Here is a 576716-nt window from a genome sequence, read left to right as displayed (position 1 = left end):
AAACTGGGATTTTCTACATCAGCGTTAAAAGGAAGTTGAATGTCATCTCATACTGAAATCCCCAATAGCCAATCAAAATCAACCAGTACATTCTTTAATTACTGTCTATAGGGATGTTCTGTATCACAAGAATTACAAAGTTCTGGTTTTAAATAGTGGGAAGGGATTGAAGCAATGGGACACAGAATATTAGGCAGAAGAGAGAAGACAAGAGAGAATTGTAGAGTTTCAAACTTTATTACCCAAATAAAGCTACCATGATCAAATGAGAAAATCTTATTCTGGCCACAAAAGTCTATTAATTTTTCATGACACAATTTTATCTATAGCCTGAGAAACCAAGCAGTATAATTATCTCCCTTTTAAGGGACACACTAATTTCTTCCACCCAAAAAACTTTAAAAGTAATCTTTAGAAATACAGCTTGTCAATTGAGAATCCAGGAATAAGTCTACATTTGTATAAGGATAAGCTGTATTTATTTATTTCAAATTGGGAATTGTGTATATTTTCCTTAAACTTTTTGCATTTGGAACTAAAGCTGTGCAATTTGTTCACATTAATTCCTGATTATACACTCCTCATCGAAGTTTATTAAATACACAGAATGCTCTATGTTCATTGCAAGACTGCACTAACAAGAACAAAAGAAAAAAAACATATAAATCACTAACTCAAAGTTTAGCAGTAGATGAACTCGCTAAAGGCAAACATACATGGAAACATTTTTAGAAAATAGAGCTTAGCCCTATATTGTAACTTACTGAGCCTAATATTTGTAGCCATCAGTCAATTCTATTGACAAAAAGTGTTTAGGAATTAGAAATTTTAGAAACTATTTATTTTTTAAATCAACTTCTTAAATTCAGAGAGTATATGAGCAAAAGATTTATAAGTGCCCATAGGCTTAATTACGGACACTGTCAGAATTTCTATAATGACTTCATGGTAATCTTATTCATGGTCGACTGGAAATTATTTTAATTGTGACCTGGCATGGTACTACCTAGTTGTTGTTTTTTTTCTTCAAATTTATTATCTTGGAAAAAGCACATTTGAATTAATGTGAAATATTGGAAAATACATCAGGGTGCAACTGGAGGCAGAGAAATAAATTAGAATGAAATTGCCTATTGACTGTCTTTTTCTGGGAGATAGTAGAGACTAAAAAGGGCTCAGAGGACTTATGTCTAGGTCAACCCCTAACTCATTTTACTCCCAGAATTATAATTTTTAAATAAATAAATAAGTTAGAGGATTAGCTAGATTTACACAGTATCGTGTTTCTCTGCATAACTCCTTTCAGTAAACTCTAGGGTATTCTAGGAAAGTTATCTGGGGAGGAAATATACTGGAAAGCTGTAAAATGTATATATTACATATATAAAATGGGATTACTTTATTTTTGCTACATTTATCGTAAGGATATTTATTCAAGTGGAATACAGAAGTCTTTCCAAATAGTTCGTTAGGCTGTTAGTTGATTCCCACTAGAGGGGAAAATGAGTGGCAAAACTCTAAAGAAATAAGATTTGAGTGTCTACAGTATAACTTGATCACTAGTGGTATTTGTAACTTCCAAACTCTGATAATCTTCTATCCCTCAACAAAATCTAGTTAAAATTAATGAAGTACCAAAGAAATGCATGTTCAGCAGCTTAACTAACTTAAAGCAGAAGAATAAAACCCCAAGTAATAAGCAGATGCTCCACTGTACCTAGGGATGAATATATTATAGATGCTAAAAACTCATCACACCTTCCGTAGGTGCCTGAGGATGTGTTGATGAAGGTAGCTAAAGTATGACAATAGTTTTTATATTAGGTTAACCTTTAAGATTTTTCTCAGATACATATTTTCCAAAATATAATTTTCTTCTAGTTTAGATATCATTATATTTTTCAGGATATACTGTAGATTTCATAAGGCCAATTGCAAATTTATATGTATTTTATCATAGATATTCTGTTATCTGTATGGTGATTACTGAAACATCTATTATAAAATCCAATAATGACAGTCATATTTTTTAAGGTATGATTTCTAGGTTTAATGGAATTTGGACTATGTTAATTGAAGTGTCACCTTCACTTTCTTGTAAATGCCAGTAATCTGAATTTTTAGTTCTTTATGAGTTTAACTTGGATTCTATATTCAAACAAGCAGGAAAATACAAATGTGAAGTTGAACTCAAAGGAAGATTAATATTTTAAAGCAGTTCCATGTTGTGTCAACATTTTCTGTTACCCCACTTTTTTATAAAACTTGTGGAATTTGGGCAACCCGGGTGGCTCAGAGGTTTAGCACCGCCTTCGGGCCAAGGCATGATCCTGGAGTTCCGGGATCAAGTCCCATGTCGGGCTCCCTGCATGGAGCCTGCTTCTCCCCCTGCCTGTGTCTCTGACTCTCTCTCTCTCTCTCTCTCTCTCTCTCTCTCTCTCTCTCTGTGTCTCTCATGAATAAATAAATAAAATCTTAAAAAAAAAAAACCTTGTGGAAAGTACATAAATGAAAGGTAATAAACTGCAGCAATACCCATATCAAAATTAATGCTATGCTTTTCTATCTTTTCATTTTTTTTCAAGGCTGGTATCAAGTTGTGAACATCACAAGTAATTGTGTCTTAGAAAAGCAACAATATTTAAAAAGATAACTTAAAATTTTGTCCTCGTCTTAACTGGAATATGTTATTTTTTTGAAATATGAGATGAGAGAGAAAATATTTTGAAAGCTATACTTAGCAATAATAATTTAAAAAAAATCTTTCTTAGGGATCCCTGGGTGGCGCAGCGGTTTAGCGCCTGCCTTTGGCCCAGGGCGCGATCCTGGAGACCCGGGATCGAATCCCACGTCGGGCTCCCGGTGCATGGAGCCTGCTTCTCCCTCTGCCTGTGTCTCTGCCTCTCTCTCTCTCTCTCTCTCTCTGTGACTTTCATAAAAAAAAATTAAAAAAATCTTTCTTAAAAAATAATTTATTCATTCATGAGAGACAGAGAGAAAGAGGCACTGAGCCACACAGGCATCCCTAAAAAAAATTTCTATCAGTATATTATCTATACTTTCCTCTATGATATCAAATACAATGAACAAATCCTAATATTAGAGGTGAAATTTACTGTGTGCTACCAAGTTTGAGGTATTGTTCCATACCCCTCATGAAGTAATAATTAGTTCTGTTTTCTAGTGGAGGAAATGGAGGTAGAGGCATTGTATCATTTATGTCAGTTTGCAAAGCTCCTAAATCTAGAGCCAGAAAAGACACTTTGGCAGATTTCTCTTTTTTTAGCCACTATTTTAACTTGCTTGACTACTAACCTTTCTTGTTGTTCTAAGTTCTGTGGACTTCAGACTCCACTAATAGTTTGTGGAGATATTATGGGTAATGGATATATTGGTGATAATTTTTTTTTATTGGTGATAATTTTAAAATAATATTTGAGCTAAGCTGATAACATCAGATGAAGATTTAATTGAATCTTGACTCCACCACTTAAGAGTTTTGTGATGGTGAAGAGGTTGCTTAAGAGATCTTTGCTTCTGGAGGTGGATGCTTGATGGAATGAGCACTGAGTGTCATATGCAACTGATGAGTCACTAAACTCTACCTCTGAAACTAACAATACACTATATGTTAACTAACTTGAATTTAAATTGAACAAGAGGTCTGTGCTTCATATGCTTTTTCTGTAATATAAACATAATAATAAAAATCATAATGTTAATACCCACTTACAGAGTTGTTTTGAGGTTACATTCTACAACTGCTGTGAAGATGTAAAGTTATTTGCACGATTATTTTTTAAATTTGTGTGTTCACAGTAATGAATGTGAGTTATTACATAGTAACTAGTTAAATTATCACTGCAATTAGCAATATTCTAAGCATTATTAGCAAATGATTTACACTATGCTGAGTTCTTGAATTAGAGATGAATATGGCAGGATCTTAGTGTTGAAATAATTTTTAAATAACAACAAATAAATGCAAAGCAAAAAGAACTCTCAAACACTGCTGGTGGAAATACCAAATGGAATAGCCATTTTGACATTTTGGAAAATTTTGGAATATTACAGTTAATAATAGACTCATCAATAGACCCATCAATCTCTGCCTAGATGTTTATCCAAATAAATTTAAAACTCATGTTCACATGAACAGGTGTTTGTGAATGCTTGTAGCGGTTTTATTCAGAATCACCAAAGATTGGAAGGAACCAAAATATCTGTTAACAGAAGAATGGATAAACAAACCAGTACCTCTCTACAATGGAATATCTATTCAACAATAAAAAGAAAAATATATTAGGAAACAAAGGCAAAAATAAACAACTGAGGCTCCATCAAATGAAAAAGCTTTTGCACAGTGAAAGAAACCATCAACAAAACAAAAAAGCAAACTATGAAATAAGAGAAGATACTTGCAAATAATATATCCAATAAGGGGTTGATACCCATTATATATAAAAAGTGTATACAACTCAAAAGCAAAATGAAATTCAATTAAAAATGGGCAGAGAACATGAATAGACATTTTCCCAAGGATTACAGATGGCAAACAAATACATAAAAAGATATTCAAGATCACTAACCACCTGGGAAATGCACATCAAAACCATAGTGAGTTATCACTTCACACCAGTCAAAATGGCTAGTATCAAAAAGACAAGAAATAACAAGTGCTGGTGAGGGTATGTAGAAAAGGGAACCCAAAGTGGACTGTTGGTGGAAATGTAAATTGGTAAAGCCACTATGGAAAATAGTATGAAGCTTCCTCAGAAAAACTAGAAATAGAAATACCATATGATCCAGTAGTTCCACTTCTGTGTTATTTATGCAAGTGAAATGAAAACATCAATGTGAAAAGATATATGCACCCCTATGTTTGTTGCAGCATTATTTATAATATTTAAGATTTGGAAGTCATCCAAGTGTCCAACAATAGATGAATGGATAAAGAAGATGTGGCATATGTACACAGTGTGGTGTATATACACAATATTATTCAGCCATATAAAATAACAAAATCCTTCCATTTCTGACAACATGCATGGACCTGGAGGATATTATGTTAAGTGAAATAAGTCAAATGGAGAAAGACAAATACCATATGATTTCACAAATATGTGGAATCTACAAAGCACAAAATTAATTAGCAAACAAACAAATAAGAAAAACTAGAAACAAACTCCTAAAAGGAAAATACACTAGTGGTTGCCAGAAGGTAGAGGAATGGAGAGATGGACACAATAGGTGAAGGCGATTAAGGAGTACAAACTTCCAGTTATAAAATAAATAAATCAAGGAGATGAAAAGTATAGCATAAGGAATATAATCAATAATATTGTAATAACATTGTATGGTGACCTATGGTGGCTACACTTAATTTGATAAGCATTGAGTAATGTATAGAATTGTCAAATTGCTAAGTTGTACACCAGAAACTAATAAACCATTGTATGTCAGTTATACTTTAATAATAAAAAATATTAACACAAAACCATGTTTGAATCTAAATGCATTTTGCCCAGTTCAAGAAACCAAAAACTAAAAGGCTGTTGGTTGTAGTATTCCATCCATATAACATTCTATAAAGGCAAATCTAAGAAGTTCAGTGGAAGGGTTTGGAGGCATGGAGTGTGCTTTGAGGGCAAAAGGGAATTACAGAGGATGTTTTAGGGTAGTAGAAATGTTCCATATGATACTGGGGTGCTTGATACATCATTCTATGTAGCAGCTCAAATTCAGGAAATGTACAAAGCATGAACTTTAATGTATGAAAATTTAAAAAGAAAGGAAAAGAAAAGAATCAAGCAGAATGTCAAAAGTCTACTGATGGAATATAACGTGTGAAAAGTGAATCTAACTGTATTTCAATATTTAACATAGCCTTACTGCAGAGCATGGAGTGCAAATGTTGCTGACCCAAGGACTTTTGGAAAACAGTATTTTGACTGGGTAACATTAAGGTTAACAACAAAAAAGAACTGTGGAAAACATGGTAGCCTAATGAATATATTTCTCACAGATTATATAGCTTAGAAGTTTTGAAACTGCTTTACATGTTTCTGAGTTTTTAAAAATAAGTATTGAATAGTAGTGAGAGCCTGCCTTCCTACCGTCAGAAGATTTTCAAATAGTAACTGTAGATACTCCACCCTCTGGAAGTAGGGCTTAATCTTCTCTCCCCCTTAAATGTGGACTGGACTTAGCGACTCACCCTAAAAATAAAATATGAAAAGGGAAAAAATAGTAACTTTACAATGGGGTAACCTGGAACAACTACTTTAACTAAACGATCGAAGTTAACAACATCAGTCACATTGGGCGGATATTACGCACTTCTGACATGATGTGATGACATGGATATTTTGACTTCTGTGGCATTCTTCCCCAAAAGCTATAATCTCAGTCCAATCATGAGACAAGCACCATATAACCCCAAATATAGAAAGTTTTACAGGATATTTTTTCCTGTACTCTTCGAAACTGCCAAAGTCATGTAAATCAAATACTGAGAAACTCACAGAAGAGGAGACTAAGGAGACAAATACATCAAGGCGCCACGTGGTATCCAGGATGGGATTCAGAAACAGAAAAAAGATACTGATAGAAAAGTTGATGAAATCCAAATAAACTATACTTTGCTTAAAAGCAAACTTAATAGTAATGTGCCAGTGATAATTTCTTAGTTTGACAAATGTACCATGGTTATGTTAAGATTAATGGAAACTGGATAAAGTATATATGGAAACTCTCTGTACTATCTTTGCAACTTTCCTATACAACTAAGTTTATTCCAAATTAAATGTGTATGTATATACACACACATAAACAGTGATTTTGAAAATTATATATAAGTTTTTGGATACATTATAGATGCATTGAATAATGTTTAAACATGTAATATTAAATGTCCATTTGACAAATTTATTTATTGTCTTTTATTGTAGGGCTGTGTTGAGACTAGGTCTGCACTATAACATTTTTTTTGCACTATAACATTTTGATCAATATACAACAAACTATGACATTGAATTTATGACTACTAACTTGTTAAATTGACAGCAGGTTATTTTTATTTAACGAAGCTATAATATCTATATTAATTTCATATATTTAATTGAAGTATAATTAAGAGCCGTAATACATTAGTTTCAGGTGTACAACATAATTATTCATCAGGTCTATACATTGCTCAGTGCTCATCACAATAAGTATACTCTTAATCCCCTTTTATCTATTTTTTTAAAGATTTTATTCATTTATTCATGAGAGACATAGAGAGAGAGGCAGAGACACAGGCAGAGGGAGAAGCAGGCTCCCCGCAGGGAGACCGATGCGGGACTCCATCAGGGGTCTCCAGGGTCATGCCCTGGGCTGAGGGCAGCGCCAAACCGCTGAGCCACCAGGCTACCCTCCTTTTATCTATTTCACCCATCCTCCCACCCACATCTGTTCTGGCAACCACCAATTCATTTTCTATTTAAGATTCTGTTTTATAAGCATACCTGGGTAGCTTAGTGGGTTAAGCGTCTGCCTTCACCTTAGGTCATGATCCTTGGATTGAACCCCACATCCAAGGCTCCCTGCTCAGCGGGGAGCCTGCTTCTCTCTCTCTCTCTCCTCCCTTCTGCTCTTGTTCTCTCTCACTGTCTCTCTCTCTCTCTCAAATAAATAAATACAATCTGGTTTTTAAAAAAGAAAGGGGTTTTTGTCTCTTTTTCTTTGCATAAAATGTGTAATAATACATTGAAGATGCAAAATGTTTCCAAACAAAAATGCACAATAATTTGATGATTACTTCTGAAATTTTAAAGATATCCTAGTAAATTTCTTGTTTCTAACTATTGAAATATTTTTCATTTTTGTTTAGGAACATATTTTGCTTCTTCAATGTATTACACACTTCTCGCATTATCATAGGCAGCTTTTGGAATATGTAGCAACATAGACATAGTGAGTGCTTAATAAATGCTGGCTGAATCAATTAACAAAAGTTCAGTCTTTGTCTCTCTTTAATGACAAGAAGAAAGAATTTCAAAGTATATGTAATTCCACATAGAAGTCAAGCATCTTAGAATTTCTTGAGTCTCATTTTTAAAAATTCGGTATCATTTTAAAATTCCATTTTGTAATACATTTTTAAATGCAGTACGTGTGAAGAAATATATAATTTACATTCAATGAAAGAAAGGTGCCATAATAGCTTCCCAATTCACTTTAATCTCCAGAAGCCTAGGGGTTTTTCTTTTGCTGACTCTCCAAATAATTTTCTTCTTCTTTTATTTTTTTCCCATTCTATTAATTCTGGTGGATTTAAAATATTGTTAGCCTATTTAGTTTCATTTATTTTTACATGACATTATTTAGATGAAGAAGTTAGAGTAGCTATATTTCAGACTGAAATATATGTTTTAATTCTTAAACCATTCATTAACTACTAAAATATTTATTGCTAGCATTTAGACATCACACCCTAAAATAAAAAACCCTGCCAAGTGTTTGCATTCTTTGTATAACTAATGTTCAAATAGATACCCTAGAAAGATTAGTTGCTATGAAAATCTATTAACTCATAAATGTGGATAATTTAAAACCCTACCTCCAACCTACCTTATCTAGCTTTAAAAAAAATCTCTGACTTCCTAGGGAAGAATTAAGAGGAGCCTTCAAAAATCAGTACTTATGTATAATATTTGTCCCCAATATCAAATTGTATGTAAAATTAAGAGGTCATCGCCTAAAAATGATTCTTTGAGAGAAAGTTAGCTTGGTTATAAAAGTAAACATCTCAATTGATGGTTTGACTTATCTCTTCTGTAAATTTGGAAAGACGCTGTGTGCCATAGATCATTAAGTTAAGATACTTGATAAAAGGGAAACATTTTACATATAGTGAGTCTAATATCCCTTGGAAAGAAATGCATGACTTAGTAGGGCAATCCCTACTATGGGATTCTTTGCTGGGTTAGGATTGCTGTATAGATAGGTCAGCAAAAGGTGTTTATCCTCCAGTAAAACTAAAACAACAACAACAACTACAAAAGGAAACACAGCAATAAACAAACAAACAAAAAAAGCCCTCCTTGAACTGAGAAAACCTCCAGTTCTGAAGAGGGGAATATTTTACATAGAATCTGAGGAAACATAATAACATCTTTCTAAGAAAACAAATCACAAGCTGAGTAGACCCAAAATACCTTAGGAAGGATCTAGAGAGTTAAAACTTGAAACACCTAAAATGTAAAGAGAAAATTAAAATAATCAAGAACCCCACAACAGACAGAAAACCACTTTGAATACTTTGTATTTTCAAATATCATTTCCTATGCAATACTCCTATATAACTTTTTACAAAATATATTCCTACCATTCATTTCTTCATTCTGCTTTTAGTATTAAATATTCCGATTTCTCATCATATATTCTGAAATCCATATGTTTATGGAAACCTAACATTATTAATCATTTATCTATTACTGATCATCAAAGGAAGGATGCAGTTTCACATAAATTCAGGTAGGCTTATATGTTTGTAGATTTTTATATCAAGAAGTAGAGAAAATTTGTATCTTATTGTTTCTATTTTCTTTTTTTTTTTCTTTAAAGATTTTATTTATTTATTCATGAGAGACACAGAGGGAGAGAGAGGGAGAGACACAGGCAGAGGGAGAAGCAGGCTCCATACAGGGAGCCTGACGTGGGACTCAATCCTGAAACTCCAGGACTCCAGGACTCATGCCCTGGGCCAAAAGCAGGCGCCAAATCGCTGAGCCACCCAGGGATCCCCCTTGTTTCTATTTTCTTTGATTAGGAGGCAAGGGTACCTGCTGAGAATGTCTAAGGATACAGAGAGCAGAGCGATAGAAGGAGCACAGTAATATTTCTTTATATACTTTTTAATAAATTTATTTTTTATTGGGGTTCAATTTGTCAACATACAGAATAACACCCAGTGCTCATCCCATCAAGTGCCCCCCTCAGTGCCCGCCTATTCTACTTGTCTAGGTAACCATGTGGGTATACTGGTGTTAGCCTACCCATTTCTGTACATGGCAGCATATAGCTACATCTGGACAGACATGAAAAGACAGAAGTTTGGGTTTGCATAGAATTCTAGATTTTCTAGAATGGATATTAAAAGAACAAGAAATTTTGAGGGATTTTTTAGCTAGTTTTTTACAGAAAAAAAGCATTGGAAACCAGACTGTAAAGACAGGTAGGGATATCCAGATGAGAGCATATCTCCAAACAAAGAAAATTAAGCATGCAGCTCTCTGCCCAGATATTCACTTACAGCAGAAACCTAAAGAATTTCCATCCTACTGAAATAGCATCTTCCTTTCATCACCATGGTAGTGTCAAAATATAATTTACAAATATAGACTGCATATAGAGTAAAGATTTATCTAGTGAGGACATCAGCAGGATAGAGAAGCTGGTTGAAAGGGGATTTGAGGGAGATTTACACAGTCAGAGAATGCATGCAACGATAAGTTTGCTAAGTTAGAGACAACAGTTCACTCTCCTACTGAGTGAAAAACTGAACTTTTGGAGTTATATTTTCTAACAAACAGGATTAATTTTCACTTTTACTGGGAAAAATATACAAGGAAACATGTAACACCATAGCTTCTTATCAATGATAAATAGTCAGAAAACAAAAGAATGCTTTCCTTAGATAATTATATAGTCCCTGGATAGTCCTGTAACAGTGCTCCAGTATGATATTGAAAAGTGTAAAGGGATGTGATTAATTTTGATCACAATTCTCAGTAAAAATATGAAACTTTATAAGGTATTTATAATTGTAAACTCATATTGAAGAAATGTTACTGTAGATTTAGCATTATGTATTTTGCCTTATATCCAAGTTTGGATATTATTCTTCACACAAGAAATACATGTCATCTCTCAAAAACTATAGTGCCCTTCCAGGCTAAATTCCTACTAGACTTTTTTTTTTAATTTTTATTTATTTATGGTAGTCACACACACAGAGAGAGAGAGAGAGAGAGAGAGGCAGAGACACAGGCAGAGGGAGAAGCAGGCTCCATGCACCAGGAGCCCAACATGGGACTCGATCCCGGGTCTCCAGGATCATGCCCTGGGCCAAAGGCAGGCACTAAACTGCTGCACCACCCAGGGATGCTGACTTTTTCTTTTTCTTAACCCGACTTAGAGACTATAACAAGTATGCTCTTTCCTATTTTCTAACCATTTTTTAACCCATATGTTTTTGTTTTTAAAGAATTTTCATTGTCTTCCTGGATGTGGAAATTATAACAGCAAGGAATGAGTTTGTTTCTTTTTTCAGGCTGTCATGAGGTAAAGGCTCTATAGATCAAGCACTGAACCCTCACCCCCATCCAGTTCCATCGTCTTTCTACTTACAATCCAATCAAATTTCAGCATTGGTTGTCTATCAGTTTAATTATTCAGTAAGAATCCTACTTTGTCTATGTCTTCATAGGGATGTATCTGTATTATCTCAACATTGAGAGGGTGGAAACCTAACTTGATTCTTTTATAGAGTGTGTGAGTATCCCTATTCATTCACAAACAAAGGAAAAGCAAAAACAAACCAGTTCAGGGCTTATTTTGAGTCTGCCCATATCTGAACAAGTTCTACACAGGTTTCAGATAAATGTTAACAGATATTCCTGTCACAGGAAATGATTAAGAAAAAGTATTTATATTTTCCTGTCCTACTCAAAATGTTTACTTATGAAGTAGATTTTGTGTATGTTAATATTTTGTCACATAAAAGAGACTTTGAATTTAATGATATGATGTTTAAATTTATGTGTAAGCACTTGACCATAACCTTAAAAAATTATTCTGTTATTCTAATAAAATATCTTTAGAAAAGTTCAATGAACTAAAATCTGAGAAAAAAAATTGCTGTTAAGCCCGGACAGTTGCTGCTTTTCATAACACTCCAACATAGTCACGCATTTTTAATGAATATTTGTGAATCCATATTTCTAATTATTCATTAAAATTCACTGTTAGATGCTACGAATATGCTATAGCATGAATTTCCATGAATATAAAATGAAAATTAAAACACATAATGCTCAATCTGCAGCAACACTTCTCCAATATATGAGTTCACAATCATAAATACCTTATAAAGTTTCATATTTTTACTGAGAGTTGTGATTCAAAATTAATTGCATCCCTTTACACATGAATTGTCCAGCCAAAATGCCAAAATTAATTATTAAATTAAAAAAATCAAACGTGTTCTTTTATGTAAAAAATATTATTTGATAAATAGTTTCTGAAGTGAATCACCAGTATTTCAAGTATGAAACTTAAAAAAAATACCCACAAAATAATAATTTAAAAACCCTCTTACCCAACTTAGATTTCATGAATCAAAGTCTTCAGTGATAATGCAGATGGATGCATGAGTGAATTTTTTAAGCTGTACAGGCAAATTTCTTGTAGATAAATATTGTTTTTTCTTTTGGCACTTACAGCAATTTCTATTGTGAATTTCTGAGCATTTTTTTTTAGCAAGTACTTATACAATCAAGGACTAGCTCTTATTCAGGCACTTCTAAAAAAACACATTCGCTTGTTTAGCAAATACTTACTGGAAAGCCTGCTTTTTAAAGATTGATAATTCACCAGTAAACAAGACAAATAAGGTCCTTCTCTCATACAGTTCCCATTCTGATGGGGAAGAAACAACATATGCAAACACACATAAATTTCTTCATATGTAATACCTTAGTGGCTAAAGTTTATATAGGCAAAAGAAGCATGTTAAGGAGGCACAGAGCACATTCAAGACAAAATGCTCAGGTAGGTCATCTGTGAGGGACTAATGTTTTTCTGAGATTAAAGCAAATTTGAGGAAGGACTATCAAGAACAAAGGGACATACATAGGAGTAGGTTTGGACCTGCAAAGTGACTAATATTCCTGGAAAAGGCTCATATGGGCCAAGTTCAGAGATGAGGTTGAAGGCCAAGTTATGAAAGGAATAAGATTGCAAAACAAGGCCTTTGATTTTTGTGCTAAGGAGTAACATAATCCGAATTATCATTTTAAAGTAACACTCTGGCTTTTGTGTGGAGAATAGGTCCTGGCCATGGACAGTAATGGAAGGAAGGAGACTAGTTAGTCAGAGAGGGCAATCAATTAGGTAGGTTGGTAGTTTAGACTATGGTGATCAAAGTGGAGATCACAAAGATTGTTACATTGCATATATATTCTTAGAGAAGCCCTTTTCTTACATCATCTACTCTCTGTAGACATCAAGACCTTGCCTGATAATGCTATTTGAGGTCTCAGTTTTTATTAAATCTCATCAACTATTTGAGGTAAAGTTTTAAACATACTTACACTTATTTAAATTTAAAATTTAAATATATTAAAATTAAATTTTTAATTATAAATTATATGAAATTTAAAATTAAATATATATATGTATATCAAATATTTTGATAAATAGCTATGTACACAAAGAATAAAAGACTCCAGAATCCTATCAGGTAGATATCACATTATTATGTTATATCTTAGTGTCATTTTTTTCTATAGACATTTACATATTTTAATTGAAATGACACCATATACATGGCATGGGAATCTGTTTTGACCAACTTAATTTTTCACTCTTTTAGTGTACGTATAACATTAAGGCATTTTAAAAAAGAATTCTAGTCTCTATTCTATATAGAGAAGCGTAACATAGATATGCCACAATTTACTCAAGGTACTCTTTTAACTCCAAGTCTTACAAAGATAGTTAATTAAGTGTATAGTATAGAGTTGGTGCACTGGGAAGTTTGTCAAATTTTGAGATTCCCTAGATTTCTATCCTTGATTCTCCTCTTTCTTGATTCTGCATGTGCTCCTAGAAATCCTCATTTAGTTGTTTAGTTTAACATGCAATTGAATATACATTTAACTCCCCAGTCTATCTTCAAGCTGTAAGTCTTCATATTCAGGTATAAATAACAGCTCATGATTGCTTAGAGTGGATCTGCATATGAGATGCAGGACCTGCAACACAATACACTTCATATTAAAATTATCTTTCTATCATTCCTCCAAAATAGAATTCCTCATTAAATTTCCTACTTCGGTTGATGATACCATTTATCCAAATTTGTTATGTCTCCCAATCACTTCTCTTTCACTTCATTTTTACAGTCATTTCCATAGGTGACTAGTAAGTACCTCTCTAAGCTGCCCTCACCTCCCCATCTATGCTGACACCTCCTTAAATTCAATTTCATCTTTCACCTGGACTCTTGATATAATTTTATAACTTCTTTTTCTGCCTCTATATTTTTCTATAAAGTCAATTTGTGGCTGTTTTACTCGTACATTTTTTTTCTTCAGTGATTCCTCATCATATTTAAAATAATTTTAAACTTCTTAGATTATCTACTTCCAAACTAGACCCAACTCTTCTCTTCCTGGGGCACTATATCCTACAATAATTTGTAAACTACAAACAAATTTGCAGTTTACATGCATGGCACATTGTTTAAAACTTTCTCTTCCAAGAATACTTTTTTTCCTTTTATCTACTTGACAAACTTCTTCAATTCATTGAAGCTTCTAGGTCACAGTAAAGAAATTAAATTTAACTGAACCATTTACTTTGTCTGGGTCTTTACCTCTTCTGTGGTCAATCCCTTTTCTTCAACCAGGCAGTTAATTACCAACTTCTCTGTAATATTTCTGAATATTATATGTTGTTTATACATGATATCAGTGTATAAATGTGTACATACTGCTAGAATATAACTGTATCTGTCTTCAGAGTAGCTTTTTGAGGTAAAGAATCATGCATTGTTTGAATTTGCAAATGTAAACCCTTGCACAGTGACTCCCATAAGCAGAATTCAATATTCTTCGTAATTCAATTGCAACAAAGGATGAATGATAACCAGCATATAAGATAGACATCTATTTAAAGATTTGTTCTTAATGTTTTGAATATTCTTTCACCTCAAGCTCTTGTTTGATCCTGATCTGGAACGTCTACTTTCGTCATCATGTTTTGTGTCAACAGTTGATTTCAAAACCTAAGGTCAATTTTTAAACTAATTTTAGTTAATCCATATCAGTTGGGATCCAGACAGGAAAACAGAATCATACTAATTATTTTAACTGGAAAATTAATATAAGAAATTAAACCATAATTGAAGGACAGAAAGGCAGAGAGGGAAAACAGGCATAACAGAAATTTTATTTGCAGGAAGTAGCTGTTGTCTCTAGGATTTTGTGAAGAAAGGGCAGAGGTTGGGGTTTATCAGAGCTTAGAACCTTACAGGAAAGCATTCAGAAAGGAACTCAGATCTCTGGAGGTGAGGCATAACCTAGCTGTGGCTGGTGTGTCAGAGACTCAGAGCAGGACCTGTCAGAAACTGGGACTCCAACACTTGAGTAGGGCCACTGCCCAGATGGTCTCTGAAGGTAACCATGAGCCTGGTTTGGGTATAGTTGAAAAAATATTGAAAACTAGATAAATTGCTTGGGGTAGAGAGAAGAATCACTGTTGTTTTTTTGTTTTAAGTTTTTATTTATTTATTCATCAGAGAGAGAGAGAGAGAGAGAGAGAGAGGCAGAGACACAAGCAGAGGGAGAAGCAGGCTCCATGCAGGAAGCCTGATGTGGGACTTGATCCCGGTTCTCCAGGATCACACCCTGAGCTGAAGGCAGACACTAAACCGCTGAGCCACCCAGGGATCCCCGAGAAGAATCACTGTTAAGAGGACATTGATAGGAACAGTTCAACAGGAGTAAGACCTTTTGCTTGCCTCTTCCTCTAGTTTTCCTCTGGTGACCTGTATTAGCAAAATCCAGTAGGGAATGATCTGCCAAAGGAGAAATGTCTTTTGCAAAATCCCAGCCCCCATACCTCAAGAGGAAGATGGAAGTGGGGATATGGAGGCAAAACATCTGAATAACCAAAACACAGATCATATAGGAATACTGTCATTAATTTGATGGCTTGATGTACATATCAAGTTGTGACTTGAATAAAGAGACCCATTAATCAGGTCCCCTAAACATACGCTTCATGCTACGATATGAGAAATATCTGGAATGCTGTCAACCTACAGGTAGCAAGCAAGACTGAGTCATACTCCTGGTCAATTATTTATCATTTATAGATGCAAAGCCAAATTCTTTGGAATGTTTTCAATAATATTACCTGATTTTTTTTTCCTGTGGCCAAAGACATAAAATCAACCTAAATGTTTCATAGGATGCTTTAATAGGTTAAACCAATTATGAATCAAATTATATATACCCTTGCTAATATTCATCAGCATATTCCTCTATATGTAGACAAATATCTAATCAATTTGAATTGCATTATTTCAATGAGTACATTTTTGTGCTAGAATAAAGCTTTGTGAATGCTTATGGTATACCTGCACTTTGCACAATTGGTATGTTCCCAGAGTCTAGAGCAGTGCCAGACATGATGTGGGCCCTCAATGTATTTCTGTTAAAAAAAAAAAAAAATGACGTCACTTAGTTTTTCAAATCTTACCCTGAGACACATTTAAAATGTTCATTAACTGGAACACTAGGATACTATACAAGGAGTCAGTGACTTGAAAGTATTAAACTTATTTCCAAAGTTTCTAGCTCTATCTGGGAATGCATTGGTTGTGAGAATTTGCCTTCACAAGACAGAAGCAAAATTTATTTAATGCCTAATATACAATGTAAATTCAATGTGAATGATTTATTTTCTTAAGATTTTATTTATATATTAATGAGAGATAGAGAGAGAGAGAGAGAGAGAGGCAGAGACAGAGGCAGAGAGAGAAGCAGGCTCCATGCAGGGAGCCCGATGTGGGACTCGATCCTGGGACTCCAGGATCACTCACTGGGCCGAAGGCAAATGCTTAACCGCTGAGCCACCCAGGCATCTCCAATATGAATGATTTAACGTTGATTAAAAAGGCTTAGTATTTTTAGGTTTCTATATTTTCATTAAGAGAAATGAAAGAATATATTACAGGCTGATCTGGTTCTTTCAATCATTCACTGTTTATCTAATTAAAACACATTTTTAAAAACTGTGTTATAAATCATAATGCTCACTGTGGTGAGAGTACAATGTATTAATGATCTAAAATACTCTCAAGAGCAACTACATTAAATGTAGCAGTGCAAACAGAAGCATATCTAGATGTTACGTATTTTCACATTAGCTTTAAAAACAATGTATTCAAAAAAGAAAATCAATATTCAAATGAAATATTTAATAATTGCTAATATATTAAAATTTTCAAAATTCAATTATATAACTTCTTTATCATTATACACAGATATAGTATATCTAAAATATATATATAAAATTTTAATAATTTTATTTTTTATAATTATATCATGTCATTTATAAAATATATCTCTACATAAATATCCATCCATCTATCCCTATCTATCTGATTTGTTAATATTATAACAGCAATGGTTAATTTTATATGTCAACTTGATTGAGCCATGGGGATGCCTACATTAAACACTGTTTCTGAATGGTCTATGAGAGTGTTTCCGGATAAAATTAGCATTTCAGTTGGCGGACTCAGTAAAGTAGATTTTTCTCCCCAAAGTGATTAGACATCCTCCAATCCATTGAGGACCTGAATAGAAAAAAAGGCAGAGGAAAGAGAGGTTCATACCTATTTTTCTGTCTCACTGATTGAGCTGGGACATCTCATTTAATCTTCCATTGCTCTCCATCAGCTCCTATGGTTCACAGGCCTTTTGACTCAGACTAAATTTCCTAGGACTCCATTTTGCAGAGAGAAGATTGTGGGAATTCTCAACCATAAAAATCACATAAATCAATTCCTCATAATGATGCTTCATCTGTATATACCCTATTGGTTCTATTTCTTTGAAGAACCCTGACTAATTCCATAACCAGTCGAGAACTAATGTATTCTACCATGGTGTAATAAGAGAAATAAGACCATCTTTATCCTCAAGGTATTTGCAGTCTTTTAATGTTTTTCTCTTCTTCTTAAGTTATTGACATCCCTATTTTTGAGAAGGTTACAAATATTTTGGAATTGTGATAGTGTCAATAAAAATAACAATTATTTGAAGCAATAACAATACTTTGAATTTTCATAAAACTGTACATTATTAATGCTTTTGTATACATTTCCCAATTTCTTATTTTGATCTATCACCTAATGTAAGATGTAGAAACTGTGCATATTATCTCCTTGTACATATAACAAAAATGAAGTCACTGATAGTTCATAAATAATATTATTCATATTTTTAATCTTTTTATATATAATTCAACCTAAAAGTTAGGTTTAAACGTTTTCTACAATGAAATCGCGATACCCCATACTATGAAAAATTGTAGTTTTCTGGAATTTGAAATAAAAGTGTGGTTTTTCATTTGCTTGTGAGATGTAAATTGAGGTTTCTAAGCATAAAAGCCAATGTGAAACCTTGTTTATTCTTCTACATTCCTTCAAGGATCTAATTTATGTGTTTCTTTTTGCGATTCACTAGTCCCAAAGCAGAATGTATTGCTTTCTCATCTCTGCAACAGCAGCAAAATTCTTCATTCTGCCATAGAAAATGTATCCCACGTAAACATTTCCCAGATCTTCTCAGACATATGTGGAACTTATTTTATTCGGACATTAAAAGAACAGAGATTCTGAAATGTTTATTAATGTGAAGACACTAAGGTTATACTTGTCCATGACTATATAAACTCATTCATGTATGTTCAGAATTCAGGGTGGCATTTGGGATCCCGGATCCCCTTATGTAGTTTTCTCTATTGAAGGGGAAATGGCAAAGGAGGAAAAAGAAATGCCTTTGTTAATCTAGACAAGCACATGACAAGCTCTGAATGTAAGTATCTTCTCGTAAACTCAGATGATGCTAAGACGGAACCTGTAAAGAACACCTGGAATTATTAGCCACTGCTTCCTCTATTCACACCCACAGCTTCAATCTAAGAGAACAAGGAAATGCCAATCCCAAGTATGCCTGAGAGAGTGACAGAGAAAGCATGAAAGAAAGGCAGAGTTAGGCCAAAGGAAATCAGACTCACAGTGTATTTGTAGCTAATTCTGCGAGATGCCATGAAGCTGGGATGGCCCTTAATAATTATCCCAAATTGAGGCAAGGACACAAGGCCTTCACATTTTTGTATCAGCCAATTGATGGAGTTCAGGACATGCAACTCCGATATATGGCATGTTGGTATATAGAATATTTTAAGCTGAAGTGAGTCTGAGAAAACAGCAGAAGCAGGAAGGCCACTCTGATGTCCCTCCACACTTGCCCTTCTTCCCTGAGAGCAGGGGAGAAATCGCCAAAGTGAAAAGTACCCTTGCTGTACCAAGAGGAAAGAAGGTATTCTTATCTCTAGAGACAAAGAATTTGGAGCAGAGAACTCTGTATAAACAAACCTTGTTAAACTAACTATACTTCCTTAGTTATTTCTTCACCATTTACTATCCCTAGCTCCAACTCCTGTGTCTTGTCAATTCTTCATGAATTGATTATCTCTTTGTCTAAAAGGTATAAAACCTTCCTGCTCTGATCACTTCTTCAGGTTTTCATTCTCTTGTGAGGATGTACATATAAAAATTCCATGAAATCTGTGTGCTTTTCTCTTATAAATCTCTGCGTTCATGTGAAATCTAGACCCAGCCAGGGACCCTCAGAGGGTTGAGGAAAACTTTTTTCTCTCCTGCACAGTCAATGACTATGGGCAGAGCCCTGGAAGGAGGTGTAACCTTGGGGAGACATTTCCCTGTGACTGGGGACAAATCCCAGTGAGAGGCACAGGTGTGAATATTCAGCTGCTGATATTTTTAGCAGCAAGTAAAATTGATGTGTTGGCCCTGAAAGGGGCATCCAGACAGGTCATCACATTATTCATGACAATCATCTCTCAAAGGTTAAATGTTTCCCATTAATATTAAGTTTATTTATAGACACGTTATTCTCCTGTCACTATTATTAATACAAATATTTCTTCCATTATACAATACAAAGAAATACAAATATTTCTTTCCATTATATTTCCTAAAAGATGTTTTAATGGAGGAAAACTATTGATTTTTGCCTAATAATTATGTAACTTACCACTTTACTGAATAACTTTTTAAATTTTATCATCTTAGGTTCCACAAATATATGATTATCTGTATGTGCATCTAATCTACCCTTTACTTAAAATAGCAGTTTGTTCCTGGAAAAACTAATCTGAATCAATTATCATCATTAGAACATTAACTATAAGTGACATTATGGGTTTGCAATTTCTCCAGTAGTTTACAAACAAGCAAACAAAAATCATCTGATAGTCTATGTAATTGAAACATTTATGCAAAAAAAATCCAAAAGAAGAGACAAAATAAATCAATCTTAGCAAAGCAAATGATGCATGAAATTGCAATACTCTTCACTGCAAAACTAGAGTAGTCTGAAAGAAGACCTTAATGCCATGGTGTCAACTACTCACCTGAGATGATAACTGCCTGAGTGCTCTCCTTTCTTTGCTCAGCTGCTCCCATATCATGGGAAACCCAAATGAGCTCAAGCTGTAAAAGAAAATACGGAAAGTAACCCTCATGATGTCAAATTCTTATAAGTCAAATGGCATATTTCATATTATATCCGTTATGATCATTTTTTTATCCTTCCCAATTTTTATAACATTATAAATTGAGTCAGAGAATTGGGTGGCACTTCTATAATGTTAAATAATAATAACAGTCATCACCTTGTCTTGTTCTTTATGTTACTGAGAGGCTTATGTGGTTTACCATTAATTATGATAACAGATTTTTCCCTCTCACACTTTTATTAAATTTCTCTATGCATGAATATACAGATGAAATAGAAAATAAGATATATACATATATATACAATTATAGAAAAATTATATTAGAATATCCAATTTCTCGTTGTGTTCCAGACTAACTAGTTGGTATGCTTAGAGTTCTGTTTTGTTTTCTTTCTGTACAGGTTGCTACAGGCACCATATTTATTGCATTATTTCTTTTTGTTGTTTCTGTAATTTTTCTCAAGAACTTATGGAGTACAACTAATTCATTCAGTTTTACATATTTGAACATATTTTCTGTCACTTTTCATCTTGGATGAATAAAATCTATGTGATATTTCTTTTCCCGAGATTTAAAAAATTTGCTCTACTATATTCTATGACTGACTGCTGCCCTGAAGAAATCTAAATCTAGCCTGATATTCCCTTTTCAGTGTGCTCCCACGTGTGTGTATTTTCTGGTCTGGTTGCTCAGAGAATTCTTTATTGAGGATTTCCAGCAAATTTTTTAAAGATCTGTTCAGGGATCCCTGGGTAGCTCAGCGGTTTGGCGCCTGCCTTTGCCAGGGCACGATCCTAGAGACCCGGGATCGAATCCCACGTCGGGCTCCCGGTGCATGGAGCCTGCTTCTCCCTCTACCTATGTCTGCCTCTCTGTGTGTGACTATCATAATAAAATAAAAATTAAAAAAAAAGATCTATGTTCATATTAATCTGTGGAATCATGTTTCCTGGGAGTGAGATTCTCTTCATTCAGTCTCTATATTCAGATCTTCCTTCATTAAAATCACATTTCCTTTAATGATAATTTTTCTTCTTCTGTGTATGTTTAAGTTTTATTGGTTCTGTTCTCTTCTTCAAAGTAGCAATTATGCCAATGCAGAATCAATTTCTCCTTGAACATTTATTGCTCACTTTCTAATTTTCACTTCTCTGTCTTTTTATGTCACTTCTTTCCCCCACTTTTCTCTGCCATGGGAACATATTTCTGATTGGATTGTCAGTGGAGTTCTTTCCTTTTCTTTTTTATTTATTTTTCTATCACAATAAATTTCCAGGTAATTTTCTTTTCTTTTTTTCTAACTTTCCTTCTTTCTTTCTTTTTCTTTTATTTTTGGAGGGGGACATTCATTTCTTAAGCTCTGTAAACTCAAATTAGATCTCTTACTAGTTTTCCATCATCTCTTCCTGGAGTAGATCTGCTCTGAGGCCTTCAAGTATTGAGGCCATATTCCATTTAGGTTCTCAAATTTCACAAGCGATGGTTTTCCTTCAAAGTTTTTACATTTTTAACAGTGTCATCTCACTGGATTGGAGATATTCCTGTGAAAATCATTATCACTCTCCTTTTTTTTCCCTTTAGCTGTACTATGCTTTTATATAGTCTCCAAAATAGTTCTTCTTTTATTACAACACATAATTTAATGGGGAGAGCTCATCCCAGCCAATAATTTTCCAGAAATATAGTGAGGGGGTAAAGTCAGAACATAGATAAAGGGCTCCAGGCATCGAAAGCAGAGGAAGAAGGTGTTTTATTCTACTGTCTATTATAAATTTCTCTTCGACAATTTTACTTTTAGGCATTACTTTGTGCAGGCTAACAGGTATCAACTCTGAATCACTAGAAACAGTCCATGGCAAATCATGAAAAAATTTGAGTATTTGTAGCATTTTATTTTTTGTACATCCTTAGGTGACAAAGCCACCTGCAGATTTCTTTCCAGTTACATTTTTCCTCTGTCTTGGGTTGCATTTAGACTATTTTGTGCAGAGATGGCATATCTGAGATATTTTTATTTTTTTATCCTCAATTCCCTCCTTCTTTCCTCTCTGGGATATCAAACCAAGAAGGCAGATTTAATTTCACATTCAGACCACACATACCAATATGATTGTTCCAAACACAGCATTATTTCTTTTTCCCCTCATGAAGTCCCATCTGGTTGGTGGAACTCTGTGCTTTGCCTGCCAAAGCAAAAAGAGAAGGAGAAAAAGAGAGAGAGACTTATTTGAAATTAAATATAGAATATCATTATCAGACTGCATATCTTCCAGAGGAGAAGTTAATCTTGAGAAAACTAAAATTTCAACTGTTAGAAGGGGAAAAAGGATAATAGACATTGAGAAAGAGGTAATGGAAATATGTTCTGCTTTGTTTTTAATTTATTATCATGTTTTCAGATTTGGGACCAAAAATCTTCCAGCATACTATTTTAGTAAATAAACTGAAGTAAGTGCTATAAGCATCCATATTGTGCACATTCTTACTGGATACATTCAAAATAAGATGACACAGTGGAGAAATCTTCCATACATTCATTCTAACAGACAAAGCATATGAAAAAAAGATTGTGATTTCTCATGATTGCTGAAATGTTTAGTAAGAATGGTGATGGACACCTAAGTGGCTCAGTTGGTTAAGCATACAACTCCTGATTTCGGCTCAGGTTGTGATCTCAGGATCATGAGATTGAGCCCCACATCAGGCTCCACACTGAACGTTTAGCCTCCTTAGGATTCTCTCTCTCCGTTTGCCCTTCACTTCCGCTCCCCCCATAATTGTGTGTGTGCTCTCTCTCTCACATTAAACAAAAAAAGTGGTGGACAAGAAGTAAAAAAGATAGGTGTTAAAAGAAAATTTTCAAAGAAACTTTATTTACAAAAGCAAACTTTTTAAAAAATTTAATTGTATTTTAACTTAAGAGTTTTACATTATATACTATTTCTATTCTAGAAAATATTATATATACATTATATACTATTTCCATTCTAGAAAATATCTGCAATTGAATCTCTTTAAGTTGAGAAAATCTGTGGAACAGTTCTAGGTTTTAATTACTTTTGATCATCTCCCTTCGTTTTGATTTAGATATTAAAGAATTATAAAAACCAAGCACTGCACATCTGTATTTTCCAAGGTCAATTGAAATTACTGCTAGTGAATTCTAAGATTTTGTAATTTACCAGAAATTGGTTTAAGTCTATCAGTAGTGGGCGAAGGAGGGCAATGGCAGATCAAAATGGAAACTTTGTGATCAAATTTTATAGTACCTACAACATAAACATGATAGGGATGAGGGCTTCTTGGTGTAAACCCATGAAAAGTGGAAGAAAATTCCATCCAAGATGCTAGAACATTTTACTAAGAATGATGATTGAGTGCAATGATTAAGTCCTGGATTTAAATGACAGATTATGAGGTTGATATCCATTCTCACTTTCTAGCCATGAGTTCAGCACAGTACTTACATGCTCTTTGCCTTGATTTTCCTATCTGTAAATAGTTGATAATAGCAGTAACTTCTGCAAAGGGTAATTAGGACTCCTAAAAGAGGTATTTCTTGAAATTATTTACAGTAATGACTGGTACATTATTACTATTTACATATGTTTGTCATTCTTGATATTATTATTATTATTATTATTATTGCAATCATTAACCATAGTACAACTGTAATTTAATAAAGGAAGGAGAAACAAGGAGAAGAAAAACAGGAAATTTGGAAGAATGTGGTAGCACAGAGTCATGAAGAAATGAAGTCATGAAGAAAATGGCATACATTTTCCTGAGAAAATGAGCCATTTCCTGAGAAAATGGCTCAGGATTACAGGGCAGGGATTTAGGAGAAAATTTGGCAATAGTTACTGGAAGACTCATCAGAGAAAAACCTAAAGTCCCAGATCTGGAAAAAAAAAAAAAAAAACGGAGTGGTTTTTGAGTGACTAATTCAGAGAATCATGCATAGGAAACATTATTTGAAACTAAGTTAATCAAAAAGGGGCTTAAGTCGCAGGACACACACACAAAAAAAAACACAAATTCCTGAGGTAAAGCCTTAGTAGGGAGAAAAAGAAAGTCTTATTTGAGATTGTGAGACCTAATATTTTGCCTCACTCTTCCAAAATATCTGACATGAACTTGGATATAAGGCAAAAGATTTGCAAAGCAAATTCCAGAAGTGTGAATTAATCTGTCTAACCCAGCAGATCTGTCATTCTCCTATATTCACTAGGAACTTAACCAGTGACAGCACCTGCCTGGCCCTCTGGCTTCCGGTTGGGGACCAAAAAAGGAGAACATCAGAACATTGGAAGCAAAGATCCAATGGGTCAGATTGCTTATTCCTTTACATTTCTCCATCTTTCCTTATGGCAGTGGCCTGGGATGCCTACTCCCCTTTGGATGGTTTAGTCAAATCCTTCAGTCCTAGGCATCATTGCAGAACTCCACTGTCACTGGCTTGGGGTGTTGCACTGTGCCTCCCAGACTTCCTACACACGTCTTATCCTGTTGTAATTAGACTCTTGTAACTTTCCCCAGCTTCAGACTCCATGTTCTACCTGACTCCTAATTAAGACCTTGAGAGATTCAAAGCCTTCCTTATATGTCAGCCTAGTCTGTGCATTTATCAGAGGTTATTAATGAATAACAAAAGTTAAGCTCATTATTTTTCCTTTCTTCTTTTTCTCTTCCTCCCTTCCTCTCCTTTCCTTTTATTCCTGTTCTCCTTCCTCCTTTTCTTCCCCATTTTCACATTCTCTCTCCCTCCTCCTTTCCTTCCTTCCGTCCTCCCTCCTCTTCTTTCTTTTCATTTTCACTGAAAAGCATTTATGCAGCAGTGACTGGATGCTAGATATTATTATAAGTGATGGCAAGAGGGTAGTAACTAAAAGAAAGACCATCTCTGCTGCATGGATTTTACATTTTGGGGGAGAAAAACAGAAAATAACCACGTAATTGTTGGGCACATTAGGTAATGGTATCTAACTTGGAGAAAAATAAAGTAGGATAATAGGCTACATTGGAAATTCCTGGTGGGTTATGCTATTTCATGAAATAGTCAGAAAAAGCTACCCTGAAAAAGTCACATGTAGGTATAGAATGAATGGTGTGGAGCTAAGTGAGGAGTGTAGAAGTCATGCAGATTCTCTCAAGAAGAGCAGGCCAGGCAAAGGGAAAAGCAAGAAAGAGATTCCTGACTCAGTCCAAAGAATAGGGGATTTGCTTTGCTGTCTCTATTTATAGCCAAGGTAGATGAACTTTATACTAATCTGATGAAATGCAGACATCTGAACTTTTCCAGAAACAAACGAATAAGGCAGAAATATTCAGCAAGTTGTTTCCTGTTTGTTTTTTTTTCTCTAGAATATTTATTTTCTAACTGTATCAATCCACATAAAACTACATGGAAATACCTTATATGGCAGTGGGGATTTATTTTGTGGTTTAAATGTATTAGGACTTTTTTCTACTTAACCTTATTTAACATTTTCAAATTGAAATATTTAGATTCTCCTCGGCTCGGAATCCCTGGGTGGCGCAGCGGTTTAGCGCCTGCCTTTGGCCCAGGGCGCGATCCTGGAGACCCGGGATCGAATCCCACATCAGGCTCCCGGTGCATGGAGTCTGCTTCTCCCTCTGCCTGTGTCTCTGCCTCTCTCTCTCTCTCTCTCTCTGTGTGACTATCATAAATAAATAAAAATTAAAAAAAAATAGATTCTCCTCGGCTAACTGTAAAAAAATATCAATCTTAACATCATTAAATGTCAAGATAAGTAGGCATAAGAACATTTTCTAATTTAATGACATATTTAGAAATTTCAATGGCATAGGTATCTTTACATGGTATAATATTTTAAATCTTCTCTAAATTATGCCAGTCAACTAGAAATTTGAGAGTATTCAAATAGTGTAGTAATATATTTTGTTTAATTTATTTATATTGATATATTTTATACAAATATATATAAGATTATATAAGTCTAAATCAGCTATAAACAGTTTGGTTAGATCAGTGGCCTCAGTCACTTCTACCAAAGTGTTACCTATTCACTCTTTGATAAAATTTCCTGACTTTAGCCTTATTATATGATACCTGTCAAATGAGAATATAGACATGTAAAATTATATTTCCATATTGGAAATATAATTATAACAATTTATTAGCATTAGAATTGCAATTTTTAACATGAAGAACTTACATCCAAATTAATTTCCATCACAAGAGATGTGCTAAATTAAGGCCAAATTAACTTTGGATCCAGATGAAGTCAAATTGATACACAAAATCACACTGTGAATTCCTCTGGGAGCATCTTTAATAGTGTAGGCTAACTTCCATATAGTTTAAACATGCTCTATCCAGAGGATAATTCCCTTTAAAGTAGTCTATTATATTCTACAACTTCAAGGACATTTGCAGAAAAAAATTCATTTTTAAATCTTAAAGTTTCTCAGTTGACACTTCAATATTTTTAATAAGAGACAATTGCTATTGAGAATAATTACTACTAATTGTATCACTTAAGTTGGGTTGTAATTCTTTTATTAAAATACATTATGTTGTTATTTTAAGGGAAATTAATTATTCACAAAGTTAAGAAAAAATTGAATGCAAAAGGGATTCTTGATCATACTACTTGTAATTGTGTTTTTGAAGTGCTAGTTATTAAAGGTAAGAAATTACCATTTTTATATTATAAAAATGTTGCAAAATAACTAATAAAGAAATGCTACATGGGGTATGCTTTTTAAGGTAGTTTTGGTAAGATACATACTATAGCACTTTTCGATTCGAATAAAGAATAAATTTAAATAATAGAATCTTAATTAATAAAATCATAAGGAAATAGTGTTGGTTATTTTTTGCATCCTTTTTTTCCCTGAGACCTAATTTTATATAAGTGACTATGGAGCCATGTATCCCCCAAAGAGAACTGTTCACTGTATCTGCCAATCTCTGATTGCACACTCCACAAACCACAGCCCTTCCATGTTTACCTTGCACTATATCATAATTTAAAGTAATGCTCACTATGGAGAGGCAGAAATCCACAATTTTTAAGAACAGATTTCTAAAGGGGTGCTTGCTTAGCTCACTTGCTTCAGCTTTCACTTTTGACCTCTGCTCAGGTCATGATCTCAGGGTCCTGGGATGGAGTCAGGCTCCTTGCTCAGTCAGGAGTCTGCTTGAGGATTCTCTCTTTCTCTCTGCCACTCCCCCCATTCGGGCTCACTCTCTCTCTTTAAAATAAATAAATATTTTTAAAAGAATAGATTTGTAAGTTAATAATAGATAAATTAATAAAAAGTTAAAAATAAGTCTATGCTCTCTCAGCTCGTTGTGAACATATTCGACTTTGATTTTAAACATTTTATTTTCCAATGTTTTCTATGTGAACTTACATTAAAGGTATAAATTACTCAGGTATTAGGATCCTGCCAGTCTAAATGACGTTTGTTAGCATTGACCTTGGTGTCCTAATGTCTTTCACTAGAGAAATGTCCATTAATTTGGCATTGTGAGAGTAATCTTTTTATTGTTGTTGCTTTGGTGGCAGTTGTCATTGTTTTATGTGTATGCTTTTATTTTGTTTTTATCACATAAGATTTCATGCATTTAACAAGGTAATAGAAAATAGTTTGATTTAAAAAAAACTTTTATTACTAGCTTTAAGATATATTTATTTTTCTTTTTTCTTTTTGTCTTTTATTACTGCTCCTTAGAGACAACTGCTTTTAGTTTTGTCTTTTTTAATATTTTCTGGAAGAAATCTTCATATATTTCTAAATATTTGCCTGAGATTATTTCTTTTTTTTATCCTGAAGATTTTATTTATTTATTTGGAAGAGAAGGAGAGAGCAAGAGAGCATAAATGGGGTGAGAGAGGGCTCCTCACTGAGCAGGGAGCCCAACTTGGGACTCTATCACAAGGACCACAGGACCATGACCCGAGTTGAAGGCAGATGCTTAACTGACTGAGCCACCCAGGTGCCCCTGAGATTATTTCTTTTTTAAGCTTTTTATTTTGATGCCAGTTAGTTAGTATACAGTGTTATATTAATCTGAGGTGCACAATATAGACAATCAACATTTCCATACGTCACTTGGTACTCATCATAACAAGTGTATCCCGTAATCCCCATCACCTATTTAACCCATCCCCCTTCTGGTAACCATCATTTTATTCTCTATAGTTAAAAGAGTGTTTCTTGGGGCATCTAGGTGGCTTAGTTGGGCTTCCTGCTCAACGAGGGGAGCCTGCTTCTCCCTCTTCCTGCTGCTCCCCTTCTTGTGCACACACACGCACTCTCTCTCAAATAAATAAAATCTTAAAAAAAAAATAAAAGAATGTGTTTCTTGGTTGTCCCTCTGTATCTCTCTCTTTTTTCCTCTTTGCTTATTTGTTTTATTTCTTAAATTCCACACGAATGAACTCATACAGTATTTGTCTTTCTCTGACTTAAATTGCTTAGCATTATACTGTTTAGTCCCCCCATGTCATGGCAAATATTAGGATTTCATCCTTCTTTATGCTTGTATTCCATTGTATATTGATACGATATTTGCTTTAGCCATTCATCAATTGATAGACACTGGGCTTCTTCCGTATCTTGACTATTGTAAATAATACTGCCATAAACATTGGGGGCCCATGTATCCCCATGGATTTAATGGGGATACACTAAGTGAATTAGTGTTTTTGCATTCTTTGGGTAAATAGTAGTACAATTGCTAGATCTTAGAATAGTTCTATTTTTAACTTTCTGAGGAAATTCCACGGTGTTTTTCACAGTGACTATACCAGTGTAGTTTCTACAACAGTACACAAGTGTTCCTCTTCCCCCACATCCTCACCAACACCTATTGTTTCTTGTGTTGTTGATTTTAGCCATTCTGATGAGTATGAGGTGATACCTTGTTTGCCTTTCATTTCCTGATGATAAGTGATGTTGAACATCTTTCTATATGTCTGTTGGCTATCTGGATGTCTTCTTTGGAGAAATGTCTGTTCATGTCTTAGACCATTTGGTTTTGGGGTGTTGAATTTTCAAGTTCTTTTCTATATTTTGGATACTAACCCTTTATCAGATACGTCATTTGCAAATATCTTCTCACATTCCATAGGTTGCCTTTTAGTTTGTTGATTATTTCCTTTGCTGTGCAGAAGCTTCTTATTTTGTGGAAGTCTCAACCGTTTATTTTTGCTTTTGTTTCCCTTGCCTTAGGAGACATATCTTAAAAAATGTTGCTATAGCCCACATCAGAGAAGTTACTCCCTGTGTTCTCCTCTAAGATGTTTATGTTTTAAGGTCTCACATTTAGGTCTTAATCCCTTTTGAATTTATTTTTGTGTAGGGTGTAAGATAGTGATCCAGTTTCATTCTTTGCATGTTGTTGTCCAGTTTTCCCAACACCATTTGTTGAAGAGACTTTTTCCCATTGGATATTCTTTCTTGCTTTGCTGAATATTAATTGACCATATAATTGTGGGTTTATTTCTGGGTTTTCTATTTTGCTCTATTGATCCTTGTGTCTGTTTTTGTACCAGTATCATACTATTTTGATTACTACAGCCTTATCATATAACTTGAGATCGCAGACTGTGACATCTCTAGCTTTGCTTTTCTTTTTAAGATTACTTTGGCTATTTGGGTCTTTTGTGGGTCCATCCAAATTTTAGGATTGTTTGTTCTAGTTCTGTGGAAAGTGTTGTCAGTATTTTGGTGGGGATTGCATTAAATGTGTAGATTGCTTTGTATAGTATAGACATTTTAATAATATTTGTTCTTCTAGTCCATGAGCGTGGAATGTCTTTCCACTTCTTTGTATCACCTTTATTTCTTTCATCAGTGTTTTATATTTTTCAGAGTTCAGGTCTTTCATCTCTTTGGTTAGGTTTATTCCTAGTTATCTTATTCTTTTTGATGCAATTGTAAAGAGGACTAATTCCTTAATTTCTCTTTCTGCTGCTTCATTATTGGTATAGAAATGCAACAGATTGCTGTACACTAATTTTGTATCCTGCAACTCTACGAAATTTGTTTATCAGTTCTAGCAGTTTTTTGATGACGCCTTTTGGGTTTTCTATATATAGTATGCCATATGGAAATAGTGAAAGTTTTATTGCTTCCTTTACTGGTTTGGGTGCCTTTCATTTCTTTTTGTTGTTTGATTGCTATGGCCAGTATCTTACTACTATGTTGTATAAAAGTGTGAGAGTGGTTATCCCTGTCTTGTTCCTGGGCTTAGGGAAAAGGTTCTCCATTTTTCATCCATTAAGGATGATGTTATCTGTGGGTTCTTCATAGATGGCCTTTATTATGTTGAGGTATGCTCCCTCTAATTCTTTGTTGAGATTTTTTTATCATGAATGGATGTTGTATGCTGCCAAATGTTTTTTTCTCTATTGAAATTATCACATAGTTCCGTTTTTTTATCACATAGTTCATATCCTTCTCTTATTAATGTAGTGTATTATGTTAATCAATTTCCAAATGTTGAACCTCTTTGGCAACCCAGGAATAAATCTCACTTTATTTTGGTGATTTTTAAAAATGTATTATTGGATTTGTTTGCTACTATTTTGTTAAGTTTTTCTGCATCTATGTTCATCAGATGTATTGTCCTATAGTTTGTGTGTGTGTGTGTGTGTGTGTGTGTGTGTGTGTGTGTGTGTGTTGTCTTTATCTGGTTTTGGTATCAAAGTAAGGCTGGCCTCACAGAATGAATTTGGAAGTTTTCCTTCCTTTTCTATTTTTTGGAATAGTTTGAGAAGAATAAGTATCATCTCTTTTTTTAAGATTTATTTATTTATTTATTTATTTATTTATTTATTTATGAGAGAGAGAGAGAGAGAGAGGGAGAAGCAGGCTTCATGCCGGGAGCCCACGTGGGGCTCGATTCCGGGACTCCAGGATCGCCCTGGGCCAAAGGCAGGAGCCGAACCAATGAGCCACCCAGGGATCCCCAGTATTATCTCTTCTTTAAATGATTGGTAGAAATCACCTGTGAAGCCATCAGGTATTGGACTTTGTTTGCTAGGAGTTTTCTGGTTACTGATTCAATTTCTTTTTTTTTTAAATTTTTTTATTTATTTATCTATTTTTTTTTATTTATGATAGTCACACAGAGAGAGAGAGAGAGAGAGAGGCAGAGACACAGGCAGAGGGAGAAGCAGGCTCCATGCACCGGGAGCCCGACGTGGGACTCAATCCCGGGTCTCCAGGATCGCGCCCTGGGCCAAAGACAGGCGCCGAACTGCTGCGCCACCCAGGGATCCCTGATTCAATTTCTTCGCTGGTAATTAGTCTGGTCAAATTTTTTATTTGTTTCTGTTTCAGTTTTGGTAGTTTATATGTTTCTAGGAATTTTTCTCTACGTTATACTATTTGTTGGCATATAGTTTTTCATAATATTCTCTCATAACCCTATTTCTGTGGTGTTGGTTGTTATATCTCCTCTGTCATTTGTGATTTCATTTTTTTGAATTCTTCATCTCTCTCTTTTTTTTTTTTTTTTTTTTTTTTTTGGTAAGTCTGGCTAGAGGTTTATTGATTTTATTGATTTTTTTCAAAGAGCCAGCTCTTGCTTTCATTAATCTATTCTATTGCTTTTTTAGTTTTATGTATTTTTATTTTTTTAGTTTTATTTTTTATAAAGATTTTATTTATTTATTCATGAGAGACACAGAAAGAGAGGCAAAGACTTAGGCAGAGGGAGCAGAAGCAGGCTCCATGCAGGGAGCCCAATGTGAGACTCAATCCTGGGACTCTAGGATCAGGCCCTGAGCCAAAGGCAGAAGCTCAACTGATGAGACACCCAGGCGTCCCTTCTATTGCTTTTTTAGTTTCTATATCATTTATTTCTTCTCTAATTTTTATTATTTCCTTTATAATAATTCCTGCTGGTTTAGGGTTTTGTTTATTGTTCTTTTTCTGGATCCTTTAGGTGTAAGGTTAAATTATTTATTTGACCTTTTTATTACTTCTTGAGGTAGGCCTGTATTGCTATAAACTTTTTTCTTATAACCACTTTTGCTTCATCCCAAAGACTTTGGACCATTGTGCTTTCATTTTCATTCGTTTCCATGTACTTTTTTTATTCATACTTTTATTCCTAGTTGACCCATTCATTGTTTAAGCATGTTCTTTAACTTCCAGGTGTTCATGGTCTATCTAGATTTTTTTATTGTGGCTGACTACTAGTTCATAACTTTGTGATCAGAAAAGATGCATGAAATGACTTCAATTTTTGGAATCTGTTGAGGCTTGTTTTATGGCCTAATGTATGATCTATTTCTATTCTGGAGAATGTTCCATTCTGCTGCTTTAGGATGGAATGTTCTGAAAATATCTGTTAAATACATGTGGTCCAATATCTCATTCAAAGCCATTGTTTCCTTGATTTTCTATTAAAATGATCTGTTGATGTAATTGGGTGTTAAAGCCTTTGGATTATTGTATTATTACTGGTTAGTTCCTTTATGTTTATTATTAACTGTTTTGTGTGTTTGATGCTCCTATGTTGGGTGCATAAATATTTACAATTTTTATGTCTTCTTGTTGTATTATCCCCTTTATTATTATTTAGTGTCCTTCTTTGTCTTTTATTACAGACTTTGTTTTAAAGTCCATTTTATCTGATATAAGTATTGCTACTCCAGCTTTCTTTTGACATCCATTTGCATGATGGATGTTTCTCCAGCTGCTCGCTTTCAATCTGTTGGTGTCTTTAGCTTTAAAATGAATCTCTTGTAAGCAGCATATAAATGGCTTTTTTAATTCTTTCTATAATTCTATAACCCTCTGTCTTTTGATTGGAGTGTTTAGTACATTTACATTCAAAGTAATTATTGATAGATATGTATTTATTTCCATTTTATACTGTTTTGCTTCTGAAGATTTTCTCTGACCCTCCTTGTCTTCCTCTTTTTCATGGTTTTCTGACCTTATTTATATTTTGATATATTTTGATTTATTTCTCTTTATTCTTTGCATATTTTTAGTGTCTTTTGACTTGTGGTTACCTTTTAGATTGTATATAACATCTTCTGCATATATAGTAGTCGATATTAAGTTGATGGTCATTTAAGTTTGAACCCATTCTTTACTCCTCTCTTCCCCATATTTTCGGTATATAGTGTCATATTTTACATCCTTTTGCTTTGTGAATTTCTTGACTGGTATTTCTACTCAAAGAGTCCCCTTCACAGGTCTCTGGGTGGCACACTCAGTTGAGCCACCCAGGAGCTCTTGTTTTCAGCTCAGATCATGATCTCAAGGTTGTGAGATCCGGCTCCACAACCAGCTCTTCACTCAGTGCAGAGTCTGCTTGGGATTCGCTTTCCCTCTCCTTCTGCCCCTCAAATAAATAAATAAATAAATAAATAAATAAATAAATAAATAAATAAATAAATTTTTAAAAGAGTCTCTTTTAATATTTATATAGGACTAGGTTAATGGTCATGAACTCATTGAGTTTTTGTCTGGGAAATTCTTATATATTATGCCACTCCTTTCTGCCTTGGAAAATGTCTGCTAAAAATCCCCTGATAGCCTTATTAGTTTCCCTTATAGGTAACTGTCTTCTTTTGTCTTGCTGCTTTTCTTTTCTTCTTTTTTTTAACCTATATTTTGCCATTTTATTTATTTTTATTTTTTTATTTTTTATTTTGCCATTTTAATTATAATATGTCTTAGTGTGGATTTGCATTTGTTGATTTTGTTGGGGGTTCTCTGAGCCTCCTGGAACTAAGTATCTGTTTCCTTACCCATATTAGGGAAGTTTTCACTATTATCTCTTCAAATAAATTTCTGCCTCCTTTTCTCTTTCTCCTTGTGGGACTCCTGGAGTGCTATGGGGATTAGTTTTCACTGTGTGCTCCCCTGTCTCTCACTCTTCTCTGTTACCATGGCTCCCTCCTCGGTGGGCAAGATCTGTTTCTCTACCAAACCATATCACTTCACTTCTTACTTTCTTTTATGTAGCTTCTTCTCTACCTTTAGTTGTGGAGTTTGTTCTGCCAGTCTTGAGGTTGATTTCTGGGGTATGTAGGATGAGTTGATAGTCATCTAGTTGTATTTGTAGGACAAAGCAAGCCCATGGTCCTCCTACTCTCTCACCATCTTTGAGCTCTGAGATTATTATTTCTTGATCAATCAAGTCCATTTATTAACCATTGACCTAATATTAATAATATTGATGGAGACCTAATTCATTTGCATCTCCCATGCTTGTAAGCCCCTCTTTCCTAATAATTGTATTATTTTTATTACCTTAACTGGTAATTTTTAAGCTTCAGATTGTTAGAGCTGAATATCTTGATTTGTCAATTTAACAAAACATTGCCTATTGATTCTCTTCTTCCTAGTAAAAAGAGATTATCAAATTTTCAGTCATCCCTCTGCCTCTCCTCCTCCATATATCCCCTCCTACATTACTTCAAATGTATATTTGTTTGCACTTGGTTACTAAAATTTATTTTTATTTCTTTAAAGATAATGAAATTTTCTATGCTTAGTACTTTGTATCTAAAAATTGAGAATGGATCAATAACATTTAATATGATCTGGTTATATAAATATTATTTACTGCAGGTCTAATTAATGAAGTCTGATAGATTGCTTCTTCTTCTCTACCAGTGCTCATGCCCTGTGCCATTTAAAAGAGAAAGTTCCTCAGAGCAAGGTCAAGTAGATTTTCTTTTTAAACTCCACTAATGGCTCAAGTTATGTTACACGTTAGTTCCATTCATATTTAAATAATGACATTGTTATACAGGATTTTGGTTTCATTTTGTTTTCAATCCAAGGACTTCTGGTTGCCTTTCCAATTTCTCTTTATAATTGGAAAATATTTCTCCTTTGTCATTTCCAAAACTTCATCTGTTTTTTAGAATGCATTCTAATCTTTAAAATCAACTACTCTTGGGACACCTGGGTGGCTCAGTGGTTGAGTGCCTGCCTTCAGCCCAGGGCTTGATCCTGGAGTCCTGGGACTGAGTCCCACATCAGGCTCCCTGCATGGAGCCTGCTTCTCCCTCTGCCTGTGTCTCTTCCTCTCTCTGTGTCTCTCATGTGAGTGTGTATGTGTGTGTGTGTGTGTGTATATATATATATATATATATATATATATATATATATATATAAAATCAACTACCCTTGCTCATGAATTTTTCTCTAATTTTGCCCAATTATCTTTCAGGCCTGCTGTTTTCCTTAGTTTTTTTCACTGAACTAATACCATACACTCTTCATTTTTGGTTTCTACCCTCTAGTAGAGGGTTTCTTTGAACAGGTTTGTGGGATATAAAATTTCTTCAACTCAGCAGTTCTGTGAATGACTTTTTTAGACTATCATATTTGATGGATATTATTTTCCTGAGATATGGGATTCAAGATAAAAATCAGGTTTCCTTTAAAATTTTAAAAGTGTTGGGACACCTGGATGGCTCAGTTGGTTAAGTAGCAACTCTTGATTTGGGCTCAAGTCATGATTTGGGATCCGGGGATTGAGCACCACCTCAGGCTCCATACTCAACAAGGAGGCTACTTGAGGATTCTCTTTTTTGCATTTAAATCATAGCACTATGAAAGATGACATGTGTTAATAGCTGGAATACCAAGTTATTTTTGCTATTCTTATTGGCAGATCTTACTTTTATCCACAGTAGTTTTATCGGATCACAACAATGTTCACTTGTTTCTTATCTGCCTATGGCTTCTTTCAGGCTACACAACAGAGTTGAGTAGTTGAGACAGAGACTGTAGGCCTGCAATGCTGAAAGCATTTTTTGTCTGGTCCTATCACGAAGAAGTTTGCCAACGTCAGTCTTACAATGAGTGCACCGGAGAAAAGATACCATTGCTGTCCAGGCACCAGGCATATTGTTTTGAAAGAGATTGAAGCAGCATAAAGACTCAAATATTTTGAGTGTCCTATTACAAATTTACGCTCTTCTACCTTAAATGAAAGTGTAATAAGACAACACTGAGTTTCTTCCTAGTGGCTTACACACAATTTCCCATTTAGAAAAGCCAGAAGTATCATACAGGATAAATGTTTTACTGAATAAATGCATCAGGGGCTAATGAACATTTCGCATGCTGAATGGGATTCCCATGGCTCTAATGATTTCTTCAAGCTTATTTCAGGGCTGTGCTAATTGACAAATTTAAATCATAGATAGTTTGCAGCTGTAGCCCATTTTGTTTAATGGGAACATTTCTCCTGTCTTTCAAGTAGCCTTTATTTAGGGATCCATGATTCTGTTACTCAATCCAAACGGTCAATGATTAAGTTAGGTCAGTTGGAGTCAGTATGTTCGAGCCATACACCTGCAAAGAGTTTTATCTTTTCTTCCTAGGACTTTGAATTTAGAAAACAATGTAAGGTGGTCCCTGTGCCAGTATTTCCCATATACATGTTCAGTTATGTCCAGTAGGGGACAATGAGCCCCACATTCAGAGAGAAGTGCTCAGGGTAGGAAAAGAAATAGAGAACTAATAGCATTGTTAAATGCCTGATATAAGAAATATCCCAAACAGGCAACTCTCTGGATGTCTAAGTTATGTGAGCCCAATTAATTGGGCTCTCATAACTTTTCTTCTTAATATAATCTTGCAATTTGGGTTTGTGATTTTTTAAAAAATTTTATTCACTTATTTGAGAGAGAAAGAGAGAGCTCAAGTAGGGTGGGAGGAGAAGCAGACCCCCAGTTGAGTAGGAAGTCTAATGCAGAGCTTAATACCAGGACCCTCAAATAATGACCTGAGCCGAAGGCAGATGCTTAGCTGATGAGCACCCCTGGGTTTGTGATTCTTATTAAAAATATATCATTGCTAAGAAAGTTAAATTCTAAATCTAAATTTATTCCTTCAGGATTTTTCCCCTTTCATAATTTTCTGGAATAAAAATATACCCTTTAATGTTTTTTCTTTTTAATCTTTAAAGTATTTTTAAGTAGAGAGAATTCCTTCTATCTGTTCCTCAAAACTGTTTCCTGAAACACAGCATTCTAATAATGGATAGAAATCACATTAAATTTTTAATTTCTGTCATACCCATTTGTAATATAGTAAAAATATATTAGAACTTGTTTCTAAAATTTTTAAAATATTGTTGTGAGCCTCTAATCAGAAAATCAATGTGAATGCATTTAGAAAATAGACTAATCCAAGGGTTGCATTGGTTTATGGGAGTGGCAATTCTTTTGTCTCTACTTTGTTATTTATTCTATTATGTATTTTTTTTCTAATTTGAAAAGATTTTTTTGAAAAGATATTTAAAAACTATGTTGCACTGATTAACAATTAGAGAAGATGTAACATACAAAGGACATCATAATAACCTGTCAGAAACCTGATTTCATAATTTCTATGACTTCTGATGAAATGGAATTTAAGTATATTGTCTGAAAGTTAAACATTGGTAGCTTATTGGTGATCAAATCAAAGAAGGTTGAAGACCATGGGGAAAAAATTGAAGTTAATTTGACAGTCTAATGTATCCTTTTTCAGTAATGATCTACTTATCATAAGTTTATGAGAACTCATATTTCTCATAGAAAATATAGTAAGAAAGATTGAATGTGTCACTTTTTCAGAATACTAAACATCTTTATTTCCCTAACTCTAGTTTTATTTTTTTAAAGATTTTATTTATTTATTCATGAGAAACACAGAGAGAGAGAGAGGCAGAGACAGAGGCAGAGGGAGAAGCAGGCTCCATGCAGGGAGCCTGATGTGGGACTTGATTCCGGGACCTTGGGATCACGCCTTGAGCTGAAGGCAGATGCTCAACCACTGAGCCACCCAGGTGTCCCCCTAACTTGAGTTTTAAAATAAGAAATAACATGCCATGAATGATCAAAGTCAATTTTGCCATGTAGATTTGCAAATTTATCTTCTAGGAAAATTTATAAAGAAAATTGAGAACTGGGATCCCTGGGTGGCGCAGCGGTTTGGCGCCTGCCTTTGGCCCAGGGCGCGATCCTGGAGACCCGGGATCGAATCCCACGTCAGGCTCCCGGTGCATGGAGCCTGCTTCTCCCTCTGCCTGTGTCTCTGCCTCTCTCTCTCTCTCTCCGTGTGACTATCATGAATAAATAAATTTAAAAAAAAAAAAAAATTGAGAACTCACTTCCCTTACATACATTTTCACAAAAATTCACAATACATTATTTCTTGTAGATGAAATCTTCAGGAAACTTCAATCGTATACAATGTGAAATCAAAGTAAAATAATTTGAATGTATGAAATAACTTGGTGGCTAAATCCCCATAAAATTCTGTGATCAGTTTTCAAATCACCTCTCAGACCAACTGGAATTGGAAATATAGAACATAGAGAAAATTATTTGAAAAGTTCACTTAACTAACACACAGAAACACACACACACACAGGCTAAAAATGATTAAAGACAATTTAGGTGATACAAATGAGTGCTTATTTAATGCCTCATGAAACAGACAGTCTCTCCCCAGAGCTCAGAGAACCACAAAATGGGGTGTGAGACAGGAAATTTGTACAGGATAAAGAATAAAGAGCAAGGATGAGAAAAATAGAAAATACATGATTGGCTGGGGCCACCTTGGTGGGAGTGAGAAGAAATAAGTATAGATCCCAGAGCTGGGTTAGCATTTGGAGATTGGGTGCTTAAATATACTGCATTTCTGGTCAAGTGGAACATTTATAGGGACATGAAAATTGCCTAAGTTTCAGCTTGTTTAGATGGTGCCAGGCAGAAGTAGCTCCATCTTGGGAAAGTAATTTAAACAGATATGCACACATATACATGTATTCATTCACATAAACCTGCTCTTGAAGAAGTCAAAGAAAAAAAAAGTCAAAGAGCAAGTACTGGTTAAGTACTGCTGTTAAGTACCAGTTAAATATTAGTGTTAAGCACGTATTCCTTAAGTACTATTGTTAAATATTAGTTACAGACACTTAGAAAGAGGTTTTTTTTTTTTTTTTTTTTTTTTTTAATATGAGCCAAGCTAAATATTGGGAAAATATAAAAATCTACCATTCACTTTATATATTTAAATTTAGAAAAATCATTTCAATATTAGTTAAAATGTGGTAATCTGATCTGATAACATGCGACCTATATGTTGCATTGGCAGGGATATTCTAAAGCAAATGACAAGCAGGTATAGAGCAAGACTCAAATGGAATTTGAAATAGCACATGTAAATACTTATCTATGGGAAAAAAACAGGAAAATAGGGGACGGCAAGAATTAACACCTGACTTTTTTTTTCTTGGTGGCATAAGTCACAAAGTTGGAATAGGATTTGTTTTTTGTTTTTTTTTTGTTTTTTTTTTTTAGTTCTAATTTTGGCTGATACCTCAAAAATCAAGAACAATTTATTTAATACATGTGAAGTACCCTCAGATCCTAAATTAAAGAAGGGATCCACCTATTTAAGGCATATTTAAATGTGAAATGGGTTCTGCTACCTCTGGTATGTAAAGGAGTTAGACATTAAAAAATCCACTTGGGAGAGAGGGTTTCAGATTCCTGGCTTTAGCATTCTTTTTAGAGATGGAGAAGGGTGCTTCCCACCTTTAAAACAAATGCAGGAAGTAATAATACAACCACCTGACAGCTTGCTACATGTTTCCTAAAGTTCAAGGGACATAGATACTATTTGATTCCTAAAGGGAGAAGTCTTTTTTTTTCTTTTATTTTCCTTTCCTTTCTTTCCTTTTTTTTTATTTTTATTTTTTTCCTTTTTTATTTAATCAAAGACTGGTGGAAAAACATAAATATAGCACAATTACTTCAGACCATTCTTCATATTGTATACACACAGACCAATGAACGTAATCTGAAAGAAACCTGCAGTCGGCAATGAAATGCATACAGCCTTTTCTTCCCTCACTCAAAAAAATTTAAAAATACACAAACTTAGAATCTCATCAGCACACACTCTCCTGTGACAAATGATTCAGACACAAATAGTGGGTGCAAAGAAACTATATGCTAACATATGTAGAACCTTTGTTAATGAAAACCCCAAAGCAGCTGTAAGGATGAATGTCTGTACATTCAGTGACTGGTAGGTTGCTGTGCCCCAAAGGGGTGCCATAAACAGAGCTAGTGCTGCAGAGAAAAGCTATGTACACACAAAATGAGAAAATAAACTGCAAGATCAACACATGCATGTTTAATTCTGGAAAAATCACGGCCCTCCAAAATTTTTTCACGTTTGTTATAAAAGCCCTTTGCACTCAATTAAAACTAAAATGTTCTTAAAAGTATAATACTTGTAAAGTTTACTTAAGTCTTTTTAGCCACAGAAACTGCAATGGAAATAAATGTTCAGAGTCATTTTCAAAATAAAAACAAAAATCTATTCTTCTGATGATATGCATGATTAAAAGGTCTTTGCAAGATCCAGTGCTCTACATTCCCAATGACTAGGAAAAACAAACAAACAAACCCTAAAGTCAATTTTTAGTTTGCAGATGGTCAAAGGATTTTGTATTCCAGCAGGAATTCAAATCTTCTGGATCTTTTCATCAACAACTACTGGATTTTCTTTTTTGATTTTCTCAGCAGCATCAGCTTTGTAATTGTAAAAGGAATTTTGTACATCGGAGTAATGGTGTACACCACAGTAAGCATTTCCACACTGGCATTCAAACCCAGTAAGTCCCACTTTCTTCCTGCACATGAAACAGTGATTCTTTTTTTGTTTTGGTTTTTCAAGAGACTTGCTTTGCTCTTCAGATGGCTGCTGTGACGTATCTGATACTGAAGCTTGCAGGTCTTCTGTCTCAGGCACTGCTTTGTCCACAGATGTACTGTCCATTTGGGGAGACGCAACGGATTCTGATACAAGTGACTGATCCGATACAGGGCCTGGCTGCACAGATGCAGACGTGGAGTCTAGTGGTAACTGAGCCTCCCGGGCCCTGCTGTCTGTGCCCTGGACGGGCGAAGATTCAGACCGAGGCTGACAGAGGCTGCAGGTAGGCTTATTCTACTACCATTACTACTATTCTCTTTTTGAAGATGTTCTTTATAGCATACTGAACGCATGCCATTTGTACGAGGGTTTCCATAAAACCTGCAGCCAATGGAACAAAGCATAGGCACTTGGCTGTGATTAGTTTCTTTCTTTTTTTTTTTTTGGTATATATTTTTATTGGAGTTCAATTTGCCAACATATAGCATAACACCCAGTGCTCATCCCAAGTCAAGTGCCCCCCTCAGTGCCCATCACCCCAGTCACCTTATCCCCCCTGCCCCCACCCACCTCCCCTTCCTCTACCTCTAGTTCGTTTCCCAGAGTTAGGAATCTCTCATGTTCTGTCGCCCTCTCTGATATTTCCCACTCATTTTCTCTCCTTTCCCCTTTATTCCCTTTCACTATTCCCCAAATGAATGAGACCATATAATGTTTGTCCTTCTCCGATTGACTTACTTCACTCAGCATAATACCCTCCAGTTCCATCCATGTTGAAGCAAATGGTGGGTATTTGTCGTTTCTAATAGCTGAGTAATATTCCATTGTCTACATAGACCACATCTTCTTTATCCATTCATCTTTCGATGGACACCGAGGCTCCTTCCACAGTTTGGCTATTGTGGACATTGCTGCTATAAACATCGGGGTGCAGGTGTCCAGCATTTCATTTCATCTGCATCTTTGGGGTAAATCCCCAGCAGTGCAGTTTCTTGAGCCATGTTCCTCTGTTGCACACCTGGCGGCGGCCCGCCCTGCCCACTGCGCTACTATAAAGTTGTGGATGAGGCTGTCATTTTCTGGCAATGGAGTAAAGAACGGCAGTATAGGGGGGTTATGTCTGCATAATACAATACCATAATAGAATTAAGTATATTTCTTATAGACTAAACAGAGTGAACAAAGGAATCTACCTAAGATCAGCCTAAGGGAGATCTCACCTTAAAAGTACTGCCTAAAGGTTTAAGAGAGACAGACTTCTGCAAGTCTGAAGAGATAGCAAAAAATTGCCAGCGACAGGTAACCTTATAAATATCAAGAGACTGTAAGTTGATCAGCATTTGAAAAGCAGCATCTACCAAATACACCTGTGCCCTTAAGGCCATGCCAACGCTAAAAAAAAATCTAACATTCAGTGAGAACATTCAGCATAGCCTTGTCCCCTCCTCCCACCAACTTCCCATTTGTTTCAACCCAAAGGATCCCAAGGTAGCAGGTGTAGTTGGGAGAGGAAAAGGAGGAAAGAAGGAAAAAGAAACCACCTTTCCCAAATGCAAGCTTTATGGCCTAAGGCAGAACTGAGTTGACACTGGGCAGAAACTTTAAGCTGAATTTATAAATAAAGTTTTAATATTATATTAAAAGGGTTATTTAGGGACACCTGGGTGGCTCAGTGGTTGAGCATCTGCCTTTGGCTCAGGGCGTGATCCCTGGAATCCAGGGATCAAGTTCCGCATCGGGCTCCCTGCATGAAGCCTGCTCCTCCCTCTGCCTATGTCTCTGCCTCTCTCTGTGTGTCTCTCATGAATAAATAAATAAAATCTTTTTTTTAAGGGTGTTATTTAATCACTGAAATGAAATCCCACTTGTGATTGACATGGACTACAAAAGCAATGCGACCCGCACAAAATTTCACTCACCCCTATTCTCTCCAAAAAACATCTAGAGTATGGCTTTAAAGGTCCTTGAAAAAATAAAATTAATGCCTATTCACCCTTAACTAAGTCCCACTTATTCAATATGGTTACAAATGTAATGCCTGGGGTGTCACATGAAACAGCTAAGTGAGATTCTAAGGACCTTCTAGGCATGACACTGAAGGGTGATAGGCAATTCGAAGAACAATACATGTATATTCACAACACATTATGCTAATTCTCAAATTTTCAATAGGGATAGTCTTTAATATGAATTCAAGTAATATCTCTCCATTACAAGAAGTAAGCTAAAAACTCTTGACTATTTAGCTATTCATTTCCTGTAATGTCTTCTGCTGTGAGATAAGTAACAAAGGTCCTTAAATATCACCATAGAATGTTCTACTGTTGTTCTCCGCTACCAGCCACCACACGCCTTATGCAATTCTCCATACTATGTATATATTTTTTTTCTGATTCATTCACTAACTCTCTTTATTTCTCCTTCTTATTACTCTGCTTAGCCTATCTCATTTTGCTTTAGAAACATGGGTATGATTTCCTCCTTTTCCCTCTTTAAATGCTCTTAATAATCCTTTTATTGAATCCTTAATAATCCTTTTGGCTTCAACTCCATACACAATGGACTATCATACTAGGAAAAATTAGATGATAGATAGATGATAGATAGATAGACAGATGGATAGGACAACTTCTGAATATTTTTTACAACTTCATTATATTTACTTTCTGAAGAACAACCTGAGCATGGTTGAAACAGAGAGATAATTTCTATTGCTAAATTAAAAGATGTTAGAGTGTGCATTGTTCCCATTTGTTTATTTAAAAAGGTATTAATTGATCACCTTCTCTGTGCCAAATGTACTAGGCATAGGGGCTACATGTATAACAAATTAAATAAATAAAGACCCTTCATTAATGGTGATATAGAAGGGAAGGATAACTCAAATAACTCTCATAAAACAATTAACCACACACACACTCACACACTCACACACACATAGTACATGATTATGGCTATAAACGAACATAACGGTGCTAAAAGACAGGATACCCAGGAGATCTGGAGGGAGTCTCTCTGAGAACTGTTTCAGTTTAAACTTGAAGTACGTGTAGGAGTTAGAAAGGTGAAAAGAAATAGCATTCCAAGAGAATTGATTGTCTGTGTGAAAGCACTTCAGGAAAAGAATTAAGAGCTTTAGAAAAATTGTGAGCAAATTGTGGATGAAGCAAGCACAGAAGGGGTGGAGTTAAGCGACATCAGATGATAGCAGATAAAAAGATAAGAGAGGGCCTAATCATTAAAGGTTTTGTGGGTCAGGATAAAGACTCTAAAATTTATGCTAAGTGCAGTAGATGACAAGCATTGAAGGGTTTTAAACTAGTGAGTAAAATGATCAATCAGTATTACATTTACTGATTTTACCTTAATATCTCTCAAAAAGATTCTCTATTCTCTATTCTTATGGCCATTACTCCCAGAGTTCTAATAAATCCACAAATCCAGGTCCTTATTACTACACACCTGAATTATTATAGGAGACTTTTAAAAGACCTCTCAAATTTAGGTTCCTGTTGAAATACAACTTTGGTCTTCTCTCTCTTTCTTATTCAGTGACTCCTCATTAGCTAACAGATATTACCCTGTTTCTTAGCTGACATTCAAAACTCCCTATTCTTTGTCTCCTGTCTTATCTTATATTGAAACTTAGCAATGAACTCGAACTCCTCCACATTTCCTACACATACTTGCCACTAATCCTTCCCATCATTTTCCCCAACCTGCTTTCTATGCCTTTATTCTCTTTATGTTCAAATTATCTCAATGCTTAAAAATGTAACCCTAATGCCCCTTCAAATGCCTACAAATCTTCTTTGACCAACTCAAGCTAGATATTATGTCCCTCCTTCTCCCTTGTTTTATAACTTGATTAATTAGGCAAAAATAGGGGATCCCTGGGTGGCTCAGCAGTTTGGCGCCTGCCTTTGACCCAGGGTGTGATTCTGGAGTCCCGGGATCGAGTCCCACGTTGGGCTCCTGGCATGGAGCCTGCTTCTCCCTCCTCCTGTGTCTCTGCCTCTCAATCCCTCTCTCTATGTCTATAATAAATAAATAAATAAATAAATAAATAAATAAATAAATAAATCTTTTTTTTTTAATTAGGCAAAAATAGAGACAGAGTTGTAATACAGAAGGCAATCTAAGGCATTTTTTAAAAAAGAGAAATACAACAAATTTTCTATTAGAGAAAAACATGCTTCTCACCCAAATAAAAAGGTGTATCATGCAATATTGTAATTTGATAACTACTGTTTTAGCGGTATACAATATTAATGTGAGTTCAAAGGTCAAGCACTAAATAACTAGGCTTTGAAGAAGACAAGAGTTTTTAGACCAAGTGAGGTCAAGGGCATTCCAACAAAGAGGAATGTCTGTTCAAGTCTTACAACTTTTGGTGTATCCACACCCCGACTTTGGAACCTGGATCTACTTCTTCATATATTCAGCAGCCAGCAGTGTTCTGGTTTGCACAGAGCAAACAATTATCTCTTTGGTGTCCAACTTCTTCAACTGCAAGTACTGAAGATTAGAAAGCTCATGGAGTTTTCCCTCCAAGGTCCTATCATATAACCTTAGCAATTTTTACCATCATGGTTCAAAACCAAGTTCATCATTGTCCTCATACAATGGCCCATCACCCACTCTTCCCAAACAGACATATTATTGGAGGAAACTCTTAATCTCTATCCTGATATTTTCTTCCATGAGCAGGGCCACTCGTTAGCATTGCAGCCCTGACTCCTGTTTGTTACTTATTTTACTCATGAGATAGGAAGATTGAATTATTAAAGTTGAGTTTAGGAAAAGAAGCCAGAGAAGGATGACTCTGCCCTTCCATCTTTCCTTTTTCTGGAGAATTTAGCTAACTGTAGGAAACACTCATTCTCCTCTATTCCTGTATAGCAAGGGAAACTGTGATGATCATACAGCAGCCCCAGATACCTGCCTCTGAGTAGATGAGAAACTGTTCGATTCTGGGATTCTATATTAAGGATCCTACTTTTTAATTTTTTGTTCAATTAATTACTTCCTTCCTTCCATCCATCCTTCCTTCTTCCTTCCTTCCTTCTTCCTCCCTTCCTCTCTCCCTCCCTCCCTTCTTTCTTTCTTCCCTTCTTTTTTTCACTAATGTAATATACTCCAAAATCCTCCTTCCTTCCCTTCTTTTTTCCACTAATGTAATATACTCCAAAGTCAAAAAAGCATTTCATTAATGTCTTTCAACTCTCACTAACATACACAGTGGCTGTTTTAACTGAAATGAGTAACCACTCCCTGTGCAACAAATTATTAGTAAGATAATGTCCCCTAGCACCAACTATAGCAAGTTCCAGCTTTTCCCCAGTGGCATGCTGTCATGATTCCAGAATGCCTATGGCTAATCCATCATGGGAAGTGTCAAAGGTGGTATTCAGTAAATATTTATTTCAAGTGAATGTCTTATGGCTGTTAGTCTAAATTGATGACAACTTCGTAAAATCGATATACTTTAACTATTGTCTTATCGGGCATGTAAACCAAAAATGCCTGGAAGCAATTTCTTTTGTGATCTTGCTCCATTAATTTTAGTGTTTATGTTTAAGATGATTTAGTATCCATGTCTAACTAAACAAAATTTAATGATTAACAATTTCACTAAATTGCACTTAATGCAAAGATTCAAAATATGCACATAGTTTAATGTTAATACCTATATTTTCACATACAATGTATTTTTTAATTTTAAGATTATTATAAGACAATTAAGTTCCACTGAAATATTCACACTGTGGCATACAAATTAAGTGAACTGTCCCTACTTTGGACTCAGAAATAGTATGAGGATTTTTCACGTTTTTGAAGGACAGTATCTGATGAAAAACATATTCCTTTTTATTCTTTTATTAGTTGAGATGAACATTTATATTTTACATAAGTATTCATGTTAAAAACAAGACTCCAACTTCTATAATTCTGAGACAGAAATTTTAGAACTGTACCATGTCTTGAACAAAATCAGTTCTGCTTAAGCCTGGAGCCATTTTTTTATAAGTTAAATTTAAAACAAAAATAAATTTTTAAACATTCAATTTAAAAATAAATTCTTAAAAACTCAAACCATGCAAAATTAAAACATGATAAATTCATCCTGAAGCCTTATAAATAATCCCACTTCTTTGGCATAATAAAAATTAACCATTTCATCTTTATCTTCTCTCTTATCTTTTTTTTTTTGAAATATTTTATTTACTTATTTACTTATTTTAAAGAGAGAGAGAATGTGAATGGAGAGGCAAAAAGAGGGAATGTCAAGCAGACTCTCCAGTTGGGCTAAATCTCCAGACCCATGAGATCATGACCTGAGCAAAAATCATGAGTCGGATGCTTAAACAACTGAGCCACCCAGGGACCTTTCTCTTTTATCTTTCTATAAATGTCCCACATATGTATAATTACATGTGCAAAACACATATGTATCATTATTTACTTGAAGATATTTCCATGTTAACAGTGAATATATAATTTTACTAGGTTCTATTTTTTGTGGATCTCATTGAAACCATTTTCTCTACTAGTAGAATGAAATGTTATATAGACACTGTAGAAAATCACATTTTAATTTGCATGTTTTCTTAAATAATAAAAGTAGCAATAAATTATTGCTGGAGATTGAAAGTTTCGTAGAAAATTCTTGTAAAATGTTAAATTTAGCTTATAAAAATCTTAATTATAGAATTTAAAATTATAAAACAAAAGAAAAATATTAAAGCAAGAAAGAAAGAGTGAAAATAATCTAGTGATTAATGTCACTGTGATATAATGTAATACATTCCTATTTTTTAAAATCAGGACCAGTGGCATCTCTGAAACATAAGGAAGAATAAATAAGTAAATGATTTTATTTAGTTACATAGACACTGTATATACACAGCAACTTCTTTTTTCCTGATTAGAAAGTCATTAAACTCAATTTTGATCCCTCAAGAGATGTGAGGACTGGCAAGAAAAAAACACCTGAGAAAGTAACTTATGTTCTGTCTGTATCATGAACACCAGCTAAGCCAGCAAATGGAGGCAGGTTATATTTTCCAGCAGATTCAAGATCCTTTGCACTTTATCCAGATTTAGAACTAGAAAAAAATTGAAAATTCCAATTAGACCTAGTCATTCCAAATAATACTTCTTTTCTCTAAGATTTTGGCATTTCATCTTAATTTCTTGTCGCTTGCAATTTAATTAGTGTGCTCTTATTAGTTTTTTAAACATTGAACAAAACTTTTTTTTTTTTTTTTCCCTAGAACTGAAATCCTTTTGGAAATCAGGTGTCAGTATTCACCTCTCCATTATTTTGACATGCTGATTTTCATTCTTTTGGAATCCTTTTATACCTTATTAGAAACACATCAAAATGAGACAATGAACACATTCAATTTGGCAAGTCACTGTAAAGACTGTTTCAGATTTAATGAACATATCTTACAGTAAGATAAATTGCATCTATTGCTTTTTTTTTTCACAAGCCACGACACTTTGACATAGAATTTTCTTAACAAATTTATGAAGTAAAAAAAAAAAAAAAAAAGGAAAAAGAGAAAAAAAGATGGCAATAAAGCAATGCTATATGCTCTTTATGAGACTTGTAAATTGATTGTATAATTTTGTATCCTCCATGGTTCTTCTGAAATACAAAAGGAATTCTGCAGGTCATTTCAAAATTTGCAAGATTCTCTTTTCTTATTATAGTTATTCTAAGACTACATGATATAATAGTTCTTAGTATATGATAAAAACTATGTATATTTACTTCAAGGGAAGATTAATTTATCTTGAACTAAAACTAACTTTAGTTCAAGATAAATGGAAATGTATTTGAGATCACTTTGCAAAGACTGTCAAACTAACAACTTTCAAATGATTATGTTAACTTGGGTTACTTGTCATAATGCATTATATTTTTGAGGCCAGAGAATAATATCCATGTTCCCACTAGTAGACATATTTCTTCCAAAAAATTTTTAGAAAGATTATCAAGATTTTATTTATTCATGAAAGACACACAGAGAGAGGCAGAGACATAGGTAGAGGGAGAAGCAGGCTCCCTTCAGGGAGCCCAATGTGAGACTTGATCCCAGAACCCCAGGATCACGACCTGAGCCAAAGGCAGGCACTCAAACACTGAGCCACCCAGGCATCCCATCCCTCAAAATTTTTTGTATTAACAAAAGGAATTTCAGTGAATATTAAATATATAATTTTATATACATAACATATACTGAGCTACCCAGGGACCAGTATAAAACTCATAGTTTTATTTGGACCTTTTAAAAATAAACCTATAAAGTAAAGAAGTAACATTAAATGTCCAGAAGCGAATAAGAAAGTTAATGAATGTTGGTTCCAAGGACATAATGTTAAAGGGTTTCAGAGACTATATCATTCAGAAAGGTTATCCTTGATAAGATGAAAAAAGGATGAAAAATGTTTCCTTTCAGCCACCAATTTTCTCAGGGCCATGCATTCTTGGGCACCAACATATGTTTTGCAATTCACTATTTATATTTAAAAACATGAAATGGAAAAGAATAACTTATCTGTTCTATAATTAGAATGGATTGGGAAAGAAAACTTATCTCTTTGTACATAATTATAAAACACTAAACAGAGTACTTTCTCTCAGCTGGGCAACCAATTCATTTCTTCCTCCCATCAGTCTTATAAATGAAGATATTACTAGTATCAGTATTATTACTATTATCTGTACTTTATGGTTAAAAAACAGATTGACAGTTGGCTAGATAATTTGTAGAGGGTCACCTAGTAGTTTCCAGGACTGAAATGTGGATCCACATTGTCTGAGTCTATCGTCCTTGCCCTTGAAGTTTCACTAAAAGCTTCGCCAAAAATGGTCAAGCAGTTTAACAACAATTAAAGTTTAATTGAAATATTTTTAGAAGAAAATATTTACTTGTAATCAAATAATGAAAATAAGACTATTTACTTTTTAATGTAAGAATATATTATAAATCACATAACAGTCACAAACCATAGGATATTTTAAGGTCATTTAGCATTTCTGAGCACAGTTTCTTTTTAATTTCTTTAACCTAGTAATACTTCCATATGGGTATAAAATATTTCATGTGTTATTTATACAATGTACTGTATTTTTAAGTGAGAGATACAGACATGTGAATTTAATTGCAAAAGAAAGTTAAAAAAATATCACGTGGTATAAACAAGCATCTTGAATATTTCCATAATTCTAATGTTTTAAACATTATTAAATTATATTATCTAACTTTTGCTAAAGGTATCCGAAATCATATAAATCATACTCTGATTCTCTGTAAATGTGTCAAACATCTATGAATTTATGTAGAGTGTCTATCTTGGGCCATCAGCCATCCAGCTTGCCCAGCACTTCCCTGGTTTAGTACCAGAAGTCCTATGACTTTGGAATCCTCTTACTTAGGCAATCAGAATAGTCGGTTACCCTTTTCACTTGATAAAAGTAGAAAATAGAATTGAGGAAAAATAGCCCACAACTCAAGTGTAGTGTTCACATAGAAATCAAATGAGGTACCTCCATGTCAATACTTACTTTGATCAATATGTGGAAAAATCCTATATATATATATATATATATATATATATATATATATATATATATATTAGCCATTGGTTTACTTCAATAATTGCTCATTATGAGAACATTACATCTCAGACTGTATGTCAGATTGTGGGGTATAAAAATAGATATATTGCATCTTCCACTCAGAAAAGAAAACTAAGAAAAATCATTACTCAACTGGGTTGTTATGACAAAATACCACCCTTTGTGTGCATGTTACAGTTCATAAAAAGGAGAAATGATATTCAGTCATGTTGAGTACACAGAGATTGAATTCCCAGGTGACCAATACACATAAAATAGAATACAGTCGTTGGAAATGAACCAGATGGAGAAAATCGTATTTATTAAAAGACAGTACAATATGATAAGCCACTTTGAAAATGGGATGGCTAAAAGTGAAAAGGATAATAAGCAACAAAGGGAAATAATTCTGGACAATAAGAAAAATATGAATACTAAAACTGAACACCTACCAAGTTCTTATGTTTTCTAGAGACTGTACTCTGCTTTACGTGAATAGTCCCAGTTTCTGTTCACAACACCATTATGGGCCAAGTTTATTTTCTTATAAGAGCTGTGGAGGCATAGAATCAAATGATCTAATCTTTTAGATTATATCCCAACTGGTTATACATAAAAAACACAGAATTTGGAAACAAGAATTATTTTAAATCTTTCAGTGTATCATTAAATAATTTTAAAATGTAAGTTAAGAATTCAGGTCAATACACTCTATGTAAAGCAGCTAATTTCAGTAACTCCAAATTTAATTAGAAGTCTTCCTATATATAAAGATTATTTTGATGGAATCTTGTCTCACATTTAGATCTTTCATCCATTTTGAGTTTATCTTTGTGTATGGTGCAAGAGAGTGGTCTAGTTTCATTCTTCTGCATGTGGATGTCCAATTTTCCCAGCACCACTGTCTTTCTTCCAATGGATAGTCTTTCCTCCTTTCTCGAATATTAGTTGACCATAAAGTTCAGGGTCCACTTCTGGGTGGACCATTGATCTATGTGTCTGTTTTTGTGCCAGTACCACACTGTCTTGGTGACCACAGCTTTGTAGTACAACCTGAAATCTGACATTGTGATGCCCCCAGCTATGGTTTTCTTTTTTAAAATTCCCCTGGCTATTCGGGGTCTTTTCTGATTCCACACAAATCTTAAAATAATTTGTTCTAACTCTCTGAAGAAAGTCCATGGTATTTTGATAGGGATTGCATTAAACGTGTAAATTGCCCTGAGTAACATTGACATTTTCACAATATTAATTCTGCCAATCCATGAGCAGGGAATATTTTTCCATCTCTTTGTGTCTTCCTCAATTTCTTTCAGAAGTGTTCTGTAGTTTTTAGGGTATAGATCCTTTACCTCTTTGGTTAGGTTTATTCCTAGGTATCTTATGCTTTTGGGTGCAATTGTAAATGGGATTGACTCCTTAATTTCTCTTTCTTCAGTCTCATTGTTAGTGTATAGAAATGCCACTGATTTCTGGGCATTGATTTTGTATCCTGCCACGCTACCAAATTGCTGTATGAGTTCTAGCAATCTTGGGGTGGAGGCTTTTGGGCTTTCTATGTAGAGTATCATGTCATCGGCGAAGAGGGAGAGTTTGACTTCTTCTTTGCCAATTTGAATGCCTTTAATGTCCTTTTGTTGTCTGATTGCTGAAGCTAGGACTTCCAGTACTATGTTGAATAGCAGTGGGGAGAGTGGACATCCCTGTCTTGTTCCTAGGGGAAAGGCTCCCAGTGCTTCCCCATTGAGAATGATATTTACTGTAGGCTTTTCGTAGATGGCTTTTAAGATGTCGGGGAAAGTTCCCTCTATCCCTACACTCTGAAGAGTTTTGATCAGGAATGGATACTGTATTTTGTCAAATGCTTTCTCTGCATCTAATGAGAGGATCATATGGTTCTTGGTTTTTCTCTTGCTGATATGATGAATCACATTGATTGTTTTACGAGTGTTGAACCAGCCTTGTGTCCCGGGGATAAATCCTACTTGGTCATGGTGAATAATTTTCTTAATGTACTATTGTATCCCATTGGCTAGTATCTTGTTGAGAATTTTTGCATCCATGCTCATCAGGGATATTGGTCTGTAATTCTCCTTTTGGTGGGGTCTTTGGTTTTGGAATTAAGGTGATGCTGGCCTCATAGAACGAATTTGGAAGTACTCCATCTCTTTCTATCTTTCCAAACAGCTTTAGGAGAATAGGTATGGTTTCTTCTTTAAACGTTTGATAGGATTCCCTGGGAAGCCATCTGGCCCTGGACTTTTGTGTCTTGGGAGGTTTTTGATGACTGCTTCAATTTCCTCCCTGGTTATTGGCTTGTTAAGGTTTTCTATTTCTTCCTGTTCCAGTTTTGGTAGTTTGTGGCTTTCCAGGAATGCGTCCATTTCTTCTAGACTGCCTAATTTATTGGCATAGAGCTGTTCATAATATGTTTTTAAACATATTGGTAGGGCTAGTTTCCAAGATCTATAAAAAACTTATTAAACTCAACACCAAAGAAACAAACAATCCAATCATGAAATGGGCAAAAGACATGAACACAAATCTCACAGAGGAAGACATAGACATGGCCAACATGCATATGAGAAAATGCTCTGCATCACTTGCCATCAGGGAAATACAAATCAAAACCACAATGAGATACCACCTCACACCAGTGAGAATGGGGCAAATTAACAAGGCAGGAAACAACAAATGTTGGAGGGGATGCGGAGAAAAGGGAACCCTCTTACACTGTTGGTGGGAATGTGAACTGGTGCAGCCACTCTGGAAAACTGTGTGGAGGTTCCTCAAAGAGTTATAAATAGACCTGCCCTACGACCCAGCAATTGCACTGTTGGGGATTTACCCCAAAGATACATATGCAATGAAATGCCGGGACACCTGCACCCCAATGTTTCTAGCAGCAATGTCCACAATAGCCAAACTGTGGAAGGAGCCTCGGTGTCCATCGAAAGATGAATGGATAAAGAAGATGTGGTTTATGTATACAATGGAATATTACTCAGCCATTAAAAACGACAAATACCCACCATTTGCTTCGAGCTGGATAGACCTGGAGGGTATTATGCTGAGTGAAGTAAGTCAATCGGAGAAGGACAAACGTCATATGTTCTCATTCACTTGGGGAATATAAATAATAGTGAAAGGGAATATAAGGGAAGGGAGAAGAAATGTGTGGGAAATATCAGAAAGGGAGACAGAACATGAGAGATTCCTAACTCTGGGAAACGAACTAGGGGTGGTGGAAAGGGAGGAGGGCGGGGGGTGGGGGTGAATGGGTGACGGGCACTGAGGGGGGCACTTGATGGGATGAGCATTGGGTGTTATTCTGTATGTTGGTAGATTGAACACCAACAAGAAATAAATTTATTAAAAAATTTAAAAAAGATTATTTTGATTTTTTTTAATTTGAATATAGTTGATACAATGTTACATTAGTTTCAGGTGTACACATAGTGATTCAACTACTCAGTATGTTATGCTATGTATATCACAAGTGTAGTTACCATTTGTCGTCATACAACACTATCACAGTATCATTGATTACATTTCATACATTGTACCGTTTATTCTAGTGATTTATTCATTCCAAAACTAGTAGCCTTTATCTTCCACTCCCCTTCACCCATTTGTGTTCATCTTCCCACACCCTTCCCTCCGCCAGCCACTCATTTGTTCCCTACATTTACTGGTTTGATTCTGCTTTTGGTTTGCTTATTCATTTGTTTTGTTTTTTTTTTTAGTTTCCATATATGAGTGAAATCATATGGTATTTGTCTTTCTCTGTCTGACTTATTTCACTTAGCATAATATCTTCTAGGTTCATCCATACTGTCACAAATAGCAAGATCTCATCCTTTTATATTCCATATATATGACATCCTTATTAATTTATGTATTGATGGACAGATTACTTGAGTATCTTGGCTATTGTAAATAATGCTGCAATAAACATAGGGGTGCACATATCTTTTCAAATTAGTGTTTTTGTCTTCTTTGTGTTAATGCTCAGTAGTGGAATTATTGGTTCATATGATATTTCTATTTTTAATTTTTTGAGGAACCTCCATACTGTTTTCTACTTTCTCTACAAATTTACATTCTCACCAACAGTGCACAAGGATTCCTTTTTCTCTACACCCTTCCCCAAAATTGTTATTTTATTTGTCTTTAGATTTCAGCCATTCTGACAGGTGTGTGATGATAGCTTATGGTTTGATTCACATTTCCCTGATGATTAGTGATGTTGAGCATATTTTTATATATTTGTTGGTCATCTGTATATAAACTTATTTTTTAAAGATTTTATTTATTTATTCATGAGACACACACAGAATGAGGCAGAGACATAGACAGAGGGAGAGGTGGGCTCCCCATTGGGAACCTGATGTGGGACTCGATTCCAAGATCCTGGAGTCAAAGGCAGGTGCTCAACCACTGAGCCACCCAGGTGCCCCTAAACTAATTTTTAAAGTATCAAGGACCTAAAAATAATTTCTGCCATAAAAAACTTCATAGAGTCCCAGGCATGTACATATTATGTAGATTTGCTGCGATGTGCAGCCAAAAACATGTGTTCCTATCAATTGCAAGATAGATACAAAGTATCTCAAAGCTCAGCCCAAATTCTCTGAATAAGCAAATGTACACATTGAACCCTGAGAGGAAACAATTTGCCTCATCTTATCTATGAACTCAGTTTAAGTTTGCAGAAAGCATTCAGCAAGCACATTTAAAATAAATCCTAATTCTCATCTGGTTTAGCCACAGAATACCAACAGAGATAAGAGAAGTAAATTTGCAATCATTAATTAATTGAACCACATTCACTGCTTATGTTGCTCCATATTTATTGCCGATGCTTTAGAAAGTACATTAAGAACAAAAGTAAAATTCACTGGGTGATACCTGAGAGCAGCAAATATTCTGGAGAGGGAAAAGGCAGGGAGCGGGGAGATTTGGGAGGGAGGAATAACAAGGACAGAGATCATATTGGAAACTTTACATAAATTAAAGATCATTAAAACGAAGGCTATAAATAGGAAAATAAGTCTAATTTTTCAAATGTGACTTAATACTTCTTACCAAATTGGTAAATTATCTTTTAAGAGTGAATTAGATATATTAAAATGAAAACACTCAACATACTTTAAAACACCATATGTATTTCATAATTTATATTACAATCTAGTGTCTATTCATATTTGTTCCCTTGAAAAACAGTATCACTGTCTTAATGAAAAGCATAAATTGGCCAGATAATCTTGTCCAGAGTGTGAGAGGACTTTTTCTCCTAAGATTTATGCTATCTAATTAATCAAGAGCATTATCTAATGGTGATTACCACAAAATGCAGTTATAAAGTCATGAAATTACAAACAGGGTTTGAGGTCCACGTTGTAGGTAAACAAAGTAATAAAAACACCTTACTATGCAATGGCTAGAGCACAACTGTAATGAGGACGTCACAAAGAAAACCTTCCAAATCCTTCCTCCTGAGGAACAGGTTTTGAATTGACTATATTCAACAACATAGAAAATTATGTCCCTCTCTACCCCCTTGAAGGAAAATTATTGACATTACTAAGTGCAAATTAAGTCTTAATAACTGCGGAAGGCAAGGTTTCAGGCCAAAGCCCAGTAGATACACAATCCCAAGTTCTAAACAAGACTTTTTTCGGATTTCTCTCTCACACACACATACATACCATACAGACACAAACAAATACTCATACTCTTTAGATGCTAAAGTGCATTCAGAGGACTCAATCATGCTAGTAGTTTCATGGTGCTGACCCTCTGATATATCCTACTTGTCTATAGTATAAGTGACATTTAGCAACTGGCATTTCCCATAAAAAAAATATATTCTTTCCACAAGAGTTTTTAACTGCAACGTCTCTCAGTCTGAGCCTAAAGATTATCTTCTGAGTGTAAACTCCTGGAACTGCCCAATAATGCCTTATGGAATTTGTCTTTACACTTAGTACTCCATAAAATTATTTAAATTTTTAAAAATTCATGTGTTGTCTTTATCTTTTCCTTTACTTTGTAACCTGCATGAGAGAACAAGGTTTGCTTAAAATTTTTATTACTCTATTTCTCGCATCTACAGTAATCCTTGGAACATAATAAGAGCAATTTTGGTGAATGAATGAAAGTACTATAACCACTTTTCTGTTTGGGGCAGGGAAGGGTCAGGGAGTGATAATGCTATAAAGTTGAGACACTTGAAATTATCCGTATTACATATATTTTTTTCCAGAATTGGTTAAGGCATTACAAGATTTCTTCATGTTAAGGAGCACTACATTCATGTTGTATTCTGCAAAGAACAATTTCCAGACCGTTAAAAAATAATGTTTCAAAAATATTTTTGAAATATTAAAACATTTTGCAGTTATAAATACTTTAATTATACCACATACCATTCAAGTGCAAAATAGATGGTAAGAATCTATAAGTGGCCACATATCATTGGGCAAATTGCACATCATAGACATTGTAGATTTAATACTTATTACAATATATATCCAGGAGATCATTCATGTCTTAGTTAACAAAATCTGTTACAGTAGTCTATCAGCAGATGAGAGAAAAGAACATTGAGGAAAGATCAGCTTTTCTTATTCACACAAGGTGCCATAAAACCCAGGGCAGCCTTGAGGATCAAGAGGAAGAAAATGTCATGTATAGGGAAACTTACTAAGTCTCTGAACTCATCACAAAATATGTTAATTAAAACTAATCTTTTATTACCTGGTATAATATATTTATTTAATTATATATCCTCCTACCACCATTAAATGGCTCATCTATGATAAGACTGAGAATTTCACAAGATATGTTTTTGGTTCTGAGTCTCTATATGCTTTAATAACTCATCTCCACAAAAAAAGGCAGTGAATCCCTACATCTTGTTCATAGTCAATAGCCTTGTCTCTACTGATAGTAAATTTGATCCAAAACAGAAATCCAGTCCCGGGGGATCAGTTCATAAAGGGAAGAGAGACACTTGAGCTCTTTTTTTGTTTCTTACTTCCAATTATGTAAAATTGGAATTATTAAAACAAGACTGGATATTAGATGGTATTAGGAAAATGGTATGGAGACAATTTCCGAGAAAAAAAAACAAAACAAAAAACAAAGAAAGCGAACCTGCTGAAAGAAAGATGAATGAAGCAGTACTGAAAGAGGAATACGTGGTGAAAAAGAGAGAGATGAAAACTTACTGTGGAAACTACTAGATTTCCAGTTCTAATCTGTCAAGCCTGGAAGATCTCCTTGTCATTCAGTTCATGCATTCATGTAATAAATTATTGTTTTTTTTCCCTTACACAAATGAACATCTATTCCTGTTGATTATAAACCAAAGATAGACTTGACTTCATTTCTTTGTATTCCACTTATTTCAAGTAGCTCAAATTTTTCTCTAAAATTTCATGCATATGGATATTAAAATATGCATCAAGAGGATTTCTCAGTTATATATAATTAAGTGAAGATGTTCTATATGTAGCATTATAGCTATAAATGATTGTATTGTATTTATTTATGACTTTAAAATTTCTTCCCAGTTTTTAATCTTGTATTATGGTAACCAAATTCTGAAGGAAAATGTAGGAGAATGGATTAATAAATCTACACATTGTTCAAAGCATGCACCCTAAATCATGGTACTTTTTGTCACAAAGGGTCAATGTACATTTCAGGATAAAAGTATTTTAAGATGGAAGCAGGCTTACTGACTGAAGAAGGTGGGTGGACATTGTGAATAAATAATAAAAATAAAATTTCAAAGTCATTGGACATTTATCCCTGAAACTATATAAGATAATCTGTAAGTATAAAAACACAGAGCTTATGACTTAATAGAGGGACACTTTAGTTATGTAGTTTCATTATCAGTATAATTTATAGTTGGAAATAATAAGTTCAAAGCCCATAGTACATTAGAAATGACAAATACCCACCATTTGCTTCGACGTGGATGGAACTGGAGGGTATTATGCTGAGTGAAATAAGTCAATCGGAGAAGGACAAACATCATATGGTCTCATTTATTTGGGGAATATAAATAATAATGAAAGGGAATAAAGGGGAAAGGAGGAAAAATAAGTGGGAAATATCAGAAAGGGAGACAGAACTCCTATGTCTGGGAAACGAACTAGGGGTGGTGGAAGGGAAGGAGGGAGGGGGCTGGGGGTGACTGGGTGGTGGGCACTGAGGTGGACACTTGACGGGATGAACACTGGGTGTTATTCTGTATGTTGGCAAATTGAACACCAATAAAAAATAAGTTATTATTTAAAAAAAAGCCCATAGTACAAAGTTTGCATGTCAACTCAATGTAAATTGTACATAGTATAGAGTCAGTATGTAGTAGGCATATATCACTTTCATCAGTTTTTACCACTACTCTCGTTTTCAGGGCAGTTATAATTAGGTTCTGTGATGTTTCCTTTCTTTCAATCAGAGTGTTTGTCATCAAGTGCTTTAGTTCTAATTATTAAGTGCCAAGTTTAAAATGTGAGTATGGTTTTCCTTCTATGGGATATAATAATCTACATAATATGTCTACATAAAAATACCCCAAATTTTGAAAATAGAATAAGGAATTCATTGACTATCAATAATTGTACACATTTTTTTAAGAGAGTGTGAGCAGGGAGAGGGGTAGAGGGAGAGAAAGAATCTTAAGCAGGCTCCACGCCTAGTGTGGAGCTCAATGCAGGTATCTATCTCACAACCCTGGGATTGTGACCTGAGCTAAAATCAAGAGTTGGATGCTTAACTGACTATTCCACCCAGGCACCCCAGTTGTATACTATTTTCATAGAAGCAAAAAGAAGCTACCTTCAAAAAGGAAGAAAAAAGCATCCAATCATTTAAATAAGTTCTATTAAGCTCCTTCCATTGAGGATAAAAATGAGAATGTATAATTCATACATTATCAACATTTATCAACATATTATTATCAACATTTTTTGTTGATACACTAAAAAATTGTGAGTGCGTTGGTGGATGCAATTTTGTTTCATAGGTGTTCTGTTTGAAGAAGGCTAATGAGGCTTGAGAATGCATAGGAGAGAACAAGAAACCCAACCTGAGATGTTTTTGTAGAATTTATTGAAAACTCCATGCTTAAACTGATCCCTAACTTAGAAAATGGAGGCAAGTGGGGTAAGGAAGTATATAAAATGAATAATAATAGCAGTAATATCAATAATAGTTAGTAGTAGTGAAGCACGATTGTTTGAAATGAAGTTTCCAGGGTTGAGCTAAGGTAGTGGGAGTAGGGAGGCAGCCAATATGGTGGATCTCTCAGTGGAGGCTGGTGGTCAGAGAAAGCAATATAAATATGGGGACAAATGAGAGACTAGAAAGGAATATGATAAAAAGACACTGGAGTGTCTCAGAAATCAGAAGACAAGGCATCAGATCACAATGTAAGTTTGGGGCCAAGAACTAGTAACAGAATTAAAGAATTGTTTACTGAGCAGCCCGGTTGGTTCAGTGGTTTAGCACCGCCTTCAGCCCAGAGCCTGATTCTGGAGACCCGGGATTGAGTCCCATGTCAGCCTTCCTGCATGGAGCCTGCTTCTCCCTCTGACTGTGTCTCTGCCTCTCTGTGCGTATCTCATGAATCAATAAATAAAATCTTAAAAGAAAATTAAGGTATTGCTTACCAAACATAATAGGTGCTTCCCACAGGTCAAGATACAATTTAATCCTTTTTTTTTTGTTTTTACTTTAAAGATTTTATTTATTTATCTTTTATTTATTTATTTATTTATTTATTTATTTATTTATTTATTTATTTATTTTAAAGAGACAGAGAACACAAGTGAGGTGGAGGGGCAGAGGGAGAGGGAGAAGTGGAGCTCGATTCCATTATGACCTGGGCTGAAGGCAGACTAAGCCACCCAGGTGTCCCTAGGATAGACACTTGAGAAATACCAGGTATGCAACTCATACTGTATTTTTAAAAGTGTAGCTGGCAAAATTGATTAGTGATCTCATGAATACCATTGCTTGGGGAGAGAGTAAGGTAGGTGATGTAGCAGATCCTGAAACAGGTGTGTATCCCCCTGTTAGTTTTTGGTAACCAAATCTTCCACTATAAATGTTTGGTACCAATTATTTTTTTTTTAAGATTTAATTATTTATTCATGAGAGACAGAGAGAGAGAGAGGCAGAGACCCAGGCAGAGAGAGAATCAGGCTCCATGCAGGGACCCCAATGTGGAACTCGATCCCAGGACCCCAGGATTACACCCTGAGCCAAAAACAGATGTTCAACCACTGAGCCATGCAGGTGCCCCAAAGAAAATCTTCTAAAAAGAGAAATTAGGGGTGCCTGGGTGGCTCAGTGGTTGAGCATTTGCCTTTGGCTCAGGTCATGATCTCAGGGTCCTGGGATTGAGCCCCAAGTTGGGCTCTCTGCTCAGCAAGGAGTCAGCTTCTTCCTCTCCCTCTGCTGCTCCCCCTGCTTGTACCCTCTCACTTGCTAGCTCTCTCTCTTTCAAATAAATAAATAAAATATTTTTTAAAAAATTTAAAAATGTATACAAATTATACATTGATACTACAATAAAATGTGATATATGCTTCTCTTCTTTCCTCCTATTCTTTTTTAAAAAATATTTTATTTATTTATTCATGAAAGACACAGAGAGAAAGGCAGAAACAAAGGCAGAGGGAGAGGCAGGCTCCCCAAGGAAAGCCTGATGTGGGACTCAGTCACCACCTAAGCTAAAGGCAGATGCTAAGTCACTGAGCCATCTAGGTGCCCCCTCCTTATTCTTGAAATCATAATATATTAGTAATTACTTTTAAATGGGTAAATATTAAATAGTATTATCATTGTGAAAAAAATGCCAAGTATTTGTGTCTGTTGTGTTTCTTGATAAATTGCTATCACCTAAAACTATGCCTGGGCACTCAGTAGATATTTTCTGAATGAATGAGTATCATTAGCTAGGTTTATAGGACTTAGATTTAAAAACAAAACAAAACAAAAAAATTCTCCAACTACGATTATCTTTTAGAGTTGTAAAATTTTCAAGCTTCAAATAAAAAGGATCACATCAATATAATGAAAACAATTTAAAAAATTTAAATTTAGATTTAATGGCTTAGTGAGAAAGTGAACTTGGATCTGATTACATATTCTAAATCAGAACCACTCAATCTGAAACATCAATTTAAAGCACAACAAATAACCTAGTTAAATTAATTGAATTGTTAGAGCGAAGTGGAAGGTTTCAGTAGTCTTGAAAAATGATGTGTAGTTTCACAGGGAAAGACATTGTAAAAGTTAAGATAGTTATTTTGTAATATTTAATTGCAAGTGTCACAGCTATTGAGCTAATGCTCAGGATCTTCATTATAAAACTACTTCAAAACAAATAGTGAATATTAACAATCTTGGGACCAAAAAAGCAATATCATTGACGTCATTTTAGAATAGAGATATGTTCAGGAAATGTATATTATCCAAAATAACACAAATTCAAAACAATTTACCTCAAACAGACAAATTTCTATTATGTCCATTCTGCTAATCTTTCTAGTTCATCAAATATAGGATAAATTTTAAAAGCCCATTTAGTTCTGTCAAACTAGAAGGACTCATATAAGTGAAGAAAATCTTTTAAAATTTGTCAGTGTTTTCATAACAAATAATATCATGGAGTAGAAATAATGAATTGGAATAAACTGAACCAATTAGAGCTGTTTATATAGACACACTGTTGATTTTCATGGAAAATATAGTGTTGATTGTGGTGCTTAACCCAGGAGATACTTAGGAAGTGTCAAGTACTTAAAATGAAGCTGCTAAACATCTTAAATGCATTAGGAGATATTTCTAATTTTTATCAGATTTTTTTAATCAGCTAGTGACTCTAAATATTACTGTTTTATACTAACATTTATTAGTAATGTGGGAGGTATTCTGGGTATTTTTTAAGACTGTATTTATTTATCTTCAGAGAGAGAGGACGCATGAGAGAGCATGATTGCGGAGGGGCAAAGAAGGTGAATTTCAAGTCCACTCCATGCCAAGTACAGAGTCCAACACAGGGCTCCAGCTCACAACCCTGAGATCATGACCTGAACCAAAATCAAGAGTCGGATGCTTAACCAACTGAGTCACCCAGGCGCCCCTGTTCTGAGTATTTTAAATTTGTAAGAACTCCAAGTCTTTTTCTTTCTTTCTTTCTTTCTTTGTTTTTTTTTGTCTTTTTCTTTTTTAAGAACTCCAAGTCTTGATGACATCTTCAAGCTATAAGGAACTTTTCATGATTGATTATACATTTGCAGATTAGTAGTTCTCACCTTTTTTTGTCAATGATCACATCTTACATAGGATTTTGCTTCTAGCTAACATCTCAATGGAACACTGGAGTTCTCATAGTGATATATAACAACATCCTTGTCTTAAACAGAACAAAATCTATTCAGAGTCGTGTGGTTCTGATTTTTTAAGTAGTTCCATTGTTCTCACAAGAAACTTCTATTTTTATATTGTTGTAAATTTAAAGAATTCTATTTAGTTATCTTTAATTAAATAACATGAAATATTTTAAGTATATTTTGAAACTTTGACTAGGATTGAACTCTTTTTTTAGGTAAAAGAAATACCCCTAAAATTCTCTCTCTGCTAATAGGAGTCTACAGGTAGGAGGTCTAGGTCTGTAAGGGAACTCTCCTACCAGTGGTCCTGACAACTCCCTGCATATGAAGGGATTAGAGAGAAGAAAGAACTGGAATGATTCTAAAGTTTATCTTAGGCAAATGGGTGAAAAGACTATTATTAAGTAAAAGAGTAATGAAATAATGGATTAATTCTTGGACATGATGTGGTGATGTAAAGAATTTAAATTTTTTTAAAGATTTTATTTATTTGTTTATTTGAGAGAATGAGAAACAATGTGAAACAGTGAAAGAAAGCATGAGGGTGGAGGGTAGATGGAAAGTAATATGCAGACTCCCTACAGAGCATGGAAACCAACTCAAAGTTGATCCCAGGACTCTGGGATCATGACCTGAGCCGAAGGCAGATGTTTAACCAATTGAGCCACCTAGGCACCTCAAGAATTTAAAATCTTTACCTAGTTCTCAGAAGACTGTTTTTGACTGAAATGCCATATTTGAGAGTCGTCATTTGAGAGTCGTCATTTGAGAGTCACACGTCAAAAATTGTTTCATTTGTTTTGTTTTGCTTTTCAGATAATTGATCCAATTTTGTCTTGCATTATATATCTAAGTAGAAAAATAAGTAGCAGAAAAGTCTTAATAGTAGGACACCCAAGAGAGTGACCGAGATGATTCTGTCCTGAATCATCATGTAATTTGTACATAGTAGTGCATAGAAAAATTGTGTTTGTACATAGTAATTTGTACATAGTAATTTGTACATAGTAGTACATGTAATTTGTACATAGTAGTGCATAGAAAAATTGTGTTTTTAAGGATTGAGCCTATAAAAGGGAAGTATTCAGTATAGGTCCAGTAAATAAGAGATGTCCCCAGAACTTCTCAGTATGAAAAGAAAGAATGGGTCATAGTCAGGGAAGAAAGTGATGTTGGGAATAGAGATCTGGACACAATCAAAATTCATATGGCAGACTAAATAATAAGAATTGACCATTTGATGTAAAAAGGAAGTGAGGAGCAAGTGGCTAAAACCACAAGAGAGTCATTTAAGTAAAAGACAATAATTAATTAAAGCAGTACCATGTGACCAATGAGATAGGAAAAGGAGTCTGGTGTCATAGAAACCAAATTAGGAGTTTATAAAAGTAGAGAAATAGTATTGGCTAAAACCTAATGTGTGGCATAGGGGCAAAGAAAAGTCAGGCAACAGAAAGGCAAATGAAGAAGAGTGGGTTGTGTTGATCTGCATCCTCTGTTCAGTTTTCTGGTTTATGTTTCTTTCCATTATGGCCAATTGCTGGCTCCCAGGAGACACGTGCCCAATTCTGAACCTACCCAAGCAGGATTCAGACCTAGAAACATTATATTTCCCATGGTTCTGAGACATCAATACTCCATTCTTTGATCAGATTGCTACCACCACTGAACCTAAATTTTAAAAACATAAAGTAAATACCAGGCTTCACTCAGTTTCCTTTCTCATAGAAGAAAGATGGGGATGGCTTTTCCCTTATGAGAAGTGAGAAAAAATGACATTTTATTAGCTATACAATTGTTCAACAGTTACCAGTGGGACAATGATTTGAGAAGTAGCAATGGGATAACTGGTTTCCTAAACAAAAGAATATTTGGCACGTGGTTTGGAAAGAAACCAGCTTAACTGTAAGAATAAACCTTGGGGAATAAAACTTTGGTACTGAAAATTATTCAGCAAATATAGAGTTTGAGAAAAAGTACCAAAGGAAGGGAAAATTAGTTCATTCACTTAAACAGGTGAAATTGAGCAACATTGCTTAATGTTGAGGATAATGAATTTAGATGGTAAGTAGAAAGAAAGGTAAGATTAGACTGGAGAGAGATGGAACATTTAGTCAAGAGAAGTTAAACATTACTAGAGACAAATCTATGTTTTCCGTCATGTAACCCATAAAGTTGTTCCAATATAACAAAAAGGATAGACTAGATGACTGTAGAGGAATTCCTACCCTGCAAAGCTCTCTGAATCCTTAATTTTTTTTCTTTGACCCTTAACCATGTCTCTCATACTTTTCAGAATACACAGGTAATATGAATGACCAACAGCCACAAGTTACTCGTCTCTTGCTTCATTCTAATCTATATGGCTTTTTTTTTTTTTTTTTTTTTACTAAACTCATGTCCCCAAATGGCAATAATTCTGGCATTAGTTCATTCTTTCTCATTATTAATGTCAGATAAAATAAAAATGTTGTGGCTGTTCTGCCAATATCTAGAACAGTGAAGAAATACACTAGATTTAGTCTGAGTCCAATGGGTAGAATATTATTTTACCCTATATCCCAACTTGTTTTATGTTTTAAAGGGCATGATTAACCTTCTACTTTGTTCCATACTTCTATTTAACAAAAATCGTTTTTAGTTTCCCAGGGCTGACATAACAAAGTAGCACAAACTGATGGACATAGTAAAGATAAATGTATTATCTCATGGTTGTGGAGGCTAGAAGTCTAGAATGAAGGTGTTAGCAAAGCCATGGTTTTTCCTAAGCCTCCAGGTGAAGATTTTTACTTGCCTTGGCCAGTTTCTGTCTGACAGCCCTAGGCATTCCTTGGTCTGTAGCAGGTTCACTTCTCTCTGCCTCCATCTTCAAAAGACCATCTTTTTTTCCCTTTATGTGTGTCTCTAAATCTTTACTGGGCTTCTCCTCTCCATGTGTGTGTATGTGCGTGTGTGTTTTCTTTCCTTATAGGGACACCAGTTAATTGGATTAGAGCTAACTTAACTTGATTTTATCTATTATCTATCAAAGACACTATTTCCAAAAATGTCACATTCATGGATCCTGGGGTTAGGACTTCAATACTTATTTGATGATGATGATGATGATGATGATGATTGAAGTATATTCCTATACAATATTAGTTTCAGGAGTGCAACTTAGTGCTTTGACAATTCTATATGTTACTCAATGCCCACCATCTACACATAATAAAAAATTGAAATATGTTTAGTACTGTACATTATTACAATATTCTTGATTATATTCTCTATGCTATACTTTTCATCTTTGTCACTTATTTATTTTACAACTGAAAGTTTATACCTCTTAATCCCCTTTACCTATTTTGCCCATTCACCTACCCATCTCTGTTCTAGCAACCACTAGCTCATTCTCTGTATTTAGGTGTCTGTTTCTTTGTGTTTTTGTTTGTTTGTCTTGATTTTTAGATTCCACATATAAATGATATTATATACTCAAAAATACATTAAAAAGATCATTCACCAAGATCAAGTGGGATTTGTTCCAGGGATGTAAAGGTAGTTCAATATTAGCAAATCAATCTATGTGATACATCACATTAACAAAATAAAGGAAAAAAAACATATGATCAACATATCTTTTTGAGAGACTCAATTTAACCCATAACAATTTCCCATTACCTAGGATTTTGCAATATATATTCTTCCCTCCACAACCCAAGGCTTACGATTTTGTAATATATATTCTTCCCTTCTATTTCTGAAACATCCCTAAACTGTCTTTTCCCACTCTTTTGAAGTGAGGTCCAGCTAGTTGACTGAGCACTGGTTTATGAAATGATAGTCAAAGGACGGAGTACCAATTACAATGCTGGCTGTGGAAATTTAATTTATTTTATGTTATTTATTTTATTTTATTTTATTTATTTATTTTCTTATTTTAGAAAGAGAGAGAGCAAGGGGAAGAGCAAAGGGAGAGGGAGAGAGGGAAACTCAAGCCGACTCCATGCTGAGGTCAGAGCCTGACGCAGGGCTCAGTCTCAGGATTCTGAAATCATGATGTGAGCCAGAATCAAAGCAGGCACTTAACTCATTGAGCCACACAATGACTGGAGATTTTAGAGGCCACACTTTAAATATGTGGTCTCCAAACAATGGAATTCACTTGGATCACTGACTCACATTTAGAGATAGTCTCCATGAATCTCAACATTGGAATTTGCACACATAAAAAATCAACTTTTATTTGTTAAGCCAGTGAGATGCAAATATTACGTTGACTAACATGCTCATATATATTAAGGGAAGATTTTACTTTCAAATGTTCATTATTAAATTGTTTAACACAGTATCTAAAATAAAGTACATTAAAAATACTCAATTTCATAATTCAGGGTTTTTGATATATTCACATAGCTAAACTTTTCTCAGGATTTAGCCCCTCCCCTCCCCTCTGTGCCACTCCCCCTCCCCTCTTCCCCCTCTCCCTTTGCCCCTCCACCCCGCCCCTCCCCTAAAAAAAAAAAAGATTTAGTGTACACTTTTTATCCCAGTGAACAATAATTTTTAAAATGAAAAGAAGAGCACCTGGATGGTTCAGCTGGTTAGGTGTCTGCCTTCAGCTCAGATCAGAACCCCAGAGTTCTGGATTCGAACCCAAGAACCACTAGTTGGTTCCATGCTCAATGGGGAGCTTGTTTCTCCCTCTCCTGCCTCTCCCCCTGCTCGTTCGCACACTCTCTCTCTAATACATAAATATCTTTTTTTAAGAAAATGAAAAGAAACTTCTGATGAAAAATTATGTCGCAAAGTAGTTTTAATGCATTGTGAAAGCAACCTAATTTGCATATTTATTAACATAAATGATATTTAAATATCTAAAAAGTAAAAATATTACCAGACCATTTCTGACAATGGTCAATTATCAGTCTCCATCTTATTTGTTAGAAACTCTTACTTATGTATGTGTTATAGAAACATGTTTAGACTAGTATATCTGTATTCACATGTTCTTTTATACATCCATACAATGATTTGATAGATATTTTGGTGCCTGTTATGTTTAATACTCTCTGCTTGGAGTTAGGTATAGCATAATGAAATAAGAAGGCAAGTTCTAGCTTGCATTAAGTTTACAGATAATAGGAGAGATGGGAAATAAAAAAAAGGATGTTACAGGTGTATAATTACACATTGCAAAAGTGTTATGAATGAAACACAGAGAGAGATATGAAACCATAGAGAAGAGGATGTGAGCTAGTCTGGGTTGATCAAAGAATGTTTTCATGAGAAAATGATGTCTTTCACTGAGCTTCTAATGCTGAGTAAGAATTAAATGAATCAAGAGTGAGTGGTGGAAAGTGTTTTATGCAGAGTAAAAAGGCATCCAAAGGCCCTAGGTAAAACAAAAACCAAAACCAAGATTAATTCCAGGACTGTAGAGAACTTGTGAGATAATGTGTGAAATGAGACTGAAAAAAAGTAGGGGCCAAAACTTCCAGGAAGCTTCAGGCCATGTCAGGGATTCTGTTCTATTTAGTAATAGAGATAAATAATATAGTCATATTTGCAGTTTAAGAATAGAGTCCTAACTACAACTTGGTAAAGAAAGAAGTGGTTCAGAGAAATAATATTATTTCAGGTAAGAGATATTTGTAGCTTGGACTAAAGATTCGGATATGGGGAGAAATAAATGAACAAACATCTAGGAATTATAGCATGCATACACTGTGATATAGAAGTAAAAAAAAATTAACTATTCCTATAAAGTACATTGCTTTTCCTTTGAACACCATTCCTGCTTAATGGCATATTGGGGCTTATGCATATTTCTATACATACATTCGGGGGTTAATAGGGGGTACAAGAAATTATGTAGATGAGGGATAAGATATAAATTGCCAGTGAATATGTGTTCAGTGTACCTTGGTGTCACCTCTAAATTCTCTTTGGGATATCAGTCAATTCAATGTTCAAATCCCAATAAGCACTATTCTCCCTCCGTCAGTGTGTTTCTTTCTTCCCTCCACATTTGAAATGAGAGGTCTAGATACGCACTCCCTGGTGAGGGGAGGATCATTTGTGTGCGTTGCTGTCTTTACTATGCCTTCAACAAGTTGTCCTTTCACTTTGCCTGGTCACTGAGGTCCCAAGATCAAAATGAAGTTCATTCTATGGGGAAATGGAACACTTGTCAGTAGTCTTGGATTATTTCAGATCTATCTAGGTGATTTTCCTTCTGATCCTATTGGATATTGGATTGTAAATAGGAAGCCAGAATAATCTTAATATTCCTAAGCACTTTTGTTTCTACAGATCACTTGCCCATCTCTCCTCCTATTCATACCCACCCTCAGTATCTAAATAGTCTATCCCATTTCTTCTAAGGGATTTTGCCTACATCATATCATACATCCTCCCTGCAAAAGACCTTACCAGAATAGAGTTTGTATTTTGTTCCTCCAAGTATACTTTGTACTCCCCAAAACTTATTCATATGTAAATATAATATTTTCATATTAGAAAGGCTTTCCTGATCATCTATAATGCCTGGATTTTAAGATTAACATTTTACCACATGCACAAAATAAAATTCTAACATGAAAGGCAAAATTAAGCAAAGAACTATTTATTCTTGACTATATCTGCCCTACACAGTATGCAAAGATTCAAAGCTGGAAAATGTGGGAGTCCATAATGGAATTATATCTACACATAATAAAAAAAATTGAAATATGTTTAGTATCTTGGCATCTGTGTCTAGTTATATCTTTCCTCTCTAAGAATATCACTCTCTTCACAAGATGGCATCTGGGTACTTAGTAAAGTTTAGACATTTTCAAGTAGATGGGAGAGAAAATTCATGGTTCATATGTTGAACTTAAGTGCTGGCTAATTTAATGTCCTTTGCTCCAACACCATTATGATCACTGAATATAAGTCAACTACTATGTGGCTGATCCATTGTTGTCGTCTTCTTCTTCTTCTTCTTCTTCTTCTTCTTCTTCTTCTTCTTCTTTTCTTTTCTTTTCTTCTCTCTCTCTCTCTCTCTCTCTCTCTCTCTATGTATTCAGTAGGCACTACTGATCATGTACCTTGCTGTGAGCACATCCTGACGTCCTTACCTTATTCCCTTCTCTATTCAGGGAAGATCCACTCTCCTCTCAGCATTTCAATTTTTAGACCCACACTCTTCTAAGGAATTTTGTCATCACAGGGTGGTTGCAAAACTACCATGACTAAAAGAGAGAGAAAGTTCAGGGAAAGACATAAGGAGACACATAGAAAATATTTTGTCAATCTGAATATATTTCTAAAGTAATTCTGATGATAAGAACATTCTAGATCCTCTCAATAAATGCAGAAAAAACATTTGACAAAATACAGCATCTTTTCCTGATTAAAAACTCTCAAGAAAGTAGGGATAGAAAGAACATACTTCAACATCATATAGGACATATATGAAAGATCACAGCTAATATCATTCTCAACAGAGAAATTCTAAGAGCTTTCCGCTAAGTTCAAGGAACATGACAATGTCCACTCTCATCACTGTTGCTCAACATAGTACTGGAAGTCCTAGCCCCAGCAATCAGAAAACAAAAAGAAATAAAGACATCCTAATCATTAAGGAAGAAGTCAAATTTTCACAGGATGACAAGATACTATAATGCAGAAATCCTGAAAGACTCCACCAAAAACTTGTTACAACTGATAGATGAATTTAGCAAAATCACAAGTTATAAAATCAATGTACAGGTATCTGTTGTATTTCTATACACCCATAATGAAGCACTAGAAAGAGAAATCAAAGAATTGATCTCATTATAATTGCACTAAAAACCATAAGATATCTATGAATAAACCTAGCCAAAGAGATAAAATCTGTACAATGAAAATTATAGAAAACTTATGAAATACAAAGAAATGGAAAAAATGTTCCATGATTGGAAGAACAAATATTGTTAAAATCTGTATACTACCCAAAACACTCTACATATTCAGTGCATTCCTGATCAAAATAACACCAGCTTTTTTCATAGAATTAGAACAAACAATCCCAAAATTTGTATGGAACCAGAAAAGGCCCTGAATAGCCAGCTAGTGTTAATGAAGAAAAACAGGAAGCATCACAATTCCAGACTTCAAGCTGTATTACAAAGCTGTAATCATCAAAATAGCATAGTACTGGCACAAAAACAGACACATAAATCAATGGAACAGAATAAAGAACCCCAAATGGACCCACAACTACATAGTCAACTAATCTTGAATAGAGCAGGAAAGAATATCCAATGGGAAAAAGATTATCTTCAACTAATGGTGTTGAGAAAACTGGACAGCCACGTGCAAAAGAATGAAACTGGATTACTTACTTACACCATACAAAAAATAAATTCAAAATGGATGAAAGACCCAAATGTGAGATAGGAAACCATCAAAATCCTAGAGGAAAAAACAGGCAACAGCCTCTTCAATCTTGGCCACAGCAACTTCTTACTTGATATGTCATTAGGGGTAAGGGAAACAAAAGCAAAAAGGAACTACTGGGACCTCATCAAGATAAAAAGCATCTAAAAAAAAAAAAAGATAAAAAGCATCTGCACAGCAAAGGAAACAATGGAAAAACTAAAAAGTAACCTTCAGAATAGGAGAAGATATTTGCAAATAACATATCAGATAAAGGGCTAATATCCAGAATCTGTAAAGAACTCATCAAAATCAACACCCGACAAATAAATGATCCATTTAGGAAATGGATAGAAGACATGAATAGACATTTCTCCAAAGAGGACATACAATGGCTAACAGAAACATGAAAAATGCTCAACATCACTCATCATCAGGGAAATACAAATCAAAACCACAATGAGTTACCATTCACACCTGTCAAAATAGCTAAAATTAACAATTCAGGAAATAATAGATGCTGGTAAGGATGCAGAGAAAGGGGAACAATTGCAATGTTAGTGGGAATGCAAATTACTGTAGCTACTCTGAAGCACAGTATGGAGATTCCTCAAAAAGTCAAAAATAGAGCTACCCTACACCCCAGTAAATTCATTACTAGGTGTTTATCCAAAGGATTAAAAAATGCTGATTTGAAGGAGCACATGCACCCCAATATATATAGCAGCACTACAAAAATACCCAAATATGGAAAGAGCCCAAGTGCCCATTCACTAATGATTGGATAAAGAAGATACAGATATAGATATAGATAATGGAATATTACTCAGCCATCAAAAAGAATGAAATCTTGCCATTTGCAACAATGTGGATGGAACTAGAGAGTATTATGCTAAGCGAAATAAGTCAGTTGAAGAAAGACAAATACCATGTGATTCACTCATATATGTAATTTAAAAAACAAAACAGATGAACATATGGGAAGGGAAAGAAAAATAAGACAAAAACAGAGAGGGAGGCAAACCATAAGAGACTCTTAACTATTGAGAACAAACCAAGGGTTGCTAGAGGAGAGGAATGTGGGTGGATGCACTTAATGGGTGATGGACATTAAAGAGGGCGTTTCTTGGGATGAGCACTGGGTGTTATATGTAAGTGATGAATCACTAAATTTCCTTCTAAAATCAATACACACTATATGTTAAATAAATTAAAAATTCTAAATATATTTTATTATTTTTTAAGTATTTTACTTATTTATTCATGAGAGACACACACACAGAGAGAGAGAGAGAGAGAGAGAGAGAAGAGAGAGTCATAGACAGAGGGAGAAGCAGGCTCTATGCAGGAAGCCCAATGTGGGACTCCATCCTGGGTTTCCAGGATCATGCTCTGGGCCGAAGGCAGGCGCTAAACCACTGAGCCACCCAGGTATCCCTCTAAATGTATTTTATTTTATTTTATTTTTTTTTTAAATGTATTTTAAACATCAAACACACTTAGAGATATTTAACATATTCACTTATAGTATTAAAAAAACTACATATAATTATAGATTTTCTCAGGTGAAGGAATTTGGAAACTTTAAGTTTATCAGTTAAAATTATTCCACCAAAAGGGGTACTTGGGAGACTCAGTTAAGTGTCTGCCTTTGGCTCAGGTCCTGGGATTGAGCCACACTGGGCTCGCTCTTTGGAGGGGCCTGCCTCTCCCTCTCCCTCCTCTCCCTCTCCCTCTCCCTCTCCCTCTCCCTCTCCCTCTCCCTATCTATCACTCCCCAGGCTTGTGCTCTCTTTTTCTCTGTCAAACAAAATTTTAAAAATCTTTAAAATTATTCCATTATTTTATATTAGATACATTGAATAAAGGAGATATGATATTTACCTTGGGTATAAAACAACAGAGGAAATAGCATTAGAAAGAAAAACTTGAGTGTATCCAAAGGAGAAACATTTGCACATTTCATATATTAGTGAAAGTGTACTGCATACACAGTCAGAGCTACCAGCACTGATTATATTTTTAATCTAACAATTTATAATCCAATTATAACATTTTTAACTCTATCAACATATTACCAATCATTTCAGTAAAACTATGTTGAAAATCACTATACATTTTAAATTAAAAACTGTGATAAATGACCATTAGACTGGTATATTCAATACATTTGACTTTCTGAAACATAATGCACTAATTGGGAAAAAAAAGGATAGACAAGCCTAATACCTGTTTCTTGGGGTCATATCTATCATTTTAAGGCAGTATTTCATACACAAATACCTTGATTATCTGAAAGAATTATACAGACAAAAGATTTTTAGGGTATTAGGGAAGAGAATTTCAATATCAGAATGAAGAGACAATATTCACAAGAGTTAATTTTTTGTAGGAATTTTTTTTATATTTTATTTTATTGCATTTATTATTTTTTTACTTTTTTATAATTAAATTCAATTTGCCAACATATAGTATAACACCCAGTGTTCATCCCAACAAGAATGAATTTTTGCAACAAGGAAAACCATGCCAATTGGTAACACGTGTTATTATATATAAATGTTAGTCTTTTCAGTTATGAATTTCTATCCCAATCAATAGGTCTGTATCTTTGAAATTTACAACTGTGAGTCCTGCTTTTTTTATATTTATATTCAAGTCAATACAGATTAAATGGGCCCATAAATCTTAATGTTACTTCTAAAGTAAGGTGTTTATTCTCCCCACTACCTACCCTCTCCTCCTTACTATAAACACAGCTTATAAGGTTTTCTTTTAATTCCTTCACTAGAATCAAGTGAGGGAAGAAAATGAATTAAATTGTGAAAGACAGTTATGGAGCGCTAATGTTCAGAGAGAACAGTGGGTATGAACATTATATAGCTATCCAACGGCTAAAAAGAATCTCGGTAAAGTGGACCCCAGCTGTGTTATTCCCGATGCCCATTTTTAGTTAATAACCATTAGAACAGGCAACAAAGCAATTAGTGTATCTATGAAATGAAAGAAAAAGCTGTCAGGTAGATCAACTTTTCGATATATAAATTTGTAAAATGATTTAAGCAAAAATATGATACAAGGCAATTTCTCAATTAATGTCAACCTTTTACAAACACTTTTCAATACTAACTTGCCCTAGCATAATTTATATGTGATTTCATAAAATATGATCACATGAAATCAAAGTATCTTAATGTATCTACTAGTGAAAACTAGCTCACCCACCTACCACACATCTTCCTAAATCAAGAATTCTATCTACAATGGTATAAACATATAACAATTTAGCCTTTGTATAACTAAAAACCCAAACTCACTGCTTCATAAAAAAATGTTTCATTATTTGGCAGTAGTGTTTTTTTTTTAAGATTTTATTTATTTATTCATGAGAGATACAGAGAGAGAAGGAGGTAGAGACAGGCAGAGGGAGAAGCAGGCTCCATACAGGGAGCCTGACATGAGACTTGATCCTGGGACTCCAGGATCATGCCCTGGGCCAAAGGCAGGTGCTAAACCACTGAGCCACCCAGGGATCCCCGGAAGTATTGCTTTTTAATAAGTTATTATTATTAATTACTTGAAATGTGCACTTTTTAAACTCCTCTATAAAATTTTTTAATTATTCTGGGAGGCAAAGCAAAATCATATTTACTTTCATATGATAGACCTTCAGATATTTAGTGCAAGTGTTGTATTTGGGGGAGGTGACATAAGGGATTTCTCTTTTTCATGTTTTTCTAAAATCAATATTCCCAATACCTTTAAAAATTCCTTGAATGAAATGAATATCATAGAAACCAGGCTCATAAACTTTATTATTCACATACTTCTATTATTTTATTTCTATAATACAAAGCTAATTATTATGAGTATTTACATGGGTATTTTTTTGTACTCTAACCCATGGTATTTAATAATTAAGACTGAATTAAAGGACATTATCAACATCCTGCTAACCTGGAAATATTCATAGTAAGAGTTTACTTTTGACCTCATTTATTAAAGAATAGCTAGTAATACTCTTACTTAAATGACATAGCTAATAGGATATAGATCTCCTACCCTGAACAATTTTTGTCTCCATAGGTCATAACTATTTTAAGAGTGGATACATATGTAATTGATAGAACTAGATGACATAAGAAGATAAATTATTAAATTATACAAGTTGGAATTTTTTTCGAATTTCAGTTTTGCATCTTTTTTTTTTTTCAGTTTTGCATCTTAAACTTGCTAAATAGGTAGGTAGATAGATGATAGATCGATAAATCGGTAAATAATAAATATGGACAGAAAGTGAGATTGTATATATTAATTAGCATGATTTAATGTAAGGTTAGAAATAAATGAGCATTGTATTAAACCAATAGATCAGATTGAGTGCTCTGTCTACATTTTGTACATCATGAATTAGAGGGAATATATGTATGCAGCATTTATTTTATGCCATTAAGAGAGTGATAGGAAATTATCTATGTAGATATAGACATAGCTGTATAGACAGATACATTTGTATACCATGTGTCTTTGTGTTTATATATGCATATCAATTACTGTACTTATTAAGTATTGTGAACAGGAAATAAACTTTGAGAAATACTCAACAAGCAGAAAGAGGATGAGCTTGCAATGACCAGAGACAACCAGATGTTAAGACTTGGTAGGGATGTTTAATTGTGGCAATGGAGATGGTGGGGGGGTGGGAATTCTAGGTATGCTTCAAGCATATATGCAAAGGAGGAAATAAAGCCAGAGATGTCCTGCACCTAATTATCAAGATGACTAATTGTGAGCCTACACTAATAGAACTAGAAGATTTGGCCTCTTTTCTCTTTATACCACTGTCCTCAGCTAAAGTAGCCATATTTGCACCTTCTCTCCATTCACCCTACACTGGGGTTTGGGAATAAATGAGATAGAGCAAGTATTCCAATGATGAGTGACATCCAGGAAGAATCCAGGAAGAATGTGGATCCCTGAAACTCAGAAGTCACCTGCATACCATAAAAAACAGCACACCCCACCGCACCCCACATCAATGGATCTATTTCTTTCCCCCCCCAATGGATCTATTTCTGATATCAGTATCTGCAACTAATTTACAGAGAGACAAACAGGGATTTTCACACCAATGAAACATCATTTGACATCTGTGCATACAACCAGAATCACCAAACATTTCAGAAAAATCAACATCACCTAAAAGACAAAATTTCTACCAACTTTTAAAGAAAGAAGATGACCAAAAAAGATAGTAAATAAGGTAATTAATATACAAATCTTTTGTAAAATATGGATTTTAGGAATTTAAAAAATGAGCATCAATATTTAAAACTTAAAATAGTATGAATCTTCTTGAGTCCCAATTCAAACCCAAAACCTCTAGAAACTGTAGTTGATTTGAATACTAATTGAATATGTGATATTACAGAACTATTGTTTATTTTTTTGCTTGATCATGGTATTCAATTTATTCTTTTTTACTGAGTATAACTGACAGGTAGTATTATGCTAGTGTACAACATAATGATTAGATATTTATATATATTGAGACGTGATCACCATAATAACTTTAATTTACACCCATCACCACACATAGTTATAATTTTTTTCTTGTAATGAGAAAGTTTAGGATTTATTCTCTCAGTCACTTTCAAATATGCAATACAATATTATTAATATAGTTGCCATGCTATACATTACATCTCCAGGACTTATTATATTACAACTGGAATTTTGTACATTCTGACCCTCTACACTCATTTTGCCCATCCCCCAACACTCTATCTCTGGCAACTACCACTATATTCTGTTTATCTACGAGCTTTTTTTTTTTTCATTTATATTCCACATATGAATGAAATCTTATGGTATTTGTCTTTGTCCAACTTATTAGCTAATATCCTCAAGTTCCATCCATGTTGTCATAAATGGCAAGATTTCATTCTTCTTTGTAGATGTATAATATTTTGTTGTAAATATATGCCACAATTTCTTTATCCATTCATCCATCAGTGGACATAGGTTGTTTCCATATCTTGGTTATTGTAAATAAAGCTGCAGTGAATATAAGGATGCATGTATCTTTTTGAGTTAGTGTTTTTTTTTTCCATTGGACAAATATCAAGAAGTGCTGGATCATATGATAGTTCTATTTTTAATTTTTGAGGAAATTCCATATTGTTTTCCATAGTGGCTGCAGTAATTTACATTCTATGAGGGTTCCCTTTTTTTCACATCCTCACCAACACTGTTATTCCTTGTCTTTTTCATAATAACTATTCTAACAGATGTGAGGTGATAGCTCATTATGGTTTTGATTTGCATTTTTCTGATGATTAGTGATGTTGAGCGTCTTTTCATGTACCTGCTGGCTATATGTATGTCTTCTTTAAGATAATGTCTATTCAGATCTTCTGTCCACTTTAAAATTGGATTTTTGGGTTTTTTACTCTTAAGTTGTATGAATTCTTTAAATATTTTAGATATTAATTCTTTACCAGACATATGATTTGCAAACATTTTCTCCCATTCAGTGTGTTGCCTTTAATTTTGTTGACAGTCTCCTTTGCTGAGCATAAGCATTTTAGCTTATTAGTCCACTTGTTTATTTTTATATTTGGTGTCAGTTCCAAAAAAATCATTGCCAAGACTGGGGAGCCTGGTTGGCACAGTCAATTAAGCCTCCAACTCTTGGTTTTGGCTCATGTTGTGATCTCAGGGTCATGATCTCAGGGTCGTAATTTCAGATTTGTGAGATTGATCCCCATGTCTGGCTCTGCATTCAGTGTAGACTCTGCTTGGATTCTCTCTCCCTCTACCTTCCCTGCCTTCAAATAAGTAAATCTTTAAATAAAAAGTTATGGCCAAGACCAATGTCAAGGAGTTTACTGACTATGCTTTCTTTTAAGAGTCCTATAGTTTCAGGTGTATTCACTTCTTATATTAAAAAAATCTTATTCTTTACATGTACATTAATAGATATTTGTACACGAGAAAATATAATGTCCTTCAAATATTTCCTTCAAATAATCCACGGGAGAGTAGGCAAATAATGTAAATGGAAGTAGATGTGAAAAAAGATCCATGAATGGATGATGAAATTCAGGTAATGGGTACATGAGACCTTATTACGCCGCTCTATTTTTGCATATGCTTTCAATTTGCAAAAAGGTGGAGGGTACAAAGATAATGAACAATTTAGTGATTTAAAAAGATAATCTGAAAAAATTAGGGTAATTTGACAGTATATGATCTAAAAGTTTAGCTGTGAATGAAACACCCATAATTTACAACTTTGATATTCTAAGAGGAAGGAATAAAATATATGTGAAAAAAATACAACACTGAGCTGAAGAAAAACTCCTATCTTCTGAACATACCACCGAATTAATGTGAAATGAATGCAAAAAGAACCAAACCAAACCAAACCAAACAAATAAACACCAAAAAGTGCAGTTAGGTACATTGTTCAAGAATTTAACATCACAGAGAAATTCAAAAATATTTTAAATGAAATGAAATAGATTATCAGCTTTGCAAGCACAAAATACATATGTGGCTATAAACATATAAACTTATTTTATTAACAACCACAGAGCATACTGAAGGCAGAGAAACAAGAACCTAAATGAACTTTGTGTAACAGCTAGACCACCATTAGTATAGGAAGGTAGATGACAGTGATATAATTTCAGCCCAATAACGGTAGAAGAAAAAAAAAAAAGACAGAAGGAGATGGTGAGGTTTGGGGAAAGGCAGATTCTAGGGCAGGGGAGAATAATGATAAACAAACAAAAGCCAAAAAACCCAAAACAAAACAAAACAAGAAGAGTGTTGTTGAGATTTTTTTATCACTAGGAATAACAGTTAATTGAGTCATCCATTTAATTATTTTTCTACCCCATTTATTGTTGCTCTAACATGCCAAACACATGCCTTGGAGGCTTTTCACTTGCCTTCCTTCTGCCCTGATGACTATTGCCCTGGTAACTGTGAGCCTCTCTCCCACCCTCCCATCTCTTTATTCAGGCCTCTTCTCAAATGTTATTTGATCAGAGAGACTTTGTGTAACCATATTATCTAAAATAATTGTTGCAGCTCCCCCCATATTCTCTAGTTCTCCATTTGCTTCATTTTTCTACATCATAATTAAATCCCCATGACATTGTTTACTTATTTATTTGCTTGTTTGTCTTTTCCCACTAGGATGTAAGCTCCACTAAACATCTAGAATGAGGTTTGACACTAGTATGAAACAGAAAACATTATAAATTATTTAATGTTTTGGAAAGGAAAGAGCTGAGACCCCCCACTAATGCTTTTTTGGGAAATGATGGTTACTTGCTAATGTACAAACGTAAAAAGTCATACAGGAAAAATATGTTTTTTATCTTCTTTAAGTGCTAAGGAAAGAATAAGAACAAAAATGACATATGAAATTCAACAACAAATGTTTTTCACTGGATTTAACATTGTATCTCTAAATATATTTCTTACAGACTAAATTAATGAAATAAATTCAATTCTGTTTGTATTTTATCAAAGAAAATCTTATTTTCAAAATGCCTACCTCTTGTCTTTAACATACTCAGATGACATTTCAGCAATTTGACTGCAAATTGCAAATAACCAAAAGTATATATTCTTTAAATATTGTGATCTTAAATAAACATAAGAATTCAACAAAGTGGGATCCTTGGTGACAACCTCAGGCACTGAATTAAATATTTATTATGAGAAGGATTTTCTATGTGCTAATAACTTCTTTCTCCCTAAGCTCCTCTTTTGATATGTATTCCCCATTATTTAGTGATGAATTCTTATTGTTTTAACATAATATATTTGGAATCTCTTCTGTTACCCAAATGATTTCCATTTGGATCTCACAGACAAACTACAGGGCTATTACCTGTCAATGGCATCTTCAGACATCCCCTAGTCTGGGAGATTGACTTGCCATCTGGCCATTGACTTCCTGGAGTGATTGTTGTTGCAGGTCATATAAAGCAAATATGAGTATTTTAAAATATGGTAATATTTTCAATAGTAAATAAAACTTTGAACATTCTTTACAGTCACTCTCAGGATTCACTCAGATAACTATGATCAATGAACAAAACTTTTGATAACAAATCTTACCACACTTCACCATTAATTAATGTAATGACCTGATATTAAAAACTCTATTGAGTGCATGATTATTCTTTAAGTCAACTTCAAAATATCTGGTTTTTCCTTGCAACTTCTAGACATCAATATGTTATCTTAATATTTAAACAGCAGTAATATTTTCCATCTATACTGATTTTTATAATTTATTTATTAACTAAGTTTCATATTTACATATTAAATATTAGTGTATTTAGAGTGAACCATCTCAACTGAGATAAGGATGTGTAAAGAGATTAATATTTGTTGAGTGTCTTCTATATGATGGGACCTATGGTAGAACACACAATTTAATTTATTTTCCCCAAAATCATTTTATGGATTAGGAAGCAGAGTCTCTGAGAGATTTTGAAACTATGTCAAGTCGACACAGTTAATAAGTGCCAGCTTTGGAATTCAAATCCAGGTCTGGTTGCTCCAAGAGTAAGCTCCTCCTGTCATTTTACTATGGAGAGATGTTGATCATGCTCCTCTATATAGTCAAGATTGAATGTCCATCAGGATATCTCTCTGATATCCTTTTCTTGTTGCCTTTGTTATCTAAGTTTCTACTTGCTGGATTTTCTCCAATTTGATACTTTTCAATACAATACTGTTTTTAAAGAATGTCAAATCATAGATATCACAGTTTTGTAAAGATGTGCTGATATTTTGTTTTTCATTGTACACAGTTTTGAAAATGCCGTTTTTGACTTATGGAGACTTTGTTTCTTTACGAATCTTTTTTTTTCTCTGAGCTAATATTTATGTAGATCATAAAAAAGAAAATAGATGATAGACAACATTTAGTGTTTTATTAAGTTAATTTTCAGGAATTCTTGTGTATTTACAATCATGTTTTATTCAGAACCGTGTAACTTTCTGAAGTTAAATCATAGAATAAAATGGATTAATTATACTTAATGTTAGAAAAATCGCAAGCTTTGCATTCAGGAAATGCAAATTGCAGGGGAAATGAAGGATACTCAGTAAACAGAAGACAATCAAATTGAGTTAATCTTCAAGGTAATTGGCATTATACTGCTGAAAGAGTCAAATCGTAGACATTACCCAGATACAGTTTCTTGGGTAAATGACAATGACATTCTACATTGATAACAAAAGTTTAAAATCTATAGTTTTACTTGGGATACAGTGTCATTGGTTATGAATATTTTATCTCAGTATTTTCAGGAAGGGATCAGTGTGATAGGGAATTTTCAAAAGATCTCTATCTGAATTCTGAAAATACTTGGGACTAATAAAATATTTATACGGGTTACATCATTGTTTTAACCTTTAGGTTAATAATCTAAAAAAGAGAACTAACTACCTCTCTTGCTTTCAAAATTACTTCTTCCCACAATATCCTGTCAATTCATTCAATATAGTTTCCTCACCCAAATACCCAGGATGTTTGCATCTACATTTCTTTTTCTTTTCTTCCCCATGGTTTACTTTCCTTTGTCCATCAGATCTGAGCTTTACTATCAGAGTGTAGAGCCCTGTTTTCTTGAGAACCAGCACAATTTATAAACGGAGATAACATGTGAAAGTGTTTTAAAATTACAAAACACAGCAGTGGGATTTACATGATTTAGTAAATACCAATTCTGCTTAAAAGTCCTAAGTTAGATTAAAATGCCACTGTTGTGTAAAACAAATTTAATACTGCCTAGTTTTTTATTTCCAAGATTTATTCCTGAATGATCCCTGTCTGCTTTATTGAGTCTTCCTATTGGGAAAGAAAATATTCCTCAATGATCTATCTTGTTCTTTTGACTTTTGCATTTTTCCAATCTAATCAAGGTAACTTTTAAAAAAATCTTAAATTATAATTACCTCCCTGCTTAAAAGCTTCACTAACTTTCCACTGTAGGTACAATTAAAGTTGAAACTCCATACTGTGAATTACAGCATCTCTTGCCTTCTCTTCCTCACCCATACTCAGTAATGGTGGCCTTTATGTTCCTCCAATAATCCCTGCATTTTGCAGCTTAAGTGACTTCCAGCAGCCATTCTTTATCTGATTTGCTCTTTCCCCTGCTCTTATGTTGATTGTTTTCTTTTATTTTTGTATGAATCTCTTCTCTATCTCTTCATCCATATGTTATGTATATATCTTCTATTCTTTGGGTGGGTTCTAATGTTAAATTTGTGGGGAACACTTCTTTAAGAATTCTATATAAAGAACTGTCTGCACAATGCCATTTGCTATGTCACCATATTGATTGCTTTACGACTCTTAAAATGTTTAGCTTAGGTTTTAGTTCATTTAGTTGTTTATACTTTTTCTCCACAAATGCAGTATAAGCTCTGTGTGGGCAATGAGAACCCTCTTTACAGGCACATTACAGGACATTACAGGCACATAACAAGTGCTCAATAGATATTTGTTAGATGATTTTTTTTAAGATTTTATTTATTTATTCATGAGTGAGAGAGAGAGAGAGAAAGAGAGAAGGCACAGACACAAGCAGAGGGAGAAGCAGGCTCCGTGCAGGGAGCCTGATGTGGGACTCGATCCCGGGTCTCCAGGATCAGGCCCTGGACCCAAGGCAGCGCTAAACTGCTGAGCCACCCGGGCTGCCCAGATGATTGACTAGATTCCAATAATTAAATAACACTAAGTCAAATATTCAATCATTTCTACCTATCAGTCTAAATTACTAGTTATTTCAATATTGGACAGTCTTGGTCCAACAAAATGGCACATTACTTAAATTGCTTGTTTTATTGAACATCATGAGTAAATCTTTTCTTATTGATAAGTTCATTTTTATTGTAATTCTGACATCATTGAAATTACTACCTACATCTTGAAATTTCTTTCTCCTTTGTCTTCTGTTCAAATACTCTATTGAAAGATTAGAAGTTGTATGTGTCAATGACACTCCCTGAAATGTCATACTGTCAGTGCTAATAAAATAACAACAATGTAAAAATTGCAATTGTGTGAAATTCAATGACTTCTGTAAATTGACTCCACTTAAAATTTTGAAACTATGTTATAATGTCTAATAAATGTTATTTACCACATAAGCAGATCCACTCTCTGTCAGAAATAAATAAATGTCAAACTATTCATTTTCACTTTAATGGCATTGACTATTGTTCTCTATGACTTGAATCTCTCTCATACCTCATGTGTGTTCATGTGAGTATGTAAGTATATATACGCACATATGTATCCACATGTTATGTGTTTGAATAGGAAATGATTAATTTGCATTAACTGCTTTCTTCTTTGGCTCTATTAGAAAACACTACCCACAGTAAGGAAAAGAAGCTTTAAAAGGAGTTAGTAAACATACTCTAATGCGAAGGAAGTAGGCAACTTTAGGAGTTATGTTGCATATGAAAATTAAAATTTTACAACTCTCTATAACCTATAAAATTCTCTCTTGTTAACCAAAGAAATAGACTCAGGCATGGCTTACTAAGAGTCTGGGTAATTGTGTGATTGCTAACACGGCCTCTCTATGCTTGCTTTTTTGCACATGCAGAAAACAGGACCATGAAATAATTATGGAAAAGTAGCTGCAAAAGTTGTATGTACATATAGGAATTTGAAAAATGCTTAAACATCTTATGTTGTGGGATAGTCATAATTTAAAATCTTTCTTCCTGTGTGTGTTTTCTACTAGATAAGTCCCATACCCTTCACTGCACAGGGCTAAGTACACAGCCAATTCTCAATACTAATTGATTGATTGATTGATTGAAATATCCTGTGGTTTCTATTAGTCTGCATGGCTAGACATTTTTGTGAGTGTCAGAAATCCATAGTCTGGATTTTCAGTACTTATATAGAAGTATAGATTTGTAGCAGTAGATCAGAAATAATGAATGAGTCTCCTCGTAAGCTTGTTCTGTTGGAGATAAGTGTCAATCTTAGACTCCTCAGGCGAGAATCTGGAAAAGGAAATGTGAAGTTTATCCTGCAATGTAAATTGTTCTAGTAGTCTATTCTATTCATTCAAACAATTTTAGTAAGTGAAGGAATGTTCGTTCATTGAAAATTAGTTTCTTCAAAGCAAACTGTTTAAAATTTTTTTTTGATGAAATGGAATTAACATTGCTATGCAAAACCAGCAGTTTGACTAGCACACACTTTCTTCATTTGACTAGAATTTTACTACCAATAAAAACACAATGATGTCTCATCATGCATCATATCTGGTGGTTAATATATGTAAATTTCATGCACATGGTTCAATAAATATTAAAGGCCAAGTTTCATAACTAGCAAAATAGCTTCTAATTTCTTAGTTAAAAATTATTTTCAAAAAAAAAAATTATTTTCACTCACATTGTCAGGAATTTACTTAGTGCTCCAGGATTTCTCTTAATTTCTCACAGTTCAATGCCAATAATAGTTTTTGTAATCTCTAAATTACTATTTATTCATTAACTTCTCATTATCCTTCCCACTCATATGAGAAGGTAAAGTTAAGTGATTTGTCAACTGAAGCAAGCATTTTAATATATTTCTCCTACTTGAAATGATTTTAGAATGTATTTTATATAGACACTTATGAATACTGACCATTTCTGCAATAAAATTATATAAAATATCAATTGTTAATTTTTGTCATTTACTTACAAAGCCACTAGGTCACCAGAAGAGCAGTGCTGTGATTAATCAAGAATTATTTATTTTGAATACTCAAAGGAACAGAAAGCTGTATTTTTTATAAAATATTTGGGAACGCTCCAAGACCAGCTTTATTTCCAAAAATCTGTCTACATCAAAATGAAGATTAATTAAATATAGAAATAATCTTAAAATAAACATAAGTATGTACAGTTATTAAGCACCAGTAAAGTGCTAGTAGGTTAACAGATTTCATTTGATCCACACAAAACTCTAATGGAGTAGGCCTCCCTCATTAATGTCCATTATGCATAAGAGGAAGCTGAGACTCAAAAAATTAAGAGCATTCCCCAAACCAGCTAGTAAGTAGTGGTAAAAGATTTAGACCATAGTTTGATTTCAAAGCCTCTAAAGTTTCCAATTTGTTGTATTGCCTTTAGATCAAAATACAAATAGGAATACTGTACATAATCCTCTGCAAGCATTATAATTTAAATATTCTTATGCAGATCATACTTGCAAATATTTTACAAAACTATAGTAAATTTCTACCTAGATATCCTATTTTCTCAATCAATAAGATGCTTTGTGCTCCCAGGACATATTGCACATGGCTGTATTTCAGTATTAATACTATTATTTATTATATTATTTGTATTAGTATTTTGTTGTTATTACAGTACTTAATGATTCAGAATTGTTTGCTACAATTCCATCCATTTACTGGGCTATCTGCATTCATATTTGTATCTGCATTACCTGCCATTGTGCTTGACAATCTGATAGTGCTCAATAAGCATTTGTTATACAAATGAAATAAATGATGACAACGCTGACTTTTAAATTTTAATTAATTTTCTTTCTTTCAGAATCCAGATGATAAACTCTTCAGAAACCATCTCTCAAAAGGTACCAAATTTGGCATGTACTATTCCTTTAGGATCAAACTTCATCATATATATATAATAATAAATGCATAGTAACATCAGGTAGCACATGAGAGGGATTCAAAAAATAAAAAAAATAAGTGTCCCTTCACTAAGAAATAAACCATAGTTTACACTGCCAACATGCCTGAAATTTTTTAAATTAAATTTACCCTCAGACTACAATAGTTGATTTAAAAAATAATTTTTTAACTTTGAATGCTCTTCAGATATATAGACTTAGACAGAAGCCCAATTTTTAAAACAAATAAAAGCAAGATTGTTTTTATTTGAACTGTGGCAAAGCCCCAGTGACTGTTTACACTGCCCCTAACATTTTTGGCAATCTCTGAAGAGTAATAAAGGACTTTGTATTCTCTCTGACCAAATTTTCAAAAATACTGAAGGAAAACATGGTTCTTTACTAAATCTTGATGAAATATCAGTTATTACACCTGGGAGAAATATCCCATTAACACCTGAGCATGACTTAAATTGTATGAGTATTCTATATCAGTGAACAAGCTCAGGGGGAAAAAAAAGAGGAACAGATAATCTTTGGGGAGCAAAAAAAGGACAATCCTTCATAAAACATAGATACTCTAGGAAAGGCAAAAAAGAGACTCAGAAAAATCTGTTCCCTAGGAATGCTTCACCTCGCCACAACTCCTGGTGTGAGCTTATATCATCTCTTAGCTGCTTTACTGCCATGCCACAGCCTCCTAGTGTTTGTTTTTTTTCTACCTTGCTTTCTCCGGTTTGTTTATTCTTAACAGGGTTGCCCAAGTGTCCTTGGAATATATGTCAGATGCCATCACACCAATGTTTCATATCTTCCAATGACTTTCCATCTCATTCGGGTAAGAGCTAACCCTTCCTACACTGAACTGCAAGACATAGTGAGCAACCTGGTGCTGCTGCCTCCTTGAGCTCACCAGCTCTGGCCCCCTTTACTGACTCAGCTCCAGTTTTCTAGCAACCTTAAATATTCCAAAATTGATCATACTTCTGGACCTTTGCTTCTCTATTTTCCCTACCTGGGGCACTATCCCATATACCAGAATAGCATATGCTTTCACTTACTTCTGGACACCGTATCAGTGGAGTTTGGTCATTCAGATTACTTAAATATCAACTCCCTTCCCTTCGAAATTCCCTGCCTTCCTGCTCTGATATTTATCTCTGTAGATGTCTTTATCTGATACACTTGTTTACTTGTTAAAGTTTAATTTCTATCTTTCACTTCAAAATGGAAGCTCAATGAGGACGTGGATTTTGGTTTACTTTTTTTTTCTTGACACATCATTATTACTTTGAACAAGGTTTGACACATAATAGTAAAAATAACAAAAACAAGAACAACTAATACAGGTGTATATATAATATGTATATATGTTTAAATAAATAAAGGGATAGATGAATGATGGATGGATGGAATTTTTATTTATTTCTTGGAACTTTTATTTTTAATGTAACTAAAGTTTATGAATTTAAATGTGAAGGCTTTTAAAATAAAATTTAACATACACAATGAAAAATATTTCTAAATATGTTGCACATTTCATTGCCTTTTTATTCAAATGTATATGCAAAATGTATACTATTTTTTCAGTGTTCCAGATCCTTTAGTAATAAAAATGAAAGTACTGAAATATTCTAGAAACCATATTTTAATTCTATTCACTTTTACAGTAAATCACAACACAGTTTTATAGTACTTTTGTTTAAATATATATTTTTTGCTATCTCCTTCATTTTAGAGTGTCATCCCTTTCACCAAACTAGTCATTATTTTAATTCAAAAAGTGTTTTTTTTTTTCAATTCCCATGCCATGATAGCCACTGTGTTAGGCACTATTAATTCAATATTAAATAATACATGCTCTGCCCTCTAGAACCATCCTAGCCTAGTAATATGATCTCCATTTTTCCAAAAATTACTGTTGTAAAGGAGAAATAATTAATTTGTGTTTAAGTCTAGATACACAAACATACACATAAATACACATTACCATAATATTAGCTCACTTTTGAGAATGCTAAAAGTTTCTCTTCTATCAGAGCAGAGCAAATTTATAGATAGTTACCAGCCTCTGAACTTTGATTCACACAATTCATGAAAGGATATTGAAAACACCAACCCAGAAGAGTGTATTTTTAAAAAATTATTCTCGTAAATGATAGAAGGAAAAATATAGCTATGCAAGAGTGTCTAAGATAGATAACAAAAAGGAAATATCAGTAGCAAGTGGTTTTAAATTTATTTTTCTTATATTAATTGTCTTCTATAATATGTAACTAATAAGATTTTTATAAGGATTAAATGAAATAGCCAGCTGGCATTTAGTGGGATGTCATAAAATTATAGCCCTCATCTTAGTTTCCAAGATCATTATTTAAGAAGAGAATAATAACTTTTAAAGAAGAATAAAATAATGGTAACAGTAAAAATTCTATATCTAACTATTGGAGAAAATATTCCACATTTAATCTGAGAATCTATCTAGTATGAATATATTTACAGAATCTAATATGATCCGCAAATTTGTCTTTTATTTTCCCACTTTCTATGTAGAATTTTGTCCTAGGGGATCCCTGGGTGGCGCTGCGGTTTAGCGCCTGCCTTTGGCCCAGGGCGCGACCCTGGAGACCCGGGATCGAATCCCACATCGGGCTCCCGGTGCCTGGAGCCTGCTTCTCCCTCTGCCTATGTCTCTGCCTCTCTCTCTCTCTCTGTGTGACTATCATAAATAAATAAAAATTTAAAAAAATGGGACTCAGCCCTCTTGGCTCTCCCACAGCCAAATCTAATATAAAAATAAATAAATAAATAAATAAATAAATAAATAAATAAATAAATAAATAAATAAATATTTTTTTTTCCTAGAATTACACACTAAATTTTAGGTAGACTACACTCTTAGGAACTCTAGTAATATGATCTTCAGATTTATCTATCCTAATATTTTTCAGACTTTCCAGTATGCCTATATTCAGTACATGTCATATTTCCTCTGCTCTCCAAAAAAAAAGTGACATTTCCATCTTTCATGATGGCTAACAAGTAGAGAAGTGTAGCAAAAAGAGAGTTCACTGTGGTTGCAGAAGACAGTCTAGGGCAAGAGGTCCTTTGGTTAGCTTTTCTCAAGACTGAGAAGTAATATTCTTTTGGACTGGTAACTGAAAGGCAATTTGATTGATAGTAAAAGTCATGAAAATATATTAAATACCTTCTGTTTTGATATGCAAATTAGAAATTAGATTCCTATTTACTTATAGTAACAATGTACAGAAGGAACTTGATTTCTCAGAATAAACTCCTTGAAGGTCTGTGAATATACAATTTACTTGAAATAAAAATCACAATACTTTTTCTAAAACTATGTGTAAAATGTTCTCAGCTGTTATAAGTTCACATTACTCACACATGAACATCTGGAAAAAAGAACATTGGTAAACTATCTGTAATTTATGTTATATCTCTAATCAGAATTACATCAGGGCAAATGGGGGTCCTAGCTTCCAGAGCCATTTTTTTTTTTTACTGTAGGTTTTAAAAAGATCTGGTAACAATGCGGATGAAAGCAGTATAAAAGTTTGGCAGATGCATCTTAAGATGGAAAGAAATATGGAAGTGTAAAAATGTGACATGTGTCCAAATGAGACATGAAACAATAAAATATCATTCACAAAGTTCAATTTAGGTAGGTTTAAAAGAAGAGGGTATTTTCAGGTCTCTAAGAAAAAAAAATGGAACCATATAGAAACTAATATTTTTAATTTCTATTATTTTTATCCACATTTCTATAGACATTATAAGCATTTTCCTAAAACTTCCAAATCTGCATTTTATACATTTACTACTTACTATTTTATCTCAATGTTAATGGTCAAAATTTCATGGGGCACACATTATCTCAAAATGATCCTGGAAAACTTAAATATAACATATAAGATACTGAAATTACTTTATACTATGGAAATCATAACACTCTGGAAAACACAAAGTATTAGTTAAGCAATTTTCTCTTTAAAAGATTGCTGTATTGTACAAAATAAGTAATACGATTCCTCCAAATGTTTTCTACAGCAGAAAGCATTCTTGAAAAATAATTATATATATTAAATATATCTATATCTACATTAAATATGCCCACATATATAAATCTATATTTACATAGTTGTGGAAATATTTTCATAAAAGAGGTAAGAGTTCCTTTGATCATATCGTATTGCCCTGACCAGAGTGATTAACCAAACAGGACCTAGACAAAATTCAAAATAATGGACATTCTGCACATTATTTTGGGAAATAAAAAGGTATTTAAATAAAACCTGAGTCATCATAAATATGACTGCATTATTTTAGTGCCGTTGTGCATTCCTAATTCATGCAATTAACTCAGCAATTTGCATATGAGAATTTCTCAAGTATATACACTTATTGCCTGATTCAAATCAAAAGGTCAAATAAACCAAAGAGGTAGAGTGGATTAAAATGGCCCCTGAGGATCAATTAACGCCTACAAATGATGTTTCTTAAGCAGTCATTCAATTGCTACTCAACTAAACTATACCTATACTGTAGTGAAGATTAATAGACTTTGAACAGGTTATATTTGCTTTAAGAGTAGTAGTTCTTGATATTATACATAAGATCATACATACATACATAAGATTAACATTAGTGCTATATGTTATTGTGTTTCATTCATCTTTGGAAAGAAAATGTCATTACAAAATGGTCTTCATTTAATTTCCACATCCACAATGCTGTACATTCATTTTAAATGGTATCCACTTGTTTTAAAGGATATTTTCTAGTAATGTATATAGAAATACATCATTAAAATAAAACAAAGATCAACAAAAAACAAAATACAGCCACCATAATAGCACATGATTATTCCAGTTGGAGCATAATTAGTCGTTTAAATGCTTTTGTTGAGTGTTACTATATAGAGGCGACTTATTTGACATCCTAGAAGGGCTGTCAAAGGAAGAGAGTCAGAATTCACTTTTCCTGGATAAGCACACATCTAACTCTGTTTAGAAAACAATTACTAAAAGGGAAGAGTCCTCAACCAAGAAAATGCTTGGGTCTAAATGCAACTTTGTTTATTGCTTAAATGTTTGAGTTATAGGAACTTTCAGTGTGGCATATTTAACATCGATGATGGATTTAATAATTATGAAGAGTTTTGTACACGTTTATAGTTATAAACACTTGAGCATCCTCCAGATTTTTAGTATCCCGATTAATCTTTTTTGCTCAGGTTGTGTCAGGGAATTATGCAGTACTATGAACACTCATTTGAAAGATCTTGATTGGCTAAAATGACAGTTCAATTTAATTAAATAGGATTAGAATAATTGATTTTGCCTTTAAAACAAAATGTAACAAAGTGATTATTAAGATTCTTTTAAAAATGATCTTTATTATGTCAATGTCCTCTTCTTATAAACTTGGTTACCTTAAATCTTAATTTAATTGACTTGCAAGTCAATTATTAATTATGACTGGCTGACCAATCTTTTTGGTTGGCTCTTCCAGCCAGGTCCCAGCAAAGAACCTGCTTGTTCCATATGTGCTACTACTTGGCATTGGACCCAGAAGGCAGTAAGTGCTCAGTTATTTTTTTTTTTTAATTTTGAATAGTGGGTAAATAAATTAATGAGCACAGTATTTGAAAAGGCATAACTTTTTCAAGCATTTTTTCTAATATGTAAAGCTAAGTCATGATATCTTAGTAAATTCTTTTATTTCCTTTTCTTCTTTCTTTTCTTCCTTCCATCATTCTTTTTTCTTTCTCCTTCTTCTTTCTTCCTTTCTTCTTCTGTCTTTTCCTTTCCTTCCCGCCTTCCTTTATTCATTTTCTCCTTCCCCTCCTTCTCTCCTTCTTTTCCAATAATAGTATAGTAATAATAAACAATAAATAATAAATAAATATTAAAGTTTAAGAATATAATCAATCATCTTCTTCAGTCATTTCACTTTAACATAATTTCAGGCATACTCTATATTCTAAATCCTAAATCTTTTACTTGATAATTTAAATGAATTATGTTTAAATATGTTCCTCAGCAAGAGTGACAATTGTATACAGATTGATATATATGGAAAAATAGCTATTTTAAACAATTCATTTGCAACAGTGTTTTCCACATACAAAATACTACTTTAAGACTACCAAAGACTAAGAAAATGTACTAAATATCATACCAGACTAACTACCATAGTCATCATTTGTTAAATATGAATTAATGTTTTAATTCATGTTCCCTCAGAGTGAAACTCAATATTACACATCTTTTGGATCATATATATTATTGACCTTTAAATAGACAACTTTTAAGGTGTATAACAGTAAAATCAGTATTGCAGATTAAAAGGGCTATACAAAATTTGAATTTCAGAATACCAACAAAAATGAATTTTACATTACAGTTTTTGATGATTAGATATTGATTAATGAAGAATATATACATATAACAGACTTATATTACTTTTGTTATTTTAATTAAATTAAAAATTATGTCAAGTTAGAAAAATCTGAAGCACCAATTTCTTTAGAAATCATTTAATTATATGTGCCTGAATTTCTGCATTACCTCTGATGGAAAGTTTTCTCTGTCCTGTTTGTGATGTGTAATTTCATACACTGTTTTCTTCCCTAAGGGAAATACTTACTTGATTCAGTTCTTGGATAAAAATGATCTGTCACCATTGTTTGCTTTAAAGGGCTTTCTTTCCTTCTTTCTTTCTTTCTTTCTTTCTTTCTTTCTTTCTTTCTTTCTTTCTTCTTTCTTTCTTTCTTTCTTTTCTCTTTCTCTTTTCTTAACACTGAATACTGAAAGAAAAGTCAAGGCAGTCCAGCTGTAGTGGCATAAATCAATATTTAAAACGCACAACAGTGATTTTTCTTTCCGTCAAAGTGGGGGAAAATGTGTGCTTAATTTCTTGTTTTATTAAAATGTCCAACTTTGTCTAGGAAGGACTTCATATGTAGCTTTGGTTTTTATTTCCGTTTACTGCTCCACAACAGGGTAACTAACAGAACAGTAATATAACTGCACTTGAATATTTGATTCCTGAGCCCTGTTGGAGGTTGCTGAAACTGTGAAGTCCATGAATGGAAAACAACCACCTTTCCGGTGCTCTTGGGGGACCTTCCTGACTCTTTGACCCCCTTCTGCCTTCAGCAAAGGTGACTGGGCTCTATTTTAATGGCTCATTAAAGGAAAAGATGAAAAATGTCCAAGTTGTCATAGCTGGAAAGGCATCATAATCCTCATCATTCTATACCTCGGTATAAGGGAAAATACATCTTTCCTTCTTCAAGCAGGAGATTTTTGCAGGATAGTAGTCTTTGGAGATAGATATTGCCTAAACTCTTCCATGCATTTCATATCACGATTTATGCACCAGAAGGTTATGCCTTGAAATGCTCCTGTATCATTTTATTCCACTTCTTTGTTTACATTGGGAACAGCTTTCATTCTAAGGCTACACACCAAATGCACTGATTTTGCAAAAGTCCTCCCCTGCGCTCAGATGCCCATCTTCATATTTCTACCGGGTGCCTCTGGCCCCCAGGGTGAAGCACTGCCTGAGTGTATTAATGGCAGACTCACCATGTAAGTGTCAGAACGGTGGCATTATCACACTTTGACGCCAGCATCACTGTTTCTTCTGTGTCTCACCGCAGAGAAACTAAGGCTAAAGGTTAAAGGATGCGGTTTATTAAATAATTCAAGCCATTAACCTGCAACCTGCAAACCGATGGCAGCCTATTAAGTTTCCGCTGCCATGATTCGTGTTTGGTGTTTACTGATGCTAAAGCATAATGCCTGTTTGCTTTACTTTTATTGCTACCCAGTAATGTAGTGAGGAAGGGGGATGAAAAAAAGGTGACAGGACCCAGCAAGGGGACAATAAGAGCGGCAGGCTCACTTGCATAAAGAAGATTGAAGCCTTCCCTCCCTCCCTCCATCTCTCCGTATAGGCCCCAGTGCACATCTGCGTCACTTGCAGGGGAGGAGGAGGCGCTGAGGCAGAGAGAAAATTGTACTGTGAGGACCTTGACAGCTTCACGGGCGGGTTTTTCCTTTTGCCTCCCTATATTTTCTGGAATATTTGTTTTTCTCTTTTACACACTGACTATATATATATATATATATAAAGCCACCCCTTCTCGCCTTGCAGAAGGCATCTGACTTTCTCATAGATACCCGGGCAAGCTCCCAGAGCATCCTTGGAGAGGCCAGGGACAGGGGCGCAGGTGCACCGAGAAGACTAGGGGGTGCGCTTCTTGGCGACTTGGGGCTCTCTCTGTCTCTCTGCGCTCCCCAGGCGCTGAACTCTGAGCTGCAAGGACAGGAGAGCCGACACCTTCCCGACGGAGGCTCTGCCGCGGGTGCATCCCAGGGAGGGGTCCCCAGCCGCCGCCGCCTCCCGAGCTTCGGAGCGCGCAGACCTGCCTTCTCCGCGCACCTCCATCAGCAGGGTCGCCCCTCCCGGCCGTAACCACGGGGCCCCCGAGCGCGGAGCGCGGATCCTCTGCCCTCGGCGCCCGGCTCCTGCCTCTGCTCACGGCCGGCGGGCCCCCCGCGCGCGGGTGCCCCGGACCTGACCGCCGCTGAGCCGCGCGGCTGTGCCGTCCGCGCTCGGGCGGTTGCCGGGCAGGGCTCGCAGGGCGCGCAGGGCTCGCAGGGCTCGCAGCCCGCCCGCCCGGCCGCGCCGGCTCCCGGGGCGCAGAGGGCGCAGCCCGCCGCCTCCTCCGCCTCCTCCGCCTCCTCCGCGTCCTCCGCCTCCTCCGGCCGCGCGCTCCGCGGGCTCCGCGGGCCTCCCCCACCAGCCCGCGCGTCTCCTCCCGCGCCAGCTGAGCTCTCCTGGCCGTCTTGCGTCAAGCATGTCTGGCTCCGGGCGAAAGGACTTCGATGTGAAGCACATCCTGCGCCTCCGCTGGAAACTCTTCAGCCACCCGTCGCCGGCCCCCGGCGGCCCTGCGGGGGGCGGCTGCCTGCAACAGGACGGCAGCGGCAGCTTCGAGCACTGGGGGCCCAGCCAGAGCCGCCTGCTCAAGAGCCAGGAGAAGGGCAGCGTGAGCACTTTCTGGAAGAAGCCTTCCTCTTCCTCCTCTTCTTCGTCTTCCTCCCCGTCCTCTGCCTCCTCCCCCTTTAACCCGCTGAATGGCACCCTCCTGCCTGTGGCCACCAGGCTGCAGCAAGGGGCGCCCGGGCAGGGCACCCAACAGCCAGCCAGGACTCTCTTCTACGTGGAGTCTCTAGAGGAGGAGGAGGTGCCGGGCATGGACTTTCCGGGACCACACGATAAAGGGCTGGTCCTGCCAGAGCTGCAAGTGGAGCCGGCCAACTCGAGCCAGGCAACAGGTGAAGGATGTGGCCACAGGTACAGTAAGTCCCCACGGAGCACCTAGCGCCCCCCCCCATTTCCACTCGTTTCCTCCGCACCCCCCCCCCCCCCCCCGTGTGCGCCTCGGTACTTACTAAGCCCTACCACGTTTCAGGTTTGACATTTTTTGATTGAGAGACGGCAGCTCGGTTCTTATCATCCAAGTTGTTATCTCACTAAAAGTTTGCTAATTCATCTTTACAGGCTCATTCATATGTTTTGTTGTTGTTGTTGTTGTCGTCGTCGTCGTCGTCGTCGGTGGTGGTGTGGTCGCTGTTTCTCTCTGCCGGTCTTCAGAGCTGAGATCGCAAGTTGAATATGTGTGCGTTTTGGTGAATCTGTAAGTGGAGCGGTTGTCACGTTTCTGAGAGGATGGGGTTCCTCTGTCACCTCCTGCCATGGTGTCATGTCAGTCTTGCAGATGGGTGGTGGGAGGTGAAACTTGCTCTAAGCCCCCTTCAGAAGCATCTCATGTACTGACTGGCCCAGAAACTGACCTGGGGTGATATCCAGGATCCCTGGTCTTGAATCTGTTATTCCGGGACTAATGAGGTGGGCAAAAGAGGCCACTGGACAGCAGTATTTTCTCTCTGTGTCTTATTTTTTTCTTTTGTGAAATATGGTGCAATTCTCTATCGTAACTTGCCTTCTTATCCTACTTTGTGTTCACTTTTGCCTTGTTCAGAGTCTTAGAATTAAACTGTTGCTGAGTCCCCTTGCATTCAGCTCTCCTGGTTTGTTGGCTAAGGATGGGATTGTGTATCTTTAGGAAGCAGGTCAACATGTGTGCTTTGTGTGTTTCTAATATTACATTCTTCGAGAAGAGTTCTACTTTCGAGACTTACGGAAAATCTTCACACACATAAAACTTCTAAGTTTTACATTTTTAGAGAATTGACTCATTATTCTGCATTAGATCATTACTACTTTTGGCATAGAGTGAGGATATGAAAAGATTTGCATTTAAATTCATATGATATCAGAATACATTATTGAGGAACCATAGGAACTATAGGAAAATGATAATGAATGTGTTAATGAAATTTAACTATCACTTAATAACAAATTAGAAACAGAAACAACTTTTAAACTTCTGGTTGATTGAATCAGCTTCTTATAAAGTTGATTAAGTCACAAAGGGAATGCATAGAGCAAAATAATATTATAGTCGCTCTTTAATTATTTGACAGATGTGAAGTTAAAGATTTAAAAAATCACCCTTAAAATTTTCAATTATATGAATTATTTGGATTTGAATTGGAATTTTAAGACCCTTGAACATAATCTGTGAAGACATTTATTATCACGTAATATTATTAAAGTTTAATTTAAAATGTTCAAGTATGACAAAGTTTTTTCCATATAAAGCAGACCCAAATAAAAGTTTATCTATTATTCAATTAAGTACGATACTTAACCAAGACAGTTATAACTTTAGATACCATTAATAATATAAAGTAATTTGATTTATGTATTCACTACTTACTATAGTTTTAGATCTTTTTTATTCCAATAAAATATGTTGGCCTTTACCCTCTTTAAGGTAGAAAATATAAAACTTTTTCTTCAGTTTTCAAAAATCATAAGCACTTTGCAGTTCACCTTATGTATTTAAAAGAAAACAGTTTAGGTTAAATATTTGCTAATGACCATATTGAAACTGATATTTTTATAAGTTGGACAGTTCATGAAAAAAGATTATTTTTTAAATTTTGTAAAGTCTTCAAATCAGCTTAAAATTGACCTTCTGAACTATTAACATTTGACAATTTTTATAAATTTGTTTTATAACAAACACATTTTTCAGTAAGTGAGGTATATTTGTCATGAGTAATTTCTGAAGGTTTTCATGTAAGTTGAAGAATTTGAAAATACTAATGAAATACTGACTTAAGAAATTATAATAAACAAAAAATAAAACTAATAACTAATATAGCTCAGTTAGGGACAAAACACCCATTGGGTATAACTTCTGGTTCTCAAATTTTGAACATATACCAGTGTTTTTATTCACAAAGAGTTGTAAGTGAAAAGAATTCTGAAGATAAGCAAGTACCACCAAATCCATCTTAGCTATTGGAATGAGGGTTTCCTATGAGTTCTTACATGTATAAAATATTGAAAATCAGGTCTTATTTATTTTAAAAATCTTATTAAGACTTAAATCCTTTAGATAAATTTGAAATTCTTACTGGACAAATGAGTTGGCACTGATAATGCGGATTTCATGAGTTCCTAAACCTTCATAGGTCATTGGTTCTATGCTTGTGATTGATGGAAGCCATGCTACTATGCTTGATAGTCACTGCATATAGATATTACACATATATTATAACTACATATGTGTAAATTTTAACATGTGGTAAGAATAGGGTTCACTTTTCAGAAGAGACAGCATTTCCAAAGTTAAGTACTGAATAAAAAATAATATGTAAAACAGTCAGTAATATGGATTTACTTTTGTTTCCATCACAGGACATGCAAAGAATCTGCATAATGTTTATAAAGATCAATGAGTACATAAACTATGTAACCCCTGCATGATAATTTTGATTACTTGGGTCATTATTGTATCACCATACTATGATGTCACATTTGATATTTAGCATTTTGTTTTATCAGTTCTGACTTACATGCTAAATCAATCTTCATGTCTAAAACAAGAGTTGGCCTCTTTTTTTTTCTCTTCATTTTCTGATCTTTTTATTCATCTGGTCCTTTGTTAGGAACATTGTTTTAGACAAGTATAAGTAGCTCAGTTGGTTTAACTTGTTGTTCAAACAGCTGCTACAGGATGCTCAGGGGAAAACTGCCCATAATCTCAGAAATTCTGGAAAGGTCAAACTCTAATGGAGTTTAAACATAAAGGTAGTAAGAAGACACTGGGAAACTAATTTATTGCCTAAATCCAGCCTTTATTTTATCCCATCCTACTAGGCATACATAAACAGACCTGAGTATTCTAACAGCTTAACCATTACACCATTAAGAATTCTAAAATACAGTAATAGGCTTCTGACCTATGTTATTAGTCATTTATTTTCTCTACTTAGTTCTGAACTTTTGTTGGAAAGTATATAATTTTCTAGCTAATCAGATTATCATATGTTTCTGGTGTGGATATTTTTACCCAAAATTCTATAGGTAGTGAACTAAGAACCAAAGGGAAATATTTATATTCTTGCAGTTTGTAGTAACGTGAGTGGGAAAGGAGATGCCATGGTCAACTGCTTGCTTTTTAGTTTTCTCAATTCTCATACAATGCTGTCATCTGATTCCGTGGCCTCAGTTTCTGTCCGTAAACTGTTTTTCTAAATTTGCATCTCAAAATCTAAACGTCCCCTCCTTGACCTCTGATCTCACACCTCTCTTATGGATATCACAGACACAAATAAATACATGTATAAAACTGAACTCATAATCTCCCCCTCTCTCTTGCTCAGTTTCCTTATTTATCTCAGAGAACAGCTCTCTATGCATTAGGTTGCAGAAGCCAAAAATTCCAGGATTGTGTTTGCCAACATCATCTTCCCCATCATTTTTTAATATTCCACCAAGCCCTGTCACTTTTGCTTCAAATATTCCCCTCCTTGGGGCATTTGGGTGGCCCAATTGGTTAAATGTCTGACTCTTGATTTCTGCTCAGGTGATGACCTCAGAGTCTTGGGTTTGAGGTCCCTGTTGGGCTCCACACTCAGAGTGGAGTCTGCTTGAGGATTTTCTCTCCCTCCCTCTCCCTTTGTCCTCCCCCCCTCTCTAAAATAAAATAAATCTTAAAAATTTCCCTCCTCTATCTCTCCTGTATCCCTCCAACTCCTTGTCTACCTAATTCTAAGCTACTGTCCCTTTACAACTCAACTTCTACCACTGCCATCTACATTGTCTTCCCTTATTAATTTTGCCATCTCTAATTCATTCTCCATAGAGGAGTGAATGAAAATCATAAAATGAAAATCTGAAACACTTTGCTGCCTCTATGGCTTTCCTTTTTTTTGGAAAACATTTCTGCCACCATCTGACCATAATCCATACTGCTAAGCCCTGGATGATCTGTACTTTGTCTATTATCAAGGTCCTTCATTCTCCAACCTCCCCCGCACCTTCTGTCTTCCAGACTCAGGGTCCTCCCGTAGTGTTTTCCTCTACCTTTGGGCCTCACAAACTTATTTTGTCCCGTTCTATAGTGGTTCTTCTTCCCTCAACCCACCCTTTTCTGCCTTCATTCTTATTGATCATTGAAATGTCTTAAGTAAGAGCTTTGTACCTTTCTCAAAGAAGCGTTCGTTGATACCCTGGGCAAATTAATTTAAAATTTTTAAATTTATTACATCTGCTTATTTTTTGTTCTTAGAGTAACTGCTCTCTACTTTTTCTTCAATTTCTCCTTGTCTCCTGTAACCATATATTAATATCTGTGTTGTTTTTATTGTTTGTCTCTAACAAAAATTGTCTAGTGGACAGTTATTTTCTATTTTGCTCATCATTTTGTCCCTATGGTAGAGCATATAGTTACTCAATAAATACCATTAAGTGAATAAATACTTGTCATCATCATAATGAGTGACATTGATTAAGAACTTCCTATTTGCCAGATAGCATGTTGAATATTTATATTGTGCAACTTAATATTCAGAACAGTCCTTTGATTCTGGCACAATTATGCATCCCTTAGGTATAATGATTACATAGATGAGAAGACTGAGATATAGACAGGTAATTAATTTGCCCAGAATCACAGGCTTCTAAGTAGTACAGCTGCACTTTGAATCCTTGCTATCTGACTCCAGATACCATATTCCAGGCCACTGTGACAATTCTCCTTTCCCTCTGCTTAAACAAAAAAACAGAACTAAAGAAAAGAAGATATAGTTAAGGTGTGCTCAAATAGTTTTCTTATTCCCTTGGTTTGAATGTTTAAATAAACTTCTTAAAATAATAGTTATGGACAATGTTTGATAAGGCTTGAAGATGATTTCTTAGCCCAAGTTAGAAGATACCCAATTTTTTTCCTGAAATATGGGTTATTCCATGTGTTTTACTTTATAATGAAAACTATGAAGAAATAGAGGAAACTAATTTAATTTTGGAATCCAAAAGAGAGCTTTCTGATAGAAAATCTGTTTCTGAGGTGCCCTAGTGGCTTAGTTAGTAAAGCACCTGGTTTCAGCTCGGTTAGTGATCTCATGGGTCATGGGGTTGAGCCTCACTTGGTACTCCGCACTCAGCGGGGAGTCTTCTTGAAGATTCTCTCTGCATCTCCCTCCACTCTTGCATGTGTGCTCTCTCTCTCTCTCTCTTCTCACTCTCTCTCTCTCTCTCTCAAATAAATAAATCATTTTTTAAAAAAAGAAAAGAAAAAAAGAAAATCTGATTCTGAGGGTCAAACAATAGATACAGAAAATGTTCACTAGAAGAAAGCACACCCCATTAAAATCTCATGGAGGTTGATGAGATTTTAAACAACATATTTGTTGAGGGTGAAAAGGAATCAGCCTTGCCTCAGTCAAAAGGAAAATTCAACTTTAAAAATGGTTAGAGACTCCTTCAGGAAAGCAATTTTCAAGCTATGTTTTTATGGAACACTAAAATGAAATCATGTTCATGTTTTTCCTGTAAACCCAGTTTCATAGTGAAAGAGTATGGGATGATTTTACTCAATTTTATGTCTCCTTGGCTAATTTATCCCAGGCTGGTGTATTATACAGTCTACCACTATTTAAACCAGAACTAGCAACAAATAATACCTTATTTGAGACGTTCTTTTACTTATTTCAGGATGGATTTATCAATATTATGTGGTATTTTATGAAGAAACCCACAATTTTCAGTGCCCTTCCCTCTCAGCAAGTTTGCTTCAGGCAAACTAAGATTATAATGGAGAAAGAAATGTGGTCACTAGGTTGGATTTGCAGGTATCCACAACTCCAGAGCCATCTGAAAGAAAGATGTGAATATAAGTGCAAAATGAAACAAATACAACTTTGAATTATAATAAACAAAGAAAAGCTATGCGAATTGAAGAACTATTGTTGGCTTTACATTGATGAATTTTTAATGACTACTATGTAAACTATGTTATTAACTTCTTTAAGGTACAAGTTTAAATAATCTAAAAATAATCCCTGTCTAATTAAAATGAGCATGTGGCTAATATAGATTATAGTATTGATCAGAAAATTGTTTTTGTTGGCTTATTTTTCTAAGTCTCAAAAGATAATTTGTGTATCTGGAGAATAGTATGCTTTTCATGACTACTTAGGTGATATGCTTCTAAGTCACATTTCATTGGTTTTGACCAAGAGCTCATATGGAATTTACTGAAAACTTAAATCTGCAGCATATTTTAGTTTCAAGTTTCTGAAAATTAAAATGTGCATTTTATTTTATTTTTATTATTTTTTTAAGATTTTATTTATTTTTTCATGAGAGACACAGAGAGAGAGAGGCAGAGACAGAGACATAGGCAGAGGGAGAAGTAGGCTCCATGCAGGAAGCCCAATGTGGGACTCCATCCTGGGACTCTGGGATCATACACTGAGCCAAAGGCAGACACTCAACCACTTAGCCACCCAAATGTCCCAAAATGTGCAGCATTTTAAACAGAGTCTTTAAGTAACAAGACTTTACTGATTTTATTTCCAAAATAACTGCAGGTGTTTTTGTGTTAGTTGTAAAACAAATGCTATGAAATGGACATACTAGTTTGGGCCAAATAATAATTTACCTTTCTACATTTAAAATAATGTTATTCAAAACTTTGAAGAAAACATCTTATATATACACAGATAATCTGAGCAGCATTAAAGATTCAAGACTTTGTAAGTCAAGCATAGGCAAAACAACAACAACAACAACAACAAAAACCTGTTGCACTATATAAGTTTGAGGTTGGCTACATAGCTGACTTTTCTGGCTAGAATTTGAAGACAGATTGATGCTTATGAAAGCTTAACATAGTTTTTCCTGACCAGAGAGAATATGTGCTTATAATTTAGGATCCCAATAAAAATCTGTTTTGAATATACTATGAGGTAAATCATTTTGACTGAAGATCATGTCACAGAAATATTGCTTTTTGAAAGTGATCTGCAAGTCTCCAAAAATAACAAAGAGTGGAAGAAGTTGATGTTAATTCTAATTCTGGCCTTTCCTATTCCTTTGGTGGCCTTAGTCTAGTTTAGATAACTGATTCTCATAGGAAATCTTTCAGTTTGAGTTCTTATCATAATTGTTTGTAACACTGTGTCCTGGTAGGTCATCCAGGCACCATTTTTCTTGGTGATATTGATTGACATTTGTTCATGCAAATCAGCATTTTCATCTCAACCAAAATATAGTGGAACAACTTAAATTATGAGGTCAGAAAATTGGTAGAGGAAGAGTTCAATAATTTCATAGTGTTTTAGAAGGTGAATGCCAGAAACCTCTTTTTATCAATGTTAAATATATAATTTTGTTTTGTTTCTTTTTTTTAATTTTTATTTATTTATGATAGTCACACAGAGAGAGAGAGAGAGGCAGAGACACAGGCTGAGGGAGAAGCAAGCTCCATGCACCAGGAGCACAACGTGGAGTTCGATCCTGGGTCTCCAGGATGGCACCCTGGGCCAAAGGCAGGCGCTAAACCGCTGCGCCACCCAGGGATCCCTTGTTTTGTTTCTCTAGTAGATTGTAATCTTACTAAAATATCCAGGATGTTTCTTTAGGTCAATATTCAAAGGTTCAGAGCTTCAGAGAAAATTCAAAAATAGCGTTTGGAAAGAAAACTGTTTTTAAAATCTATTATTTTTAAATTTATGAATACCAAAACATCCTGACTTTCTAACTCTGAGAGTCAACCTCAAACTCTACTATTTTGAAAATAAATTTGGAGTTGTTTTTGTCATTTGTAATAAAATTTAAATTCAATTCCTACTTTTTTAGTTACCTTACCTTTGCTGTACTGGTATGTAATTTCAGTAGAGAAGTTGACACAAATCAGTACCTAGATATTTCATATTTGGTGATCCCCTGATGATCTTTAAACATTTATTTGTGTAATTTTTTTCTCAAAAGCCATGACATTTTGTATATAATTAGTTTATGATTCTGGTTTGCAGTGGCTTTGGTTCAATCAGTAAACTATTAGTAGCAGTAGGGATATGTTCATATCATCTGTATATAAATTATAGGTTGTTAAAAATAATTAAAATGACAAAAATCCTGAGCCAAATAATATTCTAATAATTTTATTAAAGTCACTATGAAAGAACTGGAACTCCTGTCTCTGGCTGAGATAGAATAACAGGGACTGAACTTATCCTCTCACCTGAAACAGCAACAAAAAGCAAAAGAAGGAAGGAAGAAAAGAAAGAAAGAGGACAAAGGCAAAAAGAAATAAAGAAAGAAAAGGGGGAGAAGGAAGGGATAAAGAAGGAAGGAAGGAAAAGAAAGAAAGAGGACAAAGGCAAAAAGAAATAAAGAAAGAAAAGGGGGAGAAGGAAGGGATATATGAAACAACATTTTCAAGACATTGAACATCAGATTCTGAGAGTGATTCTTCGGATGTGGAAAGCAAGTGAAAGAACCCTGTGATTGTCTCTTTTTACTGCCCTGAGAGGGATTCCAGGCACTGATATAGACAAGGAGAAACCAGGAGAAATGTGATAATCACCCTGAACTGAAGGGATGGAGCTGAATGTCCAGGGAGTCCAAAGCAGTAAGATATCATAAGACAGAGTGTCATAAAAATGACCTGTACAGGGATCCCTGGGTGGCGCAGCGGTTGGGTGCCTGCCTTTGGCCCGGGGCGCGATCCTGGAGACCAGGGATCGAATCCCACATCGGGCTCCCGGTGCATGGAGCCTGCTTCTCCCTCTGCCTGTGTCTCTGCCTCTCTCTCTCTCTCTGTGTGACTATCGTAAATAAATAAAAATAAAAATAAATGACCAGTACAGAGAGAAAACTCCAAAATTCTGTGGAATTACCCTTTGAATATTTAGCAGATCAGTATTCGGTGGAATAATGACAGATACATGTGTTTAAGAAACAACCCAAGTCTTGGGAAAGAACTGTACCAGAACCAGAACTGTAACACCTGTTCCTAACAATCAGAATGGTGTAATTCATGGAATTAGACAAAGTATTTGGAGGGATATTATATTAGTAATAGGAAATGACTAACCCTAGAATAAACAATGCGATGGTTCCACTTAACAAATCTTAACAGCAAGACCCAAAAATATCAAACTGTTTACAAGTAATGTTAACTGTGCCTTGGAACAAAATTGAAGAATAAATAAATAACTATTTATTATTTAAGTATGTAATACCAAACAAGGTAATTTTTGCAATGTCTGACATCAAATTGAAGATAACTAATCAACAAAGAAGTAGGAAAATATGAACCATAATGAGGACCAAATTCAATCAATTAAAACTGACTTAAAACTGTAGCAAACAAGGTCATTAATGCTGTTAAACCATATTTCAATACTCAAGTAGTTAAATAGGGTCATGTAGACAGGAAAAAAATCAATATCAAGCTGCTAGGCCAAAATAAAACTATAATACCTGAGATAAAAAATATGCTGGGTGAAATTAATGACAGAGCACAGATTGCAGGAAGACATGGCACCAGCTGGTGCAAGGAGTGGAAACCATCAGAATTGATAACTACATGAGTTAAAAATAAGATTATGCTTTATTTTTAAAATCTGGAACATTTGAAAGTTATATGATGGTTAAACAAATAAAAATACTATAATATGAGGGTTTGTTTACCATATGTATAAGACAAATGTGTCACAACAATAGCTTTCAGACTGGGAAGGGAGAAATGAAAGTAAAGTATTATAAGGTTCTTATACTAAGTGTAAAATGGTATGTCACTTGATGGTAGTCTCAGAACTATATTATAAATTCTAAAGCAACCACTAAAATAACAAAACAATGATAAACAGCCAGAAATCCAAAAAAGAAGATAAAATGCTGTCATAAAAATTATTTAATTAATCCAAAAAAGAGGAAATGGGCACAAAAGTGGGGCAAATAGAAAATGCACAGTACACTTACAGTCTGAAACCTAACTATACTAATAATTACATTAAAAGCAACTGCTCTATGCATCTGTAATTAAAAGGCAGAGATTATCAGTCTGTATAAAAAGTCAGATCTAAGTATATTTTGCTTGCAAGAAGTACACTTTAAAAATAAACACTTGTGTTGGTTAAAAGAAAAAGTATAGAAAAGATATAGCATACTAAGATTAATCAAAAGAAAGCTGAAATGAATATATTCATACTAGATGAAATATAACTCAGAAAAAGAATAGGGATGCCTGGGTGGCTCAGTGGTTGAGCACCTGCCTTCAGCCCGGGAAGTGATCCTGCAGACCTGGATCGAGTCCCACATCAGGCTCCCTGCATGGAGCCTGCTTCTCTCTCTGCCTGTGTCTCTGCCTCTCTCTCTCTCTGTCTCTCATGAATAAATAAATAAAATCTTTACAAAAAAAACAAAACAAAACAAAACAAAGAATATTGATCTGCTGACAATCTTGAACACCTACAGGTAACATCATAATGTTGAAAGAATAAATATGTTTCCTCTAAGACCTGGAGCAAAATGAGAATGCCTTCTCTCAGTTTTATTAAACAGTGTCGGAGATGCTAGTTAGTTCAACAAAGAAACCAAAAGAAATAAAGAGCGTTTATATTGGAAAGTAAGAAATAATGATTTTGGGATACCTGGGTAGCTCAGTGGTTGAGCGTCTGCCTTCACCTCAGGGCATAATCCCAGGGTCCTGGTATCGAGTCCCCCGTCGGGCTCCCAGCATGGAGCCTGCTTCTCCCTCTGCCTGTGTCTCTGCCTCTCTCTCTCTCTCTCTCTCTCTATGTCCATCATGAATAAATAAATAAAATCTTAAAAAAAAGAAATAAAATAGGTTTAATTTGTACAAGAATTAACCTTATATAAAAATGAAGTAACATGGTCTTTTTTGCAGATATAATTGTTTATTAGAAAGAATTTTTATGGAATGCAAAACAGATAATGACTTTTTTAAGGTGGCAGAATAGAGAATGAGTATACAAAGATCAATTATATTTCTATATATTATCAAGGAAAAACTGGAAACTAAAAATATAAAAATAATAAATTTCATAGTAACATCAGTAAACTATGATATACTTAATAATAAATATGACCACAAATTATGAATGACTCATCCACTGAAAACAATACAGCCACTCTGATAGAAATTAAAGACCTAAATAATGGAAAGATATACTATATTCATGGGTAAGAAAAATTACTATTAATAAGATGTCAATTCTTTCCTAGTTTGTCTATAGATTATACACATCCTCCAAGAAAATCTCTGCATTTTTTCAAATAGACAGACTGATTCTAATATCCGTTGAAAAATTTAAAAGACCTAGAATAAACAAAATAACTTTAAAAAAATGAATATATAGTTGAGGACTACCACTACTGATTTCCAGACTTGTTATGAAGCTACCCACAGTAATCAAGACAATGTGGTAGGGGTGCCTGGGTGGCTCAGTCTCTTAAGTGTCTGCGTTGGCTCAGGTCATGATACCAAGGTCTTGGGATTGATTCCCACATCAGGGCTCCTGGCTCAGTGGGGAACCTGCTTCTCTGTCTCCCTCAGCCCCTACCCCCACTCAAGCTCATCATACTCACTCTAATTCTTTCTTAAATAAATAAAAATCTTTAAAAAAAAAAAGACAATGTGGTATCAGGATAACAATATGTAAGTCGATTAATGGGGAATGGATAAATAAAATGGATAAATAACTCTGATAATAGCCATATTATGATATACGTTAAGCTATTAAAAAAAAAGAATAAACAACTGATCATTAAACACCATGATTAAATGAAAAAACTTTATGATAAGCCAAAAAACTTAACTGTGTGATATATTTTGTCCTTAACAGTTACCTATTATAAGTCAGACAAACGTACTCATTTTATTGATTATTCATACTTTTAATAGAAATTTGAATCTCACTTGACTTGAATCATTTATTGGGGACACCCAGGTGGCTCAGCAGTTGGGCATATCTGCCTTCTGCTCAGGATGTGATTCCAGAGTCCTGAGATGGAGTACCACATCAGGCTCTCTCATGGAGCCCTCTTCTCCCTCTGCCTGTCTCTGTCTCTCTCTCTCTGTCTCTCATGAATAAATAAATAATTTTTTTAAAAAAGAATCATTTATTGGAGTCAAATACCTCTTGAATTTGATACATGGCCTAACAGTTATCCACTGACATCTTGTAGAACTTGATAATGAAATATTCACACTGAATCTTTTGCTGTCTTCCTCTTGGCAGCAGATGACAAAGAAGGGAAGGCTAAACAGTTTTATAATAAGTGTCTCTGCAAAGAAAGTTCAGAAAGCCTTGCCATGTGACCACAAGAAACTTTATCTTGAGACAATAGAAGCATCTCCATTGCCAGTACTATAACAGCAGCTATACTACCCATGAGCTTTACCTTAATGGCACAAAAGGGAAGAAGCTATGTCCTGTCTTCTTCTCTGACTTCTCCTTATATTTTACCAGATGACTTGAAAGTACCACAGGCCTATTTTTTCATAGAGAAAAAAAGGGCTCCTTTTTCACTCCTTCTTGTCCTAGTAGATATAAAATATTTACATGTAATCATTCTCCCTAACAACAGCCTTTGACTTTTAAATAGATTTCTTATCAGGTGTATTTTCAGCTGTAAAATGAAATTTGTATTAGTTATAGAGCCCCTGAAAGACACAATTTAAAAATATTCTCTGAATGTAAATTTTCTTTTACTTTCCCCACATAGATACATCTATTTGAAATCTTAACTAAAGTTCAAGACTCTTTTGTATGTGTCCTCACTCATACTCTTTGCTTCATACCAAATTTTTCTCTAGGTATGATAAATATTTTAATTCATCTTCAAAAAACTCCAGAAAAATATCTTTATAATATCACAACTAAAATATGTATGGTCTATAAATATTGATAATTTTATATAGCATGTGTTTCTGTAAGTTAATAGTATTTGCCTTCAAATATATCAGCCTCCACAGTTGCATGTTACAATAGAAAAAAAAAACTGGATTTGGCATTAGAAAACCCTAGTTTTAGAGTAAACTGCTTTGTGTAGGAAAATCTCACCATTGCTACTTAAATTGCTTTTTATCTCATTTTGTCATTATAATATGATGGGATGTGGCAAAAAATACATCATATCTAAAGTACTCTAGTCTTGCCACCACAAAAGAAAACAGTGGATCCTTACCTATAATTGATTCAGCTTGATTCCCACTATAGCAGCATGAATTAGGCTGCACTTGGACTACTTAAGATATGAAGTAAGCTCTAATTTGAACACTCAAGGTATATTCTGAGCCAGATGTACCCCAAGGAAAACACTAAATGTTCCTTCACTTAATGAAAACTCTTTTAAATCAGTTGTTCATTTCCAGACAATATGCCAGCTTCCTGAGATACAAAGAGACACATAAAACTCCTTTTTTTTCAGAGTAAAAAACTAGTAATAAACATTAACAGATAAGTAATTTAGAAATTTAACTTGTGCTGTACTAAATATGTATTAAAAGATATTTTTAGAAGTACAGGAAAGGACGGCTTCAAAAAGGTCTTAATAAAGTTCAGATAAGCATCAGCATGTACAGTTGTCAATTAGAAAAAAAAAAAAAAGAGCAAGTGAGTTAACATGGCCATGCCTGAGTGAAAAGTCAGGTAATCTGGCTGAGGCTATAGAGCAGAGTCACACAACAAGGGGCTTTCTAAATCATATTAAAGACTTTGGATTTTGTGTATGGTGACTATGAATGAACCTAGCAGATGAGATTCAAACTTTAGAAAATTTCTTTATTACAATGTATGAGATGGACGAAAGAGAAGATGGGAGAAGCTAGAAGTGCAGAGCCCCATTAAAAGGCTCAAACAACAGCCCCAGTAAGGAACTATTACTAAAAAAATGGGGGGGGGGAGGGCAGAAGGAAGGAAAGCATTTAGGAAATAAAATGCCTCAACCACCAATTAATTGAGGTTTAATTGTAAGGGAGATAAGAAGATCTGTAGTTCTGGACTGACAAATGGATGGACTTCTTTGCTGTGCTACAAAGTGGACAGTGCAGGAAGCTAGAGGGGAGAGTATAATTGGAGTCCAGTAAGTAGCTAACATAAATACTTTAATTTTTGTTTTAGTACTTGTGCAGTAGTTGTTATGGGGTAAAACAATGACATAGAGAAGCTAAAATTTAGGAAAATGTAGTTAAAGGATATGTAGAGACTAAAGATGTCACATGAAGACTAGATCTGGATAATGACAGCTATTTGAATATGTGGCCATGAGAATGAGTTAGTGACTTGAGTTAAAGGCGTGGAATTCAAGGGACGGGCAGCAGGAGTTACATTGTTTGGTAAGTCATCTATAGAAGATTGAATATGCTCAGGAATATAGTTGGATTTGAGGGTTGTCAATGTCTTCAGTAATTAGAAGGCATAAAAACAGAAATCTGAGAAATTTTAATACAAATGAGTCACTTGAGTCTTCAAAAGAGAAAGGACTTTGTTGCTTGAGGATGAAAGTTTCATAGGTGCACAAATGCAGGTGTTATAGCTCCAGGTGCCATAGCTGTGAGGAATATGAATAACCTCCCAATGAGAGGGGTGCAAGAGAAGCAAAGTGATGTAAAAAACACTTTTGAAAGGAATACTTCAATTTTCAGACTGTAAATCTCAAAAAAATAAGCTGAGGCAAAATTCACATCTTAATGTGTAAAGGACTATGAAAGAACAGAATGAGTAGTGAAGCTTGTATTTTGTGCAATGGTCAAGGATGGTAAGGGCTAGGAGCATTAATGAGATTAATTGGATATTCTTCTATATAAACCAATGGTGAAAAGTTGGTAGATTTGAGTCGATTCTTCAAGTACTTTCAGAGGGGTTATGATTAGTTATATGTCTCATCAAGCATTTGAGAGATTTTTTTCACAAGTAAGAAAGAGAGAGTGGGGTTGAGTGCTGTCATTATGAACAGTCCCAGGGCAGTCCCCCCTCATGTCATCTGTGGGACCCAAGAAAAATGAAAATTATTAAATATTAATCATTTAAAAATTATCAATTGTCATTAAAAATTACTAGGAATTTAAAGACCAAGACAGTAAAGCATAAAACCAAGGACCTTTCTGAACCTACGTCCCTTTATGACTATGCAGGTCCACATTCATGAAGCTAGCCTTGAATAGGACTGTGACCACAGAACATAAAAAGTTAGGGACGCCTGGGTGGTGCAGTCAATAAGTGACTGACTCTTGGTTTTGGCTCAGATGATGATCTCAGGGTGTTGAGATCAAGACCCTGTCTAGCTCTACACTCATCATACCGTCAGCTTGGGACTCTCCCTCTCCCTCTGCCCTTCCTGTTCATGCTCTCTAAAAATCAATAAATAAATCTTATAAAAAAGAATGTAAAAAAGTTGACATAATTCGTAAAGCAACCTCATTTACACAACACTAGGACTAAGATGCATTTTGGAAAGTCAAGAAATAGAAAATCACTTCCAGAGTAAACAGCTACATCTTCAGTGAGTTTCATCAAAATTTATAAATGATCATATATCATTACCAAGCTCACAAAATGCTTACTAAAATATGCTTTTTAAATTTATTAATTTGAGCTGGTAAATAACTTCCCCAAACAATATAATACTTCTAAAATATCTAACAAAGGAAGGCTATTGGAATCAAGAAGCCCATATCAAAAGCTTCAGCTTCAGGGAGCTTAAAAATATGTGTAGTCAGCGCCACTTCAAAATAGTTTTTCAGTATTGACACACATGCCTATAATTTCCTCTGTTGAGGTTGACATATTAATAAAAATGATTCCTACACGAATTCTTTAGAAAAAAAGAATTTATGAGTAGCTTTGTATTTCATTCAGCTTTACCCGATTGTACACTAGCTTGGAGAATTGCACTGGTCCAGGAGTTAGTCAAGGAGAAGTAGACCAAAGTGAGCTAATGCAGTATCATCAACCTCTATACAAGGACTTCAAAGTAACATATTCAGAAGAATCGTGATTGCCACAATCTCAGGAAGCATCCATCTTATCATTTCTTATTGACCACAATTATATCATGAAGTCAAGTAGAACTTTCTTATTAAAAAGTATTATGTTAAAAAATAAACAAAATGTAAAGCATTACATTTTATTTAAATGTTCAGATAAATTTGACTGAAGGTATAAAAGTAAATTGTCAATTGTTCTGGACCTTGCTTTCTTCAGACAGAGAAACTGGAAGTTAAAAATTGGAAGAAAGGAGGACACACTTGAAATTACAAATGCAGGATTCCTTAAAATAATTATAGAAGCTTTATGATGGAGGTTAATCTCTCTAGCAAATATATCTAAAATAGAAATTATGTCAGGATACTCATTTCTATTAAGTAAATGGCTTAAATTCATGTGGTTATAATACATGGGGTTAGAAATAATCAGGAATATTTCATTGCCTGATAAGAATGTAATTTTCTGTAGTGTGGGGACGTGGAGGGAGCAATGGGACAATATCTATTGGTATGAATGCACATACAAGTCCTGTAACTCAGGAACACAAATTTTGAGAACATACCCTTCAGAAATAAAAATACTGACATTAAGGAACATTCATGCTGCATGCTTGCTCATCAATAGAAGAATGAAAAAAATAATTTTATATTCATCAGGCAAAACACATGATATAAAATATATGATATGAAATATATTTTGTAAATCTAAGAGGTAGGAAACGAATAAAGATGTTTAATAAAGATGAATAAAAATGTAGAGTGTCTCAGGTAAGACTAGTGTTCAATACATAACGCAATTTGAGATATGTGTGTAAAAATAATGGGTGATATATGATTACATTATACTAAAAATCAAAACCAAAAATCTCCACTGCATGTTTATATGTGTAAATTCCCTTGTAAGAACAGTGAATAGTAAAGTCAAACACCACATTTTTACATTTGTTAAATTAAAATTATCAGATTGTTTTCTATGTTCTAGATATGTTACATTGAACTTTATTAAAAGCTAAGAAAATTTTGCAAAAAAAAGTTAATTTATAAAATATTGACTTTGAGAATGATGCATATAATCAGCGTCAAACATTGGTAAATGCCTATTGGAGGTGTTCAAAAAGAGTAATATTGCCATCTATTGGTCATTTATTCACATAGAAGATACGTGGTCCCTTGAAAATAATGATGAGAGGTGATCAAGCAGTTGTAACTGTAAAATATAGAAGATAAATAAGGATGTCAAAATATCCTAAGATACTAATGAATTACTAAGAAATATTTTCTCCTTATTCTTTACATTCAGTTTTCACAACACTATTAAGGTAATTGTGGCCTTGTAAAATGAGTTTGATTTTTTTTTTTAAGATTTTTTATTTATTTATTCATGAGAGAGAGAGAGAGGCGCAGAGACACATGAAGCAGGCTCCATGCAGAACCAGGCTGCCCTCTCTTTGATTGTTTTTTTTTTTTTTTTTAAGTTTCTTTACCTTTGCTGAATTTCTCCTTTTGCTCATGCATTGTTCTCCTAATTTCATTTAGTTGTCTAGTGTTCTTGTAGTTTACTGAACTCCTTTAAGAGGATTAGTCTGAATTATTTGTTGTCAGACAGTTCACAGATCTCCATTTCTTTAGGACCAGTTATTGGAACTTTATTAGTTTTCTTTGATGCTGTTGTGTTCAACCGGTTTCTTTGTGATCCTTATATCCTTGCGTTGGCATCTGCATTTGAGTAACTGATCACTTCCACACTTTTCAGGTTCACTTTTGAAGAAAAGACTTTGACCAGTCTGATCAGCTTGACATATTAGATAGATCAGCAGGTACTTCAGGCAGGCAGGGCTTACTATCAAGTTCCTTGTTGGGTGAGGCCTCTGCCCATGTTCTGAGGTTTCTAGTAGGGAGGGGGTGATGGCCACTGGCTGAGATCCCTGATTGTGTTAGTCTGCTGGTTGGGTTCTTATTCAAGTGGAGCTGCTGGGTAATCTCCTTGGTTGGGTAGAGCTCCTAATATGCTCTGTGGTCAGGTGGGGCCCGCTAGCTGGGCTCTGCAATTATCTATGGGCAATTGGAGCCACAGGCTGTGTTCTCTAGCAGGGCAATGCTACTAGTGAGACTGTGGCTGCACAGGACTACAGGTTGGTTTGATGGGACTCAGGCTGTACTCCTTAACCAGATGGTACCCCTGGCTATGCCACAAAATTAGATAGGGCCACAGGCTGGGCTTCACAATTAGGTAGACCCTTGGCTATGCTCTGCTGTTGTACAAGGTTGTTGTCTGGACTCTATGGTTGACCAGTGCCCTCAACTATATCCTGCAGTGCAGTGGGGCTGCAGACTGTGCTCCATGTTTGAGCAAGATCTTGTTCAGGCTCTTGGTTGGGTGGGACTGCATGCTGTGCTCCATGATCTAGGGGGACACTATCTGTGCAAGGCCTGCTTGGACAAGGCCATAGGCTGTGTTTAATAACTGGGCTGGGCCATAGGCTGGGCTCTGCTGTTGGGTGGGGTTGTAGGCTGGGCAGTACTGGAGGATGGGCTCCCAGGCTGCCCAAGGCCACCGTTCAGACTTCCAGGTTATACAGGGCCAGAAGTTATGCTCAAGAGCCAGGGAGGCCTACTGGCTTGGTTCCTTGCCAGAACAGGTCTGTAGGATGGGCTCCAGGCCTGTCTGGGTTCTATGACTAGGCTTCCTGGTGGAGTGGGACTAGAGGCCATGCTCAGCAGTTGGATGGGGCTACAAAGTTGTTCTCCTACTGTGGCTATCGTATGTTTTTAGTAGTTAGGTGGAGCTTTGAAAATGCTTCTCTGTCCAGTGGGGGCACAGAGTAGGCTTCACTGACAGTATAGCCTGTTGTCAGAATGGCCAGCTGACCTCCCTGGCCAGATGGAACCACTGGCTCAGCTCTGTGGATGGGCAGAACCACCAGTTAGGATCTCTGTTTGGGTGCTGCTATTAAGCAAGAACTCAGTTTGCCAAGATCTGAGCACTGGTTGCTATTAGCCCCACCCCTCTTCTCTCTCACTTTTTAAAGATTTTATTTATTTATTCATGAGAGACACACACACACACACAGAGGCAGAGACACAGGCAGAGGGAGAAGCAGGCTCCATGCAGGGAGCATGACATGGGACTCGATTCTGGGTCTCCAGGATCAGGCCCTGGGCAGAAGGTGGTGCTAAACTGCTAAGCCACCCGGGCTGTCCTACCCCTCTTCTCTGTCTTTGTCTGATCCCTAGCAATTGAGCTACCACAGATTTCCGTCATAAACCCTGGGCAGTGAGACCTGGATGTACACATGGAGCTCACTTTTCCTATGAGAAACTCTGGGGTAACCCTCTTGGTGAGATGCTATGCAACCATGGGGCAGGCGGGATGACGTTAAAGTGAAATTAATGAGGTCCTTCTCAATCTTTGTGGTCCAGGAGGAGGATACACCCTCAACTCCAGGTTCTAGGATATTCACAGCGGTGTCTTGTCTGTGGAGAGTTGCTAGTTGGTCTTCTTGTGAGAGGGACTGATGTCGGGAGCACCCTATGTCAACATTTTCATAACGTCACTCTCCTCAACTTTTTGAATATTCTTGAAATTTACTTAATTTTTCCCCAAATCTATTAAAGAGAATCAAGAATGTCTACTTCCTAAAATACAATAATTTCAATTACTTAAATTATATAGAAGTATAATGTATATATACTTTCAACTATAATGTTGAAAGATACTACCTATAATTCAAATGAAGTTTTGTATTTGAAAAAGACCACACATTCAAATCATGCAAGGCAAATATATGGAGTAATGATTAGAAGGAAAAAAAAATTAACCTGCTAATCATAGATCTGTGTCTTGCTGAATTACATGAGGTTCCAACTCTGCCTTTACCTACCTCACATGTAGATTTGTTGAGTGAATTATAGCAGGGTATCTGAGAGCACTTGGTGACTGACACATTACGCATAACAGTTGAGCAAAGTTGGAAGTATGGTCTATATACCAGAGCTAATGAAGCTAGAGTGAAAATTCTTGCACACATGTCACTTTTTCCCATCAGACCAGAATGTTTCTAGGCTTTAGTATTGCCATGTGTAATTTGCTAGAGAATTTTAATACAGAAATGCAACAATAAATCAGGTAACCTTGCAACCAGTGTTACGTATTAACTTGACAATGTTTTCCACAATGGTCCATTGGCTATTATAAAGAAAATAAATAAAGAAAAAGATATCGGAAAACAAAACGAACAACAAGCAAACACTGGGCTGTCTTTAATTCTCTGGAAGTTTCTCTGAGTTTCTGAAATACCATATCAGGACAGCTTTTCAGAGTCTTTATAAAAGCAACATGCTTCAATTCTAACTCTAGGTATATTTTTCAGAAGATCATCTTGCCCTAAAGCTAGTAATTACAACTAGAGTGTTCTTATTTAGCTATTCTTGCCTTAATAGTTCACATTAAGATATGTGCTCAGTCAGACTAGATAATCTGGCAACTGATTCTCCTCTTTATTCCACTTCCTTCAGAAGAAACTGTATATTGATTAATCTACTGCTAATCATATCCCTCTCCTACCTGGAATGTGGGATTAAGTTTAAAATAGAGAGCAAAGAACTTTTCCACTGCTTTGAGGTTTCCTTCTGTTGTTTTTTGTTTTTAAGTCTATTTTTACCACAGCAAATGCTTTTCAGAACTCTAACAATTGGAGGATTTATTTTGTTATGTACAAACCCTTGTTACTTCCCCAAATGGAGTTGTTCTGAAAGGTCATTTTGAATTTTCTCCATAGGACACTGTTGGAAAATTCTCAAAGGTCCAATAATTTATGTTAATTGCATTAGAATTGAATTGTCTTATTAGGAATGCTGCTGAAATTCTAATTTGAGGATTACGAAAAAACATTTTTCACCCAATAACTCACATAGCATTGGAGTCAGGGACTCACTTTACACAACATGAGAAACAGGGTCTAATCTAGCTCCGAATCGCTATTGGTCTGCTGTGACCTGTGGAATCTAGATCATACTCTTCCAGAAGCCTTCCATTGATTCTTTCCCCCCCTTATCTTGCTACTGTCTTTTAATTAGAAGATTTCACTCATTTTTAACCTATAATAAGAGATAACAAGCCATGTTTTAATTACCCTCTTTCAAACCTATCTTAAAATAATCACAAAATAGTATTGTATTTTTAAGGGCTATTACTGCTGGCAACAAAAAGAAGAGAGAGAGAAATGACATAAAAAGAAAGTTACAAATCAGTACAATGTTTCAAAAAGTCCTAACCATATTCTTGATAGAGCCAACTTCATGGGCATGCAAACTGTCATTGTCCTCAGAGCCCCATGCTTAGGAGAGTCCCATATTTGTTTTAAGGTTCTACTGTCTCCCTCTTAAAACTCGTAATAATGTTGAATGGCTTCCTGCACTTGTGTTTTTCACTGAGTCTCACAATTATTTCATCAATTCTTGACAATCCTGAGAATATAGGTAGAACAAGTCTTTCCAGTTCCCCAGTCTTAAATATCTTTAACTTTCCTCTTCATAATTCTGCCAATCGTTGCAAATTTTTTATTTTGAAATCATTGCAATAAGTTCCTCATAAAGAGCCCCAAAGTCCTAGGACTATCCCAAACTTCACTTAGATATTATAACTGAAGAGATCAACTGAAGCAATACTTACTTTTGGAAAAGTAATTAGGCTTTTTATTTAAAGGTTATTTATTTATTTATTCATGAGAGACACACACAGAGAGAGAGAGAGAGAGAGAGAGGCAGAGACACAGGCAGACGGAGAAGCAGGCTCCATGCAGGGAGCATGACATGGTACTCAATTCCAGGTCTCCAGGATTGTCCCCTGGGCCGAAGTCAGTGCTAAACCGCTGAGCCATCCAGGCTGCCCGAGTAATTAGGCTTTTAATCATTCTTAGGGTTGCATATATCAACACTATCTTCAGAGTCCTTGAAACCGTAGCTTGGAAAGTAAGATGTCTAGGTGTAGACAGAAGGGAAAGACTATTTTTAGTCGCAGTAGGGACAAGGTAGAGGACATAAGATTTATTCAATTCCTTTCCCATTTCTCCTGCTATCAGTTCTTTTGGCTAGCTCAGCATTTAAGTGAATTGAGAGACAAGAATAATTGTTCATTTTGTATATTTGGAGTAGTATGCGAGGAAAACTAGACAGGCAGGTAGAAATAAGTTTGGCAGCTATCTGTGCCAATGAAGAAGACAGAGGAAGGAATGATGAGATCAAAAGGATGTCCTAAACTCACCTAAGTAGCTAAGGAAGACATTCAAGTTACCGTGGAAAACTGGCAGCCAAAAAAGTCAAAGTACACTCAGAAGGAGTTAGGCTCTTTCTACTTTAGTTGGATAACTTAAATGTTGTGTCTCACAGCTTAATTCTAAACTTTTAAAAACACAATCTACCCAACAGTTTTCTGACATGTCAGAATGTGAATTTTCTATTTTATTCTACATGAGTCTAATAATTTTACCAGGTGAACTTTTGCCTTTATTCCAAGCAGTCCCATTTTCCCAAATTCAATCCAGTCAGCAATGAGTGAGTCGATATACTCTTATATCAAAAAGTTATAGAGGATTGCATTATATTTCTTTAACATAAATCTTAGACAAGTTTCTAGATGCTCTGTGATGACCTCTCTGCTTTGTATAAGAGGGCTCATTTCCATGTAATATCTTGTTTAAAGAATCCAATTTTCTCATGTTAGAAAGAACTGCTGGTAATTTAAAATGAAATTAGTTCTCATGATTGGTAAAATTAAACATAGCCTTTTACCATTTTAGTAAAATATGTAATCTGCAATAAGATATGCATATTATCCTCAAATGTCATTATATTAATTCTTCTTATTTAGTTATTTAAGCATATTAACTAATCTTATATACATATGATGTTAATAAAATATATATGCCAGTTCATTGTATGAACTGCAGTTCTAATTTTCACATAGGTTTTATAACTTAGACTTCATACTCCACCCTTTAATCCCCCAAGGATAAATCAATCAATTTGTGGGAAAGCTGTTTGAGTATGATATAATTGGTTCAAAATGCCATGAGAAAAAAAAAGAGTCATAAAAAAACTCTGTCAAAGCAAACTGATGTCAAATACAAAGTTAAATTTAAAAATAAAGAAAATTATTCAAAAATCTAACAAATTAAGTAAAACCTCCCCCCACACACTTTCTGTGTCAAACATTTCTATGAATTATTTTTCTTTTTTACAATGGGGCTGGATATTTCAGGATCCCAAGAGAAAAAGTTGAAAAAAAAAAAGATATTGCTGCTCTTTAAAGAATATTTTTTGATAATAGTGTCTAGAAATACTTAGATTTTCCCCCCATATTCCTATATCTATCTGAAGGTAAGAATCTCTGGTTATTTGAATGATCCAAGGCTTCAGTACTACTCCACTTTATTTGGTCTTTGGAGGTATTGTGGTAGAGGATGTATGCACTCTTGTGGACCTCAGTAACAAAACCACTATCCGCCACATAGTCAAGGAGAGCATTCATAATTAGCATAAGAATATGAGCATAGCTAAGATGTCAATAAGACGTTCTGGTCAAAAAGTTCAAGACAAAACAATGTATTAGCAGCAGCGAGCTAGGTTTCAGGAGATGGATTACAGCACTGCCATGGAGCAGTGACTCTTCTGTACTTCCCATTTCCTCCCTTTTTGAGCAGGAATATGTATAGCTATTTTCCTATGCTTGTTCCATTGTCATATATAGGGACTATTTAGGGTAGATAATTTGTCTCTACAATCACAGGTCCACAAATGAAGAATACTGCAGTACTATCTGTACTTAATGAATGACACACAGGGGGTCTAATCTGCACATGGACTTGATTTAAACAATAGGATTTGGAGCCTTTGAGTTGACATTATAACAGGATGAGACTCTTGGGAGAAGAGTAAGTGTACTTTGTGTGTGAGAGGAATATGTATCATTAGGGTTAGAGGGTAGATTGTCACAGATATAGGAAATGGTCATCATGTCCATATCCTGTATAATCTCTTTGCTTAAATGTGAATGGGGCACGTAACTTGCTTCTAACAGAATATGGCAAAAATCATGATATTTAACTCCCATGGTTCAGTTACATTATATTGCAGAGGAAATGGGATGATAGATATAGATAGGTATAGATGAAGACAGGTACAAATATAGATATAGAACATAGAGATAGAAACAAATATAGATATAGACAGAGAAAGATATAGATATGACTATACTCTGCAACAATACAGTATGGATTCCCTTTCCTTGCGGGCTTAGAGGAAATCTTATGTCATGTTGTGAGGGAACCTACGGAGAGATCCACATGGCATGGATCTGCTGAAAGAACTAAACAGCAAGGAACTGAATTTGGTCAATCAGCAGAATAAGCCTGGAGGCAGATTCTTCTCCAGTTGAGCCTCCACATGAAAAAGCAGACCAAATAACACTTTGACTGCAGCCTCATAAGTCCTCCATCTTGACCTAACAAAATCAGGAGGTAATAAATACATATGGTTTTAAGCTGTAAATTTGTGGTGATGTGTTATATAGCAATAGAAAATGAGTACACCAACTGTGCCAATTACCCAGAACTGAAGCATTCCCCGTAATATGGGATTTTCCATTTTAAATCTGAGACATCCCTGGAAAAACAGGAACAAATCGGTTATTCTAAACCTCTTAAACCTCCTTCACTTTTTTGTTGGCTCTGATGTGAATTTTATAAGATACTAGGTATATTTTTTAGGATGTTTACATAACTAATCTTTTTATGATATGTACTTTGCAATATTTCTGGAAAAGGGAGTCCCTGGATTGAATTAAAAGAACATAGACATACAACATCCTTAAGAAAAATATTAAAGGAGACAATGATCTTTCAAAGTTGTTGAATTTATCAGTTGAACAAATCTTGGTTGAACAAAATTAGTTTAAATGCAGTTGTATTTCTATATACTAGTAGCAGTCTGAAACTGAAATTTAGAAACAATACAATTTACAATGATATAAAAATCATCAAGCACCTAGGAATACATCTAATGAAAGATATGCAAGTTATCTGCAATGAAACATACAGAATATTTTTGAGAGAAGTTCAATAAAATCTAAAGAAATCAAGAGACATACCCTTCTTATAGATTGGAAGATTTACTATTGTTAGTACGTCCATTCTACTAAAATTTATCTGTAGATTTAATGCAATTGGAATCCAAACCCCAGATACTTTTGCTGACAAAATTGAGAAGCTGATTTTAAAATCTGTACAGAAGTGCAAAAGATATAGAATAACCACAATAATTTTGAAAAAGAAGAGTTTCAGGACCTACACTTCCTGATTTCAAGACTTATTGTAAAACTAGGGTAAATCAAGACAGTATGGTGTACAAAAGAGAGATCATAGAATAGAGAATCAAGACATAGACTGCCACACATTTATGTTTGATCAATAGCCAATACAATTTCTGAGTTAATTCAATGAGGAAAGAAAGGAGTTGTTTTATTGTTTCTTTGTTTGTTTTGTTGTTTTAAACAAAATATGCTTAGAATAACCAAAAATTTGTACTGGGCAAACCAAACCTCAACTTCTACCCTCAACTTCTATATTTGCCACACAAAATTTAACTTTACATGGATCACAGACCTATATGCAAAAGCTAGAACCATAAATCTTCTAGAAGAATGTGTATGAAATATTCTTTTAACATAAATGCACGCACATATACTTTAGACAGGAATCAAAAAGCATTGAACACGAGAGAAGAAAAGTGATAAATTGAAATTAATTAAAAGCTAAAATGTCTGCTAATCAAGTCACTTAGAAAAAGAATATATAAGCCACAGGAGTGGGAAAAATCATTCGTCAAGGAACTATTTTTGGGTAATAAAAATATTCTATATTTTATACTGGGGTATGAGTTACACTGCTATATATAATTGTCAAAAGAAACAAAATTACAAGTGGGTGATAGAATATTAAGGCACAAAATTCAAAAGTAAGAAGATAGAATATTTAAGTAAATGAAATGTAAAACTTTTAATGGCCATAACTGTCCAACTAAAAGACAACTTAAAACAATCATCTGTAAAAGTCATTTTAGATGCTGATAACTGTAGAAAAATGAGCATGTAATATATGTGCATATGATAATGGGCAAATTAAAATGCTGATCAAATATAAGAGTTTTGCTCAAACTTGGTAATAATTGATGAAAACAAGAAATCTCATTCACAACATCAACCTGGCAAAAAACTTAAAGAACTGACATGCAGATTGAGGTTGGAATTTTAAAACAGGTAACAGGGATGCCTGGGTAGCTCAGCAGTTGAGTCTCTGCCTTTAACTCAGGGCATGATCCTGGAGTCCCAGGATCAAGTCCTGCATCGGGCTTCCTGCATGGAGCCTGCTTCTCCCTCTGCCTATGTCTCTGCCTCTCTCTCTGTGTCTCTCATGAATAAATAGATAAAATATTTTTAAAAAAATAAAACAGGTAACAAAAGGTACTCTAATGTTTTTGTCAGAATTTTTAAATGTTACATTAGGGGAACATTCTGAAGACAGCTATAAATATTAGCAGTTAAGGGGACTCCTGGATGGCTCAGTCCATTAAGCATTCAACTCTTTTTTTTTTTTTAAGATTTTATTTATTCATGAGAGACCCACAGAGAGAGAGGCAGAGACACAGGCAGAGGGAGAAGCAGGCTCCATGCAGGGAGCATGACATGGAACTCCATCCCGGGTCCCCAGGATCACACACCAGGCCCATGGCGGCACTAAACCACTAAGCCACTGGGGCTGTCCCAGCATTCAACTCTTGATTTTGGCTCAGGTCATGATCTCAAGGCCCTGCGATTAAACTCTAAATCCAATTCCAGCTCCATGCTCAGCAGGGAGTCTGCTTAAGGATTCTCTTGCTCCCTCTGCTGCACCCCTACTCATGCCATCTCTCTCTAAAAAATAAATCTTTAAAAAATATATTATCATTACAGTTATTCTTTAACTGAGAGTTTCTCAACCTTGACTCAAGTGACAATCTGGTGAGATCATTGTGGTAGAATCTGTCCTATGCATTGTGGAATATTCTGAACTTCCCTGACCCTCCCCAGTGTGACAGCCTAAAAATATCTCTGGACATTGCTCACTGTCCTTTGGGGGACTATGTCACCCCTAGTTAGAAACACAGTTTTCAATATACTCTATGTTAACTAACTAGAATTTAAATAAAAATTTAAAAAATTTAACCAGTTTTAAGCTAACTCTCAAAATATTTTTGTTGCACTGGTATATTAGCAGTTTGGTAAAAAATGTGAAAGACAATCAAAAGTATAAATGACACAGCCACAGCATGAATAGGACGCAGGCATTAAAATATTGAATAAACATTATAATGTACTGATTGATTAGAGGGAGGTCCATAAGGTACTACTGAGCAGAAAGAAAAGAGAAAACCAAGCTGGAAAATAAGATCATTGTAAAACATAAAGAGCACATATGATTTTCACAGGACTCTATCCATGCATTTGAATTAAAATGCATCAATATGTATGTGTACATAACAAAAATAAATAAGATGATTGAACATTAGAAAACTAAATAGTAACATGATTGTGGATAGCCAATATATCAGTCTGTCAGCACATTTATAAAACTAATATGAGCAGATGTTCTAGTAAGGAGAGGAGATATAGCAAAGGGAAGAGGCAATATTAACCTCTAGCTTTACCTGGTAGATACAGAATGACTTTGTTTTAAAAATATATCGTAAATGATTTAATTTTAAAGCTTTTTCCTCCAATTATCATACTTCTTTCTACATTTATGATTTCCTTTTGGGAAGTATAAATGATCCTGTGGTCACTTAACGGCTGCACCCTCTGAGCCCTTGCCAAATGTTGACAGGTGTCTGAAATAAGAGCCAAGACACATTGGCACACGCCTCAGATTCATTCCCTGGTCCAATCAGAACAGCACTCAGACCAGCAGACACACAAAGGCAGTGTGAGATCCATGCCAACAAGCATCCTTTCAGACCCTGCCAAATTCTTACACAAGGCAGCATGCTGACTAATGAACACCATGCCTTATTAGTGGCAGTAACTGCCACAGAAGATACATCTTGGTACTGTCTACGAATCTCTTCTTTCACCTATTGAGCAAGAGATTATTCAATAACTAGGGGATACACAGTCATGTCCTTGTATAAACCCTCACTGGAGATCTGCTATGGAGCTATTCTAAAAACATTCTAAAAGAGTAAAATAAATTGGGGCACCTGGGTGGTTCAGTCAATTAAACATCAGACTTTTGGTTTCAACTCAGGTAGGTCATGATCTCAGGTCATGAGATCGAGCCCTGTGTGGGGCTCCACTCTGGGCATGGAAACTGCTTAAGATTCTCTCTCCCTCTTCCTCTGCCCCTCCCCCACGCATGCTCTCTCTTCCAATAAATAAATAAATAAATAAATAAATAAATAAATAAATAAATAAAATTTTTTAGAAAACAGTAGATTAAATTAACTTCATAGGGCATAGATTAAGAGAGCTTAGTATCCTGATTTCAAATCCCAGATCTAGCACTTACCTAAAGGTGTGAGCATGGTCAAATGACAGCCTCTCTAAGCCTCTTTTCCTTATTTGTAAAATGAGGATAATATTACCTACTTTGTTGGATTATTGTAGAGTTAATATTCCTCTACCACTTAAAACAACACCCAGCACATTATAACAATTATATAAATGCTTGTTATTCCCATTATTCCATCTTTGAAAATGTTGAGACTATAAAGTATGTGAATAGTCTTAAAATGTATTATTCTGTTTTTATGCTGATGAAACTAAAATAAAAGATGTCCCTGTTTTGGATTAGATGGGACATTAACAAAGGGAAATAATTTTGTAGACATGATGAAACAGAAAGTGAATAGCACAGATTACATAGACATCATGGACAGAGTTAGAAAATCATGCATCTTCATACATTACTAGTTACCTACTCTGCATATGTGCCACACACTATAAACTTCAGTGTACAAGGGGAATTACTTGGGAGTCTCCATAACCATTGATAAGCCCCACCCTTGCAGATTTGGATCCAGTATATGTGGTATGGGCTCTGGGAATAGGAATTGTTAAAAAGCTTACATGTGATTGTTAGGGTCAACCTGGTCTGGATAAAACTGATATGGAAGATATTTACTGAAAATGTTGACTCTGTCTTGATCTGGGTCTGCATTCCAGCGAGTCTTATAGGATCTATGTAAACTGTAGTATGTATGACATGGTTCATAATTGTCTAGCTTGTATTTCTGTTAAATACTCTGGAGCATTCTGTCTTTAATTACTTGGGTTGAATATCTTAAAACTGTTCCATTCTTCTACTGGCCATCAAATTGTACAGCTTGTCAAATGGAAGAACTTATAATTTGAACTAATGAGAAAACCAATATGTGTATTTTGAGATAGATCATTTAAGAGAGTTGGTTGTTTAAGTTGATTCATTGCAACATAAGTACTCTCATTTCATGTTTTTGATACATATTTAATCAAGTATATTAAATTCCTTTGTATGCTTATATATTTTTATTTTTGGTGAAAGAATTCCAGTTATAAATGTATTTATAATGGTAATATAATAATAATAATAATAATAATAATAATAATAATAAATATGTTTATACCAGTGCCCTGAATGTAGTGGTGATATTCAAAGAACAGTCAAGCAGGCAGTGATCTCCATTAACTGGAATCACATTCTTATTTTATAGAAGAAAAAACAAGGAGACTAAGACTCTCAAATGTTAATTGACCTTTCCAAGGTCCCAGATCTCATTAGTGGTTTTCCAAGTTCTAGAAAACTGTTTGTCTGACTGCAAAGCCAATATCCTTTACTAAGCTCCCTGGCCTTCAAATAACTGAGTTTGTAATTTTATTGTTGTTGTTTTCTGTTGCATTTTTATGAATAATTGGAAGAAAAATTTGGAGGTTACACAAATGAAAGTTTTCTATGATTAAATGTGTCATTAAAAACCTAATGGGGTATTTAAATAACTCTTTGAACATCATTAATTGGCTAATTCCAAATACTTTTTGCGTGTGTGTGAATGAGGAGCCTATTTAATATGACATTTTAAATATAAGCAGATGAAATTGAATCTACTTTCCTCATTGTGGATATTGCAGTAAGAAGATTGTTGGCTGATGCTTAAGTGGTCTAAGAATATTCTGTAATATTTTTTTCTCTTGCCCAGATTGAGTTAATTCCCTTCATTAGAGCATGCCAAGCACACATAGAGAACTGAGCCATGCCAGCTCTGTAAATCCTCCCATTCTCGGCTTTGACTTAGGTAGAACAGATGCAGAGACTCTGCTAGGTAAAGAATGCCCTCTGGAAGGGCACCTGTAAAGAAGAGGTTAATAGGATCTTTTCCAGTACAGGATTTTAAAAAGAATAATAAATATGGACTGAATTCTACTTGACCTTTTATTTAATGAGAAGTCTTTGAAAAAAAAAAAAACACAAAACCTAACACAGTAAATATCACAGAAAGGGCACAGAGCATATGCAGAGGTTTTGCATGTTTTCTATCTCATTGGATGAGACATTATTTTTCTTTTTAACTTTTTGTGCTTATACAGTACAATATGCATTACTTTTTGTGCTTATAAAGTCCTAATATTTATAGCTCAATATCAATTTTTAATTAATAGAATAGATTTTGGAGCAGTTTAAGTTTACAGGAAAACTAAGCAGAAAATAGAGGTCGCATAAAATTTTTGCTGCCTCTGCTCATCCCCCACCCCGCCAAGTTTCACCATATATTAACATCTTGCATCAGTGTGGTTCATTTGGTACAACTGATGAGCCAATACTGATACATTATTTTTACCTGAAGTCCATAGTTTACATTAGGGTACATTCTTTGTGCTGTGTGGTTCTGTGGATTTTACCAAATGCATAAAGTCATGTCCCCAACCATTCTTGTATCATACAAAATAGTTGCCCTAAAAACTCTCCTGTGTTCACATATTCATTCTCCTTACCAAGCCCTGCAATTGACTTTTTTTTCCCAGTCTGAACAGTTTTACCTTTTCTAGAATGTCATGTAGCTGGAATCATACTATATGAAGCATGTTCAGATTGGTATTGTTCACTAACTAGTATACATTTAAGGTTTTTCCATGTCTTTTTGTGTCTTAGTAGCTCATTTTATGAGTCTATGTACCACTGTTTGCTTATCCATTCACAGGCATTTGAGTATACATAAGTTTTCAGTACATTTGAGTAAATATCTAGGAGCACAATTGCTCTGTCATATAGTAAGACTGTATTTAGCTTTTTAAGAAACTGCTGAATTGTCTTCCAAAATGGCTTACCATTTCACCCTCCTGTGAACAATGAATGATAATACCCGTTGCTTCATGTCTTCACCAGTATTCAGTGTTGTCAATATTTTGGATTTTAGCAATTCTCATTAGCTGTTTAGTGGCATATCATTGTTATTTGAATGTGCAGTTCCCTAATGATATATGGTATTGAATAACTTTTTCTGTGCTTATTTGGATCTGTATTTCTCTCTCTCTCTCTCTCTCCCTGTATGTGTGTGTGTGTGTGCATGTGGTGTCTGTTTAATTCTTTTTCCTACTTTTTAATCGTTTCTTTCCTATTGTTGAGTTTTGAGAGGTCATATATATTTTGGATATAGCTGTTTTATTAGATATGTATTTTACAAACATTTTCTCCCAGTATGTGGTTTGTCTTTTAATTCTCTTAAGAAAATCTTTTGCAGAGCAGAAGTGTTTAATTTAAATGAACTCCAACTTGTCAATTTTTTTCTTTCATGGATCAGGCTTTTACTGTTGCGTCTAAAAATGCATTGCCAATTCCAAAGTCACATAGATTTCTTCTAGAGGTTTAGTTTTACATTTTCCTTCAGATGTTTGATCTATTCTGGTTACTTTTTGTAAAAGTGTAAAGTCAATATCTAGACACATTTTGTTTTGGCATGTGACTGTCCAGTTGTTCCAATACCACTTTTTGAAAAATTATCCTTTCTTCATTAGATTGCTTTTGCTCCTTTGTAAAAGATCAGTTGACTATAATAGTGTGGTTCTATTTCTGCATTCTCTGTTATGTTTCATTGATTTACATGTCTGTTCTTTCACCAACACTACCCTATAACAAATTTTCTGCCTTTCTTTGTAAACCTTAAAGCTCAGTTTTCACAAAGTGTCTTGCTGAGATTCTGATTGGGAGTGCATTGAATCTGTAGATCAGACTGGGAAGAATTGATATTTAAATGATACTGAGTCTTCCTATCCATGAACATAGGTAATTCTCCATTTATTCAGAGCTTTGATTTATTTGACCAGCTTTGTCGTTTCCCTCATATATGTTTTGTTAGATTTTACCTAAGCATTTTATTTTTGTATGTTAATGTAAATAAAGTTGTGTTTTAAAATTCAAATTCAAATTGTTCATTGCTGGTATATGGGATAGAGATTAACTTTGTTTATTAACTATGTAGAGTATACTCCACCTTTGTTATATATATATACTGCTTATTAGATACAGGAAATGTTCTGTTGATTTGGAGAGGGAATTTTATACATAGACAATTACTCATCTACAAAAAGAGACAGTTTTATTTATTCCTTTCCAATACTTATACTTTTTGTTTTGTTTCATTTTTCATCATATTAAGTAGAACCTCTAGTATAAGATTGCATACAAAAAGCAGCATCCGGGATCCCTGGGTGGCGCAGTGGTTTGGCGCCTGCCTTTGGCCCAGGGCGTGATCCTGGAGACCCGGGATCGAATCCCACATCGGGCTTCCGGTGCATGGAGCCTGCTTCTCCCTCTGCCTATGTCTCTGCCTCTCTCTTTCTCTCTCTGTGACTATCATAAATAAATAAAAATTATTAAAAAAAAAAAAAAGCAGCATCCTTTCCTTGTTCTTATCTTTGGGGGAAAACATCTTGTTTTTCACCATTATTAGTATGATAATAGCTGTATTTTTTAAGTGTTCTTTATCAAGTTGAGATTATTCTTTTTTCCTAGTTTGCTGACAGCTCTTATTGTAAATGGATTTTATATTTTGTCAAATGCTTTTTATGAATCCATTTGATATGATCATATGATTTTTCTTCTTTAGGTTGTTGATGTGATGGATTCCATCAATTGATTTCTGAATGTTGATCCAGCATTGCATAACTGGGATAAATTCCACTTGGTCATGGTATATAATTATTTGTATACATTGTTCTATTTTATTTGCTAATATTGATAATTTTGCATATTCATGAAAAATACCAGATTTTGGTTTTCCTTTCCTATAGTCTTTGTCTGGGCTTGGTTTTAGTGTAATGCCTCACAGTATAAGATATGGCTCTGTTTCTATATCTGAAACAGATTTTAGAGAACTAGCATCATTTATTCTATAAATGATTGATAGAATTCATCAGTGAAAACATCTGGACATTGCTTTCTGTTTTGGATGATTATTTATTTGATTCAATTTCTTAAGGGCTATTCTGATTATCTGTTTCTCAGCTTCTGTGAGTTTTGGCAGATTGTGTCTTTCAACAAATGGATCCATTTCATCTGAATTACCAAATATGTGAGCGTAAAGTTGCTCATAATATTCCTTAATTATGTAAATATCCATATATTCAGTACTGGTGATCCTTCTTTTTTGATATGAGTAATTTGTGTCTTCTCTCTTAATCTGGATAGGGGTTTATGATCTTTGCAAAGAATGAGATTTTGATTTCTTTTATTTTCTCTGTTGTTTTCCTAATTTCAATTATATTGATTTCTGTTCTGATTTTAATTATTTCTGCTTTGTTTTTCTGCTTACTTTGAATTTAATTTTCTCTTATTTTCCTAGTTTCTGAAGGTAGAAATATAGACTATTGATTTTAGGTGTTCTCTTTTAATATATGCTTCTGATGCTATTAATTTCACTCTACTAGTTTCAGTGTATCCCACATATATTGATAACTTATGTTTTCATTTTCATTTAGTTAAAAATATGTTTAGATTTTTCTTGAAACTTCTCACTGATCTCTATATTATTGTGAAGTCTCAAAATATCCTAATATATTGGGATTTTTCCAGCTACCCTTATGTTATTGATTTCTAGTTTAATTCTACTACAGTCTGAGAGCATACTTTGTATAATGTCTGTTCTTTTAAGTTTGTGAAGGTGAGTTTTATGGTTCAGAATGTCATTTATCTTGTAATGTTCCATGTGAATGTGTATTCTGCTGTTGTTTGATGAAGTATTCTATAAATGTCAATTAAATCCAGGAGATTGATGGCCCCATTCAGTTCAACTACATCCTTACTGATTTTCTGCCTCCTGTATCTGTCTACCATGATAGGAGAGTCCTGAACTGCCTGAGTATAGTCACGGACTCACCTATTCCTTTGCCATTCTATTGCTTCACATATTTTGCCACTCTGTTATTAGGCACATAGGTATTAGACTCTTAAGATTTGTTGAAGAATAGACCCTTTTATCTTATATAATGCTGCCCTTTATAATAATGATTGCTCTGAATTATGCTCTGTCTGAAAGTAAACCAAGTTTTCTTTTGAGTAGTGTCAGCCTAGCATTTCATTTTCCATCCCTTTATTTCTAATTTATTTGTATCTTTATATTTAAAGTAGGTTTCTTGTAGATAACACATAGATAGATCTTTTTTTGGGAAGGGTGTTTATTGTTGCTTTTTACTACTCTGAGTTTCTCTGTCTTTTATTTATTTTATTTAGACCATTCACATTTAAAATGATTAATAGTTGCACTTTCCACTATTTTTATCTACTATATTAATTGTTTTCTATATGTTGTCATTATTCTTGGTTTCTTTTTTGCTTTCTAATTTTTTGACCTTTGGTTTTAATTAAGAATTTTATATGATTCAATTTTCTCTTCTTCCTTAGCTTATGAATTATACTTCTTTAAAAACAGTTAGTGGTAGCCTTTTGAGTTTGAAATACATATTCATAAATATTATAAATACCCTTCCAAATAGCACTTTAGTTTCACAGATACTGCAGGCACCTTAGAACAGATTTCCCAATTCCTCCTTCCATTTACTTATAGCATCACTACCGTTTACTTCATTTATACACAAGCTATTAACCACCAAATACATTATATTTTTATTTTGAACAAATTGTTAAATCAATTAAAAATAAAAGAAAATTAAATTTTATATATTATCTTCACTTATTCCTCCTCCACTATTTTTCCTTTTTATGTAGACACAAATTTCTGAACTAAAAAAAAAAAAAAAAAAAAAATTTCTGAACTAGATCATTTACCTTCTTCCTGCATAACTTTTTTTTTAACATTTCTGACAAGGCAGGCTCGCTAATGATAAATTCTGTTTTTGTTTGTCTGGGATTGTCTTTATTTATCCTTTATATTTGAAGAATAATTTCACTGGAAACAGGATTTTGGTTTGGTAGGGATTCTTGTTTTGTTTTTCTTTCAACGCTTCAGATATTTTGTCCTACTCTCTTCGTGCTTGTATAGTAGAGAAGTTTCTAAAGAGAGTTTGTTGCAACTCTTATCTTGCTTCACTATAGGCATGATGTTTCCACCTTCCTTCTGGCCTCTTTCAATATTTTCTCTTTGTCTTTGGTTTTCTGCAATTTAAATACAATATTCCTAGGGATGCCTGGGTATCTCACTGGTTGAGCATCTGTCTTCAGCTCAGGGCAGGATCCTGGAGTCCTGCATGGGGCTCCCCGCAGGAAGCCTACTTCTCCCTCTGCCTATGGCTCTGCCTCTCTCTGTGTCTCTCATGAATACGTAAGTAAAATCTTAAAAAAAACAAATACAATATTCCTAGATATAAAATTTTAGGTATATCCTGCTTAATGTTCTCTGAGCTTTCTGGATCTGTGCTTTGGTATCTGTCATTACTTTTGGAAAATTCTCAGCCATGATTTATTTATTTCTTCTGTTCCTTTCTCTAATTCTTCTCTTTCTGGTATGCTACACCTTATGTAATTATCCTAAAGTTCCTGGATACTATGTTTCATAGTTGTTGGGTTTTTTTATACTCTTCCCATTTCAGTTTTGAAAGTTACTATTACCATACCTTTAAATTCATTGACTATTTCCTTAACTATGTCTGGTTTTTTGATGAGTCCATCAAAGGCATTCTTCATTTCTGTTACAATGTTTCTGAATTCTAGAATTTCTTTTTGTTTTTTTTTCTTTGAGTTTTCCCCCTTGTTGCTTATATTACCTGTCTGTTCCTTCATGCTGTCTATTTTTCCATTAGAGCTTTTGGCATGCTATATTTAGCATATTAGTGTTGCCATTAGAGTCCTTAGCATAGTTTTAAATTCCCAGTTTGAACATTTCAAAATCTCTGCCATTTCTGAGTCTGGTTCTGATGCCTGATCTCTTTCTTCAAACTATGCTTTTTGCCTTTTTAATGTGACTTGTAATTTTTTTTGTTGTTGTTAAAAGCAATACATGATATATCAGGTAAAAGGAAATGAGGTTTTATGGTTGCCTGCCTGCAGCCTAGGTGTTTATTAAAGCTATGGTGTCAGAGGCTAAAATTTCCTCTAGTGCTCATATTTTTGTCTCTCCTGTTTTCTTTGGGTATTCCTAGAGACTCTTTAAAAAGCATCTAGATCTTGCAGTTCTTTTAGCCATAACTCCCTTTTGTTATACAGGGTGTTATTGATATGGTGGTAGAGTGTGGGGTTATAGAAGTCCAATGATTAGGTCTCAGTCTTTTAGTGAGCTTGAGTTGTGTGTTTCACTTCCTCCAGTTGGGTTAAGTTTTGATAAAATCCCAATAGGTTTGGTACTAATACAACAGTTTAATAGTTTCTCTTGTAGTCAGGCCTTGTGACGGGAAACAGAATTCTGTAGGTATTTCAAAAGAATTACTTCCTTTTCTCTTGTCCTGCTAGAAACTAGAAGCCCTGGTAGAGGGCTCCTGGAGTTGAAACTCAGGAAAACATGAACATCTCCCTAAGACTGGGCTTCTACAACATTTTAACTCTCAAGCTAAGTTCCTAATAATTTTAACTAAATGTTGGTTATTTTTATGTAGAATGAAAAAAACCTGATAGCATTAGCAAACAAATAAATCTATTGATCTATTTGCATGAATTTATTACCAAACTTCTATATCATAATTTACATTAAGCCATAAGCTATTTAGTTCTTTCATAGATGAGCACACACATCTCTATTTCTACTCACAAATAGTCACATTTTTAAACACTAGAGCAATGCATACCCATTGTGTATAATGATTCCAAATACAAAAATCTGCGATTACTTGTAGGTGAGGTGACATTTGTGAAACTTAACTTGAGGTCCAAAACTCAAATATATGCCACTGTAAAAAAGATAAAGAATTGAAAAACAATTATCTACACCCAATATAATATACCTTTTTATAGAAGATGTTAATGAGTTTAAAATATAATTTGTTGATTCATGTCACTGTAAAAATGAAAAATAATATTATTTTCACATATACCATTTGATAGATCTAATGGTTAAAACTTAAGTGAACAACATATGGTTTAACCTGATCAGAGAAAAGTAAATATAATTTGAAAAGGAACAGCACATTCTGTTGAAAGTGTAACTCTGTGACAGATACTGAGTTTATAAATATAAAGCATATACAAAACTTGTTATTTTATGTAACATATTAAGGTTAGAAGAGCTCATACATGTTTCTGCTACTTTTAAAACAAATTCTAAAATTAATTGAAATAATATTAAGTAAACAATTAGAAACATATACTATTCTCATAAATCATAAGTAAGAAATATCAATGACAATATTTAAAATGAATATTTAGTGAAATAAGCCAGACAGAGAAAGACAAATACTGCATGATGTCACTTACATATGGAGTATTAAAAAAAGTTAAACTCAAACAAGTAGAGAATAGAAGAACGGTTGCTATAGACTGGGGGTGAGGGAAATGGGGAGAGATGGGTAAAGGGGTAGAAACTTTCAGCTATAAAATGAATAATATCTGAGGATCTGATGTAAACCATGATGGCTACAGTTGATAACACTATTATATAATAGAAGTTTGCTAAGTAGAACTTAAATATTCTTACAAAGAGCAAAAAAATAAATATGTGAGATAACGGTTGTGTTAGTTAACTAGATTTGGGGAATACTTTCACAGTGTATACATAAACCAAATCATCACAATGTACAATTTAAACATCTTAAAATTTTATTTGTGAATTTTACTTTAGTAAACCTGAAAAAAATAAAGATGAAGAGAAAAAAATAACATGAAAGCCATTTGGAAAAAAATAAAACTGGATCCATATCTCAGAAAAGTTAAACTAAAATTGATTTAAAATTAGCTTGGTTTTCATATGATAATTGGGTGTTTACATATACATCGACTGGTCCTTAGGAAAACAAGCCCAAGCATTTTTATTTAAATTAAAAATAGCCTTCAAAGTTAACAGAGTAATTAAACCTGCCACCCACTGCCCCATAAAGGTGGTTGAGGAGTGATGGTCTATGCGTCTGATATGGTTTGAATGTTCCAAAGGGTTGGTATGTCCGGACTAGACACTATGCAAGCCTGTCTGTTTCTGGAGTCTTCCTTCTCACTAGACTCTTGGGAGTAGCAACTGTAGCTTCTCCTATTTCTTCTATACCTCCTTCTTATTTTGGGTAAAATTTACTCCACAGGTAGATGAGATTACCTGAGGATAGCTGATGGCTATGAGTAGAGGTAATGAAAAAGCATGGTGGCCTCAATGGCTCCAAAGGCATTTCTTGGTTCTACCGTTCTTGGAAAATCCCAGTGCTTGGGGCTGTCAGCCTATTTCCAAGAACTGTGGCATCTAACACCTCTCCAAGAACCTTTTGTTTAGGATCTGTCATCTCGGGTCCCCACTCTAGTATTGCTTGTACTTTTTTCTATTCTGTAAGAAGAAATTCCACTTGAATGATCTGCCCATGTTGGATCACAGCTTGAGCAGCAGGTGATCTGAATGGCAGTTTACCATTAGTTGCTCCCTGGCTCTCCCCAGACAGTGTTCAGTCCCTGGGTAACCACTCAGTGGCTGTGTAACATTTGTCAAGTCTCTCACCTTCTGATAGACCTAACATTCTAAGAATAAAATGGATAGGAAGTTGAGATAAATATAAAAAGAAGGGAAAATATGATAACTATGTCACATAGTATTTTGTTTGTTTTTTTAAAGATTTTATTCATTTATTCATGAGAGACAGAGAGAGAGAGAGAGAAAGAGAGAGAGAGAGGCAGAGACACAGGCAGAAGGCAGGCCCCATGCAAGGAGCCCAACATGGGACTCAATCCCTGGACTCCAGGATCATGCCCTGGGCCGAAGGCAGGCACAAAACCACTGAGCCATCCAGGGATCCCCATCACATAGTATTTTGAAGGTTAAATGAGAGAATACTATTAGTTCAATGTATTACATAGAAAAAAAGTTTAATAGAGGGTATGTTTTATGTATTGCCTATTTTTCTCCCTAACGTATAATGTGAAAATGCTGAGACATGTTTATCCAGATTTGATTAGTGTGTTTTTAGGTATATTCTGAATACCTGTTCATATACTGTATGATCATGCCATTGACAGTTTTATACAGTCAAACTAGATTATAAAACTGAATCTTATGAAAACCAGAATGTGAGAATCATGAGGGCAGAAATGGGGTTGCATTAATCCCATATTTCCAATGTTCTCTTTAGTGCCTAGAAAGTGTTCATTAAATATTATTTTATAAATTGAACACTGAAAGCCATGCTTTAGGAATCATAAGAAAAATATAAGATTCTGAACAAGGGGAAATATGTCTAGGGAGGTGGATAGATTAGTTTAAACATTGTTCTATAAAATTATTATTTTTCATTCTGTTATAATGCAATCTTCCCACTTCAGTGGAAGTTATAACATATACATATTGTGGTTACAAATAAGAATCCAAGAATTTAGCACAAGTCATACTGTGCCATATAAAGGACCCTTGCAGCATGCCTTGTCAGTAATGTCCCTAATGACAAACAGAAGCAAATAAAAGAAAACATCTCCAGCATTATCAGGCTCTGGGGTAAACCTTTCTCACTACTCTGGAAGAATTATGGATCTGAGGCCAAAACAGAGGTAACACATGGAGTTTCTGATTCCCAAACCGGTTTCCAATGTAGCTCTAAGGCAGAGTTCTGCTCATTGATTTACTAAATCAGTAAGCTGGAGTTTAATTATTCTTCAAATTTTTGTAGCATGTTTCTATGTTTTATTCTCTTCACACCCTAAATGTCTTCTTTAAATCTATATTCCTATGCTTCTCAGTTTAGGGAATACAGTAGGTGCAGAATAAAAGCTTGGTAAACTTGGTTCACAAATATTTTTAAAATAAATCTTTCATTGCCTGATGATTTAGAATGACTAAATCAGTAATTTTATCTGTACTTAATGTGCTTCTAAAATGTGCTTCAATTTCTACCACCTCTTGAGAACTCAAAGCTTGAGTGTAAATTCACAGTGCAGACAGTAAAAAGCACAGCTGGTAAACCACAGGGCAAATTTGCAAACCCTTGTGTTGCTTGATTTAGTTCAGTTAATTACTGTTTATTTTGAATAATTATGCTATAGTCTGTAGTTTAAAAAACATTTTTGTCTGAGCAAATTGATAGAAATATTTATCAATGTCTTTAGTTAATGCTTTAATTTCCCCCAGATAATCACCATGGAATGCAAAATTTAGCTTACTAGTCTCCATAATAGGAGTTGATATATGCTTAGCCTTCTCTTTTAAATATTTTTTGCTTTATCTTGGTTTTGATGAAGCAATGAATGTTAGTGGTAAACCTGGGAATTCTGACTACCATCTGTCTGATCCACCTGCTAAGCCCTTACGTCAACGGATGCTCAGGTGTCATTGAACAAAGGCACTGCTTCTGGCTTTAAACTGAACCTGTGAAGTTCTGGTTATAATAGGTTTACATTATTCCCTTTTGTAAAATTTATTCCTCCTAAAACATAGAGATTTAAAGAATAAAATCCAAGGGGAAATGATATAGTCCTTAAAACTTCCCACTGTTCTTTAAATTTTTTTTAAATAGTAATTGATGCTACAAGGTGTGTTTCTTTCCCAGTGTTAACAAGCAATAAAATCAAATAAAAGAATGGCTGCTTCCTTGTTACTGGTTGTTGTAAGAATAGGCAAGCACTATGTATTTCAGCCTTCTGCTCTTAATCACGTGCTTCCCACCCCTTTGCAAACTATTGTCCTTTCCCTAAAATGGCTCAAGGTGTAGGGAGAATTAGCTAGCATGCTATAGTCTAGAAAGATTTGACCTTGAAGCTGGAGCTGACAGTGTTGCTATGGTCATTTCCTATGACGGAGGTGCTTGGCCTGAATCACTCAAGGATTTGAAATCCTGCATAAAAATACCACCAAATTGTAGTCACTTGGGTGCTATTTAATTTGTCTTTTGCCAATACCTGCAGCCATAGTTATTTTTTCTAAGGATTTTATTTATTTATTTGAGAGAGAGAGAGAGAGAGAGAACAAGCAGGGGGAACTACAGAGGGAGAGGGAGAACAAGGCTCCCCAAAGAGCAGGGAGCCAGGATGCGGGGTTGGATTCCAGGATCTTGGGATAAAGACCTGAACTGAAGGCAGACACTTAACTGATTAAGCCACTCAGGCACCCCTGCAGCCATAGTTAAAATAAGAATATTGTTTTAAACACAACCATCACTGAAAGAAGGGATGCTGGTAGATTTATATTCAAATATCATTGTCTGATGGCTCTGGTCTTACAGTCACTAAACAGTATAGAGTATCAAGTCACCATCAATTGATCATTTCATTTTTCTAAAAGCACTTTTCCTGTTATTAAATAATAGCTGTGCTTTCGTTATTTAATAATATCTCTATTGCTAGAATAAGAATATCCTAAAAGTAGAAAACATGTGTTTTATTGGTTGTAGAAAAACCTGTCTCAGACTTTGGGAATGTTTTCAAACAATATTCAATATGTTAATGATAATTTTAAAGAACTATTAGAAGTCAAGCAACAAAGAAGGTGGCAGTCAAATGTTTATTTTCTCTTTCCTTTCCCTAATTTACTCCCTCATTTCCTCTCATAATGTATTTGTGTTATAATGTATTTGTGTTAAGGGAGTGACTCCAGCTCAGAAGGAAGAAAGGACTCATCCTTTCTTCTCAGGTTGAATTGAAGTTGGAATTTCTTCTCAGGGAGAATTGAAGTTGGTCCAGGAACTGACAACTGAACAGGTCAGTAGCCAGGGCCTCAAGCCAATATGTGATGTGTTTTAGAATAGAGAAGCAAACAGGGTCAAAAATTTTTATTTATTTTGGGCCAATTCTTTGAGAATGAAAATAATGAACTATTTTGCCCTACTCCCTGGGCATAGAAGCCACATACAAAACACTTTTCAGAGATTCAGAAACATAGTGACACCGTAGGTTTGATAATTTGGTAGTCAGAATTCCAAGAGGTAGAAACAAGAATCAGGAGGCCACCAACTTTATTCAAAATAGCCCCAAACTGGAAACAGTCTAAGAAAATAATAAATGCATATATTTTAAGTGACAGTATATTTACGCAATGAAACAGTACTGAGCAATTTTTTAAAAGATGGATCTTGAACACATGCTGAGTGAAAGAAGTTAGATACAAAGAGTATATACTTTATAACCCTGTTCATATGAAGTCCTATGACTTTCTGATAGAAATTAGATGTCTTTGCTTGACTGAGGGGTTTGAGGGGATTTGACTGCCAAGGGTACAGCAAAGCTTTCCTGGATGAGGGAAATAAAATGTAATTAAGATGAGATAGTTTTATATGAGTACACATTAGTCAAAGTTGGACAAACTATACACTTTATATGTATGCATTTTATTGCATGAAAATTACACTTCAAGATTAATTAGAAGAAAGTAAAAAATCTGTAGGCCCTTAGGAGCTGAAAGCTGCAGGTAACAATGTCAAGGAGACAATGTTTGGGACTCAGTTTCCCTTACCCAGTGTTAGACCTAAGTCAAAGTAGCTGCAGTCTGTTGTGCATGAACATCAACAGGTGGCCAAGTTAACTATATGTTCTATCTCCTCATTTATCCAAGATATATTCACTCTATCTGATACTGTTAGGCATTACAGATATGATGGTAGGCAATGATTACTTACCTTGTGAAAGTTACAATAAATGCATACTAATCAAACAATTGAAAATATGAAACATTACAAACATTACATTACTATCACATTATGTGATAGTGTGAGAACTATCACAGCAGATATGTGGTAGAAGCTGAGCAGAAGCTTCCAAATTGCAAGTTGTAACAACCCTATGGCATTCTTAGGTATTTAATATTAGCCTCTGAATATTTAATTTGGAATATTTAATTCTAATGAACCTGCTCATCTCATATTACCCTCAACTTTCCAAATGTCTGGTGAAGTGAGCACACAAACACCTTTCTTGGTTTCTCTGCTCTTATTTATATTTAGGACGTGACACATTAAAAACAAAAACAAAAACCAAAACATTTGTATGGCTTTTGCTGATCGAACTTGAGGGCAAGTACTGTCTTATTTATCTTTTTGTCTAAGAAACCTAGCAAAAATTTTGGTCCCAATTGGCCAGAATAAACATTGTTGCTTTGTTCATTCTCTTTGTATGCTGGTTAACTAGTCCTCATAAGTCACTGTGCTTTATTCACTAATGTTTCTGATGAGGTATGGTGGCAAGTGGGTAGAATTTGAGAATTATCATCATGTTTGTTTGGTTGTGAATTCGCATCTCCTCTTTTTCTTTTTCATTTATATTTTCCTTTTTTTTCATTGAAGTTTTACCAATGGATATTTTTAAGATTTATTTATTTATTTGAGGGGGGTACATGTATGCATGAGTGACAGGCAGCAGAGAATCTCTAAGCAGACTTCCCACTCAGCTTGGAGACTTAGGAGCAGCCTAATCTCATGACCTCAAGATCATGACATGGGCCAAACCAAGAGTCAGGGGCTTAAATGACTGACTGAGCCACCCAGGTGCCCCACCAATGGATACATTTTTAAAGACAAAATGGCATGGGGAAATGAAAGTACAAATGAAAGTCACAATATGAGCCTTGTACATAACATTTCATTAGTTATAATGATCAAATCAGAAGCCATGTGATGATACCAGCAATGTTTTAGTAAATGCACTGCATGTAAAAATCTGTAAAAGCTGTGATTGCTGTTTTTAAAAAGAACATGAGATTTATCCTACTTAGAGGTGAAAATTATGCACCTGTTATCGATGTTGTCTACGGAGTGGCTGCCTGGGGGACAAAAAAACTCTAACTACTGGAAAAATTTATTAGAATATGGAAAATACTTGTACCTCCCAAGGGCCTTATATATCCCACCTAAAACAGCTTACTTAAAGAGAAGCAATCAGAAAGGGACCTGGATACTTAGGGTTTTAGGCAAAGGTTTGGAATCACTGAAGAAATTATACTGAGTTGTGTTCAGAGGAAACTGAGTCACCATTAAAAAAGGTCAGAACCTGTAGCCAAATTTAACAGTACTATGTATCTCCAGGAAGCAAGCATGATGTGATTGGGAAAGCTAAAATAATAAAAAAGGAACGCTCAAAGAGAAAGTAAAATTCTTTATTAATTTAAGGTAAAAAGAAGATCAAAGAAAAAATCACACATCTTTGAACAGAAGAAAAAAATTGATAACTAAAAAGTCAAGTGCATTTGTTTAAATTATTTTCCTTTTGTAACAAATTTTAACTGTCTATATAACCTGAATAGAATTCTGTTACACAAATGTGAACTGGGATGAAATTATTAAAACTGAAAAAAATAATGTTTGTCCACAAAGGCATGTCTAAAACATTAAAAAACAAAACTCAACAAAAAAAGTTATGACATAAGACAGGCATGGATAGAGGTTATATTTACATACTCATCAATTAATTTATTCATACCAAACTTAATGAGTATCTATTGTTATGCACTGATTAAAGGTGAACCACTGCAGTTTTACTTAGAATAGAAGAAAAAAAAGTGTGTATCTTGTATTTAGAAATTTTGATCTAGATTTCTAGTTCAATATGTTTATGCACACTAAATTATGTGTTGCATGTAATAGAGATATATTTTAAAAGCACACGTTTTACTTTCACGGTGAAATCACCTGAGTGGTTTATACTGGTGAATTTGGGTGAGTAAACCTCAAATTTAAAATGTTCACATAAAAAAAATTAAAAAAAATAAAAATAAAATGTTCACATATACCTCAAAATTCCACATGAGTTCAAGATAGTTCTATATGGATTTTTCTGCTGCCCTTCAAATTTATTATGTGTTGAACACCTCCAGCTGAGAAGGAAAAAAGTTGCGTTAAAAATAACAAGCAAAAAATAAAAATAAAAATAAACAAGCACGCAAACAAAAACAGAAACCACGACAGACAGCAAAGATTTGGGAATTCAAGCACCTGGAGAATAGAGAAGGGTACTGAGATGAGCCCTACATCTGCAGCTACATTTTATCTTCAAATCCTTTGTCAATTCTCTGGGCAGGTATGGATGCTATGCAAAAAAAAGCCATTAATTGGAAGTTGTTTAGCCTTACTATGCAGGAAGAAAAATGACTTTTGAACTATCAAGTCAACAAAGACTTGAGGGTCAAAGTCCCTGGATAAAGGGAAACAAAGAAAAGTGAGCCTGACATTATTTTTTTTTAAATATTTTATTTAAATTCAGTGAGCCTGACACTCTGCCCACATCTTTTCCCCTTCAGGTAGTTGTTGATTAGTACACTGCTCAAATATTGGAAGTGATGGCAATATACCAAGAAGTAAATGGCCATTATGGCTAACAATGAAACAAAAATGTAAGATTCTCGTGTTACTGGTCAGATAAAACTTGGAAGTCAGGCTGGCCAATGAGGAGGGACTAAGAACAACATTCCAGATGCTTGTCGTGACTCCTGAATGGACCGTATCCCAAGGATAGCTGCAAACTAGAATTTGACTTTCCTCATCTACCAAGAGACGATCTGTCCATACTTTATCATCTGACCAAAAGAAAATTTAATCACCTCAGAGGAAGATACTATCAAGAATCTCTGTAATATTTCATATTCAATGTCTGGCCTCAAATAAAAATAATTAGTCATACCAAAAAATCAGAATCAAATAACCAAAAACAAACAACTTCCCTCCCCAGAAAACCTTAATCTGCCAATCAATTCTTGAATGACTTTAATGAGATTGCTAGATGTAAGATCACTATATAAACTGATTTTAACACCTCTAAATTAGAATAAACTGTCAAAACTGAATGGATAGAAGACAATTTTTATAAGAACTTTAAAAATTTAATCACCTTATAAGTAATAAATCTAATGAAAGATATACAAAAATTTTACACTGAAGACTATGAACATTACTAAAATAATTTTTGAACTAAATGAGTTGAAGGATATACCATATTCAAGAGTGGAAAATGTCAACAATGTAAAGATACCAGTTCTTCCCAAATTATGTTAAATTATGTCCCAATTAAAATTCCATCTCTCTTTGATGTAAGTTGTTAAGATTGACTATAGTTTTAAGAAACTTTTAAGGATCAAAAAAGTTTAAACAATCTTAAAGAGTTACTACTCTAGAAAAATATCAAAACATTATAATGTTAAAGGAAATAAAATATTGTGTTATTGGTGCTAGTATAGATGAATACTTATTAAAATAGAAACAGAACCACACATATACCTGGCAAGTCATAAAGTCATTATTGCAATGCAATGGGGATAAATATGGTGTATTTAATAAATAATGCTGGGTCAGTTGTGTATCCACAAAAAAAAAAAAGAGTTGAAACACTTTGATATATTTTGCACTATATACAAAATCAATAATGATTTATCATAAACAAAATATAAAGAATATAACAATATAACATCTAAACAAAATAGGACAAAAGACCTTCATATATTGTGACAAGCAAAGATTTCTCAAAGAAGATTCACAAAGGAGAAAGATTAGTAAATTGGACTTCATTGGAATTTAAAACTTCTATTCACCAGAGCACACTATTCATGGGAGTGAAAAGCAAGCCACAGTGTAGATGTTTATAATATATAATTCCAAAAATGAACTGTCATCTAGAATATATAAAAGACTTCTATAGAAAGGAACATATAAAGAGTCAACTTTTTGAAAATAGCAAATTTGAACAGGCTTCTTTTGGAAAGATATCCAAATGGCTATCATTATAATACAAATAAAAACATGATGAAATATAACTAAGTACCCATCAGAATGGCTAAATGTTTTTTTTAAAGAAGGAATATTTAATATCCAGTATTTTCAAGATGCAGTACAACCTCTGGTGTGAGTGTAAATTTGTTGACAAGTATGGAGACTATTGGCAGTATATACTGAATATGAGCACACACATATCTTATGGACCACAAATTCCACTCGAAAAGATGCACACCAACAAAATAATCACAAATGTGAACTCAAACACATGTAAACGAAGCTGATAACAACGTTATTTGTAATGACTCAAATGGGAAACAACCTGATATCCATTCTTAACGGAATGGATAGGGGTGCCTAGGTGGCCTATTAGGTAAGTGTCCAACTCTTGATTTTGGCTCAGGTCAAGATCACAGGGTCCTGAGATTGGCCCATGCCTGGCTCCACGCTGAGCCAAGATTCTCTCCCACCTTCTTTCTGTCCCTCCCCACCCCCACTCCTGCACAGGCTTACATTCTCTCTCTCTCTCTCTCTCTCTCTCTTCCTAAATACCAAACAAGCAAAAATAGTGGAATATATAAAGTGCGGTATCTTCATACACTGGACTATTTTAAAGCAATAAAAATTGATCTTGCTGCTACATGCAACAGGGTGAATCTCACAGGTATAACTTTAAGAAAAATCCAGACACAAAGTAGTATTTACTGTACACTTCCTTAAACTTAAAAACAAATATGGGCTTGTTTAATTTGTAAAATTACATTTTTACTGATTAAAATTACACCATGATACGTCATTGGCTTTTCCTGACATGCTCATTTTTCAATGAAAAATAAGACAATAATGTCTGTTTCATTACATTCTCATGGAAAGCAAATGGGATGTGTATGGCACATAGTAAGCAAATGCCAATGAAATCTCTTTCCCAATTGTTTCATCTGATCCTATTCAGAACCTGTTCATTTCCTCAGATATCCTGTATTTCAGAATAGAAACCTTGAAAGCCTCTTTATTCAATTCCCTTGTTTTGTCTCCCATACTAAGTAGGTCATTAATTTCTTTTATCTCTCAAATATGTCTCCACCTTTTTTTATTTTCTTCTTTGCTTCTGTTTTAAGTAGACTTTCACAATAGTATCATAATTAATTTCCTGTATTTAACCTATTTCCCTCCTAAAGTATACCCTTGACAAAGTTCTCTGAATTAAATTTATCTTTAAAAACATATCTTGTTTTCACTTTTCACAAAGATCTCAGTGTCTCCTATGGCTTTTACCACATAGAATAAAATTCTTATTGCTGCATAGAATGTTCTCCAAATACAGCATTCATCTATCTTTCACATCTTATATTTCCCACTGGATATTTAAGGCTCTGCCATTCTAAGTGTTACACTTCCCGGAAAAGTCTTGTAGTTAAATATCTCTTTCTATGTTTTATTCATAGAACCAGCAATACTCTTTAAACTTTTGATTTCATATCATATTTTTTGAAATGCTATATTTTTCTTCTAGACTACAGCCAAATTTCACCATTTACATATAATTTTTCTGTCTTCTCCTCAAAGTTAAGTCTATTTCTTTGTCTGCTCATAAGAGTCCATTTAGTATATCTATTGCAATAATCATTTTTTTGACTTGTAGAAGTTTCTGTTAATTGGGTAATTTGTTTTTCCCACTCAGGCATATTTTCATGAAGATCAAGCAATATGTGTAATTCGTATTTTTATTTATCCATATTCAAGAACAGCACTTAGTACTTGATTGATTCCTCCCTCACCTCACATGATTTTGAACTGAATTTAATATATGTGGGAAGGAAAGGAGAGCCTGTTTCAGAGGAAACAAACAAAAACCCAAATTAGATTGTGTTTTCACTTTAAAAAATTTTTTTTCTAAAGATTTTATTTATTTATTCATGAAAGACACGGAGAGAACGGCAGAAACATAGGCAGAGGGAGAAGCAGGCTCCTTGTGGGGAGACTGAAGCAGGACTTGATCTCAGGACCCCAAGATTATGACCAGAGCCAAAGGCAGACGCTCAACCATTGAGCTACCCTGGCGTCCTTGTGTTTTTATTTTTAAAGAGAATTTTAAGAAACAGTCATTAAGTTTTTAATAAATCTTTTAGTAGTTAATATTGATATGGGAGAACTTGGTTTGTGTCTCACTGAGTCAAAGAATGAATCTCACAGACAACAGAGAGTGAGCAAAGCAATAGAAGTTTATCAAGCTGAGATACAGAGCAAGTTCTCAAAAGCTAGAGGGGTCCTGACAGGGTTGCACCGAGACCTTTTATGGTCTATCTTTTATAGGAAACTGACCAAGGTACTTGTAAATTTCTTGTCAATATCAAGGTGAAGGGCAGCCCAGGTGGCTCAGCGGTTTAGCGCTGCCTTCAGCCCAGGGTGTGATCCTGGAGACCCGGGATGGAGTCCCACGTCGGGTTCCCTGCATGGGAACTCCTCTCTCTGCCTGTTTCTCTGCCTCTCTCTGTGTGTCTCTCATGAATAAATAAATAAGATCTTTAAAAATCTTTAAAAATCGCGGTGGATAGTTAGGACAAACATGATGGGCTTGTAACTATCATAATAACAAACAAGATGTTTTTGTAGTATCATGAGCCCTAACAATGGGTTCGCTTCTCTCTGGTTAATATCTCTTCCATAATATATCTCTACATCTGAGATTTCTGTGAGTCTAGTCAGGTAGCCCATGGCCTTGAGATTCTTGTGCAGTCTTGATTTGAGCAGGGACTATTGATAACACCTAATGACATATTTCTTTGTGGTCTGATGAGTTCCTGTGATTATGTAGTAGCCATTAAAGGGGGATACTCTCTAACATTTGGTAGCTAGGGAGCCAGGTTTTTCTGATTTACCCTTTCAATCTCTGTTTTCTTGGATGGGTCGGAGCCTGACTCAGGGGCCTTTCCCTTATCTTTCCCTGTTTAGTCCTGTCTGCCCCTAACTTGTTCCTACATCAATTATCCTACATATTGGCACTCAAAATACATTAAGGAATAACTGATATTAAAATATGCTATGGTGTGTCTCAGACCTTTACCACCTTTAGCAAAAATATTTTTATTAAATTCAAATTTTAAGCAATAGCAGCAAATATGGGAAAGTCTCAGTTTCATAGTGCCTTTTAAATTTGGAAGATAAAAGATATTAAGCTTTTTTTCTTACAGTTTAGATACCATTACAAAAGAGGTCTCTTTTCTTAGAATATAGCTACTGAAAAACATTCCTCACCAATACTGGAGAAGTGTGAGAAATAACTTAAATGTTCTTCAGGATTGTACCTTACCTTGCTCTCAAGTTCTCATAGGCAAGAGTATTGATTTTTGTTTTTATGTTTTATGATTAAAGGCATAATTATAACCTTATAATAGTGATACCAAATATGCTACATTTAAAAGAGGCATAATTCTTATCATATTATGGCTTCATTAACTTTGAATTCCACTGCTAATTGAGCAAACACATTTTCAATGCATCAGAATTTTTTCTAGTTACTGGAAATTTAGATTCCAGTATGAACTGAATTCAAAATCAATGCCCTATATAGTTGCTAAGAAATTAGACATCAATGATAAATAATATGGAATCTAGGTGTCTGAAATATTAGAATTATTTGTCACATATAAGAATAAAGTTAATCTATAAAAGTGTAGATTAATAAAGTTTGACAAATCAAAATAACTCTGCAAAACCAAAAATAAAGAAGTTTTATTTCCATTTCTTTAAGTTAGGATTTTTATTTTGGTGCCCAGACACATACAAAAAATAAAATGTAGATTTCTTTCGCAATTCACCACCATCAATGAAAATTTAGTAACAAATTGGCAGAGAGTCCATAATGTCAAAAAGGACAGATAGAATCATAGATCACTGGTGAGAAGGACTCCTAGAATCAGCAAAGCATCCACTTATTTAGTCTAAGAAACTCTTCAACAATATGTTTATCATGTGCCTCATTACCATATATTTAAATAGTTCAATTAATACTACTTCCTTTAGGCAATCTCAATGCTGGAATTATTATTTTTTAGTTAAATTTGATTCATAGGATGCATAAAATACTTGCTCTTTAATAGGAAATATCCATATGAGTTCTTTCTAGTATCAAGTACCTGCTGCCTTGTTTTTTTCAAAGTAAACAGTAATAGCTAAGAATATTACATAGAAAGAACTCTAGGATAACACAAATATTTTCTTTTTTTAAAGATTTTATTTATTTATTCATGAGAGACACAGAAAGAAAGGCAGAAACATAGGCAGAGGGAGAAGTAGGCTCCCTGTGGGGAGCCAGATGTGGGACTTGATACCAGGACCCCAGGATCATGACCTGGGTTAAAGGCAGAAGCTCAACCACTGAATCACCCAGGTGCCCCAACACTAAGATTTTCTATAACCAAAAGTAAAGTCTGATGATCTGAAGGCAACTATCAATAAAGGATATAAACACCTGTTATTTATTTTCATTTGCAAAGCAGGGGCAGAAGAAATGTCTTCAAATGGTCACCTTGTGAGACTTTGGTTTCAGGAAAAGCACAGTATTACTAATTATGTCATTAAAGAAAATGCTATGAAATCTCTACATTATGTAATTAGGCAACATTAAGAATAACTTATCAGACCCCAAATTTTTACATAGGAAAATATATTAAAGATTACTGTATAGAACACCCTAACTCCCCACTCCACACATCTCTTTGTATAGAAATCTGTGATCTAGACACATCTAAAGCCTTTTCCAGTGACATGTGTTGTATTCCAACTAAACCTGGTTTGGGAACGTGACTGACAATACTCTCCAGTATTGATTTCTACTTACAATTCTTTTAAAAGTATGACACTAGACAATGACTTACCTGCTACAGCTAGCTGTGGAAAATATGATGTTCAATTTTCTAGGGAGGATAATTACTACCACAAAAGTCGTTGCTGCATATAAAAACTTCCAAAATAGTAAAATGCCACACAGATATTGATGATAATATGTTGAAGATTATTGTGAAATAGATCTTATAAAATGTTATATTTAGGGCTGTATGGTTAAACAACTACCTGAGTTTTTGTCTTTTACCATTATTAAAAATATTTTTTACAATGCTGCATAGGCTGGAGAAGTAGAATTTGCATTACCCCAAATTAAACTCAGATACAAAAAAAAAAATTAGGAATTCAAACGGGGTAGTGACTGGCCAGATTAATATTTATTTTAACTGAGTCTTGGAACCCCAGTTATGACACATGAAAAGGGAAATCAGTCAATCACCATTGTCCTTTAGGGAATTTCTGAAGTGCACTGCATTTTAGTTCTTATGCTCTTCATAGAGAAAAGAGTAAGAATTTTAAAAAAGAAAAAAAGAAAAGCCTCAGCTCACTTCCTTTGAGTGAATATATCAGAACCTCAACCTTCATTTTAATATTTTATAATCTTAAACCTTATAAAATTTTAACTCTCTAGATAAAAGTTTCATACAGAAGTCGATGCTGACTTCTGAAGAAGACTTTTACGGAAAGGTTTCTTAAGAAAGAAGAAGGCTCCAGAATCGTGTGTGAATATTTTATGTAACACAAGTCAATTTCCATTAAATGGCTCCTTTTGATGACATATAGAGAGTATCAAAATTGACTTTCAAATTTTGGATGGGTTTTATTACTAATATTAAAGTGATAAAATTAGAAGGATTTCTTTTTTCTAGTTTCATCTCATCACTTCAAATAATCAATTAAAGGCAATATTTTTGCAGTAAAAAGTTAAGCCAGTAAGTTATTTACAATTTTATTTTGTATTTCATCTTCCAGAAAAAAATATTTGTTAAATTATCACTTCTCAGTAAATGATCTATTAGTCTGCTTCATCCCTCATTTTTCCCTCCAATTTTAATGTTTTACAGTTTTTTTTCCTATTTGATTTATTTTTATTGGTGTTCAATTTACAAACATACAGAAAAATCCCCAGTGCCCCTCACCCATTCACTCCCACCCCCCGCCCTCCTCCCCTTCCACCACCCCTAGTTCGTTTCCCAGAGTTAGCAGTCTTTACGTTCTGTCTCCCTTTCTGATATTTCCCACACATTTCTTCTCCCTTCCCTTATATTCCCTTTCACTATTATTTATATTCCCCAAATGAATGAGAACATATAATGTTTGTCCTTCTCCGACTGACTTACATCACTCAGCATAATACCTTCCAGTTCCATCCACGTTGAAGCAAATGGTGGGTATTTGTCATTTCTAATGGCTCAGTAATATTCCATTGTCTACATAAACCACATCTTCTTTATCCATTCATCTTTCGATGGACACTGAGGCTCCTTCCACAGGTTGGCTATTGTGGCCATTGCTGCTATAAACATCGGGGTGCAGGTGTCCCTGTGTTTCATTGCATCTCTATCTTTAGGGTAAATCCCCAACAGTGTAATTGCTGGGTCGTAGGGCAGGTCTATTTTTAACTCTTTGAGGAACCTCCACACAATTTTCCAGAGTGGCTGCACCAGTTCACATTCCCACCAACAGTGCAGGAGGGTTCCCTTTTCTCCACATCCTCTCCAACGTTTGTGGTTTCGTGCCTTGTTAATTTTCCCCATTCTCACTGGTGGGAGGTGGTATCTCATTGTGGTTTTGATTTGTATTTCCCTGATGGCAAGTGATGCAGAGCATTTTCCCATGTGCGTGTTGGCCATGTCTATGTCTTCCTCTGTGAGATTTCTCTTCATGTCTTTTGCCCATTTCATGATTGGATTGTTTGTTTCTTTGGTGTTGAGTTTAATAAGTTTTTTATAGATCTTGGAAACTAGCCCTTTATCTGATATGTCATTTGCAAATATCTTCTCCCATTCTGTAGGTTGTCTTTTAGTTTTGTTGACTGTATCCTTTGCTGTGCAAAAGCTTCTTATCTTGATGAAGTCCCAATAGCTCATTTTTGCTTTTGTTTCTTTTGCCTTCGTGGATATATCTTGCAAGAAGTTACTGTGGCCGAGTTCAAAAAGGGTGTTGCCTGTGTTCTTCTCTAGGATTTTGATGGAATCTTGTCTCACATTTAGATCTTTCATCCATTTTGAGTTTATCTTTGTGTATGGTGAAAGAGAGTGGTCTAGTTTCATTCTTCTGCTTGTGGATGTCCAATTTTCCCAGCACCATTTATTGAAGAGACTGTCTTTCTTCCAATGGATAGTCTTTCCTCCTTTATCGAATATTAGTTGACCATAAATTTCAGGGTCCACTTCTGGGTTCTCTATTCTGTTCCATTGATCTATGTGTCTGTTTTTGTGCCAGTACCACACTGTCTTGATGACCACAGCTTTGTAGTACAACCTGAAATCTGGCATTGTGATGCCCCCAGCTATGGTTTTCTTTTTTAAAATTCCCCTGGCTATTCGGGGTCTTTTCTGATTCCACACAAATCTTAAAATAATTTGTTCTAACTCTCTGAAGAAAGTCCATGGTATTTTGATAGGGATTGCATTAAACGTGTAAATTGCCCTGGGTAACATTGACATTTTCACAATATTAATTCTGCCAATCCATGAGCATGGAATATTTTTCCATCGCTTTGTGTCTTCCTCAATTTCTTTCAGAAGTGTTCTATAGTTTTTAGGGTATAGATCCTTTACCTCTTTGGTTAGGTTTATTCTTAGGTATCTTATGCTTTTGGGTGCAATTGTAAATGGGATTGACTCCTTAATTTCTCTTTCTTCAGTTTCATTGTTAGTGTATAGAAATGCCACTGATTTCTGGACATTTATTTTGTATCCTGCCACGCTACCAAATTGCTGTATGAGTTCTAGCAATCTTGGGGTGGAGGCTTTTGGGTTTTCTATGTAGAGTATCATGTCATCGGCGAAGAGGGAGAGTTTGACTTCTTCTTTGCCAATTTGAATGCCTTTAATGTCTTTTTGTTGTCTGATTGCTGAGGCTAGGACTTCCAGTACTATGTTGAACAGCAGTGGTGAGAGTGGACATCCCTGTCTTGTTCCTGATCTTAGGGGAAAGGCTCCCAGTGCTTCCCCATTGAGAATGATATTTGCTGTGGGCTTTTCGTAGATGGCTTTTAAGATGTCGAGGAAAGTTCCCTCTATCCCTACACTCTGAAGAGTTTTGATCAGAAATGGATGCTGTATTTTGTCAAACGCTTTCTCTGCATCTAATGAGAAGATCATATGGTTCTTGGTTTTTCTCTTGCTGATATGATCCATCACATTGATTGTTTTACGAGTGTTGAACCAGCCTTGTGTCCCGGGGATAAATCCTACTTGGTCATGGTGAATAATTTTCTTAATGTACTATTGTATCCCATTGGCTAGTATCTTGTTGAGAATTTTTGCATCCATGTTCATCAGGGATATTGGTCTGTAATTCTCCTTTTTTGGTGGGGTCTTTGTCTGGCTTTGGAATTAAGTTGATGCTGGCCTCATAGAACGAATTTGGAAGTACTCCATCTCTTTCTATCTTTCCAAACAGCTTTAGGAGAATAGGTATGGTTTCTTCTTTAAACGTTTGATAGAATTCCCCTGGGAAGCCATCTGGCCCTGGACTCTTGTGTCTTGGGAGGTTTTTGATGACTGCTTCAATTTCCTCCCTGGTTATTGGCCTGTTCAGGTTTTCTATTTCTTCCTGTTCCAGTTTTGGTAGTTTGTGGCTTTCTAGGAATGCGTCCATTTCTTCTAGATTGCCTAATTTATTGGTGTATAGCTGTTCATAATATGTTTTTAAAATCCTTTGTATTTCCTTGGTGTTGGTAGTGATCTCTCCTTACAGTTTTAAACAACTTGGTTTATTGTCAGTTCTGTCAAAAGACAAGTAGGATAATTCTGTTTTGGCTTGGGGTATTCCAAAACAAATTTGAACAATACTGAATTTGTGTTTCTAACTCCATGTCCTGGGGACACCACATCATTTATCTTGGCCTCATTTTCCTCATATATAAAATGGGGACAAAAAATACCTTCCTTTCTCACTTTTAAGTTTGTTAGGAAGTTAAAATGGGATCATTGTACTGTATATATTAAAAGCACACTGTAAATCATAAAATCCTGTGTAAATGAGCTATTAAAAGTTTACAGAGCTGTGTGTAGTGTCATTGGTATGTCGTAAATTATACATGCTTATGTTTATGGCAGTGATGAGTATACTCTCTGCAGATGGTAGGAGCACAAGCAAAATAGCTATAGTTCATTTGTGTGCTGATTAAGGACTCAGAGATGTTTTTATTAGCAATTCAGACCAAGGTCAAGTAGTGGTTGCTGGAACTCTGAAATCTGAGAACTTGTTGACAAAGTATTTTTATTATTTATTTATTTATTTATTTATTATTTTTGACAAAGTATTTTTAAATGTAAGTAGAAAATTTTTAAAAAGGAAAAATGTACTTTATCAAGAACTAGTGATTTTCTTCAGCTTAGATTTAGAGACAAAAAGAAACTAAAGAATTGGATTTAGAGACAATTTTTTTTTTAATTGGGTACAATTGTCACTTGGCAGCTCCATGATGGTTACTCATCTAAACCTGCTGGGTCTCAATTTTCCATATCTCTAAAATGGGGTTTACTATATCCCTTCTGGAAAAACAATGTCATAGATAATATAAAATTAAATAATGAATAAGAAATTACTTTCTAAGCTATAAAATACTAATAAAACATTAATTATTAGTACTAAAGAGATTGCATCCAATAATATATGTCTGAACTGTAACAAATGAATTTCTCTTTAAGAGAAAATTCACTTATACCAATAATGGAGATCAGGTTAAAGCAAAATAAAAATGGACAAAATGTTTCTTATAGCCTTACCATTATACTTGGCTTAATTTTTCCTGTATTTGCTCCTTTTAAAGTACTATCCTTAGGTTTCAAAATCTTTCTAGTTGCTTGCTTTGCCAGATAAAGTTGATGTAATATAATCCACCTGCAGTTATTTAATAACCTGCTTGTTTACCAAAGACTATGATTGGACCAATCTGTCTTTTACTCAAATATGCTTAAAGATAAAGCTATAGTTAATCACAAAATTAGAATTGAATCTTAAATTGTATTCTGAAGTATACATAGTAGCAGTAGTACTTTCTAAGTAACATCAACATTTTTGATAAGTAGATAATGACTCATCATCAAATTCTGAGTTCTCAGAATGTCTATTTCTTGTCAGACCAGTCAGGCTTATTGAAGCTCTAGGGAGGATGTATTTGAGTTAGATTCTTGGAAAATGTAAGTTGTACAATAGTATCATGTTGCTTTCTCATACAAGATTTTCCTTGAGATAGTATGCCAAATTGTGGGGTGATATATGCCAGCGGTAAAGAGCTAAAGTTTCAAAAAAAAAAAAAAAAAAAAAAAAAGCTAAAGTTTCCCCCCAAAATGAAATGGAATCTTGTCTCAGTCTTTGAAGACATCTCATCAATAATTTATTTGAATAGTTCCACCATGATATAAAGGAGCTAAGGTCCAGAGTTACAAAGAACCATGTCCACGGTTTTAAGTGTGACCAGTGAAAGCACCAAGATTGGCCTTTGGCTTTAAATGAGGAACTTTTTCTATGCTATCTTTGAATATTGTTCTGATTATGCCTGGAAATCTACAAGCAGCCAGAGAAATAGGATATAGTTATAAACATCAGTGGAAGGAGGAAAGTTACATTTTGAAGTTAAGAATTTAATTTTGTTTCTAATACAGTGTTTCAATTCATATGTTTTGCTGTATTTTTAAAGCAGTGTATTCAGAATTTAAAGCAGTGTTCTAATACAGTGTTTCAATTTATATGTTTAAGTGTATTTCTAAAGCAATGCATTCAAAATATCACTAAAATGTGATATCCATACTACTGCTTAGAGGTTAGAAGAATTTTCCTTTTCAGTAAAATCAGTTTTATGTTTAATGAATGAATTTCCTCTATTATTATTATTGAGAAACAGTGAATGGGTGAAGTAATGTGTCTCTAAAGAATATGGCCTTCATAAAATTTACTATATGGGGCCAAATTTGTTCTTATGACTATTATGTATATAAATAAGCTAATTTCCTTTTAAACTATTTTAGGTAATATGGATACTTTTGCACAGTGAACTATATTCTAAATTGGAATATAATCTCTTTCTTAAAATTTACCAAAAGTTTGTGATCTTGTTTTTATCTTTTAAAGTCAAACTGGCCAAACTAAGTTTTTAGATTTTTTCTTATGTATTATGACATTGTATTTTTATGAAAAAAATGTTTTTGCATGAACATTTCAGTCTCCGCTATTCCCATATTTTGCATTGGTCCGTACCAATACTACTTGTGTATGTGTTAGGATGTATTGGAATGTGGAATGGTCCAGTGGTAGGCTTCACAAAGGAATAAGCATTTTATTGATAGTGCTATTCATTATCTCTAAAACAGGGTAAGTATTGGTGAAGGAGTTTATTAAAAACAGCCAATGTAACACTAATTCAAAACTATGAAGCAAAGATCTAAATCCCTAGAAAAACAATTACCTTAATCCTTTGGATAAGAAGGTAAGAGAATCCAGAATTGCGGCTTAAGAGCTTGGTGTGGTAAACTATAAAAGCATGGGCTGAAAAGTCAGATGAAGTTGGGTGTAAGTCTAGAATCTGTCACACTGTACTTGTGGAATCTCAGTGTGTTATTTTCTCTGAGAAGAATGTTTTTCATTTGTAAGATAGGGACAATCATCCTTACCTTACAGAGGCTTCGTGAAGAATAAATGTGATCATTAATGTAAAACTTTTTCACAAAGTCTGCAACTGTCATCCTCCCAACTGGATTTATCATTTTACTCTTTGTGATCTTTTATCTCACACTCAAGCCCCAATGACAAACACAAGAAATGTTCTCAGTTCTTTTGCATGTCTTTTTATTAGCACTATCCTCTTTGTAGAATGTTTCACTCTGCTGGCTTCTTGGCCAAATTGAATCTTCTTTCTATAGTGAGTTTGCCCTGTTACTAAAAGAGATTCAACATTATGCCCTCTTTTCATTTTAGAGAAAGAACAAACAAAAGAAAATACAAAAGAAAAGTGTAACAGCTTATTTCCTTAAAAAAGGTCTGTTGAGGGTTTGATTCAATGAAAGCTTTACTGGGACGAGATAGTTCTCAGGCATAGGTTTTAAATTTGATTACGTTTTGACAAAATTGGGAGAGGAAAGTCTCTCAGCTAATCTGGAAACTAAACATTAGCTCTTGTCCTTATGAATGAGTTGGAGTTAGGGCAGTGTCCCCTGACTTGACAGATCTAATGTGAAACATTTGATTTTTCCAAGTAAGGAGATGCATATTTGGGGGATGTCCATTAGTCATTTAGAAAATAATGTTTTCCTTTATGCTGGATATGCAATTAGAGTAAACTCAGCAATGATTTAAACATTTAAACATATATTATGCTCAACTTGAGATGTTAGAAGGGAATTTCTTGTGTTTTTGTTTTTTTAATGGAGTTCAAATTGTAGTATTTATTTATTAGCTCTTTCCCCATTCTGTTGTTTGTGAAATGTAAGACACTTATCTCTGTATCTCTCACTTTTTGCAATTTATCTAACAGATGGTAAATCTTTCATAAATGTGTGATGAGTTAATAATAGTTTTGTTCTTAGAGCACAGTAGGAAAAAAATTTTAAGTACATTTGCTAAATGGTTAGGAGAATGCTTGCAATTGAGGAACTGTACTAACAAAAACTAAAGCTTTAAAGATCAAGAAAAAGCAGATTGTGTGCTTGTTTCATAGATTCATTTGCTCCTGATTGCAATATGCTTGGCTTAATAAGTTTAAAAAGTAATCCTATTTTTCTCTTGGAAAGATCATCTTAGAGAAAAAACTCACAGCCATTTGGATGATGGCTATATGAATCAAAACTGTACTCTGTGAGTTGTGTATTGACTTTAGTGTTATAGTTCAAATAGCAATTTGTACTATGTGTGTGTAAAGACCCTCAAAATGACTTCAGATATGAATTACTATATATAACACCCATGAGAATTAAGTGTTACAGTTTCCTTTTTATACCAACACAGCGTGGTCACAGAAGGTTAAATGAGTTTCCCAAGGTTACTCAGTGAGTCATAATCAAAACTGGAAATAGAGCCCAAGAGTCCAGTTCAGTTCTGTGACTACTATATGCTGACTATTTAAAACTGACAAATTGTGTTATTTAGAAGTTCAGGGATGGAGTAATAGTTTTTTTTTTCTAACAAGTAAAGTGAAATATCTATTCTTTCTTTAATCTTAAAATACAATTTCAAATTGAGAGTAAAAATAATAATTAAATACCAACAAGCTCATTTAAATTAGTGTATGGAGGGAAGCCCGGGTGGCTCAGTGGTTTAGCGCCTGCCTTCGGCCCAGAGCATGATCCTGGAGACCCAGGATCAAGTCTGTTGGGCTTCCTGCATGGAGCCTGCTTCTCCCTCTGCCTGTGTCTCTGCCTTTCTCTCTGTTTCTCTCATGAATAAATAAATAAAATCTTTAAAAAAAATTAGTGTATGGAGGGAAAATCTGTTTTTTTTTCCATGCAGACCAATTCAAAGACCACATATTTACACATTTAGAAATGTGAATATTGTCAAAAAGAAAGATAGTATTATTCTTTGTGACCTATTTTCTCACACTCAAGCCTCAGTGACAAACACAAGAAATGTTCTCAGTTCTTCAGCATGTCTTTTTACTAACACTATCCTCTTTGTAGAAGAGATGTCTAGGCATGGATGAAGTATTTTAAATGAATTTCCAGCAAATTGATAAGGAAAAAAATAACTATATATAATTTTTTTTTTAGGTTTATGTTCTTTCATGTGAATTTCTCAATTTATTTAATTTAAATACTTTAATTTAATTCAACTAACATATTTATTGAGTACCTACTTTTTGTTCTATTAAAAAAAAATTAAAACAAGGTAAAGGGACAAGAAATGACCAAAATGATGGTGTTATTCTGAACAAATTGGTAAGCAGCCTCTCCTGCAGGTCTCATTTGAGTAAAGATCTAAGTGCAATGATGGAATAAGCCATGTTCATAACTGAATTGTGTTGTAGGAGAGAGAAGAGTAAGTTAAATTCCTTTAGGACAAAACAAATGTGGGATCTCTGGGGTCATAAACAGATTCCAAAAGACCTATGCAGATTGAGTCATGGGAAAGTGTAGTAAAAGAGGAAACTAACGGAAAGAAGGGAAATAAATTACATGGAGACTTTTGGGCCATAGTAAGGGATTAGACTATAATTCTAAGTATGTGGAGAAGCCATTGGAGAGTATTGATCAAAGAATGACAGGGACTTACTTCTTATAAGATTGCTTCTGCTCTGAGACGAGTTCTATGAGGGTAAGAAATGCAGAAAAGATACTAATTAGGAAGCAATTGCAGAAGTGCAGATAAAAAGTGGTGGATCAGGAAGGCAGTGGCAGACGGATTGAGAGACACCTTGTATTTTTTAAATGTAGCCAGATTTCCTTTGGGAAGATGGCATAGATGGACTCTTCCCTATTCCTCTTAATAAGTAAACTAAAACCACAATACACGTGTGCGCACACACACACACTCACATTCACATATATATGTATGCATGTTAAATATTTATGTGTTTAAAATATATATAAGTAAATAATACACTTATATCACACATACATATGTAGGAATAAGACACACACACACACATATATATATAAATAACACACACATATATAGGTATATAGTACATATATATTTGAATAAATATATAAATCAATAAATAATACACAAGAAGACAGAATGTAGAAAGAGAGCATACTGGTTAGGTACCTGGGGACTCAACAAATGACACAGTGGTGAATTCTCTAGTTTTGATTTTTGTCTTATATAGCCCAGACTGAATTATGGAGAAGTCAGCAACCTGAAAATACAAATAGGCAGGGAAAAAAGTCCCAGGAAAATCTACTCTCTCTAGCCAAATACTAACAATGGGTAGCCTGGCAAGACAGGATGTTTTAGACAGAAAAATTTTTAGGTAGTAAATAATTTACTTATGGCAGACACATGAGGAAATATTTACAGCTTCACCTTCACTCCCACAAACAAATGCCGAGGAAACTAGGAGTCCACCTTGCCAAGAGAAAAGGAGGTCCCATTGTTGTGGCCTCAGAGGAAGCTAAGTAGAATGTCTGGTGTTTCATCCCCACATAGCAATAACAAGACCCCCTTCCCAGTGTCTCTCCCTTACCCCATCAGTGAAAACCAAAAGGGGAGTCTGGATTTCTAGCCTCACTGAAGGGTAATAAGACACTTCCCTTCCCTGCTAGAATGGGGTAAGAGAAATACTAATAGTACTCATCTCTCCTTTTTAATAAGGCCACCACTCTATGGTGTCAGTGGAAACCACATGGGAACTAGTAATAACTTGCTCTTACCCTTCTAGTCAGAATGGTATTACAGAGACCTAATGCAGAGCCCGATCTCCCACTTTACCTCTATCCCAAAGTAAAAAAGAGCATCTCACACCTCTTACATTTCCATCACCCTGTCCGTAGACAGGAGAACTTAGACTTAAATCACAGTATGGAAATACTGAAGTGGTGACCCCCTTCACCCAGCAAAGCAGTGTCAGAGAAGATTTTTTAAAGCACAAGATATAAATAAAATCCAGGGTATTATAATATAAAACCCAAAATGTCCAGTTACAGTTAGCAATCACTTATTATACTGATAATCAGGAGGAACTGAGTGAAAAAAGACAACATAAGCCAAAATTGAGAAAACACAGGTGTTAAATTATCTCACTAGGATTTTAAAAATCCAACATAAAAAAATATTCCAAGCAGTATTATAAACAGACTTGATACAAATGAAAAATAGTTTCAGAAAACTGTGCAGAAAATATAATGAAAAATCAGATGAAAATTACAGAACTAAAAAAAAAAAGAAAGAAAATTACAGAACTAAAAAAAATACAATAATGAAAACAAAACTCAATTGATTGGCTTAAAAACAGAAGTCAGAAAAATGGATTATTTCACTTGATAACAGATCAGGAGAAATTGCCTAATCTGAACAACAGAAAGAAAATAGATTGAAAAGAAAGGGAACATAACTTAAGGACCTGTGAACTACTATAAAATATCAAACCTTTGTAACATTTGAATTCCATAAGGGGAAAAAAAGAGAATAGACTTAAAAATTATTCATATAAGTAATGGCTGAAAACTCCTTAAATTTGACACACAAAATAAAATTAAAAGTGGCAATACCAAGCATAAATCTGTAAATTCAAGAAGGTGAATGAATTAAAAATAGAATAAACTCAAAGCAACCCATATCATGACATATTGTAATGCAACTTTTGAAAACTAAAGACAAATACAAATTCTTGAAAGCAACCAGAAAAAACAAAGGATTGCCTATAAGGAAAAACAATTTGGATGACAGCGAATTGCTCCTCAGAAATCATAGAGGTCAGAAGAAAGTGGCACAGTATTTTTCAAGTGCTAAAAGAAAAGAGCTGTCAACACAGAATTCTATGCTGAATGAAAATATTCTTCAGGAATAAAGGGGAAACCAAGACATCCTCAGATGAAGGAAGAAGAATGAATCTGTCACCATCAGACCTACTCTAAAAAAGTGATTAAAGGGGTTCTTTAAATATCAAAGAAATGATATATTTATTTATTTGAGAGACAGCACAAACAGGGGGAGGGGTAGAGACAGAGGAAGAAGCAGACTGAGCAGGGACCCCCCCCCCACCATGCGGGGCTCAATCCCAGGACCCTGAGATCATGACCTGAGCTAAAGGCAGATGCTTAAACAACTAAGCTACCCAGGTAGTCTTAAAAGGAGAATTTTTTTTTTTTAATCAAGAAGAAAGAAAAGAATAAATTTATTGGTAAATACAACATACATTGCTTCTTGAGTTTTATTAATTATATTTGATAGTTGAAGCAGAAATTATAACACAGTCTAATGTGATTACCAATGTGTGCAGAGGAATACTGGAAAGGCAAAGGAATACTGGGGAGGTAGGGTTTTGACACTTTAACCCAACTGGCAAAATATTGACACATCTAAAATTTGTTGTTATTTGTGTATAATGGAATACTTAGAGCAACCATTAAAAAAAAGTCATGCAAAAAGATACACTACATAAAAAAAGATACACTACAAGATACTAAAGATAAATCAAATTAAAAATTAATTAAATTAAAATTGTTCAATTTTAAATCTTTTAAATGCAATTAAAAAAATGTTCAAGAAACCTAAAGGAAAGCAGTAAGAAAAAAAAAACACAGATGTGATAATCAGAGTGATAAATACATAAATAAAATAGCAATTAAAAACATTTGCTTTTTGAAAGACCCTGATAAAAAAATTAAAAATAAAATGAACCCTATAAGGAATAAAATCTTTGCTAGCCACATTTCTGCCAAAGACAGATATTGAGAATATACAAACAACTCTTAAAAATCATAAAAAAAAAACTCCAAACAAACCAATTAGAAAAGGACATGAAGTAATATTTAACATAAGAACCAGGTATATAAATGGCAATCACATGAAGAGATGTTCAGCATCACTACTAATTAAAGAAATTGAAATTATTACTATAATGACATCACAATGTGTCTATTAAAACAACCAACATTTAAAAAACTATAGTATCAAATGCCAGTAAAGATGTAGAGAAACTGTATGTCTCCTATTATTGCTCTTGGGAATGTAAAATGGTACAACCATTGTGGAAAACAATTTGGCAATTTCTTTAAAAAAACACGTGCATACAGGTTGAGTATGACCCAGAAATTATACTCTTGGACATTTATTGAAGAAAAAATGAATAGTTATATCTGCAAAAAAAAAAAAAAAACTTGCACATGATATTTCATAGCAGCATTATGGCCCAAAACAGAAGAGACCAGATGTCTTTCAACAGATGAATGGTTCTTCAAACCATGGAATAGCCATACTATAAAATACTACTCAGCAATAGAGGAAGAAACTGTTAATAGACACCCAACATGGCTGAAGCATAATAATGAGAAAAAATAATAAAAACTTTAATATACTTCATAATTAAATTTATATAATGTTCTCAAAATGTTATAATTATAAAGATGGAAAACAGATTAATGTTTGCCAGGGATATACTGGAGAGAGTATAGAAAGACAGATGTGACAATAAGTAGGTCACATAAGGAAGATTTCTGTCATAAAATAAAAATATAGTAAAACTAAACTCACAGATGAAAGTTATTGAAATGATCAGATAAAATATGTAAAGCATATATACAAAATATCTATGGAAATAAAAAGGAATTATAAATATAATGAAGTAAGAGTCCATCAAAAAAAAATACAAAGATCAAACATACTGACACAAAAAATAGAATTTTAAGAGGTGAAGAAAATACTAATGAATTTATGAAATCCAATTAATCTATTAAATAGCATTTAGTACTGGAGGGAAAATTCACGAGCTGAAGATAGTTATGAACCTATTACATGGAACACAGCTTAGGAAGACAAAAAGATAATGAATGCTAAAGAAAAGCTAAGAAATACTGAAGATAGAGGGAGAAGATTCACCTCCCCCCGCCCCAACCTGAGGGAGATGTTCTAACATGTCTAATTGGAATATCAGAAAGAAAACAAGGAAATGATACAAAGATATGAAGGTAAGGAATTATTTAGAAATAATAAAAGACACATATTCTTAGATTTTAGACAATAAATTACAAATAATAATAAGAAACCCACATGGAAACAAAGTGTAGTTATATGGCAGAACAAAGACCCTAACCTCAACCAAATTTGCCCAGCAGAATTGCAACACTGATTCTAAATTCTCAACAGCAATAATAAAATCCAAAACTCTATAATTGCATCTTCAAAGTGCTTATATGATAAAAGTTAAATAAGTCTCTGATATATCCAGTGACACTATCTTTCAGGCAAAAAGACAAATAAAACCAGCTTCATAAAATTCCTATATCCATCTATATAAAACTAGTATGAGTTGAGTACGTTATTCTCAGATAACATAAAATTCTGAAAACAAAATGCATGGCCACTATAACTATTTTAAAAGCATAGTTACTATTTCCAAATATAAGATCATTTGTAATCACTAGAATTATTTAATGCATTGATATTCCTCACTGAAACATTTGTTTTGCAGCATTATTAAATGATGTTCTGTTGCATAATTGCTATAGCACTTGCATTATGAAATTAAATATCTCCTCAGTCCTTCTTTTAAGATTTTCTTTATTTATTTGAGAGAGAGAAAGAGAGAGAGAGAACACTGCGAGTGTGTGCACACACAAGTAGGGGGGAGGGGCAGAGGAAAAGGAAGCGGAAGAAGGAGATACCACTCAGTAGGGAGCCCCATGTGGGGCTCAATCCCAGGACCCTGAGATCATGACCGGAGTCAGAGTTAAATGCTTAAACTGATCCACCCAGGGGTCCCTCACAGCCTTTCCTTTTGACATATTCTTTCTGTATTCCTATCTATAGACTCCTAATTCTCCTAATTAACAAATTAGACACATCCATTCCTTTAGCATTATCCCATATTTAATTCCATGTCAGGCTTGACCAAGTCCTTGTCACCACTTCATTGGATTCCCCCCAAATGAGCTTTTAACATCAAAGCTTTTGCCTTTCCCTCACCAAACTCAGGCTCACATGCTCCTATTTTCTACTTTTCCCAAACTCTACCAGCTTTATTTCCCTAATTTCTAAATCTCTCACCTGTTTTAGAGTGAAACAGTGGTTTGTGGGTATCTAAATCTTCTCTAAACAGACCTGCTAGTAAACAGAGGACTCTTCTCTTAATATTTTTCAAGAATGATTTTCTTTGACGAGTTTTTGATAAAGGTAATTTTTAAATTTTTTAATTTAATGTCTAATGTTAAATTAACCAACGAAGATTATTTCATTTTAGTCACTATGCCATTTTAAGGAGCATGCTTTATTATTCTATAAACACCACTAAGTATTAGCATTTGTAACTATACACAGTACTTGATTTAAATTGCATAATGGATTTTATGCAGGATAAACCACTTCATTATAATTCCATGACTTTATTATAACATTTATTTAAAAATACACATAGAATGATTAACAGTATATTTAAGTTTTTGGCTACTTTTGTAATCTAGTTCAATTTCATAAGTCAATTAAGGTGTAAAATATATTGATCTTATTCTAAACTCTATATAGTTGTTTAATGAAATTCAAATACATGCATGTGTCTCCAAAAAAAAAAAAATAACGGCTTATAATTTCCTAAATGGATGCTACTTGCCTTCCTGCCAAAACACAGACACACATACACAAACAGATATACATACAAACACACACATATACACCCACACTTTTTTTTTCTGGAAAAGATGATTGCAAAATTTTACTTTCCTATATTTTCTGCTTCTAACAAGGGAACTTTTTTTCTCAGTCTTTCTCCTGATCCCATACAAGCAGTGATGCATAGAAATGCAGTTGTCATGACAACTGTTCCACAAACTTAAGGCAAACTCATATCATACTAACTGCTGAGACCCTGCTCAGCAGACAGATGGAGATCCCAGATTCATACTCCTCTTTTTTTCCTGACTCCTGTGACCCGAAGAATCCATTTCAGCATAGAGAAGAGAGTTTGTTTTTTTTAAATCAAAGTTGATAATCAATTACTTTGTGTTCAAAATTCTTTAGTCTCTTACATGTGAAGGATTTTGTAATAAAGCATTTATTCAAACATTCAAGAAGATAGATTTAGAATCTGTATAGGGCAACCCGAGTGGCTTAGCGGTTTAGCACCGCCTTCAGCCCCGCGCCTGATCCCAGACACCAGGATCGAGTCCCACCTCAGGCACCCTTGCAATGGAGTCTGCTTCTCCCTCTGCCTATATCTCTGCCTCTCTCTCTCTCTCTCTCATAAATAAATAAATAAAATCTTTTTTAAAAAATCTGTGTATAATGACACACTTTTAGGACAGAACAGTAAAACTATGAATGACTTAAAAATTAATGATACATAATTTCTGGAAAGATTAAAAAAAACAAGGCTGCATGTATTGGATCACTTGAGGTGATTCTTAATATTTAAATACTGAAGTACTGTTCCTCTTTGTCTCTATTTTAGGGAAGCGCTCAGTTGTAGGCCATCTCTGAGTAAGGGGAGAGTATGCTTAAGCAATTTGTTTAGTCTCTAGTAGGGCTTAGTGGTTGGATTTTCATCAGGCAACATTTATTAGAGGCTTAAGAACAGCCTCCCATTCTGGGGTTTAAGAGTGATTGAGAGAAAACGACAAAACAGGCTTTTTCCTCATCACTTTACTTAGATAAAGGAAAGTAAATTTTTTTTTTCTTCCAACACAGGTCGATGAAACACAAAGCTATTCAAGGAATACCAAAAAAAAAAAAAAAAAAAAAAGAAAGAAAGAAAGAAACAGGAGGAAGGGAAATATTTGAGGAAAAATAAAGGTAATTAAAATATAGCTAAGTGCACATTTTAATACATATTAGCTTACAAAATTATATTTGTAGTTTCAGATTAACTACTAATAGAAAGCAACTCACTGAATTCAGAAGACAGTATCTATGCTCAAAAATGAAGAGCTTCAAATGACATTTAAGGAAAGTGAATAGTGTTATGGTATTTAATGATCATAAAAAAGAATGCTAGTTATCTGAAAAAACCTAAAATTTTAATCACTATTTTTAAAGCGATATATTTTAGTCATTTTGAGTAGAATTCAAATCAACACAGATAAATATTTTTATACACATATTTGATGCATACCTAAATGCATATTAAACAATACTCAAGAATTATTCCAAAACTCATTTAATCTTTTGAAGAACTTTTGGAAACTATAAACTTTTAAAATGAAGAACATGGACTTCTGGGTGGCTCATTGGTTGAGCGTCTGCCTTTGGCTCCGGTCAGGATCCTGGAGTGCTGAGATTTAAAACTTACATGGAGCTCCCCACAGGGAGCCTACTTCTCTTTCTGCCTATGTCTCTGCATCTGTCTCTGTGTCTCTCATGAATAAATAAATAAAATCTTTAAAAATGAAATGAAGAACATTTTCAAGTACTTACTGGTCATGGAGATTTAAGATTTTTTTTTGCCAAAATAATATACGAGAATAAAATATAAGCTTGTTTGGCAGAGAAACACAAATACAATGCAAAACATTATACTTTTTCCATTTTTATGAAATTGGTGTCCACTATATTCACTTCCTCAAGTTACCTTGTCATTGTATTTTCTACCAAGTTTTTCCCTGAAATAAGATGTAATTTCATCGCTGGAATCTCTGTTTGATATTTAAGCACATTGGTTTCAAATCTTCTCTCCTCTGATGATGAAAGAACTGCCCACCCTACTCAAGCTTTTAGGATCTGGGAATCTGCTACATTTCAAAAGTCATCATGGCAATAACTACTTTCTCCCATCAAGCTCTTCCTTCTTATTCTACTCCACCACTCCATACTCATAGCAGATATTAGTGTGCTACATTCCATGCTTAGCACTAGAAATATTGATATATTTTTAAATGTCTACAAAAAAGCTTTAAGGCAAGCATAATACCCGTATTTTACAGACTGTGATCCTGAAATTCACACAGGTTAAATTGGTTTGCCTAAGTCTATATAACAAGTGAGTGGTATATTCAGGTATCAAGCCCTGCTCTTTCATAGTCTAAAGCTTGTTCTTTTTCTTCTCTACACCATATCCTTCTGTCTTTTGAAATCCTGTCATACTTCTGACCCTGTTTCACTATCCTTTTCTTTCTTATTGCTGTCATGTTTAAATTTTATTAACTCATTCTAGATGGCTTAGAATTCTTTATTTTTTCATTGCTTATTTTTCATTTCTTATTGGATAGTATACTATCACTCTAGCACAACTGGAAAAACCACAACTTTCAATCTAATCACCTTTTATACCTTTCTTTCTGGCAAAAAATGAACAGAGATTAGATAAACTGGTATTCAGAGTAGCCAGTTCATATCTAGCTCAGGATCTTGATTGACCATCCAACATCAATTTGCAATGAGTGCAGAGGACTGCAACCTGGACACAGCTGATATTTGGGAACTGCTATGTTAGATCTCATTTATTCTTTTGCAATGTCTTAGACCAGGGCTAAGGAAAAGAAAAAAATATATTTTTGCAGCCACTTTTCTCTTTTCTATACTCCTTTTAGTACCTTATCCAATGTGATTAATAAAACACAATTTGTTCTAGTCACCTTCTTCTAGAAATTTCTTCAGCCAGAGCCATAACTTCATTATGTATGTGTTCTACCTCTCAAATATCATATACAATAAGTTTACCAAATATTTTGCCAGCATTTAACATAATCACTTTATTCACTGAAACAGATTCCCGACTGATCTCTGAAAGCAGATTCCTTCCTGTCCACCACTTAGTTCCAAAGCCAATTCCAAATATTTAGGGTAATCTTTAGTCAGCTGTTGCAGTGATAAAGAAATTTTTTATCCATGTACTTTGATAGTGTTCCTTATTAGGTGACACTCAAGGACATTTGAGAGGGCAGTAACTGTCATGTTGGAAATGCAATACTGCTTTTTGGTATAGTTTTTGCCCTTCCTGCTATATGACATGTGATCACTTTGGACTGCTACAGTAGAGAATTTATATTTGTATTCATATCTTGTCTTGGTTTTGTGACTGCAAAGTTCTGTCCTGAAGAAATGTGGGCTTTGTTGGGAGCTAAAAAAGAAGGGGAAAGAGCAGCGTTACTTTGAGCCGATTCTAAAAGGGATTTATGCTTCTATCATTCTCCTTAGGCATTGTTTTGTACCAAAGCAGTCATTGTAGATCTGTGCTTTCTACTTTATTTCTCTCTTTTCAGATCAGCATTCAAGAATATAAAATTTGTAATTGAGAAGTAATATTAATTTTCTACCTTTTAAAAGTATTACATTTTTAAAAACAGTCAAATATACTACAATAATCTTTTAAAATACAAACATCCTATACCATGTTGTTCTTTTTCTCCATCTGCTCTTTCAAAGTCACTCTGGTAAGAATATTTCTTCATTACAATTACTAAAACTTCCAACTTTGTTCACATTTTGGAGTACCTTGATACAAATATAACCAATGGTGTGAACTCAATAGTTGTTGTTACTTAGAATTCTTTTAAGCATAAAATTGAAGGGGATTGCACATTTTACAACATTGATAAATCATAGAACTCTAGTCCAATTACATGATTTTCCAACAACTCTACATTCTCATTCCTCCATACTTTAAAAAAAATTTATACTTTGCTTCTCCCTTTTGAATAAGTATTTCTTCAATATACAACTCAAATGATGTCTCCCCTTTTTTTTCTCTCTTTCTCTCATACACACATACACACACCTCTAAGTTCTTAAATTATAGCAAATCTTTCTTAATCACCTTTGAATTTCTAGCAAAGGCACAATTCTTGGCCTTTATTAGATGCTTTATAAATATTTATCCTATTGTAGTTAGTTATCCATGGGAAACAGGAACCCACATTGGCTTAGTGACTTGTTCAATATCACAGTCAACTAGTGGGAATAGTAGGATAACAATTCAAATACACTAATTCTCAATTCAATATTTCCTTATATATAATACATGAATAAATGGAGTGCATAAATATAAACTAGAACTTTGTAAAATCACAGTGTATTTCTGATTCCTTAAAACTGAATTTCTGAAAAATGTCTTCTTTAATTGAACTCTGCATAGTACTATTTTGCTGTTAGAATGTTTATGTTTTTAGAACAATACATATAATCCTTTCAATTTTATGTCATCCAAGGCCTTTTTTGTTCTTCGTTTCAGTTATACATTTCTCTCTTATAACATGTTGAAACAACAGTTATTTGTGACTATTTTAAATTTTTATGGGTAACTTCCTTTGGTGCTATCAAATATTCAGTTATCTAGATAGTTTATTTGTTACTGATTCTGTTATGTTTTAACAAAGGAGTTCTTTTAACATAAAAAAATAACCCTAGCAGCCAAAAGGATATCCTCTTTGTCTTTAACTTCAGGATGTTCCTGCAGTGAGCGGGGCATTTTGCATGACCTCAAGAGGAAGGCTGATGTAAGGAGACAGGGCTTGCTCTGCCTTTCCTGAACCTTCAAAACATTTCTCCTGAGTCAGTGCTTTTGGGACTGGTGCTTTATTAGCTTTAGAGCTTCCACTGAGAATGTTCTGTCTCTGTTATTTTAGCAGAGTAGGCAGTGTAGGGTTAGCATAAAGATGATCAGAGTAAGTTTACATATGTAAGGCGATCTGAGCAGCCCAAAATGTTTTAAATTGGAAAAAGTGAAAAAAAATCATAAGAATAGTTTGAGAAGGTAACATGTTTATAAATACAGGTTATGTTCTGAATTCAAATGGCATCTTTCCTATTTAACTTTTCTTAATTTGTACATGTACAAGAGTTGGATATCCAGACTTTAGGATGGGCAACTTTTTCAAGTTATATAATCACTTACCCCAGAACCTACCACTTAAATATTTCAGGCATGCTCTTGTCCAAATGTTCTGTTCAGTAGTAAGAGCATAAATAAGGAATAAAAGACTAAACTCCATTACATAGCATGTTATCAAAATTCTTAAGGATAAATAAAGAAATGAAGTATCAACCTAAGCACTTATATTGACTTATAAAATAATCCCACCTCACAATCAACTAGAAGATAACCACTGAGAGACACTGTACTTATTTTAATAAAGGCCTTGATCCTCATTAGCACATCACACTCATAGATTAATTTTAAAATATCCAAAGAAACCTCTTATTTACAATCGTATAAAATTCTGGACCTCATTTAGGAAAATTAGTCAAAAGGCCTTGACTATAATTTATGTGAGCAGCAACTTCCAATAATGGAAATAATGGAGTATTTTTGTAGTCTCCTGACCTGGTTAAATTCCTTCAGGGTCACATGAAATTTATGTGTACACAAATCTCAGATTCTGCATTACAAATATAATATTTTCTTCATGGAACTCTCCTGAAGCTTGTAAATAAAATATCTAAAGGGCCTGGCCCATATTAGGAACTCATAAACTATTGGCTATTATCATCCTTGTGATCATCCTTTAAACCAGAGGTTTCAACACTGGCATATATATACCTGTAAAAGCTACAAGGACTGGCCTATAGTTAAGGAAATTGATTTGTATATCTTCAACTTTCATAAATACCCCTTCTGAAATTTGATCCATGAAAGAACACATCTGTGCTGTATAAATTCTTCTTCCCAGCTCCTCTTCATAATTATCATTCTCTTAGGTTGAAGAAGGAAAGAAGAAAAGGAAGAAAGAAAAAGAAAGAAAGAAAGAAAGAAAGAAAGAAAGAAAGAAAGAAAGAAAGAAAGAAAGAAAGAAAGAAAGAAAAGAAGGAGAAGAAAGAAAGAAAGAAAGAAGAAAGAAAGAAAGAAGAAAGAAAGAAAGAAGAAAGAAAGAAAGAAAGAAAGAAAGAAAGAAAGAAAGAAAAAGAAAGAAAGGTTTTTCCCAATTCAAATCTTGCAATGGAAAATCGGATACTAAAAATTCCTGGACGCTACATAAAGAGACAATTGTAGAATACATTTTTTGTTAAGGAAGATCCCTTGAAAAGCAAAGAAAAGAGAACTTCTGAAAGAAAAAAGACAAAGGCACTCTTAATCTCCTCTTGGTGAAAAATTCATGGCAAGCTTCCCTGTTTCTCTCTTTACCCCTTTCCTGACTTTTCATATCTCTGTCTGTGAATTCAGAAGTAATGTGGTTATCATGAGAATATAAATAACCATGTTTCTTCACATTACAAAATTGTCAGACTTCTATAATTAAAATTAAGTCTCATTTAGCTGGGCCATTTGCTGATTTGGTTTATAAGAGATTTTTTTTTTCTGTACATTAAATGAGCTAAAGTTCCTGGCGCACAGTTTTGAAAAATATATATATACCTAAAGCTTGTATTAGTCAAGGTTCTCCAGATACACAGAACCAATTATAATATACATTTGTTATAAGGAGCTGGCTCATGTGAGTGTGGAAGCTGAGAAGTCCCAGGATCTGCGATCTGCCATCTGCATGCCAGAGACCCAGGAAAACTGGTGATATATTTCAGTTTAAGTCCCAAAACCAAAGAACCAGAGGAACCAATAGTATAAATACATAAATACCTGTTTAAAGACAGCAAAAGATGAGAGGAAATGTCCCAGCTGAGCAGTAAGGCAGGAAAAGGGCAAATCCTTCCTCTGCTATTATTCACCTCAAACCCTCATCTTATTAGGTGATGCCCATCCACAATGCAGATAGTGGGGAGTGATGCAACCTACTTTCCTGAGTCTACCATTCAAATGCTAATCTCATCCAGAAACACCCTCATAGACACTCAGAAATAACGTTTAATCTTGGCACTCAGTGGACAGTCATGTTGACACACAAAACTAAAAACAGTGTGAGGCATATCAGCAGTATCTAAAATGCTAGGTCATATCTCCTTTTCAACAAATCGATCTTATGAGAAACATTTTTGACATCAAAATAAAAATGTGTGAAGAGACTAATTACAAAAGAAAAATGATTACCTCTATAATGGAGGTATCTGGTAATCACCCCCTAAGCAGGCTATCAAACTTTGTAAAACAAAGAAAAGACAACTTGTCATATTTTGGCATCTGATCAAGGCAAAGCATTACCTACACTTGCCACAACTGTTTAACTTTCAGATGTAAATTTCCAATTAATAGCAATACAAAAGGTACACAAACAAGACAACTTAGACAACACTACAAGAAAATGATCAAAATCTTAACATGAGATTTGCTATAGAGAATTGTCCTGGTTGTTTTAATAAAGTTAAGAAATAAAGGAATGTTTGGAGGATATAAAGTGGCTCTAGGCCAAAGGTGTTCAAATAGGTACAACAAACAAATGCAATCTGTGATCTAGATTAGATCCAAGATTAAAAAATAATGAAGAATAAAAGATATTTAGGGCAATTAGGAAAATACGAATTATAATGAGATGATGTTAAGGGATTATTTTTAATTTTCCAGGTGGTGAAAACAAGTCTGTGTCTATGTTGGGGAGTGGGTCATTCAAGCAAGCACATGTGTGTATAGAGATCTATAGAGCAATAAAGCACATGGGACAAAATTTGACCACTGAATCTGGTGAGGAGCATATTAGTATAATATTATTTTAACTTTTTAATAGAATAAGTCTGATAGGTTTGAATATTTTCTAAAAACAATGTTAGTGTAAATGTTATATGTAACCCCTTAGAAGTATGTGAAGGAGCATATATTTTTCTAACATTAGAAAGGTGTAGTGAACAAAGGAATGTGAACAAAAACACTGAAGAACTCTCTTTAAACAGAGGGACTCTTTAAAAGGACATAGATATATTATCCATCTGGAAAATATAATCCAAACTTCAACATAAATAAACCATGATGTAGTTCTGGGCTTTGTGATGTAGTTTTACTCAGTGCAGATTTTATCTTACTTGAGAACTCTTAATACAGTTACAGTTTGCCAGATTGCTTGCTTTATAAACTATGCATCAAGGAAAGCATGAAATTAAGGCATAAAAAGGCTTAAGCTTCAACATATGCTTAGAGAATAACTTCACATCTGTCCATTTCAGATGGTAGCATATAAAACAACCAGCTCTGTGTTTTGCTAAATTCATCTAACCTCACAGTGTAGTCCACTAATTTGCATGTATAAAATAATCAAGGATTTTTGCTTTTATTTGTTAACAGTATTAAATCTTAAAGTTATGTAAATGTAATTTTTGGATGAATCTAAATCATAACACATTTTTATTAGTTCTTTATATGAATTTGTTATAATATGCCTATTTGTTCACCAAATTTTATTACAGATAAATTACTTTTCATTTTTTAACTTAACAGAGTACAATAAAGACAACGACACAATGTTTTGATGCATTCTATTTATAAAACCCTAGTTTTGACCCCATTCCAATAAGCAGGTCAGTGTTATTAGTCACAGTGGTGACAAGAAAAAAAAATAGGAATCAGATCAATGAAACAGAATAGAGAGCCCAGAAATAGACCTACTTAAATATAGTCAGCTTGAGAAACGAACAGAGGCAATACAATGCAAAAAAGATAGTCTTTTCAATAAATGCGGTTGTAACAATGAGATAGCCACATGTCAAAAAATGAATCAAAACACAACCTTGCATCCTTCACAAAAATTTACTCAAAATGAGTCACAAACAAGTGTAAAATGCAAAACTATAAAACTCCTAAAGGAAAACATAGAAGAAAATCCAGGAGACCTTGGGAATAGAAATGACTTTTTAGATTCAGAGCACCAAAGACATGATCTATGATGGAAAGAATTGATAAGCTGAAATTCATTGAAATTAAATATTCCTATCATCAGTTGATAGACTGTTTCCATAATTTGGCTATTATAGATAATGCTGCCGTAAACATCAGGGTGTATGTATCCCTTTGAATCAGTATTTTTGTATTCTTTGGATAAAGACAGAGTAGTGCATATCTTGGATCATAGAGTAGTTCTATTTTTAACTTTTTGAGGAAAGTCCATACTGTTTTTCAGAGTGGCTGCACCAGATGCTGTGGTACACACACACACACACACACACACACACACAATGGGATATTACTCAGCCATAAAAAAGCATGAAGTCTTGCCATTTGCAACAATGTGAATGGAGCTAGAGAGTATTATGCTAAGCAAAATAAGTCAGTCAAAGACAAGTACCATATGATTTTACTCATAAAAGGAATTTAAGAAACAAAACAAATTAGCAAAGGAGGGAAAAAGTGAGAGGCAAACCAAGAAACAGACTCATCTACAAAAAAAAAAAAATTGATGGTTACTAGAGGAGAGGTGAGTGGGGTACGAATTAAATAAGTGATGAGGGTTAAGGAGAGCACTTGTGATGAGCACCAGGTATTGTATAGAAGTGTTGAAGCGCTATATGGTACAGCCAAAACTAATATTATGCTGTATGATAACTCAGTAGAATTTAAATAAAAACTCAAAAAAAAGTAAACATTCCTGTTTGGCTGAAGACTTAAAAGAGATTGAAAAGACAAGCCACATATTAGGAGAAAAATTATGCAAATAGCTTATCTATTAAAGGAATATATTTTTAAAGATTTATTTATTTGACAGAGAGAGCACAAGCAAGGGGGAACAGGAGGCAGAGGGAGAGGGAGAAGCAGACTGCCCGAAGAGCAGGGAAGCTGAAACAGGGCTCAGTCCCAGGACCCCGGGATCATGACCTGAGCCAAAGGCAGACACCCAACCGACTGAGCCACCCAGGTATCCCTGATAAAGGATTATTATCTAAAATATGCAAAGAACTTTTAAAATGCAACACCAGGAAACTAAACAACTCAATTATGAAATAAGCCATGGACCTTATTAAGTACCTCACCAAAGAAAATTTATAATGGCAAATAAGCCTATGAAAAAATTCTTCAGGGATCCCTGGGTGGCGCAGCGGTTTGGCGCCTGCCTTTGGCCCAGGGCGCGATCCTGGAGACCCGGGATCGAATCCCACGTCGGGCTCCCGGTGCATGGAGCCTGCTTCTGCCTCGGCCTGTGTCTCTGCCTATCTCTCTCTCTCTCTCTCTCTCTGTGACTATCATGAATAAATAAATAAAATCTTTAAAAAAAAAAAAAAAAGAAAAAATTCTTCATATTATATGTCATCAGAGGAATGCAAATCAAAATAATGAGATACCACTAAACACCTATTAAATGGCCAAAATCTGGAACACTGACTGCATGAAATGCTGCTGAGGATATGGAGCAACAGGAATTCTGATTCATTTTTTATAGAAATGGAAAATGATACCGCTATTGAAGATAATTTGTCAGTATCTTATAAAACCAAACATACTCTTAGCATCTGATCCAGCAGTTGTGCTTCTTGGTATTTACCCAAAGGAGTTAAGAATGTATGTCGGCTCAAAAACCTGCACATGAATGTTTTATAGTGGCTTTATTCATAATTGCCAAAACTTGGAAACAACTGAGATGTCCTTAGTAGGTGCTGTTCTTCAGTAGATGAATAGATAAATAAACTGTGGCACATGCAGAAAATGGAATGTTATTTGGAACTAAAAGAAATGAGCTACCAAGCCTTAAAAAGATATGGAGGAAACTTAAATGCACATTACCAAGTGAAAGGAGCCACTCTGTAAAGGCTACACACTGTAAGATTCCAACTATGTGATGTTCTGGAAAAGACCAAACTATGGGAAGAGTAGAAAGATCAGTGGTTGCCAAAAGGTAGGGGGAGAGAGATGAGCATGCAGAGTGCAGAGGATCTTTAGGTCAGGGAAACTACTCCACACATTACTGTGATGGTGAATAAATATTATCAGACATTTGTCCAAACCAATTGAATGCACAGCACCCAGAGTGAACCTTAGTGTAAACAATAGACTTCGGGGGGTAATGATGTGTCAGGCTAGGCTCATCAGTTCTAACAATCTACGACTCCAGTGGAGGGTGGGGATACTAGGCTATGCATGTGTGGGGGCAGGGAGTATATGGGGGAAATCTCTGTATCTGCTGTTCAATTTTGATGTGAACCTGAAACAGTTAAAAAAGTCTATTAATATACATTGATCTGGAGAGAGGGAGAGAGAGAGAGATGAATCAGCTGAATCTACTGTCAGGATAAAACATATAAAGATAAAACATTTAAACTAATACTTTATTGATGTCTCAAAAACATCATTTTAGCATATGTGTAAAAAAAACACCTATGATTAATCTATTCAGCAGACTTGTGTTGAGTGCTTTTCTGTAACTTGATTAGCAGTGCACTGCGATTCAGAGATAAAAGGTACAGCTCCTGCTCTCCAGGTTGTCTCAGGATAGAGAGTGAGACAGTCAAATTAGCCAAAAATGAGAACTCAGGTAAGTGTGATGAATCTACAACCATGGTACTGCATACTGAGAAAAATGCTTAACTTATAATATAAGGGCAAGGACAAGGGGATTATAAAAGTCTTTTTAAAGAAGTGTGATTCTATGAGCCTTGAAAGATTAATGTGAAAGAAGTGGAGGAGGAAGGTCAGAAGAAAAGTATGATACTTCTTTAAGCCACTGTAGCTAGTGAATCATTCTGGAGAAATCATACCTTCTTGCATACTGGTGCCATTATATCTCTATTATTTTTTCTGAAATCGTCTCACCTGTTGGCTTTAGTGGCACTAATCTCTCCCATTTCTTTCCTCTTTGGCTCCAGTGCTAGCTTCATCCCTTTAATATTGGTATCACTAAAGTCCTTCTATTTTTTCTCACTTTACCAAACATCCTCAAGTGACCTTATTCTAACCATTGGTTGCAACTCCTAACTGTGTGCTATTGGGGTTTCTACCCAGGCCTCTCTTTAAATCTTAGGACCATTTATTCTTGGATTAACTACATGTACCTCCAGCAATTCAACAACTGAGCTAAGTGTTTTATTTTCAACCTGTTCCTTTTCTTTGCTTCCAGTCTTAGTTATAACACAGTCATCCCACAAGTCACCTAAACTCTAAACTTCAAAATCACTCCATAATTTGGCTATTGTAGGTAGTGCTGCTATCAAGGTCAGGGTGCATGTATCCCTTTGAATTAGTGTTTCTGTGTTTTTTGGGTAAATACCCAATAGTACAACTGCTGGATCATCAGATAGCTCTATTTTTAATTTTTGAAGAATCTCCATACGAATTTCCATAGTGGCCACAATGGTATGCATTCTCACCAACAGTGCAAGAGGATCCCCCTTTCTCCATATCCTCACCAAACCCTGTTATTTATTGGGTTGATTTTAGCCATTCTGATTATATGAGGTGATAAGCTATTATAGTTTTAATTTGTATTTCCCTGATGATGAGTGATATTGAGCATCTTTGCATTTGTCTGTTGGCCAATGTATGTCTTCTTTGGAGAAATGTCTGTTTATGTCTTATGCCCATTTTTTAAATTGGGTTATTCATTTTTGAGGTGTTGAGTTTGGTAAGTTCTTTATATATTTTAGATCCTAACCCTTTATTGGGTATGCCATTTGCAAATATCTTCTCCCATCCCATAGGTTTCCCTTTAGTTTTATTGGTTGTTTCCATCACTGTGTAGAAGGTTTTTACTTTGATGAAGTCCCAATAGTTTATTTTTGCTTTTGTTTCCCTTACCTCAGGAGACCTATCTAGAAAAAAGTTGCCCAGGCCAATGTCAATGTCAGAGAGGTTACTCCCTCTGTTTTTCTCTATGATTTTAATGATTTCCTGTCTCACCTGTCTCACTTGTCTTTAATACATTTTGAATTTAGGGCACCCTGGGTGGCTCAGCAGTTTAGCACTGCCTTCAGCCCAGGGCGTGATCCTGGAGACCTGGGATCGAGTCCCACCTCAGGCTCCCTGCATGGAGCCTGCTTCTCCCTCTGCCTGTGTCTCTGCCTCTCTCTCTCTCTCTCTCTCTCTCTCTCTCTCTTTCTCTGTGTGTGTGTCTTTCATGAATAAATAAATAAAATTTTAAAAAATAACCATTTTTAATTTATTTTGGGGTATGGTGAAAGAGAGTGGTCCAGTTTCATTCTTTGCATATTGCTATCAGTTTTCCCAGCACCATTTGTTGAAGAGATTGTCTTTTTCTTATTGGATATTCTTTCTTGCTTTGTTGAATATTAATTGACCATGCAATTGTGGGTTCATTTCATCGTTTTCTATTCTGTTCCATTTATCTATGTGTCTATTTTGGTAAAAAACCAAAACCATACTGTTTTGATCTTCACAGCTTTGTAATATACCTTGAATTCCAGAATTGTGATTCCTTAAGTTTTGCTTTTCTTTTTCAAGAATACTTTGGCTATTTGAGTTCTTTCATGGTTCCATATCAATTTTAGGATTATTTGTTCTAGCTATGTGATAAGTGCTGCTGGAATTTGGTAGGGGTTGCATTAAGTGTGTAGATTGCTTTGGGTAGTATAACCATTCTAACAATATTTGGTCTTTCAAACGATGAGCATCAAATTTCTTTCCATTTCTTTGCATCATTTACAATTTCATTAATGTTTTATAGTTTTCAGAGTACTGGTCTTTCATCTCTTCAGTTAGGTTTATCCCTAGGTATCTTAATGTTTTGGGTGCAATTGTAAACAGAACTGATTCCTTAATTTCTCTCTCTGCTGCCTCATTATTGGTGTATAGAAATGCAAAAGATTGTCATGCGCTGATTTTGTGTCCTCTGACTTTACAGAATTTGTGTATCAGTTCTAGTAATTTTTTGATGGAGTCTTCCAGATTTTCTCTATAAAGTATCATGTCATATGCAAATAGTGAAAGTTTTACTGCAAAATTTCTCCTGCAATCAGACACTAGTCCCTCTCAGTCTGCATAGATGAAGCCCTCATGGTTGTACTGCTATAACAGCTAATTAATCAGTCTTGAGGAATAAGCAGCAGGATGGGTCAGAGGGCAATCTCTAACTCCCCACTGTCTGTCTTCAATTCTCAGCTCTGCCACTTTACAGTTATATTACATTGGGTAATATTTATCTCCCATTTCTCGATTTCTGAATCTCTAAAATGGGGATAGCCATAATACCTGTATCATAGGCTTCTTATAATAACTATATTAACATAATAAAAACCCTACCTCGCCTGTGCTACATCAGAATTAATTGCTATTCTAGCTCCTCTTAAAATGTTCACCTATAGCCTACAAGATAAATTTTAAACTTCTTTTTCCTTACACATGAAATACTTTATGATTTCACCTACACTCCTTACTTGTTACAATTATCTCTTACCCCTTTCCAGAAAGCAAAGATTCAGCCACGACATTACACTTGAGCCCTACATAGTGTTTCCCATTTTTATTTGCTTTTTAGTTCCAGACCTTCAATTCTGTTCCCTTTGCTTTTTTAACATTAAGATTCTGTAGTCATAATTGTGTGTGTGCACACATGTGCTTGTGTGTATGCACATGCACATTTGTGTGTGTGTGTGTTTTGTTGTCATAGATGGCTAAGTTAACTACAGAGGCCTACTGGAGATTTTTCTGGGGTGAAGTGGGAGAGCATTTTAGAGGACGGAGAAGAATCAGTCCTGACCTCTATTTCTGAGGGTGCTCTTTCTTGTACACAAATATCAGTGCATTCTTTAGAAAAGGTTTGAGTTCTGACTGATATTTTCATTAAAATGTGCAAGATATCACTTAGCCTTATTTTATTCATTTCTAAAATAAAAGTATTAAAAACATAGGGTCTACAACACAAGAATGATATACATACTCTATTGCTTCCAGTTGAGTGATGAATTCTGATCGTTTTTGAATCACTTCTCATTAATATAAATTACTTTAAACTAAGGTTTTTGTTATAATTTTTTATCTTGCTTAATTTTTTTCACTGTACAATATGTGTTGTAATACTGTAATACAAAATGCTGAGAAACAACAATATATATTTCTAGAAACCTACTCCAATTAAAGGGAGGAATGAACTAACATATCCTGTTTACCAGCATATTTTTCTCACTAAAGCAAATGTGTTTTGACTGTCTCTTCATTTGTTTTAGCTCTCCTATATTTCAGCCCCAGAAGCTCAGTGAAAATTCATAAACATCTAACATTATCATTATCATCATTCATACACTCCATTTTTATAAGACTTCACAATGCTTCCAACACATTGATAGTATATAAAGGTCCCATAGCAATTGGAATAACATTCTGAATCTTAGAGATTCTCATTATATATGCATGGATGAGAGTATGAGAAGTATGAAAAACACCCAGACGTTATTTTGTGCTTCCTTATCTTTTTCACTAGCTTTCAGTTTGACAGACTCAGTGATGATTTTCTTAGCTGTCACACTCAAAATGTAAGATTTCTATACTTTTCCCCTTTACTTTCCATCATAGAATAAATGCTATTGGAATTCTTATTATGGACTGCAGCAAAGTACTCTTCAACCAAAAAACAATGAATTTTCTAGCCGCATAAAATGATTGATTTTTGATAAAATTGTGCATTTTGGCCCCAGTGTTCATTCTCTGTGTTCCTTATGGAGTTTATTAACTTTGATTATAATGAGACTGGATTATATCCAATTACTTAAGCACAAAATTGATATGAACATTGGAAATATCAAATCCACTTCAGCTTATTTTTTGTCTCAGTTCCTCAGGATAAAGATTATTTTCTTTTTTCATTCAAATGCATTAATCTATGTAAGCACCTGAAAAATTAAGATATCGTTCTTTATTTTTATATTCAGTATTGATATTTTTATTAGTATTCCATTTTGTGGGGTATATGTCCTTAGAAACAACATAAGTTTGAATATATTTTTTCTCCTCAAATGTGTTGCCCAGTACTCCTTATACTAGCCACCATGTAAATGCAAACTATTATGCAAAGAATCGTGTGCAATTTTTTTGCAATTATAAACGTTAGGGTATATATACCATAGACTCATCTTAAATCACTGCTTTTGATGTTTATAACAATAAGTGATAAAATGACTCGCTTTATTACATTTGGATTTTGTCACATATAGAAACCTGTATTTTATGGGAATGAAACTTTTCTATATTATAGCTCAAACTATATCACAGGCATCTGTGATATAAGCTTCTACGCTAGCAGATTGAATAGAATATATCCTAGAAATTTGTTTTTTTAACAGCTTTCAAATACTTTATAATAGTTAAGGGGAAATATCATAGCAAATTTTGATTAAGAATCTATGTAGCATGAATCATCTAGTGTACCAACTCAGGATAAAACCTAGCTATTAGAAATAAACAAAGAAACAACAACAAAAACCCAGTTACAGCCTATTAAGATACAGAGAGCAATCCTTCAACTTCATGAGGCAACCTTCACTCTGATAAAATTAAGATAGAAATACTCCACTACTGTTAATTACTATCTGGCATTTTCTCCAAGTTACCAACAAGGAAAGAGATTGGGGTGGGGGGGAGACTGAAGCTTTTCTTACTGTACAGACTAATTATAAGAGCCATGAAAAACTCCTCTAGTGTAAGGCAGTGTAGCAATGTAATACATGATCACATTTGCTGATGCATTCTATCATTTCCTTTTTCTCTTTTTGTCAGAATTGTTTTAAGTGTCACTTTAAAGTCTAGAATTGCTTTTAGTGTTGTACTTCGAAATGGTACTGTGCTTTCCCATGTTTTTGACTACATTTATTCTTCATAGTGTGAGCTTTTCCTTATTTCCCTCCAACTTAAGAGGGTAGAATTTGGTGTACTTGTTCTTCATTTTTTAATGATATTTTTATTTTCTAATTTTTTTTACTATTTTTAAAGTTTTTATTTAAATTCCAGTTAGTTAACATACAGCATAATGCTAGTCTCAGGTGTACAATATAGTGATTCAACACTTCCATATAATACCCAGTGCGTATCTCCACAGTATCCTCCTCAGTCCTTATCACCAATTGCAACCATCCCTTACCCTGGTAACCATTAGTTTATTCTCTATATAAATAGTGCTATTACAAACACTATATCCCTTTGTAGTGTTTCTGTATTCTTTGCCTAAATATGCTGTAGGATGATTGCTGAATCGTAGGGTAGTTCTATTTTTAATTTTTTGAGAAACCTCCATACCATTTTCCAGAGCAGTTACACCAATTTACATTTCTGCTAGCAGTGGAAGAGGGTTCCATTTTCCCTACATCCTTGCCAATACCTGTTGTTTCTTGTGTTGTTGACTTTAGCCATTATGGCAGGTGTAAGGTGATATCTCATTGTAGTTTTGACTTGTGCTAATGATATTTTTAAGTGTTTTCAATATACAGCCTAGAGTTCTTCATGAAAGAACATTTTAAACAATATACAACAATTTGCATGCAAATAATATTTGAAATGAAGAATTAAAAAGTCTAGCACAAAATTGATATAGGTCAAAAATATAAAAAGTTTAGTTCAGAGGTTTTTGTTTTGAAAAGCACCATGAGTTTTTGGCATAGTCACAAGATTAATAATACATATGACCATTCAGATAGCATTTTTGAGCCGCCTTCTCTCCTGTCAAAAGACTGCCAAACAAGTCCCCTTCAGTGAAATTCCTGGAGCCCACAGGCAGGAAAAGTTTCTTTGGATAGAATCTGACTTGAGTACCAACAATTTTAATTCCTACTAATAAATTAAAAGTAGAAATCCACCAACATGTTAACAAAATGGAGAGTAAAAGAGACAGGTAAATACAATTTGAAGACCTCAGTCCAAAAGGTAGAGAAATTAGAGAGTAAAAATAGTTACGAGAACATAAACTTGGAGCAATAAAAAAAAAAAAACAGAAAAAGAAAAGCATAAATTGACGAGAAAGAAGATGAATAATAAAGTGAGGCAAATCCTTTACTCCTGAATGAAAAAGGATAATATGGGGAACCATGAAAAGCAGTATAATTAATACAAAATAAACCAAAATAAGGGCGCTCTCATAACCATTCAGTTTTCTTGGAAAACAGTGGCTATATATGAAGTTTTTAAGTCTAATAGAACTCTAAAATATTGAGTTCTGGACCTTTTATCATTAGAAATAATTCACAAGGAAAAATTATAATCTGAAATCATTTCATCTACGATGTGATTCTTTTGAGAAGAAACATTTGTTGTTTGTGCTTGGAAAAATATAAACATCCTTTGGAGAATGTTCTAGACAATTTGAATAGTAAAAAGAAACACAACACAATTAATTAAAAATCACCTAAATAGATTAACAAATACTTTCAAGAAGAAACGATGAGTCCTAAGCCTGAACTTTTCTGAGAACTGAATTTTCTTACCTATTAGTATTTATATGACATCATCTATCTGTCCTTGTCTCAACTTGGGATATGCACCTATAAGAATATTATCAGGATAGTGATACTCAGAGCAAAACTATCAAGATAGGGATGAATCTAGCTCTTGGAACCAGTAGCTAATGTTGATGGATGATAGATAATACCTAACTCCTCAATTTCTCTTTTTTTTCCCTTTATTCTCTGTCAAAAGAGATGCTCTTCAAAATGGAAAGGGCAGAAAAGGTATTGACTAAGTCAAATAAAATATCAGCAAAGGAGGAAAGCATGTTAATAACTACTCAAAGTAAGTTTCATATCTGATCTACGTGTGTTAAAATGGAGATTTTCTCCATACTTTCTTTTTTTTTTTAATTTATTTTTTATTGGTGTTCAATTTACTAACATACAGAATAACCCCCAGTGCCCGTCACCCATTCACTCCCACCCCCCGCCCTCCTCCCCTTCCACCACCCCTAGTTCGTTTCCCAGAGTTAGCAGTCTTTACGTTCTGTCTCCCTTTCTGATACTTTCTGAAGCACATCAGCAATCAGGAAAGAATCCGTAAAGCCAGGGGAAAGTAAATTAGGTCCTTTCCAGAAAAGGGGGAAAAGAATTTTCAGATATAGTCCAATGAATTTGATATTAATGATATAAATTAATGAATTTTAAGATTTTGTAAACCCAAGAAGAGAGATTGGTGATCATTATTCAAGATTTGCTAGATTAATTTGGGCAAATAAATGCCATGAACAAAGGATATCTTTATTTCATGAAAGAATTTGATTTTCTACATGAAGATAAAGTAAAGCAGTAAGAACAAATGAAAGATGATTTGTTTGTAGTTGAACAATTTTATAAAAAAGCTGGTGAGGAATAAAATGATGGGAAGTTTTCCACTATTCTCTCTGTGAATTTGATTATTCAATAGTTTTATCTGTTACTTTGCCAAAAGCTAGAAATCACACTCATCAAATTTGTGTGATTGCAAGCTGGAAAATCCTGCAAACTTGTATATTACACAGTCCAAAAGAATGCTGGCAGGTTGTATCAATCAAGATATTGTTTAATAAACATGTAAGCTCTGCATTAAGTCTAAAAATAAATGAATGCAGGATATGTAAGATGTATCTTAGTAGTGCTGTATGTCAGACATAATTCCAGGTTTTAATTGGCCATGGTAATCCCATCCTCTTTTTTTTCTGTCATTATCTAAAAAACAAACAGGAATTCATTTTCCAAGGAGTATTAAAGATGGCATAGCCCAGATAACAATTATTACTTATCTGTTAATGGAAAAGCAAGGAAGAACATGATTTCAAAGTATACTGTCCAGTCTAATACTACCCTTGAGGTATGTTGTATGAGAAGCCAAGGAAAACATTTGACTCTCAACAGACAAAGAGTTCTTATAAATTATCTGGCTCCACTGCATGTAAGTTGCCATCCAAGATATTATTTCAACCTTTGAACAAAAATGATAAATAAGTTATATGGCACTCCAAACATACTTTGACTTGTAAGATTTATACAAAATTAGGTTTTAGTTTAGCTATATTCTAGGTAGCATTTGGATGATATGCACTGTCTATGCATATAGAAAATGATACCCTATAACAGACAACCAAATTATCAGTACAGAGTGATAGGAACAAAATGAACCCTTTATTTTCCAGGTGTTGCTCTGCATTTTCTTCAAAGAATACATCAAATTTGAAGAAATAAAAATGACTTTAGGATTAGAAAACTTCTTGATTTTATATTCCTGTGCCATACATTTTGGCTGGACCCTAGAAGAAAATAAGACAGTCTTAATTTTTGGAAAGGAAATAACTGTTAGAATATGGAAAATTAACAAAAAGTGAAGAATCCTTGCATTTCCAAAGTAAATTGTCAAATATTTTGGCCCCCAAATTTTTTTAAATTACTGGAAAGTAATGATATTCTAAGGTCTACAATTCAGCTTCTTTCTTTTTTTTTATTTTAAGATTCTATTTATTTATTCATAAGAGACACAGAAAGAGAAGCAGAGAGAGAAGCAGAGTTAAGCAGACTCCCTGAGAGGAGTCCAATATAGGACTCAATCCCAGGACCCAGGAATCATGACCTGAGCCAAAGGCAGATGCTTAACCACTGAGCCACCCAGGTGCCCCAATTTGACTTATTTGTCTTTAACTTTGAATTTTTCTGTAGGCCGAGCATAAATAACCCAGAAACCTTCATTTTATAAGATCTGCTTTGCAACTCTGCTTACAACTCCATTATGATGATTTCATTTTTGTTGTTGTTGTTGTTATTTGTTTTTACATTATGGAGTCTCTACTAGCCAGTGAAGGGACTGCAACAGTCTTTAGACAGAGGAGTAGAGCAGTCAGACATTGCTCAAAAGACTATACTTTAGTTAATAAAATAAATATTATGGTGATAAAAAGCATTGAAAAAGGCAAAATAAAATAAAAATTTAGAATTATTTGAGAAACTATAGCTTGTAACATTTGAAAGTACATGCTTTTGTAAATGAAAATGTCCTTAGGAAGCCAGTGACAGAAAAAAGGGAGAAAGTGATACAAAAAAAAAAAAAAAAAAAGTTTGACTAGAATTCACCATTGGGAGTTTGCCTGAAGAATTTCTGTTTAATGCATACAATCCAACATATTGCCAGATTCTATGGTAATGTCCCCGCCTTTATCTTAATAGATCTATGAAAAACATTTAAAGAACTTTATCTCCACATGCTTTCTTTAACTGTGCTTTTAGACACCAATCTCTTTCGATGTTCTATATTTTTGCACTAGGACTTTCTCCTTAGTTTCATTTACTGGTTGTTCTCAGGATCTGTTCTTGGTCATTTTACCTTTGCTACATGTAATCACAATCTATGTGATTTGACCCAGTGGCATGATTTAAGTACTGCCAAAAAAATAAATAAATAAGGTAGTCAAATTTATTACTCAAACTCTTGACTTGTCCCCAAACTCAAGAATATATGTCCAGTAGAGTAGCCTAAGTAACATCTTCACTTGGCACTGAATTCTTGTTTATACTAACATCTCCTTCCTCTTTTCCATCTCAATGTGTCAAAATAATTTTCCAAGTTGCTAAGAGCAAAGACCTTTAATCCTATATTCCTCTTTTTACCTCTTCTCCTATTACGTTATAGTTAATCCAACCACATATTCTCTCAACACTACCTTTGGAAAATATCCCAAACACATCTTCTCACTTCCTTTGCTACTGTCTGTGTTCAAACCACTATCATAACTTGTAGTTATGTAGGCTTCTAATTGTTCACCTTGATTTCACCTTTGTCCAAGTAATCCATTCTACACACAGAAGCTAAAGGTCTTTCTAAAGCATAATCTTTTAATAGTTTTCCATTTTACAAAAAATAAAATCTAAAGCTCTTACCTAGGGCCACAAGGCCTAAGAGATCAAGATTCTTGCCATCTCATACATTTTTTCTTATTCTTCCAGATGCACTGGCTTCCTCGCTATTTCTAAACCATGAAGAATTCTGACTCATTTTTTTCTTCTCTTCTGGTGAAACAGTCTCGCCAAATATATACATTCTCTATTTACTCATTCCCTTAGGTTACTTGTAAATTGTCACATTATCAGGAAATGGTAACTTCCTCTTTTCCAATTTTATTCTACTACTTAACATTTTCTTCCACTCGGCTTGTCTCCCTTTTTTTTTTTTTTTTAAGATTTTATTGATTTATTCATGAGAGACACAGAGAGAGAGAGACAGAGACAGAGACACAGGCAGAGGAAGAAGCAGGCTCCGTGCAGGGAGTCTGATGTAGGACTCAATCCCGGGACTCCAGGATCACGCACTGGGCCGAAGGCAGATGCTAAACCGTTGAGCCACTCAGGGATCCCCAGCTTGTCTCCCTTTCAACCCAAAGGTACTTGTGTATACCCTTTTGTACGGGAGAAAGGGAACTTTGTCTCTTTTGTTTACTGCTGTGACCCTAGTTTGCAGAATAAGGCTTGACATGTAATAGCTCTTAATAGGTATCTACTGAATAAATGAGTGAATACATTAATGAATAAACAGCAATGAAATATACATCTTGGTTTCATATTCCAGAAAAGAAAATTGAAGCTCACATGAAGAGAGGTCTACTGGACCATTTACACAGTCTGTAAGCAGGAGAGTCCATATTTCAACCTCAGTTGCTTTTCTCCAATTTTGTCTCACTACTTAATAATGTAAAGCAGCCCGCAATCAAGTTATTCAAAGGTAGTAGAATTTAGATCCTTATTTCAACATTCTGAGTTCTTCATCCCTCTCCTCTATTAGAAAACTCACTTTTTAAGGTCATAATGAAATACTTCTAGTTCCCTCATACTTCAGATAACTTCTGAGCCTTTAACATGCTCTTCTTATGGAGAAGCCTATTGCTCCCCAACCTTTTACCCATGCAATTCTTCATGATTTCTTGAAATACACTTTTCCTCTCCAAGAAGTCTTGGCTGAATACTCCTCGGTCCTCAGCTCCAGGGGCTGAATTAAATTAAACTCCACTGCTCTGATTTCCCAGCACATTGTATATTCTTCATTCAAAGCTCTGTGACCCTGTTGCCCTTTGTTTATTTGTCTGTCTTCCTATAAAACTTCTTAGTAGCAGAAACTATGACTTGTGAATACCTTTAAGTTGTTTTTTCCTCAGGATGCAATAATTCACATGCTTGTGGTATAAATAAATAGGATTTTTCAAAACCCCAAAAATACACTAAATTTTTGAAAGACAGTGAATGTTATAATCTCATCCTTATTTGTTTTTATTTATTTTAGATAAAGCATCCTATAATCCTGAACGTTAATGACAAATTTAAAATCTAGGAGGGAGAACGAAACGTGTTATATTGTGAGAAGGATTATTATAGTATTGATCCACTTAGCAGGTTGTTTTCTATTGTAGGTACACAATTTTCTAAATCAATGAAAACTAATTAATTTGATTATATCAAAGTGGCAGATTGATACTGATGAATAATAAAATTGATATCACTTTTGGTGAATATATTCAGCGCAATTCAAATACTTGATAGAGTTTCATCTTCAAGTCACTAAAAAAAGAGAAGTAATCAATTGTCATTAGCAGCATCTGCTAAGAGAAAAAGGGAAAATAGTATCAGAAGAACAACTGTGAATCTAAAATGAGAATCACAAAATTATGGGTGAGAAAGCTGTGGAAAATATAGAGGATATATTGGAATAAATAACCAATTTTGCTGTCCCCAGTAGCTTTGTTAATGTATATATCAGCTGGTTACATATGTGCCTGCTTGAGTGCATTGCCAGCCATGTGCGTGAATGTATCCAAATAAGAAGGCCATATCCCCAGACACTGTAAGTAGATACACACACACTTATATGTCCATCAGGTGATAAAAATATTTATGACTCTGAAAAGATAGGACTGTAGACATGAAAGCTACCTGTGAGACACAAGTGCATGTTCTTAAATAAATTAGTCAACTTGAAGTTTTTCCATAGCCTTTATCCCTAAGAGAATGAAGATTCCCTTTATGAATTACAGAAGCTCCCAAATATTTACTTTTGAGTAAATATTCAAAATGAAACATATAAAAAGAATTATAACAACCTGATTTTCGATGCAAAGCATTTTGAGTATCATTGTGTAATAGGCACTTGAGAAAATTATACTGTAAAATAAATACTTCCAAAATTCAGAAATTGGAAAAGTTAACGCTGGAACGCTTAGAAGAGTCCACCAAGATATTCAGGATATGGAACAACAAGAACCACCAAGTCAGAATATGCCATTGTCTGTTAGTGCCACATTACATTCATTTCAACATGAAATCATAAATATTATAAATTTTATATGTGAGCATGTTCTTGAGAAAGGTACTTAACAATTTTGAACATACTTCTGGCCAACAAAAATAGCAATTGTTTCATTATGCCACTTTTATTACTAGGATCATATCTTTATTACCAGGATTATATTCAGTAAAGAAAAATATTTGTAGTAAAAATGAGTTTTGACTTCTAGACGATACTATTTATTAAATAATACATGATGGGAAAATGTAATGGGAAGCATAAAAGCTAAACATCATTTCTCATTACAAAAGAGAATATTTCTATGGTTCATTAAAAATTTGTTTTAATTAGTGAAGAAAGTTGCAACTTTTGTGGGGTAGATTTTAAACTTAATTAATAATGGAAACATTCAGGATCCCTGGGTGGCGCAGCGGTTTGGCGCCTGCCTTTGGCCCAGGGCGTGATCCTGGAGACCTGGGATCGAATCCCACATCAGGCTCCCGGTGCATGGAGCCTGCTTCTCCCTCTGCCTATGTCTCTGCCTCTCTCTCCCTCTCTCTCTGTGACTATCATAAATAAATAAAAATTTAAAAAAATAATGGAAACATTCAGTACTGTATCATTTCAAATATGTTTCAACACCTTTAAGGAAAGCATCACCCTGAAGATGAACTGGCTTTTTCTCAATTAGTCCAAAACCATCTGATTTTCTTTCAACAAAAATATTTAGCTTTTCTTGTTTTTGTGGGTCTGTGTTCAATACCACATTAATTACCTAATCTATATTTAAGAGTCAGGTAGCACAAAAAAATACTTATCTTCATCTGTAAAATTACCTCATGTGCAATATTCTTTCACTAAGAGATATTTGTAGAACAGAGACTAGTGGTGGGGCCAGGATGATATGCCTTTCTATGCCTGCTCAGTGTCACACTTGCTTGTTTTCAAATTTTATTTATTTTCCATCTATCACACTTTTTATCTTATTCAGCTCATTATTTGAATTGCCAAATGTTTAGAGTGCAGACTTCATTTTTAATGACTAGAAATACATTCTTATGTATATAAGAAGCAGCTGAATGAGCAAATGAGATGTTGCACTATATATAGTAATAAAAAAAGAAATTTTAAAAAGCAAATCAAAAGGCCCTCAACTGTCTCAAAATCCTCATTGTGAGTAGAAACCTCTGTATCTGTATTTGTTTCCTTGTTCTGTGTTTCAGTGAATGGTTATGGCTTGCGAATATTTATTTCTTTAAATTATCTCAATATGTAGAGTTAAAAAGTAGTAGGCAAGTTGAAATTCTTTGCTCTTTAATTGCCTACCAACAAAGCTTAAATAGATAGATTTCAGGTAAAGGCAGATCCCACCTCTGCCCTAGCTGGATTATTAAAAAATGCAAATGCCGATTTTTGCTATTGCTCTGTATATTAGTGAAAAGTACATCAGTTCAAGTGCTATCATTACCTATTCTAGGTTGTACTGTTTTTAAAGTAGATATTTTCCATATGTATGTCAGAAACTCAAAATGTAAGGTTCACTTAAATAATGAGTATATCAACACATACGTGTATAAATGTTTATGTGCTTGTTTGTGTGAGTGATTTCTGGGGAAAGTAATTTTTTGAGCAGAATAGAATTATTGGGAAAAACTTATAATGAAGTTCAACCTCTATAATTTTATTGTGAATCTTAGAAGTATATATTTTTCAAAATCAAATTCTTGATTTATTTCAATATGGCAAGTTTCAAATATAATGTTTCCACTCTGATTACTATCATAGGGTATTGTTGATATATTCTCAAATTATTTTCAGAATGAATTACATGTAGCATTTCCCTTTATATCTTTGAAATTTAAGAAAAGACTGAAAAAGATGCTAAAATTATGCATAATCAGGGAAAAACAAATCAAAACCATGATGCGATACCACCTCACACTGTCAGAATTGCTAAAATTAATAGCACAAGAAACGTAAATCAAAAAAGTGTTGGCAAAGATGTGGAGAAAGGGGAACCATTTTACTCTGATGTTGGGAACGCAAGTTAGTGCAGCCACTCTGGAAAACAGTATGGAGGTTCCTCAAAAAGTTAAAAATAGAACTACCCTGTGATCCAGCAATTGCACTGCTGGGTACTTACCCCAAAAATACAGAAATACAGATCCAAAGGGGTACATGTACCTTGATTTTTTTTGTACCTTGATATTTTTAGCAGCATTGTCAACAATAGCCAAACTATGGAAAGTGCCCAAATGCCCATCGATTGATGAATGAAAAAGGAAGGGTAATATCTATATATGGGAATAATAATCATAAAAGTAAATCATTACATTTGCAATAGCATGGATGAAGCTAGAGTGTATTATGCTAAGAGAAATAACTCAAGCAGAGAAAGATACATATCATATCATATTACTTATATGTGAAATTTAAGAAACGAAACAGTTGAACATGGGGGGGGTGGGCAGAAGAGAGACAGAGGGAAACAAACCATAAGAGACTCTTAATGATAGAGAACAAACTGAAGGTTGATGGAGGGAGGGAGGTGGGGATGGGCTAAATGGGTAATGGGTATTAAGGAGGGCACTTATGTTGAGCACTGGGTGTTTTATGTAAGTGGTGAATCACTAAATTCTACTTCTGAAAATAATATTACACTATATGTTAACTAACTAGAGTTTAAATAACAATTTGAAAAAAATACAACAGAAAAAGGAAAGCACAGGATTCATTATTGCAGTCAGGTGTTTTCTTAAAACCTACATTGTAATAATAGCTTCATATATCTTCATATCTCTTATCTTCATTATCATCCATAATGTCATCAATTCTTATTAAGTATAGTCAAATGTAATGGTAATGTATTTTGATTTAAAAAACAAAAAGAAATATTGTCAACTGTGGACATAATGATAAAATAATAATGTCAACAGTGTAGTAATAATGGCACTAATAAATAAGAGTTACCTTTAAAACAAAAGAGAAATTTGTGCATATTAAGATTAATTTGGAAACCTTTTATGATTGTTCATATAATTCTAATTAAGAAAGATAAATTATCAGAAATCAATTTTTACTTTTGGTTCTAGATTTTATGATTATGAAAGATACTTTTCTTCTAACAAATCTTTCAAAGAAATAATAGTATTATTCAGTCAGCTTTTTTGTGATGATTTCTTATTCTTATTCTAATTAAAAAGAAACATGGTGATGTAAACTATCGCACAATTCTTAATATGAACTTCATTCATTGCCAAAGTTCTCAGAGACAGATATCCCCGCTTTCCAAAAGTTCAAGTTCACACCACTTCACTTTGGAAACACTTATATTAGTAGGATAATGGCTTTCTTTGTAAAAAATGAAAAATCCTTTTTAGATTTCTTTTGCTTAGTGAAAGCAGATACTAAGGTTCTTCATAAAAGCAAAGTGTCATAAAGCCAACTTTCAGAAAACAGGGGGACACTCTTTGCTGTCATTTTAGCTTACAAAGGATTTCATAGGAGCCTTCTACCCTCAGATAGAGGGACTGGGACAGAACCTACATTTAGTTTGGTTTTTAAGTGAAAGTTGAGAGAGAGAAAGAGAGCATTAAATCCTCAAATGGCTCCACTTTATCCACAAAATAACTCTAAAAACAAGTGAGATTTTTCATGATATGAACCCTGCTACTCTCTCAGATCTTACCACTTGTTGCTGTTTTCCATGTCAATTAATTACAATTTTTCTTTCAAAAGTTCATGATATTAATATGTCCCTGTCACTGCTTATCCTTTCTCTACCTGCAATAGTCCGTTCTGCATCCCTTCTAACATACATACTTGCACATCTTCTGAACCTTGGCTCAAGGCTCATCATTTTCTATTTTTTGTAAATATTTTATTTACTTATTTATTAGAGACGAGAGAGAGACAGAAAGAGGCAGAGACATAGGCAGAGGGAGAAGCAGGCTCCCTGTGGGGAGCCGATGCGAGACTCCATCCTGGGACCCCCAGATCACAACCTGAGCAGAAAGCCAATCCTCAACCGTGCCCCGTGCTCACCATTTTCTTGAGGATTATCATGAATTCCCAAGGCATTATTGACCACATCTTAGATATTTCCACAAGGCTCTGTAAGACATCTATTATTGAACTATAGTTATTTTACTTACACATTTTGAGAAAATATGGGTCTCTGAATCTCTAATTCTTGTATACTTTTGGTATAAGTTATGTTAAATCAAAGCTGACTCAAATTTCATATTATTATCTCAAAATATTATTCCATTTTTCTGATTTTTAATGTAAGCAGTGTATTGGCTCCACTACCTAGTGGCAGATAGTTGTATAGATATTTGAAGCTGCACTATTAGAATTACATTTAAGACTGAATATTGTACACACTTCTCTTTCCACAGAATTTTGATATAAAAAAATTCAGTGGAGACCAATAAATCTTGTTAATTCACAAAAGTGAGTAGAGGGAGCCATTTAAGAAGTTATTAATGTGGATATAAGTGATTTAATTTGATTTAGTGTTTAACCTTGAAGAATATTAGTGCATAAGTAAATTCTTATTTATCCAGGTTAAAGTTGCATTTAAAGTCTAATGGAAAATAACAGACATCTTGAAAATGATTATACATAATGCTTGAAGGAGTATTTATGCCTATTAAGTAATTGAAAATAAAATTTATTATAGTCATGAAATCAAAGCTGCTTTAGGGATAACTGCCCAAAATAATTTCCTGTTATGTACTTAAAAATTAATCCTTATCGTTTCAACAGTTTTCCATTTGGTCCTCAAATTTTCTTCAACTAAGATAAATGCTTTCAAAATATGATGGAAATATTTATTTTAACTGCATATTAACTCACTCAGTGCATTTGTCTTATAAATTGAAGATGTTTGTTTTATAACTAGTGCTCATAGAAAATATATATTTTTTTAAATTCCTTGAATTTTTTTTACCATTCTCAAAGATGAACTCGTTTTTTAACCAAGAAAAAATGCATTTAATCTTTGAGGGACTATTTACCAACAAAATACATAATGCTGGGGCACCATAGTGGCTTAGTCAGTTAAGCAGCTGACTGTTGGTTTTGGCTCAGGTTGTGATCTCAGGATTCTGACATCCAGCTCCCCCTCAAACCCCAACCTCTCATGGGGCTCTGCTCTCAGTGGGGAGTCTGCTGGAGATTCTCTCCCTCAGCCAGTTTCCCTCATGCTCTCTCTCTCTCTCTCTCAAATAAATAAATAAATATTTATTTATGGGCTAAAATTGTGAGAGACCTCTCTTCAAACATTTCATATGATGCCCCTTCTCATTTTACACCTTAGCCCATACTTTCCTCCAAATGCTATAATTTTTATTTCTTTAGTACCTGTTTATCTTCACGAGACTGCAAGCTCTAAGAATGCATGTTCTGCTGTAACTAAAAGGCGTTTTAATATCATTTATCACTTTCAATGATGACTATTAATGAATATAATAGGACTCCTTACCTTTTAACCCTTTGAAGTTTGTAAGTTTCCTCTGATGTTAGCCTAATCTTCTCTCAGTTTTTTAGTGATACCTTCAAGTAAGTGCTCTCTCTGCCCAGTTGCTCATCCTAAACAAGCCCCCATTGCCTGCCATTGACCAAGGGGAAGGGACTCTTTCCCTCCCTATATCACTTATTTTTTTGGACACTGAACTGATATGTGCCTACAATCTTGAAAAGTGATTAACTGTATCCAGAGTCTGTAGTAGTGGTTCTAAACCATACATATTGGATGAGTAGATTTGATAATGCTATGACCATTAGTTTTTGTTTGTTTTTTAACTTATACCTTACTGTCAATTTATCAGCTTGTCAGCCTGTGGAAGTTTGATAGACTGGATGACAGTGCCCTGAGTACCCTCTCCTTTCCTCCTGTTCCTCCCTTTACTCACAACTGACCCTGAAAGAACCCTTGTTTTAAGAACTTCTCCTGAAATCCCTCTTTCTCTTGTTTCTCCTGTTCCATTACCCTTCCTTCAGATTTAGCAAGTGTGAGTAACATCCTGTATCTTATCATTATTGATGTCCTTATTGTTGCTTTACTGCTCCTCTCTGCTTCTGGGAAGAGAAGAAAGGAGGATTTGTTTCTTTGACTGAAGCACAAAAGGAATAGAGATCTTTTTTTTTTTTTTTTTTTTTTGAGTTTTAAGTTTATTACTCCTGGGTGCCTGGGTTGCTATGTGGCTAAGCATCTGCCTTCAGGTTAGGTCATGATTTCAGGGTCCTGGAATCAAGTCCTACATCAGGCTCCTGCTCTGCAGGACGCTTGCTTCTCCTTCTGCCTCTCTCTTGTTCTCTCTCTCATGAATAAATAAATAAAATATTAAAGAAAAAGGTTTATTAGTCCTTTTTTTTGGTCTTTCTTCTGATACTAAGTTTGTACTTTCTTTCACATAACTGGAGGTAAAGGGGAGGAAAAGCAAACTACATTCTGAAGTTGACAATTACCTTAAGTTTTCTACCCCTCCTCTAGATATTTGAACAAATATCTTTCTCCTTGCCTTTTTAAAAAGGAGTAAAGATTCTAGAAAATTCACCAAAGTTATTTCTTGGTGGGTGGAGGTCAAAGAGTTAAAAGAATAGTGTCTTGGGAGAAGTGAGGAGAAGCAGTGTAACAAAGATAAAAAAAAAAAAGATAAAGTGAGTCATTCTTAAAGACTAAAGAATGTCTATAAGTGGATATGCTTATAGGTGGATTGTGGTATTACCCCCTTTATTTTTTAATATACTACAACTTGTTAGCTTACTAAAAATCCAACATTCCAAAGTCTTTATAACTTCTCCCTTTATTGAAATAAAATGTGGATTTATTAAACGGATTCTTGAGAGAATAGCTATGGAGCTACCCATACTCCTAAATGGTTTTGACCATGAGTGTCTCATTTTGAGCTATTGAAAGGGGTAAATGGGCATATAAACAGAATAGTGGCTTATTCACCCATCAATGGCAGACAATACTGATCTGTCATTGAAGGCTAACAGTGAAGAGATCCTCTTGCAGAGGACATTTGTAAAGCAAAAAGGATAATAACCAAATAGTCTTGCCATACTTCCCCTTTCTCCATAAGAGGAGAAACAGGTTCTTTCAAAATGGTAGTTTTATTTTTGGTATCTACTTGGATTTGTGAATCAAAATGGTAGTTTTATTTTTGGTATCTACTTGGATTTGTGAATATAAGCACAATTGCTAACCAAAATTAAAATTAAATCATCAGGGAGAAATAAAAAGTAACTTGACAATCAAGACAACTGACAAATTGTACCTCAGCCAAGAGGTCCAGGTTGACCGCAAGAGTAATGTCACATCATCAGCATGTACTCTTAACATATGTTACTTTACCTCTGTGATCTTCTCTAAAATCTGATAATCCCAGCCTCTCCATAAGCAAAGGATCAACAAGATTCCAAAATAGGACATCTTACAAAATATCTGAGAAGTACTCCTCAAAACTGTTAAGGTTATCAAAAACAAGAAGAGTCTAAAACCCCGTCATGAGCAACAGGAACCTAAAGAGACATACTGACTGAAGGTGATGTGATATCCCGGATGGGATCCTTGGACAGAAAAAGGACATTAGGTGAAAATTACAAAGTATAGACTTTAGAATAATGTATCACTATTGGATCATTAATTATAATTAATGTACCATAATAATGAGAGTTATTAAGAACTGGATATGGGGTATCTAAAAATTCTTTCACAATTATCTTCATAAAAATTTTCAACATTGTCAGTCATAGAATGTTTGATTTTAAATTTGCTGTTTTAACTTTCAAATATAACTACAACACACAGGTCAAAGAAACAAAGATAACATACATCTGCCACAATTCTATCTTTGAATTGCCTTTTCTATCTTTTCTAAATAATTATGATATGCTATAATTTCTTTCCATTTCTCTCGTTCATGCTGTTCTTAAAGGCAGCAATGTAATTTTTCTGCTTTGAAAACAGTCCAGTTAATGTTCTACCATTGCTTAAAATCTATGCATGAGGTCAGTGTATAGCAATTCTCTTCATGTTTTCAGCTCGAGAAGATTTCCCAAAACCTAAATTGTTGATGTACTTTTCTCAATTTTCTCATATGCTTCTTTTCATTAAATTTAACTCATCAAATTCTATTACCATGTAAAATGTAAGATACATATTTTTATTTCTTCCAGTGACCAGCCATCTTTGTCTGAGATATTAAATACATAATCCTTCCATTTCCCAATTATTTTTTAAAGATTTTATTTATTTATTTAAGAGAGAGAGAGAGAGAGCACAAGAGAGTTTCTGGGGGAGGAGCAAAAGCAAGGGGAGAAGCAGACTCCATGCTGAACAGGGAGTCTGATGTGAGCTCTAATCTAGGACTCTGGGATCATGACCTGAGCCAAAGGCAGATACTTAAGTGACTGAGCCACCCAGGTGTCTTTACCTAGTTTTCTAATATATTAGTAAATACTGGCATATATTTATGGGCTTCTGTTATTTTTTCTTACCTATATCAATATTATGTTGATCTAATTGGAAAGCTTATGAGTGTATTCTAATACCAATAAGGCAGTGTCCCTTTAACTATTCTTTCGTATGACTTTTGTTGCTATTCTTAGGTATCTATTTTTTAATGTAAAATATAAAATACTTTAATCAAATTAAAATAAGCAAAATATTTATTTTTAGTCACTAAAAGATATAAATTATTTTTTGAACATGATGTAATAATAGTGGATAAACATATCTAAAATGAATTTTTTCATACCTATGCTAAATTAGTAAATTTAGTTATGAGGTTAGTAAGTTTAACTCTAGTCAAACAACCTTTGAGTTTTTAAATTATTGATCATGAAAATTCTCTAATTCTCAAATTCTCCTTGGAATTTACCCTTCTAAATTAATCAATTATTTTTGGTTATTTATTTTGGAAATAAATATTGATTTTACTCTAAGTTTGTTTAGCCATCTAATTTAAATAGATATATATGATGAATGTATGCTTATATACTTGTTTGAAAAGACATTTTTTGTATAATTACAGTTGACTCTCGGACAACATGGGTCTGAACTGCACAAGTCTATTTACGTATATATTTCTGATAAGTACAGTGGTAACTTTTCTTTATGATTTACTTAACATTGGGATCCCTGGGTGGCGCAGCAGTTTGGCGCCTGCCTTTGGCCCAGGGCGCGATCCTGGAGACCCGGGATCGAATCCCACGTCGTCTCCCGGTGCATGGAGCCTGCTTCTCTCTCTGCCTATGTCTCTGCCTCTCTCTCTCTCTCTCTCTCTCTCTGTGACTATCATAAATAAATAAAAATTTAAAAAAAGATGTGATTTTCTTAACATTTTCTTTTATTTAGTTCATTTTACTGTAAGAATACAGGACATAATACATGTAATATACAAAGTATGTGCTAATTGTTTATGGATCAGTCAGGTTTTTGGCAAATAGTAGGCTATTAGCAGTTAGGTTTTTGAGGAGTTGAAAGTTATACACGGATTTTCTACTGCAAGGACAGTGATGGGTGGTGGTGGTCTGCACCCCTAGCCCAATGTTGTTCAAGTGTCAACTGTATATTTCTTTGTATGTGCATTAGCATTTTAGAGTATTCTGGAATAGGCATGTACATTTTTTCATAATATAAATATAGGGACCCCTGGGTGGCGCAGCGGTTTGGCGCCTGCCTTTGGCCCAGGGCCCGATCCTGGAGACCCGGGATCGAATCCCACGTCGGGCTCCCGGTGCATGGAGCCTGCTTCTCCCTCTGCCTGTGTCTCTGCCTCTCTCTCTCTCTCTCTCTCTCTCTCTCTCTGTGACTATCATAAATAAATAAAAATTAAAAATAAATAAATAAATAAATATAGATGATGTTTCTTTGTCATTTCCAAAAAAAAGTAGCTCAAATGAATTTTTAGCTTTGGTTGCCTGGTAAATTTGTGTGTAAAAATATTTTTTCTGGTATTTTCTCAAAAAACATTGAAAGTTTGCAGAGAGCATTATATATCCATCTAATAATTAGTTTTGCAACTTGTTAAAAAAGATATATTGCAGGTATATAAAGGTATACTTATGCCTCTCAATTTCAACAGCGTTTACAATCACATTATCACTCTAAAAACCAGCACAACAGGAAATTATTTTCTAAGTAAGAGATTGAATTAGCTGGCTTTTCCTACTTAATTGAAAATAGTTGGAGTCTTTATGGAGGTACATATATCTCCACAAAAGTAATAAAATAAAATGTATTTGTAGCAAGGTTTAATTATAATTATCAAAGTGATTATACCAATTTAGTGGGGGTTTTTTAGCTAGTGGGTTTCTTTGCTAGTACACTAACTTTGATTTTGTTAACCCAGCATAACATTTTATTTTATATAATCAAATTATTTCGGAGTAATAAAAAGTGGAAAAACAATAACATTTTAACAAAAGCATATTTCATGCTAAGATATTTTGTCTTTAGGAACCATGAGATCAGGGATGCCTGGGTGGCTCAGCCGTTGAGCGTCTGCCTTTGGCTTAGGGTGTGATTCTGGGTCCAAGAATTGAGTCCCTCATCTGGCTACCTGCAAGGAGCCTGCTTCTCCCTCTGTCTGTGTCTCTGCCTCTCTCTGTGTGTCTCTAGTGAATAAATACATAGAATTTAAAAAAAGAGAACTATGGGATCACTTTTGAATGTCATGTAAGGTCTTGGTGCACAATGTGATACAGGAATAGATTGATAATATTAATGTTATTAATTGCATTAAATCACCAGCAAAGAGAATAATATGAAGAAGGAAAAGTGAACTGTTAAATGGGGAGGGCAGGATATAAAACTAGTACTTATAATATCTTCCAATGAGAACACAATGCAATATAGTCTAGGTATGGCCCTTAATGAGCTTTTCTAAGACCAAAGAAAAGGCCAAGATGAAACTAAAAGCAACATAATTTTGATTGTCTTAGCATAGCATGGCTTAGCTCCTGGATTATTAATCAAATGTTTTTATGTTGTTCATTTTTGTTGTCACCAGTCATGTATTTATTATCTGATCCTACAGTTTCCTACCTATTAGCTCTGTACAGTAGTTGATGATTTGTCCATTTCCAAAGTTTGGCTTTATTTCCAGCCTCTCACTGCTGGCATCCCATTTCCATTAATCAATCATTGGATCATAAATTTCTATTTAGAATAACCATGTAAAACTCTCACATACATCACACATTGACCATTAATTGGCCTTAAAGGTAGGTTTCACATAAAGTTATAATCAGTGTGAATAAATTAGTAACCATGAATAAAAGCTATTGTATATAATTTAATACCTAAAGGTGGGTTTATCCAAATATGTGTGTTGACCTTCAGGTTTTGTGGATTTTACCTCTATTCTATCTCCTCTTCTATGCCTGTTCTCTTAATACTTCCTATATTTGGTCTAATCCAGTCCAGGTCTATCATTTTCTCCCTTAATTACTATGATAGTCTCCCAATATATATCATTGTCTGCAATCTTTCCACCTTCTAATCCATGTATCCAGTTATTTAACTCCACCACTTTTAAATGGTTAAATGTTTAAAACAACTCTTTCCAAAGTGTTCTGTGGTGCACAAATTCTGTGAGATATTAATAGGGACACTATCCTCATGTCACTCTCCTCTTTGAAAAATAAACAAATATAATAAAATATTATCTCTTGTCTCAAAGATAAATGTATTGGGGAAAACAGAGCCAAACAAAATTAAGATCATTTTATTTCTCTCCAGATCCCTTATTATCTTCATGTGTAACAGGAATCTGTTACAGGCAGTGAATATGGTATTTTGCAAATTGATCATCACGATTTAGATCTCATGATAAAAATATTATGTGAAACATACCTCATTAGATGTGGCTTAAGGTTAAACTCTTTAATATTTCATTCAGGGATGCCTGGGTGACTCAGCGGTTGAGCATCTGCCTTTGGCCCAGGGCGTGATTCCAGGATCTGGGATGGAGTCCCACAGTCCCACATCAGGCTCCTTGCAGGGAGCCTGCTTCTCCCTCAGCCTATGTCTCTGCCTCTCTCTCTCTCTCTCTCTCTCTCTCTCTCTCTCTCTCTCATGAATAAATAAATAAAAATCTTTAAAAAATATTTTATTCAAAGCATTTTCAGCCTCAACTCCCAACATACCTGTATAGGAATCTCAGTTTCTTTAATTGCTTCCTCATATCTGAACATAGCATTCATTTGTCTCTGACTCTTATTTTTTCCCTTGAAATTTTATTAATCCCTTTATTCATTAAGAAATGTTCTTATCGTGCTTCAAGATAAACTTTGCATATTACTTGATTGTCAGTACTTTAGAATGTTTCCAGTAATGTGGGCAAAAATCTTTATGTAGAATTTGTATGTTCATAATTACTATTTCAGTTTCAGCTTATTTAATATAAATCTTTTCCATTTGTGCTTTCTCTTTTGAAACAAATGAAAATACCTTTTGTCTATTTTTCTATTTGTCCTTTTTTATTATTGTGTTTTAAAAGTGCTTTGAATATCTAGGTATTAATCCCTTGTTTGTTATATAAGCTAAATAGTTTCTCTAAGTGTGTGGCTAGTACGTAAATATGTTTATGATCTTTTTCTCATAAAGATAGTTAAAATCTATCTGTTGTCCTTTTTCCTTTAGGAAATTTGGAATTTATGTCTTGCTTATAGAATGCATCCCTCTCAAATCATACAAAAGTATGCCCCCCTACACTATTTTTTCTTCCAATTGTTAATAGATTTGCTGTATATGTTTGGCATTGGACATATCTGAAGTTTATGATATCAGATAATAACCTAAGGTGTTTTGAATGTAAAGCAAGTTTTTCTAAGATCATTTGTCAAATAATCTATCTTTTTGTCATTGGTTTGGGTTTATTTCGTATTTATCCCACTTGGAGTTCACTGTGATTTGGGGAATCGGTAGATGGAAGTAATCATCAATTTGGAAACATTTTAAACGACTGTTTAAATGTTTTCTCTGTTCTATTTCTCTCACTTTGCCTTCTGACATTCCAACTATAGTAGGGTAGATTATTGGATATTTTCCCCACATGTCATTGAGGCTCTGCTTATTTTTTTTCCTCTTTTTTTTTTTTTTTTTTTTTGCTCTTACCCTTTCTTCTGCCAATTCTAATTGGTTGTTATACCCATCAGTTAATCTTCTTATTTTAGATATTGTGCTTTTCAGTTACAGAATTTTTTTCCTGCTAGATTCCATTTCTCTAATTTCTTCATGCATGGAGACCATAATAGCCTTTAATTCCTTGAACATATTTACAATAGCTTCCTTAAAGGCCTTCTTTACTATCCAAACATCTGGGTCACTTTAGAGACTTTTTCTACTGAGTAAATTTATTTTCATGGTTCTTTAGCATATTTTCTTCTTCCAAGGGAATAATATGGGATACTCTTTATTTTAAAATATTCATGAGGGGCACCTGGATGTCTCACTCAAGCGTCTGACTCCTGATTTTGGTTCAGGTCATGATTTTGGGGCCTTGAAATTGAGCCTCATGTTGGGCTCTGCACTGAGCATGGAGCCTGCTTAAGATTCTCTCTCTCTCTCTCTCTCTCTCTCTCTTTCTTTCTCTCTCCTGTTCTCCCTACCCTCCACTCCCACATTCTCTCTCAAAAAAATTAAATAATAAAAAATAAAATGTACATTATAATCCAATAATTATTTATATTGTCCCAATTATACATTTTTATTGGCATTTTGAGGGTTATTTCTTTTTTTAGGTTTATTTCTTGTATTTTTGTAATTTAGGTTATTTAAAATTTTTGCTTGAATTTACCCTGAAGTAATACTTCTAGAGGGAGTCTGTCATACAGTTTTTGCAAACTTTCATACCTAATTCCTTATACAGGTTACTTAAGCTCTCCTGGCATTAGTTTTCAAACCTATAAGATGGTAACAAAGTAGTTGTAGGTCATGTCAAAGAGCACCTGCTACATTATACATGCTTAATGTAGATTATCTGTTAGTATAGTTACAATTTTAAATTTATTAAATCATCATTTTAAATATAGTCAGAAGCATGATAACTGGAGGAAATTTTTTATTTGGAAGTCGTTTCCACTTAGAAAAAAGAGTAAGTTTGTGAGCTAAAATACCAACAATAGCTTTTGTGTTTTAGGAACATCTTCTTCTAAAACCTATATATTTAAGGCATGCTGGATGATTACTAAACTAAAGTTTTAACTGTTTTCTTTCTTAAATAATTTGTTTTGTTCTGCTTTTCTAAAAGAATTTTCTCTTGTGGACTTCATACTATCACAAATAACACTGATCGGTAATTTTACATTTAGTTTAGTTATATATTTTGATGTTTTATGAAAGCCAAAACAAGATTTGTTTCCTAATTTAATAATGATGAAATATTAATCTCTTCAGTAGGGATCAATATCCTACTAAATCTATAACATACCCTACCATATCTTCAGGAAAGAAGGTGAATTTGGTGGCTGGTGGGTGACCTAGATTATTAATCCTAACTTCTTCACTCTCTCAACAGTTCCATGTACATCTTGTCCTCTGACAATACCAATTTTGTCAATGTTATTTACCTGATGCAATAAGCTAAACCTTTGTTCTTGAAGGTCCAGAGTCCTTACTGCTTCCTGTATTGAATAGGTTGCCCAACTGATCCTTATCTCCAGATATAGGATTGCTAAGTGACACTACAGTTAGTCTCCTACCTTTCAGACCTATTTCTCATTAACCACATTTTGCAAGCAACCCGATTTTTTTCCTTAGTAATTGGGACTAATCACTTTACCTGACAGAGTAACCCTTTGCTAACACTACATCAATGTCATGAGGAGCCTGAAGTTGGTCAGGAGAAAATTTACACTTGAAAATGGACTGCCAAAACTATAATGTTCAGTTTTAGTAATTATAAGCAAGAATTCCAGATATTATGTATCAGAGTAATAATTTTTTAAAAGCCATTTATGTCAGGCTCATCTATAAAGCAGATCTATGATTTCACCTTTCCTGGTAACAGGTCATAGGCTCCTCCTCATGAGGTCTGTGGCATACACAAAGATGACCATCAGTGATCTCTGCTTTCTGGTATTCATAGTCTCATATGATTTGCTCTGCTTGAGTTTAAGAAAGACCTGTGACCTGAGTTTAAGCAATAGAATATGGCAAAAACTATGCAAAATTGCTCTTGTGATTATGTTATGTTGTGTAAAATGCCTTCTTGCATTTAGATTCTCTCTAAAGATCCTCTGTGCTGGCTTGATGAAGAAAGCAGCCATAGTGAGGAGACCTCTGTGGGAGAGAACTATAGATGACCTCTGGAAATTGTGGGTGACCTTTGAGAGTTGAAAGTGTCCTCCAAGACCGTAGATGACCTCTAAGAACTAAAGGCATCATCTAGATGAAAGCAAGAAGCACAGTCCTCAGTTCTACAGACGCAATTAAATGAATTTTGCTAACACCCTGAGTAAAATTGAATGCAGATTCTTCCCCAGTTGAACCTCAAGATGGTAGCATATCCAGACCAACACCTTTACTATGGCCTTCTGAGACCCTGAACAGAGGTCCCTGAACCATGTCTTGACTCTTGACATACATGAATTGCATTGTTTAAAGCAGATACTTTTGTAGGCATTAGTAATGATCAATAGAAAACTAATATAAGGCCCTAGGTACTGGTTGAAGTAGAAGTGCAAATAGAGTAGAAATAGGTACCAGGGAGTCTAGCCACATATTCATGAAACTTACTTCCGGATCTACTGAGGGCCTTTCTCATATATACCATTTATAGATTATGATAGAATGCTACTGCACAAATTTCTCTTAATGATTTTGTAAATCATATTGGGTTAGTTTACTGTTGCCTCTTGGCCATCATTCAGTCTTTTCTGTGACCCAGTTGTAAACCAGAAGATGATTCTCAAATTGAGAATGTTTATTGGGAGAACTGTGATTTTGTACATAAAGTCTTTCTGAACTATAATTCTCTCATAGGCCACAGGGCTCCCTTCACATCCTTGGCAGCTGAAGACACTTCTCCTAATATTTATTCTTCTGGATCATAAGGTCCCAAGAGCAGAACTGCTTGTTCAACAGCTCAAACCTGCAGCAGAGGCCTCTCTTGCTCCGGGCCTCAGTCAGAACTGGTAGGCTTGTGAGTTCACTGTGGACATTGGGGTTATAGAATATCTAAATTTTGTATGTTTTATCTCCAACAGGCAGGTGGCAGGTGGCACAAGATATATCACTTAAGATCTTTCACTTTAAATGTAATTTCGTGGGCAGCCTACTGGCTCAGTGGTTTAGTGCCACCTTCAGCCAGGGTCTGATCCTGGAGTCCTGGGATTGAGTCCCATCTCAGGCTCCCTGCATGGAGCCTGCTTCTCCCTCTGCTGTGTCTCTGCCTCTCTCTCTGTGTGTCTCTCATGAATAAATAAATAAAATCTTTAAAAATAAATAAATAAATAAATAAATGTAATTTCGTGACATATTCAAACTGCTAAACCCCTAGAATTTTCACCAGTGTGATAGGCACTTTAACTTTTGCAAGATTTTTCTCCCACTCTGCCGAGGAAGACATCTCGCATACTTGCTATTTCCTCCCCACCAGAACCAATGATCATAATGTCACAGATGTCATGGAAACATGTGATGTTTTATGAGATATCAAGGTAATCAAAGTTTTTGCACAATGTAAAGAGAAGAGTTGTCATTTCCCTGTGGTAAGACATTGAAATGATGCTGATGCTCCCGTTAGGAGAAGGTAAACAAGTTCTGATTTCCTTAATAATGTTGATTGAGAAAAAAAGTGTTCTGCTAGGTTGATAGCTGCATACTAAGTGCGAGGGTTGTGTTGATTTCCCTGTGTAAAAATATCACATCTGGAATATCAGCTATAATTATCATCACTACCTGATTATGTTTGTGATGATCTAATCATTATTCAAGATCCATCTGGATTTGTACCTACCAAATGAACAAATTAAGATGGGATAAAATAGAATCTATACTATTTCATATTTTAATTTTTAAAAACAATTATTTATTTTGAAAGTGAGAAAGAGAGTATATGCCAGCAGGAGCAGAGAGGGGGCAGAGGGAGATGGGGGTTGGGGGGAGAGAAAAAGAGAGAGAGAGAGAGAGAGAGAGAGAGAGAGAGAGAGAGAGAAACAGACTCCCCCTCTCTCAAGTCAGAGCTTGATCCCAGGACCTTGAGATCATGACCTGAGCCAAAATCATGGTGGCGCTTAACCAGATGAGCCACTCAGGGGGCCCCTTTCATATTTTAACTTTTTAATGTGCACTGCAAATTCCTTATGAATACAGTATAGCTTTTATACCTTCAATGGTAGGTGTGTGGTGGTAGTTCAGTTGACAGTCTCCTTTAATAGAACTTATTTTGTGGGTCAGGAAACCAATGTGAGAACCTTTTCCAACTGTGCATTCTGAGACTGAGAAAATAACTACAGGTTCAATCTAACAGCCTGGGGAGTGCATCAGAGTATAGACTCGGGCAAATACACACTTTTTTGCTTAGTTTTCATGGGCATCCTCCCTGTCTAGTGGATTCAGTGGCTGTGTAAGTTGTGAGGTACTTGCTTTAATTCAGGTATAATATTTAATAACTACTAGAATGTTTGGATATTTTAAATTTTATAATGTCTAGGGCCTTATGTCTGGGGAAAATATGGGTAATATTTCCATTTAAAAAATGTGCCAATTTTTCAGGGTTCTTTCTTAAAAGAACCTAGTCTTAAAATCAATGGAGAATCTCTGAACTAATTTAGAAAAAGTAACTTGGAGAGTATAAAGTCCCATTATCATGATTTGATTCAAATTGCTACACAAAAGATCTATACTTTTTCTGATTGAACAGACCAAGTAATAATTTAGTGGACTACTCATTTCATGCACATACCTCATGATAAAGTTATATTTTCCAGAGATGTCTTAGATAACTAAAATCTACTGATTACCATTCTATTTCTATTATTTTAATAGGGACCAACAATTTTCTTTTCCTTTTTTAAAAAAAAAAATAATAATAATAAAGGACCAGATAGTTGTTGTTGTTTTCTTTTTTTTTTTTTTCATTCTGGAGGGCATATGGTCTTTCTCACAACTACTGGACTTGGCTGTCGTGGCAAGAAAGCAGCCACACATAACCAAATGTGTGTGGCTATATCTCAGTAAAAGCTTATTTACCCAAACAATGGCAGTCTTGTTTGGACAACTGTCAGTAGTGTCTGGTGACAATAGAGCTCACGTTGTCCTTCATCTTTAAGTCTCATCATCTAGTACAGTAATGTCATTGACACCAGAGAGCTCAATTTAATTGTGCCATCAAAACCTTTAGTACTTACCAGAGAGCTTTAAAAGTATGCTATTGTTCTCCTTGCCAATGAATTTCATTATGGTGAAAAGGATGTTTCCTGGGCTACTCAATAATTATTGTTAAACAGGTTGACTATCATAGATATGCTGTATCATTTCCATATACATGTGCATTTTTGTTTTTTCTTCCACAATATGACTGGGAAATGTTGGCATTACATATTCTAGGAGCCCTTTTAATTCAGGCTTCTGTTAGCCCAATAGATGTTAGAACCACTCCTCTGAATCCTGGGTGAGTAGAAACACATTACTTTATTTTGTCCGAGTCAACCTCAATCTGATATCTTCTGAATCTTTCTGTACAGGCACTTCCCAGGCATCTACTATCCAAGTTGGCACATCATTATAATTCCTTTGTTCTTTGGTACATCTTCTCAGAGTAGAACTTGCATTAATTAATTATTCATATATCAATTTCCAACTGCATTTCATATTAGAAGCACTTACAGATTTTATAGTGTTTCCCATTCCCTCTGTGTAGTTGACTTTCTTCCCAGATTTGGTATTTTTTTGTTGAGAACTTCCACCATCAAAATATATTTTTTTTCTTTTTTTTTTAATTTTTTATTGGTGTTCAATTTACTAACATACAGAATAACCCCCAGTGCCCGTCACCCATTCACTCCCACCCCCCGCCCTCCTCCCCTTCTACCACCCCTAGTTCGTTTCCCAGAGTTAGCAGTCTTTACGTTCTGTCTCCCTTTCTGATATTTCCCACACATTTCTTCTCCCTTCCCTTATATTCCCTTTCACTATTATTTATATTCCCCAAATGAATGAGAACATATAATGTTTATGTTAGCTATTCTCATCATGTCCTCAATCATGATTTTCTTTATTTTGAATTTAAAGTCCTTGAAAATATTTCAATTATTTCAATTTTGTAATTTCAAACATTTAAAAATACTTTTAATTTAAATAGGTACATCTATAGATTATCCATTTTAAGATTTAGAAGAGAAAAAAATTATATTTTACATAATTTTTATTAAAAGTAGATCTAATTCTTCAAGCAACATATTGCACTGTACTGATACACACCTAATTCATAAAAGTACTCTTTTTATTTTATAAATATTATAGGTTACATTTTCACATCCGGTATTTCTTTGGAAATATACTTAACAGCTCAAATACATATTTTATTTTTTTCCATAAGCATTCTATGTGGAGATTTGTAAAGATATTCTATTTTACAAATAAATTAGCTGAGATTCAAAATGCAGTAACTGATGGAGCCTAGAATATATATACAGTTTTTCTTTAGCTCATGAGTTATTGCTCTTTTTTATTATTCTCTCTTACCAGTGTATGTGTGTGTGTGTGTATTCATGCGTGTATTTTTCAATACTTCTGATAAAAAGCCTTACTTAAAATTCCAATTATCTTATAAAACAAAACTGTACCCAAAAGCAACATTAGTGACTATATTCATTTTTCTTGTTTCTAAGTAGTAGCACCTGGTGCTTGAACTTTATCCCTTCTAATATTTCCTCGATCTAAACCTCTCTCTTGGGAGTTATTAAAAGCTTTGAAATTAGTGTGTTTGTATAACTAGACATTCATTTTGAACACTGGTTTACTCTGCCATGCTGATATGTGATGATGATGTTTCATTCACTAGTACTGTAATAATTTAAAGTTGTTTCTTTAAATTAATTTATTTAAAAAACTTTTCCTTTTTTAAAGTAATGAAATATTAACTTTAGATGTAAAATTTTCAAGGTTAAATAGACATGTAATAGTGTGCTTTATTGTCTGAGAATTTTTGCTTACTTTTTGATCTTTGATATTATTTACATAATTATTTGTAATAACTTCATAGTTTTAAAATAGAAATGACATGTGCTTCATATAAAATATTTAAGCAATATAAAGGAGGAATAAAATATCAAGCCTTTAATCAAAATATTTTTACAAGTTTAAATAAATATTTTGCTAATGGAAACTTAATATGAAGAGAAGCCTGCAGTGTACACTAAATTGTATGGCTAAAACAAATAGTTATTTCACTTAAATAACAGCATCGTTTACTACATTCAGGTGCTGCCCAAGAATTATGTATTTTATCTGATTTTATAGAAATCTTTAATTATTCTCTCAGGGATACCTCTGTGGCTCAGTGGTTGAGCATCTGCCTTTGGCTTAGGTTGTGATCCTGGGGTCCTGGGTTCATGTATGCATCAGGCTCCCCATAGGGAGCCTGCTTCTCCTTATGCTTATGTCTCTGCCTCTCTCCCTGTGTCTCTCATGAATAAATAAAAATCTTAAAAATAAATAAATAAATAAATAAATAAATAAACAAATAAATCCCTCAAAACAAAACTAAATTATCACTCAAGAGAAAAAGAAAGCTGCTTGAAAATTTATTTTGCCATTTAATTATTCTCATATAGTGAAATTAAAGATATAATAATAAGGCATCCCTGGTATCTCAGTTAAGTGGCCAACTCCTGGTTTTGGCTCAGGTCATGTTCTCAGAGTTCTAGGATCAAGCCCATGTAGGGCTCTGAGCCCAGCAGGGAGCCTACTTGAGATTCTCTTTCTTCCTCTGCCCCTCCCCACTCCCTGTATACTCCCCCTCTCTAAAATAAACAAATCTTAAAAAAAAAAAAATATATATATATATATATATACATATATATATATATATATATAATTAGGCTGGGACCTATCTTAGTCAGGGACCTTTGTTTGAAATAAATGCATCATATCTATTCAAAGATTTTTTAGGGGTGCTTGGGGATTGGAGTAGGCTAAGCAACCAATTCTTGATTATGGCTCAGGTAGTGATCTCAGGGTTATGAGATGAGCCCAGCTTCAGGTCCCATGCTTAGTCTACGTAAGATAATCTCTCTCTCTGCCCTTACTGCTCCTGCCATAAATAAATAAATCTCTAAGAAATAAAGAATTTTTAAAAGTAATTTCTAAGGTGTTCCTTAGTATTTTCACAATGTACATAAGTGCACTATCAGAGAATGCAAAAGAGTTCATATTTGGGTTATAGCAGTTATGTATTCATTCTTTCTCCTGAGCTCTGGAAGCTTTTTGAAATTCAACAATAGTAATTCATGCAAACATTTACTAACTACCCTATATGTGCCAGGCACTCTGTCCTGTTTGGGAATATAAATTCCTTTACCAAAAGTATATTTTTGTGTTCTATGAAATAAACAAGAAAACCATAACTATTTAAGATTAGTACTTGGCCAAGGCATCCTCTCATAGAATATTCTCACTCATTTATTCAACAAATAATTGGACTCCTAAAATATCCTACATGCCAAAGATGTGTGTAATCTATACTGAATAATTAGCATGTCACAATAGACCATAACTGCCCAAACAATGAGAATTAAAAGAAGTCTTTCTGGAAGAGGTGATATTTAAACTGATCTCTGAAGAAGTAAAGTTATTCATGAGAATGTCAATGTGTTTTGAAGGTTTCATGTAGAGAAGTGTATGTGTGAAGGCTGTAGAAGAAAGAGGTATGACATAATGAAATTACTTAGCATGGTTAGAATTAGTGCCTAAGCTGTTACTAGGGCACTCCATCGAATCCCAGATGCACCAAAGAATTGGAGACCCAAGACCAGAGGGGGAGATACAGTTTATTGCATAGATAAGCAGAGGACGGTTTCAAGAGTGAAAGCAGGCCACTGCTAGAGCGAAAGTGGAAATGACACCAAGAAGTTCTAGCTGCATCCTTTTAAGCCTGCTTTGTGTAATGTAAACTTGGCTTTGATTGACATTTTTCATTGACAACTGGGGGTTATATGACATTTTGGCCACTGCATGTGTTCCTACCCATGATGCAGTCTTATAATTGTATTTATTTATGTATCATATATTTATGAGTATCTAATGAGCTTTTGTTGTGACCTTAAAGATACTTAAGGGCAAGTTGTATCATTTGTGCACAAGCTCAACTCTTGAAGTCCTTTTGTGGTTTTTGAGTCAGTTCTTTGGCTAGGCCTTTCCTATTCTGTTAGCCTTTAGAGATGTCTCTAGAGGTGTGGCTGTTAACACTCAGAGTAGCTCTAAAGGTATGGACAACATCTGCTTTATCTCTCCTCCCTCATGGCTAACTGCCTAAAAGAGCTGCTGGGTAATAAAAATTGAAGAAAAAAATTGAAGAAAATATCAAATAATTAGGCATTTATAACATAATATGTAATATGAACCATGGAGGCATTTCAGGCTAGAACCTGGTTGACAGTGGGCACAGTTTATGATGTAATAGCTTTAAATCAGCACCTAGGTAGGGGGTTTTAATGTGAAAACAGATGAGTAATTGTTAGTTTTTATAGCTTTTTTTTTAAGTTAATTAACAGTCTAATCTTCTAGAAGTAACTATTTCCTGGATCAAGAGTTATTTCCACCTGATCCCAATACTATTTAGCACAAAAATAAGAAAGTATGCTTTATCACAGAATTGATTGGTACAGGAAAAATAAGTGTTCAGCCCTGAACTATTTAGCATAGGAACAGGAATGTTTGTGGGTCAGTTCTCGGCAATTAAGACAAGAAATGAAAATGAAAGCTAAATAAAGTCACAAGAAAAGACACTAGTGACTTTGGTAAAAGCCGTTTCATTACATGGGTGGTTGGAAAGTCAGATTGCAATGGATTGAGGAGTATTCAGAGGGTCATAAATTAAGATAATGAGTGCAGACAACACTTTCAAGACCTATGGTTGTGAAAGGAAATAGGAGTAACTATGGCTTGAGTAGTTTTGTGAGATCAAGAAAAATTTTTGATTGTATGTTTTGTACATCATAAGTTGGTGAATTCTTTAACATGCTTAAATTCCAGTGGGAAGAAATCATACTGCCCTTTTAAAATTCCATTTCCTGGAACTTGAGGCTTTATGTTGTTGGGCCACAATAAAGATAAAATTATAGTGTAGGATCCTAACACCTGAGAGACATTTAGATTGGAAAGAGATTATAAAGTTTATTTAGTCTAAAGACATAAAAATCAGACAATAATAGAAATAATAATGTCTTTTATTTTATAGGAAATACTATAAAGATATAATGTCTATTTCCTAAAATTTTATTTTATAGGAAATACTATAAAGATATAATCTCTATTTCCTAAAATTTTAAAGTCCCATTTGATAAACTAATAAGGTTGGATAATAAACCATAGTTTGAGAATCCTAAGTGTTCTGATGTGGAAACTCCTTTTTAAATCCTGAGTCAAAGGTCAAGGTCAAAGAGTTCTACACAAACCTGATATCAAGAAATGATTTATGAGAAAATGTGCAAGCACTGTGACAGTGATGTTATAGGGAGAAAATCAAGTCAAACCAACATAACCATTTTTCTGACAGATCAATCATCCTTCAAGAAAAATAACTAGCTTTTAGATATAATATGGAGAAACTCAAGAATTAGAACTTCAAGGAAAAAAGTTAGGAGTGAATGAGAACTCTGGAAAAGAAGTAGTTTGGAGCCTAATTTCTAGCTCTCTATTCTTTTGATTCATCCTTGTAACACTTTCAAGGTCTTCAGAAAAGGCCCACCTCTGTAGCGCAATCAAGATTTGTTAATATACCTTGATTACAGAAAAGTAGTTAATGCTGCCTTAAGAGAAATTAGCTTTACATAAACCTTGTCAAATTCTATGTCCTGTTTGATTTGCTATGTGAGGTCTCACCAAACTCTAAAACTGTATTACTCTATTTCTTTCACTATTCTTCTAATATTGTGTCCACCACAACTTGAGTGACTTGAAGATAAACTACTACACTAAATTCTTTTCTTGCTAACGTTTCCCAGGATATGAAAATCTTAGTGAAGTATAGAACTTTCTGGCCTAAGTATGTTTCACTTATAGGAAATTAACCTAAGGATCTGAATGTAAGCTTTATCCCAAGCTCTCTTTAAGTCAATCTGGAGCCAATGTTCAGGGCTGTCTCTAGTATCTTGACCAGACATCAGGATCTGAGTGGGGCAGTTTTGATCTTTTTGGAAACTTGTGCTCTTGGCTTGAATCTCCATAGTTACCTGTAACACAATAATGGTATGTTCAATCTAGATTTAAAAGTCCATCCTGCAGGGTATTTTGTGACTTTCCTGATCAATGTGTTCATGTTTAGAAGAATATTCTTGTCACATATGCCCGAGCCTGAATTCCTAAAATATACACTGGGAAATGACCATATTCTGGGGTTATAATTTGCAAATTTGTGAAAGGCAAACATATGGTACAGCAAAATTTATATTAATTTTAAATATTTAAAGGGAAACTGGTAAAGTCTGAAGAAAATAACCATATTGTGTAGACAAATATTATAGATAACAGGGAACACACAGGATTTTAATTTTAATGAATTTAGATTTGTAAACTTGTCTGCAGTTCTTTTGGATTTTCTATGTGCACAAACATGTCTTCTGGAAATAATAGCGGTTATACATTTATTTTGGTTCAACTCTAATGGGCTTTATTTATTTATTTTTCCTTGTTTGCATTACATTGGAAAGATCTTCCAGAAAAATGTTGAATAGAGGTGATACTAACGAATTTCATTTTCAGTCTTAAAGAAGAAAGGTTTCCATTAAATAGGTCTTCTGTATGAATGAATTAGGTGCTTTTATATGCTTAAAATGTGTTCCTTAATTAAGTTCAACTTACTTGTGATACATTGTCCACTATATATGTGATACATTTATTTTTTATGTTTTCTTTTTCTTTCTTTCTTTCTTTCTTTCTTTCTTTCTTTCTTTCTTTCTTTCTTTCTTTCTTTTTTTTTTTTTTTTTTTTTTAGAGAAAGGAGCAGGAGAAACAGGGAGAGGGAGAGAGAGAATCTTAAAGAGGCTCCATACCTAGTGTGAAGCCTAATGCAGGACTCATCACCCTGAGATCATGACCTGAGCTGAAATCAAGAGTCTGATGCTTAGCCAACGGAGCCACCCAGGCACCCTGTATATACATGTTTTTTTTACATACAGTTTTGTATTTAGTTGCTAGTATTTTGCTTAGGATATTTGCAAATATGTTTAGAGGAAAGAATATCAATTAATTTTCTTTATTTGCAACATCCTTTTCAAGTTTTGTTTCCATGTTATATTTGCCTGATTAAATGAGTTAGAGGAAAGGTTCTCCTTTTCTATTCTTTGGCAACTTTTAAGAAAGTCTTTTTCTGGGACACCTGGGTGGCTCAGTGGTTGAGCATCTGCCTTTGGCTCAGGGCATGATCCCGGAGTTCCAGGATCAAGTCCCACATTGGGCTCCCTGCAGGAAGCCTGCTTCTCCCCCTGCCTATGTCTCTGCCTCTCTCTGTGTCTCTCATGAATAAAGAAATAAAATCTAAAAAAAAAAAAAAGAAAGTCTTTTGCTTATATTGTTTTTCCTTTTCCTCATCCCTAGTTTTGCATTGGTTTTACTATCATGTATAGAGGTGGATACTGAATCTTGAATCTTTGTCTTGATGTCTTTAAGACTATTTTGAAAACTCTTGGCCATTATGTCTTCAGATGGCTTTTGCCCTATCATGTCTCTCTTCTGCTTTTAACACTATAATTATATGAATTGTTTGTTTCATTTGTTTCAGAAACTATTTTTTATCTTTTTTTAAGATTTTAATCATTTATTTATTCATGAGAGACACCGAGAGAGAGGGGAGCAGAGACATAGGCAGAGGGAGAAGCAGGCTCCATGCTGGGAGCCCAATGTGGTACTCGATTCTGGGTCTCCAGAATCACACCCTGGGCCGAAGGCAGGCAGGCAGGCACTAAACTGCTAAGCCACCCAGGTGTCCCTTTTTAATCTTTTTATCTCAATGTTTTAGTTTCAATATTTTCTATTTATTTTTCAGCTTATATTTTCTTCACCTGCATCCAATCTGCAAGTTCAAGTCCTCTATCAAAACCTTAGCTTAAATTATTATATTTCCACTTGATTTTACATATAACTTAATGTTCTTGAAAGTCTCCAGCTTGTAATCTATATTAAAATACATTAATTAGGGTTATTTTCACATCTATAACTAACTGTGATCCTTCTGTTCAGAGATATACCTGTAGCACCTCAGAGCCTGTTTCTATTGTCTGTTTTTCCCTCTCGGTAGAGTTTATTTATAGGCCTTCTTCTTCTTAATGTCAAGCACCATATACATGCACCAGAAATCAGAGTTTCTATGAGGCTTTTCTAAAGGGGTTTATTTTGACTGATTGTCAACATTTAGATTAGCAGATCACCTTAATGCACTCAGAGACTTCACTGATTCAAATCTAGGTTTCCTTCCTTGTATTACCTTGTCTTCTTGTCTATTTCTATTTCCCTTGACTCCTAGAATAAAGCCCTTTAGGGAGTTTAGCTGAGAGCTTGTGTATTTACCAGAGTCTCTCATCCTTGCTGGTCCTTGGATTCAAATTTTTATTTTTCAAACTCTATTTAACTTCTCAATCTCCAATAAGCCATTTTCTGCTTGTCTAGCAGTGCTTAGGAATCACAAATACCTCTGAGGAAAAGTGAATCACAATGACAGTCTTTCCCAAACTTTCCTCCTTTATGGTCCCTCTTTCATCTCTCAATTTCTTGCTACCTTTGGAGCCTATACTTCCAATATCCATCTTTTCCTCCAAGGCCCATGATACTGTTGGCTGCTGCATTGTGCTGAGTTTCTCAGATTTTCACTCTGTGCTGCTTATAATTAATAAATACCGTCAGAGGGAATGAAAAAGCAGTGGAGAATTTTGAGCTGACTTCCATGACTTTTTCTTTATTCTAAATTCTTGGTCCTTCAAGTTCTGGTTGTCTTAATGGCTATTTTTAAATTCATTTAGTTATTTTGATTTTATAGGCACCATTTTTTTTCTGGCATTCTCAATGAGGGGTTCAGTCAGTTACAAGTTATTGCCTTATAATTAGAAACAGAAGTCTCCATACTTTCTGTTTTGAAATAAACTATTTCATCATTATTGTTATATATCTAATTCATTTTCATTTTTAAGTTGTTATAAGCTTTAATTAGCACAGCATCAGAAAACTTGATCAGGTTTTCTGGGCCTATCATGCATATGAGAGTCTTCTCCTTAATATGGAGTATGGTATTTTAAAGTCTTCTTTGTGAAACAGTTTTTTATATTAATAGATCCAGTTGCCAAACTTAAGTATCATGAATTTTTCAAAATTTTAAAGTTTATCACATATACACTCATAGATATGGTTAAAATATTTGTTAGTACTGAGCTACTACATTTTGTATATATTTTTTAAACAACTGGGTATAGACTATGAAACTCAACAGTTTACTTTCAGATTTATTGTCAGTCTTTTTTACAAACCATGCTTCACAATTTCTCATAATGAAAATCACTTACTTCTGTAAAAGAACATTTACTATAACCTCATAGGAATTGTAATTTAGAATACTATAATTAGGTGATCTACCTCAATTTCAAATGGATTAAATTAACATTTTATTAGTAATCAATTTTCAAATAAGCATGTTAGTAATTTACTATTTCTATTACTTTTTCAGGCTTTTTTTTAACTTAATGTCCTAATAAATATAGATAACCTACCTTTTAAATCATTGTAAAGCTAGAGAAAAAGATAATTAAGAATTCATTTATTGCTTCTTAGAGCAAATTATGTCACCCAAAATAGATTTTTCTGACTTCTATTAATAATGATTAACATAAGGAGACATGCATTGATTTTCCCTTTAAAATTGTAAAACTCTGTGTGTTGTTTTAGACGAGTTATAGCACTTTATAAACACCACCTTTTTTTGTGTGTGATTTGTAGGCTGACAGCAACTAGCCATTCATTGACGCCTCAAAGTGATATGGATTCCAGTAGCTCTGAAGAATTCTATCAGGCTGTTCACCATGCTGAGCAAACATTCAGAAAAATGGAAAGTTACTTGAAACAACAGCAACTCTGTGATGTTATTTTGATTGTTGGGAACCGAAAGATACCTGCACACAGGTATAGTAACCTGTCTTTATTGAATTCATATGGTTAGAAGGATAGTCTGGTATGTAGGATGCAAAACATTCTATGAGTACAGAATTAGGAATCCTTTTTTTTTTTTTTTTTGATACAATAAAACTCTATTAAAGGGCACCGGGATTTGAATTTCATGTCCTTTTCACATATCATGGAATATATCCATCCTTTGTTTTTCCCACCATTTAAAAATGTAAAATCTGTTCATAGCTTGTAGGCTCTGCAATAGGAACCAGGCCAGATTTGGTCCATTGGCCCTAGTTTGCTGATCCCTTTGTAAAAGGACTCAGGATTTCAAACCTTTGATTCATGGAAGAAAGTAAGGGGTTCAAATGTAATTGTAAATATTTTGACTTTGATATTTTGTTACAAATTTCCAGGTATCTTATCATATAATATACATATAATATGTGTGATATTTTATTGTAAAAATATTGTGATTGTGTGTTTCCATGTGTTTATCCATTAAGTGATTGTTATGCTCTCAAATGTTGTCAGGCTCAGAGATTAGATAGCCAAAAACTACTGTGAATGAAAGTAAGATTTTCCAATAAGAACATCAAGAATAACTCGATATTTCATCTATTAACACTTGTCATCTTTCATAGTGCTATTATTTAAATACAAAAAAAACCTACAAAAACTATGAAGCATACAGGTAAAATTTGCAGAATTGTAAATCACAATTTAAATGTACTCTACTAAGCTTTGTCAAATAGTCATGGCTAAATCTATGTATAATAGTTGAGAATACACATTTTTAAGAGAGCTTGAGTTATTTTTTTTTTTTTACCCTTTATTTCCTTTGAGGGGAGAGTTATAATGCTATTTTAAGTAATCTCTTTTGGTAAATAAAGCAAATATAAATACTTCAAAAACAAAACTTCCTCTGGCTAGGGTTGATAGTCTATTTTATGTAAATCATAATCTCACTAAGTAGAAATCCATTTTAATTTAGGAGATTGTACTTAAGATTTGAAGTGAGATATACTTTTCTGCCAAAATTAAAATAAATCAGGTTATCATGGGTATATATTGTTTGTTTCATGTAGGAAATTCAAAGTATTTCATGTTGACATCTTTATTTTGCATTTATTTATTTATTTTTTAAAGATTTTATTTATTTATTCATGAGAGACACAGAAAGAGAGGCAGAGACATAAGCAGAAGGAGAAGCAGGCTCCCTGCAAGGAGCCCAATGTGGAAATGAACCCAGACCCCAGGATCACGCCCTAAGCTAAAAACAGATGCTCAACCTCTGAGCCACCCAGGCATCCCTATTTTGCATTTGTTAATTAAAAAATGTATAACATACTAGTATTATTCTTAAGGTACAATGTATTTGAGAGCTAATACACTTTTAAACATTCCATACATATTTATGATTGATAATTCTAAGTTACATAAGCTAAATGTAACTTAAAAACTAAAATCCAATTATTTTGCCATATTAATTTCTTATCAGTTTTCTTATGAAAACTCATTAAATTTGATGTTGGTTTTTTACTTGTTTTCCTTTTTTAAATTTTTTAAAAGATTTTATTTTTTTATTCATGAGAGACACAGAAAGAGAGGCAGAGACATAGGCAGAGGGAGAAACAGGCTCCCCACCGAGAACCTGATGCGGGACTCCATTCCAGGGCCCCTCCATTCCAGTGGCCCTCAGGTCCACACGACCTGAGGCAAAAGCAGATGTTCAACCCCTGAGCCACTCAGGAGTCCCTATATTTTTATTTTTGAAATTGTAATTCAGAAAAGAATTTTAATTTAATTTTGATGCTTATTATTTTATTTTTAAATAGTTGAATATATAGGCAAATAGCCTTAAACTACCTTGATGTATGTTGTTTAATACTATTATGCTAATGAATTGATAGAAAGGGTAAGTTATCAACATATAAAAAATATTTTAATATACATTTCTTTCCTATGTTTAACATAAATTTTATTACTTAGATAATATATATACATCTAAGTGCTGACTAATAAAAACATTCCTGAAGAATGAAGCTATATTTCTACTATGATACTGATATTAAAATGTGAAAATGAATTTGATATACTAGAAATGCATAGGAGGGAACATTTAACATTGAATAACTAATGTAGGTCATGTAGAGTTCAATATTATCAGCTAACTGGGATCCCTGGGTAGCGCAGCGGTTTGGCGCCTGCCTTTGGCCCAGGGCGCAATCCTGGAGACCCGGGATCGAATCCCACGTCGGGCTCCCGGTGCATGGAGACTGCTTCTCCCTCTGCCTGTGTCTCTGCCTCTCTCTCTCTCTGTGTGACTATCATAAATAAAATAAATAAATAAAAATAAAATAAAGAAGAGTGAAACTGTGTATTTTAAAAAAATATATTATCAGCTAACTGAGGCAACAATTCTAATAATATCCTATTCATACACATTTTCAAATATTTCTATAACATTGCATTAGTATTAGCAAGAAAGCCATAAACAAATAGTCATTATTTTTGAGATATTCAATGTTGTAATATGTGTAGCAAATATGCAAATTATGCTGAATATCATCTAAATAACATCTAGATAAAAATTCTATTATAAGAAATACTCTTAATTTGAGAATGTAACTAAATTTACTTCATTAGCTTATAAATTGGTTAATAGCATATATATGTATGTATAGAGAGGGACCCAACTCAAAAGTACATTAGCACATCAGATGCTCATTAATTTTTTTAAAAGAGCAGTGTTTTGTGTAATTTATATAGTTTTATTTTGCCTTTTGTTTGTAGTAATTTAATATTTCTCATTTGAAGCATTTTTAACCAATATAATGAGCAATTCTCCCATGTTAATTATATTCTACATTGTTTTCTTTGTTACTCTTTTTTATCTAGATTGTTAACATTATTTTCTAAGTAATTTATTTATGGAAGTTATTTCATAATAATCTAGATAACTAAGAAATAAAATAGCTTCTTGGTTTCAATTATTGTAAAACATGAGTAATTACTATTTTTATACATGTTACTCTGAACATTTAAATATTTTATATAGTTAGCAGATATTATAGCAAGTAATTATTGTCAACTATCTATATTTTCCTTAAATGTGACAAGAAAACTTTTAGCCTAAGGCTATCTGCTAAATTCATGCAAATAAGGATTTATATTTTCCTTATACCATGACTTAAAACTTTAGTATTACCCATTTTATAAATAATTTATAGAGTTATTATTATAAGCTAAACATACATTAACAAATGTGTGGGAAAATATGGAGCACTGGAAAAAGGCAAGTGCTGTTTTTAGTGATTGCAGATACATTGCACCTCCTTCTGTACACTTTTACACAGTAAAATCGTAATTAATGCAAGATTAGCTCTTTGCTTTAAACAATCATTTTAGCAGTAGTAACAAAGGAATGGATTTTGAAGTTATTTTGTTATATTTTGAGTAGCACAGATGAGTATTGCCTTTGGCAAAATATATATGATGTTATGATCATTAGCACTTGAACATGGGACTATTACAATAATTTCAAATAATGAAAAAAGAAATAGCTGACATTAAGATCTACTGCTCCTTCAGGAAAGACATTGAAAGCTAATCTTATAAGTATTCACTAAATATCCATTTATAAAGTCATGTATATTTAACTCCACATTATTATCTCATCATTCAAAACTTTCAAGGCACTCCCTACTTAAGGTGATAAATTATGATTGTGAAAGGGCTCTCCACAAAACCCTTTGTTTTTGTTCTGGTTATATTGTATATATGTTTTTGGCCTGATATAAGTCACAACTATCAATGTATTTATGAAATCCCATGTTTATATAGATACAATAGTTTATTGTTAAGCATATTTTTAAGTAAGTTAGCTTTAAAAAACTAATAATACTTAAGATGATACACTAATAGATTTTTTGGCATGGGAAATAATCAAAATTCTGAATTCATCTGTGCTATAAGTTTTCAGAGAAATTCTAAAATAAATATAAACTTTTCATAAATGGCCCAGAACAATTGATTAGTGACAAGTGAAACAAAAAACTGAATATAAATCCATGAGTACTAAATATAGAGAATCTCTTTCTAGGTAGTCTGCCTGTAATCCTGGATATTAGCTGCTAAAAATTAGACTAACAAGATCAATATTAATAACTGGACAGCCAAATTATCAATCCTAGAATTAAAGTATATTCAGGGGCTACTTTGTTACCATGTACAGGTATATAATGAAATATCATTTAGCCTATGAAAGCCATTATTAGGAGTAAGTGCATTAGATGGAAATAAATGAGAAAATATTAAATAGCTAACAACCTCTGAGTTGGAAATAATATAATTTATAATTTTTTGTGCATAGTAACAGTGTGGAAGGATATACAACATATAGTCAATAAAGCCTTTTCGTGGGGAGTGGGAGTAGACAAGATAAAGAAGGGGTTAGCATTTTTTTTAATGTCCAGACATATATTCTTTGAACTCTTTAGAATGAGCATGCAGTAATTCATGATTGAATAAAGACTTAAACAAAAAATAAAATGATATCTGATGAAGACAGAAAGTATCATGCTCTATAGACCAAAACCCTGGAAATTTCATTTAACATCAGATTCTGTTTTCAATTTTGTCTATGCTTGATGACAGATTTAGTTATTTCAATAATATATTTATCAAGAGTTTATATTTTATTTTTTCAATATTATATTTGTTATATATTACATATATGATTTTAGTGTTTTTTTTTTACTAAGCACTAGTATCATAAAATAATTGAAGCTAAAAGTGGCAATTGAAATGATGCATTTAGAAACATTTAAAAAATATTAAATGTAGTAAAAAGAAATTACTTTCATAAGTAATTTAGATTAATACTCAGAAGTAGGCAAGTAGTATTGTCTCTGTACTGATGGGAAGTTTATTTACATAGATTTTCTGTAACGACAGAAGAATAACTCATTTCTTCTATTTTATTAAGTACAACACCCACCTGAATCTCTCAATCAGCTTGGTAGTTAATAAAGCTTTGAACCAACTTCAAGATAAAAAAAAAAAAAATGTTTCTACTGCCTGCTGGTTTCAGTTGCCTCAAGTAATACCCACAACCCTAGGCATTGCCCATGGTGCCAGGCTCCCAGCAGGCTCCCATGGACTCAGGCTTCCAGCACATCTCAGTGTCAGCCTCCTCCCATGGTTCAAGCTCCTAATGACTCTGGCTCTGAATCACTTGCCTAGAACCTAGGCTACCGGCAGGTTCTTGTGAACTTAGACTCCTGGCTGGGCCCAGCCCAGCTAGCTACCAGAGATTCAGGCTTTTGCCCACCAAAGCACCAAGCCAGCTCCCATGTATCCATGATCCCTGCCTGGCTCACCCCACTGTCATGCTGGCCCCTGAGGACCTAGATTCTCCCACAGATCCAGACTCTCTACTTGTCCCAACACCAGACCTGCCCCAGCAGAGAGAACCTTCTGGTTAGCTCCCATGGTCCCAGGTTACAGGTTGACTCTAGAGGCTGCAAGCTCCATGCTTGCTCTAGCATCCAGCAGACACAATATCCCTAGCTTTCAGTTTGGCTCCCACAAAACCAGGCTCCTGAACTATCCTAAAATAAATCAGGCCTTATGGACCCAGATACCAACCCAGTGGTCCCTGGTCCCTGATTAGATCCTGTAGACCCAGTACCCATGTCTGCCTATGCAGGTCCAGGTCCAAGCCAGTCATTCAGACTCAGTGCCAGGCCCACCCCAGTGATCCCAAGATCCAGACCTACCCCTAGAGACTGAGGCATTAGGCTAGTCCTTTGTATACTAAAGTACCGAGGCCCACCTGCTGACCTCATCACCCAAGGATTTTAGCACGAAGCCTGTATGTGGATACCACCAGATGATCCATCCAGAATCTCTGAATGGGTGGACTGGTAAAGCCATTTGTAAATGGCTATCAAAGCCATTCTGTAAAGATTGGAAGAGCCACCTACTTCCTTGAATGCACAGACAATAATGCAAGGCCACAGGATAATTAGCTAAAAAAGATACATCACCAGTAGACCTGCCTTAGACGAAATGCTACAAGGAGTTCTTCAAGCTGAAATGAATGGACTTTAATTAGTGACATGAAACCTTGAAAGTATAAAACATACTAGTAAAGCTAAGTATACAGTCAAATTCAGAACAATTTAAAAGTGTAATGTCATTTAATTTAGAGACTGGAAGACAAAATAAAGACAAAACTTAAAAAATAATTAGTGCTATAATCATTAGTTAATGGATGTACAGTATAAAACAAGGTAAATTGTGACATCAAAACAAAATATGCAGGGAGTAAAATGTTGTTTTTGTATGTGATTGAAATTAAGCTGTTACTAGTTTAGAATAGACTGTTATATTTATAAGCTGTTTTATGTAAGCTTCATGGTAACCAAAGCACAAAAACCTAAACTACATATGCAAAAGAAAAAAAGGGAAAGCATAACATTTTGGAAAATTATTAATTCACAAAGAAAGATAGCAATAGCTAAAGAGGAAGAAAGAAACTAGGGGGTGCCTGGGTGGCTCAGTTGGTTAAACATCTGCCTTCAGCTCAGGTCATGACCCCAGGGTCCTAGGATCAAGTCCCATATCAGGGTCCCTGCTGAATGAGGAGTCTGCTTTTTCCTTGCTCTACCCCTCCCCTCTGCTCATCTGGTTTCTCTGCCTCTGTCTCTAGCTTTCTCTCTCGAATAAATATATATATATATATATATATATATATATATATATATATATATATATTTTTTTTTTTTTTTTAAGGAAAGAAACAAAGGACTGCACAACAGCCAGAAAACAATCAGATAGCATTGTAAATCCTCACCTATCAATAATTATTCTAAATATAATTCGATTAAATTGTCCAATCAAAAGGTATAGTGCTATAGAATGGATTAAAAAATGAGACCCAACTATATGCTGCCTACAAAAGATTCACTTCAGCTTTAAGAGCATACATAGTCTCAAAAATGAAGACATGGTAAAAAGTATCCCAAGCAAACAGAAACAAAAAGAGAGCAAGTATAGTTATAGTTTTATCAGACAAGATAGACTTTAGGGCATAAAGTTGGCAAGAAACAAAGGTAGTCATTATGGAACGATTAATCAATTCATCAACAGGATAAAATAATTTGTATATATTGTGGCAATCATTTTGCAATATGTATGTGTATCAAATCATCATATTTTTACACCTTAAATACATGTTATATATCAACAATATCTCAATAAAACTGGAAGATGGGGAGATAAAAGAAGCTAAAAAACTTTCATTTCATTTTTTCTCCCATCATTTAGATATCATTTTAATGTCGTCCTTATGCCTACTACTGATTTTTAGCAGTACATGAAGCATATTTCCTTGCATAAAACAAATGTATACCAAACATATATGCCTTGGTCTATTCCTTTTTGGTGATGCAAAGGGATTATAAAACATGATAGTTTTCCACATGAAGTTTGCAATAATCTTGAGGAGGAAATAACCCATAGGACAATTAAAGAAATTATAATAGTTATCATATATTACATTATAACTGCAATGGAAATAAGCAGCTTTGATTCCAAATGCAAGATATAATCAAATATGGAAGTGAGCAGTTTTTCAGAGAAATTGTGTTTGGGGTCAGCCTAGTGGAAAAGAACAAGTGAGGTATTTTAGATAGTGAGAATAATATGGAAAAATAGAGAAGTAAAGAATTTGTGAAAATTTTGAGATACTGGCCTAAAGTGGAGTCATTTGTACTGGAAATACTGGGAAATTAAGCTGTAAAAGTAGGAAAAAATGGTTATGACAGATTTTGAAAACCACTAGAGAAATTTGAATTTGAAATGATGTGCATAGTTAGAAGCTCATGTAGATTCTAAGAGGGGAGTAGCACAATTCAGTGAACAACAATAATAATAATAATAGTCCTAATGCTAGTTGACATCCATTTTGATGTATGTGTCAGGCCCTGTTGTAAGCACTTTGAATATACTAATCCATTTTGTCCTAAAAGGTAAGGAAATCCTTAATCCCCCCCCCTTTTCTTACAGAGTTGAAAATGGAGAAATGGAGGAAATTAAGACATTCACCCAAGTTAATAAGAGGTAGTAGAAATACAATTCAAACTCAAGCAACTCTGTAGAAATAATGTATTAACAAGTACAATAGACTGCTTATCATAATTCACAAAGATAACTCTGAAAACTGGAATCACTTTAGAAAATGTACAGAGTGCTCACTTTGGCAGCACATATACTAAAGAAAATGTACAGAAAATGGGCACAGAAAAAAACTAGTTAATGGTCTAGGAAGATGTTAGAGTTAATCCAGGCATGAAGTGAGTACTATATAGAGAAAGAGATGAACTGAGAAATATTTTGGAGAACTGTGTCATAAGTTAAGTTTTCCTGAAAGTAGAGCTAGAGACTGGAATTCATGTGTGCATGGTTTATTTAAAGAGCGTCCTCAAAAGAAAGGGAAAAGGATAGGGCAGAGGAAGGAGCAAATCAAAAATGTAGTCTCAGCTGGAGTCTTGCTTCATCTTTAACTCCCAAGAAGCTCTGGAACATGACTTTGCTGCAGAGTTAGTCATACTTTGAGGAAAAAGACAGCATTTTTACACTCTGCTTTTATTATTCATTGCCATTGGGCTCACCCACAGGATGAGAGTAGGGGAAGTTGTGGAGGTATGAGGAACAAGGCACATAAACTCTCAGGGAGGCACCTCCTATTCGCCAAATGTGATCTAGGGAAGGGATAGCTGGGACACAAGTTAGGTGATATTATCACTGGCACTGAGGGCAGAGTTGTGCCTCATAAAGGGGATCTGGCCAGAGTAACCACAAAGTCCAATACAAAAGGAAAGATTAACTTTGTGTCATATTTGAGATAAGCAATAAAAGAGGAGGAGACATAATAATGACTTCATAATATCTACACTGAAAATTCAATATATTGGTGTTACACCAATTAAAAACAGGCTAGTAAAAATGAAAAAAAAGAATCTCACAGAGAAGATTCTGAATTTAGTTTAGAGCACCCTGAAATATTACTGGGCTCCCTGGTGAGCAGTTTCTGCAGGCATTCGAAATACATGGCAAGATTTAAAACCATCATAATGGCAATAATTAAGGCCATGCTCAAGTATGATTCTGAAACAGTGTGTGTTAAGGCAAAAATTTGGAGGTCTGAAAAAAAAAAAAAAGCCTAGGGCAGTGAGAGGGTCAAGAAGTAAGGGTATAGAGAGAAGTCAATGAATCATAGGTAAGCTGAGATAAGAAAGTCTGTACTGCCTTAGCTAAAAAGGGGTTTTAAAGAAGAGGAGGAGGTCAACGATGTCAAACACTGCCAATAAATTGGAGTAGGGCTAGAAAAGTTTAATAGATTTGGAAGGAAATAAATTGTGATGACCTCAATGAGAGATTTTCCAGAATGGCTGCATGCATTCATATATTTATATATTTTCTGTTCTTGCTTCCATGGCATTAATAGAAGTTATATATGTACCTATAAAGATATTACTTTCTGTTATGTGTTAAATACTTCCTCTAAAACCTAATTCCCATCTCATGTATGACTTAATCTAAATGCAATATAAACTTGTTTGTACTTTTGTTATTGAATGAAAGAATATAATGTATTTTGTATGTTATAGCTGATTGAGAAGATTTCATGTAATTAAGATTGAATTCTACAGGTCACATATTTTACTCTATATAGATGTGACCCTGTTACAAGTAAGGTCTTTCTATGTATAAGATTAAACTGGTTAACTTTATATCAATATACTTCTTCTGCTCTAGGAATGATATGTATCTCTCTGGCTTATGACAGCTTATTTTTATAGCATATAATATTATATTTAGTTCTTCTGATAAAACTGATTTGACATTGATCTAATAGGTATGTAATATTTGAAAATATCTGTGTCTTCATTATTTTGTCAGATTTTGAGAATATAAAGAAATAAACTGTTTAGTTACTAAAGGCTAAATTAAATGTATAACAAATTGATAACTTGGAATATTTTGAACATGTTTCTACCCTAGGCATTAATATTAATCATGGATCCCATAAAATAATCTTTAAATGCATAAGGTATACATCGAAAGATTTTTTTTTCAGTTGAGAGAAGGAATGTCTCTCTTTGTTAAAGTTAGCTTTTACCACGCCCTTCAGTTTCATAAAAATCAAGTATAAAGTAGATAAAATTACAAAATAAATAATTGAAAAAAAGTATCTCTTGTTTTGAAAACTATGAAAACTTGTAGATAACAATATCCTTGACCTTTCTTCCTTTCCTTTCCCTTACAACATTCTTAGAAAGAAAAGGGCATCTGTGGCACCTGGGTGGAACAGTTAGTTAAGCATCGAACTCTTGGTTTGATCTCAGGGTCATGACTGCCCCACATTGGGCTCTGCACTCAGTATGGAGTCTGCTTGGGACTCCTTCTCCCTCTGCCACTCACCCTGCAAGCCCTCTTTTATTCAAATAAATAAATAAATAAATAAATAAATAAATAAATAAATAAATAATTTTTTTTTTTTTTTTAAAGAAAGACAAGAAGTGCATCTAAAATTTGCTGTTGCTTAGCTTACAGATATAAGCATCACATTTGGTTCTATTGATGTATCGTCCATCACTTTTTAAGTATTTCCTCACTTTCTGGAACAGAAGATATTCCAGACTTACTTTATGCTTTGCCTATTTCACCCTATGGTTGGATTCCTTAATGTACATATAGCTGCACACACATGTACACACAGTATTTCTATTTCTTATTAAGGACTGTAAATTTACACTGATATATCTGAATTCTTTTTTCTTAAAGACTTATTTATTCATAAGAGACACAGACTCAGAGAGAGAGGCAGAGACATAGGCAGAGGAAGAAGCAGGCTCCTTGCAGGGAGCCCGATGTGGGACTTGATCCCGGATCCTGGAATCACGACCTGAGTTGAAGGCAGGTGCCCAACCCTGAGCCGCCCAGGCATCCCAGTATGTCTGATTTCAATCCAGTATCATAGGATTTATCTTGGTTTCCATTTCCATATTTGTAACTCCATTTTCATTTATGAGTAACATTTCTCTGATGATCTTCAAGAATGTACTAATTTCCTCTAATCTATTTTAAACAGAAAGAAGTTTCAAACTTTCTAATTTAAACAACTATGAAAAACATACCTCTTAACCATAAAGCATTTTTTTACTGTTCTCTATTTCTTTGGACTGAGAATATATTGTCAAATTTTTACAATTGGAAATTTATACTTCCACTTAGGATTTTAAAGATTTTATTTATTTTAGAAAAAGAGGGAGCAGGAGAAGGAAGAGAAAAACATAGACTCAGAGCTGAGCACAGAGCATGATATGGGGCTTAATCCCATGACCCAAGGTCATGACCTGAGCCAAAATCAAGAGTCTAATGCCCAAATGACTGAGCCACCTAGGCACCACCCCACTTAGGATTTTAAAGTACATGAAAAATTTACACTCCCCTTAAAATGACTATAAATCATCAGAAAATGAAACTTTTATACCTTTTCTTTAAAGGTATCAGAAACTTGTGACATAAACAAGAAAAAAAAATTTAAATAACTAAAAATGAGTATGACACTCCCTTCTTAGCCTCAACTTTGTTTTTTTCACAAAGTCTAATATACAATTGAAATTTACAATAGAGGGGGAAAAGCAGACGAATATAATCCGTTGGGAAAGTAAAATCAGTCAGTGGATATCAACCTAGAGATGATCCAGGTTTTTAAATTATCAGTAAAGTGCCACCTGGGTGGCTCAGTCTGCTAAGCATCTACAATTGGCCTAGGCCATGAACCCAGGGTCTTGGGATTAAGTCCCACATCAGGCTTCTTGCTCAGTTGGGAGTCTGCTTCTCCCTCTCCTTCTGCCTCTACCCCCACTTGTACTCTCTCTTGCTTTCTCACAAATAAATAACATTAAAAAATTATCAGTAAAGAGCATTAAAGCAACTAAGAAAAATAATTTAAAATATCTATAGGAAAAGATAATGTAATGAATAAAGCGATGGGAATATAAAAGAGATTTGGAAAAATTCAAGTCACTACGAATCATCTACAGTAAAACACAGGGTAGAGAAAGATTGAAAGAAAATGAACTAAGACCCAACAACTTGTGAGGGAAAGGCACCATCAATTCCTGAAACAGATATCTAATTAGAGTCCTAGAAAAAGAGAGTGAATTGTGTGAAAAAAAAACAGGAATTATTTTCAAGTAACTTTCTAAATTTGATTTAAAAAGGTCTATCCACTACTCTACAAAGCTCAGAAAACCATCATCAGAATAAATACCAAGTAACTACATTGAGGTATATCATTGTCAAACTGCAGCATCTTAGGAAAAAGAGGGGAAAAGAGTAAAAAGAATTAGATATAAAAGACATGGTAAATCAGGAAAACAATTATAAGAATGAAAGTTCTTTACTGAATTATCTTATTAGTTCTTTGGACTCTGCTCCCCCCCCCCCCCCAGGTAGATGATTATATCATCACCCGCTAATCAACTCATTTTGATTGATTTGAAAACATTTCCTGTTTTCCTGAGTTGATTCACAGTAAAGAATGAATGTTTCTATATTTTCTATTAGAAACATTGGAGCCTAACTCATAATAGAATATTATTTTTCTAGTCCCAAAGGCTTGAATTCTATATCAAGTGAAAATAACTTTTTAAAGATATTTTCAATGCATCTAAATAAAGACCTTTTAGATAAATGAAAACTGGGACAATTTAGTGTCATCAGACTTGTAGTGCAAGAAAAACTAAAGAAATTTATTCCAGTTGAAGGGTATTAATACCAGATAGAAGTCTACTTCTTCAGAAATGAATAGAGACCCAGAATATGAAGGGGATAAATATAAAATAAACTTTTACTTTCAGAAGTATTTTTTCTTTTAAAAAATTCTTGATTGGCCGACATTGAGTGAATAGAATTATGCTGTTGTAAGGCCCTTATAATATTCATGAAGTAGTATAATTTTCTTTGATGATACTGTTATTAGTCAAAAATCAATATTTAATCTCTAGACAGAGTCAGCATACTTCTGTGCAGAGGCCAAATATGGTTTGTGGCTTGTTTTGTATGGATTATGAGCTAAAATTCATTTTTGCATTTTAATCAATTGATTTTTTTTAAAGGAATATATGATAGAAACTATATATATGACTTTTAATACCTAAGATACATAATATCTGCCTCTTTACAGAAAAACAAATTCTGATCCCTACTCAAGAAGAACCACTTAAAAAATACATCAATATGTATGCAAAAAGAAAAAGATGTAGTTAAAATGTTAATGAATGAAATATTTTTTTAAGACAATGAAAAGATTCACTCAAAAGAACAAATAGAGGGGTGCCGGAGTGTCCTGAGTGGTTGGTTTATCCTGAGTGGTTGAGTATCTGCCTTTGGTTCAGGTTGTGATCCTGGGATCCGGGGATTGAGTCTCTCATCAGGCTCCTCACAGGGAGCCTATCTCCCTCTGTCTGTATCTCTGCCTCTCTCTGTGTGTCTCTCATGAATAAATAAATAATAAAATCTTAAAAAAAAAAAAACAGAGAATATATATGTGTAGAATTAAAGCCACACATAATTTTATATACATTAATATATACTTCAATAAATTTTAGAACCCAGATAAAATGAGTAAATTTTTAAAAATATGAAGCACAAAAGTTGATGATGAAGAAATAAAGCACAAAAATAAGCCTTGTAGTTTATTAAATAATTAAAATGAGACCATGTCACTTTTTCTCAAACTAGTCAAATCAAGATATTTTTTTCAGGTAAGTTCTGGAGCATCTTAAGGAAAAAAAAATAATTGGTTTCTTCTATAAATCATTATACAAAATTAAAAAGAGTTAAAGCTGTCACCTCATTTTATGAGGCTGTATAATATTAATACAATAGTCAGGTAAAAAATACAGTAAGAGAAAATTAACGGTTCATCTCCCTTGTGACTATAAGTAGAAAATCCTAAACAAAATTTTGATTGAGATAAAAGGCCTTTTATGAAATTTAATGCCCTATAGTATAACAGTGGTTAGCAAAGCTAGAAATGAAAGTGGTCTTTCTGACCTGGTAAAGGTTACATACCAATACATTCACCAAGTATGTTACTAAAAGGAGATTCTTTTAAGAGAGAGATAAACTGGGATCCCTGGGTGGCGCAGCGGTTTGGCGCCTGCCTTTGGCCCAGGGCAGGATCCTGGAGACCCGGGATCGAGTCCCACGTCGGGCTCCCGGTGCATGGAGCCTGCTTCTCCCTCTGCCTGTGTCTCTGCCTCTCTCTCTCACTGTGTGCCTATCATAAATAAATAAAAATTAAAAAAAAAAAAGATAGAGATAAACAAAAAATTTCTCCACCAGCGCAGTGACTGTTCAACATACCACTAGAAGACTGGAGATCTTGGAAGAGGTTTTAAGAAAAGCAAAAGAAAAAGAGTTACAGAAAATAAACAAGAATAAGTCAAATGAGTTGATTCGCAGGTGATATAATCATCTACCTAGAACAAAAATAGGGGAGTCCACAAAGAACTAGTAAGATAATTCAGTATATGTGCCATATAAAAGATGGATTTATGACAGTTTCAACTAATGAAATTTAAATAAACAAAAACCAAAAAAAATTTTTATAAAAGTTACTACACATTAATACCAACAAAACTGTAAATAAAATATGAAGAAATCAACCAAGAATATACAAGAAAACTTTTAGAGAAAACTTTTGAGAAAGCTTTAAAATTTGATTAGAAAGCAGACAGGATATCCTGAGCATATGGAGAGATATTTTGTACTTTTTTGTTGTACATTTTATATTATAAATATATCAATGATCACCAAAAATAAAATTAGAAATTCAGTGCATTTTTAATTCAGTTTTTATTTGACTTTTTGAAGAACTTAACCAACTTACTTTAAACTTTATATAAAGAATAAAACTTCACTAATAGTTAAATAAAAAATTAAAGATGGAAGATTTGCCTCATTTGGCTATAAAGACATATTCAGATTCAATATTAAAAAATATTATACTAAAAAATATACTGTCTCAAGAATAGGCAAGAAAGCAAAAACAATAGAAATCTCAGAGACAGATAACTATGCATTCAGGACTCAAATTCTCAATATAGATGGCACCATTAATTCAGTGGGAGCTAAGCAGAGTCTTTAGTAAATAGCATCATAAGAATATATAAATAGAAATAAAATTGGATCCCTATCCAAAAGGATGAAGGAACTAAATGTGAGAGAAAAAAAATATGTATTTAAAATGATGGGGAAAGAAATATAGGAAAATGCTCTGTGACCAAAGGTGGAACAGAATTTCCTCAGTTTTGAAAAGTATAATTTATAAGCCAATAATTATCAATAAGATTGATAAGTATATGATAGATATAAGAGATACATAGATGATAGGTAGAGTACCTCTGTGCTGCATTCTTTTTAAAAATTATTTTATTTATTTATTTTAGAGAGAGAGTGCGCGAGAAGGGGGTAGGGGCATAAGGAGAGGCAGAGAAAGTCTTAAGCAGACTCCACACTGAGTGGAGCCTGACACAGGGATGCATTTCAGGATCTGAGATGACAACCTGAGCTGAAACCAAGAATTAGACACTTAACCAATGCAGCCACCCAGGCTGTACTGCATTCTTCTTGACACTAAGCATTTTGCTGCTTCATATTCATAACCTAAATTAGATTCTATGACTCTTTCAGGCTTGTTCTGAGCTCAGTCTCCGACTATTTTGCTGCCATGTTTACAAGTGATGTTTGTGAAGCCAAGCAAGAGGAGATTAAGATGGAAGGCATAGACCCCAATGCCCTCTGGGACCTTGTTCAATTTGCATATACAGGTACAGTAAAAGAATTATAGCTTCATGTTGCTTTCTTGTGAGTTTTAGAATTTTAGCATGAGATTTAAAGCTTAAAAAGTGCTTACTTTGTATCTTTTTTCAGTTGAAAGATTATCTAACAAAATAAAATCAGGTACCTTTTCATTTCTATGGAATTACAAATGTATATATGTATATGTATGCTCTCTTCTTTTCCACAAAGGGCTTAATAAGCTTATAAAAATAAATAGTCAATGGAATGAGCTTGGGAGAGGAGCAAAAAGGTTATTAATTATCAAATAAGAATTTTTTTAATGTCCATCCTTAGAGCATTAGAAAGAGAAATAGATTCTCATTTTCTTTCCTTTTAGAAAGTATGGGTTGGAATAATTCTTTCTCCTTGAAATTTATTATTTTAATATTAAAATCTTCACAGAATATTTAATGTGGACCTGACAAACTTAGTTGAAATGGACAATGAAGATACTTAGAGTTATGGAACTGACTATTTTTTGAAATTTTTGTTTTCTGATCTACTATGTTGACACTTTCTAATGGCCTTGCACTACGTTATATTTAGTGCATTCAAGTGAGTTTGTCAATTTAGCAAACATTCGCTGGATGTTTCTAAGTATGCGAGCATCAGCTATATCCTTGGCGAACAAACTAATGAATAAGATGTCCTTACCTTCCAGAAGTTCGTAGTCCAAGTGGAGAAGAATTAGATGACAGAATAAGTACAGTATAATGTGACACATTAAGACAGTGTTGTAAAGCATAAACCTGCTGTTCAAAGCATTATCAGGGCTCACATTCATTTGAAACATTTTAATAATTTTCAAGATTATTGTGGTAAGGGGAGACATTATAATAAAATCTTGGGATAGAAGCAAAGGTAGATAGTAAGAATTGAAGTAATATTTTAAAAAAATGGCATGTGGTTCATTTTGCTAGAATTTTCTGTCATGGTATGAAATAAGAAAAAAGGCCAGGGCCTGATTATCAAAGCAGTGGGACTCTAGTTTAAGGAGCTGTGTTTTTGCAGCCTTCCTGGTTATCAGGAAATATGTGGGCATTGTAAAGATCAGCAACTAGAACTAAAAGGCTGTAGGAATAGTAGGAATCTGTCTTCCTGGAGGATTTGGCTTTTCATAGAGAGGAGTTTGCTAATATAACAATCAGTAAATGAAGCCTCTTAGAAGGCTCTGGGTGCTAAATTTCAAAGTAGCAATTTGATGGGCGGATGCAGACATTTCCTAGCCTCAGTTATTTTTATTTTTATTTTTTTAAGATGTATTATTTATTTTAAGGACAGAGAGCAAGCACAAGTGCCCTTAATGAAGAGAACGGGCAGAGGGAGAGGGAGAGAGAGAATCTTAAGCAGACTTCCCATTGAGCAAGAAGCCCTACAGGGCTGGATCTCACAACCCTGAGATCATGACCTGGGCCAAAATCAAGAGTCGGGTGCTTAACCGACCCAGGCACCCCGCCTCAGTTATTTTTTTTTTTTTAAGATTTATTTATTTATTCATTAGAGATACAGAAAGAGAGGCAAAGACATAGAGCAGAGGGAGAAGCAGGCTCCTCGCAGGAAGCCCGATGTGGGACTCAATCCCAGGCCCCTGGGGTCGCGCCCTGAGCCGAAGACAGACGCTCAACTGCTGAGCCACCCAGGTGTCCCTGCCTGTTATTTTTAAATTATATTTTTTCAAAACAAATATTGCACTGGACAAAGTTAAGCAAGTAAACATGTATTCAAGGCTGTTGCAATAGGGGAAAGAGACAGAATTCAGTCTCTATTTAATTCTGCTGAAACAAAGGGAGAGAGAGATTTTTAGGGGCTAGGATGAGAAAACACAGATCATCTATGTTTGCTATTTGGCTTTATCTAGAAGAAAAGTAGACTTTTTCCTATCTAAGTGACATAATGTAGTTTTACAACTTAGAGCAAGGCATCCACTCAAATTGCATTTCTATTCTCCCACAAAAATAGGGGTGCTATCATCCTTGAAGTTGACATTTCAAAGAGAATGCCTCCAAGTCCTTGAGAGCAAGGTTCCTGGTTTGTAAAACTGGCAAAAAGATTTTTAAAATTACATCTCAAAGGGACAGATAGAGAATTTATAATTACACATTTTCCTAAGTAAATAATATGAAAAAAGGGAGACCAAAGATCTAAAGTTCAAGAAGTAGTCTGTTTATATCTTGGTCAGGCTGAAGGACCACTAAAATATCTAGTCAATTTCAATTTGCCTGCAACCTGAAATAGTAACATAAAGGATTTTTGGACTCCCAGCCAGAAGATAGCAAACATAACCACATTATTGTTTCCTTGAAAGGGAAGAATCATGAAGCTTACATTTTAAGGATCTTTCTAGCAACAGAAAGGCATAATTTCACCCCTTACCATCTCCATGGCCTGGCAACCTTGCATTTCTCTGCTTCAAAACTAGGTCAAAAGACGCTCATCATCATGCAGCACAAAGTTGGAAGGTGTTTCAAAGCTCCCTGCTGAATGTAACGACCCAGATTTACTCAGCTTTACAGAGGGCAGACAGGATACAAAGTGGCCTTTCAGTTGCCACTGCTGCTTTGGCCTTTGCTGCAAAATCCATAGCTCCCTGGTGGCTGATAAATTTCTAATTATTAGTTTATAGAAATATTACATGATCATTTACAAGCTAATATTAGGAGAACCTTAGGCATAATAAAATACAGAGAGAGAGAGAGGAGAGATCAAGTGAGCAATGACAGAAATGGATAATAGGAGGTATCTGAATATGTGTCCATTTTAGGTAGTGCACTAGTTAGTTTCTAAGACTTTTCTTGGTAACAGGCTAAAAGTAATTGCATCACAGAAGACAGAAAATATGAATGAGCAGTAAAGACACATAAAGGGTCAGGTATTTGGTAATATTTTCTTAAATTTTGAGGTTTAAGAGGCTTTGGAGAAATTAAGGAGGATCAACTATGTAAAGAATGGATAGTTAACCATTAGCTGTAGAAGTATTCAGTAGAGATACATAAGATCACTTTAAAATGATTTAAACAGATAAAAACTTCCATGAGACCTGGAAAGTATGTAAGGTTTGAAAGAATCATAGGGAGCAAATTTATGTTTATTAACTTAGAAATTAAGGAAAAGAATGAAAGGGTAAAGTAGCTTGCAAAAAATTTTTGATTAAGATAAGCTTCAGTGATTATAAGGTTTAATAATATTTTATTTGAAGAATGAGGAATTATCCCTTAAAGAATTCCAGGTAGTAAAATTTGCACATGGTAAGTCATGAGACATCTTCTCTGTCTACCCGTCTTTTCCCCTACTCTAGCAAATTAGAATAAGAAGATGTAGGACCAGGGGCCTGGTAGAGCTTCGGTAAGAACTGAAGCACGTATTTACAGGGTTTTGTTTTTGTTTTTGTTTTTGATTTTTGGTAACTAGGAAGAGTGACCTGGATACCTAGGAGGTGACTACAGTGGTGGGAACAGCTTGAAGAAGATAGGACTATTTTTAAAGGAAAAACATATAATAATAAAAAGGTTAATACTAGATGTATGTAATATAGGATCAAGAAAACCAGGTCTTTGTGTTTACAAAATTAAACATTTTTAGAAGTATGAAAGATTAAGATACAACAATAAAAATGATGTCTAATTACTACAGTATGAAAATTAGCTTCTTAAAATAGAAGGCACCATGAGGTCGATTTTTTTTACACATCGTCACAGCTCAGGAATGGAAAGGAAATGAAAATTCACACTGTTGTTAGAAATAATTGTATATCTAACATGAGGTTCACATCAATTTTCCAATTTTTAATGAGCTGTTTAGTTTCAAAGTTCTTTTTAAAACTTTTCACTGAATTTTCTTTACAATTTTTAACAAGAAATCTGAGTACAATCTTAGCTATTCGTGGAGAGCAAAAGATCCAAAAGCAACAGTGCATGTTTTAAAATACTGCCCTTTTATAATTGGTGCCTTACATTTAAGGTTTGAATTTTTGGTTGTAATCTAAAGGATATGTAATTATATGACTGTGTATCAGTTTTTCAAAATCAAACCATAATTCAGCTAACAATATTTGAGCACATTGCATGAAGAGAGTCCCACTAGGGACTAGAAGATAAAGTATAAATTCAGACTGTATGGATATAGATTAATATAACATAAACCTTTAAACAAATTTGGCAATTAATAAAATTATTAGAACAGGGCATAGTGAAAAAACTCTTAAGATCTATGTACCAGGGGGGAGGAGCAAGACGGCGGAAGAGTAGGGTCTCCAAATCACCTGTCTCCACCAAATTACCTAGAAAACCTTCCAATCATCCTGAAAATCTATGAATTCGGCCTGAGAATTAAAGAGAGAACACCTGGAATGCCACAGTGAGAAGAGTTCGCGCTTCTACCAAGGTAGGAAGACGGGGAAAAAGAAATAAAGACACAAAGGCCTCCAAGGGGGAGGGTCCCCGCGAGGAGCCGGGCTGAGGCCGGGGCGAGTGTCCCCAGGACAGGAGAGCCCCGTCCCGGAGGAGCAGGAGCTGCACCGACCTTCCCGGGCGGAAAGGGGCTCGCGGGGAGCTGGAGCAGGACCCAGGAGGGCGGGGATGCCCTCGGGCTCCCGGGGACAGTAACAGCAACTGCGCGCCCAGGAGAGTGCGCCGAGCTCCCTAAGGGCTGCAGCGCGCACGGCGGGACCGGCGGGACCCGGAGCAGCTCGGAGGGGCCCAGGCGGCGGCTCCGCGGAGGGGGCTGCGCGGCCCCGGGAGCAGCTCGGGGGGGCTCGGGCAGAGGAAGAGGCTCCGTGCGGAGGGGGTTGCGCGGCCCCGGGAGCAGCTGGGAGGGGCTCGGGCAGAGGAAGAGGCTCCGTGCGGAGGGGGTTGCGCGGCCCCGGGAGCAGCTGGGAGGGGCTCGGGCAGAGGAAGAGGCTCCGTGCGGAGGGGGCTGCGCGGTTCCAGGAGCAGCTCGGGGGGGCTCGGGCGGCAGCTCCACGGAGGGGGCTGCGCGGCCCGGGAGCACGAATCCACCAGCGCAGGCCCCGGAGCACAGGGCGCCGGGACACAGCCCAGGACCCCGCCTCCCCCCGGGACAGGCAGAGGCCGGGAGGGCCCAGGACAGCAAGGACGCTCCTGCCCCGAGCTGAGCAGATCAGCGGCCCCGCCCCGGAGCCTCCAGGCCCTGCAGACGGAGAGCTCCGGAGTTCCTGCGGGGGCTGAATCCAGGTTTCCAGAGCTGCCCCGCCACTGGGGCTGTTCCTCCTGCGGCCTCACGGGGCAAACAACCCCCACTGAGCCCTGCACCAGGCAGGGGCACAGCAGCTCCCCCAACTGCTAACACCTGAAAACCAGCACAACAGGCCCCTCCCCCAGAACACCAGCTGACGGACAACTTCCAGGAGAAGCCAAGGGACTTAAGGTACACAGAATCAGAAGATACTCCCCGATGGTTCTTCTTCTTTTTTTTTTTTTTTGTTTTGTTTTGTTTTGTTTTGTTTTGCTTTTTGATTTGTTTCCTTCCCCCACCCCCTTTTTTTCTCCTTTCTTTTTCTTTCTCTTTTTCTTCTCTTCTTTTTTTTTTTTTTCGTTTTTTTCTTCCCTTTTTTTTCTCTTTCTCTTTTCTTTCCTTCTTTCTCTCCTCTCTTTTTCTCTTTTTCCCAATACAACTTGCTTTTGGCCACTCTGCACTGAGCAAAATGACTAGAAGGAAAACCTCACCTCAAAAGAAAGAATCAGAAACAGTCCTCTCTCCCACAGAGTTACAAAATCTGGATTACAATTCAATGTCAGAAAGCCAATTCAGAAGCACTATTATACAGCTACTGGTGGCTCTAGAAAAAAGTATAAAGGACTCAAGAGACTTCATGACTGCAGAATTTAGAGCTAATCAGGCAGAAATTAAAAATCAATTGAATGAGATGCAATCCAAACTAGAAGTCCTAACAACGAGGGTTAACGAGGTGGAAGAACGAGTGAGTGACATAGAAGACAAGTTGATAGCAAAGAGGGAAACTGAGGAAAAAAGAGACAAACAATTAAAAGACCATGAGGATAGATTAAGGGAAATAAACGACAGCCTGAGAAAGAAAAACCTACGTTTAATTGGGGTTCCCGAGGGCGCCGAAAGGGACAGAGGGCCAGAATATGTATTTGAACAAATTCTAGCTGAAAACTTTCCTAATCTGGGAAGGGAAACAGGCATTCAGATCCAGGAAATAGAGAGATCCCCCCCTAAAATCAATAAAAACCGTTCAACACCTCGACATTTAATAGTGAAGCTTGCAAATTCCAAAGATAAAGAGAAGATCCTTAAAGCAGCAAGAGACAAGAAATCCCTGACTTTTATGGGGAGGAGTATTAGGGTAACAGCAGACCTCTCCACAGAGACCTGGCAGGCCAGAAAGGGCTGGCAGGATATATTCAGGGTCCTAAATGAAAAGAACATGCAACCAAGAATACTTTATCCAGCAAGGCTCTCATTCAAAATGGAAGGAGAGATAAAGAGCTTCCAAGACAGGCAGCAACTAAAAGAATATGTGACCTCCAAACCAGCTCTGCAAGAAATTTTAAGGGGGACTCTTAAAATTCCCCTTTAAGAAGAAGTTCAGTGGAACAGTCCACAAAAACAAAGACTGAATAGATATCATGATGACACTAATCTCATATCTCTCAATAGTAACTCTGAATGTGAACGGGCTTAATGACCCCATCAAAAGGCGCAGGGTTTCAGACTGGATAAAAAAGCAGGACGCATCTATTTGCTGTCTACAAGAGACTCATTTTAGACAGAAGGACACCTACAGCCTGAAAATAAAAGGTTGGAGAACCATTTACCATTCGAATGGTCCTCAAAAGAAAGCAGGGGTAGCCATCCTTATATCAGATAAACTAAAATTTACCCCAAAGACTGTAGTGAGAGATGAAGAGGGACACTATATCATACTTCAAGGATCTATTCAACAAGAGGACTTAACAATCCTCAATATATATGCCCCGAATGTGGGAGCTGCCAAATATATCAATCAATTATTAACCAAAGTGAAGAAATACTTAGATAATAATACACTTATACTTGGTGACTTCAATCTAGCTCTTTCTATACTCGATAGGTCTTCTAAGCACAACATCTCCAAAGAAACGAGAGCTTTAAATGATACACTGGACCAGATGGATTTCACAGATATCTACAGAACTTTACATCCAAACTCAACTGAATACACATTCTTCTCAAGCGCACATGGAACTTTCTCCAGAATAGACCACATATTGGGTCACAAATCGGGTCTGAACCGATACCAAAAGATTGGGATTGTCCCCTGCATATTCTCAGACCATAATGCCTTGAAATTAGAACTAAATCACAACAAGAAGTTTGGAAGGACCTCAAACACGTGGAGGTTAAGGACCATCCTGCTAAAAGATAAAAGGGTCAACCAGGAAATTAAGGAAGAATTAAAAAGATTCATGGAAACTAATGAGAATGAAGATACAACCGTTCAAAATCTTTGGGATGCAGCAAAAGCAGTCCTAAGGGGGAAATACATCACAATACAAGCATCCATTCAAAAACTGGAAAGAACTCAAATACAAAAGCTAACCTTACACATAAAGGAGCTAGAGAAAAAACAGCAAATAGATCCTACACCCAAGAGAAGAAGGGAGTTAATAAAGATTCGAGCAGAACTCAACGAAATCGAGACCAGAAGAACTGTGGAACAGATCAACAAAACCAGGAGTTGGTTCTTTGAAAGAATTAACAAGATAGATAAACCATTAGCCAGTCTTATTAAAAAGAAGAGAGAGAAGACTCAAATTAATAAAATCATGAATGAGAAAGGAGAGATCACTACCAACACCAAGGAAATACAAACGATTTTAAAAACATATTATGAACAGCTATACGCCAATAAATTAGGCAATCTAGAAGAAATGGACGCATTCCTGGAAAGCCACAAACTACCAAAAGTGGAACAGGAAGAAATAGAAAACCTGAACAGGCCAATAACCAGGGAGGAAATTGAAGCAGTCATCAAAAACCTCCCAAGACACAAGAGTCCAGGGCCAGATGGCTTCCCAGGGGAATTTTATCAAACGTTTAAAGAAGAAACCATACCTATTCTCCTAAAGCTGTTTGGAAAGATAGAAAGAGATGGAGTGCTTCCAAATTCGTTCTATGAGGCCAGCATCACCTTAATTCCAAAACCAGACAAAGACCCCACCAAAAAGGAGAATTACAGACCAATATCCCTGATGAACATGGATGCAAAAATTCTCAACAAGATACTGGCCAATAGAATCCAACAGTACATTAAAAAAATTATTCACCATGACCAAGTAGGATTTATCCCTGGGACACAAGGCTGGTTCAACACCCGTAAAACAATCAATGTGATTCATCATATCAGCAAGAGAAAAACCAAGAACCATATGATCCTCTCATTGGATGCAGAGAAAGCATTTGACAAAATACAGCATCCATTCCTGATCAAAACTCTTCAGAGTGTAGGGATAGAGGGAACATTCCTCGACATCTTAAAAGCCATCTACGAAAAGCCCACAGCAAATATCATTCTCAATGGGGAAGCACTGGGAGCCTTTCCCCTAAGATCAGGAACAAGACAGGGATGTCCACTCTCACCACTGCTGTTCAACATAGTACTGGAAGTCCTAGCCTCAGCAATCAGACAACAAAAAGACATTAAAGGCATTCAAATTGGCAAAGAAGAAGTCAAACTCTCCCTCTTCGCCGATGATATGATACTCTACATAGAAAACCCAAAAGTCTCCACTCCAAGATTGCTAGAACTCATACAGCAATTCGGTAGCGTGGCAGGATACAAAATCAATGCCCAGAAGTCAGTGGCATTTCTATACACTAACAATGAGACTGAAGAAAGAGAAATTAAGGAGTCAATCCCATTTACAATTGCACCCAAAAGCATAAGATACCTAGGAATAAACCTCACCAAAGATGTAAAGGATCTATACCCTCAAAACTATAGAACACTTCTGAAAGAAATTGAGGAAGACACAAAGAGATGGAAAAATATTCCATGCTCATGGATTGGCAGAATTAATATTGTGAAAATGTCAATGTTACTCAGGGCAATATACACGTTTAATGCAATCCCTATCAAAATACCATGGACTTTCTTCAGAGAGTTAGAACAAATTATTTTAAGATTTGTGTGGAATCAGAAAAGACCCCGAATAGCCAGGGGAATTTTAAAAAAGAAAACCATATCTGGGGGCATCACAATGCCAGATTTCAGGTTGTACTACAAAGCTGTGGTCATCAAGACAGTGTGGTACTGGCACAAAAACAGACACATAGATCAGTGGAACAGAATAGAGAATCCAGAAGTGGACCCTGAACTTTATGGGCAACTAATATTCGATAAAGGAGGAAAGACTATCCATTGGAAGAAAGACAGTCTCTTCAATAAATGGTGCTGGGAAAATTGGACATCCACATGCAGAAGAATGAAACTAGACCACTCTCTTTCACCATACACAAAGATAAACTCAAAATGGATGAAAGATCTAAATGTGAGACAAGATTCCATCAAAATCCTAGAGAAGAACACAGGCAACACCCTTTTTGAACTCGGCCATAGTAACTTCTTGCAAGACACATCCACAAAGGCAAAAGAAACAAAAGCAAAAATGAACTATTGGGACTTCATCAAGATAAGAAGCTTTTGCACAGCAAAGGATACAGTCAACAAAACTCAAAGACAACCTACAGAATGGGAGAAGATATTTGCAAATGACATATCAGATAAAGGGCTAGTTTCCAAGATCTATAAAGAACTTATTAAACTCAACACCAAAGAAACAAACAATCCAATCATGAAATGGGCAAAAGACATGAACAGAAATCTCACAGAGGAAGACCTAGACATGGCCAACATGCACATGAGAAAATGCTCTGCATCACTTGCCATCAGGGAAATACAAATCAAAACCACAATGAGATACCACCTCACACCAGTGAGAATGGGGAAAATTAACAAGGCAGGAAACAACAAATGTTGGAGAGGATGTGGAGAAAAGGGAACCCTCATACACTGTTGGTGGGAATGTGAACTGGTGCAGCCACTCTGGAAAACTGTGTGGAGGTTCCTCAAAGAGTTAAAAATAGACCTGCCCTACGACCCAGCAATTGCACTGCTGGGGATTTACCCCAAAGATACAGATGCAGTGAAACGCCGGGACACCTGCACCCCGATGTTTATAGCAGCAATGGCCATGATAGCCAAACTGTGGAAGGAGCCTCGGTGTCCAACGAAAGATGAATGGATAAAGAAGATGTGGTTTATGTATACAATGGAATATTACTCAGCTATTAGAAATGACAAATACCCACCATTTGCTTCAACGTGGATGGAACTGGAGGGTATTATGCTGAGTGAAGTAAGCCAGTCAGAGAAGGACAAACATTATATGTTCTCATTCCTTTGGGGAATATAAATAATAGTGTAAGGGAATATAAGGGAAGGGGGAAGAAATGTGTGGGAAATATCAGAAAGGGAGACAGAACGTAAAGACTGCTAACTCTGGGAAACGAACTAGGGGTGTTGGAAGGGGAGGAGGGCGGGGGGTGGGAGTAAATGGGTGACAGGCACTGGGGGTTATTCTGTATGTTAGTAAATTGAACACCAATAAAAAAAAATAAAATAAACAAGAAAAAATAAATAAATAAATTCTAAATTCATAAAAAAATAAGATCTGTGTACCACTGTCCACTTTATGACATTCTCAGTTTTATATAGTGTCAAAAGACTTAAAAACAGCTTTTTAAATATTTTCCTACATGTATTAGAGCCTCTGTTCTGTATTTTACTCATCTAAGAAAGACACTTGAGATAGTGTTTGTTGAATCTGTAATAAAGCCTATGATTTGAATAATGAAGTCAAGACTGTTCTGGAATTTTCTACAGAACATACTCAGAAGCATAGAATCAGAGAAGAGCTCTGATTCTACATATATGTTTATGGTTTCTCATCATTCTACTTTCATATTACTTAGAGAGTTAGAGATGTATAAAACTGTAGTAATTCCATCCCTTAAAAAAAGAAAAGAAAAAAAATCCATCCCTTACATTTTAAATTTTACAGATGAACATTTTTCCTATGGCTAATTATGTGATGCAAAGCAGAGGCACCAAAACTATTTTTTTAAGAATACATATTTGATATTTCAAATAAGCATTGATAGACTCATCCCAAGACAAGTAAGAACTTTGTTGGTCTCCTTTGAATTTACATGAGGGAACAGATTTTTTTTTCAGCATTTAAGAACCTCTGAAGTTCTTAAGGCAGTCCATCAATGAGATAACATAACCTGACAAAGATCAATAGTAAGACAATGAATCTATTACTAGAATGAAACATCATGACACACATTTAATGGCATTTTCTCTACTGAATCAATGTCCTTTTGTAAAGTTACCCAGTTATGGCGAAGTTCCTTGGAATGGCTTGTGACTGTCATGCCCTCAAAATAGTTTGGGTATCTTAAATCGACAGCTATATTGCTATGTAGTGGCTCATTGCAGGTTTGGGTCACGCCTCTTCTTTTGTCATAGCTCAGGAATGGAAAGGAAATGGAAATTTACACTGACGTTAGAAATAATTGTATTTCTCATATGAGGTTCATATCAATTTTCTAAATTATTGATTCTAGTTCCCACAGAAGGCAATGGTACCTAATGACTTAAGCACAGTAATGCCTAACACTCCTTGTCCTATAAATGCATTGAATGTCTTTTAAGTTTTACTACATGCCCACTATGTACTGTGCCCTGTGATGGGCTCTGGAAGACAATATACTTAATTAAACCCATTTTCTGCCTGTAAGGGACTTTCCACTTCAGTGTATAAAATAACTTTTGTTGTCTTCTTTTGTTATAAACATCCTTTTGATAGACATAGTCTAATATTTCTTCATTAGAGAATGATACAGAGCAAATTTCGAAGGCTATTACATTGATTGTGTGTATATGTAAATAAATATATATATGTAGCTATACATACACACACGCACACCACACACACTCATATCCGTATATGTGTGTGTATATATATATATATACTGAATACTGAATATGTATATACTAAATACTGAATTTATTTATTTGTTTACTTACTTACTTATTTATTTCAGTAAGTATTTCAGTTCTGGCCAAAAAATTGATGATTACATTGTGATAATAAGAGGAAATGTAATATATTTGAAAAGGATGCTCTCAAGTTCACCGTATTTTAACATTGCTTTCAGATTGATAGAAATTTCCTTCTGGTTTATCTTTTACATACTCCCAACTAACCGAACATGCTTGAAAATATACTGTGTTCATTGATGCGTAAGGAAATAGAGTTCTAACAAATGTGAAAGATGGGATTGCAGGCTTACTAGCAAAGTGTCAGGTCCTGTAGAGAACTGATAAGGACACGGTTTAAATAAAGGAAGCTGTCCATCTAGCAGTGGTATTAAGAAAAGAGGTAGAAAATTAAACTGCCAAATGGCAAACCTTTAATCATACTGAAGAGTTAACTTCCTTATAAGAAAAAAAAAAGGTTTATGTGCCACTGAAGTTAATTAAAGTCTTAGTACATGCTAACAAATGTTACGATAGCTTCTGCTTGCTGTCAAACATTTGAACAAAATAAGTACACACATACAAGGAGCCGAGATGTTTAGTGTTCTGCTTTATATTAAAAAAGTGTACATCAATACAGCCAGCCTGGACTGAATATTGTAAACTCCCCTCAGAATTTTTTATTGTAATTAAAAGTAAATTATTATTTCATTTTTATTACTGGTTTAATTCAAGTGGCATAAATTATGCAAGCACATTATCAGAATATTAGTTTTAATCTTAGAACTTTTACTAGATAGAAAATTTCTGTTCTCAATTTAAGAAATTGAGCCTTTAAAAATTAGTTTTATCTATTATTATTATCCATTAATTAAAAATATTGATTTAGTAATTTCCATAGGATGCTGTGATAATCTATATATTCAGTAGGAAAAAAAAGTAAAAATAATGAAAATAAAAATAAATCAGCTGTATATTGCCATCCTACTTCTACCTTTTCATTATCACAAGAACCCCTATGTATGTGTGTGTGTGTGTGTGTGTGTGTGTACATAACAATGATTAATATAAACTAAGTTGGGGGAAATTATTATATCAAAATAGATAATAAAAATTATGTATATTTTCTGAATATTTTATAACATTTTATGATTACTAAATTACATCTTGGCTTCATGCTATGGGATTCCATTGCCAGACTGAAAAAGAAATTGATATGTGAAACAATATTTATTAGCAGTAGTGGAAAATGTACGTCTCTTCTGCCTTTTAGTTTTACATTCACTTCCTGTGTCCTCAAGTAAGGAAAATCCCCCAGGTCTCATCTGATAATCAACTTTGCTTTCCTAAAAAATTTGCTTGGATTTTATTTTATCATTGCTCACAATCTTATAATTGTTTACATTTTCCTTTGGGTATTAGAAATTGTTTAGGGAAGTTGTTTACATGCCATTTGGGTCCTACATTTTGCTTTGGATCCTAGGAAAGCAGGCACTGAATCATATACCACTATGGCATGTGTGTAGAGTACATGGTATGTATTTTGGTACATTAATCTGTTACTTGACTATATTTTCTTAGGGTCACTTCATTTTCACTCTAATCCCAAAATATCTGCACACTTGATTCTGTTGTACTTATAGTGTAGTATGTAGGATTTAACATCAAAAATATGCGAGGTTTTCTTTGGCCTTCACCAGGACTAATATTCAACCAGAACTCACTGAGATGTTTCAACCCAGTATTCATTCAAATTGTTGGGCTTTTATTCTAATTGGCATGTATTTATTTCTTACTTCTCAAGTACTTTGATTATATCCCTTGTGCTGCCCCATTTTATAGTTAAAGATCTTGGTCAACTTAGTTTTATAGTGTCTTAATATTATTCAACTCTAAGAAAGGAAAATAATAATGTCTAAGTAAGAGGATTGTTTTAAAGAGTAAATGAGCTAATAAAAGTATGTGGGTTTAGTATAATGCTTAGCGTATCGTAAGCACTCAATTATGATGATTAATTATAATGGGTATTTCTGTATTACATCAAATCCTTTGCACACTCTGTTATAAAAAATAAAACTGAAGACAAAATGAGGAAAGATTCATCATTTTGTCAACATATATTTATTAATTTTGAGTCTGATTTATTATATGAGTTAATATTACAATATGAATTCTAATTCATATGTATAACTTGGTATATGTCTTTAGTGGTACATTTTGTTAGATCACCCACTTGTAATTTTACTGCCTGATATATATTAATTATGTTTTTGTCATGTATTGCGTTCATTATTTCAGCATATCTTATCTCATTCTACACAATAACATTCTGAGATGGGCAACTAGTCATATCTTATTGTCAGATACAAAAATGAAAATACCTTAATATAGAGGGCAACAAAATTACATGGATGTGAAAGCATTGTCCGGGTTTCCCAATGGCATTTCAATGTCCTTTGTGCTAGGTCTGAAGGTATTCAACTTTCTATTCGATTAATGATAAGGAATGCTGCTTACATGTACTTATTGCTACCTTCCATTTTCCTAATACCAACTGCCATCAAATATAATTTTTTCTTTACAATTAGTTTCTTTTTCCACAAAATCACGAATAACCCGAGGAAAGTGTGTAGATGCTACAAATGGAGAATTGTTTGTGATTGATCAGAGCACTAAACACTGACCATCCTCAAGCTTGGACATTCACAGTTTCATAACTGCAAATTTAAGTCTAGTTTTTTTGTGATTTTTATGTAAGTAAAAATTACAAGAAACATTACACGTGGCACATATGAGTGGCTCTGTTGGTTAAGCATCTACCTTTGGCTCATGTCATGATCCTGGGGTCCTGGGATGGAGCCCCACACTGGGCTCCGTGCTCAGCACAGAGTTTGCTTGTCTCTCTCACCCTGCCCCTTCCCCCCAGCTTGTGCTCTCTTTCTCTCAAATAAATAAAATATTTTTTAAAAATAAAAAAAAATGTTTAACATTTAACATTTTCAGGATATTTTACATACATCTCTGTTACCTCTTATAACATTCAGCTTTCTCATGCAGTTGGGAAAAATGTATCACCAACCTCACATTTCTGAACAATACACATCTTTTCAAATTACTACTTTATTTTTTTTCAAATTACTACTTTAGTTGTGTTTTGACTATTTCTCAAAACTTTGTGCTTGAAATTTGATAGAGTTGATTGTTTTTGCAGATAGAATGTGGTAAAAAAAAAAAAAAAAAAAACAGCTAAAAACAATAAGCAAACAAAAACAAGCAAATAAAATAACTCCCGTCACTGCCCCTTCTGAAGACTTCCAGAAATCACCGTTTTGACCAATTTGCCACCTTCATTCAGGAAAGACTTCCCCTTCTTGTTGGAGACAGGAAATTCATAAAAGGAAAGATGATAAGGGCTACCTAACAGGGAAAACATATCAGCCAGAAGTGGATATCCTAAAGGAATACCTTGATCTCTGCCTCCTTTAGATTGTGTGTTTAGCTTTCTTAGACACATTACAGCACAATTGTAGTCCTCTTACATTCCTCTACCAGAGAAGATATTTCACTAAATGACATTCGTGCCGGTCTGATACCTGTTCCTGCCTGTCTTTTCTTCTTTGGAGAAATGTTTAGGATTGTATGTGTATGTGGTGGGGAGTGTTGGGGAGGGTAAGTGAGGTCTGGGGCTACTGCAGAATATCAGTAAAGAAAATCTAGACTGGTATTGGAAGTTCAGTCTTGTGAGAATTGAAAAAATTACTTTAACATGTAACATTTTCCTTTATGATTCATTCATGTTTGCAAATTGTAAACAGTACTTTGAAATATATGTCATTAATAATTTTAATGTGTTTTCCTGGACTATAATATAGCTATAATATAGTCTACTATCTGATAAATGAGCATTTTAATATAATAGGACATTCTAAAAATTTTTTACAAGTTATTATTTTATTTATCAAGTTAAGTTAAAGAAAATATATTTATAACCTCCAGCACAAACCTCATTTTTTGATATGTATTTAATTTAAATTTGTCATGTCACAAAATGGCTCAAAATGGCTTCACAGTAAAATATGTAAGAGAGAGAAATGTTATCAATAACCTGTAGGGTAGTGTTTTGACATGTATTTGAGAGTTAAGTGTATATTCCTACAATAACACTTTGTAACTATTTCAAGGCTGAGAAATACTGATTATGATTACGGGCTGTTGGAAGTGAAGATTTCAAGAAAAATATGAATGCTTGTAGCCAGAAAATGAAAGTGGTACATCTCTGAAAATCATCAAAATGATACCAGAAAAGGAATAAGATACTATATTAAGCATATTTTGAGAGCCAGGCTAGTGCTCCAAAGAAAATTGTTAAACAAACAAAACAACATCTGGCAACTCAGAAGCCTGGAAGTGCAGAGCAAGTGGGTAGTATAGCCTCATGCACAGGTTGGATGGTTGAACTCTCAAACTGGGCAGATTGACATATGATAAAATATCAAAACTGCAGGCTTTTTGATTTCCACATCACAACCGTCCAAGTCAGTGCAAAAAATCTTTAAGCAACCCAAGATAGAGCAACTTTGTTGATGACTGCAATTCAACTTACTTCTATAAGAACACACTTCTCCATAATGTTACTGTAAAATCTGTCTGGTAAGAAGTTATATTTTCTTATACTTATCCTTTTCAATTTCCCCTCTATTTTTCTGACAGAAGTAGAACAGTAAAGGAAGAACAAATATAAAAAATCATTTACAGAAGCCACAAGACTGATTTGGTCTTAATTTTGTGCCTAAGTATCTATGATGTATAAGGCTTTGAAATTCAAGTAAAAAAAGACTTGAAAGAGGCATTCAAATTCAAATCTATAACACCTCTGGTATGATTTACACCATAAGAGTCTTAAGATTCTGTTTGTATTCACAGAGATTACATACCAATTTGCTTTAGCTTCTTATCCACCAAGGTAAAAAAGGAAGCATAATCAATTATGTTATACAATAAAAGCATATTTTGCTCAACATAAACACAGGTTTCTAATATTAAAATCTCAGAAGAAATTTTTTTAATATTTGAATATTTGTAAAACACTATATGATATACTTCAGACATCTATACTGATATGCCAGAAGTGGATATAATAATGAATTATGGAACTATTTCTTTTGTCTACTGATTCAAATTCAAATGATATTGCCCAGACACACAGATTACTAATAATTTCATGCATCAAACAATAAAATATTAAATTTCAGGGATAAAACTCAGTTGGGTTGAAGGTACATTTAACTTAAAGAGATTGGTATTGGGGTGCCTGGGTGGCTCAGTTTGTTAAGTGCTGGGCTCTTGGTTTCTGCGCAGGTCATTATCTCAAGGTTGTGAGTTCAGGCCCCCCTCTGTGCATGAGCCTGCTTAAAATTCTCTCTCTCTCCCTCGTCCCTCCACCTATCCCCCACCTCTGCTCTCTCTCTTAAAAAAAAAAAAAGAGAGAGAGAGAGAGGGAGCAATTGGTGTTACTGATGCTGAACTCAACATGTTCCACCTAAAGTTATCCTAAAGTATTAAATTCTGTAATCGCCAAATGAGCATATTTGTGGTATATTTGGCATACCAGTTGACAAACTCTGTTATTCACAGTAGAAGTTTGGATAATTTGTATAACTATGTGTTTTCTCATAACCTAAATTTCCTTGAGTCTTAAGTGACAGTCTGTGTTAGACTAAACCCTACAGCAAGTACTAGGAGTAGGAAAAAAAAACTAGGGACAGAGTGGTAAGTTATGAAATTCTGAAGAGAAGGGGTATATTTTATGGTTAAAGTCAAGTAAGTTAAACACCTGTGCATGAATGTGGGTCAAGGGAATGTTCAGAAAAAGTCAAGATTTTTCTCAGCAAATAACTCCTTGTTCTTTCCAAATGATAGATATGTGAGAATATTAGCTTTAAAACTATTTAGGTAAATGAAAACTACTGAAATTTTTAGTTTGACCTGACAGCCATAGGATTTTTTAAAGAAAAAGGTGTGCAGATAGAATTAGAAAAATAATGGCCTTTATTTTTGCAACTACCTTTTCATTGGTCCTTGCATAAATATTTCCCTGACTTTTTTAACAGTGAGCCAGCCCTTAAACTCTGAGATATATTTAGTGCTCAAAAAACATAAACTATGCTTTTCTTATGGCTGAAATCCATGTATGACATAGTTTATTAATAAGCTCGAAGTTGATAGAATTTTCCAGGCATATCTTGTCATTCTACTTCCTAAAACTGATTTGCTATGGTTTTTTAGAGAACAATCAGGATTTTCTTCTAAATGAGAGGTAGAGAGAGAGATCAGGAAGCCAGTAACATGGCACATATTAGAATAAGAAATAATTTGAGGGTAGCAAAAGTCCAAAGTACAGTAAAAATCATTTTCTTTTGGTAACTGTTAAAAAGACATGTAAGCCTGCTAAAAATAATAAAATGATGTAAACCAAAATTTTCTTAACTTTCCAGCCTTTTTTGAAATGCTCAAAAAATGTAGGAATTTGTTGATATAAATAAATTACTAATTAAATAAATAACCAAGAATATATAAATCTCTCATGTAGAATTCCACATCATTCATGTCATTAATCTACCCTCAAGGAAATTAATCATAACACCCCATTCTTTAAGTGTGGCCATGCATAAGGACCTCCTGCCAGAAAGCATAGTTTGGAAGAGAGATAAAAGGGTCTTTTTACAATGAAGAAACCTGAGAAACACTACTTCTACTGTGGAGCCACCTTATTGATTGGAAGGTGGGAAGCACAGTGGTGAAAGAATTCACCCAAGGCAGAAGAAAGGAAATAGAGGTTTACTGGATTAGGAGAAGGAGGGGAAGGGGAGGACGATGGAGAGGGGAAGGAGGAGGGGAGGGGGAGGGGGACAGGGAGGGGAAGGGGAAGAAGAAGAAGAAAAGAAGAAGAAAGAAGAAGAAGAAGAAGAAGGCGACTCAGAGCATACACCTCCTCACTCCTCCGCCCCCTCATCCTCCCTCCTCCTCATCCGCCTCCTCCCTCCTCCTCCTCCTCCCTCCTTCTTCGTCTCCTTCCCTTCTCCTTCTCCCTCCTCCTTCTCCTTCGCCTTCTCCTTCTCCTTCCTCCCTCCTCCCCTCCTCCCGCCTCCTCCTCGCCTCCCTCCTCCTCTCCCCTAAGAGCAGCGTTTTGTTTACCTGAATACACTATTAAGGGAGTAGTGGACAGGACAGCAAGGGAAAGACTCTACATCTATTAAGTGATCAAAGTTGACATTAACAGTGGTAAGTCATGTTGATATAGTATGTGCATCCCAGTGTAATCATGATTAGGTGAATCCCAATTGAGGGACATTCTACAAAACACTTAACCGGAACTCCTCAGAATTATCAGTCATCCAAAATAAGGAAAGTCTGAAAAATTGTCACAACCAAGAGGATCCTAAGGGGACAAAAAGACTAAATGAAATATGATATCTTACATGGGATCCTGAAACAGAAAGGGGGCAACAGGTAAAAAATCCAAATAAATGAGAGTAAGTATGGACTTAATAATAATAAAAGTATTGGTTCATTAATTTAACATATGTATTTTACTAATGTAAAATGGTAATAACTAGGCAAAATGGGTAAATTATATGAGAAGTCTCTGTACTATGTTTACAAGTTTTCTGTAAATTTTAAGTATTTTAAGAAAAAACTATGAAAAAATGTCTATGATTTAATTAAACATTCATTTTTTTTTTACATTTTGTTTTGTTTCTAGTGTGGTAATGTTATTATTTCTTTCTTTCCACTGAAGATAGATAGATGGATAGATAGATAGATAGATAGATAGATAGATAGATAGATATAGGTAAATAATAGATAAATTTAATTTACCTAATGGATTTTATAGGCAATTTTTGCACCTAATAAAATAATTCTTTTTTTAAAGTAACTGATTTTATAAATAAAATATAGTTATATAGCACATTTGGTAATAGGATATCACTTTTCCATTAGTAATACAACAGTGTAAATTCAGTCTTCCATAATCTTTACTTTTTCCTCCCCAATCTATTTTACATATTTTCACTCCAAAACAGTATATGTAAGTATATTCTTTTCTAGAAAATCACTTTAAGTCTACTGATTTATGTTTGGAATACTCAGTAGTTTTAGCATTTACTTAAAGTGAGACTATACATATATGTAGCACACATTTGGAGGTATCCTATTCAAAAGGCATTCCCTTCTTATTGCCATAGTTGACTAATTCTATCGATCTAATTTGTATAGGGTCAATATTTCTTCACTAATTCACAAGAGACATATAGGAAGGGGGTAGTTTCTCTTTCAGGGGTATTTTCCTATCTGCATCTGAAGCTTGAAACTGTGGCAGCTAGAGGAAAACAAGGCGGTTGAGAAAATGGTTGCTTTCTGATGATGTGTTGAGCCTTTCAATTAATCATTTGTGGAGACAATCTTCATCTGCACTTGTCAACAGAGATAATAACTCTTTCCTTATTATTTAAGAAAATTTTCTCAGGGCTTTCCACTATCATAGTCATAGGTTCCTTAGGTATTCAAAGTTTCATGTAGGTAGCAAATATTCTTAAGCTAATTTTCTATGACACAGAAAGTAAAAATGTGTAGTATTTACCTATCCATATGTCTAAAGCCATTTATGAGTATTATGCCTTAAAAGTTAACTTGGAATGAATGTGTAGAACTAATATTTTTTCATTAATAGTATTCATGGCTTCTTTTTAGATTCAATTTTAAGTCAAATATTTGGCAGATTTTTGCCTTTTTACCATACAAGACTGTCACAGTAATAGCCATGTTTTATATAAAGAAAAAAAATATATAAAGAAAAATATCATGCATGAGGTAGCTCAATTTGTGTGCACTCAAGCTCAACACTCACTAATACTCCATTTGTGCCTTCTGACTTTTACAAATGATCTTTTCATTGGATATAGTTCAAGTTGGAAAAAATAGAATGTTTTAACTCTTTTGAAACAAATAATCCTTATATCTTCCAAATTTGCATCCATAGTTACCACAGGTACCTTGAAAAAATTAGTCTATAGATAACCTGTGAAAATTCAAAAAATTTTCTCCTTTTTCCTTTTTTTAACAAGAAAGGAAGGAGAAGTGCCCACTAAAATATGATCTAAATTATTATGAAGTATAATGGTAGATTCAATATTTGCATTTGGACTATTTGTTTTTATAAACAAATAACTTATACATCCTCTGGCTTATTACACTGACATAACATCTCTGAATTACTTTTCGAGTGTTGATCTGAGAAGGTAAAGATACTAACATGCACACACACACACCATTTTATATATTAGGTTTACATTTATAAGATAATTTTAACAATATGTTGATCAGGTATTTTAAAAGGTAATAGCATATATGAAATTGCCATAACTATAATATGTTCTATATATTGTAAACTCTAAGAAAAAATTAACGCATAAAACAATTTCTGTAAGTTATGATCTTTGTGATTTTGTTAGTAAAGTTTGAATTAAAGCCCTTGGAAAATATAGGTGTTAGTTCACCCAAATCATCTTTGCTGGCATTTAAGTACTCTTTTTAGAAGATTTATCGATGAATAATTGACATGGAATAAATTGCATATACATAAGGTGTACGATTTCATGTTTTGATACATATATATATACACATACCCCCATAAAACCCTTACCATTACCAGAGTAATGATATTCATCATCTGCTTTTCTGATTCCTCTTGTTGCCTCTCCTTGCTCCTACTCCATACTCAGATAGTGATGATCTATCTACATCATTAGTTGGGACATTTAAGAATTTTAATTAAGTTGGATCATAGAGTTTATTTTTTGTCTGGTTTCTTTCACTCAACATAATTACTTTGCACTTGGCATACTTAACCATAATGTTGCATATATCAATAGTTCTCTCCTTTTTTGAGTAGTATTCCATGGTAGCCACTCCCCACCCTGCCTGATTTGAAGTTTTGTTTTCAACAGTTTCAGCTACCCAAGCAGATGATCCTCCATCTGACATTTAGTCAGAAGGCTGGTAGTAAGGTAATGTTAGGTCACAATGCCTACCTCATTCATCTCACTTCATCTCACCCCATAGGCATTTTGTCATCATACATCATCCTAAAAAGATGAGTGAGTACAGAACAATAAATTATTTTAAGAGAGAGAGAGAGAGAGACAGCATTCACACAACCTTTATTACAGTATATTCTATCATCGGTTATTTTGTTAATCTTTTACCATGCCTGGTTTATACATTAAACTTCATTGTAGGTATGTCTGTATAGGAAGACAGAAAGAGAGTTAAGGATATCCATGGTTTCAGGCATCCCCTGAGGTCTTGGATCATATCTTCCACAGCTAAAGGGAACTACAGTACTACAATTTGTTCATCCGTTCACTTGTTAATGAACATTTGGGTGGTTTCCAGTGTTTGGCTGTTACAAAATAAAACTACTATAAAAATTCATGTACAAGGCTTTATATCAACATATTGTTTATTTTTCTTGGGTTAATACATAGGAGTGAAATGGCTGAGTCATTTGAGAAGTGAAATTGTAAAACTGTTTTCCAAAATGGATAGACCATTTCACATTTCCATCAGCCGTGTTAATGCATGTGTAGTGGTATTTCATTGTGTTTTAGCTTCTATTCTCCTAAATATTAATAATGTTGAGCATTTTTCATTCATGTATCTTCTTTTATGGAACATCTGTTTAGATCATTTGCCCATTAATTTTTTTTCTTGTTATTGAGTTTGAGAGTTCTTTATGTATTCTGGAGGCAAGTACTTTATCAGACATATGGTTTTGCAAACATTTTTTCCCGGGCTTGGTTCATCTTTTTTGTTCCTTTAATATTATCACTTGCAGTGATTTTAATGAAGTCCAATTTAACAATTTTTTGTGGATTATGTTTTTGATGTTTTATCTAGGACCTCTTTAACTTAATGTCACAAAAATTTTGTTTTCTTATAGAAGATGTATAGTTTTAGTTTTTACATTTAGGACTATGATCCCTTTTCAGTAATTTTTTATCTTTCATTAGCCTATCACATTTATTATTTTATATTCTGTAAGTTAGTTTTTCATGCATAACAGTTACTGGACCCCAAACGTTTTGCCTCAAATCTAATGTCTTAAAACAACAATCATTTATTTAGCTTATAAGTTTGTGGCTTGTCAATTGGCTGGACTTGGCTGAGAATTTTTTCTGGTGTTTTAGAACTAAGTTCAATCATGTATTGGTGCTCACTTGTCTGTCAGCATCTACCAGCAGGGCATCAGATTGATGAAACAGGCTTGCTCAGGCTTAACGACATAATGGTAGAAAGGTCTCAAACACAAGAGAAATGCTGCTATATCCTTCCTTGGCTTATGTTTTCCACCTTTCCTTTGCTCATGGTATTTCCCATAGTCAACCTAAGAGTTAGTATGTAAGAGTATTGCCAAAGAGCAAAAATATAAAGAAAGGAATGACTAACCTAAGAGTTAGTATGTAAGAGTATTGCCAAAGAGCAAAAATACAAAGAAAGGAATGACTAATGGTCATATTTGCATTTTACCTTACCTGCTCTATATTACCTGAAAGTCCTCTTGTGTACCCACTGCCCTCAATTTGGAAAAAAAAAAAAAAAAAGTTCCTCTAGAAGGGGATCTAAGTCTGCTTTCCAAAACTTGACTCAGGTTCTGATCAACAAGGATGTCAATCTTAGATCATATTTAACCTCTCCAAATAATAGTCATGTGTAATGCTAAATGTGAAGGGACATACAGTTTACCATATTATTATACAGCATTTCAAATTGATAAAAGTTACTGAGAATATTTTAGTGGACAACTGTGTATCTTTCTCCTAGCTTAAGGAATAAAATATGAATAAAATCAAAACTCTTTGTCATGAGGGACATATTTCTCCCTTATAAAGAATATGATCACTATCCTGATTTTGGGATTTATCATTGCCATATAGCTCTACATAGTTCATATATATTATATTTTATATTTCTACCTACACAAAATTGTTCAGTTAATATATATGTTAACTGCAAATTATTCCATATATATTTGTTCAAGTCCCCTTTTTCTCTAAACTTCATTGTTGTTAGATTAATCCATGTTGATAATGTAGATCTGATGCATTGATCACTGGAAGACTGCTCTTGTGTTCTATTTGCTTCATGGGATGCTAGGCTTTATGGGTGCTGTGTAGCTGGATATTGTAGTGAAGAGTATTATACATTGTGTTTATCTGTAATTTTTAAAGTGAACAGTTTTTTACTTGTTAAATTATTTAGAACTAGATAATCTGTTATTGTTAGTGGATTAGTCATCATGTCATGTCTTCAAATAAAAGCAATCTCCTATATAAACATAGATTATGATAATGAATAAATATCTAGAAACTAATTGTAAAACCTAAGGGCACACAGATTATTTTCATATACTTTACAGTTTTTGATTTCACACAAAGGTTTATGATTCACTTTTAATTAAGCTTTGTGTAAGGTGTGAGGCAGTATCTAAATTAAACCTTTTTGCATTCAGAAAGCCAATTGTTCCACTACCATTAGTTGTAGAGATTGCTTCTTCATTGATGTACCATTTTGAGTAAATCTTAAGATTGTATGAGGTTTGGATTAAAATACAAGTTTTTGAATTCCTGTATGAGTTTTTTCAATTTTGGAGTGAAGTCTTTTGGGTTTTCCACATGGAGTATCATGTAAATGAGAAGAATGAGATTTTGACTTCTTTGCCTATTCAGATGCAAAGAAGTCAAATTTTTTCTGATTGCTGAGGCTAAGACTTTTAGTATGATGTTTAACAATGAGTGGTGATAGTGGACATCCCTGTCATGTTCCTGACCTTAGGGGAAAAACTCTTAGTCTTTTCACCATTGAGAATGATATTCCCTGTGGACTTTTTGTACATGGTTTTTATGATATTGAGGTATGTTCCCTCTATCCCTACACTGTGAGGAGTTTTAATCAAGAAATCTTTCTGTACTTTTTCAAATGCTTTTTCTGCATCTATTGAGAGGATCATACGGTTTCTTCCTTTCTTTTATTAATGTGATGTGTCAAATTGATTTATATGCAATTGTTGAACCAACATTGCAGCCCAGGAGTAAATCTCACTCTGTTGTGGTGAATAATACTTTTAATGTACTGTTTGATTCTATTTGCTAGTATCTGGATGAGAATTTTGGCATCCATGTTCATCAGGGATATTAGTCTGTAAATCTCCTTTTTGGTAGGATCTTTGTCTGGCTTGGGGATCAAGATAATGCTGGCCTCATAGAAAGAGTTTGGAAGTTTTCCTTCTATTTTTTGAAACAGCTTCAGAAGAATAAGTATTATTTCTTCTTTAAATATTTGGTAGAATTCCCCTAGGAAGCTATCTAGCCCTGGACTCTTGTTTTTGGGAGATTTTTTATTACTGCTTCAACTTCTTTGCTGGTTATGAGTCTATTGAGTTTTTCTATTTCTTCTCGTTTCAGGTTTGATAGATTATACATCTCTAGGAATGCATCCATTTCTTCTAGATTGCCTAACTTGTTGGCACATAGTTGTTCATAATATGTTCTTATAATTGTTTGTATTTATTTGTTGCTGGCTGTGATCTTTCCTCTTTCATTCATGATTTTATTTATTTGGGTTCTTTTTCTTTTCTTTTTGATAAGTTTGGCCAGGGGTTTGTCAATCTTATTAATTCTTTCAAAGAACTCGCTCTTAGTTTCATTGATCTGTTCTATTATTTTGTTGTTGTTTCTATTGCACTTATTTCTACTTTAATCTTTATTAATTCTCTTCTCCTGGTGAGTTTAGGCTTTATTTGCTCTTCTTTTAGGTATAAGGTTAGGTTGTGTATTTGAGACCTTTTTTTTCCTTGAGAAAGGGTTGTATTGCTATGTACTTCACTCTTAGCACTGCCTATCCTGCACCCCAAAATTACTAGAACTCATACTGGAATTCAACAAAGTGGTAGGATATTAAATCAATACATAGAAATTATTTACATTTCTATACACTAATAATGAGACAGAAGAAAGAAAAATTAAAGAGCTGATACCATTAAAAATTGCACCAAAAACCATAAGAGACCTAGGAATAAATCTAAACAAAGAGGCAAAGATCTGTACTCAGAAAACTATAGAACATCATGAAAGAAATTGAAGAAGACACAAAGAAATGTAAAAACACTCCATGCTTATGGATTGGAAGAACAAATATTGTTTAAATTTTTATGCTTCTTAGAGAAATCTATAAATTTGATGCAGTCCCTGTCAAAATATCATCAACTTGGGACGCCTGGGTGGCTCAGTGATTCAGAATCTGCCTTCGGCTCAGGGCGTGATCCTGGAGTCCCAGGATCAAGTCCTACAACAGGTTCCCTGCGAGGAGCCTGCTTCTCCCTCTGCCTGTATCGCTGCCACTCTCTCTGGGTCACTAATGAATGGATAAATAAAATTTTAAAACAAAAACAAAATATCATCAACTTTTTTCACAGAGCCAGAACAAACAATCCTAAAATTTGTGTGGAACCAGAAAAGCCCTGGAATAGGCAAAGGAATGTTGAAAAAGAAAACCAAAGCTGGTGGCATCACAATTCTGAACTTCAAGCTCTATTACAAAGCTGTAATCATCAAGACAGTATGGTACTGGCACAGAAACATACATATAGGTCAATGGAACAGGATAGAGAACACAGAAATGGACCCTCAACTCTATGGTCAACTAATCTTTGACAAAGCAAGAAAGAATATCCAATGGAAAAAAGACAGTCTCTTCAACAAATGGTGTTGGGAAAATTAGACAGCCAATGCAGAAAAATGAAATTGGGCCATTTCCTCACACCATACACAAAAATAGATTCAAAATGGATAAAAGACCTAAATATGAAACAGGAATCCATCAAAATCCTAAAGAACACAGCAGCAACCTCTTTGACCTTGGCCACAGCAACTTCTTGCTAACCATATCTCCAAAGGCAGGAGAGACACAGACAAAAATGAACTATTAGGACTTCATCAACATAAAAACCTTCTGCATAGCAAAGGAAACAGTTAACAAAACCAAAAGACAACTGATGGAATGGGAGAAGATATTTGCAAATGTCTCATCAGATAAAGGGCTAGTATCCAAAATCTATGAAGAACTCATCAAACTCAACACCTAGAGAACAAATAATCCAGTCAAAAAATAGGTGGAAGATATGAATAGACATTTCTCCAAAGAAGACATGTAAATAGCCAATAGACACATGATAAAATGCTCAACATCACTCAGCATCAGGAAAATACAAATCAAAACCACAATGAGATACCAACTCACACCAGTAAAAAATGGCTAAAATTAACAAGTCAGGAAATGACAGATGTTGGCAAGGATGCAGAGGAAAGGGAACACTCATACACTGTTGGTGGGAATGCAAGCTGGTACAGCTACTCTGGAAAACAGCATAGAGGTTCCCCAGAAAGTTAAAAATAGAGCTACCCTACAACCCAACAATCATGCTACTGGGTATTTACCCCAAAGATACTTACCCTAATGTTCATAGCGGCAATGTCCACAATAGCCAAACTATAGAAAGAGCTCAGATGTCCATGGACAGATGAATGGATAAAGAAGATGTGGGAGCTATATCTATTTCTTAGCCATCAAAAATGAAATCTTGCCATTTGCAACAATGTGGATAGAGCTAGAGGGTATTACACTAAATGAAATAAGTCAATCAGAGAAAGACAATTATATGATCTCACTCATACGTGGAATTTAAGAAACAAAACAGAGGATCATAGGGGAAAAGAGGAAAAAATAAAACAGGGTAAAAAAATAAAATAAAAAAATAAAACAGGGTGAAATTAGAGAGGGAGACAAACCATAAGAAACTCTTAATCAAAGGAAACAAACTGAAGGTTGCTAGAGGGGAAGTGGGTGAGGGGTTGAGGTAACTAGGTAATGGACATTAGGAGGGCACATGATATATTGAGCACTGGGTATTACATAAGACTGAGGAATCACTGACTGGTACCTCTGAAATCAATAATATATGTTGTGTGATTGATTATAAATAAAAATTTTAAAAATAAAACACAAATTTTGCACATGGGTATCTCACTGTATCAGTACCATTTCTTCAAAGACTATCCTTTCTCAAAATGTCTAGTATCTTTGCAAAAACTAGTGATTTATATATGGGTAGTTCTAATTCTGCAGTCTATTTTTATCCATTGATCTGTCCATATTTAGATAAGTACCAATCAGTTTTAATTACTGTAGCCTTGTAATAGTTCTTAAAATCTGGTAGCATTGTTACTCCCACTTCGTTCTGTTTCAAAATTGTTTTGGTTATTCCAGTTCATTGCATTTGCATATGAATTTTAGAATCAGCTCTGTAATTTCTTCAAAAAGTCTACCGGAATTCTGAATATGATTATAATAAATCTGTAGATTAATTTGGGGGTGAATTGAGATATGAATGTTATATTTTTCAGTCCATAAGCACAGTATATCTTCAACTTTACCTACCACTCCAGCAACTCTAATTAGAATGCTGTGGTGGGACATCCCAAGTATATGCCTCCAGGTTCAGTGATTTACTTGGGTGGCTCAGAGGACTCAGCATATTGTCGTACCAATGGCTATGATTTGTTATGGCAAAGGGATTCAATGCACAGTCAGGGAAGGGAAACAGGTAAAGTCCCATAGAAACAAGGCACAAACTTCCAAAAGCTCCATTCCAAGTGGAATCACACAGGGCACACTTAATGTCCTCTTCAATGAGATGTGACAAAGCATGTGAATTGTTGCCAACCAGGGAGATTCATTAGAGACTCCATGCCCTGGGTTTTATCGGGGGCTGATCATATAGGCAGCCTCTGCTTAGCATGTACCAAAATTCAAGATGGAAAGGAAAACAGGTGTTCAGTATAAGCCATATTATTTTTACAAACACCTTTGATACAGTGAGCCATTTGTAATAGTTTATGGTAGGAACTCCTTTGAAATCTAAGATTTTAGACACCAGTCAAGGGCAAGTCTTGCAAGCAGGCCTTTTCAAAAATAGTAGGTGAGGGCTACTGTGTGATTTTTTTTCCTGCCTAAGTGCTGTTGAAAACAATTCGTTAAAATTAAAGGAAGTTATTCTCCCAATGTTCTGAAATCACAATAAAATGGAATCCATAAAAGCCATGCCATCTGCATTCATCTCTTTTATCTGATTTTCACAGGACTCATGCTAGGAAGTATATAACCATATTCTTGGCAATCTTACTAAAAATTTTTAGGTAAAATTCTTCCAAATGTCTTAAATCATGAAAATAATTTAAAGATATAAATGTTATCAGAAGTTGTTACACATGTGATCAATTACAAGTAACAATAGATTTTAAGGTATTCATATTACCTCCTTTATATTTCATATTTTTATTCATATAAGTTATAGGTACACATTTAATATAATCATTTAAAATCTATCAAATACAAGTTTCTATAACATGAAGAATACTTCATTCTGGTGCTGACTATAATATCCATAAACCTTAAAAAAATATATATAGCTGCACTGACATATTTTAAATCATTTGAGCTTGTGTGAATCCTTCAGCTTTAGATGAATATATTGTTTGGCATTATTATTGAATGATAGTGTGAAATATAAACACTTCCAAAAATAGTATTGGCAAATGTCTCCTCTGCTGAATTGACCTATGATACTCAATGTTCTACTAGTTGGTAATATCCGAATAATAAGATTCTTGTGCATTTATTGAAATCTTGTAAGTTTAAAAATAACTATTTTAACTTTTATTATTGACAATGTCCCTCTTTTATATTAAAGCTAAACTTTAGGTAAATTTAATTATAAATTAAAATATTAAAGAAGTATTTTAGTTTGCTCTCAGACACTGTTCCTTTCTAATTTATTGTTTCCATTTTACCTGCTTTTTTCTTTCTTCATTAAATCCCTTGCTATACTTGAAAGTATGTTTTAGATTCCTTTGCTGTCTTATTCTATCAGTGACACTCATAAATAAAACATAATACTCTTTAACTATTAAACATGTTAAGTTATAAGTGAAATGTCATTTTTGAAAGCAAAGTTATCCCTCACCCAACAGATTACTTACTAATTATAATAGAAAAAAATCTTTAAAATGAAGAAATCTAGAAGACATTGCCTTAAACAGGGTACCGAACTTAACACATCAACCAGGAGACATACTTGCATCATGAACTTCCCCATGTAAGGTATTGAAAAAGGTGTAATATCACCTTTATGGTGTCCCTGCCAGAAAAGGTTTCAGCCAAATGTAATCATGAGGAAATAATATGACTAACCCAATCTGGGGAATTATAAAAAAAACAACTAGTCTGGACTTTTCACTAATATTAATGTCATGAATGACAACATGGCTGAGGAACAGTTATAAATTAAAGGAGAATAAAGGGACATAACACATAAATATAATGTGAATCTTGATTAGAGCCTGAATCTAAAAATAAAATCTATAGGGTTGCCTGGGTTGCTCAGTGGTTAGTGTCTGCCTTCTGCTCAGGGCATGATCCTGGTAGTCCTGGGATCAAGTCCTACAGCGGGCTCCCTGCAGGGAGCTTACTTCTCCCTCTGCTTGTGTTTCTGCCTCTCTCTCTGTCTCTCATGAATAAATAAATAAAATCCTAAAAAATAAATAAAATAAATAAATAAAAATAAAATTTATAAAGCATATTATTTGGACATTTGAGGAAATTTGCATCATAGCAAATTCTATTGTATCAATTTCATAAATGTAAAAGTTATATTGTAGCTATGTAGGAGAACCTTTGTTTTTAGAAGCAGATGGTGAAGTATTTAAGGGTGAAATATAATGTTTGGAATAATCCAATAACACAGCAGCTATAGCATAAATACACACAGAGAGAGAAAGATATGGCAAATGTTAACACTTGGTGAAGCTACATAAAGAGTATATGGATGTTTATTGTAGTAGTCCTGCAAATTACTATAGGTTAAAGAAATCCAGAATACAAACTTTGTGTGGAAAAAAAAAAAAGGCATTCTGCTTATAAAGACAACTTTTCTAACATGCTATAGAAATACTACTGATGGGGGTGATGCCTGGGTGGCTAAGAGGTTGAGCATCTGCCTTCCGTTCAGGTCATGATCCGTGGGTGCTGGGATCAAGTCCAGCATCGGGCTTCCTGCAGGGAGCCTGCTTCTCCCTCTGCCTATGTCTCTGCCTCTCTTTCTGTGTGTCTCATGAATAAATAAATAAATAAATAAAAATTTGTAAAAATACTACTGATGAAAAAAGGAAAAATCTGAAAAAAATTGTAGCAGTATTATAAAGTAGAAAATATATTCCAACTAGCAAGGATACATTTGTAAATTTCAATTAGATGATAACATATTAATAATTAAAGTTAATCAATTATTTTTTTTCCTATGGTCTTACATACAAGTTCCAAATTTGGTGTAGCCTGTCTTCTAAGTGCAGCAATGAATTAAAATATCCTTTTTTTTTTTTTTAGGGACTGATCACCATCTTTGACTATTAGAGGTTGCAATGTATATCTTAATGAGGCAAAAGGTAAAAGAAATACATAAATAAAACTTGTTTGGATAATTCAAACCTCAGTCAAAATTTAGAATATTCAGAGAGGATAATAAAACAACATTATTTTCTCTGAAAGATTCTAAAATTCTCAAAATTTTGCTATTAAATAGAGAACACAGATACTTACTTTTAGGTAATGATAGTAAAACTGAATGTTGCAAAGTTATGAAAAGATAAAACAGTAGAAATGAAATAAATACATAATCAAAGAAAAAGAATGATATTATTAAAACTCAGGAATAAAAACTGATGTTTATGAATTAATTAAGAACTCTGTGAAATGCGCAATTCCCATGGGTAAAATATCTTTTTTTTAATTTAAAAAATTTTTTTCCATGGGTAGAATTTCTACAATTAAGTTATTTAAATTTTTAGTAAGTCAGGTGCCTGGGTAGCTCGGTGGTTGAGTGTCTGCCTTTGGCTCAGGTGGTGATCCTGGGGTCCTAGAATCAAGTCCCATATCAGGCTCCCTGCAGAGAGGCTGCTTCTACCTCTGCCTTTGTCTCTGCCTTTCTGTGTCTTTCATGAATAAATAAATAAAATATTGAAAAAAATTTTTAGTAAGTCAGAGTTAGACAGCATATTAGATATACCAAAAAAAGTATCTATGAATGTAAAGGTAGATATGAAAATATAAATTTGAGTATAAATAATTTTCATGGAGAGAACTTCTAGAAGTAAAAATGAAACATTTTTAAAGTTTAACATATCAGGTTTAAACACACTGTTAAATATGTTGGAAAGAGAATTAGTTAATAAAATACATAATGAAATCACAGATATGGAAGAGAGAATGATATGATCCAATACATAGGCCTTGATAATAGTCTCTAAGAGAAAATTGAAGAAGCAAAAGTAACGAGCAAGAACCATTTCAGTAAAAATAGACAATACTTTTCTAGAATTTCATATTTAGCAAGGCCAATAATTTCTGAGTAAATTTAATAAAAGTAATTTTCTAAAAAACTCATGTCCAGTACCATCACTCTATATTATGCATTAATAAACTCAAAAGAATTGATTTGCTGAAATGATTAGACAATAGACCAGAGAAATAGGTTAATTTAAAAAATAAGAATGGTAGAAGGCAAAAATAAACAATCTATGGTATGAAAATTTTCCAAACATTATAGATACACACTAATTACAATAAAATTAAAACCACACACTTTAGAGTAGATTGGACTGCAAGAATCAATAGAACTAGTAAGCCAAGAAAACTAAAATATATTTCAGTACTTGAGTTTATTATTTGAGTATTATTGGTTTAAATATTGATTATTATTATTTGGAACTAGTAGTTCTTGGTGTAGATTCAGGCTCCTTGCTCCTTGTGCATCCTTCATCCACCAGGGTTTTATGTCATCTTTGCTGGTAGAAGAGAAAGAGAGATTGGATGAAGTACACTCATATCATAAATGCCCTGGTGTAGTAGTAACACACATCCTTTTACTCATAGTCCACTGACATGTCATGACATTAACATGTGGCCTCTCCCTGTGTTCAGGAAAATGAGCAAAGTTATTTCCAGTGAAAAGTAGCAGCCTGTGCCACAAAAACTAAGATGGAATAAGCCATTTCTGTGACTTAGAAATACTAAGTACTGAGTGATGCATAGAAAATCTGAATGGGCAATAAAGCTATTAAAGATGTGTTGAATTGCTAAATAAAACCTACCCTCCCTCAAATAATTAAGTACGGAAGCTTCACAGGAATGATTTGCAAACATTTGAAAATAGCACCACTCATTAATAAATTACCTGAGTAGTTAGATAAAAGAGGAAACACTGAAGAGCTCATTTTTTGAGGTTAAGATAACTGACAAAAAAAGAAAAATTATAGAAAATTAAAATCATGGCTACAAGGAGTTAAATACAATATTAGCAATCTAAATTTACCTATTATATATATATATAATACATATATATTCGTTATGCACACATAGGTGTTTCATATAAATATACACATGAACATATTGTCAGAAACTTCATGAACTCTTGCTCTCTTAAGTCTATAGACATGTTTTGTGAAACTTGCTTGTCCCTATTTTTTTTTCTTAATTCACAAAAAAAGGAACAACCATCATTTCTGCTGAAGTAGACTCACATATTTAGTACGTCTTAGAGGATTTTGAACAGTACATGAAGAAATGCAAGATGCCAAAAGGAGTTGCTGGCCTTTAATGAATAATATTTATCTTGATTATGGATCTAGGTTCAGGTCATTTTTAGCAGATTGACCTAACATTTGGAGTGAGACAGTGATACCCATTATTGGTTTTAAACAGAGTTTCATAATTCTCTTCACCCAATGTTTAGGTTGCTTGGAATTAAAGGAAGACACCATTGAAAACCTTCTTGCTGCAGCATGCCTCCTTCAGCTCCCTCAAGTGGTGGAAGTGTGCTGCCATTTCCTCATGAAGCTCTTGCACCCATCGAACTGTCTGGGGATCCGTGCTTTCGCAGATGCTCAGGGGTGCATTGAGCTGATGAAGGTGGCCCACAGCTACACAATGGTAAGGAGATTTCATATTTTAATCACAGAGGCAGAGCTATATCAGCAGAGGTTAAAACAATTGCTGTCATTGTGTTGAATTAATTTTTATGTTTAAAATAAGTTCTATAGGCTTGGTACATTTCTATTAGTAATTTGTAATATCAAAGTAAAAAAAAAAACTTATTCATCATGGACCTTATATCTACATTTCCTATAAATTGTAAACAAAACCATAAAGCAATTACAGATGATTTAAGATTTTAGTTGTTTAAATGAACCTCTCTTATTTGCTGCTGGCACACTTATCTTTTTTATATCTATTTGCACAGCTGCTCTTTGTTTTTCTTCCTTTTCTTTCTAGTAAAGAGCTATAGGTCTGTACCACAAAAACAAACAAAAAACCCACAGCTTTTCTTTTGCTGTTTTCTTATAACCTTTATACTATGAAATAAGTTGTATCAACCAAAATTCAATGTTGAAGTCTTATTCACAATGGGATGTATGTGGAGATGGGGCTTTGGCTGTAATTAAGTTTGGATGAGGCCTTGAGGGTGGGTCCCTCATGATAAGATCAGTGCCCCTAGAAGGAGAGATACCAGGGAGTTTGCCTTTTCTCTCTCTCCACCTGTGAGGACACAGTGAGAAGGTGACAATCTGCAAGCCAGGAAGAGAGAGCCTTCACCAGGGACTCCAGTCAGTCTACACCTTCATTTTAGATTTCCCAATCTCCTGAATATGGGAGAAAAAAAAACCCGTTCCATAAGCTACCCAGTCAGCAGTGTCCTGTTATAGCAGCCTGAGCTAACAAATACATTTTCAACATAGCACATTATGTTTGGTATGGCTTTGCTTATATGATATGCGGAAGAAAAAAATCATACTTGCAGTATATGCTATAAAGTATTTATTTATATAGTAAATATGGATTTCAGAACTTCTGGTAACTTCTATAGCAAATGAAAATATTTAGATGTACAAACCAACTAATCTACTTTTTTAAAAAATAACTTTGACTTTCTGTACCATTTTAATGTTGGGTTCAAACTGAGTTAATATCACCCAGGAAATACTCCTGAAATAATTTAAACCTATTTATGTTTTTTCTTTGATTTTTTTCTATATATAAATAAGTATTTTAACAACTTTATGGAGATAGCAAAAATCATTTGAATTGTGCACTTTAAAAGTGTGAACTTTGTGGTATGGGCTTCTTTTTCATGTTGCCTCCTTTCTAGAAGAGAATAATCAGTTATAACAATTCATATCCTAACATTTCATACCTTAGAAATAATTATCCTAAAAGCAATTTAATCTAGTTGCTAGCTTATAGTAAGCTCTATGCAAAATGCTAGCCATTTTTCTTATTTTCATTATTAATATTATTAATGATTTGATTGTTATCATCAAAACAACCAATTGTAAAATATAGAACTTTCCCTTTCCAATTCAAGGGAAGAATTTATATGTGATAAATCTCATTAAGCTTTATAGTTGCTACTTATTAAAAAGCTCTTAAGATTCAACATCTTTTCAAATCACTAATGACTGTCAGCCACTTATAAGTCTTCTGATTGTTATTCTTATACAGAATTTCAATATTATTTAATTTTTCTTCTTTAATCCTTTAAGCTGATTAGTAAATTAAATGAAAATATACAAAAAAAGGAGGAAGACACATACTTTGTAACACTATTGTCAAATTTTTCCTTTGAAATATTTCATGACAAGGTATAGTACCACTACTGAAATTGTGTGAACCATATAAAATCAATGTAACCAAACACTTCATCAACCAAAATATCAAAGTCCAACTGCAGTCATTTAATTATGCACATTTCATTACAATTAGGAGTTCCTGGCTTAGCTAAGCCAAAGAACAATATGCTTCCATATCCAGAGGGATAATGGTCCCTTCTGGTCTAGTTTGAAATTATTAATTTAGTAATAAAGATGTTTTTCGTGCAGCTGCTTGGACTGCTCTGCAATTTATCACACAATAATAGTGATTTTTTTCTTTAGACATTTTAAAATATATGCTCTATAGTAAAATATATTTAAAACTAAAATGGAGAAGACTTGATATGCTCAACATTCTAAACAACTCTATCTTAATTTATTTTTGAAACTACGAATGGATTATATGTGGTGTCACATCTGTTGAAATTTAAGTGATTTCAAGTTATTTTGGAAACATGAAGCTCCAATATTCTCCAGATGCTCATGGCTTATCATTTTAGTGAAGAAAATTTACTGGCCAGTTATCTTCCTACATCACTATTTTCTCTCAGTTCTAACACCTTTAAATGAGTGTTTTGCATCTGATGTTATAATTTGTCATCACATCTTTGCTTCTGATCCTTCTTTGATCACTCATATGTCCTCATCTAATCTATTCAATTTGTGCTTTGAAAGCAAATCTATTATTATTTATTTTCTTTTTAACTGTTTTAATATAGCACAGCATTTCAGTTTTCCTGGTATGTCTGAGGCTAAGTTCTTTATTGGCTCTTATTATGTATTTGTTTATTTTATTAGTAACATTTTTTTCTAATTTTCAATTTCCTTGCTAAAATATTTAGATATGAATTTGACCTTGAATGTCCACATCTTACCTTGCTGGCTATCTGCCTCTGCTATTCATATTCCTTGCTAACTTTCCTTTGGAAATTTCACCCAGTTATTTGGCTTCAGCTATTGATTTTGTGTGGATAAATCCAAAATCTATTCAGGAAGGTGACCCAACTTGGCAGTGGTTCATGTGCAAAATACTGGAAAATTTTGAATGCAAGCTCAGTATTAGGCAGAAATGTGAAACTAATTCTAAAACGTTAATTTAAACTTTGGCTGCATGAATATGCAGACAGCAACACAATAATTGAAGGAAATAGCTCCCCTCTATTATTAGTCAGATTTCACTATGAGACCTATGCTTAAATTTGGACGTCATATTTTAAAAGCATTAGAGAGTGACAAATAGAAAGATGAAATTAACAAGAATAGTAAATATTCTATAATTATGTCATATGAAGGGATGTTGAAAGACATTTGGGTGCTTGTAGCTGGATAATATTAGGGCATGAAAACAACTGTCTTCACAAGTATGTAAGAATAGATTTATGTCTAAAATGGTGTGTTAATGTTCCTCATTCTGTTTTTCATTTTAGTAATCTGTCAAATTAAATGTTATATGAAAGAATGATATTAAGGTTGATTTGCTTTGTGTGAAGATGAATGTAAAGTCCAGTTGTCTACTTCAGTCATCTGATCTTTCTTTCTCCACTGGATTCTCCATTTCCACTATTCATCACTGCCACTTCCTTCCAAGCTCATCTGGACTTTTCTGTAGACTCCTGGAACTGCATTTCCCAGAAATACTCTCTCCATTTGGTTCTGGGTTAAACTTTGCCAATGATAGGTATCCATGTAAGATATGGAAGGTGGAAGAGGTGCAAGATACAACTTCATAAGCAGTTGAAAGCAGAAAAAAATGGGAAATTGAAATAACTTCTCAACCCTTTGAAAGAGGTTTACTTCACTGCTGTAGACTGAGACTTCTGGAAGTTCTTGATTGGAGTGCCTTTGCTGAGTCCTTATGAGGACAGTTCACATAGAACTGAAAGTCAAGACCATTAACATAAAGTTCCTGACCTGTACTTGCACCACTCTGTCAATTCACTATCTACAATCTTTTTTACATTGAACATAGATTAGCTTGTTTTCCTTTAAAGAGCAGAGTCACACTCCAAATTTGGAAAATTCTAAAACTCTGCTTAAATCTTTAGTCTTATCATCCACCTCTCTTCCTTTCTGCCCCACTACCCCATCATACTTGAATTCCCTAAACAGAATAAGCTCCTTCCCACCTCAGATCATTGGCTCATTATGAACATTCCTTAGCCAATTAAAGATATTTTGATATGCATACTCTTCCACACTTAGCTTCTAGACCCCTCCCTGGGAATTTTTCCTCAAAAATAAATGAAATTGCCTTCACCTCTCCTAAGCATGTGCTGTGAATTCCCTTCACTTATACTTCACTCATGATATTTCTCTTGTCTGGAATCTCCAGTATCTAATTCTAAATAACCCCTTGGCTTCTAATTTTAGTTCATCCATGCCTAAGAAATATCTTAAAACTTTTCATGGTATTCTTTCTCTCCTTCGAAATTTTAGAATTCCTTTATTTAGGATCATGTGACATCATCATAAACTTCCTTATATAGTTAATTATCTTTTTATGTCTTCGTGACTGGTCTTCACAATTCTATTGCAGAACCCTTTATGAAAGAATACTTATTCTCTGTGGAAATGTATTGTGTCCTGATGAAATATCTAGAACATTGTAATATATTCATATATTTCCTTTGGATAGTCTTTTAGGGTTGTAACTTTTAGCACTCAGCACTCACGAATTCAGCGATTCTAGAAGACTGCACATGGTTTCTTCTAAGTTTCTTTTAAATCTCATTTCTTATCATTATTTTCTCTATTCACATAGTTCTGGTCACATATATCTTACTGCTTTTTGACTACACCATGCATCTTATCTAATGACCTTTGTGTTTGCTCTTTTTTCCCTCTGCCAGAAACACTCTACGACCAAATAGTTATATCCCTTTCTCTTCTGCCTCAATCAGATGTCTGCTCAGATGTCAACTTCCACAGAGTTCTCATCTCTGAATATTCTTTTTTATAAATATTTATTTATTTGAGAGAGAGAGAGAGTGCCAGAAGTGCCAGAGGGAGAGGGAGAGAATGGCAGGCAGATGCCTTGCTGAGCATAGAGCCCAACTCAGGCCACAGGCCTGATTTCATGACCCTAAGATCATGACCTGAGCTGAAATCAAGAGTTGGGTGCTTAAATGACTGAATCACCTGGGAATCCCTCATCTCTGAGTATTCTATATAAAGTGGTACTGCTTCCAAAAGTGTATACTTTTACACTGTTTTATATCCTTTAGAATACTTATTAGTTTCTGGGTTTATATTTTTGATTTTGTTATTGTTTTGTTGATTTCTCCTCTACCATTACTGTGGTAGCTTGTTGGTAGCATTTCTTTAAACTTCTATACCTTAAGTGCATAGCATTTATTGTTGAGTGAATGAGCAAAAGAGTGAGTGACTGTTGAATACTCTGTACCAGGAACTATAGTAGGTGGTACTGGAAATACAATGGTGATCAAAATAGACAGATTGTCCTTGGAATAAAGATGAATATGTTGGATGCAAAAAAATCATTATTATAGATGACAATTATATATATGCATATATATTTGCATATATGTATTTATATGGCAACTGCTATAAAGGACAATACAATGATGCTATGGAAGAGTAAAATAGAGAAAACCTCTTTAACAAGGAATGCTTTACACTGAGTTGTAAAGGATGAGTCAGAATTCATCAGATGATGAGTTGGCTAAGGAATGTTCATAATGAGCCAATGATCTGAGGTGGGAAGGAGCTTATTCTGTTTAGGGAAGGAATGTTCATAATGAGCCAATGATCTGAGGTGGGAAGGAGCTTATTCTGTTTAGGGAATTCAAGTGTGATGGGATAGTGGGGCAGAAAGGAAGAGAGGTGGATGATAAGACTAGAGATTTAAGCAGAGCCAATTTTCCAAAGTTCTTGAGAATTTTTTAAGGATTCAGGTTTTTATATTGAGTATATTGTTGTATCTTTGAAAGTTTTTGAGCAAATAAAAACCAAGATTTAATTTAAAGACTAGTTGTTGAACTGCCATGAAGAGGAGGCAAGAAGAGAGATCCAGAATAAAGGTTGGCACTTCACTAGAGGTCTATATGTATTTTGGGTGAATAAGAAAGGAAAAGGGAAACTGAGGTAACTCTAACTTCTGCCATTGTGTTTAATAGCAATGCTTTTCACTACTGGTGGTAGAGGTATACAAGCTAAGTGTATATAGTATATATCAGGCATTGTTCTAGGTATCAAACATACTTATTTAAATTAATCCTTTCAAAACTCCAACAACGTATGCATAATACCCATTCTAAAAATGATAAAACTAAGACTCAGAGATGTTCAATAATTTACTGAAGAACAATAACAAGAACATGATGGAATGAGGATTTAAGCCTAGTGCTGTCTTACTAAAAATCAGGTGTTCTATCTATTATGCTTATGATTATACAGTGATTACATTTTATCTATTATACCAAATCAGATTTCTGATGTCCAGGACACTTCAAAACATGCATTACTTCAGACAAATGGATTTTATAAACCTAAAACATAGATGAGAGCACAGAACTCCATGAATATTTTGCTCCTCAGTTTTTGTTTTTATTTTGTTTTGTTTTCATTTCCCTGTTCAGTTCACTCTCATTTCTGCCCAGCTACCAGCATGGCGTGCAGCATTTCACGATGTTTATGCTAGAGGCAGAAGCTTGGCAGTAGGACTAATCAGAGGCTCCCATGCTCAATCAGTAGCTTTGAAAGGTGAAGGTCTCAGAACTGGAGCAGAAAGCCTCCCCACATCCAGGTGAGAGTAGCTACGCTGTTAGCCTGGTACCCTAAAAATCCTATACATCATTCACTTGTCCTTCAGAGCCATTATAGCAATGCCGGAGAAAAAGAAAACTTCATATGATTTCTGTACATAGTTTTGGAATATCTGACATTTCTTATGGTTCCTAGCTAGCAGCATGCTCTTTTCTATCTTTACTAATAACCCTTCCAATCACCCATAAATTAGAGTTTGCTTTGGGAGAATACACAGAATTTAATTGCTTTGCTTTTCTAAGTCATTAAAACAAGGTTCCCTTCATTTATAGTTTTCACAGCACTATTATGTGATAATTAGAAAAAAAATTGTGTTGAATGTTATCTTCTCTTATGATAATTCATTCCTTCCTGTTACTACTTTTCAGTATCTTATATACCTACAGTGATGTGGTTAATGAGTTTAAGTTAGTATACAATTGTCAAGTTAAAAAAAAGCAAAATTTGATTTTCTGCATTTCTTTGTAAATGAAAGAAATGAAGCTTGAATACAATGAGTGGCTTGAAGGACACCAAAGCTGGATGATCACAAGCAGGAAGGAAGCATGTGGAAGCCTCCATAGAAAGGAACATCCTATTGTTTTTGTTTTGTTTTTTCTTTTTTTTTTCACATGTTTTTGTTTTTCTTTACTTCCCCTGTCACTAAATTAAGCTTACGAGTCCTTACAGTCAGTCATCTGTTTCTAACTCACAGTCATTGGTACAATTCTAGTCTGCTGGCTAAGACTAAGTTGATTTGAATGGGATTTTAAAAAACTGACTTTTGTGTTTAGTGTCATGTGCAAACAGGATATTAGCATTACACTGAATAAACCGATAGAGATGAATAATAAATAGTAATACTATAACACATAATTATTCACTCATGCGATTGCAGTTTGACTACACAGAGCTCTGTAATTGTTAGGGCTCATAAAATAACCACATTTAAATATGCACTTATGACAGTTTCAAAGACTAATTAAGCATAATCACAGAGTATGCAATGAAAATTATAAGCTTTTTAAGGGTCCATTTTAGATACAGTCCATTTCTTCTATTCAGATGCTCTTCAAATGTTTCCTTTTTAGGTTTTTATATCCAAACTGAAGAGCATTTTATTTTAAGAAACGTATCCTTCCGTTTTCTTGATGTTGATGATGTTGAAGAGAATAATAATATTCATCTACTGGAAAAGTATTCTGTTCATTTTAAAGATGGCTTCATTTGAATATTTTAATTTTATCTTCATTTCTTTTACTGAGCTATTTCTAAAACACAGAGATATAGCATATAGCTGTATAAAATCACAACACAAACAGAATCTACTATTAAAAGTGTTATTAGGCTTTCTTTATTGTCTAGTAGATATAAATATTTCTGTAATTGCTATTGTCTTGAATTGATGCTATAGCAACAGAACTAACAAAGTATCAAGAAGGAATTAATGTTACAAAATATCCTATAAACACACATCAAAAAGATTTTCATAATTTGTGAGTAGTTCCCAAATATTTAATTGTTTCAACCACTTAATCTATAGAATTCCCTTCTGTAATAAGTAATATTACTATATTATTAGAACAGTATTAATAGGGCTTCTTATCTGATGTCAGAAGAAAGGAAAGCCAGAAACTTTTTGGCTACAGAACCCTTTCCAATTTACAAAGTACAGTTCTTCAACAAATGAAATCAATAACATGCTTTCGGTCAAGTGAAAACAGATTCTAATTTTTTATGCCAATGAAAGTTTCATTTTATTATAATAATTTGCACCCCTGGGGCATCTGTGTGGCTCAGTTGGTTAAGCATCTGACTTCGGCTCAGATCATTATCTTTGAGTCCTGGGATCAATCACTACTTCAGGCTCCCCACGCAGTGGGCATCTGCTTCTCTTCCCTCCTCCTCTGCTCTGCCCCTGCTAGTGCTATCTCTCTCTCTCTCTCATATAAATAAATACAATCTTTGAAAAGTAATTTGCACTTCATGAACTGATATAAAATATTTATATTTTCTAGTGAGGTAATGAATCCCATATTATGAAACTAATTTCTTTTTATGCTTCTCTTTTAGATTTTTCTTTTATTGTTCAGTTTTCAGTTAAGGACTATACTTGTGCATAAAGATCTTTAACAATTTTTAAAAGAAGAATAAAAGGTAGAGGGATTGATTATAGTTCATAAGAAACATGATACATCTATCTTTGCTGGAGGGTAAAGTCAGTCTGCTCTTTGTAGGTAGGGCAGAGTTCAGATGGGGCAGATCATTTCCTTAAAGGAATGCTTTAAGAAATGTATTATACATGGGAACCCTGGGTGGCACAGCGGTTTAGCACCTGCCTTTGGCCAGGGCGTGATCCTGGAGACCCGGGATCAAATCCCACGTCAGGCTCCCGGTGCATGGAGCCTGCTTCTCCCTCTGCCTATGTCTCTGCCCCCCTCTCTCTCTCTCTGTGTGTGACTATCATAAATAAATAAAAATTTAAAAAAATTCTTATTAAAAAAAAAGAAATGTATTATACAACCAGACAGAATTCCAGGAAAAAATAACTTCTAATAGAGTATTAGGTGTTCCCCCAAGACCCCAAGTTACTCTGAAGATGTAACTATGTACAGAGCCAGTGGCATCTGGGTGGCTGTGTCTGTTAATGATCTACCTTTGGCTCAGGTCATGATCCCAGGGTCCTGGGATAGAGCCTGGCATCCTGCTCACTGCTCAGGGGGGAGCCTGCTTCTCCCTCTCCTGCTGCTGCTCCCCTTCTTGTGCTCTCTCTCTCTCTCGAATATAAATAAATAAACAAATCTTTGAAAAATACTGTGCACAGAGCTAGATTATATATTTCACAAGGTAATAAATTGCATCTACTTGTTCATTTCTGTATTCTTAGTTCTTAATATATAGCAACATTATCACTTTTTAAAATTTTCCTAAAGATTTTATTTTTAAGTAATCTCTATATCCAATATGGGTGTTGAAATTAGAACCCCAAGATCAAGAGTTGCATACTCTACCAAAAGAGCCAGCCAGGCATATCACATCTTTTTCATTTTAGGTACATGAATATGATATTTGAAAGAAAGAAAAAATGAATAAAGAATTTCAAAGATTAATATTTTAATATGCTGTTATAAATTTTTATTGACTTATGTGAAATCTAATGAATATTAATAATTTGGAGTGAAATATATTATCCCTATCCCACAATAATTAAAAATATTTATATTGGGCTCAATTTTACTTTTCATACCTCTATATTAAAATATAGTTGTAAATACATACATACAGGGTGCTATCATGATCTTTAAAGTTTATCAGTTTCTTTTAATCAGTTATTTCAAAACTGTTCAACAGGTAACAAAGATTCCATATATGCTGTGTGTATATTTTTAAGTTTTTAATAGACTCATTTCATAATCAAGATTTATATTTAATATTTTTTAGTATTTCTTAGTTTTTAAAGATGTTTATTTTTATTAAGAGAGAGAGGGAACATGTGAGCAAGAGGAGGAGCAGAAGGGGGAGAGGTAGAGAGAGATTCCTCAAATAGACTCCCTGCTGATAGCCCACTTAGGGCTGCCTCTCACCCTGAGATTATAATCTGAGCTGAAACCAAGAGTCATATGCTCAACCAACAGAGCCACTCCAATATTTTTTAATATTTCAAATGAAACTTACTCTTATTTAAAGTCAATTTGGGGTCACCTGGATATCTCAGCCAGTTAACTATCTGATTCTTGATTTTGGTATAGGTCATGATCTCAAGGTCATGAGACTGAGCTCTGCATCATGCTCTGGGCTGCTGAAGATTCTCTTCCTCCCTGTCTCCCTCTGTTCCTCCTCTCTGCTCACAATCTACCCCCCCAAAAAATTAATAAAAAAATAAAATAAAATCATTTTTTATTTAAGGTCATCAGGCTATCAAGGAATAAATATGTAGAATAAATACAAAGTATTTTGTCCAACACAAAGAGCACAAACAGAAAAATTAATAGTAGGGCAAATGTATCCTATTTTCATATATGATTGCAAAATATTTAAAACAGCACACCATCATTAAAAGTTGCTGGATAATAGTAAGCAGAAATCAGAAAGATCAGAAGAATGGGATTCAGATCCTGACTTTACTATGTTCAATAAACCCTAGACTTTAGGTGGTGCGCTTTATCCCAATAACCACTTATAACTATTCTTTGCTCTTTTTATATATGAGGTAGTATTCATTTGAGCAACATAAAAAAAAAGATATTTTAATGATGTCATATAATTTACAAATGGTGAAAAAGTATTCTTGTAAATAATGAAGAGTAGACTTTTAAAGCAAAATAGACTATTTCGTCAATACTAAATCTAAGCAGATGTATTGGGAGACTGAATAAAGTTTCCAAACAGATATTATCCTATTCTAAGCATTTTTTAAGGGCAATTTATATTTTAATGGGATCTAAAGTTAAAAGAACATGAAGAGTTTTCCAAATATATGGGTAGAGATGGAATTCAGTTTCTTCTCCAGTTTTATTTGAAAGGAAAATAAGCTGATTATCAATTATAGTTTTCTATTTTTACTTCTGGTAATGAATAGGAAAAATTGGGATAACTAAATGACAAGGAGACAGAGGATAACATAAAATGTACAAGAAGATACTTTTCAAATGAATATATTGCAATTTAACTAGAAGAAAATTGATGATGTTAAAATTAGGTTTTATTATATAGTCAATGATTAAGACATATCTGCATAAATTTACATGCACAAATAGACATATGTATGAACATTGCATATATTAATTCAGATGAAAGGTTATATTTTTAAGCAGTAAACTCTATAACCATAATTTACATTGTCTTGTAAATCCACATTTTCCACAGATCATACTCATATATACTTATATTATGATCATCATTATCATATTAAGTTTTACATTTTAAACTTTTATAAATTTGATACAGAACTAGAAAAAGCATAAATAAAATATGGACAACAATTAGGACATCATCTTCTTAATAAGGTTTGTCATATGTTCTGATAGATACCACTGTAAGGATACAATAATATACTCCTTCCTCTTTGGCAAGTGCATTTTCTCAATTATTCAGCAAGATTATGGGGAAGGATGTTATTAAATATCGAAAACTTGAAATTCCAACTTTTCTCAAAGACTCTAAAGCTTGGTTTTTAAGTAACCAGTGATATGGTGTGTATTTGTATGTCATGCTTCCACAAGTAAAAAGCCTTTAGTGGTTTGTGATGGTTTAGCTGTCAGCAGGCTGAAACATCATTTGACTTAGGAAAGAATATTATTTTACTAGATCATTTAGAATAAAAAGTGAACAGTTGGATGAACTCACTTGAAATTCATCACAGTAAATTGACACTCTTGTCTTTTACTTTTGAAGTCTTAAAATGCCCTGAGAATTATTGCTTTATTTTACTTCAAGAAGCCAGAAATATGAGTAATGTATTCCAACTTAGTACAAATAAAACTGGATAGTAAACATAACTTAATATAAACAACATCAATATCTATAAACTTCTCATAGTAAATGTGTCTTTTGGCAGCCTGGACTACAGAGATACGAGTCAGTGGAGCCTCAGGTCCCAGGTCCACTTTTCTGACAGATCAATAGATGAAAAACTTACCAACTCCAAGAATCAGCTTGAGTGAACAGAATAACATAAGCCAACCATTAACTCTCCAATATAAAATATTAGTGGAAAATAGCTTTATCTTATTGACCAAAGAAGAAAAAATATATAGTAATCTATAATGCCTTTTGCCTTATTTTTAAAAGCCAAGATAATATATATCAAATTATATATAATATATATCAAAATTAGATTTGAAAGATATGTAATTCCCTTCAAATACTAGTTTTAGTTGCTATTATTGTGTTAATCTACACTGTGACTAATAATAAGATTTTGTACAAATATGGTACATATTGTATAATATGGTATATTTGTATAATATGCATATTATATACATTAAATATTATAACCTAAAATTTTAATTAATAATTCTTAGTGTTTTTGACATTCCTTGAAACTCAATTTTTCCTTGAAGTTCATTTTTAAAATAATTTATAAAAGAACAGTACACCACTGAGATTTAAGGAAAAAATGGTCCAAATCTTGGCATAGATATTGAAGAAGTAATTCCAATTAGATAGACTAAACTAGATAATTTCCTGGGGCACCTGGATGGCTCAGTAAGTTAAGCAGCTGGCTTTTGACTTTAGCTCAGTTCATGATCTGAGTCCTGGTTTGAGCCCACCCATGTTGGGCTCTGCAATTAGAGGGGCGCCTGCTTCAGGATTCTCTCTCTCTCCCCTCTGCTCCCCTCCTGAGTTTCCTCACTCTCTCTGTCAAATAAATAAATAAATAAATAAATAAATAAATAAATAATCTATCTATCTTTAGTAAATAAACTAGAAACTTCTCAAGTCTCTTTAAAACATGGGGTAAAAGTCTAGATTGCACTGTTTTATTTTACTTGTTTATTGTCCAGAATGTGTTCCCACAAGTTCTGCTTTGATTTTGGCCAACAACCTCATTTTTAAACTAGCTTGTTTAAAATTCCATTATATCTTAATTGCTGAAGGTGTGTAAGATTTCAACATTTCTAGAACACACAAAAAGAAGGTAAAGTATAAGAATAAAAATTGCACTGAAAATTTTAAGACTCAGCTTTTTAATAGTTTAATAAAACTGTGTGTCTTTGAGCAATTCACTTGAGATCTCTCTCATTAACTGTAAGATGATGTAGTTTATTTGAGATCATACTGGTCCCATGTGGTCCCTCGCAGCCTTATGATTTTCCAAATATCTTGTTAAATCTGAAATTTCCATGAAATGTAAATGTATTTCTAGATACAATGGAAAAGTGACATTTTACAAGTAATAAAACCCAGTGTCACTACAAGTAGAACATTATCTGGCAGTGGTAGATGATCAACAAATAATTGTTGGACGGATGAGTAAACATTTTCCTGTTTCCAAATGTTTTATGCTTTATAAAAACACATTATTGAGGTAGTAATTCACCAAAAATACAATTCACCATTTTAAAGTGTACAACTCAGGGCTTTTTAGTATATTCACAGAACTGTCCTTCCATCAGCATTATCAGTTTTCAAACACTTCTATTATTTTATAAAGAAACCCTCTGTCTGTTAATAGTCACCCTCCCCCTATTGGAATCGTGCAATATATGGGCTTTTGAGACTAGTTTCTTTTGCTTGGTATAATGTTCTCAAGATTTATTCCTGTTACAGCATGTGCTAGTACTTCACTTGTCTTTATTACCAATAATACATCACATGGATAATATTACATCACGTGGATAGCACCCTATTTTATATTTCTATTTATCAGTTGATGGACAGTTAAGTTGTTTACACTTCGGGGCCATTATGAGTAACTGCTATGAACATTTGTTTACAGGTTTTTGTGTGGACATAATATTTTTGTTTTTTTGTTTTTTGGGGTTTTTTTATATGTAACCAGGAATGAAGTGTTATATAGGAATTCTGTTAAAGGTTCTGAAGACCTACCAGATTATTTTTCTTTTTCTTTCCTTCTTTTTTGTTTTTTAAGATTTGATTTATTCATGAGAGACACAGAGAGAAGCAGAGACATAGACAGAGGGCGAAGCAGACTCTTCACAGGGAGCCGGATGAGGGACTCCATCCCTGGTCGGAGTTCACAGCCTGAGCCAAAGGCAGACGCTCAACCACTGAGCCACTCAGGTGTCCCCAGATTATTTTTTAGAGCAGCTGCACCATTTCACATTCCCCACAAGAGACTCTAAGTTTTCAATTTCTCTATATCCTTGCCAATAATTTTTAAAAATATTTTATTTATTTGACACAGATACAGAGTGCACAAGCAGGGGAAGCAGCAAGCAGAGGGAAAGGGAGAAACAGGCTCCCTGCTCTGCAGGTAGCCCCACACTGGGCTGGATCCCTGGACCCTGTGAGATCATGACGTAAGCAGAAAGCAGACACTTTACCCACTTTAGCCACCCAGGCACCTCACCAATAACTTTTTATTAACTTTCTTCTTGATTATAGATTACCTGATGGGTGTGAAGTGATATCTTCTGGTTTGGATTTGAATTTCCCTAATCCCAGTGAAACTGAACATCTTTTCATGTACTTATTGGATATTTTTATATCTTTGGAGAAATATCCTTTTCTGCTCTTTTGCCCATTTTTAATTTTTAATTTGTCTTTTTATTGTTGATTTATAAAAGTTCTTTATGTATCGGAGAACTTCCCTGGGCTTAGCATAAATGGCTTTACATGCATTAGTGAAACATTCACATGAGACAGGTGAAACTATTGTTCTCATTTTATAGATGAGAAAACTAAGATACAAGATTAAATGTCTCGCCCAAAGCCACCCAAATAATGAATTGTAGATATTGAATTTTAATATAGAACACAAGTATTAACCACTACGTATCACTGCCGTAGGTTTTACTTGTAAGAGTATAATCATTTTATCATTTCATTGAAAAAATATATTATCCCAAGATGAAGATAACTTCAAAAGTGATTTTTAAAGACATTATTGGAGAAAATACACATTTTGGCTTTAATTTAAGTAAAATAATGTGAGATGATGCAATCAATGTCAAACATGGCCCTTCTATGTAAAGTACTTTAAGAATTCTAAAGTGCAAGGCTAATGAAAGGCATCATTATATTTTTATCAACACACCTTGGTTTACTTCTAATCTTAGAAGAGCAGATGTTGCTCCAACTATTCAAGACTTATTCTTTCACTTCTTAATCTCAGTTCTCCCCTATTATTATTAGAATTTTTTCCTGTTAAATACCTTCTTTTATAAATTGTCTTTTTTTTTTTTTGCACTGACGCAATCTAACCAAAACATTTTTCTCTGTTTTCACTTCTCCATCACCATTCACTCCCAAGTATAATCTCAAGGTTACTGAAATAATTAATTATGAGAAGGAGATGACTCAACTTAGTTGGCACTAAGGCCTTTAAATAATGAAGGAAGATCACGTTTGGTGAAGATTACATGTGAGGGATTTTTCAGGGTACTTGGAATTAAGGAATGTTTGTTTATCCTCTACCCACCTGTTACTCATTCTTTCTCTTCACCGTATACCCATTAACTCAAGACATACTGTCTAACGGAGAGCAGGCTGTCCACAAAAGAAGTTCAGAAAGAGATTGAGTAGGTTTATTTGATCTGGGTTTCATCTGGTATAATCATTCCGAAATACCTTACATAAAAAGAGAAAGAAAGCTTGCTGCATGCCCGTATTAAACAAAATCCTAGTGATAAGTCTTTTGACCTTGACAGAAAAAAAATGGGAGCCCTTCAATGTTTCAAAAGGCGTAAAGAGGGGAGCATGCTATAGAAAGATGTCGAAGCTTTAGGGCATGCTATGTCCTGCAGGCCTTCACATATTGGAACAAAATATAGAAGCAATAGTTACCTGAGTAATTGGGGCAGCTTGACTTTTCCTAAGATATAAGAAATAAGTTCTCTAAATATTATCGTAATATTTCCATATCCAGATAAGGATTGCCTGCTTTCAACACCACTACATTTCTTATTGAACCTTATTTTATACTGGCTTACTGCTACTATACAAGATGGGAAAGTAGGTAAAAGTGACTTATAAACAAATGGGCATACATTTTCCAAAGTAAGAGCACGATGCTAATACAAACAAGAAATAATGAGTAAAAATCATGAATCACACAAATGTACATTGAGCACATACCATGTAATTTTTCTCACAAATGCGCATCAGCAGGATGGTAAAGTAGTTTAAAGAGATTAAAGTCACTAAGAATAAGCATCCTGAAATGAACTTGCAAAGTTAAAGACAAAGCTGGTTAATGACCTACAAAGAAGTAAATTTTAAACATTATTGTTTCTCTTTCCCACTAGGCAGAAATTATTTGCAACTGTCATTATTCTGCAAGTTAATAAGTAATTTCACAGAGCTTAAGCTCTAATCAATAGAAATGGCAAATCAAACAAATGTATATTCTCTTAGCAAATTAAATAATTCTTCAATGGTGACTTTCATGTTCCAATATGACATTAAAATGATATACAGTCATCCATGTATCTTACTTACAAGTGTTGCATAATATTTCTTAGCTATATAGAGAGCAGAAAGGACAAGCAATTACAGTGTCTTCACAACTTCACTAAAATAATAATAATTAGAATAGATTACTATAAGCCAGACAATATTCTATTACATATTAACTATTTTAATCCTCACAATGCTATGATATAGGTAGTATCTTTATGGTCAAAGAAACTGAGGCAAAGAAAAGTTAATTAACTAACTGAACTGTACTTATTCATGAGTACATGGAGCCAGAATTCAAATTAGGGAACTAGCTTCAAAGTCCATAATTTAAGCCATTGCCTTATATTGTCTCTCCCTAACTCTCCTTCTTATGTCCTGATTCTTCCTCAACTATCTTAGTGCCATAAGAGTAATTCCTTTCCCATCAACACTTCCTAAAATCACCTCAAAGAGCAATATAATAATACTAACAATGATGATGATGGTGATGATTCTATTCAAAAATTTGTACTTAAAAAAGAAATATGTGTTATTAAAAGTATTTTAACAATATAAATTTTTGATCTGTAGTTGATATTTAAAATTTGAAGTTTTCCTATAATCACAATGTCAACACAAGAACTCTAGCACCTACCCTCCAAACCAGATCACCACCCCCAAGCAATTCCAGAGTAGAGGTTCTTAAGCCCCTATTGCAGTATGAATTCAATCTCCACTAAGGCTAGAAAAGCTGTGGCCAAATTGACCAGTGGTCCTACAGTTTACAAATCCAGTTGTACTTTTCTATGCCAGTTTTTCTGCGGTGTTAAACACTCATGAACACTTTCTTCTTTAGAGTGTCTCAGACCTTGAATTTTCAGGCATTCTTCATTACTGATTTCCTTTCTTTCTTACCATTGACTGAACTCTACTTCTTTCTACTTCTTTGCCTAGAGTTCACTTTTCTGGCAAATCTCTCATCTGTTCTTACCTGAGATATTGAATTAGCTTTAATTCTTTTTCTCCCCATGTAATTCATTTAAAAATATTTTATAATGTAATATTTGTAATCCATTTTTTAATATTTTCACATATCATTTTATTTGTAAATGTTCATTCATTTTAAGCAGTTTGTTTTATAAAATATGAAACTTAGAATATATATTAATGTGATAAAGTGTGATATTCGAATAACCGTCCATGATAGTGGTACCTAACTTAAATCTCAAACTTCTTAAGCACACTGCTACCTGTGCACTCAATGAAATCCTTTCTACCTATTATTCCCTCAAAGGTAAACACTATTCTTTGAGGATAGTAGGAATTTTGTGTTTTAAATACATATGTTTTTTGTAATATATTTACCACACACACACACATATATATATATATCCCTAAATATGCAGTGTTCAGTTTTGCCTGTTCTTGGGCTTTATTTTTTTTTAAAGATTTTACTTATTTATTTATTTGAGAGAGAGAGAGAGAGACAGAGAGCACATGCAGGGTGTGGGGAAGAGGGAAAAGTAGAGTCCCCTATGAGCATGGAGCCCCACATGGGCCTCAATCCCAGGACCTGGAGATCATGACCTGAACCATAGGTACATGCTTAGCTGACTGAGCCAGCAAGGTGCCCCATTCTCAAGCTTTATAAAAATTGTATTAAATCATAGTTTTCAGCGGAGATAAAATAGCATTTTATTATTTACTTTTCTTTAGTTACATGGTTAATTTCCTTAAATCCAAATGTGATTAAATCTATTGGCAGCTAAATATTCGTTAATGATTTCCCCAGTTATAAGTGTAAACTGTAAGCATACAGTAATTTTATAATCTAGTGCCTACTTTCTTTTCCAGTCACATTACCAGATTTCCTTGTGCCTTTCTGCTACTCTGCCATATTCAATACTTGTAGCTCTATACCACTCCATGATATTTCATTGCTGTGTCCTTATGCACTATTCTCCTAACCTAAACTTTTCACTTTTCCTGTATGTATTCTCAAAATTTCAATTTAATTTTAAACCTTAAAATATAATTTAAGTAAAATGTTCCATTACATATCTCCTAATCACCCCAAAAACTTTTCCTATGCTTTCCTGTAAACTGACCTTTTATCAGTTGTAGAACTTACTACATTTTTATGTGTATTATTAATTCCTAATCTCCATAAGAAATTAATTATTTTTTAAAAAGTTAGAGGCTACTAGTATACCTCACCTAAAACTTGAAAAAATATTGTTTTGATGGAATGATTGGACAAACTAATGAATAATTGAGTAAGCCGATGAATGGGGAAAAAGGGGGAATAAAACCCAAACAGTATTTGAGAAAAAGAAAGAACAGGAACAGGGTTAGGACATGGAGGCTATCTTCACACTGAGTTTGAAATGTGACCAAGTTTCAACAGATAGTGAGGACAGAACTTTAAGAGAGATCTGTTACATGGATTTGGAATACTTTGAAATAGTTTCAGATATAATTATAAGCCTGAATTAATTCAGTTATACCAATTCTCAGTCCATATACACTAACATTTATGTAGCAAATGCTCATTTGAAACACCTAAAACATTGCTTTTGCAAGATTGAGATCCACTAAACAGAAACCCTATTATGGTACTCACATTGACGGATAGGGATTATAGGATTATATCTGTATTAATAGATAAATTTATCTTATCAGATTTCTAGTAAGGTGTTCAGTAATGTTTCTTTTTACTGAGGAAAGAGGTTTTTAATTTATTCCAAAGAAAATTTTTGCAATTGCTACCCTACTGGCAAGGTTGTTTTATGAAAAATAAATATATGTCCCTTGTTACTTGGTCAGTAAAATCATTTACATTTTCATATACAGGAGTCTCATTATCTGCCAAGTTGGTGCTGAAGCAGCATGAGGCATTAATTGTTATGCAGAAATAGACTTATGAATATGCTAAAATGGGATAGGTTTAACATTTATGACTGCTTATGTATTTGTATATTTAATGTTCCTGTTTATTTCATGTGCAACCTTTACTTTATGAATGCATACAGAGGAGAATTAATGTTTGTGAGGGGTTTTATGTCAGAGATAATATGTGGACAAACAGTTAATGTTTGCTGACCTCTCTCTTTTTCTCCAAAGAACATTTGTGAATGAAAAATTCAATGAACAGGGACGCCTGGGTGGCTCAGTGGTTGAGTGTCTGCCTTCTGCTCAGGGCATGATCCCAGAGTCCCGGGATTGAGTTCCACTTCGGGCTCCCTGCATGGAGTCTGTTTCTCCTATCTGTATGTATATCTCCACAAAATAAAGAGCTCAAGAAAGTCATAAATGTATATCAAAATCTAATATTTTCTAAGAACATGCCTAAACAAACACAAATACCCAAGAAAATCCACTTATGCCTATTATATTACTCATCAACTTAGCGTTCTTAATTTTTTTTACTCATTTACTTTCTTATGTGTGTGAAACAATGTTTCCTAGTCCTTCATGGTGATATTAATCAGGATTGTCACTTTCATTATATCGATTCATTGGGTTCTGCCTGAATATCTGTTAAAATAACACTGTAAACTACAGACGAATTAATGTTTTATGTCTTTAAACATTTATTTACTTTCTTAGTTTTCTGTTACAGTGGAGTTAACTTAGGATTCACTAATTGTCTTCCAAAATTTAGAGATAGGCAAGCTCACATACATTTTAAATGAATGGGAATTCTGGTAAAGACAGTAAGCACTGTTTTCATAACTCCTTTCCATTCATAACTCCATAATGAATGGAAAAACATGGAATAAAGAAGAAAATTCATCTGCATTTGAACCAGTGAATTATTTAAATTCTGAAGAAAAACTGCCAAATCAAGTAAAAATTAGGTCCAATGTAAAAGGGAATCACCAATTTGACATATATCTCCTTAGTTTATATGATTATACAAGCAGGTGGGTTGTGTGCAAAAAGTGGATTCTACTTTGGAGATATTTGGAGATATGAAAGGACATGGCTAGGCCATAAGAAAAATGAGGGCACCTCATTTATGTTCTATCAGTTAAATTAAAATACTGGAAGAAGCAGAACTAAAAGAAACATATTCAACTTTTTTTTTTTTTGGACCAATTATAACTTAAACTTAAGGATGAAGCAGGACCAAAAAGAGAACAGAAATATCTGGGAACACTGTTTTGGACAGCAGGTTCTGAAGGTTGCTTCAAGTTGCCTTGACTTGCTTACTAGACTGAGTTGAAGTCTCAGGACACTCTTCTGAACTTATTGTGAGACCTTCTTACAGAGCCCTTGCTGTGTGATTAGATTTCATCTATTTGTACAGAAAATTGGTGTCCCTAATGTACCTAGTATGCATTTCTTATTTATCTTAAGCAACTTCACAGCTGAAAAAAAACCCCACAAATCAATAATATAATCAACAAGTTTAAAGTCCATGGACAAAATTCAAACTATGTCAGGTAGAAAAGAGGAATCAGTGCTTACGTGGGCAGCACATGTAGTAAAATTGAAATAATAAAGAGAAGATTAACATGGCCCCTGTGCAAGGATGACATGCAAATTCATGAAGTGTTCCATATTAAAAAAAAAAAAAAAAAGAGGAAATCAGTTAGGGAAAATTGGCAGCATCTGTTCTGGACAGTCAGTCCTACATACCAGATACAAATGTTTCCATTCGATACTAACTATCATCATCACTATCATCATCATCATCATCATCATCATCTATAACAAGCACAGACTCTACAAATAAATGAAGGACATAAATATGACATAAATATAACATGAAGATCCAGAACTCTTCTCTTCTCTTCTCTTCTCTTCTCTTCTCTTCTCTTCTCTTCTCTTCTCTTCTCTTCTCTTCTCTTCTCTTCTCTTTCTTCTCTTCTCTTCTCTTCTCCTCTCTTTTTCTTTCTTTTCTTTTCTTTTCTTTTCTTTTCTTTTCTTTTCTTTTTTCTTTTCTTTTTTCTTTTCTTCTTTTCTTTTCTTTTCTTTTCTTTTCTTTTCTTTTCTTTTTTCTTTTCTTTTCTTTTCTTTTCTTTTCTTTTCTTTTCTTTTCTTTCTTTTCTTTTCTTTTCTTTTCTTTTCTTTTTTTCTTTTTCAGAGCTCTTTTTATTGACAGTAAAATTGAAAAGGAGAATAGCCAACCCTTTGATACCTGTTACTCCTCAGGCAAAATGCCAACTTAACCCACAATGGTGTAAGACAAGTGGCCATTTCTTCCAGTTTTATAGTTCAGACACATACTTCTAAGACATAGAAATTGTATTTCCAAAATTCATAGAGGTACAAAATATTGCTCAGAATTGTGAATAGTTTGTATGTTTGATTATGGAACATGTGAGAAATAGTGTCAAATAAAAAACTGGAAAATTAGTGGCTGATTAACTCTGAAGGGACTTTGTCATCATAATAAACAACTTGAATATTTCTCCTATAATTGAATGGGAGACTTTGAAAGCTTTTAGGTATGAAAATTCTACAAATGGTGTCTCACAGAGATGAGAGAGAGAGGAGAATATAGTTAATTGATTGGAGGAAGGATACCCTAGACGGGAGAATTGCTATAGGCCACCGCAATAATCTCTTTAGGAGATGGCTGCATTTAGACTCTTAGAAAAGAGGATTTCAGAAATGTGACAGAGGCAGAAAGCACCTGATGAGATTAGACACTAAGTCCAGTTGAGCCTGACCTTTAATTACATTGTATTGTTGTGGTTGACTCTAAACTATATTAGATTTGTGGTTTCATGTAAGGAGTCCAGTTATCAAAAACATCTGCAATTAGCTGACATAAACTGACTATATAAAGATATCTTTTTCTGAAGTGCCAGCAAAGCAAGGAAAGTAAACAAATAAATAAACAAGTCATTTACTTTGTTTCTTCCTCATGCAGAATTCAATTTTATGGCCAGTTAAAAAATATACTGCATACAAAAACCCATGCTGATACAAAATACAAGTGGCATTTGGGAGAAAATACTTAAAACATGTAATAAAAAAAAAAGATTACTCTTAATAATATAAACCAAATTTACAAGTTATTGTTTAATAAACAAGTCAACCAATTAAAAATGTGGCAAAATAGAATGAGGGGGTGGCTCCGTGGTTGAGCGTTTGCCTTTGTCTCAGGGCATGATCCTGGGGTCCCAGGATTGAGTCCCACATTGGGATCCCTGTGGGAGCCTGCTTCTCCCTCTGCCTATGTCTCTGCTTCTGTCTCTGTGTCTCTCTTGAATAAATAAAATCTTAAAAAAAAAAAGTGGCAAAACACAAGAACCCAGGAAGCCGTAGTACTAAAATGTAGTGCTAATTAAATAAATGAGAATTAGAGCAAAACATGCTATTTTTCTTTCCTCCTATAAGGTTATCAAAACTAAATCAATAAAAAGTAAGTCTAATAATAGTCATTATTGGGAAGGTGAAGTAAAATTCAGTATTTCAATCATGGTTCTTCACAATGTAAATTCTAGAGGTGCCTGTGTGGCTCAGATGCTTAAGCATCTGCCTCCAGTTCAGGTCATGATTTCCAGGTCCTCAGTCCTTTCCAGGTCCTTGCCACACTGGGCTACCCACTCAGCGAGGAGTCTGCTTCTCCCTTTCCATATACCTTTCACCGCCACTCATTCTCTCTCTCTCAAGTGAATAAGTAAAATCTTTTAAAAAAAGGTAAATTCTGGAAGCAATTTGGCCATACTGATTAAAATATGAGGTATGCTGTGCCCCACAGAAAATCAATCCCAATTTTAGAAATCAGTGCTACTAAAATACAGGTAGTATAGATAGGCAGTAAAGTACACTTCAGACATCTTAGCAAAGTAAATCACGAAAATGACTACCTAAACTATCTATAAGCCTCACACGTGAAGTAAAATATAGTGCTATGCTGCTACCACTATGTGATAGAAGGATAATTTATTGACATCAAAAGATACCTAGGATGTAGAAAACTATATATAACAGAAAAATGGTTTTGTGTATACATGTGTTTGTGCATATACATACATCTGTATGCCTGAGTTTAGTTAGGTGTGTGAGTGAATATATACCTATATAGAAAGAGAGAGAACATGACCAAATTATACTCCAAACTTTTTAGTTCCTTTATATTTTTTTAACTTTAGTTTCTTTACGTTTGCTATGTATTTGAATGCTCCCATGTTGGGTGCATGATATTTACAATTGTTATATCTGCTTGTTGGATTATCCCTTTTATTACTATACAATGCCCTTCTTTGTCTCTTGTTCCAATCTTTGCTTTAAAATCTATTTTAGGGCAGCCCGGGTGGCTCAGCGGTTTAGCACCGCCTTCAGCCCAGGGCCTGATCCTGGAGACCTGGGATTGAGTCCCATATCAGGCTCCCTGCATGGAACCTGCTTCTCCCTCTGCTTGTGTCTCTGCCTCTCTCTCTCTCTCTCTGTCTCATGAATAAATAAATAAAATCTTCAAAAAAAAAAAAGGTCTAAAATTAGTCTCTTGTAGGCAGCATATAGCTGGGGCTTGTTTTTTGTTTGTTTGTTTTGTTTGTTTGTTTGTTTTTATCCATTCTGTCTCCCTAGGTCTTTTGATTGGAGTGTTTAGTCCATTTACATTCAAAGTAGTTCTTGCTAGATATGTCTTTATTGTCATTTTATTACCTGTTCTGTGGTTGTTTCTAAAGATTTTCTCTGATCCTTTATTGTTTTTCCCTCTTTTGTGGTTTGCTGGTTTTCTTTAGTGATATATTTGGATTCCTTTCTCTTTACTTTTTGTATACTTATTAGTGGTTTTTGATTTGTGGTTATCATTAGGTTTGTATAACATTTTCTGCATAGAGCAGTCTATATTAAATTGATGGCCACTTAATTTTGAAATCATTCTTTCTTCTTCTTCCCACGTTTTAGGTATATGGTGTTATATTTTACATCCTTTTATTTTGTGAGTTCCTTGATTGATATTTTACAGAAATATTCATTTTTTTACTACTTTTTCTTTCCTACCTTCATACTGTAACTTTTGTTCTTTCCTTTCTACTCAAAGAGACCCTTTAATATTTCTTGCAGGAATGGTTTAATGGTCATAAACTCCTTTCTGTTTGTCTGGGAAACTCTTTATTTCTCCTTCTATTACTGGATAAAGTATCTTGACTGCAGATTTTTCCCATTCAGCACTTTGAATATATCATGCCACTCTCTTCTGGCTTTGAAAGATTCTGCTAAAAAACAAAATAAAACAAAACAACCCTGATAGCCTTTATGGGAGTTTCCTTTACATGTAACTGTCTTCTTTTGTCTCGCTGCTTTTATTTTATTTTATTTTTTTAAGATTTTATTTATTTATTCATGAGAGACACAGAGAGAGAGGCAGAGACATAGGCAGAGGGAGAAGCAGGCTCCCACAGGGAGCCTGATTCAGGACTTGATCCCAGGACCACAGGATCACAATCAGAGCCAAAGGGAGACACTCAACCACTGAGCCACCCAGGTGCCCCTGTCTCACTGCTTTTAAATTTTCTTTCTTTATCACTATAGTTTGCCATTTTAATCATAATATGTTGGTGTGGCTCTGCTTTTATTGAATTTGTTGGGGGTTCTTTGGGCCTCCTGGTTCTGGATATCTTTCCTCAGATGAAGGAAGCCTTCAGCTGTTATCTCTTCAAATAAATTTTCTAGGGATGCCTGGGTGGCTTAGCAGTTTAGTGCCTGCCTTTGGCCCAGGACATGATCCTGGAGTCTCGGGATCAAGTCCCACATCAGGCTCCCTGCATGGAGCCTGCCTCACCCTCTGCCTGTGTCTCTGCCTCTCTCTTTCTGTGTCTCTTATGAATAAATAAATAAAATCTTTAAAAACAGAAACAAATTTTTTTTTGTCTTTTTTTTTTCCTTTGTAATGTCACTTTATTTTTTTTTATTTTTTTATTTTTTTTATTTTTTTTTTTTACTTTCATTTTTTTTTATTGGTGTTCAATTTACTAACATACAGAATAACACCCAGTGCCCGTCACCCATTCACTCCCACCCCCCGCCCTCCTCCCCTTCTACCGCCCCTAGTTCGTTTCCCAGAGTTAGCAGTCTTTACGTTCTGTCTCCCTTTCTGATATTTCCCACACATTTCTTCTCCCTTCCCTTATTTTCCCTTTCACTATTATTTATATTCCCCAAATGAATGAGAACATATAATGTTTGTCTTCTCCGACTGACTTACTTCACTCAGCATAATACCCTCCAGTTCCATCCACGTTGAAGCAAATGGTGGGTATTTGTCATTTCTAATAGCTGAGTAATATTCCATTGTATACATAAACCACATCTTCTTTATCCATTCATCTTTCGTTGGACACCGAGGCTCCTTCCACAGTTTGGCTATCGTGGCCATTGCTGCTAGAAACATCGGGGTGCAGGTGTCCCGGCGTTTCATTGCATTTGTATCTTTGGGGTAAATCCCCAACAGTGCAATTGCTGGGTCGTAGGGCAGGTATATTTTTAACTGTTTGAGGAACCTCCACACAGTTTTCCAGAGTGGCTGCACCAGTTCACATTCCCACCAACAGTGTAAGAGGGTTCCCTTTTCTCCACATCCTCTCCAACATTTGTTGTTTCCTGCCTTGTTAATTTTCCCCATTCTCACTGGTGTGAGGTGGTATCTCATTGTAGTTTTGATTTGTATTTCCCTGATGGCAAGTGATGCAGAGCATTTTCTCATATGCATGTTGGCCATGTCTATGTCTTCCTCTGTGAGATTTCTGTTCATGTCTTTTGCCCATTTCATGATTGGATTGTTTGTTTCTTTGGTGTTGAGTTTAATAAGTTCTTTATAGATCTTGGAAACTAGCCCTTTATCTGATATGTCATTTGCAAATATCTTCTCCCATTCTGTAGGTTGTCTTTGAGTTTTGTTGACTGTATCCTTTGCTGTGCAAAAGCTTCTTATCTTGATGAAGTCCCAATAGTTCATTTTTGCTTTTGTTTCTTTTGCCTTCGTGGATGTATCTTGCAAGAAGTTACTATGGCCGAGTTCAAAAAGGGTGTTGCCTGTGTTCTTCTCTAGGATTTTGATGGAATCTTGTCTCACATTTAGATCTTTCATCCATTTTGAGTTTATCTTTGTGTATGGTGAAAGAGAGTGATCTAGTTTCATTCTTCTGCATGTGGATGTCCAATTTTCCCAGCACCATTTATTGAAGAGACTGTCTTTCTTCCAATGGATAGTCTTTCCTCCTTTATCGAATATTAGTTGCCCATAAAGTTCAGGGTCCACTTCTGGATTCTCTATTCTGTTCCACTGATCTATGTGTTAGTTTTTGTGCCAGTACCACACTGTCTTGATGACCACAGCTTTGTAGTACAACCTGAAATCTGGCATTGTGATGCCCCCAGATATGGTTTTCTTTTTTAAAATTCCCCTGGCTATTCGGGGTCTTTTCTGATTCCACACAAATCTTAAAATAATTTGTTCTAACTCTCTGAAGAAAGTCCATGGTATTTTGATAGGGATTGCATTAAACGTGTATATTGCCCTGGGTAACATTGACATTTTCACAATATTAATTCTGCCAATCCATGAGCATGGAATATTTTTCCATCTCTTTGTGTCTTCCTCAATTTCTTTCAGAAGTGTTCTATAGTTTTGAGGGTATAGATCCTTTACATCTTTGGTGAGGTTTATTCCTAGGTATCTTATGCTTTTGGGTGCAATTGTAAATGGGATTGACTCCTTAATTTCTCTTTCTTCAGTCTCATTGTTAGTGTATAGAAATGCCACTGACTTCTGGGCATTGATTTTGTATCCTGCCACGCTACCGAATTGCTGTATGAGTTCTAGCAATCTTGGGGTGGAAACTTTTGGGTTTTCTATGTAGAGTATCATGTCATCGGCGAAGAGGGAGAGTTTGACTTCTTCTTTGCCAATTTGAATGCCTTTAATGTCTTTTTGTTGTCTGATTGCTGAGGCTAGGACTTCCAGTACTATGTTGAATAGCAGTGGTGAGAGTGGACATCCCTGTCTTGTTCCTGATCTTAGGGGAAAGGCTCCCAGTGCTTCCCCATTGAGAATGATATTTGCTGTGGGCTTTTCATAGATGGCTTTTAAGATGTCGAGGAATGTTCCCTCTATCCCTACACTCTGAAGAGTTTTGATCAGGAATGGATGCTGTATTTTGTCAAATGCTTTCTCTGCATCCAATGAGAGGATCATATGGTTCTTGGTTTTTCTCTTGCTGATATGATGAATCACATTGATTGTTTTACGGGTGTTGAACCAGCCTTGTGTCCCAGGGATAAATCCTACTTGGTCATGGTGAATAATTTTCTTAATGTACTATTGGATCCTATTGGCCAGTATCTTGTTGAGAATTTTTGCATCCATGTTCATCAGGGATATTGGTCTGTAATTCTCCTTTTTGGCGGGGTCTTTGTCTGGCTTTGGAATTAAGGTGATGCTCGCTTCATAGAACGAATTTGGAAGTACTCCATCTCTTTCTATCTTTCCAAACAGCTTTAGGAGAATAGGTATGATTTCTTCTTTAAACGTTTGATAAAATTCTCCTGGGAAGCCATCTGGCCCTGGACTCTTGTGTCTTGGGAGGTTTTTGATGACTGCTTCAATTTCCTCCCTGGTTATTGGCCTGTTCAGGTTTTCTATTTCTTCCTGTTCCAGTTTTGGTAGTTTGTGGCTTTCCAGGAATGCGTCCATTTCTTCTAGATTGCCTAATTTATTGGCGTATAGCTGTTCATAATATGTTTTTAAAATCGTTTGTATTTCCTTGGTGTTGGTAGTGATCTCTCCTTTCTCATTCATGATTTTATTAATTTGAGTCTTCTCTCTCTTCTTTTTAATAAGGCTGGCTAATGGTTTATCTATCTTATTAATTCTTTCAAAGAACCAACTCCTGGTTCTGTTGATCTGTTCCACAGTTCTTCTGGTCTCGATTTCGTTGAGTTCTGCTCGAATCTTTATTAGCTCCCTTCTTCTCTTGGGTGTAGGATCTATTTGCTGTTTTTTCTCTAGCTCCTTTATGTGTAAGGTTAGCTTTTGTATTTGAGTTCTTTCCAGTTTTTGAAAGGATGCTTGTATTGCGATGTATTTCCCCCTTAGGACTGCTTTTGCTGCATCCCAAAGATTTTGAACGGTTGTATCTTCATTCTCATTAGTTTCCATGAATCTTTTTAATTCTTCCTTAATTTCCTGGTTGACCCTTTTATCTTTTAGCAGGATGGTCCTTAACCTCCATGTGTTTGAGGTCCTTCCAAACTTCTTGTTGTGATTTAGTTCTAATTTCAAGGCATTATGGTCCGAGAATATGCAGGGGACAATCCCAATCTTTTGGTATCGGTTCAGACCCGATTTGTGACCCAATATGTGGTCTATTCTGGAGAAAGTTCCATGTGCGCTTGAGAAGAATGTGTATTCAGTTGAGTTTGGATGTAAAGTTCTGTAGATATCTGTGAAATCCATCTGGTCCAGTGTATCATTTAAAGCTCTCGTTTCTTTGGAGATGTTTTGCTTAGAAGACCTATCGAGTATAGAAAGAGCTAGATTGAAGTCACCAAGTATAAGTGTATTATTATCTAAGTATTTCTTCACTTTGGTTAATAATTGATTTATATATTTGGCAGCTCCCACATTCGGAGCATATATATTGAGGATTGTTAAGTCCTCTTGTTGAATAGATCCTTGAAGTATGATATAGTGTCCCTCTTCATCTCTCACTACAGTCTTTGGGGTAAATTTTAGTTTATCTGATATAAGGATGGCTACCCCTGCTTTCTTTTGAGGACCATTCGAATGGTAAATGGTTCTCCAACCTTTTATTTTCAGGCTGTAGGTGTCCTTCTGTCTAAAATGAGTCTCTTGTAGACAGCAAATAGATGGGTCCTGCTTTTTTATCCAGTCTGAAACCCTGCGCCTTTTGATGGGGTCTTTAAGCCCGTTCACATTCAGAGTTACTATTGAGAGATATGAGTTTAGTGTCATCATGATATCTATTCAGTCTTTGTTTTTGTGGACTGTTCCACTGAACTTCTTCTTAAAGGGGAATTTTAAGAGGCCCCCTTAAAATTTCTTGCAGAGCTGGTTTGGAGGTCACATATTCTTTTAGTTGCTGCCTGTCTTGGAAGCTCTTTATCTCTCCTTCCATTTTGAATGAGAGCCTTGCTGGATAAAGTATTCTTGGTTGCATGTTCTTTTCATTTAGGACCCTGAATATATCCTGCCAGCCCTTTCTGGCCTGCCAGGTCTCTGTGGAGAGGTCTGCTGTTACCCTAATACTCCTCCCCATAAAAGTCAGGGATTTCTTGTCTCTTGCTGCTTTAAGGATCTTCTCTTTATCTTTGGAATTTGCAAGCTTCACTATTAAATGTCGAGGTGTTGAACGGTTTTTATTGATTTTAGGGGGGGATCTCTCTATTTCCTGGATCTGAATGCCTGTTTCCCTTCCCAGATTAGGAAAGTTTTCAGCTAGAATTTGTTCAAATACATATTCTGGCCCTCTGTCCCTTTCGGCGCCCTCGGGAACCCCAATTAAACGTAGGTTTTTCTTCCTCAGGCTGTCGTTTATTTCCCTTAATCTATCTTCATGGTCTTTTAATTGTTTGTCTCTTTTTTCCTCAGTTTCCCTCTTTGCTATCAACTTGTCTTCTAGGTCACTCACTCGTTCTTCCACCTCGTTAACCCTCGTCGTTAGGACTTCTAGTTTGGATTGCATCTCATTCAATTGATTTTTAATTTCTGCCTGATTAGCTCTAAATTCTGCAGTCATGAAGTCTCTTGAGTCCTTTATACTTTTTTCTAGAGCCACCAGTAGCTGTATAATAGTGCTTCTGAATTGGCTTTCTGACATTGAATTGTAATCCAGATTTTGTAACTCTGTGGGAGAGAGGACTGTTTCTGATTCTTTCTTTTGAGGTGAGGTTTTCCTTCTAGTCATTTTGCTCAGTGCAGAGTGGCCAAAAGCAAGTTGTATTGGGAAAAAGAGAAAAAGAGAGGAGAGAAAGAAGGAAAGAAAAGAGAAAGAGAAAAAAAAAAGGGAAGAAAAAGAAAAAAAAACGAAAAAAAAAAAGAAGAAAAAGAGAAAGAAAAAGGAGAAAAAAAGAGGGTGGGGGAAGGAAACAAATCAAAAAGCAAAACAAATCAAAAAGCAAAACAAAACAAAAACAAAAACAAACAAAAAAAGAACCACCGGGGAGTATCTTCTGATTCTGTGTACTTTAAGTCCCTTGGCTTCTCCTGGGAGTTGTCCGTCTAGCTGGTGTTCTGGGGGAGGGGCCTGTTGTGCTGATTTTCAGGTGTTAGCAGTTGGGGGAGCTGCTGTGCCCCTGCCTGGTGCAGGGCTCGGTGGGGGTTGTTTACCCCGTGAGGCCGCAGGAGGAACAGCCCCAGTGGCGGGGCAGCTCTGGAAACCTGGATTCAGCTCCGGCAGGAACTCCGTCTGCAGGGCCTGGAGGCTCCGGGGCGGGGCCGCTGATCTGCTCAGCTGGGGCAGGAGCGTCCTCGCTGTCCTGGGCCCTCCCGGCCTCTGCCTGTCCCGGGGGAGGCGGGATCCTGGGCTGTGTCCCGGCGCCCTGTGCTCCGGAGCCTGCGCTGTTGGATTCGCGCTCCCGGGCCGCGCAACCCCCTCCGCGGAGCCGCCGCCCGAGCCCCCCGAGCTGCTCCTGGAACCGCGCAGCCCCCTCCGCACGGAGCCTCTTCCTCTGCCCGAGCCCCTCCCAGCTGCTCCCGGGGCCGCGCAGCCCCCTCCGCGGAGCCGCCGCCCGAGCCCCTCCAGCTGCTCCGGGTCCCGCCGGGTCCCGCCGTGCGCGCTACAGCCCTTAGGGACTCGGCGCACTCTCCTGGGCGCGCAGTTACTGTCCCCGGGAGCCCGAGGGCATCCCCGCCCCCCTGGGTCCTGCTCCAGCTCCCCGAGAGCCCCTTTCCCCCGGGAAGGTCGGTGCAGCTCCTGCTCCTCCGGGACGGGGCTCTCCTGTCCTGGGGACACTCGCCCCGGCCTCAGCCCGGCTCCTCGCGGGCCCCTCCCCCTCGGAGGCCTTTTGTTTCTTTACTTCTTTTTCCCCGTCTTCCTACCTTGATAGATGCGCGAACTCTTCTCACTGTAGCGTTCCAGCTGGTCTCTCTTTAAATCTCAGGCCGAATTCATAGATTTTCAGGATAATTTGAAGGTTTTCTAGGTAGTTTGGTGGAGACAGGTGATTTGGGGACCCTACTCTTCCAACATCTTGCTCCTCCCCAGAAACAAATTTTCTACCCCCTTTTCTCTCTCCTCTTCTAGGACTCCAATAATTCAAATATTATTACATTCGATGCAGTCACTCTCTATTCTCATTTTGCATGATTCTTTTTTTTTTTTTTCTTTTTTGTTCAGGTGATTACCTTCTATTACTCTGTCTTCTGGGTCATTAATTTGTTCTTTTACTTCTTCCAGGCTGTTATTCATTCCATCAATCTTGTTTCTCATTTTGTTTATTGAGCTTTTTATCTCTACTAAGTTATTCTTTATTTCTGTGTTAATGGTCTCACTCATGTCTTTCACTCTGTTCTCAAAACCAGTGAATATCTTTATGATCATTACTTTATTTTTTATTTTTTTATGATCATTACTTTAAATTCTCTATCAGACATGCTACTTGTATCTGTTACACATAAATCTCTGGCTGTGATCTTGCTGTTCTTTCATTTGGGACAAATTCCTCTGTCTTCTCATTTTGTCTAAGTCTCTGTGCCTGCTTCTCTGTGTTAGGAAAGTTATCTAGGTCTCCTGTTTTTGACACTAATGACCTTATGAAGAAAGGTCCTGTAGTGCCCTGAAGTGCATTGTCCCCTTCTCCCCAGGCCTTGGTGCTTCAGGGAATGTATCTACTATATGCTGTATGTGCTCTGCTCTTGTGTTCTGGTTTATCTTTCAGGCCAGTCATCTGCAGAGGCTCACTTTGCCTGTTGTGGGCAGTGTTTGGTCCCTTACCTGAATGTGGCACATTTTAACTATGTGTGCTTTGGTCTGCTTGTGAAATAAGACCTGTCACTACTGCTGCCAGTATCGAGGTGTAACAAAACTCTGGTTGGAAGATGTGGTATGAGTAGAGATTTGGGCTGGTCCTTTGGTGGAGGGGGCCAGCTTTGCTGGGACTGAAGCCATCATGACTAGGAAGGGCAGTGTTTCCAGAGAAGGAGGGTGGGGGGTAGAGGAGGGGCTTGGTATAGGCAGGTTAGGTTCCTGCAGTTGGTTCTATGTTTATGCTATGCAGGAGGGGAGGGAAATGGCTCCTGCCAGTTTCTTTGTTCCTAGATGGTCCACTCTGTGAGTGCTGCCTGAAACATGTTTCGAGATGAGCAAATACATCCCTACCATGTGCCCCAGGCACTCTTCAGATCACTGTTTCTGTGCTATATGTCAGCAGGATGTTTGCCCTGCATTCTATCAGAAAGCAACCCCAATGCCTCTGGGCACTACCCAAGACTCGCCTGCTAACCTTAAGCACTCCAGGCTTTAAGCCCCACTCGTTGCAAAAACTCATAAATTTGGCCCTTCTTGCTTTCCAAGCCAACTGAGATGGGGATTCACTTTCCGTATTTAGCTTTTCTGTGAGCTAGTTTTAATCTTACTCTTCTCCATGAACTAGGCTCCTTCCCCGTCACAGCAGCCACTATCCATTTCTCTTCAATGGATTTGAAGAGAATTTCACATTTCTTACCATCTTCAGTGTGTCCTCTTCTCTACCTTAAGTTGTGGAGTTTGTTCTGCTAGTCTTCTATTTGATTTCTGGGGTATTTTGGATGATTTGAATGTTATATAGTTATGTTTGTGGGATGAAGTCCTCCTACTTTACCACCGTATTCCCTGCTGAGAGATGTTTTCATATTTTTAACTTAGAATGAAATTCTTTATCTGTGGTACATTGGCCATTCAGTATGTGGCTTGCAAACGTTGGAAATTTATGAAATCCTTTTAAGTTTTGGAGGCCAAAATAGTTCAGTAAATATACTTTAAGAGCTTTGCCGTTGAGATACCTTGTTACAGATGGTGAGGCAATGTTAAATATGAACATTTTTTCTAGGAGAAAAAGTTTTCTGTGCAGTAGGATTGGCCACACTATTTGGAGACCGCAAAGCTAGGGGACTCTCGACTGAGGAACATAAGAAAGACTTCACAGTTGACTCAATACCTCATATGAGGCTTGCAAAAAGAAAAGAAAAGAACAGAAAATAAGAACAATAGCAATGGATAAAATTAATATAGTAACACATTAATTACTGATCATTTCTGGATTTAATACATTGTTTTTACAAGCTTCATAAAATGCTTTTCATAAACTCAGAGTGCTTTATAATGCAATTGTGTGTTTCATCTTCATTATATAGTTGTGTCTTAAAATATAGAAACTTTTATTCCATTAAAAATTCTAGAAATTATTTCCAAGACATGCAATGTCATTCATGGAATGAATAGGAACATTTTTATAATTTATATCATTGATATTTGATAAACTATTGGGAAAATATTTCGATAGTAATGAGAAAACATCTGGACCTAAAGATAAGGTTTTTTTTTTTTTTTTAAACTCCCTCCAACAATAAAGACTGCCAAGTCTAAATATATGTTCTGCTTTAATAATGATATAATTTTTTATATATTTTTTACCTTTCTTTTCTTTACTGGAGGTATTTGCTGTTTAACCTCCCTTATATTGTAATTTTGAAAGAAAATTCTTTGGAATAATATTATGTGAAATATTTTACAACTGTGTTATATTTTCACTCCAGAAACATTATTTATGTGGATGTAGATTCATTTTTGAATAAATTCTCAAAGTATGCTTATTCTGCACAAGTTCTGCCATAAATTAACAGTTAAGATTCTGAGCTAAAATATAAGTAAGCATCTAACTTGCAGTTTTATTCCTTTCTTTTCTTTTTTTCTTTTCTCTCTCTTAAACATCCAGTGAAATATCCACCCTTCTAATATATCATTCTATTATATAGTTATATAATATTATATATAATGTAAGTAAATAATTAGTTGTCATAGTTTAATTGAAGCCATATTTAGGAGCCAGGATTTACCATAAATAGAATGAGTACTTTTAGCAATTTGTATCATGCAAGTACATTAATGTATTGTTAGTTATTTTAAGTAATATTTTGAATGTGTAGAGAAAATATAGTCTAAAAAATACAAATATCTATTTTAATACTGAAAAATTATAGGCAAAATACTGTAATCAATTTTACATTATATGACCAATTTGGAAGAAATATTGATAAATAGGAATTCACTTATCATATTGTTCAGCCTTTATTTGTCAATGGAAACAAGAATAATTTAAACCAATATCCCCTATGACTTTGGAAATTGATGCCTAAATCAGCTGGTGTAACGAATATGCATTGTTTTTCAACATTGTGTAATTATACAAGTTATACTTGTTGAAACATGTAATAACTCATGAATTGTATATATTACATTTTATTTGTCAACAAAGAATTTTTTTTATCTTAGTGAAATATTTTTTTCTCAAATTCTTCCCATACCAAATTTAGGGAATAAATAACCTATGTAATTGTTATACTTCTCTATTTATAGAATTGACTGAAATGTTGAATCATACCGCAGAAAGAAAAAGAGAACTGCCCAAGGAACAAATTCTATGTCAACACTTCTCATACACCATTTCTTCACCATAATCAAACTTAAACAACAACACTAAATACTGATAATTACATTTTAAGCTTTAACTTCTTTCTCCTTATTTTCTGAAAATGTTTCTCAGTGTTTTTTCTTGGCTACTCTCACCATCCCTCTGCCCTTCACCCCGAGGGTTCCAGTCTTTTTACTCTTCTTTTACTAATATATATTCACTGAGTACTTCCATGGTCTATGGCTTCAATAATTATTTACAAATCACATCTCAAACTGAGACCTCACTTCTTATTCTGAAATCCCTTCAAAATTTTCCTCACTTTGCTTTATTGTAATTTATCCTATATCCTGCTAATATAATATTTCTATGTAAAAAGCTGGGAATTCTGTGAATCGGTTTTCCATTCCCTGCAGTATAAAGCCCCAACTCCTTACAAGGCCCCCAAATATTCTTTACAGTTTCTATTTCATCAAATCAGCATGTTGCTGGTTATAGCCACTTTCTCTATCCTGTCTAATTTTTCCCAGAAAATCTGTATTTACACTGTAACTAATATTCCCGAAACACTGTTAGTTGTCCAAAATGTAGAATTGTCTATTTCCACCCATGACTTTCAAATGTCTAACCAAGCATTAATGTAAGTAGATTAGCTACTCAGAATTATTTGAATCTAAGAGTAAAATTTACATATAAACATAAAATATTTTTAGTATTTTATATGAATTAAATATTTCCAGGGATTTTTTTTTTTGAAGAATACAATTACCATGTAATAGAAGAAATAATGTAATTATCTCCTGTTTAGAACATTACCATAGATGTTTGCCATTTTGGAAACTTGCAATGCCAGTGGCAACACTGCCCATGGTATTTTAATTGCCAGCATAGAAGACCTACTTGTAGCTTAGGGAGTCATTGTGAATCTGTGAAAATGATACATTTATTTAATACTTTAAAAGGTCAAATATTGGATCCCTGGGTGGCTCAGTCTTTTAGTGCCTGCCTTAAACTAAATATGAAATACATATGTAAATATGAAATACATATATTAAATACATATTATATATATATATATATAGTCCATCAAGAGTTATATTATTTATGTAAACTTGATAAGATGGAGCAAGATGTTCAAATCATGTGTAACAACTACAATCAAGGGATCCCTGGGTGGCTCAGCAGTTTAGCGCCTGCCTTCGACCCAGGGCATGATCCTGGAGTCCCGGGATTGAGTCCCACATTAGGCTCCCTGCATGGGGCCTGCTTCTCCCTCTGCCTGTGTCTCTGCCTTTCTCTCTCTGTGTCTCTCATGAATAAATAAATAAATCTTAAAAAAAACTACAATCAAAAAATTTTCACTACAAATGAAGTACCATGTATGAAAATCAGGATAGAAATTTTACCTCTTTTGTTAGCATTCAATTTCAGTAGCAAAGAGAATAAGTGAATAAGAACTAAACCATATTTAAAAGGGTTTTGGGGATCCCTGGGTGGCGCAGCGGTTTGGCGCCTGCCTTTGGCCCAGGGCGCGATCCTGGAGACCCGGGATCGAATCCCACATCAGGCTCCCAGTGCATGGAGCCTGCTTCTCCCTCTGCCTGTGTCTCTGCCTCTCTCTCTCTCTCACTGTGTGCTTATCATAAATAAAATAAAATAAAATTTAAAAAAAAAGAAAGTTTAAAAGGGTTTTGTATCCATGATAAAGGCTAAACAATTACAGTTCAAAGATTATAATTTTTTCTCAATATTAAAAATTATTAATTCCAGAAAATTTAGAGAATCTAAAACTAAGCAAAAATAATAAAAAGGAGATCACTCAAAATATCATCATTATAAGATGATTACTTTTAAGTGTTTCATTGTAACCCTATTTTCCTACATATTCTTTTTTCCTACATATTTATTTAAAAATACCCCCCCATACATTGATCAATTTGGTCGTGAAGAGACAATAAAAACATAGAGATTTTCCTTACAATGTCCCTGTCAGTGTACTTTGTGAGTCTCCCTTTTCCTACCCCACTGAATAAAATAAAAAACAGGTACCATGATTCTTCTCATGACTTTTAGCTAATAAAATTTCCCCCAGGAATCTTGAGTCACAGAAATAGTCTCATTTCTGTAATTAAAATGTCCAGTCTTGTCATATACTTATTAAGTGAATCCTGTGGAACCTTGGTGACTGCTTAATAAATGACTGTTCTTATGGGATGTTAAGAGCTAAGAAAACACATAGTATATTTACCTATTAAAAATTCACTATGTGAGACCACTTTGCTGATCAAGATTCTTGTCTGCCAGTCATTTAAGTTCCTTGGGAGATTTTGGTGTCCAGGGTTAATCTAGGGGCATCAGTTAATTAGTGTGGCAATCATGTTAAATGATCTTCTGGGTTGCTGTGATAGTGTAAATTTGTAAAACATTGACTTAACTTATTCTAGTATTCTACTCCCAATCATTTATCAGTGATTATTTTAACAAATAGGTAACTAGCATTTGATTAAGAACGTGGTCTTTGCAAGGATGCTGCCTAGATTTTGTTGTTGTTGTTGTTGTTGTTAAAGATTTTATTTATTTATTTATTTATTTATTTATTTATTTGAGACAGAGAGAGAGCAAAAGCTAGAGGAGGGGCAGAGGGAAAGAATCTCAAGTAGACTCCACATTGAATGCTGAGCCCCATGCAGGGCTCAATCCTATGACCCTGAAATCATGACCTCAGCTGATATCAAGAGTCAGAGCTTAACTGACTGAGCCACCTAGGAGCCCCAGATTTTTAATATAAGCAGTCTCCAAAAACTGTTCAAGACAAGAAATCTTATTGTGACTCACTTTTCTGACCTACTTAAAAGGAGTAATCATACCATCCACCTCATCAAGTTTAGTATTGAATAATATATTCAGTATCTTAAAAATACAAAGTATGAAATCCCAAGTTCATCATAGTTGCAAACATCTCAAATGACAGAATTAATCATAGGAATCTGAGACTTTTATTGTGCTGGGCCAATTGAAATCATGGGCTTATTACTTTTTAACATAAAGTCCTATCACAGAGTCTATAATCAATAAATGCTTTTAAATAAATGGTAAATAGAAATCACCATGTTCAATTTTCAATATTAATAACTACAAATGATATGTAACCAGTCCCAGGATTTGGCCAGTTTAGAACATAAACAGAAGAAGGATCACCCCCTAGTTGCAGTGCATGGTGTTCTCTCCTTCACAGATGATTCTAAAAACTGAATTAAAAATTAAAGGATAGTGATTAAAATTTATGAAAATCAAACAGTACTGCCATATTATCAACATTGTTACCATTGGTAAGCACATGGTCTGCACACCATACTTGAAAATTCAATTTTAGATTATATTCACATTCTGTGGCAATAGGCAAGATCATTACTTGGAGACTTCTGATGAACATTATACAAACTTGAATCTGAACCAACCCAGATAATTGTTTTTATGTGTTTTATGGGGTTTAGAGGTAGGGAAAAAATGAATTTACTCAACATAGGAAGAATATAAGAAAAATAATTTTAATTGTTCTCTCAATTTCCTTTTCTGGATATCCATGAGGTAGTCAGTTTTATTTTTTTTAGGTATTCTTAGTAAGGCATTCCATTATTTCAGAAACTAATAGCTATGGGAGTGAGTGATCATAGAGAACAGATGAACTATGAACTATTGGTGGTAAACCTTTCCCCCAAAATTAAAGAAATTGTATTATGATAATTGGTACAAATCCAATGTAGTTCAGCAGTATTTTATTCAAGCCTTGCAGAGAGACAACATGACTTAGTGATTAAATGTGAATCCTGAAGCCAGAATGAAAACCTTGTGAAGCCTTTCCCAACCACACACACAAGTTGTGTAAACTTAGACTATTTTACTCTGTGCCTGAGTTTCCACAAAAGATGAACATGGATGGCCAAAAAAGTTTCGACTTTTTAGAGTTATTGGGAGCATATGTGTAAACTGTGAGTAACTTAATATCGTATGGAGTTCTGTCCTCATATGGTACCAGGAGCAGTAGGAGTAAGATGCATGGGAAATTATCTGCATTCAGTGTAAAGATTTTTGTAAATTCCGTGTCACCTCCTTCAACTGGTAGAAAGTTCCTTTTGATGGGAGGGATAAGGAATGTTGGAGACTTATCAGGAGACTGAAGAAGGGTTTGCACAGTAAGAATCTAGGTGAAATCCATGTACATTTCTTCTAATATCCAGATTCTATCATTCTCAAGGTGAGAATCTTTATAATGATCATTTCATCTCTGCCTAACTCATAAAATTTAAACAAGGTAACTTTGTAAGGGATTCTTGTACTTTCATATTTCTCAACTTCAGCAAAGTTTCTACCTCTATAATTAATTAATTTTTCTCATGAAATAATGAATATAAAATTATTCTCATAAATCTTTTATCGAGTCTATTTTTAGTGATCACTTTCAAAATAAAAAATCTCACTTATATATACAATATAGCGATTATATTTCTTTTATAAAAACTAAACAAAACATGGTAGTTCCTGATAACTTTCAGTATTTCTCCTTAAATATATAGGGCATACATTAAGCATTGTTTTTTTTTTCAAGATTTTATTTAAATTCCAGTTAGTTAATATACAGTGTAGTATTAGTTCCAGGTATACAATATACTGATTCATCACTTCCGTACAACACCTGGTGCTCATCACAGAAAGTAGTGAACATTCCTTTAAATGTGAATAAAAACTTAAGAAATAATATCATAATCTTTGATACAAACCCACTAGGGTTCAGTCAAATATTGTAATCTGTATTTTATCTAATATTGTGTTTCTTAGATTATGGCTGCTCTTTTCATTTTATTTCTTTGTTGGTCTGTGTACTTTCATTTTTATTTACTCTCCATCTTTTGGAATTCTACATGTGTCCAGTAATGAAATCTCAGGACTAAGTCAAAAGATTAATTTTATTTATTATTTATTTATTTATAAAGATTCTATTTATTTGTTTATATATTTTAGAAAGAGAGAGTGCACAATCGGAGTAGGGAGAACAAGCTGACTCAACACAGAGCTCAGAGCCCAGCAAGGGCTCTGATCCCACCACCCTGAGACCAGACATAGAGGAAATCAAGAGCCAAGGCCAAACCAACTGAGCGCCTTGGATGCCCCCAGAGATTCATTTTAAAATATGGACAAGTTCATTTTTTTAAGTTTTGGTTAAAATGATCACTATCCCTCTTATAGGAAGCTTTTTTTTTTTTTTAATGATCTCATTTGCTTCTGTTTTTTCCTTATCTTCATTTGAATTCTCTTCTTATGATTGTATTCTCAAGAGGCTCCTCCCTCTGCTTTCCAAGAGGCTCCAAACAAGTATTTATTCTAAAACAAAACAAAACAAAACAAAACAAAACAACTATATTAAACACCTAAGTTTTTCCAGGTTTGAGATAATTATTAAAGATATAGTCGAGTAAATGGGTCTTATCTTTAAAAAAAAAAAAAGTATTGTAAAACCATGGTATTGAATTCTTTCTCTAGCACTGTAGTTCTCTAAATAGTGTTCTGCTTCTGCTAGCACTAAATTCACTGTTAGGCCTTTATGAAGCTTCTATACCCACCACTTGACTGAAAGTACTCTTTAAGGACACTCATAGCAAATCTATGGGTTTGTTCTGTTTTCATTCTCTTTCAACTTTCTATATTTTTCAGTGTATTAATTCAACTGTCCTTAAAGTTTTATTTTGCTTGCTTTCTCTGTTTCATGAATATCTCCTTTTCTTCCTTTTTCCTTAAATCAGCAGTGTTGACCAAACTATAAAAGATCTTTGTCTACCAGTTAGGACCCCAGATCCTATCTGTCCAAAACTTCCCTTTTCATGAACTTATATTTCTAGCTTCTTGCTAAATAGTTCCCATATATTATGCCTTATTACTTCAAAATCAGTGAGTCTTGTAAAACCTTTCCTACTTTAACAGATGTAAAGTCTTTCTTTAAAATATATATATATATATATATATATATATATATATATATATATATATATTATTTAATTATTTGAGAGAGAGAGAGCATGAGAGGGGAGAGGTTCAGAGGGAGAATCTGACTCCCTGCTGGTGGGGAGCCCAATATGGGGCTGGATGCAGGACTCCAACCTGGTACTCTAGGATCATGATCTGAGCTAAAGGCAGACAATCTACTGAGCAACCCAAGTGCCCCAGATTGACCATCTTCCTTTCTTGACCAAAGGTATCATTTCTTGACTATCTTCATTTCTACCAAAGGTATCATTGATGTATTTGGCAATCAGCTGCAAATTGATATCAAAATTTATGCTGGCAGTCAGCCTCTTGCACCTAATACCACTCTGCTTACTCTACCTTGTTTTCTTTTGCTCTCCCCAAATGTCCCCTCTGTTTACCCTTGGCTAGGATTGCCATTCTCCCCCAACCATATCATATATAGTTCTGTTTTTCAAATTTTCTATAACTTTTCTATAACTCTTCATTATTTTGTTTATTAGCCAACTCATTCATGGAAATTTAGCGACCTACCCTAGTCTTTGATAATATAATCCCACCCCAAACAAAGTTAAGTACAAAGGGGGAATGGTTTAAAGATACATCATTCTAGTTTTAAATTAACCACTAATCTAGGTATGTATCCTTGGATAAGTCCCTTAATCTCTATGAGCCTCATTACTTATGCAGAGAAATAAAACCAAATAAGGTAATATGAGTAAAGTGCCTATCACAGTAAAATAAATATTAGTTACATTTATATTAATTATATTACCCCTGACATTTTTCAAATGGTGCATAGTTTCATTTATTTATGTATTCACAATTAGACATTAAAATATGAGACCAAAAACATCATAATATAAAATTACTTAAACAGTTTCTCTATATAATAATACTCTGTAAATATTACTTCCATTCTATTTACCTGTCTGCATACAGTGTCTTGTAACAGCACCGTAGCTGGTTTTATACACTCCTTGCTGCCTGACTTAAGGCCCTTGATCTGTAACAGAACTAATTTACTTTCTTTGAGATTTGCAGCCCACTAGCCTTGGGGAATAAAGGACCAGAATATTCCCAAGCCACAGAGGCCGGTAAGTCTGTTTGAAACCCGCTTAACTTTCTGATTAGCCCAGAAATCTTTTAGCAAAATATTTTTCTTTTTTAAGGTCACACAAATGACTTTACTGATCTCCCCTTGCACGTCTGTAGACCTTGCCCCATTTTGCAGAAAGAGCAGGATTCTCTTGCACAACCCCAGGGTACCAAGGAACCAGATCTTGCACAACCTTCCTCCACCTCCACCCCTGGCATCAAGAAACTAGAACTTTTGGCTCAACTTAGAAGCATTGAGATAACCCTATAGCTGACATCATCGAGTCTGCAGATAATCAAGAAATGTCACAACCACCCTACTTCTTTACTTTTTACCCTTTAAAATTTCTGGGCCAGGCAGAAACCTGGGAGGTAGCCTTTAGACAAGAACCCACCTTCTCCCCAGGTGGCCAGCCTCTGAATAAAGTTCATATTCCTTTCCAACCAAAACCTGTCTCTTTACTATTGGTTTGTCTAACAATGGGCAGCTGAACTTGGGTTTTGGTAACAGGCTCACAAATGTAAACATTCCTTGAGTTATTGGTTTGTGTTTATGGTGATATTCAGATTACTGCTGAATTACTTCACTTCGAAGAGGAATGATCTATGTTCTACCTGGAAAACAGAACCCAGCACAAAGCTAATGGGTCAAGGTTTTATTGGAATATACAACCTCAGGATTACAAAATTGAGGGTAAAATGGAAGGTAGGCTAAGAAGGAGGGAAAGCAAATACCAATTAGTGCATTTGTGAGCTGTTTACAGCTTAACAATCAAACACAATTGGTAGTCTAATAATGAGAAATGTCTTCCAAGGAGACCATGTGGAACCCCAATGTGGCTCAGATCTTCCCATCAAGGGAAAAAAAATATCTGCCAACACATTTTCTGTTTCCCAAACTCCAAATTTGGATCACTGTGCATTATTTCTCTTCTCTTACTTCAAAACTGTGTCACCTAGCTCTGCTAGGCCAGTTAGTAGTCCCACACTCTAGTTCAGTGAAACTCACTGCATCTACTCAGGGGGCAGAAGTGCCCCCTCTGCTAGGACCCAAGATCTCTTGCCTAACAAATCCTAAAGTTGCAGAGAAGTAAAACACACTTTCACAAGTGAGATACTGGGAGTAACAGTGAGAGAGAGGCTAATCTCAAATCTACCCATGAATTCTAACTGAAGTTGCGGAATTAAATATCAGCACTGATTAAATGCATACACTATATCTTGGAATACCATGCCTCAATCATCCATTGAGGCACCCAAAGCTGGTGCCTTAGCCAAGCCTTGAACATGCTACTCTACCATTCTTTATGCCACATGTTTATGGGTGATATGGTAAGACCAATGAATCTCATGATCAGGAGCCCATCATTGTATTGCCTTTATGATAAAATAGGTTCTTTTTTCGAAGTAAATTTTGTCAGTCATAATTTCGTCAGTCCTATATAATTGGATCAGGAATTCTCCAGGATATTAGATGGTGCTAAGGAGACAAAGATATAAACCTATGTCCAGAGTACGTATCTATTCCAGAATATATGAATGTCTGCTTCCTACAACATAGAAGGGGAACCTAAACCCACTTTTCCACCAGCTAGCTTGTATTCTTCAAAAATCTATGACATACTAGGAATTAGCAATGATATAACTAGATCAGCTTTATTGAAGAAGAGCTTATATTTTCAGATCTGTGTGTAACTTTTATCCTTGTTATTATGGTCATAGTTTTGTGGCCCCATTGTAACACTGAGGTAGTTAAGGAAAGAAGATAGCTCATGTCCATGGCCTAAGTTATACTGTGAACCTGAATGTTGAGAGCCACCTCTGTAATGGATGCTATCTACCAAGCATTCGAGAAAGATTTTTACTTTGTAATCACTCCAAGAGATTTGTTGATATAAAATTACTCCACCTCTCTTTGCCACTCATTTTTTCCTTTCAGGCTTCTCACCAACCAGTCAAGCTATTTGCCAGTACTCAGAAATCCATGTATGACTTAGACCATCTCCCTCTCTCTCTTCACATGAAGCAAGCATCCAAGTCTACTATAAACAGCTCTACCTATGAAAAGATTTCCTTTCATCGCTGTCCTGGCTAGCACTGGTTTACCATGCCAACCCTTTCCTAAACTAGGACTGAATTCTTTCCTTTCCTTAGACTTATTATAAAGAGCCCTTGAGGCCATACATATGAGTTGAGGAATAGGCATGCAGTTATTAGTGCCTTTTCAACCTGCTCAAGCCTGGTTTAAATGCAATGCTTCCATTGTAAAATTTTACTCTCCAGTGGATAGTTTATTTTTTTTTTAAGATTTTATTTATTCATTCATGAGATACACACACACACACTCACAGAGAGAGAGAGAGAGAGGCAGAGACACAGACAGAGGGAGAAGCAGGCTCCATGCAGGGAGCCTGACGTGGGACTCGATCCTGGGTCTCCAGGTTCACACCATGGGCCAAAGGCAGGTGCTAAACATGGTGAGCCATCCAGGCTGCCCATCCAGTGGACAGTTTCTATGATTACTTCTGATTACTATCCTGTGGATTTAATAACACCAAAATAATGTTCATAATCCCTGGATGTTCCATGGTTAAATCCTCGGTCATCACTTGAGCTCAGTAGTGTTCCAAGAGTTGTTTTTACAAACAGAGAACAGTCCTTGATTGAAAAATGGTGGTCTTGCTTCAGAAATTTAGAAGTTGGAATCATGATTTTATCACTGAGACTTGATAGACTGTCTTCCCCACATTCTCATCCACCATGGCTACTTCTAGAACTAAGTGAATATCTGGTCAGATGCTACAAATGGAGGGAAGCTTATACAATAACTGGGACTCACATACTCTAGCCCCATTAGAAACTGAGTGCCAACCAACATATAGATTTGAATCATATTCCTATATACTTTAAAAAATTCAAGGGAACCTAACAAATTTTGTGCCTCATTTTCACTTGTTAGATGTATGAAGGATTAACTTACTATCTAGAGAAGTTCTCTTGCTATACTCCAGAACATAAGATTTTTGAAAAGTTCATAGAAACAGCAGGTTCTTTAAAACTCATAGGATTTAGCCCTTGCCTTCCAACACATATGAGTCTTGCTAGGTTATCCAAATTATTTGCCACTTCCTAGTCACTAAATCATGATATTATCAATAGGGTGACTACCTGGATGCTTTGTGTAATGTCAGGACAGTCAAGGTTTTTGTAGACCCTATTGGGACAGAAAATGGTTACATTTTTTACAGAGGTTCTGCGATTATAAAAATGTACTGCCACCTTTATTGTTTAAAGACAAACTTCTTGGGGGATCCCTGGATGGCTCAGTGGTTTAGCGACTTCCTTCAACCCAGGGCATGATCCTGAGGTCCCAGGATGGAGTCCCACGTCATGCTCCCTGCATGGAGCCTGCTTCTCCTTCTGTGTCTCTGCCTTTCTCTCTCTCTCTCTCTCTCTCTTCTCCCTCTGCCCCCCGCCTCTCTCTGTGTGTCTCATGAATAAATAATAAAATTAAATTAAAAAAAATAAAGACAAACTTATTTTGTTTTGTTCTGATAATGAGAATTGAGAAGAAAGCATTTCTCAAGTCAGTAGCTGGATAATAATGCCCCTGGGCAACAAGGAAGGTTGTCCCATACCTGAGCACACTACCTAGGCCTGGTTTCATGATTGAAGGGATGCATTCTTCCTCCTTCTAGTCCTTCCTGAGTTTGGCTTGTGTTTATTTCTTCTGGTCAACTCTAAGTACCCTTCAGAGGTGAGTTCAAAAATTTTGAAATTTTGGTGATTCTGCATATGACTTCAATTCTTTGCTATTGCCATTTAAAACTACCATAGTACAATGTAAAGATGAATAATAAAATTCATGCTAGTAGTTTAGAATATTAATTTTTCCTTTTTTAGAATAAAATAAAAAGCACCAAAGACCAATAAAATGTGAGAGAGTAGAAGAAAAGAAAAACTTTATACGTACTTTAATAGCATTTTTTCATGCTCATTATAAAAGAGGCTCTGCATTCACTTTGCATTGTGCCTCGCAAACCATGTAGCCAGGCCTACCTCCAGGAGATTCTGATACATTCAAAAACTTGAGAACCACTGTTCTAACACATCAGGTAATTGATGAGAGAGCTCTGCCAGCGGTTAGCATATCTTAATTACACATCTATATCTCAGAAGATAATCACAGAGAAGGTCTATAGAACCATTGTACCCACACTGAGACAAAACTTCATTTTCATGCAGCTTCTATAGACCCCACTATACCCAAAAAACCATTATGGCATTTCAATGCCACCATAAATCTCTTATCAAACAGTCCTCAAAGGTATATCTCAGTGATCGTCTATCCTAGCAAAGGCTGCAGATCCACTGGGGGAAGGATCAGAGGGAAATATATTATATATACTTGTGGTGGTATACTTCTCAAGGACTCTCATTCTGCCCCTTAAGTTAGTAGATTCTGAATCTGTGAACCTATATTGATCTAGAAATTGTACTGAACTAGAATTTATCATTTCAATAGCTAATATTCACTTTCTTATCACCAGCTCTCAAGTTTTCTTCCTCTTCAAGGGAAAAAAATGCCCTGAGTAAAAACCCATCAGTCTCACCCCAAAATTCCATAAATTCTTGGGGATCTAGGAAATCTAAATCTCAGGCCTCCCTCTCTTTATTTTTATTATAACCATCTTACATCTGATAATTAATTGCTGCCATCTAGACTCTTCCAGTTTGGCATATTTCCAGTGATATTAAATTCCAGGAAGATGAGAGTGCCTCCCACTTCTAACCCCAGCCTTCTTAACATTATGATGCCCCCTTCAGCATCATTTTTGGGCCCTCCCAGAAGCATAAAATGAAAGGATTTTCAGTTCTTTCAAATAATCCATTTTAATATTTCTACCTCCTTCTGATTTCTGTTGTCTTTCCTCATTACTATGCTAATAAAGTTCTAGCAACTCATTTACAGTACGATCATCTACAGACTTCAGGATAGCCTTCATGTTCACTGTTAAAATCAACTCTTAGCTACTATACTGAATCCCAGATAATGAGTGAGTGCACAACATAAATAAATTTTCTTCATTCCTACATTCTTCCACTCTGGCCTCACACCCTCAAGGTCAATCCCAATACATATTACATCCTGCTTTTTCATACCCTTATGCAGATCCTGAAATTGCTTTGCTGTCAATGTTATTTCTTCCTGCAACAGAGCTTTTACTTCTCCTTCCAAATAGTTCTGAGACTTCACTCTGGTATTTAACCTGGTGGCAATGATAGTTAGTGAGGAAAGGAATTGAGGTTAACCAGACATTTTTGGTGTTATTGTTATTTGCTTATGTTTAATATGCTTTTTTATTTTTTGTTTGTGTGGCAAGTGAGAAGGGACTGTTCTGTAATCTAGAAGAGAAGGGTTTGGAAAAATTAGGAGTCAGGATTTTCTAGCTTGCCTCTCCTTCTACCTATCCTGATTGATAGGGTCCCATTCTTTACCTGTCATTTATGTGGGTTATTTTTCTTTGAAACAAGATAGATTTTTTTAAAGATTTTATTTATTTATTCATGATAGACACAGAGAGAGAGGCGGAGACATAGGCAGAGGGAGAAGCAGGCTCCATGCAGGAAGCCTGATGTGGAACTCAAACCCAAGACTTGGGGATCATGCCCTGAGCCAAAGGCAGACACTCAACTGCTGAGCCACCCAGGCATCCCTGAAACAAGATAGATTTTAAATCATCTGTATACCACTTATAACTGTGGGATCTTCCACACTTCACTATAACCCTCATTAGTTTCATTTCTTGTGTAGACATTAGATATTGTCATCTGTGTAAGTTGCATACCTTACTTACCAGCCTATGATAAGTTACAATCTCTCTCTCTCCCATCTAGTGTTAGAAACTTCGATATCAAATTGTTTCTCTAAATATAACACTTTGTTTTATAGTCAATCGAGGTATTACTCTGAATTTTAGTGGAATCCCATAAAAATTATTAGAAGGTCAGTGATAACATGGATAGATGGCAATTCAACCAAAAGCATTACCCATAGCTCCAAACATGTAATATGACCAATTGTGTTGTGAATACTTATAAATTTGTGGTAACAGTAAAGTTACAGCAAAGATTTAAATTTACCATTATGTAGTAAGAGTTTTAGGGCACATCAAGTAGATAAAATGTGGTCTTTTATCTAAAAATGCTTAATAGAAAATTCTATAACTTTTTATATAAATTGCATTACATATATATGTGTGTACATGTGTGTAATTTTAACAAGACATTTTAACTTAGTCTTTGTCGAAGAAGGGCAAGTAAGATCTTGTGGGATCATGTGTGGAGAACTTAACACTACCATAAGGCCTTGCCTGATTCCACTCCCACCAATCCCCCTACCTGACTTTTTCCCTTCCCCTTGCCTTAGGATGTTATTATAAGACCGATTATAAGAGTAATCATAGGATTAAGAGTTACATTTATGGCTGATGTCCTGCCACATGGCAGCTAGAGGGAATCCAAACAAAATAAAGACACTAAATAATAAGTAAAAAATATTGGATTTGTGGGAAACCTATATATCCTCTATCGAGCAACCAGATGTCTAAGTGTTCAGTTAGGACAATGAGCCAACTGAAAGCAACAATTGAGCCACTATTAATTTACTCTGAAAGATGTCCCACATCCATTAGGGTCCGTTCTAGACAGCCCAGAGCCTTTCTGTCTAAGCTTTGTAATGGACTATTTTACTTTATTAGTGTCATTGATCTATATACAACGAAGGTGTAGCAAAAACACAATAGGGTGAGGATGCGTGTAGGGAGGAAAGGTTTGCTAACTTAATGGAAAGAAAAATAAAAGAGCCTTGATGGTGGAAGAACACCTTGTTCCAGATGTTCTGGTTACTCCCATCTCTAACAGGAGTTTGTAGACTTTTAGAGAGACATTTCACTACTCTTATGCCAGATTTCAGTGTGCAACAATGCTTTGAGTCCATATTAATAAGGTTGGGGCACTTGAGATATCAGAAAGATCCACAGAGAAATGTCCACTCTATATGGCATATAGTGGCAAGACAATCAGATGCTCATCTATAGGATCAAGATGTATGTGGTATATATAATTGCCATTCAAATTCAGAGCAGTGGCAAGTGCCTGGAACAGGTATCTCTATGAATTCAGGGAAGAGAAAGTCGCATGGGGTACCCATAGGAAAACGAGAAGAGAATTTAGACTCTCCCCACTTCCACTCCTATATCTACACTCTCAGGGATGAAGGTGATCATATGCTATCAGTTCAGAACTGGAGGGAATCCTCCACATCAACAGCAACATGGACAGTCTATCCTGGACCATGGGCAAGAATAGCACACTTGATCTAAACCCAAAGGTGGTCAACCAAAGTCTCTGGCTAAGATCTTCTTGTGGACCAGGAAAAAATAAATCAACCTATTTTATATCACATGTCCATCCCATGAGATTACTTGGAACACAGTAGCAGGGACACCTTAAGGAAAATGTTTGAACTAGAGACGTCAAGGTGATGGTCATTCTTTTCAAGATTCCTATAGGTAAAAAAAAACTCAAACTCTGCACCTGAAGGAAAAATGGAAAAGGAGGTTATTGTCTCTATCTCTTGCAATTTAATAGCTATCCTTATAGGCCATCATTCAAATCTTTGGAAAGGGGCTGAAGGTGATGGAAGATTCTTGCAGAATCCCAGCATAAAGACTGGGGTGTCAATAACTATAAATAGTGTGTACAGTTGAAAGAAGGGGACAAACAGCCTGGTCAAATGTGCAAGGCAAATGAGAAGTACTGTTTCATAAAATTTCCCAAGTAGAATTAGAACTCTTGGCCAGAGTCTGGTGGTAGGACAGCTTTTGCATGCTGTTTTGGCAGCTTCTGATAGAAGTGGCAGTCCACAGGTCCCATTTAGGATGTTATCTGAATTTCCTTGGACTGTCCTCCATGGATCCCAGCAAATTTGCTTGCTCTGGGACAAGAACAATTCATTCTCAATGTTTAGCTGACAAACGTGGCCTGTCCATTGGATATGTTCCCTTTTTGTGTGTAATGAACTTTCTGGTGAATATCCACATGGTTAACAGAAAGCCTATTGGTTGGTAACAGATCTAATTGTATGGAATTCTCTAGTCTCCAGAGAGGAGGTGAGAATGCCTCTTGTATATGCCAGTCTGAGGCTTGTCAGTGACCTTACCATACAACCAGGCTATTAACCATAGCCCATGATTCAGTGAAATCAACATGAAACATTTGCTGTGTGGCCTGGACAGCCATCTATACCCCATGTAACTCTGCCTGTTGTTCCACATGTCTTTTAATGCACTAATTAAGGGACAGATCTCTCAGGTTGGGTGCAGCCACACATCATTCTGTCCCAGTAGAACTTTACTGGAAAGAGAACCAGGCCTGTGCACAGTCCAGGGAGGTCTCTATCTCTGAGTTCCCACTGGGCCAGTGGAGATAGTGGCTTCTCTGTTGATATGCCCAAATGTTAGATGTGGATTCCTGAGACCAACACATGAAGTTGCAAGACTCTAGTTAGGCCAAGTTTCACCCCATCCTGTATGTATTACTTCCACTTCACTAGAGGAGATCTCTGAGCTTCCTCCAGCAGACAAATTGAGTCCTTTGTTCAGATGTGACATTATTGGGATATCTGGTAGTAAAACTACTTCACAGCAATGAGTCATGTGCTCCCAACCTACTGAAGCCCAATAACAGGCCAATAATTGCCCTTCAAAGGCTTTTTCCCTTTTGGCTAACTCCAGGAGCTTACAAGTTCAAAAGCCTGATAGATGCCAGTAACCTGCTACAGTTTCCAACTGTTAGTAGTCTCCAGTTGGCAAACTAAGAGATTGCTGTAACTCAAACAGCAAATGTAGATTGGTAGGGCCCAGAAGAAGGGTAGACTAAGTGGCTGAATAGAAAGCCTCTAGAGCATCCTATTGGTTATGGCCCCACTCAAAGGCAGTAGCTTTTCTGGTAACCCAATAGATGGGTACCATCAGAACTACTTTATGGGGATGTGAGAGCCCTAGTAGCCAAAGAAGCCCAACAGTTACTGGGATTCTTTTTTAATTTGCCAGAGCAAAAAAGTCAAAAGCTTGGCACTACTCTCCCCTAGAATGAGACATCATGCTCTTTCCCAGATTTACCAAGGAATATCACTTGGGTTGTGCATCTTTGTAACTAGTTTGTGTTAATGACCCACTTGTGCTGCCATGTATAAGTCAATAGGGTTCCCAGTCCTTCTTGGACAGTGCCCTTGTCTTAGCCCACCAGGAGAACATCATCAACATAGCAGGTTAGTTCTTTCAGTACAAAACTTTCTCCAAATTACGGCCTACGATAAACGACAGATAGTCAAGGAATTTGGGTAGCCTTGTGGAAGGACATTAAAGGTGTTTTGTGATCCATTCCACATAAAGACAAATTGAACTGAATCATCCATGTAGAAAACAATATTGAATAAAGCACTTGCAACATCAGTTGCCACATACCAAGTTCTGTTAGCTTGGGCAATATTAGCCTCTATGACAGTTACCATGCTAGGTACTGCTGGTACTAAAGGCAGTATTATAGCACCCAGCTACCTACAAATAAAGGCAAATATTGGGGCTTTGCACATAGGCCACATAGGGGTAATGAGTGAAGAAATAGTCTTACAGAGAACTTCGGTTTTCTAAAGCTTAGTTATAAGGATAGCTACTTCTTTTTCCTCTCTGAACAGCAGATATTGCTTTGGGGAGGCAATGGCCCAAGGAACTAGAAATAAGATTAGTTCATAGGCTTCCACATGCCCCACTAAGAGGGCCCATTAGGGATTGGGGGCAGAAGTGAGCAGGAGAACATGTAGATAATACATCTATACCAACAGTACATTCAATAGTGAGATTCATAACAATAGAAGTTGTAGGGAACCAAAGGGATCTGTTCATAGACAAGGCTGAACAGGGACTTCTTGGTGGTGACCTTAGATCTCAAACTGGAGAGCATCATTTGTTTCTCCCATCCTGGTGCCAGGTGTTACAAATATCAAAGCCACCTGTCGTACTGGTAAACAAAGAGGCCGAAAAGTCCATTCTCTCCCATCGCCCCATTAAAACCTGACTTTGACATAGGGCTTCCTCTGAAGAGACAGGGAACCTTAGCCTAACTCCTAGTCTTATTTAGTTTTGAAAGTCAGCCTAGAGGTCCTTGTAAAAGTTGACAGGGCTCTCTAATTCATCTCCAGACTCATTGGAGCGGGGAGTGGATAGGACTTGTGTCATTCACAGGGGCCATCATGAAGTAGATTCTATTAGGCCACTCAGCTGTGAATTCTTTGATGGGAAGCACTCCAATATCTTCCTTTGAGATCCCATTATTGAACAATCAGACTCAGAGATCTCTTGGAAAAGTCCCTTACTCAGGTCACCCAAAGGGAGTTTGGAGTTACCACTCTTATGATGTTCTTTCTGCTTTATCAAGTCTTGGCTGATTTGTCCTTGACTACTTTTTGCATTCTGAGAAATTTGTCAGGTACCAGTCACAATAGTTACAATTCAATTAATCTGACCTCATGAGGGGGTTTATATACACTCTTTAATCAAATGGAGTACCATGGACAAATTCTAGAAAACTGAGTCTGGTTAATAATTTTATCACCTGCTCTTCCAACACCATCACTGTAAACCCAAAGGACAACCAAGGGTGGCTGCTATACCCTTTGCAGCAACCTCATCACAGTGAGCTTGCCAAAGCTCAAATAGCCATCAGCTGAGAAAGGAGAAGGTCTCAGGTGTGCATGCCCTCTCATAGCACCTTCTTCCTCCTCCTTAGACAAAATCAAAGCACTCTAGTGAGTGGGGTCGTTAGTGGTACATCTCAACATCCCAAGAGACACCACTGTCCCTTGCTATGTTTAATGAGATTACCTCCTTCATTTTGACAGCAAACTAAGTCTCAAAAGTTTCATGAGCTACCAGATGAAATGATCTTGAAGGGGCTTTCCACACTTTCCACTAACATCATAAGCCTAATTACTTACTGCATTGCCAGAAGTCTGGTGTGCCAGGCACCTGTCTAGGGCTAACTTAGAGCTTTATCTGGTGCAACTCAGCCTGTTTCCATATAGAAATTCTCTGGGATGCCAAAGTATATAGGCTATGTGAGGTATGAACATCTAACTTTTCATGGTAGTACTTGTCTCTTTTACTGCATCTTATTTATAAAATATAATATTCCATGAAATTATGTTTGGCAGCAACTTTCATATTTAATGCATTGTATGTAAATATACATATTGTAATGTAGCTAATGCTTCTTTTATTTGCTGAGAGATAAATTCATGGTGTGAACTAAGTTAATTGGCAAACTGAAGGAAAATTTATTATACATTTATATAACTTGTAAGGGGATCATCCCCTTTATTCCAATTATTTTACATAAAGTCTACTCTTCATTCATTTTCATTTTACAGTTTTCTTGGGAAGAATTTTTATGGCTTGCTTTTGATTTTACCTGATTTTTTTGACAATGATTACAGTTATGTCTGGTGTTTAAAAATTTTAAAATAGGTTAAATATAAGAGAATATACTATGCTGTGATTTTTAACGTTGTTTGTAAGCAACTGGTAAATTAGTCCACCCCAGAAGGAAAATAGTCTAAATTATTTTATTAAGCAATAAATGAATGCAAAATTATAATTAAAATTTTACATGATTCTATAGAGACCATTTAAACCTTAAGATTGCAAAATTGTAATGTATTCTTTTTTGCAGAATGCTAATGCTGTTTTTAACTGCAAACTAATCAATGTGGTTATGTAAGTAATTTCTATACTCACTGTTTCCTTTTTTTCTGCACATACTTTTTACCCCAACTGTCTGGCTATTTTAGATTATGCATATAACAGGCTTTCCTGGTGAATCACTTATGCTTACAAACATAAGAACAAAAGACTATATAAATACAGGATGACAAAGCAATCCTTTTTGGTCCTGAAAAAAATTATTTTCTGTTACAATAAGGGATAAGCACAGAATGAGAACTACTGAATACAATATACATTCTTATGCACCAAAGAAGACTCTTTGTCAATTTTCTGCAAGATATCCTCTCAAGGAAGACATAAATATTATCTTGTGTTAAAATTCTGTTTTATTAGCAAAGTTGTATAGGATCGTTATTTTTATGTTTTTATGATGTATTATAACTCCTTTAAGAAAATGTTTGGGACAGTTGGGTGGCTCAGCGGTTGAGCATCTGCCTTGGGTGTGATCCTGGAGTCCTGGATGGAGTCCCACATTGGGCTCCCTGCGTGGAGACTGCTTCTCTCTCTACCTATGTCTCTGCCTCTTCTCTCCGTGTCTATCATTAATAAATAAATAAAATCTTTTTAAAAAAAGAAAAAAAATTATGTGATCAAGTGTCCTGGACACTTTGATGCAGTGAAAAGAAACAACTCTGAATTTACAGGTATGCTGATTGCCTCCTGATTTAATTGGCAATGATACCATTTTTCCCATGGGCTGGCACAAATATGTGCCTCATAAAGATTGTGTGGAGATTATCACGTTCCTCCTAATTTTTCCATCTGCTGCCATTCTCAATGATTTCTATAAGAGATCTACAAGAAACTAGGGAAATACTGATGCAGAGCAATTTATGAAGGAAGGGGCGGCAGAAAGGTTTGGGTTCAACCAAGGAGTAAATGTACTTAACAGTAAATCATAAAAATCACTATTATGACTAATAATTGACGCATGCATAGTGTTACACTGTTTGTGAAGCATTTAATATGTTTGGAAATGGTTAGTTACTTTTCTGTTAAACCCCCCCCAAAAAAGGAAGAACAATTTGGCTGACTGAGCTTCTTTTCTGGATAGAGAAGTTTATAAATGACTTGTACATGTTCACTTCCTCCTTCTACAAATTAGTAGATAATATATATTGCATATTTATGTTTTTGAACAGTACATTTCCAGTATCAAAAGAAGACCAAATTATTTATTTTTTTTTAAAGATTTTATTTATTTATTCATGATAGTTACACAGAGAGAGACAGAGAGGCAGATACACAGGCAGAGGGAGAAGCAGGCTCCATGCAGGGAGCCCGACGTGGGATTCGATCCCAGGCCTCCAGGATCGTGCCCCGAGCCAAAGGCAGGCGCCAAACCGCTGCGCCACCCAGGGATCCCAGAAGACCAAATTATTACAAGGGTTAGAGTCCCATGAAAATAATTGTTTAGTTTGCATAACATTGTTAAGTTTAGGAATTATTTCCTTAGCTCAATGTACTCAAAAGCAAATCAGAAAAGATTTACAGACTAGGTGTTGTAAAACCCATTTTCAAAGTTAGGAGATGATATTTTGGAATAAAGAAGTGTCTTTGCCTAGGAAGTCCTGACCAGAGAGTATTTGAATGGGATGTTTCTCCAGTCCTTCTTAATGAATAATTATTGCTCTTTCCACTATAATTTCTAAATTATCTTACCTCTCTATAGCAACATTTTGTCAGAAAAGACAAAGTTATAATATATGAATCACATATATGACTTATAATATATAAACCACATATTTATATGAATAATATAACTAAAATTATATTTTGTCCTATATCTAGAAAGATGGCCATAAGAAATAAATTCTGATACTAGACACAGTTTTGGAATTGTAACAAAATGCTTCATTTTAACATTGGTACTCTAATATTTTTTGGGGAAAAAAAATGCCACCAATGAAGTAATCACACCTAATAGATGGGAAATAATTAATAAAGAAAACTTGCAACTGTTCACTTTAGTTTGGCAGATTTGGATCTCAATCATTTTCCTGTAGCTAAAGAAAACTCAGAAGAAAGTATATGTATATATATATACTAAAACATGTGTGGCCATTACAATATACTGTTATATTAAAGAAGGGTCTGATATATAATCCAAATATATAAAGAATTATATTCCAAGTCATCTCATAAGCACTGACAAAACTGACAAAAAAAAAATCTATACACACTGTCAACTCTTTGAACATTTCTTTCATTTGGTTGATTATCTAAATAATAGTAGCTAGATATGAGTGTGTATGTTTACATATATATATATACATGTGATTGAAATTAGATTTTTATCAATGATTGTTTAGTATTTGTTTTCCTGCATTTACTTGGAAAAGGTCCTTGGGAAAGATTAAAAAGTTGTATGCAAATAAACAACACAGAGTCTGTATGAATATTTTTTATTTTTATTTTATTGTTCTCATTGCTGAAGGAATAAAGAGACGAATGCAGGTATTTCAGGGGAGATTCAGCAAAGATTGTATCTTCCGCTGTAGCATTGTTCTCTGGTTTTGAAGATTAAGATCCTTTAGAAGATTAAAGAATGATAATTCTTTAGCCTTTAAAAAGTATGATAGAAGAGAGAAAAAATAGAATCCTCAATGTTTGAATAACTGGTCAAGAGAATAAATAACAGATCTGCCTTGGAATTAATGTCAGAAAATTATAAGAAGGAAGATTTTACTTCAAAATGAGGACAATTTTCTGATAGGGCTATTCAAAAATGATGTAGGTTTTCTTTTTTTTTTTTAATTTATTTTTTATTGGTGTTCAATTTACTAACATACAGAATAACCCCCAGTGCCCGTCACCCATTCACTCCCACCCCCCGCCCTCCTCCCCTTCTACCACCCCTAGTTCGTTTCCCAGAGTTAGGAGTCTTTACGTTCTGTCTCCCTTTCACTATTATTTATATTCCCCAAATGAATGAGAACATATAATGTTTGTCCTTCTCCGACTGACTTACTTCACTCAGCATAATACCCTCCAGTTCCATCCACGTTGAAGCAAATGGTGGGTATTTGTCATTTCTAATAGCTGAGTAATATTCCATTGTATACATAAACCACATCTTCTTTATCCATTCATCTTTCGTTGGACACCGAGGCTCCTTCCACAGTTTGGCTATCGTGGCCATTGCTGCTAGAAACATCGGGGTGCAGGTGTCCCGGCGTTTCATTGCATTTGTATCTTTGGGGTAAATCCCCAACAGTGCAATTGCTGGGTCGTAGGGCAGGTATATTTTTAACTCTTTGAGGAACCTCCACACAGTTTTCCAGAGTGGCTGCACCAGTTCACATTCCCACCAACAGTGCAAGAGGGTTCCCCTTTCTCCACATCCTCTCCAACATTTGTTGTTTCCTGCCTTGTTAATTTTCCCCATTCTCACTGGTGTGAGGTGGTATCTCATTGTGGTTTTGATTTGTATTTCCCTGATGGCAAGTGATGCAGAGCATTTTCTCATGTGTGATGTAGGTTTTCTTAATGGAGTAATTCCCATCATTGAAAATACTCACTGTGCGATGGGCAGCCCGGGTGGCTCCGTGGTTTAGCGCCACTTTCAGCCCAGGGCCTGATCCTGGAGACCTGGAATTGAGTCCCATGTCAGGCTCCCTGCATGGAGCCTGCTTCTCGCTCTGTGTCTGTGTCGGTGTCTGTGACTGTATCTGTGTCTGTCTGTCTCTCATGAATAAATAAACAAAATCTTAAAAAAAAAAAAATAGTCACTGGGTGAGCAGAGCACAGAGAAGCACATGGAATATACATTAAACTAAGTGTCTTTAAAGATAGTTTCCAATTTGAGATTATATGAGGACATAGAAATTCCCATCTGTAATCCTGGTAGATAATGATATGAGAATCAGACCATGTGCTATCAATATTTCTTTGGTGCTCTGTAAATCTAGGATTGCATGAAAAACATTTCCTTGTCTTGGAAATTGCTATTCCAGAATGGAAAGGTGTGTGTCTCCTAACTGAAACTCCTCCTTGACCTTCCTTATTCCACTTTCATTCTTTACCTTTGACTCCATTAAATCCCCCATTTTTTCCCTTCTCATTAGAAAATATGTTTCTTAGGAGCCAGAACTTTCCCTTTTTTAGTCTCAGTGGTTTTAGTAGCATAAATATACTAGGCAGAAAAAAAAAAAAACTTGATAATGACTTATGGACCAAATAATCAGTAAAGAAAATAAGGAAGTTAAAGAAAATGTAAATGTAGGCAATACATTTAACAATAGCAGACTAAAGTGAAGGGTAGGCTCAGATGCCTACTAGTAATGGCTAATGCTTCTCTAATGCTTGCTCAGTGTCAGATACTTGACTGAGAACAGTAAATTTAATTTAATCTTCGCACTTAATCCTCACAACAGTGCTTTACAATGGATACTATTTTTAACCCATTTACAGACAAAAAAAAAAAAAAACTTTTTAATCACACACCAGTGGATAGCAGGGTTGGGATCTAAATCCTGACCAACTGTCCAAGTCAGTGTTAATATGTTGACTCTCCATAATCACCATGACACATCATGGAACTCAGATATATCAAGAAAAAGGTGGAAACAGGTTCAGGTGAACACTTAAGAATCAGTGCATACATATTGCACAGATCAAAGTAAGACAGTAAGTCTAAATTAGATGAACAAAGGAGAACCAGAAGGGGAACCTAATAAAGTATAGACAGTCCAGGTAATGAAATAGGACAAAAGACTGAATCCCCAGACCTACCTTGACTGTGTATCCAGCCTTTGCATTCTTATCTGTAAAATAACAAGTTGTGACTATCTCTTAATGAGTCTCTGTTCCCTTTAAAGTCTGAGATAGGGATCCCTGGGTGGCGCAGTGGTTTAGCGCCTGCCTTTGGCCCAGGGCGCGATCCTGGAGACCCGGGATCGAATCCCACGTCGGGCTCCCGGTGCATGGAGCCTGCTTCTCCCTCTGCCTGTGTCTCCGCCTCTCTCTCTCTCTGTGTGACTATCATAAAAAAAAAATTTAAAAAAAGTCTGAGATAGTATTCAAGAGTTGAGGCAGCAACTTTAACACAAGTATTAAAAATAAAAAATTCAGAGAAGGCAAATAATCAAAAGCCCAGGAAAATTGGTTTTAACCTGAAAGGGTTAGTCCTGACATCAATATATCAGTATAGCAACTTTAAGGTAGCTGATACAAGATGCCTTTGATAACTGGAATAAGTGTCTCTCCCCAACTTGCTCGTTTAGAAAATTTAAATGCTAGAGGCATAGAAAGATAGATAGATGGTAGATAGATAGAGGGATGATAGATGATAGATAGATAGATAGATAGATAGATAGATAGATAGATAGATCTGGATACTAACAGGAGATCACTTTTTCCTGTCCCTCACACTCCTTTGGATCATTAGAAACCTAATATTTCTCAAAGGCACCATTCCATAAAATAAAGAGCCTAGCAATTATAATGTAAAAGACTGGGAATAATTATCATACTTTCTTAAGTTTATGTGAGAGTCTTTAACATAACTTTTTTTTTTTTTACTTTCTTTTATGATATTTATTTCCCTAAGGCTGCCATAACAATGTATTTAAAGCTGGATAACTTAAAACAACAGAAAATTTCTCTTATAGTTCAGGCTAAAAATCTGAAATCAAGATGTCAGCAGAGCCATGCTCTCTCTGGAGTTTCTAGGGAAAAATTCTTCCTTGCCTTTTCCAACTTTTGGTGGTTCCTAGCAATCCTTGGCATTCCTTAACTTTTTTGGCAGCATGACTTTTATCTTACCTTCATGTGGCCTTCTTCCTTCTGTGTCACCCCTGTCTTCACATAGTGTTCTCATCACTGTAGGCCTGTTTCTGTCATTTACCACACCAGTAATTGGATGAGGGCCCACTCTAATCCAGGATGGCCTTAATTTAGCTTAACTAATTACATCTGCAATGACCCTATTTCCAAATAAGGCCACATTATCAGGTTCCAAGTGAATATGAAGTTTTGGTATACACTACTCAATCTGGTACATGATGTAACTTCTGCTTTGGAAATCAAGATATGTATTTTTCAACTTTGTCCCTGACAATAGTAGAATCATGCATATATCAGAAACTCTCAAAAATTTCCTTGCAAAAGATGCAAGGAATTATAATTTTAGAATTCAGACGTTAGACCCAAAATTTACATTTTTTTTTAAAGATTTTTTTTTTTTTTATTAATGATAGTCACAGAGAGAGAGAGAGAGAGAGAGAGAGAGGCAGAGACATAGGCAGAGGGAGAAGCAGGCTCCATGCACCGGGAGCCTGACGTGGGATTCGATCCTGGGTCTCCAGGATCGCGCCCTGGGCCAAAGGCAGGCGCCAAACTGCTGCGCCACCCAGGGATCCCTACATTTTCATTCTTATATAATAAACCTTAAGCAGAGATGTAGCCAATTCTCAGCCTCAAATTTTCATTTTTCCATTTATTTGGTAGCCTCCTAAGAATTCCTCTTTCTAACCAATAACTTTTTAGATGGGCAATTAAATGAATTCCATAGGCTCCAGTGATTTGGAATCAAGCCAGAGATTCTGTGGTGATCTGGAGGATTAACCTTCCCAACATAATGTTGGAAGCAGTGATTAGGAGCTTCTTCTAACTGACTTCTGGTCACAAAGTGCAAGATGGTGAAATAGTTTTAACCCAGTAGACATTCATAACAGAGCAGTATCTTTGAGTTAACCATAATAGTGTATAATGTATTGTATTTGTAGTAGCTGTTAATGAAGTAAACAACATTAAAATTTATGTTAAAGTTATTTGAACATTAATAAAATATTTTACTACAATTTAATACCCAGATTTTAAACTAAATTGATAACTAAAATATGATAATTGAATGCACTTCCTTATATTCCACTTAACATAATATTATCATTAATTGTTAGCTTTTAAAATGATGTAGAAAAATAAACTTCTGGGGATCCCTGGGTGGCTCAGCGATTTAGCGCCTGCCTTGGGCTCAGGGCATGATCCTGGAGTCTCAGGATCGAGTTCCACATCAGGCTCCTTGCATGGAGCCTACTTTTACCTCTGCTTGTGTCCCTGCCTCTCTTTCTCTCTGTATCTCTCATGAATAAATAAATAAAATCTTAAAAAAATAATAAAAATAAACTTCCACTGGAATTTCAAATTGAATAATTACTACTTATTAATATATAGCCAATAATAAGATAAGAGAAAAACAATAAATATAATTAAGGGAGAGAAGAAAATTAATATTAGAAAATGTTTATGTCAAATTCAGGAAATAGCTAAATAAAAATGGTAAGAAAATTCTGTTTAGAATAAAACAAAATTGTGAATTTTTTTGTAGCTACCAAAATTATTTTAAAGTATTATGAAATAGAAAAAGTAGACAGTAGACAGTAGAATTTAGCCTTGTAATTAATAAAGATTGTTTGTGTCTTATGTAGTGGCAACTTAAGTTTGATGCTAAAATCTTTCTTTATAATAAATATTTCAATCTATGTATAAAAATATATGTATACATATATTCCCATTTAATGGAGAGACTGTCAAAGTTTTAGAATAAATTTATTCCATTATATGGTCTAAATTATCCTTTCAATATTATTTCTCATAATTTCTCTGTGCTCATTCTTAATCAAATTGACATTCCATATATGGTACTTTATACTATATTACCTGCTATTATGCCTTTGTTTATATACTTTCCCTTAGCCATAACACTATATCTATCCATTTTCCATTTTCTAATTTACTCTCCTACCTAGTGTTCTAGGTCCATTTGAAAACCCTGCTTTTCTGAGTTGACAAGTCATTTTCTAAGCACTGCACATTTTATAGGTGTCCCATGTGTGGTAAGCTTTTTGATGCAAATCCATTTTGTTCTTACTGCAATTATCCAGGACCATATGTTAAGTGTTCAGTAAATCTATATAGAATGAATTATTGAATAAATTTAAAGTTATTGTACAAAAGGTAAACAGGCCAAAGAATTTTGATGCCTCTCACTACTTGATCTTCTCACACAAGGAGTTACCAGGGGTACACAAGCAGTGTTAAGGAAAGTAGTGTGAATTTCCTTTTTTCTTTAGTGAATATAACATAATGAAATTAAAACAATCAAGTTCCAGAAAATAGATTGCAAAAAACAGGAAAATATCAGGCAAGATATCACGAAAAGGAGACTTGATGGAGAAAACAAACAAGAGCGAAGAGAACTTTAGAACGCTAAAATACATAAAGAAAAAATAATAAACAATATAATATATGGGACAGTATGAAAAATCCAATAATCTGATATTAGCTCCTAATGTCCAGTTTATTTTTAGCAGTTTTTACAAACCACGTAGCTAATTCCCCAAAATGTAGTATGGCTTGCAAAGATATAAAATTAAAAGAATATGCTCTAAAAAAGATGTAGGGATAAAAGAAAAAAAATCTGCTGTAGGGGTATTAAATGAAACTATTATTGGAGCTGTCTAAAAAAGAAATCATACTATAAAGGACTATTACCTTCTTAACAGATAGATTTCAATTTAACTCTAAGTTTTCTAGAAGCCAAATAAAAAGAGAAATCTGATCAATTTCATAATTTACAACATCCATGATAAAAGCAAACCAATTTACTCAGGAGAAGTGCAATTATTCTCGCTACTAAAACCTGCAAGAAATTTCTCCCAAGGGTCATCATAAAGAGGCTGCTGTAAAATATAACAAAATATGCCTTAAACAATATCTTTGATAGACACCACTAAGAGTTTAATAGACCTGCTTTTTTATCGTACCCCATACTATATACTGATGGTTTAGCTATACAGTTCTGTGTGTAGTTTAACAGAGGCATAGATTTTTCAGTAACTGGAAAAATAGATGGACAAGAAATCTTTCAAAGATTCTCCAAAAACATCTTTATCTTACCATAGTTCTTTAGAGAAACTTGGTGGCACTACATCTCAGAACACTCAATTGGTTAATTCAGTTAATAGATATTGGATACCTATAATTTACATAGAATTTGTGTTAGGCACAGAGGGAACACAGGGAACAAAATTTTCTAGGACATCAGCTATTCTGTGATGTCCATCAAATATGGCATATGACCTGAACGAAACTAAAAGCTGAGATTCTTTTGTGACAGCTGAAGGCACTTCAAGCCTTGGATTCAGTTCCAAGGATAACACTCAAAAGGTGGATCAGGTCTCTTTTAGAAAATAAGTTGGGTCTTCTCTGACATACAGAGTAATGGGCATTTGCTGAGCCTTCTATTCAGCTTTAGTCATAATGCCTTTGTGGGAAAGTATCTAGTTGAATCTGTTTCAGGTTTTTTTTTCCTACACTATGCATGTATTGAGATTTCTACCACAACAGTGGCTTTTAAACTATTCTCTGAAAAACCTTAATTATATCTTCCTTGGAATTGAGAATGGGGGATTGGTGGAACAATAGAGGCAGCCAGTCAGATCTGTCTTCTTTAACCATATATCAGCCAACAAACCCTCTCTGCTAGAATATCAGAAGGGTTTTGGCAAGTCATTTTTAAAGTGTATTTGAAAAACACTGCACCGCTCTGTTGTACTATTTCCAAAATTTTATTTGTCTCCACAAATATTACCAACACATCCAATTCAATAAATATGTACTGTTCACCTGTAATGTTCCAGGATCTAGATATGCCATGTTAAGGTGTCTGTTCCAAGGAGCTTAAAGTTTGAGTTAAGACCCCTAAGGGCACTGAAGATTAGGCCGCAGTTTGGTAACTGCTATCTCAGGGATATAAATACCACCCACTGAGCACGCATGGTGAATCGGGTAGCCAGATTCCATTCGAGTGAACCGAGGACTCGAGAAACCCGTATATCACAAATTGCTTTTGAGTTGAGTCTTTAAAAATGTCAGAAATTAGGAAAAAGTGGATATAAGTCATTTTAAGCAATAGATGAGTGAGAGGGGACATGTCTGACAGGATGGCAAATGGAAAGATTAAGTAACTGTGACTAGAACACAAGTAAGGTTAAGAAATATAGTCTTAGACTCAGGAAGATGTCAGATCATAAAGAAGTAGTGTACTTCACCAAGAGATTTGAACCAAAAGACAAAGGAGACCAAACCAAAGCAAGCCATGATATTTATGTGGTAGAACAATTATTCTAGCATTATTATAGAGGATACAGTAAAGAGGCTAAGAATAGAGTCAGGCAGGGTAATTAGAAGGTTATGGCAGCAATCTGGAAGAAAATAAATGGGAATCTAAATTAAGCCAGAGAAATTGTCATGAGAGGAGGAAGTTTTGAGAGATAATAAAAGGGTGGAACATATGTGCTTTTGTGACTTCTATAGCCTATCTGTCCTGTTTTTCCCTTCTAAATAAATAGTGATGCATTTTATAATGTTACTTATCTCTATGTAATTTCGTTCCCACTTTCTGATTTATGTATATGTAGTCAAGCTTTAAAAAATTTGAAATGCTATTCTTTTCATGTTCACCAAACCTTACATAGCAGTCCACTTGAAACTTGAACATTTAATCACTTAGTACACTCTGCCTGCATAACAAAGCTCAACATTATAATCCTCCAGTTATTACAAGATCTGTGCTGTCTCTGATACATTTACACTTCAATTACAATTACAATGCTTTCATTTTAACAGCTTCTAGTTTCTGAAGGATTAAGTCTCAAGGATTATGTTATAATGAGAACAAAGGTTATTGACGACTTCTCATTTCATTCTGAGATGCTTTCCCAGCTAAATCAAAGTGAAGCCAAATTTATTCCGAGATGTTTTCTCCCTGCAGGAAAACATAATGGAAGTTATGAGAAATCAAGAGTTTTTACTGCTTCCAGCTGAGGAGCTCCATAAACTCCTGGCCAGTGATGATGTAAATGTTCCTGACGAAGAAACTATCTTCCATGCATTAATGATGTGGGTCAAGTATGACATGCAGAGGAGATGCAATGACTTGAGTATGCTTCTAGCCTTTATAAGACTGCCGCTGCTTCCACCACAGGTAATTGTATGTGATGCTGTATTAATAGTTATTATGTTCTAAAAAGCTCTATATTAAAAGTAACATCAAAATGTAAATTAAACAATAATAATAATTTAAAATAAAAAAGAATACCCATTAAGCATCTGGTAAAATAGTAATGTTCAATTTTTATGTTTTATCGTATACACGCACACACATGCACTTGAAGGCAGAAAGTCCAACCACTTCCCAAACTAAGTTTTATGCCTCACTGTTACCATTTTTTTACAATTGTTTAATTATTTAAGAAAAAGTAACATCACAACCCACTTATTACTATTCACATTTTTTTTAGTTTTAATCAAATACTCTTTTTAGGAATATGTGGTGATGGAAAATGATGAGTAATGGCTCTGATTCCCATCTCTGCCACATACTGATTCATGCTCATATGACTATGAGAATGTCACTTAATTTCTCTGAGATCCAACTTCTTCACCTATAAAATAAAATTGTACTACCACACAAAGGTTTTGTGAAAAGAAAATTAGACAGCACTTGTAAAGTACTTAATCTAAATACAGTATCTAGAAGATTTTTAAATGTTGCAATTAATTCCCCGCTTCCCTATTTTGAAGATCTATTATCTATCATCTATCTATCTATCTATCTATCTATCTATCTATCTATCTATCTTCTTATCTATCCTAAGATGCAATAATGTGATCATTCTCTGATGAAAATACATTCTTGGGGTATATTCATAGAGTTTTGAAATCTTACAAATAAGACATATTACTTAATGGTACACGGTTATGAAGTAGTAGCATTTAGCAGTTGGAAATATGGAATATTCAATAATTGGAGCTAAGAAGAATCCAGACACCAAGTGAACTAACTGCCTCATTTTACTGATGAGTTATGAGTTATATAGGACAGGTGAACTGGTAAGAACAAGTTCATTCAAATTGTAAGAAGAAGAGTATTTTTCTCTGATTTAGTCTTATGTTTTTACCTTGTCATGTTCCAAAATTATCTATGCACAGCAATGCAATGTTAACCTGGGGTCCTTGAATTCTCAGGCTATCCAGAAATAAGTTTGAAGGTAGCTCTTACCTTGAAATGACAAATACAATTGTAGGTATATACATTTTGTGTGGGAGATGTAAGGGGCCTGTAACATTCACCAGATTCTTCATTTGGATCCATACTACCGTCAATACTTTCACTGATCCATATATTACAAAGAATGTAAAATAGGGAATTAGGACATTGGGAAAGAATGACAGGCAAGTACATGTTAATAAGTGAAATGAGAATTATGATCATATATTAAGATTGCAAAGTTTGAAAAAAACACACTGTACTAAAATTGGGAAAACAAATGAAGTTTTATAAATAAAGGAATAATTGTGTTTCATTTGGCTGCTGAAATGAATAAAGCAGTAAAGACAGAGGAGAAGAATTTATGGAAGTTCTGCCTAAGCAAATTATATGAGCTTAACACCAGGATCTTAAAAAGGAAGAAAAATGTGTTTAGGTAACTAAACAATGATTTGTGAATCTAAGCACTGGATTTTTCTGAATCTTCCATTCTAGGTTCTGATGCCAGATATTCTTAGACCCTGGGGATCTTCTCCCAAGATAGAAATGGCCAATGACCACTATTAGGCAATAATAGGTAGATACCCATTAACCAAAGATAGATGCTGTGACAATTGGTACCTTAGACCCCTGCCCACCCATTCCAACTGTATGTTGAAATGTGGGGAGCATGGAGTTAAGCCAGTGGCCAAAAATCATCATGATCAGAAAAAAAATCATAAGTACTAGGAAGTATAACTGAAGAGGCCAAAAATATGACCAGGGCTCAAGCTTTTCATGATATGCTTTTCCTTCATACTCTCTCCCCCTTCTTTTCTGTCATCAAAACTGGGAGATGCTGGGACGCCTGGTGGCTCAGTGGTTTAGCGCCTGTCCTCCACCCAGGGGGTGATCCTGGAGTCCCAGGGATTGAGTCCCACATCGGGCTCCCCACATGGAACCTGCTTCTCCCTCTGCTTATGTCTCAGCCTCTCTCTCTCTCTCTCTATGTGTGTGTCTCATGAATAAATAAATAAAATCTTTAAAAAAAAATGGGAGATGCTTTTACCTGTACCTCCATCTATGCTATTCCATCAGAATAGACATGTACATTCTATTGACTTATTTGTTACTAAAGCTACACATTACAAATGGAGTTTTACTTCTTTTTTGGATCAGCTGCTTTATCTTAGTGAAACAATATTTATTAACATTAAAAAATAAGATATGATTTTTTTTGGTGTAACTAGCTAGTAAAAGACTTTTAAATTAACTCTTATTAGAGTGTTTAATAGTCATAAATACAGCATGTGTCTACTATCTATTTCTCATTTGCCAAATTAGGGATATTGCAAACATTATATATAATTTCAAAGTAGATGTGGAGGAAGAAAGAGTAAAACATATTTTCTTTTCATGAAATATTTTGGATATAAGAGGTGTTATTACTTCCTTAACTGATGCTAATGAATTACATGTTATTATAGCATCTTCCATATATTTCTACCCAGATTTTAAAGATTTCTGTGAAAAAAAAAATGGTGAAGAAAGGAGAGCAGGGGAATATAAACTAACAAGTTTTTATCTCCTTCTTTAGTTACCAAACATAACATACTTTATTTCAATTAATTTCTACATTATGCTTATGTAGTAACTGTTATTATCACCACTTGACTAATGAACAAACTGAGAATCAGCACAGTAGCCATCTTCCTATCAGATTGTGCTCTAGATATATGTGACATTATTGTAGTTCTTATTCCACTGAGGGGAAATTACAGTATTTAATTTTGTGATTGGCTTCAGATTTAACTGGATGTCCAACCAGAGTTAAAAAAGAGTTTGATCTAATCTAGGATTTTCTAGCCTTTTACGTGAACTTTCAAAGTGGCTAAGCATCATACATGCCTTCAGAAAAGCTATTATGATGATCAGAAATACTTTTTTCTTGATCCTGGAGCTCTTTTTTTTTTAATTTTTTTTTTTTTTTTTTTTTTTAATTTATGATAGGCACACAGTGAGAGAGAGAGAGGCAGAGACACAGGCAGAGGGAGAAGCAGGCTCCATGCACCGGGAGCCCGACGTGGGATTCGATCCCGGGTCTCCAGGATCGCGCCCTGAGCCAAAGGCAGGCGCCAAACGCTGCGCCACCCAGGGATCCCGATCCTGGAGCTCTTAAATATAGATTTCGCCCTAATATATATTGCTTGTGTGCACACACACACACACTCTCTCTCTTTTCTTTCTCTCTCGTTATATATGTTTATACATATGTTTAATATATTAATTATATAAAATGCAATATTATATTTTAAAGTACTAGCAGTATTTAAAAGAGGGAGAGTCTCCATTTTCTAGTGAGATAAGAATTTATTTTCAAAAGAAATAGTAAATAGGCTAATTTTTAAATAAAAACTATGGTTATTTGGTGTAGAAAAACATGAGGATATACATTTTGGTAGACAGTATGAATTTCAGTTGAGAAAAGTGGTAAACAAAATGAGCTCCAGAAAAGAATAAAAAAGAGACATAAAATAACTCAGAAGTAAAATGTCTATTTTATCCTGTATTGAAATATAACAGCTAACACTGAAATAAATTCAGTTGACTTTGCTGCAGAAAGGACCAGAGGAAAAGGCAAAATGAAAGAAATACATAATGAGTTATAGTCTAAGAAACAGTGAATGACTTCTATTATCTTTTTAAATAAGTGAGGAATAGAATTTTGCATAATAGTTTCTGTGTTTTTCTTGAATACCCAGAGGTTTAAAATTTTCAATAGAATTGGAAAAAATATGGAAATTTTATTTTAGAGAGTGATTGTGTATACACACACACACACACACACAAAGAGGTTAACCATATTGATTTACTCATTTTTCTATATTTTCTCTTATAAAGATGCAACAAAAGAATACGTTGCTGTGCAATAAACATGTTTTAACATTACATAACTATCATTTCCACTGGTTTAAACTGCTTTTGTAAGATGTATCCTTATAATACGTACATAAATATTTATTTATTATATACATATTTTAAAAGTACACATAACTATCCAATTTTTGGCGGGTTCTTTTCTAATGATTGGTTTGGAAAGTTGAAGCATGCTATTCTGAAAATCAAGGGAATGCAATATATATATAGTCAAGCCAAAAGGTCTTTAGGAAAATTTGGTTTTGTCACAATCACAGATTATTTGGAAAGTTAGAGATATACAAGTAAACTTTACTTCCTATCTTGGAATTGGTATTGTTTATCTCTTTTGAGATGACAAAGATAAAGATTTCTCAGATCTTGCTAACCGAAATACCTATTGACTCTTAAATATGTAGTGGTGTGTGTTTATGTGCATAAACATTTATTTTCTGTAGCAAAATGTGAAAGGAAAAAAAACTCATCTGCAATGGAATAATAAATTATTGCCTAAACTTAAGGGAGTATAGTTTACTATAATTAGAAAAAATAGCAAAATAACAAGGAAACTCAGGAGTGTCACTTAAGGAAACAGATACAACCTCTATTTTATAGGAATAAATTCTTTCTATGCGAAGCTGTAATTTATCCCAAAAGATCCTTTATGTAATAACAGCAACATGTGAAGGGAGAGGTCAGCAACATTTTTTACTCCATTGGAAATGTGAAATTTGATCAGATATTGGAGACATAGACCCTCCTGTCCATAAAAATTATAGCCACAACTAAAAAACCTAATGAAAAGCAAGCAAAGTGACAAAAAAGAAATCAATACAAAAAGAACATTCATAAATCACAATGGAAGATATACAGAGTAGATTATACTCTTGAATAATTTATATGTTTTGTTTGATTTTACTTCTCCAAAGCAAGCATAGGTAAACTACTCCTTGATAAATCTGACAACTTTCCACATTTGTCAGCATTAATGTTCACTATTTAGTGCATTATATATCTTGTTTTTACAAAGGAAAAGAAACTAAAAAGAAAATATTTTGACTCTTACAAATGAGCAAGGCAAAAATTAATCAAACACATTAATGCAGTCTATTACTGGTCTTTGTTGCTTTTTAGTTTGTTTTTGTTCTTTTTTTGCCCCTCTTTGATCTACTTGCTCTCTGATTAATTAGTGATTATACCAGGCATCATCAAAGAAATAGTCTTCTCCAGGATGCCTGGTGGCTCAGTGGTTGAGCATCTGCCTTCAGCTCAGGACATGATCCCGGGGTCCTGGGACTGAGTTCTGCATTGGGCTCCCTGCAGGGAGCTTGCTTCTCCCTCTGTCTCTGCCTCTCTCCTGTGTCTCTCATGAACAAATAAGATAAAATATTTTTTTAAAAATAGTCTTCTCTATAAAACTAGACTATAATTTTTTAAAGCATGGAATAATGTTATTCTCTAAAAGAAATGAGAAACAATGTCTTTAAAACAGAAATGCATGGACGATATGTGCTTCTAAAATCTTACAGATTTACCTTAAGCACTATTTAGTATTTATGATCATTTAACCCATGATAACATTCACAATTCAAGTTACAACACTAAGAAAATACAAAAACTTTTTATTTCAACAGTTTTTGTCAATGCAGTAAAATAATATGCACTCTTTGGTAAAAAGCGTAGAGAAGTTGGAGCCTAATATGAAAGCCTTTAAGTTTTTTTTTTAATATAGTGCTCATAAGTGTCTCTGCTTTTGTCAAGGGCTGAGCCCACTGCTTGTGGTTTGTATCCCATTTTTCTTGCCACTGAAATTTCTCTACTTCAGTAACTCTTCTATGTTTTATATTATCAATTGGTTCCACATTGGATCATTCTAATTAACTTGCAAAGATTTATTGTTTCAGACATATTAAAACAAAAATCCCCATATTCCTACCAAGTGTTCTAATTCTATTTATTTTTCCAGCAAAATATGTAGCTATTATTGTTTATAGTTAATAAATACTTATTAATAATCATCATTCTCCCTTCAATCCACTATAACTAGTACTTTGAACTATTCAAAATCACCTGAAGCCTCCATGCTGTCATATTTTTTCCCATCTCACTTGTTTTCATCTTACTTGGCTTCCCAGCAGCTTTAACAAAATTAGTCTGGCCACTCTTACTCACTTGTTATTGCTAATTTTTTCTACTCTTTGATTGCAATTCTCTAGTATACCATATTTTCTCCATAAATAATAGCATTCTTCTATACTTTTAAATACTATATAAATAGTTCCAAATTTATATATTCAGCTCTAAACTCTTCCTGAGAGATAGATACACATACCCAGTTAACTATTTGACACATCTAATTAGATATCCAATAGCCATTCAAAACTTCACATGATCATAATGGAAGATTTCAAAATCCCAAGACTTCCTCCCTGTCCCCCATTCTCAGTAAATATAGTATTACGAACCATCCAGTTGCTCAGGCCTAGATTCTAGAATCACTTTTAATTCTCTACTTTGCACTTTGTTTAATATTCAATTCCTTAGGAAGTCCTTTTGGCTGTATTCTAAACTATATCCTAAATCTGTTCTTTTTTTTTTTTTTTTTTCTTTCTTGGCCTTTCTATAGCCCCATCCTAAAATAACCTACCACCATATGTCTCCTATGCCTTTGGGATAGTCTTCTACCTGTTATTTTAACTTTTATGTTTAATAATGCTTAGCAATAATTTCTATCTAGCAACCAGATAGAACTTTTGAAGATTGAATGCATTAATTTCAAACTTAAGATTTATGCCCTTAGGACAAAAATCCTAACATCCCTGTCCTGAAAGGTCTATATCATCAGTCCCATGAATACTTACTTCCCTGACCTAATCTCTTCCCAGCACTTAGTATCTTCTAGGTGCACTGATATTCTTTCTGTTTCTTGCAAAAGTCAGGTTTATTTCTTCTATAGAACATTTGTACTAGCCAATTCTGAGGGCTAGAAAAGGTGGCCTGCCAGCAGAAGAGGGTGGTGGTGATAGGAATAGTCTTCTCAGGTGTAAGCAATTTAAGGGGAAGCATGGTTTATAAATAATTAAAGACAATAATAAAATGGCTGAAAGTCAGTCTGCTTTTATTATTAGCATACCTTGACAATTCTATACAATGCTATTGATAACATATTTCTACTTTCTGGGATGAGCTGTCCACCGCATCCTTTTTCTAGTCTCCTACTGCATAGATGTTCACCTTTATCATAGCACAGCCTACTCTTTCTAATGAATCACATGCCACATCCAATGTATCCTGTTCTTAGCACTTTCACCTGCTATTTTCTTGCTTAGTTTTAGTCTGTTTTTATGCATTTCCTTATAACTATATTTTTCAGAAAACCAGACTTGAAGTTCTCATTCACAAAGTTCTTGGCATAATTGGTACTCAAAAAGTGTTCATTAAATCAGCAAATGAAATGTTTATTCTAAGTCTTAGGAATTTTGGTTTCATTTCACCATCTGTTGATATATGACTTACCTGGAATGAGAGAGAAATCTACAATTGTATGTTGTGATGGAGCTAACAGTGGGTACTAGGAACATAGTCATAAATAGCACATTCATTCAGATTTTACTACAAATCCCTAACTGAATGGACAATGGTAAGGATACACTCTCTCATCTCTTTATTAGGTATAGTCACAGAACATAAATTCATCAGAATTCCTCTAATTCAATGATATATTTAAAAATAATTGACTATAAGAATAATGTGTTCCATTTTCATTGCTAGCATAATAAATCAGAAAACAAAGTCCATTTCATGAAAAAAACAAAAACAAAACCTGAACTTGAGTTAGTTCATAAGCATTTTTGTACATATTAATTAATATACATAATATCTACCAAGAGGCCATACAGAGTAAGAACAATTATTTTTCTCAATTAAACATTAAGGAAGAATTTCATTTTTTATTCATGCCTATTTTATATAACAATGATAAAATTAAAGAATATAATAATTTGTAAGAGGACTAACAAAATTTGTGGAACATTTGTAATGAAGTCATTTAAAACACTAAACCTTTTCCAGGATTTTAATTTAGGATTTAGGGAACTCAATTAACTCATGAAGCTACTATAATATTTTAGTGACTGAAGTTTAAAGAGATGAAATCTGGTAATTAAAATAGGATCCTTAGCCTAAAGAATACTCTTAATGTTTGGGTCCATCTCACTGGGAAAGCTATAGTAGAGAAATTTGCCTTGATCCAATTATAAAATTATTTTGATAATTTATTTAGGAGATAGATAAAATATGCTCCTACATCCCTTGTCAACATTGCTATTTTTATAAAATATTGTTGCTTGTTACTCTTTGAGGAAGGCAGCCTTCTTTGAGGAAGGCAGCCTGTGTGGCTGAAGCAAAATGTCCAGTGTGTTAGTTATTAGAAGAATTTAGAGAAGGTAAGGATCTAAAACACTGAATGATATAAGCAATTATAAGGACTTTAGTATTTTCTTGAACTGAAATGGAAGCCATTGCAGTTCCTGTAGACTAGAGCTAAGCATACAGGAAAAATGGGGTCAATAAATTGATAAAACAAAAATAAATTGATAAACACCAAACAGTGTGGGCGGGGGCAGGTAGGGATCAAGTGTGTTTGAATACAGGTGTGATTCCAAAGGGAGGAAATTTGATTATGTAAAACAGAGGGCAGAACTGTTGGGATATTTTCTCTGAATGTGCTAGAGTAGGTAGGATTTCATGCACAAGTGGATAAGTGGATAAATTGGCTTTAGAAAAGAGGATTGAAAAATTATCTATGAGAATAGGTGAAAAGCAAAAACGTGTGTACACATCTTGGTAGGTGAGCAGATGCAATGGTATAAATGACTGGATCCTATTTTTGACTCTGACATTAATTCAGCGTTTGATCATGGAAAGTAATTTCATTGGGCCTCAGTTTTCACATCAGGACAAGAAGATGGAAATATTTTGTCAGTAAAATTGTGTGAATAAGTAGGTTTTCATTTTCCTAATAATTAATGTCTACTCAATAAATAATTGACAAATAATTTTATAGAAAATTAAGATACATATGCCTCTCCATCTGCAAAAAAATAATTTTTACCATGTCTCAAACCTTTCATGAAATTTCATTCAATATGTACCAAAAAAAAAATTTAAAACTTGGAAGAACTTTTTGCTCACCAAATAAATGGTCATTAGAGAATTATTGATCCCTTCCATTGCAGTCATTTTTTTTCCTAATAATCATCATTCACAACTTTTTGACAAAAATCCTATGACTTAAAAAAAAAACTGTTGTAAATTACTTTGCAAACCTGTATAATTTAAATCATTCCTAGGAGGAACAGAAGCAAACTATAAGCTATGTGAAGGAATCACAAGTGAATTGAATTCTGTCACACATGTATTGAAATGACTCCTACTATAATTTTAATTTACAAAAGTATAAAATAAATAAAACAATTTATTATTATAATGACTCTGAAAATGGGAAAAATATCTCCCAAGAAGAACAATTTAGCACTAATGATTATCCAGAGAATCAGGCAAACACACTCTTTACTATTCTAATTAAATGGCAAATACCTATAGGTCACCCAGAATAAAAGTTGTTATTTTAATAATATTCTGAACATAACAGTACAGTACTAAGGTTAAAAAATGATAAATATTTGCATATATTTTGTATAACTATTCAAATTTATTGGAGTGATTTTTTTTTTAAATATAAAGGTAAATTATCTTAGAATAATCATACTGCTGCTAAGTATCATGCAATTTCATATTCTAACCATTAGGAAAATGGTGCACATGTTAATTAAATATTTCCCACAAATACATCAAATTTTCCAATTCAGTTCTCCTGATAAATGAAAGTAAATTTTATTTACTTTCCATGTATTCAATTTTAAGTATATGAAAACAATTATGAGTTTGCTATGATCAGACATTTTTTAGTATTCTGTAATTTAACTTCATCAAGTAGAATTCATTAAGTGGGCATATTACTTTTTCTTTTTAATCCAAAGTTTATGAAACATTACTGTGATTTTTTTGAATTTTGTTAATTTCAAGTTATGTTTACTTCAAATTTTCTACTCACTTTTGGCTTCCTTATCAGGCCACTTCAGATCAGCTTAGAATTTATTTTTCCATAATCACCAGAGAAAATACATGAATGATCACATGACACCATCCTCAAAGGTATATTCACCTTACTTTCATAGATTTTTATTGCAAAAAGGACCTTCAAAACCAGCTCCCTAATATTTTGCAGGTAGAAATTGAGGTTCTGAGAATTAAAACAGACTATTTTTTTTTAAGATTTTATTTATTTATTCATGAGAGACACAGAGAGAGAGAGAGGCAGAGACACAGGCAGAGGGAGAAGCAGGCTCCACATAGGGAGCCCGACAGGACTCGATCTCAGGTCACCAGGATCACACCCTGGGCTGAAGGCTGCTCCAAACTGCTGAGCCACCAGGGCTGCCCAACACAGACTATTTTAGATAATTTAAATTTAAAAACTCACTGATGCATGTACAATGGAATTTAGGAATTCTAACTCTCAAAACAGAATTTTTTTCCACCTTTGAGAATAAACTTTCAAACAACAACAACAAAAATATTTTAACTCTTACATCTTAGCATTTAGCACCTGGTGAGGTATGAACTGTCATCATGTATGACACCTGGAGCAGAAAAGACAACACAGACACTGAACATCACCAATATTTCATGTTATATCTCAAGTGGAAAGTTAGATCATTTAAACCACAAAACCTAATTTTGTTGCAATTCAAAGAAAAAATTTCCCTGAACAAATAAGTAACGTAAAGTTGTATTTCAGGTATGGGGCACCCAGCTGTCTCAGTTAGCAGAGTGTGTGACTCTTGGTGTTGGGATTGTAGGTTCTAGCCCCAGGTTAACTGTAGAGATTACTTTAAAAAAATGAAATCTTTATAAAAAATTAAATAAAAACTAATAAGTAAATAAAATATATCAAAGATATTTCTGAGGACTTGTTTTTCCACTAAAGAAAATCTATCTTTATTTGGCATGGAATAACGATTTAATAAATAGATGTTTAAAGTTCAAATTTAATTATTAATTTTAAAGCAAAATATTTGTTTTTCTTTTGAAGAACATTTAAAAATAAAAATCCTGTCAACTAAAAATAGCTTTCAAAAATAAATATTATGGGGTGCCTGGGTGGCTTAGTTAAGTGTCTGACTCCTGACAGATCAGGTCATTATCTCCAGGTCTTAAGATCAAGTCAGGGGTGGGGTCTGCACTGAGCATGGAGCCTCCTTGAGATTCTCTCTCTTCTTCTGCTCCTTTCCTTCCTTACTCTCTCTCTCTCCAAATATATGTGTATATATATAGAGAGAGATAGATATAGATATATAGATATTTTTGATATTCTACACTGTATACATATGTATATATATATTTGATATTCTACTACTAAGCTCTTTTTTGCTACAGTTTACATAAATGTTTCTCATTTTCTTGGTGTGACAAAGAGCTGCAATAATTAGCTTAAACAAATCAGGATTGTGGGTGGTGGAGATTTCATCAGTGACAACCAGAAATTAGAAACAGAAGAAAAGACAGATTAAAAGGCAATATTTTCACTATGTATTTTTAAATTGTCATTTATTATACTATAGAATTCATGACCAGTAACTCTATATTTAAAGGTTTATGCTATTTTTTTCTCAAAATACGTAAAATGCAATTTCATTTAAAAATCACTTGAGAGGGCAGCCCTGGTGGCTCAGCCGTTTAGCGCTGCCTTCAGCCCAGGGCCAGATCCTGGAAACCCGGAATCAAGTCCCACATCGGGCTCCCTGCGTGGAACCTGCTTCTCCCTCTGCCTGTGTCTCTGCCTCTCTCTCTCTCTCTCTGTCTCTGGAATAAATAAATAAAGTATTAAAAAATGTTAAAAAATCACTTGATAGACTATATATTTTTAAAGATTTATTTATTTTTAGAGAGAAACATAGTATAAGGATTAAATATGTGCTCTTTAAGTCAAAATATACCATAGTTCCCATAGGATAAAGTGGCAAATTTTGATCCTAAAATTATAAACTACTGAAACAATGACAAAAGCATGCTCTGTTTTTGAATTATTAAGCTTTCTTATTACATCTACATTTGGTCTTTGAAAAGATTTGCTCTAGACTAGCATTTTCTAACACTTTATTCATGGACAAATAGTATTTAAAGGTATTTATCACAAAACTGTTTCATGTTAAAAAAAATTATAAGCGCATCCTGCCATATCTCCCCCACTTTAAAATTTTGTAATATGGATTGTCATCATAATCTAATTAAAAACTCACTTAAACTCATGGTTTTTCTGAAGAAAACATTTCAAGTAATGGCTATTAAGTCTCATGGAAAGAATGATCTGTAGAACACACTAGAGAATTACTTTTTTGGGTAGTTATTATTTTTTAAAGTTTTGGAATTCTTAATGAAAAAGATTAATAAACAATTGATTTTCATTTAGAGTTAATTATCCTAAATTAAAGGCATTCTAGGTGTGTTTATATTTAAAGAAATCGGCTCTCTTCCATTTCTATGAGTTTATGTACCACAAAGTAGCCTGCAAAATTGGCTTTGCTGAGCTGGAAAAGCAGCATATTCAGTGAATTCAATAAGCTGACCTATAAAGACCTGGAATAGAGTCATAAATAATAATGAATGTGTTATTCTCAATTCAGTCAGCTGTGGGGGTTTTCCAAACCATTAAACAACTTCTCAATTTGCTACAAATCAGCATAAGTGTTGTACTCTTTTCAAAAGGAAGCTAGAGTAAGAGATGGCAAGTATATGGTAAGAATTTAGGGAGTGATGAATATTTAATCACAAGGAACACCTAAAATCTGGTTACAGTGAGCAGTCACTCATGATATTCATCTATTATGAAAAAAATGAGATTTTATCTTGACCATTAGATTTCACCTCATGCTAATATTCAAGCTAACGCTCATTATTTTCTAAATATGCTAATATATATATAAAATTGGGCAGATAAGGAAGTTATGCCTAAAATATAAAGATCTATTTGAATGATAAATGCCCATTTCATTTGATTGGTCATTTTTTTTTAGGAGACTGGAATCTTGTCCTGATGTCATGTCCAGAAACAAAGATACGTGTTATCTCTTCAAATAAAGTCCTTACTGGCAGCTGTTGTCTTCTATTCCATGTGTCACCAAGTTTGTTTGTTTGTTTGTTTGTTTGTTTGTTTGTTTTATAAATGTGATTCTTTAAAATGTTCTACATCTCTTATTTCCATGTATATTATCAATACCTTTAGATTAGACCTTATCATTCTTTTTTTTTTTTTGCAATGGATTCAGTGGTAATTATCCAACTCTAGTGACTAGTCTATCCCCCACTTGACATTCCTCACAGAGCCTCCAGAGTGAATTTTTTAAAACATAAATTCATTTTATAACTATGCTATTATTGATTAAAAGGCAAATCATACATACATACAACAGCGAAAACAATAAAAAACCCAAAATGCCACCATTAATAATACAAGAATGAGTCATTTGGTGAAAATTAGTCTAGAAACCTCTTCACTCAGTTACTCACTTACTTATTCACTCACTCATTTCATAAAGACTTTGTATGTGCCACTTGTATGCCAGGAGTATGCCCTTGGGTTTAACAAGCACTTGAATCAAACAAACAAACAAAAAAAATTAAAAAAAATTAAAAAAAAAACATTGAATCAAACAGACTGCTCTTTACTATTATGCAATTCACATTTTAGCAAGAAGGGGGGCAGGATAGAAGGGTGGCAACAGGCATCCAACAAACCATGCATTCATTATAACTCAGATGGTGAAAATAATCATGAGTTAAAAGAAATAGGACAAGGCAAGAGAGTGTTTGGGGTTGCCATTTTAGGTAGGCAGTCCAGAAAAATCCTATGAAAAGTGATTTTGATCAGAGACATAAAATAAATGAGGGAAAAACCAAACAGATATAAGGCAAAAGAGTGTTCCCTGGAGAAAGAACAGCAAAGAGGCCAGGGTAAATAGAATTATTTGGACAGGGTAGCAGGAGTGTGGACGATGAGGTCAGAAGTATTCAGGAAATAGATAATACAGGGCTTAAATGGTCATAGGGATTTTAGCTTTTATGCTAATTACTATGGAAAGTTACTGCAGGATTTTGAGCAGAGAAGACACATAACTCTTTTTTTTTTCTTATTTTTTACTATGGAAATATTCAAATGTATTCTAAAGTAAAGAGTAACACTATCTTAAAAGGAGCATCTAGCTAGTGTATGAAAAATAAACTATATGATAGTGCAATAGCTAAGATCCCAGCAGGATATAAAATTTACCCAAAATGGTTCATATGAAGAGATATTAATGAAGGCACTACTTACAGAGGTGTGGCCAGTGTTCAGGAAATGAACAGAGGATATTGAGGACTCAGGAAACCTGAGCCAAGGCGATGTTATAGGAAATCTTATTATATAATTCAGAAAGATTGGAGCTATGGCAGAGTGGATGTTCTACTTGAGCCATAGTCATAAAGAGACACCACTACAGCCACATCATACAGGGAACAAGGAAGAAATATACTTATCTTCATTTCCACCACCTGACTTTCTGGTTATAAGTCCCATGGCTGGACTTAGCCAAAGCAAATTAGCAAGAGAGCCGGGTGATGCAGTGCCAGAAGGTTCAGCCTCATGAAGAACTGAACTGAACAGAGAATAGTGCAAAGTGAATGACAAGGAAACAAAATAATCATCACTAAAAGGATAGACTGTAAGCAGATACACCAGTTAGGAAGTTTTATAATAGTCTAGGTGAGATGTTAGCTTGTCTCAGGGTTGTAGTAGTAAATATATTCTAAATATATCTTGAAGGTTAAACTACCAGTATGTCCAGTGGATTTGATGTGTTGAATGAGACAAAAAGAGGATTAATAAGGACATTAAGTTTATATGATTACATGGCTTCATATATAAGGATGGAATTTTGGATAGATGGATGGATGGATGGATGGAGATTGAAATATATAGAGAGAAAAGAGGGAGAAAGATTTTGTTAAGAATAGAATCTCACTGAACAATATACTTTGAGTAAATATCAATACTGTGGATTCTACCTGACTTCTTGTCATTCCTCTGGACAGATGACTTTTTTTCCTGAAATATCCTTTATTGTTTTCCATGCTTGGCAAATAGGTACTTATCTTTACTGATTTGGTTTAAAGAAGACACCCTGTTGTAAGTATTTCTTTACAACATAATACTTAGTTGAGCATATCTTACTATTTCTTAGAGTATTTTCTTCATAATTCTTGTACCTTTTGACCACCTTCACCCATTTCACCCACCACCTGCCCCCTGCCTATGGTAACCACTATCTATTCTTTGTATCTATAATTTTGGTTTTATTTGTTTGGTTTTTTATGTGTATGTGTTTAAGATCCCACATATGAGTGAAATCATTCAGTATTTGTCTTTGTGACTTATTTCATTTAGCATAATCCCCTCAAAGTCCATCCATGTCATCACAAATGGCAGGATTTCTTTCTTTCATAGGGATGAATAATATTCCTACATATACATATATCATATTTTCTTTATCATTCATCTCTCAATGGACACCTAGGTTGTTTCCATGTCTTAGCTATTCTCAATAAGGCTAATGCTGCAATGACCATGGAGGTAGGGATATCCTTTCGAGTTTGTGTTTTTGTTTTTTTTTGGATAACTACCAGAAGCATAATTATTGGATCTGGTGAATACCACTTTAAACAATTATCTTCCTATATATATCTACACACTAAATTGATTAATGTTGCTTCTTGAAATGACTTTCAACTGTTATGCAAGTCCAGGAGGGTTTTTTGTAAGGAACAGAAGAAGAATGAATGGTTTAATGATTCCTGTTTTGAAAAAGTCAACCAATTGAAAAGTGAGATGTTGGATACAGATACTTTTCAACACAAAATACTATACTTTTGCTTAGCTGTTAGTACTAGAAAATCATAACCATATACTGTATTATGTTATAAATTATATATTACTCCTTTATAAGCTATATTGTGAATTATTTAAGTTAGGAACTGATATATTACTTTTGCATATGCCAAAGTGTCTGACATAGGTTTGACACATTCCAATTATTTTAATACACTTAATATTAATATTAATAAGTTTATATTTTCCCTTATCCCTGAAGTTTGTTCAGTCAATATGTTTGAACAACTCATTTCATACCCAAACTTCAGAAACTCTACAGGCAGAGTGTATGCCCAGTGGAATTAGCTTTACTTGAGAGAATTATTTTAATCCCTTATTGACTTGCAATATGCATCCACCTTGATGTTTTCAGAGGAATGTATCTCACTGATGATGATCAAAAGAGGTATGTTGGACTTTGATCAGAGTAAATCTAAAGAAGGCTAGAAATCTGCAAATATGCAGTGATTAAAATTCTTTCTCCATCTTCTTTTAGTGGAATGAGAGAAATGAAATCCTGACTGATGCCTTATAATTAGTGTGAGAGAAACTGTGAGGTTTTTATTGAAATAATTGAGATAGCACTAAAGCAAAACAAAAATTTAATACTGTGACCATTATTATTAGAGAAGTCAGGAAATCTAGTTTTCCAGAGTACACTGAATGCAGTCTCTTCAATTGCTTTCCTGCAGATCGGTGTCAAAGAACTTCCAGGACATCATTTGCTTCTTACCATCAGCATTAACTTCTCTGAGACAGAACATGGGAGAAGCAGAGGAAGAATTATCAGTCTTTCTGGTAGCACTAGATGCTCTTTATAGGCTTAAGATAGTTAACTTCTTTTTGGATATTGTGTGTAGGCCACATGCAGATTTGTCCTTCTCAATGAAAGTATACTTTAGAATGACCCTCACACTTAGGCCACTGTGCTTATTAACTATGGTTATTCTGGGGACATTTTGCTACCTCTTAACTCAGAATAATTTTTTATAAGAATAACTTACAGAAATGCAGAATAACACTGAATATCACAATATATTTTATTCTTTTAGGAGCATATTGCTTATCACAAGGTGTTTTGAAATCAAGTGATCACAGTACCTCATTTAAGTAGAGTTAATCAATTTCAGGCAAATACAGCCAGTATTTAAATGTAATCATTTCTAGGAGATCTTAGTTAAACTATCCAACTCGCAATAATTAAATGTGTTTAAACTGGTTTTATTCCCTTAGGAGATTTATCTTTATGGTCTTGGTAACTATCAGATATGTTAGTTCTAGAAGAAAAGGCGATCCAGAAAATTAGTGTAAATTATAACTTGAGAGACTTTCCAGGCCAGGCAAGAACTATCATAGAGCCTAGATACATAAGAGCATGCTAAATATCTTTAGAAAGGAAGCAGGAGTTTAGAAAAAGGAAAAAGCAAGGCAAATATAAATATCTATTAATTTTACTCTTTGAAAAGATACCTTTTATTAATATATCAGAAATATTGGGCAGCCCAGGTGGTTCAGCAGTTTAGCTCCACCTTCAGCCCAGGGTATGATCCCGGAGACCTGGGATCGAGTCCCACGTGGGGCTCCCTGCATGGAGGCTTCTTCTCCCTCAGCCTGTGTCTCTGCCTATCTCTCTCTCTCTCTCTCTGTCTCTCATGAATAAATAAATAAAAAATCTTAATAAAAATAAATAAATAAATAAATATTTACCAAATACTGTGATAATGTTCTTATTTATGATATTTTTAGACAGACACAGCCCAATACCTACTTAAAATGCAGAGAATGACTACTTCATACAACTCAAAAGTTAAGAATGCCTTAGTTAATCCAATGCTACTGATTAAGCAAATCTCTCATAAGAGTCATGGTATCCTCAAAAAGCATAAATGTGCAATGTACATCAGTTTGAGTCCATGTCTCATTCTTCACAAAGATGGCTAAGATGGCTTGCTAGCTACTATGACCTGCTATTTCCCAATCAGAAATGTTTTTGTGAAAGAGCTAAAAGAAGCATACACACAAATAATAGTTTCTCATGAGGAAATCCACATACATTTGAACATGTCCTTTTCCAATTATCTCCTTGCAAAATAAGTGACATATAGCAGAATTTTAGAAAGATATACTCTTCCAGGTTTTACCTTTAAAATTCAAATAAATACAATTAATATTTAGGAAGGAGACAGCTACCTACAAATCCATAAAAATAAGATAAAAACAGCTTTTCTACTGGTAATTACTAAGTATAAACAGTAGAGTACTAAATAATGAATTAAGAAAGAAGTTTCATTTATATATGAAAAGACAGAAACTTTGAAAGTTCATTGAAAACACAGATAAAACAAGAACATTCAACTAAGACTCAGAGAGTTCCAAGATGAAAAGTCACATTAAAGATGCAATAAAGAAATTCTTAAAATGGGGGATAGTAAATAGAACAGCCATATCAAAGCAGAAGGTTGATCAGAGATACAGTGAGAAATGAGACTAAACTAGGTATTTTAAGTCACATTAGAAAATACTTTCAATTGTAATGCAAGGAATTGTAACAAGACAGTAAGACAGTAAATGATGAATGTATATGTTTTAGGATACTATGAGGGAGTGATCTGAATTCTGCATAAATGATTTCTTATGCCACATAGAAGAATTAAAACTTGTAGTCTTTTTCAAAAATTCAGAAAAGAGTTAATATTAACTGGCAAAGTGGCTTTTGGAAAGAGAAGGGAATAGTGGAATGTAAAGATAGAATGGCAGTATTATAATAATCAACAGTTTTAGATGATTCTTTTGAATGGACTTGAGTAAGAAGATAAACATTTAGAAATAGAATTATCAATGGATTAAGGCTTGACTGAATTATGAAGGGATCTCAGTAAGAAAGACACATTTTGAGAATATTTATTCATATACTGTATTTTCCAAAATTTTTCAGTCAGCTTAAATAGAATTAGCTTAAAACAGAAGTATATGTAAAGAAATACTGTAAACCAACAATAAAAAATAGAAGGCATAAGTCAATACAGGAAGAAGAATGTAATGGTAAAGAATAAGTTTAGACTTAACTGTGTGAGTTTGAATTGTCAGTGGAACATCCAAGTTTAGTGCTTCTTGGTTACAAATCAAATCACCTTAGAGTAATGTCCAAGAGCCCAAATTATTTGTGTAATAGAATTTTGCTATTGACTATGACTGGAAATAAGCTCATGCCATCAGCTGAGTCTGGGATCACTTATTTAGGAATATAGATATTTGGTTGGTTGTTAAGCAGAGGTGTTTCTGAAAGACCATAAACATTTATGAAGATGATTAATTTATGCATGTAATTTGAGATGTGATATTGGATATCTTTCTGCCTATACATTATATATTTTCAAACTTCAATACTAGATTTCTTATTTAAAATAAATTAATACATGCTGTAATCAGCATAAATGATCACTCACTTAAATAGTTATTGAGCAATTCCTAAGAGCCTGTAATCTTATTAGTGGTACTCAACAAGAGGTATCAACTCAGAAATTTTTTCTGATTTCCTACAAGTTTATGACTAGCATGCATATGAAGCCCTTAAATGACTACACAGATGTCAACTGATTAAAGTCTGATATGACCAATAAAACAAATTGTGTCAATTGTGATCTTAACAATTAGATAAGTCCTCATGGAAATAATAATAGAATGTACACTGGACCCTGAAGATTAGGTCATATTTTAATAGAAGCTGCAAAGGGAAAAGGCATTACCAATATTACTCTAAAAAATGACAGGATCCATTCAGATCAGAGGAAAGAGGTCTGAAGAGCTAAAATATGAAATACAGGAAAAAAAAATATATGTAGGGTATCTCAGAGAGTGACTGAATAGCTAAAATCGAGTTGTATTATAGAATTTTTGGCCTGCTAGTCTGAGGATATTGAATAATGTCCTGGAAGCAATAATAAACTAATGTGTTAGAATATAGCTAGATGCTATATAGATGCTAGCTTTAGAATATAGCTAGATGTGAGTAAATTAACAAAAGCATTCTAAGAGGTGGGTAGGAGGGTAGGCTTGAATAGAACGGATTAGTGGTGAGAGAGATTGCAGATATCCGGGACCTATTATATAGCACCTGGCACAAAATAGTTGCTGACTACATATTTGTTACATGAATGAATGAATGAATGAATGTGTGCAAAGTCCAGAGCCCACCTCGGATGCAATGAAATTTTTCTGGATGAAGATGATGTTCATGCAGGACATGCAATAACTTATTTCAATTTGAGAAAATTTGAGCTTTCAAGTTACCTATAGAGTAGCAAATCTATATTAAATAACTAAAAATTAATTATAAATTATAGCAGCATTAAACCCCATCCTTTTGTCACTAATAACTGCTATCAGCTGCTATCAGTGATATATGATATGTGCTATTATTTGAGTTTATTTGATGATCTCTACTCATTGTGATTATGTCATTATTCTTCTTTATTTGTACTGTCAGCTCCACCAATTATTTTTCAACTTAAGGCAATCAAATATTCAGAATTCTGAGTATTCTGTATCCAGAACAAAATTAATTAGCCTGATCCTTATTTTGTAGATGGTTTCTTCTTGTTCCTCAAATACTTGAGTATGAGTTATTCAGATATATCTGATGTAAGCAGCAGCATGTCAGTAATTTCTGTTTTTGTTTTGAAATGACAGCACAGAAAAAGACATAGAAAGCTCCACTCTATCCACTTTTTCATTTATTTCAAAATATAAATAATATCTCCATATAGCTTAACCAGAATATAAATAATATATTCAATATATATTAGCCAGAATAGTGATTATGCCAGTAGAAAGGATAGGAAGATATATCCATCTCTTAATACGTCATGATTCTATCCTTTGCCAAAATTATTTTCATCAGATATAAATGGGGTTTTAACTGTACTAAAAAGACCTATCTACTCATATCAATGAGTTTCTTTCAGGCTGCAGATTGATATCCTGGCTACAGCTGAGCTAGCTCCTCTATTGCAAGCTTAGGTTGTTCCAGCCACAGCAGAGACTCAAATAATAGCCGATGAGGCTCTGTGAGTACTGGCTTACCAACTAACTTCTATTCCAAGTTTTCAAAGTAATTGTCCATTTTCTTCTATATCTGTCTTTGAAAATCTGAGAGGGAGGAAACATACAGAAAACCTCTCTAGGCATGAGGCAGCTTGTATCTTCCTTCGCAAAGCAGAATAACACTACCAGGAGCTCACCATTTATTATGTTGCTACGGAGTTCTCTGATAACTCTCCTTTCACCAGCGCCGTATACTGACTATTAAACAGGCTCAGAGCTTATTTAGCACTGAATGTGCTCATTAAATCATTGTTTCTGTCTTAGAAACTGCTTAATAAAAATACCTGAAAATTTATTGTATCAAACCTATTTATAAAATACTGAAGTAGAAAATCACTTTTCCTTGCAGCTTATGGTATATGATAATATTTTATCATTCATCCTATTCATTTCGTCAAGCAGAAAACTTGAAAGACTATATATGAAACTGTCACTTGTTCTCTAAGGACTGTCACTTCTAATAGGAATCAATTTTGTTTTATAGATTCAGATTTCGTGAGTAGATTTTTTTAGCACAACACCCAGGAGCAAAACAAAGGTTTGAAATATTATGAAATAATATGAGGTATATGAAATGTCGCACTGTTATGAATGTAAGGATGTTTTCATAACCTTGATAGCCCAAGGATATAGTGTTGGAAGAGTTAATACTTCCTTTGGTCCATAGTAAGTTTAAATTTATCTTACTTTAGGTGTTTTCTATTATTGCATTCCATATTCCAATGGACTTCCTGACCAGGTGGAAGGTATAGATGTATTTGCTATGCTTTGCACAGATCCTATTAGTCATGTTGCCTTTCAAATTATGTCTTCATTCATGCAGCATTACTCTTCCTTAAGAAATAGCTTACAATATATATTCTTGTTTCTAGCCATTAACATGACAGGAGTTTATTACTGTAATTTATATCTTCTAAATAACACTATTTTATGATGTTTTTAAAGTCTGTAATGCAAATTTTTATAATATAAATATTTTGACTTTTACTATAAAATTAGAATAGTATGCCCTTTATGTAATTAGAAGAGTAGGTCATGTAGCACAGATAAATCAATGCATTTGATTTTGTTTGCTTATGATATAAGAAAGAGTCGTTTACAATGTTAAAGAAGTATATATACATGCAATTTAGTGCAGAGAATCATGACAAAGATTCTAACCAAGATAGCATTTTTTTGACATATTAAGGAAAAATATACAGAAAGGAGACAATTTTTTCTGAATGATACAACAATTTATTCTATTTTCTTATTCGAAGGTTGGAAAAACAATGCTAACTAGATACTTGAATAATGCATTCCATTTTCATGAAACAATACTTTTTTAGAGTCATAACTTCCAATTTATTGCAAGCATTTGAAGTAAATTCATATAAATACTCTTGAAAAACTGGAGTTTGAGGAGTGTCTCTGTGTAAATATATAGAATTAGAGCATTCATCAATATTTTCATGTTGCTAAACGTGGCTATTTTCAGCATGTGGTTCAATTTCTCAAACCATATTAATGAAATTATTGGCATTTTAATGACACATTAATGATCATTTTTAAGAAATAATTGTTTTAATAGTTGAATTTCTTCCCCCTCCCACCAAAGTGTAGTGAGTAATAAAGTCAATGGAACTTTAAGAAGAGTATGCAAAAAGACAATAATAATACTTTACTACACACAATTGCAAAGAACTAGTCTAATCAAAATTCATGAAATTACTGTACACTGGAATGCTCTAACAAAGTTATTGTCTAGAATTCTAGCTATCAATGAATAAATTATTCTGATTTTTCACATTAGTGAATTCTGAATACCATACATGTTTCTTGAATATGTTCATTCTGCAGCTACAGGTTTGTCCTTTAATTTGTGGATCATTATTTAGTCACAAGGAAAGCCTACCAAGGTGATCAGGAGTTAGGGTATATTTGCAAAGGAACTGCCTGACTGACACAGATCAACCCATTAGAATTTTATGTAATGTTAATTGTTTTTTTTTTTTTTAAGATTTTATTTATTTATTCATGAGACACACAGAGAGAGAGAGGCAGAGACATAGGCAGAGGGAGAAGTAGGCTCCCTGCGGGGGCTTGATGTGGAACTCAATCCCGGGACTGGGGATCACACCCCCAGCCAAAGGCAGATGCTCAACCACTGAGCCTCCCTGTTAATTGTTAATATACACTATTCTGTTCTTCTTATTGAGTCACAGATATTTTAATTTCTGATATCTTTTTATTGACAAAATATTCTGAAACATTATTGTTTGTAGAGAGTAAGATCTTTTCTTGAGGTTTAATACACAATTTATAATGATGTAGTCAATGATTGTTCTAACAGTGAAAATTGTGTGAAACATCCAAGAATTTAAGTTGTAAAATAAGTATTATGATCATGCTTGACTGGAAGAGGTATGTATGGTTGATAGTATCCTAGGAACAAAATCTAATTTGTAGGCAATTATTGTACAAATCCTTGTATATAAACATGAGTATGTTTCTAAGTAGTATATAATTATCAAAATATTGATATATTGTGTAAATTTTAGTGGCAAAGCTGTCACAATAGTTTAGATTTCATTAAAAATTGAAGAATATAAAAAAAACTATTTTTCATTTTATAGGGAGGAGCAATACTTGTGTTAATCTTGGGTCACTGCAAGAAATCTAAAGATAGCTCAAGTTTAAAAGACAGCTTAACCATTTTATTTGTCTGAATTTGTTTTAATTTGGGATGAAATATGATACTAAAAAGTGTTGTCAGAGGAGATGAAATATAGACACAGTCAATACACAATAAGTAAAAACAATATATTTATAAATATATTTTATATATAAATATATAAATATTTTATATGTATATTTCATTTATAAATAATTCAATTAAAAAATAAAATAAAATTTAAAAATTGCCAAATGATTAGGGATATGCCACAACTAAGAAATACTACACAATGCTTTGTTAATAAAGGGAAAAAATTATTTAAGAACAGAATACCTTTGCTATTTTAAAGAAATAAATTACAGGGATCCCTGGGTGGTGCAGTGGTTTAGCGCCTGCCTTTGGCCAAGGGCGCGATCCTGGAGACCCGGGATCGAATCCCACATTGGGCTCCCGGTGCATGGAGCCTGCTTCTCCCTCTGCCTATGTCTCTGCCTCTCTCTCTCTCTCTCTGTGACTATCATAAATAAAAATTAAAAAATAAAAAAAAATTAAAGAAATAAATTACAAATTTTAGTTTTATTTTGTATATCTTCCTTGTCATATTTTGAAATAATTTATAATATTTTTCATTGTGCATAAATCTATGATCCATGAACAATTAATTTCTCTTTAAAAATATAATTTGAAAGTATTATAAATTAAGCACTTAGGGTTGACTATCTTCTGATACTGTATTTTGGTGAAATTCCTCAAGTTTTCTTTTATAATTACTTATACTTATTTTTTATGAAAAATTTGAAAGAATCCTTATTTATCTTTGCATTGTATGTTTAGAAATACATATATAGCTATTTGAGTAGATTATGAAATTAATATTTTTAATATTAGCTTTATAATGTCATTCAATCTCTTAATCTATGTCCATTTTATATTTATAAAATAAGGTACCAGGAAAAGTTAAAAATATTTCAGTGACCAATATATCTAACGAAAGTTAGAAGTATTCTAGTGACCAATACTAAAAGGTATTAAAAAATTAACCTTAACAAATTAATTTAATATTCACCTATTGTAAAGTTTACTGAAGAAATAAAAACTATAATGCAAGCTAACAACTGTCTTTTTTATATGTAGGATTACAAGAGCTCACAAGACTGAATCATTATAAAAGATACAACTTATTGAAATTTCTTTAAACAATTTTATATCTTGGTGATCTTAAACTGTTTACTAAACTAATTATACCTTATTGGACCCATAAAACTAATGTGCACATTTGTTTAAAGATTAAAATATAAGAAATTAAACCCAAGTCTTGTATTTATTTAAATATTGTCTTAGCCTTATTTGTACATGGCAACAAAATAAAAAAGAAGGCATTAGAGGTACTTTTAAGCTAAAACTAGTCCACTTTAATTAGTTAAAAGAGTCATCTACATATCAGGAATAATGTATGAATCCTTTTTAATGTAAATGACACGTACTCATATGTCAAATTTTAAAATCTAAACATCTTTAGATTTAAAGATATTTAAATCTAAAAATTTAAAATCTTTACATCTATGCCATGAATCTGTTTACCTAAAACCTAACCACTTACTCACACTTCCATTTAAACTTTTTGATTATGAAATATAGTTTTCCAAAAAAAATGTAGAAATGAAGAATATATCTTTTGAATTTTTTTTTTTATTTTTTTTTCTTTTTACCCCTTTTATTTGATACTTAACTGGATAAGATACTCCTGGAGTGCGCTCCTAATAAAAAAAAGAATGATTTCTTGTGATCAATTAATCCCAAAATTTCTCCAAAAAGGTGAAAAAGGGAGAGAAGAGGAGAAAAAAAGAAGAATTAATGGGAACCAAGTTCATCCATATCTACATTTATCATTGGAAAAGCTAATTGTTTTCCTTTTAAGGAAAGGAAAAGGTTTAAATGTAGAAAAATTATACTTTGATACACAGATGACCAAAAGTCATATCAAAATATATTTTTTCTTTCACTTTATAAAGACCACTAGGGTCTTCTTAGAAATAGATATTCTCTTACGTCTTAATTTTTTTTAATTACTGAAAGAGTAAAAGATAGTCTTTAAAAAATCCATCAGAGATCTGCTGTCCTATTCCATACTAAAAAAAAAAAAAAAAATTGTTTTTCCTTGATTAACGTTCAGAATGAAAGTGGGTAGGAAGGCAACTAAGATTTCAGTATACAAAAAGTTCAACGTAGCCAAGAATTTAATTGAATATCTTCCCTTCTGTATTCCAAAGTATTTTGGAAGCCCTATACATTACATTCCTCATTCAGCCTCAGAGCTATTGTTCTTTCTCACGTTAATACGTTATCTCATGTGTTTTATGTTTTTCTTGTCACCTCTAACAATGTATATATCATGATGGCTAAATAAATTTACTTAATTAAGGTTACAATGTTAAAATTAATTATTTAGTTATATGCCACTATCATATATTACCTCATTCACTCAATATGTATATATATATCTGTGTGTGTACAGATTTGGTAAAGTGTCTTATTGATGTGGAACAAAAGGTCAGTGTATTAATATTAAATTTTTAACTTCTTAATTTTCTAAATCTATGTGACAGATTTAAGTGTCACTTGATATGAAACATTGATTTATTAAGAAAAAGAAGTGATATTGAAAGAATCCCAGAAAAAAAAAAAAGAGAGAGAGAATCTAAAGAGAAATAGAAGAAGAGGGAAAAAAAAGATATTTTGGATATATTCATAGAAATGTACACAGAAGAATTTGGGGGGATGAAACCCTGGTGTAGCAAAAGAGGAAAATAATATAGCTTCAAATATCTGATCATACTCTATTCCTCCCTCGGGTGCTGGACTTTTTGGTATAAAATTTTTAAATTTCACTATTGGAAACTTTACTTTGTTTACTATACAACTTTCTAGCTGCTTGCATACTTAAAGAGATAAGGACAATTGGTTTCATTTTTATTGATTTTTTAAAACGATTTTATTTATTTATTCATGAGAGACATAGTGTGAGGCTCAGAGACATAGGAAGGGGGAGAAGAAGGCTACCTGCAGAAAGTCTGATTTGGAACTTGATCCCAGGACCCTGGGATCATGACCGGAGCCAAACGCAGACGCTCAACCACCGAGCCACCCAGGTGCCTCTGATTTTTTTTTTTAATTTAAGGGGACTATCTTAAATATGTGAATGTTTATGAAGATTGTTACAATGAATTTGTTGAAAGATATTTTAAAATTTCTTTCTCTACACAGGTTTATGGCCAACACAGGCAACTATTTTCAATTTATAAACAGGTTTCAGAAGAGGAAAGGGAATGGAAAAAGTGATCTCTAGAAGTTATTTTATGCCCTATGTAATAAAATGATAATAAATTGAATTGAATATAAAATAAAATCCATTCCATTTTTCATGGAAGCCTTCCATTTTACTCATATTTATTTTTATTTGTCAATGTAATTAATTCTTATTATACTTTGCATCCTTCTCAATATAGGGGTAATATCATAGGCATTGAGTTTCTAATTTTAACTACTGATATTATATACTTATTCCTATAAAAACATTAACAGAGATTATGTATTATTCACAGATATTGGCTGACCTAGAAAACCATGCATTATTTAAGAATGATCTGGAATGTCAAAAGCTGATTCTGGAAGCAATGAAATATCATCTGTTGCCAGAAAGAAGAACTTTAATGCAAAGTCCAAGAACTAAGCCTAGAAAATCTACGGTTGGAACTCTATATGCTGTAGGAGGAATGGATAACAACAAAGGTATACAATTCTTGATCTCTATATAATACATACCCGGTATCATACCATGGCACCATTTTAATATCATAATCTGTATAATACCAACAAATCTCACATGCTTTATACATTAAGATTTAATATAAAGGGAAAAAATTAAAGAATATCTTTTTTTTTCAGTCTGCATGTGCTGCTTCTGCTTATTATTTATCTTTAAATCCTTTATCTCATGTGCATTACATGCCAGACTTCCTTGAAATGAAAAGGGGATTTAAAGCAGTTACTTGCAAAACACAGGCCAAATAATGTGTTGGATACATTGACAACTACATTTCAATTCTAAGCAAAGAAAATGTAATGTGCCAGGCACATGCTTGCCGAGAGCAATATTATGAAGAAGAGAGTTTCTTTTGAGGCATTTAGAATCTCATATAGAAACCAGGCAAATAGACAACATACATGAGTGTGATAATTGCAGCAGTTATATTTTACAAACTTAATTGTAATTCCAATTTGGGCCTTCAAAAGGCCCCCATTGTCCTGTGGTTACATAAGACAAATAATATAATTGTCATATATTTGCATCTGATGAGTGATAGAATTATCCACAATATATATATTTTAATTTTTTTTCTTATTTGAGAGGGAGAGAGAGAGAGTACACAAGTGGGCAGGAGGGGCAAAAAGACAGGGAGAAGCAGACTCCCCACTGAGCAAGGTGCCCCAAATCCTCAATATGTTTAATGTACATATAAAAGTTATAGTTGGCAACTATAGACTGTGGGTTACATCTTTGATCTGTATTGAAGAACTTTGTTATTAAAGAATTAGAAGGAAGGAACAAGGGACGTCTGGGTGGCTCAGTCTATTAAGCCTCCAATTCTTGGTTTCAGTTAGGGTCTTGATCTCAGGGTCCTGGAATTGAGCCCTACCTTGGGCTCCATACTCAGTGCTGTCTTCTTGTCCCTGTCCTTCTGCTCTTCCCCATGTGCTCTCTCTCTTTTGTCTCTCTCTCTCTCTCTCTCATAAATTTGTTTTAAAAGAAGGAAGCAATGAAACTTACTTCCACCACTGTGAAGTGAAATCCCAAAACAACAGTTTATTTATTACCTAAATAAACAATTCATGTGATCAATAGGGAAAGACACATATTTCCATATTTTTGTCTGTCCTGAAGCTCTTGTGGCCATTAGGTGGGTTTTCACTAGTTTAAATTTTTTTCAGAAGTTTAATTCCTATTTCTTGGGACACTGACTTTTAGTAATCATCACATTAAAAGAGTACTAGAGATTTTATATTTATATGTATGTTATATATATTATATATATATATTATATATTATATATACAACTGTCAGTTAAAGGGAATAAATAACCTTTTGCTTTAAGAAGTAGGGAAATGGCATTCACCTCTCTCTCTCTCCTTCTCTTCTTCCAATTTTTCCTAAGTCTTTAGCATATGTTATTACATAAGAGAACATATCAGAGGGTTTCACAAAGAGTGGCTCAAAACCCTCTTTTGTAAGGTGGTGAAATAGAAAACATTTTATCAAATACAAATCTGATCAAAAAATTGTCAGAACTTGTACTAAAATTCCAAAGAAATTTTTTCAAACTAAGAAAGTTTCTGAAGAAAAAGAAGAGGAAGAGGAGGTAAAAGAGGGAGAAGGAGGAGGAGGTGGATGAAGAGTATTGAACCTCATTTGCCTCTGATTAGGAGTGAATAATAAACACAAATTAAAATAGGTATAAAAATTACTATATAATTAAGGAATCAAACAACATGACTAAATTTGCATATTAAAATCTGATGACTTTAAATTGTTATAGCATAAAAGACTATGAGACTATGGAGTTTACTGAGTTAAACTGTTGACAGCTTTTTAATTTCTTTAAGCAGTCTTTTTTAAATTCTTTAAAAAATTGATCTTAGGGATTCTGAGTCTCTTTCACTTTAGAATCGAATAACAGCAACAATTTAGTTATTGTTACACATATTCGGTAAGGTAGAGGCTTAACATAATATAATACAGGAGGTTTAAACAGATATTCTACATTAAATCAGTAATATGATGGGAAAAAATTATTTGAAGGAACTTTAAGAAATTTTTACCATATCCTTAGCCCTATCAAGATGAGATGTTAATATCCCGTAAACTTAGATAAAAATCTGATACTTAATACCAAACCTCAGAGAACCTATTTTTCCTAGTGAAGCAGAAACATAAAAGCCCAATGTTTCAAGGGATTTCAAGAGCAAATAGAACATTTTCACGGTAATCTCTCCTATTTGTATCATGCTTTTACTACTGCTTTAATAGTGCTTTCTACAGCTTATTAACTTTTATCTTTAAATAGGCATTAAGATTTTATCTTAAAATTTTGTTTTCTTGGAAGGTAATGAGGAAAAGGGAATAAAATGTAAAAAGAAAAAAAGAATAATCAGAAGAAAAAAACAAAAAATAGAATTTACTTGGCATAATTAATATGAAAAAATAATATATATGTAATAGTGTGGTTTTTTGAAGTTATTGACATACTTATATTGTGTCTTATAAAGGGCCATATAAACATTTCGTTGGGATTCCTCTTCAGTTCCATAATTACTAAGATATCAAATGAAATCAATAAACTATGGATAAAATACTTGCAGATTTTCCATAGACATGAAAATTCAGAGCACTGGCCTCTCCTCTCTCTCTTCTCATAGTCATATATATATATATGTACAAAAAAAGTCATATATATATTATATATATACACATTCAGTACTGATGAAAGTATTTTATGTGCTAAGAACTTGCGTACTGTGGTGAATATTATGAATATAAACCTAACCTCACAGAGCTACCAAGTTAATCCAGGAAAACAGATAGTATACAAAATACTTGCAAATCAATGTTACAAGAAGGGAATTGCAAGTAGAATGAGTATAATGCCTGTGGAGCAAACCTGTTCTAGTCTAGAAAAGTAAGGAAGTGTAGAAAAAGTGTCTGTTCTTGTTGTTTTTCTAGCAGAAATCTAAAGATTTATTAGGGATTACTTTAATACCTTATTGAAATGGAAGGATGGTCTTGCTGGTAAGTTCCAGACTGCAGGTACATCAAATACGAAGTTTTACAGTTGAAGAAAAGTGACATCTTCAAAAAAAAATGGAGACAAATCCTTTATACCTGATTATGGACAGTAGAGAAATGAAAGCATGGTTGTTAGTGGAGGAGAAGCACAGTGGGCTTCAGTGAGACACTTTAGAGGATCAATTCTGATTTGAAACCACAAGAGGTCTTGGAAGGCTGGTGATGTTCCTAGTGGAGAAAGCAATTTGTCAGAATCAGAGAGATGCCTATTCAAATACTTTATATCCATTTTGGTATAAATTATATTCATTAAGTGACATGAAGTATTATGTAAAGAGATTAAACTAAATTGCATCAAGGCATTCCAACACAGTTGGTAAAAAAGGGCCTCTCAGGGGACTCAGCAGAAACCTGGGCTGACCTTCCTAATTTGGAACAAGGCCAAGCAACTTAGGAACTTTGGAGACATGAGACTATCAGGGTTCTGTGAAATAACAGGGATATGACCTAAAGTGGGATTTAGATATTCATATAAATAACATATTTATATCACGTGTATGGTAAATGCTTTTTATGCTAATATGAACATTCAAAAATGATGAATCAAACAGAAAAAAGAATCAAGCCATAAATAGAAATTTGCAGTGTGTTTAGAAAGTATAATTTAATTTACTCTTAGAACAGGAAAATGCTGAAAAATAAATCTTTAAGAATGTAGTAATTTATAGCATATTTTAAAGCCAATTAAAACATTATTATAATATTCATATTTGTTCTACTATGAATTGAGAAATGAGGGGACATAAAATTAAATATGATTTTTAAAAAGGCAATAAATACAAGCTGTTTTTATAACGAAAAAGTTTTTTTAAATAATGTCAACTGAAATCAAATGCAGATTTAAATTAATGAAGTAAATTATATTGATCAATTTGCTGTTATTTTGGTAAGAACTTTATTACAAATCACACAGTAATCATCATAAATATTTTAGAAAGTTGATTTAAAGGTAAAACACTAATTACTTCCAAGTGTTTACATTGACTTACATTTATGTATGATTTATATAAGCTATGAAATAAAATTTGGCAGTAGTGGTTAACAGAAAATATTTGCATCAAAATATTTTTATTGGAATTGCATTCTGATATTGACTGATTATTAGACAATTCCTTAGAAACAAGAATAGTTTCGTTTTGTATTGATCAAAACAGTATTTTTTTGGAGTTAATTTCTTCTGTCTACTAATGTACGAATTGAAAATCTGATAAATATATAATAGCATAGATAAGAAAAATCAGCTTATCACTAAAGTATAATCATAATCATTTAGGAATAATAAAATTCATCAATTTTAATAGAACAGTGTATTTCCTTTCTCAAATTTCTATGTATATGTGTGATTGTGTACAGCCATAACTATCTATCTATATTTATTTAGAGATATATCTATCAACATTTGTCTTCATATGCCTCTGTGATTATCTAGATAGGTATCTAAATATAAATATATGTAGATTTATAATCTTTAAAATTGTTATTTTTGTTGCTTTTATTCATTATTTATATTTTATGTGTAATTTTTTTTTAATTTATTTTTTATTGGTGTTCAATTTACTAACATACAGAATAACCCCCAGTGCCCGTCACCCATTCACTCCCACCCCCCGCCCTCCTCCCCTTCTACCACCCCTAGTTCGTTTCCCAGAGTTAGCAGTCTTTACGTTCTGTCTCCCTTTCTGATATTTCCCACACATTTCTTCTCCCTTCCCTTATATTCCCTTTCACTATTATTTATATTCCCCAAATGAATGAGAACATATAATGTTTGTCCTTCTCCGACTGGCTTACTTCACTCAGCATAATACCCTCCAGTTCCATCCACGTCGAAGCAAATGGTGGGTATTTGTCGTTTCTAATAGCTGAGTAATATTCCATTGTATACATAAACCACATCTTCTTTATCCATTCATCTTTCGTTGGACACCGAGGCTCCTTCCACAGTTTGGCTATCATGGCCATTGCTGCTATAAACATCGGGGTGCAGGTGTCCCAGCGTTTCATTGCATTTGTATCTTTGGGGTAAATCCCCAACAGTGCAATTGCTGGGTCGTAGGGCAGGTATATTTTTAACTCTTTGAGGAACCTCCACACAGTTTTCCAGAGTGGCTGCACCAGTTCACATTCCCACCAACAGTGTATGAGGGTTCCCTTTTCTCCGCATCCTCTCCAACATTTGTTGTTTCCTGCCTTGTTAATTTTCCCTTTATGTGTAAATTTATATTTCATTACAATTTTAAAATACATCATATCTTACATGGAAATGCCACAGTTTGAGTTTAATCCTGTTTTAAACACTTGGTGGGATCCAATTCTTTTTACTGAAAATAATGCCATCATAGGGGATCCCTGGGTGGCTCAGCAGTTTGGCACCTGCCTTCGGCCCAGGGCCTGATCCTGGGGACTGGGGACCCCAGATCAAGTCCCACATCAGGCTTCCTGCATGGAACCTGCTTCTCCCTCTGCCTCTCTCTCTCTCTCTCTCCTGAATAAATGATAAAATCTTTAAAAAATAATAATAGTGCCATCATTAGTATCTGCATGTATTAAGAGTTTTTCCTAACCTTTGAGTGTTCTTTATAAAGATTTCTAGAGAAATATTACTGGGTAGGAAGGTAATGTTGTTGTGACAGATGAGCCTATTTCTTTCTAGAAAGTTTGTAAGAATTTATGGCATCCTCAAATTATATAATAATGCCAGTTTAAGTGCCTTTGCAATCAATTTTCTGCCTTAAAAAAATAAAAATTTTCTAGTGTGATAGAAAAAAATGTACAATGACAAATGTACATATTCTTATCATTATGTTTATATTTCTCTTCCTAAGAGTGAAACTGAGTTTTTTGTAAATTGAATTTTTATGTATAAAATCATGTACCTAATGATATAGAATGACGTATTATTCTTTTCTAATTATTATAAAATTTATTTCAGCGAATTGCCTATATTATATATTTATTTTATTTTAAGATTTTATTTATTTATTCATGAGAGACACACAGAGAGAGAGGCAGAGACAGAAGCAGGCTCCACGCAGGGAGCCTGACATGGGACTCGATCCTGTGGGTCTCCAGGATCAGGCCCTGGGCCGAAGGTGGCACTAAACTACTGAGCCACCCGGGCTGCCCACCTATATTATATAGTTTAAAGTTTATGATGTGATCCTTTTATTTTTAAGAGGCATAATGATAATATTTTACATTTACTGTAAATTTGTAATAGAGAACGTAGCATTACTTGGCAATTCTGGAAGAATGATGCCTCTTGTATATTAAAATAGAGATTGTGGATAACATGAAGTTGTCTCAGAGAGAAATTCCTTTTGGCAGACACTTGAGTAAGAGGAAAACCCTTCTTCCAAATCAGGATTGGATTGATTGGAGACTAAAAGGCAGTATTTGTGAGAGCTGCTGTTCTCCTGGTTTGTTTTCAATCTTTACATAAGAGCTGGCCCTCCACAGTGGCCCTGAATAACCTTTTATTTTCAAATGCAGATTTAAAGGAAGAGCTCTACCTCATTTTTAGCATTTTAGCTGCCATCTTCTGCCTGGATTTCTGCCTCTCATCAGATATGTGTTAGATCTCAGCAAATGCATATAGGGGACAAGCAACAATGCCCTGCTATTCTCTTTTTGGAGTCTAAGCTCCTAATTGCCTTGATTGTCTAGAACTGCAGGGAAGTATCTTCCCGGAGCCATGAAACTCCCAATAAACTGGAGCCAAATATTCCCAGGGCTCTCAGCCTCAGGCTGCTTATGAAATCTGCATTTCCTAAGGAGAAAATGACAAAGAATGTGAAACTCATTTCAATTCACACCCCTGGTCTTTGACCTCTTAAATGGTTGCTGTCTTTTTTTTTTTTTTTTTTTTTTAGTCTCTAAAGTCTTTAAACAGATCATTTTTGCATTTAAAACTGTCCCTTTATTGTTACATGAAGATAGTCTGTCTTATGCAAGTTTATACATCATCATAGGGCAGAGGCCCCTGTGGATTTGTAATTTCACCAATTTTCATTTCTGAAAGTTCCCTCTTTTTCTTGAGATTTATAATTGTTTATATTCTCATCTTATTTTGTAATTTCATCTATTATTTGACTAAGTGTTTTACATGTTTAATTTAAATCCTGTAATGGGATCCCTGGGTGGCGCAGCGGTTTGGCGCCTGCCTTTGGCCCAGGGCGCGATCCTGGAGACCCGGGATCGAATCCCACGTCGGGCTCCCGGTGCATGGAGCCTGCTTCTCCCTCTGCCTGTGTCTCTGCCTCTCTCTCTCTCTCTCTGTGACTATCATAAATAAATAAAGAAAAAAAAATTTAAATCCTGTAATGAATAATTTCAAAATCTAAAGTGTGAGGGTCTAAACCTGTTGTCTGTTGTTACTGACAAGTCTCATTTTTTTGTTAGTTTGATTATTTTTGTGTTGCGTGATATTACTTTGAAGCCATGGTTGCATTTACTCTGTGAGGCCTTGGGGTCCTAATTTGGGAATGCTTTCATCCTACAAAGATGAGTTAGCTTCAACCAAGAACCAAGGGCACCACTGACCACTCCAACATCCATCTTTAAAGCTCCAGGCTTCACACAAAGTCTCCGGTTCACTCTTCCGGGTTCTGTTAGGCCCAGGGCAGGTGCTTCAGATCCTATCACAGGTAGGATAGTGCCAGGGAAGTGCTGACTTTTGAATTCAGTTAGCTCTTTCTCAGGTTACCTCACTGTTATTTCAGCTATTTGGTTGTGTCCTTGCAAGGTTTTTTTCTCACTTTCATTTAAACAGGCAATGCCAAAAAATAGTGTTATTGTTGTAATTTGCCCAAGTGTATTGGTGTTATAACCAGAGGGCATGTCAGCATGTCTTCTGTTCTCCAGTAAACAGAAGTCTCTGTTTTCTTTCTTTTCCATTTAGAATTTTTCTCCATAGATTACTTCACTTGATTTATGTCCTATCCTTTTGGAATGTAGGTATTTTGTTTGGAATTAAACTACTGGCAACCTGACATTTCCCTCCCTTTCACATATTTATAAAGTAGATCATCAACATTTCCATGGTTAAATAATTTTTGAGTATTCACAAATTTAGTAATACTATTCAAATATAATTTAGCAATTTAAACAATAATGCCAGTTAATTTCTAAAATAGAGATTATAATTCTAACTCAAAGCACTAAATTAGATCATGTAATAAATTAGAACGGCCTGGATATAATGTAGATGATGACTCACTAACAATTTGATCAAATCCCTGCACATTCTTCTTATAGTAAATGTAATTCAAACTCATGCCTGAGCTTAATTAGGAAGTGAAACATGTCTTGGATCTGAAGGATCATTAGTAAATATTCATAATTACAAGTAAAGATTCATGAGTATATTTGTTCTAATATAATAGATTAACTCCCTTTCCTGAATTAAAAGAAAACTAGAGACAAAAACTTTTCTTTTCTTCTTAATTTTTTTTAGATAGTGGGGGAGTAGAGAAGGGATAGAGGGAGATGGAGAGAGAGAATCTTGAGCAGGCTCCACACCCAGAGTGGAGCCCAACAAAGGTTCAATCTCACGACCCTGAGATCATGACCTGAGCCTTTGAAACCAAGAGTCTGATGCTTAAGGACTAAGCCATCCAGGCACCCCAGGAACTTTACATTTCTAACTTCCAGTACATTGTTGCTTCTAGTAGGCTTTCAGTAAATGTTTGCCATATTTAAATTACAACTTATTTAACTGATCTTAGTAGATGTCCAAAATGAACAAATCTCATACATATGTATATGAAGCATTAACTTTTAAGTATAACATTTATCAAGGTAAACTTTGTGTTTATATGAAATTCTCCTTTATTTATAATCATTTGAAGATCTGAAAAACAGATTGTAAATAGAAGATTGCTATTACCTAAATAATGTTCCTAATATGACCCTTCAAGCCTAAGAAAATATTATGAATCTATTGAAATATTTTTCAATAAATATTTTCATAAATATTATGAAAATATTATGAATGAGGTCTCAATAATGAAAATAATTTTCATAAATAATATGAATAATGAAAATAATTTTCATAAATATTATGAAAATACTATGAATGAGGTCTCAATAATGAACATTTGGGAATGATAAAATTCATCAATGATATATTTTCAATATCCTTCTAAGCACCATCATATACAAAATTTCATTTACTTTATACAACAAACTTATGTTGACAGTATATTCTTGATCATTTTATTTTTGACAAAGGTTGAGAAACATTCTTAATTTCTACCTTCTACTAAGTATGTTAAGGTAGAGTTTAAATGCAAAGATCAGTGTAATTCTGAAATCTGTATTATTTTTTCTAACCTTTTGCCCACATTTAACCTATTAATGATGAGTTGTGCTGAGAGTGACTTTTTAAAATGCCAGCATAAAAGCTTGATATACTTTTAATTCTTATTATATGATTTTTCTTTAGGATTTTATTGACTTCTAAGACTTGTTCTCTAGAGAACACATTAGGAATATAGAAAAGTAGGTAATTGAAAAAATTAAATATTCCCTATTATATTTATTTCTCTTTCATGTTTTGTAAATTAGTTTTATGCACACAGAATTATAAATATTTTAACAATTTCCCCTTAATTTAAAATTCTCTATTTGATCAATTTCTCATAAGCTTTACATTTCAATAACATATCTTTAAAATGTAATATCACAGATATTTTGTAAGATTTCAGACTGTATTTTAAATTTTATTCTAAGGGTAAGCATGGAGAACTATTAAATTAGTATTTTTAAATAGCAAAAACGTGTCTTTGCTTGATCTACAGAAAACATATATATGAATACAAACTTATGAAGGACTCATTTGCTATATTGTTTTTAAAATCAAAGTCTCTTAATACAAATGTTCAAAACTATTTTTATTTAACTTTTATGTCTATATTATATACTTAAATTATCCATGTATAAAAAGCAACTTTTAGATATGAAATGTAAATTTTCCATTCTTCTGTGACTGTGAAATACCTGTCCAGCTCACTACTGGCAAATCAATTGATCACGACTTTTAGCATAATGACTAAAATACAAAATAATATAATAATAAAGTAATAATAGTAATAAAAACCTTCATTAGTCTCCCATCCCCCAGGTAGAGCCCATTCTTTAGCAGTGTATTTATCCTTCTCTATCTACCATTTCAAATTTAACAGGCAGATTTTTCCTATTTTCTCTCCATCAAAAATATCTTGATACGATACTTCAAATCTTTATCAAATTTCACAACTCATTTCCTCAGGTTGGAAGTTTTATACTACTTGCAGTACAGTTCACACATATACATTGCCATTTGCTTCAGTGTCTTATTCCTTTTTATCATGCCTTCCTTTGCTTGTCTAACTCAACTTTAATATCCCCCGACCCCTTAGCTGCATCTTGTACATCTTTTGTAATGTCTTAGCATTTTGTGCTTACAACTTTTATTGCACCAATCCAGGTACATTGAAAGCATCTATTTTTAATTATTTTATTTTATTAAAATTTTATAAAATTTTTGAGCATATTGAAATTAAAAGAATCATACAATGAACATCTATACACAGCTCAATTTTATAGTTAATATTGTGCTCATCTGTCAAAGTTTTTAATGAATTCAGATATATATATATATATTTCATCTTAAAAACACTGGCATGCTATTATTAACTAGATTTCAATATATTTTAGAGATTTTCAGTAAAATTAACATATAGTAAAATGAATAAATCTTAAGTGTATCTTTAAATGAGTTTTGCCAAATACATAACTTATATAATTCAAACCCCTAACAAGATCTAGAACATTACCATTATCCCAGAAAGTTCCCTCATATCCCTTCTTTTTTTTTTATTTATTTATTTTTTTATTTATTTATGATAGTCACACAGAGAGAGAGAGAGAGAGGCAGAGATACAGGCAGAGGGAGAAGCAGGCTCCATGCACCAGGAGCCCGACGTGGGATTCGATCCCGGGTCTCCAGGATCGCGCCCTGGGCCAAAGGCAGGCGCCAAACCGCTGCGCCACCCAGGGATCCCCCTCATATCCCTTCTTAATTAGTTCCCAGCTTCTACATCTTCAAAAAGAACCATTCCTTAACATTTTTTCACTTTAAATTAGTTTGGCCTATACTTGAACTTCCTCTGAATATAATCACACATTTCATACTCTTTAAGGTTTCTGTCAATCAGTATATTTTGATGATTCATCCAAGAGATCATATATACTAATAATTCATTCTTTTAATTGTTTGATAATAATTGTTTATCCATTTTCCTGTTGATAGGCACCTGGGATCTTCTCAATGTTAGCTATTAAAAATAAGCTGTTGTGAACAGTCACGTGCATGTTTTTTTGTGGCCACTGCACATTTATGTTTAAGAGATACATAAGCTGATATTTTAGATACATGATTTGCAAAAAATGTGTGTAAAACATCACTGAAAATGTTTCCTTCTAGAAAACTATACAAATATGTGACTAACTCACAAGAAATGCTGTCTTCATTATGCCTAATTATTACCTATTTGCTTTTTCATGGTTTTTGTTCTACTAATAATAACATTTCACATGTTGGATAGCAACCTGTGCTTTTTGGCATTTTTTATGAATATGATAATATTATTTGATGTACCAAAATTATAGGATGTATTTTTATTTAATGTCAAAGCTTTTGAAAAATTTTATGTTTAGTTCTGTTTCACAATCGGGCAGTTTGATGTCGGACTTTTGAGGAATTCTTTTAAGACCATGCAGCATTAATATGGTTCAGAAATACAAATGTATATTTGTAGATAATGATCTATACACATATGATATATCCACCAAGAGGTGATTTAACAAAAAAAAAAAAATGAGGTGATTTAACAGCAAGAGCAAAATTCATGAAAAAATACCAAAGGGGATAGGCATATTTAATTTATGCTATTACACAAGAGTCATAGTAACTACATATATTTATCAAGGAACCCAGCCATGCATGCTGAGAGAGGGAGATAATTTCAATGATGAGAGTCATGCCATTTTCAATTTCTCTGGAGTAAGCAAGAGCCAGAAAAAGTGGGAATGTTGATGCCTCAGAATTCCCAGAATCATGGAATCATTGTGTCACATGGGAATATAGTTGTACATTGAATTACTTACTTTTTTTATATATAAAAGCAAACTATAAACAAAAAATTAAGTATTCCATTTTCCATCAACAATAAAACACCAAACCAAAAATAAGTTTATACTAGATTTAAACTTTTAAAAACATAGTTATATATACATGTAAATACATACTATACATACCACATGTACACATATTATGTAAGTCCATATTAATATGCACTTATTAGAAATGTAAGAGGTTTTCAAAAAATACAGTTTTAATTATTTCAAGACTTGTGGGATATCTACAGAATTCAAGGCCTCACCAATGATCCCAAATACTCTTTGGTGCATGACATTTAATCATTTTAGTAAAATTGAAACAATTAGAGTTGTGTGAGCTTTGTGATCTTTAGTAAGACAAATAACTCTTCCAAATGTTGGTGTCCCTCATATAGAGAGTGGGAATAATAAGATTACATATTTCTAAGACACTGTGAGAAATATTGACAGGAACACATGTAAAAAACTTAACTGATTAGTAAGTGATGGTTTTAATTTTTTTTTTTTTTTTTTTTGTGATGGTTTTATATACTATTCATTGCTGATAAATTTTTGTCCATACTTAAGCCTCTAGTCATTGATGTTTAGGCTTTTATGGTTCATAAACAAACCCAGCTAAGAAATATCACAGTGGTAAGCATCTGACTTCTAGACAAAGTTTCTTTTAAAAGGAAGCTTAGGAACAACATGAGTTCACTTATAAAAGCATATAGCTATGCTTTTGCATAAAACTTTGAATGTTGAGGTCAATTTAAACATTATCCAGATAAAAAATTAAAAACGGATATTATTTTTTACTATAATGATAATTAAATTAAGTATATTTTATAGAAATTATATAAATAAATTATTCTCACATATTCTACTATTCTTAAGCTTTACTGTGTCTATTGTCATAACGTTCTAGTAAGAGGTATTTTGTTGTACATAATTCCAATTTCCCTTTAAGTTTCTTGTTTATAGAATCTCTATAGGTGACCATTGCCAATGTCTACCTTTGAAGCATGGGGATAAATAAGTAACAGTTTCATATATTTGGCAATCTATAATTCTATTAGATTAAAATCATTTTCATGTGTTGAATAGAAAATGTGACTTTCTGATAATTCTGCTAATATTGCTTTTTCTCCCACATTAGGAAAACACAGATTTTATTTGTTTGTTTTTAATCTCTGACCCAATTATTGGAAAGTATTAGTTATGAAATTGGAGTATAATTGTCTCCCTTCAATATAGCTGGTTCTTCAGCATTTCTTGAGTTCTCAGATTACCAACTCACTCTTTTTGAATTATCTAACTCTGCTACAAATAGTCATACTAAATTCTAGTCACTGTTCATAGTGCTGGTAACTAAATAGTAAAAATCCCTGGCCTGTTGTAGCTTAAAATATATTCAGGAGACAATAAACAAACATACATGTTAGTATGAAATAGTTCATATGATGACTAGCTACAGAGAAATATAAAGTAAAGAAAGTAGGATGAGGAGTACAGGATGAAGGCCAGTGTTGCCATTTTATGAAGATTGGCTGGGGAAGGCAACTCTAATGAGTTAAATATGATAACGAATTACTATATGGTAATTCAATCCCTTTCTTTCAAAAATGGAGACTTATTTGATTTATTATAACAAAGAAACATTTGTTAAGTGTCATTTTCTCCAAATATTTCTATTATATTACCATTCTAAGAGCAGAGTTGGCAACTATGGCTCACAGCCCAAGTCTAGCCCGCTGTTTGTTTTGTATGGCTTTGGTTTTTACATTATAATCATTGAAATGAGCAAATTTAGTGATGCATTTAGTGAACATTTGCATTTTGTGAAATTCATATTTTAGCAGCCATAGAGTTTTATTGAACCTCCTTCTTTTGTTTACCTATTGTTTATGGCTGCTTTCGCTCTGTAAAAACCACATGGTTACAACAAAGAGACTCATAAGGAGACTCACAGACTACATTTTTTACTATCTGGCCCTTCGGAGAAGTTTTCCAACCCCAGCTACTGAAGCAAATAAGCATCTATACAGTATTTCTAGGAAACTTTAGTGTCAAATGTCATACTCTCTTGACCCAGTTTTCATGTATTGGCAATGGAATGGACAGTTTCTGTGCGTGTTTACTATATTCCACCACAAGCAACCTCTTAGTCTCCCTGCTTATTTGCCTAAGAGCATTCTTTGTGGTATTGAAAGCAAGCTCAGATTGCCTGGCCCTTGCATAGGAAACCCGGTGATGCCAATACAGGAGGGGTTTGAGCACCAGATGCAATCCTCCACCAACAGGGTATGGAAGTCTATGATTCTATTGTAAATTCACTTCTAGCCCTATCACTTTTCTCTGTTATGCTCTACTTACCCCTTTGTTAGGCAATTGTCTCTTCAATTATCCTTTGTTTTTTCTTTTTTTTTTTTTGGTAGGATGACAGTGAGTTTATCACAAGGAGACAAAAAGGCAACACAATAGCCTGTGCATGAACTCAATAACAGAAGTACAATGACTGATCACTTGCAGACTTTGAAAGAAGTGATGCGATTGGTCACCAATCATAATGTACATCTGTTATTTAAGTAGTGGTTTGTGCACTGAAGAGCTAGTAGCAAAATTTGCATTTTATGCAATTACTTACAGTTAACATATTGTGGTATCTGAAATTTGTTGAGGGATTGGTATTATTTAACTAAACCATGGTAAGTGAAATTCATACATATCAGAATCATGCCAAGACTATTTGAGGGTACATTGTAGAATTACACTGTTCAATACAGAGAAATAGACTAGGATGTTAAGCTGTGGGGTTGATGGCCACTGCAAGGTCCTTCTTATAGACATAAGCCTATGAAGAAGCAGCCCTCCTTTGCTTTGGCTGAAGGGAAATTAAGATTCTGATAGCCACTGCTCTCTTTTGACACAAAGCAACTACAGTATGTACCACAGCAGGCAAGCAGAGACCCTTCTGGCTTAGAGGAAGCCATGTAAAAGAGACCCTTGAACAACGGGAGGAGTTGGGACACTGACCTCTGCACAGTTGAAAATTCGTGTATAACTTTAAAAAAAAAAAAAGATTTGATTTATTTATTTGTGAGAGAGTACAAAGGAAGAGAGGGGTTAGAAGGAGAGAGAGAGAATCCTGGAGCAGACTCCAGGATTGGAGCAAGAAGCCCAATGCGGGGCTTAATCCCAGGACCCCAAGATTATGACCTGAGCTGAAGACAGAATGCTTAACCAACTGAGCCACCCAGGTGCCCTAGTATATAACTTTTGACTTCTCCCAAACTGAACTACTAATAGCCCACTGTTGACCAGGAGCCTTACCAATAACATAAACAGTTGATTTGCATGAATTTTGTATGTGTATCATGTTCTGCATACTTACAATAAGGTAAGACAGAGAAAAGAAAATGTTATTAAGAAAACCCCAAGAAAGAGAAAATACATTTGCAGTACTGTAAAAAAAAAAAAAAAAAAAAAAAAAAAACACAGTTCAATCCAGTGTTATTCAAGGGCCAACTGTTTTAGTTACAAAAAAAGAGTGAGAAATGGGTTAAAAGCTGAGAATTTTTCAAATTGATATTCTTTGGAGGAAAAAGAGAGACAATAATAATAACATTGAAATATTATATATTCCCTTTTTCATCTCACACATGACAGCCATGAATAATAAATGGAGGCTAAAAATACACCAAATGCACCACAGTAGCAGTGATTCTTGCCTTAGATCATGATGGACTGAGTGTATAGTCTTTTGTTTTAACATATTTCCATTGCCTCCTTGTTGATTGCATAGTTGTAGCCACACATCAATTATTAGACAACCAGGTGTCTGATCAATTAGATGGCTCTCCCTATATCTTTCATGTGAACTGAAAGAAAATTCTCTTAATAAAGTGAATAAGAAGAAAGTTGATTAAAAAAAACGTAAAGGAGGGAAAAGCATTAATTCTTAACTATAAAATAAAAACCACAATTTCCTTGAGAGTTTTTATCAAATCATTTGATTTTAGAGCATATATTATTATGACATTTAAATTTTTTTTTTTGACATTTAAATTTTTAATGTGTGCCTTGGATTTTCATATACTTAAAAAATTTAAATGATCTAACTTTAGGGATAAGGTCCTGTTATTTTTCTCCTTTTATTCAAAGGACTTGACCAGATTATTTTATCCTGAATTTGTCTCATCACACTGCATCATTATAAGCATTGTTGAAAGGCAAAAATGGACAGTAAAATAGGTGAAATTAACTATCTTGACCTGATTTTTACTTCCTTAGCTTGAGCTAGACAAGCTTCACTATCAAGAACTTTTAAAAAGCAGCTTTTAATACTGCAATTCTGCAACTGGATAATTTTTAAAGCATTTAACTCAATAGTAATTCATCACATAGCTTTAAGAAAATGATTCATTCACACTTCTGTGTCAGAGAAACCTGAGCATTTGCAATTAGGTGGGTGAAATAACTGTAAAATACTGGATGACTTTTTCTGAAGGAAGGCAATATAACAAAAGAAAGCTTATTCTTTCATCATTGCCCTTTGAGTACTGCCCTACTTGATGTCTGCCTCAGTAACTTCATTCAGTCACTTTGGATCCACTTCAGTACGTTCTCTTTGAACTTGAAGGATACCATTGGAGATTTATAGTTCAAGGTTATCATTTTGCACAAAATTCTAGAAACAACTCAAAACCATGGATAACATCATGCTAGCCTAAGCCCAGTTTGTTTTTCAGACACAAAGAATTGTTTTCTGGCTTCAGCATCTACTTTACTGGGCTCCTAACAGATATTTTAGGGGAGAACGATTCTTTCTCAAGGGTCTAGAGGGAAGAACAAAGTAAAGGTATTCACTTCCTTAACAGTCTTTAGAGTCAAGGAAGATGCTTATGTTTTAAGTTAAATTCTTGTTATTTATATCATTCTCAAACAGCCTCCAGACAAGGGACTTTCAGCCCTTGAAAGCCACGCTCTTTTTTTGTTTAAGATTTTATTTATTTATTCATGAGAGACACAGAGAGAGAGAGGCAGAGACATAGGCAGAGGGAGAAGCAGGCTCCCTGTGGGTATCTGAGGTGGGACTAGATCCTAGGACCTCGGAATCACAACCTGAGCCATAGGCAGATGTTCAATCACTGAGCCACCCAGGTGCCCCTCTTTTTTTTTTTTTAAGTTCTTATTTTAATTCCAGTTAGTTACCATACAGTGTTTTATTAGTTACAGCTGTACAATATAGTGATTTAACACAGTGCCCATCACAACAAGTGCCCTGACTAATGTCCACCACCTATTAAACACATCTCCTGACTCCTTCTGCCTCTGGGGACCATCAATTTGTTCTCTGTAAATAAGAGTCTGTGCAAGCCATGTTCTTTATTCAGGAGTAAAAGAAAGCTCTTTCTCATGAAAAGTGAATCACTTGTCAGTGGAGTCTTCTTTCATACCCTCATACTCATCAGAAAGAAACAAAACTTAGTGACTATCTTGGTTATAACTGTTTTGGGTATTTCTTCTGGGGAAGGGGTTAAAATCATAAGTTAAATTCTCCAAAATTTAGTACAATAACAACTTTATTTGGCTTTTTTCAGTCAGAGGATATGGGCCACATCACTGTACATCCTGTAGGTTTATCTATGAATGTGGATTGAATAATAAATTAGTGTGTTATGTGTATGGTAAAATGTCTACCATAATCATAAATTGTTGGGCACTCAGTGTATTCTTTTTGATCAATCTCTCTGTGGATGTACAGCTAATGATAATAAATGCACCTGTTTTCTAAATTAAATCTCCTTTTGCAGATCCACAGGTAATAAGTCTGTATGTGTTTGTGCATATGTTTCATACAAACCAGATCTTAATCCTCCAATGTGTGGCTCTTCCCTGGAAAAGAATTCCTCAGGGCTACTTTAAGTTACTTCTATGATAGAGACTTATAGAGAATGAGAAGTAAGAGATTCGTTTATTTATTTATTTTGAGAGTAACAGATTTAAACATATGTAGAAGTCACTGCACTTTCACCTACTGTGATACTGATGTGAGTCTTTAGTTAAAATGAGCAAATATCAAGAGATAATAGAGAGCCTTCAATTAATACATCTTTGTAAACTGGTAAACTCATTTATAAAAGACAAACATGTATTTTCCAAGAGTATAAATTAGTCTGGGATCAATAAGACCTACTGTTCTTTTTCAATGACTGGTGTTTTTGTTATATGGTAGGTGATAGGACTAGAACCCAGTTGTCATAATATTAATTTTTCTTTCATTCACTGGTACCCTCATTTTCAACAAATGTTAAAAAATTCTAATAGATATTATATGAAAATTATAATTAAGATATAGGGCATTTTAAGAACAATCTAAATAGCAGGATTTGGTTCATTTTTGGCAAATGTTGTGAAAATAAATATTTGATTTGAAAATGTTAAGTACATGAGTTTACATTTAATGAATATTTATTAAGAAAATGAATAAACTATACTGGTAATAATGCCTTAATATGTATGTTCTTTTGCTATAAAAGTTATTTTAATAAGGATGCCTGCGTGGCTCAGTGGTTGAGCATCTGCCTTCAGCTCAGGGCGTGATCCCGGGGGTCCTGGGTCCATCAAAATTATTCATTTTCTAAATCTGCTATAAATCAAGTAAAATTATTTATTAGAAAGCCTAAGTAAATTTTCTGAGGTTTACATGTTATTTATATGGTTTTCTGATTAATTGCCTACTAATATTATTAGCATATTACTATTTTGATGTTTCTAATTTACTTTTTTGATCTAAAAAGCCTTTTTATATATCAAAGAAATTCACCATTTATTAGATTTATAAAGAGTTTTTGTTAATGTTCTCAGTTTTTGTTTTGTTTTGTTTTGTTTTTCTGTGCATTTTTGATGGAACTACATTTTATATTTAGATGATTGGTAATCATATATGTATATATTTAGACATTTACTTTTTAAATTTTGAGTCTAGGATTTTCCCTCATGGGCCTTTCATCTTAAGTCTACCTAAAAGTAAAAATAAATCCCCTGTTTTTTTGTTTTTTTTTTAATCTTCTGGGACATTTAAGGTTTTAGTAAGGTGTAACCCAGGGCAATTTACTTAAAAATCTCACTGTCCCAGTTAATGTGTGTGGAATCTTGAAAAAAGAACCACTTAGTGGGTTCTGCAACTGTATGTGCTGGGCCTTAGTTATTGGTTCATCTCAAGCGCATGCAGTATGAAGAGTAAGGCAGGAATCTATGTTTGTTTACTTATTTTTCTCTGAGAGATACTAGTTATCTTAAAAATATTTTTTAAATAATAAAATGTTTTCCATTGATTTAGACAAGATGCTATTATTACATTATAAATATCAAGTATATTAGGGTTATTTCTGGCTTTCATCTCAGATTCATGAATACAGCTATTTTTCTTCATCATAAACATTTTTTAAAAAAAATCTCTGTAATTATAATACTTTTAAAATCTGATAGCCCATTTTTCTCTTAGGACTCCTTTGTATTAGAAATTATCTGGCTTTTAACTATGTATTTTTTAGTATTTACATTTGAATGTAGTATAATTACCTAAATACCTTACAAATATCATCACATCAATTGGGATTATATAAGATAATAATTCACATTTCTACAAACAAGTCATCTTGTTCAAAATTAGTATGATTCCATTCATTCAAATTGACATATTTCAATAAAGTTTTGCTTTTGTTCTTCATCTAGAACTGGCATCTATCTTGCTGATTTTTTTTTCTTGCTGATTTTTAAATAACACACTTTTAGTAGTGTTATTTTAAATAGATTCTTTATGTAATCTAGGTGAATTTAATTTTTTCTAAAGAAATTATACTGATTTTTTCATTTTGCTTATTTACCAACTTCCGGAAATCTTTAATTTTTCTAATGCCTTAATAATAATTTTAGTTATTAAGATGGATTATTACATAAAATACAAAGAACTAAAATTATGTTCCATAGTTTTGTATTCTCTTGGATAGGAGTAAAGAAGCATCCTTTGGCATTCCTGAATTTAGTGATATTAATTTAAATTAAATATAATGCTAGATTTTTGAAATATATATATCTACCTCAACACCTCACATTAAGCTTAATGGTATATTCACATTTATATCTCTATACATAGCTATGTATACAGCTACAACTACTTACAAAAGGTTTATATTTATAAAAGGGACAAATGTGATATTTTGTTGGATGTTTATTTGGTACATGAAATTATTATGATTATGAAATGTTTACAATGTCATCCTTATAAATCAGAACAAATTACCTAATAAGTAATGACTCATTTGTCTTTGAAAAATATTTCCCTTGCAGTTATATCTTTTATATGTGTAACAGTATTATCTCAACACTGTATTTTCATATCTAAACACATGAAAGTGAATGAGAAGCTTATTCCATGAAACATTCAAGAAATAAGTCATTCTTAATAATGCTATTTTCTTTAAAGCTTGAAGTCTTATATTTTATGTATCTCCCCGAAATATCTTTACTTTAAAATTTTTCCATTATGCTTCTATATATTTATTGGTTCCTTAAAGAGAATACATCCAAAAGAATTTAACCTTTTCCTAATGATTTGATGGCATCATGATCTCCATCAGTGTTGGTTCCAAAGTCTTTAGGCATTGTAAAATTGTTTTTAATAGCTGTGAATAAGTGTTCTATTTCAGTAAAAAATATATATATATATTTTAGGATTTTATTTATTTATTCATGAGAGACAGAGAGAGAGAGGCAGAAGGAGAAGCAGGCTCCATGCAGGGAGCCTAACATGGGACTCGATCCTGGGTCTCCAAGATCACGCCCTGGGCTGAAGGCAGCGCTAAACCCCTGAGCCAAGGCTGCCCCCAAAACCGTATTTTTATGATGGTTAGTCCCTCACTGTCAACTATTGCTGCTTTAGCTCCTCCAAATCACTTTCATTTGTTGGTTTGTAAAAAGTCTTGTGAGTCAGGTAACTGAGCTTACTAATAGGGCGTTAAAATTGTAGTAAAATGGTTTTGTGAGAAGACCTGAGGCCCTTTCTGTTAAGTTGAATAAAGGAGCTTTATCTTCTTTCTGGAAGCTTTCTTTCTGACATTATTTTGTTGGTTCAGAAAACTATTATCATTATTCTGTGCTGTGTTCAAGATATTTAAATTACAGATATTGAAATAAGTCCTGCTATTGGTCATGCCAAAGTGGAATGTACAAATATTAATTCCTATTGTTCTCAATTTAATCACATATGGCTGTATAACAAATAACTCTAAAGAGACCCAGATAATGAGCACTTTTTCTCAGTTTCATATTTTGAGACAGGAGCCTGCTGTTTGTTTTTTCATGAGGAAAATACTTTTTGTATTTGCATTGTATCTAATAACAACAATGTTGTGTTATGTTTATTCAACCTGGAAGACAAATACTTCATGAATTTTTAAATGCAAATTGAAACAAAGTGTACTTTATTGCTGCTGTCACAAATTACCACAAACAGTGGTTTAAAACGACTGTCATCTTTTAGCTTACAGTTCTGTAGATCAGGAGTCTAGGATGGCATGTCTAGATTCTCTGCTCAAGATCTCAAAAGGCTAAAATCAAAGTGTTGGCTAGGTTATGCTCTCATCCGGAGCTGGAAGCCATCTCCCAAGTTCATTCAGACTCTAACAAAAGTTCCCTGTGATTATAAAACTGAGGGACTGCTTCCTTGCTGGCTGTCAGGTGAGGAACACTCTGGGCTTCTACAGGCCACCTGTATTTCTTCTCATGTAGCCCATCTTCAAACCAGCAGGTCTAGTCCAGTTCATGCTTCAAATCTGACTTCCCCTTCTGCAACTAGCCAGAGAAATCTCTCCATCTTCAAATCTCTCTGATTTCTCTTTCTACAACTGGCCAGAGAAATCTCTCCATTTTCAGTGTTCATGTGATCAGATTATCTTCCTATATTAAGGTGAACTGTAACAGCATAACAATTCAATGGAGTGATTTCATATCCCATTCATGGGTTCTGGGAAATAAGTCATAAATCTCAGAAAGGGGCCATTTATAAAACTCTGCCTGCCATATGTATTAAGTGCAATTAACTTGTTCTATAATCAGGGTAAGGTGGTAAAAAGATGTATTTATCACTGTGGGCTCTAGAACCAGGTTACTATAGTGGATCCACTAGTTATTATCTGAGAGACAGTGGGCAAGTTACTAAAGCTTTTCCTGATCCATCTTCTTTTCTATAAACTTAGCATAATAATAATACCTATGTCATCAGTTTTGAATAAAAATTAAACGTACTAACACATGTAAATCTCTTAGAACAGAGGAAGTACTCACTAAATATTATCTATTAATATTAATATCCTATTTTTAGGTCTACTCAAAACCTTTTACTCAATATTTATTAAACAATCATATTTCAATAAAACATGCATAGTGGGCAGCCCGGGTGGCTCAAGCGGTTTAGCGCCGCCTTTGGCCCAGGGCCTGATCCTGGAGACCTGGGATCGAGTCCCATGTCAGGCTCCTTGCATGGTGCCTGCTTCTCCCTCTGCCTGTGTCTCTGTTTCTCTCTCTCCTCTCTGTGTATTCTCAGAAATAAATAAATAAAATCTTAAAAAAAAAACATGCATAGTATGTTAAGTAATCTTGAATAATATATGTGCCATGATTTTCATTGATATTATGAATACTTTTTACAGAAAATGATATTTTAGGAGTTATTTCAAATAAAGCAAAATAAAAACTTTGTATTATTATAAATGCCAGGCACCATGCCTTTAACTAGTACATAGTCTATGATAAATTATGAAGTATCTAAAAATATACAGAAATATAGGTAGTCCAATATCATAAATATAGTCTCAAAAATACCTACCATTTTATTTCACATTATTCTATATGCCAAGAGTGAGATCTAACTTTGAATTATATAACTTCATTAAGTTAGGAAGTTTTACAAATTGCTTTAGATTCTATTGAGTTTTACTACACATTTTATAAAATTATATTATTTCTATACAAAGTTATAGCTCACAGAATAATAGCAACATTCTCTAAAAGAGATAATGCAACCTTCAAATGCTTTAACATAGAGCCTAGAGTTTAAAACACAGAGCAATAGGGATCCAACTAGTCCTAATAATAGTCCTCTATAGTCAGAACTGCTCATTATACCTGTTTCAATGGGCCTATACATTATTTTAAATTGGTTGCTTAGATTTATGGTTTGGAATCTCAGAATGGATGCTGTCCATTTTATCAAAGTTGTCAGGACTCTATTGTGCCTGCCATCACACATTTTAAAGTCATGCAGGCATTTGAGATAACTAGTGACAGTTTCATAAATAGGGTCACTCCAAAGTAACTACATGCTAAAATAAATTCTTTTTTTTTAAAGATTGATTCATTGATTGATTGATTGATTTACTCATGATAGACATAGGGAGAGAGAGAGGTAGAGATACAGGCAGAGGGAGAAGCAGGCTCCATGCGGCCAAAGGCAGGCGCTAAACTGCTGAGCCACCCAGGGATCCCCTAAATTTTCCTTTTTAATGTCTCTCAAACTTATGACTTATCAGAACAACAGTCCACTCTTACTCATATTCTGTTTTTTTAATTTAGGTAATGACAAATATTGCCTTTATTTTAAGGAACACAGGGTAATATTTCTCAAAGAAAATGGCTTTGTTCATCCTTTGACTCAGGCAACCACTAAGAGGATATATATACTCTAATAAGCAAAGAAAACCAATAGATTTAATAAACAAGATGATTTACAAAAAAAATAGTGATAGAATTGATAAGTTTATATTGATAGCTAATGAAGTATACTGGTGAGAAAGTTTCTTCTGTTTAAAATTTATTTATTTATTTGAAAGTGCAGGGAGAAGTAGAGGGAGAAAGAGCTACATACTCAGCACAGAGCCCCATGTGGGGCTCGATCTCATGACCCCAAGATCACTACCTGAGCTGAAACCAAGATTCAGCTGCTTCACCAACTGTAGCACCCAGGAGCCCTGAGAAAATTTCTTAAAGAATGTTATTATTAATCATTTTTCTTAGAAAAAGAGGAAGCATATTCTTAACTTTGTGATCATTGAAAACTAGATAAAACATTCATATTGCATGCTGACTGAATAAGGAAATAACCAATTAGGCTGGCTATTATAAGTAAGCTTTGCAAATGAAATCTTTCTATGTTTTGTATTACTAAACTTTCTATAACTATGCAGATTTCAATAGTGGAGTGAAAGTAGGCCTTTTCTTCTGGTGCAGGCAGAATAATGGCTTCCCAAAGATGTCTACATCCTAATCCCCAGAATCTATGAATATGGTAGCACAAATAGCAACATAGCAAAGTGGAGGTGGGGGAAGGGGGCAGGAGTATTAAGGCTGTGAAGGGAATTAAGTCAGCTAATTAGCTGACTTTAAGCAACCTATTCTACATTAAATAGGAATGTTCTACATTAACTCAGATTGTATGGGGGTGAGCCCAATGTAATCACAAGTATCAGTGTCAGACAGATGTAAGGTTGTTGGCTTTGAAGATGGAAGAAAGTGTCATAAGGAATATGGATGGCCTGTGGAAGATGGGAAAAGCAAGAAATTCATTTCTTCCCTAAAGCCCCTGTCAACACCTTGATTTTAGCACAGTAAGACTTATTTTGAACTTCTGACCTCCAGAGCTGTAAGATAATAGATGTGTGTGTGTGTGTGTGTGTAAGTTACTAATTTTGAGGTCATTTTTTATAGCATCTGTAGGAAATTAATGTAATCTAATTTGAAAAAAGTGAAGACAAGGGCATACTCCATTTCTGATGTAACAACTTTAGGATAAAATGAGTAGGTCACCTTTGAAGGTTCAGAGGGAAAACACCAAAGAAGTAAAAAATCCTGCCATGTGTTGAGATTTAAGTTACATGAAGCTTGTTTGGATGAAACTTTGAAACTCACATCAAGTCTTCACTTTCCCCTTTGAATAACAACACCTTTGGGTGCTCAGCGGTCATAAATTTCACACATTTCCAACTATTTCCTCTTCAAAGGATGACTGGATCTCAAATTCTCTGCAAAGATTTTGACTAAGGTTTGGGACATTATGGAAAGTACAGCTGTACAAATATATACATCCTTGTCTACTCCTACCTGAAAAATATGGGTGTAATGGAATTGGGTTCATTAAGATTAGGTTGCACTATTTTTTTCTACTATCATTTATCAAGGATTAGACAGACAAGAGAGGTACTTCCATATTATTTAATTTTTAGTTAGGCATTCAAGAAATCCCAATGTTATCAAGATAGCATTCAGATGACCTTGAAATTTTTGAAAAGTTAGTTCACTTTGGAATTCTGATTTGCTCATTGTTGAATAAAACATTAAATGTAAAATATAGCAAATATATTTAAACATAAATCATACTTGTTTAAATAATTCATCTTGTGTTACTAAATAGTATAAATGATTTTATGAACATTACAATTTATTTTTATTACGATAATTATTATTTTATAATACTTCATATTTAGTGATATGGAAATTAGCTCACATTTTTAATAACATCAAAAGATGGATTTAATGCATCTAACCTAGTATCTATATTATTACCATTTGTTACCTTTGAATAAATATTGAGCATACATTATATCATTTTTACTTCAGTTAGCAAAACTTCTCCTACACGTTGTTTATATTTGTTTAATTCAGTGCTGGCTATTTTCTAAATGGTAAATGAGTTCCCCTGATGAATTCTTTCCTCGTTTGCAAACTTTTATTATGTAACAAGTAAAACAGATCTTTAATGAGTAAGTAAAGAAAGAATGTTGACTCTCTCAGTAGGGATATTTAATCATTGAAGATAAAACATTGGTGATTCTGAGTCTGAACATTAAGATCAAATACTGAAAAACAAGATTAGTGTTTGCAGCAATATTTTGCCATATAAACATTTGAAAACACTTTTAAGGCAGATATTTTTAATTGAAATGTGTAAATGAATCTATGAAAACATATCTATAGTCTTCTTTTAATTTCTATATTGCTAGTCAGATTTATTGCATTTCTCAAATTTATATGTAAAAAGCTTGTAGGAAAGATAAGCTATTTTATGTAGAGATTATAACATGATTGATAAGGATAGAAAGTCATTTTATACCTCTAAATTTTATTAAGCTCTTCCAAGATGCAGTTTTTTTTTTTTAAGATTTAAAAAAACCATAGCTGACATTTGTTTATTTGACTTCACATTGACTTTTAAAAGTGTTTTGTTATTTTAAGGCATGAAGAAAATTTGAGAAAGATGGTAAAGAATTTATTAAATTCACTTCTCTTCACTTTCAGAAATCACATAGAGATTATATAGAAATTCCACTGGGATTATGTTACCTTTTCTAATATCAGTAACAGAAGTTGTAAAATCTACTGACAAAACTATACCATGACCACAATGATTCCACCGAATCAACAGTTTAGTATGAGACCATTAAGTAATTCAAACAAGTTATATATTTGCATCTATTTTGATCATTATTGTCTGCCAAGAAGAGAAAATAAGGCAGTGAAATTACTACTCCCTTTGGTTTCCTGCCACACTTTCTTTAAGAAAAATAAATGTCACAAGAGTGTTTTCACATCTTAATTTGTACACTGCCTTGAGCAATTTGTATGTTGGATTAGTAGTAAATGGTGACTATTTGATTTTATGTTTTATCAGGAGCTACAACTATAGAGAAATATGACCTAAGAACAAATTTGTGGATCCAGGCAGGGATGATGAATGGCAGGAGATTGCAGTTTGGTGTGGCTGTTATTGAAGACAAACTCTTTGTAATTGGAGGTCGAGATGGCTTAAAGACATTGAACACCGTTGAATGTTACAATCCCAAAACCAAGACTTGGACTGTCTTACCACCAATGTCAACACACAGACATGGTCTAGGTAAGATCTCTTACTTTCTTGATGCTATTTTTAGAACATTTATTGATAGTGAAAATGCATGTTAAAATATAGTATTACTGTCATCAATTACCATTAACTTTAGGTAAATTATGAGCTTATTTGGAATATTTTTTATTCCTGACATTTTCCTGTGTTGACCAGTGTGAGTTAAACTGTTGAGAAGAATGTTAGAGATACCAAAATAAGTAGATCTCAAGCTATCCTCAAAGTTTTCACAATCTGACATTCATACAATATGTAAAGTTTGATATGAATTTAAAAAATAAAAAAGTAGAACTATCATGGAGAAGCCAGAGTGATACAACTCTGAGGAATAGATAGGTAATGTGCATAGAGAAAAAATTAAGATGGCTCATTCCCACATTGCTGGATAGACTAGCCTAACCAGACCTTTGCACATAATTGACTTCACCTTGAAAAATCTATGGAGAAAGGGCAATATGGATTTAGAGAAAGAACAATATTTCAATTGACATGAGAGGTTGATAATATAGGATTCAACTGATTTTTACTGGGGAGTAACCTGGAGATGGGAAGAACTATATTGGAATTCAGAAGATCTGGGTGTGAGTCTTAAAGCTACCAATTGACATGATTTGAGGCCAACACTTAAACTATGAGCCCTCAGTTTCCTGATTTGCCATAAATTCAAAGTTATTAAGTAGATTAAATCTAATGATGACGATGAATATAAAATTGTCAATTGTGTAAATTATTGAGTCCTATACAAATATTTGAAAAAGAGGAATGTAATAATGGCTAAGAGTTCCTGAATTTGTACTTTGTATTATGGGGATTATAAGGAGAAGTAAGGAGAAGTGCAAATTACTTTTTATGAAGACCTGAAATATGCCAGGTAGTCAACTAAGTGTCTTGCATATATTTAGAATATAAACATTAGAGAGGTATCAGGCTTTAATTGCAAATCCACTAATTTAGACATTCAGAAGCAAGCAATATTATAGAGCAATTCAAAAATATATTAATTATAATTCAACTTTGAGGTCTTCAGCACTGCATTTCCTATTCTTGTCACTCTACCATTGATCTAAGCAAAAAAATTTTTTGGAAAGTAAATAAAATAGCTCTGAATTAAAGCAACTTACCTTTTTCATATTCTGGTTTACCTTCCTTTCTTCACATTAGTCATTAGTAATTTAAGGAATAGGAATAAGTGTGTGAGAACCTTTTCTTTTTTTTTAATATTTTTTTTTATTTTTATTTATTTATGATAGTCACAGAGAGAGAGAGAGAGAGGCAGAGACACAGGCAGAGGGAGAAGCAGGCTCCATGCACTGGGAGCCTGATGTGGGATTCGATCCCGGGTCTCCAGGATCGCGCCCTGGGCCAAAGGCAGGCGCCAAACCGCTGCGCCACCCAGGGATCCCGTGAGAACCTTTTCAAGTTCAAAACTTCTGTTCTTTAAATAAAAAACATATAATTTATTTAAATGACATGGAATCCAATTATAATATGGAAAACATGAACAGCACATGATTATTCCTAAGTAATATTCATGAGTATAAAGATTTTCTCATATATATTTTTTCAAATATATTGGAGGATTTTTGCTTTTGCATCCATGTGAAAGCTGTATGTGTTGTTTGTTTTATCTGGCTATCTAATAACTACTTATATTTGGGTGAAATACAGAGAATAAGCACTCTGGATTGGAATTTTTGGAATTTAATGTCTCTTCCCCTTTTGTTTTAGACAATTCAATTATTTTGTATTAAGGTATGCTAAAGTTCAATTATGTACGTTATTTGCATGCTAAGAGAACATACTTGAAAATACTTCACCAAAAACACATCTTACATGGTGTTAATTTCAAGTGTTTAAAGTGTACGGTAATGATTTGCCTCAAAATACTATCACACAGGTTCTAATTCTTTAGGTAACAAGGCTGGGCAAAATGGTAACCTTGGATATTGTATTTTAGTTTTTCTTATTTGCTAAGAAAAATAAGAATGCTAAAGGGTTCATTGTAAAGGTCCATGTGTAAGTAAAGCAGCATAGCAAATTATATGAACTAGTAAGTACCACAGGTATTTGAAGCGTAGTGCAGTATTTCACTACACTTGTAGTGCACAAGTTTTAGTAATCCATTAGCAATTGTAGTAGTCCATATTTTCATGCTTAGGCCTTGCTTACTTTGTGTTTTTTGTTCTGCTTCACTTCTATTATCAAGTGGATCACCTCTCCTCCATATCTCATGCCACTGGTTTCCTCTATTTTTACTTCCAAGTGGTTATTGCTTCCTGTCAGTTTTTTAAAAATTCGCTACTACAATACTCAAGATCTGACCTTGTTGAGTTAGGGCACCATGTCTGGACGTAATTCTCATTTCAGTGTGCCTCATAGATTGCCAGCAATGCCTAGTATATAGAAAACTGCCTTCAACTTGGATGTGAATCAGTTGAAGCCAGATTGATAGCAATATAGGACATATGTGTGTGCTCTGATGAAGCTGAGTGTTTCCTTTATGATCAATCACAGTCCTCATCATCAGTTGAATCTCAGGAAGTTCATCATTCTGTATCATACTCAAATGGAATAAATTCCTTGGCCTAAGATTCTTGTTCTTTCAATATAACACATCAATCTTCCTCCCAAGGACTACCATTACATTGATGTTGATACTTCTTATTTAATCCATCATATCGTCCAAGTTTAATTTTATATGCTTCCCTTTATCCCTTCCTGATGGCTAATTTTACTTTCTAGCCCTCCCAATTGTTCTTAATCTGTGTGCATCATGATATTTCTCCCATGTATTGATGTCTTGATCTTAATTAATTTTGTTTTTTACATACTCATATTCCTGTTTGGTGATTCACTATAATTGCTTTCTTCTTCACATTATTAATATCCTTCCTTATCTTTGTGAGGCATATAATAAATATATTATGCCTATTTCAAATTCCTATCTGCCTCTTTAATTAATTCTTTTTTGTTTATTATGTGGTCAACCTCCTCTTCCTTTCCTCAGCTCTCTCCTCTTACTTTTCTCTTTCTTCTGTTAGTCATTATTTTCCTCCATAAGTTTCTCTTATTCCCCTTTTTCCTCTACTTCTTCTTCCTCCTATCTTTTTCTTCCTTCTTTCCTTTTTCCTTTTCTTATAATCCTATTTAATGGTAATTATTAACCACTGAAACATGTAATTTTTAACTGTGTTTTTCAACTGTAATTTTTAAGTCACATGGGTATATCAGATACTTTGGCTAACTGAATGGAAATTAAAGCATATGTCATTCTTTGTGTTGTCCCAAAACATTCAGGAGTGGGTGGGGAAATTTTGCCAGGGTGTGGAGCCTTGACCCTGCAAGCTGAGTCTGCCCAACCTATCTAATATTATTCCTAACACATAACCATCAGGGACATATCTATTACTTTCATTTGCACACAAATGTCCTTGAGTCTTTTTCGCCTGTGATGCCCTAACTATAGGCCTGGGAGCTGGGATAGAAAGGGAATATTCTGAACCAGAAAGTCCGTTTGCTTCTGCTGTTAATAATTCCTCATCTAAGCTGGACTCTGATGAGATCCCAATGTCATCCAGCCTATTATGGCAAGTTCTTATGGGTGCTGCTCTTTCCTGCCAGTGTATAAGATGCACTGGCTTATCTTTTTTTTTTTTTTTTAAGATTTTATTTATTTATTCATGAGAGACATAGAGAGAGAGGCAGAAGCAAGCTCTCCGCGGGAAGCCCGATATGGGACTTAATCACAAGATCCTGGGATCACGACCTGAGCCAAACCCAGACGCCAACCATGAGCCACCACAGTGCTCCAAAAAATCTGTTTTTTTTTTTTTTATTTTATTTGCTTATTCAGGATAGACACAGAGAGAGAGGCAGAGACATACGCAGAGGGAGAAGCAGGCTCCCTGAGGGGATACTGATGCCTGATTGATCCCCAGGACCCTGGGATCAGGACCTGAGCCAAAAGCAGACTCTCAACCACTGAGCCATCCAGGTGCCCCATTAGCTCATCTTTTGACTACATCAAAAGAGCACAGAAGAAATTTTCCCCCAAGATAATCACCCAGGGCAGTGTCATGAATTTTTGTCTCACTCAGTAAATCACAATTGATTTCTGTTTCTCATTATTTTTTACAGTCTTGATGTTTGTTTTTCAAAAACACATCATGATTCTCAGTTTCATGCAATCTCCAGGACTGGGTCTGAGTATAAACCAACAGTCCTCTGTGCTAGTTTTTTATTTTTTCAGAAATTAGAATGTCTCATTTTATTTTCCATATAGTTAATCAACATCTATTCTGTGATACACAATGAAATTACAAAATTGACTATATAACCCCATATTATACATGGGATGAGGACTGGAAGTTACAGGCTAAAGTAAAATAAAAAAAAATACATAAATAAAATTCAAGACATTTTTGACCTATATAGCTTTTTTCCTACCTTGATTTGTATAGGAAAGACAAAAACTTGCATATTTTTTGAGAAAGTCACATGAGTTCTTTGGTTGCTAAAAATGATTATTTGACCAAAAATGTTTCATAGCTATCAATAAATGAAGAAAGCTCCTTATGCTGAATAAAATAGCATAGAACAATTATATGCATATTACATCTGTGATGTCAAGGGAGCAATGCATCTGCCTAGAGAATTACACTAATTAAGGCCGCAGTTCTCTCAATATGCTAAGAGCTTTTATTTTGACATTTATATCTTTGAAGCACATAATTCTAGATACCATGCTTTTTTTTTCACTACATTTTATATTACATAAAACTGAACATGACATTACTACAATAAAGTCTTTACAATTATGTCTTTTTAGGAGAAATTGATAAGGTGTAAGAATTATGGTTTATTATAGATTTCCTATATGCTAGGCATCATGTTCTATGTTAAATATATGGTTATGGTAGGAGTTGTTGTTTTTGTTTTACTTTCCTTTCTTTATTCCTTATTCAAGGTAAAATGCACATACCATAAAGTTAAGTATTAAAGTATAAATTGAGTGCTTTTGAGTATGTTCACAGTAGTGCTGCCATCACCACTATCAAATTCCAAAATATTTTTATTATCTTAAAAAGAAACTATGTACCCAATAGCACTTGTTCTTCATTGCCCCATCTTTCTAGCCCTTGGCAATAATTAATATACTTTCTGTCTCTATGGATTTGCCTATTCTGGACATTTCATACAAAATAGAATCCTATAATTTGTGGCCTTTGATTTATGGCATATTTTACATAGATTGCATAATGTTTCAAGGTTCATCCATGTTGTATCATGTATCAGCTCTTCATTTCTTTTACGGCTGAATAATATTCCATTGTTAGAATTTATTACATACATTATATTTATACATCATAAACAGAAGAACATTTGGATTGTTTCCACTATTGGACTATTATGAATAAAATAAAACTGCTATGAGCATTAATGTGTGGATTCTTTTCGGTACTATATGTTTGCAATTCTTTGAGGTCTATATATAGGAGTGGAATTGTAGAGTTATATAGTAACTCTATATTTTACTTGTGGAGAAACTGCCAATTGACTTTCAGAATGGTTGCACCATTTTCTATCCCCACAGTAATGAATGAGGGTGCAAATTTCTCCACATCTTTGCCAACACTTATTATTTTTTCCTTTTATATTATAATTATGCTTGTATATATGTAATGGTATCTCACTGAGGTTTTATATGCATTTCTCTAGTGAATAATTCTGAGAATATTTTTATGTTCTTATTGCCATTTAGGTATGTTTTATCTGATATTTCTATTCAAATATTTTGTCCATGTTTTTGGATTATTTATCTTCTTATTGTTGAGTTTAATCATGCTGAATGTCTTCTGCAAGATATAAGATTTTCAATATTTTCTCCTATTCTATGCATTCTATTTGAACTGTCTTAATACTGTCCTTCGGGGATCCCTGGGTGGCGCAGTGGTTTAGCGCCTGCCTTTGGCCCAGGGCGCGATCCTGGAGACCCGGGATCGAATCCTACATCGGGCTCCCGGTGCATGGAGCCTGCTTCTCCCTCTGCCTATGTCTCTGCCTCTCTCTCTCTCTCTGTGACTATCATAAATAAATAAAAAATAATAATAATAAAATAAATAAAAATAAAATAAAAAAATGCTGTCCTTTGAAGCACAAAAAAATTTAACTTGATGAAGTCCAACTTAATTTTTTTCTTTTATTTCTAATGCTTTTGGTGACATATCCAATAAAATATTGTCTAATCTATGGTCATGAAAATTTTTGCCAATGTTTTCTTTTAGAAATATTGTATTTTTAGGATTTAAATTTGAGAATATGATTCACTTTTAGTTTTTGTGAAGAAGCAGTTCAATTTAATTCTTTTGCATGTTGTTCCAGTACTATTTGTTAAAAACAAAACAAAGTTTCTTTCCCATTGAATTGTCTTTTTAGAAAGAATTATATATTTATTTTTTAAATTTCAGTAAAATTAATATATAGTGTTATACTAGTTTCAGGTATACAGTATAATGATTCAACAATTCTATACATTACTCAGTGCTCATCATGATAAGTATACTCTTAATCCCCTTCATCTAATTCTTCCATCCTCTCACCCATCTCCCCTCTAGTAATCACCAATTTGTTCTTTATATTTAAGAGTCTGGTTTTTTTGTTTGCCTCTTTTTTTCTCTGTTCATCATTTTGTTTCTTAAACTCCACAAATGACTAAAATCATATGGTGTTTGTCTAAAGGAAGCCATCAACAAAACAAAAAGACAACCAACTAGATGGGAGAAGATATTTGCAAACGATATATCCATTAAGGGGTTAATATCCAAAATATATAAAGAACTCCTACAACTCACTACCAAAAGCCAAAATAATCCAATTGAAAAATGGGCAGAAGACATGAACAGACATTTCTTCAAAGAAGACATACAGAGGGTAAACAGATACAGAAAAATATGCTCAACATCACTCATCAGCAGGGAAATGCACATCAAAACCACAATGAGGTATCACCTCACACCTGTCAGAATGGCTACAAACAACACAAGAAACAGCAGATCTGGCCAGGCTGTGGAGAAAAAGGAACCCTCTTGCACTTTTGGTAGGAGTGCAAACTGGTACAACTATTCTGGAAAATAGTATGGAGGTTCTCCCCAAAATTAAAAATACATGATATGACCCATTGAATTGGCTTGGTATGATTGCCCTGAATCTATAAATCAGTTTGTAAATATTGCATCCTTAATAATAGTAAATCTTCCAATCAATGGACATTGGATATCATTTAGTTTATTTAGTCTCTTTGTACATCTTTTGCTAAATTTATTGCTAGTTTATTATTTTTGTTGTTATTATAAATGAAATTCTTTTCCTATGCTCATTTTCAGGTATTTCATTACAAATATATAGAAACACAGTTTATATTTATATATTGAATACTTAGCTTGAAACCTTGAACATTTTTATTAGATTAATAAGGTTATGAAACTCTTAGGAATATATATATATATATATATATATATATATATATATATATATATCATGTTACTTGCAAAGAGAAATGCTTTTACTTGCTTTTAAAAAATCGTATGGTCTTTACTTCTCTTTTTTGCCTATTGGCCCTAGATGGAACTTCCAACACAGTATATTTTTTTAAGATTTTATTCATTTATTTGAGATAGAACAAGAGAGGGAACACACACAAATGGGGGAGGGGCAAAGGCAGAGGGAGAAGCAGTTTCCCCATTGAGCAGGGAGCCCACCTTGGGGCTCTATCCCAGGACCCTGAGAACATGTCTTGAACCAAGGCAGCCGCTTAACCAGCTGAACCACTCACATGCCGCTCCAGCACAATACTAATATGAAACAGCAAGAGAAGACATTGTTTCCTTGTTCTTAAACTAGGGGGATAAAGTTTCAATCATTCACCATTAAACATGACGTTATCCATTATTTGCGTGTGTGTGTGTATGCTCTTTATCAGATTAAGAAAAGTGCCTTGGGAACCCTGGGTGGCACAGCGGTTTGGCGCCTGCCTTTGGCCCAGGGCGCCACCCTGGAGACCCGGGATTGAATCCCACATCGGGATCCCGGTGCATGGAGCCTGCTTCTCCTTCTGCCTATGTCTCTGCCTCTCTCTCTCACTGTGTGCCTATCATAAACAAAAAAAAAAAAAAAAGAAAAAAGAAAAGAAAAGTCCCTTATATTCCTAGTCAATTGAATGTTTTATCATAAGAGATACTGGATTGGGATGCCTGAGTGGCTCAGCGGTTGAGCATCTGCCTTCGGCTCAGGGCGTGATCCTGGCATCCCGGAATCAAGTCCCACATTGGGCTCCCTGTATGGAGCCTGCTTCTCCCCCTGACTGTGTGTGTGTGTGTCTTATGAATAAATAAATAAAATCTTTAAAAAAAAAGATATTGGATTATATTAAATGCTTTTCATGTATCTATTAGAATGACCACGTGATTTTCCCTTTGATTCTGATACTATAGTTTATCACATTATTTGATTTTCTGATGTTAATCCACCTTATTTTTTTTTTTCAGAAAAATATCACTTGGTCATGTCCTATAATCCTTTTCTGTTGGTATATTTAGTTGACTAGTGTTTTGTGAAAGATTTTTCATCTATATTTGTAAAGAATATTGGTCTGTAGTTTTCTTTTTTTAAGATTTTATTTATTTATTCATGAGAGATACAGAAATTGAGTAAGAAACATAGGCAAAGGGAGAAGTAGGCTCCCTGCGGGAGCCCTATATGGAACTCTGATCCCTGGACCCAGGATCATGCCCTGAGCCGAAGGCAGCTGCTCAACCATTGAGCCACCCAGGTGCCCTTGGTCTGTAATTTTCTTGTGATATCTTTGGCTTGAGTATCAAGGTAATACTGGCTTCATAAAATGAGTTGGGAAATGTTCATTTATCTTCTATTTTGTGGAATAGTTTGTGAATGATTAATGTTAGTTCTTTAAACATTTAGTGGAATTCATCTGTAAAACCAAATTTTTTTTTTAATTTTTATTTATTTGTGATAGTCACAGAGAGAGAGAGAGAGAGAATGAGGCAGAGACACAGGCAGAGGGAGAAGCAGGCTCCATGCACCGGGAGCCCAACGTGGGATTCGATCCCCGGTCTCCAGGATCGTGCCCTGGGCCAAAGGCAGGCGCCAAACCACTGCGCCACCCAGGGATCCCCAAAATTTTTAATTACTAATCAATCTCTTTACTTTATTGATCTGTTCAGACTTTCTGTTCTTTCTTGAGTCAGTCTTTAGTTGATGGCTTTCTAAGAATTTGTCTATCTCATTACATTATCTAAATTATTAACATACAATTCTTCCTAGTATTCCTTTATAACCCATTTTGTTTCTGTAAGGTAGGTAGTAATGTTCCCTATTTTATTTCTAATTTTAAGAATTTGACACTTATTTCTTTTTGCCTTGTTCAATCTACTTAAAGACTTCTCAATTGTACCAATCTTTTCAAAGAATCAACTGCCATTTTTTCTGGGTTTCTTTATTTTTCTATTATTCTCTATTTTATTTGCCTTCATTCTCCTTTTTTGTTTATATTCCCTTCTTTCAGTTTGCTTTGGTTTGCTTTTCTTTTTATGTTTTTTATAAAAGATTGATTTGAGATCATTCTTAAATTTTTACATCTATACACTTCCATGCTTTAGGTGCACTCTTTTTTTTTTAATAATAGATTTATTTTTTATTGGTGTTCAATTTGCCAACATACAGAATAACACCCAGTGCTCATCCCGTCAAGTGCCCCCCTCAGTGCCCGTCACCCATTCACCCCCACCCCCCACCCTCCTCCCCTTCCACCACCCCTAGTTCGTTTCCCAGAGTTAGGAGTCTTCATGTTCTGTCTCCCTTTCTGATATTTCCCACACATTTCTTCTCCCTTCCCTTATATTCCCTTTCACTATTATTTATATTCCCCCAATGAATGAGAACATATAGTTTGTCCTTCTCCAATTGACTTACTTCACTCAGCATAATACCCTCCAGTTCCATCCACGTTGAAGCAAATGGTGGGTATTTGTCGTTTCTAATGGCTGAGTAATATTCCATTGTATACATAAACCACATCTTCTTTATTCATTCATCTTTCGGTGGACACGGAGGCTCCTTCCACAGTTTGGCTATTGTGGACATTGTTGCTAGAAACAGCGGGGTGCAGGTGTCCCGGCGTTTCACTGCATCTGTATCTTTGGGGTAAATCCCCAACAGTGCAATTGCTGGGTCGTAGGGCAGGTCTATTATTAACTCTTTGAGGAACCTCCACACAGTTTTCCAGAGTGGCTGCACCAGTTCACATTCCCACCAACAGAGTAAGAGGGTTCCCTTTTCTCCGCATCCTCTCCAACATTTGTTATTTCCTCCCTTGTTAATTTTCCCCATTCTCACTGGTGTGAGGTGGTATCTCATTGTGGTTTTGATTTGTATTTCCCTGATGGCAAGTGATGCAGAGCATTTTCTCATGTGCATGTTGGCCATGTCTATGTCTTCCTCTGTGAGATTTCTGTTCATGTCTTTTGCCCATTTCATGATTGGATTGTTTGTGTCTTTGGTGTTGAGTTTAATAAGTTCTTTATAGATCTTGGAAACTAGCCCCTTATCTGATACGTCATTTGCAAATATCTTTTCCCATTCTGTGGGTTGTCTTTTAGTTTTGTTGACTGTATCTTTTGCTGTGCAAAAGCTTCTTATCTTGATGAAGTCCCAATAGTTCATTTTTGCTTTTGTTTCTTTTGCCTTCGTGGATGTATCTTGCAAGAAGTTACTGTGGCTGAGTTCAAAAAGGGTGTTGCCTGTGTTCTCCTCTAGGATTTTGATGGAATCTTGTCTCACATTTAGATCTTTCATCCATTTTGAGTTTATCTTAGGTGCACTCTATAAGTTTTGGTGCTTTGTGTCTTTTTTCATTCCTCTCGACGTGCTCATATTTACTTTTTAAATTTTCTTTGAAGTGTGTTTAATTTCTACATATTTATTATTATTGTGATACAAATTACATGTTTATACATTATATATTCATCAACACAGTTCTAAAATTACTGCTTTCTATAGCTGTCTTTTAAATAAGATAGGAGAAAAAAGTTGGAAATAAAAAATGCATTTATACTTTTTAAAAATCTTTACCTTATTAGTGCTCTATTCTCTTCATGTGGAGTTGTGTTACTGTCTAAAAACACCTACATTTTAGCCTGAAGGACTTTATTTAGTATTTCCTGTAGGACAGGTCTGCTAGCAACAAATTCACTCAATTTGTTTTTTAACCTGGATTTATGAGATCATCTCTCCTTTATTTTTGAAGAATATAAACTTCTTAACAGTGTTTTTTTTTTAGCACTTTGAATATGCCATCCCACTATCTTCTGGCATCCTTATTAACTGATGAGGATAATCTTGTTAATCTTAATGAGAATCTCCTGTATGTGATAAGTTGCTACTATTTTGCTATTTTCAAAATTGAGTCTTTGGCATTTGACCATTGTGATGTGCCAGGTGTGCATATCTTTGAGCTTATCCTACTGGTGGTCCCTTATGCTTAGCAATCTGGCTCACAGCTTAGTTGGGTTCTTAACAAGGCAGAGTTGTAAACTACCTACTAAAGTGTTAAAGGAATATATCCAACATGCACACTGAGCCCCAACAAAAGCCCGTTTTCCTTCTCCTCCCAAAGGAGACTTTGGCAGAGGTGCCTAAAGAAGACCTTTTCCTAAGATCTGAGACAAAGAGACCTGGGAATAAAGGTACAAAGGCTAGGAATGCAAATGTGTGAAGGTGTGACCAGCCAAAGGGGTCTACCATTCATGCTGATGTCACCATGGAGGAATTGTTTTACATGGGTACAATAAACAGAAATGGATTGATCAATGAGCAAAAGAACTCTATTGAAACATAATGACTATTTTTTTAAGATTATTTATTTATTCATGAGAGAGAGAGAGAGAGAAACAGAGACAGAGACAGGCAGAGGGAAAAGCAGGCTCCATCCAGGGAGCCTGACATGGGACTCAAACCCAGGTCTCCAGGATCAGGCCCTGGGCTAAAGGTGGAACTAAACCACTGAGCCACCGGGGCTGTCCGAAACATAATGACTATTAAACTGACTGAAGGTCAAGTGCACGTTCAGGGCTGTGCACATGCTTAGGTAAAATCTGCCTGAAACTAAGCGAAACTTGGTAATCAATCCAAGACCAAAGTCACATCCTTGTGAAAGTCTGGTGAAGATAAAGATGCTTCCATGAAGCATCTAGGGCACCTCAACTAGCATCTGCTTCTATCTATTTTAGATCTGTGAAATAGCTGAGTCACATTACCCATGAAACTAGATGTTACTGCAACCTTTGCCAAGGCAAAAACAGAACAAAACAAAAATCTTACTTTCCTTCTTTGCTTTGTTCATTTTAATTTTAAAGTTCCTGTTAGGAACACCTTATTGGCAAAGTTTAGGTTTTAGGTACAGACTTCAGTTTTTCAGAATCAGAAAAAGAAGTAACTCAACTAGTTAGTATTGATAGTGGAAGACAAAGCTTGCTTCCTATGAACATTTACATGTGTGAGTATTCACAAAATAAAAGGGACATTCAATGTTGAGGCAATGGAAGGAAAAAACCCAATGTCTACTATCCATTTGTTAACTGATTGAACACTCACAACCACCCTATAATATAAATATTCTTTTTTGCCATTTTAAAGATTAAAAAGTTGTGCACAAATCTATTTACTTTTTATTGTCACAATATCTTTTAAGAAAGATTTATGATTTAATCTAAACTTGACTCCAAAATCATATTCATTCTAATACAACATGTTATCGATGTAAGTGGTAATACATATATTCTATTTATTAAACATAAATATGTAAATACATCCTAGTTGCTATATTTTCACTTTAATTTATCAGTTAAGACTCACCTATCATCTTAGCTATACAAAATAGGACACACACAAAAATTTCAATTAGATGTCAGAGTGTCTACCATGATTGATCAACTATGAAGATTCCTGTAAGATTATTTTAAGGACTGATTCAACCAAAATATTTTAGATTTGAAGGTACAAATGTATAGATATAGATTTAGATATAGATGCAAACAAATAAATAGATTGGTAGGTAGATAAATGATAGATGAAGGATAAATGACAGACGGATGGATAAATAGATAAATACATAATAATGAATGGATATATTCTGTGCTATTTCATTATTCATCTATATTCCTTTGAATTGTGCTAAGAGTGGAAAAAGGGTAAATACCAGTAAAATTGTTACTTTCATATTAACGATTTTATGCCATTTGAATCGGTCAGTTTGAAACTAATAAATAAGAAAAAACTGTATTCTAGCACTTCAGGATTACCCATCATATAGGGTGGTCTGTCACTCAGTCTTCCTAACAGGAAACACTTGTGTGCATGCAGAGGTCTAGAAACTTATTACCTCATTTTTAGGATGTACAAAGTATCAAGATTCTTAGGCTATTTTAGAGGGAAAGGGGTAAAGACATATGTACATCCAACATTCTCTGAAAAAACAAACATAGTACAGCTTCAAAAAAAAAGCATAAAACAAAGAATAGAAATTCATTTGATATCCTCTATTAGAAACTATAAGATGCTAACTCTTGAAACAGAGAGAGAGAGAGGGCAGCCCGGGTGGCTCAGAGGTTTAGTGCTGCCTTCAGCCCAGGGCCTGATCCTGGAGACCCGGGATGGAGTCCCACGTCAGGCTCCCTGCGTGGAGCCTGCTTCTCTCTCTCTGTATGTGTGTCTCTCATGAATAAATAAATAAAATATTTTTAAAAAGAGAGGGAGAAGAAAATATAGAAGTGTCTCTTTAAATTTAAAATGTTTGCTGACATTAAGTATAAATAAAACTTATAGAAAAGAATAAAATTGGTGTCATCTCTTAAAGTCAAGGAGAGAAAATATATTAAAATTATGGGAAAATAGAAGAGATAAAAATCAAGGGTAAGAGAGTATAATATTCTATCCCTTGTAGTTTTAAGAGAGTACAAAGAAAGTGGGAGAGAAAAATAAGAAATCATGTGAATATTTCTCTGAGTACAACACATGCCCTCAAAAATGAGTAGCTCAGAAAGCACCTTGAGTGGAGAAATGAGTGGAGAAAGATCAATTTAAGAATATCAAGGATAAAGAGAAGATTATAATATCTGCCAAAGAGGGAAAAAGTGAACCTGAGCTAAAAAGAATAACCATGAATTAACAGCAATGAAATAGCAGTGAGATACTTGAGTGAAGTACAAAGGAAGGCTAATCAGAGTGGATAAGGCTTTTCAGTATCAGTCTTAGATGCTAGACAATAATGAAAGCATACTTCAAACCTCTGATGGGCAAAGCTTTTCAATTCACTCATGTCAAGTCAAACTGTTACTCAGGTATGAAGGGAGAGAGAAAAAGCCCCTTCAGACATTATTGGTTCTGCTGATCTCAGTAAAGACATGAAACTCAAGCTCTTTTCTCAGAGACTTGACACTGGAAAAGAAGTGTCTCAAGAACAAATGTTCTAGTGTTAGGACTCAAAGATCTCCTTTGCTGTCAGGAAAAATAGGCGATAAATAGTTGGGCATGCGTAGAATTCTCTGCATCTTGGAAGAAATAGGCCATCAGAGGATCTCTTTGCCAAAAGCAAACACAGGACTGTTTCCCACCTGCAAAGATTTGGGCAGTCCTAATGTGTCACTGAATTTTCTCCTTCTTATTGCTTAAAAGAAGTCTGCTTCCACTTCTGGCTTGCTATCCTTGACTGGAGGGAAGTTATTAAAGCAATCTGAGAATGCTCTGCTCAGAACTGAGGGCCAGGTTGGGAGATGAAGGAAAGTGCTTATCTGCACCTAGAAACAGTCACAGCCTGGAGGACAAAACAAATCAGGTTTCATAAACCGCATGGGGAGAATGTGATGTTAAAATTAAAATATTAAAGAATATTTTCAAAACAATATTATTTGAATTTAATAAAATTCCTGAATGTATATATAAGGAAAGAGAACCTAAAGTGACATTTACTGTCAGTTTTTTCCCTTGGCTTTTAGAAACTATGCTTATAATAACAAGTAATGAATGGACTGAAGAAAATATGAGCATAATAAAACCTTGCATTTATTTGTGATATAATCCATTAGACTAGAAAAAATCATTTTAAGTGTCAGTATTCATTGTCTTAAAAGGAATACTTGCTTCAGCATAACCTGTTTCTTAAATTATATCGGTATATGTTTGTCCTCTTCATGTCTCTTTTACTTAAAAAATAGCATTTCTCTTAAGACCAAAGGGCCTATGTTTCCTTAAAACTATTCTCCCTTCAAAGTTTTGCAAATTTTTTCAAGGGATCAAAATTCAAAATTCCCCACTCAGTTTTATGTACCAGATATAAAAAATGATATTGTGAAAAAAATAAAAATAAAAATAAAAATAAAAAAATAAAAAGAAATGATATTGTGATAAAAACATATAAGGGTGTAAATTGGGATTGCAAAAAAAAAACTACTTCTTTTGGATAATGTATTCTTTTGTACACATACTTGAACACATATAAATAAATGTATACATAGACTCACAATTTTCTTATGAAATGTCTGATGGATAAAATAGTGAAATTTCTGAACAAGATCTGGGAGATAAAAACAAGTTTTTGGAGCTGATAACTTTGCCATTTACATTTGAAACTTTGATTAACAGAAAATCATAATAAAGTCCCCTTTTATTATTATTTATCCAGATGTGATATTGAAACAGAAATATGTGTATTTAATTTCTAATAAAATTTTAGTGCTTTTATACTTATTTTCGCTGATTTTTTGTTATCTTTACTATGTATTTATTAATCAAATATATCTATCTCTATTTTATATATTTTGGGAAATATAATTTTTCAATAGTAAGATGAGGTATTAAATTAAAGATAAGGCTCAAGAATTAGTCTAATTAAATCTGAGGAAAGTTTGTGCAAGAATGTTCATTGGTTCAATCATCCCATCCTTCAACTAGCAATAGTACTATAGTACTAGCAAGAGTACTATAATACTCATGTTAGAATGAAAAGATGAATAAGACATTTTACTCAAGGATATTATAACTGAGAAGGGAGACCAGGAAAATTAACAATGAAAATAAAGTGTTATACAAATAATAATTAATTAATTAATTAATTAATTAAAATAAAAGTGTTATTAGTACAATAAGTGAGTGCTATGATAGTACTATGTTAAGTCAGAATGGATAATTAGCAAAAGTATCTAAAGAGAGTTGATGCCTAAACTTGACCATAAAGGATTCATAGGCAAATTGAATTAATTTGAAATTGAAAAATACATTTCAGTCAACAAAGCAAAATTTCTTTTAACTTTTTAAAATTTACTTTTACTTATTGATTTTATTTTTTTAGTAACCTCTACACTCAATGTAGGGCTTGAACTCATCACCCTGAGACCAAGAGTTGCACATACTTCTGCCAGCCAGGCACTCCACAATGTGAAATTTGTAAAAGACAAAAGTGAAAAGAAAGCATAGAATATTTGGATAGTAAACCACAAGGTTATTAGAAAACAAATTAGTTTCAATGACGTTTAGTATTTAATGAATATATTTTTAAATATAACAAATGCCCTGTTTCATGTTTAATCTGCAGTACAAGAGCTATGGGGGAATGCATAATATGACCTCTATAATCCCATTCCATGGACAGCCCCGGTGGCGCAGCGGTTTAGCGCCGCCTTCAGCCCAGGGCATGATCCTGGAGACCCACGATTAAGTCCCACGCCAGGCTCTCTGCGTGGAGCCTGCTTCTCCCTCTGCCTGTGTCTCTGCCTCTCTTTCTCTCCCTGCATCCCTATGAATAAATAAATAAAATCTTTATAAAAAAAAATCCCATTCCATGATAATTTTTCAATTGAAATCTGAAATTTTATAACACGAGTTTATTTTGAGGTAATTTCCTGTCCCTTATATCTTTGAATTTAGCTCAAATTTCAAAATAGTTATAAGTTCACATGATATATTTTCCATATTGAATAGAAAATAAATGAAATTCAGTTTTCAGGAAACATGAAGACAGTCTAGTTGCTCAGGTGAATCCCACAGAAAGAGCTATAAACAGAGGAGAAAAATATTAAATCAACTACAATAAGTGCATCACTTCAGTTCCTGTTATTCTGATTTTGGCTGGTAATTTCATTGCTTGCTTTCACTCTTCTAGATTTATCTGGAGAGATCATTTTAGTTTACACTTTAACTTGTTTCATTGATGTTTTCAACCTGAATGACCATGCAAATCTTCTAAGGCTCAGTGTAAAACACTTGTTAAAATTATGATTTACAGAAAAATTCCTTCAGCCCTAATAGTTTCCATCTCAATGTGCTGGTGGTAATGAGATGCCAAAGCAAATGAAACCAAAAATTATGTGGACTAATAGATACTTAAACATAGAGAGCATGGAAGAAGATATTTACCCCAGAATCGTAATTTTACAAAAGAAAAAAAATGGAGGACCAGAAAGATTAGGTAGCTTGATGAAGTTCATTAGTGGCAAAACTTGGCTTGGAATTCGTCAGAGATTTGCGTTTTGTTTTGCTTTGCTTTTTGCACTGATTTTCTACCTCATTCTGATTATTTGTGTATTACTATTTCTAGAACATAACACGTTTATTTTACAAAATAAATGTGATGAGCCTGGATCAGAGACAAGTGTGGTGGGACTTAATGTTGAGACTATCCTTAAGAAAGAGAAAGCTATTGTCATCTGAACACATTGTTAGGGCCCCTTCCAGGGTCTCAGAAGAAGTCTGGTTAATGGAAGAGCCTTGAATCTTCAGCTTCATCAGCTCACATAAAATCCTTTCTCGATGAGCACAATTAGTAACACTTACTGTAAGACCATATTTTGTTAGAGTCAATACATTATGTAATTTGATATTTTTTCTTTTTATGGGGATTACTGATAGGATTATATTCCATATAAATTCCTATCACATTCAAGAGTATATACAGCTTCTAATTTCATAGAAATTGGTTTCTTTTTTCATATAGTATAAAAGCTATAAGCATCATGACTTATACCTTCTAGCTATATATTTACCAAAGTGTAAAATATTTTAAATGAATACATAAATATACAACTGAAGTTCTGTGGCTATGCATGCTTATGATGTTTATTTCAGTGGCTGATTTGATAAAATAGTTCTAAAGCATTAGAAATATTGTTCATATAAATCTAGAGACTTCTGAATTATAGCTGCCATGAGATAAAATATTTATAAATACTTTTGTTATGGCCAATGTTATGATGCTTAGAAATATGTTCTTATATGACTTTTTATTAATGGAATAGTATGAATTTTTGTCCTATCATCCTTAAAGATTTATTTATTTATTTGAAAGAAAGAGCAAGCGAGCATGCAGAGTTGGGGAGGGGGGGCAGAGGGAGAGGGAGAATCTCAAGCAGACATAGTACTGAGTGCAGGTCCTGAGGCAGGGCTCCATCTCAAGACTCTCATATCAGACCTGAGCCGAAATCAAGAGTTAGACACTTTAGCTGTCTGTGCCACCCAGGCACCCTTGTCCTAGATTTCTTTAGGCATCCAGAAGAAAACATATTGCATGGAAATTACCCAAGAAATATCTCCTTGTGAAAGTAAAGACAATGTTTTTTTTTTTTTTTTAGGTGAAATCAAATCAATCTTCTTCATAACTTTATTCAGATCACTCTGGCTAGAATGTAAACCCCAAGAGCACATAGTTCTCAGTTTTTGTGGTCTGTGGTCAAGCAGCCAACCCAATGCATACAGGAAACCAAATATTTTTGAATGAATTAATATTTTTAATTAAATGTGCGCCCTATATATAAGGTTGAAGGTATCAATACTGAGTTACTAATAGCTTGTATTATTGTAATATTTATTTTTACTAGATACATATAATATAAATCTTTCATGTTTCAACTTTTGAATCACTAGTACCTTTTATGACAACTGAGCAACAGTGTCACTTCTCCCTGTATCTTTAGATGTCATTTGTGTAACATAACAAACATTCCAAGATACCAAATACTTAAGCTGGATTGCCATGTATAGGAAACTACTCTTGCCTTTTATAGTAATTTATCTAATATTTTCATTAAATGATTTCGTCATTCAGCACTCGCAGGAAAAATGTATTGCATTTTTTTTCCTAGCCCAGATAACAGCATCAGACTGTCAGTATATACAGACTGAAGTTCCTTCCAGAAACATTTCGCATTTTCACAGGACATGAAGCCTCTGCTCACAAAACAATAAAGATGAAAAATGATGTCCTAGCAACTTTTCTTTCTTGATCGTTTCAGTTAAAAGATAGTTTTAAATACAGGAGTTCAAATAGAATTCGGAAGGGGCTTTAATGATAATCCTCTTGCTACCATGAAACAGAGCTCATGGGTCTTCAGTAAAATGATTTCTGAGAAGTAGTAGGTTCTAAGAAGCTAATACACAAGAAACTATTATAGCATGCATATGTTACAATCGAATGGAACGATATAGGCTATTTATGCTTTGTTTTACCACTTAGAATCACACTGCATTTTAAACGAGATAAAAGGAAAGAGCAATGCAAATATCAACTCACACTACATTTTATGATTGGGAGGAGGGAAGAAAAAAAGCACAAATAATTTTTGATTATTTTGTCAGATTGTACTATTTAATATTCTTATAGGATGGTAAAATGCAGAATCATTAATACTGTTATAATGTAATATACAAAACCACAACCCATTAAATTTTAAAGCTGAAATAGATCACAATATCTATATATTTATACATATATTTGTGTAACTATATATTTGTATTCTTATGTCAAAATTTGATTAAAGCCTTTTTGAATTAGACATTTTAATGCATCTGGCAATCATATATATATATATATATATATATGAGTTTATATATTTTTACAAAGAATAGTACATTATGATTAATCTTTATCCTTAGTCTGAAAGACCTAATTATTAGGAGGACTACAAGAATGTTAAAAAGAGGAATGTGGGCTTGTTACTATTCTTTTGAGCATTCAACTAATTTTTTCCTATTTGGTATAGACTATTTTTAAGTAGACTAACATTTGGTTAGTTTTGCAATAGAACTATTTGTCTCACTAATGTTTTCAGAAAATAATTAGCTATTAATATTGAGTCTATTAGGCATTTATAGATAAGTTCAATTTGATATTTTATCAATGCCTCTGAGAGAATACAAATTAATTTTATATGTATATATAATATATAAATGTATAAACAGATATATAATATAGACATATAAGTGTATATAATATATATAATATAAATGTATTTTATATAAATTCTCTAACTTTGAAATTTAAGTATCGAAGTTTCTTTGATAGATACTCATAGTCCAGTAGCTGTAGGTAGTTGTGGAATATAATTTTTTATATTTTCCCCATAGCCTTACTATCTGTGTCAATGAAAAATAAAGTGTCAGATTAAATTGCGATGCACATATACTTACTTGCAAATAAAGCAGAAACAAGCAAAGCTAGACTCACTACTTGATTTGTAGGCTACAGAAAGGACAATATTTTGTAGTGAAATAAAGCTAAAATTGTGGTTTGAATTAGGCAATAAAATCCTTATATTTGGCTGTCATTAAAAAAGTCCTTGACCTTGAACAGGTGACTGACCTATTATAATCTTATAACCTTATTCTATAATCATATAAAGTGTTGATATGAGGGCAGAAGTGCTTATAAAATATTTTTCCTTAGTCTACATATCTTAAAGGCTACTCATTTCACTAAAGGACAGAAAAGGTCTATGAAATATATTTAAAAAATACTTTTAAGATTAAAATAGCTGATGATTGTGTAATAGTCCACACCTCAATCGGAGCTTCTGATTAGAGTGTTTAAAAGCTAACCAATCACTCTTCTTTGTAGCGGCTACTTCTCCAATTGTTACTTTACATAAGGATAATTCAGATATTAATTGACCAGTCTCTCAATAAAGGCTAAATTAAAAAAAAAAAAAAAAAAACACATTGTGCTCTAGTTGCTGACATAGTCTAACACAGAAAATAAGTTAATCTAAAAATTCTGGATTTTTTAATGAATAAACTTTAAATTTTTAGTACATTATTTCATGTTGAATGTATAAATTTTCATACTCTTTGTTAACAAAAAGACAAATACTTTGATCTATAATTTTTGAGTTTCTTTTCCTTTAGAGTTTTTATCTTTTAAATAATAGTCCCATTATTTTTTTCTAAAGTACAGCCAATCATTTTGTTTTATCTCTATTATAAAATATTTATATTTCATAAAGACCATATTAACTATAGATAACACAATCAAAATAAATATTGAGATGGATTTTCCTGTTTCAATAATGAAAATATAAATAGTTGCATATTCCACAAATCAGCATGAACAAAAACATATCGATTATTCAACATCCTCACGCAGTAACTTGAAACTGAATCTCAATAATTGCCAAACCTTAGAGATACTAAATGTAAAATGTCAGTATTTTAGGTAGAATTTATAATTACGAAGAACAAGGGGGAAAATTACAGGAAAAATAGTGCAAGAAGCAATTGGATTCATGTGAATCCAGACCATTTCTTTATTCCTTCCTAGACAAAGTTTTGACCTTGACCTTATTTTTTTTCTTGACCTTATTTTTAGCCCTCCGTATATGGAAACACATTAAACTAAAAGTCACTTTTAAAAAAATCTAAAAGTACATTTTCTCACTTAATTCTCACAATAGCTCCTTGAGGTAGGTGCTATTATTATCACTAATTTGTAGATTGGAAAACAAGCTCAAAAAGTTGAAGCAATTGACTTACTGGCATAAGAATACTCAAAACGTTTTGCAACCAACTCCATGCTTTAAGAGATATTTTTTATTAATATTCTGCTCAGGTTCTAGCTTAGAAAACACTTCCACGTCAGTTACTCTCAGGCAATGGGCAAATCCCTAAGACTTTCTAACGGAATGATGTATATGCAGACAGAATGGTGTGAAAAAAAAAAAAAGTCCACAAGAAAAGACATTTCAGAGACTCCTGAGCAGTTATTTTCAACTTCTACAATTGCTTCTTTTGTTTATGTTTATTTTTGTTTGTTTCTATTTCATTGAATACAGCCATATATATAGCAGGACAAGGAACAGTAAGTCAGTCAACATGCTTTTCTTTGCTGCCTCTTAAAATAGCATTTCCTAGTGTCAATTACAAATTATACAAGTCTGAAAAAAAAAAAAAAAAAAAAAAAAAAAAATTATACAAGTCTGAGACAATAAAATAATGGATTCCTGGGATCTCAGTCTTAATGCAATTATTTTATCTAATTCACACATTTATAAGTTTTACAACACAGAAAGGGATACAAATCACAAAAATAGCGGAATTTGCTGTCTTGAAGTTGTATCTTCACATTTTAATTCACACGTTTCCATATTGTGATCATTTGGTTAAGGAATAAAAGAAACATGTTATGGTATTATCATTGTTAAACAGAATCCACTCAAAATAATTTTGTAATATATAATCCTTCAATTTAACATTCAGGAAACCCTGAGATTTAAAGTTATGCACGCTTATCCCTTCACTAGTGGTCCCTCTTGGCAAAGAAAGTGTTTCTGGTTCTCATTTTATACCTTTACAACTGTTTTTGAGTAGCAGCTAATATGAATTTGCAGTAACAAAGGTCAATTGCTGCTACAATGCAAGTAAGCATGAAATGATAGACAAAGACTATTAGTAGAAAAGTTTATGGGAAGGATCTCTAACTTTGGCTCTTAAATCTAGAAGTTTCTAGAAGGCATAGTAACCTATCTGCATCCCCCTAAAATATTTACGATAGGAAGGTAAAGATAAGTGGTTCATTAAAAGTAAATTGAGGCAGTTGATTCTCACTGCTTAGGACAATTTTGAAAGCAATGGATTAAAAATGTCATATTTAAGATATAGAAAGTAAGGAACCCACTTTTTTGATTGTTCATTTTCTCTTATCTTAGAAAGTTGATAAAAGCACACAATACCAAATAAGCACACAGTGTCAAATAATAATACCCTAGACAGAACGAGCTAGAATAACCAAACATGCAAGACAGGAGTGATTTAAAAAAAAGAAAAAAAAAAAAAGAACAGGAGTGATCAAGGTATAGAAGAAATAATAGAGTCAGATTAAGGTGCAGATAATTTTGATTAGTTGGAGGAATTTGATGTGGAGACTTATGGGGCATGGAGGAATAGGTTGGTTAGAGCCAGAAAGCATATATTGCAGCTGACTAGCATTGTTTTAATGACCAGATATTACAGCAGTGAAATAAGCCAATCACAGCTTCCCAAAGACACCCTGAAGATTATATCTTTGTTTTGCATTTCCTTTGCCATACATACTTATAATATGTGACTAACAAACTTAGGCTAGGATAGGATAAATAAAATGTTTTGGATGTCTTATGTTGTGCTGTTATATAGTAGAAATACTTACCTTAGTCTGCCTTTCAATTAACTATCTCTTATACCAGCTAATTTCCCAAAATACAAGTCTAATTGTTTATTCACTTGTGTTGAAAGAACAAGCTCCTTAACATGACATTCAGCGATCACCAAAATTTAGCGTTTGCTTCATTCTGCCTTAAACTACTGCCTTAAACTACTATCTTCAGCTACTACATCCCGGTATTTATCACACTCACTAAATGAAATACTAAGGTGAAAACTCACACAGCTGTTTCACTTTGGGCAAGGCCTACTTTGCGCAACCTGTTGCCTCCCCCCAGACTGAACCTTCCTCTCGTCCCTGACTCAAGAATTCTTATTCATCCCTCAACAGATGCATCTAATGTCATTTCCTAGGTAAAGTCTTCTTTTACCACTCTTTGCAATGCTATTATCCTCTTTCATCTGCTCCAATTTTACAGTGGGTGTATTATAGTACCCATGATTATAGACCATGATTATATAATTGTGCATTTTTCCACACTTAGTGTCCTAGCTTTTAGAAAGAGGTTATGTGATATTCATTTTTAACTGCTCACAAGTGCCTAAAAAATTGCTAGCTCATAATAAAAACAACACACACACACACATTTGCTAACATAAAGTGCATTTGATGATTTAACTTTTAGATGTATATATATTTGCAATATTTTTTTCAAAATTGATAGTCTGCTATAAAACTGGTTAAAAGACATGATTAACAAAAAAATTGAAAAAATATTGAATAAAAATGAACTCTGTAAAATGAATGTAAGATACTGTCATTGGTTATAGAAAATTATTAATAAAATCTTTTTAAAAAATTAGTTCCCTGTTAAGAGGAAAGCCATACTTGTTCAACCATACCTGTTTTCTATGTGTACTTGAAGTTCAAGCATATTTTTTTTCTTTTAGTCAATAAACCTAGAAAAAAACTCAGGAATATGTAAGTTCAATCAAGAAATACTTAGTTAACAATTAACAAAAGTATAAACAAGATCTTAACTAATGAAGTTGTTAATAATTACTAGGGTTTTACATCACTGGAAGATCCATGTGTATAGAAATAAACTATGCTCAATTGTGAGAAAAATTAATCTCTAAGACAAAGTGAGATGGAAAATGTTTTTAGTACTGAAATGTGTTTGATGACTAGAAATCACTTGCTATGTTAGTCTTGATTTTATACTTGATAAAATATCTCCTTTAAATTTTTAGACACTTGTTTAATGAAGATAGTGGTGCAATCTTCATCTGCTTTCCTAATAGAAAATTGCTTTTTTCTTAAAAGAATGAAAAGTGTGTAATTACTTGCTTTTAAAAGCTTGTTTAAAAATGACCCAGAATAAATCCAATGATTCAAGTATAACTCAAAATATATTGACTTAGAAAAGTTAATATTCTGATTCATTTTTGGTTTGTAATGTGGAAATTAATTACTCCTTTATTCTGATAGTTATATTACTCTATATGAAATAATGGGGAGAAACATTTTTTAGTTCTAAAAATTGTTTCACTTTACTATTCACAGTAAATACAATGTCTTAAAGCATCAAATTTCTTTTTTATTGAAGTATAATTGATATACAATGTTATATTAGTTTTTAGGAGTAGAACATATTCATTTGACAATTCTATACATTACTTAACACAAACCATGATAAATAAACCATGCTATTATAATATTATTGACTATACTCTCTATGCTGTACTTCTTATCTCCATGAATTTTTTATTTTATAACTGGAAGTTTGTACCTCTTAATCCCCTTTATCTACTTTACCCATCCCCCCCCCACTCGTCTGGCAACCACAAGTTTGTTCTCTGTATTTAAGAGCCTAATTTCTTATTTGTAGTGATTTTACTTAATAATTTGGAAATTTATTCTGTGAGCATCTATTAAATAATTAATATTAATTCAACATTATGGATACCTTAATTAAATATGAACAAGAATCAGTATAACTTTCTCACAGAGGAAAATTTCTTAAAGCTTTATCTTCTAATTTTCTTTTAAACTACTGTACAACCATTTCCATATCTTTAGGGAATCTGTAATATCATATGCTGCATCTCAAACCACTGAAGAAGATTAGTTTGTTATTCTGGGCTTTAGTTTGCCTAATTAATCAATTCTTTCATTCTTTTTCCTTCATGGCTCATCCACCCATGCCTCTGGTGAACACCCACTTATTGAGTGTCCACTAAGCCTAAATTACAGTTGCAGGTGCTTTGTGAGATATAATAATTCATACAAAACAAGACAAAACAAAACAAAACTTACTTTCACAAAGACTATTTCTTAGGAGACACAGACTCTGCATTACCTTAATACAATCTAGAAAAATGCAAGCTTTATTTAAAAAAAAAAAAACAATTATCAAACCAAGTTGTGTTCTTTGTTGCTTGGTAAGAAAAAAATTATCTCTTAAGACTTGAGTAGAGATTTTATTGGTGGGTACAATTTTCATATGTGACCATAGGGGAAGATCTTTTGTAGAATAGGACACAATATAAGAGATCTCATGAAAGATAGGACACATGGAACAGAGATGAAACACCAAGTATTGCATTTCACTGATTTAAAAACTTATGGATATTAGTGATAGATACAATTTCAAAAGGTTAAAGCCAGATATTGATCAATCTATTATGTCACATCATGAAGTTTTCTCTTTTTTTCTCAACAGTGGAAAATCTTTGAAGCTTTTGAACAGGGACAATCTATGCTGCCACAAGATTAGTGCCAATGTCAGAGAAGCATCAAAAGTCAATTGGAGGGTGCCTGGGTGGCTCAGTCAGTTAAGCATCTGCCTTAGGCTCAGGTCATGACCCTGAAGCTCTGGAATCCAGTCCCATGTCTGGCTCCCTGCTGGGCAGGGAGTCTACTTCTCCCTCTGCCCCTCCCTCCTTCATGTTCTCTCTCTCTCTCTCTATATATATATATATATATACATATATATATATATATAGATAGATAGATAGATAGATATATCGATATCTAGATATCTTTCTCTGCCCCTGATAAATAAAATCTTTTTTAAAAAGTCAATTGGAGAACATAGATATACAGTTAGTAAATTGAATAGGAGGACTACTACAACATGACATCAGATTTGAATAAAATTTAAATTATGGAGAAAAAAAGGAAAGAATATGTACAAGATATTTTATAAATAGAATTTCCCACTGAAAATCAGAAATTTATTTCTCACAGTTTCAGAGGCTGGTAGTCTGAAATTAGCATGCCTATCTGGTCAGTTTCTGGTGAAGGCCACCCTCCTGGCTTACAGATAGCTGCCTTCTTGCTATGTCCCCCTCCATGGTTTAGAGATAAGTTGTTCTTTCTTTCTTCTTTAAAGTCACCAGTCCCATGATGAGTACTTCACACTCATGACCTAATCTTACCCTAATCACCTCCCAAAGACTTCAGCTCCAAATACCATCCCATTGGGGGTATAAATGCAATGGATCAATTTGGGAGGAGGGAGAGACACAAATCATTCAGTTCATAGCACTCTCTTATTCTTTCAATCTCTCATGCATCTGTGATAATGTCTTCCTCATGCCTAATCTAGGTTATTTTTAGTATCCCAATTTTTAAAAGCAGGTATATAAATATCAAAAAACTTGAGTGATCTGTTCAAGAATAAAGCATTGGAGCATATCTATTCTACCTACATTAGTTTGTTTTCTCTTTCATTAATTTCAACTATTTTATTTTTAATAATAGTGTCTCCCTAATGGAACGTTTGTTTTACTTTTTAATTTGAAAATATATTAAATATTACTTTTTATCTCCAAAAAGTGTGTATTTTTCATTTAAATAATGCATAGTTTTATACTAATCAATTAAGTCAAGTTAATTAATTTGTTCAATTCTTCAGACATAGTTATATTTTTCACTATATCTTTCTAAGGCTATGAGATGTATATTTAAATTTCACACTATAATTGTATTTTTATTACTTTTGTCACTTCTAATAGATTTTACATTTGTAATTTAGTTATGTCTTTTGGTGCAAACAGGGTTTTTCTTGTGGGGAACTTTGAAACCAACTCTGTATAACTTGTATATCAATTTAGCCATATCATATATCCCTATGTATCCTTGTATGACATTAATGTTAATGCAAATTCTACATTTTTGAGGGTGCCTGGGTGACTCAGTGGTTGAGTGTCTGCCTTTGGCTCAGGTAATGATCCTAAGTTCCTGGGATCAAGTCTCGCATCAGGCTCCCCACAGGGAACCTGCTTCTCCCTCTGCCTTATATCTCTGTCTCTCTCTTTATCTCTCATGAATAAGTAAATAAAATCTTTTTTAAAAAATTCTATATTTTTGTTCACATTTGCCTGCCTTTTAATTTTTTTGCTAACCAATTTGTTTTCCACTTTTATCACTTTATATATGTGCTTATTGGTAATATCATGTGACTGATTTTTGTTAACCCAATCTGAAAATCTCTTTTTTACTTCAAAAAATGAGTTTTTTCATGGTTAGTATCAAAGCTAACATACTGACCTTCTCCTTCTCCTCCTCCTCCTCCTCCTCCTCCTTCTTCTTCTTCTTCTTTTTCTTCTTCTTCTTCTTCTCTTTCCTCTTTTTTTCTTTTCAATTTATTATTAAAGTGCTCTTTTAATCAGAAGTATTTGGCTCTCATATTTTAAACCAAATATTTTTGAGCAAGACAATTGTTCTAAATAAAATTCCTCTAATTCCTCCCAAATGCCAATAAAATAAAATACTTAGAAGCTCAGGAATTTTACAAGGATATATCCAAGTATGCGTTGTTTTTGTTTTTTCATTAATCCTACCTCGAACTCAACAATGTTTCAATCTATATATCAAGATTTTTCTTCAGTGAAGAAACTTTTCTTCTAGCATATGCAAAATCATAACATCAATATGTCCCCTTTTACTTCCAGGAACTGCTATTATTCACATATTTATTCTCCTGAATTTTTTTTTCCAGTCTGTTTTATTTCAGGTCCTCATCTATTTATATATTCTATGCCTTAAGCTATTTCTTCCTCATTATTTCTCAAGGCCACTAATTTGGATCTCAATATCATTCTTCCAACTATATTTCCGTATTGTTTAATAGAAATCAATATATTTTTAAGTAAATATATGAACACACACTATTTGTTTATTTATTTATTTAAGACTTTATTTATTTATTGGACAGAGTGCACAAAGGGGGAGAAGTTGAGGGAGAAGCAGGCTACCCGCTGAACAGGGAGCCTAATATGGGGCTCAATCCCAGTACCCTGGGGTCACTACCTGAGCAAAAGGCATATGCTTAACCAACTGTGCCATCCAGGCACCCAAAACACACACTTTGTAAAATCACCATTAATTTCCTTTTGTGGTTGCAAATAAAGTCCCTTACAGTTTCCTTTCTTTTAAACAATTTGGCAGTTCCTCTGCAATTCTATTTAGATGAGTAGGTTTATAGATTATTCTACTTCTCCTCTCTAGCAACTGGGCCAGAGTTGTTTTTTTCCTTGTGGCAGCAATTCTCAATGCTGGCTACACATTCAAATTATTCCCATCTTTTAAATTATGGATGCTGGTCCTCAACTCAAGCAAATTTTATCACAACCCTTCTAGTAGAGCTCATGCAAATATAAATATATTTTAATACATAATTTTATTTTAAATTTTTGCTTTAAGATTTTATTCATTCATTCATGAGAGACACACAGAGAGAGGCAGAGACATAGACAGAGGGAGAAGCAGGCTCCTCACAGGGAGCCCGATATGGGACTTGATCTTGGACTTCAGGATCATGCCTTGAGCCAAAGGCAGAAGCTCAACCACTGAGCCACCCAGGCATCCCCATAAATTTTTAACTAAAAATATATTTATTACATATATAATTATATTTTTCTATATTTTATATTTATTTAAAATATATTTATATATCATATATATGTATATATAATTTTTAAAGTTTTCCTTGATTAATCTAAGAACTATTGTTCATAAGTTCATTGTGTCTCAGATTTAGGTGACTGGAGTGCCCTAATTGTGGAATTCTGACAGATGGTGAGAAAGGCATCATGGACTCAGACCTCAGTGGGTCTGTTATGAAGAAGCAGTGCAACCATCAGTTTTCTGCTATGGATACTGGATAGGCAGAGGTTCCCTGTTCTGCAGATTCTTTATACTGTCCCAGCCTCAGAAGATTGAAGCCATCTGTTCCACACATTTTTGGCTTCTTAGGAAGCCAAAGTCAAGGAAATCCAAAAAGTCATTTGAAATAAATGTCAGCCTTCTCTTTAGGGATCAATATCTATGATGCCAACTTTTTTGCTGGATTTGCTTTTTGATGACTCTTACCAATAGACTCTAGTGTGTCTTCTAGAAACTTATCCAGCCTATATCCTGGAAGCCCAGCAATCTTTTAGCCTCATTTCTGCCCAGTAGCCTGAAAATTTCATCCCTCTTTACCTCCCAGAAGCAAAAATTTGGAGTTGGAAGTAAAGAGGAAGAGAATTTTGTTCAAGTTATCATGGTCCCAAAGCACTTCCCTTTAATTTGATTGTATACTATGAAATTAACTTGCAAATGAAGCTTGACTTAGATACAAATACATCTAGCATTGGTGAAATATTTCACCTTATTTTCAGTTTCATAGTATATGAAATTATATGAATGCTATATGAAATACATTAGTCCATAAAATAGTTTCATATTATACCTAGAATCCCCTGAAAATTGATATTCTCCACAGGAATATCATTTTAACCGTAGACTTCAACATTTAAAGCGTAGGTACAAAATATAAAAATAATAACTTAGCTCTGAAACGTTCACCATATATATTATGAGATTTAAAACATAATGTAAATTATTGCTTAGAACAATCCAAAGAGAAGAGCTCATATCCCTAATTTAAAGATTAAGAAGTGAGAATCAGAGGTTAAGGGATTTTCACAAAATCACACAGTTAATAAATGATTAGGCTTAATATAAACAATCTTCAAAATGTATGATCTTTCCACCACACACCTATTTCATTTTCATTTAGCATGAAATCAGAATCATTTCCCCAGTTTTATATAATTTAGCAGTTATTTAAATGTAATCAATAAGGTATAATCACTAAGCTATACATAAAAGTGAGACAAGATAATCCTAATGAATGAAATGCATGAAATACTTTAGAAAATTAACTACTTCCACATTACTGTTCTTTTAAATTACTTTTAAAGTCAATACAAATATAGAGAAGTAATACAATCATGTTAAAGCAGTATCTTTATTAATTGGTATCCATCATATTTTAAATTTATGATAGTAGAATATAATTAAAATAGGAAATGCATATATTGGTACTTAATAAATAATCTGGATATTATATATTTATAAAGTATTTAGTACACATATTATATCTCAAAATGAGAATTCAAATAAAAAAGTTTGCAGAGTCATTGATAAAGGAGGGACAGAAACTTACTAAAAGCATGGGAAATCTTCAGAAAGCTTCTGATTTGCATTAGATCTGAAAGGGACACAATTTCATTAGATGAGCTGAAGTACAGAATGTTAAAGTTCAGGGAACATATGGGTAATGATAATACATCAAATGATAAGGGATTTGGAAATGCAATAAAATTAAGCCTGGACAGGTGGAATGAGGCCAGGTTATGGAGAATCAATGTGCAACAACGGAATCTATAAAACAAGTGTATTAGCAAGAAAGTGCCTGACTGACTGTGTTCATGCTAGCATGATTTTTCAGGGAGCACTGTTAAGAATACAAGACTGGAAGTATGAGAGGCTGTTGGTACACACTGGCAGTGTTATATTAGGTACTCTGGGGAGTACATATATAAAACACAGACCTTGTTGTTACAGTTTACAACCATTTGGGAAGGCAAGATATTAACATTCAGAAAATAGACAACAATGGAAATTTTCATAGGACACAAAATTTGTGAATTCATTCATTTGCCAAAATACTTTGAACTTCAAATATGTGTTAGATGTTAACACATAATCAGGCATGTGTTAAGCCTGAATTAAGCCTAGATATGCCCCTTCCCTTATTGAATTATAAATAAGTGAGGAAAAAAGTGTATTGGCATTTTATGTAATTTGGATCACACATATTTGTTTTTACGTCCAATACTAACATTCTGTGCATAACCGTATATCTTTGAGAACAGTACTACAACCCTGGGAGAAACTGGTTGTTCTAAAATTATATTGAGTCTCATTTATTTTTTAATCATCCTATCATTCCTTAAAGGAGAGCAGCTCCATTAGAAATGACAAATACCCACCATTTGCTTCAACGTGGATGGAACTGGAGGGTATTATGCTGAGTGAAGTAAGTCAGTCGGAGAAGGACAAACATTATATGTTCTCATTCATTTGGGGAATATAAATAATAGTGAAAGGGAATATAAGGGAAGGGAGAAGAAATGTGTGGGAAATATCAGAAAGGGAGACAGAACGTAAAGACCGCTAACTCTGGGAAATGAACTAGGGGTGGTAGAAGGGGAGGAGGACAGGGGGTGGGAATGAATGGGTGACGGGCACTGGGGGTTATTCTGTATGTTGGTAAATTGAACACCAATAAAAAATAAAATAAATTAAAAAAAGAAATGTAAAAAAAAAAAAAAGGAGAGCAGCTCCTTTTACCTTTAAAGGTAACTTTAAAGGGTATCATTCAAGAACAATTATTTTCAAATATTTTTATGTCATTAAGGAAAGTGAGCTTGAAACCTCAAGATGCTGATATTGTCATACGCAATAAAGTGTATTATATCTGTTTCAGTAGACCCTAGCTATAATGCAGTAGAGAGCAACCTTTGAGTAGGACAATTGCTTAGATAGTAACATCACATCAACTGAATTTACAATATCTTTGCCAGTAGTCAGGTAGGAGACCTTAAATTCTGAATTTCTGTTGTGAAAAATGTCAACAAATATCCTTATTTGCTGCATTAATGGATCTTGATTTGTCAGCTATATTGAATAGTAAAATTTAGATCTGGTTCTTTCAGTACTTCCTCCATGATGTGTGTCCCATATCACTAGTTGTATACCAAAGGCCATATTTACACAATGACATATTCCTTACATTCATCTAGACAGTAGAAAAGATTTTTTAATGGCAGTTATCACTTGTCTCTGCACATATTACCTGCAATGATCTAAACAATGAAGTCAGATTAATCTAATTGGAATACAATTCTAATGATGCCACTCTCTAGCATGAAACCTTCCTCAGAGTCTCACATAAAATCAATAATCATGGGCAGCGTGGGTGGCTCAGTGGTTTGGCGCCACCTTCAGCTCAGGGCCTGATCCTGGAGACCTGAAATTGAGTCCCATGTCGGGCTCCCTGCATGGAGCCTGCTTCTTTCTCCCTCTGCCTGTGTCTCTGCCTCTCTCTCTCTCTCTCTCTCTGTCTCCCATGAATAAATAAATACATCTTTAAAAATCAAATCAAATAAAATCAATACTCATTAAACTGCCTTCTATATCCTGCCTGCCCCCCTCCCCACTGTTTTTTTTTTTTTCAACTTTATCTACAACCTTTTTTCTTTTAACAACAGTATTAATTTAACAGTATTAATTTGGGTTCACTAAGCAGCAGATACCAAGGTGGGATTAGCTGTTCAAGAGATTTTTTTGGAGAAAACAGCCTTGAAAGATCCAGAGGGTAAAACAGACTTCAGACCATTGTGCTTGACCTAACTTCTCTGAAGAGAAAAGGGGAAGATGGAGTATAGGGATTGGGTAGAAAGAGCTTCTGACTACAACCTAGTTCTAAAAACAGTATGGCCAGCCCCAGAAGGGAGCTCTACAGGCAAATTTTCAATACAGAGAGCCCTGTGTGTTATAAGAATGGGCCTGCATTAGCACCTTCACCATGCACAATCACTGTCTGAGAATGGTTGGTAACAAGCGTGGCCTTGGTGATTGCAGAAAGCAATAGTCAATTAGAGGTGGGCACATTTTTATGGTTGGCATAACAATTGATTAAAGTTGTCATTTGTAGCCAGCTTTTTTACTTCTGTGTCATGCTCAAATGATTCCCTTCTCTTACAATGTCTTACTTACATCTGTGAGAAAATTAGAGCCAACTTTTAAACCACAGTTCACTTCCCTCATCTTCTGTGATACCCTCTCTAATCACCCAATTATAACCCACAGCTTCTATAACACTTATCTGTCTTACCTCGATTATAATTTTTGCCTTAAAAGTCAACAATGCATAGCAACAAGGAAAGCTAACATTTAGAAGAATAGCCCTTCAAAATCTATTGTGATTGCTTATTTTTCTTTAGATGTATACAACATTAGTAGATTCCTACTTTAAACAATGAGTAAATATTATATGAAATCATCCCAAGGATTTTCATAGGAGGAAACATATATTTATTTGGCAAAATATTTAAAGAGGGTATTTTTTTTCTTTTGCGGGAGGTTTTCAATCAGTATTTTAAATTGCTTACAAGGGATTAAACATAAATGGAACCCTCAGAAACAGAGACTATATAGAATAGTGGAGTGTATTTAAATCTTTAACTAGTTTCTTCACAAGTCTCTCCCATATCCCTACCCTGATATCATAGACTGAAATTTGATGAGAAGACTTAGGGTCTTGATAGACTGCTACCATAATCTTCATCATCTTGGATACTTACATAATGCTACATATGTGCCATATACTTTTCTAAATGCTTTGCATATATTATTATATTCAGTTCTTGATACAACCCTGTGGCGTAGGTACCATCACTAGCTCCATTGTACAAATCAAAAAACTGAGGCATGAGGCTAAGTAACATTTCCAAATCACAGGGCCAGGATGTATTTTTTTAAAAAAGACAAAAAACAGACATGTGTTGGTAGAATGGTTGAAGAAGGGGTATTAGAAAAGGGATCCAATAAATATATCTTCTTTTGAAAATATTTCCTGAGTCTTTCATTTTTTTCTTCTATTAACTCCTACCACATACGATTGGCATAAACTCATCCATGCTCATTTCTCTACACCACATTAAACATGGAATTTTTGAAAAACAAAGGCAGTTGTATATCTCTGCTTTAAAAATTTTAGTAGTTTCACATTGCTCTTAGGGTTAAAAAAAAGAAGAATTCTTGTGGGCACATAAGGTCCCACACTGCATAGTATTTTAACTCTTCAGGCTGACTGTATATCATACTGCCCATCCCTTAACTGTCCAGTTTTCTTGCTACACTGGCCCTCTTGCAGCTCCTCAGACAGACTCTGCTTCTTTCTACCACCAAGGCCTTTATATGATGTTCCTTCTGCCTAAAATTCCTTAACCCCCAAATGAATCCTAATATTTCCCCAGGTTTTAGCTCAGTCATCACTTTTGTACTTTGGAGAAGAAATGCCTTTTATCCTATGGACAGATATTAAGGTAGCACCTATTTGTGGGCTTTATTAATTTACACCTCTCCCCTCCTCAACCCACTGGGCAGTCTGTGAGGAAATGGACTGATAGAAGTTATAATTAGTGGAAAAATGGATGGATGATGAATGAATCCAAGAAATGGAAACTGTATGGTAGCAAAATTGGATATTGGCTGACTACTAAACTTCAGTGACAACCTTGATTCCATATTATCTGCCCCTACACAAACAACATGCATGAAAGATCTTAGCAACTTATAAGGTAGGTAGATTACTGGTTGGAGACCTAATGGTTCTAGTACAAATGCCATTTTCTATTGTGGCAGTCATTCTCAATCAGGATTGAGAACTCAGTTAAGGATTCAAAGTTCTCACCCCAGGGAACTTTGAAACATCTCTGTGGTTAGGCATCATCTCAGTAGTCCAGTCAGAGAAGAATTTCTATTTCAGACATTAGTATTTTTTCAAAGGTTCCCAAGTGATTTCAATGGGCAGCCAAGATTGACAATCACAGTCTCAGTTAAGGAGAGAATGGGATACAACACGAGTACGTAGTATGTTTTCTCTGCAGATCAAGCGAAAATAAAAATATATCTAAGCCTACATGATTTTGTAGGATTGCATGAAAATATCCCTATGCAACATAATCCATTTAATTCTGCCTATGATCAACATTTAAAAATTATATATGTGTTAATCTATTAGTATTTTATATCATAATTACATAGAAAGCATTTGCATATATATTATATGCATATACAATATTGGATAAATTCTCACAGAAACTATATTTATATATATACACACATATCACACATATACATGTATATGTACATGGATATATATTTAATATCATTGAGAATATTTTAGAATATATATAAATATATATGTTTTACTTATCTATTTCTCCATTCCCAATTATGTGTGGGTTTTTTTTGCTTAACTCTTTGCACAAAACAAAAATATCCCTAAATGAACTATTATTTAGGGGTCTATTGCTTCTGAACTAAAACTATTTGATAACACTGTAATTAAATCACCATAATCATTAGTTATAAGTATTTACTAGGTGTTACTATATACTTCAAGGTGATTTTTAAAAACAGTTTATAAAAGAAGATAAAAAGTAAATGCATTTCTAGAAGACAATATACAGGGATGCCTGGGTGGCTCAGCAGTTGAGCGTCTCTGACTTTGACTCAAGCAGTGATCCTGAAGGCCCTGGGACCAAGTCCCACATAGGGCTCCCTGCTAGGAGCCTGCTTCTCCCTCTGCCTATGTCTCTGCCTCTGTGTGTGTGTGTTTCCCATAAATAAATAAATAAAATCTTAAAAAAATAGAAGACAATATACATATTGAAGCTCCTCATAATTTAAAAATATTGAGACATCTATAAGATAATAATTAGTAATATTAAAGTAATTTATTTGGTATACTTAAGTCAATAGAAATTTAAATGTATTATTATTCACTTAAAATATTCTCAAAATAAATAAATAAATAAATAATAAATATTCTACATAGACAAAAGGAAATATCATTTTTTACAAGCTAATACTTTTGAGATTATGCAATTAATGGAAAAAATACAAACAAAAAAAGCAATACTAAAAACTGCCTTTCTGTTATCACAGTTTTTAATTAAAATATGTTCTCTTTAATTTGGAAAAGTTTAGAGCTTCGAATAAAGTTAGCAATATTTTATTTCTTTAAGGTTTTATCTGTTTATTTATTTAAGAGCAAGAGAGGGATCCCTGGGTGGTTCACCGGTTTAGCGCCTCTCTTCAGCCCAGGGCATAATCCTGGAGTCCCAGGATCGAGTCCTATATTGGGCTCCCTGCATGGAGCCTGCTTTTCCCTCTGCCTGTGTCTCTACCTCCCTCTCTGTGTGTGTCTCTCATGAATGAATAAATAAAATCTTAAAGAGAAAGAGAGAGAGAGAGAGAGAGAGAGCACAAGCAGAGGAAGAAGAAGCAGACTCCCCTGCTACGCAGGGAGCCTGACCTGGGGCTCAATCCCAGGACCCTGAGATAATGAGCTGATCCAAAGGCAGATACTTAACCAAGTGCCCCAAATTTAGCAATATATTAAATGGATGATATTTAAATGGATGATATTAACAAGTGCAGGGAAAAGTTTCTTTTTTAGGAGAACAAAATAAATGTCTGGTTGTATTTACATGGATTATAGTAAAATAAATATTTTAAGGTAAATTATGTGAGTAAAATTAAATTTTACTTTTTTAAAGATTCATTTATTTGTTTTGAGAGAGAGAGAGAGAGAGAGAAAGTGAGCATGAATGGGGTGCAAGGCAGAAGGAGAGGGACAAGCAGACTCCGCACTAAGCACAGAGCCCAGTGCGGGGCTGGATTCCAAGCCCCTAGGATTATGACCTGAGCTGAAGTCAGGAGTCTGATGCTTAACCCATTGATCCAACCAAGTGTCCCTCTAAAGGAAAATTTTACTAAATATTTTACAGCAGAGGTCTTAAGGAGAATAATATGTGCAGGCTCTATAGTTTAAAATATGTAAGTAATTATGTGTTTTCAAAAAGTATAATTTGGTAACATAAAACATTAAAAAGACATTTTGAGATTCTTTATCAGAAATAATCATTCAATTGAGACATATGAAAATATGAGACATGAGACATGAGACATGAGAAAATAAGACATATGAAAATATTTCAATTAAAGTATTTTTTAGTGCAGGTTTAATATTGTTACTGAACAAAGCACAGGAGAATATTTTTTACACTGTGAACCTTGCTTTACTGCATCTGTAAGATAATTTTGGTAAACATAAGAAAGAAATTGAATGTATCATTCCAATTTTGAAATTATTCTGGTCCACTTATCATCACAGCTGCAAAATACGCAAATCACTCTGTAAGGCATCCAGTGTTCATAAATTGGTGACATTTTATATATGTTACACTCTAGGACTGAAACATGTTCATAAAGTCAATCTCAAACAGTTAAAAAAAACAAATCACATATCAATGATTTTTATAGGATATATATTTGATTAAGTAGTTATCGGATTGTATTATAACTTGTAGTATGATACTCCAGAACTTATTTTGAAAGAGAATAACCTGTGTCTTTCCAAACCCAATAGAAATTTGTACTCAGACAGAAATATGCAAGTGGATGATTACCTCATCCCCATAAAAACACTCTCCACTCTTATTTTCAGATACCAAAAGCTTCCGGTTTTCCTTCCACCCATCTGGCCATTTCTTCTCTCTTTCGTTCTCTTTTCTTATAATTGATATTAAAGTCACTCAGGGCTAGATTCTGGTCTCTGTTACCTTCTCTCTTAATACTATTTTCTTAAGTGACCTTATCTGATTCTATGCCTTTAAATGCCATATCATTGCTGATATGTCCAAAATTTAGACATGTACCTCCAACATTGACTTGAACTTTTGACATGTATTTTAAACAGCCTTTTAAAATGCCCCACTTAGATGTCCAATAGCCCAAAAAAACATGATATCTTCAAAATGTAGTTCTCAATATTTTCATTCATCTGTCCATGAATCGTCCTTTTTTTTTTTTTGAATCGTCCTTTTTATTAATATACTCTGATCCAATCCATTAGCATGTTCTAACAACAAACCTCCAGAATCAGAATAAATCTTAAATATTTCTACTCTTCTGTATTTATTCTTTAACCTACTAGTGCAAGCTACCATCTTCTCCTTTTTGGATAACTGCAATTTAACCACCTCTCTACTGCCACCCTAAAATTACTCCAATCCATTTGCTACAACACCACCAAAATAAGTATTGTGGTGATCATATCCCTCATTAATTAACACTTCAGTGATTTCCCTTTGCTCTTAGAAACAAAATCCAAATTCATTAGATTCATGCTAATATCTGGCCCTTTCTGATGGATAGATCCTTAAAAACTTCACCGATGTTTAATTTTGTCTTATTATAATTAATTATCATTGAGACATGTGAATGATTGTACATGCTTCTGTAAAAAGCCCAAAAGATATATCCATATCCTTTGGAAATTTCCCCCAAATATTTAACATTTATTCATCCCTTCTGATTCCTACCTCTTACTTTGAGCTGTCTAAAGAAAGATCAAAAGTTTATGCCCTTTGATTTTTGGCAATCACTGAGTCAGAACCATGTCCTCCATATAAGTATCTATTTACTGATGTGTAAAATAGCATTCTTAAGTGGAATATATGTATGAGAGCTTTTGAAATCCTAATCAGTTACTTTAACTTTTGTTGAATTATAATTGTATGATATGTGTGAAGGACTTGCTCACTGTGAATAATGTACTTATTCCATTTTAGTTAATATTCATTGATCAATGTATATGAACTCAATGAGGGCAGGAACTTTGTTTGCCTTGTTCAACTCTGTGTTCTTGGCACTGCACCTTTGGTACTAAGAACAATTCTTGACACATAATAGACATTCAAATGAATGAGTGAATGAATGAATAAACAATAAGTTATTTTATTTTCAGGTTTGTGTTAAAAGACAGTTCTCCAAAGGTCTCTCACATTTCTGTACAACTTTCCAGGAAGGCATTGACTGCCTAAAAGGATGTTAATATAATGGAAAGGCTAAAATAGAGAGAGTTCTTCTTTCCAAAGTGAAAGGCAGACATGCTTAAATGCATGAAGATAATATCTCCTTCTGTAGTAAATAGTTTCTACCCCACTGCTATTGTGTGATAGGTTTATTGATCATTGTAAATTTATTTCCTTTCTCATAATACAATCCACTGCATGTTCCAGTTCCAACTGATCCTTGTCAAGGCAAAAAATGCATTAGACAAATTTAACAAGCAAGGGAGACTTTATTCAAGGCTATTGCAACAGGGAAGAGAGGCCAGAATTGAGGCTGAACTCAACCTCACCAAAACAAAGGGAGGAGGGTTTTTAAGAGCTCAGGTAGGAGAAAAAAAAAAAAAGAGCTCAGATAGGTGCAGGGGATCATAGGCAACCTGTTTGCTAATTGGTCTTGCTCAAAGGTAAGGTAAATTTTCTATCTTCATGACAAAAGGTAGTTTTAGAACTGGAAGCAAGGTGCCAACTGATGTTAGGCTCTCAATATTTTCTTGAAGTTTACATTTCAAAGAAATAGTTCCTTGAGAAAAAGGTCCTGGGTTTTAACACAAGTGAGAGGCATTTAAAAAGATTTCCATATAGAAAGGACAGAGACATAATGTACAATTACACATTTTCTAAAATAAATGCTCTAAGGAAAATGAGGTCAGGGCCCTGGAAACAAGAAGAATCTTGTCTAAATTTTGGTCAAGCTAAGAGAAATGGTAAGGTCATCTTGGTCATCCTCCTTGGGTCATCCTGTTGGAACTGGGGCTTGAAGAAGAAGAAGAAGAAGAAGAAGAAGAAGAAGAAGAAGAAGAAGAAGAAGAAGAAGAAGAAGAAGAAGAAGAAGAAGAAAAGTGATATCTGACTATTGCTGTTATTATATAGAGTAATGAACTATCTTTTTCCTCCGACCCAGGAATCTCATGTCTTCTACCAATATACGTAAATTAATGGCAGTCTAATTCATCAGCTGGCAAGTAGGGTAAAATCACAGACTCTTCAAAGCCCTTGACAATCAGACTTTGAACTTTGGAGGAAAATTTATCAGAATTTCTCTATATATAATGAAATCATTTCAGCCAATATTAAATTGATATTTAAATATTTAGCAATTGTTAACATTTAAGAAAATTCATCTATAAAGAAGTGAATATAGTGGAAAAGCTATTTACATATACATATACACATATATATATTATATATGTATATAATCCCCTTCCATTGATGACTCATTAATATGTGTTAATTGCTAATGTTTAGTGATTTCAGTTTATAATAAAAATGCATCATTTTCTAACCTTTAGATCACTTTATCATGAAGTTACCAAGAAGCCAAAACACAGAAAATCCTACCCTGAATTTCAAATTGATAATATTGCATTGCTTTAAGGTAGTATAGCTTAAAGTAATAAACTACTTCAAACTGCAGTATAGAAATGTTCTTCAAAAGTAGAGGCATAATATACAGCATTTCTGATGTTTTAGAATTTGCTTCTTCATAGAGATATAAATAAGAAAATTTATTTTCTTTTATAAAGTATCTAGATCTCATTTATTTTAGTTCTTTTTTTTCACTTTAATAAAAATGATACAATTAATAGTAAATAGTTTCTACCCCACTGCTATTGTGTGATAGCTAGAGCCTACTCTGAATTACATCACAGTTTTTACTATTAATCTGATTTTTAAGAATCTCAGTGTGAAATAAATCCCATTTAGTTTTCATTTATCCTATGTTTTAGGTGTAACAGTACTCGAAGGTCCTATATATGCTGTGGGAGGCCATGATGGCTGGAGTTATCTGAACACCGTGGAGAGGTGGGACCCCCAGAGTCAGCAATGGACATTTGTAGCCAGTATGTCCATTGCCCGAAGCACAGTGGGTGTAGCAGCGTTGAATGGCAAGTGAGTAGATTTTTATTCTTTTATCTGAAAAAAAAAAAATTTTTTTGAAAAAAAAATTTTGAGTAAGTATTCTTTTAAAATAACTTTTAGTAAGCTGACTCAATAAATATCTCTTTAAATATTTTAAGATTGCTATTTTTTTTAATTTGTCTTCTTGGATAATTGACAAAGACTGCATATTGTTCTGGTTGTCTCTCCACATAAAACAGAAACTAAAACTTCACATTAATTGCCAGTTAAAGCAGCATCAAATATGTTCCATGAGAATTATTTCCACTAAAGATCTGCATATTTACTTACTTTCTTGTAAAATTATCTGAAGAGCTTTCAAAATGTTATTCAAAATGTTACTAAAAGTTTGGTGCTTAGTCTATATTTTTTGCATGACTATACCTAGTGTGTTCACTTTCCACCATTTCCATTTCTGTAGCCCTAAATCAGGAATTCTCAGTCTCAATGCTGCTGAAATTTGGGGCCAGATAATCCTTTATTGGAAGTGAGGCTCTGTCCTGTGCATGGCTGGGTGTTCAGCAGAATTCTGGGCTTCTAGGCATTAGATGCCAGCTCTACCTCTATCCCAGTGTGACAACCATAAAGTCTCCAGACATTGCCTAATATCCTGTGAGGATGACAAAACATGTGCCCTCTTACTCCCATGAGAACCTCCTGCCCTAAACAAAGTTAATAACACATTGGTCCTGGACAACTGCAAAAGTTTAATTAGTTAACCAAAAAGTCAACAAGAGAACACTACATCATAAATGTATCAACTAAAGGAACAGGGTGCCTGAATGGCTAAGGGGTTGAGCATCTGCCTTTGGATCAGGTTGTGATCCCAGGAGTCCTGGAAGCGAGTCTCATATTGGATGTCCTGCAGGGAGCCTGCTTCTCTCTCTGCCTATGTCTCTGCCTCTCTCTCTCTGTCTCATGGAAAAATAACAAAATCTTTAAAAATAATAATAAAGGAAACAACTACCTCCCCTAGTGTTGAGTAACAAAAAGAAGAGATTATAATAAGATACTAAAGTTTGGAGGTGGAACCTACGCAGTTGAAGCCCAGACATCTGTCATTGGGCCACTGGTTAGCTAGTGCGGGTATCTGGGATGGGAAAGAGGGACTCCTTAGCCTGGGACCTGAGCCCTGGGGAGAAGGTGCCAGTTAGCTGGTGCTGATGGTTCTGAGGGATCTCAATAAGGTTGATTTTTGCGTTAACAACTGCCACCTACAAAAAGAAAGAATGAGGTGATACTTATAGGAACACGAAACAAAAAGCAACAAGACGATCTCCCCAACCCCTAGTCTTTCAGTTTCCCTCTTCTATTCATTATTGCCAAAAATAGAACCAGGTGGCAAATCATAAAAATGGTTTGCAGAATTGCATGTGCAACATCATAAAGTACAGCAGAGAAGAGAGAAGTACAGTATAGAAGAGACAATGTGAGAATAACTTAATAATTTGCACATTCATCCTAAAATTCAAAATGTTCACCAGGGTAAAAAAAAAAAAATTACCAGGATACAATCTGATAGCTACTTTTCTTTCTTTTAACTTAATACTTGGAGATTCATTTTAACAATCTCAAACAGGTCTTTTACTATTTTATCTATTGAGAATTAATTTTAAAAATGTTCCTTTTTCCATTATTTGAGTCCTTTAGTTTTGGGAAATATATTTTATTAGTATTCATGTTAGTGATTCTATGTGCATTTGAGCTCTGATTCCATAGCTATTAATTTCTTTTCTCCTCAGTAATTTATTTCTTTTCCACTTAACCTGAGACTTTTTTTTCTATGTCACAGATTCAGTTATTGTCATTTGTTTGTGGGCTTTATTATTTTCAATGCAGATGAATTTTTTGCATTTTAATTTTCCTTACCTGATCTCGTTTGATAATTTTCTTTCTTATCTACTTCATATCTATCTTATTTCAACTGAATGTGCTGTCTCAAAATCCTACTCTTAAATATTTTGTTCGAAGTTTAATTAATGTCCATATCCACTAATGTTTCAAAATCTATTTGATGAGAAAGGAAAAGTGGAGCAAAATCATCGAAAGCCAAAGCAAATTGCTACCTGTCAATTTAGTTTCATTTATTTTGGTTTGTTTGGTAAGCTATACTTCTATAGCATAGATCTATGTATCAAGCTTTCTACTAGAACTGCCTTCAATACCAAATAACCTCTGTAGACATTCTTGCTAGATTGTTTTTGGTAAAGCTGTTAAGAAAAATCCACAGTCCTACCATCACTGATGCTTTGGAAAACCATTGTGTAGGAAGGATAGGAGTTAAAATTATATGGATCTCTTTAATCCCACAGTGGTAGACTGCTATGTAAAAAAAGTGATGAGATGTGTTCTTCCAATAGCTTCTTAATTATACTGAGATTTGTCAGAAAAGGAAATTGAAACTTATCACTGACTCTCCACCCTATCTCATTTAAAATTATCTGAAAGAAATATCTTAAAATTGTTTCTATGTAAATTGGGTACATCCCATTCCCCACTCTGTTACACCTTTTAATAGCAATCATAGAAAATGTTTTTTTCATTTGTGTTAATATTTTCATTTTACTCATTTACTCTCAGTATACTCATTTTACTCAATTTATTCATAACATTCTCATTCAAATATTTACTCATTAATAATATGTATTATTAACATCATTTTCTACCTATATTTATCTTTCCTTTTAAAAGGACTATTTTTCCTTAAGCATTACAATATTTTTATTTAAAAAGCAGTTAATTTGGAAATTAATAGCAAAACTTCACATTATTCAACATAAAGTATATATTTTTTTAAACTTTTTTGCAGGTGTATCTATTCACAAATAGTAAAACTTAGCATAATAAAATGATTATTTCTCTTGAATGTTAATGTTCATAATTCCTATACAAGAAAGCATACGCCTTTGTGCCTTTATGCTTTTCCCAATATTTATTTATAAGTAATAGTCCATTTGCTTATTAGTAACTTTTCCTTACCACTTTCATTGATGCTAATGGATTCATTCCTTACTTTCTTTAGAAAATGTATATCTCATTAATAGAGTAAATTTGTTCAAAGGAATGACAAATATCATTACCCCTTCATTATATTATTCATTGATGCATTATTCTGTTATGTATTCTGTAACACACAAACACACTATCAAAGTTTTAATGCATTACTTTCCTTATTCTAAATTTCTAATAATTGCCTTACATTATAGCTTTGTGATCTTTCTCTAAAACTTTATTTTGAAATATAATAATATGTGTGTGTTTTGTTTTAAGTCTTTTCCAAACTCAATCAGAAGTAGGCAGGATAAAATCTAACAAATGAAAGATTTAATGGACAGTTTTACAGCACATTTTCACATGTTGTTATAAGTAAATTATATGTCCAATTTCTTCTAATGCCACCTTCAAATTGGCCTTTAAATTGGCTATACATGGGATTCATCATTCGGATTGTTTTTCCTGTTCTTGTATTTTTTGGTCAGCTAGGTTATGTAATATAAGAAATCCTGTTTCACAATAATACCATTCTTCATAACAAATATCAGAGCATCATAGTATTTAATCTTAGTTTTTAATTCCTGAAATTGTCACATTTTAACTGAATACATTTTTCCCAAATTTAATCCTATTCTATGAAAATGTTTTAAATTATTTAAGTTTCAAACAATCTTTTTCCTTTAAATGAAAATAGTATAGCTCTCATTTGGGTATCTTTGTTTTCTACCTGGTGTGATTTAATGACCTCAAAATTCTGTGGTGTAATGACTGTCTATTAATGTCTAGCTGCTTTTCCTGTTTTACTCAGAGAGAAACATAATTACTAGAAAGTGATCTTTCACCTTCAGACTTATAGCAGGAAATTGTTTCAACATCACCCTCTGACAGTTGTTTATCTTTTTCTCATCTCTACTGAAGTGGTTTTTCCTCTTGTTTTGCTTTCATGTCTCACTAATGTGTCATGCTAACCTGACTTTTGCTTCTCTGAAGATTATTTTGAAAAATTTTCCCAATTAAGACAAATAAAAGCCAGTGAACAGCCCTCTTAAGTTTAGTTCTTTATAATACTGTTTGTGGAAAAATAAGAAATTGATTCCTGGTTTAACATTAATGAATGTATTCTGATAAATTCAAGGGCAAAAATTATATTAATTTCATGAAACATTTTGGTTCAGTCTTCCAAAAAGACAGACTAAGCCAAATGGTAGTTATGTCATCTTATGCCAGGACAGCCAACAGACTTACTTGATAAGTGAAGGAAACCCAACAAAACAGTGAATGGTGTGATTGGCCATATACAATCTCAGACTCCCCAGTGATCTGTACCAGTGATTCATTTTGTTTTTTTCTTTGTTCTCTGCTTGATTCTTCTGAACTTCATAGATTAAAAAAAAAAAATCTTTCTGGTTTGTTTCTCTTTATTTCCTGAGTTAGCTCAAAAAGCAGATACTGATACTGTATGAGCATATCCATAAATAAGCTTAAATTTTAATATATGTATGTGACAGATCCTTTGAGAAGTTGGGAAACAGACAAAAACAATTGGGTTTGCTTCATGATTCACCATGGCTAGACTGAGTATGCTTATTCAGTCAAAACCTCATGTTATTAATACTCATGGAGCAGTTGTAATGTCTGTGCAGCCAAAAACTCAGACAGCTTAAAGAATCATAATGAGAGTCAGTGTCTGTTATTTTCTCCAGGACGTCCCAGTATCTAGCACAGTAACCTAAGCCTCAGGGGCTGTCATTTGCAAGGTACCTTCCAATAAAGACCCTATTTCTATTTTTGTATTCAAACTTTGATATTCTTTTTCTTAAAGATGGGAACCGAAATTGCATATGTTTTTATATGATAAGCAATTTGTAATAAAATTTTATTATCTTAGAGTCACACATAAGAAAATAAAACTGTTTGAGGAGTCTCACTTGGGGCTAATAATACTCTCTGGAAGTTTGTAATTTCTGTCCTAGAAAAAAAAATTTAAGTTAAGTGGGACTTAACTGATTTAACAGATTTCCAGAAAGTGGGGGAGCATTGTAATGAAAAGGAATAATTTAGGTCAAGTCCCTGAGTGTGAAATGCAAACAGAAGAAGGAAAAGTTAAGTTTGTCACAGGAGAGACAAAGGACCAGATAGAAAGATCCCAAGTCATACTACAATTTAGCTAAGGTAAATATGTTATAAAAAGTTCAGAAAGGACAGTGGCGTGGTTGCATTTATAAAGATTACTCTGGCTGAAGAATAATTGACAACTTTTTGAGAAAACTATACAATTATTGGTGTCTCATCACACTAGTAGACTGGATACAGTGTATCCCGGTAGTTCAAAGGGGTTATTTGACAAACCATGCCTAAGAACTAGAACGTAGAGCAACTGCAGACAAATCATTTGGGCTTCGTATTGAGCATGGCTGCTGCCAGATTCCTCTCAGTCTGGAATACAGTATCTTTCATGATTGAGATCCTACCTTCCTGCTCCAGTCTCCGCTCTTACCAACTTCTTCAACAGCCACCCTATGCTCCAGCCAAACTGAATCGCTCAGATTACTGGAACATGCAGACATGGTCCACATACTTCTGTCCTTTCACAGATTCATCTTTCTACTTCGATTTCTTTTCCATTGTCTTTTCTCAATAACTCCTGGCTGTGCATTGCTCACCAAGCACTTAGTTTCTCTCCTCAGATTTTTACCTGATCTTTGGATACTTCTGAAATCTCTCCAAAGTGACACAACTTCAGCCTAACACAACTCTGGTTCTCTATGTGCATTAAATTCCATGTGGCAAGATCAATACTAGGAGGATTCAGTTTATTGCACTTGAGAATAATAATGTCAGGAAGTACTAAAAATGCATTGAGATCTTCTTTTACCTAAGTAAAATGTAAATCATACAATTTATATTATTTTCCATCATCCAAAGCCTAGTTTATTCTGTACCATTCCATATACCTTTTTTTTTTTTAACTTCACTCATTTAAAATTAATCTCTCCTTCTTTTGTGTCTCCAAGACACATGATTAATACTTTTCTCTGCCATTTGTCAAAATCTTATTTCAGGGGAACTTAGGTGCTTTTTCTTTGACAAATTCTATAGATGAATCACCTTCTCTCAAGAATTGGAAACCAGTACTTAATTCATTAAAAAAAAATTATAAACAGATACTGGCCATGGTGATATATCAAAGAAAACAGATCAAATCTGCCCTCAGAGAACTTACATTATATTTTAGAGAAATAGGAGACAGTAAAGGAAGAAAATGAAAAGTTGTAATAGGTCTAGTGTGGGAGCTGGCAAGGAAACATGGAGGGATGAAGGTAGTAGAGACCATTTCTGCCAGGAGTTAGGGTCAGTGAATTCTACTAAGTTTTGGAATGTGGTTAATTGACCCAAATTACTGTGCATAATTACAAGTAGAGTTTTCTTCAGAAAATAAAATGGGCATGTTCTAATAAATAAAGATTGCTGTTTGCTATCAGACTTCCACACAAAACCTGCCTGCCAGCCATGTTACAATGTCAGCAACTCTCAAACTACATTTGCCACATGAATCAACATTCATAATAAGCAGGAACAAGAGCAATCATATAGCCTGTTGTAAGCTTACTGAAATTCTGCTCACTGTACTGTCAGATACCCTAAAAAGAACCTCTCAAGAAAAAGTTCAGTGAAGGGCAGATGCTGGAGTATTCTGACAGCAGTACTGACAAGACTTCTCTTGGGATTAGATTAAAGAGTTCTCTATCAATTGAGAAACTAAGAATCAGACAGAGTTCTGGATCCAGGGAGTTGCTTCAAAGGTTTTATATAGCAGGGGTTGTCGAATTCTTATATTTTTATTATGCAAGGGAAGGGATGTCTGAACATATTTTCTGAGTAACAATACTCAGTGAAAATTATATTTAATATCACAGACTTACTCAGCAAAACCTTCAAATATGGAGACAATGGTATTGGAAGCACTTTCTGCAACAAACTAAAAGTGTAACTTCTCTGAGCTGCAGACTACTATCAGCAGCTGCAATGTTTTACCCAGGCTTTTTGCTTTTGCCTTAAAATTTTCCTAACCTTCAGAAGGGTAGATTTGAGGCTTGCCCTCCTGTCTCCTTGTTTGGCTGCCTCTGGAATAGACCTTTGCTTTTCTGCATATGCCAAGTCTTGGTGACTGTCATGGCTGCACATGGGGCAGAAGAACTTGGGTTCAGTCACAAGCTTGGTGAGCTGGGCCGGAGCTCTTTGCCATGGTTTGTAGGTCCCCAGCTGCCAACAGGAGTCTGGTGATGAGTCTCAGCAGCAGCCTAGACTCTGTCCTAAGAACCATCCCAGTGAGTGGGGGTAGGGGGATCCCTACTGTACCAAGGAAATGGTTTTGGTTTCAGTTTGCACAGACATCTCTTAATGAATATTTCCTGTGCAACTGCAGGTGAATTTACTCTTTCCTTCCTCCCGTTTAGTTTCACTTAGATTCTTCCAACCATTTGGCTGCCTCTGAATATGGGGTTTTGGATCTCTTGACTTCCTTTTCTTGCTTAAGAAAGGCTGTCTAGGAAGCCATTTGGTTCAGCAGGTGACTTTTAGGGAGGAACCATAGCTCACAGAGATATTCTGTGCTTCATTTGGTTTGTTTATTTCTGCAGCATATGGTAAAAAAAACAGCCTTATTCTCCCTGGAGAAGGGAGAATGACAGTTTGATCCCTGCATGCAGCCCTTCCGGCTGTCTTCTCCAAGACTTAACAGTCTGGTGGTTTTGGGGGGTTCGTTTTTGGTTTTTGTTTTGTTTTGTTTTGTTTTGTTTTGTTTTGTTTTGTTTTCAACACTGCTTGGCTACAATATTTATTAGACTCCAGAGAAAATGGCCAATTAACCACTCATTAATTGTGTACCAAATAAATTAGATTTGTGTGGTAAGGGACGCCTGGGTGGCTCAGCAATTGAGTGTCTGCCTTCAGCCCAGGACATGATCCTGGAGTTCCAGGGATCAAGTCTTACATCAGGCTCCCTGCATGGAGCCAGCTTCATTCTCTGTCTGTGTCTCTATCTGTGTGTGTGTGTGTGTGTGTGTGTGTGTGTGTGTGTGTGTGTGTGTCTCATGAATAAATAAATAAAATCTTTTAAAAAATATGTGGTAAAAGGGAGCTATTTGGAAAATGGACTTTAACATGCTGCTTACATCTTGTTTGTATACTTGTATATGTCTCCACGTATATTGAGAATGTGACCTATTTTCTCTACTTCTGGATGGCATTGCTAAAATTAATTTGTAAAGGAATTCTATTTATTCAATTTAAAGGTAAGTAATTACACCTATGATCTGGGAAAATAGTATTAAAGCTAAATCAATTTAAGGTTGTTTTAATTAAAATGGACATATTTTTAGAATTATCAGCATTACATGTGAAATTTTTATTCTGCTTCTGCTTACTGAAAGTTAAGTAAGCTCATGTTATCTCCATTGCAAAATTTGTCAGAAAAGAAAAAACAAAACAAAACAACTTGGACTTTGTCTAATGCCTCATGAAGTTTTATGGGTAATCTAAAAAAAATAAACAGATGTAAGTAATTTTAATAAATGTAATTAAGACTACTGGAAATAAGAGACAATCATGTATGCAAGGGAAACGAGACTGGTTATTTAAAGAGGGAAAACTTATGACAAAATCTGAGTGTAAAAAGGGTAGCTCTAGAAGGTTTTTGAGAAGGAAACTTTTGGAAAGGAATTTTGTATGTGGTCCTGGCTCACTAAGATTATGGAGATTAGTATGTAAAGTAGTTTATTAGAGAAAAGAAGGAAGTGTAAGAAAGCGAGTTTGGGCAGAAGTTGAGCAAGGATACAGTATCACCAGAAGCCTTAACTAATTCTCTGAGGAGTTCCAAAACTTGGATTACCCTTCAGAACTATCCTAAATTCAGGCAAAAGGGCCAGACTTTGATAATAGTCATAAGATGTGACCACCTGGGCAGAGGGCATGCCCTGGCCAGGCAGCTGTCTTCAGTCAGGGTGATCCCTGATGGCCACTGAGAGCTGAGGACTGTTGGCAGCATTCCTACAGCTCAGAATCCTTCATTCCTGATAGAGATTCTGGTCAGCACATCCCAGCATCTAGCACAAGAACTCAGATTCATGCAATGCCCTGGATGACCTTGTCTCAATCAGTATATATCAACATGGGAGATGACAAGAAGGAATGAAGGAGGAAATGCATACATTTTTTAAAAATCCATTCTGTTGGAATAAAGGAGTTTTAATATCAGAAGTGCACTAGTATAAAATTGGAATTTGATTTTTCTGTTAAGACGATTATTAAATCTTAATTATTGCTCTAAAATGTAAACAAAGGTTTTTCTTTAATCTGCCTTGAAAAAATAAATTTCTATATTCCTGTCTTTATGAAGTCTTTCATTACTTCAAGTTGAATCTTCTCAATATTAAAAGAGCTAAGTTTGTTAACATCTAGTAACCCTCTGCATTTATCTTTAGAATCTCTTATTGCCACCGTGGCTAAATAGATAATCATTGAGTTTTGTGATGATCTGTAATCTTATTTAAGCATGTGCTTAAAACCTCCTGATATTTCACAAACTTCCCAAAATTCAACTTCTAATGAAGTGCTTTGGATTATTTAGGCTTATTTCTTTGGAAATATGGGAAGCATTGTCAGATAAGTGATGATAATTCTTCTTAAGTTTTATTATATGGTTGAATGTTATAACTGTTCCAGAAATTATACAAAATCCCTAAGGTTTTGATACATTCTGGTATAACTGTCATCACTTGCAATTTTAATTATTAAAATGTTGTATGTCACAGAATTCCCTTGTCAATTCCACTGTAATGACAAATAAGGGTCTCTGTTACCTTTAAGATCACAAAACAAAACTAAATTTTTAGAATTAATGGAAAAACTTTATTCAAAGAGACTCTTATTTAGAACATGGCTGGTTTTCTAATGTTTGCTTTTCCAGAACAAGGGTATCTATTACTTACAGAAATTTGGAAAGTATTTCTTTTTTTTTTTTTTTTAAGATTTTATTTATTCATTCATGAGAGACACAGAGAGAGAGAGAGGCAGAGACACACAGGTAGAAGAAGAAGAAGCAGGCTCCCTGCAAGCAGCCCCTTGTGGGACTTGATCCCAGATCCCAGGATCACACCCTGACCCGAAGGCAGATGCTCAACTGCTGAGCCACCCAGGTGTCCCAGGAAATATTTCTTTATAAACAAATATGAAACATTTATCTTTTCTCCCATGATCCTTCCAGAATTCAAAAATTCTTAGCGTGTATTCTTATATTTTCATGACAATGTATTTATTTGCATAAATTCAATAAGAATCTGGGCTTCTTGTGACAGGACACAATTGGAAACCCTAGTTATTTTAGCAAGGCTTTGACTTGACAGTCATTTTTGAAGGAGATATTCATAGACTCAGATATGACCATATAGTTTTAAGGAACTAAGGTTGCCTTTATGTAGCCAATGGAGCCCCTTGGAAAAATTCCCCTGGTATTTTGTTTACAAGATTCCTAGCTGCCTTATCAGAGGAATAAAGATAATCACTTCCTGGTAGATACAGAAACCTCAGGCTATTTGGGGGACTTGTAGAAGACCTAAATCTACAGGTATTGCTGAAAAAGCCTGATAGCAATTATTTGGCTTGGCTTCTTAGCCTTGAGTGACTGAAATTCCTTATGAAAATTTCCAGTAAAGCAGACAAAAAACAAATAAATAAATAAATAGAAAGAAAGAAAGAAAGAAAGAAAGAAAGAAAGGAAAGAAAAAGAAAAAAGAAGAAAAGAAAAAAAAAGAAAAAAAAGAAAAGAAAAGAAAAGAAAAGAAAAGAAAAGAAAAGAAAAGAAAAAAAGAAAAGAAAAAAGGAAAGATAAAGAAAACTATATGGTCAATCACTATTCTTATTGTGCTTATGTAAATAATGTAGGCAAGTGTGTTAAAATTTGACTTATTTTACAAATAAATTAATTTTAATTTGGCTAACTTTGGAAATGAGGGTGATTGTAGAATGAAATTAGGTTTCAGTAACATGACTTTGTGGATATTCTAGCTCAGATAGCTGTCTTTGAGTGTAAAAAACTGGACTGGATCCTGAATTCTTCTGGTCTTCTTAAATATCTCACAAAACTCTCCAAACTAATGTTTCTGATTTTTTACCATCCTCTTGACTTGGAATGGCCAAGAACTAAAACTGCTCTTTTTTTCTCCTGAAGCCCTGGAAACTGATACTAAACAACTTAAGGTAAACTTCAGAGAAAAATTCCCACACGGTCCATGTTTAGATGAACTTCATGCCTATTGCTCTGCAGGACACTCAGGAAGTTCATCAAAGACATACAAATCACTGAATAAGTTTATTTTAGCCATCCCAATTTGATGGATCTTCCATTGGAAAGTCTAGACACTGAGATATTTATGGATGGAACAGTTTTATGGATCAAAGACAATGAAGAGCTGAACTCAGCAGTGACCCATCAGCTATTGTCCACTGATGAAGGCACACAAATTATACTGCTTGATAGCCCAAGGGAATAGTTAGGCAGATTAAGTTGCCGAGTTGGCAGTCCATCCAAAAATTCCAAAACCAATCTCTGTAATGATTTTAGTACCAGACACAGATGTAACTAAGTAACAACCCCGATATTCCTCAGGGGACCTCAGGAGAGCTAAGGAATGGGGTTTGGACACCATGCTGGCATTCAGAACAACTGTAAATATACTTAATCCTTATCCTAGAACATTTAATGGAAGAAATAATTAACCAAATTTACCAAAGCATCTATTATGTGTGAAATGCTACTCTTCAATGGATCCAGAAGTATACTGCGGGTCCTTGTCTTCAGAGAATTGTTCAAAAATGTGACACTGTGCTAAAAACAATCCTAAGACTGAGCTCTTACCAGCTTTAAAAGTGTAAACAACTTAGAGGCACTGAACCTGGAGAAGGCTGGCAAGTAGGCTTTACCATGATGCCAGAAATAACAGGTAATTTTTAATACTTGCTAATGTTTGTAGACTCCTATACAAGCTGGTTTGAAGCCTTTCCATGACCTTCAAAAGTTATCAAAACAGTTTTAAGCAAAATCATTCCCAGGTTTGGATAGCCACTAACAATTTAGAGCAACAGTAGAGCAGCATTTGTGGCAAAAGTCACACAAGCAATGTCCAGTGCCTTGGGCATTCAATGAAAATTAGACATTTTCTCGAGACCTTACCCAGCTGTGGGGAGGGGGAGAACTTTGGCAAAGATATGTCAAGAAACCAGCTGAACTTGGGAAAAAGTTTCTTGGGTTAGAGTAGCTCCTAGAAGTAGGTTTGGATTAAGGCCCTATGAAATGTTATGTGGAAGACTCTTTCTACACTTTCATGACTTAGGAGTCTGTGATGGTGCTTACATTAGGGAATTAGATATTATCAGGTACATTCAATACAGCAAGTTGATGTACCCCACAGATATGCCCTTAAGCCTCCGGAATCCTAAAGACCTGGAAGATTCAAGACCTAGAAGAGCAAGCACCCAGAGTGCCAGCTCTGAGCTTGTTGAACAAGACCTTATGAGGCACTGGTGACTGCCCGTTCCTTAGTGAAACTACAAGGAATTAAGCCATGGACTCATCACACTCAAATGACAAGAATCTATAGGTTGCCTACACCTAATCAGCAAGTAGAACATTGAAAAGAAACCCTGGTTGGACTAGCACAACTCTGATGGACCTGAAACTACTATTTAGGAGAACTAGTCTGAAGAAATCAAGTACAACAAACTACTTGGTTACAACAAATGTCCCCTAAGGCCCTAGATAAAATATAGTGATAATCAAAGTACAAAGCTTTGTATTCATGCAGAATGCTGGGCTTCAGCCTGGAACTAAACATGCCATTCCTCCAGCCACAATCTTCCCTCCATTTCAGCAGAAATAAATAAATGAGCCATCATCCCAATTCCCTCAAGAATGAGGAATGATCAAAAGACAGTGGGGACTGAAGCCAGTAACCAAAAATTTAATGGGATTACTCTCAGCTGCAATTTTTAACCATGTTTTTTTCATTTGCCTTTGAATTTCCCTTATTCTACTCCTTCAGAAGGGTGGACTTGAGGCTTGCTGTCCTGTCTCCTCATTTGACTACCTCTAGAATAAACCCTTCCCTTGCTGCATACTTCATGTTTCAGTGATGGCCTTTGCTACACATCCGGCAGTTGAACTTGAGTTCGGTTATAGCCATACTAAAGTATGCACTATTGATAAAGTATGGAAAGTATTAAATAAATTTACCTAAGTAATACAGATAATAAATAATGTTAATTTTGTGGAAAAAGACAAAGTAGGATCAGAAGAGACTTTCTAGTAGAGATACATCTGAATTGATTGAGAGATGAATGAGAATTACCTAGTGTATATAGGAAAAAGGTATCTAAGGTAGGATGCACAATGGCACACAGGGATAGAAAAGATCCAGCACTATGTCAGAAACTTCTTCTTTTTTATGATTTTATTTATTTATTGGTGAGAGACAGAGAGAGAGGCAGAGATATAGGCAGAGAGAGAAGCAGGATCCCTGTGAGGAGCCTGACATGGGACTCAATCCCAGGACCCCAGGATCATGACCTGAACCAAAAGCAGACATTCAACCCCTGAGCCACCCAGGTGTCCCTGTGTCAGAAACTTCTGTTTCCAAATACTCCTTTTTCTATGAAATATAAATACCCAATATTTAGCATATGGCCACCTAAAATAAAAACAACATTTTCTAGCACCTTATCAATTAGTTGTTACCTGGACTACATTTGCTCTATGGTATATCAGAAGTGAGATGTGCAACTTTTCAAAATATGGATTATTCAGTTTTATTTATTTGAGTATAATTGATACACAATGTTACATTAGTTTCCCAGCATACAAGGTAATTACTTAACTTCTCTGTATGTTATCTTATGCTCACCACAAGTATAGCCACCATCTGTCACCTTACAACGCTATTACATTATCATTGACTATATTCCATATGCTGTGCCTTTTATTCTCATGACTTATGCTATAACCAAAAGCCTGTGTCTCCCACTCCCCTTCACCAATTTTGCCCCCACCCCTTTCCCTCCGGCAACCCTGTTTGTTCTCTATATTTATAGAGAACTTTTTTTTTTTTTTTTTTTTATTAACATGTGGAATCTAAAAAAAATCCAGAAGATAAATTCTTACAGGGTGCACTCCTTCCACTTTTCCTTTGTCCTGCTGTTTGAACTGTGGTTGTGATAGCTAGGGGTCCCTTAGGCCTTCAGGACCAGAGATTTTGCAGAGAAGTCTACAATGGAGTTTTAGTGTTACTGTACATTTCATGAGTAAGAAATGCTGGCAACTTTTTTACACTGTTCTGTAAGGATATTTGTAAATCAAAGAGCTAGGAAGAAAGAGACAGTGTCTTTCTTTAGGGCAGAGAGCGAGTTTGTTTCTTGACCAGAATAAGAAAGATCATGTCTCCATTCAGAGCAAAATTGGGCAGGTCTGTGGGTAGGCTTCTTTAAAGAATTAGCATTTCCTCAGTTTAACATTCTTCAGATGTGAGAAAGGCCAAGCCCCTGCATGAGCAATATTTACTTGAACCTCTGTTACCCTACTGGGCCTTGGGGTGGAGGGTGGACAACAAGAACCAATGTGAACTTGAAGTTCAGCAATTATTCTCTGACCTAGAAGTCTTGTGTCTTCCTCCAGCATCTATAAATGATAGGCTAATTTCTTAGATTTCAAATAGTAAAAACATTTTCAGTTCCTCACAGTTCTGACAAAGGGTCCTATTCTACAGATGACATGCTTTAAAGTGGAAAATAGCCTGGGTCTCAGGCTAGCCCTTTTCAACACATTTGAACCCACATCCTAGCTAATACAGGATTTTTTTCTTGAAACTGCTATATTTTATTTACTAGAATATGGAATATGAAATATATGACACTCACTTAGATGGGAACCTGACAACTAGGTCTCAAAACACTGAGACCTGGTCACTAAACTTTAGGTAAAATTCATCTGTGCACTGAATAAACACACAAGTTAGGGAAAGTCTTAGTGAAGACTCAGATTCTTGCCTTTCTCACCAAAATTCAGAAGAGTTCACTTAAATCTGGGATCGTTCCAATCACATGTTATTCATAGCAAACCAAACTATGAACCTGATGATTCCTAAGAACGTTATTTCTCTGTCCTTTCCTCATTGCCTCAAAATGAAATCCCAGCTCTGCAGCATGGCATTCATCAAGCCTCGTGTTCATCTACCAGCCACATCTCTCCTTTTGCCTCCTCCATAAACCCCCCTCATCAGTATGACAAACCTGCCACTCTTTATTTGTCACCTGCTGTGACCTTTCATGCACCTTGTCTTTATGCATAATGTTTTCCCTGTATGTAATGCTTTCCCCCATTTCTTCACCTTACAAATTTCCACTCATCTTTCAACTCTAAGTTAAAATGTCATGTTTCCTTTCTTGCTGCAAAACCGTCAGCTGCCACTTCCTATCTTGTCAAAGCATTTACTTCTAGCATCAGATTCTTCTCTGCTCCTCAGATTCTCAACATCTAATTTGTCATTGTAGTGAAGGAAAGCAGGGAATCAACCTAAATTATGATTAAATAGCTTATGAAGGGAGATCTGAGAAGATAATCATCCATGAAGTTATGTGCATACATTCTAGCATTGATTCTAACTGCTTGAGAGTATATTGTTTCTATCCCTTGGTTATTTTTATAACTTTAATGATAATTATAGCAATTGTTATTATTATTTATTTTTCCATTTTAATTCTTAGTCACTCAGCAAGTTTATGTTTCAAAATAAGTGGATTAGAGATGTTAGCTGATAGCATATATTTGTAAAGTACATAATTTTCAAAAGCTTTCAAGTATTAAAATATATCTATTAAACACTAGATTCATAAAGCAGTCCAAAAGACACTATTATGTTTTACACAAGTTATAATTTTCTAATTTCTTTTTCAAACCTCATTTTTTGGGAAAAAGTCAGTGCATTTACTCTTGTCAAGTAATTTTGCCTTAATATTAATCAATATATTAAAATTATGGTAATTTCATTGTTCATCTGTAGACTTTATAATACTAAAAGGGACATGTATTAAATGAAAGAAACCACTGATAACATGCCTAGGCTTTCATAAGTAATTTATAAAATAATAGCTACCATAAATCAAACATTTATTTTACAAAAGGGGCTGTCAAATATTATGTCATTTTTATCAAGGCATTACATAATTTTTTTATAATCCTTGTGTCACTGGATTTTATTAAGGGAGGGTTCACACAGAAGAAAGAGACTTAATGAATAGTGGTTTGTAATATACATAATTATATTAAAGAAGTAATTGATATTGTAACTTGTGAACTTCGTAGGAATATTTAGTTTCCAAATAAAAGGTTAGACTAATAATCTTAGTATTTGACTTATAAGCAATATAATTATCATTAGTTTCTATATACATTTAGCTATATACTTATATCTTAGTATTTTAAATAGTGTTAGAAAAAGAAAATATGTGATATATTACACAAAAATACTCTATTAACAATGCTGGGTTCAGATAAATCAATCCTGTACTTTATCAGTGTAATATGTATAAATAAAAGAGCAGCTTGCAGTCAACAATTCCTTTATGATAATATTTAAGAGGATACTTTTCTCATATATAAATTATGTACCAGGGACTGTGTAAGATTCCTTATGTGAAGATACCTACTCAATAAGTAAAATTTCTGCAAAAAATATTTAAATTTTAATAATATACCTCATTATTATAACACACTTTGAGTTAAATCTTTATAAAAAAATAAAGCTCAGATTTCATGAAGTGTTTAGGATCATAAAAACTTCACAATGAATACTTCATTTCTGGGTGCTTCTATAAAGTTAAACTACCCACTCCTTGTCCTTTAAAATGTTCGTATTGGTTAATTTCAATACACAGAAGACTGAGATCTGCCAGAGAATTGAGTAGCCAAGCAAAGAAGCATTACAATCGTAAAGGGCACACTTGGGCAATCAGAAACTTTTGTCATGCCAAGAATTAAGGGGAACACAAGTAGCTTTTAAAAAAATGTCTCTAGGATTTGAAATCAGTTTAAAGATTATATTTTAGAATTACTAAAGAATATTAGAGTATGGATTTGCACATCTAAGACCTGCATGATCTTATATACTAAATAATAATGTCTTCTTATGCATTTACGTCAACTTAATACTATACTTTTCAGTTTCTATTTACCAATATATTAATCACAATGTCCACTGGTAAAGAAAAAATTACACAGCTACTAATCTTATTAGAACACATCTGAGACTCATATGGTGATAGACAATTTATTTTTAAAGGCCTTCTTTTCTACACTTTGTCATTCAGACTGTAGTATTAAATCCTGTCTTTCTAATTGTTTTTTTAGGTTATATTCTGTTGGAGGTCGTGATGGAAGTTCCTGTTTGAGTTCAATGGAATATTATGACCCTCATACAAATAAATGGAACATGTGTGCTCCAATGTGTAAAAGGAGAGGGGGTGTTGGAGTGGCTACATGCGATGGTTTTCTCTATGCAGTAGGAGGTCATGATGCTCCTGCTTCCAATCACTGTTCCCGGTTACTAGATTATGTAGAAAGGTAAGATCCAAGGTCACAGCCATAGTGAGAGAAATAATGTAAATTATACTGATGCCTAATTCAAATAATTAGAAAGACTGCATAATTTAGGAATGGTAAATTCTGCTTTTTAAATCTCTTTCTGTTTGTCTCTTTCTGATCCTTCCTTCCCATATACATATATGAACAACACTTCCATTCTTCTTCTTTTTTAAATGTCAATTCCAGCATAATTAACATACAGCGTTATATTAGTTTCAAGTGTACAATACAGTAATTCAACAATTCTATATATTACTCAGTCCTTATCATGATAAGTTTACTCTTTATTTTTTTCTTTTAGAGAAGAGGAGTGGGGAGGAACAGAGGGAGAGGCAGAGAGAGAATCTTAAGCATGTTTCATATCCAGCACAGAGCACGACACAGGGTTCAATCTCACAACTCTAAGATCATGATGGGAGCTGAAATTAAGAGTCAGCTGCTAACTGACTGAGCCACCTAGGTGTCCCCAGGACAAGTGTACTGTTAATCCCCTTCACTTATTTCACCCCTCCACTTCCCCCTGGTAACCATCTTTTTGTTCTCTATAGATAAGAGTTTGATTTTTTTTATTCACCTCTTTATTTCCTTTGTTTTGTGTCTTAAATTCTAGAGTGAAATTGTATGGTATTTGTCTTTCTCTGACTCAGTCATTTTACTTAGCATGATACTCTTCAGCACCATCCATGCTGCTGCAAATGGCAAAATTTCACTCTTTTTATGGCTGAATAATAATCCAAGTGTATATATATATATATATATATATATATATATATCCCATATCTTCTTTATTCATTCATCTATTGAGGGACACTTGGGCTGCTTCCATAATTTGGCTATTGTAAATAGTGCTACATTAATAGTAGGGATGAATATGTCTTTTTGAATTAGTGTTTTTGTATTCTTTGGGTAAATACCCACTAGTGTGATTACTGGATCACTTGGTAGTTCTATTTTTTCCACATCCTTGCCAACATTGTTGTTTCTTGTGTTATTTAAGCTGTTCTGACAGGTGTGAAGTGATATCTCATTGTGATTTTGATTTGCATTTCCCTGAGGATGACTGATGTTGAGTATTGTTTCATGTCTCTTGGTCATCTGTAGGTCTTCTTTGGAAAGATGTCTGTTCCTGCCTTCTGATTATTTTTCATCTGGATTTTTTTTTTTTTTTTGGTGTTGAGTTTTATAAGGTCTTTATATATTTTGGATACTAACCCTTTATTGGATGTCATTTGCAAATATCATCTCCCATTCAGTAGGTTTAGATCCTTCAGTTTTGTTGATGATTTCCCTTGCTGTGCAGAATCTTTTTATTTTGATGTAGGCCCAATAGTTTATTTTTGCTTTTGTTTCCCTTTATTCAGGAGACATAACTAGAAAAATGTTGGTACAATCAATGTCAGAGAAGTTGCTGCCTGTATTCTCTTCTAGGAATTTTTTATGGTTCAGTTCTCATATGTAGGTCCTTAATCTATTTTGAGTTTATTTTTGTGTAAAGTGTAAGGAAGGGGTCCAGTTTCATTCTTCTGCATGTAGCTGTCTTGTTTTCTTGACACCATTTGTTGAAGGCACTATCCTTTTCCCAATGTATATTCTTGCCTCTTTTGTCAAAGATTAACTGACCATATAATTGTGGGTTTATTTCTGGCCCTACTTGAATTCTTTCTTGTTTTATAATTCCTTTCCTTCCTGCCTTTTTCCTCTTTCCTTCTCTCTTTCCTTTCCTCTTTTTCTCTTCTCTTTTCCTACTGAAAGAGGGAAGAAGGGAGGGAAGGAGGAAAATAACTTCAAAACTCTCTGTGACTTAATACAATAATTTTCTTCTTACTAACACTACATGTCCATGACAGATCCATGATATCATTGCTTTGTTACTCAGAATGGCATAGAAGCTATAATATAAGCACTGCACTGGTTCCTAAAGATTCCACATGCCAGAAATAAAATTCTCTTTTGTTCATACTTTAACAAACCAGTCACATGGACACAGAAAACTTTATGAGGGTAGGAGGACTTCTACGTGCAAGAAGAACAAGAGATATTTGGTGGATTGCACTGATGACCTTACCAATTTTCCTCTTAACATTAACAAACCATATCCATTATGTTCATGCTTGCAAGTGGTAGTCAGTGGCAGAAAGGTGCTCTAACTTTTACATTTTTAAGGATATGAGATGACTTTACTGAGAATAAGGCCATTGGCAAGAAGAAGCTTTTAGTAAACAGGCTCTGTTCAAACTTAAACCACTTCTTGAATAAAACATGTTTAATGTTATTGCTACTGCGTGAAATGGACTGTAGATATATGGCTATCTATGCATAGATGAAAGCATTATGCTCAATACAGTTTCACTTCAACATTCTCTTATCCAGTGAAATTAGGAACTACAGGTGTTATAGTAACAGTGGTCATAGCCGAAGTAAACAGATGGATACTTTTATATAAACACAAAATCATTTACTTAAAAAATACTGCTAATAGACAGACAGCTCATTCAGATTTTTCTCTGCTAAATTCTTGGGAAAAATAGCAAAAAAGACATATATCTTATATAAATGTTACTAATGAAATTATATTTTATTATTCTCTTCTAACTTTACTGTATAATGTATTGCAATGTTGTTTGTGAATAGAAGCATAAATAATTCAGTCTAGGAATACATTTATGATGCAAAATTAGACTTAAATAAGCATAGCTATTTTAAGTTATAGGAGTACAGTGGGTATGAGCAGCTTAAGTAATGCAGAAGCACACAGCATTATCATGATTCTTTTCTCAGCTCATATTATGTGTCAGATTAATAGCATTTTGCAGTTTCTATAACATATTCTATATTGATGATTTCACATGTAAATCATCAATAAATCAAGATGCATAATAGTACTCTGTAGAATTATTTTGCACATATAATGTAAAGACTGTTTTTTAGTATATAATCACAGGAAAACAAACCATTAGGAATAACAAGAAGTAGTGTACAATTCTACATATTATAGACTGATAGAACAAATTTTATTATATGACTATGATTTCTTATGGAAACAAAGATATTATATAATAGTAATGTTAAAGTACAATTATATAAGACATCAAAAGTTGTAAAGGGTCGGGCTGTCTTGAACACAAAGAACTCTGGCATCTCAAATTACAGCAGTAGCAAGGCAAGTACTGGGCAAGAATAATATAGAACAGAATAGTTGATGGAACTAGTTTTGCAGCCAAGCATACCTCTAGTAACAGCATCTTAGTAGACAATCTTAGTGGACAAAACCAGTGCCCGAAAGATGAAGTAAAGTTCTAGCAGAACTGCCCAGAAGGTCCAATCCATTAGACAAAGCACATTTATCTATCTATTTTACTTACTCTACAAATATTGTTTTGCATGTTTTTTTCACTGGGCTAATTCAACCTTAAAACTTACTAGAAGAAAGAGACAAATAAATAATTAGAACTTTAAGATCATGAATAAAACAGGAAACCAGGCAATGGGTCAGAAAATATGCTCTAAGGCATCAGTACCACTGCTGGCTAATAATAGATCAGGACCACCTTTGCCCTCAAATTTGCATCCCAGTAATAAGGCCTGTAGGAGAGAGATATGAAGATAATAAGAGCCTTCTAAAACTGCCCTTGTCAAATCCACTCTTACTTCCTCCAATTTATTCTCTATATAGTAGCCAGGGAGATCTTTTCATAATGCAGATTTGACCTGAAAATTCAATGGGATTTTCTTTTGTACCAATTATTAATATTATGATGAAAATTTATTTAAAATTGTCCATGTACTGGTGATGATCTAGAGTAGCTTGTTCACACCTGTACTCCTCCACTTGGTACAATTCTTGGCAGAAAGTAGTCCTCACCAAAGCATTTAGCAAATCAGGTAGAAAAACAGGTCTCAAATCTCTCACAAGGGAAGGCATCTGGAGATACACTGTACATAGGGAGTTCTAAAGATAGAAAGGTCCAAAGGGATGTATGAAAGGATGAAAGAATGAATAGATGAATAGACTGACGGGAAGACATAGATAGATTTTTAATTTTCTCTTTGCATGTGAATGCTGATTTCCATCATTATAGATTAAATATCAATTATATATATATATATATATATATATTAGGCATTCATTTAGTAGGCAAAAGTTTTGATAGGGCTTAAAATATTAAGCAGATTTTCAGATATTAATTGAAAATAAATTTTATCTTTATATCTAATCCAAACACTAACAAATAAGCATCTAAAAGCCTTTTTGTTTATTACTTAAAATAGATATAAAACTTTTGTTCAAAGTTTACCAGGATCTACGCACTAGTCATATCAGAAAAGTCATCTAAAATAAGAACATCTAATTTTTCTGTCAAGATATGGCTCAATATTGATATCATCCTTAGATCTTGATAAAAAAAATTAATAGAAGTTAAGATTTGCTGTCAGACATACAAGGATAAATGCATTATTAATTTAATTAAACAGTTTTTTAAAGTTACCTTAAAAATAATATGTAAGGTCAGAATAGAATTTGGGATTCTTTAATTTCTCTTCTTAGTTCATCTTTTTGGTTTAGACATATCCAAGAATTGCAGTTCTAAAGAGTGAAAACAGATGATCAAGGAGAGCATTTTATTTAAATTATGGGCACTCATCCTAGGCCTTATATAGCACACTGATACATTAACTAATATTTTGAGATATGTGAGATCCTAAATTTTCTACAAGACAGTAATTACTTGAACTGTTTAAAGTTAAATGTTAGATAGGGGCTTTTGAACCTTTTAGTAAGATATTTTCTTCTTTTTTTTTTTTCCTAAGATTATAGCACTAGCCAAATGAGTGTTGCATGAAAAGACTAACTAGTTTGTTGTTAATGTTATTTTTCTATTACTGTGCACATATAATCTTTCATGTTTCTTTGATAACAAATTATGTTCAAATTTATTTTAGAGACAGATACAAAAGATGAAAATTCTGACAGCCTTATGTATGTGGAGCACTTGCTTTACAAGTGTACACAGCAATTATTTACTAACACCATAGCTAAGCTCATTTAGATGCGTGATTAGATATTTGCCTCAACGGCTTATGAGGCAAGCAGTATCTTTGAAGTGGTCAGCTAGAGACAGGGATTACAGAATAATCTGTTGTCCTTGTACTACCTGGAATGTTGGCATCATAGTCATTCATCTGCCTGCTTGGAAGGAAGGAAGGAGAGCAATTCTGTGGAAAGGTAGACGTCCATAAATAGATGAAACATTATGTCCCGTGTAGATGGAAAGATGTCAGTCCTGGTTGTCAAACTGTAAAATTCATTTTAAGTTGTGAGAGTCTATTTAAAGCACCATTTGACTCATGCGGCTAATAATAGTTTTCTGTTATATTAGTAGAGAAAGTGATTATATAATCAGTTGGCCCCTAGTTCTGAACTGTTAAAAGGTATTTATTTTTAAAAGTGAGTTTTAACTAGCATTCAGGTCTCCTGGATATGCTCCATGTTCTATTGATTGACAACAATTTAAATAATTATTGAAGGTCTGCTGAGGAAACTGCATCTGAGGAGTCAAAGAGCTGCATGGCTTATCCTTGCTTTCCCTGGTTCTGTCAGCAATTTGTTTCTCTTTTCCTCAACCTTGAAGAGAGGATGCAATAAATATGATCTAAGTCAAAATAGGATTTTTCACATGTCTTCATAGAGAAGTTAAATTAAATTGAAATCAAATTAACTTTTTAAAACATTTTTGTATATATACACAAGGGATATTGAAAAGGGGAGCAGAAATCTAGTTGCCCCATTTTCTTTCCCAATGTTTCTGTGCCCATTGTATATTTAAGAGAAGTACTAAGGAAGATTGGGAGGATATCAACAGATACTTTTTACAAATCTATCTTAAAAGTAAAGATTAAGCACATAATCAATGTGAGAGTCAGAAAGACACAAACAATATTGACAATGATTTCTTTTCCTCCTAACATTGCACTGACTTTTCCTCCCCTCTGTCTTGGGGTTGAAATTGATAGTCGACTCAAAACCATGTCACCCGACATGTGACCCTAAATAATGAGACTGCTGCAACTAAATCAAAACAGGGAATGTGCCCTTATAGATCATGTGGAAGATCCTGTGAGAGGAATCTATACTGATCAGAGAATAATTTGTATGCTGAGACTGAATTTGAACTAAGAAATCCTGTCTTAATTGGTTGCAGTCAGACAGTTAACCCACTCTGAAGTTTTCTTTCTTTTTTTTCCCCTAAAGATTTATTTATTTGAGAAAGAAAAAGAGAGCTCTTGTAGGTGTATGCACACAAGCTGGGGGAGAGGCAGTTGGAGAGGGAGAGAATTCTCAAAGACTCCCTTCAGAATGTGTCTACACTGGGCTTGATCCCAGGATCCTGAGATCAGGACCTGAATCAAAATCCAGTTGGATGCTTAACTGACTAAGCCACCCAGGCAACCCATGAAGTTTTCAATTTTTTTAATTAAGAAATAGTGTTTGTTGATGACATATAAAATTAGGAGAAAAAAACCATAAAGAAAGCAATTTCATTAGTAACTCATTAAAATTCATTAATGTAAACTGATGTCTACATTTCATTCTTTTTCAATGTTTTAAGACCTATTTACTAGTACAGTTTAAACTACACACGCAAAAAAAATTGACCTATTTCTTTGTTCCTTTCTCCAACTGTATGTGTGTTAGTAGAGGATACAATGAATGTTTAAATATACTGTCTGTACAAATCAATGGATGGATTAATGTACGTGGTCTGATGGATTGTGGCTTCTGATTTTAAATTCTACCAAGGCTTGTGGCTTTTTTTTTGGGGGGGGGGCATAGGTTTGGACAAACACAACTCAAACAGTTATTATGTTGATTTTTATAAAATTTCAGATATAAATTTTACTAACCATATGTATGTCCTCCAGTTAATACAGATTTATAAATATTTTTCAATATTTTCTTTAAATGCAGATACTTTTACATTTCTTTTAAGGTAGATATATACCCCATGAAATTATTTGCTATTGTTTTGATTATTTCTAACAAACAATTCTACAATCTTAATGGTTTAAAATAATTTTGTAGTTATTTCTTTTATGATTGAAATCTTTCATGATTATGTGTTAGCTGGGTTCAGTTTGGGCTACTCTTATACTCCATGTGATATTGGCTGATGCTACCATCATCTGTGCCTCAACAAGGCTTTAATGTTCATAATCATTCTCTGCCAGAGCTAGCAATTAGGGCTGCCTCTCATTTGAGTGTTCCGCTGATGCTTAAACCAAAGAACCATTGTTCCCCTTTGGCTGGGATTCCAAGGCAGGGGAGGCCAAGAGAAGGGGGCTCAAAGAGGCAAATATCCAACACAATGAATCATCAGGCTTCTGCTTGTATCATACTTGTTAAAGTCACACTGGCCAGTGTTGGTCACAGCAAAACTTTCTGAAAAAAATATCTAATTTTACTGCTATAGTGATTACCTTTATAAGTAATAATTGTAGTTACACATAAAATATTTACCAAAATTTACTGTTGTGGGTCATAAAGTAAACCTCAACAATTTTCAAAAGCTTGAAATCTCATAGGGCATGTTTTCTGGCCAACATGTAATTAAACTGGAAATAAATCAGAAAAGATAAATTTTTACATTTTCAGCTGTTTGTTTTGTGTTTTTATTTTTAAGTAAGCTCTATGCCTGATGTGGGGCTCAAATTCACCACCACAAGATCAAGAGTTGCTTGCTTTACCAACTGAGACAACCAGGTGTCCCAAGTTCAGTTGCTTGAAATTTAGGTGATATACTTCAAAATGACATGTGACTCAAATTAGAAAATAATGTGAACTGAATAAAATGAAATGAAAATATTTATCAAACTTTGTGGGACATAGCTAAAGAAATTCCTTTTTAAAAATAAAATTCCTTTTACTAAAGTTTTTTCCAAATGCTCACACTAGACTTGGTATTTCCAGTCTCATTACAAGTCTATAGAAAAAAAAAAAAAAGCTACAGATTCACACTGTCATTAAAAGATGTCTCCCAATTTTCCTAGACTCTTGTCAAGAATTTACTAGGAATGTGCATCTTTAAACTTTGTTTATACTTCACAATGAAAACTGTTAAAGAACCATGCAATTTAAACCCCAAATCCCAATAAAACTTAGAAGAAGTACTAGATATTACATCTAATTATTAAATTACTTTAAGGCACTGTGGCATTGGCCTAGTCCAAACAAGTAGACAAAACAGATATGTGTTCAGAAATAGCATCATACTTAAAGGGGTCTTGATTTATAGCAAAGTCAAAAAAGCACATTTCCTATGGAAAAAAGTAGTTTTAGCTGCTCTCTCATATCACACCAAAAATCAAATCAAGATGGATTTCAGTTAATATGAAACAAAGCTTTTAGAATATAACAGAGGGGGCTATCTTCACATTATAGGGATGTGAAAGATTACTTAAACTGGATGTGGAAAGAGTCATCCATAAAGAGAAATATTACTGTTAAAATGCTCTTCCTCAGGGGTGCCTACTGGCTCAATTAGCAGAACATGCAACTCTTGATCTTGAGGTCATGAGTTCAAGCCCCACATTGTAGATAAGGATTACTTTAAAAAAATGAATAAAAAATCACTCTTCAAAAGACAGCACAAAGAGTAAAGATTTATGCCAGAGAGTGGGAAAAATATTTGCAAAGCATATAACCAATGAAGGCATTGTTTCCAATAACTGAATTCTAGAAATAATTTTTAAAAGAACTTAAAAACATTAGAAAAAATTGGCAGAATATTTGAACAATAACTCTTGAAAAGATGAGTATTGGGAAAGACGCTTGATGTCATTAGTCAAATGAAAATTAAAAACACAATGGCATACCAGGACCTATCGGAAAGGCTAATATGAAAACAGTTAATACCAAATTTTGGAGAAGATGTAGAGCAACTGTAACTCTCATTACTCTCATGATACAAATGTAAACTGGCCCAGACTCTGAAATACCAATAGGTAGTATCACCACATTTCAAAATACGTATTCTCAAAAAACAAACAAACAAACAAAAACACACACAAAAAAAACATATTCTCTTGGGCCCAGACATTCTATTCCTAAATACCCATTAGATATGCATATATATGAAAATCTTTGAACAAGGATGTTCATAGAAACATTTTATGGTTATTCTGGAGTTTTTTAAAATACATTTTATTGAATTAATTTGTTTTCCATCCCTGTCATGCAAACATTTCTGAAGTCAAGGTACATTTGTTTTGATAATCTCATGAGACCTGATAGACAGATGTTGGTTTTCTTTACAGGAAAAATAAAATTTATTTTGACCAGTGTTATTGTCATTCTTAATTGCTTAATTCAAATAATTATGAAAATTCAAACACAGATTGTATAATTTATTTACTAGAAACCTAAAAGTCACTTTTTCAGAGCTGTTGATCTATTTTAATAGCATGTATCTTATCTTTCCTTATTTCTCTCTTTTCTTGTTTGCTTTATTTTGTTTTACAGGCAAACAAACCTGGCTACAAATCACTTCTATGTTGCTTAATTTGCTTTCTAGCTGAATATTGCTTATACATTTGGGAAAATGATTCTATTTGTTCCCAATGTAATGCTTTAATACTTAAAAAGAGTTTCCCTTTAAATATTTTAAGGTTAATTTTTATCCTTAAATAATGGGGAAAAGTGAGGCTTAAAAAATTAATGGTACATCAAAAATTTCAATGGGAATTTTCAATGCGACACTACATTTTGTTCTGTGACTCTCACATGCCTTCAGCAAGTTTTCATTTTACAGCCAATTTTAGCCTCTCTATATTGGTGCTTCTCTTGACCAAGGGCTGTAAACTTTAATAGAGTCCCTGATACAGAACTCAACATTCTGACCACGAAGGCCAAGGTGAGATGTAGGAAAAGCAGACAGCCTAAATACAAAAAAAGACAGCCACTCCATTTCCCCCACCATCCCTGCCACTTTTTTCTTTAAAAAAATAATAAAAAATCAAGAACCAGAGAAAAAATAATGGTTAGGACTGAGTTTCATCAAAAATATTAACTGACAATGACAGAGTTCATTGTTAATAATCATTTGGAAAATGGATATACATCTGTAGAACTTCTCCTAAGGTTAGAAAAGCTATTTATTTCATTTATGGGCATAACAGTCTTCCATATCCCCATAAAGAGTTCTGAATATAGAAAAATCAATTTAGAGTCATTAATGTGAAAACAAGGATAACGACTAGTAGGTAATTTTGTATTTCTGTTAATTATTTCCTAAGTATCTAGCAGAAAGTGTGTGATAGGTGGGGAGGAGTTGGATTGTTTTGGCTTTGTTTTGCCTTCATTTTTTTGGATTGCAATATACAAATTTAAATTTTTACCATTTCCAGATATGAATTAAAAGTTTATTATAAGAAAAAAATGTATTACATAGATTTGAAAACAGACACATCTAATCCAAAGATCTGGATTTTCTAGAATGCATTAAATTTTTAAAGTTCCCTTCAGGAATTTTGTAAAATATATATATAAAACAGTGATATCTATTTCTAAATGTAGGATATTATTTCTAAATGTGTACCTAAATATAAGACATACTAGCGTTTTCTTATGTCCCCCTGGAATATAAGTATTTGAGAATTGTTCAGTATTTGGGTTTCACTTGAAATTTCATAGATCTTCAGAAATTCATGTATTATTGCTTCATGCACTAGTGTTGGCTGTTTTCTCAGTTCTACTTTTTTGCAAAGTGATGAAGTCTGCTTTGCTGACATTAGTTGAAAAAATTCTATAGAGCTGGATAGCAATTAAATGAGGGATAAAATATGACTTCAGAAAAAGCTATTTAAGTGAAGTGATTGGGACAAAAGCTAGCCTAGATTTTACTGAAGAATGAATAAAGTGTAAAGAATGTTTGCTTTTCATTGAAATTAAAGTGTATTATACATTCTTACTTTTAAAGTTATTTTTACTACAGATCGTTCCTGACAAAAAAGTAAACAATACAATATAATTCCCTGTACTCATTACCTGGCTTCAACCACTATCACCAGTGTGTCATTCTTGTTTTATCCATTTCCCTTCTCACTCTCTCCCTTTTTTTTTTTTTTTTGAAGTATTTCAAAGAATTTCTCAACCATGTCATTTTAGCTCAAAATATTCCTGAATTTATCCCAGAAACAGCCAACCAAAAATGATCAGAGCTTTTATTTTTTACATGTAACAACAATGCTATTCTCAGAACTAATAAGAACTTCAATAATTCCTTATTAAAATCTAATGCCCAGGTTATATTAAAATTTTTAAAATGTCTCAAACATCTTTTAATAATTGGTCTATTTGAATTGGGATCCAAATAAAATCCACTCACTTTTCTTCTGTTATGTTTAATCATAATTCATTTAGAATAGCTATTTCTTCCTAATCATTTGTTCATTATTATTGGGGGTTTTGTTTGTTCGTTTTGCTATTGACTTGGAGAATTCAGCCAGTTATTCTATAAAACATTTCACTCTCTGGATTCCACTATTTGATTCCTTGAGGTATCTTCTTTCCTCCTCCTCCTCTGGTTCCTCTTCCTCCCCCTCTTCTTCTTTATTTTGCCCTTATTTTAAAAAATCTTTTATATTTCAAATTGTTCATGGTAAGTTTATATTTTTCATGGTAAGTTTAAATAAAGGTTTTGATGGCATAGATTGTGTTTCTGTGTGTTTCTATATATCTGTTTTATTTGTGATGTTTTGCATTTATTAACTATAGCAAGTAAAATTACATTTTTATTCTCTGGACAGCATACTTTCAAGGCAGTCCTGGTTTTGCAGGCATTCAACCAATCTCTCATTTCATGTAGATTATCTTGGCTGTCACAATCTCTCCAAACATGGCATGTAAATGCATGTAACACCTTGGATAACATAAATATAGAGAAATATAAATTTCAGATCCTTGGGGTCTTCCCAACCATTTCTTTTGTTAACAACCTTCTTTATTTTCAATAAACAGACAGGTGGCTTTTTGTTTTTATTTTAGGTTTGTTTATGTTTGTTTCTTTGTTTTAGGAGGCTGTGGGTTGAAAGTTTCAATTGGTGAAACACAAGATTGGAGTAGAAAAACAAACTAAAAATATATTTGCTATATCTGTTACACACACACACACACACACATACACACACAAAACAAACCCAAACTTTCACCCAGACTTCTTTTATATTTATTCTGCTGGGTTCTTACTAGCTTTTTCATTTCTGTATCTGACCTTGCAGGTACAGATGAAAGGCAAAGTGGTTTAATCATTCATTCTTAGCTGAAATAAAGTACATTCACAAAAGTATTCTTCAGGCTTTTGCCACTCAAAATACAAAATATCCATATGTAATGTATGGTAGTCAGACTTTCTGGAAATTAAATTATTTTTGGCTTAAATTCAGTAATAATAACTTGGGCCCCCTGCTTCAACCTCTTAATTTACCAATTTCTTCCTTACAGTGAATCCCAAATAACACGTAAAGCACAGTTCTTTTCATATTGTAATTATTTTTGCCAAGTTTTCTTGTTGAAACACAAAATCCCTTCACACCCATCACACAAACCTAAGCTGATCCAAAATCACCCTTTCAGACACTCTGGTCCTTCTGTATCACTGAACTTAGTCACCCTAAAACACCTGCTTTCCTCAAAGCTGGCCATGCATTTTTATTAACACTTCAGTTCTTTTACATAAATGTCCCTTCCTCTTTCTAATAAATTTAGGCTATACCTTTAGATATAAAGCAACTGATTTAAAAGCAACTTCAATGGTGGAGAATTCCATAATTATCCCAGATTTTTCACCTTTACTTCTATTTCACTACCATAGCATTTTGCTTATATTTACTTTTCAGAACCTTATTTTGCAGTGGAAAACAGTTATTTACATATCTGCCTTCCTTGTGGAAAGAAATCATGAGGTTCATTTTTTAAAGTGACTGTGCATCCATCTAAGAGTCTAGGTGTATTTTTAAAATACATTAAAATTCAGAAAGCCAGACATTGTGGATATTAACTCTTAAACATCTGCTCCAATAATTGAGCTTTTAGAAAAAAAAAGGAGTTTTGTTTTTCATGGTGTGCTTCTGAAAAAGTATCATTCATATAGTAAAAAGCAGAATGTGATTAGAATATGTTATGTCCTATTATCCTTACCTTTTAGATATGATCCCAAAACAGACACATGGACCATGGTGGCTCCTTTGAGTATGCCCAGAGATGCTGTTGGAGTCTGTCTCCTTGGTGACAGACTATATGCCGTTGGTGGCTATGATGGGCAGACTTACCTCAACACTATGGAATCCTACGATCCACAAACAAATGAGTGGACACAGGTAAGTCTGTTGCCAGCATAATTTACTTCAAAAACAAGAATTTATTTCATTTACTTCCTTCTAAACTTCCTTGAACCCAAAATGATTGATTTATCCCATTGTCATGTTCATTTTGTAAAATGTTAACTATATCACGTTTTTGTGTACTTTTATGTATTCTATACTTTAATAAAATTCATATTAAAAGGTGATATACATCCTTCTTTGGGATTTCAGCTTTATTATAAGTAATAATAAGGGGCAGGAACTGAATTTTAATTAGCTGAAACAAACAAAAACCCAAAGTATAACATATTGATTCACAAAAACCTAACTTTAGAATATTTGGTTTTAGAGTTAACTAGAATAAGAAGATGGAAATCTACATAAAACAACTTTGTGGCTCCTATTTTTGCTTGACTATCTTTATTAGGTCCACTGCTACCTACTGCACATATTATTTTCCATGGAGTGGAGCTGCTGGAAGCTCTAAGTAGTAGTCCCAACAACCATAAACAGAAAAACAAAAACAAAAAACAGAAACAAAACACCTCTTTGTCAATTAAGAAACAAAAACAAAACAGCAAGGCTCTAAATGATCTGTCATGTAGAAAGTTCTCACTCCCAGACAATCACTTTGGCCAGGAAGATGGAGTAAAATAATTGGCTTCCCTTATGTGAGGTGTTATCTCTTGATACATAGTACACTTAGAGACTCAGGATCATGCTAGGATAAGGCAGCTCCCATTCTGGTCACACAGCTAGAGGACCTGTGTTGTATGTGGGTGCCCGTGGAAAATGAGTGCAGTGCAACTTAATGACAAAGGAAAATACCTCATTCTGTATATCTACATTGACCTCATTTATAATGGAGGAAACAGATATATTCTCAGACTTGTGTCCTTATATTCAACTTCTTCCTATTTTACTTCTTTCATTTCCAAACGTCTCAATATTTCTATTATTCCTCCACTTTATCAGAAACCTAAAAGCAAGATACCATTCCAACAAACAAATAAACCATTTCCACCAAGGGATGCAGTGAGATCCCAAAGCCTTATTTAATTGAAGCATAATAGGAATCTTAATCTCGTAATATTCCTCAGTCAATAGAGGGTTCTATATGCCAGTGGGGCAGGGGAAGTCATAGAACTTGACTAAAGTTTATCTGAAGAACTTGAACAGTGATTGAAGTAAATTTCTTTTAGAGATAATTACTTTTAAAGACACATAACTTCCTTGATTGTGCCAGTTTTTATCCTATCTAATCAACCACAATATTGAGATAGGCTGACTCTGAAGTATAAAACTAAATTCCTAATATCCCTACTAATGTGCCTGCCTTATGAATCTTACACTTTCTAAGAGAAAACTCTTTGATTTCAGTGAAGATAGATGAATTTGACCAAAAGTAAAAAAGAAGGCAGAATGAATGAAAGAAGGGGAAGTATTTGGAGAGCTAGGTCATGTGATTTTCTAAATTTTATTTTAATTGTAAGAAGCATTCTTCATCCATAGAGCAACAAATATAAAAGAAACCTGCACAAATTAACATGTAATTATTGCACAAATTTGAGAGAATATATTTTAACCTCTTCTGTTTCTGAGTTCTTAGTGTTTACAAAGAAATACTGCATGGATTAATGACTGTGGATTTGCTGAGGAAATGTACTAGTGTAATGACATATATTTTAAATGTGCCACTTTTTTTTTTAGATTTTATTTACTTATTTATGAGAGACACAGGGAGAGAGGCAGAGACATAGGCAGAGGGAGAAGCAGGTTACCTGTGGGGTGTCTGATGCAGAACTTGATCCCTGGACCCAGGATGACACTAAGAGCCTAAGGCAGGTGCTCAACCACTGAGGCATCCAGGAGTCCCTATGTCCATATATTTTCATTATTTGTATTTTTAACACTTTCCAGAAACTATCTGCAGACCCACACAAAATCCCTTTGAAAATTTTCAGAATTCTAGCTCCTTAATGAAGAAATCCCATATGGCTGGATAATGCCTGTCACTTTCTCTCCATTTATACCATAAATGGACAAAACCAACAGGCTATCCTATTTATCATTGGCATTCCCAAATAGGTGAACATATATATTTGTTCATATATACGTGTATTTTTGTAACACTTCTGAAGTTAGCTAATAGGAAATAATAATGACAGATTTAGAAGAAATTGCCAGATTCATGTCTTAGATCATTTTATTGAGAACACATACATACATACATATATGGTGTGTGTATGTATTTTAATAAATTTGACTTTGTCACTTAACACTGCGTGTAGTTTCTTCTATTTTATTTGAAAAAAAAACAATATGTGTACTTTATGTGTACTTCAAGACATAAAAAAAGAACTTTATTCCATTCCTCTGGTCTGGGTAAAACCACCCTCTCATGTGTTGTCTTGGTACATTGTTATAGTACTGCATCCACCTGCAGCTCTAAAGAAGAATAGTGTGTGATTTACTATCATCTCCCCAAAAGACTAACATAGTTATTGGCATGGGTTAAAAGATAATGTAAATATTTCTTAAATTAAGTAGTTGAGAATTACTGTTGCAACTCATTTTGCTCTGCTGTGCATAGGTTTAGTTTTTTTGTAACAAAATAGATATATGGTAGTATCCTCTTATCTGCAGTTTTGCTTTCCATGGTTTCAGTTAACAATGGTCTACTACAGTTTAGAAGCAGGTGACTCTCCTTCTGATGTATTATCAGAAGTTTAGTAGTAGCCATTAGCTATGTCGCAATGCTGACATCTCATTTCATCTCATTACGTATTTTATCATGTTGCATCATCACAAGAAGAGAGGCCACATTCACATAACTTATTACAGTATATTGTTATAATTATTCTATTTTATTATTTTCTATTGTTGTTAATCTCTTATGGTACTTGATTTGTAAATTGAACTTTATCCTAGGTATGGATGTATAGGGAAAGAGTATATTAATGGGTTTGGTACCATCCATGGTTTCAGTCATCCACTAGGGGTCTTGAAACATATCCCCCCTTCAAGAAGGCGCTACTGTAGAAGATATTGAGAATAAGTTCTAGGGGAGCCTGATGAGACATCTACATTCTCCATTTCTTTTTTTCTAATTGGTTCTGTGGCCAACTTTTTAGCTTGTCACTCTAGGGCTGAAGGTATAACTTGAAGGAATAGCATAGCAGATTTCCTTTAAAATATGTATTAAATAAGATGAAGTTAGAGCGAAGGGGAAAGCAGAAAAGCTCTCTTAAATATTTAAAATGTATTTATGTAGAATATATCAAATGCTCAAAATAGCATGATAAATTCCTATGGTAAGAGAAAAACTTAGCATTGTGATAGAAACTAAGTGTGTTGGGTAGAGAAATCTCCCCTCAGGAAATGACATGTAGAATGAGACCTGACAGTGGGTAATAGTTAACCAAATGGGGGGAGTGGTTTGGTTTGAGGAACAGAATTTATAAAGAACTGCAGGAAGAACATGTAACAGGCAAAAAATAAAGTGGTGAGCAAGGAATTTGGAGACAAACTGGGTCCATATTATGCAGGGCCAGAAGCCATGTTATAGAGTCTTGACTTAACTAGATGGCTGAGGGGAGTTAGTGAAGGGTTTTAAGCAGGGAAAGTAAATAATCAGAATTATGTTTTAAAATGATTGCACTTGATATGATGTGAAAAATCACTAGGAGCAAGCAAGATTAGCGTCAGAGAAATCTGCTAGGAGGATATTTTACCAATCCACTGAAGGGATGGAAAACTCTTCCCTTCTTCCTTCTAGATAATTTGCTTGGTCTAATAATTAAATTGATCTAAGACAGATTAATGGGAGAAAAATGTAATTTTGTACATATGAGAACCTCATAAAAATAGGACTCTCAAATAGGTGGCCAAAGCAGGAAGCTTCATACCTTTTAGACAAAATGATACATTTGTGATAAACTGACAAGGATTTGAGCTTGTGGCAGAAAATCGCTGAAGAAGTAACAAGGTTTATTGATACAGCTCTTTGGCTCTAAATTCTCTATCTCTGGTGATAAGGATGCCTTCTACCCTCCTGCTACAGGGAGATTACCTTTCATATTGGAGACTTATCTCCTGCTTTCAGTGGGACTGGGTCAGAGAGTCTCTCCTATCTCACTCACCTATCAAGTACCTTTAATTCAAAATTATCAATATGCCAAAGTGGCATATCTTGCAGTGGCATACTCGGCTACCCCGAGTGTGAGGGTATAATCATGTTCAATAGAGAGACATTTGTAAGACTTGATGATTATTCAGATGTAAGGTCGATGAGGTAGAACTAAGTTAGGTCATGGATGTACTTTTGGTTTCTATCTTGAGCAACTGAGAGTGGTATCATTACCTGACACTGGAAACACGGGAGGAATAGCACATTTCTGGAAAACAGGACAGAGATTCATTTTTACAAACACACTCATACATGTTTAGAGAGATATGTATGGATGTAGATATAGGCATAAAGTAAAGCAATTCACTCTATACTCTGTCTAGAAACTATGTGCAGGATTTCTCAGTATTGAATGAATATCAGAGGGTATTTGGGAAAATTTTCAAAAATACAACTACCCAATATTCAACGCATACCTATTGAGTGGTGAGGCATGAGCACATATACTTTGTAAAAGTTCCTTAGGTGACTTTGATGTGAAACAACACTCAAAAATCATTGAAAACTAAAAGAGAGACAATGGAAAGTGTGTACATTTTGGAGTCACATACATTGGATATATTGATTTATATATTGTTTCCTGACATTTATTTCATTCTATGTGCATGATATCCTACAACGATAACAATACATGATGGGATTATAAAGGTGATGTGGTGATCCATAAAAATTCTTCTTACAGCAAATGAATACAAAAATATATGGGAAGTTACTGGTTTTTTTTTTTCTCTCTCTTTTTACCCTGCAAATGGATGGCAGATAACAATAAGCACATTTAAAATAATTGTAGATACAAGTGGTAATTTTCATATTTAGAGAGTGAGACCATGTCCTTTCTCAATTAATAAGATAATATATGTAATATGAGGTTATTTTGGTCTTGCCTGTCTTATTTCTTACATTTTATTCACTTTCTTTTCAGTTTGGAATAATACATTGTGATTTCTACCCTACTCTGATATCATATGTGCATAAATTATTCTTAGAGAACTGTAATAAAAATCATTCATATCAAAATGCTCAAATTATTAAAATCTTGGCTTACCTCCATGGAATAAATTTTCATTACAAACTATAAAAATTATTGTTTTTAATATATTTCTAGCCAATTTCATATTCAGGAACTATTTTAAAAATCTCAATTCTCATCTCAATGATTATCATAAGGTGAAATTTTTTAATAAGCACTGTAGCAATTGTAATTATGGCCTATTAAGACAAAATATTGAAGTTACTTCATTGTATATCTCTGTTTAGAATGAATGAATAACACATTTAATTCAGTATAATATCTGGGGAAATAAGTTCAAGATGATTTCAGTAAGTGTAATAGCTATTTCACCTAAAATAGACTCCAAGATACTACTATGAAATATCATCACAAATGTGTCCATGCAAACCCAGAAATAAATATTTGCTGGAAACTTTTCTATCTCATCTTTATGTCATTAAATATTTAATACTTGTATTAAAAATTCCAAAAATGATTGCAAGTTTTAACAATTTCAATATGTAAATTATTGCTCTTTTGTAAAAGGCATTTTCAATGTTTCCATTTTTATTGAACTACTTGTGACTAAACTGGGAAAATGTAAGCACATGTATTTATGATTTTCACACATGAGTGTTTTAAATATATTACAATTTGTATACTTCTCTATGACAAAAGATTTGTCTTAAATTGTGTTCCATTTTTTTTAACAGATGGCTTCTTTGAATATTGGGAGAGCAGGTGCCTGTGTGGTAGTCATCAAGCAACCTTGACTTATTTTTATTTGGAGAGATTTTATTTGCTGGAGTGGTTATTTTTATATCAGAGGGCAAGAATGAGAATTTCCTGAGATGAAAATTCTTCAAGAACAAGGATTTCTGTAGATTTACCTACTGGTGTCAAAAGAGGTAGAAGATCAAAGAATTCTAGGAATCGAAATAAACATCAAACTGCTATGGGAACAATGTCTGGCCGTATATTAGTTAGTTCAGGAACGGTTATTGGTAATTTGTTTTGTATTGTAGCATACAATAACTAAAGTTACCAAAGGCTTGTTTTTCTTGAGCAATTAAAAGGAAAGACCAGTATTTGTGACATGGATAATTTCGTGACTACAACTCCATTGTTTTATAGTTTGTGGCAATATCAAAGAGGTCGAAGATACGATATTTAATCTGATAGAATCTGATTGGCTTACTATTTTCCTAATCAGATGTGGTCATTCTAGGAGGCAGAAAGACGTTTTATTAAAACAAACACGTTTCTTCCTCATTTTCTAAACTATGAGGACAATTAGAGAAACAGATTCATGCCTGCTTCTTGCATTCAGAAAACAAACCGTTCTGTTAATCAAAGCTGCATATATCATCAGTGAGGATGGTTGAATTTTATTGCAACCATATTAGCAATCTGAAGCTGGCAAACACAAAGGATTGTTTTCATTAGGCTTACCACATTGCTTTGCTTTTTAAACACACTGAGCCAAAGAATCAGTACAATTATGGGCTTTTGCCTCATGTTGAGTTCAGTGTAAGCATGGAAGCTAGTTATTCTGAATGTTATATATATCCATTGCATGTTAAAGTCCTTTAGAATTTTGTTCATGAAAAACAGACAAACAAAAAAATCTTAGGATTTTGGGAGAAAAATCTATGATCCATTCATTTGGAGTGTTAATGATCATTGTTAGAAGGAAGTCAGACTTCTGATCCTCATTTCCCTCTTTTCAAACTTGTTACATTGATATGCACATTATTTTATGCCAAATGTTTGTAATTGTTTAAAGCATAAAGTGGAAGCATTACGCAATGTCCTTAATAGGTTCATGTAAATTTTAAATATAATTAATAAATGATAGAACATTTGCTTTTATCACTGTATCTTTCTTCAATAAATTTTAATTCAAATCTGAGTAAAACACTGACAAGGTAGGCCATTTTTATTGCTTGACTTTTCAAAAAATCAAAAAGTGTAGATCTCTCTTAAAAATGTGTATTTCCGGGACCCCTGGGTGGCGCAGCGGTTTGGCGCCTGCCTTTGGCCCAGGGCGTGATCCTGGAGTCCCGGGATCGAATCCCACGTCGGGCTCCCGGTGCATGGAGCCTGCTTCTCCCTCTGCCTGTGTCTCTGCCTCTCTCTCTCTCTCTCTCTCTCTCTCTCTGTGACTATCATAAATAAATAAAAAATTTTTAAAAAATGTGTATTTCCTCCTAAATATTAGGCTGATACCAAATGCAGTCTTTAGATAATTGCTTTCTTCTGTAGTCACTCATTTGAGGCAGTTAACAATAATTCTTACAAGACACACATCCCATAATGAGTGCTGATAATTGTACAGTAATTAGAAAAGGTAAGAAAATTCCTCTTTTGATTCAGTGTAAACTATGGAACTGATTTTTATTGTTGGATGGAGGAAAATGTTTGAAATCTAATAACCAAGGAAAATATCAATAGTTTGTATCAAAGAAATACTAGGAAATCTAAATTTTCCCAATATATACATGTGATCACATTTATTAGTCACATTTTATGTCAGAAAAATTATGTCACAAGAAGTAAAAGATAGGAGGAAGTATCAACGAATTTTTAAAATTAGGAATTTACCTGAAACAAATTTGCTGCATTCAGCCAAATCTATATGTAGATCATATTAGCCTACCACTACTGCTTATATTGGTACATCAACTGACCAAATGATGACACTGAAGAGCACTTTGGACAATGAATTGTAAGCCTATATGAGATAGGGTGAATGGATATCATTGTGCCAATTTGCTGAGAAGGAAATTGTCCTTCAAGGTCACATCTAAATAAGTCCCTGCACTTACTATATACCCTGCCATGATTCTAATCCAGGATTTTTGAAATTTGGTTCTCTCAGTGATAATTCAGCTATGCTAAAGATCTCCATTTGAAGTAAAACTTCTGCTAAAAACAGGATTCACTATTTGGCTCTTTAATGAATAAGGCCTATTTAAATAAATTAGAGAAAATAGCATCAAGGCGGCCAGTTTCCAAGATATTGTTCAGTATTTTTATTACACTGATATCCCTGGAGTATAACTTATTTTTACAAATAGCACTATGAAATCTTAGAATATCTTCCAAATATTTTCCACTTTAATAATGACTATTAATGAGAACAGGAATATATAATATGGTCAAAATTATTTATAAAGTGTGCATTCACATCCAATCTCCAAACATTGTAATACTGATTTTTTTATGTTGTACATTAAAAACAAATAAAACACAATCAATCTTATAGTTAAAATAAAATTAAAAAGGTGAGGTTTGTTAGTTTCCCCTGCATACTGGAACAAGAGACTGAATAAGAACAGAAGCATTAGTGCAATCTCCTGAAAAATATTGGCTACCCAAAGAGTATAAGAAGTTTAAATTATTAATTACATTATGTATGGTTTGAACAAACCAGCAAGTCTATGCACTAAATAAAAATTTGCAACAGCTAAAACCTGTGATAACAACTCTAAAAAATTAACATTTAAATATAGGCAAAAATTTAATATTTAAATATCTATGGTCTTATATTTCTATATTAAAATGTTTATAAAATATTTAAGATTTTGCAGCTTTGGGCAATTCTTTTAAACATGTCCATGTCACTTGTTAAACCTGTATATAGTGTTTTTAGAATTTCAAAAGAGATGAAAATTAAGTATAAATAATTAGAGAAATGATAATTTAAATTAATCTTTTAGGCATGAAGGTGAACAGAATTTGTCACCCCAAAATATGCCTCTTTGGCATAAGGATTATCTTGAGCTGCTTGTTTTTTAAGAAACAGCAGATAGAGGAATAGCTCTGAAAACTGTGTATTAGATACCTTTTCCTAAGGAACACTTACATTTATATGGAAAATCTCTGTTTGTAAGAATGTTTCCATCTCTGTAACTGGAAGAGGAGGAGGACTAAAGCTCTAGAAATTTAATGAAGAAGGCAACAACTTAAATCTGCCTAACAAGCTTACCCTTATTTACTGTGCTTTTCTTGACAGCCTCCCAAAACTGGCCCCCACTCCCAACATCTCCTTTTATCTTTTGTTGGTGAAGGTATTTAAGGTGGTGCCTTGGGCCATATTGGAGAGTTAGTTTTCCTGGGTATCGCCCATATGTACAGGAAGTGTACATGTTATTAAACTTTGGTTTGTTTTTCTCCCATTAATCTCTTTTACTACAGGGGAGTCTCAGCCAAGATCCTAGAAGGGTAGAGGAAAAATTATTTTTCCTCCCCTATAGGCAACTTTATTAATTTGTTTCCTATAAAGGTTTAACAGGACTTCTTCCTATAAATATATCCCACTATTACCCTACTAGATAATTTGAAAAGACACTGAACTGTATCATTTTATGGACCATGATTTCTTTTTTTTTTTTAAGACTTTATTTATTCATGAAAGACACACACACACAGAGAGAGACAGAGACAGAGATCTAGGTGGAAGGGGAAGCAGGCTCCATGCAGGGAGTCTGAGGTGGGACTCGATCCTGGGACTCCAGGATCATGCCTTGAGCGTGAAGGCAGATGCTTAACCGCTGAGCCACCCAGGCATCCCATTTTTTTTTTCCCATGGTTGTCTTATATGGAAAATTGTTATTTTGTGACTATATAAATTTTGTATATTGTTTTTGCATTAAGTTTCTATAATTTGATAGTCACAATAATTAGATACTTTATATATACAGATTTGAATTCAGAAACATATGCATTTATATATTATATACATGGATATAACTGGAATATTTTCAATTTATCATGCTTAGATTTGTGACTTTTAGTAATTGAAATTTTATTGATATTTAACTTTCTTATGCTTGAAAATAAATGAAAAGTAACACAAGTTACTACACACAAAAATATTTATGTATTCAGAATATATGAAAAACGCATTGTGAAAATGAAATCATTTATTTTATTTGCTTATTATTTCCATGACCAAGTATCAAACTCTACAGGTGCAGGCACTGGACTCAGTACACATTACTTTCCCCTATGTAGCTCACAGACATGAAAGACAAATAAATACATGATTTCATCATATTTCAATAATGTTGAGAAAAATCTCTTCAGGATACTTTCAGGATCTATGCTATATATCTGAGGGATATCTAACTTTATTTTGTGGATGTGATGCCTGAATCTTTAAGGATGATGTTAAAAGAATAATTCTTCCCTACTTCACTGGTACATGAAGAAATATATTTTTTTTTTCCCAAGACATTTCTGGTCTTTGGTACTATCCATATCTCCTCTAAACGATAGTGAACCTAGTGATAATGTGGCAGATGAGTGATAATGTTGGGAAAATAAACTAAAACAAACAAATAAAAACAAGCAAAAATGTTCTAAACCCAGAAAATCTCCCCACAAAGGTAGTAAGAAAAAAAAAATTTCTTATAGAATAATCATGAAATCAGGATGTGATATACATCATAGGCAACATAAGACTGTACAGACTGAAAGATACCCCACTCTTATATATAGCCAAACAATTCATTATCACATATTTTCTTTTCTTTTTTCTTATGATCATTTATTTTCATATCTAAGTGTTTTTTTTTTAACTTTTATTTATTTATGATAGTCACACACAAAGAGAGAGAGAGGCAGAGACACAGACAGAAACAGAAGCAGGCTCCATGCACCGGGAGCCCGACGTGGGATTCGATCCCGGGTCTCCAGGATCTCGCCCTGGGCCAAAGGCAGGCGCCCAACCGCTGTGCCACCAAGGGATCCCGTGTTTGGGTTTTTTTAAGTCCATCTGAAGTAAATATTTTTTTAAAAAAGCAGTTAGTTCATATAGAGTGTTATATTAGTTCTAGGTTTACAATATACATCAATATACAATACACATTAGTTCTAGGTGGATTTCCATACATCACCTGGTGCTCATCATGACATGTGCATTCCTGAATCCCTATTAACTTTTTTTTTAAAGATTTATTTATTTATTCATGATAGACATAGAGAGAGAGAGAGAGGCAGAGACACAGGAGGAGGGAGAAGCAGGCTCCATGCCGGGAGCCCGACGTGGGACTCGATCCTGGGACTCCAGGATCGGGCCCGGGCCAAAGGCAGGCGCCAAACCACTGAGCCACCCAGGGATCCCCCCCTATTAACTTTTTAACACATCCCCCATTCTCGTCCATATTGCTCTACCCCCTCCTTTCTGGTAACCATCAGTTTGTTCTCTATAATTAAGAGTCTGTTTCTTGATCTTTCTCTCTCTTTTTTTCCCTTTGCTTGGTTGTTTTGTTTCTTAAATTCTGTATATGAGTGAAGATGAGAAAGGGTGTTATTTATTAAATTACTCCTAAAACCCAGCAGACAAATAGTAGTTAGCTAGGTGAAATGAGGTATATGATAAGCAGAGAGTTCCAATTATGAGAGGCTGGAATTTTTACAAAGGAAGAAACAAGAGAAAGTAGATCACATGATTATATTATGCCTATTATTTTATAATCTGTCTCAGTCTTACTAAAGACTGGAAAGGAGAGTGGTCCCTAGTTTCATGTAGACAAATTTCTGGCTTAGTATCAGAGTGATTCTTACTGACACCAATTATCTTGAAATGGTAATTTTAGTTTGCTTGGGAACTAATCCCCAGTTTGCTTAGAAGGGCAAACCTATTCCTCTGCCTACTGAGGAACTTGTGATTTCAAAATAAGATGTAGAATTCTTCTATTGATGATAGAGATAATCAAACCCACAGCAGCAATGCCTTTTACATTAAAGAGATAAAATTAAAATGTTTGTATTGTTAAAGGATAAACTGAGGCATATTAAACATTTTAGTGTTAACTAAACAAAAATAGATGCCATTGTGGCAGGGCCAAAGTGGAAATGGTTAAAGTGATATAGGAACTAGTTAGGGGTAGACAGGGTTAGGCAGGGAATGATAAGGGAAAAGGCCCAGATCAGGTTCCCAGGAATCTGTGGGGTCCCATAAATCCTAAGGACACCGAAAGCCCCCAAAGTCAGGCTCCTATCCATCCCAAGAAAACAGAGATAAGTTAGTAAAAACAACCTGGCTCCCTAGCTCCAAAATGGTAGGGAGTATCCCCCTTTAATGGCTACTAAAGAATCACAGAAACTCATCAGATCACAAAGAAATACATCATTAGGTGTTATCAATAGTCCTTGCTCAAACCAAGATGGCACAAGAATCTCAAGGCCATGGGCTACCTGAGTAGACTCAGAAATCCCAGATACAGAGAAATATTATGGAGGAGATTCAAAAACATCTTGTTAGTATGATAGATTTACATAGTCCAGCATGTTTGTTCTAAATATCCACTCTGATATTAACAAGAAATTTACCAAGTTCCCTGGTCAGTTTCCTATAAAAGACAGACCATGAAAGCCCTTAGTGGCAACCCTTTTGGGACCCCTCTCACTTTTGAGAGCTTTCTCTGTATCTCTGCTTAAAAAACCTCTATCATTTTTTGACTCCATGAGACAAAACCAAGCTCTTCCGTATCAAAAGCACTCCACCTAAGGGAGCTAGGGGAAAGACTTACATAAAGGTGCAGAAATGGAGGAAATTACTTGATTGGCTATAACTTAAAGCTTTGTTGGCTGTTTGGGATTTCACAACCTACAGGCATTACAGGCTATATTTTGATTTGCTTATGTAGGCCACCACCGTATTAAAACCTCAGTCTAATGGACTCCTTGTTTAACTAATTTAACAGTATTTATAAATTTTAATGTGTTAGAAATTCATCACAATTGACTTAAGATCCTATTAAGTAAGAAGTAATACTGATTTTAGATTTTAAATTTTATATGGAAGGGTAAAAGAAAATGTGACAAAGTTTATAAACATTTTAATATTAAAAATTAAACCACTGAATTTATTTTTTTTTTGAATTTATTATTTTAATAAATGTATTAGAGTTGACTAATGTTCTAAAGTTTTCTAAGGATAAGTATTTCACAAACTTAAAACACAAGCATTGTTATTTTTATGAATGTAGATTAAAATGGGTGAGTGAATTTAAATAAGCTGAAAATGGGACTGATCATTTAGGGAATTTAATATGCTTAAATTTATATAAGCACACATTAATCAAGGGCCCCCTGTTACTATTTCATAGATTTATAAATAAATCACTAAGACTTTGAAAGTTCAATTTAGAAATGCATGGAAAATATTGTTTGTTGACAATAATTATTTTTAAAAGTTGGTATTTATTCTATGAACAACCACTAATAGTATTTTTCAAATACAAAGCACACTCACTCAAAAACAAAAGTACTGTTTATGTTTATAAAATACTTTCATATGTATTACTAATTCATCATTACTTCAATATTCAAAATAACAGTTTTCAGAATTATACTCTATCCATTATAGAATTAGGAATAGAATTACATAGCACAGCTATGACAATTCATTTTATTAAATACTATTTATGAGAAAATAAGTATTTGCTCACATTGACTCAAATTACCTAACTTGTGGATACTAGATTACCTACAATAAAAAATGTAAAGTGTTCTTATTCTATATAGAAAATATTATAGTGACTATAACTTGATATCTTTGTGTAATGTAAGTGTATTTCTATTCTACTGCATTTTTCCCTATCTTAGGACCAATCACCTTTGTTGGTTAAAATATTTGAACATAAATTTGAATAAATATATTTCTCAGTAATAATTCAGACAGTTGACTATGTAGAAATTCACAACTGTCATATCCTTTATGCCTCACGCCCATAAACAAAATTGCTTAAGTCCTTTTAAAAATAATACATACTTAAATGCCTATATTTCTCCAAATGTTCAAAACCTGTTCCTTTCCCTCATTTTTATTACCAGATATAAATGAAGTATGATAATTGGCTGATACAAATGGCATATTTAGATTTTAACTGGTATAGAAGATGCTCACAGGGAATTTATTTTTAATCTAAATGTTTGAAAAGGGGATTATATTAAAGCTAGTTTGATGTCAATTAAAAAATTAAGAAAATTCCTAAAGGAGTATAAAAAATAGGCTATGAAGTGTACACATTAGGAAAGGTTGTTAAATTGCACGTCCAAGCACTACCTTGATTGATTTTTACTCTGATCTTCTCACCAAATTATATTTGCAAAAGTAACCATGGAGACTAAAAGCTTCACTACTGAATTGAACTAGCAAAGTAATACCAAAGAATGTAGTAAAAGGAAAGCAAAGGTGCTTTCAGAGTCAAAAAGGTGTCTTATTTTAACATAAAATACTCTACATTAATTTTTCTAAATCCTAGGAATTCAAAAGCATCTACCCACTCACTGGAAGAGTAGTAACAGAGAAGCAGATTAACCAGTCAACAAAATGTTTATGCTTTGATGCCAGTCTAATATTCTATGTGTTTGTTGATTGTCAAATAGTTTAGAATATAGAAGTATATTTCTTTAATAAATATATCACATTTCTAGATCTACATTCACAATCAGAATTAATCAGATCTATGATTATAAAATACATTATTTTAGTGTTTGAAAAATTTTTTGGACTAAAGCTACTATTCATACATTATGCTATTAATTTAAACAGAACACCAATCAAAACAATCAATTTTTAGAAAATTTTCAGTTCTTCAATTGACTTGAATTATGTAAGCATATAGAAATTATAGATCTAGGTTAAAATGAATAAATGGTTCTCTAATTTATAGGGAGAAAATAAGTTAAATGTAGTATGTTCATAATGCAATATATTCATTTGTCGAATATTCACTAAAAACCTTGTATAATGTCAGGAATCCAAATTGGTGTTGGAGGCATAATTTTAAACAACAAATGGTTCTTTATATCAGAACAGTGAGAATAAAGACACTCAGAAGCAAATAATACCTAGAATAAGTGATATGATAGATTTAAGTACCAGATGTAAAGGAAGTTGATCAGGGAATATCAAATTGCTTGGGGAGATGAACAAGGATTTACCTAAGAAACTCTTATTTGTAAGGACAGAAAAGTCAGGAGGAGGAATCTGAAGTAGTCTTGAAGTGAGGTGTAGAAAGCAATTATGTTTTTTCTCTAACCACTTCCCACTTGTCCCCTGCATACCTACAACTGCTAAATCTAGGTAGGAGGAGGGTATTTCTGTTGGTACTTTCTTCAGGAGCTCAGAAATAAATCCCAAACTGTCTTCTGCTGAATCCTTAGGAAATGCAAACCAACTAATCTTGAATTCCTATGTTAACAATGCTAAGTAGCTTTAATTTGGAAAATTATAGGGTGCCTTTCTCTCTTGTGTGAGGAAAAGAATCATATGTATTTATCAATCGACTTTTCTTTCTTTAGAACTATAAATTATGGTAAGAATCCAAATAGCAAGAATTTCTGAATGAACTTCATTTTACAGTTTAATTGATGCATATTTTTGTCTTATATTTGTAATATTCAATAATATACAAAACATTTCCTTAAACTTCTGAAAGAATTCTAAGTGGTTAAGAGGTTATATTTTGGGTTTGGATCACACGGGTTGTATCTAGGCTCTGTCTTTTCCCCGTTATGTGAGTAGGGCAAACTACCTACCTTCTTTGTTCCTGACTTTCCTCCTGGTAAGTATATTGAGAGGATTATGAAAATTATTTAAACCACTTAGCCCAATGCCTAACCCTTAACAAATCATTGATAAAGATTAACAAAACAAAACAAAACAAAACAAATAAAAGGCCCTTGAGGGTGCCTGGGTGGCCTCAGTTGGTTAAGTGTCCACCTCTGAATTTTGGCTCAGGTCATGATCTCAGGATTATGAGACTGAGCCTGTGTTGGGCTCCATGTTGGGCATGGAGCCTGCTTAAGATTCTTTCTCTCTCTCCCTCTGACCATGTCCATCTCTTTCTCTCCCTCTCTAAAACAAAACAAACACAAAAACAAAACAAAACAAAACAAAAAGCCCTTGAACTGTGATAACAGCTATGCATGGTAAATGTTTACAGAGAAAATCAAAAGAATGATTATTTACTACTAGGCAACCATTTTAAGGGAAGCAATTATATAAATACATTTTTTCATAAAGTTTATTTATTTTCTCTGAGAAATGTACACCCATTAACAAAACCCAGGTTAATATCAGCACTAGCTCTAAATCAGAAAAAAACAAAAAACATTTAAAAAATATAAACTAAGTAAATAACTAGATCATCAAGTAATTTCATATATTATGAAAGCAATCCTGTTTGTAGTAGGGTTAGGGAAAAAAGGAAAAACTTCCTAACTCACAGAGAAAAAAGAAAATTGTCAAAAATTACAATATAGTTATAAATACACAAAAATTATCTCTTCCTGTCATATTCATACCCTTCCTAATTTCCTTTTTTTTCCTTCCTAATTTCCATTTACCACATTCTACTCACTTTATCAATCAAAACAGTCTTGCAAAAGACCAAATTACATAGATTATATAGATGATTTTATTCAGACTGTTGTAATAGAAGGAATGTTCATTAATGAAGACGTTTTAAAAGACTAGGGAGGAAAAGTTGGGTTCATAATCGTGGAAACAAGGGGGTTATGAAGAAGGATGACAGTGAGTCCTACTTGAAGGCTTGAGGTGTTTAATTCTTGGAATATGCCAAAAAAGTCACTCTTTCGCAGTTAACCATTTCTCAGAACACAAAAGGGAAGGGGAGGATCTCTTGACAAGCTTTCCAGGAAAAGAGAGCTCAGATAAATTCAACATTGTTAGTCCCTTATTTATTCAATATTAATATTATTCAATGTTAAACAATTTAAAGACAATCCTAAATCTCCTGAGTGGACAAAAGGTTAACTGGAATAGGTAAGTTAAGCTTCCAGACACAGGGATGCAGTACATTTATAGTCAGCATCAGAAAACCAGAACTATTACTATACCAATGGATGAACACAGGATCATAAGCATCAAAGCTCATAAATTATCTTTAAGGTATACTCCACAGGTCTGATAGATTTTTTTTTCTTTTTTTGCAAGGGTGGGCATCATCTTTAAAATATTTAGGTAATTCACAAAATTTAAATATATACAACTTGACCAGTGAAAGCCCATTTCTAACATTTTCTTAATTAACTAATTAACAAGCAAATTAAATTAATTTGCTTATAGTCTTCCTTCCTGTACTGAACTCACAAGATTTCTTCTATTCAAATCTCTTATTTTAATATCATAGAGAAAAAAAAAGATTAAAATGTCAAAATGATTGCCCTAAATTATTAGGCATTTAATGAGCTCTTCTATTTTAAACTCCAACAGCAGTCTTTTGGAAACAGCTATGTTTACAGACTAGTTACAGTTTTATTTTTCAAATTTTCTCCTTTTGAATACCGTAAGTTTTCTAAGTTCTTTTCCTTTATTTCTGATGTCATCCTGATGTTTCTTAGGGTACTCTTCAAAAGGGATAGCAAGCTCGAGATCCCTGTTACAAATGCCATGTTTGTATTTAACAGTGGTGCAGACTGTCAATATTTTCAGTTTGTTAGGGGCATCTGGGTGGTTCAGTGGTTGATGATCTGCCTTTGGCTCAGGTAGTGATCTTAGAGTCCTAGGATAGAGTCCTGCATCAGGCTCCCTACAGGGAGCCTACTTCTCTCTCTCTGCCTATGTCTCTGCCTCTCTCTCTCTGTGTCTCTCATGAATAAAATCTTTAAAAAATATTTTTTCAGTTTGTTAAAATATAAATTAGTTGTATAATGTTTATAAGGAAACTGATAATCCTCTCAGATTCCTCAAGTTCTTTTATAGAAATGTATAGTGATTGCCTGAGAGTTTTTGAAGTGGTAATACCTGCCAACATTGTAGCTGTATTTCAGTTAAAAAAAAAAAAAAAATCTCCAATGTCACATCTCCCAGTATTCAAAATCTACCTAACATTAGCATAAATGTAGATTTTGAAAAGGTTCATGACACATTACCCCAAGATATAGCACCTTCACACATTGAATATTTTAAGTTGAAGGAATTTGAGAATATGGCAGATGCAGGAAGGCAACACGGACCTTCTCTCCCAGCCCCTTGTCCTTCTGAAACAGGTCATAAAACCCTCAAATGAGAGGTGCCTTCCTCATACCCAGAAGAAAAGAGTATCGTTATCTTTGAAGACAAAGTCCACCATGAAGAATCTCAATAAACAGACTGAATGTGCTAGAAAGTTCGCTAGTAAACCAGTTCCCCTGGTTTACTACAATGACCTCACACTCCTCAACTTATCATATTCCTTCACAGCTATCTACTCTTCATCAAACCTATCTTTAAAGTACATAGTGTTTCTTTGGTACACAAAACCTAGCGTAAAAGTACATAGGTTTAAGCCTTCCTTAGGAAGGCTCCCATGCCATGTAAAACTTTATATTAAATAAAATTTGTATGCTTTTCTCCTGTTAATCTATCTTCACCAATTTAATTTTTAGATTCATCCAGGGACCCTAGAGGATAAAGGGAAAACTTTTCCTTCTCTACATTTTCATTTCTGGTTCTTTAAAATATATTTTCTTGTTATTGTTGCTGGTTTATTATTATTTTATTATTTACTATTTACTATATAGTTTTGCTTTTTTTTTCCTTCCTTTTTTCCCCCTGTTCCAATATGAACTTATTGACTAGAGAGCCATATAAAATAGGAGTAAGCTTCTATCTGTGAAATGGGGTTATTAATCTTTCATATGATTTAAGACAATATCTGAAAGAAAATAAGTACATAATAAAGATTAGTCATTACCTGTATTAGACACATTCAATTATTCCAATTATATTATTTATTTAATTTTAACCGAATTTTATTTCTCTTTACTCCTTTTAAAAGTATCTCAGGTATGGGGCACCTGGGTGCTTCAGTTGATTAAGTGTCTGCCTTTGTTTCAGGTCATGATCTCAGGAATTGAGATTGTGCTGGCTCCCTGCTCAGAAGGAAGTTGCTTCTTTCTCCCTCTGCCTCTACCTCTCACTCTCTCTCTCTCTAATAAATAAATACATATACATACATACATATCTCAGGTACAGTATATCACTACTGTTTTTGTTTATATGAGAAACATCACTGTTTTCCATGTTCTGAGAACTGTAATTTAATTATATTTATACCTTTCTTACTTAAATATTATTTACCCTCAAGAATTACATTCTGGTGATAATAAGACACAAAACAACCAAAGTTGGAGAGGATGCGGAGAAAGGGGAACCCTCTTGCACTGTTGGTGGGAATGTGAACTGGTACAGCCACTCTGGAAAACTGTGTGGAGGTTCCTCAGAGTTAAAAATGGATGTGCCCTATGACTCAGCAATTGCACTGTTGGGGATTTACCCCAAAGATACAGATGCAATGAAACGCCAGGACACCTGCACCCCAATGTTTATAGCAGCAAGGTCCACACATTAATTACAAATACTGTAGTATAAAAATCCCAGTTCTTTACAAAAATTATATATTAAAATATTCTATACACTTTAAATTAGTAACTGGAACATACATATATATCAATTCTGCACAATTAAATCCATCTTGGCTGGGAGTATTCTATCAATGTCCACAATAGCCAAACTGTGGAAGGAGCCTCAGTGTCCATTGAAAGAGGGATAAAGAAGATGTAGTCTATGTATACAATGGAATATTACTCAGCCATTAGAAATGACAGATACCCACCATTTGCTTCAATGTGGATGGAACTGGAGGATATTATGCTGAGTGAAGTAAGTCAATCGGAAAAGGACATTATATGGTCTCATTCATTTGGGGGATATAAAAATTAGTGAAAGGGAATAAAGGGAAAGGAGAGAAAATGAGTGAAAATATCAGTGAGGGTGATAAAACATGAGAGACAGCTAACTCTGGGAAACAAACAAGGGGTAGTGGAAAGGGAGGTGAGCGGGGTGTTGGAGTGACTGGGTGATGGGCACTAAGGGGGGGCACTTGGCAGGATGAGCACTGGGTGTTATGCTAAATGTTGGCAAATTGAACTCTAATAAAAAAAATTTTTAAAAAAGAATTACATTCTTCCATATCTGATTGGAAAAGACATCCAATTCTCCTTAATAACTGAGCCATGGTTTATCTTTAAGTGGCGGTAGCTAATAATAAAACTGTTTCTCTCTCTCTCTCTTTTTTTTCTTGTCTGTATTGTTCGTAGTCGGCAGTAAAACCATAGGCTGGAATTCCCAGTAAATTGCATATTTGATAGACTTTATAAAGCAACCTTCAATAGCAAATAAGAAAAAAAAACAAAATTGAGCAATAAATAAAAGAAGAAAATTGAAATGAATTGCACATTGTCTGGAAAATCATGAAGACAAAAAATAAGAACATTCTGTGATTTGTGAAGCCTTCATCACCTGCTTTTCTTTTTTGTAAAGACTATTTGAGGAGGGGGGGAATAATATTTTTTTGTAGAAGAATGGTGATTATTATACTTAAGTTTTATTTCCCTCTTTGCTATGGTATGATACAACAATTTCATAAATTAGCCATTGCCTATTTAAACTTCTTCCTAGTATGAAATTGCACTATCACCATACACTTGTAGAAGCTATAGAGAATATAATAACTTTCATTCTTACTCATTATCTCTCTCCCTCCTTCCCTTTCTCTCCTGTCCCTCACTTGCCCCACCCTCCTGTCTCTGCCTTTCAGCAATTACATCTCACATCTTCTAGAAAAATGTTTTACCTTGAACTCTATCCATTTGGGTTACTGAAAAACTGTCTGTCATTTATATTGACCTTTTCTTTGACCAAAGTTAACTTGTTAAGTGACGGATATTTCTCTACAGTTGGACCTATCATTATAAACTCATACCATGAACTTCAATGATTCCCCAGGACCAAGATGTTAGCACAAGATATTCTTACTACTCCTTTTTTTTTTTTTTAAGATTTTACTTATTTATTCATGAGAGACACAGAATGAGAGAGAGGCAGAGACACAGGCAGAGGGAGAAGCAGGCTCCATGCAGGGAGTCCGACGTGGGACTCAATCCTGGGTCTCCAGGATCCTGCCCTGGGCTGAAGGAGGCGCTAACCTGCTGAGCCACTGGGGATGCCCTTACTATTTCTATTAGAGTCTTAAGACTCACACAGATACTTGGGACTCTTCTCCTATCTAGGTTTTGGTACATGATTGGTGCAGGAAGTATAATTCCAGGAGTAGCTAAAGTGGTTTCCTGCTTATCTTTCAGGGCTGATAGAAACTAAGAGCAGACACAGAATGACTTCATACCTGTTGAACAATTTTAAGCTCCTCAGACAAAGCCTGTCTTCCATTAGATATTTATTCATGAATGGAAATAATAATTACATACACATGCATACACACGTACACATAATAAATGTTGCCTAAGTGGTCTCAAATTATCTGTGATAAGGATCTCTAATTAATTTTTTTTCCTGTCTAATACAGATGAATATCTTTGCAAAATACAATAAAAGCATCACATGGATGCTAATTGTTGTAGAAGTTTCGAATGTTTATTTTGTTTCTGTACTTAAACTGTTAAAGACTTATAACAAATAATTTTTATCACATTACATTAACCTGAATATCTTTATTCCATGAAATGTCACTATATCTACTGGGATTAGATTTTAGTGAAAGCACTGAAATCAAAGTGTTATAAACCAGAGATGATAAGAGTCTGTTTCTAGTATATATAAAATCTGAAGATATGCAGGCCCATGCTTGGTATATAGCAACTCTATCACAGAGCCTGCAGATACCCAGCCTCCCTCCATTCCATTGTCCATATACTTGGGCTCTCTTGGTTTTCCATTTGGGGAACCTGGGGGCTTTAACAGTCTGTCACCCTATCTGTATAAAGGCAGCAGGAGCCAGGAAAAGACACCTAATAACAACAAAGCACTGATGGGAGCTATTGAAATTCCAAGAACCTGACATAGAGCACTTCTGTCTTTACCTTATTAGCCAAAATTTAGTTACAGGGCCACACTTAACTATGTAAGAGTGTTTGAGATGAAATCTTTAAAATCTTCATCCTGGGCAGTTTGACTAACTAAAAAAAAAAAAAAAAGAAAAAGAAAAAGAAAAAAGAAAAAAGCCAGGAAGGGGGAAGAAACTGCAAGCTATACCCCTGAGCTTATTGCATAGGTACAATTTAATGTTTATTTTTTTTATTTTTTATTGGTGTTCAATTTACTAACATACAGAATAACCCCCAGTGCCCGTCACCCATTCACCCCCACCCCCCGCCCTCCTCCCCTTCTACCACCCCTAGTTCGTTTCCCAGAGTTAGCAGTCTTTACGTTCTGTCTCCCTTTCTGATATTTCCCACACATTTCTTCTCCCTTCCCTTATATTCCCTTTCACTATTATTTATATTCCCCAAATGAATGAGAACATATAATGTTTGTCCTTCTCTGATTGACTTACTTCACTCAGCATAATACCCTCCAGTTCCATCCACGTTGAAGCAAATGGTGGGTATTTGTCATTTCTAATAGCTGAGTAATATTCCATTGTATACATAAACCACATCTTCTTTATCCATTCATCTTTCGTTGGACACCGAGGCTCCTTCCACAGTTTGGCTATCGTGGACATTGCTGCTATAAACATTGGGGTGCAGGTGTCCCGGCGTTTCATTGCATCTGTATCTTTGGGGTAAATCCCCAACAGTGCAATTGCTGGGTCGCAGGGCAGGTCTATTATTAACTCTTTGAGGAACCTCCACACAGTTTTCCAGAGTGGCTGCACCAGTTCACATTCCCACCAACAGTGTAAGAGGGTTCCCTTTTCTCCGCATCCTCTCCAACATTTGTGGTTTCCTGCCTTGTTAATTTTCCCCATTCTCACTGGTGTGAGGTGGTATCTCATTGTGGTTTTGATTTGTATTTCCCTGATGGCAAGTGATGTGGAGCATTTTCTCATGTGCTTGTTGGCCATGTCTATGTCTTCCTCTGTGAGATTTCTCTTCATGTCTTTTGCCCATTTCATGATTGGATTGTTTGTTTCTTTGGTGTGGAGTTTAATAAGTTCTTTATAGATCTTGGAAACTAGCCCTTTATCTGATATGTCATTTGCAAATATCTTCTCCCATTCTGTAGGCTGTCTTTTAGTTTTGTTGACTGTATCCTTTGCTGCGCAAAAGCTTCTTATCTTGATGAAGTCCCAATAGTTCATTTTTGCTTTTGTTTCTTTTGCCTTCATGGATGTATCTTGCAAGAAGTTACTATGGCCGAGTTCAAAAAGGGTGTTGCCTGTGTTTTTCTCTAGGATTTTGATGGAATCTTGTCTCACATTTAGATCTTTCATCCATTTTGAGTTTATCCTTGTGTATGGTGAAAGAGAGTGGTCTAGTTGCATTCTTCTGCATGTGGATGTCCAATTTTCCCAGCACCATTTATTGAAGAGACTGTCTTTCTTCCAATGGATAGTCTTTCCTCCTTTATCGAATATTAGTTGACCATAAAGTTCAGGGTCCACTTCTGGGTTCTCTATTCTGTTCCAATGATCTATGTGTCTGTTTTTGTGCCAGTACCACACTGTCTTGATGACCACAGCTTTGTAGTACAACCTGAAATCTGGCATTGTGATGCCCCCAGATATGGTTTTCTTTTTTAAAATTCCCCTGGCTATTCGGGGTCTTTTCTGATTCCACACAAATCTTAAAATAATTTGTTCTAACTTTCTGAAGAAAGTCCATGGTATTTTGATAGGGATTGCATTAAACGTGTATATTGCCCTGGGTAACATTGACATTTTCACAATATTAATTCTGCCAATCCATGAGCATGGAATATTTTTCCATCTCTTTGTGTCTTCCTCAATTTCTTTCAGAAGTGTTCTATAGTTTTGAGGGTATAGATCCTTTACATCTTTGGTTAGGTTTATTCCTAGGTATCTTATGCTTTTGGGTGCAATTGTAAATGGGATTGACTCCTTAATTTCTCTTTCTTCAGTCTCATTGTTAGTGTATAGAAATGCCACTGATTTCTGGGCATTGATTTTGTATCCTGCCACGCTACCGAATTGCTGTATGAGTTCTAGCAATCTTGGGGTGGAGACTTTTGGGTTTTCTATGTAGAGTATCATGTCATCGGCGAAGAGGGAGAGTTTGACTTCTTCTTTGCCAATTTGAATGCCTTTAATGTCTTTTTGTTGTCTGATTGCTGAGGCTAGGACTTCCAGTACTATGTTGAACAGCAGTGGTGAGAGTGGACATCCCTGTCTTGTTCCTGATCTTAGGGGAAAGGCTCCCAGTGCTTCCCCATTGAGAATGATATTTGCTGTGGGCTTTTCATAGATGGCTTTTTAGATGTCGAGGAATGTTCCCTCTATCCCTACACTCTGAAGAGTTTTGATCAGAAATGGATGCTGTATTTTGTCAAATGCTTTCTCTGCATCTAATGAGAGGATCATATGGTTCTTGGTTTTTCTCTTGCTGATATGATGAATCACATTGATTGTTTTACGGGTGTTGAACCAGCCTTGTGTCCCAGGGATAAATCCTACTTGGTCATGGTGAATAATTTTCTTAATGTACTGTTGGATCCTATTGGCCAGTATCTTGTTGAGAATTTTTACATCCATGTTCATCAGGGATATTGGTCTGTATTCTCCTTTTTGGTGGGCTCTTTGTCTGGTTTTGGAATTAGGGTGATGCTGGCCTCATAGAACGAATTTGGAAGTACTCCATCTCTTTCTATCTTTCCAAACAGCTTTAGGAGGATAGGTATGGTTTCTTCTTTAAACGTTTGATAAAATTCCCCTGGGAAGCCATCTGGCCCTGGACTCTTGTGTCTTGGGAGGTTTTTGATGACTGCTTCAATTTCCTCCCTGGTTATTGGCCTGTTAAGGTTTTCTATTTCTTCCTGTTCCAGTTTTGGTCGTTTGTGGCTTTCTAGGAATGCGTCCATTTCTTACAATTTAATGTTTAAAAGAGTTCCCAGCAATAACGCATTTGATTCATTACTTAAAAAAAAAAAAAATCCCATCTAAAGTTTCTTTGCCCTCAAAAACTTTTTGAAATAGTAAAGAACTATTTTTCCCCAAAATTGGAATTACTAGTGCTCAGTTTCTGCTCATATTCTATCTATTCCAGGAAATAAAATGCAGATTTAATTTTAATACAGTTCAGTGACCTTCTCTATTAGATATGAGTGACAAAGTACATTTCACTGTGTTAGTGACATTGACTTCACTGGACAATCATATCCTCAATAGTGTCATTTACTAAGGAGACAAAAGGAGTATATATATATTAGTATCATTTAAACTTGACAAAAGAATATCACTTCTGGGATGGATTAAGTATTGGCATGGCAAATTTCATGGTCACTTCTGATAATTCAGGATGAACTTTTATAACATATGCCCTTTTAAGAACTAATACAAAAGGATAGTACTTAAACCCATCTGGAGAACTTTTTTCCTAATAACATTTATGAAATCACAGTTGCCTAAAGTCCTTATCAATGTAATTTGCTAATCCACATGAGCCGCTGTGAAGAACAGAACATTCACATTAATTTTAATATATATAAAGATTAGACTTCTTTTGGACTTTTGGTAACAAGTCACATAAAATTCTTTGCTTCCCTCCCAAAACTTCTTTCTTCCCCAGTGCCCCAGATCAAGAACAAAGAAAGAAAGAAAGAATGAATGATAGCTTAGAATATGATATATTAGAGGAGGACGCTATTTAGATTACATTATGAGGATTGGACATAAGATAATGTAAATATACATGTACTAAAAGAAATGTGAATTTATAGTGTGTTTATTTTCATAAGATTAGCATAAATGCTTTAAATATGTATTTTCTCACATTGTGACCTTGAGGCTTGAGTTCCATTTGTAGTTCAGACAGAAGTAATTCAATAGTTTAGGTAAGAGATGATTGTATCTTGCATGGGGTTAGTGATGGTGAAGATGAAACATATGTGAATAAATTGGAGTATCCATCAAAGGGATTAGTGATGGATTCTATTTATAGGTAAGAGGTAAAAAGAGTGATGCGTGGGTTTCTAAGCTGTTGAAGCATAATGGTATTGGTACCATTCACTGAGATAGGGAGAACTGAAAGAGAAACATACTTTGAAATCAGTGTTGTGCACAATTTCAGAATGGATGCAACAGAAAGATTATCTGACACAATTATAAAATATGTTCTTAGAGTAGAAAGAAACCTTTGAAATTATCTAGTCCATCATTTTAAATGATGATAGCTATACTGTTTCTGCTTGGATGTTTCAAGTGATAATATCTTCTTGGCTTTATAAATCCAGAATATTTTTTAAATAGGCATCATTATTTTGATATTCTTCTTATGTTCAGACAGTATCTGCTCCTTTGTAGAAGATAATAGCAATTTTGAAAGTAAAATAGAGTTCTATAGGTCTTTCTCTATCAGTTCAAAAAGACACTGACACTTCTTAATGAAATATTTATTGTTTAGAAGGGCAAACCTATTCCCCTGCCTACCAAAATGGGAACAAGTTAGAACTGATATACAAATTATGGAAACAGTCAAACCCACAACAGAAATGTTTGTTTTTTTATTAAACTGAGGAATACAATTAACAAGTTTGTATGGTTAAAAGATAAACTGAGGTATATTAAACATTTTATGACTTATTTGAGCAAAACTCAATTCCAATTGGGTAGTGCCAAATTAGCAGTGGAAAGAATGCTCTCCCTATTGGAACCACCTGTGGGATCCCCAAATATGTGGCAGAAGTCATTGCATATATGCCAGATTATTATATACATGTGGTAGTTTATGCTTTTTCAACTTAATTAGTTTGTTGATTTATAAAACAGCGATTGATGCTTGCTTGCTTTTTGAATAGTATGATAAACCAAAAGCCATAGACACCAAGAACTTGAGGGGAAAAAAAATCTAAACACTAAGGACATCATTGAGACTGATGTTATTCTTTTTTGAGAAACAGGTACTTATGTTTGTTTATGTAGGATATTTTATGTAACATATGTTAAGTCAGAAAGTGTGAAGGGTCTGAGACTTTATCCTACTTGTAAGTTAATAAGTTAATCTATGTAATTTCATGCATATCCTGACAGAAGTATCAAATTGCAGAGAAACAGGCCATGTATAACTCACACTTATAGATAGCAGAAATTTATTCCTCATAGTTCTGGAAGCTGAGAAGTCCAAGATCCCCAGCAGATTTGGCATCTGGTGAGAGCCCACTTCCTGGTTCATAGACAGCTATCTTCTTGCCTTGTCTTCACATGGTGGAAGTGGGGAGGGAGCTCTCTGAAGCCTCTTTTATAGGGCACTAACCTCACTAATGAGGGCTCCACCCTTATGACCTAATCACCCTCAAAGGCTCAGCCTCCTAAATCACATTGGTGTTAGCTTTCAACAAATGAATTTTAGGAGGACATAAACAATCAGTCAATTGCCTACAGTGAGAATCAGGTATTATTGGGTACACAGTGGATTCATATCACAGGACAGGTGATCCAAAATTGTATCACTTAGTGCTCATATTGGGAAGCTGATACATATACCCCATTAGCCCTGTGGTGAAAAAAGACTCTATTTTATTTATTTATTTTTTATAATAAATTTATTTTTTTATTGGTGTTCAATTTACCAACATACAGAATAACACCCAGTGCTCATCCCATCAAGTGCCCCCCTCAGTGCCCGTCACCCATTCACCCCCACCCCCACCCTCCTCCCCTTCCACCACCCCTAGTTCGTTTCCCAGAGTTAGGAATCTCTCATGTTCTGTCTCCATTTCTGATATTTCCCACACATTTCTTCTCCCTTCCCTTATATTCCCTTTCACTATTATTTATATTCCCCAAATGAATGAGAACATATAATGTTTGTCCTTCTCCGATTGACTTACTTCACTCAGCATAATACCCTCCAGTTCCATCCACGTTGAAGCAAATGGTGGGTATTTGTCGTTTCTAATGGCTGAGTAATATTCCATTGTATACATAAACCACATCTTCTTTATCCATTCATCTTTCGTTGGACACTGAGGCTCCTTCCACAGTTTGGCTATCGTGGACATTGCTGCTATAAACATCGGGGTGCAGGTGTCCCGGCGTTTCATTGCATCTGTATCTTTGGGGTAAATCCCCAACAGTGCAATTGCTGGGTCGCAGGGCAGGTCTATTTTTAACTCTTTGAGGAACCTCCACACAGTTTTCCAGAGTGGCTGCACCAGTTCACATTCCCACCAACAGTGTATGAGGGTTCCCTTTTCTCCGCATCCTCTCCAACATTTGTGGTTTCCTGCCTTGTTAATTTTCCCCATTCTCACTGGTGTGAGGTGGTATCTCATTGTGGTTTTGATTTGTATTTCCCTGATGGCAAGTGATGTGGAGCATTTTCTCATGTGCTTGTTGGTCATGTCTATGTCTTCCTCTGTGAGATTTCTCTTCATGTCTTTTGCCCATTTCATGATTGGATTGTTTGTTTCTTTGGTGTGGAGTTTAATAAGTTCTTTATAGATCTTGGAAACTAGCCCTTTATCTGATATGTCATTTGCAAATATCTTCTCCCATTCTGTAGGCTGTCTTTTAGTTTTGTTGACTGTATCCTTTGCTGTGCAAAAGCTTCTTATCTTGATGAAGTCCCAATAGTTCATTTTTGCTTTTGTTTCTTTTGCCTTCGTGGATGTATCTTGCAAGAAGTTACTGTGGCCGAGTTCAAAAAGGGTGTTGCCTGTATTCTCCTCTAGGATTTTGATGGAATCTTGTCTCACATTTAGATCTTTCATCCATTTTGGTTTATCTTTGTGTATGGTGAAAGAGAGTGGTCTAGTTTCATTCTTCTGCATGTGGATGTCCAATTTTCCCAGCACCATTTATTGAAGAGACTGTCTTTCTTCCAATGGATAGTCTTTCCTCCTTTATCGAATATTAGTTGCCCATAAAGTTCAGGGTCCACTTCTGGGTTCTCTATTCTGTTCCATTGATCTATGTGTCTGTTTTTGTGCCAGTACCACACTGTCTTGATGACCACAGCTTTGTAGTACAACCTGAAATCTGGCATTGTGATGCCCCCAGATATGGTTTTCTTTTTTAAAATTCCCCTGGCTATTCGGGGTCTTTTCTGATTCCACACAAATCTTAAAATAATTTGTTCTAACTCTCTGAAGAAAGTCCATGGTATTTTGATAGGGATTGCATTAAATGTGTAAATTGCTCTGGGTAACATTGACATTTTCACAATATTAATTCTTCCAATCCATGAGGATGGAATATTTTTCCATCTCTTTGTGTCAAAAGACTCTATTTTAATCTAAAATGTTAGTGTCTTATGATCTGAGGAGAGGAAGATCTCTTGGTTTGTTACACTGAACTTTAATCAGATGTTACTCAGGGGATGGTATATCTATTATCATTATTACTCTGAAATGTAAGCAAATCTTCAGGAAGACAATAATTTTTACTATCCTGAAATGTGTCCAGGGAGTGAAATGTTTGTAATTCCTTTCCTATGAAGACCTGAAGTATACAGGAAAAAAGAAAAAGAAAAAGAAAAAAGAAAACTCAGGGAAACCCAGGAAGAACTATCTTCTGGCATTATACATATACTAGAATCAACTTAGATTCTTGTAGGCACACAGGATTTCTGAATATAACAATGGCTCCTGATTCTTCTCAAGGTCTCATCATGGCAAATCAAGACCGTGTCACCCACAACATTCTTAGTGAATCTGTCATGGAGCCTCAGGCTCTTAATGAAGTAGATTATGATGAAGAAGCAGCAACTGTTAATAGCCAGTCAGAAAAAAGTTAGAATGAATTGGATAATTCTAAACTCTCAAAGAGCAGTGCAGCCAGGTTTCTCCACCAACTAAAGGAAGATAATTCTGAGTTAATTAATAAACCGTGGACTGATGATATTCAGCAGAAAATAGCAACACAGTCACAAATAAAAACCCCTCCAGGAGCTCCATCATCTGTCCCTTCCATCAGGGGAACAGAAAGCTGTCTATGAATGCTACCAATGCTGTCAAGAAAATCCACACCAGGCTTCAGTCTGAAGAATCTACTGAGACTCTAGATTCAAGCTATATTATGGGATAAGTGTTAAACTCAAGGAAGCAAAACCAGTTGTTAAAGTGAAAGGAAAATTGGATTTGTGTGCTCCTTCCAAGCAGAAGAAAAACACCTTAGCAGCTGGCACAGCTCCACAGACTTACCAAATAGCAATAAATCCAGGTTGGATGCCCTCAAACACATGAAACATGAAGTGGAACACTAAACGGAAGAATACAAATGGTGGACAGGACCTGAAGTCAAGCAACTACAGAGTAGCCAGTCCAATAGACTTTACTCTGTCACTGGTGAGCTCCCTCTATTTCCTGGTTTGGTACCTTAAAGAAAGTGAGCTCCAACTGTATAAAGTAGAGACAAGGCAGCAACTGGAACAAGTGTTAGGTGATCATGGAGAGCTCACTGAGCGCTTACAGCTAAAATTTCTCTTCTTAAAGAAGAAAATACTGTTACCCAGTCAAGACTTCAGCAGTACATGGTCACAACAGATGGGCAACTTATATTACACAGGCCGTGAAGAACTGTCCTTTAATAAATAGCAACAAAGAAAGTCAGGCATCAGAAAGGGGATCCATGAGTAGGAAAACTATAGATAAATTAGAGGGCTCTGTTGTAAATGCCAATGTCTCTGTGCCATTGATGTTCAGAGAGGAAGAACTGGTTGAGTTTCCATAGGAAGATTTGCCTGTTAAACTATCTCACATGCCAACCTCCCCCCGCTCCCCTGCCCGATAACAATAGTGTGAATCTGCCCAACAGTTTTACAGCGCATATATTTGAGTCTGGCAGATCAAATAACATCATCAAAGCAGAAGATCAATTTAGAATTATCTCCGTTACAAGATGTATTAAGGAGGACTGTTCAAACTTGTCTTAATCCACGAATTCCTCCAACTACGGAAATGATTGAGAAGCAACAAAAGTGAGAGGAGATGACCTTACCTATTCTCACAGACAATCAGAATTCAGACAAAGAGAGTTACCTCTTCATTCAGTGGTGGAGAATCCCACATGAGGGAAGATCTGGAGAACAAAGCCCAGGATCCTTTTGTTAATCTCTTGCAGCCCCTCTGCAGTTCCCATTCACTCAGCAAGCCAGAATCCCCAATTTCTCAGAAGAACCCCCAATACTGGAAGATGGGAATAGCTTAGAACAAATGAGGCATCAATATAGAGAAAGGACATCATGGATGAATTACTGAGTTGACAATGCAGAATTCAGCTATCAGGCACATCAGAATAATATTGGGCTGGGAGAAGAGCAAGGGGATGGACTTCAGGAATTAAACAAACAAGAGACAGGTCATGTTAAGTGACATGACTGCTACTTTTCCAGCAGCAAAATCTCTAACACCAAGCAGCATGCAGGAATGGATTGCAGAAATGAATCAGCAGATTATGGATGCTCATGGAAAATTCTTGCAGAGCAACAGATACTTGCTGGTTTGAATCTTTCCTCTCCACCAGTATCACCCATTCTGTCACCTCTCAGAGCATGGATTGAAGGAGAAAGGGGATAATTGAAGTATCTAACATAAGAACAGACTCCCCCAACAGTTCAAAATGCAGTGCTATCTCTCCTACCAGTGAAATAAATATAAGATCTTCAGAGGCTACTAGTAATTCTTGTTCTCCATTAAATCTACTTCAGAAAGGGTGAGATACACACTTCTTAATCCAAAAGCAAAGACTGAGAAACAAAATGAAGAAAGCTGGTTTGTTCTTTCTACCCACCAGTATAAAGTACCCACCAGTCATAAATGAAGTTAGTTTTAGAGAGTTTATCTCAGGAATATATCTCAGTAATATATCCTTGAGCTTTCCCTCCTCTTTCTCTGGCCCTGCTTCCAAATTTTCATGTTCTTCTTTTAGATAAAACCTACAAAGATCTTACAATTTAGTACTTATGGAACAAAGAATAAAGCAATTATTTTAACTTTTGACCTTTTCAAATAGATTTCCAATACCTAACCAATAAATAATCTCCTATAAATAAAATACTGACTATAGGGAAAAATTATAAACTGAAAATTTTTCAGGAAAAGTTTTTGAGGCTCTAAGATTTATTAATTTAAGATTTATTAATTTTTTATCTTATTTTATCCTATTATCTATCTATGTATCTATCTATCTATCTATCTTTTTTTTAAATTTTTATTTATTTATGATAGGCACACAGTGAGAGAGAGAGAGGCAGAGACACAGGCAGAGGGAGAAGCAGGCTCCATGCACCGGGAGCCGGTCGTGGGATTCGATCCCGGGTCTCCAGGATCGTGCCCTGGGCCAAAGGCAGGTGCCAAACCGCTGTGCCACCCAGGGATCCCATCTATCTATCTATCTATCTATCTATCTATCTATCTATCTATCTATCTAACTAAGTAGGTGCAATGAAGTCCAACACAGGGCTTGAACTCATGACTCTGAGATCAAGACCTGAGCTGAGATCAAGAGTTGGACACTTAGTTAACTGAGCCACCTAGGTTCCCCTTCATTCATTTATTCTATCATTTACTTAAAGTATTATTAATATTTAATGATATAATAAACATAGTCACAATCTAGTGTTGAAAACAATGTATAATCATACAAGTAGAGAGAAAACTGCAACTATGAAAAGAACTATCAACCGAATTTGGCAGTTGTATCGGGGAAGAGTCTCTGAGGCACTGATGCTGCTTAATGAAGAATGAATATAACTTACCTAGAAGAACAAGGAAGGAAGGACAGTCCAAGGGGAAAGAATAGCAATGTGCATTGCCCCATGGTGGAAGTATGGCCTGTTCACAGTTCCCAAACAGAAGGATAGAAGGTGCGATCCTGGTATGAGAAGACAGTGGTATATAATATGAACCTTGCATTTGATTAGGGATAACTGGCTAAAATAATCTTAATAAATAATGAGCCATGGAGGTATTTTAGCAGGGGAAAGAATATGGTAGTTTAATATACTTTTTCAAAAGATTACTATGGCTATGTTGGGGGTGGGGCAAGACGGCGGAGGAGTAGGGTCCCCAAGTCACCTGTCCTCAACAACTTACCTAGATAACTTTCAAATCATCCTGAAAACCTACGAATTCGACCTGAGATTTTAAAGAGAGAAGAGCTGGAATGCTACAGAGAGAAGAGTTTTCACTTCTAACAAGGTAGTAAGATGAAAAAATAATTAAATAAAAAAGAATCAGGTCGGGGAGCCCCACCCCCACCCCCGCAAAGAGCCAGGCTAAGCGGGATGGTGAAAGCCTCCAGGACAGTAAAGCCCAGCCCTAGAGAAGCAGGAACTTTAAAAATCTGCATGGGATTCTTCCTAGACAGAAAGGCGCTTAGCAGGGAACTTGGGCAGAACCGCAGGAGGGGCAGTGGAGCCTCCAGTCTCCCGGGGTCACTAGCCGAGGAAGTGCGCCTCGGGGGAGAGCACTTCACAGACAGTGGGCGAGCTGGTAAAGGGCTGCAGCGCACACCCAGCGGGGCCGCGGGAGCAGCTCAGGCGGCGGGTCCGGGTGGAGGGGGCTGCATGGCCCCGCCAACACGATTCCAGTGGCACAGGCCTGGACCCCAGGGCACCAAACGGACACAGTCCAGAATCCTGCCCTGCCCCAGGACAGATGGAGGTGGGGAGGGCACAGGACAGCGAGGATGCTCCTGCCACTGGGCGCCCCTGAGCTTCTCCCCCACCCCCAGAGCATCCAGGCCAGTGCAAATTGGGAACTACAGTAGTTACTGTGGGAGCTGACTCCAAAACTGGAGAGCTGGCCGCGGCTGGTGTGGTTGTCCCTGCTTGTGTCACCCTGTGTCTGGGATGGAGCAGGGCTGCCAGGGAACAGGTGCCTCACAGGATAAACAGCTCCCACTGAGCCATGCACCTGGCAGGGGGCATGGCAGCGCCCCCAGGTGTACAAACCTGAGAATCAGCACAGCAGACCCTTCCCCCAGAAGACCAGCTGGAAGGACAGGGGAAGAGCAAGTTCTTGACCAAGCAGCACTGGAAAGCTCCAGGGGAAGTCGAGGGATTTACAGTATATAGAACCAGAGGCCCCCTCCTTGGTTTTTTGTTTGTTTTCCCCCTTTTGTTTTTCTTCCTTTTTCCAGTACAACTCGTTTTTAGCCACTCTGCACTGAGCAAAATGACTAGAAAGAAGAACTCACCACAAAAGAAATAATCAGAAACAGTACACTCTGCCACAGACTTATAGAATTTGGATTACAATTCGATGTCAAAAAGCCAAATCAGAAGCACAATTATAAAGCTACTGGTGGCTCTGGAAAAAAAGCATAAAGGATTCAAGAGACTTCATGACTGCAGAATTTAGATCTAATCAGTCCGAAATTAAAAATCAATTAAATAAGATGCAATCTAAGCTGGAGGGCCTAACCACGAGGGTTAATGAGGTAAAAGAAAGAGTGAGTGACATAGAAGACAAGTTGATGGCAAGGAAGGAAGCTGAGGAAAAAAGAGAAAAACAATTAAAAGACCATGAGGAAAGGTTAAGGGAAATAAATGACAGCCTCAGAAGGAAAGATCTACATTTAATTGGGGTTCCAGAGGGCACTGAGAGGGACAGAGGACCAGAAAGCATATTTGAATAAATCATAGCTGAGAACTCCCCTAATTTGGGGAGGGAAACAGGCATTCAGTTCCAGGAGATAGAGAGGTTCCCCCCAAAAAACCAATAAAACCGTTCAACACCTCAACATTTAATAGTGAAACTTGCAAATTCCAAAGATAAAGAGAAAATCCTTAAAGCAGCAAGAGACAAGAGATCCCTAACTTATATGGGGAGAAATATTAGATCAATAGCAGACCTCTCCACAGAGACCTGACAGGCCAGAAAGGACTGGTAAGATGTATTCAGGGGCCTAAATGAGAAGAACATACAGCCAAGAATACTTTATCCAGCAAGGCTCTCATTCAGAATAGAAGGAGAGATAAAGAGATTCCAAGATAGGCAGAAACTGAAAGAATATGTGACTACCAAACCAGCTCTGCAAGAAATATTAAGGGGAACTCTGGAAAAGAAAGAGGAAGTCCAAAGAAACAATCCACAAAAACAGGGACTGAATAGGTATTATGATGACACTAAACTCATATCTTTCAATGGTAACTCTGAACGTGAATGGGCTTAATGATCCCATCAAAAGGTGAAGGATTTCAGACTGGATAAAAAAGCAAGACCCATCTATTTGCTGTCTATAAGAGACTCATTTTAGACCTAAGGACACCTACAGCCTGAAAATGAAAGGTTGGAGAACTATTTACCATTCAAATGGTCCTCAAAAGAAAGCAGACATAGCAAACCTAATATCAATAAATTAAAGTTTATTCCAAAGACTGTAGTAAGAGATAAAGATGGACACTGTATCATACTTAAAGGATCTGTCCAACAAAAGGGCCTAACAATCATGAATATTTATGCCCCTAATGTGGGAGTTGCCAAGTATATCAATTAATTAATAACCAAAAAAAGGCATGCTTAGATAATAATACACTAATACTGGGAGACTTCAACATGGCACTTTCTGCAAATGACAGATTTTCTAAGGACAACAACACCAAAGAAACAAGAGCTTTAAATGATACACTGGACCAGGTAGATTTCACAGATATTTACAGAACTTTACATCCAAATACAACTGAATGCACATTCTTCTCAAGTGCACTTTCTCCAGAATAGACCACATACTGGGTCACAAATTAAGTCTCAACCAATAACAAAAGATTGGGATTGTCCCCTGCATATTTTCTTTCTTTTTTTTTTTAAGATTTTATTTTTTATTTTTTATTTAATCATGATAGACACAGAGAGAGAGAGAGGCAGAGACACAGGGAGAAGCAGGCTCCATGCTGGGAGCCCAATGTGGGACTCTATCCCGGAACCCGAGGACTGCACCCCAGGCCAAAGGCAGGTGCCAAGCCGCTGAGCCACCCAGGGATCCCCCGCTGGAACAGCTGGAATGCTACAGAGAGAAGAGTTTGCACTTCTAACAAGGTAGTAAGATGAAAAAATAATAAATAAATTAAATAAATAAATAAAACATGAAGACTCCTAACTCTGGGAAACGAACAAGAGGTGGTGGAAAGGGAGGTGGGCGGGAGGATGGAGTGACTGCATGACAGGCACTGAGGTGGGCACTTGACAGGATGAGCACTGGGTGTTATGCTATATGTTGGCAAATTGAACTCCAATAAAAACACATACAAAATAAAAAATTAAAAATATAAAAAAGATGACTATGGCTGATGTTTATACAAACAGAAACAGACCTGCAATATAAATGTATCCTCTAGTAAGAATTCAAGCAATGTATAGTCCACAGTGAAGTAAAAAGCAAAGTGCAGACGTCTTATGTAACTAGTATTTCATGACTTATGATATCATATATATATTATGATCAGCAGAATTGAGGTAGCCTTAAGATGTCTGATTTCTATTGTGGTGCTGTATAGACAACTCTCCTCTTGAGGAAAGGAATAATATGTGAATATGGTGAGATAAGACTCCCCTGATTAGTTTACTAATCAGATGACTTAATCAAAATGAAGATTATGTAAGTGGGCCTGTACTAATCAAATGTGCCCTTTTAAAGTGTCTTGTCCCTCTGAATTTAGGAATATTTTAATGCAAGAGCAATAGAGGATGGTGCATATCAAGGATCTGAGAGTGCCACCTGGGAGTTGAGAACTCCCCAGATTTGACAGCCAGCAGGAAAGGGAGACTGCAGACAAACACAGGGACCTGGCTTCTTTCAATCACCTGAATGAATTTGGAAGAAGATTCAAATCCCAGATGACAATCTCAGTCCCACCTAATACATTACTTTCAGCCTTGTGAGACCTGAGAGGAGGATCAGCTAATTTGCCCAGATTCCTGACTCAAAAAAGACTGTAATACATGAGTGTTGTTGTAAGCCCCCAAATTTTTGCTCATCTATTATATAAAAAACTCTGTGTGTTTGTGTTTGTGTATGTAGACTCATTCTGTAATCATCTGAAGCTGTTTTCTATAGTTGATTTCACTCTTCACAAACAGTTATTACTGTGTTACAGAATTCCTACCTTCATTGTTAAATTAGAACAAAATTTTAGTCAAAGTTTTGACAAGGACAGTGTCATGACTATAAAAAAAATATATTGGTATGATATAATTGTTTGAGTTATTAATATGGATTTTAAACATATGTCACAATCAAGTAAAACACAATTTTGATGATGCTTTCTGGCCACGTAGATTTGAGTTGGTTCAAATACATAGTTTGAATTAGGGGTGGAACAGTTGTGTAGTCATAGGTTAAATTAATGTTTTCGTCTCAACATTGTCTTCTCTAGATGAACCTCATGTCAGTACAGTGCATTACACCTCACCTGAATGGTTGCAAGCAGTCTTAAACATTTTCTAAGCTGAAAATTAAGTGGTTTGAAATCTCCACATCCAATATATTGAAACAGAGAAATCATGGTGGTCGGCAGTTGAATCTGTCTGCATGGTCAGTCATTTTGTTACTAATTGTATTATTAACCTCTGCGTGCAATAGGTTACCAGATGTCCATGGGCTTTTCCCAAATGTTTACATAACAAATTGAAGTTTCAGCTACTGAATAATATGTATATCTACTCTATAGTATAAAATGGCATAATTTTGATATTAAAATAAATGTCATTAATTTTACCAGCATTACATAGAAGAGAGAAATGGCTAATGATACATATATACATAAATATATATATAACCATACATGTATATGCATATGTGTTTATATTATAACTAATGAGAATAGTAAAAATAATTTCCCTAATGTTTTTTATGTATTTATACTCAGAACAATTCATGGTTGATAAACCTGTATGTATGTGTACACATATATGTATAAAACTATATAAATTTTATATATAAATGTGTATGTATACATATACATAAAATATTTATATGTGTGTGTATATACACATATATATTTATATATATATAGAGAGAGAGAGATACAGACCTCTGTGTGGAAAACTATTATATATATATATATATATATATATATATATATAAAACTTGAATATATAAACCTATACACACACACACACATTTCTGTTGGTTTACTAAATGGAAAAATACATTTATGATTATATAATTAAATACCCATACATCTCTTCATAATTAAAGATATTTAATAGAAATATAATTTCTTATAAAATATAAAGTATTCATAGAAATATCAATATTATTTTAGAAGGAAAATATTATTTTTATTTTATTCCTATTAATACTATTAATATATTACTATTCTTTTCAGAGGAAAGAAAAATATCCTTAGCTCAATCTTTTTAGTTCTTGTCAAAGGAAAATTGGAAGTTTTCCCATTGATGAAGAAAGCAGTAGCACTCACTCCCTTTTGAATGACACACTAGGCAAATGTTGAATATTTTGTTAATTCATTGCATAGGGAGATATATTTCCCAATGGTCTGAAAGTCTTGACAACTATACATTATATTATATATAGAGATAATATAATTATGACTGTCCTTTAATGAATTATAACATAAAAGCAAATTCATGAAAAGACATGAAGCTAGATATGTGAAAATACTAGATTTCTTAAATTATAATTTCTAATCGCTAGTTACCTAATATTTTAACATATTTCAATAAGGTATCTAACTTTATCAGTAGTTTAATTACCAATACCATCTCACTAACTGAAAGATATTGAATTAAAAATATGCAATACAAAAACAAGGTTTCTAAAACCAAGGTGTTAATACATCTATATATAAATATTTCTAATTTTGAAAAATTACCTATGTCTAGCATTTTGACACGGTGTGTTCAATATGTAGATAATAAAAAAGAAATTCAGTTACCTAAATTTTCAAATGAGAATAATATTTGAAGTAAGAGAGTTAAAACTGAAACTTTTCCAGTGATTATCTTAATGAAATTACTGTACATCGGCTTCTTTATTAAGATGCAGAAATGGATGTACAATTGGTGAAGATGTGCATTGTGATTTGTGCAATAGAAAATATCACACAAAATATCACAAACTTGCTTTTCTTGGTAGTATCTCACACATTGTATTTTGTAGAAATAATACTTAAGATGTTGTAAGTGTCCAATGAAGATAAGTGTGTCCTTGAACATTGAGATATTTTTCTCTTCAGTATGATATATAACTCATATTGAGCTTTCCTCAAAATAATCAAATCTTTCAATATCAAACTTTACTATTTTATTTTATTATTTTATTTTAGAGAGCGAGTGTGTGTGAGTGGGGGCAGGGTGAGTAGCAGGAGAAAGAGCAGAGGGAGACAGAGAAAGAATCCCAAGCAGGCTCCAAACCCAGCATGGAGCCCCACACAGGGCTGGATCCCACAGCTCTAAAATCATGACCAGGGCCAAAATCAAGAGTCCAGTACTTAATCGATTGAGCCATCCAGGGGCCCCAAAACTTACTCCTTTACAAAAAGGAAATAATGTTTAAGAGATTCATGAAGGATATGATTTAATGTTAAAACCAAATAAATTGGTTGGTGCTATTATTTTATTATATTAATTGTGCTGTTAATATAATTTAAAAACCTATTTTGTTCCAAAATTTATAGAACATGAACTATAGAAGTTCTATCATAAGACTCTGCATAGAAAAAAAAAAAAAAAAAGACTCAAGTTAAACTAGCATAATCTACTTGACCAGTAAAGACTTTAATGTTCCCATTTGGTAAGCAAAACAAGGCTTGAAAAGTAAATATACTGACCAAGATCATATATTCAGTAAGCAGCTAAATCTGTTCATATCTAAAACTTAAGTCTTGTAACCATCCTACTTACACCATAGCCCACATAACAATTGAATGTAAACTTTTGACATACAAGGAAACTATTGATGAAAATATTTTTTATTTAAAAAATACGTTTTGATTGGCTTTGAAATCTTCATATGAATGGTTGAAGTAAAACCTGTACTTCTAGCTCGTTACTTCCTTACAATTTTAAATAAGAAATCTAGTGGAAAAAAAAAACAGCAGTAGAAAAATGAAGCATTATTTAATTTGTCAATGTACAAATATTTTCACTAGAGTAAAGTGCTTGCAGAGTAGTTGTAGAATGTTAGGTCTTCCCTCAGAATAAAATGAAGATTTGACTGACAAACAATACAGCCTTAATTTTTTAAGTGAATTGGATTTTCTGAGTGCTTGATGTTTTGTCTCTATAGGATCAATGAATCTCCTTTTTTTTTTCTAGATGGAAACAGTTGAATTAGAAAGTGTGCTTCTCTTTTTCAGTCCATTATAAAGGCTAACAGAGTAGCCAGTCAATGTCAATTTGTGTGTAACATTTCCAGTTAGGTTCCCAGGAATCAGAAAAAAAGAACAGCATGGGAACTAGGAGCCAGGACCTACTCTTTAAACGGTGTTTCAGAAGAAAATAGTCATGTGCCTGTTACTAGCTCTTCTGAGGGTACCAAGCAGAGAAGTCTTTAACAAACGGAATTTTAAATGAACATGGATCTCTTTGTAGAGTCAGAAACAGCATTGCTTGAAAAAGAAACAATCAGGCAATTAATTCTAGATAAGTAAGGAAAGGAAAGAGTATCAGAAAGGAAGAGAATCAGACTAGCTTGTCAGTTTAAAGTAAAGATGACAGGAAAATACTGAAGGAGACACAAATTATTTCGCCCATCTAAAATACTGATTTGTCAGGATGAGAAAATATCGCTATTGGATGTGTCTATAGTAAGATTGAAATTTGACATTCTAAATGAGAAAAAAAAAATTTAAGATTTGATTTATTTATTCATGAGAGACAAAGAGAGAGAGAGAGAGAGGGAGAGGGAGAGAGGCGGAGACACAGACAGAGGGAGAAGCAGGCTCCATGCAAGGAGCCTGATGGGAGACTCGATCCTGGGACTCCAGGATCACATCCTGAGCCAAAGGCTCAACCGCTGAGCCACTCAGGCATCTTAGAAAAAAAAAGAAAAAAAAAAAAAAGACTAAAAATCTACTTTAGCCAATTTGATGACCTTATATAAATTGAATTGTGTGAATAATTTGGTTTTCCAAAATATATTCACAGGAATGTATCTTTCAATTAATTTTTACAGGTGTTGAAATGTTTCTGTAGGATATTGAGTATAAACGTTTGGATTAACAGGTTTTTAAAAGATTTATTTATTTCAGAGAAAGAGACAGCTAGAGGGAGAGTTTGAGTGAGGGGAGGCCAGAGAGAGACTGAGAGAGAATCTCAAGCAAACTCCCTACTGAGTGTAGAAACTGATGTGGCTCCATCCCAGGACGCTGAGATCACCACCTGACCTGAAATCAAGAGTCAGCCACTTAGCAGACTGAGCCCCTAGGCACACCTAGATTAACAGTTTTATCTGATGCAAAATCTCCTGATGTTTTTAATATGCTAATATCTACTATAAATCTCCAAGATGAGGATAGAATATTCAGTATTTCCTCAATAATTTTCCTTATCATTCATTCATTAATTTATTCATTCATTCACTAACTCAGTAAAACTTTTTTTTCAGTGTCTTCTAGACACTGTTCTAGGCACTAGGAATGCAGCAAATGAACAAAACAGACCAAACTTCCTTCCTTCAGTGATTTTGTATTCTAATCGAGCATCTTATGGGCATAAAGTTCTCTGTAGCAGTCTTTGAAAAATGCTAACAAACTATACACATATACACATATTGCCTCAGAATTTAAATAAGGTGATAGGTAACACTTGTCTGAAGCAGAGTAACAATGTGGTTTTGGATATTTTGTTAGCAGAGAACTTGAGATTTTATTTGATGCCACTTTGAGAATACATATTCAAGGAGCAAAACCATTTGACATTTACAACCAATAAAATTACAAGATAAAAGGCCAATAATCATAAATACCATTTGAGAAGTCAGATAAGTTAAACAGTGAATTAGAAAATCACACGATTTCATACTGGGGGCTATAATTGAAAATTAAAAGGACACCTGGGTAGCTCAGTGGTTGAGTGTTGCCTTTGGCTCAGGGCATAATCCTGGGGTCCTGGGATCGAGTCCTGCATCGGACTCCCTACAGAGAGCCTGCTTCTCTCTCTGCCTATGTCTCTGACTCTGTCTCTCATGAATATATGAATGAAATCTAAAAAAAAAAATAAAAGAAGTGATACACTGAAAGTTCTAAAATTTTAAGGCACAGGTGGCAAGATTCAGATTATTCTCTAATAGAATATGGTTTAGATGCAAAGTGATATTCTCTTTAATATAGGCACAGACCACCACATGCTTTTCCTCTCCTAAGAATCCCAGTAAATGTCATTTTTTGTTGAAAAAAAATCAGTTATCAAAAGTAGAAAAATTGTTCTGTAGTATCATTTGGAGCAGTGGTAGAGCCAAGTTAATGCAGTGATACACCCTGGAAACAACAAGAGTGCCCATCAAATATGATGATTGTCTGCATATAAGGCTATCTACATTAGATTATTAGTGTTGGTGGCCATACACTACTATCAATTGGAATCTGATCAGAAAATATTCATGAATACACATGAAATACAACATGTACATTTTAAATAAATGTTGGGTGTGGCTCATGTTCTGTATTTAAAAAAAAAAAAGTTAAGCTCTATGCTGGGTGTGGAGCCCAGGGCAGGGCTTGAACTCATCACCTTGAGATCAAGAACTGGGCTGAGATCAAGAGTCAGATTTAACAGAGTGACCCACCCAAGCAACACTCATGTTCTGTATTAAAATGAGACAAAGAACATTCACGATAGGTCTCCACATATTTTGATCACTTGAAATCTCAACTACCAATACTATATTTATCAATGCTCACATTGGCTTATAATTATTACTAATTATTATTTAATTATAGTCAGCTAGCATCTGTTGAGTTCTCACATATACCAGCACTTTTCATATCATCTCATTTAGCCCTTACAACATCCTGGAAAAGTAGTTATTATTATCCTAATCTAGCAGATGAGGAAAGAAAAACATATCAAAGTTAAATAATAGATGAAGTTCACATAGTGGCCCTGGTGTTTAAAATCTGGTCTGTGAGAGGCCAGAGACAAATCTGGCTCCACTATTCTCCCACTTTTAATTCAGGCCTGAGTTCTTTTTTAAGACAGCAATAAACATGGTATCCTAAACACATCAGAACAGTGCTCAGCATGTAAGGATTACTCAATAAATATATGTGGATAAAATTAGTGATATGACATAATTAGAACAGCCTTCACTCTCATTTACAATTGAAAAAATTCCATACTAGGATTGAACACAAAGGTGGTGGTTAACTTTTATCATTATCTAGCAGTAGGAAATGGCTGGCTCTTTTTTCATTCCCAACTAAGAGTGTGTTTAAAATGTGCTTTCTATCTTGAGAAATCACTTTTCAAACATATTTTCCCCACTCTACTTCTCTAAAACTTATTTGAATATACAAATTGACTCTTGGATATGCAAATGTACATCACAGTTTAAATTAAATTTAAATTGATTCCATATAAAATAAAACCAATGATTAAATTGGTCGTTTTATTGTGTATTTACTTTTGCTAACAGAATGCATTGCTTAGAGAGAGACAATTTTGGTGTTTACAAATGTGTCCTGATTTGCATGCTTGGAAAAAAATTGCAAACAACTCAGATATATTAGTCAATACTTATTGATCACAATCAGAGTTAGTTATTCAGGTATAGTGATCATAAATTATACCCATAACATTTATTTTACAATAATAAATTAAAACTTTAATTAGAAACTCTCTCATGTGATGTTTTTCATTTGTGAGGATCTCTTTATTGTTATTGAGAGCCGTTATATGTAATCAATACTCTATTAAGGTTTCAAGTTAATAGTTTGTATGAATCAAAACTTTAAAAGCTGTCCTCAATGAAAAAATCATTATCATTATTATCCTGTTGTTTAATATTTATTATGCACCACATATCTTCACTGAGCTTTGACATTATTTATGTTGGTTTTAAAGGTCTCAGTAAAATACCTATAATAAAAATGAGAAAATTTTCTATTTTCTTGAGCTTGAAAGGCAATTATTTTTAAACTTGAGGTTCTCTATATTCTGAATTACCTTATATTTTATTTGAAGAAATGGAGCCAGAAAAGTTGAGCTAAAAACTTCAAAGATTTCTAAAGTATGAACAATTCTCTTGCATCCTTTTTTGCCTTTTACTTTGATATTATTCTAAATCACTCAGTAATCAAGCCAATTAGCAACAGATACTGTCCTACATTCTCCCATGCTAGGTTCTATATTTTGAATTCACTTTTTAGAATAATATATTGCAGATAATTACATATTCACAAATCTCCATGTTCTCTGATATATTCTCAAACTCACACACACATACAAAAATATAATAGAAATTTTGTACAATTTTCAAATACAGATATTATTAAGGTATAATTGTTCAAATAAAAAACACTTGAGGGTTATTCTGTGGTAGTTACCATGTTATCCTCTAAGGGGTACCCAAAACAAGATTACCTTTGAATTAAACTGGAAAAGTGAAATACTTGCACATAAAACATCATAAATGAGAATAGAGAGTAAACAAATGTATAGGAATTTTGAGGTAAAACGAGCTCATATAGATACTTAGGGACCATGGGAAGAAGCCCCAAGTGAAAAACATTATGCACTTGGGGTGCTTTCTCTTGGCTGCTATTGTTATATCGATTCTCTGACAGAGCAAAACCAGGATGCAGCCCAATATATAAGCCAGGCTTAAAACAGAGGCTTTACAGACCAGGACCCTCGCTCCAAACAGCACTGACAGTGAGTTACCTGAGTTGCCTGCCAATATCACCTAATCAGGAGGAGGCCCTTCTGAACAGGTAGGAGAAGACTTTTCCAACCAATCAGGAGGAGACATTTTTTTTTCTTTCCCTTATTAGCATGTTAGAGTAGAGTGGGACCTGGAGCAGGAACTTTCTCTATATAAGCAGAGTTTCCCCTTTGTGGGGAGGCCTGGCTCACCACTCTCTGCTAGTGCTATCTCCTCCCTTCACCTCCAGCTATCGCTCTAACAGAGGCTTGCCTGTGCCTTTGACTTTTGAGTCTGACCTCATTTCTATCCTTTCTATGGTTATTGTTGGGCTCAAGACCCAACTCTGGTTTTTGGCTCTCTGACCTTCATGAAGACATGGTTAGTGAAAGTCAGAGAAGCTGTTTTGGAATCCATTTGAATGAATTGCAATTCAACAAACAAGGTAGTAAACTAGATTATGTTCATTTGAGAGCAACAGAGACCAAATTCCTCCAGTGATTTAAACACAAAATATTTAGGAGTGTGCAATCCAGAGCTGATAGGCACTTTCTGCTCCACAAGTCCTCGCAGACCCAGGATCTCTTCAGTTCACTACTCTGCTATCCCTAAAGTGTAGCCCATATCATCTTAGTCCAAAGAATAATCTACATTCCAGACATCAGGATGGGAGAAGAAATTAATAGAGGACAAAGGTCACATATATTTTTGTTTTTGTTAAGGAATAACCAAGACTGCCTTAATGTTAATCTCAACTTGATTAAAATTTAGACAGATGTTTTCCTGACTGTAAATCCCTAATCTCTCTTTTGTTAGAACAATTACTTTAGAAAACTTCTAATTGCAAATTCTTCCTCTGCTCCTTTGAAATGTATATAAATCTTCCAGCCTTTAGCCAGTTTTACAACCTAGAAATGTCTTTCTCAAGGATCTGGAGCCATCCCTTTCAAATGCAATCAAGAAAGATAGGGCTCCTATTTCTCAGTTTCAGTGGGAGTGTAGGAGTTTAACTCTGATGAACACATTAGGAAACAAGATGGTCTAATCACAGAGTAAAACATTTGCAAGCTCAGGAATGACTCCATGTGCCCAGCACATCTCAAAGATGAACCTGCCCCCAATCAAGTCCTGTCCTCTACTATTTTCCATGACTTTCTCTATTGTTTAAATACCCTGCTGCCTCTGTCTTGGTGGAGTCGAGTTCAATATCTCTTACCTATTGCGACAGTCTTGAATAACGTCTTCCTTGCCTGTTTAATTTTCTTAGGTACAATTTGTCTCTGACAAGTTGTTTGCCAGAAGTTGCCATATAATATTCCACCTCATCAGATTAACCAGATCTTTGTTGCTAGGACACCGGGAAATGTAGTCTTTCTTTTGACTGTCTATATGCTGAGTTAAAAAAAATACATACATATATTTTATATATATATTTAATTTTATAGATATATATTATCTTATATATATAATTTTATACATATATTATCATATATATATATATATACATGTATAAAATTGTGAATGAAAGAAAAAGATAATTGACATTGGAGGCAGTTAACATAATTACCATGCAATCATTTACTTAGTTACTTACCATGTGCAAAAATAGCAAGAGGTGAATGTTACTTTTTTGGCAATTTTTAAAATATGCAGTACTATTGTTAAGGTTCCTTGTGTTATGTATCTTTCTTCTCTTGTCCACTTATCCTTCAAAATCTAGCTTTGTAATTAAAAAAAAAAAACTTCAATTGTTTTTCTTTAGATTTTTAAAATTCTCTTTCTTTTTTAAAATTTTCATTCCTTTGTTCACTAATGACATTGGATATTGTTTTTGTGTTGTGTTGGGTCTTTTCATTGCTTCATTTTTTAATTACGTCTTTTCCCCAGTGTTGTTGTTACTGTTTTTAGTTTTTTATTTATTTTTTTTTCTGCGAACATTTTAACAGTTATTGTTGAGCATACATTTTGGAAATTTTTTACTTCAAACTGCAAAAAGTTAAATAAATGTTTATAATATACAAAGAAAATACAACCAAAAGTAAAACTTGCTTTAAGTGTGCCTTGCATCTAGACCAGTGATTTTTCTTTTTTCCCCTTAATATATCTTTACTTTTGAGGTGCACACACTTAAGAATTTGATCTTTATAGTATGGCATTTAGGAATTAAAAATATACTCCCACCTCAAAGAAATAAAAAAGTTGTGCATGAATGTATGCCAAACAAAAGAGAGAACACTAGAATACTCTGATAGTGCAGGCATCACTAAAAAGGAAAAGAAGCTTGAAATGCCTATGGATGACGCTTGTTCAGATTATGTCATGTGTTCATCCTTGATCAATTATTGTGGTCAGGGATCCCTGGGTGGCGCAGCGGTTTAGCGCCTGCCTTTGGCCCAGGGCGCAATCCTGGAGACCTGGGATCGAATCCCACGTCAGGCTCCCGGTGCATGGAGCCTGCTTCTCTCTCTGCCTCTCTCTCTCTCTCTCTCTGTGTGACTATCATAAATAAATGAAAAAAAAAAATTAAAAAAGATTATTGTGGTCAAAGAGACAGAATGTGATGATTTTTTTTTCTTTTTTTTAATGGTTTAGCCGACACATTCACTCCACCAAATGGGCTTATTTCACTAAATCCATTTAGGATTTACTCAAAGAAATTCAGCAAACTTTTACTAAAACAAGGGAAACGTACTGAAACTGATCTTTAATGTTAATGCTTTAGGATTCTTTCTTTTGCTTTTTAGGTATGTCTGTCACCCTCCCACCCTCCCTCCCGCCAGTTGTTTACAACTGACCTGTATTGCTGGATTATTAAAGCTTTAATAAAGTGTTATAATTGGTGTTAAAGTTTCTCTGTGTTACCTCTCAATTCCAATAGAGGAATGCAAATAAACCTATTTGAAATTACTTTGATGTTTTCCAAACATATTTAACTAAATGGTCATCTTTTTGAGAAGAAACAATATATTTTGTTTTTCAGTATAGGCCTAACTTTGAATGCAATGTTACTTTTTGTTTGCTGAATGCTAATTTTGCTTAGAAAAATAAATAGAAAATGATTTGGGCAGTATTACCTTTGAATATTGACATTTTACATGGGCATTATGTAATGATAAATATGATAATTACATTGTTTATTAATTTCATAATTTTAATGGTGAATAAATATACTATGGTTGGTTTGCAATGACTCTGGACCAGAATAAACTCTACTAAATACAACAGTGCTCAGTGAGCATGGATTTAACCAAAACCACGAGAATTTGCTCTTTTTCCAGTAGCAAATATTCATAGTAAAAAATGTGAGCTAATTAGTTAGGAACTAAAAGAACTTGGATTACCTAATTAGAGTGTACTAGCCTTTTTGGCCTTCATTTTGAGAGTCTTTACATCTAAAACATTTGTAGAGCTTTACAATTTATTTTTACCCCACTATTTATTTCTTGTCCTGCAATGCTGCCTTACATATTCTTGGAAAACAGATTTTAATCTTGGTGTTATATTTTTTGATAGTCTTAAAAATTCATTTCTTACCCTACCCTATTCTTATCACCAACCCTGTCTCATTTAACTTATTTTTAAATATCATTTATTTAAATTTTCTTTACAATCTATTTTAGATTCATTATACACTTATAATACAAAGAATAGCATTAATATTTTTATGTGGCAATCTTTTTTCCCCCAAAATTATGCTCTATAAGTCAAATTGGGAAAGCAAGAATGTTATGAAAGGCATGATAGAAAGAAAGAGAAGAAATTGCTGAATGTAAAATAGTTCTTGATAATGTCAAAAAGCCATTTTGTTTCAATTATGAAGATCAAGGAAAAAAATGTGGTCATTACAAGCCAAACTTAGCACTTGAAATATCAGATTTTAGATCTCCATTTCTAGTGTATGTGAAGTTTTAGGTCCTCTTGGCAATGGCTGGCTAAATAGAAGTGTAAATAAAGCGCTTGTCAAGATCAAAATCTCAAGAGATAGGTTATGATACAATCATCTATATTGGACACTTAAGTCATTAATGTGTAATAATACAGCTTAATGTTGAAAAATAATTGTGAGTTCAGTTTAGATAGTGCATGTGAGAAGAGAGAAAACAAGATTCATTGTTGTCAAACTAAAATTATTCTAGAAGAAGGACAAGGCATGAGTAGCTTGCATTAAGATTCTAGGGGGTATAGGTAGAAATTTTAGGAAGAGACAGGGTTTTAAAGGCTGTCATTATTGTCAGTTTGTCCTAGTCAGCAGTCTACAGTATTTATCCGTATTCTAGAAAGAATGCCACTGAGTTGCCCCTCATGATTCCAAAATGTGGATGAGACTGTCACGGTTGGACAGACACAAAAATAGGACCAACTTCCCCTGACCAGATAGTACCAAGAAAGGATTCTCTGGACAAACTGACACAATGAGAGCTTTTTATTAACTTCTGGTAGAAAACAAAATATGGCCTGGGTCATTTGGAGGCCTCATACTTCAGAAGTTGAATTAGTCTTTCTAAGAAAACTTATTCAGTACCTCCTTAAGTCATTTGAACAGATAGCTAAAAAAGAATAGGCTTTAATTTATCTTTGCTCACTGAGTTGAGTAGGTGATATTGGAAAACATCCATGTGCTTTCCTCATAAACTCAAAACCAATATTATACATGATATGATTGAAGAGGCAAAGGCCCTAACATTTTTTGATCCACTATATTCTTGCAGTGTAGGAAGTACTTATATGTCATCTCATTTAATTAGTTTATCAATTAATGGTAGCAAAAAAATGGGTCACATATTCATTTTAATAACATATATGATACCCAAAACATTGCTATGTTGGATCACAATAGTCATTAATAAATAAAATTGAGCATTAAATACGTAATGTTGTATTCTTTGCACGAGAACATAAAACTTCAACTGAGTTTGCACTGCCAAGAGCTAAACTTACACATAATCACAAATACTTATTGGTGATTTTTTTTTCAGGAGAGGTTTATCATATGTCACATTCTATTTACTCATTTTTTAACAGAATTCTCTTCTATTTACTCATTTTCTAGCAGAATTGTCTTTGAATACTTCACTTTTATCTAATTATTTTCTTATTTAAGGTAAATGCACATTATCTTACTTTTCACTGTTGGTCTCATACACTACTTTCCTACTTTTGATTATCTATTTGCTTACTTTCCTAGTCTGTCCTTATAGCCTATTTTAATATACTGCCAAATGTGTACAGAATAGCTCAAGGAACAGAAATAAACAATTATTGCAATTGATACTTTAGGATGAATACTGGAGATCACTTAATACCAAGAACAAGAAGTGCTCTAGAGAAAAGAATGTAGAAAAAACTAAGATGGAAATCAGAAGCTATTATTTAACAAAGAATATGCAAGTGAAAACATAATGAAAAGCAATGCTAGATAAGTAATAGTAGATAATGGGATCTAAATGTTGATTAGAAGTTCTGAGATTTGATTTAAATAGTTATTGGCTATCCTTTTAAGTTCTCAAATGAAATCTTTATTTAATCAACAAATATGTGTATTTATTCGTGGAACAAATGTATGTGAATGCCTGACCAGTATATAATTTGGAAAGAAATTCCTTCCTCTCTCTCCCTTGCTATCTCTCTCTCTTTCTCAAAGAAGAAATCAATCCAGGAGCAATACAAGCTATAATACTATCTAATAGTTAATAACTTCATAATACCTAACAGTCACTTAATCAGTATGTGTTCTTCAACAAGTTTCTATACTTAAAATGGGGACAATTATACAATTCATTAACGGAGTTTTTGACAGGATTGAATGAAGTAATACATATTGTGTTTTAACATTATTTTTTGGATGAGGACCTATCTCTGACATATAAATCAGCATCATTCACATGTAGTAAATGTAAGCAGTATCTTTCGAAGGCTCCTTCTTTTCTTTTTCACATATTAATATTTTAGTGCCCAGGATATCTTTTCTATCCATGCTCACTGTCCAGAAAAATTCAACTAGTCTTATGTCTTTAAATATGATCCATATGTTCAAACCTTTCATTTTTATATCTTCAAGTCATATTTTTCTTTAATCCTCTAGGCTGGCATTACCAATTTTTCCCTACAATCCCTCTAACTGTAGATCTAATCAATGTCTTAAACTTGACAGGTCAACAAATGAACTTCCAAACTTCTCTCCCAATATCTAATCTAGACTTAGCTTGTCATACTTCAGTTGATGGCATTTCATCGTTCTAATTGCTCAGGCCAAAAAACTTAGTACTTTCTTTGAATTCTCCCTTTTTCCCCACTGCTCTCATTTGATATATCTGGATATCCTAATGGTAACTCTTTCAGAATAAATTGAGAAACCAACATCTTTTAACATCCCGATGTAATCTGGTAAAAGTCATCACCATTTCTATAGGGGATTACAGTAACAATATCCTAAGTGGAAATGTGGCTTCCACATTTATCCTCTAACAGCTTGTTTTCTACACAGTTATAAGAATCATTATCTCAGAATACAACTTACAACGTTTCACTCTTCTCAAACTCATAGCCAATTATCATTACCTTTCTGACCTCATTCCTTGGTTACACTCCATTGTACTCTCCAAATACTTTTCCTAGTCTATTTTTCATAGCATTTATTATGTTCCAAAATGTCTGATGATTTATAAAATCAATATGTTTATTATTTTATCCCCCCTCCCCAATTAGGGTAAAGAAGGAAAGCTCCACAGGGAAGGAAACCTGACAGATTCCTTCACTTGTGTATCTTAGGAGTCCAGAATTGTGTCTTGCAAACAGTAAAGACACACCAATATTTGTCAATGAATAAGCAGTGACAAAATATAATCTAGAGTATGGGTGCCTGGGTAGCTCAGTGGGTTGAGCATCTGACTCTTGGCTTCAGCTCAGGTCATGGTCTCACTGTGATTTTTATTTACATTTCCCTGAAGATTAGAGATATTGAGAATCTTTTCATGCTTTTGTTGGCCAGGATGTCTTCTGTGGGAAAACATCTATTCAGTTCCTCTACTCATTTATTAATTGGGTTGTTTCTCTGTTATTGAGTTGTATGAGTTCTTTATATATTTTAGCTATTAACTCCTTATCTGATAAACAGTTTGTAAAAATTTTCTCCCATTCTGTAGGTTGCCTTTTCATTTTGTTGATGGATTTTTTCACTGTGCAGAAGTTTTTGAGTTTGATATAGTCTTATTTGTTCTTTTTTCTTCTGTTGCTTGTGCTTTTAGTGTCATATTCAAAAAAAAATATTGCCAAAGTCAATGTCAATGAGTTTATTTTTTGTGTGTTCCTTCTATGAGCTTTATGATATCAAATATTAGGTTTAAGTGTGTAACTTATTTTGAGTTAGCTTTTCTGAATGTTATAAGATAGGGGTCAATTTTACATTGCTACATATGGTTATCCAGCTTTCCCAACATCACTCGTTGAAGATACTATACATTCCCCTTACCAAATACTAATTGACTTTATATTCAAGGAGTTATTTCTGAGCTTGCTATTCTGTTCCATTGGTATATGAGTCTATTTCAATGCTGGTACCATACTGTTTTAATTACTATAGCTTTGTAGTACAGTTTGAAATCAGGAAGTGTAATCCTCCAGTTTTGTTCTTCTTTCACGTGATTGTTTTGCTATTTGGGGTCTTATAGACAAACTCACAGCTAACATCATACTGAACAGTGAAAAGGTTTCATGCTTTTCCTCTAAAATAAGGAACAAGACAAAGACAAAGGTACCTACTCTCACCACTCTTTTTCAACATAGTACTTAAAGTCTTAACTAGAGGATTTAGGCAAGATAAAGAAATAAAAGGCATGCATAGTGGAAAAGAAGAGGTAAAATTGTCGTTATTTGCAGATAATATTATCTTATATATACTTAGAAAATCCTAAAGACTCAACCACAAAACCATTGGAAATAATCAGATAATTCAGTAAAACTGCAAGATATAAAAATCAATAGAATCAATTGCATTTCTAAACATTAACGATGAATACCTGCAAAAGAAATAAAGAAAACTATCATACTAATAGCATCAAAAACAGTAAAATAGGGATGCCTGGGTGGCTCAGTGGTCTGCCTTCAGCTCAGGGTGTGATCCTGGGATCCGAGATCAAGTCCCACAATGGGGCTCCTTGCAGGGAGCCTGCTTCTTCCTCTGCCTGTGTCTCTGCCTCTCTCTCTGTGTGTCTCTCATGAATAAATAAATAAAATATTTAAAAAACAAGACAAGCAAAGTGCTTAGGAATCAGTTTAACCAAGGAAATGGAAAAAAATATACAATGAAACGACAAGATTTTGATTAAAGAAATAAAGAAGACACAAATAGAAAGGTATCCTATGTCCATGGATTGGAAGAGCTAATATTGTCAAAATGTCCAGATTACACAAAGCCATATATAAATTCAATGCAATCTCTATCAGAATCCCATGAGATCCCTGGGTGGCTCAGCAGTTTAACGCCTGCCTTTGGCCCAGGGTGTGATCCTGGAGTCCCCAGATCGAGTCGCACATCGGGCTCCCTGCATGGAGCCTGCTTCTCCCTCTGCCTGTCTCTCTCTCTCTCTCTCTCTCTCTGTCTTTCATAAATAAATAAATAAAATCTTTAAAAAAAATCCCAATAGCATTTTTCTCAGAAGTAGAGAAAACAATTCTCAAATTTGTATGCGACCATAAAATATCCCAAATAACCAAGGTTCTGCTCATTGTTTTGAATTAAAAAAAATATATTGAGGTAAAAACTTTAAAGATTTATTTTTTTATTTATTTATGATAGAGAGAGAGAGAGGCAGAGACACAGGCAGAGGGAGAAGCAGAAGCAGGCTCCACGCAGGGAGCCCAACGCAGGACTCGATCCTGGGACTCCAGAATCGCGCGCCCGGCGGAAGGCAGGCGCGAAACCGCGGAGCCACCCAGGGATCCCCGAGGGAAAAACTTTAAATTCTAAAAATTAAAATCAAGTAAATAAGAACTTTCCTGATTGTTAAAGATATCAGTGTGGCTAACAGCAGCATACAGGAATACTTTTAGCTTCCACAGGGCAAAATCCAAGATTGCCATAATCTTGTAATAATCCCTATAGTCACCAAAGTTAAGTAAGATACTTATTTCATCAATCATAAAATTCTACTCTGTATATACTGACTTTTCATATGGAGAAGGAGATGAAATGGAGAGTGAATTCCTAGTTGCAATAGATAATGAAAAGTTGTTAACATAAAACTACTGGTTACCATGTAGATAAAATGTTAAAAATAAACGGTACCTAATAAAAACCATATTTTAGCTACACTCTTCACATTTGTTTTTTTGTTTGTTTGTTTTAAGTAGGCTCCATGCTCAGTATAGAATCCAATGTGGGGCTTGAATTCACAACTGTAAGATCAAGATCTGAGCTGGGATCAAGTCAGATTCTTAACCAGCTGAACTAACCCAGGCCCCCCTGGTTTCTTAAAAATAGATTTTATGCCACAAAAGGTACTTAGTGGTAAAAGATCTAAGTATCAACATATATGAATTAAATTTTGTAATGTGTGACTTATTTTTTAATGACATCCACCTCCTCACTCCAACCCCATCCCCAGTCCCACCTCTTTTGGAAGTAAAGTAAATATAAGAAGACCAGAAATCTGAACTGGTTACATAGATTTTAGACTAGTAAAATATTTTTCATTCAACAATGATGTTTAGGTCTTTAAAAATATAACAAAGAAATATTTTAGGTGTGAAGCTATGTGGCTGTTAGAGTATACGTTTTTATGAATATTGTAAAATCATTAATGAAATAGTAATTATCTTGATTAGTTCCTAATAAACTTCTGAGTCTTATGCATAAACCTTGGCAGGTGTTAGACAACATGATAGATTCTGAAATTCTGCCAGATGTCAATGATAATAACTACTTGACAGTGATAAGAATAAAATGTTAGCAGAGAAAATTACTTCAGGTAGATTATTCCTGTCAAGCCTCAGTTGGCTGAAACTAGGAGTGAATATAACAGTTGCTTTGATGTCCCCTAGGGTATGCTCTGGGAGAAAATGTGGGTAGATAGTGGAAAAATTTCCTCTAATTTCTATAAAATTTGTGTCCTATGCTAAAGAAAAGAAAATTGAGGACAATATTATATATTATTACATTCCATTATTTTGAAATAAAGTAAAGACTGTTAGTGTCATGTGCTGTTCTTGACTTTAACAATCCCACAAGGTTCTTCTATATATCCTTCAATGTGAAAGTTTGCTTAAATTCAAATGTTCACTATTTTCATCTTTAAAATTCTGGAAAGGATAAGGATGCACTAAGATAAAACCTTTCGTTCTATCATTGCATTGAAAAATCTAATAAAATATTTGGAAAAGCTTGTCCAGTACATGAAACAAATAATAGATTTATCTAATAGGGTGCTTCCCACATTCTTTTCCTCCACTGTAGCATGCAGGTATCACACATTCATTGGAAATGAAATAACTGTTTTAAACTCAGTTTTACACTATGATCTGATTTAGGAGGTCAACAGTTGGAATTAAACTGTGTCTAAACCAGTGGCAAAAAAAGAACAAGTCAAATGCTAAATAAATAGGATAAAATTGGGGCACCTGGGTGGCTGTCAGTTAGGCAGTGGACTCTTGACTTTTTAAAAAGATTTTATTTATTTATTTCAGAGAGAGAGTGGAAGAGAGAGAACACAAGCAGGGAGGAGGGGTAGAGGGAGAAGCAGACTCCTTGTGAAGCAGGGAGCCTCATGTGGGACTCAATGCCAAGACCCTAGGATCATGACCTGAGCTGAAGGCAGATGCTTAACAGAATGAACCACCCAGGAGCCTCAGGACTCTTGATTTTGGCTCAGGTCATGGTCTCAGGGTCCTGGGATCCAGTCCTGTGTCAGGCTCCTCCACACTCAGTGGGGAGTCTGTTTCAGGATTCTCTCTCCCTCTACCCCTCCCCCTGCTCATTCATGACTGAGCTCCTTCTCATATAAATAAATACATCTTTTAAAAATAGGATATAATTATTCTCTAATTTTAATACACTCTAAAGTCACATAGAGGAAAAAATACAACTTGTCTAGATTTAGTTATCATAGTGATTGTCCAATTCACAGGAAACAAGGAACGTGTAATAGTTTTGGCAATAGTATCTAAAATCTTCGAGCATTTGCTTTTCTATTATATACCTTAATAGACCTCTTAATATAGCATTTTTAAAAACTAAACAACTCTCCCCCACCCGATATAAAAAATGTTAGTTCTTTTCTCTACTTTTACATTGGTGGATAGATTCTGAAATTTTATAGATATTAAAACAACAGGCAACACAGTGAGGACCATAAAAACTCAGTGAGTTTTGCTCTTTGGCAGTAATTCTCATTTTTTTCTATCAGAGCAGAGCAATAAAAATGCTGAGAAAAAAATCTTAATAGGATATATGGCAATTTCCAGCCCTGAAGGCTGAGTTTTTATCTTTTCTATATAAAATGAACTTGCCATTACTATATTCTTCTGAGTGGTAGAGTTGCTTGTGTGTGTGTGTGTGTGTGTGTGTGTGTAGTTCTGTGTTTGTATGTGTGTGTGTGTGCATGTCTATAAAGGCAGGCTGAGATTCATAGACCTACAAGATTCTCAGTGAAGTTTTGGCTTTCTTTTGAAAAATTTTTAATATATAAAAGAACTACAAAGGAATTCACTTGATGTATACTTAATGTACAACATAGAAACTGGAATCCAGATTAATATGTAGTTAATTGGGGATCCCTGAGTGGCTCAGCGGTTTGGCGCCTGCCTTTGGCCCAGGGCGCGATCCTGGAGTCCCGGGATCGAGTTCCGCGTCAGGCTCCCGGCATCCTCCTGTGTCTTTGCCTCTCTCTCTCTCTCTCTCTCTCTCTCTGTGTCTATCATAAATAAAAATAAACAAATAAATCTTAAAAAAATATGTAGTTAATTATTTCATTTATAACTTGAGTAGAAAGAAGTCTCAAAGATTTATTTAGTACACGAAATATTCAAACCTTATTGAGACAATAAACATCAGTGTTACACAGTGAAATCTGAATACAATAAAAAGTATTATTCAGGCATTACATCACATAAACTTTGTAGTGGTTAGAAATCACTACTACAAAAAGTAAACACTCTGAGGTGCTCCTTTAAAGATTTCATTTGAACCCCTTGTCCAACATTCATATCTCTAGTTGCTAGCCACTCCATCTAGTACACTGATATCCAGCTGGATTCTTAGGGTTTGTCGTACAGTATTCTTGGTGGTTCTGTGTTTGGCACAACCGATCTTCCAGGAAAGAGAACTTTACAGATCTTTCCTTTTTGAGCATTCTCTTCTACTTCCTCTGGATCCACACACAAAAAAGCAGTTGTAACAAGGCTTTATGCTTTGTTTCTTTACATAATCAAAACAGATCTACCATTGATCATTTTTAAAGGTTTTATTTCTTTGACAGAGTAAGAGAGAGAGAGCACAAACAAGGGGAGCAGCAGGCAGAAGGAGAGGGAAAAGCAGGCTCTCCACGGAGCAGGGAGCCCAACGAGGGGCTCGATCCCAGGAACCTGGGATCATGACCTGAGCTGAAAGCAGACGCTTAACTGACCCACCAACCCAGGTGCCTCCAGATCTTCCATTGTTCAAAAAAGAACTGAGAACAAGATAAATTCTCTGTATAATTATCAACTAAATACTCCTGTGGTCATTACAGCTCTTCATGTTTCATTAATTTGCCTTTTCATACACACTACTATTAACATTATTTTATACATCTATCTACAGTTTTTCTGATGGACCATTTATAAGTGTCCTCAATATACCAATAGCAAAATAATATGTTATTTCATAAAAAAATCATTGACAAATCATAACAATTTATTGAATATTTAAATGATACATGTATTTGTACATACAACATACTAAAAGAAATACTTCTGACCCAATCACCTCATCTAACCTCTAGAAGCTAGCTAATATCTTTACTGTGCAAACTTCTCCATTTTTTCTCTGCCTCTCCCTATGTCACCACTAATGGAAATTTTATTTTTATATTTCCTAAGCATTTTCAAATAGTTTAAACTCATGTATGCATTATAAATAATACTGCTGTTTTGTTTTGTAAAGTTTTGTCCTAAAAGTTTTTGTGTATTATTTTGCAATTTTCTTTTTTCACATAGTATTATATTTCTGTGAGTCATCCATGTTACTCCCTATGGATCCTGTATACACTATCTTGTAAAATTGAACATATATATAATCTATATCTCAACAATTTTATTCTTATGTAGGGGAAAAAAAGTTGATCATGTTCACTAGTAGATAAGTACAGAATTGTTTACTGCAGCATTGGGCATAAAAGCAAAAAGCAAGCTAGAAGGAAGGCAATGCCTATAAAATCTAGAGAATTTGAAATTGGATGAACTGTGGCATACTTACATCATTACATATTATGCAAGGTAATTTATTTTTGAAATGCAGAAATAATTAGTCCTGAAAATGGTTTTTTAGCCAGAATAATTTTCTGATAAAATCTGAGCTATATTCAGAGATATATTCTAAAGGTATCACTTAGAAATTAACAATCTCTGATTGGAATGGAAGTACTATTGCATTCTAAACCTGATTAGTTAAGATCTGTCTTTCCTCAGTCTCTCATCTTCCTTTTATTAGCTACTTTGTTAGAGATCTGAATGAGACTGCTTTGATCCAGAGCTTCTTTCCCCAGGTGCTTCTATTTGCAGACAAAAATCTTTCACAGTGTCCATACAACACTATCAATTATTGATATAATATAGATCCTATAGCTGCTGTACTTTTGTAAGTGCTCTAAACCAACAATGAAAATGGCATAAATAAATAAATACCTACCAGGAATTTTGCTAGTTTAAGAATAATATGCTGGAGAAAGGAACTCTAAAAAAATTTTTTTTTGGCAGTTGAAGTATTTCCGCTTGAGTTAGACATTGTTTCCTATGAGGTTTGTGGATGAGTTGTAGAGCAGGTCAGAATTTTTGCAGGGAAAGGATGTTGCCTCTAATAATGTAAAAGGGTCCTTAGGGAATAAATATGTAATACAACCAAAATATGCTACCTGCATTAAAATGAGGTTTCCAAGAAGATCATCTTGAAAATAAAAAGATTAACTGCTATGAGAAATTATTTCTTTCTACTAAAATAAATTTAATACTGTTCAACATAATGCTTAAAATATAGCACTTCTACTGCCATCCTGGAAATCTGGTGAAAGAAATGAGGCTAAAAGGATGGAAAGGAAAGAATGTAAGGACACAGAAATATAAGATGCTTTGGATAATTTGGCATTCTTTCTTCCTCTTTTTACTGATGTTAAATTTCTCATTATAACTCATTAATTCAGAGAAAAACAATTCGTTGTGCTTACTATAGATCCTTATTGTGCTTGGTACTGCAAATGCACACCAAAATTCCAGTGATGAGAAAAACAGAAGACAGAAGAGGCGCCATTCCTCATGAAGTATATATACTACTACTTTCTGTACTTTCCCATCCCTTGAATGACTAAGGACAGATATGAGTAGATAAATGGTCAAAGATGTTGGTCTTATAATTAGCTTACATAGTTGAAGACTAAATTTTAATTTCAGTATAACTATTTTAGCTATATTTATTATAAAACATGACAAAGAAATTGGTCAGAGTCAAAATATGAATCAGGAGAATGAGCAAAATTACAAAAAGTAAATTTGTAGTGAAAAAAGAAAATCTATCTATTGATTATCTATCTACACACATACACACACATATATATACACACATACCTATGTTCATACATATATACTATATATTACTGGAAGCCTCAGCCTGACTTTTTAAACTTTTTCCAAGGCGTGTAAGTAATCCTCTTTGCTTAAATTTGCTTCTTCTGGGAAATCAAGTGTGAGAGTGGGGGAAGAGACAAAGAAATAGAAGTGAATAGAGAGTACATTTTTTATTGCCTGAATTTAGATTCACTGAATGAATACATTCCTAGAGTGGAATCTGACTTGGCAAGAAATTAAAACACCACTACTACCAAAAAGAAAGAAAAAAGTAAAAAGAAAAGAAAACAATACAGTTTTATTAAAAAAAACAACAACCTGGTAATATCATTAAAAATGTGATTTATTTTGGCTTGATTTTTGGATGTAGCTAGGTAATGCATCAGAAAATACATGAAGTAATGATTGTGACTGTTCTTTGTTGAATATCCCAACTCAAAGAAGAATTACTACATAAACAATATTGACATGGGACTAAACCATTATAAAAATACCAAAATTGATGGAATGGAGTACATATTGTAAGCAAATTAGGTTCAGTATACCATAGTGAAATTACTGGTGTCTGGCACATAGAACCAATGGCACATAATATATTCAGAAAACATGACCATGATGCAGCATGTAGAAGAAAGAGGCAAAATATTAAGTTATTGAACATTATTAAATCCTTCAGGCAGAAATGATTAAGTAGATTTAATTTCAACTGGATTTTCTAGTAACATTTTACATTGCACTATTTACATTAGTAATTTATATTTAGAACAGATAATAAACAAAAAGATATCACTGCCATATCATACTAAATACTTATTGAATCACTCTAAACAATTACATACATAAATGTATATGTATATGAAGAAATGTATTAATTCTATTCTCACAGAATGTAAATGTACAACATTAAAAATTATAGAAATATTAAGATGTGTCAGAGATTTTGGTTTTTACTCTTAAAATTTCATAATATTTATGTAAGAGATTTTGTGTTTTTCCACATTATTGTTTATAATAGAGAAACTAATAATTTATTCAACTAAAAATGTAGCTGAACATTTTCTTAATATGAAAACTATATTACATTCTTTAATCTTTTTCATGGTAGGAATATTCCCTGAATCAAAGAACATGAAAAATGCTTATAAATAGTAACATGAAAAAAGTTCTATCACCTTAAGAAGTCCAAGAAAGTTAACTAAAATACAGGAATAAGAATTGACCTAACCCCCAAATTAGCTAAATTAAAAAGAAACAAAAAAAGAGATAACAGTCAATGTTTATAATGCCCTTCTGCATTAAAAAATAGTGAAGATATAAATTGGTGAAACCATTTTGAAAAAAAATTTTTTTTTAAGATTCTAGTATTTATTCTTAAAAGACACAGAGAGAGGGGCAGAGACATAAGCAGAGGGAGAAGCAGGTCCCCTGCAGGGAGCCTGGTACAGGACTTGATCCTCAGACCCCGGATCACATCTGAGACAAAGGCAGATGCTGAACCACTAAGCTAGCCAGGTACCCCTTGGAAATCTTTTTGAAAATATGTATCAACAATCTTAAAACTACTTATATCTTTTGACTGTGACATTTTATTTCTTAGAATATACCATAGGGGATATTTCAAAATCCAGATAATATCACTTATGCTGAAATTTGAAAAAAAAAAAAAAGTTCAAAGTTATTAGAAGATACTTAACATATTCCCACATAAAGGAGAAAAATATTTAATTCAATAATAATTTATTGCATCTTTTCTTTTTCTCTAAGCACTATATTATATAGATGGACAAACACAGCACTTATCTTTTTTTTTTTTAAGATTTATTTATTTATTTGAGAGAGAGAGAGAGAGGTAGGTAGAGGCAGAAGGACAGGGAGAGAGAATCTCAAGCCGGCCCTTGCTCAGGATTCTATCTCAGGACTCTGAGATCACTACCTGAGTCAAAACCAAGTCTGAAGCTTAACTAATTGTGCCACCTGGGTACCCTTAACAGCATTTTTCTTTAATGAACTTGAGGAAGTTCATTAAAGTGTGTACTTCCTCATTGTACTCCTACTCTTTGATCATGACAGATTGTTCTCCTTTACTATTTTTTACTTCTGTCTGTAGTTTAAATTCAAGTGTTCCTTTAGACTCAGTGGGTATTCTCTCTATACATATTCTTTCTTGCATTTATCATTTAATTTCTTCCTGGTCTGATAATCACTTCAAAATTTTGTTTCTATAACAGAACTCTTGCCTGAATTCTGAACCTATTTTCCATTCCAAATCATCTACCCAAATATCTCAGGAAACATGAGGTTAACACCCTAAAATCAAACTTCATCATTTCTCTGAAACTTGCTCTGCCCTTGATGTGTGTCTGGTGAAGATCACCATTTCTTTACAGTTCCAGAAAAGAACTTCATCCTCCAATACCAGTCATATCCAATTATCTTAAATTCCTGTAGAATATCACTCTTCAGTAATGCCATAAAATAAAAATAACTCAACACCAAAGAAACAAACAATCCACTCATGAAATGGGCAAAAGACATGAACACAAATCTCACAGAGGAAGACATAGACATGGCCAACATGCATATGAGAAAATGCTCTGCATCACTTGCCATCAGGGAAATACAAATCAAAACCACAATGAGATACCACCTCACACCAGTGAGAATGGGGAAAATTAACAAGGCAGGAAACCACAAATGTTGGAGAGGATGCGGAGAAAAGGGAACCCTCTTACACTGTTGGTGGGAATGTGAACTGGTGCAGCCACTCTGGAAAACTGTGTGGAGGTTCCTCAAAGAGTTAAAAATAGACCTGCCCTGCGACCCAGCAATTGCACTGTTGGGGATTTACCCCAAAGATACAGATGCAATGAAACGCCGGGACACCTGCACCCCAATGTTTATAGCAGCAATGTCCACGATAGCCAAACTGTGGAAGGAGCCTCGGTGTCCAACGAAAGATGAATGGATAAAGAAGATGTGGTTTATGTATACAATGGAATATTACTCAGCTATTAGAAATGACAAATACCCACCATTTGCTTCAACGTGGATGGAACTGGAGGGTATTATGCTGAGTGAAGTAAGTCAGTCAGAGAAGGACAAACATTATATGTTCTCATTCATTGGGGGAATATAAATAATAGTGAAAGGGAATATAAGGGAAGGGAGAAGAAATGTGTGGGAAATATCAGAAAGGGAGACAGAACGTAAAGACTGCTAACTCTGGGGAACGAACTAGGGGTGGTAGAAGGGGAGGAGGGCGGGGGGTGGGAGTGAATGGGTGACGGGCACTGGGGGTTATTCTGTATGTTAGTAAATTGAACACCAATAAAAAATAAATTAAAAAAATAAATAAATAAAAATGCAAAAAAAAATAAAAATAAAATAAAAATAAAAGTGATATATCCTCATGGGTTAGACTAGTATCTAGTATTAAACTGGCTCAATAAATATTTGCTGAAGGTTTACTGGATGAATGAATAAAGTACTTTGAAAATATCTTTAAAGATATTTCCATTTAGGTTAGGAAAATTAATGTTTTTGGGTGATTTAAGTTCTGCCAGTAGAATGTTATGATTAAAAATTGACATACAAAGTAAAATGGATTCTTACTTAAATAGTTATTAATGAAAATTGATTTTACTTCCACAGCTATAGATTTTTTAAAAGAAAAATATCTCCTTTCTAGAAATGGAATGTACACCATAAAGGTTCTTTAGAAAACTTCAGATATTAAATTTTCCATCATTTCTATAACGTGAAAATACAAACAGTTCTCAGCATATTACTTTGAGGGAAAATTCTACTGTTAATGAGGCCAATGTGGATGCTTGTTTTTCATTGAAATTCAGATTTGAAATCTAAAGCTTGTCTTGGATCTAAGGATGGTATTAGAAAGACAAAAGGAAACAATTCCTTAAAGTAATTTTAAAATAAGTATGGAAATTTCTTTTTTTTTTTCATGTGGAAATTTCTTATCAGGAAATTTACTTACTTATTTTTCACTTCAATACATATTTACTGAGAATTATCATATGACATTGTTCTTGGTACTAAGATACATTAGTGAACAAAAGAGAAACTTTCTTGCCTACCTGCGGCTTACATTTTAATGGTAGGCAATAAATTGAAATAGATAATAAATGTGGTTAGTAACTAAATTTTATTTTATGGTATAAATGATATGAAATAAAAGAGGAAGTGAAACAGAGTTAAGAGAAACAGAGAAAGTTGAGAGAGAATGGTAGAGTGTAATATGGGATCAAATCAGACTTTAAAGTATGGGATCAAGTCAGATGTCATCAAAAAGGTGAAAAGTGAAATATGAAAAAGATGTTCACTTGTCTAGGTTAGAAGGATTCTTTATGATGCAGATAGCCAATGCCCAAACTGTAAAGTGAAAGAGAAATAGAAGCATTAGAAAAACAGTTAAAGAGAAGGAAAAATAGAAGTGTGGGTGTGGCAGAGTAAAATATGGTGAAAAAATAAGTAATAAAGGTACAGTGTGTTCTCATCACCCAAAGTACAAATATCAGTAAAACATGGGGCTTTGGGGTTACTAGTACTAGGAAGGACAATATTTTGATAGTAGGTCAAAGTAATGCCCTGCCTAATAAAGCTTAATAAGTTTTTTTATTTTTTTAAGATTTTATTTATTTGGGATCCCTGGGTGGCGCAGCGGTTTGGCGCCTGCCTTTGGCCCAGGGCGCGATCCTGGAGACCGGGGATCGAATCCCACATCGGGCTCCCAGTGCATGGAGCCTGCTTCTCCCTCTGCCTGTGTCTCTGCCTCTCTCTCTCTCTCTCTCTGTGACTATCATAAATAAATAAAAATTAAAAAAAATATTAAAAAAAAAGATTTTATTTATTTATTCATGATAGAGAGAGAGAAAGAGAGAGAGAGAGGCAGAGACACAGGCAGAGGGAGAAGCGGGCTCCATGCTGGGAGCCCGACATGGGACTCAATCCCGGGACCCCAGGATCGCGACCTAGGCCAAAGGCAGACACCAAACTGCTGAGCCACCTGGGGACCCCCACTTAATAAGTTTTTAAAGAACAAAACTGCTTCCAAATAATGAAGGTGTGTCACACAACAAAGGTCAAATATATTTTTTTGTATTCAATTTTTACTTTTAAAATGTTGAGGGTGTACAAAAAACTGTACATGTTTAATGTATATATTTTGATGACTTTGGACATATGCATACACCCATGATACCATCACCACAATCAAAGTACTACCATATCCATCACCCCCCAAAATTCTTAGTGTTTTTTCTTTTCTTTTCTTTTCTTTCTTTCTTTCTTTCTTTCTTTCTTTCTTTCTTTCTTTCTTCTTTCTTTCTTTCTTTTTTTTCTTCTTTCTTTCTCTTTATTTCTTTCTTTCTTTCTCTTTCTTTCTTTTTTTTTTTTTTTTTTTTTTTTTTTTTTTTTAATTTTTATTTATTTATGATAGTCACATACAGAGAGAGAGAGAGAGAGGCAGAGACACAGGCAGAGGGAGAAGCAGGCTCCATGCACCGGGAGCCCGATGCGGGATTCGATCCCGGGTCTCCAGGATCGCGCCCTGGGCTAAAGGCAGGCGCCAAACCGCTGCGCCACCCAGGGATCCCTCTCTTTCTTTCTTTCTTTCTTTCTTTCTCTTTCTTTCTTTCTCTTTCTTTCTTTCTTTCTTTCTTTCTTTCTTTCTTCTTTCTTTCTTTCTTTCTCTCTTTCTTTTTCTTTTTCTTCTCTTTTCTTTCTTCTTTCTTTCTTTCTTCCTTTCTTTCTTTCTTTCTTGATTTTATTTATTTATTTATTCATAAGAGACACAGAGAGAGAGGCAGAGACATAGGCAGAAGCAGAACAGGGTCCTGATATGGGACTCGATCCCAGGACCCCAAAATCATGACTTGAAGGCAGAGGCTCAACCCCTAAGCCACCCAGGTACCCCTCTTTCTTTCTTTCTTTTTCCTCTTTTCAACTTTGTAAGAACACTTAAATGAAATCTTTCTTAATATATTTTAAATGTACAATATCATATTATTAAAATACCATATTGTACAGCAGATCTAGAACGTGCCCTGCAAAAATGGGGGAGGAAAGCATAAAAAATATTTAAGTGTTGTTATTGACATTTAAAAAAAAAAGACGCAAATTAAACTTCTGGAGGTGAAACTAACAGTGTCTGAGACAAAAAACAAAAATAAAAAAAAAGGAATTAATATCATATTAGACATTATTGAAGGAAATCTTTGAACTTGAAATATAGAAATAGAAACTAACCACATGAGGAGTGCCTGGGTGGCTCAGTGGGTTAAGCATCCAACTCATGACCTAAGCATCAGCCCATGACCAATCTTGGGGTTGTGGATTTGAGCCCCACATTGTATTAGGCTCCATGCCCAATAGGGAGTTTGCTTCCCCTCTCTCTCTGCCCCTCCTCCAGCTCATGCTCTCTCTCTAAAATAAATAAAAATTAAAAAAAAAAAAAGAAATAAACTAACCACATGAAACACACAGAAAAAAAGAAAGACTAAAAAAATTCTGATCATAAATGAGGTATGGGATAACTTCAGCCAGCCATATAGGTATATAATTTAATTCTTGAATCAGAGTAGGAAACATAAAAGAATATTTGAAGAAATAATGGCTGAATATTCTCCAAATTTGATGAAAAATATAAATCCCTTGAACCAGGGAGCTCAATAAACCCCAAGCACAAAAAGCATGAAAACTATAGCAAGCTATAAGAAATTACATTTCTTATAACCAGTGTAAAGTATGTATTTTTAAAGAAGCCACTGGAAAAGAGATTTTTATATACAGAATAACAATGTAAGAGGGGACATTCTCATCTCCTTGAAAACCTCAGAGGAAGGGCTCCTGGGTGGCTCAGTCAGTTAAGCATCTGCCTTCAGCTCAGGTCTTGATCCCGGGTCCTAGGATTGAGCCCTACATGAGCCCCAACTAGACTTGTTGGGCTTCCTGCTCAGCAGGGTGTCTTCTCCTTCTCCCTCTGCTTCTGCTGCTCCCCACCCCCTGCTTATGTGCACTCTCCCTTTCTCTCTCAAATGCTTAAATAAAATCTTTAAAAAAACAACCTTAGGGGAAAGTTACTCAACTTTTGTCACAAAGTATGATGGTAATCTTAGGTTTGTTGTACATGTTCATTACCAGTTCCTGTTCCTTTCTATTCCTAGTTTGTGGAGAGCTTTGTAATCAATGAAGACTGATTTTGTAAAATTCTAGTCTCATTAATATGGTGAATTACATTGCTTAATTTTTATTTTTTTAATATTTTATTTATTTTATTTATTTATTTATTTAATTTATGAGAGACAGAGAGAGAGAGAGAGAGGCAGAGACACAGGCAGAGGGGGAAGCAGGCTCCATGCAGGGAGCCCGATGGGGGACTCCATCCTGGACCCTGAGATCATGCCCTGAGCTGAAGGCGTTCCACATTGCTTAATTTTTAAATTTTAAACCACCTTACATTTCTAAGATCAACTCCGTTTAGTCATGATGAATTTTTGTATATATTTTACTAAAATTGTGTTGAAAATTTTTGCATCAGTGCTCATAAATTATTTTCCTGTCTTGCCTTTTTTTCTGGTTTTCCACCAGGACATTGGTAGCCTCAAAGAATGGGTTCAGAAATTTCTTCAGTTATCTGGAAGCATTTATGTAAAACTGGCATCATTCTGTCTCCAATATCTGGCGGCATCTGCAAGTGAAGCCATCCAGGTTTAAAATTTTTTGATGGAATATATTTAATTGCAAATTCAATTCATTTAATAACCATAGAGAGTCTAATTTTGAGTGAGCCTTGGTAGCTTATGTCTTTTGAGGAATTTCTCCATTTCATCTATGTTGTCAAGTGTATTAAGTTGTTTATAACATTTTCTCATTAGTCTTTTTCTCTCTGTAGGACTGTCAGAGATGTCTCCTTTCTTATTCCTTATATTGCAGAATATATTCTTCATTGTCTCCACTGAGGCAGAATATACAGCTCACTATAGATTTTTTAAAAGACAGACCACTTTACTGTCCTATTAAATGCTTTTTTCTTTGAAACCAAGCTGCTCAAAAAAAAAAAAAAAAAAAAAGAAACCAGGCTGCTCTTCAGTCCTGCATGAGGAGAATCCTTGAGCAGCTTCCTCATTCCTATTTGCCTACTTGGATTATATATTGGTTAACTCAAATTCTGTAACAAAGGGATGCAAAAAAGATGCAAACACCCAAAGCCGGGGTCTATGGTTCGGGTTCATCAGGTATAATATTACCCTTTTCCCTCCACAGACATACAGGTTCCAGCCCAGTAATAGGTGTAAGACCATCTGAAATGGATTACTACACTCATTTCAGGCATCTGTTTCTCAATCTGGAGCATAATGATTTGAACAACGTCTAGACTATTTTTAGAATGGAAAGTCATTATTTTATATCATGCTTTCCAATAATCTGACCCAATAAACAGAGAAAAGCTCCCAAACATTTTCTATAGGTCATCTTAGATTCTAGGTACTATTTTTATTTTTTTGACGTCTGCCTCGGTGGTTGTTTTCATAAGAGGAAAGACACATTTCAAATAGAAACCCCAAGAAAATGCTTCTACATTCAGGTCAGGGTTCTTTAAGCAAGTTTAAGGTTCTACATCGTGCATCAGCCTGCCTGGAATTATGCCTTTCCAGAGCCTTTAATGTTTCCAAAAATAGTTTCAGAACTGCCAGACTGATTTATCTGTACCTCATACATCATTTTGTTATTCTGTTATAGGAGTCAACATTTCCCAGTAATTCAGTGCTCTTCTTTCTAACTCTTCGGTTTGACAAACAGCTTTGTGAATATTATCTAAGAACATATATGTCCTCCACAATTTTCTCTCACCTCCCATATGCATATATCTTGGATGCATGTTTTAATACTTTCAGATCTTTGATTTCTCTTCCCTGGGAATAAAACCTAATTTGGTGTCCTTTACAAAACAATAAATTCTTCCATATCTCCATCAAAATAGGAGACAGAATAGAAGATGTGAATTCCAGGAAAGTATATTATTAGGTGAATTTACAGCCCAATAAACCTACAAATTTCATCTACTACATATTCAAATTATATCTATGTATATAATTCAAATTATATTCATTGATACATACTTTAAATTGCATCTATGCATAGCCAAAAGTTTTAAGTATTGTATTACTACATTATGATCAAAATGATGTGTATTGAAGTTATTATAACTATTTGCTATGCAACTTTGAAAGAGAAAAGCCAGTTGTTGCTAAAGAGCTTTGTTAAATCAATATGTGATTCATTAAATGAAAATTCTAAACTCTTATGCTAATTTCCCTTTGAATGAATATTTCCAGTGGCAAAACTTGCACATCAATAGCTAAGAAATTCATTGTACACTGAACTATTTACCATGAAATCAAAATGAAGTCATCACAGAGTTATTCATCGAATGAATTTATAGATTTGAAAATAATTTTTTTTCACTGTTCAAAATTTATTTGGTATTTTAGTTGGTATGACAGATAGTTGGTTGCATTGTCTTTTTACATTATATGGCAATATATACTATATTCTGACATATATAGTACACAAAATAAGATCCTTTAGAAGAGTTATGTACAATACATGCAATATTGAATTTGTACATTGGATCCCAGTGAAGAAAAAAAGATGGACTAGGCATGTTGTGTGTTGGGTGAAGGAATAGAAGTTATAGAAAACAGTAAATACACATCTTGTTTGAAGAGTAACTGCAGCATAAATGACATTGGCAGTGGTGCCTCTGAGATGGTAGAACCATGTTACGTTAACTAATTTAGGACTCCACAAGACTGATATCATCCAGCATCAGGATATAGCTGCAGGGTCTTGTGAACCATTCCCATTTGTAACTTTGGGAAACTGATGTTTTTCTTAGCCCATTTTAATATTACTACTTGAATAACAGGTCAGATAATAAGGACAATATACACAACTTCCAACTAAAATCTTGTTGTAGTATAGACAGTGATGTGATACATTAGAAAAATTTTAAAACTGTAGCTCCTTTTTGATCCCCCAAAGTATATCTGCACTCTTCTTCAAACAGTCCTCATCCTCAGGAGTCAGAGTCACCTTCACAACATCAGAGATTCCATTCTTTATCAAGATGCAGGGAACACTAAGAAAGACATCATCTTTTACCCCCTAGACACCTTTAATCATGGTGGAAATTGGATGCACCCACCTAAGATTCTTCATTATACTTTTTGCCAAATCTGCCACAGACAGTCCAATGGCCCAGGAAGTGTAGCCTTTCAGTTTGATCACCTCATAGGCACTGTCAACCACCTGTTTGTAAACCTCTTTCCACTGTTCCTAACCTGCATTAGTGCCTAAGTCAGGGTGCAGATTCTTCGGAGAGACACCAGCAACATTTACTCCACTCCATACAGGCACACGGGAGTCTCCATGCTCTCCAAGGACCCACCCATGACAGCTTAATGGGTGAACTCCTAGCCTTTCCCCCATTAGGTAACGGAACCAGGCTGAATCCAGATTGCAACCACTTCCAATAACGGGGTTAAACCACTTATCTTCCAAGCCACATAGGTCAAGATATCCACTGGATTGGAAACAACCAACTTGTAGTTTGGGCTGTATTTAACAATATTGGGAATGATGAACTTACAGATGTTCACATTACGCTGGACCAAATTAAGAAGACTTTCTCCCTCTTGCTTACATGCCCCAGCCATGAGAATAACCAGCTTGGAGTTTGCAGTCACATTATAGTCTTGGCCAGAGACAATTTTTGGTGTTCTAAGGTAAAGGCTGCGTGTTGGAGATTCATCATCTCTCCCTTCAATTTGTCTTCCATGATATCAACAAGAGTGAGTTCATCTGCCAAGTCTTTCACTAAGATACTGATGGCACAAGCTATGCCAACAGCACCAACCCCAACAACTGTAATCTTATTCTGGGGGATATGGCCTTCCTTAGGAAGATATTGAATTGGCTGATCCTTGAGAGTTGCCATTTTGGACTTCGAACCAAAAGGAATCCAGAGTGCATGTAGGACGGCAGGCATCCGCGGCGCAAGGGGGCGCGTCGGGGCTTGGCGGCAGCAGCTGACACCGAAAATAAAAATTTTAAAGTTACCATTGAAAACAGTAAAAGTACAGTCAGTCATGGCTAAACAAAAAAAATATAAGCCAAGAAATTTAATTACCTTCTTGTTCTTTGATGTATGTGTTTTAGTGGAAAATTTCCCTTCTGATGACAGCTTTTAATATTTAATTTATATTTACTCACATCAATTTGAGCCCTAGGTAGAAAGAAATCACCATATACTATAAATATATATACACACACACACACACACACACGCTATATATAGCTATATATATATATATATATATATAGCTATATATATATATTTTTACCTATATATATATAATATATAGGTAAAAAAGAAATCACCATATACTATAAATATATATACATATACACACGTATATATATATATATTTTTTTTTTAAAGATTTTATTTATTTATTCATGAGAGACACAGAGAGAGTGAGAGAGAGGCAGAGACACAGGCAGAGGGAGAAGCAGGCTCCATGCAGGGAGCCAGATGTGGGACTCGATCCCGGGTCTCCAGGATCACACCCTGGGCTGAAGGCGGTGCTAAACCGCTGAGCCACCCGGGCTGCCCCCACACATGTATATATATATACACACTATATATATATATATATATATATATATATATATATATATATATATCTCACCCATATATTATAAATGTATTTAAGCCATGGTTTTAGATAAGAATTGAAGTACATATTCATTTGGCACCAATCCAATGGTTCTAATTGCAGTTCTAATAATCATTGAATTACACTTCCCACAATATTGGAGCAAACTTCCAGTATGAAATTTAGAAGTCAAGAAAATTATTCATCTTTCTTAATCAGTGTGAAATGTGTGGTTTACTATCACTGCATTGGACTTTCACAGCCATAATGCATCAAGCTGTGTATACCGAGTCAAAAATTAAGTTGAACTCAGAAGAGGAATAGTCACAATGATACTTCCAAATTTAAAACGTTTGGTCTCTCACTTAAACAACTGCCATAGGCTCCAAATTCTGCCTTCTGAATTCTCATACACTTTCTTCAATGGATTACGCACAAAGCAGATATTTTTTTCCTAAATAAATCCTAAATCTTCCATAAATTATGTCCTGGTATCCACTTGCTTAAAAATTAATAAACTTGGGAAAAAATTAAGATTTCTTATCATTACCTATATATAAGGCCCTGCATCTACTGGACCCTGCAGAGCACTCTACCATGATCTCTAGCACAATGCTTCAGAGCCATGGGTTGCTTTCAGATTAAATATTATTCCAAGTTTTCTGCAACCTAAAAGTCTTTGCACAGCATTTTCCTTTTGCCTGGAATCTCTCCTCCTGCTCTTTTATCCACTGAGTCCTTTAGGGCTCTGAATAAATATAACTTTTAAAAGGCTTTCCCTGAACTCTTTCTCCAGAGGTAGTTGGTTTCTGTAACTCTCTAGTCTTAATCATTCAATTTTCCTCCTTTCTTAATGGCACTTGTATATTTTATTATTTTATTATTTGGCTGTTTAATCATATTTCTCTCTTCACTTCCATACTATAAGTTCTAGGACAGGAGCTATTTTTGTTTGTCTTTTTCTACCTAGCACTATGTTGGCACAAAGTAGGTGAATGGTAAATATTTTAGCAAATAAATCATTTATACCAAACTTCTGGACAAGTAATTATTTTTTAAATATTCTATTTACTGTAAAATTGATATTTATTAATAGAAAAAGGCACTTTGTTTTTCTAATAGCTTTGGTGAATAAGAAAGCAATTTACTCATACCCTAATGCCTTATTCCTCTTGTGACTAATAGCATTCATTAGCAAGTTGGCTTTTAAGAATCATGAGTACATTTCGAGTTTATATAAGAACTAAATTTATGTCATTAATATAATTCCTCCTAATAGCCCCTTGGTAAGAAACTGTAAAAGGTCACTATGGAGAGATAGACTATTTTGTGCAAAGCCAAGGGATCTCCTAAGAGCAAAGGAACAGACATCCTTCCTTCTTTTAATGTTATTAGGCATGATGAAAAAAAGTTTATCTCAATGGAGGGACATTGGGACTACATCATGGAGATGACTATGAGGAAACAGAAAGTCTGGGCAGGTAATCCAGGTTTAGTACCAGGGCCAAATGGAAATTAGGAAGAGATGGTTCTGGTACAACATGTGGTTGCTCTGGAACACTTCACTGAGACAATTATCCTGGCATAGAGGAGACACTTTGGCAATATGGTCATTCATGGAAGTGTAAACATCCACCGTCTGTTTGGAGAAGACAGTCTGGAAGTAATCCAGGAGATACAGTATTAGGTTTTATTGAAAGACCACTGAAGCCTGTAAGAAAATCAGCACAGGAGTGAGCAAGGTTCTTCTGAACTGTGGGGCACCAGTTTTCTACAAGAATCATAACAAGAGCAACTGCAGCCAAAAGTCTGGCCTCCTAGAAGATTACTCAGTGCAGATCAACCAAGCCCATGCATTCTAGGAGATTTGGGGAAAGATCTCCAGGTGGATGGTCCATATAATTTGAATGTGAACAAACAATATAGATTTATTTGAATCTCTCTAGCAGGCACTGTCAGTGTTCCATCTATTTCCCATAGGTCCTTACCATTGCCAGGCACAGAAGCTCTGGTTCCACCTGCCAGTCTTTGTGTCCTCTTGACTGAGGACTGATCACCAGAGCCTGTTCTGCTTGAGTGCTTAATATATCAGAAGTTTTGGGGAATAGAAGAATTCCTTGGAGAACAGTATTCAATCAATGGAAATTAGTAAAGAATTACCCCAATTCCTGTATTTTCAAAAGGAATAACTGAGGAATGTATTCTATATGGATGCTCAGAATTCCAGGTGGGAATAAATCACAATGACTCAGAGTTTGATAATATAACCTCTCTTGGCTTCTTTCCTTTCCCTGCCTGTATTGTTTCCTAGGGCTTCTATAAAAAAATAAATCAACTAAGTGACTTAACAGAAGTTTATTTTCTTACAGTTTGGGAGGCTAGAAAACCAAAATACATAAGCAGGACCATGCTTTCTCTGAAGGCTGTAAGGAAGAATTTTTCTTTGCTTCTTCCTCATTCTTGATGGTTGCAAAAATCCCTGATCTTCCTTGTATTACAGCTGTACCACTTAAACCTCTGCTTCCGTTATCACCTGACCTTCTTCTCTGTCTTTCCTCTGTGTCTCTTTTTCCAAATCACCCTCTCCTTTCCCTTACAAGGACACCAGTTATTGTATTTGTGGCCTTCCCTAACCTGGTATGACCTCATTTAATTACAGATGCAAGGTCCCATTTCCAAAGGCCACATTCCAGGTGGACATGAACTTTGGTGGAACACTGGTCAACTGGTATACTTTCTCATTTGTTTTCCCCACATATAGTGTTTCTTAAGGTCACCTCTCCAGGAAACAACTTGCACTTAAATCTTTGTTTCAAGGATAACTTTTGGGAGAGCTCTCATACCTTGCTTAGCAACCACACAAAGGTCTCACAGGAAATAGATGTCTGTCAGGATAATACCTTTTTCTACTTTCTCTCATTGCTTCCAGAGTAATACATTTGACCAAGTCTTGTTTTGGATTAATAAAGTACTATTTCTGCTGTAGGAGGTATGGGATTATTCATCAAAGGAGTAGGAGAATCCAGCTATTAGAAACCAACCAGAACCCAGAGATGATTGGGACTGGATTGTGATGGTGTTAGATTAATGAGGGCTGAACATAAGGTAGAATGAAGTAGAATTTATTAATAATTGGGTTCCTATAATTTCATAATGTATATCTGTCAAGGACACCTGGAGTTAGCCCTAATATGTTGATGGGATGAGTTCTTTTTTTTTTTTTTTTTTTTGATGGGATGAGTTCTTTAAGAATATAAAAGGAAAAACAAAAACAAAAACAAGACAAAGCTATGTAATTATTGGAAATGAGGTAGAAATGCCAGAACAGCCTTGTGGTTAAAAGGCTGGGAGTATAGCAAGCTAGAGTAAATTTATTATATAAAATTAGAGAACTCAGCAGCTGCCTCTGACTTCCAAGGATTATCTCTAAGGATAATCATGTCTCTAAAGAAATGAGGAGGCATCAATATTGTTGAGAAGCTGGTGGTGGCTATTCTTTTCAGGCTAGGGATATAACGTCAGTGAGAAGGACAGAATTCCAAAAGGACAAAGGTCAAGTTTTAGCACTTAACCATCAGAGACAAGGCAGGCCTAATTGTGGTAATGGTAGAAAAGCTGAAATGACACTTGTCACTCCCAAGAATCTATGGATGAATAACAGACTATGGTGTTCTTAAGATAAAGGTCCATGGGCAGCCAGATTGAGAAATCTCTTTTGTAATGAAGAAATTTATTTATAAATTTATAGAGGGTGCATGGTTGCCTCAATCAGAAGAGTATACAACTATTGATCTTGGGGGATCATGAGTTTGAGCCCCATGTGGGATCTAGAGATTCAAAAACAAAACAAAACAAAACAAAAAACGTGGGGGATCAGAAGGCTTATGGCAACTGTTACAATGCAAATTATAACCTGACTCTAATTTCCAGACCTGCAACATTCTTCCAACACAAGCTCCTTTGACTGAAGGGGAGGCAAGGACTCTTTGAGAAATAAGTATTAAATGCTATAACATGTATATACATACTAGTAATTATTCCTATACATGGCAAAGAGACCTATGGTCATTCACCAGAGTAAATGTATAGTGAAGAAAGAGGAACACTCCAATATTTCAAGGATTGTTGAATATACTTTGAGCTGTCATTGATTCTAGGGACCCTGAGTTGGCATGAGGATTTCAAATTCTAGATGTTAAGTGAAGTACTGCTCTAAATCCATCTCACAGTGTATAAGTGGGTCTTAGTAGCATATTCTGTATCATCAGGGAAACAGCTACCCTGATGGAATATTGTAACATACTTCTAAAGACATAGCTAATGCCCTGGCTATGACATTCTAATAGTTGTAGTAGTATCCTTCGAGATAAAAAAAATATACAAGGGCCCAATAGCCAGAACATGCTGATTTACCTATTATGTGAAATATATGGGTTTCAGATACAAGGGTTGGTAGTAGAAGGAACCACTTACCACCATTATCAGTGAGTAACATGTAGAATTTCTGCTTCCTTCTCCCTATAAAGACAGATTCTGCTTGACTAAACATCCTGGTCCCAAAAGGCACTTTTCTTCCAGGGGACACAGCAAGCTAAAACTGTGGCTACTTTGTAGTCACTTTGAGATCCTTATCCAGAAGACCAAATGGCAAAAGTCACCATACTAGCAGGAGGTATTGATCATTCTACTATATAAAACATTGAGAAAACGATGTCTGAAACTCATGGGATTGGTGCTTCCATGCCATGTGACAACAGTATATGAGCTTTATACCAGCTATGGTCTACCATGGAAAGGGTCATCAAACCCCATCATGCATGTAACAGAATAACAAAACTGCTGGTTGTGGATGTGGATGAGGGGAAATCTAGGAATGGCATGATAGATTTTGCTGCCATTGGACTAACTAAAGTACTAGATATTGGGGGTATCTCAGTAACATTTTTATTATTTTTCATTTTGTTTTGTTTTATTTCAAGAAAGTAGACCTGCCAAAATTTTGAAGAATTGTGAAAGGACTGGGTAAAATTTACTTAGCATAACAAGGAGTTCATTTCTTTTTTTTTTTTCTTCATTTCTCATCTTTTATTTGTGCATTTTCTAAGATATGAAATTATGGTCTTATAATATTGTAAATAAGATGTGGAGGAAAAACTCACTATAATTTTGCCATTATTTGCTACAGTTTGGCAGCAGATGTAGATACAGAAATTTGTGCCCACATCTTTGAATATTTCTGAAAGCAGAAGGCTTACTAGAGAAGTTTGCAAACACAATGAAAAGGGACTCATAGAATGGTGTTTCCAGGAAAAGAAGAATGAGAAAAACACTCCAGTTCCCACAGCTTTCAGAGTTTTCAAGGGAAAAAAAAAAAAAAAAAAAGAAGTTTTCTATGAATATAAGTGGAATAAGAGGCTAAACCTTGATCCCTACCTCTTCAGAATACCATTTCAGAGGTAGTCATGAACTACTTAAGAAGGCCAGACCAAATAAGACCTATACGTCCACTGTTATACCATTGATACATACTTAGTTTTTAGGAAGATTCCCGTCATGGCCTTTTTTCCTTCCTAGCTTCCAGCATCGGAGGAGGCAGACCCAGAAGGATAGAGACCAGAATACCAGAAAAGACATAGCTCCAACACACTCATCTCCATTGTAGAGAAAAGACAGAATGAAAAAATAAGTCCTGCCTCCTCTACACTCCAAATTCCTGGGATTGAAACAACCATTTAGGCAAGATATAAGACTTGAACTAGATTTTAATTGGAAGTTTAAATACGGTGCTATAAGGAAATCAATAACAGAAAGTATATAGAAGGTGTCATATAATCTTATCACTAAGGAATTTAATAATCATTAGAGATGAGAGATTCTATATTATTCAGCTGGGAATATACATTTTTTTAATGAAGAAATAAGAAAGAAACAAGTCTAAACTTACTCATATTTACATCCAGTGAATTAGCACTATTTAATAAACTAGTTACATATGATGAAACCAAAGCGTGGGACATCAGATCACAGAAGACAACTACATCCATTATTTTACAAGCAAAAGTACTGATTAAGACATCTGTGCAAACGTGTGACCTACATCACTAGCTGAGGTTGTCTTTGTTAAAGTTCTCGCAAGACAATTAGTTCACATGCAAGTAATTTGAGAGCTAATCCCAGTAAATACCTGTAGAGGAGTTGAATAGTGAAACAGAAAAGAGATGGAAGTCTATTGTCGTATCATTTCCCCCCACCTTTACTTGACATCCAGAAAATTAAGGTCAGTTATTTACAACTCTGAGATCTCTATTTTATGTTTTCCCGGTCTTTTTCTTTTTGTACAAGTGAGAGAGGTGCTGGAGTTATGGTAGGAGTAGTAGAGCCAGTTAGGCTATCTCCTAACTAGCTATCTACTTTTTTATTGTTGTGTAACAGTCGAACCCCCAATTATGAGTTTGTCACAAGAAGAAGCTTTCCTTTTGCTCACATATTTGCTATTTGATGACAGCTTTACAGAGAATCTTGTCTCTGTTCTATGTGGCATCAGCTAGAATGTCTGGGCTGAGGCTGAAAGATCCACTTCCAAAGATGGCTCAATAAAGATGGCTGAAAGTTTGGTGCTGGTGACCAGCTGGATACTCAACTAGACTCCTGTCAACAGTTTTGTGGCACATGAGCCTGTCCCTGTTGCTGCTTGGGCGCCTTTCAACAGGACTCACATTCTGTTGGTCAAAATAGTGGGACAGCTCTGGGATATTCAGGAAGAAGGGGCATAGAATCACCTTTTTATGGAAGGAGTGAGTCTCTTGGTATTATGACAAGCCCTCAGGGAAATGCCCATTCCTGTGTGCTTTCTTTCAAATGGATGGTGGGATCCTAATTCCCCTTAGTCTTCAGTAGTGTGACATATCATGAACCATAACCAACATTTTGTTTTTCAGCCATTTGAATGTATTTGCCTTAATTTAAAAGTGACAAAGCCATTTCATTAGCTGTTGAGAATACTTTGAATTTAATTTGTATGTTTGTATCCCTTACAAATCCTTTTTCGCCCACATTAAATTCATTGTTTTAAGAAATGAATAATCTTCAGAAACCTCTTATGGTAAAAGATATAGAAAAGGAAATAGCTTTAAGCTAAGTCTTACCCATCTCTTTATCAAAGTAGTGCTTCAGGATACAGCTATCAGCTAAATCAGGCCTATCAATTTGAATTTCTCCATGCCCTATTCTTTTTCCCGGGCTTCCCTGTCTTATTGTGTTTTCAAATCACTACAAGAAGGTCTTCCACCTTCTTGACAGTTACCTTTGTCACTAGAAAGGCTTGAATCTGGCATTGAACATAGGTATGACTAGGAGGACTCTCAAGAGTTTGTTGACAAGAAAATCACCCTGAAAAAGTTTTCTTGCTTATGTGTTTAAATACATCTGTTGAGTCAGAGTTTTTTTGTTTGTTTGTTTGTTTGTTTTCCCCCCCCTCAACAAACCTTTCTTTTTCCTAGGGAGAGAAATGGCTCTGTGGAGGTGATATGGGAGAGCTTAGTTCTTGTCTCACGGAGTCGAAGAATAAATCTTGCGGACTCAGGAGAGTGAGTAAAGGGACAGAAGTTTATTAAGTAAAGATACAGAGAAAGCTCTCAGGAGAGAAGGATCCAGACAGGGTTGCCCCTGAAGGCTTATAGGGTTGGTCTTTTATTGAGAGCCTAATCAGGGAAGCTAAATCCTTTTAACATTATGGACTAATATCACCATTGAGTAAGGACTAGTAATAACATCTTTAACGGCTTACTTCCTCTTTGGGGTCTGGTTATTCTTTGTTGGTCACGGATGATTGTCATAAAAAGAAACCCTCCCAGCCCATACCTAGGGCAGGGTGGTCTGGCTTGTTTCTTTATCTCTGGTTTCCTTATACCTCAGCATTCTTGGGATTTTTGTGAGCCTGCTTCCCTGGCCCCCTATCTAGCCCTACCTAGCCCTGTTTGTCCCTAACTCAGAGGCAAGTCTCTGTGTCTGAATAAAAACAGGATTAAAACTGTAAGGGAAATTATTTCTGGGCTGAAATGAATTCTTTTCCGTGGCTTTATTTTGAACTATATTACCAATATTCCTCACGAATATAAAATTGGACAGCCAAATTTCATATCATTTTGATGAAATGAATAAATTCAGTGGGGACTACCACTGGTGCAGAGGGTCTTCAAGACCTGAGAGTTTGTGCTTATTTTGAAGAGTTATCAGATAAGAACAAAAGACAATATAAGCTCCATACAGGCAAGCTGATTTCATGTTTGCCTCAGGCAAACCAAATGTTCACTGTTGATTTACCGTTGAATTGTGAAAGCAAAGGCTATAAAAGCAAAAACAATCTTTGTTCTTTTTTTCCCCATTGTGGTTCCTCGATACCCTAAAGTAATATGATTTTCTATGGAGGATGTGAAGAAGGGTAGGTTAGACTTATGGTTCTGGAAACTTTCAACTGTTTTAATACTGCGGACACGAGCATTAAAAAAATCAAACCATTTCTGTGACAAAGGTTAGAAATACTGTTACAAAGAGAGGGGAATTGAGTTTTAGTGATCTCTTTCCACCTTAGTGTCTCTGTAAAAGCTGTGAGGTTGAAGTAAAGCAATGACACCACAAAATGTTATTTCTAGTATACTGGCATGTCTTTAGAAGGGCACAGGTTTATAGCTTTAGCTATAATGACCAGAGAGGTCACTAATATTTAAATGCTATCTCCTGTGTGAGCAAGAATCTTTGTGAGCAAGAATCAAGCATCATTTCTTCTCTGAGTGAATTATACCAATCAATTTACATAAATTGTGATAAGTCAAAATGTTAAAGCAGCATTTTTCCCCTCCACTTAAGAATAAAGGTATTTACTTTCCAAACTTTATTGACCAAGAAAATGGGAGGAAAAATCATAACACTTTGATACTTTCATAGGAATCTTACTAACCTGATATAACTTATCTTGTCAACAATGTATTGAGTCAGATGAAGGACTGGAAATTCATAAAGATTTGCCGAAATGAACAGAGCTAAGGAAAAGCCAAGCATGGGAGTCAGGCTCATACTTTATTAACCTCAAAATCTCTGGTCAATCCTTTACACAGTATAGTTCCTACTGGTTCTAAAAGTTATTAGGATCATTTACTTCATGTTCTCAGCAAGAGGAAAAAAAGTTTTAGAATACATTTCTCCCGTTAGGTAAAAAGAAAAAAATCCTTAATAATTTTGATAGTATGTAAAAAATGTAATACCTCAATTTTGAATCAAATAATAAACCTGATCCTTTACATTGTATTAGAATTAACAGCAATAGCCATGGAATCTCTGGAATTTTCATGTGTCCTGGGCCTTATACTGTTTCTAGGGCTGCTATACTAAGTACCACCAAATTAGTGGCTTAAAACAACAGAAATGTATTGTTTCACAGTTCTAGAAGTCTGAAATCAAGAGATCAGCAGGGTTGGTTATTTTTGAGGGATCTGATGGAGAATCTGTTTCCTGCCTTTTTTCTAGCTTCCAGTGATAGCTGGCAACCCTTACCATTCTTTGGCTTATTGATATATCACTGTAATATCTGCCTGCATCTTCACATGGCATCCTCCCTGTGTGTCTCTTCTAACTAGGATACTGGTTATACTGGATTAAATGCTCACCTTACTTTAATATGACCTCATCTTAATTTTCATCTTCGTTACATCTGCAAAGTTTATATCTCCAAGTCAAGTCACATGCAGAGGTATCAGGGATGAGGACTTCCACGTATCTTTTGGGGAGATAAATTCAACCCATAGCATGTAGATATCATGCAACAGAGATCAGTTAAAAGACAATTAAGCAGGGATGCCTGGGTGGCTCAGTGGTTGAGCATCTGCCTTTGGCTGGGGGCGTGATCCCAAGTTCTGGGATCCTTTGCCTACTATACATAAAGCACTAGTCCATTTGGAGCAAAATATATTGGTTAAGCTGCTTAGAACTCAAGTCTTCCTATTTTGTGCATGCATTTTTATTGTGTTCCCCAGTTTTTATAGGTCTGATCTATGCTTGCTATAGAGTTTAAAAGCCATTCTGAAACCTAATTGAGTTGGTTTATTTTACTTTCTTTATATAGTTTTTTTGTTTATCTGTTTTTTCCAATAATGAAACTCTCGCAGTACAACTAACGCTTAGATGTCCTAAAAAAGTGTTATTTGCTTTTGGTTTAGAAACTAAATTAGTGTAGCAAAAAGCACCCATAGTATCTGCCTCTCTTATTTTAAATGTGCTGGCTCTGGCTTTTATGTGACACAGATTCCAGAGCAAGCATAGCAGGAGACAACAATTATTAATTTTTATTCTCCTTTTCCAGTTCAGAAGGTAGTTACCTAAATGCTATCCTAAATTTGGAGAAAAGAATATTACCTCTGTGATCCATAGCCTTCCCTTAATCTACTGAACTAGGTTTATTGCCCAATGAGTTAATGAAAAAGAAAGCAGCCATGGAACACACAAAGTGAAACACCGAAAACAAGGGTGAAAAATGAAGTCATCCAGCTCTTCTCGAAACCCAGATTCTGGCTCTGGAAGTCAAGTGTCTGGAAGGTATAATGAACTTTTTGAAGCATGTAATTCATGAAGACTGTCATATGGAGGGATGGTTACAATCAAAGCTAAAGTATGGCACATGGTTAAGAGTTCTGTGAGGTGCTGCTAGATGATAAGAAGGGGAAAAAAGTATTCAAGGCAGAAATGATTTGGGGGAATATGGTTTAAACAGAGTTAAATAGGCTTATCTAATTTAGAATTCCTTAGATCCATGAATGTAATAATATGCATTATAAACTACTAAAATTAGGGATATACTTTGTAGGTAATGGGTTCTGCAACCATTTCTAATGTGAAGGTAGGGAGATTTTCCCCCCACCTACCCAGAAATAATATCAGATTCCATAGGTAAGGGGTTCAGTTTCACTAGACAGCCCTCCACTATAGATGCCAATTGAAAGCTCAGGTTACCTGTGCTCCTGACCAACTGGCTACAAATTGGAGGTTCCTTCCATTGACCCTCCCTGGATTTGATTAGTTTGCTAGACCAGCTCACTGAAAACTCAGAGAAATATCTTACTTAACCAGATTACTGGTTTCTTCTTTCTTTCTTTCTTTTTCTTTCTTTCTTTCTTTCTTTCTTTCTTTCTTTCTTTCTTTCTTTCTTTCTTTCTTTCTTTCTTTCTTTCTTCTTCTTCTTCTTCTTCTTCTTCTTCTTCTTCTTCTTCTTCTTCTTCTTCTTCTTCTTCTTCTTCTTCTTCTTCCTTCCTTCCTTCCTTCCTTCCTTCCTTCCTTCCTTCCTTCCTTCTTTCCTTCCTTCCTTCCTTTCTTCTAGATTTTTTATTTATTTGACAGAGAGAGAGAGAGAGAGAGAGAGAACACAAGCAAGGGGAGCAGTGGGAAGAGGGAGAGGGAGAAGCAGGTTCCTCACAGAGCAGGAAGCCCAGTACAGGCCTCTCCAAGACCCTGGGATCATGACCCAAGCTAAAGGCAGATGTTTAACCAACTGAGCCACCCAGGTGCCCTTGATTACCAGCACCTTTTAGAGAGATATAACCAGGAACATCCAATGGAAGAGATGCACACTTCAAGGTATGTGGAAAGCTTGAACAGCTTCCATGCTTTCTAAGCAAACCATTCTCCTTAAATCTCCACCTACTCATCAACCCGGAAGCTCTCCAAATGCTCTCCTTGTGGGTTTTTATGGAGTCTCTTACAAGGGTATGATTGATTAAATCATGGGCCGCTGGTGGTTGATTCAACTTCTGCTCCCTCTCCTCTTCCCAGAAATAGGGGCTATGGAAGTGGGGTTGGGACTTCAAATTCCAACTCTCTATTCACAGTTGTTTCCCCTGGTAATGAGCCCCCATCCTTAGGTATTTTCTAAAAGTTACCTCATTAACATAAATACAGTGATAACATCTTGTTATGAGTAACAAGACATTCATTTCATTTTATACCTCTGATGTGATTTTAGGAACTGAGGGCAAGAGACCAAACATTTTAATAAATGATACTTTCATTGCTCTTATGAATGGCCAAATATATATTTTTTATAAATCATAATTTGAAGTTCACCACCCAGTCTTCAAGCAAAGATTCCTTACAGCAAAATGATCATACCTGTCAGAGTACTGTGTACCATTTATAGAATAGATATAGCAATAGTATCTATACAAATATGCCTAACATTTGGAGAAAAGCCAGTGTAGGGTAGGGATAGATTAAAATAAACCACTCATTTTTCCTATAAAGCCATTACAAATATTTTCATATTTTTCTATTAGTTTGATTATTGCTTTTCTCCCTTCTTCTATGGTTACTTGTAGACATAGCCTGAAAAATAGAAGTCAAAAGATACCGGTACGTTAGTAGAATTCCAGTTAGTCATTAATAGTGGGTCAAGTTCACCAACATATTTCATAACCAAAATGTCTCCCAGAACAGTACCACTCAGGTTTGTAGGCTGCATTCAACCTTGTCAGGTTCCAAAAGCAAGAATGGTCTCAGCAAAACCTGGCATCCCCCTTTCAGCATTTGATATAATTGACCTAAGAGACATTCTCATCTCCTGCTCTAAGCCTCTTTTGAGGTGTTAATGCAATACTGAATTTCCCTTATTACATAACCCATTCATGTATTTATTCCTTTACCCATAGCTAGCTATTAAGTTTCCTTCTATGCATTTGTACTCAAAACTTTTCCCCATTTGGAAGGGACATTAGGTTCACCACTGTGCTTATATAGTTTGCACACAGCAAGTGTCCTCTCCTCAATTCACTTCTATTCAGCTAGGGTGAGGTTGCTCAGGTGCAGAACTAGTGGGCTATCTTTACTGTTAGTCCCAGTTTTGCCAGACATGGGAAAGGTACATCCTGCCACATCAGGCATTTAGAAGTTCTAACAAAAAGGTTAAAAATTTTAGTTTCTTGGTTAGGATTCATCCCTGCTGCCAGCTCTTGTAGTTGCAGCCCCATCATATAACCAGCGCATCAAGTAGGGAGGGGAAAAAAAAAAAGCTGTGGTGATATGGGGAAGAAACTTCCTTGTTTACCTCCTCTTCCTCAGATCCACCAGAAAACCAGAGAAATCTATCCAATGGGGACATTTTTTTAGCCCACTCATGTTCATGTTGAGTGTGAGCTCACATTTGTGGAGGCATGTAAACTCGCCCTTCACGCTTTTATCTCCCTCTTTTAGCCAATCATCTTTTAATTGCCCATTCCAATTCTCTGTTAAAACTATTGCTGTGGGCAGCCCCCGTGGCTCAGCGGTTTAGCGCTGCCTTCAGCCCAGGGCCTGATCCTGGAGACCTGGGATAGAGTCCCGTATCAGGGCTCCCTGCATGGAGCCTGCTTCTCCCTCTGCCTGTGTCTCTGCTTTTCTGTTTCTCTGTGTATCTTATGAATAAATAAAATCTTAAAAAAAAAAATAAAACTATTGCTGTGAGGAGGCTCTCTGTCCACTGTTGGCCATTATGGGTTGTAAAATGTGTTCCCTGGTCTGCAGAAATGATGGCCTGCCATCCAAATTGGTGCACTATCTTCTGTTCTGGTTCTTTTGTCATACTCAGCATTTGCATCCACACCAAGTAGGTATAGATCAATGCACAGTCAGCATCTATTCCCATCAGGCCCATCTGCAGCCTGCATTACTACCAGCATCAGTCTCATGTGCCAGCTATGATCAAGGCCTTTTCTACCATGGAATCTATCACATAGCCATCTGCAGTCTCTGTCTTTCCTGGCAGACAGAACAGTTTTTATGGGCTTTTTTTTTTTTTTTTGCCTCAGAGGGTGCAAAAGAGAAGAGAGAGTCAGCCCATCTCTGCATTGCTGCAGTACTACCAGGTTCACTCATTTCATGGACCCAGGTGGCCACCTTAAGTGAGCACACAGGGATATCTGCTTATTAATTCCCATCACATTCTGAACTGGAAAGAAGATTCTTCTTAGGGCATCACCATGTCCTACTTCAATGCACTCCTCAAATTCCAGCGATTTTCTTAGGGCTATGCCCTATAAGGACATCTTTTAATAGGCTTCCATTGCCCTCCTGTCTAATCATATGACCAGGCCATTAAGCACTGCCTGGGAGTCAGTAAAAACCCATACCTAGGAGATTTTACAACTGTTCAATTCTTCCATCATTGCTAGGAAATCAGTACACAATTCAGCCCACCAAGCTGATTTGTTTTTACTTTCTTCCCTCAGAATGGTAACCTTCCATATATGATGTTGTCCATTCACCTAGGAACTGCAACTTCTTTGTTGGTCAGTTGAGAATTGTTTATAGGGCACTACATTAATAGAATCCAACAGCCTCTCATGCACTTCCAGAATCAGTCATTGGGGGAAAAGAGGCTCCTTGCATATAAGTATCTCTTCCTTGCAGTGCCTAGGCAGCATGATCCTGTACAAACCATTTAAATTCTATTCTGAAATTTTGGGGGCACTGACAGCCCCATTAAAGTGTTTCTCTAGGACATCGTCCTAGACATTATAGCTATTTCAGGTTTTAAGATCACTTTATGTCTGCTTCATAGAAGTAGCTTCAATTAATAATGTCCAATAACAAGGTAGTAAATGCCTCTCAAACAGAAATTCTTCTAGTTCAAAACTCCAGTAGTGTTGCTGGGAGGTGCTCATAAGTCCCAATCCGTGTTCCACTTAGGGCTATCACACAGAGAATTTGTCCCTACCAGCATTCCAGCTTGTATTCTACACTGTGTGGGCTCAGAAAGTCTTACTGGTTCTCATTTAGTATATCCAATTAACATTGCTTGAAGGGCAGATTTACATGCCTTCTATTTTACAGTATAAGGTAGGGGAAGCATTCCCCAGTGAGATATAATGTCTATCTCTACAATATAATCAAGTAAAAGAGAGTGTACATAAAACCCTTTCACATAAAACCTGTTCAAATATACCAGTTCTCCTACACATTTTTACCTAATTCCATCAACTCTTACTCTTGCATCAAATCTTCTGTTTCCTAACTGTAGACTCTATTAAGACTTTATCTACAGGTTTTTGCTTTGCGATACTAGACAGGGGAAGTTTCCTCAGCCAGACTTATTATTTATTCTCAAAAAAAAAAAAAAAACCAAAACATTTAGGTAAAGAAGACACAACTTATTTATATAAAGCTTGTTTAAACATTCCAACTTTCATAATCTTATCAACCATTACATTTTTTATATTCTCTCAATCCAATTATAGCCCAAGTTAGGGTTTTGCCAATGGGTTTTTATACTGCAGATCATGGAACAACACCTGTATTAAAAAATCCTGGTAACTTCTCTTCTCTACCCCTGATGAATTTACCTACTCCCATGCAATAGATTTCAGGTGTCCAACAAAGAGTAGAGCAGAGAGACCCTAGTCCTTTAGTCAATTTTTTATGTTTATTAGCCTCATCATTGTCCTAAGTGATTGAAGGTCAAGTATTTCATAGTAATCTCTACCTTAGGACTTTTTAAATTTCTCCAAATTGAGGTAAAGAGAATAGATGTGTTTGGGGCCATTTAATGTTGGAGGACCAATAGGGGATCCCTTTGACATCCCAAAGTTTTGATAGTGCTGTATTATAACTTTTGTTTTAATCCATCAATGTCTATTTTACTCATCCCATTTCTAATATTCTACAGATTTCCATCCTGCTGGGATGAGTTCTATGACTTCTTTCTTCCTGTTTCCTCTTTGTTTCACTCCTATCAACATTTGCTTTACCCATCTTATTTCTTAAAATAACCTTTTACAGATTTCTACCTAATTGGGAAGAGCCCCCTGGCTCTTACCTAGGCCTTTTCCCATTCTCTTGTTAGTTGACCTAATTTATTTATTTGTATCTGTAAGACACAGGAAGGGAAATTGAGACAGCAAATTCTGTCTGTCCCTTGTTTATATAGGGTGCCTTTATGAAAAGGGCCCCTTTAACCAGAGCATTTACTATGATGGGGTAATTGGCATATTTACTGGGTGAATTTCCCTGTTGTCATGCAAGCCATGTGGCTTGCATATGAAGCATATCAGCTGCTACATCTGGGGAATTCCACATGGCATTTATAGGGGGAGATGGACAGCCTCCCTTCTCAAGGTAAGCATACCATACAGTGGCTCTTATCCAGTTTTCCAGGCTAACATATAGCCCTCTGTGATTGTTCCATAGTGAGTTGTGGGTCCTGTATCAACCCAAAAATGCTCTTTCAGTCTACAGCATTCAAAACCAAAGATATAGCTCCTAAATTAGTTATACTCAAATCTGTTTCATTAAAGTTTCCTCAAGAACTTCATTATATCAATCCACAAAAGGAAACAATTCTTGTACACTATCTTCCCTGGTTTCCTGGTTTGCTTTTCCCCCATGTTGCCTACCTTACTGGTAGCCAGTTAATTATTAAAGTATATAATTCAGGGATAGCCAGATGGAAGAGATACATAGTGCAAGGTACGGGAAAGGATGTGAAGCTTCATGCCCTCTTAGAGCATACCGCTCTCCCCAAATATCCACCTGTTCATCAACCAGGAGGTTTTCAAAACCCCACCATTTTGGGTTTTTATAGGAGTTACACTATATAGGTATGAAGGATGAAATCTTTGGACACTGGTGGTTGAACTCAATCTCCAGCCTCCCTTCCCTCCTCAGGGATCTGGAGGAAGCCTTGGCTCCACCCACAACAGGGTTCCCATCCTTAAAGGCCTTAAATGCCTTCCAAAAGTCACCTATTAACACAACAAAAGATATCTTTATTGCTCTCATCACAGGAAATTCCAAGAGTTTTAGGATTTCTGTGCCAGAGACCAAATATTTATTTCTTATTATACATCACAGTATTATGGTACATTTCAAACTTCACAGAAACCGGGATCCCTGGGTGGCGCAGCGGTTTGGCGCCTGCCTTTGGCCCAGGGCGCGATCCTGGAGACCAGGGATCGAATCCCATGTCGGGCTCCCAGTGCATGGAGCCTGCTTATGTCTCTGCCTCTCTCTCTCTCTCTCTCTCTCTGTGTGACTATCATAAATAAATAAAAATAAAAAAAAAAATAAAAAAAAAAAAACAAAAAAAAAAACAAACTTCACAGAAACCTGCTTTATTGGAATACATCATGGGATTTAATTTCCAAAAACCTCCTTTTTAAGAAACGATGACCTGCACAGATGCTTCTTATCCTTTTTGACTGCAGGATCAGAACAAAAATGGAGTCACTAATGTCAGAGACAAATGGAGTTGGTCAAAGTAGGCACATTAAAGAAAAATAAAAATCAACCTTATCTAAATTGCAGGAATTTGTAGCTCTTCTCAGAAATCAGCAGAGGATGTCAACCAGTCCACAAATGTCAAGTTTGTTTACATCATCTTTGGGTTCCCTTATTCCCCTGACTTAGCTACCCTGATCCAAATAAGGAAAAATACCACTAGGCAACCATTCAGCTGAAAAAGCCAAATAACTTCCACATTTACCACATAAATGAATACACACACAAAACCCAACACTTCAGTCTGTGAGCACCTTGAAACTCATTGCTCTAGTAACCTTGAGTTTCCTGGTTTGCAGGTGGAAACTCCTGCAATGAAATCATCTTCCTGATGTACAGTTTGTTTTCTGACATGACAATGGTTTTTAAAAATGCTCCCCGCCCCCCCCCCCCCAAAAAAAATAACAGTTCCATAGGAGATGGTCTCTGGAATTTACTATAATTTGAGAAAATAAATATCAAAAATATAAAACCTCCTACAAATATAGGACTTTAAGGAAGAAACTATTATTTTATTAATTTGAAATATTAGTGGTTTTTGAGAATTGAGTACATTAGCTTATAGGGTAACACTTCTCACGGAATCTAAATGAGAATTAAAGCAACTTTATTTAGATATTAAATTATCTGAAACAATGTTATTTTTCCCTATACATAAAAAGCTTATTTTGAATTAGTTTGAAATAATTATTTTGAATTAAAAATTTATAAAATACTTTTAAGTAAATTTATCCATATCTGTTTTTGTAGCAATTAAAAAGGTGTTATTCCTATTTACACAGTTTTACTGATTTCTCTTTGCCTTTCAAAATTCTTCCTTAGTGCTCCTTATATTTGTAAGAGGTGAGGAGAGGCAAAACTATAATTTATATCAAATCCAAATTCTCATAATATCTTTGAAGATTTTAGACTTTTAAAACATGGTTTATCTTTGAAAAATCAAGTATCACAGCTGTTACCAAGAAGCACTGACTGCCAGAGTTAAACGTGGTAAAAATGTTAAAAATTCATCTCTTCTATGAAGTATTTTATCTTGGTCTTCTAATTGAGGACATTGATTGGCCGAAGATATTCTAAGCAGTAAATACTGACATATCAACACCATATAGCTAGTTAAGTTTTCTCTCACCTTCCAACACTTACATTATCCCCCTAACCACACACCTATTCAGGATAATACTTCTATGCTTACCTATCTCCTGTTATCTTCTCTAGTTACTTTGTTGTTTTTACTTCATTCTTATTTTCACTCCTTGGTTCTGTTATTCAGCCTTAGGTCAGGTGCTTCTTCCTTAAAAAATAATAAAACAGTATTTCCTAGAGTTTGTTCTGTTCTTAATGTGTTCAGTGACCAGCTTCTCCCTTAATTTTCAACACTGGAGGTTGACCTTAGGTATCCATGCATACCCAAGGATGTTCCTTTCACTATTAATTTTACAGATAACAGCATAAATGGACAAGCATTATTGCTTTTCCAGCATATGTCTACTCTGTGCACTCTGGGTAGCCATACAATTGAGATGAGTTTGACCATGCTCCCAGCATTTTAGTTTGCTCTATAATCTCAGTGCCTTTGCCTCAGTGATTAAGTTAAACCATGTCTGTCTCAGCACCAAGCAAGGTTGGAAATCTGTGGTAGACTGAATAATGGCCTCTCAAAGATGTCCATAGCCTAATGTCCCAAATCAGTGAATATTACCCTATATAGAAAAAGGGCTTTGAATTACTGTATATAGAAAAAGGGTATTGTGATTAAGTTAAGGATTTGAGGTATAGAGATTATCCTGAATTATTCCCTTGGGTCCTAAGTGTAATCACATGGGTTTTTATTAGGACTCCAGAGGAGTCAGAAAGCAAGGAGAACGTTATGTAATGATGGAAGCAGAGAACTGGAGTGGTATACTTTGGAAATAGAGAAAAGGATCACAAGTCATGGAATACAAACAACGAACACTGAAAGAAGCCACTAAACACCTTGACTTTAGCCCAAAAAAAACTGATTTTAAGCCACCAAATGTGTGGTAATTTTTGCAGCAGCAATAGAAAACTAATATAGGATTAGGATCCAATCAATGGGTCTTTCTTGATCACAAAAGAAATTTCATGTTTTCTGTATGGTATATAGAACAGATATGAGGTATGAAACCATTAGCCATTAACCCATATGATTAAAGACAGCTTGAAGGTGAAACTGACAAATGTAGAAGAGAAAAAAAAAAAAAAAGTATAGAAAAGCAGGAGCACAGCCCTGGTCAAAACATGCTTGAAACCTGCAACGATTCAGGACTGTTGTAGTTACATAAACTTATAAATTCCCTTCAACATTGACAAGAGTTTTCAATTACTTGCAATGGAAAGCAACTTAATATAACAGTTTTGTACAAAAACCTAAATTTTTGAATACAACATCTAGTATACTTTCAAAGCTGAATGAAGTAAGAAGGAAGCTGTCCTGGTTTGAACCAGTATAACTAATTAGTAAGAACTCTGAAAGCAGGCATGATATTATGGTGCCTGTCTTGTTCACCACCATAGCCTCACTCTAGCACTGTTAACAAATGTAAATGGTGCTTAATAAATATTTTTGAAATTAGTTGATGACTATAGTGTGCCTGGATGGCTTACTCAGTTAAGTGTCAGGCTCTTCAGTTTTGGGTCAGGTCATTATCTCAAGGTCATGAGATGGAGCCCTGGTCTGGCTCCACTGAGCATGGAGTCTTCTTGAGATTCTCTTCCTCTCACTCCCCCTCTGCCTTTCACCCTGCTTTTGTGTGCACATGTGTTCTTTCTCTCTCAAAAATAAATAAATTATTTTTTTAAAAAAGAAATGAGTTGATGACTAAATATAAAATGTACAAAGTGTGACTAGAATATCGTTATCAGCTAATCTTACCTTAAAAATATGTTTTAAGCTGTAAGAGGTTGAATATACAAATGCACAATGGCCGAGCAGTAAATAAAAATAGAACTCTGATCCACAACCTCTAGTAACCAGTCAGGAAGGCAAATCACAACCTCTGTAAGCAATCGGCTCTAAACAATCAGAACTTGGTCAGTGACTGCCAGCTTCCCTATCTTTGCCCTATGACTCCAACTCAGGACCTACCAAAGAAAGCCAAATATGCTCCTCAAATCAATCACATAAGATGCCTAACTTCTAGTTAGCCTGCCTCTAGCTTCCTCTTGCCAACAATCTCCAATAAGTACATACCTGACATCATCTCTTTTTCTCTATAAAACCTTTCTCATTGCCAAGTGACAGTGGCTTGTGGCTGACTCCTTTGCTATAGCAAACTGAATTAATAGCTTCTGTTTTTTCTCATTTGGATTGTCTTCATTTATTTCCACAGCTATACAAACGAGGTTGACAATCTTTCTTTAGGTTATTTCTTGTCTTATTTATGCATAAGACACAGTTTCTGTGAAAAGGTACCTTTTCAATAAGTCTTCACCAAATAAATGGGTCGAACAAATTTTTTTGAAATGCAAAGTGAATAGATGGGAATTAAATATTTCTGTCCTGAAATAATCTCCCATTGATCTGGAATTTGCTTAAAGTTTGACCACAGATTCTGCACCAGACCTTGGGGAAATTATATTCTGGAGGGACAGAGAAGATATTTATATAATTTATATAATTTATATTTATATAATATTTTTAATTATAACCTTAGTAAGGGCTGAAGGTAGAAATTCAGAGGGATAAAATGATATGGTACAAGGGTTCCAGGCTTGACTGAGGACTGAGAAGCGCTTTATAAAATAGGGATAGAGGATACAGTTGCCCCTTCCTCTAATTATCTTCTAAAACTTTAGAGATTAGTTATGATTTCAGGAAGGATTTAAAACCCAAATGACTTTAACTGAATTCTTGTCATTCGGGCAGAATGGGGCAAAAAACTTTTGGCTTATGGGAAAGTAAAGTTACATTTCTTAGCATACTAGAGATTTCGGATTCTGACTCATACCTACCATACTTACATACCCTACTCCTTAGGTGTTAAAAATGATTGTATCAGATTCATTTATTTTCCTTGTAGAAATATCTGTGCTTTTATAGTAAACTACTTGTATAAAAAAAAAAAAAAAAGTGAATAAGGACTGCTTGAAAACTCATTGGCTTTTGTTTCCTGGCAAAATACAGGGCAGATTCCTTAATAGAGTCCTTAGGAATACTCTTCATAATTTATCCTCAAACCTGTCTTGCTTTAATTTCCTAAGACTACCTATCACTCCTTTAGTATTTTCAACATGCCAAGTTTCTTTTCTTTATACATGGAACTTATTTTCATAGCTCCATCTTTCTATTCATGTGCTTTAATCAACTTGAATTGCCTTGTTTGCCTTCTTTCGCTTGTATATTCAGTACATATGCCCAGGCTAACTATGATTTCTCTGTGAGACTTTTCCTACACAACCCACCTTAGATAAGCATTATTAATTTCCTACTTTACCCTTATAATTTAGCACAATTTCTTATCACTAATTTAGTTTTCTGAAGTGTTAGGGCAAGTATTTGGAGATGAAAACCACATATTTCAGTTGTTTTCACCAACAGCATTCATAATATTATTGTTCAAATTTCTATTTGACATTTTTTAACCTAAACTGATTTATTATGAAACTAATTTAACTTAAAACAATATAATACTTCATATAACTAAAATGCGGTCTCAAATACATAGATTATTTCAACTCTATTTACAATTTGGAAAATCATTTATTAAGAGAAGTTAATGGTGTAGTTATGAACAGTAATTTATAGTGGTTAAGAGGTCAAGCTCTAAAGCTCTGAAACCAACCTATTCCAACTTGACTTTTGGACCTGCTACTTACTAGCTGTGTGACCATGAGCAAATGACTTCTACTTTTTGTGTCTCCATATCTCCATTTCCTGATAAGTCAAATGGGGACATTTATAGTACCTGGCATAGAATGTTGCAGTAAGGTATATAAATGGATAAAAAGAGGTTAAAACAATGTCTGGCACATAGTAATGTCTTAGCATATTGTACTCATTAATTCTATTAGTAGTCATGATTGTAACGTAGAAAGAGGCAAGGGATCAGTTGTGTTGTTAGTATGTACCAGACAATATTCTAGTTTTTTCATCCATCATGGACTTATAGTCTACCAAGGGGGCAGAAACATAAGCAGATCAATGCACGTCACATCGTGTGACACACAAGAGGTGAAGGCACATAGGAGATCAGGAATATTGTAGGAGAAGCATTAGAGAAGAAGTGACATCTGGGTTGAGTTACAGAGTTCTAGTAGGAGTTAGCAACAACGACAACAACAAAAACAGAGAGGCAGGGTCCTAGGCGTACAGTCCCACATGAATGCAGGGAACCTGGGAGACCATGGCACTAAGAGCCCCTCACTATAGTATGGCAGTGGTAGTCAATAACCAAGGTCAACAGAGAAAGATGATTTTAGATTGGAAAAGGGTTTGTGTTTCATGTGGAGATGTTTGGATCTTTCATAGAAGGAGTTAGAAAAAAAATTAGCACAGAAATTTTATTTTTGATTATTTTAAAACTATTACTTGCCATTAGTATGGACAATATATTAGGACACAGTGAGTTAGGAGCAGGTATGCCAGGTAGAAATTTACTGCACTAATTCAGAAATGATTAAAAAGCCCTGGATAGAAAGAGGAATAATTTACAGAGTAGAGAGACAATATTTGAAAACATATCAAGCGGGTTGAGAAGAATAACAAGGCTAGAGGTGAAAATGGGAGATTGTGAGGTTTGGGCATGTTTGCAGAAACATAACTATAATTAAGTTTTAATTGAGGAAAAACAAGATGGAATAGAAAAATGCCACATGGCACTGAATGTTCAATATTTTCTGGCTTAAAGTATTAAAGTAGTTTTTTAATCAATTAACTGATGTCCTGAACTTGGAGACCACACTACATAAATAAGAGGTAAGTAAATGTTTGCCACTATCATTATGAGAACACTGAGGTTATAACTTATTATAAGCTATAATTTAAATAATTTATTTTGATAAACAAAATGAAAGGTAAAAAAATTGGTAACTCTTGTTACTTATGTAATTTGTGTTAATTATGGCTTTGTGTTGTTTTAAATATACATTATAACATAAGAGCAATCTTATGAAATGGGTATCTATATCCCATTTTATTTATGAAGAATGTGAAGTTAAAAGCATTTAAATAATGTAAGGTTAAATGAGAAGTGGCAGAGCCAGGATTAAAATTCTAATCAATCAACTCTGCATATTTTATTCCTCTACAGCCACATTACACTCTTGACAAAGTAAAAAATAAAGCAAATAAAAAGATTAGATAGACACTAAATCCAGTTTTGTATAGAAAGGTCACATTTCTTCTACATGCGAGGAAGAAAGCCTCCTCCAATATGAAAAAAAAAACATTAATTAATATTGTACTCCTTACAATGTGCTGACATTGTGACACGAGTTGGGACTTTGAAATATGCAAAGTACTGTTTTTGTGTGTAAGAAATGCAAGGCTCTGACCTCAAAGAATATTTACAGACTACTACTGAAAGTATAAGAAGGCAGAAAAGTGGGGCTAAAATGGTGAAGCAATACTTAAATCCAGGGGCACAATTTTGCATAGTCTGAATTCACCTTCACCTGTATAAGGATAAACAGAAAGTATCTCAGATTTCAGTGTTAGGAGATTTAGATTATTATGAAGAATTCAGAGAAACCCTGATGGTACTCCCACTTGATACTCTTTACATTAAAAAAAAAAAAAAAAATTTATTCTCCCCAGAGATCTTTTTCCAATTAATTCAGAGGAAAGGAAATAAAGTCAGACACTTCTCCACTCCACCCCTAAGCTCTGCCTCACCCAGAACAAGGAGTGAAAGAGGGACGGGGCCCAGTTTCCCACGGAGCCCACCCCTTCTCCAACACTTCCTTCCTAACAAAGTGCAAGATTAGAAAAATTTAACTATATTGTTTTTACCCTGGCACTGCAAAGAGGCCCCACTGAAGCCACAAAGTAAGCGGGGGGGGGGGGGGGGGGGGGGGGGGGACGGACGGAGGAGGGGAGGCAGATTTTTTTTTTTTTTTTGGTAATGCAAAACCAATTTATTTCCGTGTATGACAATGAAGATTGGGATACTATTAAAAGTAAAGCTGTCTTCTGTCAAATAGAGATCCAGATTTTTAAGTAGCTGCTTTTGGGAACTACTACGATGGAAGACTTGCTGCGTTGCCTTCAGATGTTAAGCCCGTCTGCCTGATGCTTCACCAAACTGTTCCGAGGATGCCTTCCTCCGAAGTCAGCCTTTCTAATTCCTCCTGAGAGCTATGCTGGTATTCCAGATATTTTGTTCCTCTTCTGTTTACCTATGAACCTTTTCAGGAATACTAACAGCTACAATACAAAACAAACAAAACCCACAAAAACGAAAACAGGGAAGGACTCATTAAAGACCTTCACATGAAGCCCCCTCTGAGGCAGAGAAGATGCCCTGGCTGGGCGAGGGGGGTTGACGGAGGTGAGATAATGGGACAAGGAGAAGAGAAAGCCCCCAAACCTTTTTCTTTAACCTGAACCTCTTTATAGATTTACGACTGTCACGGAGGGGAGGGAGTTTGGAGGGACAGTACTTCTTCAAAGGCAGGGAATGAAAACCAAATAAGCAATTGTTCGGGTCATAATCTCCTGCCTCCTTGCTCCTGAAATCTTTGGGGACGGGGAGGGGAAAACGGGAGGTAGGAAGTGGATGGGGGGGTAATGTTTGAGGGTCTGGAGCTCAGAGCTCACTGCCCAAGCAGAGGCAGCAGAAGAGGGGCGGCTGCTGGGTCCTACCGAGCTGTAGGAGGGGCCTCAGCGCGAGCCGTAGGGACCGTAGGGAGCCGCCACGCGGGCTCGTCCTGCCTCTCCGCCAGCTCCGCACAGCTCCGAGGGCCGGCGCAGGGCGCTCCAGCACTCGGCTCCTCCGGCAGGGGGCCGGCCTGCAGCACAGCGTCAGCGCGCTCCCCTGGAAGCTGTCCTGGACGTCACTCCCCATCAAAACCTCACGCTAGATGAAGGAGGCCTTCTCACCGCGAAACACCAAGTCCATCGCGCACACGCGGCGGGAGGACTCGTCCAGGAGCTTCACACCTCGGGGGCATCAGCCCCGCTGTGAGACTTCGTTGGCCGGCAGAAGTAGAGGCTGGCGTATCTCTTACAGACGCCCTTGAGGTCCTTCCAACGCCCTTGAGGTGCTTCTACGCCAGGAACCTGCACAGTACGGGCTTGCAAGCCAGAAGGACCTGCATCAGGTCCCGAGTCATCTTCCGTGGCGCGTCTGTGGTGCTCGAAGGCCATTTGCCCGGCGGAGCGGCTGCGGGAATTGCAGGCTCTCGCGAGACCTCAGCTCTGCGTGTCCCTCTTCGGGCACCGTAGGCGCTAATCTCTCTGGATGCCCGCAGCCGCTGGTCTGGAAACTTCTCAGATGCCCGGCTCAAAGCAGCGAAAGGTCAGAAGGTCAGAAAGGTATCTCCTAACTTTGGGTGACCCACTTTTTTTTTTAAGTTTTATGACTTAAGATTTTATTTATGAGAGACAGAGGAGGGGGGGCAGAGACACAAGCAGAGGGAGAAGCAGGCTCCAAGCAGGGAGCCCGACGGTGGACTCGATCCTGGGACTCCAGGATCAGGCCCTGGGCTGAAGGTGGCGCTAACCGCTGAGCCACCCGGGCTGCCCAGGGCACACAGTCTTTTGACCAGACTAACTGCTCCCCTGCTGCCTTTATCTGGAGTGCATGAGTCAGTCTTGCTTGGGGCTTTGACATTCAGGGATCAATTCTTTTTTTTTTTTTTTTAATAATTTTTTTTTTTAATTTTTATTTATTTACGATAGTCACACAGAGAGAGAGAGGCAGAGAGAGAAGCAGGCTCCATGCACCGGGAGCCCGACGTGGGATTCGATCCCAGGTCTCCAGGATCGCGCCCTGGGCCAAAGGCAGGCGCCAAACCGCTGCGGCATCTAGGGATTCACGGATCAATTCTTGATGAGGACAGCTAACATTTCAGTTTTTTTTTTTTTTTTTTTCCCCATGAGCTGAACTTTGGTGAACTTAAAACAATTTTTATTCTATAGTGAAGTGAATTTATATATATATGTATATATATGTGTATATATGTTTATATATGTATATATATACACGTATATGTATATATATTTCAAAGCAGCAACAATTTGTTATATATGTAGAATCTTATGAATAAGCAAATACATCTTTTATCCAGTTTTCCAAAACATTTTTAGAACTGACTTAAGATAATGGTAATTTAACTTGAATTGCTTTTGAATGCAATATAAAATCATTCTTTTCTTATGATTGCTTGATTCTCCATTTCAAATTTGTCTTTGTACGTAATGATCATCTCTCTAGTTTTGGAGTTTTTTTTTTTTTTTTTTTTTTTTTTTGAAATGAAACAGGTGGATTCGTAAAGCCTGTAGAAAATGTACTTAATTTTACATGATCAGTTATCTATCAAATATCAGTTAAGGTTTTAAACAGTGAATAAACAATTCAATGACAAAACAAAATCTCGTATTATCTCTAGAAAAATGGCAACTCTGTATTAATATAAAGGTCAGCTAGAATGCCAGTGTGGAAATGCTACCTCTAAGGCTCTATGAGTTACTAGGTGTGGGACTTTAGGAAAGCATTTTACTTAAGCATGCCTAGGTTTCCTCACCAATAAAAATGTACTTAGCATTGTTGTAGGTGTTCTATGACTTACAGAGATACTGCATCTGAAGCATTTAGCATGTTACTTGCCATATAGTTAACATTGAATAAGCATTATTATTTGTCTATTGCATACCCACAGACAGATTTGGGAAGGAAGGTGGCTGCATAGTGAGTTGCCTAGCTTTATTTTTCCTGCTGCCGAAAATAACCTGATAGGTCCAAGAGGGTGCTGAAGTTAACTTCTATTGGGAGAACTGATTGTGAAATTTTCAGGAAATTTGGGAGTTGGTTGCAATTATGTTGGTACCTTGAAATAGGCTATGATGGGATTATTTATACCAATTATTCTCAGAAGGCTGTTGCTTATAAACATTTACTGCAATAATGCTAAAATTAGCTTGTTATCCAAATCAGTAGTGTTCTCCTCTTTTCTTCTACTGATCACATGTAAAGGATCCTTAGACAAATTATAGAAAATATTACATTCATCAAAAAAAAAATAAAGAGAGAAGAAATTGGAAATTTGGCAGTTTATGATATTACCTGTTTACCAACAGCATGACCCGGAAATTCTACTCCAAGGTATTCGCCAAAGAGAAATGAAGGCATATATCCATAAAAGAATTGTTCAGGAATTTCCCAGCAACATTATTCATAATGGGCAAAACCAGAGTTCTGACAACAGAAGAGTATAAAAATAAATTTTATATTTGTACGAGTGAATACTATCCAATAATAAAAAGAAATGAATTGTTGATGCATAAAACTGAGTTAAAGAATCTCATAGAAGTATGAGATTGATTGAAAGAAGCCAGACAAAAAAAGAATTTGCAGCAGATGACTATTTATATAAAGATTAAGACCAGATACAAGTGATCTGTGGGTGAGAGAAATTAGAACAGTTGTTGCCTTTGATGACTGAGAGGTGGTGGTGGTCGTGGTGATGGTGGTGATTGATTGGCAAGGAACATAACAGGAAATTTTGAGGTGATGGAAATATTCTATATCTTCAAGTGGCTGTTGGCTACGTGGATATACACACTTATCATATTTTATCAAACTGTGCACTAAAGATCTGTACATTTTACTCTATATAAATTATATATCAATAAACAAAAGTAAAGCAATATAATAGAAGATAAGAGTAGATAGGGGTGATGACTAAATTTAATAATTAGAAAATAAAGTTTGGAGAATATGTATATTTATATGAAAAAAAGGTAATAATTAAGTGTATAATCCATCTAATCTTTCAGTCACTATATATTTTTTTAATTGTGGGGATCCCTGGTTTGCTCAGCTGTTTAGTGCCTGCCTTTAGTCCAGGGTGTGATCCTGGAGTTCCAGGATTGAGTCCTGCCTGGAGCCTGCTTCTCCCTCTGCCTGTGTCTCTATTTCTCTCTCTGTCTCTCTGTCTCTCTGTCTCTCAGAATAAATAGATAAAATCTTTAAAAAATATGTATAATTTATAATTTTTTTTTAATTGTGTGACCTTGGACAACTAACTAGACTTTAAGAATATTCTGGTTTCTAATCTGCTAAAATGGGATTAAATATAATATTTACCTCAAAAGCTAGCTAGCTAGATTAAATAATTCATCAAAAGAATTTAAAGTGCCTGGCATTTAGTAAATGCTTAATAAATATAAATTCTTTTGTAGCTATTTTTATTATTAGAGGATATATATATAATAAAACTCAAGGAGAATACTTACTGAATTTCCAGCTCCATCTCATGAAAGTGCCAGAAAGAATGAAGCAGGTAAATAAAAAACTAATAGATTAAATTTCCCCTGAGGTGAGTGAGCACTTGCAATCTTCAAAATGAAAGGACCCAGGAAGTGCAAAATAAGTAAGAAGAAACAAACATAATCACTTTTGCTGCAGTTTCAATTTTCAATTAAAAAGAGAAAGTATCCCCCAGAAAGAGGGAAAGTGATAGATTACTTTCAATAGGCAAGAGACGAATTGTCATCATCCTTCTAACCAGCAATAATGTATATTCTAGAGAACAATGAATTTGTGGCTTCTAATGCATGTGGAAAATAGTTTCAAATCTAGACTTAAATCTAGGGTTTGAAGAATAAAATCATAGGCATTTAAGTACTCAGAAATTCACTTCTGACATACTTTCCTTTTCTAGGAAAAACAAAATCTTTAGTATCTTATATTTAGCATTAGTAATAAATAATGAAGATGAGAATGGAATTTGTGGGCAGGATAGAGGAGTTAATTTACTTCATTGCATACATCTCTATATTTCTAAAAAATCTTTTTCACTATGATTACTTATTACATTAGCAAATATATAACTTAGGTAAGTTAAACAAAAACATCATATATGTATCATTTCCCTTTTTAAAAAAATATTTATTTTTTTAATAAAAAAAATATGGAGAGGCAGAAGGACAGGGAGAAAATCTCAAGTAGGCTTCCACTCCCTCCTGATCTTAGAGCCTGATGCGTGGCCCAATTTCACCACCCCAAGATCATGACCTAAGCCAAAATCAGGAGTCTGACACTTAACTAACTGAACCACCCAAGCACTCCTTTAGGCTGTTTTTTGGAAAAGATTTATCTATGTTGTTTTGAGTACCAGTAGTTTATGTTTTTTATAGCTAAGCAATAATCCATTGTTTGAATATGCAAGTTGTTATCCATTTATCTGTTAATGAGTATTAAGGCTGTTTCAGGTTTTGGCTATTATGAATTAGTGTGGTCTAAAGACCCTCTTATGAATAATTTTGAGAATGTATGTTTTCATTGCTCTTTGATAAATAGTCTAAAAATGACTTTTCAGGCTCATAAGATACACACATGTACACAGAATGTGCACACCATATTTTAATGCAGTAACAGCATGTTATTTTGTTATAGTATTAAGGAATGACAAACAATTTTCCAGAATATTTGGAGAATATTTTCCTCAGTAGTGTGTGAGAGTTCCAGATCCTCCACAGCTTTACCAACATTCTGGTAGACTTTAACTTGATGAATTCTGGCTCATTGTAATTTCAATTTGCATTATTCTGGTGATCAAAGATGTTGAGAGCTTTTTCATGTGTTTATTAGTCATTTGTATATCTTGTTCTGTGAAGGTTTAGTTCAAGTTTTGCTCATGTTGTATTTTTTATAATTGATTTTTAAAAGTCTTTTATATATTGTGGATATATATGCAGAATATGAGTCATTTTCAAATATATTTAAGGAAAATAGTTTTTTTGTTTGTTTACTGTGGCTTGTCTCTTCATTTTTTCTTTTTCTTTTCTTTTTTTTTTTTTAAGATTTATTTATCTATATGAGACAGAGAAAGAGCACTTGCATGTGTGAACAGTGGTGTGGGGGCCAGGGGAGAGACAGAATCTCAAGTAGACTCACCACTGAGCACAGAGCCAGACTCAGGGCTTAATCTCAAGACCCTGAGATGGGGACCTGAGTGGAAACCAAGAGTTGGACACAACCTACTGAGCTGTCAGGGTGCTCCTGTCTCTTTGTCTTCTTAGAGATATTCTTTTATTACCTGAGAATTTTGGTTTTGACAGAGTTCAATTTTTAATTTTTTTCTCTTATATCAGTGTTTTTTTTTTTTTTTTTTTGTAGCCTAATAAATCTTTCTTTACTCAGGAAAGATTTATTTCTATTTATTTCTTAAACCTCAGGTTTTGAGGTGGAAATATTCTACCACTCTAATTATTTTCCCCTTCTTAATGATCATCCATATCTACCTTTCTATTCAAAGAATGGGATATGACAAATTCAAATAATCAATGAAAGCACCTTCCTACTAGAGATGACTATACAAGTGTGGTTATTCCAAAAGATTGTTAAAATTCCAAAGCAACTCCAGAATGTTTTAGTAGGTTATGTTTTTGTGGAGGACATTATATTTGAGCTATTTCCCTCAGAAGGAGAGAAAAACATATTTAAGTCCAAGTCAAATTTTATACAAACCATGTCGATATAAAACCCTAAATACACATCTGGTCTTCTGGGAAACTCTTTCAACTTCACAGACTAATGTTATAGTCAAAAGTTACAGAAATTTTGGGATGCCTGGGTGGCTCAGTGATTGAGCATCTGCCTTCAGCCCAGGGCGTGATCCTGGAGGCCTGGGATAGAGTCCTACATCGGGCTCCCTGCATGGAACCTACTTCTCTCTCTGGCTGTGTCTCCACCTCTCTCTCCCTCTGTGTTTCTCATGGATAAATAAATAAAATCTAAAAAAAAAAAAGTTACAGAAATTTTAATTTATCAAGTGTTTTAAGGCAATGATTATTCAAATACAAACTCAGGTCTATTTTGCAGAATACATACAGTTGTGCTACAGGTCTAAATTTATACTAAAATATAAAAACACAAACTTTCTTGGCAACGTGTTTTTTTTTCTAATTATGTATAGATATAAGCATTTTATAGGAAAGCATCCTGCACTTTCAAAGTGGTCCTTGATTTTGTGACACAAGTAAAACATTTGAGATTTTTAAAAAGATTTTATTTATTTATTTATTTACTTATTTTAGAGAGAACATGCACATAGAAGAGAGAGCGCAAGTGGAGGAGGAGCAGAGGGAAAAAGACAAGCATACTCCACTCTGAGCACAGAACAGACTAAAAGGAATGTGATCCCATGATCCTGAGGTCATGACCTTAGCTGAAACCCAGAGTTGGATGCTTAACCGACAGAGCTACCCAAGTGCCCCCACATTTGAATTCTTAACTGAAAATTGCATTGCTCTTTAGCATATCTTTATACTTTCAATTGATGGTCAGGTAATACAAAAAATAAGTTGAAAAGTGCAATCAGTGCTCCAAAACTTAAGAAAATCAATTTCCAAATGTTTATCTTTCTTACAATTTAAAACTCTGGAAGTAAAATACCATTCTTTCACTCCTATGTCATATGTATTTTTAATATGTAAACACACATTCTGTACATTTGTTTTCTGTAAGTAAAGTATTAATGGGCAAGGGCACCTGGGTGGCTCAGTCGATTAAGTGTTGGACTCATGATTTCTGTTCATGTCATAATCTCATGGGTTGTGGGATTGAGCCCCACATTTGGGGCTGTATGCTCAGTGGAAATCTGCTTGAGATTCTCTCTCTCTCCTTCTCCCCTCACTCTACTTACTCACTCTCTCTCTCTAAAATAAATAAATCTTAAAAAATATTTAAGTATATATGATTAAGTTAAACACTGGTGAACAGTCATGCTCTATTGTTCTGCCCCAGATTTCTGAAAAGCAGCCAAATAGTATGTCATCCCAAGGCCAAGATTGTTAAAATAATATATTTTCCCAAAATCAGCTAAAAACTGTAAGTATGAATGTGCCTGAAGTTGGTTCACAGGGATCCCAAGGAGAATGTGTGGTCCCTGACTTCTGTTTTTATTTGATCCTGAAATTTAGGGGTTTAATTTTTTTCTTCTTATTTTACTTGTAATAATTGCTTTTTACAGTTATTCAATAAAAATTTCAATTCATAACTTTGTATTTTGAAATCTACACAGATGCAAGATCCTATTTATATATGTTTAGTAAACCATGTCAGGATTTTCAGGTAGACCTTAATCAAGGACGCTTATATTAAATTAAGCCAGGCACTCCAAAAAGAGTGTAGAAAATCTAAGCAGTTGCTGAAACAACTCTTATTTGTAAGCTGGTTGAAATCATTAAGCTTCTTTTTCTTATATTGTAGGCCAGAGAGGGCATATGCTGAGATATGGAACCTGGTATAGTTTATTCTTGGCTTAGGATATATCAGCTTTCATATTTTTTTTCCCTTGAGCATGAAATACTCAGTTTTTAAAGGAATTTTCAGAATCATAATATTTAACTTATTCTGCATATCACAAAGAAGGAATGACAGCAATCACCTTAATTTTCAGGTGTGTATTCCATGTAGCATAATATATAAATTACTTGGTTAGACTGTTGTCATACTTATTCTAAAAATAAGAATTTATACTAGAAAGACCAAATATTAACTGCATTTATTAAATAATACAAGAGCAGGGATGATTTGGTAAGATTTAGTTTTATTTGCTACATTCAAAAAATGTGTTCTACATATTTTGCTTTTAGTTACTTATTTCATTACATCCATTCTTTTTCATCTCTTAGATAAAGGAGAAATAGCAAACACTATATAAATTAAACACACATGCAAGGAAGAAACAGATTGCCTAGGGACATTAGGGAAGACTTCAGAGAGCCTTGAGTTATGACCAGAAGGATAGTAGGCTTTTTCCAGATGGACAATGCAGTTCTAATTATTCTTTTTACTCTCCCCTCCAGCTGTTTTGTTTGTGATTTTTGTTTAAGGTGTTGACTCTTGTATTTGTAATATTTTTTTCCCCTTCCCACATAACTGTGCATTTGGGAAAAAGGTTACTGCCAACAATCCTTCATTGGTTGGTCCAGATGCCCAAAGGGTGAAGAATTTATGGAGACTTTTCTTTTAGCCATGACAGAGGCAAGTTTATTACTATAAACTTTCTCAAACCCTATTTGGCAAAATACCTTTCTCTTATTGCTATTAAGTATCCCGTGAGTATTCATTATACATGCAAGAGTGTAAGGAAGTAAGCATCTTTTTAATCTTATATCTAAGGAAAATAACTTCTAGTATTCTTTCTACAACTCTTAAGTATGTAGAAAAAATCATAATCATGAAATATCCATTTCATGGAATTTTCCTGAGGCAAAGTAGTAAGTAGCTAAATCACCGCTCCTCCACTTATTTTTGTGTACTTTCTTGGCCCCCAGTTTAATCGGATTTAATTCTTTAGCCTTAATTGCCATCTCTTTTTTCAATGGTTAAGTTATATAATAAAATGTGTACAATTTCTAATGAATTACACATAAAAATAACTGTTCTATATCTCATATTAAGACTGTAGAAAAAATATACTTCCAACTCTTAACATGGAGAAGTACATATTAAATACTTGTTAATGTGCATTAAATATAACCTTCCTACAAGATGTGATTCCATTTCAGCAAATCATGTTCGTGGAAAAAGTAATATGGGATTCAAACAATTAAATAGGACTATTAAATTGCAGCTCACTTATGTGCTGTATTTCATGTGCTTTTTTGTAAAGAGTTTTAATCACAGAACATGTAAAATTATTTCTAACCAACTGACAAGGAATCTGAAATTAAGGTAGAAGAAAGACTTTTTACTTAATAGATTTCCGATTAAGATTATTGTTTCTTAAGGAAGGCATTATGCCTAACTGACGGATTTGTGTGCTAATTTTGCAGACAAGGTGCTTGTGTTTCTGTGTTTGCAAATTGTAGAAGAAAAAATAAACTAAGAAAAGTTTTCCATTTTTAATCTTTTAAGTATTTAATAATTACTTGTGCATTAATTGCATGGAATGCAGTTTACCTTCTGAAATAGGTGACTTAGTTTAAGCATCCAATGAATAAGGGTTAAAAGTACAAATTAACTTACTTTTGTGTGTTAGTTGAATTTGTATTGGCCTACCTTACCCCTGACAATGTTGAAGTTTACCTGAGCCTTATGATCTTGGAAAATAACAGTTAAGAAATACCTTCCCCCATGCCTCCTCATTTGGTGTTCTGGGAAATCCCTACTACAAATAACTATTCCCATGCAACTTAGATGAGATTCATGGATAGCACTCTTGCTTATATATTGACAAGGCTAGACATAGACCCTTCAAATTCCTATTCCTTGGCTTATAAATGAATAGATAAACTGTGCTACTGAGCAATATGGACAAAATGCTTGGTAACCTGACTTGACCCAGGTTTAGTGTTTTCCCTTGGTCCCTGAACTTTGGCTCCTCCTTTATGAGTCCCTCCTGAGAATCAGCTCACCTCACAGAAAAAGATTTCCTGATCAGCTGTCCGAGTAAGCCACCTGCTCAGCGTCCCACTTCTGCGCAATGAGTTCTTTCTAGCCTTGTTTACTCATTCCTATAAATAAAATTCATTTCTGCCTGACCTTTGACAGGTTTATAGATGTTTTAGGTTCAGAGTATTTTCTCTACTGTCACAGTCGGTCTCCCTCGATTGCAACAGTGTTTTTTCCTTACCTGAGTCTGGATTTGGTTTTAATTGATAATCCCTTTTAAAATTATGATTAGTTTCTGACTTAAGTTAAGAAAAATTGTTACAGACAATAATTCATGCAAACCCATCTGTACAAATCAGAAATAGAATTAGGATCCCTCTCAAATTTGAGAGTTTAGCTTACATATTTTTAGGAAGAAAGAGAATCAGAATAATTTAGTCTTCATTTTATGCTGGCCTAGGTTTCAAAATAGTCAATTATATTCAATTTACTATTATAACTATCTGAAAAAGCTAATCAAGTATCATAAAATTGAAGTAGAAAATGAAGCAAGCTCAAGACTTTTACTTTGCACGTTAGGGTAAAATTCTGGTCTAAATGTGCACCTTGAGAAAGCTAACATGCTTTACTTCTTGAAAGGAAAGTTTTAGGTATAATCAAAGGCTCATCTTTATGTAGGGTGTGGCAAATCAGGGAAGAAGATATCTGGACAATTTATTTTTTAATTTTTAAGAGTTTTATTTATTTATTTGACAGAGAGAGAGAGCACAAGGAAGGGGGAGTGGCAGGCAGAGGGAGAGGGAGAAGCAAGTTCTCCACTGAGCAGAGAGCCCTGTGTGGGTCTCAATCCCAGGACCCTGGGATCACGACCTGAGCCAAAGGCAGACACTTAACTGACTGAGTCACCCAGGCACCCCATGGACAATTTATTATATTATATCCCAAGTACCTAGCCCAAGGTGTAAAGTATAGTGTATAATGACTCAGTATTTATAGAATAAATTTGTTCTTTTTTTATGGTATCTTTTTTGACACAAGTGTATTTGATTTTTTATTTTAGTTCACTCAAAAACATGTCAATTCTCGGAATAAGATTGACAAAAGGAAGTATGTACATATTTATTCATTGAATAGAAGAAAGGGGATGTTAGGAATATGAGAAAGTGACATGTGCATGTATTTATATCACTCATATTCAAGTTTAATAAGCAACTCTAAATTTTATGCTTTGTCATCTTGAGATGAAATTTTGCATGGCATTATGCATTTTCTGGTCATTTATTTTTTTTTATTTTGAATTCATAAACTAATGTTATTATATACTTTCATGTGTATATAAACTAATGGTATGGTAGTATATTGTGAGTTAATAAATATAAGTTAGATTCTAAAAATCCAATCCAATATAAATCACAATTTAAAAATCAGACTCAAAATCGGTTTCTTGAGATCTACAATCTTGACCCTGAAATTTTTTTTAAAAAGTGTAACATGATAAAGTCTTTGTCAGCTTGAGTGTTGGCCACTCTTGGTGTTTTTTTTTCTGTCTCAATGTGTACCCTTCATCTACATTCCCAAATTTTAGGAAATAGGCACTTTTGGTGATACTATTTATATAAGGAAATTTATTCTGTTATGCACATACTTATGTTACAATAGCCCTCTCCCTCTAACCCATTTCTTATTCTCTCCCATACTATACTGGGTTGATGGTGTTGCCTCAGAATTCATTTCCATTAGGAACCTTATAACATGACCTTTTTTGGAAATAGGGTCTTTGCTAATGTGATCAAGTTAGATGAGGTCATAATGAATTAGGATGAGCCTTGAATCAATATGACTGTTGTCCTTATAAGAAGAGGGAAATTTGGACACAGAATCACAGACATGAATTCAGAAAATCAAGGATTGCCAACAGCCATCATAAGCTAGAAGAGGCAGGGGAGGATTCTTCTCTTGAGATTTAAGGGAGAGTATGAGATATTTATCTGGTCCTCTAGCCTCTAGATGTATGAGAGAATAAATGTCTGTTCATTTAAGCTACCCAGTTTGTGCTACTGTTACAGTAGCTACAGGAAACTAATATATTCTATACCCAAAAGAACCTGTGTGGGTATTTAGGATAGGAATTTTGTAAAGAAGACTAAAAAGAGAGCTGTAGGAGCTCAAATCACTCACAGAGTACCATATGCTTCTAAGGGCTGACAGTGAATGTTTTTTGTGTCTAAAGGGTGGCATCACTGATTCCTTCTATTAAAGGAGAACAAAGTTTCTTATTTTTTAAAATAAAGTCTGACTTAGATAAGATAGCAATATAAGCTGTAAGATATACAAAAATAGTTAATGACTTAAAAATGATGGAAATAACATGTCCCACTCATGTAACTGTTTAAAGTAGGTGTTCCTGGTTGGGAGACTGTTCTCCAAATCTAGGTTCAGGGATCCAGGTTCCTTTTCCTGTTTTGTTGCAACATCAACACAAGGCTTCAAAATCACCATGGAAGGGAAAAGAATGATACTATAGGAAGATTTTAGTAGGTCAGATTTGAAAGTGATACACATTTTTAGTAACTATATTTCAAAGCCAGAACTCAGATTGCATTGTTACAACCAGGAGTCTGATAAAAGATCTGGAGAATTGTTCATATCTTATACCCAGCAAATAGACAAAGTGAGTTTGGTGAAAGTTTGGTCATAAGTTCAATTCACTTCAATAAATAATTACTGAGTAATCATGGTGGGTCAGGAATATGTGCTGTCAGTCTGTAACTAATGAGTTATTAGGGGATTGTCTATAATTCAGAATTCATAATAATGTAAGCCAAGTTTAAATGGTTCTTAATATATTGATATTAAATATAAGGTTGATATTTTCTATTTTTATTTGTATTTAGGTTTTAAATATTAATTTAGCTTCACTGATGTAGTCTTGATATTTAATGTTAATCTTTTTTTTTAATTGTTATTTATTTATGATAGTCACAGAGAGAGAGAGAGAGAGAGAGAGAGAGAGGCAGAGACACAGGCAGAGGGAGAAGCAGGCTCCATGCACCAGGAGGCCGACGTGGGATTCGATCCCGGGTCTCCAGGATCGCGCCCTGGGCCAAAGGCAGGCGCTAAACCACTGCGCCACCCAGGGATCCCTAATGTTAATCTTTTATTCATTAAAATGTTCTGAAATTTAGGCAGCTGGGGTGGGACCAGCAGGAGCTGGGGAGTCAGCCCCTGCAGTATTTGGGCATAAAGTTTGGAGAAGGAACTGGGCTCAGCAGGGTCTTGATACAGAGTGACAGGATTATCATTTCAATCTCTTGCACTTAAATTAGGAGTTTAATAAAGAGGCTACAGAGATCAAGATGTTTTGATCAATGGATTTATTTTTGGCTATCCTGGACAAAAATGACTGGAGCAAGATGTATGTTTTTCTCTCTGTCTCAACCTGTCTCTCCCTTCCCTGCTCTAGAAATTGTCTTTGCAGCCCTATATCTTAGAAGTTAAAATGCAAATAAAAGTGAAAAGCCAAAGTGTTCATTGTTACACATTTTTATCATAGTTATAATGGAAAGTAAAACATCTTTTATTCAAACTGTAATTGAAGGCTGAGTTAAATTTGTGATTGTAGTTTACCCTGAAGTAAATGGTAATTAAACACAACAAATTAAAACAACAAAAACAAATAGTGTGTCTAAGAAATATGTAGTATGGGGGGTAAAAAAGTCACCACTATCATATTTCCGACTAATTATTAACTGTTAGTACCTATCTGAATCTGTTGCTGAAATTTGTCATCATCCAAACTTGAAATTGCCTAGGTAGAAGTAGTTTGAGAGACAATGGGAATCACAGCAATCCCAAGGAGAAAAGTTACAATTCTTGTTATCTGTTATCAAACAGATGGACAAAATGCTTGTTACACTTTGCAATAAAGCCATGTATCTAACATGATTGTACATTATGAGATTTAATAGGGAAAATTCAGGATGTCAGAGTGGATTGTTAGCTTTTCCCCTTCTTATAGATTCGGTAATATCCTGTAATAAGGATACAGACCGGAGTTAAAACCGACTCATTGAAAAGGAAAGGCATACTTTTTGCCCCTGGCCAACCTCCAAGGATGGCTGAGAATATAATAACCTGGAGCCCTGTTTAGATATAAAAGCTAAATTATTTAACAAAAAGCCTGTTAGTGTTAGCAGAGGTAAGGAAGTCTGAACAAAAATTGGCAATAAGATTGAGTTATGTGAGAAGCCTGATTCCCACAGGCCCTTTCCATGAATCTCCTGTTATGTACTACCAGGCAGACCCAAGAGACAATTATTTTTATGGTAGAAGTGCAGATAGCAGGGAGAAGTGCAGATTAACTGTGCCTCCCCATGCTGAACCATTGTCTCAAATTGTCCAAAGCAGCTACCTCAGTAGAGGTCATTAAATTAAGGGCTAGGGAAGTGAACATATAACTGAGAATTGTTGCTAGGAAACACATAACTCCAAGTTCCAGCTCTAGAATCCGGAAACATGGCTTAACACAATATCTGACTTTAAGGGAGTTGCTTTCCCAGTGTCTGGGATTAAGAGATGATGTTTGAATTTCCACTTAGGAATCAATCCTCTATTCATCACTTGCTCTTCTCACACAGAAATGAAGACATATACACCCAAACCTACAGGAAGTGAGATGATGCAGAAAATCAGGACCCAGAATAAGCACTTGCCAATTTCCTCCCAGGTGTGGTCATGGATAACACTAAATAAGGGACTCCTTTAGAGGCCCAAACCAAGAGGCAGGAGAGGCTGGGGTACAAGTAATAAACCAAGAAACTTTTTTTCTGGAAAAATATCTAGGAGGGTTGCTCATAGAGAGGTGGGGTGGGGAGATGGAGTAACTAGGTTAATGGACATTAAGGGGGGCATGTGATGTGATCAGCCCTGGGTGTTATATTATATCTTGGCAAACTGAATTAATAGAAGTTAAAAAAAAAGAAACTTAAAAAATATCTTGGAAACATCCCACTACAGGGAAAAATTCTTTCAAACAGGATATGAAGTAAGGAGCAATGACCACTTGACTTTGTTTCCAATTAATTATTTCTCCAATGATTTTTTTTTCTGTTGTAAGATCTTTATCCTCCATTTTATCCAGAAATATCTAAACTTTGCAGTTATGTGAAATAAAATATTTCCTTAGGTTTCAGTCAAGGTAGGTTGGCTTTTCTTTTAACCAATATTAAAAACTTTCTTAGAATGGAAATTCTGTTCTCTGATCTTTATGTTCCAGAGAATATCTTTGTCTTCTAACTTAATTAAAAATTTAGTAACATCCTTTAGTCAAAATTGCATTCTTTCTGATTTTTAAAGATATTTATACTTGGTCTGGAAAGCCAGGAAGATGTCTGTTTAAAATTTAATTATTGTTGCAATATAGAGGACCTGCTTTAAAAAATCTGGAAGCCTTTTATATCTATTTTTTTCCTCCTTGAAATTCTGAAATAGTTTTCAGGAATGAATTGTTTATACTCATCTTGGTTGGCCTTCTGTACATCATTTGAAATTAAAGACCTCTGTCTTCCTTCAGTTCAGAGAAATTCTTGATTAATTTTTTTTTCATTTTTTACCCTGGTTTTAGTCTCATTGAGACATATTTTAATTTCTGGTTTGATTTCTTGTCTTTTCTTTTTAAACCTTGCCTTTCTCTTTTTGCAACTTATTCTGGGAGATTTTTCCAGATTCATAGCCAAATCACTGTATCAACTACATTTCTTTTTTTTTTTTTTTTTTTTTTAGGATGGTGATTAAATATTTTTATATTTCTTTAAAGTACATTTTCTATTCCAACCACATCCCCTGCTGGACAAATCACCTTGTTTCTCCTAGTATAAGAGTTAGTCCATGCAACAACCTCTTCATAAAATCCTGTTTCTACCTGCATTTACATATTTCCTACTTATTCATCATATTTCAAATAATATACCACATTCTCAGGGAATTCTTCAATTCCAAGGATGTTTTGTGCTGTTGTTAAATCTGTTATTCTTATCTTCATTGCATGTATAATTCGTAACTTAAATGTTATTTAATGATTTTTCTTCAACTAATTTTACACTTCAGAAGAAAAATGATGTGTGATCACAGACCATTGTAGTATCTGTGTGGAATGTTACAAATATGTGTGGGATGAATGAATTAACAAATTATGGCATGGGAAAGGAAGTTTCTTTTTCACTCCATCCTCTTCTCCAGTTCTTATATACTTCTTAAACACTCCTTAGCGATCTCTGCCATTATTATGGTTAGTGATTAATTTCCGAAGACCTTAGCCCCACAGTTCCTGTTAAGGAAATGCTTATATATATACATATATATATATTTTTTAAATGCTGCTGAGATATTTACCCTCTAGCTTATGACAATCTTACCTGGTTTTTCTTTATACCCTAAACTATGATTGCAGTATTATCCTTATTATCATGTATAATTTATCTCTCTCTCCTCTAAGCATGGTATTCCTGACTTTCTCTTCCACCATTGTTACAAGGAATTCTTCATTGAGTATTCTCATAGTAGCTTTATCATCCTACAGTCAGATTTCTGTCTGAGAACATTCTCTTGATCATCTGTTGTAACACAGTAGCACATCTCCTCATTTTGGACTGTGCAGCTGCCATTTTCACATTTCTGAATTCTGACTGCAGCTTGCAACTATGTGCATTTGTTGATTTCTTTTATCTTTTGATTTATTATATGTCTCATTTAAGTCTCTCAGCAATGAGGAATCTGAAATTCAGAGATTTAAGCAAACTTCTTAATATCTGTCATTAATAAATGATGGAGCTAGCTTACTCATGCAAGTCTCTTTAGTATGGAAATCTATTTTAAAATCAAAATTTGTCCGTGTCATTCACTTCCCTGTTTAAATTCTTCAATTGCTCTCTGTCACCTAAAAGATTAAGTCTAAATCCTTAAGCATGATACATAAGCCCTTCCATGAATTGGCCTCTTTTTATAGATCCTGCTTCATTTCTTGCTCTTTTACACCACAAACTTCGTACAAAGTGCTTCACACAATATATCATTTCATACGGTTCTATTCTTTTATTCATACGGTTTCTTTTGACAGAAGTGCCGGCTCCACATTTTTCTTTAACATTTATAGTTCTTTTTCTTCAAGCCTCAGCTCATTTCTGCTCTTAATGCTTTCTAAGATTATCTGGGTGGTTTAAATGTTCCTCTTCTGCTCTTTTCAGCACGCTGAGTATTTGCCTTCTTACATATATTATATTACATAGGAATCAGTGATATTTTGTCTTTGTCTCCTCCACCGGGATATAAAGTACTTGAGGGGAGCACATCTAATTTTACTGATTTATTTTATTTTTAAATTAAGATATAATTGGCATACAATACTACAGTAGTTTCAGGTACAACATAATGATTTGATGTCTGTATACACTGCAAAATGATCACCAGGAGTCTTGTTACAATGTTACCTTACAAAGTTAGCATAAGTTATTGACTATATGCCCATGCTGCACATTACATCTCCATGACTTATTTATTTAATAACTATAAGTTTGTTTTTCTTAATCTCTTTCACCTATTTGCCCCCCTGCCAACCCCCCAGCCCCCCACACTCTGGCAATCACTAATGCGTTCTCTGTATCTATGAGTCTGGGTTTTATTTTGTTTTGTTTTTTAGATTCCACATATGAGTGAAATCGTGCAGTATTTTTCTCTATCAGAATTATTTCACTTAGCATAATCTCCTTAAATTCCATCTATGTTGTTGCAAATGGCAAGACTTTTTTCTTTTTCTATATCAGAGTAGTATTCCTTTTTGCATATACCACATCCTTTTTATGCACGTATCTATTGATGAGCAATTAGATTGTTTCCATATCTTGGCTATTGTAAATAATGCAAGAATGAACATAGGGGATCATTTATCTTTTAAAATTAATGTTTTTATTATAATTATTATTATTATTATTATTATTGGCTGGATACCCAGTACTGAAATTTCTGGATCATGTTGTAGCTCTCTCTGTCTCTCCTTTTTTTTTTTTTTTTTTTTTTTTTTGAGGACCACCATATTGTCATAGTGGCTGCACCAATTTACATTCCTACCAAGAGTGCACGACGATTCCCTTTTCTCCACATCCTTGACAACACTTCTTGATAATAGCTGTTGTAACAGGTGTAAGGTGATATCTCATTGTAGTTTTGATTTGCATTTCCCAAATGATTAGTGATGTTGAGCATCTTTTCATGTGCTGATTGGCCATCTGTGTGTCTTTTTTGTAAAAAATGTCCTTTCAGCTCCTCTCCCCTTTTTTTTAATTGGATTTTTTTTTAAATTATTGAGTTGTGTAAAATTCTTTATATATTTTGGATATTAACCCCTTATTGGATATACTAATACCATTCAGTAGGTTGCCTTTTTGTTTGGTTGAGGGTTTCCTTCACTGTGCAGAAGATTTCTGGTTTGATGTAGTCCCAGTCATTGATTTTCACTTTTGTTGCCCTTCCTTTGGAGTCAGATACAGAATAACATAGCTAAGACTGATGTCAAGGAACTGAATGCCCAGGTTTTCTTCTGGGAATTTTTTTTAAAGTAAGCTGTAGGCCTAATGTGAAGTTTAAACTCACGACCCTGTGATAAAGAGTCACATGCTTTACTAACTGAGCCAGCCAGGAGCCCTTCTTCTAGGATTTTTATGATTTTGGCTTTTATATTCAAGTCTTTAATCCATTTTTAGTTGATTTTTTTTTTATATTGGGTAAGATAGTAGTCTAGTTTCATTCTTCTCCATAGAGTTTTTCTAACAACATTTACTGAAAAGACTATCTGTTCCCCATTATATACTCCTGTGTTGTAATTTACTTGACCATATATGGGTAGGTTTATTTATGGGCTCTCTATTCTGTTCCATTGATCAAGGTATGTATTTTTATAGTGGTACCATACTGTTTTGGTTATTATAGGTTTTGTAATAGATTATTATAGGTTAGTAATATAGTTTGAAATCAGGCAGTATGATGCCTATGGTTTTGTTCTTCTCTTTTAAGATTGTTTTGGCTATTTGGGGCCTTTTGTATCTCTGTAAAAATTTTAGAATTATTTGCTATAGTCAGTGAAAAGTGTCATTGGAATTTTTATAGGTATTACATTAAATCTGTGGACTGTTTTGGGTAGTATGGACATTTTAACAAATATGAATCTTCCCAATCCATGAGCATGGGATATCTTTCCATTTATTTGTGTCTTTTTAAATTTTTTTCATCAGTGTCATATAGTTTTCATTGTACAGGTCTTTCACCTCCTTGGTTAAATTTATTTTAAGGTATTTTGTTATTTTTGATGTAATTATAAGTGGGATTGTTTTTCTTGATTTCTATTTTTTTTAAAGATTTATTTATTCATGATAGACATAGAGAGAGAGAGAGAGAGAGAGAGAGAGAGACAGAGACAGAGACACAGGCAGAGGGAGAAGCAGGCTTCATGCCAGGAGCCTGACGTGGGACCCAATCCCGGGACTCCAGGATCGCACCCTGGGCCAAAGGCAGGCGCTAAACCACTGAGCCACCCAGGGATCACTTGATTTCTATTTTTGATGGTTACTTATTAGTGTATAGAAATGCAGCAGATTTTTAGATATTAATTTTGTATCCTGTAACTTTATTGAATTCATATCAGTTCTAACAGTGTTACTGTGGAGTCTTTAGGACTTTTATATATAATATCATGTTGTCTGCATATACTGACTGTTTTACTTTCTTTATAATTTTTATGATTTTTATTTCCTTTTCCTTCCTAATTGCTCGTTAGGATTTTTAATACTATATTGAATAATAGGGGTAGTAAGCATTTTGTTTTCTGATCTTAGAGAAAAAACTTTTAGCTTTATACCATTGGATATGATATTAGTTGTGAGTTTGTTATACAAGTCTTTTATTATGTTGAGATACAGTTTCTCTATAACCACTTATTAAGAGATTTTATCATAAATGGACGTTGAGCTTTGGCAGTTTTTTTTCTGCGTCTATTGAGATGATCATATGATTTTTATTTTTCATTTATTTTTATTTTCTTTTATTTTTCATTTTGTTAATATGGTTTATCACTTTGATTATTTTGAGTTGTTGAACCATCCTTGCATCCCTGGAATTAATCCCACTTGATCATAGTGTATAATCCTTTTACTGTGTTGTTTAATTCAGTTTGCTAATATTTTGTTGAGGATTTTTGCATCTATTTTTTTAAAGATTTTATTTATTTATTCATGAGAGATGTAGAGAGAGAGAGGCAAAGACACAGGTAGAGGGAGAAGCAGGCTCCCTGTCGGGAGCCCAATGCAGGACTTGATCCCAGGACACTGGGATCATGCCCTGAGCCTAAGGTAGACTCTCAACCACTGAGCCATCCAGGCATCCCTGCATCTATGTTCATCAGGTATATTGACCTGTAATTTTTTGTTTGTTTGTTTTGTTTGTTTGTTTGTTTTTGGAGGGTGATCTTGTCTGGTTTTGGTATCAGGATAATATTAGCCTTGTAAAAAACGAGTTTGAAAGCTTTCCCTTTCCTTCAATATTTTGGAAGAGTTTAGAGAAGGGTAAGTATTCAAAAACGAGTTTGAAAGCTTTCCCTTCCCTTCAATATTTTGGAAGAGTTTAGAGAAGGATAGGTATTACTTTGAATGTTTACTAGAACATTTCACCTAGAATGAAAAAGAGAAGTGTGTATTTTATATTATACTCTTTTCTACCCTTCTACTGAATAGAATCCAAGAAGTATTTGAAAGGAACTATTTTTGCAATCTATTCTATTAAAAACAAGCAAACAAACAAAATACAAAAATGGTTTCTCTCTTAAAGTGATGAAAAGGATGATAAAATTCTTAATGTGACTGACACTAGAGCAGATGGTATAAATCAATAATTTTCTTTTTGTTTTAAGACTCCTGGGAAGTAGAGAGCTACAGGTATGAATAGAGTAAAATTTCAGTTTCTTTCCTTATATAAGACATCTAGCTCACATTCTCAATTGCTAAATTATATGGATTCAAGGCATATTACTTTTAGTACTGAGCTAGTCTATTTGAGAATTTTTTTTAAATTATAAAATTTAAAATGATGTATTTCCAATGAAAAACCACATGATGTCATTATTCCTTTCAGCCTCATCTTTACTTCTGGACTTAATTTCTTTTGGAAGTCCATTTTATTATTTATTTATTTAAGAGAGAGGTGAAGAGGGGAAGAGGAACAGGGGAAAAGAGACAAGCAGACTCTGCCTTGAATGTGTAACCTGACATGGGGCCCAATCTCATGACCTGGAGATCATGACCTGAGACAAAAAGAGTCAGTCACTTAACTGACTGAGCTATCCAGGTGTCCCTTGGAAGCACATTTTAAAATAACTGTTTCATAGAAGGTTTTGAATTTTTTATTGAATTATCAATATTTAATTATTGATTTTAAAAAATAATTAGAAGGATATGTAATTATTTTATCTTCATATTGAAGATATTATTTCATTTATAGTTGATCTCTGTTTCTACAAAAATATATATTTCAAATCAACTTGATCCATTTTGTGAAATGGATCTTTTAATTTCCTTTAGATTCTAAGATTTTCTCTTTGTCTTTGATATTCTGCATTTTCACTATCATATATCTAGAAATTGATTTCTTTTTTATTTATCCAGATCAGAACTTTATAAGATGCTTCCATCTCTACAATTTGAGTAGTGATAATGACTTGATGGATAAAAAT

At 34.5% G+C, this 576716-nt stretch overlaps 2 protein-coding genes, 1 non-coding gene and 2 pseudogenes across 3 annotated transcripts; 3 read left to right on the top strand and 2 right to left on the bottom strand.

Annotated features, from left to right (window-relative positions):
• Positions 1–40908: 40908 nt before the first annotated feature.
• Positions 40909–42696, bottom strand: LOC100855717 (AN1-type zinc finger protein 6-like). The gene is given in 3 exon segments (XM_038569397.1): positions 40909–41577; positions 41580–41742; positions 42532–42696. Coding segments are annotated over 3 exon segments (786 nt in total). The 3' UTR covers positions 40909–41119.
• Positions 42697–95256: 52560 nt separating this feature from the next.
• Positions 95257–465691, top strand: KLHL1 (kelch like family member 1). The gene is made up of 11 exons (XM_038569718.1): positions 95257–95843; positions 216022–216204; positions 231970–232106; positions 266148–266344; positions 331225–331437; positions 358787–358973; positions 385955–386179; positions 427432–427594; positions 445050–445262; positions 458483–458654; positions 464533–465691. Exons 1-11 carry the CDS (start codon positions 95344–95346, stop codon positions 464590–464592), a joined length of 2250 nt encoding a protein of 749 aa, XP_038425646.1. The 5' UTR covers positions 95257–95343; the 3' UTR covers positions 464593–465691.
• LOC119865269 lies at positions 287357–287463 on the top strand. The gene has a single exon (XR_005376649.1). It is a non-coding gene; the product is annotated as a U6 spliceosomal RNA (small nuclear RNA).
• Positions 465692–476932: 11241 nt separating the features above from the next.
• On the top strand, positions 476933–490578 carry LOC100688693 (annotated as a pseudogene).
• A 37217-nt stretch (positions 490579–527795) lies between these two features.
• LOC100855996 lies at positions 527796–555930 on the bottom strand (annotated as a pseudogene).
• Between the last annotated feature and the right edge of the window lie 20786 nt (positions 555931–576716).

This window comes from Canis lupus, chromosome 22, assembly GCF_011100685.1.
Source record: "Canis lupus familiaris isolate Mischka breed German Shepherd chromosome 22, alternate assembly UU_Cfam_GSD_1.0, whole genome shotgun sequence".
Lineage (NCBI taxonomy): Eukaryota > Metazoa > Chordata > Mammalia > Carnivora > Canidae > Canis > Canis lupus.
Note: the sequence above shows the minus strand (reverse complement) of the source record. Positions and strands in the feature narration are given on the sequence as shown.

Coding starts and splice junctions, on each gene's coding strand:
- KLHL1 (XM_038569718.1), top strand. CDS start 95,344: ATGTCTGGCTCCGGGCGAAAGGACTTCGATGTGAAGCACATCCTGCGC. Junction 386,180..427,431: donor AACACACAGACATGGTCTAG/GTAAGATCTCTT, acceptor CCTATGTTTTAG/GTGTAACAGTACTCGAAGGT. Junction 427,595..445,049: donor GTAGCAGCGTTGAATGGCAA/GTGAGTAGATTT, acceptor TTGTTTTTTTAG/GTTATATTCTGTTGGAGGTC.